Source organism: Pan troglodytes, chromosome 5, assembly GCF_028858775.2.
Source record: "Pan troglodytes isolate AG18354 chromosome 5, NHGRI_mPanTro3-v2.0_pri, whole genome shotgun sequence".
NCBI lineage: Eukaryota > Metazoa > Chordata > Mammalia > Primates > Hominidae > Pan > Pan troglodytes.
In genome coordinates, this window is record NC_072403.2 from 100,533,521 (window position 1) to 101,100,000 (window position 566,480).

The 566,480-nt window shown below is 39.1% G+C and overlaps 4 protein-coding genes, 2 non-coding genes and 2 pseudogenes across 12 annotated transcripts in view; 4 read left to right on the forward strand and 4 right to left on the reverse strand.

Annotated features, from left to right (window-relative positions):
* Window positions 1–74,045: 74,045 nt before the first annotated feature.
* On the reverse strand, window positions 74,046–435,968 carry RNGTT (RNA guanylyltransferase and 5'-phosphatase). 5 transcript variants are annotated; one of them, XR_010157739.1, is made up of 17 exons: window positions 435,532–435,960; window positions 415,804–415,913; window positions 403,732–403,835; window positions 403,553–403,641; window positions 380,944–381,019; window positions 379,294–379,534; window positions 366,403–366,512; window positions 365,106–365,207; window positions 326,408–326,543; window positions 322,527–322,598; window positions 317,127–317,291; window positions 268,110–268,178; window positions 236,192–236,292; window positions 142,180–142,246; window positions 111,720–111,763; window positions 78,045–78,168; window positions 74,046–76,655 (listed from the first exon to the last, which is right to left on the reverse strand). XR_010157739.1 is itself a non-coding variant. In XM_518633.7 (16 exons), exons 1-16 carry the CDS (start codon window positions 435,593–435,595, stop codon window positions 76,492–76,494), a joined length of 1,794 nt encoding a protein of 597 aa, XP_518633.3. In that variant the 5' UTR covers window positions 435,596–435,968; the 3' UTR covers window positions 74,046–76,491. The 5 variants fall into 5 exon arrangements, 4 of the variants coding, with proteins under 4 accessions (XP_518633.3, XP_003311427.1, XP_063668612.1 ...); XM_518633.7 differs by lacking the exon at window positions 111,720–111,763 and having other exon boundaries at window positions 435,532–435,968; XM_003311379.6 differs by lacking the exons at window positions 111,720–111,763; window positions 268,110–268,178.
* Window positions 127,664–134,740, forward strand: LOC134810211 (protein NYNRIN-like). The gene is made up of 2 exons (XM_063812543.1): window positions 127,664–131,568; window positions 131,973–134,740. The coding sequence occupies exons 1-2, from the start codon at window positions 131,359–131,361 to the stop codon at window positions 132,003–132,005; spliced, it is 243 nt and encodes an 80-aa protein (XP_063668613.1). The 5' UTR covers window positions 127,664–131,358; the 3' UTR covers window positions 132,006–134,740.
* Window positions 180,589–180,777, reverse strand: LOC112209634 (small nucleolar RNA SNORA73 family). The gene has a single exon (XR_002944458.1). It is a non-coding gene; the product is annotated as a small nucleolar RNA SNORA73 family (small nucleolar RNA).
* Window positions 435,969–473,655: 37,687 nt separating the features above from the next.
* Window positions 473,656–473,837, forward strand: LOC100613171 (small EDRK-rich factor 2-like; annotated as a pseudogene).
* Window positions 473,838–531,565: 57,728 nt separating this feature from the next.
* Window positions 531,566–532,334, forward strand: LOC100613286 (AP-4 complex subunit sigma-1-like; annotated as a pseudogene).
* A 3,216-nt stretch (window positions 532,335–535,550) lies between these two features.
* LOC112209719 (U2 spliceosomal RNA) lies at window positions 535,551–535,741 on the reverse strand. The gene has a single exon (XR_002944528.1). It is a non-coding gene; the product is annotated as a U2 spliceosomal RNA (small nuclear RNA).
* An 11,399-nt stretch (window positions 535,742–547,140) lies between these two features.
* On the forward strand, window positions 547,141–554,169 carry PNRC1 (proline rich nuclear receptor coactivator 1). Its single transcript, XM_001157428.8, has 2 exons — window positions 547,141–550,760; window positions 553,084–554,169. Exons 1-2 carry the CDS (start codon window positions 550,221–550,223, stop codon window positions 553,525–553,527), a joined length of 984 nt encoding a protein of 327 aa, XP_001157428.1. The 5' UTR covers window positions 547,141–550,220; the 3' UTR covers window positions 553,528–554,169.
* Window positions 554,170–565,263: 11,094 nt separating this feature from the next.
* Window positions 565,264–566,480, reverse strand: part of SRSF12 (serine and arginine rich splicing factor 12) — a 22,097-nt gene continuing 20,880 nt past the window's right edge. For all 3 annotated transcript variants that reach the window (XM_054686834.2, XM_054686833.2, XM_054686832.2), the window contains exon 5: window positions 565,264–566,480. This exon is cut by the window's right edge and continues 1,772 nt beyond it. The gene's annotated coding sequence lies outside the window, so the exon portion shown is untranslated.

Genomic DNA, 566,480 nt, shown 5'->3' on the forward strand with positions numbered 1-566,480 from the left:
AAGGAAAATGAATGAACTACAACAGAGGGTTCAGATGGACTCGAGAGATGCATCTGAGACACAATTGGGCGTCTTCACAGCCAAATTGTTGGGCAAAATAGTGGAGAAAATAAACCAAGGAAGGCTTCGAGGTCCCCAGCCTATGAATATGGATAGGCAATGGTACCATCCATTATTAGAGGAATGCTCAGGAGAAGGGCATGCTTGAAGCAGGACTGGGATGTCTGGAGAGTGAATTCTGTTCTGGAACTACCTGGGGATTCCCTCCTGGGGATTCCCAGGAGCCACTGCATATGTGGTTCTGCAGCTCAGAAGAGAAAGCAGGTTGGAGAACCAGTTGTGGGAGGCACAGACAGTTAGGGATAGAGTGGATCAGATCCTCCAAGGAGAGTGTGCACTGCAAAACCCAGGGCCCCCCAGAAACACCAATAGCACATAAGAGCTTCTCCATGAGGCCCTCCCTGGACTTCCTTCCTCTGATCCAGCAATGAGGGGGCCCTGTGGTTCTGCAGCTGTCTGCCCTCAGAGTCCTCTGGGCTGCCTCCAGAACAGCTCTCCCACGAGGAATAATTCTTTCAGTTTATCATCTCTCAAAATTTATTTTTCTGTTTGCTAATAATATTCAGGCCCAAAACCCTGTCTCACCAGCTTGAGTTTAATGTGATGAAAATCCATATTCACCTTGAACAGGCTATTTCAGATAACAGATATTTATTTGATCAGACTCCATTATGCCCTCAGCTACCTCCCTGCCTACAACAAAAGAGGTTCAGCCCAAGGTTTCAGAGACCATTGTTCGAGGTCCTTCAGTCCCTGGAACACAGTAACCACAAGAAGAGACAGATTAAAAATTAATGAATGTGCTGTACTCGATGTCTCGCAGTCAAGGATATTTAAGTAGATAAAAGAGCAAGGGGGGAGGGGAAGGTTTCATGGCTAATGGTTTTCTTTATAATTATTAGGTGGGAAAAATGGGTGAAAGAGGTGGGGGAAGGGGCAAGGCAATGAAGACAGAACTTGCCTCTTGCATTAAGAGGCAAGGCCAGCAGAGACGAGGCTCTGTGGACAACTGGGGTATTTTTAGGCTTGGATCGTGCAGGGGGCGGTGCACAATGAAGTGCGGAGGATGGAGACGAAGGAGCAGAACGTTTCCACCCAGGCAGCCTCGCCTAAAGCCTGGCTGGCCCTGACTTGAATAATGAGGCTGTTTGGACTAGCCTGAGGCCAGTAGCAGAGACTTATGTAACAAAACAAAATTAAAAAGTCTTTGGCTTATCTACCATCCTCAAAGAAAATAGGAGGCTTCCGACACTTTGTCATTTTTTGTAGCCATGGAGTAGTTTAGTGTAGCAGCACTGTTGTGGTTACCATCAAAGGAAACGTGTGTTTCCTAATAAGAAGTAAATTAAAATGCCAATAATCAAATAAAACCACCCCCACTCCAAACACACACACACACATTTGCTGAACCCTGAGTGGAAAAGACAATACTCTTTTTAATGAACTATGAGATCAACGAGATTTATCCCCACCTCCCTAAAAGAGCACCTAGTTAACTAGAAGCAAATCTAAATATTTTCTAATACTGCTGAAGTATTGCAAAACCCAGAACATCAAGAAGTTTTCCAAATCAAGCCTGAAGCAAACAAAGATTGTGTTTGGTTCAAGTCGTGCTCATAAAATATACCACTATGCTATTTTAAGGAAACAACTAAAATGTTGTAGATTAACTCCCTATAGAGAACAGAGTACGCTGAGACTGAGGAATTGGTTAAGCATTATATTATCTGTGAAACAGCCTGGCTTTTGGTAAATTAGATCAGATGGATAGAGCTTGGGGAGCTGCAGAGCCAAAATCAGGGCTGGGATGGACTCATGGGCCACCAGTCACTGTTTGGTTTGGGACCATGAGCCAAAAGACCATGGAGAGACAAGGGTACCTCCCTTTCCATGAGGTGGAGCTGATGTGAGGGTGCCTTTTCAAAGCACATAATCCATCCCAAAATGCAGAGCCTGCTGAGGTCCCCAGCACAGTGGCTTGTGACAGGACTCATCCCAGGGAGCTTTATAAATCTACAGGTGCTCAGATCTCACCTACAGACTCAAATCCAATGGCTGGGGGTGGTGGGGAGGTGAAACAGCTCTGGCATCTGTGGTCATCAAAGCTCTCCCAGGTGGTCTCAATGTGCAATCATGATGAGAGCCCTGCCATTGCCCATCCTATCCTGAGGTTGAGTCCCCTTCCCTTCCATTCACATTTCTCCCTAGGCCAGGCAATGCCATTAATACCCCCTCCTCCACCAAGTGTCTGCAGATGGTGCAAAGCCCAGTCACGCTGAAAGCTGAGAGTCGGTGATTGTCTCTAAGTGAGGAGTGATGCAATCTGATTTGTATTTTAGGAAAATAACCATGTAGGCAGGATGGCAGAAGGACTGAGGAGGGAGAGCCTGGGGGCAAGGAGACCAGTTGGGCACTTGACCACTGTCAGCTTTCAAGGCCAGGAAGGAAGAGGGGCCAGGGGTTGGAGGATATGGGAGAGAGTCCAAAAACATGTCTGAGATGGAACCAGCAAATTTGGTGATTGTATGTGAGGGAGCAAAGGCAAGGGAGGAGCTGATGGTAAAATTTCAAGATGGCAAAATAAGGTTAAGAGTGACAAAATTAACTAAAAATAAGATCAACTGTCTCGAGGAAGGAGAAAGGGCACCCATCAGCCTGGAGTGCTTGTCCTCCTTTCTCATCTTAGGCCCTGGAAGGGCTGGAGCCTGTTAAACAGAGCCGACATTAGACCTGGTGCCATGAATTGGTATTGCAATAATTTGAATTGGTGTCTGGACTCTGAACTTCTAAAGGCCAGGAAGGGATCTGGTTCACCTTTTTTAGTCTCAGCACTTAGCCCCATAAGCATGTAATAAGCGCACAACACATTTTTGCTACAAAGACAAGTGGCGTAATGGCACTGGGAACAGCCTCACTGGGAAATCTCACTGTTGTCAAGCCAGCCTTATGACAAAGATAGTTTCACATAAAGAGGAGTCAAAACTCCTCATTCACCTGGGCTGCAAATGGCTTGCATGCCTATGATGATGCCAGCAGTGTGCTTTAGGAGGAAGTGTTAATGAGGAAAGGTTTTTAGGCTTCAGGTGTCATGCTTCAGTTTCCAGTGTGGGCAGCCTCTGACAAAGGCCGCTGTCCATGGTAGGTACTGCCTCTGAATGTGGGAGAGGAGGGAGGCAGTTGGGGCCTGAGACCACAGCTTGCTTTTGTCCTTGTCATGGACATGCTGAGGCAGAGGTAGAGGGGCTAGAAGTGAACTTAGCCAGCAGAACTTGGGGAAATGGGGGGCAGGCCACTTTGCTCAACAGCAGAGGAAACCCCTTTGAATGGGATGCGTGGTGGTGGCTACAGCTACAAAAGGAGAGCAATCGTTTCCCAGAGCGCAGGGAGACAGATTCTATGTGCTTCTTCCCAACTGCTCTTCTTTGCTTCAGATCTCCCTGCAACACTCCTTTCTTTTCCCAAGTTTCCTAAAATGACACCATGAATATGTTTAATTAATTAGTCAATCAATAGCCAGTGATTATCAGACAGCTGCTATGTTCGTAGTTAGAGGAAGCTGCCATGTGCAAACTGGGGGCTGACCCAGACCAGTATGTATCTGACCTCAAACGTGCCTCGGGCAGCATTTGACCTGGTATTCCCATCCCACCTCTCCTTACAGATGCTTTCTAAGTGGTTTAATCCCTCCTGTACCAAGAAAGTGATCATGTCATCTACAGTTACATTTTTCACATAAAATCGCCCTGTCTGATTTTTTCTTTTTTACTCTGAGCCATTTCCCTCTCTCCATCACCACCATCCCACTCCAATCCTCATGGGAGACAGTGTCACATTTACCAATTAAAAGCACGATATCCATTCTCCTTTGTCTGCAATACTGTGAAGGCTTCATTTTCACATTTCTCTTTGGCTGGAAGTGTTAACTTCCAGTTGCAGGAGGTGAGGGTGGGTTTCCCTTTCCCTGTCTATGAAATTCAGTATACATTTATACTCACTTTCTTTGCCCTGCAGGTTTGCCTCTTGAATTTCTCAGAAGTCAGCAAAATTCTGTGCTAGGCAGAGTCTAGGGGAGCTGCTGTTGACAGCTTGGGAGGGCAGAAAGGACAGAAAAGGGAGAATGGGGGAAGAAAATAAATAAAGAGGAGAGCAAAAGGAAAAATAACTCTGGAGGCAAAAGGGAACTGTCCAAATGGTTTTGGAAACAACTCACTGGCTCCTGTTGTGTGCCATGGGCTTTTGTTCTCAATGTCTTGAAGTCAGTCACCGCCTTATTTATTCCGTTCTGCGAGCCTGATCCATGTCTAAGCAGACCCCCTGCAAAGACATCCATCATGGAAATGAAGCTGTGTTGCAATAAAACAAAACTAAAACTGAAGGGAAGAATTTAAGCTATGAGACAAGGAAACATATTAACATATAAATATTCAGAGTCTTGCCCTCTTCCCTGCCTGAGAGAGCTCTGGGCTTTTTCTAAGAGCATAACAGAAGCTGTGTGGGGGAGAACCTCAAAGCTGGGCTAGGTTTGTTTCAGAAAGAGCAGAGAGTATATATGTAAAAGAGCAGGGAATGCGGGGCCAGGCCCCCACCTACTGGTTAGGAAAACAAGAGGAGGAAGGAAGGAGAGAGACTGCAGTGGGGTAGGGAGAAGCTGCTGTATTGGGTATGGGGGAAGGAGAGAAAGAATTTCTAGTTTTCTGTGCATTACGACTGGTATGTATCTTCAGCATTTTCTCAATAAGCTATAGTGAAGACTCGAGTTACTTTTAAGTATTTTGAAGTGATAGATTGTACTTTGAATGTGACTCCATGCTGAGGAAGAGCCACATGGCAGCTCATCTTTGTATGGGCTACAGATATGTCCTACATCATTGTAGACACTAAGTCTGAGACAACAGCTGTCAAGGAAAGTGGAGTCAGTGGGAGGGGGATGTTCAGACAGAAAGAAAAAGTGGAGGAAACAAGACATTCATGATGGCATAAAGAAGCCAGGCTGAATTTTCCATCACACCATCCTTGAATATTAAGCTCTGTCACTTAGGGAGCAATCATGAGGCCCAAGGTGTTACTGAAACCCAGAGAGCCGCAGGACCCCAAATCTGCTCTCCATGAAACAACCTCCTTCTTGTCACTAAATGTCAGTCCGTGGTTTCCTCTGTGACCAAAGCAGCACTGCTGACCCTCATAGGCTAATTGGGAGGTGCCATGGTAGTGAGGGCAGGATTCATCTGCCAGAGAGGCCATTAACCACCCTTTGCCAGGGGTTAGGGCCTCCCTCTGCCGTCTCCCTTGGCAGTTTCTCCAGATGTACCACCATCTTGAGGACCAAAGGGGACCTGTGACAGAATAATACCTGCTTAGGGTTTATTGAAGTTATTAACAAATTACCATCGGGAAGAATTCACTTTATAGCCAAAAGAAGTGCTCAGTTCCCAAAAGTCACCATTCAGGATAACTGAGGGGAGGACTGTTTGAGAGTTGCTAGGGAAGTAGGCAGGGGAAGCTCCCAGCCTTGAAGCCACAGCTCCAGCTTCCTGGCTTTGAAAGCCGCACGCCTGAGACTCTATCTGGGCCCTCTGGACAAAAAGCCTGCCACTCAGGCAGGAGTTGCAAAGCACCAGGCTGGATAGAGGGCTTGACCCCGAACACGCAGGCTCCAACTCTCACCACCCCTGCCCTCCACCCCGACCTCCTCAAGTAGAAAGTAGGAATTCTCTCACCCTATGAGATGTCATTTTGTCAAAGCAGTCATGGCAATCCTATTCTGAGATCTCAGCCTCTAAGAGTGGCCCAGGGAGCCCCAATTCTCCCTGAGGACCAGGGTCAAGTTTTGGTGCCCAGTAGTTAAAATTGTGTAAACACCATGATCTCTGTTAAACTCTACACAACATATATAGATAAAAGATTAAAAACATAACCCCTGGCTACTCGAGAGTTAATCTTATTTTCTCCATCAAATAAAACTTTTCTATTTTCTCAATTTTAAGCCACAATCATTTGTAACTTTGGCAATCACAAAATCTCTCTATTATTGTGAAAATAATTAAAAGCCCTTGCTCTGCCCCTGATTACCCAAGAGTAATTACCCTCTCTAAGCCTTTGTCTTCTCATCTGTGAAATGAGAAAGTTGTGTGTGTGACTTGCTTGCTAAGATCCCATTCAGCACCAATATTCTGGAAATCTGTGAGAAATTTGATTACAAGTTATACTAATTTAGCCACAAGAGAGTACCATCCTTACAAACCTCTGAGGAATCCCAATTATGTGTATCTAACTTGACAGAGAAAAAAAAATAAACTTGGCTTAGCATGGGGGACATCATTATATATATTAATTCTATTTTCTCTTTTGGAGAACATAATGGTCCATTCATTTATTAGACATTGCTAAGGGCCTATTATGTACCAGGAACCCTGCCAGGTGATGTTATAATCTTCACAACAATTCTATAGTATTGATATATTAGTTAAGGTAATGCTAGCTGCTGTAACAGATAAACTGCCAGCTCTCAAGAGATGCTTGTGTCTCACTCACATTAAGCCCAAAATGGATATTCCTTATTTGGCTGGAGGGATGAGCTCTCCCAAGTGGTGAGTCAGGGGCTAAGACTCCCCCATCTTGTGTCTCTGTTGCCTTCAAGACGTGGCTTATTAGGTTACAGTTCTCAACTACCTTAAATTGTCAGGATTGGAAGCAGGGAGGGCTTTTAAAGGCCAGGAACTGTCAGTGGACCTCATAATCCCTGCTTATATTCTATTGGTTCTACTCAGTCACATGACCAGCTATGACAGGTTTGGTGATCAGTGGTCAGTCTTTGCCTCGACAGCCTTTACCATCATTTTACTTTATTTTATTTTATTTTATTTTATTTTATTTTATTTTATTTTATTTTATTTTATTCTTGAGACAGGGCCTTGCTCTGTTGGCCAGGCTGGAGCAAAGTGGTGTAATCATGGTTCACTGCCATCTTGATCTTCTGGGCTCAAGTGATCCTTCCAGCTCAGCCTCCCTAGTAGCTGGGACTGCAGGCGTGCACCATGCCCAGGTAAATTTATTTTATTTTATTTTTTGTAGAGATGGGGATCTCACTATGTTGCTCAGGCTGGGACAACAGGCTGAGGAAACTGAAGCTTAACCAGTAACTTGCAGCTCTGGAATTTGAACTCAAGACTTCTGACTGCAAGCCAAATGCTACATCCACATAAACAGCAAGTAGTCTATAATTGTGAATGCTATAATAGTGATAAGGAAAGCAAAAATGACAAAGGAGATCATTGATGGGGGACTAATGCTATGTTACCTATTGGAGGTTGCAGGGGACAGAGGATTAGAGAAGTTAAGTAAACTGCTCAAGACCAGCCACCCAGACAATGGCTAAACTGGGAGTCCAAGTCCAAAGCCCTCTTTCTACTGTGCTACCAGATTGCCTTCCATTCTGCACTGAAGGCCGAATATGTGTTTGCTGACAAGAGCAGGTGGGGCACTGCAGGCAGAAGAACAACATGTATGTAAGTCTGGAGGCGGGACAAAACCTCCAGAGAAAGAGCAAGTCACTCCATGTAGTCAGTTAGTTACCTCCCACTGAAGCAATCAAACTGTCCAGAGCCAACCCAAAAGTAGATTATATCTGTGGGATACTCTTTCTTGGATAGCCCAATTGTTATATTGCCTGTCATTTTTATTTTTGCATAAAATTGAACTTTATGGTTTTATGGTAATAAAATCCTTTATTCATGCCATGTTCCCACCCACTAAGCTTTCACTAAGATATACTCTTTTATGCAACAGCTATATACTTTGATTAAAGCAGTTACAGAGCCATCTAAGTCCACATTCAAATAACTGTCCTGATCAATTTTTATTTTTCATACTTTCTGTTTTGATCCATTATCCCATTTATCCTAGAATGACTCTAAGATAATTTGCAATCTCTGGCATTTTGCTCTATGTATAGATACTGACCTATATGTTTAATGCTCACGCAAATCAGCCTGGCTCGATCTGTGTTATTTTTCATTACTTGCAACCTGATTAAAGTAATGAATCTCTGAAGTATAACTCTGTTTTCAAGATTGTCATCTAAATTATGTAAATAACTAGCACTGTTATTCGCTCTCTTCTTTGATGAGCTTCCGTTCAGGTTTGAGGTGTGTTCATGTGTATTTATCAGTTTCAGGTGTGCTTCTGTCTTAGACAGGCATGACTGTGCAGTAGGGATCCTCCTGGGGTAAGTTCCATGTAAGCATCCTGACCAAGAATGGCCTGACCACCAGCCTTCCTGTCCATGCTCAACTCACATGTTTCCCAGTCCTCAGTCCTGCAAGATTCTTCCAAGGAATGCAAACAGTCGGATCCTTATTTCTCCTAACTCCTTTTCAGGATCCTATGATTCAGCACCATTTTTCTCTTTCTACGTTCTTTCTATCTCTGTAAGGAAAATTTTTTCAGATCCTTCTAGGAGCACTGCCTATTTTTCACCTTCGCCTGAAGACAAGAAAAGAACTAAGTCATTTTCCCTTAATAACCAGTGGCTCTTCTTTCCAAGGGGTAAGAATTAAGGCTTCCAGGCTGACTTTTGGAAGAACCTAGTTGTGGGCACTGTCCTTGGCAGTGTTCCTGTGGGATGAGCACGTTTTAGCCTGGGTTTAAACCTGGCTGTGCCGCCTAGGAGCTGAGTGATCATTAATCTCCCTGAGCATCAGGCCCTCCTTTGGACACAAGGTAATAATATTCACATGAGAGCACAGAGACATGAACCTCTGAAGTATAACTGTTTTCAAAATTGTCATCTAAATTATGTAAATAACTAGAATCATAATTAGCTCTCTTCTTTGATGAGCTAAGGTAGGTTACGCATGTCATGAGAACTAAGAGCTGTCATCAGAACTAAGGGGGGTTATACATGTCAGAGCACCTGGCAGTATTCCTCCAAGAAGCGGTATCAGGCAGTAGTTACATGCCCAGATTCTGGACCAGAGCCCCACACTCACCACTTTTCAGTGACCTTTTGGGCAATTCACTCAGTTTCCTTGGGTCTTAGGTTTTTTTGTCTCCAAAATGGGCACAGTGATAGCACCCATCTCATTGGCTCGCTTTGGGAACTGAACGTGAGGACTTAGAGCTGAGCTGGGCACTTGGTGGATGCTCCGTTCTCAGCTATGGTCCTTCTGGCCCAGTGCTAACACATGGCAAATGCTTGGGAGAGGTCATTTCCTGCCCTTCCTGCTTCCTTCTCACAGAGGCCCCAAGATTGGCTTCCCAGGCCTTGCTGCCACCTCGTCAAAGTTGGAGCGTGGCAGGTTGAAAGCAGCCCTAAGACCAAGATAAACCAGCTCCTTGCTCTGGCTTTCCACAAACAAAACCATAGACATTTGGGCACTAACACCTCCTGCTTGTTTTTTTCCCATTGGAATGAGTGTTCTAGCTAGAACCGTTCATGGATTTTCATCTTGACTTTTTCACCTCTGCCCATTGCCCTAGCGGCTCAATCTTACGGATCCTCAGTTACTGACAGCCCAGGAATCTGACTGGCCACAGACCTGCCTGCCTAGCTCCTTACTCAATATACTTTGTTGCTTTTTTTTTTTTTTAATTCCCACAAAGCAAAGCAGCTTTTGAGGCCCAGAGCAAATCAGCCAAGGAACCATATTGACTCCTGTCGCTGGCCTGAGTGCACAATGGCAGCGGCAGGGCCGGGCCAGAAGGCCTCTGCCTCTGCAAAGCTCTTCTGTATGAGTAGCTGCAATTGGAAGCGCTGGGGGCAACGATCAGACAGTCAGGCCTGGAAGAAACTGGGGAATGCTTCCTGGAAGGGAAGAATTTTAAACCAGATTTTAAAGCAAGTTTAAAAACTCCTAAGGGAGGGTAAGGAGCTATTGGGTCAGGGGAAGGAACCCTATCAACATTGGCTGTTTGGTTTTCAAGCCAGGCGTCTCACACTGGAGAATGGATCCCTGCAAATCCAGAGTCACAAAGTAGACGAGTGTTTGCCAGGAGCTGGGGTGAGGAAAATGTTCTAAAATTAAGTAGTGGTAATGGTTGCACAACTCTGTGGATATTCTAAAGACCACTGAATGCTGCTCTTTAAAAGAGGGAACTTTATAATGTGTGATTTATGTTTTAATAAAGCTGCTTTTTTTTATTTTTATTTTTAAGAGGAATGAAGAATGGAGAGGCCCCATAGGATCCCATCATGAAAAGGTCTCTCTGTTCTGCCGGTGCCTCTTGGGAACTGCCAGGAAGCAGATGTGCTCTTGATATAATGCCACAAACCATGAGAATAAGCATGAAAATTAATTGATGATAACATTTTTTCATCTAGCTCAGTGGTTCTCAACAGGATGTGATTTTGCCCCAGAGGGATATCTGGCAATGTTTGAAGACGTCTTTGGTTGTCCCGACTAAGGAGTTGCTGCTGGCATCTAATGGGTAGAGGCCAGGGATGCTGCGGTACATCCTACAATGTATCAGACAGCTCCCCAACAAAGAATCATCCAGCCCCAAATGCCAGGAGTGCTGAGGATGAGAGTCTGGATCTAGCCGAAATTCTACAGGTTCCTCTTATCATCTCTCTTTTCATGCAAATTTGAGGTTTTTTTAAGGCACAGAAATGAATCTCTAAAACAATTTAGAAGTTTTCTCCCTAAAGTATTTTTCCCTACAGATAATATCCTAGTTTCAATTTGTTCCAGATTCACAAAGAAAACATACTTTTCCTGTAATTTCTCAATTTATTCCTCTTTTGCAAGCAAAACTAGGTAAGTTCTTTACAGGGATATGGTATGTTTAGTAAATTAGAAAGTTTGTATGTTCAGTTTCGTTATCCTCCAAGTTGCCTATATATTCTTCTGGGCACAATAAAAAGGTCTTATTTAACTGAACAAAAAATAATATTGTTTTTTCTCTTTAAAATGAAATTTAGAAGAAAAACATCTTACGGTAAAATCAGAAGTGTGTGTTTATCATTAAGGGGATATGAAAGCAGAGAGGCAGTTTGGTGGAGGGAAAGAAACTGAAGCTTTGAGTTAGAGTGAGTTTGATTCTTAGCTCTGCCTTTATCAGGTGGGTGGCCCTGGGCAGGTCACTGTCTTTTCTAAGCCTTCCTTTCCTCTTTTATAAAAACGAGAATATTCATATCCACCATGGAAGGTTAATGTGAGAATCCAGTGAGATGCAAGAGTGAGCACTAATTCAATGCTCAATGTTGTTTCCTCCAGTAGCTTTTGCCTTGGACTAACCTGGACCACCCCCCACACCCCTGACAACACCACCCCACACCCCCAACACAGGCATGGGACCTGAACCCCATGCTCTTTAGCAAGCATCCCTGATAGTTTCTAGAAATAGCATTAAGGAAATGGGTTTGCCACTAAGGGTGGCTCTGTCCATTGCCAGGCCTGGAGCAGGAGCAGTTGTTGATGGTTCCTGTCATCTCCCTGGCCTTGCATCTTGGGGTGCTGGAAGAGCCACCCCCTTCTGTGTGGTCAGGCAGGCTCCCGGGGCTGCCCTGAGCAGATGTGACATGGATCCCCGGCACCTGCTCCACACCTGTTCTAGACTCTTGTTCATTATGCGCCTTGAGTCCTTGCCTCCGACTCCAGGTCAGCTGGGAAGTGCCTTCAGGTAAAGGGGCATTCATACTTGTTGAGGGCCTAGGATGCGGTCACAATATGCTAGACACTTCACCTACATCATCTCATTTGACTCTTTGCAGAAAGTAGCCATGGTCTTCATAATAACAGAGCTTTCGATGATTGCTGGTCTCATGCCAGGCAGCACGCAGCACTTCACATGCATTAACTCATTTTAATTTCACAAAACCTGAAGATGATACTAATATTATGCCCTTTTTACAGATGAGAACATTGAAGCACAAGTGGGTTAGTAATTTGCTCTAAGACACACAAGAGAAAAGCCAGGACTTGCATCTTATACACCAAGGGATTTTACACTATGTGAGGAGCCAATGTCTCCCTGGGGACTTAGTGTCTTGCTTCCCTCACCCTGACCTGCCCTACTCTAAGCTGACTCCTGTCTATTGAAAGGTGACCTGGCTTCAAGGTGCAGGCCATAATTAACACACTTTGGCTTCAATTAGCATATTTGGAGCATCATCCACAGTCTAATGTTTCAGGACAAAGTCAACCTGTCTCTAGTTTGAATGCAGAATACCTGAAGAGTCAAGTGCAAGTTCTTAAACCCAGACACAAATACAACTTAAAAGTCAAAAGCATACTTTCAAAAGTGGATAATACCAAAGTCTCAGCATTCAACTACTTTAATTTTAAAATGAGGCTGTCTTACTAGTTTTCCATTCCCCTCGGGGTAGAGAAACCTTTAGAGAGTGCTTCATGGGTCAGTTCCACTCTAGGTGAGAAGGATCCATAGTGCCTTTCTGTGTATCTATCACTACACCCTTTGAGAATGCTGGTCTGTACCCCATGATCCCAGCAGAGTGCAGGTGCACCCAGGGACTCTCTTCCATGGTGACTCTGCTCTCCTCCTTTCCAATAAGCACAAATTCATGAGAAGTCCTAGATTCAATATGGCACCTCTGGGCCTACCAGGCCAAGAGCAGATCACACTTCCTGGGACAGCTCTGAGCTATAATTGATTCCTGTGCCCAACACCGGCCAGACTGTGAACCCAGAAATTACCTTAGAGGTAATGGAAGGTAGGTCATGGAATGTACAAAACAGCCCAGCACTTCATCACATGTCACAGGAATAGAAAGAAGCACAAGTAAGGGATATGTCACTGATGACTCACCCATCAGAGATCCACCTCAGATGACATTTCCCCTTGCTTAGAGTGCCTGTTTCCACTTGACTCTCTTCATCTCACTCATGCTCCAGTGGTGCAGCTCAAATGCTCCCACCTCTGGGAAAACTTCCCCTACACCCACGGAATGAATCGCTCCCTCTTCTGACTCCCACAGTGTTTTGTACCAATGTCAACTCCAGCACCTACCACCCTTGAATTGACCTGCTTAGGTCTATCTCCTCCACCAAACTGAGCTGAGGACAGGAGCCGTGTCTACCCATGCCTGGAGTCCCACAGACTAGCAATACCTAGAACAGAGCAGTGAATGGAGACCTCTGTGAGAGGAGGGGAACATAGGGGAAGGGAGAGGGAAGGAAAAGAGTGAGGGGAAGAAGGCAGGGATGGATGACAGTAGAGTGGAGTCCATGCATATTCAAGTTGTTCAGAAAGAAGAGATGGCAAGGTAGAAGTCGAATTAGTTTCCTAAGGCTGCTGCAAGAAATGACCATGAACTTGTTAGCTTAAATAACAGAGATTTACTGTCTCCCAGTTCTGGGGACCAGGACTCCAAAAACAAGGTACTGGCAAGGCCACACTCCCTCCAGACTCTAGGGAGAATCCCTCCTTGCCTGCTCCAGTTTTTGGTGGGTCCTGGCATTCTCTGGCTTACGGCTACGTAATTCCAGTCTCTGCCTCCATCCTCATATGGTCTTCTTCCCTGCACCTGTCAATTCTCCCTCTCCTTTCTCTTATAAGGACACCAGTCATTGGCTTTAGGGCCCAACCTAAATCCAGGATGATCTTATCTTCAGATCTTAACGATATCTGCAAAGACTATTCCCAAATAAGGTCACATGCACAGGTACCAGGGGTTAAGACTCTCACTTATCTTTCTTGGGAACACAGTTAAGACCACAGCAGAAATAAACTCCACATCCTCGACACCCCCGACCCCCACTATCACCTGGAAGTACTCAGAGGAAGGCACTATTCCAAGGCTTCCCAGTCTTAGTCACTTCACTAGCACACATAGAAATGGCATTTCAGCAGCACACTGGGGCAAGGATGCGACTGTTCATGGCCTGAGGCCACCACCAAGGAGATCTGGCTGCTTCATGGCCTTGGGCTGAGGGCATCATTATTTCCGCAACCCTGGGGCCCATTCCCAGCAGCTACAGCTCAATGATCCATAAACACATGAGTCACAACACTTGAGGTCACCACCTTCAATCTCACAATATCTAAGCTGGCAGAAGGCTCAAAAGCAATGTTTCCCTCTTAAGAGCCACCACCACCTCCTCATCCTCCTCTTTTGTCTTCTTCTTCTTCCTCTTCTTTATCTCCCTTCCTCCTGCTCCTCCTTTTTCTTCTTCTTCCTCTTCTGCTTCCTCTTCCTCTTCTCCTTTTCTTCTTCTTCCTCTTCCTCCTCTTCTGCTTCCTTCTTCTGCTGCTTCTTTCTTCTTCAGCATCCACCCACCAGAAGATCTTGCTCTCCTGTTTTGGCCTCTGGATGGCTAGAGACATGGCAGGCCAGTCTCCACCTTCATCTGAGAATTATCAGAAGAGGTCAGGAGCTCTTTTTTCCCTGTGAACTTTCTCCTACCTAGTGGCATGGACCTTCTCTTTCTGATTGCAAGCCCAGCACCCAGTTTACAGTGCTTTTCCTTCTTTCATTACTCTAGTGGGTTTCTAATTATGTGCAGGGCCTGCCTGAGACCACACAGAAGACTAGTGTCCCCTATTCTTTCACCTCTGTGTGTGTATGGGAAGGCGCCATTCTTCAGCAGTTATGTGGATTTTTTGCCTGGAGTCTTGAGGAGAGGAAGATACAATTTTCTTTTGTGTGTAACACTCCCACCAGCCCCAACGTGGGTTTCTGGAAAAGGCTGTTCCTCGATAGAATTCACTTCACATCTCTATTTTGTATTCTGACGATTATTGGAGTATAAACTGTCCTTCCTGAAACACCCTAATCAACTAACTTGGCTAAGTTCTTTCCTAAACAAACACTGTGCAGCTTCCAGTTCTTTTTCTGCAAGAAATACCAAATTAGCTGCTTTGTGGTTTGCTGGTGAGCCCTGAGACCTTCATTTCATTATTAGGCAGTCCCCAGCCTACAGAGAGAACTGCCCAGAATATCTAAAACTGGCTATTGTGGAAGTTCATTTCATTTCATTTCTGTGCCTGCTTCCGTTGCTGATCTTGAACATGGGCTGTATATCAAAATGTTACCAGAGGATGAAAAACACATGAATAAGATGATTATGCTGGCAAAAAAAAAAAATCCAATTCTTTTAAAATACCCACATTTCTTTTCAGATTTAATCATTTATTCTTTCATCTGTGCCAGGATGATAGTCAATGTCAGATGATCTTAAAGATAATCGGTTAAATTTTCCAAGAATATAGTCTCAAACATGCTGCAAAATGCATGTGGCCCAGCTTTCCATATTTAAATGGGAAGATGATTATTTCAAAAGCAATTTTTGCTGAGGATATTCATTTGCAGAGCCAGGGCAGTAATTTTGTTGGGAAGAGTCCATCTGCCCTTGCTGGACTCACATCTCAGCGAGGACCCTGACAACTCTGGGAATTTGACAGGGCTTATTTGCAGCTTCAAAGACAGGAACCATTTAAATTCACAGCCTCCATAAGAGTTGGATGTAAGGAATTGTGGCGATGCTGACATTTTGCCCCTGAACTCAGCTGTGAGTCAGAACACAAACTATCGCAGTGCCAAAATTTTCAAGGGATGACTTTAATGTTCTCAGCTGGATTAAGATGGGCCATATATATGCTTGTCTTATGCCCCATGATCCCTCTGGGGTAACAATATAATTTATCATCCAAATGGGAACAGGTCTGAGAGTGAAAGGAGATACACTTTTAACAAGTTTCAGGGGGAAAAAAGAGCATAAGCCAGGACCATTCTAGGCTAACTGGGAAGTATGATCAATCCATCCAGTCGCCCACTTCTCTTCCCTCCCTCCAGGTCCCCATCGCATCCCCACCACATTCCTGGATGTCCAATCCTTCATGTCCCCAGTGACCTTATGGCTAGCCGTGGTTATGAGGTGGGGCTGGGGTGGGTGGGTATTGGTGCAGCCATCTCCATAGCACCTCCCCTCCACCTCACATTCAGGTTCTGCCTGCTACACTGTCAGACTACACGGAGATGGCTGTCAGACTACACGGAGATGGCTGAGTAGGGCCCTCCGCAGAAATGCATATGGCCCCGGATGTACGCTCCCCATCAGTCTACCCCATTGCCAACACCAGCCTCATTGTGTGAATACCCACCTCACCCCCACCAGCTCCTCAACCGGTTCATATCGTGGAACCTGGAAGCCCAAACTTGCACAGGGCAAACCACACTGAACAACTCCACTGGTGAACCGGCGTTCAGCCTTGATGACAGAAATTGATTTGGGACCACAGATGAGGGAGAACCCTTGAGAACACAGATGCTCCAACCACTGACCCTAAAGGGAATTGCTTCAGTCACACATGAATAAATTTTGTTGTTAGAATTTGCCTAAAGACAGCACTTCCAAAACCTTTGTCAATAAATTTATTCTCATATATGCCAACATGAGCAGCCAGGAACTCCTATGTTAAACAAGATCCACAATTTAGAACTTATTTCCTCTTCTCTGCCAATGTGGAGCATCCTTTGTTGAGCCATCCCCTCTTAACTGTTTCCTTCCTAACACTTTAGTCACCTGCCTTGATCCACGTGGTTGCACAATCAATTTCAGTCGCACAGATTATGAGTTGAATTAGGAAGGATCATTTCTTACCTATTACTTCTAGACCCTGGAAATCAGACTCTTCTAATGGCACTATTATTTAGGGATTTACTTGGGAACACCTAAGTTCTAGATTGGTCATAGATAACTATCACTGCTTGTTTCTAAATATAGATTTTACCTTTAGAAATTTCGAGGCTGCCATGCCCCAGGGGTTTTTCCCACTTGGTCTTTGGCTTCTAGCCTCTCCTCTGGTTTATCAAGGACATTTGGGTTCAGTATTATGTCTCTCTGCCTTGATGAAACCAGTTAAGGGGAAAACTATCACAAAGTTAGTTACAGATGGAAAAGATCTATAAGAATCTTACCTGGGTAGGATGTACAATGCCTTGTAATTACTAGGTACTCAATAGATTTGTTGAACTGAATTAATTTCAAGCCCAACGTGTCCTTTTAAAAAGATGTTCAGACGTGTTTGTAATGTCTCCAGTGAGAATTCTTCTGTCACTTACCTTGGAGTGAGAGCAGTGCCTATTTCATCATTAGGAAAGTTTTGCTTACGAGACACGCTTGCAATATATGTTGGACAGAGCTCTCAGCTAGGGGCTTTGATGAACCTGAGTGACATCGTGATGGCACCTGGCCCTGGGACCTTATGAAAATCACTTTACCTCTCAGGGCTTGGTGTCCTCATTCATAAAACATGAACCATAAACCATAACTATACTTTACTCTCTCAGGTCATCAATTCTGTGATTCTATTCCTCTACTCAGATAAACAGTACATTTTCTTAAAATTTGTAAAAAATACTGTTCATGTGAAACACTTAAAACATACAAAATAGCACTATAACAACTATGTGCCATCCACCAATATTTAACACATCTTAAAATTTTGCCATATTTCTTCAAAACCTTATCTTGTTTTTAACAAAATGAAAGACATAACACAAATGCATTTGAAGCCCTGCTTGACATCTTCTCTGACCCCTTTCCACTCTGTCTCCTGAGAACTTAGCAGTGTCCTAAGACAAGTGTGCTTTTGTGTCCATCCTTGTTTTTATATGTTCATAGTATGGGCAGGTATCCATGAACTGTATTTAGTATTTTGTGTGTGTGTTTTTAAAGTTTACATAAATAATGTCATGGCTCAAACTCTTAAATCCCTCTTGCTTCTCACTCTAACTTCTGAGAGATTTGGGATCAACAGCAGTATTGAATCAGCCTGTTAAATATCTGTTGAGAGTTTAGCTCATATATCAAATCCCTTTTCCTAGTAATCATTTTTTGTTTTCTCCTGGAAGTTCATTTTGATTTATATTGTACTTCATTTAAGTCTTTGCTCATCCTTATCACAATCTAAAAGTATACATTTTTGAAAGGAGAAAGAATTTCTATTCCAAATTCCAGAATTTAAATATTAACAATCTCCAGTCTACTTGTCCTAAGGAGAAATAATTTCTACAGGATGTAGAATAAAGCATGATGATTTTATTTCATTTATAAACAGTGTCCTTTGAGAAACCTTTAAGAAAGTCTTGCTGAACACTTGGATGGACTGGTAAATTTCTCATACTTATTTATCACCATTATCTCTCTTACAAGGTAAGCACCAGGGAAACCCGTGTCTTATGGAGTGCTATAGAAAATATCAGCATGTATAATAATAAAAATTCTGTGATTATAGTGATGGCAGTCACTGTTCTTGATATAAGGCACTGGAGAGAAAAGGACCGAGACAAATTAAGGCAGATGTTAACCTTTATTTGGACTAAAACCACATGCCCTATAATTATCAGACCAAAAGAAAATTAGAGTCAGCATTATTAAATTCCCTTCAGCTAAAAATGAGTGAGAGTGATAATGATCACTTACTTTGGAACATCTCATCAATATCAGAGTACAAAGCAATATTCCAACATCTGGTGGAAAATATAAACTTCCTGCATTTTACAAATATTGCTGCTGTGGGGTGGTGAGAGTCCAAGCTATTTGATAAAATTATGAAAGTCAACGAATGGTCAGGCCAGGATTTGAACTCTGTTGAAGAGATAATATTAACCATTCAAAGAAGATCTTGCTGTGAGGCAACAGAAAATATCTCTAAAGCAAATGAATTACTATGCATCTGAAATAATGAGCAAGTTAATTCCCCATTTGGGGAGCATCTGCCAGATTGGTAGCTATCCACCTGGGGAAATGGTCCTTTTCTAAGGTCCCAAGAGACAGGAGACGTGAGAAAACTCAGATTAGTATCCAATGGAGTGTGTCAGACTGAAGCATCTAGTTGTGATGTTAAAGTTATATGCCGTCCTGCATCTGAGACTCCAAAATAAAAATTCACACACACAAAAAAGCTTCTTTGAACACGTTTCTAGCTTACTAAGAGAAGACAACAAATTGTCCCGGAAAATCAAAGACATTGAAGGGAGTTTCTTAAGCATGGAAAACAATCTTTACACATGAAGCACTATTTCTGATCCTCCAGAAAAATAACAAAGGGAAGTCCAACATCAAAGGCAAACCTTGATGTATTTCCCCCATACTTTCCCAAGTTCCTCTTGTCATTCATTACCACACAGAACAAGCAATTCATACTATTCTTAACCGCTGGGAAAACTAACATTTAAAATGTTTAAAGATTATATTGACTTAATCTCCTTCTGCCATCACTATAGTAATGGCTAACATTTGTTGAGTATTTCTTCTGCAGAAGGCACTGTGCTGGATAGTTTATATGCATTTTCCCATATCATCGTCATCATAACCCCTATAAAGTGATATAGTGAGGGATAAGAAGATCACTCAATGCAAATTGACCTAAGCAAAACAATAATAAAATAAAAAGATAACATAATGAAAAAGCCAAGGCGAGTTGAGGCACAGCCTGAGCCCTCTGCAGGGCTCAGTGTCAGGACCATGCTCCTCTCTTATCATTCCCTGGCTCCACTTTCTCTGGGTTAGCTCTGTTCTCCCGCTGGCTTGTGCCTGACAATTTCAAGATGGTGGCCAATAGCTCTGAACCTTATTTCCTGTCGAATTCAGGTCTAGGGAAGGAAACTGGCTTGCCTCTATCTCAGCGTTCTCAGCAAAAGTCTGGCTCTGAGTAGGACTCCCTCAGGCCCAGGGCCCACGAGGCTTCTCTGTCTCAGCTGAGAGCAGAGAAACGGATAGTTCCTAGAGGGAAATTCCAGATGAAGGGTAAGAAGATGCCAGGAAAATATAGGATACAAAATGTATAGGACAGAACAGCTGAAAATATTCTGGGTGAGGGAAATAGCATGATTCAAATGTGTGCAGGGAAATAAATACAGTGGCTGCGTGAGGAGATAGAGTGTGTGACATCAGCAGAATATGGTGACTGAGCAATGGAGAGGCAAGCTACCTCCAAAACACAGCCGGCCTTCAACCAGACCTGAATGTTCCCACTAGATTCGGTAGACAATAGAGTCACTGTATAGACTTGGAGAAATAAGGTGAAATGTTATTGTGAGGAAAGGGGCTTTCTGGAACACTAGAAAGGTGGATGTGGAGATGTGATTCATTAATGCATTTAATGCCCCACCCCCAAAACCTTGCCCTTATTCATGAGTCATACATAGTATCAAAGGATGAAGCTGATCCCTTATACTGATATCTTTAATTCTCTTTATTGCCTCAACCAATCTCCTCGGACTTCTACCCCACTCATTTACACCAACCACCCAACTATCAATAAATCTGACTTTGGCTTAAGAACAAGGAGACTCTAGGGATGTTTATCAACATTCCCTTAAATGAAAGCTCATAGACTGTTAGTGTGGATGTTTCTGAAGTACTGATATAATCCTTGAGATTAAACAGCGTGGAAGTTGGCAAGAATTGTGCTTTCATGATCTAGACAGAACTGGACAGTATTGCTGGCAACTCCAAGCCCCCATTATAGATTTCAGGGGCCAAGAGAAGCTACACCAAGATTTGTTCTGTGTTCTTCCTCATTGATCCTGGTAAGACGTTGTATCTTAGTCTATTTAAGAGAGGAACTTGACAGCTGAAGGTAGAGTGAGGCAGTCTGCCAGGGGAACAGGCATACATGAAAGTTGGGTCTTTCCCACCAATCTACATCCCAAAGGCAACATCACAGTCACATCCAAGTAGGAGCGGCACAAACGCCCTCCTAACACCGTGATCTGACTTTAGAAAGGTTGTCAAGAGGTCAAAGAAGAAAAATATGAGTAAAAAAATACCTAGATACAGACTCGATAGTCCTTCATATGAGACTATGAAACTTTACATTCTTAACTGTGAGTAATTCTGTTTCTAAAATTGTGCAAAATAGTTCCCCGGACAGGCAAATCTGACCTTGAGATAGATTTGGACACATACGCTGGGAAGTAATTGGTTTAAAGTTTGTGTTCTTAAGTTTCGTATTTTTCTTGAATAAGACCATAGCATGTTTATTAGCAAAAAGGTAAGCAATTGTTTCTGAAACTCCTACTTGAAGTGGGTATACACATATAACCTGACACAGTAGAGTATTTGAGTGTCTCAACTAAATTAGGAAAAATAAAAATGTTTAAGGCACTATTTTCAGGATGTTCATGGTTCCCAAGAATACTGAATTAAAATGGTCTCAAGACAATTCAGCTAAAGCATTAAGTATCTGACTTCTGTGTTTTAGACCTGCCTTTGTTTGGGGCATAAATGATCTTGCTGGGTCAGAGCCAGCAGAGACAAGGAGAAGGCTGGCAATGCACCCAGCATCTCCAAAGCTGGAAATCTTAGGAAAATACCTGTTTTTCCTTTCTTTTAGGTCACTTTAGGATCTCGGTGTGAGGCCACAATTTCTTTGGTATCTGAGCTTCTGTGCCAAGGGGGGTGATTGGACATCTGTGCCTCTGTATTTTTTTTTTCAGTAGAATGTAAGGGAATTGATGTGGGAGATGAACATGGTAGATGTTGGGGAGCATGTGAAGTTGATAGTACTGGACAGAGGGTACAGTACTGAGCACTGGAAGAGAAAAATACCAGAGACTTCATTTAAAAATGTCTCTTATGGTGAGAATAAACAAAGGGAGTTGAGAGGGAGGAACTGGGCAGAGGCCCACTGGAGAGCTCATGCACCATCACCTGGAACACTGGTACAAGGGACAGAAGCAGACAGATAGAGCCAACAGGAGAGGAGAGGAGAGGGTGGTGGGACACCAGCCCCCACCCTCAGTAGAACCAGGCCCCCACATCCACTCAACCTCCCCATGGCAGCCCATGCGTACCCCAGACCTCTCCAAGCTGAATGAGCCAAGCAGTGAGAAGGTGAGGAAGTCCATTGAGACTTAACCAGAAGAAGGAGAAGAAAGAGAATTCACCAGCTTTCAAAAGAAAAGAGAATGAGGAGGAGAAGGCTGCATGCTTCAGTAGTACTACTCTTAGCCACGGGTGAGATGAGCCCCCACCAGGGCCCCACACTTTAGAGAGTCCTGTATGTTGATTCACCTGTGTCTGTTACCAACAAATGCAAAAAATACAAACATATGACTAGCCATCCAGGGGTAGGGAGTGATCTGTGGCCAGGCAAATCTGGAATCAAGTCCTCTGACCAAACCATTAAAACATCCAGACCAAAAAAAACATACTCCGAGCCAGAGGATAGCCTGTGCCAGGACCCTAGAAGGCTGGAGGAACAGGCTGTTCCGGGACCCCAAGGCCCTGAGGCTGCATTCTTGAAGCCAATGGCCTTCAAAGATATATTCCTCAAATGAAAAGGTATGGTTGATTGAGTAAGATCTTCTAGAATGGTGAAGTGAGCTCAGGTCTTAGATCTCTGCACAGCAAGAACTGGTAGAGACCTGAGTGTGTGGACAGTGCTGTCAGCAGCTGTGTGTCCCATAAAAAAAATCTAGGGGTCACAGAAGTCACCCAGAGATAGGCCATCTCTTCCTGCCCTGAGTGTTCACCCCACATCTCAGAAGACTTTGTATTCTTGGCTAATGAAACCAAGAACATAATGTCACCTCATGGTGGAGGTGGGTGTGTTGGGGGGTGCAGGGGGAGTGTAGGAGGACCTCTTTTTGCTCATCTATAACCCACCTGACACATTACATGCCTTATTTTGAAAAGGTGTTTACCTTAACAAAACAAGCAGGAATGTGATTTCTGGAGCAAGAAGTCAGAAATCTCTGAGAATTATCCTCTATCCATTTCAGACACACTGCTATTCACCGCTGCCTAAAGTGCTTCTGATTCTTTGACTGAAAAGTGAGGTTTAGCTTACAAATATTTTCCCCTTACCTCTCACCGGAGGCTGTGAAATTTAACTAGAAGGCATTTCTGATCTCCGATGAAAGGTACTCATTAAGTATAATTGTTGTCATTACCTGAATTCTATTTTTACCTTCCTCATTTTTAATATATAGATGGCATGATGTAGTCCACAAGACCTCCAGCATTAGTATTTTTACCCACTTTCCCACATACTGCAGGGCCTGTTCTGGGCTAGAAGGTAGGTTTTTCAAAGCCCTGAGTCCCTGGGCACTGGGCCTCATGGTGCCCTGGGTCCTGTGCTCTTGTAGGTGGGACTTTCTGGCAAGCATAACATTTCATTCTAAAACAAATACATGGAGAGTTGGCTTGCTGTGGGTACAATTAGTCACTTTCTCAGAATGAGGAGCAAAGGGCTAATTGTGCTGCAAGTGGACAATTGCTACTGTAATTATTAGCCTCTGTAATTTTTCATCCATACATAATTGCACATGCGGACGAGGAGAGCTTAGGCTGTCTTCTTGCAATTCCGCCCATGAGGCTTCTCATTGTTAAGCTCAGGTTTTTTTCCACTTTGTATCAGTCACAGTTGGTTGTGCTTTTCCATGATTGTCTTTTTTCACTCTGTAAAATATAAATGCAAAAGCAGTTTTTTAAAAGTTTCTCAGAACAATTTAAATACTGAATCAGCCCTCTAGTTATTTGGTTTGTGTTAAATGTAACTTGAGTATTTACAAAGGCAAGTTTCTGGCTGATGTTTATGGAATCACATAAAAGAATGAAGCAAGAAACGTCCCCTCAGCTCTCAGTATCTGCTCCTCCCTATAATCTGTGCTTTTCTCAAAGTCTCCAAGAAAAGGAGTTGCAAGGCCTCTCAGGGCAACTTCATTTCAGTGTTACGCCTCTAACCTTAAAATGTCCAAGCATGGTATACCCCCAGACTCACTCAAGATTTCAAGGGTCATCATGGTGGCTGTAAGTTAGTTGTTACTTTCTCTGGATATGATGGAACCAAATTTGTTTTACCTAGGTTTGTAGCCAGAAACCATCATGAAAGGTAAATTCATTTGTTTTAGGTTTACATGTGAAGTTTTTACATGAACTGATTTTTGAAGCAGCTGATATTTCTCACAAGGGATGTGGCCAGAGTCCACTCAGCTTCACTTCACTGACAACCCCAAACCCTCAGCTCGTGGCAGAAATGCATCTGGGTGATAGAAGAAGGCAAAGAGGAGACTTGCTTTTTTCCAATTTGTGAAGCGGCTTGAGAATTCATACCGAAGGGCATCCCACTCTTCCTGGAGCATGGCTGGGTCTCCTAGACAAACAAGTTTGGCCGGCACCCATGGTGCTGCAGGATTCTCTTCAGATGAAAACGCCAAATACTCAAGAAGATTCTTTTTAGTTTTGTGAACTCTTAAAATACAAGAAGTCATAAAGCTTAGTAATGCTGGGAAAGACAAAATTGGTGTAAAGAATTTAGGAGAAATCATGCCATTAAGCAATCCTTTGATTTTTTTTCTTGTTCTTTCACTGGTTCCAAATAACAGTGAAACTCACTGAAAGATATAATATCTACCTGCTGAAGTTGAGAAATAGGCTCAGCAAAATCATTTGCTTTTAAAAGTAAACCTGCCTATACATAAGCAGCAAATGTGCACCCACATGCCTGCAGATCTTTCAGGAAGCCTCAAAATAACATTCAGCTGCTCCCTACTTTATGACCCCTTAGAGCTGTGACCTGAATCCCCATCTAAGAATGTTAACAGCCACTGCTGAGATCATGCGTTACATTTCCAGCGCCAAAATCCGCCATTTTTTCTGCTCATAGTGAACAGGATCCTAAATGCACCACATTTGCTTTTGTGAGGATGCATTTGCCAGTCAGGCTCGATGCAAGCCCAACTGTTTGCACAGCATTAATAAGGGAGGTGGTAATCTGAAGAGCCTTATTTTTGTCCCTAATGTTCACCCCAAAGGGAAATGTGCTTTTACTAATAATAGAGGACGTGACCAAAAACACTGAGTATATTTATCTGTTCCGAGTTCACTGGCCGAAGCTGATATTTCCCACCAGAACTCTCTTAGAAAGGCTAAAACAATTAACCTCTTTCTCAGTTGCCCTGCCAAATGCCAAGGTCTGGCAAGTTTTTGTTTAGATGGTTCAATTGAAGACCAGCCTCTCCTACCCTCGCATACAAACCAAGTTGACATGAAATTCTGATGAGAAGAGCTAACGTTTGTTGAGCTAAGTGCCAGGCACTGTTCTAGTGCTTTCCATACGTTCACTCATTTCATCTTCAGAATGACCCTGTGAGGTTGGTGCTGTTAGTATCCCCATTTTACAGTTGTAGAAACTGAGATACAGTGGTGTTAAGTAGCCTGCCCAGGATCACATGGCTGGTAAGTGATGCTGCCCTGTAGACACTGCTCTCTGTATGATGCCACTGTGGGATGCTGCCTTTATATTGCTGCTGTCTTGAGTTTTAAGATGTTGTGAGCTGATCCAGTGCCCTCTGATTAGTTTCAAGGAACAGAGGCCTGAGGAAAAGGGCAGTACTAGCTTTTGCTCATTCCTTAAAACTGGGCTCCCTTTAAGTTTCCTGTTGTCATTTAGTTCATTGGTGATTTGGCTGGAGTTCTGATTTTCAAATCAGATGTGCTAAAAATTTTTTTTAATCTTCTGGTTCTTATATATTCACTTAGAAGTCTCTGAATAAGTTTGCAATATGGCACATGTATGAGGCAGATGAGTTCATTATCAGATTATGTGTTTAAAGAAATAACAAGCAACAGGCAAAAGCCAGTCACATCAGCTTCATAACCACCAGGCATTTATCAGTGATAGTCATCCAATCTTACCGCTTATTGCTAATTTTCCATGAATGGAAAATTATCAAATAAGAAGGCATTTATAGGACAGGCTTTGTTCCTGCACACATCTTCAATCTCCTTTGATTTGATCCATTTCCTTATACCATACAATGCTTTTTTTGCTAATCTATATTATAGTTTGGATGTTGCCCCTCTAAATTTTATGTTGAATTTTGATTCCCATTGTTGGAGGTAAGGCCTAGTGGGAGGTGATTAGATCATGGGGGCAGATTTCTCATGAATGGTTTAGGACCGTCCCATTGGTGCTGTTCTCATGAGAGTGAATGAGTTCTCACGAGATCTGGTCATTTAAAAGTGTGTGGCACACCCCGGCCTTGCTCCCTCTCTCCTCTCATGTCATTCCTGCTCCTTCGTCCCCCTCTCCCAAGAGCAAAACTTCCTGAGGCCTCCCCAGAAGCCGAGCAGATGTGCTTGCCCTGCTTCCTGTAGAAGCCTGCAGAACTGTGAGCCAATCAAACCTCTTTTCTTTATAAATTACCCGGCCTCGGGTATTTCCTTACAGCAATGTGAGAATAGCCTAATATAATCAGTATGTAAATATCTTTACTATTTCAAAGTAAGTTTTGAGAAGCTATTAGCTCTTGCAATAATTTGATGGTCACTAGCTTGCTGATATTTTACTTTTATAAACAAAAGCTAAATTTGAAAAAAATTATCCTGGTAAAACTCTTAACGCCTTCATTTTAACACTTTCAGCAAGGTGTGCATAGGTAAGAAACTGAAAAACACACACAGATACCAAACAAGATCATGTAATATGAAAATGCTTCCCTTGTGTAAAACAAGAAGTCACAGGCAACTTTCTCTACAGCAAATTTGATCAACTAAAGCCCAGGAAAATGCTCAGGGGCTCCAGATTCGTGGCCACGTATTTTCCTATTTGCAGTTCCAGGTTGTTAATCCTTTTCCTGTTCCTGAAGCTGGTAAACCCACTGCCCTGCTCCCGGCCACCTGGCCCTCCCACTGCTTTCTCAGAACTGCCTGCTTCCTAACTGAGTGTAGAACAGCATTACTCCAGGTTGAATTAATAGTGGCTTTTACTTTTTAAATAATAGGTTGGATTAATCATCATTTTTAGGCCGCAGAATGCTTTCCTCCACAGAAGAAGCTTGTGAACAATATGTAAACATCTCTCTGGTTCCCCAGCCTGTAGCCTTCCAAGTATTCTTGTCATAACTAATATTGTTTCTCTTCAGAGTAATTTACCCAAGAAGAAACCAGCAATCTGCCTTTAGTTCAACCTTCGTTGGTTTCCAACTAAAAACAAAAGAAGAAGAATCCAACATTTGGCAATGGCCCAGTCAACTGCCTCCCTTGCCAGGAGGGTTTTCAACCAGTGCTGCTGCTCTCTGAGAGCCTAGAGATTGGGATTTTGAGCCACAAACCTTGTTTCCACTTTGTCCTTGGCTTCCTTCCTGGTCCTGAAATGAGTATGTTTAGTGAGAGACCTGCAGATCATGGAAGATTATTTTTTTCTCCCCTTCAAGCAAAGGAAAGCGCAAAGCCCAGGTTTATCAAAAAGGCAATTTCCAGCAGTACTTTAATTAAGTGTTAACCTTTCTGTGAAGAATTATAAATTGCATTAGAACATAAACGTCAGCTGACGACATTTAAGACCTGAGCTGAACTTATGTAACGTTTCCAATAATAAGTATGTCTATTTAAGATGTCAGTTAAAAGTTCAAAACCTTGATTTGTGGGCGCCATCAATGAGATTGGGTAGAGCCCACACATTGGGGTCTACAGGGAGAATTTCCAGAAAGGTGACAGATTTGGACCAGAATTGAAGCTTACTTTTGATCTGAAAATCAGTTTTCTTTCCATTCTTCTGGGCCTCCCAGGTGCCTGGGAAAATCTTAATAATACTGCACACGTATACAAGTCAGGCTCAGTCAATTTCACAGTCAAGGTCTATAATGCTCTTTTCCCTTCTTAACAAGCCGATGGCCCCTGATTGACATCCCTTCACCCGAGAGTGATGATATTGCTGGTTCTAATCTCCCAAATTCCTTTCAATCTGCTTACCAGTAGGAAATGGCTTTCTCTTCCGTCTGGCTGACGGATGTCATGAACTACACATTACTTTGTCAGCCCTGAAGTCAGGGCATCGATAACTTCCACGGGGACAAAGTTGATAATAATCTCTTGGTATACAATTGTCTTTTAGAAAATTAGATAAATGTGAAACTCTCCACATTGTCAGGAGCATCACTCAAGGCTCCCTCAACCCTGGTGACAGCCCACAACGGCAGGACACAGTGAGCGCCGGAAGACGTGTGTGTGTTTGCTTTCAGGCCTGAAGCTCTCCCAACCTGTCTCCCTCCTCTCCGTTCCAGGCAACAAACGTCACCCCACAAAGCGCCTTGGTGGCACCCTTCAACCCAAGCAGGCCTGGCTTTCAAGGCCTCTCTGAAATCTCTGGACCTGAGGAATAAATCATTCATCTTGTCCTGGTAATATCTCTCTTTGACAGAGATTTCTGTGACAGAGCCTTGACATTCACCACGTTAATTTTTTCTTTAATCCATGGGTAGCAAGAACTAGGGAGGGGAGCGGGAAGCCCAGCTGACTCTGGAGTATAATTTCACATTGTCGTCACAGCCCACATCAGAAATGACTTTGACAAAGGAACTAGGCGGGTGTAAGGCATCTCTGAACTGGCCATTGCTGGAAGAGTTGCTCTGGTCCAGCAGGCTCAGGCAGGGTCGTGTCCTTGCTGGTCACGAGAGAGGCCTGGTCTTCTAAATGTTCACCCAGTGGCCTCTTCCAGTTACTTTTAATTATCCAGGGAAGATTCTCTTTCCCCTGAGTCAAAATTCACTCTCTGTCTTGCTGCAGTTGACATCATTTTCTTATGAGTGGCTTTTCCTTTCCCCTGCCCTCCGTCAGTCTCTGCTGAGGCTCAGACTAGGTCTGCTGGGAAAGGAGCTCCTGGGTCTGTCCCATTTCCCACCTCTACCCCCTCAAGTGCTCAGGAAGCACCCTTCAGTGACATGGCTCCGTGTGTTTAAGTAATATACTGATCATTCAGATACCAGCCTGCCATTTGGGAATTCATATTTAAATCTTAAACTGAGATTTAAGAGTTTGTGAGTTTACAAAGATACAGGAGTAGACACTACGAAGCTTTGCAACAGTTCTCCATTTCACACTCAAGAGAAGCAAACGTCCCCAGGATAGTCCTCCAGGCCTGCCCCACCACACACACACTACTATGGCACCTCCAAGCTTCTCTTTTTTCCCCTCCTCACCTACCTGGCTTCAGCCACGCCACAGCGCCTAAGGCCAGCTCCCACCTCAGGGCCTTTGCTCCGGCTGTTCCCTCTGCCCAGAATGCCCTTCTCCTAGGTGTCCACTGGGCTCACTCCTCCCCCTTTTCATGGAGGCCCAGCCTGACCACCGTCACACTGCACCCTCATACCACCCTAACCCTCACTGTGGGACCCCTTACCCTGCTCTGTGGGTTTTTTCTACGTAACCACTTTCTACATTCTGCAATGGTTGACTTTATGTGTCAGCTAGACTGGGCCATGGGGTGCCAAGATATTTGGTGAAACATCATTCTTTGTGCATCTGTGAGGGTGTTTCTGATGAGATTGACATTGGGGTGGGTGGGCTGAGGAAAGCAGAATGTCCTCTCCAATGTAGGTGGGCCTCACCCGATCCAGTGGAGGCCCGAATAGAACAAACAGTGGGGTACAAAACAACTTGTTCTCTCCACCTGTTTTTGAGCTGGGATATCAGTTTCCTCCCATATTTGGACTGGAACTTACACCATTGGCTCTTCTGGTTCTCAGGCCTTTGGACTCAAACTGGAATTACACCACTAGCACCCTGGCTCTCCAGTTTGCACATAACAGATTGTGGGACTTCTCAGCCTCCATAATCATGCAAACCAATTCTCTACAATAACTCTCTTTAAATATATGTAAAATAATTTACCTCCTAGGCCTATCCAGAATGTATATACACACATTTCCAATATGATATACATATAGCCTATTGGTTCTGTTTCTCTAGGGAACCCTGACCAATACACATACTCTATAATTTACTTAGTTATTGTGTTTATTCATAATCAATAATGTCTTCCTTAGTGAGAATATAAGCCCGATGGAAGAAATTTTGTTTTGCTTTATTCACTTTTTTTTTTCTTTCTTTTTGAGACTGACTCTCACTCTGTCACCCAGGCTAGAGTGCAGTGGAGTGATCTGAGTTCACTGCAGCCTCTACCTGTCGGGTTCAAGCAATTCTCTCACCTCAGCCTCCTGTGTAGCTGGGACCACAAGCACGTGCCACCACATCCGGCTGATTTTTGTACTTTTAGTAAAGATGGGGTTTCACTATGTTGGCCAGGCTGGTCTCGAACCCCTAACCTTGGCCTCCCAAAGTGGTGGGATTACAGCGTGAGCCACAATGCCCAGCCTTGTTTTATTTGCTTCTATATTTCCAGCACCTAGAACAGTATGTAGGTGCTCGATAAATATGTGCTGACTGCCATGAACATGTACACATCAGACCAGTGATGGGCTTCCCAGTCCTACAGAGGAGTTGGAGCTGCAGAGGACCCTCACTGCACTGTGTGCTGGGCTGAAGGGAGCAGTCAGCCACATGGAGCACGAGAGCACCGGGCAGCGTCTCTGGAGAGCCTGGACTTCCAAAAGGCTCATCTCCCTCCCCGCCATCTCAAACATTGTGTTGTCTCTCAGCTCATCACACCTCTGTGGTTTCCCATAACATCTTCCGGCTTCACTTACAGGCTCCAAACAATGTCTGTCAGACTGAGCCTCCTAAATACAAACCAAATCATTCACTCCACACATTCACAGAGTGCCTACTGTGCCAGGAATGCTCTAGGAGCTAGGGATACAATGAACAAAGGAGATTTTGTTCATACAAATGCTAGGAGCTAGGATAGCAATGAACAAAGCAGACAAAACTCCCTGCCCAGAGAGGCTTACAGTCTAGATGGCACAGCAGAAAATAAGCAAGATAAATAAGACACCCACTGTTCAGGGTGTGCTGAGGAGAGACTTCCTCGCTTGCTCAAAACCCCTCCTGTCTCTGGGATAAAACAAGCCCCTACATCGAGGTGCAGACAGCTCTTTCCTGTCGCTCCTCCAGCCCATGGCTTGCCACATGCACTCCACCTTCCAGGCAGCATGGACTTGTTGCAGGTCCCCAACTGGGCCTTGTTCTCTTCCACATCTGTGCCTTTGCACGTGAGGTTCCTTGTGTCCAGAGTGCCCTTCTCCCTTCCCTCTACCGTCTTTGCCAGTTTAACTTCCACTCAATACCTAGCTTAAGTACCATATCTTCTAGTAGCCTTTCCCTGTCACCCCCATCCTACCACCTCACCTCTATTTCAGTCAGGGCACCCCCGTTTCGTCCTTTTCCATATCACTGTGCACACCTCTGTCCCACTGCTTTCCCCACCAGCTTGTAACTGTCTGTTTCCCCATTGTCTGGGGAGATCTTTGACCTTTATAGCTCCTGGGTCTCTGACTCATTGTAGGCAATCCAATATTTGCTAAATAATTTAATGGATGAATGAAGAATGGATGGATGAATGCAAAAAGGATGGAAGAAAAGACAGGGTTGGATGAATAAAAGGATTGATGAATGGTAGGAAGAAAGGTGGAGGAAGGAAGGAAGGAAGGAAGGGAGGGAGGAAGGGAGGGAGGGAGGGAGGAAGTTACCATCTTCACAGCCTCTGTGGCTCCAGCTCAAGGTCTTTTCTCAGGTTCCTGACCCTGCCTGTGATGCTCAGTCCAGCCCTTCTCAATGTTCAGTATAGAAAACACAGCGTTGAACCTCTACTCCCACGCCTCCCGTGGCCCTCAGCCTTCTGTTCTTCCCCTGGATGTCCCCTCTGAAGGCACCTCCTTTTCCTCCCCAGAGCCATGCTCCATCAGAATCCCTTTAAATAGCCCCTTTGCCCAGCCCCCATGCTGCTAGAGCCCCCCAGAAGCATTCAGCCACCTCCCCAGATCCTCATATGCCGATTCTCCAGGAACTGGGTGCTTTTAGTGACTGCATGTAGCCCTTCCCACAAGACTCCCAGGGCTGTGCCTTTGCTCTCTCTCCTTTTCTTCCCCCCTAGGGTAGTGGCCCAGACTATGTACTCTAGAGCCAGGCAGCCTGGATTTGAACCCAGCTGGATTACCCCCAACTGTGTAATCTTAAGCTGCTCACCCATCTCTCTGCCTCAACTCCCACATCTGTAAAAGGGGGCAATAGTGGCACCCTCCTGATAGGGCCATGTGAGGACGAAGTGGGGTGATGCACGTAGAGTGCTCAGAGCGATGCCTCGTGCACAGGAAGGGCTCTGCTGGTTTGCAATGATCACGATCCACCTCAACTTTTCACAAATGCACTTTTTACCTCTAAACCCACCCACTGGTGCCATTTTGGGCTTTATTTCTTACCAGCACACCTCTGCGTTTTCTGTTTCTTTTAGTTTAGGCGAAGCAGAGGGTTTCTGTGAGCTCACATAACTGGGAACAGAGAAGAAGCTAGAGGAGCCCAGCCAGGTCCCCTACCCCATCCCCGCCTTGCCTGCCTGTCAGATTGAGTCTCTTCCTCTGCAGCTGGGCTTTGTTCTGGAGCCTGGCCTGGCGTCTGATGCTACAATTACATCTTCACATCTTTGGTCCTGGGGCCTGCCTGGAAATGGTCTGTTTTTTACCCTCCCCTCAGCCCTTTGAGGCAGTTCATTTCCCAGCTAAAAAAACTCACAGCAACTAGGGAACAGCCAGAGTGGGGTGGATTAGAAAGGTTACAGACATTTTTCAGCACAGTACTATTTGATCCTTTTCATTTGCATGCATGTATTACTGTGATTAAAAAAATTAAGTAACATAAAATGTTTCCTCTCAACTGGTAAACAGTTGAAAGACAACGTAACTGAAAAGCAGAGCCAGCCCAGGTTTCTTTTTTTAATTGAAGTAAAATAGACATAATATAAAATGTACAATCTTAATCATTTTTAAGTGTAGAGTTAGGTGGCAGTAAGTACACTCACTTCGCATTGTTGTGCAATCATCACCACCATCCATCTCCAGACCTTTTTCATCCTGCAAAACTGAAACTCCATACCCATTAAACAATAATTCCCTGTTTCCCCCACTCCTCTCCCTAGCCCCTGACAACCACCATTCTACTTTCTGTCTCTATACATTTGACTACTCTAAGTACCTCATATAGAGGAAATTATACAGTATTTGGCCTTTTTGTGACTTTCTTATTTCACTAAGCCTAATGTCCTCAAGGTTCATCCATGTTGTAGCATGCACTGGAACTTTCTTCTTCTCCTCCTTCTCCTTCTTCTTTTCTTCTTCTTTTTGAGACAGGGTCCTGCTTTGTTGCCAAGGCTGGAATGCAGTGGCATGATCTCAGCTCACTGCAACCTCTGCCTCCCATGCTCAAGCGATCCTCCAGCCTCAGCTTCCCAAGTAGCTGGGACCACAGGTGCACACCACCACACCTGGATATTTTTTGTATTTTTAGTAGAGACAGGGTTTTGCCATGTTGCCCAGGCTGGTCTTGCACTCCTGGGCTCAAGCGATCCACCTGCCTCAGGCTCCCAAAATGCTGGGATTACAGACGTGAGCCACTACGCCTGGCCTTCTTCCTTTTTAAGGCCTAATAATATTCATATATATGAGAATACATATAAATAAATATATAGTAACATGAAAATGTGATACCTTTTTTTAATCCATTCAAGTATTGATGGACACTTGGGTTGCTTCTACATTTGGCTATTATGAATAATGCTGCTATAAACATGGGTGTACAACCAGCTCAACTTTTAAAAGTACATGTTCGGGAGTTTCTCTTCATTTTAGTATAAGAATGAGGAAGCAAAGGGAGGACAGGGACTATGGTCTGAATGTTTGTGTCCCCTCAAATTCTTATGTTGAAACCTAATCACAATATGATGGTATTAGGAGGTGAGGCCTTTTGGGAGGTGATTAGGAATGGGATTCAAGCCCTTATAAAATAGGTCCCCAAGAAAGCTCATTCACCCCTTCCTCCTTGTAAGGACACAGCAAAAATGCATCATCTATGAACCAGAAAGTAGGTCCTCATCAGACACTGAATCTGCCTATACCTTGATTTTGGACTTCTCACTTTCAGGACTGTGAGAAATAAGTACTTGTTGTTTATAAGCTGCCCAGCCTCTCATATTTGGTTATAGTAACCCAAACAGACAAAGACACCATGGCCTCTGGGAAACAGGTTATCAGGCTGTATTAGTCCATTCTCACACTGCTATAAAGAACTATCTGAGACAGGGTAATTTATGAAGAAAAGAGGTTTACTTGACTCACAACTCCACAGGCTGTACAGGAGACAAGGCTGGGGAAGCATCAGAAAACTTGCCATCATGGCAGAAAGCACAGGGGAAACAAATACATCTTCACATGGTGGAAGGAGAGAAAGAGTGAGAAGGCGGAGGTGCTACACACTTTCAAACAACCAGGCCTCTTGAGAACTCTATCACGAGAATAGCACAGGGAAAATCCACCCCCATGATTCAATCAATTCCCACAAGGCCCAGCCTCCAACATTGGGAATTACAATTCAACATGAGATTTGAGTAGGGACACAGAGCCAAACCACATCATTCTGTCCCTGGCCCCTTCACAATCTCCTGTGCTTCTCACACTTCAAAACACAATCATACCTTCTCAACAGTCCCCCAAAGTTTTAACTCATTCCAGCATTAACTCAAAAGTTCAAGTCCAAAGTCTCATCGAGACAAGGCAAGTCCCTTCTGCCTGTGAGCCTTTAAAATAAAAAACAAGTTAGTTACTTCCAGGTTACAATGAGGGTACAGGCATTGGCAAATGCCCTTATTCCAAAAGGGAGAAATCAGCCAAAACAAAGGAGCTACAGGCCTCATGCAAGTCTGAAACCTGGCAGGGCAGCTGTTAAATCTTAAAGCTCTAAGTAATCTCTTTTGACTCCATGTCTCACATCCAGGCCATGCTGATCCAAGAGGTGAACTCCCAAGGCCTTGGGCAGCTCCACTCCTGTGGCTTTGCAGGGTACAGTCTCCACAGCTGCTTTCAGGGACTGGCATTGAGTGCCTGCAGCTTTTCCAGGTGCGTGGTGCAAGCTGTTGGTGGGTCTACCATTCTGGGGACTGGAGGATGGTGGGCCTCCTCTCACAGCTCCACTAGGGCAGTGCCCCAATGGGGACTCTGTGTGGGGGCTCCAGCCCCACATTTCCCACTCTTGTTCACCACCCTAGTAGAGGTTCTCCATGAGGGCTCCACCCCTGCAGTATATTTCTGCCTGGACATCCAGGCATTTCCATATACCCTCTGAAATCTAGATGGAGGCTCCCAAGACTCAACTCTTGTCCTCTGTGCACCTGCAGGTTTAACACAATGTGGAAGTCACTGTACCCTCTGAAGCAAAAGCCCAAGGTATATTTTGGCTCCTGTTAGCCATAGCTGGAGCTGGAGAGGCCACAATGCAGGGTACCATATCACAAGGCTGCACAGAGCAGCAGGGGCCCTGGGCATGGCCCACAAATCCAATTTTCCCTTCTAGGCCTCCAAGCCTGTGAGTGGGAGGGGCTTCTGTGAAGGTCTCTAAAATATCTTGGAGACATTTCCCCTGTTGTCTTGGCTATTAACAATTGGCTCCTTTTATACAAATTTCTGCAGCGTGTTTGAATCCCTCCTCAGAAAATTTTTTTTTCTTCTACCAAATGGTCAGGCTACAAATTTTCCAAACTTTTATGCTCTACTTCCCTATTAAATATAAGTTCCAGTTTCATATAATCTCTTTGTTCATGCATATGAGCATATACTGTTAGAAACAACCAGGCCACATCTTTTTTATTATAATTATTAATTTTAAAAAGGTTTAGAGACAGGGTTTTAGCATGTCTCAAACACCTGGACTCAAGAAGTTCACCCACCTAAGCCTCCCAAAATGCTCGGATTACAGGCATGTGCCACTGCATGCAGCCTGCCTGGCCACATCTTGAATGCTTTGCTGCTTAGAAATTTCTTCCACCAGATACCCTAAATCATCTCTCTCAAGTTCAAAGTTCCACAGATCCATAGAGCAGGGGCACAATGCTGCCAGCCTCTTTGCTAAAGCATAGCAAGAGTGACTTTTACTCCAGTTCTCAATAAGTTCTTCCTCTCCATCTGAGATCTCCTCAGCCGGGACTTCACTGTCCATCTCACTATAAGCATTGTGGTCATAATTTAACAAGTCTCTAGGAAGTTCCAAGCTTTCCTTCATTTTCCTGTCTTCTTCTGAGCCCTGCAAACTGTTTCAACCTCTGCCTGTTACCTAGTTCCAAAGTCACTTCCACATTTTCAGTTTTCTTTATAGCAATGCCCCACTTCTCTGTTATGAATTTTCTGTATTAGCCCATTCTCACACTGCTATAAAGAACTACCGGAAACTGGGCAACTTATGAAGAAAAGAGGTTTAATTGACTCACAGTTCTACAGGCTGTACAGAGGCATGGCTGGGAAGGCCTCAGGAAACTAACAATCATGGAAAAAGGTGAAGGGGAAGGAAGCAAGTTTTTACATCGTGGCAGGAGAGAGAGAGAGAACAAAGCAGGAGGCGCTACACACTTTCAAACAACTAAATCTTATAAGAACTCTATCATGAGAAAAGCAAGGGGGAAATCTGCCCCCATGATTCAGTCACCTCCCACCAGGCCCCACTTCCAACATTGGGAATTACAATTCGACATGAGATTTGGGTGGGGACACAGAGCCAAACCATATCACACTGTCATCCCTGGCCATCAAATGACTCCATCCTTTGTATTCTGTTTGGGTGCTCTCTGAAGCAGGGATTAGTATCCTCATTTCATGGCTGGGAAATTGAGGCTCAGAGAGGTTAAATAAGCTGCCCAAGATAACACAGCTAGAATGGGGCTGAGATTCAATGCAAGTCTGACTCTTCAGCCCAAGACCCTTTTGCTGCCTCCTTAAAGTGGGGTCCAAACTGGAACTGATGTATGTGAAGATGATGGAAGGCAGGAGGCTGAATTCTCTCTCCCTCCCTTGTGCTTAATGGACAAACATCATTTTTTGAGAGGCCAGTGGAGAACAAAGAAAATTATAGAAAATTGAGCCTAAAGGATCCAGAGATGAAGCCTGACTCAGACCAGAACACACTTAACTACTTAAAACAATGCTGAAAGAGGAAGAAATTTCAACTCTGTGAGGAAATGCTAAGCTAAAGGGAACAATGAACCAAGAATTATTTCAAGGCTGCTGAGTGGACAGCAAAATGGCAAATGGGTTTTAACAAGGGGAAAATGCAAGGAACTGCACTTGGAGAAAATCACCCAAACTGGACTTAATAGGAGGATTGCTTTGAACTGGTAGCATTGCTCCAGCAAAGGTCCTGGGTGAATGTGGGCTGTGCCAGAGGACACAGAGCTGCCCCCAGCCCCTCTAAAGAAAAGCATGCGAAAGCCACTGGGCATCACTGGGAAAGGCTTTGGTCACAAAGTAGAAAACAAAAGTAAAACAACAATGAAACTCTTACCAAGGTTAAAAACAAGGTTTTCATTAGGAGAATGAGGGGATACTAGTGTGGGAGAATCATGGGGGTTTTTTTGAAAATATCATGCTGTCCATTGCTGGCACCAAAAAGGTCAGGAAGATGCTAAGCATTCTCAGAGATGGCTCTGTGAGCACCTGAGAATATGAGCCCACCTTGAACCTGCCCCTGGACCTCCCTTGTGGCATCTCAGGAAAGCAGCATGAATGTGACAGGGGTGCAGGAGAGGAGGTTTGGCCACAGGCTGAATCCTGAGAATTAGTTCAAGAGCCTGGGATTTTCACAGCACAACACTCACCTTGAGGGTCTGAGTTCAGAGAAGACAGGGTGTCCTTGGACAAGTTACCTCCAGGAGCCCCCCCTCTGGCCTGGGATTTATTTTATGTCATTCATCCTTGTGTTTGAGCAGACAAGAAGAGGAGGGGATTGAAGTGGATACTCTCAGACACTAATATTCAGTCTTGAAGAATCTTTATGGAGTTTCTCTCTGAGACAGACTTGGCCCAGGATGTGGCCTGTCACCCAGGGCATATGAAAACCCCCAAGCCATTCACAGCCGACTGGCTCCAGATCATAGGTCCACAGCTGCAGGGAGAGTGGTCCTAGGCTGAACTTGGGGTGGGGTGGATCCATTCTCAGGATTTGCCTTTGAGACATTTTGCTGGAACTTTTAAATCCAAAGATTCCTCTGATACTAGAGCAAGAGCCACAGGTGAGGATGATTCTCAGAAGAGTTCTTAGGTTCTCAGAAGGGTCAGAAGTGGAGGCCATGACTTCCTGGACTTCCTCTACCCGAGTCCACTTGTCAATACCACCACTGTCCTTGTCACTGACCACTTAGAAGCAAGGCTTTCCCTGGACCCTGGGTCTGGCACACAAGCCCCCAGTAGCCCTGGTCCAGGAGCCACACCCTGAACTCTGCTGTAGATGGCCTCATACTCTGTACTCAGTCCCTGGGGAAAAGACCGCTTGTGACCTGGTGGAGCTCCAGTTTGGGGAAATAGAAGGGAATAAGTGCATGAGACAGGAGGGCACAAGGGCACACTGGGGAGTGTGGAAGGCAAATTATGGAGAAAAAGGCTAGGCAGCCAGTCATGCTCCCTCACTCTCAGCAGTGACTGATAGGAGGCCCAATGCAGTTGTGCAGCTCCCGCACTGCACAAAGCTGCCCACATAGGCAGAAGCTGCATGTGGAGGTTGCTAGCATAGCCTTCAGGTCTAGTGCAGGCCTGTGCCTACGCTGAGGATGGGGATTCTTTCTTATTCACTCAGAGATGCAGCATGCATGACTGGACAGCCCTGAGCTTCCACACAGGGGGCACTCAATACATATTGCTGGGGCAACTGGGAGACAACCAATGAACATGAGTTTCCCTCCTTCTCCAGAGCACACAGTTTACCTGCAGTGATGTGCGCCTGTGCCTGGGCTTGGGAGGCCAGCTCTGGCTCAGTGAAACCACATCCTTGGTTGGCAAGTGGGGAGAACATTACACAGGTGCTATGCTTGTTCATCCATGGGGCAGGTACTTACCTGATAGCCCAAAGACTGGGCATCAGGCCTCTGCCTTCATCCAGAGCCTAATGTGGCAGGAACCCCACATGCAGAACAGAGCCAGGTCTGAACAGGGCAGCCTGCACCCCGCCCATTCCCACCCACAGGCACAAGAATCCCTTATTCCTATTAACCAGCCATCTCCCAGGGAGCAGGGGTCAATGCCCTCCCCGTGGCCACTCCGCAGGGATGACACATAAGAACCATCCAAAGTGCAAGGGGATTGACCCCTGCTCCGCAGCACTCTTTAGGCTTAATAGGAACAGCTGGTCAGTGAAGTGTTTGTGAGCAATTTAACAAGACTCAAACAGCAAGAGGCATCTGCCGATAAATCAAAAAGGAGCGCCTGGCTAAATGAGGCTTAATTTAAATTCGTATCTGGAGCCGGTAGAAGAGCCTCATTGTGCCTTCCAGTAGCATCCATAACAGCAAGGCCTAGGCCAGTTTGGCATGGGCTGGAGCTGAGTCCCATAGCCGCCTGTTGGGGGGTGATGGCCCCCACAGGAGGGAGCTGTAAAATCAAGCCAAAGTGCCGGGAGGAAGGTAGAGGAAGAAAGGAATGAGATTAAATGTCATTCCTACCCTCACAGAAATAAAACAAAACCAAAGAACTTCATTCCATTTGGAAGTCATAAAACTCGTAATGGCCACCAACACCTCCAGAGTGGCCATCCCCATGACTGCAGAGGGCAGGACCCATGCTCAAGAGCTCAAATGAGCCTGGCAGGGAGAAGAACGTGTCCTATGGAAATGTCACAGTCAGAGCCATGATGCCACCCAGGAAAACAAGAGCTGCTTCTTTCTCATTGTTTCCTCACACAAAGAGCTAGACACAGATTGCAACCCATAGACAAGCCAAGAGCTTCAAGAAAGCTCTCCACCTCCCACTGTGAACTGTGAGCTGTGCACAGCCTTGCGTTTCCCAAGGCAAATACCCAGGCCTGAATGGACTTTATTCTCCCCTCCCTACACATCCCATTTCTTTTTAAAATCAGGGCCCTGGACTGACATCAGGTGAGAAGCTGACCATTGCTTAACCGATTCCTATTGCACGTGCATGTCTGGAAAAAGGAGATACAGGAGTTGAGCCACGAGTCACCACAGATACACCCTTCAAGGGGGATAGGCTAGTCCAGTTGCCCTCCTCCTAGGTTCTATTTCACTAGGGCTAGGGGTGGCTTCCGTGTGGGCAGGGTCTCAGGGGTGTAACAGGAAGCTCAGTTCCCAGGCCCCATTGGGCAGGGAGAATGGCTCAGAGAGCAGCCGTGGAAGAAGGCGACCCCTCTACCAGCTGATGCCAAGAGTATGGCTTAAAGTTCACATGCATTCAGTCAAATATCACCCCTTTATCCATCCCAAGGCCAAGTCTGTCCCTTCTTATCTACACATTCCTCTCAGGCACGCATTCCAACTTTGTTCTTCTTCAAAGTTTGCCTTGAAATCAGCATATGTTCATTAGGAACAAGACCTGCCAGAGCCACCTCATGCCCTTTTGAAGTAGGTTTCAAGGCTGACAGCCTAGGGCAATAACTAACTCAGGAGTGTATCTTTTGGGAATTGTGTTCAACTGCTAGGTAAAATGAAGAGGAAATAGAAGTTTATTTTCCTCTCACATGAAAGTTTCCCAGTGGGAGTCCTGGGCTGGCAAGGCAACAGGCATCCAGGATGAGGTGCCTTCGATATTTTGGCTCTATATCTTTAGCTGCTGGCTTTCAGCCTGAAGGTCGCCCCATGAGCAAAGACTGACGCAAACACCAGCTATCACATCCAGATTTCAGGCAGGAGGTAGAGGGAAGGGAGGGGCAACAACCATGATGACCAAAGGCACTTCCATGCTTTTGCTTTTTTTAAAGACAAGGTCTCATTCTGTTGCCCAGGCTGGAGTGCAGTGGCGTGATCATGGCTCACTGCAGCCTTGACCTCCCAGGGTCAAGCAATCCGACCTCCTGGGCTCAAGTAATCCTCCCATCTTAGCCTCTCAAGTAGCTGAGACCACAGGTGTGTGACAGCACATACACCTAATTTTTAAATCTTTTGGAGAGATGGGGTTTCCTTATGTTGCTCAGGCTGGTCTTGAACTTCTGAGCTCAAGCAATCTGCCTGCCTCAGCTTCCCAAAGTGCTGGGATTACAGGTGTGATCTACTGCGCCTGGTCTTTATCACCTTTTTTTTTTTTTTGAGATGGAGTTTCACTCACTCTATCGCCCAGGCTGGAGTGCAGTGACGCAATCTTGGCTCACTACAACCTCCGTCTCCCGGGTTCAAGCAATTCTTCTGCCTCAGCCTCCTGAGTAGCTGAGATTACAAGTGCACACCACCACACCCAGCTAATTTTTGTATTTTTAGTAGAGACTGGGTTTTACCATGTTGACCAGGTTGGTCTTGAACTCCTGACCTCAAGTAATCCACATGACTTCGCCCCCCAAAGTGCTGGGATTACTTTATCACCACTCAAAGATGAGGAAACTGAGGCTTACCCAGCAAATGGCAGCTCCAGAATTTGATGAAAATTTCCTAGAAGACAGGATCTTTATCCCAGTGAGAAGGGACACATAGGAAAAAGCAAGCAAATACACCACAGTGTAATAGCATCTGTGGGAGCCCTGAGGGGAGAGTTTTTAGGGTAATGAAGGGGGTACAGATTTGCCCTCGATTCTGACCCTGGGAGTTTGTCCTGGACCTTCAACCCTCCTAAGGATAGCCCTGACATCTATGGACACTTATACAGGTATGGATACCAAAATAATAAACAAATTACATTTTTTTCCACACATACTGTCTATGCTTAGTAAACATGGGCTGATAGGTCAAAATTAGCCACAAAGTTCCATAACACTGGCTTTCAGTGAAGTAAATGAGAGGAGCAGGTGAATGAAGAAGGGTTAAAGATCTTCAGCACCTGGAAAAGAGAGGGTCAGCTTCTCTCACACAGGTGTTTTGGGCACAACAGGGTTTGCTTGCACTGCTCTCAAGGTGTTCTTAGAGGAACTGGGTAAATGTGATGGTTCAAAGTAAGAGAGGCAGGAATACTGCAGGTCTATATGCAGAGTAACCATCAGAAATTGCTCCTGTTCAGTTTTTTGTTTTGCTTTGTTTTTCACTTTTTATTTTGAAATTACATTGGACTTCCAAGAAGTTGTAAAAATAGTAGAGAGTTCCCATGTACTCTTCACCCAAACTCCATGAATTATAACATCTTACATAAATAACTATAGCACATTATCAAGACCAGGAAAATGATACTGGTATAATACCAATACCCAAACTACAGATCTTATTTAGATCTCACTAATTTAGCACACAGACCTACTTATGCAAACACCATTATAATCAGGATAGAGAAGAATTCCATCACCAGTGTGAAATCCCTTGTGCCACCTTTTACAGTCCTCTCGCCAGACACAGATCTGCTCTATATTACTATAATTTTGTCATGTTTTAAATGTTATGTAAGTTAAGTCACATGGTATGTAACCCTTTTAGTTGTTTTTTTTTTTTTTTTTTTTTTCACTCAGCAAAATGCCCTTAAGGTCCATCCGAGATCCAAAATGCCCTTAAGATCCGTATTGCTTCTTGTATCAATAGCTGGTTCTATGTGACTGCTAAGCAGGATTCTGGGGTGTGGATGTGCCACAGTTTGTTTAACCATTTAGCACTGAGTGACACCTGGGTTGTCTCCAGTTTTTATGTTATAAACACAGCCACTATAAATGTTCATGTACTGCTATAAACATTTGTGTATGGGTGTTTATATGAATATAAGCTTTCCTTTATCTAGGATAAATAACCAGGAGTGCGATTGCTGGGTCATGTGGTAAGTGTATGTATAACTTTTCAAGAAATTGCCAAACTGTTTTCCAGAGTGGCCATGCCATTTTGTAACCCAACAGCAAAATGTGAGAGTTCCAGCTGCTTCACATTCTTGCCAGCAATAGGTATGGTCAATCTTTTTTATTTTAATCCTCATAATAGGTGTACGGTAGTATCTCATCATGGTTTTTAATTTTCTAATGGCCAGTGATGTTGAACATCTTTTACATGCTTATTTGTCACCCACTCATTCTATTTGATGAAGTGTCATTGAAATATTTTGCCCATTTATTGATTGCATTGTTTTCCTACTGTCAAGATTAAAGAATTCTCTTTTTATTCTTGCTGCAAATTATTTGTCAGATATATAATTTGCAAATATTTTCTCCTAGTCTGTGGCTTGTCTTTTTATTCTATTAACGGTCTCTTTTGCCTAGAAAAAGTTTTGAATTTTGATGAAGTCCAATTTGACAATTTTCTTTTATGGATTGTGCTTTTGGCATCTTATCTAAAGAAATCTTTACCTAACCTGAAGTTGCGAAGATTTTCTCCTATATTTATCGCGAATAAATTTTAGTGTTACATTTCACATTTAGATCTATGATCAATTTTGAGTTAATTTTTATATAAAGTGTGAAGTATAGGTTAAGGTTCCTTTTTCCCTCTGCCTATGAATGCCCACCAATTTGTTCAATAGCCATGTTGAAAAGACCATCTTTCCCTTTGAAGTGCTTTTGTACCTTTATCAAAAATCAGTTGGTTATACTTTTATGGGTCTATTTCTAGACTCTGTTCTGTTCCATTGATCTGTGTGACCATCCACATCGTTACTGATGCCATATAGTTAGTCTTAAAAACTGATAATAATGTGATTACTCCAACTTTATTTTTCTTCTTCAAAAGGTTTCAGCTATTCTCTACTGCTTTTACATACACATTTTAGAGTCAACTTGTATATATCTACAAAAATCCTGCTGGGATTTTCATAGGAACTGCATTAAAACTATAGATCAATTTTTGAGAGAACTGACATCTTTATTGCGTTGTCTTTCAATTCCTGAATGTTTTATGTTCTCCATGTATTGAGTTCCTTGATTTCTTTCATTAGCCTTTTGTAATTTTCAGCATACAGATTCTGTATCCTAAGTATTTCAATTTCTGCAGCTGTTATAAATGGCATTTTGTTTTTAATATTGGTTTCCAGGTGTTTGTTGCTAGCATATTTAAATAAATATAATTGATTTTTGTGCATTGACCTTGAATCCTGCACCTTAGTAAACTCACATTTTAGTTCTAGGAGCTCTTGTGTAGATTATGGGATTTTCTACATACACAATTACGTTGTCTACAAATAGGGAAAACATCATTTTTCTTGTTTATAGTATATCACTACTTTCATATATTTCCACATTCAATTTGTTAGCATTTTATTCAGAATTTTGTGTCTATAGTCATGTAGAACACTAGTCAATAGTCTCTCTCTCTCTCTTTCTGTCCTCATCTGGGTTTGGTATCAGGGTAATACTGGCCTCCTAAAGTGAATTATGGAGTACTCCCTTTTCTTCTACTTCTGTAAAAGATTATGTAAAAAGTGATGTTATTTCTTCCCATTTTGGGAAGAACTAGTACGCCTGGAGATTTCTTTTCCAGAAACTTTTAAATGATGAATTCTACTTCCTTGGTAGTTATCGGACTATTTAGATTATCTGTTTTATATCGGGTGAGTTTTAGTAGTTTGTGGTTTTTGAGAAATTGGTTGTTTGATCAAAGTTGTCAAATTTATGTGTATAGAGTTGTTTGTAATTTTCCCTTATTATTCTTTACATATCTATGCAATCTGTAGTAACATCTTTTTTTTTTTTTTTTTTTTTTTTTTTTTTTTTTTTTTTGAGATGGAGTCTTGCTCTATCACCCAGGCTGGAGTGCAGTGCCAAGATCTCAGCTTAGTACAACCTCCACCTCCCAGGTTCAAGTGATTCTCCCACCGCAGCCTCCCGAGTAGCTAGGATGACAGGTGTGCACAACCACACCCAGCTAATTTTTTTTTTTTTTTTTTTGGTAGAGATGGGGTTTCACCACATTGGCCAGGCTAGTTTCAAACTCCTGACCTCTAGTGATCCACCCACATCAGCCTCCCAAAGTGCTGGGATTACAGACATGGGGCACCGCACCTGGCCCTCTCTTTCGTTCGTGACATTGGTAATTTGTGTCTTCTATCATTTTTCTTTGTCAGTCTTGTTAGAAGTTAATCAATTTTATTGATCTTTTCAAAGAACTAACTTTTAGTTTTATTAATGTTCTCTATTATTTTGTTTTCGATTTTATCGATTTCTGCTTTACTTCTTATCTTCTGCTTACTTTGGGTTTTTCCCCACTTCTTTTTCTAATATCTTGAAATAGAAGCTCAGATTATTGACTTGAATTCTTTCTTCTTATTCCAATATAAGCATTTAGTGCTACAAAATTCCTTCTAAGCACTGCTTTAGCTGTACCCTATATACTTTTGATATGTTGTATTTATTTTCATTTCATTAAGTTCAATATATTTTAATTTTCTCTTGAGGCTTACCCTTTGATGCCTGGATTCTTTAAAAGTGTGTTATTTTATGTGTTTGGAGATTTTTCTATTTTTTGTTATTGACTTAATAGTCAGATGGCATATTGTATATGACTTTAATTCACTTAAATGTTAAAGCTTGTTTTATGATCCAAAATATGGTCTTTCTTGGTGAATATTCCATGTGCACTTGACAAGAATTGTGTATTCTGCCATTGTTGGTTGAAGTGCACTATGATGCTAATTAGATCATGTTGGTTCATGGTGTTGTTAAGTTCTTCCATATCCTTTTTGATATCCTGTCTAGTAGTCTCTCAGTTACTGAAAGAGCAGTGTTGAAGTCTCTGACCATATGGGTATTTTCTTTCAATCATGTCAGCTTTTATCTCAGATATTTGAAATTCTTATTTGATGCATCACGTTGTTACATCTTCTTGGTGAATTGACCCTCTTATCATTGTGTACGGTTCTTCTTTTTCCCTGGCAATTTCCTTTGCACAAGTCTACATTGTCTGATATGAACACACTCCATCTGTCTTTTAATCAGCTTTACAGAGTATATATTTTTCATACTTTTACATTTCAACACTTATATCACAATATCTGAAGTGAGTTTCTTGTAGAACACATACAATTGGTTCAGTTTTTCGTCTTTTTTGAGACAAAGTTTCGCTCTTTCACCCAGGCTGGAGTGAAGTAGTGCGATCTTAGCTTACAACCTCCGCCCCTGGGTTCAAGCGGTTCTCCTGCCTCAGCCTCCTGAGTAGCTGGGATTATAGGTGCCTGCCCCCATATCCACCTAACTTTTGTATTTTTAGTAGAGATGGGTTTTTGCCATGTTGGCCAGGCTGGTCTCAAACTCCTGACCTCAGGTGATCCACCTGCCTTTGCTTCCCAAAGTGCTAGAATTACAAGCCTGAGCCACAATGCCCGGCCATTTGTTCAGTTTTTAATCCATTCTGCAAATTTCTGTCTTTTAATTGCTGTGCTTAGACATTACATTTAATGTAACTGTTGTTATTTTAGGATTTAAGTCTGCTACTTTATTATTTGTTTTCAGTTTGTTTCTCCCTCTCCACTTTTTTTCTTCCTTTGTTTCCCTTTGCCTGCTTTCCTTTGGGTTACCAGAACAATTTTTAGTATTCTGTTTTAATTTATCTATAATGTTTTTGAGTGTATCTTTTTACATAGTTTTCAAGTGTTTGCTATAGTGATTACAACATATATACACATATAACACATTACATCCTACCAATATTAACAACTTACTACTTCAAGTGCAATGAATATTAAAACCTTACCTCCATGCAGGCTTTTTACCACCCCCCTTAATGATTGAAGTGTCTCAAATATTATTACATTTGTTGAGAACCACATCAAACTGTTGTAATTTTCTGCTTCCAATCATAAAAGTTATTTAAAACTCAAAAGAAGGATAGTATATATATTTATCTAGATATTTGCTCTTTTCATTGCTTTTTCTTCATAACCGATGTTCCACAAGTTTCCATCTGTTATCATTTCCTTTCTGTTTGAAGAACTTCTTATAGCAATTCTTTTCAAGCAGGTTTGCTGACAACCAATTCTCTGTTTCTCTTCACTTGGGAATGTTTTGATTTCACTTTTGTTCCTGAAGAAGTTTGCTAGATATAGAATTCTGGGTTGATGGTTATTTTCTTTCAGCACTTGAAAAACATTCTGACTCTTCCTTCTGGCCTCCATGGTTTCTGATGAGAAATTCACTGTCATTAATATCATTATCCATGACTGCTTTTAACATACTTTCTTTGTGTTTAATTTTCAGAAATTTGTCTGTCTGTGGATTTCTTTAGATTTACCCTGTCTTGGATTTGCTCCACTTCTTGAATCTGTAAGTCTATGTCTCTCACAAAATCTGGGAAGTTTTGTGTCATTATTTCATAAAATATTTGCTCACTTTTATTTACTCTCATCTCTTTCTAGAACTCTGATGATATGAATGCTAAATCTTCTGTCACTGTCCTACTGGTCCTTGAGAATCATTTTTTTAAAAAATCTATTTTCTTTCTAAATAGATTAGGAGCTAACCTAATTTATTTCTGTTTATTCTATTGTATTTATATTCTATTATCTATAAATTATTCTATTCAGAATAATTATCTAGACTTATTCAAAGATAAGTCAATAAAATAATTATCTAGACTTATTCAAAGATAACTTAATAGGAATTGTTCTATTGAGTTATCTTTGAGTTTAGTAACATTTTCCTCTGTCACTTCTATTCTGCTATTGAACTCATCCTGTGAGTTTTAAAATTCTGGTTACTGGGCCAGGAGGGGTGGCTCATGCCTGTAATCCCAGCACTTTGGGAGATCAAGGCAAGAGGATCCCTTGAGCCCAGGAGTTCAAGACCAGTCTGGGAAACAAAGCAAGACTCCATATCTACAAAATTGTTTTTTAATTAGCTGGGTGTGGTGGCACATATCTGTAGTCCTAGCTACTCAGGAGGTTGAGGCAGGAGGATTGCTTGAGCCAGGAGTTTGAGGCTGCAGTGAGCTATGATTGCACCACTGCAATTCAGCCTGGATGAAAGAGCAAGACTCTGCCTCTAGAAAAAAAATTAAAATACTTTGGTTATTGTATTTTTCGGTCTAAAATTTCCATTTAGTTCTCCTTTATAGCTTCCATTTTTTGCTGAGAGTTTGCAATTTTCTATTTGTTTCAAGAGTATTTATAATTGCTTGTTGGAGAACTTTTATGATGGCTACTTAAAAATCCTTATAAGATCATCCTAACATCTGTGTTATCTCAATGTTTGTATTTGTTGATTTTATTTTCTTATTTGAGTTGGCATTTTTCTGGTTCTTAGTGTGAAGAATAATTTTGGATTATCTCTCAAACACTTTATGTATTACATCATGAGACGTAATAGATACCTATTTAATATCTTTTACTAATCAGTCAACCTGTTTAGGTTCAGAACACACATCATGACCTACTTTTGTGGGCTTGTGGTTTAAATGTCAATTTTGTTTTCAAAGCCTTTATAGTGCTATTCTCCTCTGCCCCACTTGTACACTACCCATAAGTCAATCTGAAACCTGCAAGGTATTAATTTGGTTCTCAAATCTATTGCTGCATTAATTCTAACCAATTTCACTCACAGGCCACTTGAGGGTCTTCCCACAACTTTATTCATAGATTTTAAAAATCTCTTTCTTCAGAGAGGTTTACAGAATCTTTTCTGTAATCTTCCCCCCTACCAATCCCTTTTGTTTGGCTTCCTCTTCTCTGTAATGCCCACCTTAGGGAAGGGCTGGGATGTTTCCTCTTTGCTGACATTCACTTAGTGCAATTGGGGATAGGGGGCAAGGTCTCACCTCACAGTCTCCCCATGACAGGTGGAGAGGGGATGATGTGCTGCCTCCTTAATGCAGAGAAGGATGGCCCATGGGGCTCTGATCACAGCCTCCACAGTCACAGCACCCAATGGGGAGGTGGAGGGTTGCAGATTTTTTTCTTATCTTTGCCTAGCAGAGGGTAGGCATAGTCAGAAGATTCTGTTATATAGGACCACCCTTTTCCTGGTCCTTAAGCTAGAGAAGGTAGGCTTTCCTTGGGGCTCTTTTTTCAATTGTCCAAGCCAGTTGGCATTTCCAGATTTGGGGGCTCTGTAGTGCCCAGAATAGGATATATGGGAGGAAAACACCCTCCTTCCCATCCCAGCACGAAACACATCTTGGGTTATTCTCAAATTACAAAGTCTCTACCTATCCATCTTCTTTTCTCCAACTTTCAGAGTTCTCTAGTAGGTAGTGCTTTATGTATTTTGCCCAGGGTTTTCGGGTCCAATTAGCAGGAGGAATAGGTAGAATGCACTTACTCCATTTTGTCTGGAATCAGAAGCCCCATGTTAATAGTTTCAATATAAAGTGCTGTGCCCAGGCATCAAGGTAAATTTAACTTTGGAAACAGAAGCTCCCTGAAGTAAGCCTTGATCCATGGACTCTGGACTAGAGTAGCCTCCCTATCACACAGGATATATCTGGTGTCTGTGGATTACATCTTGGTAATATGATTGCATCTGTTCTTACTTCTCTACCAAAGACAGAAGAGGATCACTAGGTTTTGTTTTTGTTCTTATTTATTTACATCACAAAAGAAAAAAGTTAATTCTCATTGTGAGACAACATTAGGGTGCAGCCTAGTATTTGTTGAGATTTTGGGGGTGATGCAATTAGCTAGACAAACAATAACCAATCCACAGAGCCTTCAATGTGTTAAGAGGAGGGTACATGAGGGAGGCAACAATAAATGAGGCATTTGCAACTTCCTGCTTAACAAACAGTGATACTGGGAAGGGGCTGAGGGGCAACTCGAGGCATTTTTCTTTGGTTAGGGAGCAGTGGCTCTAGTTCACATTTGCCACAACCAGACCTTCTCCAGAGAGAGGACATGAGCAGCAGCATCACAAATTGAACACACTTGCCAACTCCTGCTGAGCAAGGTCAGCTTGGCTTTGAATTTGAATACAAATTGGCTCCAGCAACTTGCTACAGGCAGTAAGCAAAACCAAACAAGCAAAAGCAGAAAACATAAGAGGAGGAAGCCAGTCCCTTTGTCACTGCAGATTTGTAAGGGAGGGTGAAAATGGTACGAACAACTGCAGTCTGTCACCAGGGAGTCTGATCGCCCCAAAAGCAACCCTGTGGGGTAGCATGGTGAAGACGCCCAACCTTTGGGAGCCTCAGGAGCATCACCTACAAAACAGTGCTGACGATGCCACTACCTCTGAAAAGCATAAGTAGCCGTTCCTAAGCAGCTGTGGGAAACTCTGCATGGGAAAATGTGAGGCAGAAGCTGAGCGTCCTCAGCTTGCCATCTCGAGGAAAGCTGCTTTCTCTCCTCTCTAATGGCGTTAGCCAGTGAATTCGCATTTCTGCTGTTTATATGTCTTAAAAGCCAACATTTTCCTAGTGTTTTTGGTGGGAAAACGATCATCCCACAATTGGCATGGTGAGATTATTTCTTAGGCGAGGCATTTCCTTTGAGACTGAACTGCCATTTGTACAGTGTCGTTATTTAAGATGACACATTGCCTGGCTGCTCAGGGAACAGAACATGAGAAAACCGACGAGCTTTTTCAGGAGTGTGAAAGCCAGCCTCAGCTCCCAGTGAGAGATAGAGCTAGATCTGGGTGAGCAACAGGCAGAGAACGCCCACCAGCTTCACTTGTTCATTGGGCTCTACGTTTGTATGGTCCAGGGGGACTGTGTCACCTTTCTGCCTGCTCCCGAAGAGGGCTTCCTGCCCTGGCCACTGACAGCAAAACTTGCTTAGGGTAGAAGGGCAGAGCCAAATCCAAATGGAATGCAAAATCTGTGCAAAGAAATGTAGGCACTTTTCTCTTTCAGTCACTGAGGAGGTGTTCATGCTCCTCACATGCATTCCTGATGCTTCTTCCCATCCCCTCTTCATTCTCATGGCCTGATCCCCTGAGGAAAATGGTTGGACTGGGCGCGGGTTTAAAGGACAGCACCCTCATCAGTGAAAGAAGTGCAGGTGCGTGCAGAAGTGCTACATGCACCTGGGTGGTGTTTGGTGATCACATCCCTGAAGGTGAAGGCATTAACTCAGGACCCTGGAGAATTTTTATTCAAAATCAACCCCAAGTTCAGTAGAAATCACTGTGGTTCTTGCTGTCCATGTTCCCATTGGCACCCCCTCCCCCCCGTGAAATCAGATTCCCTCTTAAAGTAAAAGGGCAACCGAGGTTTTCCCGCAGTAATGACCAGCCCACCTCAAAGGGAAGCCGCCCCGACCCTAGATCCCTTCTCAGGATGCTGGATCACAGCAATCAGTAGTCTCCTCCTCGACGCCACTCTATAGCACCGCGCTTCCTGTCATCCACACACCTACCGCATAGCAATGCCATCACTTATGCGGAAGCAGGGTTTCTTCCTCTCAATCACGTGCCCACAAAAGGTTCCTAAAAAGAGTTATTGAATTGGTGGGTGGGTGGGTGGGTGACTACATGGAGGAGGCACAAGGAAGCAGAAGTAGGCTGCTCCAAGACCTCCTGAAGCCTTGTCTACTAAGTGGACTGAGTGGCGGTGGGGAACCCGTCAGCCTTGCTGTCCTTGGTGTCCTGTAGGAGAGCCCAGCTCCTTCCTGGCTCTGGCCCTGACTGACAAATGCAGAAGTAACGAGCAGGACTTGGAGCACTCTCGCCCACACTGACATCTGTGTCTCTGCCTTGGCTGATGCAAGTACACGGTCCCTCCCGAGAAAGGTCCACAGGAATAGGAAGAGGCCCTCGCCAAGCACCAAGACCTGGAGCTATTCAGTTTCAAGGCCAAGATCACCCAGCTGCCAAGGTCCTGTTCTTATTTAAAAAGTGATTCATCAGGATAGGAAAAAAAAAAAAAATCTGTGTGTGCTGGCACAGTAGTATCTCTCCTGATCCCAGCAGGAACGGGAACACCAGTGTCAAACAGTGTGCCAGGCAGAGGAGCCCCCGCCCTTCCCAGCTGCCTGTTCAAAAGCACCAGTCTCGCTGGCGTCTGGGACCTGCTTCCAGGCCCTAAGCTTGAGGTCTGTGGTTCTGGAGGCACCAGCAGCAAGAGCTCCCAGGGAGCCACTCAGGGAAAGGGCTGGACCGCAGGGCTCTAGGCAGCACTCCCTACCCTCCTAGCGCACTAAGGATTCTGCGGAGGGGAACCAGCTCCTCCTCCAGACCCCTTCCAGGGAACGCTCCATCACTGTCACATGCCCCCGGCTCCGAGCTGGCATGTGAGGTGGGCGTGCGTCCCCCTGAGGACTAAACCACGGAGTCTAGCCGGGCTCTTTTCGGGGGATCCCACAAGTCTGTTTCCTCTTCCTTCCCTCCTCTTCTCATCAGTCCCAAACTTTACGCTTTGACTTTGCTCTGGTCCGAAACCCTTCCTGCTTTACACCATGCCTGCTGGACCGTGGGGAAAGGGAAAATCTTCCCTACGATTCTGCTGCTGCCCGCCCCCTCCATCCTCCCAAGCGCCTCCCGGGAGCCTGCTGAGCCCCTGCATCCTCCTCTGTTAAGTAAAGCGCTGCGGCCAGATGCTGTCTAAGCTTCCTAACAGTCCAGGCATTTTCTTTAAAGGGTGGTGAGTTATTTTCTTCCCCAATCTCCAGAGCAGAGTCCTTCTCTCCGCCCTTCTAAGCAGCTCAGCCTCTACCTGCTCTGTCCGGTACCACAGTAGCCTCAGCCACATGTGGCTCTGTACATTTAAATGGGAAGTCATTAAATGACATAGAACTTAAAATTCAGTATTTCAGTTGCACTAGCCACTTTTAGCTGCTGCCATAGCTGCCATAGCTAGTAGTGGCTGCGATATGCAATGGCATAGAAAAACATTGCTGCCATTGCAGAAAGCCCTCTCGGACCGTCCTGCCCCTGCAGGGTCTGAGTCCCAGGGCCGCCTAATGCCCTGACATGTGGAGAGGGAGACATGGTCCCCATGATCCTGATCTGCACCCGCATGCCCACGGCATCCTCTCTCTTTCTGAGAAGACGTTAGCACTCTGTGAATCAGACAGAGAAAGACCTCCCAGGTCCCTAAGCATGACCCCCATATCGAACTTTTCATCAGCCACCCTCCCTACGGTCACCCCGTCCCTGTTACAGGACTTCACCCAATGCCTGCTTCCCCAGCTTGCTCTGTGCACCAGAAACTCAAGGACTCGGCCAGGACAGGGGCACACCAGAACACAGTGCTGCCTGCTGGGAGCCCGCTAGTTCTCCCTCCAGGATACCAATGTGGAGCAAGATATATGCTCTCAGGATTCTTCCAGCCAATGAGGGCTGGGACCAGAGGCTGCCCCCGCTTCCCAACCCACCCACTGGTTGGCTCCATTAGGGGGCCTCTGACCTCCATTTCACACTTCCCACGGGGCCATGGCCCTAGCAGTCCTCTGGGGCATCTGCCTGTGGCCGTGGCTTCCTCACAGCATGGCAGCTGGGTTCTGAGGGCAAGGTCCTGGGAAGGAGCCACGTGGAAGCTGTATTGTCTTCACAAGCCGGTCTTTAAAAAGCCACACAGAGTTGTTTCTGTTGCACCGTACTCATCAGAAGCTCGTCACTAAATCAAGGCCATCCATTGTCAAGAAGAGAATTAGACTCTACCACTTAATGAGAACGGTGTTAGGGAATTTGTGAATATATTTTACAACTAGCACAGATGGAAGATGTTTGACACCTTCTCTGATCACCATCCTGATCCGTGTCATCCACACACACCCTCTTGGGTCCCCCAGGCAGAATACAGCATCTCTTACAGACTCCTGTCTCCTTGTCCCAAACCCACTGGGTAACAGGTCCTGTTTGTTGACTTCACCCCCTAAATTTATCTCAAATACCGCAGCTTCTCCATCCCCCTGCCAATGCCGAAGTTGTGCCTCTTCCACCGTCTCCTCTGGGTCACTGTCAGCCTTCCTCCTTCCCAGAGGTTACTCCAGCCACCATTGGAAGGCACCTCAGACCGTACCACAGCTCTTCACTTTGCTGATTGGGAACCTGAGTACCAGAGAGGTGAAGGGACTTGCCCCAAATTCCACAGCCAACTGAAGTCACAGACAGGCCAGAACTCAGGTCTTCTGGTGACTAGAGATGGGTGCTTTCCTCACCTGATTGAGGGCAAATTTTTGGTTGTTCTTGGAAAGCATACTCCCACCAGAGGCCTGGGGCAGTCTCTCAGCCTCTTCATTCTAGGCCCTTGGTATGGTCTCTATTGCTGGGTTTTGCAAAGAATTTGTTGTGAGAGAAATAAACAGCCGCTTTTATTATTTTCCTTATTCTAATTTACCATTTAAATAGGCATTTCCAGATTTCTGGGCGTCATCATCTCATAAAGGAACTATTCTTGCTCTTAAGGAACTTCCATTCTAAAATTATACAAGCCACAGACAGAGGAGATAGACACACAGAGAGACACTATGCTTTTCTTTTTTTGGAAAGGGCTGGGGGAAGTGCAGAGAAGGGAGAGAAAATAGAAAAGGGTAGAGAAAGATCAGCACTGTTTGGTGGACGAAAATAACATGAGAGACAGCACAGAACTTGATGGGCTCTGTCCCCAGGGATAAGAAGGGATTTCAAAGCTGCACAACTATTTATTTATTTTTGCACATGGAATCAGCCATTTTATGCGACTGATAAAATCAAGGACAATTAGACCAAATTGAGCTTTAATTTTGGATTGAAAGTGTGATTCTTCCACTGAGAACTTCCTCCCACCACATCTGAAATTACTAACTGCCAAAGGCACCCGGAGCCATCAGCCTGGATGGAGTGAGCTTATTGCTTGTCAAAAATGTAGACACTGAGAAGATCTATGCTCTCCTCAGAGGCACTAGAAAGTCCAGATGAGATGCAGATTAAGGACTCACCTCAGGGAGCATTATTTAAAGCGTTTACTTGTTTACACTTGGTTCAACTTTGGTACTGAGGAAGAAAAAGTGACCTCAGAACCCCTGAAGTATCTGGGCCACTGGTTGTGGGTTTGAGAGGAATGGGGTTTGGGGGCCACACCCCACTCAAGAGCTAGATTTTCCTTACAACTTGGTTCTCAAAATGTGCTGAGCTTCCCTTAAAAAGAAATTCTGTCACCTCTTTTCTCTTCTCCACATCTCCTCTCCTTTGCCAGCCTGGTTCATAACAGCATAATAGTGAAGTTAAAAGTTCAGACTCCCTGAGGGCAGGAAGACCTGGGATGGGGGACTTCCTCTCACTCAACCATCTTGGGGTGACCTGGAAAAGTGAGTTCTCCCCTCCAAGCCTCGGGATCCACCTCTGCCAAGTGCCAGCGAAGACAGCATCTGCCTCCCAGGATTGCTGATGGGATTGACGTGGTGATGTGTGTAAAGCACATAGCACATGTCTAGCACAAAGTCAGGTTTCAAAAACTGTTTGCTGGCTGGGTGCGGTGGCTCACGCCTGTAATCCCAGCACTTTGGGAGACTGAGGCAGGAGGATCACTTGAGCTTAGGAGTTCGAAACCAGCCTGGCCAACATGGCAAAACCCCATCTCTACTGAAAATATAAAAATTAGCCAGGTGTGGTGGCATGCGTCTGTAGTCCCAGCTACTCAGGAGGCTGAGGTGGGAGGATCACTTAAGCCTGGGAGGTGGAGGTTGCAGTGAGCCGAAATTGCACTGCACTCCACTCTGAAAAAAAAAAAGGAACTGTTTGCCATCATTATGATGTTTATTACCACCATCATAGGGCTCATACTGCCTCCAGGCCTCCTTCTCACGGAGCCTCTAACTGATGCTGAGTTTTCCCTTTCCTCTCTCTGCTAGATTCCTGTTGGGATGCTGGGCCGGGTTGGGTGTTCTTACTACCCAAGAGGTGTGAGACTCTACAATGTGTGCTTGCTTGGTCGCTTTGGCCAGGATGTGAGAAGAACAAAGCTTTTCTGAACCACAGCAGGGCTGGATCCAGCTGAGGTCTGGGAGAAGGCAGGACAGAGCTCATCTCTGGGCTTTACCCCACAGGAAGTTAAATCTGAGCTAGTGGGTCAGGAGATGCTGGATCAGGGAAATGTAAGCCTTGCGTTTCCTGGAAGGATTGAGTGCCTTTGGCTCAGGGAGCCCACAGGGATTATTCAGTGAGGGACCGCACAGCACTGGGAATGCATGGCCGGGACTTTCAGTGCTCCCCTCTGCGCTGGAGGTTGGTATCTGGGCTTGAACAAACATGAAAATGCCCAGTATCCCAGGCCTTTCTCTATCCTTTTTGAGATTTGTCTGACCCTCCCTCCTTCCATCATTAGAGCTGGATTTTTTCTCTTTTCTGTAGGAGAGGGAAGAAGCAGAGGCTGAGTGTGGTGTTGGTAAGGACAGGGGACTTGCTGGTGAATGGGGACTGGAAGGATGGAACGAGAGAAGACAAAAAGAAGGATCTTCAGCTACTTTCCAGAGTAATCATACTCATTTGTGCAATCTGTATTGGGCACAGTTCCTCTTCTAAGGGTTTTGTGAGGGAGAGAGAAGGACAACAGATAATGTAGTAGATAAGCACTGGGCTTGCTGGGAGCCCACAGGCACGCCACCCAAGGGGTTAGGAAAGGCTTTCCGGAGAAGGAAGGGCCTGGGCTAGGGCACAGAGGGTGAGCAGGAGCCAGGAGTAAGCCAGGTCATGGGGTAGTGGGAGGACAGTCCACAACTGCCATGGTGTGTGTGTGATATGGTTTGGCTGTGCCCCCACCCAAATCTCATCTTGAATTGTTGTTCTCATACTCCCAACGTGTCCTTGGAGGAGCAGGTTGAGATAATTGAATCATGGGGGTGGTTTCCCCCATACTGTTCTCGTGATAGTGAGTTCTCATGAGATCTGATAGTTTTATATGGGGCTTCTCCCCACTTCACTGTGTATGTCTCCTTCCTGCTGCCATGTGAAGAAGGACATGTTTGCTTCCCCTTCTGTCATGATTGTAAGTTTCTTGAGGCCTCCCCAGCCCTGTGGAACTGTAAGTCAATTAAGCCTCTTTCCTTTATAAATTACTGAGTCTTGAGCAGTTCTTTACGGCAGTGTGAGAACAGACTAATACTGTGTGTATGTGTGTGTGTGTGTGTGTGTATGTGTGTAGGGGACATTGCAAGTGTGAGGAGGGAACATTAAGAAGTAGAGAGGTGGTTGAGCACAGTGTTTCATGCCTGTAGTCTCAGCACTTTGGAGGGCTGAGGTGGAAGAATTGCTTGAGCCTAGGAGATAAAGTCTGCAGTGAGCCATGATTGCACCACTGCATTCCAGCTTGGGTGGCAGAGTGAGACACTGTTTAAAAAAAAAGAAGTGGACAGGTTGGCAGGGCCCATATTTGAGAGGCCCTGAAGGATGTGCATTTCCTCAGGTAGGCCATGGGAAGTGCCACAGCAGGACTGTAACTTAGATCAGCCAACACCACCTTGTCCTGGCAACATGTGCTTGGGAGATGTGTGGTCTTGGATGATCACACATCCAGCTGGTTCATTTCTGCTTTGGTGAGTTAGTAGACTCAAGGCAGCATTATTTGTTCATGACTTTGCTTAGCAATTGAAGCCAAATGAACATGTCTTTAGAGGCTGTATTTTTTAAATTGGATAGCACGTGTACATTGGTTTAAGAAGTCAAACATGACCAGAAGGTATATAATAGAAGACTGCCGTTCTTGCCCCATCTGTCTGCCTCCTAATTCTTCCTCAAAGACAACATCTTCTGGTATTCACCTTTATGTTTGTGAACAGTGTACTTAGGATGCTTTTTCATTTTTTCGGTTTTAGATTTATTGTGGAAAACCACACCATCTCTCTATTTTCGAAATATTTTCGTCACCACTTTCAGCTACATCAGTGGTTAGTTGAATGTTTGCAGCACAGCTGCACCCCCTCACATACTAGAACAGCATTTTCTTCTTGTTCACTTTTTGTTTTTCTGGGAGTTTGTAATTGTCAGTTTGTTCGATTTTTCCATGTAACTATCACTGATTCATTCCCAACCTCTCCAACCGAGCTCCAAATCTCCTTCTATACCTTTGAGCACTGCAAGCCTCTGCTCTCAGCCTGGAAGCCCTTTGCCTTCAAAGGCCCTTTCGGGGGAAAGTTTGGGAACCTTGCTTCCTCAGGTAGAAGGAGCTATACAAAACTTAAAACAAAGCTAGAATAATTTGAGACTTTTCTTTTAATTACCCTGGAAACTACTTTTAACCACATGCATGCATTGGTTTTCTGAGGTTGCAAAATCAAATCCTCTTGGTTTTAAATCCACTAAAGCCTCTCTTTTGCCAGCCTGATTTATACCATGGTATACAAGAAATGCAGCTGTTATTACTTCCAGGTGCACACGCAGTAATTTAAGTAAATGCTATCAAAGCCTTTCCAAGTAAAAAGGCCTCCTGGGCTTATTTTAATGAATAGATAAAGCTAATTTGTAATTAGTACATTTAGTTGTTAATATGCAAATGAGGCCTGCTGTTATCTGTAATTAGCACCAAATTCTTGATTGCTAAGGATGCTGCTAAAGTGCTTGGGAAAGCCTGTAATTCTCACTCAAGTCTCCAGCCACCGGAGGACCCCTAGACCTCACCTCCAGCCCTCATTCTCCTCTGCGCTCTCACCCAGGCACCCATCGGCCTGCCTGTTGGACCTCTCCTCTCTATAGTCCAGAAGCACCTAGGACATGTCTACAACTGAATTCAAGTTCTGTTCCCTCCCTATACTTGAAGGCTCTTTTAAGAAATCTGCTCCTCAGTGGTGACCTGTCTTTCCCTCTTGCGCCACCCTCTCTAGCAGGGTCCCCTCGTCAGTGAATATACCACCATCCATGTAGTCACCTCACTCAGAAGCCTGCGCCTCCTCACATACTCTGCTCTCTCTCTCCATCTCCTCCAAAATCCCATCCATTTCTGAGGCTGCTGGGGCTTCTTCCACCCACCGTCACCTCCCTAAATCCGGTCACGCCACTCTTCCCAGGAGAGCGGTGGTGGCCTCCCCATGGTCTCTCCACCTTCTATCTTGGCAGTCCCATCTATTTCTTGTGTTGCAGCCAGTGTGGTTTTTCCAAATCACCTCTTCACTTTAAATCTTTCAGATCTCAGTTTCAACATGGCTTCCACTGGGAAAAAGTCCAAGACCCAAGTCTGCCGTAAGCACCCTTCCAGCCCACTCACTTAGCCCCCATGCTTGTCCTCGTGTAGCATTTAAGCACTCATTCAGAGTTGGCCTGTTGATGTGTCTGTTTAACTCCTTAAGAGCAGGAATGTGTGTTGCTGCCTCATCAACAGACACACAGTAGACCATCAACAAATACTTGTCAAGAGAATACCAGAGTTAGTCTTCTCAGATTGTTTAAAAGTTCTCTATCCATTCTTATTTGATTAATTTGCTTGGCAAACCGACTCTTACCCACTGCATACAAGGGTAACCTTTGTCTTAACCTTGATCAATTGACTGTGAATTCTGAATCAGGAAGCCTGAATGCATTGCTGTGTCTAGTTTTATTGCTGTCCCCAGCTAAGCACACAGCACTCTGGAGGACGAGTCAGGAGGTCTGGGACCTACCCATCTCTGTGTTGTGCTACCTTGGACCAACTGGCTCCCAACAAATATACCCCAAAATGTTTGGTAACTTGCCAGATGCCAAGAATAAGGAATCTCCTGTGACCAAAACTTAGTGGCTTCTGTGGTGTGTGCAGGGGGCCTGCCCCCATGAAGCCCCATGAAGCTCTCCAGCTCCACCGCATTGTGTATGATTCTCTTGCCTCCAGCCCCCACATCTGCAGCCACCGGCCCCCAATGCAGATTAAGTCCTTTGATGGCAGACTCTAAAAACATGAGAAAAAATTTCTCTTTGGTAGGAACATTTGAAATAACATCTTTTCAAGTGTGTCGAAGATCAGAATATGAATAGGATGGGGGTGTGGTAGGAAGGGGCTGTGAAAGGAGGGGCTGGGGCCCACAGCTTGGACGATTCTGAAAGGGGTGGTGTTGAAGCTTGCTTTCTTTTCTCTACAAAATGACAAAATCACTGTGGGGACATTTACAGCCAGAATCTATTTGACATTTTTAAATCTCTGAAATCATCAAAAATAAACCAGTGTCCCATGTGCGTTGGCAAGGAAAATGCTTTATGTCGTGGGGTTGTTTAAAAGACACCAGTAGAGCCTGGTTGGCTTAGGCAAGTTTGCTCTCTGAGTTTTTGGATAATTGAAACATTACTTATGGTTTCCTGGGCAGCATTTACTTCATGTGGAAGTCAGGGTGGAGAGGACAAATTGCCTACCTACAAGTCACTCTGCAGACACGGCCAGCATGTCGGGTCCACACCCTGTCTTGGAAAGGAGAAGAAGGAACAGCAATGAAAATATTCAAAGTGCATGACAGAGCGATGCACTGTCTGATTACCATTCACGAATTAAACCAGCCTTCACAGCTGGGTCTTAGAGCCCAGTCCTAGACCCCCAGCTCACCCCTAAGAATCTAGAAAAACATATGAGCCTCAGCTTTTCATTTCAGAGAGGCTAGGATTGGAGCCCAGTAATCCTTGGAAGGTCCTGGAGCCTTGACTCCCTCCCTCATGCTCCCTGGTCCCTGGAATAGTGACTTCTTGGGCAAAGTTCATGAATAAGCCCTTGGCCCAGAAGGCAGAGAAACAAAAATAATCTTTCCCCATTCTCCAGCTGACATTTTCTAATACTAACAGCCTCAACGATATTGGCTCGGCAAATTGTCTTTTAGGTCCAATGTGATGTCAAAATCCAGCAGCCCACCAGCACTTAATGACAAATCCCAGCACAGATGCTAACAACAGGGGAAACCTTCAGCATTGCTGAAGATGCTATTCTCTGCATGGAAGAAACAAAAAGGAGGGAGAAAGACGGCCCAGGCCTTGCGACTCTCAGAGAACGGGCCCAAGTGGACAGTGCAGCCACAGCCTGAAACAGACTCCTCAGCACAGCTCAACCCTGGACCGTGCCCTTCTAGGAAACCCAGGACATAACATGGACCGGAGGCACCTGAACCAGTAAAGCTACATATGAGTTCGTACTGACAGAAGCGCAGGCTCCGAGTGGTGCAGCCCTGTGTCATGAATGTAGGTCAGCCATTCCATCTGGAAACAGGAGGGAAGATTGGCTTTGTGTCCGGCATTCTTTCTCTGCTGTCTTTACAAATACACCCAAAAAGGTTTGGTAACTTGCCACGTGCCAAGAATAAGAAATCTCCTGACCAAAACTTAGTTGACAGCCATTGTCCATGTAAGAAACAGTCCTGCCCTTCCAGGAAGAGGTGTGCACCAACATTCCAACTCCAAACTTGTCCAAAAAATTTCCTTCTGGATTCTGAAACTTTTTGGATTGTAGAATCTTTTGAGTATTAATTAGGCAGAAATTCTGAACCCTCATTCCAGAAAAAGAAGTTTTGCCTATAATTTCCCCTGAAAGGAGGGAGCTTTGGAGCTCACTTATAACCTCCAGTTTAGCATCCTGTGTTAGGTGATGACGAAGAAGTCCCTCCAAGGAGAAGATTCTGCTGCAATGTGCAAATTATTGTGTTCTCCACGAATACCTTGTAAATGATCAGTTTTAACCAAAATCCAAATTATTTACAACAACTTACCAGGCACATCTCTGCCAATAAAGCAAGATACACCTGTGGTGTGAAGGAGCAAGGTGGTCTCTGAGGCAGAAGGCTGGAAGGAACTGGTTTTCTCCAGAATGTGTGTCAACTGCAATCCCAACTGCTTCAAGAGATTGTCTGACTTGGAGTGTGTCACTGATATTTTCTTGAGTGTCTTGTCTGCTTCTGATAATTTATCTGAGCAGCATTTGTCCAAGGTGTGTTTAGTGACAATGTTAGTAATGAGTTTTTTGCGAAAGTTCTCTCACCCTGGTGTGATTCATTACCGACTAGCTGGGCTATAATTTTGTGCTGCTGAAGCATATGTTACCTTGCAGCTGAAATAAGACTCCAGGAGTCAGGCTCATTTTCCATGTGTGTGGTTACCACCTTTTCCTTCCCAGTACCCCAAATGCACTGTCAGGAGTGGTCACTAGACCTAGGTGTTTTAGCAATCACTATCCAATCCAAATTTTTCGCTGGAATCATGTAAGTGCTGAGTTTTGGGGGAACATTTCTCTAGGGACAGAGTAAGCTGCTTGGCAGGGTATGGCTTCTCTCCAGGAAGAGCTGAAAGGGATGACCAGGTACACCCCCGATGATGTGCAGTTTGTGCTCCGCTGAGGATGGAGGAAGGAGTGAGAGCCAGTTCACTCTTGGCTTAGCAAGCTCTGCAATCTTGGTGTTGCATCTGCCCAGAGAAGGCGGTTTTTACTAATGCTCACAAAGGCACTATGTGGGTTAGGAAGGGCCTAGGAACACCCTTTATCCATAGGTGTGATGATAGGTGGGTCAGGGGTGGAAGAGAAGGGTCCCAGGAATGAGTCCCTGTCTGACAGCTGTCCAGGCCTGAGGTTTTACGGTAAGAACAGACAGGACGGGGCCCACGCATCTGTTTAGCATTGGTATTTGGGATAAGGCATTGGATTAGCCTGAAAAGTGCTCAGGCCTCTCAGAGGACAGAACACTAGAGTTGGTGGTAGATGAGAATCAACTTTTTTTCTGCTTACAAGTTGCGGCAAATCATTCATCAGGGTTTTCATACAGGGCATCTCATCTTCTCAACCTTGGGGTAAGTTCTAGAAGAACTAGGTCTTCTATTTGTTTAAGGTCTGCCAAGTGCCACGCCTGGCCCTGAACTTGTAGCATTCAGCGTCTCTGGGCCCATGCCTTTTCTCATGCAGTCGTGAGTTCCCCTGAGGTCCGTCTCTGTTCACTAGCAAAATCTGAAGTGATTAGAATTCTCCCCGCCCTGACACCTACATCAAATGCCACCACAGGACCACGTGGAGAAAGAAACAAGGATCAAGCGCCCCCTTTCCTGGTCATGTGACCTTGGGCCAATCACTTACACTCTCTGCACTCCAGACTACTCCCTTGAGCAATAGGAATAGTGATGCCTACTGTCCAGAGGGGCTGTGAGGGCTTGGATGTGGTTTGTTTACTATAAACCTCCCAGGAATACTTGCCCATGATGATGGCCCTTCTTCCAAGGAGTGGTTTCCTAAAGTCAACCGGAGACCATCTCAGCTTCTTTTGAAACTCCATAGCAATTTGTAGCCTTCACATCCCACTACTTTTCTGCCTTGTATCAGTTATTACTCATCTGTGCAATATATTTTGCTGTCCGCCCCCACTGCCCACCCTTGGTTCCGATACACATTCACATTTATAAGCTTCTGAGGGCCCCGTTGATAGGGAATTCAGCTTACACCCATCACAATCCCCAGCACCTATTGGGATCAAATGAACACTGCCGGGATTAACCCATTTAGTGCTATGGGATAACTATTCAAGTTCTATGAAGAAAAGCTACACAGATACACCAGTGGTGATGTTTCAAACTTGAAGATTTCCTCTGCAACAAAATTGTCTTTTTCTATCAGCATTAGACTTAGCTGGCCATGTAAATAATTCTAAATAGCCTGAAAAATTACCATTGATTTTCTGCACCACAGTAACACATTCTTTTTTTTCTGAAAAAGACAAAGAGAATTCAAAGAATCAACCTTCACTCCAGAGAGTAGTGGTGGTGGTTGTGGTGGGAAGGGGGGGCACCAGAGGGGTACTTACACAACAAAATAAATTTAATAAGTTGCCCATTTTATACTGGGTGACTTGTGAAGGACATTTTGCTTCTATCCAGAAAACTCTGTTATATAATAAACGCAAGCTCAGACGTGCCTCAAAGAAGAAGTGAGCCGATGCCATTTCCAGCCAGCAGAGTGCATGACTGTGTGGGGTGGACCACAGGGACGCCTCCTCCACCAGAGGCACTGGGAGGTGGGAGGCAGGCTGGGGAGGAGCTTGAGAACACCTGGGGCCAAGCCAACCAGTTTGCATCCGAATACTGTTCCTCACGAAGGCAGATGCTAGGCCTCCAGATCTGAGTCCTGTGGGTTGGGTCACCTGTGAGTTTGACTTATTTTGTTATGGAAAATGCAAGTATAAAGGAGTGTTGAGCCTTTCACCGTGGTTTCCAACTCTGAGGAAGAAATCTCCTCAGCCATATGTGTGATGATTTAAATTTATAACCACCATTCATAAGTTTTTTCCAAGCCAACCTTGTTTCTGTGACCTTTAGTCATCTTGTTATTCCCAAGCAGAAATGTTCATAGCTAAAGCTGTAGCACTGTTATAACTTGGTTTCTACACTGAAAAAACAACTTTTCCCCACCATCCTTTACCTCACTATCCCTCCACCACTCCTCCCCACACCCCTCCTCTCAAAACCCAGAAACTTCTATACTTGGTTTTGAGCTCAAAGCAGATTTTATTTATTTATTTATTTTTAGAACACATCAGTTAAATCTGTTCGTCTTTTTTGGGTTGAGGGACTGGAAGAAATCACACATCGTTTCTGATGTGATATACTCATGGGCGGATTTGCATCCTACCCAAAGATAGCTCAACTTCTTTTTAAGATGTTTTGCCTTCTTTGGCAATCAAAATCAAACTTTTCTAAGTAGATGTGCACTTTTGGGTTACACAACTCTGAGCACATATCAGAGCTTCCTGGGGTCTTTGCTTCACCTGGGATCAACTTCTAAGCCCTGGAGGTGTGACTGTGTGCCAGTGTTCCCTCGGGGATCTGAGTGTCCCTGGTGGCCCAAGCCCCAGGATGAGAAAAGGGTAAAGAGCCATCATTTCTGGACTACACACGGGCTTTCTCAAAGGGCGGACCGACCGCCTAATTGAAGACATTTGTTTTCATCCTCACCTTTATTTCCAAAGAGAGTAATGCCAAGTGAGCTGGAAATCAGAAAGTTAGAAGACCAGCTGTGTGACCTTGGTACAGTTTCCTGTCATTTCCAGGTCTCACTCTGCTCACCTGTAAAAGGGGATCAGATGCTCTTGAAGGCTATTTCCAGCTCAAAACCAATCTCATGCTTTTCTTCACTCTGGGAAGATCCCAGGGGGTGATCAAAGAAGTAGCTCCCTCCTCCCCATACTTCCTCCATCCATCCAGCCAGCCTTCTGCTTGTTGTTACTTTTCTCCTATCTCATGAATAGCCTATAAAGCCCAAGAAGAAAGTCAATAACATTAGGAGTTAAGAGATGGAGAGCTCCTGAATCAAGCCATTCCTGAAGCCAGCCTGCCTTCTGGACTATTCAGTTACCTAGAGTAGGTGAGTTTGTTTTTCTGACGTTTGTAACAAAAAAAATCCTGATATCTAGGGTAAGGCAGCAAAGGAAAGTCAAACTTAAGAGGGATGGAAAATGGGGCTGCTATGGTTTGGTTGTTCATCCTCTCCAAAACTCATGTTGAAACTTAATCCCCAAAGTGGCAGTATTGAGAGGTGGGGCCTTTAAGAGGCAACTGAATCATAAGTGCTCTGCCTTTATGAATGGATTAATTCATCCATGGATTAATGTGTTAATGGATTAATGGGTTCTCATAAGAAGGAGACTGGTGGCTTTATAAGAAAAGGAAGAGAGACCTGAGCCAGCACATTGGCACACTCAGCCCCCTCAGCACGTGACAGTCTTCACCGCCTTGGGACTCTTCAAAGAGTCCTACAGGCAAGAAGGCACTCATTCGATGCTGCCCCCTGACCTTGGATTTCTCAGCCTCTAGAACTGTGAGAAACAAATTCCTTTTCCTTATAAATTACCCTGTTTCAGGTGTTCTGTTATAAGCAACAGAAAATGGACTAAGACAGGTGCCTTGCCAATCTCAGTCCCCACTCTCCCTCACCTTTTTGGAGCCAGCTCTACTTTCTGATCTCGGGATCAGATCCCATGCACCCCGCTATCATCCCTTTCTGACTCGACTTGATTTCTTACCCAGTCTGGGTTGTAAAGTTCCTCACCTTCTCAACTTTCTTCTGTTCTCACCTTGCCATTCTTCAATCCTGAGCCATCAGAACAATGCCTCTTAGTCCTTTTCATAATATGGCAAACATAGAAAACGATAATATGTGAATGGCACCCTGGGGTAAACTAAAGAATTAGGGTGTCTAAGTGAGTGTTGAGGGGAAAAGGTTCATTACATTTTCTTTACATAATTGTGATAAGACAAAGTAAAATACAAAGTCCCAGAGAAGATATGGCTTTGTAGGAAACTCTGAAATAAAACCTTTTTAAAATGTTAAGTCTGAAACCTGAACTTGTGTCCATGAACATGCCTTTTTAAACATCAGGCTTAATGCTTCAAATGGCTGTCCTCAAATCCTAGTCAAAACTTCTGAATCATAGTATCTTCAAATGCTTTGTAGTTACTATCAATGAGAAACCTTGCACATGTGGGTGATGAAAAAATTAAACTATTTTTTGCAACCTTTCAAAAATATCAATGGTTGAAATTATATTTAAAGAATCAACTTTTTCTTTTTCTCATTTCTACAAATTTCTTGTGATTTCTCACTGACATTTCTTGTGATAACACAAATGGATTTCCAGTCCAACGATATTATTTACATCAATTATTTCCAAATAATGATGAGGCCCGGATGTGCAGCATGTGCATGCATTGTTCAGTCAGTCTCCCAGTACCCCAAATGAATGACACCAAAATGGTCTGTCACAGGTGAAGGCAGAGACTTGGTGCCACCCTCTAGGGCCCTTACCAGACTCCCAGGCACCCTTTTCTGGTCAGCCACACCCTGGGTCGTGTGCCCAGTAGCTCTATGAGCCCCTTGTCCAGAATGGGCAGTGTCACGCCTTGCAGCTGGCCTCGTCCAGTCTCCATGGTGGAGAACAAATGTAGACTTTGTGTATCTGATGTTGGTCATTGTGCTTTTGCCTCCAGGGGCCCTGGGGTGCTCCCCGTCGGGAGCCCAGAGGCATCCCTTGGCTGTAGGTAGAGATCCTGGCCACCCCTGTGGGCTGAGAAAATCGACATCTACAACTCCCTGGCGACATGGCAGGGTGTCTCGAGACAGTGGTTGGAAAGCTCTGGCAATACTCCCACTACCCTTGGGAGTATTAATTCATCTGTTGACATAGATTTAACTCCAAACCCCATCACCTCCATTTCCTCCTATTTTCTCATTTTTCTTGTGAGGACTAAGCTCTGACTTTTTTATCTCGCCCAAATTCCTATCTAAGGGATCTAGGGAGTCATGCCCTACAAACCACAAATTCTCATCAGATGGGTTTTATCTGACTCTATATATCGTGACTTATCAGTCTGACTCTGGCATAACATTATGAGACAGGGAAAAAAAATCAAAATATTCAACCCCAAAATATGTTTCCTTGCCATACCTTGAAACAGCACTGCAAAGTCTCTTGTGGGAAAAATCCACATTCTATGGAGAATCACTTTTCCCCTTTGTTTTCCTCCCTTCCCTTCCAGATCCAGGAGATAACTAAGAGCCAGGCACCATTTTAGGCCTGATAAGAAAGATTTTACAACCTGCTCTTTCTCTGAAGTCTGCTAAGAGCTTCCTCTGCACAATAAAACTTGGTCTCCACAATCCTTTATCTTAACCTGAACATTTCCTTTCTATTGATCCCAGGTCTTCAGATAAACTCAATCAATCGTCAACCAGAAAATGTTTAAATTTACCTATAGCCTGGATGCCCCTCCCCACTTTGAGTTGTCCCGCCTTTCTGAACCAAACCAATGTATTTCTTAAATGTATTTGATTGACGTCTCATGCCTCCCTAAAATATATAAAACCATGCTGTGCCCCAACCACCTTGGGCACATGTTCTCAGGACCTCCTAGGGCTATGTCACGGGCCATGGTCACTCATATTTGGCTCCGAATAGATCTTTAAAAATATTTTACAGAGTCTGACTCTTTTCATCAACACTCGACTTCAGCCATCCCTATCATGCTTCTGCAGGTCACCTAGAAACCAAATTCGAGGTCCTTTTCTCAGTCCTTGGCTCTCCAGGACTTCCCTGGAGCAGTCAGAACTATTTTCTGCCTCCACTATCAAAAAAGTTTTGTCTTGTAGCTCTGGGGGCCGGCACCTTCTTGAGTGTCATTTTACTTCTTGACTTTAATTTCTTTTCCTTACTTCTGGATGCCTTTTCTTTGCTGGTTATATTTTTTTCTTATACCCACAGATGTGGGGGTCCCTAGTCCTCTTTTTACTTCATACCTCCTACTGACTGCTTTTACCATTGTTGTTGTGTGGACAGACTTGAAATCTTGCCAGCAGTCTGACTGCCTAAGCTCCAGTTCTAAATTCTCCCCTCGACAGTTCCATCTGACGCTCCTGAAGGCATCTCCAGTTCATCACGCTCTGAAGCCCTTTATTCCTCCCAGCCCCACATCGGCTCTTCCTTCTCACTCCCCTGTTTACATTAAGAGCACTACCAGTTCCCTCCCTGGGCTCAAACTCTGGAAGGTAGCTTTGGCTTTTCAATTGATTGTTGAATCTTGATAAGCCTCCCTACTGAATGCCTGTCACACCCATCTCTTCCATTTCTGTAGATGCCACCCTATTCTAGGTTTTCTACCTTTCATCTGATGACAATAGCCTCCTAGGTGTCTTATCACCTATGTTTTCCTTCCTTCTCCCACCTCAGACAGATCATTACTAGATTACTCTCACAAAGAAAACTCCTTTGTTTAAAAGCTTTCAATAGCTCCTTATTATTGATAACGTTTAGCCCAACTTCTTTGCCAGACATCAAAGGCCTTCATAATCTGTCCCCAGCCTGTCCATGTAGGTCTACTTCATAGATTGTAGAAATATTTATTGAATCCCTATGCTTTATGCCAGACTGGCCTAGGTGCTGGAAATACAGCAATGAGTGAAATCAAATTCTCAGTTCGTATGAAACTTACATTCTAGAGAGTAAAGTCAGACAATAGGCAAACAAGTCAACATATATGTCAGATCATAAATACTTGTAGAAAAATAAAGCAGGATAAGAGGGTAGATGGTAATGGGAGTGGTAATTTTATATAGGCATTTGTGGCATTTGTCCAGAGTCTTGAATGAAGCAAGAGAATGAGCTTTACAGATACCTGAGGGAAAAGCATTCTAGGTAGAGGAAAAGAAAATTCAGTGGGAACTAGCTTGGCAAGCTGGAGAAGCAGAAAAAGAGCCAATGTGGATGAGCAGAGAGAATGAGGAGAAGAATAAGATGATGAGATCAAAGCAGCAGCAGCGGGGTCAGGTTATGGAGGACCTGTGGACTGTGGTATGCATTTAGGATTTTATTGTGAATGATGTGGAAGGGACTGAAAGGTTCTGCATAGCAGCGTGAAAAGTTCTAAAACATATTACACTGATGGCTGTGTGAATACATGGGGGGATGGAGAGACAAGAGTGGAAACTGGGAGGCTACTGCAACAGTCTAGGCAAAGGATGAGACGAGGTGCTGGAGAGATGGAGGAGCTGTCAAATTCTGGTTATATTTTGAAGGTAGTGCTGACAACACTTGCTGATGGATTGGACGTCAAGAAAAGAGTCAAGGATGATTCAGAAGCAACTGGAAAAATACAATTGCCATTAACTAAGCTTTATAAGGAGACTGTGGGAAGAGAAGGAAGTCTGTTGGAGGAGGGAAGTTCCGTTTTTGGTGTGTTGAGTTTAAGATGACTATCAGACATGCAAGTGAAGATGTCAAGTTGTCAGTTGGAATTTGACTCTAGCATTGAAGAGAGAAATCCAGGCTAGAAATATATTTGGAAGTTGTTTGTGTCTGGAGGGTATTTGTGTTCAGAGATTAGCAGAGTTCACTTAGAGAGAGGTCAGCGGATGGAGCCTGGGTCACTGCTCGTAGAGATGGGTAGGGTGACAAGGGTTCAGCAAGGGAGACTGAAATGGAGTAGCCTGTAGGTTGGGTGAAAGAAAACCAAGAGACTACAGTGGCCTGGAAGCCAACTGCAAAAGGGGTTCACCAAAGAGGGAGTAGTTTATGACTTATTTTAAAACAATCGTGTGTATATGTGCATAGACTGATCAGTATATAGAGAAAGAACTGTCATAGGTTGAACTTTGCTGAGTCTGTAAATGGGAGTTTATTTTACTGTTTACTTTTGTATATGTTTGAAATTTCCCATTATAAACAGCAAAAAAAAAAAAAAAAACAAAAGAGGGAGTGACAAATTGTGTTAAATATTGCTGAGAGGTTGATTAGGAGAGTTAGGAGAGTGGATTTGACCTTGTAGAGAGCACTGGTGGTAGGGACAAGATGAGTTTCCATGGAGTTGAATGCCTGTGGGCAGTGGGCTCAAGAGAGCCTAGGAGGGAAGGATGGGGAGTGACCAAGTGCAATCAACTCCTTCAGAGAATGTTGTAGGAAACAGGAAGAGAGAAATGGGTCAGCAGCTAGAGGGATATCAAGGGGCCAAGGGCAGTTGGTTGGTTGGTTTGGTAGTTTTAAGACGGAGTGATTACAGCTCTGCTTCCCACTACTCTCCTTCACACAGCTCTGGACAAACCCCTCCATCAAACTCTGCCCCACAGTCACTGTCCACACCTCCCCTGCCCCAGTCACCCCATCCATCGACGCCTAAATCTCCTCCCACCTTCTGCATCATCCCCATTGTATGTGATATCTCCTGGTGTACAGTTTTTATCCACATGTCACATTTTCAAGAATCTTTTTTATAGAAGAGCTTTCGTTGTGGTGGTGTTCAATCAGTCTCTGTAGGTGTTATCTTTAATATATATCAGAGCACACTGTTTATACTCCAGGTCAAAACTACGCAGTGTTCCCCTGATGGCTTTCAGAAGGAAAGCAGAACTACAGAAACTATAAAGTTTCTTATTCCTTTAGATCCTGGAAAATAGCATTCAGTAGTAGCAACAAGAATATCTTTCACTTGCCTTTCCCACTTCAAAGGCAAGGCTAGAAGCACAAATTCATACTAAGGGATCATGGACTGAAATTTGTTTTTAAAACTAACTGAAAAGTCTCAGCAGTTACCAAAATATTTCTCTTCTCTTTGGATACCTCAGAAATTAGGTGAGAATGAGTAGGTAGGGAGACGGAGCCTTCTAGTTTAAGATACTGGCAAGTTCAGTGAAACCACTAGAAAAATAAGACATGATTAAAAACACTCTTCCCCTCACACCTCCCTCAGAGGGTATCACAGCAAGGAGACCAGGGCACTTTTTAAAAGATCTTTCCTGCTGAGAAGGTTCTGTCAGAAGCACTCATTGTCAGTGCAAAGGGCAAGAACAGAAAAGATACTTTTAATCAGGATGAAATACAAGGTACGTCAGAGATGGACTCTGGGAGAAATTCTTAAGAAACAAAAAATGTTATCAGTCCTTCTATTACGGTGAGAAGGCTGGAGTGACAGGAAATTATGTTCATACATGGCTAAACTGAGGAGGACAATTGCACAAAAGAGCATTAGCACCTCCTGCCCTAATTACTACCAAGTGCCCACTACTGCCAAGCTCTGTGCTATGGGTCCGAGGTGACACAGTCCCCGTGCTATGTCTACAGCTCCTTGTCTTGAGAGGACACCAAGGGAGGCTACCATAATAGTGTGAGATTTAGGAAGCTGTCTATGAGAAAAAGTTTCCTTGATCCTGAGATGAGGGGAGGCCGGGGTTTCGGGCAGCAGCAGCAGCAGCCTGTGCAAAGATTCCTGGGCTTAGGGGGCATGGAGTTCTGAGAAAAACAAGGAGTCACACCTCTGTCCCATAAGGCAGAATGACCCTGGACAGACAGGCTGAGGCCAGGTCACAAAGGGCCTTTTCTGTCATGTGCCAGGGAACTCTTCATGGGGGATGACAGGAGCAGGTTTGAGTTTTGAAAGATCACTCTGGTGGCAGCGAACTAAAGGAAAAATAGACTGTGCAGCAAGCTCGAAGTTTTGGAAACCAGTGACTTTGTTGGTCTGATTTGTTGTCAAAGCCAAATGCTGATTTTCAGTGTTGTATTTTGCTTTGCTTATTTCTGCACCTCAAGCAAGTGAAGGTTTCATTCTATTCGGGTATGTATAAGCATTCGGATAACTGCACTTTTCATCTGTACACCTTATATCACAAGGACAGAATGTAATCAACCCCTAGAATCAACCACCATGAAATAACTTACTACGGACAGCTCTGGTTATGCAAATGATCTTTAGTTTTTTTTTTTAATTAATTATTTATTTATTTATTATACTTTAAGTTTTAGGGTACATGTGCACGTTGTGCAGGTTAGTTACATATGTATACATGTGCCATGCTGGTGCGCTGCACCCACTAACTCGTCATCTAGCATTAGGTATATCTCCCAATGCTATCCCTCCCCCCTCCCCCCACCCCACCACAGTCCCCAGAGTGTGATATTCCCCTTCCTGTGTCCATGTGATCTCATTGTTCAATTCCCACCTATAAGTGAGAATATGCGGTGTTTGGTTTTTTGTTTTTGCGATAGTTTACTGAGAATGATGATTTCCAATTTCATCCATGTCCCTACAAAGGACATGAACTCATCATTTTTTATGGCTGCATAGTATTCCATGGTGTATATGTGCCACATTTTCTTAATCCAGTCTATCATTGTTGGACATTTGGGTTGGTTCCAAGTCTTTGCTATTGTGAATAGATCTTTAGTTTTGAAACCAAGTGCTGCTGCTACTTTCCACATCCCCTTCCCACTTAAAGCCCCAACTGAATTCCACCTCTGCAGTGATTCCCAACACCAGTTCATGAAAAAGTTTTCATCAGCTTGGGAGGAAATATACAAGCAAAGGACAATGGAGTGAATCTTTCATAAAACAAAATTTCTTCTATATAAAGGCCTGTCTTCTAAAATATGTCCTACTTCCTTTTTGTGTGTTAAGAGTTCCTTAGTTTTACTAAATAATGGCAAGATAATTTGTTTTTTTAATGCCCTGACATGGCAAAATATTTGGCAACCCCGGATCCATGCCCTGATTTTGGGAAATGTGAAATCTGGAGACCAGGTGGCCCCTGCTCAGAGTCTGCTCCACTACCACCTTCCTGATACTGCAGAGTGGTCACCTGACATCAGTCAGGTGAGGGAAGGGGCCCATCTGCATTAACCAAGGCTGACAAAGACCTGCCAAAGCAGCAGAGTTGACAGCTAACTATGAGACAATCAGGAAAATGTTAGCCCAGTGTGTAATTTAATCACTTATTTCTTCCTAATTACCTCTTTAGAATTTAGCATCTTAATGAGAACATTAAACTTCCCCTTCATGGCTGCTTAGTCACTCACATTTAAGTATTGTTAAATAAATAGTTAAATAAGGCCCTAAAGTGTATTTACTTCTGTGCTCCCAACTTCACCTTCTTTATTAGAGAGAAGTGCTTAAAGCCTATTACCCCGTTAGCACCAAAAAATGTCTTAGTTTGGGACCCCCTGGCATGAAATCAGTCTTCCACAAAGGGACTGTATGTAACTAAGCCTTTGGGAGAGGACTGTGCAAAAATGTAGGTGCTGGAGTAAAAAGACCTATGTCTGGATCTCAGCTCACAACTTAGTCTCAGTTTCCTCATCTAAAAGTGGGGTTGGTAACAGTACCTGCCTGCATAGACTGGTTATGTTTAGGACAGTCTTGGTAGTTGGTGAATAATCAATAATGGTTATACTGCTATTATGGTGAATATGGGAGATTTTCAAAGTACTGTCTTTAACACAGGAATCATGGTTAGACCTGGAAAGGCTTTTAAATAATCTAGCCCAGTGTGACAGATGGGATTTGCCACTTTATAGATGGAACAAAATGGCAGGGGTGGATGGGGGTGTGTGTGTGGGAGGATCTAGACAGAACAGAGCCAACAGGAGGCAGAGCCTGGACTTGCGTGAGTCTAGTCCAGAGTTTTCTCCACCACATGTGTCCTCCCACTTGGGAGTATTTGCTTCTTAGCTTCCAAGGTTTTTTTTTTTGGCCAGGAAAAACTATATGCAGAGTTCAAAATGGTGGTATTATTTAAACATTTAAAGATGGCAAATTCCATACTATAAAAATGCAATGCAAAAAAAAATTTGGTAGTTCATGACTTCATCATTTCAGAATATTTATTGCTACTGCTGAGTATTCTAAAAAATTTTAATGCATTAAAAATAATGTAACAGAATATCTACTCATACAGTAGACTGCTAAGATTAGATGAAGAGAAATAATATAAACATCATATAAAGATGTGCTTTCTCCCATTCCTCTCCACTTCAAAAATAAAAGGTTCAAACTACACCCCCCTGTGTCAATCAAATTTCTCAGTTTCTCAGAAAGAAAAATAGAGGCTTTCCAAGTCTTTATGCTAATCTCTACAAAGCCAGATGGATTACACTGGGTGTGGCTGACAGCAGTAGGATGTGATGCCAGCAATAGAAGGGACACAAGAGTATCACCAGTAAAACAAAGTAGATACACTTATGCTAATTTAAATCAGTAGTTTTATTACAATACGCACTGACACACAATTGGAAAAGGAATGTCCTGACATTTTCTGAGCATTTCACGGAAAGCAAATGTAACCATCCACGCAGTAGAGTCATCCACACCTTTTCCTAACAAAAAGCAAAAGCTTTCACATGTGATAACTGAAGAAAGCAAAGTTTTCTTATTCTTGTCTAAAAAACTTCAGTCTCAGAAAATAGTTATTGAAGTGAGCTGAGAAGGAGCACATTTCCTTCACAATGTCCAAAATCCTGCCTCTAGATTATCCCCCTGACCTTCTAAATGACTTTTATAATACTGCAGATGGTATTATGTTCAGGGGCTAAATGGGATCTAGTTATAAGGCCAACTACTCTATGTCACTATAATTGAAAGGAAAGAATAAATTAAGAAAATTAAGTCCTGCTAAAATGCACAAAGACTTGAAGAAAATATCTGGGTGTATTAAAAGTGAGATGCTCTTTTCACGTAACTCATTTGAAAGGTTACAATTACCATAAACATTTTAACTCCATTAAAGATCATTGGCAAAAGCTTGCTTTTGTATCTGCAAAAGGGCTCTGCCTTTCCACAGGCTCGGAGGAAAGCAGCACACCGTGGAAGAGTCACTCGTCCTGGGGAAGCAGGCATCAGACTATTTGGAGTTGCATAGGCATTTTTTTTAAATCCATTTTGTAAAAGATACTATGGAACCTTGAAAATTTTCCCTCCTTCAATAGTCATTGTGGCATCAGTTGTTTTAATCCCTTTAGCGCCCAAATGTGCAAAAGCACTCTAGTAAAAAACGTTACAATGGCATTTTGGATAAATTCACTATACATTACATGACTTGGGAACAACGAAGAAAAAAGCCCAAGCTTGACTCAACTATTTCATATAGAAAAGCACTGCAGGAGAAAACTTTGTTTAAAAACATTAAAACTCAGGTGAATATAAATACATTTTTGGTTCATCTGTGCTATGTCCATATAGAAATCCTGTCAGATATTCAGTCTACCAGGTAATTCAGTTGGATTTCGTGTCTGACTGAATCAGTAGAAGAATATACACTTGCATATACTTACACAGATATGCATTTACATATACAATTCAGACCATGAAAATTTGTTTTAAATACATTTACTTAAAACATGTACCTCTAAAAATAAATACACTAGCCTCCATTTAGCTAATTCTCAGAGTTCTTTCACAAACCAATTGGAACAGTTTATCAACAATGGCAGACAATCAATTAGCCGCCCTTTAAATCCATTATCTATCAGTAAACATTTTAAAATTCAGATGTATAACAGAAATAACATCCACAGAATACAATGTAGATAGAATTCTCGCTTTGAAAATAAATGTCTTGATTTCCTTGATATTTAGTTCCTACAGATGTCTACACTTTGCCTCTGCATTTATCTAGCAGTGGGAGAGCATTTTCTAGTGACAGCATTCTATTCCATGACATTACCTTCTAATCAAAGAAGTTAGCTGGCATTCCCTTTGCTGTTTTGTTCGAGAGAAGTAACACAACATCGTTTGTATTTGATATCACTCCCATAGATCACAGTGAGTTGTGTGTTTTAACGTAATTTACAATGTGCTGATACCACTGAGGTAAAGCAGAAGTAGCCCTGGCATTTAAAAAAAAAAAGTCTCCCAGGAGAACAACACATAAAGGACCTGGTGGTGTATGTCCAAGTTCCATGAAGTAACTCAAAACCACTGCCAGAATGGACACACTGGATATCTGATATCATAGTCGAAACAATACAAACAGATGAAAATACTCAAAATACTTCCTTTAGAAACAATGCAATTCACAAAAACGGAGCTTTACTTTTTTCTTTTACATTTCCAAAAAACTTGTTAAAATGATATAAACCAGACCAAGTTGTTTAATATAGTACAACTTAACAACCCTGTCATTTGTTTTTGAATACAGGGATCTCAGAAATGTAGGAAATCCATGGTAAATGATAGCAAGAATGTTTAATGCCATTGCCTGGATTTTTTAAAAGGAAAATTTGCTACAGTTGTAACACAACTTCTAAAAAATACTGTTTTATGGGCTCACAGTTTTCAGATTGTTAACTTTATAAATTAAATGTGAAGTTACCCATATATAAACAAGGCCTCTTTTTCATTGATTTCCATCTTGTTTAAACCTTTGGATATTTCAATCTTCAGATTCCACAAGGTAAGGCTGAGTTTATCAGATAAATAAAATGTTTAAGTCCATGATGTATTGCAGCACTGAGGAAACGAATGCATCAAGTATTTACAGGCTGGCTACGATACCTTTCTTTTTTTAAAAAAAATTCAAATGTGTATCAACATCAAGCCACAGTCATTTTTCAATTTCTCTGGCTACAAAAATGGGCAACAGCGTTTTCCCCTCATTCCTCTTTCTTCTTAACCCTGAAGTCACAGGCAGGTCTTAGGTTAAAGGGCGTGGTCTTTTGGGAGGTGGTGGTGGCATGAGCTCCGTGTCAGGGTCCAGATGATGTTTTCGCTTCTGTCCTTGAGAAGCTGCAGTACATCTGTCGATGAACTCAAACAGCATCTCCTTGGTGACAGGGTTTGAGATGCTGTTACACACAGCTGTGGACAAAGGGAGACACAGGTCTCATGTGAGGGTTAATTAAGGCAGCTGACTCACCACAGGCTTATGAGAAAGGTTTTCATCCCAATATACTAAATACTTCCATTTTACCCATTTGAGTGACGTGCTTCACATTGAACTATCTCCTCCCTACCCTACACCCAAAATATGTGCTTGTCTAATGGCTACTCTTTACTGCAGTATTAATTTTAAACCAAAACTTTAAATACTTGGGCTATAAGCATGTCTTCCCACGGTTTTCTATCCCTCCCAAACCAGTTTTTATGGGATTTTAATCTAACACAACACATTGCACCATAGTCTGTATTCAACTAAAACTTCTACAGAAAACGTGCACTATAGTCCTTCAATCTTTCTCTCAGAAAGAAGTCTACTCTACGAAACATAAAACATGGCACCAGCCACCATTCCTATTGAATAGGTGGTTTCACTGTAGCTAGCAGACCATATTATCTTCTCTTATCAAAATTTAGTGCCAGTCCTTTTCATTTTATTTACCTATTTGGTCTTGGAAGAAAAGACACTGGCTTAATCATCCCAACTTTTGAAATTAACTCATCTTGTCTGAACATGGATGCTAGTTCCAATGAGAACTCCTAAATGTACAACAGTAACTTTTAAACTGCAAAGCTGAAACTGGCCATTTCAATATTTTCTCATTAGCTTATCATATCATCATCATCCTCCTCCTCATCAACTGCACATTCTAAAAGTAAAGTTTGATTAACCTGTTATCTTGGTTTTTACCTTTTTTCAACTCCACTAAAAATGCAATCCAGAACAACAACTGCTATTGGTAGTGGTATACCTTATAAACTTCAATTAATTCGTGTTGTTCCCCATGAAAGAAACTTACTATTCTGAATTCCCAAAGCATTCATATTGTACCCAAAGAACACTCTGAAGAACAGCATAGCAGATTTTGTCTTTTTAAATGGTTTTCGTTTACTTTGTTCTCCATTGTTTATAAAGCTATTTTAAGAGCTGGAAATTACATTTTCCCCTGCTAATTTTGTCTTTTACCATCTGGCAAACAATGGTTTTTATAGTTTTGAATAGATCTGAAATTATCATGGTTTCTGTTGTCGTTGTTGTTCAATAAATTCAACTTGTATACAGCCCAGTATCCTGCCCTTTAAACTTCTCTTTTGGGTGCATGGGCACAAGACCACCAGTTTAGAGAGGAGAACCTACAAGCCAACTGGAGCCAAACAGAATACAGACTTGACGTATCTTTCCCATCAAACAAGGATGAAGTCCAAATGACTATGCCCCATTAAGCAAAACAACAAAGGCAGCACACTTTGGGTCTAACACCTTAATTTTTGTTTTAAATATAATAAGCACTGGTAAGTTGTCATACTCACCCATGGCAGTGTTGTAGGCATTAGGAAAACTTTTGTCTGTTCTCTGTCTCATGAAGACCCAGCTGTTGTTCTCAAATTTGCATTCTATAATTTTGTTGTCATACTGTTTCAGCTCTTTTGTCACCTGTTTTGAAAGAGAATTGAGGAAAATATTTAAATAACTTGAAAGGCTTTTTGCTTCTACTATGTGACAAGCACATTAGGAAATGATAAAAATACCTCAGTAACTCTTCATGCAGAGAGCTCTTTGTCATCTGAAGTATCTAATCAAGCTTAAGGTATGGTGTGCACTCCCTTGTACACATGCTCACTTATCCGACATTTTATAAATAATTGTGAAAATGGCTGTCAATATATAGCAATTAAAAGAAGCTAGGCAGAAACCAGCCATGCTGGGCCAAATGCAAATATGTTACCATGGGGACCAATACCTTTAATATTGTCTGTGTCTCTACGGCTTTCAGAAATTGAGTATACTGCCTAGGTTTCATCAACTTTCAGAAAGGTCTAACCATCTAAATTCCTATGTTAAAATCTAAGAAATGCCCTGTACTAGTTAAATGAAAAAGTTACATATCAATAGTGAATACTAGGATCAAATTCAGGCAATGTACATCCTAAATATTTTGCTTTCCAAGCAGTGACAATTAACCAACAATCTAATCTTCAGGAAACTTAGCCTTTCCATCCCCAAACTAGTACAAATTTACAGATGAAGCTATTTGTGACATTAATTGATGGGTTTTTTGGCTTCTTCACCTCAGATGACTGAATATGGATACTCTATCAAAGCTAACAAGTATCCATGGTAACTACGAACCTTTTAAAAGATATTTCACTGGGCTGTGAGAATGGTTTTCATAAATAGGAACCTAAGCTTATCTTTGTAGTTTTCAAATCAAATGCCAGTCATGGTAATATTTTAATTCTGTCCTCATCTTTCATGGCTAACAACTTTTCCTCACAATATGGTAGACTGCAATCATTTAACTTCATTAGCATTATCTGAAACATTCTCATTTTTCTACCCACATATTCACTACCACCTAGGAATATGACGAGAAGTAAGTTTTTAAAAGATGCTTTCAATTCGCAGATTAGGCAGCACATGTCTTCATAAAAACTTTCAAACTATATTCCTTTCCCTTTACATTTGATTGTACCATCTGCATTTTCAACAAATCCAACAGGTGCAATACACTCAGTGGTTTTGGAACTAGACATGCCCAAAAAAGTGATATTCCAAGTAGCAAACTTGCCAAATTTATCCTCAAATATTCATTATTTTAGTCTCAATTCTCTTGCCTTGCTTTCTAGGGACCCATTCTTTTATTTTGGAAACACTGTGTATATGCAAGTATTGGACAACTCATTCAGTTAGGTAAACACAGTTTTGCTATACCACATGTAGGGTCTAACAGAAAAAAGTTTCTAAACCTTTCAGTGTCTATTTCCTAATTTCTAAAATGGGGAACAAGTTCCTAATTTACTGGGTCACTGAAACAATAATAATTGAAAGTGCCTGGGACACAGAACAATCGGTAAAATTGTTAACCAAATATAAAATTAGGCAATGAAACATTGCTTTTTAAAATCTGTAGTAAAAAAACATTGAATTTTCCATCTTAACCATTTTTAAGTGTAGAGTTCAGCAATGCTAAGTGTATGTCTAGAACTTTTCCATCTTGCAACACTGAAATGCTATACTCCCTAAACACTAATTGCCCCCCTTCCCCTCTACCCAGACCTTGATAACTGCCTTTCTACTTTCTGTTTCTATGATTTTGACTACTTTAGATACTTCATACGAGTATTAACAGAATCACACACTATTTGTCGTTTTGTGATTGGCTTGTTTCACTTAGCATAATGTCCTTGAGGTTTATTCATGTTGTAGCATGTGACAGAAATTCTTTCTTTTTAAAGGTAGAATAATATTCCACTGTATGTATACACCACATTTTCTTTAGCCATTCATCTGTCAATGGACACGTGGGCTGCTTCTACCTCTTGGCTATTTTGGATAATGTTGCAAAGAACGTGGGTGTGAAAATATCTCTTTGAGATCTGGTTTTAAATTATTTTGGATATACACCCAGAGGCAGTATCACTGGATCATAATTTTATTTTTAATCTTTTGAGGACCCCTTTGTTTTCCATAACGGCTGCATCAATTTACATTCTCACTAACAGTATGCAAAGGTTCCAATGTCACATCCTTAACACTTGTTAGTTTTTGTTCCTTTTTTTTTTTAAAAAAATTGACGCCCATTGTTTACTGTGCTCTAATTTAAACTTTTTGTTCTTTCATAGTGGCCATCCTGATGGTGTCAGGTGCTATCTCATTGTGGTCTTGATTTGCATTTCACTAATGACTGAGAATCTTTCCATGTGCTTATTGGCTGTATACTTTCTTCAGTATACTTTCTTCAGTATACAAGAAACTCTGTCAATTTTTTTAATTGGGTTGTTTATTGTTGTTGAGATGTAGGAGTTCCTTATATATTCTGGACACTAACTTCTTATCAGATGTACAATTTGCAATTATTTTCTCCCAATCTGTAGGCTGCCTTTTCACGCTGCTGATTGATTCCTTTGATGTACATAAGTTTTTAACTTTGATGTAGTCCTCTTTGTCTATTTTTTATTTTGTTGCCTATGATTTTGGTGTTGCACACAAGAAATCGTTGCCTAATCCAATGTCCTAAAGATTTGTCCTGGCCGGGCACAGTGGCTCACGCCTGTAATCCCAGCACTTTGGGAGGCCGAGGTGGGCGGATCATGAGGTCAGATCGAGACCATCCTGGCTAACACAGTGAAACCCTGTCTCTACTAAAAATACAAAAAGATTAGCCAGGCGTGGTGGCAGGTGCCTGCAGTCCCAGCTACTCGGAAGGCTGAGGCAGGATAATGGCATGAACCTGGGAGGCGGAGCTTGCAGTGATCTGAGATTGTGCCACTGCACTCCAGCCTGGGCAAGAGAGGGAGACTCCATCTCCAAAAAAAAAAAAAAAGATTTCTCCTATGTTATCTTTTACAAGTTTAATAGTTTAAGGTCTTATGTTTTGGTCTTTATTTTTGTGTTAATTTTTGTATATGGTGTAAGGTAGGGGTTCAACTTCATTCTTTTGCATGTGGATATTGCTTTCCCAACACTGTTAGTTGAAGATATTGATTGTCCCTTCCCATTGTGTAGTGTTGGCGCCCTTGTGGCAAATCATTTGGCCATATATGCAATGATTTATTTCTGGGCTCTCTATTCTGCTCCATTGGTTTGTATCTCTGTCTTTATGCCAGTAATTAAGTATGCCATCTAAATTAGATGCTTTGAAGTATGTTTTGAAATCAGGAAGTGTGAGGCCTCCAACTTTGTTCTTTCTCAAGATTGTTTTGGCCTTTTGGGGTCTATTGAGATTCTGTATGAATTTTAAGATAGTTTTTTAATTTCTGCAAAAAATACTATTGGGATTTTGATAGGGGTGGAATGCATTTTAGTAGTATAGATATTTTAACAATATTAAGTCTTCCAATCCACAAGCACGAATGTCTTTCTATTTATTTGTATCTTCTTTGATTTCTTTCAACAAGAAACACTGCTTAATTTAAAAAAAAAAAACCTTACAAGTAAATTTACTAAAGGAACCATGATGACATAGGAAGGTTGACTTTGAAAACAGCTGTCAAGAAAATTTTATCATGTGCACTTTACAAGAATGGCTTGCTAGTCAACAATGTGTAGTCTGCACTTTTGCTGACTAGCAACTGTGGTCTTTATCATATAGCTTATCATTCTTGTGTTCTCAGTTTCAGAATTGCTATAAATTATGTTACTCAATCTGACTGTAACAATTAAGCAGTACTATTAACTATCTGTGTATCTCCTTGGCCATTAAAAATCTGGTAAACAGAGCTTTCCAGAAAATGCACGTACCTGCCACTACTAACCTAAACGTATTTCCGTATTTAAGAACAATACATCACTCTTCATTGATCACACCAGTTATAGTCCCAAGATAGACGCACTACAAGTTACTCATTTGGTTAGGTGGTAAAATATATTTAACTAATAAAAATAATATCTCCCACATGTATACAAACTAAAAACAGTTTCCAATAATGGTTGGATCAAAAGAATGACCAGTATAAGGGAGAGGAGTTTAATTTTAGATCTAATTTGTTACTATGACAATAATCATCCTCAGCCAATTACATATTATTATTTACTAAAGCAGGACCTCATCAGGTCTTCTAATCAACTGTTATCCTAGTTTGAGTTAACGAGACCTTGAAAGTAAAAAGAATAAAATATTTATAAAACAAGATTTCACATCTGTACCCCAAATTACATTGAATTGATGAGGTTTTACTGGTTCTGAAAAAAAACAGAGCAACACACCATATATTTTATGTTGAAAAAAATTTGTTGCCTGTATCCATCTGATTGCATACCACACTTTTACACTATTTGAATCTATAAATAATCTGGGGTTAAGAAACTATCAGATGAAAACGGATCTAGTACTTCTCAAGATTTTAAATTAGCAGCTCAAAGAAAAGTTTCACTTATTAATTTTGGCATTCATCTCTAACTCTTGCCTGAGCAATTATTCCTGCGGTGTTCTAATGGGATTTTTCTGTATCCTCCATTCCTTCTACATCTATTATCTAGAGTTCTTCCATAAGAAAGATTTGTCCCTTCTCCCCTATTTATTCATTTAATTCCTTATCTGTATTGGTATGGACTCGTGGATATTTATTTTATTATTTGGTTTATAATAAAATACTCGTCACTTATTTCATTGCTCAAATTGTTCTAGTTTTGGCCACTGAAAACTCTCAGGTTGGCTTCCATGTCTTCTTATCTTGCTTCCACCTTTTCTCCATGGGGCCCCCTACCACAGATTTTTCTTTTTTTTTCTGAGACAAAGTCTCAGTCTGTCACCCAGGTTGGAGTGCAGTGGTGCGATCACAGCTCACTGCAGCCTCAACTTCCTTGGCTCAAGTCATCCTCCCGCCTCAGCCTCCCAAGTAGTTGAGACCACAGTTGTGCACTACCACACCTGGCTAATATTGCAATTTTTTTTTGTAGAGATGGGGTATCCCCATGTTGTTCAGGATGGTCTCAAACTCCTGGGCTTAAGCAATCCTCTGGCCTTGGCCTCCCAAAGTGCTGGGATTACATGGGTGAGCCACCGCACCCAGCCCATTGGGGATTTTTTTAAAGAACAGAATTACTCTTCAACAGTCCAGGTTATGCTAAGAAAGTACTGCCACAACTTATTTTGGTCAGAATTAAAAATTATTATTAAGAAGAAGGACAGAGGGAGAAAGAAGGAAAGAAGAACGGGGGTGTGGAATGAATATATGAGACTATAAATAAATTTTTGTACATAGAGTTAAACTAAATTGACCATTTTTTTCTTTTCTGAAGTTATAATTCTACCTTTTGATAATTCAAAATCTACTTCTATAGTGTGACAGAAGGTGGATTTTTTAAACATATCTCAAGTAAATGAACTCAAACAAAAATCTTGTTTTCACGTAAATAACTTTGGTTTTTAGTTCTTATGAAGGCAGAGAAAATAAAACATATACATCAGAAATAAGATGGAATTATAAAAGTTTTCCACGTGGTGTCACAGCAATATAAATAGCTTTAGTCTGGATTATTAGATAAACAGTCTTCTAGAACTACTACCTTATAGCAGGGCCATGACGTATTATTACTTTAAGAAAGTGTGTCCGCCTACTAAAAGAAGTAAAATACGTGTCACGTTACCTTTTTAAAACATGTTAGACTAGTACTTCAAAAAACGTTCCTCTGCTGAAATCTATTGGTGTTTGTGCCTCTATAATGAGGAACCACTGTGTAAATGGCATATCTTGCATTTGCTAGGTTAGAAACCCAGCAACAGGAAGTTTCTCCTTCATGAATGGTGGTGTCTTCATGCCCTTCAGTCAGATACGCAACTAATGAAAGCAGTTACTTAGGAAAGAAGCAGCTATAACTCTACCTTATTTACTTATCCCAAGTCATTATAGACAAGTCACAACTAAAGGGTATGAAATTCACACTAAACTACATATTTCTACCATCCAATAAAATCAGAGTTAGTCATAGCTATTATTTCATAGAAAATAACTGGACAGATAAACAAAAACATGTTAGTAGTGGTTATTGGTGGATGGTGGAATTAGAAGTGACTTTTATTTTCTCCTCCATGTTTTGCTGTATTTTCCAAACTTTCAACATTATGCATGTTTAACTATCATACTTTTTTTGAAACAAAAAATCCTAAAATAAACTACGTTTCACCAATGATGATAAACATCAGGTTGGTTTTTAATGTAGAGGTACAAAACGTAAGAAATAAATATTTAAATGGAAAACAAAAAGTCTTGGAATAATGCTCTGAGTCCACAGCTTGCAAACTGCAATGAGGCACCCCAGAGAGCTACAGCAAATTCACAAGAGCATTGTGGAATATCTTACATTTTTAGGGAAAGACAGTGACAGGAGTTGGACACCATAAAAATTACTAGTTGAAGTGAGTTCACAGTTTTAATACAGAATTCCTTTAGACGACATTATGTCTTTGTAAAGCTGGGTCTGGGGCAGTTATTTTGATTAAAACCACATATTGTGCAAAAAAATCAAGGTGGAACAGGACATGTAGTTGTGGTGTCCAATCTGATTCCAAGGTTTGAGAAGTTGTATGCTCTTTAACACATGCTAAGTTGTTTGGACATAAACACTTAGTTATTTGGATCTATCTGCTTAATAAATGGAATTGTTAGGTATTTCTTTTGGCTTGGAGGTGCTGTGTATGAGGCAACATGAACCAAGCACATTTGCTAGCCTCTGGCCTAAGTCCTTTTCATTCATCCTTTCTGATCCTATCTCTAAAACCTACACACAGATTTATGTCTTGCACTTAGTGGAAATCAACCAGAGTAAGAAGAACTTTGCTGGAGATGCAGAAACCAGATCATGGTACAAAACAGAATTTCTATGAAGTTAATTTCATTAACTCTGATCTAGTTCAATAAAATATGTGCTCTTCATTGGTTGTACCAGTTTAGAGTAGAGGAGATCCTCAGGAAAGACATTTCCTTAAATTCCAGAATCATGTGCCTCAGCTTATCAACCAGCTTGTACTGTTGATAGCTGGTTAAGTAAAGGAGGCTAGTATTATCTCTAAGCTTTTCTCTGCCTCCCTTTCTCCTTCTTACTCCTTCCCCACCTCCCCAAAAACAAAACAAAAGGTTTTAAGACTTAAATATCCTCCCTTTGACACAAGAATGAATATCATGCATTTGTACTCTATTTCTGAGTGACTAAGATGGCATCTATTCTTGTTTCTCGGTGTCTAAGGTGGCATCTATTCCAGCACCACAATCTGTTAAATAAAAAGTATGCGAGGCCATTAGTTTGGACTAAGCTCCTACACTAAGCCCCAACAGACCAGATTAAAAACCAAAATGGAGTCACTTATACTGAAGCCCCACAGCACCAAACTGAAACTTAGTTGTTACCTGACCTGAGAAATCAGAGGGAGATAATAGCCAAAATTCTGAAACAGGCCAGTTTCAGTTGGCATGATAATAAAGTTCCCTCTGCTTTAATCCTTATCCCAGAAAAAGTAACCTGAAATAACCTGATGTTAACCAGTTATTTTTCTGTTGTTGTGTTTCCCTGTTCCCATCTCACAAGGACAGTAACTTTAAATGACCAATCTACTTTTTGTCATTTGTTTCTGCTTTCTTCACCCTTTTTCTGTATATAAAACTAACCTCCCTTGCTCAGCTCCTCAGAACACTTATTCTATTTTATGGAATACAGTGTTGCCCGATTCTAGAATTGCAAATTAAAGACAATTAAGATCTTTAAATTTGTTGTAATTTTGTCTTTTGACAAATCAAAATGAAAGCAAATGTTTCAGTTAAACACCAAGTTTATAAAATATACTCAAGTATTAAACACCTACATAGGCAAATGAGTGTTAGCTGATATACAGAGCTAACCCAGAAGATAGTTTTGATGGATGGCAAATATTTTGTGGATACTCATACACAAAATTTACAGTCAAATATCCATCTAGTTTGTATTTACTATGATGACTATCATTCTTTCATCTACTCTCATGTGGCTTCTACTTTTTCCACTCTAGCAAAACTCTGGCTGGGTTTGTCAATGACCTCTGTTGCTAAATCAAATGGACTCATTTGACCCCTTAGCATTGTCTTACACATTTAAATTCTGCCTCTTTAAAAACATTTCTCTTTTCTAGGCTTCCAGGAAACAAAATCTGGTTTTCCTCCTCTATCCTTTGCTACTCCTTCTCAGGCTTCTTTGCTAACTACTTCTCTTTTAAAGTTGACAAGTCCCTAGGGGCTGGTACTGGATTCTTTTCTTTCTCTAGCAATCTTATTTACCTCCATAGTTTTAAATACCATCTACATGTGAATAACTCCCAAATGTTCTTTCTTGCCACAGTTCCTGAGCTCTAGAACCATCATTCCTCCCACCTGACAAATACTGATCAACCATGTGCCCGGTAAGGTGTTGTGGACTGGTGACATAATGGTAAACAAGGTAGACACAGTCTCTGATCTTTAGAATGTAGTCTAGTGTGAAAGGCAGACAACAAACAAGAAAACAACTACAAAATGTTTACAAAATGATAATGCCTATGGAGAAAATATTGTGTAACAGAGACTAATGCAGAGAGAAAAATATCTGGCTTTAGGTGGGTTCTGAGGAGATGATATTTAAGCTAAGACCCATAGGATGATAAGACCCCAGCCTAAAGAAGGAAAGAAAGGAGGGAGGGAAGGCAGTAGAAAGGAAGCAAAAGCAAGTGGGAGTGCCAAGGGGAGGGGAGACACACACACTTAAGACAGTGATTAACAACGTGTCCAAAGGCCTGAGGTAAAAAAGATCTTATGATCTTGGATGCTGAAGCTACAAAGGCAATGCAATGGAAATAATGTCTCTACAAGCCTTTGAATGGGGTCCCACATAGATCTAACTCATTTCCAAGCTCTTCTTCTTATATCCTATAATTAACTATATGGTAAATATATGTTTTTTCAAAACTCAACTTTTCACCTGCTTCCAAATCTGTTTCTTCTCTTGTCTTCTCCAATGCAGTAAATGGCAACTCCATCCACCCAATTCCTTGTGACAGAGATCTTGGTGTCCTCCTGATCCCTTCCTCTTCTTTCCCCTAATATTCAATCCATTACTCAGGCCTATTAATTCTACAACCAAAATATAATCTTAGTATATGTGTTTCTTCTCTTACTGTCATCATCATAGTCCAACCTATCACAGTGTCTCAGATTCTTGTGACAGCTTCCAAACTGGTCTCTTTTGTATTTTTCCATCCCATAAATTCCTTATACTGAAGCCACAATTACTTTTGAAAAATGTTAATCCAATCAAGTCATTCTCTTGCTTAAAAGAAAAACAAATAAAAGACCTACAGGTTGAAAAGGAAGAAATAGGATTGTCTTTATTCACAGACAACATGATTACTTACATAGAAGGATCTACAAAGAGGCTCCTAGAACCAATAAGTTTAACAAGGCTGCAGAATCCAAAGATGTTAAATACATACATGAATGGATGCAGACTATAAGAATACTAAAACCAATTGAATTTCTATATACCAACAATGAACAGTTGGAAATTTAAAATTTTAAAGTATAATTTATACTAACACAACTAAAAAACATGAAATAGGTATAAATCTAAAAATAATCTGTGCAGGATCTGCATGTTGACAACTACAAAATACTGATGAAAGAAAGAAATCAAGGAGAACCTAAATAAAAAGAGATATACACCATGTTCACGGATTGAAAGATTCAATATTGTTAAGATGTCAATTCTTCCCAAAGTGATCTATAGATTTAACATAATCACAAGCAAATTCCCCAAAGGATTTTTTAATGGATATCAACAACCTGATTTATGTGGAAAGCCAAAGAAACTAGAACAATTTTGAAAAAGAACAAATTTGAAGAAGTGATACTAACTGATCTCAAAACTTAGTATAAAGCTATAGTAATCAAGACAGTGTGGTATTATTGGTAAGCAGAGAGACACATGGATCAGCGAAACAGAATAGAGAGATCACAAATAAATCCACAAATATAAGGTCAATTGATATTTGACCAAGGCACAAAGGCAATGCAATGAAGAAATGATAGTCTTTTCAATAAATGGTACTGGAAAAATTGGATATTCATACATAAAATACGCATCTCAATCTACATCATTCACATTACACAAAAATCAAAGTGTAAAGTACACCTCAATAAATATAGAACTGAAAATTATAAAACTTCTAAAAGAAAACATAAAAGAAAATCTTTGTGACCTAGGGTTAGGCAAAATTTCTTAGAAATGACACCAAAAACATGATTCATAAAATAAAAAACTGATAAACTGCATCAAAATTTAAAACCTATGCTCTCTAAATATATTGTTAAGGGAATGAAAAGACAAAGCATAGATTATAATAAAGTATTTGCAAATCACATATCTGACAAAGAATTTGTACCAGAACACATGAAAAAAATCTTAAAACTCAGTAAGAAACAAACAACTAAATTTAAAAAATGGGCAAAAGATTTGAACAGACACTTTACCAAAGAAGCTATATAGATGACAAATAAGCAAATAAAAATACTGTATGTTCAAAATCATTTTAGTCATTACGAAAATGCAAATTAAAATCACACTGAGATACTATATATACCTATTAGAATGTCTAAAATAAAATATATTGACAATATCAAAGTGTTGACAACAATGCAAGGCAACTGAACTCTCATATATTGCTAGTGGAAATGTAAAATTGTATAACCATGTTGGAAAACAGTTTGGCAGTTTCTTTATAAAGTCAAACATACATTTACCATAAGAGCCGGCAATTTTACTCCTAGATATTTTACCCAAGATAAATGAAAACATTTGTTCACACAGAAACTTGAATAAAAATGTTTACAGTATATTTATTTGTGACCATCCAAAACTGGAAACAACTTAAATGTCCTTCAAATGGTGAATAAACACATTGCAGTATAGCCATAAAATGAAATACTACTCAGGAATAAGAACTATTAGTAAACTATTGATAAATACAATAATATGGTTGAATTCCAAATGCATTGAGCTGAACTGAAGAAGCTTGACTTTAAAAGCTATAGAGTATGTGATTCCATTTACATGACATACTGGAAAACGCAAAACTATATCAACAGAAAGCAGACTAGGATTTAGGAGTGGGGAAAGCAATTTATTACAAAGGGGTTGTCATGTGGGGCTCTTTTTTAATGGCGGTGGTGGGGGCTGGTGATGGAACTATTTTGTCTTGATTCTAGTAGTGGCTCTATGCCTATATGCACTTGTCTAAGCTCATACACCAAAAGGAGTGAATTACTGTATGTAGAAGGTGAATAAAAACAAAAATAATACAAAAAAAAACAAGAAATAGGTCAGTTAAAAAAAAAAGTAATTTCAATCACGTCATCCTTGTCAGTGGCTTCCCATTACAAAGCACTAAATGACATAGCCCTGCTTATTTTTCTAGCTCTAATAAATTGTCTTAGTGTACCCTACATGTTTCATTTACATTATCTATCATTGTAAGTTATTTGTTGATTATTGATTTGTCAATCCAATGGTTAATAATTATGGAATACTAACTAGATGTAGAGTACTGTTCTAAGGGTTCTGCTTTATTTATTTAATGCTCACAACAACCCTAGGAAGTAGGTATTAATATCCCCATTTCACAGAGGGAAACAGAGGCATAGAGGAGTTATATAATTTGATCAGGGGTTAATAGACAGTAAATGGTGAAGAAGCATATTGTATCCCTACTAAGTAATACAGTATCTAATTTAATCTGTACAAGAGTCCAGAGAGATATCCAGATGTGGACGCTGAAGCCAGAGAGTTTAAGTAATTTGCATGAGGATACAGAGCTGATTTGTTTTATTAACAAAATTTGAATTCTAGGTCTTCATGAATCAAAAATCTACGTCCTTCTTTTCGCTAAGAATCTAGGCTCTAGGTTGAGAAAATATTAAAGGAGGAAAAGGTAGATTACACTTATGGACAATTTTACTTCTTGAGTATTTAAGTATTTAAAACAGTAATTTATGTAATTATTTCCAAGGACTACATTTCACTTGGGAGAGTCTAAAGGTGGGAGACAAAGTGATATATGACTGATGAGGGCAGAAGGGCATAATACATTGGCTTGAACCCAGCACAGTATCTGCTAAAGTTTCTTTCTCTTCACTTCCCAAATGCACGTCATTCTGACTGCATCATCTCTGCTGTTTGCTATTCTAATTGCAGCACAAACCACAAATCACAGCAAATTGCAGAATTTCTCAATCATTAAGAATTTACAATAGGTTAATTTTTAAATGGGCTGCATTTCACAGCTGCAAAGCTTTTGTCTGATTTCTAGACTAAATGAGAAGCCATTATTGGGTTGAATGACCTTTCTATAGGCATAACTAGCAAAAATAAGAAGTCACATGGACAAAACAAGCAGCTCTGCCAGGTAAGGTGAGGTAGTGGTAATGACTTACTAAACAGAGTGCCAAACTCTACGGCATAATATATTGGTTCTCTGTTTAGTACTAATACCAAGCATGATGAGAATTATAAGCAGATCATGGATTCAATACATGCTTGGGATAATAAAATCGATATACAACCAAGGAAAGCTTTAACATCCACCATTAACATGAGGAGGAGGCTAAAAATGCAATATGCATGTCTAACACTTTTTTCTTTATAGTTATACATACAATGACTGGCTTATTTGATGTTGCCCATTTTTTAAGATGTCTGTTACACAACTAATGCAAATATTTCATAAAGTATATTTTTCACATTGAATTTAATAAATGGTCTACCTACTTCTGGCAGTAACAAATAACTAAGTTTATTTTAATGATTATTAAATATCCATGTTTAACAAAGTTCACAATGTATTAGACCTAATAATATTTGAACTAGGCAATTCATTAAGATGTCAATGTATAGTTCAGATTACTTCAAGGAGTCCTTACATTTACTTTCAAGGACATGCTAACAATTTGGATCCAATAGTGTTCTCTTTTTTTTTTTTCATTCTTTTAGAAATGTGTGCTGGTTACATATAACTATCTCCTTTCTCACCCATTTTAAACTCAACTATTCAACTCTGCCTTTCTTACAGGACAGAGAGACCTCAAGAGAACTGTCCTCTGGATAGATCTAATGTGGTTATGTGGGAGTAAACCAAAATGCTGAAAAAATAAATAAAGATTCCCTTCTTATTCAGCCTGTCACTTAGAACACCAACAATAATGTTGAGGTTTTCTCCTTTTAATCTTCTAAACTCTTTCTCCTTTAAAATCATTCAATTTGCCTTAGTGGCACTTACAGGCACCGAAGACCACAGACTCACACAGCCTTGAACCATTAGACTAAAAACACAGAACTCTTTAGTTTAGCGAAAAATGTTCTCGTGGTGATCTGGACTCACCTGAGCAAACAAACTTCTAGGATTCCTTTCTTACAAGTCTGTACCTCAAGTCAATGCAAAGTCTCACTGAGACCTTCTGACCAACTGTAACTTGCAGCTATAACCTGCCTTTGATATGTCCAATTGGGTATTTTACTGTTTGCCATGCATAGATCATTGCAATTTTATATATGCTTTCTCAACAACTATATTTCTTCTACTTTGAGAAAGAAATCTTGAAGTTATTGACAAAGGCATTACGTAAGTACAGAGTGATAATCACATTGCTCAGAGCCCTAGAGTTTCATTTTGTGTCTCTATGCACTCCTTGAAAAACATTCATGATGGATTTATTTAAATTTTCCTCATCAGCTCCAGGTATAGCGGCTATTTAAAAAGCCACTCAGAAAATGTTGAAAATCTGAAAATGATTACAATAAATTATCTGCATCAGTATCACATTCCCTAAATATCTTCTCCCCTAAAACCCAAAAACACCACAAAGTTATCTCTCAGAAGTTATCTCTCAGATAATCAAACATTTTAGAGCTGAAACTCCAAGCAGGAAACTTTAAAATCATCAAATAAAACCCTTTTATTCTGAAATATTCAAGTACTAAAGTGCCCTCCCCAATTATCTCTATTAATTGGTGTGTATGTGTGAACATTCACATATTGGGGTGTTATAAAACCAGAGGAAATAGCAAATTCATTACTTTGGTAACTTGTACTCAAAATTAATTTAAGGTTTATAGCCAATATATTTATATTCATCATAGATATTTACTTTTTAAATTATTGAGTGAGATTTTTTCCTTCATAGGGAAAGGAAGGGGAGAGACTAACATTTATTAACTACCTGTGATGTAGCTGAGCACTTTACATACACTGTTATCCTTTTTATAATAATGAGGAAATTAAGAATGAGAATATTTAAATAGTTTCTTCAAGACAGCATTTGGATCTAGAGCTCTACATCGTACTACCTCTTGGTACTAACTGGGAAATTCAACACACTAGAGGAAAAGGAAAATTTTATTATTGTTTACTCCAAATCAAGAAATGACTAACAGTTAAAGAGCTAAGGGAGTTCAGCTAATGGAGCATCCTTTGCAGTCACCATAAACTAAAGGAGAGACATGTGAACTCTCATAGGTCATGCTGAGTTTAATGTAATATAATCTTCTAAAATAGAAATAAGAAACATAGGCTGCATGTGAAGAAAAAAAATCCCAAAACCATGAGCCTCAAGTGCCATGTGTTGGTCAATACTAGTCTGGAGAAAAGGGGTCTGGAAAGAAGATAGGACAAACAAAGTAGGAGAAATCTCAAAAGTGGGTAGGGAAAAGGTGTGGACAAGAAGACGAAGAAAGTTCTAAGTGTCCTAAACTGGGTCTGTGAAATGGGGATTAAGTGCATTTCGGTTGAGTAATATACAAAAATTTTACTGATTTATCAGCATTATTTACATTTTTAGCAGGCTCCGGTGATTAAAACAGTCTTTTCCGTTCTGGCAACTGGTTTACCGGCTTTCACTTTCAAAGATGCAGGGGGAAAAAAGATGCAAACATAAAATTCAGCCTGCAGGTAAAATACGTGCTATTATCTAAAGATTTCTACATTTAGAAGTATCTGATTGCCTGATCTTTGGGAGATCAGAATTTTCACAATTCACGTTCTTAAAGATTACATTTGGAATCACATTAAATTTCTCATTTTGTTCCCTCCTTCCCCACCTCCTATATTTCCTTAGGTTTCTGTTCTACAGTTGTTCCAGTGAGGGTAAGGAGAATGTGTTCTAGTGGGAATAAAGAAAAAAAACAAAATTATGCAGGCAAAGAAAAAAGTTGTACATTTTTGGACGTTCACCACTCAACTGCTCTTAGCAAGTTTTCAGAGGATCTGTTCTAAATTAGGTAGCTGTGGTTACCACTATTTTCTGGAAAGTTGTTTTCTGGGTATATGAAATTAAGTCTGAGGATAATTAAGGTAGGTAGCTTTTCATCTTTTCTCTAGAAAGTAACTAGCACAATCTTGGTGCTTAATGAAATTATATATCAGGTAAATGATATGCTTGCCAGGAATGCTTTCAAGTGGTGAGTATTTTACAGGATATTCTCACACTAGCATGCCTCCTTCTAATCTTGATTAAGTCAGCTCAACTCCCTGACTATAAGAAATCACCATGTGAGTCTTTGAAGAATGCGCCTCCTACCAATGCCATGCTGTGCCTACGCTAACCTTTAAGCAAGTACACCGGCAACCCTGAGTTCCTGTGGTTTCCACTGTGGTAGACTGTTGGGCCAGTAGCACACTTGCTATATGAGGGTCTGCTACAGTAAAACGACAATGCAGGAAGGATGTTTGTTTTGGGGGTTTATTCAAAATTGGAGAACACTATGGAATGGTGAAAAGTAACAAGCCAAAGACTCATTATTTGCTTTGTCTGCCAGCTGCCAGCTGCCAAAGGAGACACAGTGGATCGCCTCCTGGTACTGTTCTGTGCCCAGAGGCTCCAAATTAGCACTGTTTTAACTGTCTTGCCACCACACTTCAGATGTTATCACTATCATTTCCACTTTTGCTTTTGGAATATTCCAGGGACCACAGTCCTTCAAATCCTACCATCTAATTGGTGCTAAATTTGCATATAGTCATGCTTCCTCCACTCTGGTGTAAAATGGATATTCTAGTCCTCTTCTGTAAGCTCCGTGTTTTAACTATCACACAGCCTGGAGTTTCACTAGTAGATAAATGTTGAGTAGGCCCACTGCAAAGCTTACTGATGGCAGAGCAAATAGCTGAATTTAACCTTAAATTAATCCTGATATATGAGCTCTGAGTTAAACAGCTCTGAGTTAAACAGGCCAAGCAATAGTTCAGCAAGTCGGTGGGGAGGGGGTGGCAGAATGAACATCTGAGACTTTTTTTTTTTTTTAATTTTAATCCGACATGATAAAGGCAAAGTAACTCATTCTTAGTTACATTTCCTTCTGTGAATTTTGTTTTTTAGTAACTTGTTTTTTTGTTTAAATATTTTTTTAGAAATCAAAACCCAACAATGAGAACAATTATGTTAATAATGCCAGGAAATTTGTTTGCTTTGTTAAATTGAGCTTCAAAAGCACTTCAATTGAACATACATTTGTGATTGCAAGTAATGTCTATTCTTATATCCATTTAAAATGTTTACTTTATTACAGCTTATTATAAATGTGAAGTCTAAAATGCAGCACCATGGCTGCTCAATTTCCAGGCCACAATTTTATGATAATCATATGAAATGTATTCATGTGTCAACAGAACTGCCTAACAATGCCCCAAATGGAGTTGTTAGCAGCTCTGTCTTTCTGATGGCCACACAGTTCTGTGCCTCATAACATTAAGAAACTGCTACAAACGAAAAGTTCTTTGACAATTTTAACTTAGTTTGTAGCATGTACTATGTTGCTACATATAGCTCAGTTTAATTGCTACTGTCTCAGAGATCTCCTACAGGAAAACTGACCTTAAACATATGAATGAGATAAATGGGCTGTTACTTTTTATATGGCTGGATTGTCTTTTTAGGTAGTCTTTACACCAAAGGGGTTGAGACTGCAGAATCCCTCTGGTATTTGATGTTCCCTACTGCATGCAGTGGTGAAAAGGTACCTGGAAGATGCCTTCTGTCACCTTGACATCTCACAAAGGAGTAAGGGAGCACTTATATGCAGATCCGATAAATGGAAATGAATAAAGGCTCTAGAGGTATCCCTCCCTCCCTCTCATGACTTCCTCACTTTTGTGACAAGTAGCCTATATGATGGTGGCCAGTGCAGGAGCTGAGATCTTGAGCAACATTTTCTCAACTCTACATTTTTTTTTAAGGCCCTATGATGCAGGTACCATGCCATGTGTTTTTATGCCCCTTATTTCATTCAGAAGATCTGTTTGCCTGCAGTGGACCATATACTTTTGGATGGAGGTTGGGAGAAAAGCATCCGTCAGGAACCAGAATCATGTGATAGTAGGCTATATATATTTTTTGTTTCAAGTTTTTTTTTTTTTAACCTCCTAGAAACACTTCTCTGAGTTAGTAACAGAGAACTGTGAAAATGTCCAATCAACTTTAAGACAACTGATTTTTTATAGCCAACTGCTTCTGAAAGAGTACCAAGTCCACCTAGGCCAACTCTTTATTTATTATTTTGAGACAAGGTCTTGCTCTGTCACCCAAGCTAGAGTGGTGTGGGACGCTCACAGCTCACTGCAGCCTCAACCTCCCAGGCTCAAGTGATACTCCCACCTCAGCTTTGCTAGCAGCTGGAACTACAGGCGTGTGCCACCACACTTGGTTAATTTTTGTATTTTTTGTAGAGATGGGAGTTTCACCATGTTGCCCAGGCTGGTCTCAAACACCCGGGCTGAAGCAACCCATCTGCCTTAGCTTCCCAAAGTGCTGTGATTACAGACATAAGCCACCATGCTCAGCCCCAACTCTCTTTTTAGATGGAAAACACTAAGGTTCACAGAAAGCCTGTAACTTATCCAAAGCATATGCCTCTTTGGGTGCAGAACTAGCACCAGGGTCCAGACTTGCAGCATCCCAGTCCAGCACACTGACTATGGAGTCATCTATAAGACAATCCTTCATAAACAAAAGGTATAACTTTGCAGGGCAAATGTTTACTTACAGTCATTTAAGTTTGATCCAGTTTATCTAATGCAAGAAAAACAGTTTATATACCAACCAACTACAGACACACACACACACACATACGTTTCATAAAGCAATTTATTTCCTTTCTTTATGCTATTTTCTCTTCTACTTTATTTCATTAAAACAAAAACAAACAAACAAACCTGATTGAGATCCACTTAATGGATTTCGAAACCAACCATCAAAGTCAGGGGGAAAAAAAATCTCACAGAATATCAAACAGAATAATGGATTGATTTCAAGCAACTAGCATGGAAGTTAATTCTAGTCTAGTATAATTCTAATCTTGAATTTTATAAACAATAGAGGTAGACAACTCTCAGGACAGGAGTCTTGGTACTCAGAATGCTAAATCAGACCCCGTCTCATGGCTTCTGCCACCTTCCTTTCCCACATATTGTCTCTTTTCAAACAATGACTACACTGTAAAGAGGCTGTCCTGGCTGGGCAAATGCTCTCACCCATTTCTTCTGTAGTCCTTCTGGTATAACATTGCTACCAAAGTATAGTTGATGCTTGGCTTTAATTTAAATTTCAGATAGAATTTTTCTCTAGAGAACTGAGTCTGTTTTGTCAAATCCTGAAATATCACGACATATTATTTCAGGGTATAATCCCTTCCTTTCATTTACATGCACCCCCATTAGATGGTAAGCTCCTTGAGTGAACAAAACAAGTCATTTTGTTCATTGCCAGATACCCCCACTGAATACATAAAAGGTGCTCAATAAGTATGTGTAGAAAAAAAAAGCTTGATGAACATTATACAAAGGAATTATAGAAATGACATCAGATTTTAAAACATTACATGGCTTTCATCCTTGGACCAGGGTCTCTTGCTCTAGGACTCTGTTCTTACTCTTCCCCCTGAATGGCATTGCATCCTCCCCTCTGGATAGCCAGTTCTTCCACCAGGATCACTTTCTCTGGAAAGCCCTTTCTGATTCCACAGGTTCTTGTGCTTCATTGATAAGAATATCTTATTCTTCCCACATCTTGGAAAGATGGTATGTTGAATTCACTTTATCTCCAACCTGACAATAAGCTCAATCGGGATGGAACTTTAATAAACGGCCTGGCACAGTAAGTGCTCAACTAAAATTTTTTTTTTTTAACATTTAAAAAATACAGTCTCTTTCCAATTCTGCATATATATATTAATAAAAAGTTACACACTTTGGGCTGAAAACCAAATCAAAACAGAATCAGCCCAACCTAATGGCCAAATCATAAGGGTAATTAGTAGTTGGATCAACTGCATGTTTTTGTTTTTGTTTTTTAAGAAGTCCCTTAAAACCATGCTGCCACATAAAATTAGGACATACAATATCATCTACTGGGGAGAGGGGAGCAGAGGAACAGAGAGAAGAAAGTAAGCAAGCAAACCATCTCACACGTATTTTTATGTCAGATGGGAAACAAACAACCAAAATAGCTAAGGCATCCTATTGCATCATATTCATAACATACCAATAATTTCCTGCTTCCTTAAATATGAAAGATAATGACTCATCCATCCAGCACTTATCAATATTGTTTATGATAGAAAAAAGATAAATGCATCATTCCCTTTTGTATCCAGTGCACTGGATAATATATACTTTAAACATGCAAATTTTAAATAAGAAATGCATTTATACAACACAACTAATAGGAACTCAAAGGTTTTATAAACATTAACTCTTCACATTTTTATAAGCTAGTTTTACAAGATTCTTATTTTAAACAGTGGACCTAGGATACATGTAAATAAGGATGGATTTAAAGTAAGTTTCTGCCTCCCTGTCTGCCAGTCTAAAATGAGCCTAAATTTCCTTCTTAAAATAATTTTCCATGTATTTCCCACAATAAAAATCTTAAGAAATATCTCCATTATAATTTTCCACCATATCTACAAAGAGAAGGATCAGCAAATTGTCTCATGAAATATGACTTGCCAAATTAGTTCAAATTGGCCTCGGTAATAATATTCACTAGGAAAGCATAGAGCTAAAAGGCTACAGACAGAGAAAAGACATATGACAAACCTCTGTGAGTCTGCCCTGAGTGTATAAAGGGTTGGCTTCGAGTCCCTTAAAATTCATCATTTTATTAATCATCCAATAGATGACTTAACGAATAGCCTACTGATAAGACCAAAATTCAAATTCGGAGGTTCTTTTGAATCTTCATTAGAATAAGTACTATAACGAAAGAATCTTAGAGGAGATATTTTTGCAAAAAATAACTGCAGAAAATAAAATATAACTTAAAAAATATAAAAGATGAAGTACTAGTAAATATTTAATATGTGAGTGAAAATGGAAATGTTGTAATCAATGTGGAGAGAAAAATGATAGAAAATCCAAACAAGGTTAAAATGAAGTATTATACATTATTGTTATTATTAATAGTTCTTTCTTTTGTAACAGAGAGAGTTATGTTACTCTAATGGGATACCGAATTTTGGAGGAAAGACTCTTAAGGGATGAAAAAACATTCCTGAATGAGCTAATAATTGTGGATGGAGAATTGAGGTTACATTTGAGTAGTGGTTTGCTAGGCTCACTCCTTTTTCCATCCTTTTTATTCACTCAGAAAACTATAAAATGCCTAGATAAAATAACAGGGCAAAAATAAACACAGAAGCAATCATTCCTTTGTATTGTTTTCTGTGTTTGGGCTGTGTGTGTGCTTATGTATGTATGCTTACAAGTATGTGTATTATGTATATGATAAACATGTATATGCGATGTTTATGTGTGTTCACACATATTTGAAAATACAAAATCCAGAGATTTTAGAAAACATGTAGCTGTTATTTGGTTACACAAACATTCTAAAATTTACACAGAGAAATAAATCAGGCCTTCCAACTGAGGAGTGGATAGGAACAGAAAACTCATCTTTCATCTTTTAACCTTCCAAGTCCTAGAAAGATGAACAACTCCCAGTCCCTCAATGCACATATATACAATTGCCCATACAGTCAAAATATGACAGATTCAGGAACAGAATCTGGCATTCTTGATTATTGTCCTGCAGTCTCTCCTCTATATCACACTGCCCAACACATACTTAATTTCATCATTTGTATATATGTGATTATTCTTAATTTCCAGATATGTAGATTTATAATCGTGGTTTCTAATATTTACTCTGGTATCTGAAAATGCTCATAGATTCATACATTTGTTGAGTACCTTGGAGTTGATGCAGTTCTTTTAGGGAAGCCAGTTTGGTTGTAGTCTCCTGTGGATTTAACTTGTTCTGAATTCTGTGGTATAAGGACGGCTGTTTTAGAGTAATTCCAATTTATTTTTGCTAATTAATATATCACTCCTATGATAAACTAGATCAAACTTGTAAAAATGAGCAGATATATGCTACCATGAGATCACAGATAGTGTTTGCTAGTCATGGAGGGTTCTCAGCCTTCTCTTCTTTGGTACAGAAATGGGAGCATATCCTCCTTTTTAAGAGATATAGGTCATTTATACAACAAGTATTTCTTCAGCTCCTACTACTGTGCAGTCATATTCTGATGAATCAACAGAACCTCCCTTACCACCACCTGGGAGTGCATTTATATCAGAAAGAAACCAACTACAATTCTTCTACCATTAAGAATATCTCCAGCACCTCCCTGTTGAATGAGCAGGAAGGCCCACCCCTGGAACTTCATTGGAAAGCTCTCTCTGATACATACATTTGTTGAGTACCTTGGATTTGATGCAGTTCCTTTAGGAAAACCAGTTTGGTTATAGCCTCCTGCAGATTTAACTTATTCTGAATTCTGTGGTATAAGGAAGGCTGTTTTAGAGTAATTCCAATTTATTTTTGCTAATATATCACCCTTGTAGTAAACTAGATCAAACCTATAAAAATGAGCAGATATATATTACCAGGAGGTCACAGATAGTGTTTGTATAACTCAGGCAGCTAGTCATGGAAGGTTTCAAACTTACTTCCTCTTACTCCAAAGCTTACTCCAAAGCTCTTATCCATATAATCTGAATAGTATTCTCAAAGCAATAATTTAATTTGGCTTTAAATATTTTCACCTTTCTTTTATAGATCTTTAAGGTCAAATAATCATTAATGATGGTATTATGGTTTTGGTTTAAGGGAAAAAAAAAACTAGAAAGGATCCTGGACATGATTTAATGAAAAAACACATTATTAATTATAAAAAACAAAAACACAACTTTTTTTTTTAAGACAAAGACAAGAACCCCAAATCTCACATCCAATCCTGAGTTCCTTTCAACATACCACACTGCTTCCCTTTTGCTTCTTCACAGATAACTATATAGCAGGCAGTTTAAGGACAATTCTATCTAGTATCTTCCTCATCTTGCTACATTACTGAGAAAATTTAGGAAAGAATACTACAAGAGAATATAAAGAACTTTGAAAAAGGTGGAACTAGATTAAAATCTTGAATCAGATGCTTTTGATAAATGTGCACTGGGCTCCATACTTCACAATCCTTATGTTATTCAATTTTTAAGCAATGTAACCTGAAGCACAGTGCTCAGAATCTGCCAGATGGTGGCTGCTGGGACTGAATGAGTTAACACATACAAACCATTTGATAGACATGGGGGGTCTCAACTTGGTTAGTTTGCTTTCCTGTTATTTCCTGGAGTTATTCTGCACTCAATTTATGTAGAAAAGTATGATGATATATCACATAAACAGAAGAATTTTCTTCCATTCCCTCTCCTTCAACTAAACAACAAGAAAACAGAACTAAACTGAAGAAATAAATGCCATTTGGTTCACTCTTATTCAATATATTCTTTAGCATAAAACTATTAATGGCAGTAAATGAAGAAAAATAATAAACTATTTGGTTTATTTTCATTCTGTTGTTCCAGTTCAGACTGAATTGGAAAAGGCTGGCTTTTCCATGAGGTTACTTATGAACTAAAACCAAAGTAAAACATGGCTTTGAAACAGAATGTTTGGATCTCAAAATGTCTCAAGTTAGATATCTGTGTCACAGATGTAACTCCTGAGCAGTGCCCCACGCAACCTACGCTTTCTGGAAATGTATACCAAATTCCAGAGAGCCAGAGTCCCTGAAACAAATATTCAAAGGAACACCCTATGGTTTTAGTTATTTGCTTGCTTGGTTTCTCGTGTCATGTCATAATTTCTCATGTGAAAGAAACACGTAAAAAGAAAGTGCATCTGAGAATCCTAATGATCTGAATCCCAAGATGATAAAATAAGGCCCCATCTGCAATGGTTTGTAACTGCTTTAGGGGAGAGGGATGATTGTGGTAAAGAAATACTATTTTTAAAAATGACTTTCATGAGCCTGGTATTGTGCTAGGTGCTTTATCCACACAACTCCATACAAGTCAAAAAGTAATTCTAAGAAGTGCATATTGCCATTCCCATTATGGACAAAAAGCCAAGGCATACCCACTACTACTTAGTTGAATGAGAACCCCACCAGGTTTTTCTAGTTCTAAAGTTTGTCCTAAGGATTAGACTGCTTTTCAATTGGATGACAAATCACCCTTGTGCATTTTAATAGATTCATTAAAAAATTTCCATGAAGATTTTGGACATAAACCTGTGTCAAACCAGCCTGCCACCTCTCTCACAATGGAATCTAAGCAAAAAAGCACAAGAGCCAAAACAAACTAAAAAACTGAAGGGTTCTATTCTTTCAGATAACATATAGTTTTTCTCTAATCTGCCAAATTTCTCTATTGGTTAGATAGTATGAGCAATTTTCTCACAGGAAATCTCTTGTATTTATAGCAAGCTAATTACTTTTTAGACGTGATTGTCATATGTATGTGGATGGTTTTAGAATTCAATTCCGTCAAAAGCTGGAAAATTAATTCATGCCTCATCCCATGCAAGCCTCATGTTTTAAGAGATTAAAAGCCACTACAAAGACCTATTATCATGGCATTTCTGAAGTCTACTCTTAACTAAGAAATCCATTAATTAGCTTTTATGGATGATCTATTATCTCTAAGACAGAAGGTATCTTTGTTGTGATAAGTTCAATGTTCTACCTAATTGTAAAGAAAATTTAGAAAGAACAGTTTTATGCTTTAAAGTTTAGACGAAAACAAAGCTGGCATCTTAATCATGAATGTAACGCATTAAGACATAAAACAAAGGATTCTAGAAAATAAAATATTTGTTATTTTTATTTTCTTTTAGTAAATCAGAGCTAGAATATTATTGGCTACAAAAAGTGAGACGTTAACTCTGATCTCTTACCAGTTAAACAGAGGTACTTTACTATCTTTACAGATGTTTTTAATATACACTTTCCTCAAAAACTGCAATAAGTTATTTGCCACACAATAACTGTTTTCTCTCAAGACGGAAATGTAAGCAACATTTGAAAACTTCAATTTGTTGAAATATGTAACTGTCTGCTAAGCCTCATATTTTGTATCAGCCAAACTGAATTATACGACTTTTGGTAATGTTAAACAAAATTTAAAATTATTACAAATTTTGACTGTTACTCTATTTTTTTCAGTTAAATATGGTAATACATTTCAAAAATGATGTCAAAGATGTCACTTTACTACAGCAAATATTAGAACAGACATTTGGTAGAATCAACAGATGATGCATCCATGAATAACTTTTTTTATTTTAGAGGAGGTAACGTCTATTTCTTCATCTACACTGAGTCCCTCTAAAGCATGTGACGCTATTATAATAAAGGCCTTAAGCAGTTACGAGGCTTTTAAAGTAAGTAACCCTTTTGGGTTACTTATTTTACTATTAAATGGTACTGGGTTACTATTAAAAGTTTAATAGGCTTTTAAGACTACTCATCAGCATACAGAGCACCTACTATTCATATATCTCAGTCTGTGAGATATATACTTCCTCACTTCAACATGAAAAATTTCAGTGGCAAGTAAAGATATACACAGGCAAAAATCTCAAAAAGTAAATAAGAATACAAGAAAAACTAAGATTTCACAGGCAGTTTACAAGCACTTGCCAAGTAAGTGGCACAAATCATACACCACTCCCAAATAAAAAGGAATGCTCCTGCCCAGAAATTGGCTCATACTTCCCTTATAGTTCTTGCTGTATTACTCTCTGCTTTGTAGCTATTTGTATACATATCTCCTTGGAAGGATAGATTTTTATGATTTTCATTTCTGAATCCCACCACAATACTGAAAAATGCCTAGTACTTTGTAAGTGCTCAATAGATGTTTATTTGAAAACCTGAATGAATGATTAATGATGACGATACAGATGATGAAGACAGCAGCCACACTCAGAGCCAGGTACTGTTCTAAGTACCTTCACATGCATTAAGGAATTTATTCATTTGTTTTCTCTTTTTATCTCTACAAATGAGGAAACTAAGGCATAGAGAGAAAAAAATAGTTTGCCCCCACTCATCTAACTCCTTCACACGCTTCAATTCGTGGCTTAGAAATGACTTCAATCAGGGAGGCCTTCTGTGACTCATTAGACAGGGCTAGCTACCCTTGCTCTCCATCTGAAGAGTCCCCTTATTTTCCTTATCATTGTATTAGTCAATCCTGAAGTATTTATTCAATTAGCAGCCCCTATGCTGTAGACAGTAAACTCCATAAAGGCAGGGACCATTTCAGTCTTATTCACCACTTGAATCCCAGTGCCTATCAAAGTACTTGGCACATAAAGATGCTTAATGAATGTCAGTTTAATGAGTGAATGATGCATAACATGTGGTAGGTATTAATTAAATGTCATTTATCGAGCAATAAAGGCCAGTGCAGTGGCTCATGCCTGTAATCCCAGCACTTTGGGAGGCCAAGGTGGGAGGATAACTTCAGCTCAGGAGTTTGAGACCAACATAGGCAGCATACCGAGACCCTGTCTCTAAAAAAAAAAAAAAATCCAGGCATGGTGGCATGTGCCTGTAGTCCCAGCTACTCAAGAGGCTAAGGTAGGAAGATCTCTTGAGCCTGGGAGATAGGGCAGTGAACTATGATCACACCACTGCACTCCAGCCTGGGTGACAGAGTGAGACCTTGTCTCAAAAAAAAGAAAAAAAAAAGAGCAACAAAAATAACTGGATCTGAGGTGATGTTGAAATTGTCAATTTAACTGCCCAGTAGGCAGCTGAAGATTCAAAACTGAGGTTTTAAAAAAGAATGAGGATTGAGGATTAGAGTGAAGAATTAAGAGTCATCTGCATATTATTATTCCAGTTACAAATGACCATGACAAAGCTGTGACATTACAGTTCACCTATTTCTGAATATGTATTACATGTATATTCAGGAGAACTTAACACTATATATTTACGTTGTAAGCTCCCAAAATAAAAATTTGGATAAGGTCCCTATTAATGGAAAGAAGTAGATGAAACTATTCTTTAAGAGATTCCTCTGCAAAGTATAATAAGCTGCTTGGGTTATTTTCATACCTAATAATGTATTTCTTCTATGAGAGTCCCTAGAATCTGCCATTAGCATGTTTCCAGTTGGATAAAAAGCTCCCAGTTCATATTAATACTGCTGTGTTAAGACGACCGGCCAGGTGCTGTGGCTCACGCCTGTAATCCCAGTACTTTGGGAGGCCAAGGCAGGTGGATCACGAGGTCAGGAGTCTGAGACCAGAGTGGCCAAGATAGTGAAACCCTGTCTCTACTAAAAATACAAAAATTAGCCAGGCACGGTGGCGGGCGCCTGTAATCCCACCTACTCAGGAAGCTGAGGCAGAAGAATCACTTGAACCCATGAGGCGGAGGTTGCAGTGAGCTGAGATGGCGCCACTGCACTCTAGCTTGGGCAACAGAGCGAGACTCTGTCTAAAAAAAAAAAAAAAAAAAAAAAATTAACCATGGTGAAGCTGAAATATACTGTAAGCATGATTATATACCATAAACACTCAGGTACCACAGATGAGCTCCGCACTGTAGAGACAAGCAAAGGATCTAAATCTGCAGAATGACTTAATAGAGGAATGTGGATTATAAATCACACTACACTATTACTGCTAAGACAAAAGTGAAAATTCCAGTAAAGCACTGACAGACAAAATAGAAAGCAGAACTGATTCAGTCATTTGGGTGGAGAGACTTGAATTTACAATGAGTACAAGCTAAGTTGGAAAGAGAAGTATTTTAAGTTTCAAACCTGTTTTTCATCACTGGGTATGGCTGTGAGTGGCAGTAACAAAGACTCCAGCTGCTGTCACAGTGAAGAAAGGGAGATTTTTGAGTAAAGGCAGCAGACTCATTGAAGAAAAGAAACCACTGTAAATGAAACAACACTCTTTCTGAGCATAACTGCAGCTGCTTTTTGTCATCCTGGCTGTATTCACACATACACAGCCAGTATACAGTAGCATCACATTCAAATATTTACGATCACAGGAGAAGTGTATGTATTTAAAAGAAATAAAAAGTAAGTCTGTAGGTCTTTTAAACATACAAACACTGGCACTACTAGTGTGTTAATAGTGCCTTAAGGAACACACAGAAGAATTAGCTACCTTGTCATTTGGGGGGGAGAGAGAGAGAGAGAGAGAGAGAGAGAGAGAGAGAGAGAGAAAATAGGAATGTAATGTCAGTGAATCAAAGTACTATATCTTTCTCCAGGAGGGTGTAGAGATACCTTTAGGCTCACAGGTCAAAGCTTATGGATGTATATAATAGGATGCAAGGAACTGCCAGAATTTGACCTTGAGAAATGACAGCTGACAGCAAATCACTAACTACAAAAATATACTAATCATGGACCACTTTTCAAGGCAGTAACTGACTTAAGGACATTTAACAAATCCTGAGGCCACTGCCTTATTAAAGCACACGGCAAGAGCCTAATATGATACCCCAAATAAATGTTATATAAATTACAGAACACTTTAAGAAGGTAGGGATACTTCTAACATATCAAAGGGAAAATTTTACATAAATGCTTGCTTTAAAAAGCTACAGGGAAAATACTTCATTAAATGATGATGTTGGATAACTGAAGTAAGTATATACAGTCTGACATTTCTATAGAGGTTCTTCTTTAAAATGCACTCTTGCATGTGCTGGCTCCCGTGAAATACTTGACATTCTCAAATGTAAGTCAGCAATATTTATACAAGAACAGTGTCATAAGAACAAAAAGGGTGGGGTTGGAAAGGCAGAAAAACCTGAGTTCTAATCTCAATTCCATCATTTGCTGATTTTATGACCATGGGCAAGTTATTTAACCTCTCTGAGTTTCCATTTTCTCACATGAAAATAAAAGCAATATTTACTTAGTAAGACTGCTATAAACACTAGAAGGTATAATATGTCTTAGGCACATAATATGTGCTCAATAAAAATGATTTATTTTGCCTATTTATAAAAATACTTTTTCTTCTATACCTAGTACAATTAAAGTCATGTAATTCTGTTTATGCCAGAGCTAAGTTTGAAAAAATTATCTTTGATCTCGATGCAAATGTCTAACCTTGAAAATAATGTCAAAGATTATTATTTCCAAAAGGGAAGTACAAATGCGCCTTGACTTACAATACGGTTACATCCTGCTTAGCCCACTGTAAGTTGAAAATATCATTAAGTCAAAAATGCATTTAATACACCTAACCTACCTAACCTCACAGCTTAGCATAGCCTACCTTAAGTGTGCTTAAGACACTTACATTAGCTTACATTTGGGAAAAAAAATCATCTAATATAAACCCTAATTTATACTTCCTATTGACCAGGTCTGAAAAAAAAAGGAAACACAGAAAAGAGAGCATAAATCCTATTTTATAACGAAGTGTTGAATGTCTCATATAGTTTACTGAATATAGTACTGAAAGGGAAAGAACGATTGTATGGGCACTGAAAGCACAGTTTCGACTGAATGTATATTACTTTCACACCATCACAAATTGAAAAATCTCCACACAATAATAATGGGAGACTTTAACACCCAACTGTCAACATTAGACAGATCAACGAGACAGAAAGTTAACAAGGATGTCCAGGAATTGAATTCAGCTCTGCACCAAGTGGACCTAATAGACATCTACAGAACTCTCCACCCCAAATCAACAGAATATACATTCTTCTCATCACCACACCGCACCTATTCCAAAATTGGCCACATAGTTGGAAGTAAAGCACTCCTCAGCAAATGTAAAAGAACAGAAATTATAACAACCTGTCTCTCAGACCACAGTGCAATCAAACTAGAACTCAGGATTAAGAAACTCACTCAAAACTGCTCAACTACATGGAAACTGAACAACCTGCTCCTGAATGACTACTGGGTACATAACGAAATGAAGGCAGAAATAAAGATGTTCTTTGAAACCAGTGAGAACAAAGACACAACATACCAGAATCTCTGGGACACATTCAAAGCAGTGTGTAGAGGGAAATGTATGGCACTAAATGCCCACAAGAGAAAGCAGGAAAGATCTAAAATTGACACCCTAACATCACAATTAAAAGAACTAGGGAAGCAAGAGCAAACACATTCAAAAGCTAGCAGAAGGCAAGAAATAAGTAAGATCAGAGCAGAACTGAAGGAGATAGAGACAAAAAAAAACTCTTCAAAAAAATCAATGAATCCAGGAGCTGGTTTTTTGAAAAGATCAACAAAATTGATAGACCACTAGGAAGACTAATAAAGAAGAAAAGAGAGAAGAATCAAATAGACACAATAAAAAATGATAAAGGGGATATCACCACCGATCCCACAGAAATACAAATTACCATCAGAGAATACTATAAACACCTCTATGAAAATAAACTAGAAAATCTAGAAGAAATGGATAAATTCCTCGACACATACACTCTCCCAAGACTAAACCAGGAAGAAGTTGAATCTCTTAATAGACCAATAACAGGCTCTGAAATTGAGGCAATAATTAATAGCTTACCAACCAAAAAAAGTCCAGGACCAAATGGATTCACAGCCGAATTCTATCAGAGGTACAAGGAGGAGCTGGTACCATTCCTTCTGAAACTATTCCAATCAATAGAAAAAGAGGGAATCCTCCCTAACTCATTTTATGAGGCCAGCATCATCCTCATACCAAAGCCTGGCAGAGACACACCAAAAAAAGAGAATTTTAGACCAATATCCCTGATGAACACTGATGCAAAAATCCTCAATAAAATACTGGCAAACCGAATCCAGCAGCACATCAAAAAGCTTATCCATCATGATCAAGTAAGTGGGCTTCATCCCTGGGATGCAAGGCTGGTTCAACATACGCTAATCAATAAACATAATCCAGCATACAAACAGAACCAAAGACAAAAACCACATGATTATCTCAATAGATGCAGAAAAGGCCTTTGACAAAATTCAACAGCCCTTCATGCTAAAAATTCTCAATAAATTAGCTATTGATGGGGCATATCTCAAAACAATAAGAGCTATTTATGACAAAGCCACAGCCAATATCATACTGAATGGGCAAAAACTGGAAGCATTCCCTTTGAAAACTGGCACAAGACAGGGATGCCCTCTCTCACCACTCCTATTCAACATAGTGTTGGAAGTTCTGGCCAGGGCAATCAGGCAGGAGAAAGAAATAAAGGGTATTCAATTAGGAAAAGAGGAAGTCAAATTGTCCCTGTTTGCAGATGACATGATTGTATATCTAGAAAACCCCATTGTCTCAGCCCAAAATCTCCTTAAGCTGACAGGCAACTTCAGCAAAGTCTCAGGATACAAAATCAATGTGCAAAAATCACAAGCATTCTTATACACCAATAACAGACAAACAGAGAGCAAAATCATGAGTGAACTCCCATTCACAATTGCTTCAAAGAGAATAAAATACCTAGGAATCCAACTTACAAGGGATGTGAAGGACCTCTTAAAGGAGAATACAAACCACTGTTCAATGAAATAAAAGAGGATACAAACAAATGGAAGAACCTTCCATGCTCATGGGTAGGAAGAATCGATATCGTGAAAATGGCCATACTGCCCAAAGTAATTTATAGATTCAATGCCATCCCCATCAAGCTACCAATGACTTTCTTCACAGAATTGGAAAAAACTACTTTCAAGTTCATATGGAACCAAAAAAGAGCCTGCATTGCCAAGACAATCCTAAGCCAAAAGAACAAAGCTGGAGGCATCACGCTACCTGACTTCAAACTATACTACAAGGCTACAGTAACCAAAACAGCATGGTACTGGTACCAAAACAGAGATACAGACCAATGGAACAGAACAGAGCCCTCAGAAATAATACCACACATCTACAACCATCTGATCTTTGACAAACCTGACAAAAACAAGAAATGAGGAAAGGATTCCCTATTTAACAAATGGTGCTGGGAAAACTGGCTAGCCATATGTAGAAAGCTGAAACTGGATCCCTTCCTTACACCTTACACAAAAATTAATCAAGATGGATTAAAGATTTAAATGTTAGACCTAAAACCATAAAAACCCTAGAAGAAAACCTAGGCATTACCATTCAGGACATAGGCATGGGCAAGGACTTCACGTCTAAAACACCAAAAGCAATGGCAACAAAAGCCAAAATTGACAAATGGGATCTAATTAAACTAAAGAGCTTCTGCACAGCAAAAGAAACTACCATCAGAGTGAACAGGCAACCTAAAAAAAATTTTTGCAATCTACTCATCTGACAAAGGGCTAATATCCAGAATCTACAAAGAACTCAAACAAATTTACAAGAAAAAAACAAACAACCCCATCAAAAAGTGGGCAAAGGATATGAACAGACACTTCTCAAAAGAAGACATTTATGCAGCCAGCAGACACATGGAAACATGCTCATCACTGGCAATCAGAGAAATGCAAATCAAAACCACAATGATATATCATCTCGCACCAGTTAGAATGGTGATCATTAAAAAGTCAGGAAACAATAGGTGCTGGAGAGGATGTGGAGAAACAGGAACATTTTTACACTGTTGGTGGGACTGTAAACTACTTCAACCATTGTGGAAGTCAGTGTGGTGATTGCTCAGGGATCTAGAACTAAAAATACCATTTGACCCAGCCATCCCATTACTGGGTATACACCCAAAGGAATATAAATCATGCTGCTATAAAGACACAGGCACACGTATGTTTATTGTGGCACTACTCACAGTAGCAAAGACTTGGAACCAACCCAAATGTCCAACAATGATAGACTGGATTAAGAAAATGTGGCATATATACACCATGGAATACTATGCAGCCATAAAAAATGATGAGTTCATGTCCTTTGTAGGGACATGGTTGAAGCTGGAAACCATCATTCTCAGCAAACTATCACAAGGACAAAAAACCAAACACCGCATGTTCTCACTCATAGGTGGGAATTGAACAATGAGAACACTTGGACACAGGAAGGGGAACATCACACACCAGGGCCTGTTGTGGGGTGGGGGGAAGGGGGAGGGATAGCATTAGGAGATATACCTAATGTAAATGAGGAGTTAATGGGTGCAGATATACCTAATGTAAATGAGGAATTAATGTGCACCAACATGGCACATGTATACATATGTAACAAACCTGCAGGTTGTGCACATGTACCCTAGAACTTAAAGCATAATAAAACAAATATATATATGAAAATAAAAATAAGTAAATAAATAAATAAATTGAAAAATCATAAGTTGAACCATTGAGGTCGGGGACCATCAGTATTATATATTGAACCAGATACATGCAAATTCTATTATAGGGCAGCTAACACCAGAGTACAGGTTTCTTCTTCCAGATTAACATGGAGACACACTGAAAGAAGTGTTTTATGGTAATAGTATGCTACAGAAGCTCGACTTTTAGATTTATATGTTACTTATAGTTTATAAATAATAATTATTTATTTTCAACACAAACTCTTGATGCTATGTTTTCAAAATTGTGAAGTTTCTGAAGAAGCTGTGAATGTAATAACAAAGGGTAATTATCATCTTCAATGGGGAAAAGGGTGCAATGATCTGATTTCTCTTTCACAATGAAAATATGTACTGAACAAGATGGGTACAGTGGCTCATGCCTGTAATGCCAGCACTTTGGGAGGCCAAGACAGGTGACACTTGAAGCCAGGAATTTGAGACCAGCCTGGGCAACATAGGGAGGTCCTGTCTCTATAAAAAATTAGCTGGGCATGGTGGCATGCACCTGTAGTCCCAGCTACTCAGGAGGCTGAGGTAGGAGGATCACTTGAGCCTGAAAGTTTGAGGCTGCAGTGACTGTACCTGCACTCCAGCCTGGGTGACAGAACCAACACCCTGTTAAAAAAAAAAAAAAAGAAGAAGAAGAAGAAGAAGAAAAGAAGGAAGGGAGGAAGGGAGAGAGGGAGGAGGGGAGGGGAGGTGGGGAGGGAACGAAAAACATGCCCTGAACAAACTTAACCAATCAATCTGTTCTATTTTTCCTGAATCAAATTCTCTTATGAAAAGTAAGTCTAACAGACTTAGGCTTGATTTTAAACTCTTAAGACACAAAACAACGATGAAAATACCTGAAATAACAACTACGGAAAAGAAGAATCTTCCATGGCTTGACCTGTCAGATTCAAAGATATAATCAGTCACATTAAGAAAGGATCTCTACATTTGCATTCACTTCCTGTCACAAATAGCTCAACTTGAGCAGTAACAGAACATCAGAAACAACAAACAGAAACACTAACTTCAACTATTTTTATATTAGTTCCATTTCTTTCTCTTACGAACCATTACTTCAAATAATGTGAAGAAGATATAAAAATATTTTGCTACCTGACAGGTAGTAAGACTGTAAGACTTAGGAATCCAGGACCCTTTTGTTATTATCCATGGCAATGACCATTTATTACTAGTTTTTTAAGCTGGGGCCTAAAGAAGCCATCTGAATTATTGGTATGAATTACCAAGAAAATATCAGTACCAATATTAATTTAGAAATTCTTATGGCAGTCTGCATTGTTGTCAACATATTAAATGACGAGTTAATGGATGCAGTACACCAACATGGCACATGTATACATATGTAACAAACTTGCACATTGTGCACATGTACTCTAAAACTTAAAGTATAATAATAATAATAATAATAAATTCTAACACCAATTTACCTCTTCACATCCTATTATCTCCCTATACAAACCTTTGCACCTACCCAACTATGCCTCTTGTACCCCAGGCGAACAAAGCTCCACACTTTGCTTTCTATTTTCCTAAATTATCTGTCCATCCTTTTATTTCTAGAGGCAGAGAAAGATAAAAACACACATGCATGAGTTCACTCACAACCTACCATTCTCCTAATTGGTAGTGCAAAACAGTTCTTGCTTCCTTTGTGAATCCTACCTCAACTGCCCCAGTCCACAGGTTTTCCTCAGCTTTTGACATTTATAACCAATTCTAGGCATCTGACACATCACATCCAACTTTGTGTTATAATTACCTTTTTACAGAGAGATTTCTTTGTAAATCAGCTGTGAGTAAGTTGAAGGCAGATAAAATATGTTACTAATCTTTATATGCCCAGTCTCCACCAAAGTGTCTTGTACATATGCAGTAAGTCCTAACTTACCATCAATAGGTTCTTGGAAACTGCGACCTTAAGCAAAGCAATGTACAGCAGGTCCCTGAATAACATCATTTTGTTAAAATGTGGGCAAGGAAAAAAACTTGGCTTTGTTATATGTCATTTCTCTTAAAGTCACAGTTTCCAAGAACCTATCATCGATGTTAAGTGAGGACTTACTGTATATTTAATGTCTGTATGTTTGTTTTTGACTAGCAGGTAAATTTTGAGACATGTAACAGACAAGAAAATAGTATGTATAGTCACAGAAAGAGGGATTGTAAACACATTTCATGCATTAGACAGAAGTGGGTGTTAGGTAAAATAAGGGTATGATGGGAGGGGAAAACATGATGAAAGGAATTTATGTTTGCTACAGTGGGCAACAGTTCATTTTAATGTAAAAGTGGCCAAAATCAAATTAATGCAGCATAAAAAGGTTCTAGCCGGGCGCGGTGGCTCACGCCTGTAATCCCAGCACTTTGGGAGGCCGAGGCGGTGGATCACGAGGTCAGGAGATTGAGACCAGCCTGGTTAACACGGTGAAATCACGTCTCTAATAAAAATACAAAAAATTAGCTGGGCGTGGTGGCAGGCGCCTGTAGTCCCAGCTACTCGGGAGGCTGAGGCAGGAGAATGGCGTGAACCCGGGAGGTGGAGCTTGCAGTGAGCCGAGATCGCGCCACTGCACTCCAGCCTGGGTGAAAGAGCGAGACTACGTCTCAAAAAAAAAAAAGGTTCTAAAAGCCATAAATAGGAGAATGAATTTGTGCTAGAGTATCAAGATACCCAAAATAAAGACTATAGAGTGTAAGGTTTTGAGGAGGAAAGTGATGTGGACCCAGCCCAGGGCATTCAGAAGAGGTGGATGTTAACTGTCCTGGCCAACAGTGCTGACTGAAGGAGAGACCAGGCCTCAAGGAGAGTGGACCAAGTAAGGGTATTCCTAGTACTCTAACACGAATGAATAGAATTCAAATGAACAGAATTGTCTTTACTTTTTTTCTCCCAAACTATAATTTTTCATGATTTTACTGATTTATTAAATCGTTCAAACCAGTAAAAGCACTTGAAAATCATTGTCAGACTTTGCTTAAGATTTTTACTTATTATGGATAAGAATGACTCCTAAAAGGGTCTGGGAGCCTGCACGGAATAGCATGGAAGAGTTCATCACTAATAGTAACTTTTCCTCACTAATATAATTTCTACTTTTTCCTTGTGTGGCTATTCCTCTCTGGATATCTCCATTTAGTGACATCTAATGACCTATATTACGTGCATGTTACTTTACTTCATTCATTCTTTTGCTAAACTATAACCACCCTGGGAACCTTTTCTTGATTATTCTCACAGTCACTGCCTTTTACATCACCCAATTAACCATGTGCTATGCAACCAACCTACTCATTCCGAAACTTAAAAACATCTGTTCCTTCTCCCTGCAATTCTGCTATAATTCTTTTTGCAGCTGAAATCAGCCCTGAGTCATCAAAATGCCTCCAAGAAAGACTGATCTTGAAAAACATTAGAATGTTTTAATTCCAGCTATGCTCACACAAGGCATACTCAACTTTGGGCAAAAAAATGAGAAACTGTTTTCACTGAATCTAGCGTGATGGCAAAACCTACTTGAAAAAAAATCTTGAAAATGAGATATTATCTTTATCTTTCTGAGCTAATCAGGGCACTCAAAATGCATAAGTGATTTGTTTACATAAGTGATCTCCTACCAGCTAGTTCTTAAAGAAATAAAATAGACTTCTAGAGACTATTTCAAATTAATAACTATATAATACTGTTACCCAAATCTTGTGGACATGAAGAAGTAATCAACTAAAAGTAAAAGAAAAACAACAAGTAGGGCTGACCCTTCTAAAAATGACAGGTAGGAGAAATACATGACATAGTAAACTTCCAAACAGGATGCTCTGGGAACAGAAAATACTTCATAGTGATATCAGATAATATTATAATAAGAAGCCCTTTAATATCTCAGAGATTCACAATTATTCCCAATGCAAGAATTCTCAGCTTTTGCTATTAACAACTAAGGAAGATAAACACTCAACATGACTAAATGAGTAGCAGAGGTGAGATTATAACTTTGAGCTCTCTTTATACTCCCATCTCTTTTTATGTTAAAAAAAAACAACAACAACAACAACAACTCAACCATTCTCTATTTTTGTCTTTGTCGTTAAAACCACATCCCTTTGGTCAAGTCACTTAGTCCAGTCAGTGGACTAGGATAATTCTGGCATACAAGCAGAACTCAGAAAGGGTTCAAGAACTATAATAATATACTATATATGACAATAATGCAATAGAAACAGTAACTAATTACTTCAAAATAGTATACAGAAAAATAACTCTGCATACAAGGCAATATAATGTAACTATGTTGTCATCTTCCCCATCTGTAACTGGAATGTTTAAAGTACCTACACTTTTACAGGTTGTTTGAGAATTAATTAGAATAGTGCCTGCTGGGCATATAATACTCAACAAATGTTGGCTATTTTTCTATTTGATAAAAGCACTAACTTTAAAAGTTAAAAACATAATTATTCATGTTTTTGGTTTTAAACAAATAAATTATCCTGTTTTTCTTTTTCATATTAAAGTTATAAAATGCTGACAAAGAAAAAAAGGATGAGATTTCCAAAAATATATCAATATGGTTGTAACATTTCACAATAAGATGTAAAAATTACTATATATAAATACATTAAATTTAAATATCCTTTTATATTATTCATTTCCCTATGTCTCAGCCTTCTTGCCCCCCCAAATTTTTATTTTAAACCAAATTTCCACTAGATAATTGCTTTTACTGGCTACTAACACTTAGAAAGCAAATCTGATGTAAAATACTAAAATCTATTAAGAAGAAATTATGGATCATCAAACAACCTAAAATGTCATTTTATGTCTGTGCACATGGTGGATAGATTAATTTTTAAAAGAGTATGTATGTAAATATGTATATATACATGTAAATAAAATATGTGTTCACTGTTAATATTTTGCAAATTACCAAACTTAAATCTCAGCAAAAAACTTAAATATCTTATAATTTTTCACTATTATTAACTGAGTCAACTAATCAGAAGCAACATATTATTTTAGCAGATGAATGATCACTTGTGAAGCTATTTCCTGAGTATTGGAAATGCTCTGATCTTGTGACACTGTAAAAAGAATTTAAATATACAGTTAAATATTTAACATATTTTAACTGTCAATATCCAAATGGTAACTTAATGCTGACTTCTATTTTCAATGTTACAAATTTACAAGTTTCTCCAAATCTCGTACTTCATTGCATTTAGCATAGTTCGCAAATCTTCTGAACTGCAAACTTGTCATTTTACTTACAGGCAATTAATTCTGTAGATAATAAAATTTGAGGACATGGAGAAGACAAATATTTAGTTCACAATTTAGAAAAAAAACTATTTTAAGAGATTATTAGATTTACTGGAATACATCTCTTTATTCCTGTTTTAGAAAATTAAAGATCCCTCCAATCCACACACCACAACATTAATGACAAGATGTCACTTACAGCAGCAATCTCAAACTTCTGAAGGTGCTCACATACCAAGTTAATACTTCCTATTACAAATTTGGGGAACGTGTGGATTTCTATGATCTAGACTTGGAGTTTGTTAGTGCTCTTTGGGGTGGAGGCGGAGAGAGAATTATCAGGAAAATGGGTCTTGTTTTGCTTGGGGTTGTTCACAATGTGCATGTTGTAAGAAGAGTCAACCAAAACAAGCGCAGGTCTGGAGCTTTCCTAAATGCATGAATTACAACCACACACCACTTGAAATGGGTCTTTACTGTTGTGCCTGCATTTAGGGTAAGGATGGAGGGAGAGTTATTTTGTTTTTTGAGACTTTATTAGGCAAGAGGACAAGAGAACACTCTTTTATAATGGATTAGTATTTGCTGAAGGAATGATTTTTCTCCTTTCTGTAATAAGTAAAATGCATAACTTCTAGACATTTAATATGAATCTAGATCCGAAACTGTGGCATTATTTATCAGACATGACTTCAGCAATAGGGATTTTTACATAATCTTTTATATTTACATGGTTATTAGTGTCTCTGAAATTCAAGTAAGAGAACTACTTCTTTTTAGAAGCAAAATACTGGTTAAAGAAAACAACAGGAAAAGAAGTACCATGCTAGTTCCTTTCATCAAAATAGGAGGTCCACTGACTGCACTGTAAATACCTAAGTAGGTAAAGTATTGCATTTCCTTTTTTGGAAAACTTTTCAAAGATACAAAATAAAATTGTTTATTCTTTGTTCAAGCCATGTTTAACAAGAACTCACCTTAATATAGTGGTATAATGTTTTAAAAAACACTAGAATATGCCAAAATATTTCCAACAGTTTTCTACAAAATGTCTAGCTCAAAAGTCATCGAAATTTCCAGCTAAGAAAAATGCTAAATTTCTTAATTGAAAAACAATTTGAGGGCTATATTTAAAGTGTTCTCAGAAGAATGTATTCACAAAATCTACATTCCAAATAAAGTTGATGTTAATAACTTACAACCACAATTTAAATTAGAAAATAAAATTGATTTATATTGCCACAAAGATATACTAAGCTCAAGATGTAACAGAGATTAGAAATTAAAATTTTCAATGCAGTAAATATGTATGTAATTAGAACCAGAGCTTTTAAATAGTTTGATGAACTCCATGGTATATACTTAATGTTAAAAACAACAGAAAACAAAAAACAAAGCCCACTTGGCTTTCCAGTCATTCTTCAATTATAATGTTAAGAAATATTTATTAGTGCTTTCATATACCAGCAACTGGGCTAAATGCTGAGGATACAGAAGTGGACAAGAAACAGCTCAGCCTCATAGGGCTTACAGTCTTTTGATAAGTTGTCTAAGGACATAAAGATAATATTGAGATTGAAATGTGTGTGCTTTAGGACTTATGTGGCATTCTGTTTTGTCAATAATGCTACCAAAAGCACCTGGGTAGGAGAACAACCATTATAGACTATCTTTTAGAACTTTTATCTACAACTACTGTATGACTCGTTAGTAATCACTGCATGATTTTTAACATCCAGAAAGTTACAGTGTAGGGTTGCTCGACACTCAGCAGTAATCCCAAAATGCTCTGTCAGCAACTGTGGAGAAGTGGTCAGCAACTTAATAGCTATTGCATGGAAGTAGGGAGAATTTAGTATCCATAAGGTTTTCCTTTAACCTTCATTTACTTTTTGAATCTATTTTCAACAAAGGGATAAACACTTCATCTTTTATTACTGTAATATGAAACACTGAAAATTTTCCTCATCATTAAGAGTATTACAGAAAATTTAGCCATTATTCAACGACTATGTCACACAGATCTAGACCTGATTTCATTCCTTTCTCTCAAGTTTTCACCTACCTCCTTTTCTTTCTAATTTTTTCATCTAAGGAAGATCTTACCTTTCTTTCTTTCTCTATCCTCAAAAAACATGAAATCACTTGGGAGACAGAGTAGATGTGCAAGGCTCCCCTCTGTTCTTGAGAATTCGTACTTTTGAAACAGAAAATGGTTTTACTTGGCTCCATAAAACATTTTAATTCATTTCTCATTCATCTTTTCCTTCCTCCCTCTTCCCAGTAACTATGAGATCTCATCTTTTTCTTCCCCTCCAAAGACATTCTGAGGGTAATCATGAGTTCAGGGACAGGTAAGCCTCCTCCCTATCATCTATATCACAAAATGTGGCACTCTCCTGCCAGAAGCATATGGCAGCATTAGCTGGACAAGTCCTACCCTGAAGCAGTGTTTGCCAAACTGTGAGTCGTGACCCATTTTCCAATACAGAAATTAATTTAGTGGGTTGAGACCAGCATCTAAAAACTAAATCAAAAGAAAAAGAAACAAAACAAAATGGCATCACACATATTTTGAAACTTCAGCTCACATTACATGTATATAAATACACGTATGTGTGCATATACTAGAACCTGAAGGAAATATATTTTGTGCAGGTCATGAACAAAAGTTTGGAAGTCATCGAACTAGAACATTCAGTTATTCTTCAGATATTTTAGAGGTTTAAAATATGAACGTTAGTTTCTTTTAGTAAAAATAAGTGTTGATCTAATAAGCCAGATATTTTCTAAAAGATCATCAGTCAGCAAACAAACCAAATCATTACTAATAGGTTTCCTAGCATATTTCAGTCTCTTATAATAGAAAGATTCCAAATAAATACTTTACTCTTAAATTTAATTTAGGCTAAATATTAACATTTACTTGTTAATAATCTTAAAAATATTTTTAACATATCAAATAACAATCTGAGCTTGAAATACCTTAAAGGAAAAATATGCTACTTTAAAAAAAATAGAAATGATGTCCAAGTGGATGGTTTGATAGATTTTCAATTTTGACTTCAAAAATGAAGAGATAAGTATTTCTTTGCATCTATTGCATATGCACACGAATACAAACATCACTCTTACGTTTTCTTGGCCATAGAGATTTTTTAAAATTCAAGTTCAGAAAGCTTAGAGTATCTGACTGTGACTAATGGCACCCAGTTACTCAGGAGGGACAGAACCAGACTGAGGCAGGGAATAATGTTGCTGTACTGACTGAAAAATAACTGCCTTAAAAAAAAATCCCATATAATGGTTATAGTCCTTACTTTCCACATATGGCTGCTGCAAAAAATTCCTACTTAAAATATAGAAGACTTTTTTCAAGCCTTTCTGCAGTGTCAAAGTGGAAACTTGGGTCTGACTCAGCCTTACAGCCACTCACAATTCTTGGACTATCAGAACTGGAAAAGACAACTAATATCAAGAGATGGCCCTGTAGCTTTGTGTCTCTCCATAACAACCCTTTGGTTGATTAAATGTGATCTTGAGAGGCTTCAATCCTTCTTGGTTTTTATGGATTCTGGCTGGTAAGTGAAGCTTTCATAATGAGAAACCCACAAGAATTAGCATTAAGATTTTTACTAGACTTTGACATGCTCTAGAAAACAACACAGAGTAACTGGTGTAAAATGCAAACTATTAAACTAGAACATATCTACAAAAATAAGATGTGAAAAATAGAATATATATATTAAGATAAAGGTATTATGAAAAGATATATAGAAATACCCAGTCCCCAATCCTCACATAAAGGACTTCTGAAAAACTTCCCTTTTTAATTTCAAAGACTGCATATAAAGGTATAATGAACTATATCGCTTACTTAATAAAATCCTAAGTGGCATACATCCCAGTACATTTAGAAATTTAATCTCAATAAAGTCAAAGGAGTTACAGTCTTGGATGAGGATGAAATCTGCTTCATTTATAGTATAAAACTACAGTTGTGGATATGTTAAGCATGTCCTTTCTTACTCCATGTTACCACTCATTATAAAATGATTGGTGTTTTATGTAGCTTATATTTTAGGATAAACAAGAGGATAATCAAGCATGTTTAAAATCAAGTTCAAATAAAAAATTTTCTCTGAAAACTTAATTTTTTATGAATCTAGTATCTCCTTGGTTAATAGAAAACTTGGGAGAACATTTTATTCACTTATTATGGTTCACAATTTGGGGTCCTTGAATGCACTCCAGTGGGGTTCATGAACCCTCTGAAATTATAAGCAAAAGTATGTCTATGTATGTAAACTTTTCTAGGGAGAGGGTTCATGGTTTTCACAGGATTTTGAAAGGGGTCAGTCATCTGGGAGTAGAGTCTCTACCTTGGGTGAAAGTTGAGGACTGAACCTTCCCCATGACTTACTGAAGATGTTAAGAGATAAAAAAAAAAAAAAAAAAGTAAGTTGAGGAAGGCCAGGCACAGTGGCTCACATCTGTAATCCCAACACTTTGGGAGGCTGAGGCAGGAGACTTGCTTGAGCCCAGGAGTTCCAGACCAGCCTGGGCAACAATGTGAGACCTCATCTCTATAAAAAATTTAAAAATTAGCTGAACATGGTGGCAACATGCCTGTAATCCCAGCTACTCGAGTGGCTGAGCTGCAGAAAATGGTGGCTAGGAGACAGGACTTATGTGTATCTCCCACTTGGATGAACAGAACAGTGTGTGAAGACTCACACTGTGAACTTTTGCTTCAAGAACCACCAAAGAAACATACCAGGAAAACCAAAAGAAGTCACAGACCCTTTGAAAGAAGTGGCTTGCTGCTGCAAACTCCATGAGACAGCCAAAAAACTGTGAGTTCCCAAAGTGTGACAGGGGAAAAGTCTGCTTCTGAACATATATCCCCACTGGAAAACCTGAAAATCCAGATCATGGGAGAAGGATTTAACCTCACTTAGAGCTGAAATGGATTTAGAGAGCTGAGGAAAATACTAAAGTAGAAGAAGCAGCAGGAAGAGCCCTGTAGTCACTCCTGGTCTCCAGCTTGAGCCCAGGGAAGCCATTGTTAGCCTTATCTGAGAGAGGTCCTTGGGGAAGGCAGCCAACAGAATTGGGAAGGAGCCACAGAGTGAAAGAAGCTCCTAGATGAACTCTGTAATAATTTCAAATGAGCACAAGTTTTCCTAAACAGAATCAGGGGGTGGGGAGGCAAATGGAAAATACAGATATGAGCACAGAAACTGCAGCTGATGGTGCAGGCAGGTGGGAAGGGGTGAGGCCTGAGAGCCCTGCTTGCTTTCTCAGTGGAGAGACTTGTAGCTTGGGTCAAGATCTCAGTTCTGCTTCCCGCTCCATGAATATAAACTTGGTGCTGTCGGTGGGGCACAGTGGGAGGAAGACTGGCATTGCTGGCTGCATGGGAACTGGATAAAGCCTGTCACTGCCAGCTTTCCCCACTTGCCTGGTGACCTGTATGATGCAGCAGAGGCAGCCATAATTCCCCTTGGAACATAAATCCACTGGCCTAAGAATCACCTGCTATGTCCCACAGTGTCTGCATTAAGCCCTGCTCAAGGAGAGTCTGAGCTCAGATCTGCCCAATCCTGCCCCACCTGATGGTTTTTCTCTACCCGCCCTGGTAGGCAAAGACAAAAAACATAAACTCTTGGGACCTCTATGACCCCGCAATCACCTGAGAAACCCAAGTACTTATCCTGGCCAATGTAGGGCAAGATTATATTCCCCTCCTACTACCACAGCTGGTATTCTCTTGCAAGTGCCACCTCCTGTCTGGAGGCCAGCCAACTCAAGCCATTACAGCAGCTCATAGCAGAACAATCCTGTACCGAGGAAGGAGAAAACAACAGCTAATTCCACCACCTGCAACACCTTGGCCAACCAGAAGTCCAGAGTCTGTCCATATGACAACGTCACCACTAGCATAACCACATTCAAGAAAACCAGCACACTAAACAAAACAACAACCAATGATTCCTACAGAGTTCACTTCAGTCCCCTGTCACCTTCACCGGGGCAGATGCTGGTATCCACAGCTGGAAGATCTGAAGATGGTTCACATCACAGGACTCTTTGTAGACACTCCCCAGCACTAGCCAGGGGCCGGGTAGCCCCACTGGGTGGCTAGACCTAGAAGGGCAATAGTAATCATTGCAGTCTGGCTCTCAGGAAGCCCAATCCCTTGGGGATGATGGTGTGATGGTTAATATTGAGTGTCAACTTGATTGGATTGAAGGATGCAAAGTATTGTTCCTGGGTGTATCTGTGAGGGTGTTGCCAAAGGACATTAACATTTGAGTCTGTGGACTGGGAAAGGCAGACCTACCCTCAATTCAAGTGGGCACAATCTAATCAGCTGCCAACACAACCAGAATAAAAGCAGGCAGAGGAACACGGAAAGACTAGACAGGCTAAGTCTTCTGGCCTCCATGTTTCTCCCGTGCTGGATGCTTCCTGCCCTCGAACATCAGACTCCCAGATTCTTCAGCTTTTAGACTCTTGGACTTAGACCAGTGATTTGCCAGGGGCTCTCGGGCCTTCGGCCACAGACTGAAGGCTGCACTATCAGCTTCCCTACTTTTGAGGTTTTAGAACTCAGACTGGCTTCCTGGTTCCTCAGCTTGCAGACGGCCTACTGTGGGACTTCACTGTGATCGTGTGAGTCAATTCTCCTCATAAACTCCCCTTCATATATACATCTATCCTATGAGTTCTGTCCATCTAGAGAACCCTGACATACAGGGGGAGAGCAACACATCAAGGGATTACTCTGTGGGATAAAAGAATCTGAACAGCAGCCCTTGAAGTCCAGATCTATCCACTGAAACAGTCTACTCAAATGAGAAGGAACCAAAAAAGTGATTCTGGTATGATGAAACAAGGTTCTTATAACACCCACTAAAGATCACACTAGCTCCCCAGCAATGGATCCAAGCCAAGAAGAAATCTGAATTGTCTGATAAAGAATTTAGAAGGTTGATTATTAAGCTACTCAAGGAGGTACCAGAGAAAGGTAAAAATCAACTTAAAGAAATTTTTTAAAAATACAGGATATGGTTGAAAAAGTCTCCACAGAAATAGGTACCACAAAGAAAGGACAATTACAACTTCTGGAAGTAAAAGACACACTTAGAGAAATGCAAAATACACTGGAAAGTTTCAACAATAGACTAGAACAAGTAGAAGAAAGAATTTCAGAGCTTGAAGACAGGCTTTTGAATTAACCCAATCAGACAAAGACAAAGAGAAAAAGAATTAAAAAAAAAAAATGAACAAAGCCTCCAAGAAATTTGGGATTATGTTAAAATGACCAAACATAAGAATAACTGGTGTTCCTGAGGAAGAAGAGAAATCTAGAAATTTAGAAAACTTATTTGAGGGAATAGTCAATAAAAACTTCCCTGGTCTTGCTAGAGATCTAGACATCCAAATACAGGACGCTCAAAGAACACCCGGGAAGTTCATCACAAAAAGATGATTGCCTAGGCACATAGTCATCAGGTTATCTAAAGTCAAGATAAAGGAAATAATCTTAACACCTATGAGACAAAAGCAGCAGGTAACCTATAAAGGAAAACCTATCAGATTAACAGCTCATTTCTCAGCAGAAACCTTACAAACCAGCAGGCATTGGGGTCCTATCTTTACTCTCCTGAAACAAAACAACAGTCAGGAAAAAAGTTTGTATCCAGCAAAATTAAGCTTCATAAATGAAGGAGAGATAGTCTGTTTTAGACAAACAAATGCTGAGATAATTTGCCACTACTAAGCCAGCACTACAAGAAATGCTAAAAAAGTTCTAAATCTTAAAACAAAACCTCGAAATGCACCAAAATAGAACCTCCTTAAAGCATAAATCTCACAGGGCCTATAAAACAACACAATGAAAACAAAACAAAACCCCAAGGTATTCAGGCAACAACTAGCATGATGAATAGAACAGTACCTCACATCTCAGTACTAACATTGAATGTAAATGGCCAAAATGCTCCACTTAAAAGATACAGAATAGCAGAATGGATAAAAATCCACCAACCAAGTATCCTATCTGTTGTCTTCAAGAGACTCAACTAACACATAAGGACTCAAATAAACTCCAGGTAAAGAGGTGAAAAAAGATATTCCATGCAAATGAACACCAAAAGTGAGCAGGAGTGGCTATTCTTATATCAGACAAAACAGACTTTAAAGCAACAATGGTAAAAAAAAAAAAAAAAAAAAAAGAAAGAAAGAAAAGGAGAGACATTATACAATGATAAAAGGATTAGTCTCCAACAGGAAAATATCACAATCCTAAATACATGCACCTAGCACTGGAGCTCCCAAATTTATACAACAATTACTACTAGACCTAAGAAATGAGATAGACGGCAACACCATAATAGTGGGGGACTTCAATACTCCATTGACAGCACTGGACAGGTCATCAAGACAGAAAGTCAACAAAGAAACAATGGACTTAAACTATACCCTAGAACAAATGGACTTAACAGATATTTACACAACATTCTACCCAACAACTGCAGAATATACATTCCTTTCAACAGCACATGTAACATTCTCCAAGACAGACCATAAGATAGGTCACAAAACAAGTCTCAATAAATTTAAGATAACTGAAATTATATCAAGTACTTTCTCAGACCACAGTGGAATAAAATTGAAAATTAACTCCAAAAGGAACCCCCCAAACCATACAAATACATAGAAATTAAATTATCTACTCCTGAATGATCTTTGGGTCAACAATGAAATCAAGATGGAAATTAAGAAGTTCTTTGAATTGAATGATAATAGTGACACAACCTATCAAAACCTCTGGGATACAGCAAAAGCGGTACTAAGAGGAAAGTTCATAGCATTAAACGCCTACATCAAAAAGTCTGAAAGAGCACAAACAGACAATCTAAACTCGCACCCCAAGAAACTAGAGAAACAACAACAAACCAAACCCAAACCCTGCAGAAAAGAAATAACAAAGATCAGAGCAGAACTAAACGAAATTGAAACAAACAAAAAGCAATACAAAAGATAAATAAAACGAAATGCTGATTCCTTGAAAAGGTTAAAAAAAAAATTGACAGACCATTAGTGAGATTAACCAAAAAAGAAGAAAGAGAGAAGACTCAAACAAGCTCAAGTAGAAATGAAATGGGAGATACTACAACTGATACCACAGAAATACAAAAAAATCATTCAATGCTACTATGAATAACTTCAGGCACACAAACTAGAAAATCTAGAGGAGAGGGATAAATTGCTGGAAATATACAACCCTCCTAGATTAAACCAGGAAGAAACAGAAACTCTGAACAGACCAATAACAAGTAGTGAGATTGATATAGTAATAAAAAAAAATTGCCAACAAAAAAAGTCCAGGACCAGATGGATTCACAGCTAAATTCTATCACACATTCAAAGAAGAGTTGGTACCAATCCTACTGAAACTATTCCAAAAGATAAAGAGGGAATCCTCCCTAAATCATTCCCTGAAACCATTATTGCCCTAATATTAAAACCAGGGAAGGACATAACAAAAAAGAAAACTATAGACCAATATCCCTGACGAACACAGATGCAAAAAATCCTCAACAAAATACTGTGTAACTGAATCCAACAGCATATTAAAAAGGTAATACATCACTTTCAAGTGGCTTTCATACCAGAGATGCGGGGTTGGTTTAACATACGCAAGTTAATAAATGTGATACACCACATAAACAGAATTAAAAACAAAAACCATATCAATGGATCCAGAAAAAGCATTTGACAAAATATAGCATTCCTTGTGATTACAACCCTAGGCAAAATCGGCATAGAGGAAACACACCTTTAAGGAAGGAGACCACCTCTCCCATTGTCTCCTATTTCATGAGAAAGCAAAAGGTTAAAAGAAGAAGTGAGATCAATAGCCAGATAGCTTGGTGCCAAGAACCGTGCCTGGTAGTTAAACATCAACTCCTGACCTAACCGCTTGTGGATTCCAGACATTGTATGAGGAAGACTTGTGAAACTTTCTGTTCTGTTCTGCTAGCCCCCATCACTGATGCATGTAGCTCTCAGTCACGTAGCCCCCACTTGCACAATGTATCATGACCCTTTCACATTGACCCCTCAGAGTCGTAAGCCCTTAAAAGGGACAGGAATCTTTACTTTGGGGAGCTCAGATCATGAGATGTGAGTCTACCAATGCTCCCAGCTGATTAAAGCCTCTTCCTTCATAAAACCAGTGTCCGAGAGGTTTTGTCTGCAACCATTCCTGCTACATTTCTTGGTTCCCTGACCTGGAAGCGAGGTGATTAGTGGACAGTTGAGGCAGCCTCTTAGGCGGCTTAGGCCTGCCCTGTGGAGCATCCCTGGAGAGGACTCCGGCGAGCTTAAGCAAAGCAGATCCTGGGAGCACTCCCGCGTAGGCAATTGCCCTGGTCAAATGCCTTGCCACAGCAGTGTGCGGCAGACCCCCGTGGAGAATTAACACAGCAGTTGAACACTGGGAAGGAATCGGCGATTGGAGTCTGGACATCTGGAACATGGTAAGACTGGTCTTGGAACTTGCCCACTCCATCTGAGTGGAAGTGTGGGCTGATCACCCACAGCATGGCTTTCTTGGCACTTTGGTTTTGGTTTTCATTTTGACTAGATTTGAACTGTTTTGGTTTATATTTCACTATTGACTTTTGGATTTGAACTGTTCTGGCTATGATTTCGACTCTGACTTGGCTCAAATTGCTTGATGAATGAGTAATTCCTTATCCATACTTTGATTTTAGTGTGAATAGCTTGGTGAGTGAGTGACCTTTTGCCCCTTTTTCCCTTCCCCCTTTGTGGTAAGAGTGTTGTTTTGTCTCCTGAGAGAGGAAAATGTGTAAAATACAAAGTAAGCCTACCCTGTTAGGAACTATGTTAAAGAATTTCAAGAAAGGATTCAATGGGGACTATGGAATTGCTATGACACCTGGAAAGCTTAAGGCTTTATGTGAGATAGACTATCCAGCATTAGAGGTGAGATGGCCATCAGAAGGAAGCCTAGACAGGTCCCTAGTTTCAAAGGTATGGCACAAAGTAACTGGTAAATCAGGACACCCAGACCAGTTACCATACATAGATACTTGGTTGCAGCTAGTTTTAGACCCCCCACAGTGGCTAAGAGGACAGGCAGCAGCAGTACTAGTAGCAAAGGGACAGACAGCCAAGGAAAAGTCTTGCTCCACCCGCCGAGGGAAGTCAGCTCCTACGGTTCTGTCTGACCCGACATCAGAGGATGCATGGCAGGAAATGGCACCAACGGTGCCCCTCCTTACCAAGAAGAGAGGCTCCCCACATCGAAACCCACAGCCCCTGAGCCTCTGCAAGGTATGCACACCCCAAGGCCACCTAAAATAGACAAAAGAGGATATGAAGCTTGGGAGAAACCCCTCCCTTGGCAGCTTGCTTGCAACCTAAAACTGGGACACAAATGCCCCTAAGAGAGCAACGGTATACTGGGGTAAATGAGGAGGGGCATATGGTAGGGGTGTCTTTGTGTACCAACCTTTTACCTCTGCCGATCTCCTCAACCGGAAAAATAACATCCCATCCTATACAGAAAAGCTGCAAGCTCTGATTGACTTGCTCCAAACTATTATCCAAACTCATAACCCCACTTGGGCTGATTGCCACCAGTTGCTCATGTACCTCTTTAACACGGATGAGGGAGGAGAGTGCTCGGGGTAGCAACTAAGTGGCTGGAAGAGCATGTTCCAGCTGATTATCAGAACCCCCAAGAGTATGTGAGGATCCAGCTACCAGGAACTGACCCTTAATAGGATCCAAATGAGACAGAGGGTATGCAAAGGCTAATGCGGTATAGGGAAGCACTCTTAGAAGGGTTGAGGAGAGGAGCCCAAAAGGCCACAAACGTAAACAAGGTCTCCGAGGTTATCCAAGGAAAGCAAGAAAGTCCAGTGCAATTTTATGAGAGACTGTGTGAGGCCTATCGCATGTACACTCCCTTTGACCCAGACAGCCCTGAAAATCAGCGCATGATTAACATGGCCTTAGTTAGTCAAAGCGCAGAGGATATTAGGAGAAAGCTGAAGAAACGGGCTGGGTTTGCAGTATGAATACGTCGCCAATTACTGGAAATAGCCAACCAAGTGTTTGTAAATACAGATGCAACAAGCCGCAGAGAGAGCCGCAAAGAAGGTGAATGCCAAGCCTGGTGAAATGCTGACCTACTAGCTGCAGCTATTAGAGGGGTCCCCCTGAAAGGACAAGGGAATGGGGGCTCCAGGAAAAATACCCAGTCTGACCGTCCACGCTTGCAACGTAACCAGTGCACCTATTGTAAAGAGATAGGACATTGGAAAGGTAAGTGCCCTCAGCTGAAAGAAAAGCAAGGTGGTTCAGAGCAAAAGACCCCAGACAAGGATGAAGGAGCCTTGTTCAATCTGGCTGAGGGGTTATTGGACCGAAGGGGACCAGGCTCACGTGCCCCCAAGGAGCCCATGGTCAGAATGACAGTTGGGGGCAAGGACATTAAGTTTCTGGTCAATATGGTGCTGAACATTCAGTAGTGACCACCCCGGTCACCCCCTTGTCTAAAAAGACTATTGATATAATTGGAGCAACAAGAGTTTTGACAAAGCAGGCTTTCTGTTTGCCCCGGACCTGCTCGGTGGGGGGACATGAAGTGATTCACCAGTTCCTGTACATCCCTGACTGCCCCTTGCCTTTGTTAGGAAGGGACCTGCTTAGCAAGCTGAGAGCTATCTTCCTTTACCAAGCAAGGCTCTTTACAACTGAAGTTGCCCGGAACAGGAGTTATCATGGCCCTGACAGTTCCCCGAGAGGAAGAGTAGCGACTCTTCCTAACCAAACCAGGCAAAGAGATAGGGCCAGCTCTGGCCCAGTGGTGGCCAAAAGTACGGGCAGAAGACAACCCTCCCAGATTGGCAGTCAATCAAGCTCCTGTACTCAGAGAAGTTAAGCCAGAGGCCCAGCCAGTCAGGCAAAACCAGTATCCAGTCCCCAGAGAAGCCCTGGAAGGTATCCAGGTTCATCTTAAGCACCTGAGGACTTTTGGAATTATAGTGCCTTGTCAGTCTCCATGGAACACCCCCCTCCTACCTGTTCCCAAGCCAGGGACCAAGGACTACAGGCCAGTACAGGACTTGCGATTGGTCAATCCAGCCACAGTGACTTTCCATCCAACAGTACCTAACCCGTACACATTGTTGGGGTTATTGCCAGCTAAGGACAGCTGGTTCACCTGCCTAGACCTGAAGGACGCCTTCTTTAGCATCAGATTAGCTCCAGAGAGCCAGAAACTGTTTGCCTTTCAGTGGGAGGATCTGGGGTCAGGTGTCACCACTCATTACACTTGGACCCAGCTTCCCCAGGGGTTCAAGAACTTCCCCCACCATCTTTGGGGAGGCACTGGCTCGAGACCTCCAAAAGTTTCCTGCCAGAGACCTAGGCTGCGTGTTGTTCCAGTACGTCGACAACCTCCTGCTGGGACACCCCATGGCAGTCGGGTGCGTCAAAGGAACAGACGCCCTGCTTCAGCACCTGGAGGACTATGGGTATAAGGTGTCCAAGAAGAAAGCTCAGATCTGCAGACAGCAGGTACGCTACCTGGGATTTACTATCCGACAGGGGGAGTGCAGCCTAGGATCAGAAAGAAAGCAGGTCATTTGCAACCTACTGGAGCCTAAGACCAGAAGGCAGTTGAGAGAATTATTAGGAGCTGTGGGGTTCTGCAGGTTATGGATCCCAAATTTTGCAGTACTGGCCAAACCTCTGGTACCAAGTTACAAAGGGGGGTGACATTTGAATGGGGGTCCCAACAGCAACAGGCTTTTCATGAGTTAAAAGAAAAACTCATGTCAGCCCTAGCCCTGGGTCTACCTGACCTGACAAAGCCATTTACATTGTATGTGTCAGAAAGAAAAAAAATAGCAGTCGGAGTTTTAACTCAAGACGTAAGGCCGTGGCTGAGGCCTGTGGCCTACCTCTCTAAACAGCTAGACAGAGTTTCTAAAGGTTGGCCCCCGTGTTTGAGGGCCTTAGCACCAACTGCCCTGCTAACACAAGAAGTGGATAAACTAACTCTTAGGCAAAACTTGAACATAAAGGCCCCTCATGCAGTGGTGACTTTAATGAATACCAAAGGACATCACTGGCTGACAAATGCCAGACTAACCAAGTACCAAAGCCTGCTCTGTGAAAATCCCCATATAACCACTGAAGTTTGTAACACTTTGAACCCCACCACCTTGCTTCTGGTATCAGAGAGCCCAGTTGAACATAACTGTGTAGAGGTGTTGGACTAAGTTTATTCTAGCAGACCCGACCTCCAGGACAAACCTTGGATGTCTGTAGACTGGGAGCTGTATGTAGACGGAAGCAGCTTCATTAACCCACAGAGAGAGACGTGCGCTGGATATGCAGTGGTAAACCTTGGACACTGTTATTGAAGCCAAATCGCTGCCTCAGGGAACTTCAGCCCAGAAGGCCGAACTCATTGCTTTAACTCAGGCCTTAGAGCTAAGTGAAGGTAAGACTGTAAACATTTATACTGACTCTCAGTATGCCTTTTTAACCCTCCAAGTGCATGGGGCATTATACAAAGAAAAAGGCCTATTGAACTCAGGGGGAAAGGACATTTAGTATCAGCAAGAAATTTTACAGTTATTAGAAGCAGTATGGAAGCCTCGGAGGGTGGCAGTAATGCATTGTAAAGGACATCAGTGAGTCACCACTTCTGTTGCCTTAGGGAATTCTCGAGCAGACTCCTAAGCTCACAGAGCAGCATCCACCCCCTACCGAGCATCAGTCACAGCCCCTCTGCTCTCTCAGGCACTGGATCTAGTGCCTACTTATTCTAAAGAGGAAAGAGACTTTTTCCAGGCAGAAGGGGGGCAAGTGATAAAGGAAGGATGGATCTGGTTACCAGACAGAAGAGTAGCCATGCCACAGCTACTAGGGGCCACAGTTGTGCTGGCTGTGCATGAGACCACCCATCTAGGCCAAGAGTCACTTGAAAAGTTGTTAGGCTGGCACTTCTACATTTCATGTCTTGTCGGCCCTTGCCAAAACAGTAACAGCAATGTGTCACCTGCCAGCAGCACAATGCTAGGCAGGTTCCAACCACCCCGCTCAGCATACAAGCTTATGGAGCAGCCCCCTTTGAAGATCTCCAAGTAGACTTCACCGAAATGCCCAAATGTGGAGGTAACAAGTATCAGCTGGTTCTAGTGTGTACATACTCTGGGTGGGTAGAGGCTTATCCAACACGAACTGAGAAAGCTCGTGAAGTAACCCGTGTGCTTCTTCGAGATCTCATCCCTAGGTTTGGACTGCCCTTACGGATTGGCTCAGACAATGGGCCGGCATTTGTGGCTGACTTGGTACAGAAGACAGCAAAGGTATTGGGGATCACATGGAAACTGCATGCCACCTACCAACCTTGGAGTTCCGGAAAGGTGGAGTGAATGAATCGGACTATAAAAAATAGCTTAGGGAAAGTGTGTCAAGAAACAGGATTAGGCTTAGGGAAAGTGTGTCAAGAAACGGGTACAGGCTCTCCCCACGGTATTGTTTAAAATCAGGTGTACTCCTTCTAAAAGAACAGGATATTCCCCTTATGAGATATTGTATCATAGACCCCCTCCCATATTACGAGGATTTCCAGGCACTCCTCAGGAGCTAGGAGAAATTGGGCTGCAATGACAGCTACAGGCTTTAGAAAAAGTTACACAAACAATTTCAGCCTGGGTAAATGAGAGATGCCCCATTAGCTTATTTTCCCCAGTTTACCCTTTCTCCCCAGGTGATCGAGTGTGGATCAAAGACTGGAACATAGCCCCTTTGTGGCCACGGTGGAAAGGACCCCAGACCATCATCCTGACCACTCCCACCACCATGAAGGTAGAAGGAATTCCGGCCTGGATCCACCACAGCCACGTGAAACCCACAGCACCTGAGACCTGGGAGGTGAGACCAAGCCCGGACAATCCCTATAAAGTGACTCTGAAAAAGACAACAAGCCCTGCTCCAGTCACACCTGGAAGCTGATTGGTGTATGCACAGCCAAAGCATAAGGAAACTCATCGTGGGACTCATTTTTCTCAAAATTTGGACTTGTTCAATAAGAACTTCAGCTGATATTCCCCACATGGAGGACTGTACCCAGTGTATTCATCAGGTTACAGAGGTAGGGCAACAAGTTAAAATAACCTTTCTGTTTTATAGTTATTATGAATGTCTAGGAATTTTGAAAGGGATCTGCTTATATAATGCCACTCAGTATAATGTGTGTAGCCCAGGGAATGACCAACCTCATGTGTCTTACAACCCGTCTGAGCCTCCTATGACCACAGTTTTTGAAATAAGATTAAGAACTGAGGACTGGTGGGGACTCATGAAAGATACAAGTAAAGTAATACCAGAACAGAAGAAAAAGGAGCTCCCAAACAAGTCACCTTAAGATTTGATGCCTGTGCAGTCATTAATAGTAACAAGCTAGGGATGGGATGTGGTTCTCTCAGTCGGGGGGGAAAAAAAAGCTATATATGGCAGAAAATAAGTACATTTGTCATGAATTAGGACTATATGGTATTATTGAATGTAGTTATTGGTCCTATGTCATTTGGGCCACCTGGAAAAAGGACAAAAAAGACCCTGTTTGCCTACAAAAAGGAAAAAGTAATTCGTCTTGCACCTCCGGTAACTGTAACCCATTAGAATTAATAATTACTAACCCCCAGGATCCCCACTGGAAGACAGGAGAAAATGTAAACCTAGGAATTGATGGAACTGGGCTTGACCCCCGAGTCAACCTTTTAATCCAAGGGGAGATCCACAAGCGCTCCCCCAAACCAGTGTTTCAGACCTTTTATGATGAACTAAATGTGCCAATACCAGAACTGCCAGGGAAGACAAAAGATTTGTTCCTGCAGTTAGCAGAAAATATAGCCCATTCCCTCAACATTACTTCCTGTTATGTATGCAGGGGAACTACTATGGGAGACCAATGGCCTTGGGAGGCCCGAGAATTAGTGCCCATGGATCCAGTTCCTGATATAATTCCAGTCCAGAAGGCCCACACTGGTAACTTTTGGGTCTTAAAAACCTCAATTATTGGGCAATACTGCCTAGCTAGAGAAGGAAAAGACTTCACCATCCCCGTAGGAAGCTCAATTGCCTAGGGCAAAAGCTGTATAATGGCACAAGAAGAACAGTCACCTGGTGGGGTCTAAACCATATTGAGAAGAACCCATTTAGTAAGTTTACTAAGTTGCAAACTGTTTGGGCCCATCCAGAGTCTCACCGGGACTGGACGGCTCCAGCTAGACTATACTGGATATGTGGACATAGAGCCTATGCCAAGCTACCTGACCAATGGGCAGGCAGTTGCGTCATTGGCACCACTAAGCCATCCTTTTTCCTGCTGCCCATAAAAACAGGTGATGAGCTCCTAGGCTTCCCTGTCTATGCTTCCTGAGAAAACAGAAGCATAGCCATAGGCAATTGGAAAGATGATGAGTGGTCCCATGAAAGAATCATATAATACTATGGGCCTGCCAACTGGGCACAAGATGGTTCGTGGGGATACCAAACCCCCATTTACATGCTCAACTGGATTATATGGTTACAAGCTGTCTTAGAAATAATCACTAATGAAACTGGCAGAACTTTGACTGTTAGCCCGGCAAGAAACCCAGATAAGAAATGCTATTTATCAAAATAGATTGGCCCTAGACTACTTGCTAGCAGTGGAAAGAGGGGTCTGTGGAAAATTCAACCTGACCAATTGCTGTCTGCGTATAGATGACCAAGGCCAAGTAGTCGAAAACATCGTCAGAGACATGACAAAGCTAGCACATATGCCTGTGCAGGTTTGGCATGGATTTGATCCTGGGTCTGTATTTGGAAAATGGTTCCCAGCATTAGGATTTAAAACTCTTATAATAGGAGTAATAACAGTATTAGGAACCTGCTTGTTGCTCCCCTGCTTGCTGCCTTTGCTCCTTCAAATAATGAGAAGCTTTGTCACTACTTTAATTCACCAAAATAGTTCAGCACAAGTGTATTACATGAATCACTATCGGTCTGTCTCGCAAAAAGACCTAGATAGTGAGGATGAAAGTGAAAATTCCCACTAATAAGTGAGATTCTAAAAGGGGGGGATAAGGAAGGAGACCACCTCTCCCATTGTCTCCTATTTCATGAGAAAGCAAAAAGTTAAAAAAAGAAGCAGAAGTGAGATCAATGGCCAGATGGTTTAGTGCCAAGAACCAGGCCTGGTAGTTAAACATCAACTCCTGACCTAACCGCTTGTGTTATCCATAGATTCCAGACATTGTATGAGGAAGACTTGTGAAACTTTCTGTTCTGTTCTGCTAGCCCCCATCACTGATGCATGTAGCTCTCAGTCATGTAGCCCCCACTTGCACAATGTATCATGACCCTTTCACGTGGACCCCTCAGAGTTGTAAGCTCTTAAAAGGGACAGGAATCTTTACTTTGGGGAGCTCGGATCTTGAGACGCAAGTCTACCAATGCTCCCAGCTGATTAAAGCCTCTTCCTTCATAGAACCGGTGTCTAAGAGGTTTTGTCTGCGACTGTTCCTGCTACACCTTCAGGTACTAAAAGCCATCAATGACAAACCCACAGCCAATATTATACTGAACAGGGAAAAGTTGAAAACATTCCCCCTGAGAACTGGAATAAGACAATGATGCCCACTTTCACCACTTCTATTCATTACAGTAATGGAAGTCCTAGCCAGGGCAATCAGACATGGGAAATAAATAAAGGGCATCCAAATCAGTAAAGAGGAAGTCAAACTGTCACTTTTTGCTGATGATATGATTGTATACCTAGAAAACCCTAAAGACTTATCCAAAAAACTCCTAGATCTGATAAATGAATTAAGTAAAGTTTCAGGATACAAAACTAATGTACACAAATCAGTAGCACTGCTATACACCAACAGTGACCAAGCTGAGAATCAAATAAAGAAGTCAACCCTTTTAAAACAGCTGCAAATAAAATAAAATACTTAGGAATATACCTAACAAAGGAGGTGAAAGACCTCTACAAGGAAAACTACAAAACATTGCTGAAAGAAATCACACATGACAAAAACAAATGGAAACACATCCCACGATCATGGATGAGTAGAATCAATACTGTGAAAATGACCATACTGCCAAAAGCAATCTATAAATTCAATGCAATTCCCATAAAAATACTATCATCATTCTTCACAGAACTAGAAAAGCCAATCCTAAAAGTCATATGGAATAAAAAAAAGAGCCTGCAAAGCCAAAGCAAGCCTAAGCAAAAACAACAAATCTGGAGGCATCACATTACCCAATGGCAAACTATACTACAAGGATATAGTTGCCAAAACAGCATGGTCCTGGTATAAAAACAGGCAGGTAGACCAATGGAACAGAACAGAGAACCTAGAAATAACGCCACATACTTACTGCCAACTGATCTTTGACAAAACAAATGAAAACAGAGTGGGAAAAAGTGCTGAGATTCACCTAATTCAACAAACAGTGCTGGGATAATTGGCAAGCCACAGGTAGAAAAATGAAACTGGATCCTCATCTCTCACTTTATAAAAAAATCAACTCAAGACAGATTAAAGACTTAAATTTAAGACCTGAAACCATAAACATTCTAAAAAATAACACTGGAAAAACTCTTGTAGACATTGGTTTAGGTAGAGTTCATGACCAGGAACCCAAAAGCAAATGCAACAAAAACAAAAATAAACAGATGGAACTTAATTAAACTAAAAAGTTTCTGTACAACAAAAGAAATAATCAACAGAATTAACAGACAACCCACAGAGTAGGAGAAAATGTATATACATATATATATATATATATATATATACACACACACACACACACACATATATATACACATATATAAATGTATACACATATATATACACATATATATAAATGTATACACATATATGTAGAAATGTAATGCTCCATATATATGTATATGATGAAATACTACTCAGCTATAAAAAGGAACAAAATAATGGCATTTGCAGCAACCTGGATGAAGTTGGAGACCATTATTCTAAGTGAAGTAACTCAGGAATGGAAAACCAAACACTGTATGTTCTCACTCATAAGTAGGAGCTAAGCTGTGAGAATGCAAAGCCATAAGAATGATATAATGGACTCTGGGGACTCAGGGGGAAGTGTGGGATGAGGGTGAGGGATAAAAGACTACACATTGGGTACAGTGTACACTGCTCTGGTGATGGGGTCCACCAAAATTTCGGAAATCACCACTAAAGAACTTATCTATGTAACTAAACACCACCTGTTTCCCAAAACCTATTGAAGTAATAATTTTTCAAAAAAAGTTGAAATAACTTCCCCTAACCACAATGAAATCTGAAACTAGCATGAAGATGCACCAGTCTAAGACTATGCTGAAGTCCCAAGTTTACACATATTTATATCTTTATGTAGGGCTTAGATAGAAAACTAAAACTAAAAGATGAGTAAATAATGGAAGAGTGTGTGTGTGTTCAGCTGTAGGAATAATTGTAATGCTCCATTTTATATATTTAATACTAACAGTACAGATGTACATATACTTATTGGCATGCTATAGCAAATTTCTGAATTCATTTAACATGTGGCCAAATATCTATTATCTTTTTGTGTTCTTTCTTTTCTCTTTCTGACCTTTATAAAATGGAGCTCGTTTTTAGAAATATAGTTGTAAAATATCTCTAGCAAACACTGCCTCCAACACCAAGCCACCCACACTAAGGAACTTAAGTCCTGTGATGTTAATGAATGAGAATGTCTTTTCCTCCATGATCAAGTGAACAATTTCGTATCCTGATTTAATTTTAAAAATCAACAACCAATATGTTCTTAAGAAAAGCAAAGCAGTCTCCATTTTTAAAAGGTTATATCTCATATTTATGACACAACATATTATCATCACATTTAGCTTAATGGGAAAATGTGAACATAACAAATACTGGTATTTCATATTCACAAGTCAGGTACAAGCCAACATAGGAAACGAATCTTACTTTTATAATCTAATGTCAAACATTTGAACTATGATTTTAAAATTGTTATCCCATTAACTTACATTCTAATTAATATGCAGGTAATTTGGTGGAGCCATAGGAATTATGAAAGAACTTCAACAATTAATAAGGATAAGAATCTTTTAACAGTGAATGAAAGAAACCTTTCCCACAACAACATCAAAGGAAAAGGACACCCTAAAATCATGAACTTTTTTCTACAGGATTGATTATCCAGGCATAAAGGATTGACAAAAGATTGACTTTTGTCACCGAGCTTGTTAGGAAATGTGCAGATAAAGAAAATGTTGTGTTAATAAATCAGGTAAGTGGTAGGGCAACTACCACTCCGATACACATAACTCTGAGACTGTGCTTTTGAGACACCATGTAACTCACACCATGCACACAAAAAATTCTCTCCTTACTGAAATATATCAGATAAGCTTCTCTCTTTTTAGTTACTTCAGCTCTAATAAAGAGAAACAGGATTTTCAAAATCATTGGACAGAAAAATATTGAGCTGTCAGAAATGTTCCTGCTGAAACCTATTAGGATTCCTGGCTATACTGATGAATTCAGTGAATGGGATAGTGAGGGGGTTTTATGAAGAGAATCTTGCCAATTCCCCTCATGTTACAGGGATATTAAAAATGGAAGACAAAAATGTACTTGAATACTTGTCATTATTTAAGGAACTAGAAAAGTCAAGAGATTCCATAATTCAAGATCCTAATGATGAACTTTAGAGAATGTTTAGATTTAGGTTAAACTAATGGAGTTATTTAAAGAGGTGCTAATGCTATGGTAACTAAGATAAGATTTTTCATTTAAAAATGTTGATATTGTGGTGGCCAGGCATGGTGGCTCACACCTGTAATCCCGGCACTTTTGGAGGCTGAGATGGGTGGATCACTTGAGTCCAGGAGTTTGAGACCAGCCTGGACAACATGGTGAAACCCCATCTCCACAAAAAATTAGCCAGGCATGTAGCATGCACCTGTAGTTCCAGCTACTTGGGAGACTCAGGTGAGAGGATCACCTGAGCCTGAGAGGCCAACGCTGCAGTAAGCTGCAGTGAGTTGTGATTGTGCCACTGCACTCCAGCCTGGGTAACAGAGTGAGACTCTGTCTCAAAAAAAAGATGTTGATATGATGACTGAACATCTTCAGTATTAAGTATCTTGCATATTCTATTTAGCCTTAGTCTACTGTGAAAAATCCTTATTTTTCAAAACATAAAAATATGTCATATAAGCAGGTGGAAAGGAGTTTTAACTCACAACTCTCAAATGGATAGAAGAAAAATAACACATGGAGCCAAGAAACAAATGTGAAAAAAAAAATCAGAAAACTATGTAACAACAACAAAAAAATCACAAAACAAATGTATTGGCTTCTGGCCAGGTGCAGTGGCTCATGCCTGTAATCCCAGTACTGTGGGAGGCTGAAGTGGGCGGACTGCCTGAGGTCAGGAGTTCAAGACCAGTCTGGCCAACATGGCGAAACCACAGCTCTACTAAAAATACAAAAAATTAGCCAGGCATGGTGGTGCGAGCCTGTAATCTCAGCTACTTGGGAGGCTGAGGCAGGAGAATCACTTGAACTCGGGAGGCAGAGGTTGCAGTGAGCCGAGATTGTGCCACTGCACTCCAGCCTGGGTGACAGAGTGAGACTCCGTCTCAGAAGGAAAAAAAAAAAAAAAATTTATAGGTTTCTCAGAAAACATTAACAGAAAGTTACAAAAACAAAACTGAGTGTCTCAACTCTTTCCTTTTTATAAATTGCCTTGAATGCTAATATTTTTTCATTTCTTATAACAAAGCTTAATGGAATCAATTAACCAACCCTCAACTAATATTACTATAAAAACAATTTTTGATAAAAGATTAAATAATGCTTTCCCACTAAGATAAGAAGCAAGACAAGTATGTCTGTTCTTGCCATTTCTACTCAACTCTGTATTGTAGGATTTAGTCAGTGCAATAAAGAAAAAGCAGGCCAGGGGTGGTGGCTCATGCCTGTAATCCTACTACTTTGGGAGGCCAAGGTGGGAGGATTGCTTGAGGCCAGGAGTTCAAGACCAACCTGGCCAACAGAGCAAGACCCTGTCTGTATAAAAAAGAAAATTTTAAAAAAGGAAAAGCAATAAAAGGCATCAAGATCAGAAAGGAGAACTGTCCTTATTAGTAGAGAACAATCATTTATGTAGATAATCCTACGAAATCTACATAAAAGCTACTGAACTAATAATCGAGTATAAGATCGTAGAGTTTAAAGCCAATACATGAAAAGAAAAAAAAAAACAATCAGCTTTTTACAGACTAGCAACTACCATTAAACAATCAGAAATTAAAATTAAATCCTGCCCAAGTGTCAGGGTGAGTAAAAAAAAATTTAAAAGAAAACTTTTATAATAGCATAAAAAATACAAAATAGATAAATTTGCTTGAAAAATGTCTAAGACCAATATACTGAAAGCAACGAAATATTGCTGGGAGACCTAAATAACTAGAGAGCGATGTGGCCTTAATGAATTGGAATATTCAATATTGCTAAAATTTCAGTTCTCTGCAAACTGATCTATACATTCAACACAATCCCAATCACAATCTGAACAGGCATTTTTATAGAAACTGACAAGATGATTATAAAAATTCATATGGAAATGAAAGGAACCTAGATTAGCCAAACAACATAGAAAAAGAACAAAGTTGGAGGATTTATACTACTTGACTTCATGATTTGTTATAAAGCTACAGTAATCAATATAGTGTGGTTATTGGTAGAGGAATAAACACATAGGTCAATGGAATGGAAGAGTCCAGAAATAGATTCACACATATATGGATAAACTGATTTTCAACAAAGCTGTAAGGTCTTTATTCTTTTCGAAAGTGCTTTTTGGAACATCTATATATCCACGTCTTGGAAAAAAATATGTTTGAGAGTAACATTCTGGAAAAAAAAGGATGAAAAAAAAAAAGAACATCAATCCATACTTGACTCTTCTATAAAAATTACCTCAAATGGACAATAAACCTAAATGTATAACTTAAAAGTATAAAACTTCTAGCAGAATACATACGAGAAAAATCTTTGTGACTTTGGGTTAGGAAAATATTTCTTAGATACAACAACAAAAGCATGAGCCATGAAAGAAAAATCAACTGAACTTCATCAATACTAAGAACTGCTCTTTGAGGACACTGTTAAGAGATGAAAAGACAACGATAGCTGGGAGAAAATAACTGCAAATCACAAATCTGATAAAGGACTTATATCCAGAAGATATAAAAAATGTTCAAAACTCAGTAAGAAAACAAAAAACCCAATTTTAAAATAACAAGATTTGAAGAAATACTTCACTAGAGAAGATATGAACATCCATTTCACTGGATTCAGATGGAAAAAAAGTACACGAAAAGAATCTCAGTCATTACGGAAATGTAATACAACTACCACGTGACCCAGCCATTCCCCTCCTAGATATTTACCCAAGAGAAAGAAAAGCATAAGTCTATGCAAAACTCGTACACAAATGCTCACAGCAGCTTTATTTGTAATAGCCCCAAGCTAGAAACAACGCAAATGCCCATCAGCAGGTGAAAGGATAATCAAACTGTGCTATAGCCATACTACTAATGGCAAAAAAACACAATTACTTTTACACCAACCTGATACTTGGCAATAAAAAATAATAAACTAGTGACAAGTGCAATAATGTGGATGAATCTCAAAATAATTATGCTGAGTGAACGAAGGCAAAAAAGAGAGCAAGTGAATATACACTATATGATTTCACTTATATAAAGCTCTAGAAAATGCAAATTAATGTATAATAACAAAAATCAGATTACTGGTTGCCTGGAGACCAGGAAAAAAAAAAAAAAAAGGAACGGCAGGAGGGGGAAATTTCAAAGGGGCACAAGGAAACTTTCTGAAGTGATGAATGTTAATTATCTTGATTGCAGTGATGGTTTCACAACTACAAGCATGTCATAATTTATCAAATTGTACAGTTTATTGTTCTTCAATTAGATCTCAATAAAGCTGTTAAAAACATTTTTGTTTTTCAAGGCAGAGTCTCACTCTGTCACCCAGGCTGGAATGCAGTGGTGTGATCATGGCTCACTGCAACCTTGACCTCCCAGGTTCAGGCGATCCTCTTGCCTCAGCCTTCCAAAAACCTGGGACAACTGCCATGGCCAGCGAAATTTTTTTTTTTACTATTTTGTAGAGATGAGGTTTCACTATGTTGCCCAGGCTAGTCTCGAACTTCTGGGCTCAAGCAATCTTCCAGCCCTGACCCTCCCACCTCGGCCTCAAAAAGCACTGGTAGTGCAGGCATGAGCCACCGTGCCCGACTTGTAAACATTTTTTTAATGGCAAAAGGGATGACCTCAAAGATTAATCTCTAAATGTACTCTTCTAAATGAATCACTGAACTGTTTCGGTCAAAGTCAATTTTACTATGGCAAGAATATTAAAATAATCAATTCCTTTGAAAAGCTGAAAGATTTCTTCAGCAGAAATATGCAAAAGCTAATGAAATTATCATCTCACATTCACTTTTTTTTTTTTTTTTTTTTTTTGAGACAGGGTCTCACTCTGTCACCCGGGCTGGAGTACAGTGGTGTGATCACGGCTCACTGCAGCCTCAAACTCCTGGGGCTCAAGTGATCTTCCCACCTCAGCCTCCAGAGTAGCTGGGACTACAGGAACATGCCACTGAACTTGGCTAATGACAAAAAAATTTTCTTTTTGTAGAGACAGGGTTCCCAGCATGGTCTCAACCTCCTGGGTTCAAGTGATCCACCTGTCTTAGCCTCCCAAAGTGCTGGAACACAATATTTTTATATGTTGATTATTATTAGCAAGGTTTTGATGGATTCTAGATAAGAGAACATCCAGGAAAAGTACACTGAAAATGAACAAACATACCTTGATTTGTGCAAAGGGTCTTTCATAACCTCCAACATACAGGAGGCCAACATTCTGAGGAAGTAACCTACAAAGAAAAAAAAGCATTATTTATAAAATACTCCTTCTTATGAATAAGGTTGTATAATTATCAAAATTTGAATAATAGATATAATATAGATATACTATAAAATATATTAGATGGATGCTGTGAGAAAAGTAATAACTGTGTAATTATTCTTATCTTTCACACTATGAGATAGTAACCAGAAAATAAATAATTTTATATTTCAGAAAATAATGGGAGCCAAGTGTGGTTGTGTGTGCCTATAGTCCTAGTACCTCGACAGACTGAAGCAGGAGGATTGCTTGACTCCAGGAGTCCAAGGTTGTAGTGTGCTATGACTGCACCTGTGAATAGCCACTCCCTTTAGTCTGGGCAATATAACGAGACCCCATCTCAAATAATAATAATGATCAGTAAAATGTTGAGAATGAAAAATGTAGAACACTCTAATATATTAGTAATTCTAACAAAATTACAGAGGGCCCTTGAATAACACAAGTTTGAACAGCATGAGTCCACTTATACAGGGATCGTTTTTCAATAAAAGTTACACTGAGTGTGCCTGCCTCTCCTGCCTCCCCTTCCACCTCTTCCACCTCTTCTGCCTCTGCCACCACGGAGACAGCAAGACTAACCCCTCTTCCTCCTCCTTCTCAGCCTAGTCAACGTGAAGATAACAAGGATGAAGACCTGTATGATGATGCACCACCACTATGCACTGTACAGGAGATAATATAAACCTAAATATATCAGTACCAAAATCTAACAGGAAAACCTGACAAATACCTATAACCTTAACAAAAGGTACCCTCCAATAAGGGGTATAACAGAGAAACTCACCATTGGAAAGTAGTGGAATAAAGGTATTTGCTATGAAGGGATCTGGAAAAGTTTGAATAGATGGGATTTGGGATTAGCCTCACTCAAAGAGTGGGTACACAAAGGAAGAAACTTACACAATCTCCTGAGAAAAAGATTTGAGATAAAGAGGGCACAAGTATGGACAGAGTAAGAAATAATTTAGTTGGAGATGAGAACTCAAAAGAAGTTTCAAATTAGCCATGAAGAATTTCAAATGGCATATATTTTATTTTGCACGCAATATGGAGTCATATTAAAAGATGTACTTATTTCTTATAAAACAATAAACATGAAAATAAAAATCAAACCAAATAGAGGTCTAATATAAAAAAATGGTAATGGTTATGGTCTCTGCATTATCTCTTCCTTCTTATTCCCACAGTTCTAATATGCCCATCTCTCTTAAATGCAATGAAACATTGAGAATGAAGAAATACTATCATTATAACTGTGCTTGTGGAGTAGGTAAGGAACTGGTAGTGGTACAGGGTATAGGAAGGACATAATTAAATATTCTTGTGTTTAACTGACCTAAATGTAGATATATCTCATCTTTCTTTTATCACAAATCTTTTCATAATGGACATTGTGAATAAATGGATACAACTCCAGTCTGAACACGATTACACATAAAGAAGAAGAAAAAAACTGCCCATATTCCTTGCCCAGAGGAACTATGCAACGTCACTTCTCAGAGTCTCAACATTAAAAGTCAATGGCCTTTTAACATAATAGAATTCTAATGATCTCTAGGATGACTATAAATTCCATTGCATGAATCTGAGAATGGAACACTGTGTGGTATCTAGAGTCAAAACAAAAAACTAAACAACAACTGCAAACTCAAAACAATCAAAAAGTTCTCGGCATGCCATACTGATATAATCATAGAAAATTAGAACACAAGATTATCGTAACCATCTCTTTTAAATTCTGTTAGTGATTTCAAAACCCTACTTCAACAATTCCAGGATATACATTTATTCATAATTTAACTTCTCTGAAATTGAAATGTCTGTGATGCTAGGTGGTATAATAACAATAACCAGGTGATTGTTGTGAGGTAGTTGTGTGATTACCCTTCATTGACATGGTCTACTAAGACCACGAAAGCAGTCTCAAAGCAACTTAGATTCTATGAAATAAGGTAGATATTTAGTCTCCTGGGAATATCCCCTGTCCCCTACGTTCTATAAGAGCCTATAGGCCAGGCGTGGTGGCTCACACCTGTAATCCCAGCACTTTGGGAAGCCTAGGAGGGGGGATCACCTGAGGTCAGGAGTTTGAGACCAGCCTGACCAACGTGGAGAAACCCCGTCTCTACTAAAAATACAAAAATTAGCCAGGCGTGGTGGCGCATGCTTGTAATCCCAGCTACTCAGGAGGCTTAGGCAGAAGAATCGCTTGAACTCAGGAGGCAGAGGTTGCAGTGAGCCGAGATCACGCCATTGCACTCCAGCCTGGGCAACAAGAGCGAAACTCTATCTCAAAAAAAAAAAAAAAAAAGCCTACAAAGTATTAAAGGGTCACTAAGAGAATATTAATAGCTGCTAAATACAATTCTGAATTAAGCCAACTTAGCAAAAAGTTTTTCTTACATTTGGAATGTAAGTGATGACATCATAATTTGAAACATACTGTTGATGGTTACAAACACGACTAAAGGCATTTGTTTAGTAGATTCAAATAGGAAATGTCCCCTAATCTAAGAAATGGAGAATTTCTTGGCCCATCATTTGACAAATAAGAAATTAACCAACAAAACTTTAAATCGCTCCCAAATCATTGCTGGTATCATAAATTGAATGTTAGTTATATATAGCAGTAGTTTAATTTATTTCCTATATAACAAATGTTCACAGAAAGCTTGATAAAACCTCCTTTAGCAGCAGGAACAGTCACTGTTCATACAAATAGATGCTAGAAAAGGAAAAGAATAAAAGCTGCCTGATATTTAAAAATCAACATGCCTCTAAATTACTATGCATATGCATTTCAGGAAGTTTGCCAATATACTATTTAGTGTGTCCCTCCCTCCAACTTGCCTAATAACTACCTTTCCCTAAATAAGAAATTTCTTAAATATATCAGTTGGCACATATATATGTATGTATGTATATTTCACTTTTAAAAAACACTGTTCTTTCTTATTCATATACTTCTTTCTTATTCATTATCCCTTACCATATATTATATTACCACCTTTGAGTGGATTTTAACATGTGTCATAATTTAAAGGCCTGCTATGCATAAGATAATACTTTGAGAACACAAATTCTCACTTTTAAAATGGATTTCTTTAAATACTTTTAACTTTCAAAAATTATTTTAACAAATTGTATATGTAATTATAGTCAAGTAATATGTACCACTTCATCATGCACGGTGCTTATATACAATATAGCAATCACACATTTTAAATTCCCAGAGTAAAGCATTAATTCAGCACTAATAAACACATTTATATGTATATTTTAAAATAGAAACTCTGACTCACTTGGTACCAGGTAATTGTTTTGCCCTTAAGTTAGGCGAACAGCCCGTCTCCCTCTCCCTCTCCCGTCTTCCTCTCCTGTCTCCCTCTCCCTCTCCCGTCTCCCTCTCCCTCTCCCTCTCCCGTCTCCCTCTCCCTCTCCCGTCTCCCTCTCCCTCTCCTTTCCACGGTCTCCCTCTCATGCCGGGCCAAAGGTGGACTGTACTGCTGCCATCTCGGCTCGCTGCAGCCTCCCTGCCTGATTCTCCTGCCTCAGCCTGCCGAGTGCCTGCGATTGCAGGCGCGCGCCGCCACGCCTGACTGGTTTTCGTGTTTTTTTGATGGGGACGGGGTTTCGCTGTGTTGGCCGGACTGGTCTCCAGCTCCTAGCCGCGAGTGATCCGCCAGCCTCGGCCTCCCGAGGTGCCGGGATTGCAGACGGAGTCTCATTCACTCAGTGCTCAATGGTGCCCAGGCTGCAGTGCAGTGGCGTGATCTCGGCTCGCTACGGCCTCCACCTCCCAGCCGCCTGCCTTGGCCCCCCAAAGTGCCGAGATTGCAGCCTCTGCTCGGCCACCACCCCGTCTGGGAAGTGAGGAGCGTCTCTGCCTGGCTGCCCATCGTCTGGGATGTGAGGAGCCCCTCTGCCTGGCTGCCCAGTCTGGAAAGTGAGGAGCATCTCTGCCCGGCCGCCATCCCACCTGGGAAGTGAGGAGCGCCTCGTCCCGGCCGCCATCCCATCTAGGAAGTGAGGAGCGTCTCTGCCCGGCAGCCCATCATCTGAGATGTGGGGAGCGCCTCTGCCCCGCTGCCCCGTCTGGGATGTGAGGAGCGCCTCGGCCCGGCCACGACCCCGTCTGGGAGGTGAGGAGCATCTCTGCCCGGCCGCCCCGTCTGAGAAGTGAGGAGACCCTCCGCCTGGCAACCGCCCCATCTGAGAAGTGAGGAGCCCCTCCGCCTGGCTGCCACCCTGTCTGGGAAGTGAGGAGCGTCTCCGCCCGGCAGCCACCCCGTCCGGGAGGGAGGTGGGGTCAGCCCCCCGCCCGGCCAGCCGCCCCGTCCGGGAGGGAGGTGGGGGGCTCAGCCCCCCGCCCGGCCAGCTGCCCCGTCCGGGAGGTGAGGGGCGCCTCTGCCCAGCCGCCCCTACTGGGAAGTGAGGAGCCCCTCTGCCCAGCCAGCCGTCCCGTCCGGGAGGGAGGTGGGGGGGTCAGCCCCCCGCCCGGCCAGCCGTCCCATCCGGGAGGGAGGTGGGGGGCTCAGCCCCCCGCCTGGCCAGCCATCCCGTCCGGGAGGGAGGTGGGGGGCTCAGCCCCCCGCCCGGCCAGCCGCCGCATCCGGGAGGGAGGTGGGGGGCTCAGCCCCCCGCCCGGCCAGCTGCTCCGTCCGGGAGGGAGGTGGGGGGGGTCAGCGCCCCCTCCCGGCCAGCCGCCCCGTCCGGGAGGGAGGTGGGGGGGTCAGCCCCCCGCCCGGCCAGCCGCCCCGTCCAGGAGGGAGGTGGGGGGCTCAGCCCCCCGCCCGGCCAGCCGCCCCGTCCGGGAAGGAGGTGGGGGGGTCAGCCCCACGCCCGGCCAGCCGCCCTGTCCGGGAGGGAGGTGGGGGGGTCAGCCCCCAACCCGGCCAGCCGCCCCATCCGGGAGGGAGATGGGGGGGTCAGCCCCCCGCCTGGCCAGCCACCGGGTCTGGGAGCTGAGGGGTGCCTCTGCCCGGCCGCCCCTACTGGGAAGTGAGGAGCTCCTCTGCCCAGCCAGGAGCCCCTCTGCCCAGCCAGCCGCCCCGTCCGGGAGGGAGGTGGGGGGGTCAGCCCCCCACCCGGCCAGCCATCCCGTCCGGGAAGGAGGTGGGGGGGTCAGTCCCCCGCCCGGCCAGCCGCCCTGTCCGGGAGGGAGGTGGGGGGCTCAGCCCCCCGCCCGGCCAGCCGCCCCGTCCGGGAGGGAGGTGGGGGGCTCAGCCCCCCGCCCGGCCAGCCGCCCTGTCCGGGAGGTGAGGGGCGCCTCTGCCAGGCCGCCCCTACTGGGAAGTGAGGAGCCCCTCTGCCCGGCCAGCTGCTCCGTCCGGGAGGGAGGTGGGGGGGGGTCAGCGCCCCCTCCCGGCCAGCCGCCCGGTCCGGGAGGGAGGTGGGGGGGTCAGCCCCCCGCCCGGCCAGCCGCCCCATCCGGGAGGGAGGTGGGGGACTCAGCCCCACGCCCGGCCAGCCGCCCGGTCCGGGAGGGAGGTGGGGGGGTCAGCCCCACGCCCGGCCAGCCACCCCGTCCGGGAGGGAGATGGGGGGGTCAGCCCCCCGCCTGGCCAGCCACCCGGTCCGGGAGCTGAGGGGCGCCCCTGCCCGGCCGCCCCTACTGGGAAGTGAGGAGCCCCTCTGCCCGGCCACCACCCCGTCTGGGAGGTGTACCCAACAGCTTATTGAGAATGGGCCATGATGACGATGGCGGTTTTCTGGAGTAGAAAGGGGGGCAAGGTGGGGAAAAGATTGAGAAATCGGATGGTTGCCGTGTCTGTGTAGAAATAAGTAGACATGGGAGACTTTTCATTTTGTTCTGTACTAAGAAAAATTCTTCTGCCTTGGGATCCTGTTGATCTATGACCTTACCCCCAACCCTGTGCTCTCTGAAACATGTGCTGTGTCCACTCAGGGTTAAATGGATTAAGGGCGGTGCAAGATGTGCTTTGTTAAACAGATGCTTGAAGGCAGCATGCTGGTTAAGAGTCATCACCACTCCCTAATCTCAAGTACCCAGGGACACAAACACTCTGCCTAGGAAAACCAGAGACCTTTGTTCACTTGTTTGTCTGCTGACCTTCCCTCCACTAGTGTCCTATGACCCTGCCAAATCCCCCTCTGTGAGAAACACCCAAGAATGATCAATAAAAATAAAATAAAATTTAAAAAATAAAAATAAATAAATAAATAAATAAATAAATAAATAAAAAGTTAGGCGAACATTACCATAACCTTTATACAAATGCTAACAACTGTAAGATATTTGCTTGCAACTAAATATTTCTATACTGTGGCTACCAAAGAGGATGTTTTGGAAAGTAGCAATAAGGAGGTATTCTTGGACAAAAACAATTTATCACAGCTTTAGAAGTTAATAGGCAAGACTAATATCCATTTTGCTTTCAATTTTCCAAACACAAACATTAACCAATATCTATTCTGAAAAGAAAGCCCCAAAATTGTTTCCAGAAAAGTTTCTCATAAAAGAAAGTAAAACTTGTCAGGTAATAGAATAAACATTTAAAAGAACTTCACTCACCCAATATTGATGATACATCAAACACAGAAAAACTGCTTTAAAAGTAAATTGAGTCTGTAATTATTTCAAATTAAAAATTTAAAAGGAGCAAGGGATTCTTTCTAAAAATAAGCTAAATAACTCAAAATTAACTGTTCTATCTACAAGCCATAACTATAGTGCCCGTTATCAGATATATTTTTAAATTGCAACAAAATACCTTGAAACAACTTATAGCACTTTGAATACTGACTTACATAAAATTCCACTGCTTAGCAAGTTATCCAAAGACCAGACTACATCCAATACATCTACTATTAGAAAACAAACAACCAAACAAATAGAAAGCAAATACACTGAATATAGGATCAGTAGTGCCATCTTCAACTTAAGAAAATGCATATCATTGATAAGGTCTACATTACTCTTTGAATCTTCTAGTGGGATGTAAATTTAAAAAGTGTATTCCATAAAGCAAATTTTTTTTCCTTTTTTTAAAATTTCCAACTTTTATTTTAAGTTCCGGGGTACGTGTGCAGAATGTGCAATTTTGTTACATCAGTACACATGTGCCATGATGGTGTGCTGCAAAGATCATCCCATCACCCAGGTATTAAGCCCAGCATCCACTAGCTACTCTTCCTGATCCTCTCCTTCCTCCCACATAAAGCAAATTTTGAACAAATAAAATAATGCAGATCATAGCCTCAGAACATAACTCGGCTAGAAATCAATAACATATAAGTAACCAGAAAAATCTCCATGTCTGTAAAGACAGAAGTGTACTTATAAATAACCCATAGACCAGAGGTAAAATCATAATAGAAATTATGAAATGTCTTCAACCAAATAGCAAAATAACAATATATCAAAACTTGTAGGTTGCAGTTAAATCCAAGTTATAAAGAAATTTACAATCCAAAATATATATATGAAAAAGAAGAAATGCTTTATAGAAATTAATGAGTTAAGTATCCACCTCAAGAAATTAGAAAAATAACAGTAACTGAAACCCAACAAAAATAGAAGCAAAGAGATAACAATTAGCAGAAATTCATGAAATGGAAAACACACTGGAGAGTATCAAAAACACTAAAAACTATTTCTTCTAAGACAATAATTGAATTGATTCTGAATGAGGCTGACAAAGAAAACACACAAATAATCAGTAGGACAAAGAAAAAAGAAAACAGCCTAAATGTAGTAATAAATAATAAGAGGATATTATAAATACTTTTATCCCAACAAGTTTCAAAAGTCAGAATAGAGACACTCCTAGAAAAATATAAGGCACTAAAACTGACACAAGAAAAAAAATAGAAAATCTTAGATGTCTCCCATAAACAATTTTAAATTACTCCACAAAGCAAGCAAAAGGTCTAGCAAATTCACCAGCAAATTCTACCAAAATTAATTCTAATTACACACAAATTTTTCCAGAAAATAGAAAAGAATATTTCCCAATTCATTTTATAAAGTTAGCATAACTTTGACATGGACACAAAATGCAATGTGGATTCACAGAGAATAAGAAAACAAGCCAAAGACTGGGAAAAAAATATTTTCAAAAGAGATGTGAAAAATAAGTTTCATCCAAAATATACAACAAACTATTAAAACTTAACAGTAAGAAAATAAACAAGTTTGCTTGGCATGGTGGCTCATGCCTGTAATCCCAGCACTCTGGGAGGACAAGGTTGGAGGATCACTTGAGGCCAAGAGTTCCAGACCAGCCTGGGCAACATAGCAAGACTTCGTCTCTACAAAAAGTATAAAAAGTAGCTGGGCACGGTGGCATGTGTCTGTAGTCCCAGCTACTCAGGAAGCTGATGCAGGAGGATCTCATGAGTCCATGAGTTAAAGGTTACAGTGAGTCATGAATGCACCACTGTACTCCAGCCTGAGTGACAGCAAGAACCCGTCTCTAAAAACAAAAATTTAGAAAAAGAAAAAAATAATAATCTGATTTAAAAATGAGCAAAAGACTGGAACAGATACCTCACAAAAGAAGATATGCAGATAGCAAGTGGTTATATGAAAAGATGCTCAAGTCTCATATGTCATTAGGGAAATACAAACTGAAGTAACAGTAAGATACTACAACACACCTATGAGAATGGCCAAAATCCAGAACACTGACACCACCAATGCCGGCAAGGATGTGGAGCAACAGGAACTCGCGAGCATTGCTGGTGGGAATGCAAAATAGCATACCCCCTTTGGAAGACAGTTTAGTGGTTTCTTACAAAACTGAATATAACCTTACCACATGACCCAATAATCATATTCCTTGGTATTTACTCAAATAAATAGAAAATGTATGTCCATACAAAAAACCTGCACATGGGTGTTTATAGAGGCTTTATTCATTATTGCCAAAACTTGGAAGCAACCAAGATGTCCTTGAATAGGTGAAAATAAATGATGGTACACACAGGCAATGCAATACTATTCAATGCCAAAAATAAATGAGCTATCAAGCCATGAAAAGACACAGAGGAAAGTAACAGTATAAGAAGTCAATCTTAAAAGCCTAAATATTGTATGATCCAACTATATGATATTCTGAGAAAGGCAAAAGGATTTTTTTAAGGCAGTGAAACCATTCTGTATGATACTATAATGCTAGATATATGTCATTATACATTTGTCAAAACACCACCAAGAGTAAACCTTAATGCAAACTACAGACTTTAGTGATAATTACATGTCAACATAGGTTCATCAACTCTAATAAATGTAGCACTCTGATGCAGAGTACTGATAGTGGGGGAGGGCCATGCATGTGTGGGGCAGGTAGCATATGAGAACTGTCTGTACCTTCTGCTCAATTTTTGCTATGAACCTAAAACTGCTCTAAAAGATAAAGTCTATTTAAAGAAAGAAATGACCTATGAAGCTACAGAAAGACACGGAAGAAATCTAAATGAATATCACTAAGTGAATGAAGCCTATCTAAAAAGACTACATACTATATGATTCTAGCTATATGACATTCGGAAGAGGCAAAACTATAGCGGCAAGATCAGTGATTTCCAGGAGATCAGGGGGAGGAAAAAAGGAACAAATGGATGTTGCACAGGAAATTTTCAGAGCAGAAAACTAGTCTGTATAATACTGTAATGGTTGATATCATCTGTACATCATGAATCTGTCTAAATCCATAGCACTATAAAACACAGCTAAACCCAATGGAAACTATGGACTTTAGTTAATAATATAACCAATTTGTTCATCAATTGTAACAAATGTACCACACTAGTGCAACATGATAAGGGAAACTGTATGCCGAAAGAGAAAGGGTATCTAGGAAATCTCTGCACTTTGTTTAATTTTCCATAAATGTGGAAAAAGACCTATGAAAATGTCATTAATTTTTTTAAAAAATGCGATGTTGAAGTATAAGAAAGGAAACATACAATATAGGCCAACTTCAGAGAGGAGAGGGGAGAAGGGGGGAGGATGAGGAGGGAAAAGGAGGAAAGAGGGAAGGGAAGGAGAAAGGGAAGAAAAAACAAGCAAAGAAAACCATCAAATTGGGTTTATTCTAAAAATCATTTAATATTAAATAACTCACCATTGTAATTACCTGAGAAACAGGATGGGGGGAAAGACTGTATTGTTATAATGGCAGAAAAGGTATTTGAAAAAACTAAACACCCTTGTATAAGTACTCTCAGCAAATAAGGAAGAGAAGCTAACTTTTTCAATTTTATCTAAATGATCTAAGTAAATAAATAAATCAAATCCTAGAGGAAACACACTTAATGGGGAAATTTTAAAATTTTAGATGGAGAAGAATGCAAAAACACCTTCTATCACCATTTTTGTTTAACAATGTACTAGAGGTCCTAGCCAGTGTATTAAGGCAAGGAAAAACATGATCTAAGGTTTAGAGGGAAAAAAGCTCACATTATTCATAAACATAATATATATACATATGTATTCCCCCCAAAATGCAGAAAAATTATTAGGATTATTCAATGAATTTATAATAAGATTCCTCGATACTAGATCAATTAGAGAAAAATAGCAGTTGTATTACCAGCAACATGCAGTTAAAAAATGAAACTATGGATGATCCAATTCAAAATGAAATGATAAAAAATATTTTTAATCTAGGAATAAAACTAACAAAAGAAGTGAAAGACCTTAATTAATAAAAGTATCAAACATTATTGCAAGAAATTTAAGAAAACCTAAGTAAATGAAAGAATACAACATGTTCATAGGTAGGAAATCACAACACTGTTACCACATAAAATGTTCACAACCTGATTTATATATTAAATGCAGTCTAAAAACTCCTGACAGAATTTGTATGAGAAACTTTATAAGCTCATTCGAAAATATATGAGGAAAAGCAAAACAACAAAAATATTAAAAATTATCCTAAAGAAGAACAAAGTAGGAGGACTTGCTTACTAGATATCAAGACTTCCTCTCATGAAGCTTTAGCAATAATGAAAATGTGATTGACGTAAGGACAAACAAGTACGTCAGTAGAATAGAACAGAGAACCTAGAAACAGACCTACGCATAGGCACTGAATTTATAACAAAGGTGGCACTGCAGAGCAGAAGTGAAAGGATAATCTTTCTAATAAATAGTGCAGGGATAACTGGCTATCCACACAGATGAAAATAATGCCATACAGGAAAATACTGGTATATCTGTCTACATTAAAATTAATAATTTATGTTTATCAAGAGATAGACTAAGATCCAAACTTTGCACAAGTCACAAGAATAAACTCCAAATGGATTGGGAATCTAAGTACAAAAAAAGGAGAAACCTTACAAGTATTAAAAGAAAACCTGAGTAAATTCCTCTTCAATCTTGATATAACAAGGAAATAAGAGAAAATGAGTAAACAAGTAAAATAAGAGTAAATCATACTATGTAAATTTTTTTTTTAAATGGCATGGCAAAAAAACACCATAAACAAAGTCAAAAGATAACTGACAAACTGGGAGAAAATATTTGTAACATATACCACAGAAAAGGGACTACTAACTTTAATATATAAAGAACTCTTAAACATTGAGAAGAAATGGGAAAAACACATTAAAAAGATAATTCAAAAATATAAAACATGGACATTAAGCATATGTAAAAATATTCAAACTCACTTGTAACTAGAAAAATGCAAATTAAAACAACACTGAGATACAATTCCCACTTACCACATTGGCAAAATTAAAAGGTATGGACAACACATTCTGCCGGCCAGGCTGTGGAAAACAGACACTCTCATATACTACTATTGGAAATGCAAACTAGTATAACCCGTCTGGAGGGAAATTTGGCAAAACTACACATGCACTTAGCTTTTGACCCAGTCATCTTCCTTCTGACAATGTCCTTGAAGATGTACCTCCAAAAACTAAAAAATACATATGCACAAGGCTATTTACTGCAGCACTGTTTGCAGTTGCAAAATGTTAAGGACAACCCAAACGCTCAGACATGGCAGAGCGGTTAAATAAGCTATGGTTAAATCCACACAGTGGAATAATATGCAGCGGTAAAAAATGAGGACAATCTCTACTTACCAACAGGAAATGATTTCCAGGATATATTTACTGTGTTAAGTGAAAAAAAGAAGGCGCAAGAGAGGATATATAGTATGCTATCCTTTGGTAAAGAAAAAGTACAAAACATTCATGTGTCTGTTTCTTTGTACAAAGGAATTATAGGAAGGCTAAAACAGAAACTAAAGAGACTGGTTTCCCATGAGGGATAGGTGAAAACAGGTAGAAATCATGGGGGAATAAAAATAGGGCAGCAGGATGAGTGAAGAGTGACATATCTATGAGAGTATCTTTTTATACAGTTAGGACTTAGAACCATTACAATGTTTCATATACCAAATGATCAATTAAAATCAATCAGTATGTTGAGAGAACCTAAAAAGGAATGAAAATAATTATATTTACAAATGAATAATACACATGAAGGGGGATGGGGACAAAAAGGAGCTAATTTAAGTAACTTCAGAAAATAGTATTTTGACTATATTCTCTAAGGCTACCAACAAAAAGAACTGTAGACAAACACTGTACTTAAGTCAATAAACTTGTTTCTCATATGGGTACTGGTTAGTAATTATGAAAATATATACTAGGATTTAACAAACAAATATATCATGGATAAAGAGATGCAGGTTTCTCACTGTACAAAGAGTTACAAATAAGAAAAGGAGAAAGGACAGAATTAACATTTTGATGTTGGATAAGGACTATCAGTAAGGCCTCATGCCTTTTAATATACTGACAGATGGAAGAAGAAATAAATACAAATATACACGTAGGTGCTTGTTAGTATATGATACATTCCTAGCTCTGTCAACAGAGAGGGCTTAGAATGACAACCAGAAGCAATGACCACACCTAGGATTAGATTTTTATTTCTAACTATCATTCACCAATAAAAGAAACCAGGGCTCCTTAGAGAAACAGCTAATTCCTGGGCCGAGGAAAGAAAATAGAAGATTCTGTAACATCTTATGGTACTAGAAAGTAAGGAAGTACTGAAAAATGATGGAAAGCGTGTCAAAAAGACACAGAAGCCAACTTGAAAGAGTTCCCAATGGTCAAAATCAAAACACTAAAATAAAATTATAGTATTGGATTATAACCCATAAAATAAAATACAGCTCTGACCCTTGAATAACATGGGTTTGAACCACGTAGGTCCACTTATACGCAGATTTCTTCCACCTCTGTCCTCACTGAGACAGCAAGAACAACCCCTCCTCTTCCTCAGCCTTCACAATGATGACAAGGATGAAGACTTTTAGGATGATCCACTCAAGTCTAATGAATAGCATATTTATTTTCCCTTCCTTGTTGTTTTCTTAATATTTTCTTTTCTCTAGCTTTATTATAAGAATATAGTGTATAACACATGTAACTACAAAATACATGTTAATTGACTGTGTATGTTATTGGTAAGGCTTCCAGTCAACAGTAAGCTATTAGTAGTTAGGTTTGGGGGGGAGTCAAAAATTATATGCAGATTTTCTACTGCAAGGGAGTCAGTGCCCTTGCATTGTTCATGGGTCAACTTTATTCTTAAGTCCATACCAATAGGCCAGGTGTGGTGGCTCACAACTATAATCCCAGCACTTTGGGAGGCCAAGGCAGGAGGACTGCTTGAGGCCAGGAGTTCAAGACCAGCCTAATCAACATAGTGAGAACTTGTCTCTATAAAAAATAAACAAGTACATTTTTTAAAAAGTCTATACCAGGCCAGGCGTGGTGGCTCACACCTATAATCCCAGCACTTTGGGAGGTGGGCAGATCACCTAAGGTCAGCAGTTCGAGACCAGCCTGACCAATGTGGCGAAACCCCGTCTCTACTAAAAATACAAAAATTAGCCAGGCATGGTGGCAGGTGCCTGTAATCCCAGTTACTCAGGAAGTTGAAGCAGGAGAATCACTTGAACCCAGGAGGCGGAGGTTGCAGTGAGCCGAGATTGCGCCATTGCACTCCAGCCTGGGGCAACAGAGTGAGACTCTGTCTCAAAAAAAAAAAAAAAGTCTATACCAATATAAATAAATTTATGAGAAGAGACAGTTCTTGTTTACAGTAAAATTTATCTTAATACATGAAAAAAGAATGAGAAAAATTTAAATTCACCAATATTTAAAATATTTACCAAACTGAAATTTAAAACCACCACAGTAATAATTGTTGCAAGCAAAAAACATCAAAAGGTATTAAAATTAGAAAATGAAAGTTTAGTGAGAAACATTATATTGCATAGTCTCAAAGTTTCTCCCCAGAAAAACATGTAACAATTACAAAAAAATAAAAAATAGCAACTTTAGAGAAACACTGCAAATAACCTTAACCAAGTAATTATGGTTAACTATCACCAGTATTAAAGCTTATCAACACACCCCCTTCACTACCAACATATAATGCACTGAGAAAAGCATTATTTTCATAAGTTCTTGCCAAAAAATGCAAAAGACCCAACTAAGTGACAGTCTACAAAATAACTGACCAGTATTCTTTTAAAAGTATCAAGGTCATGAAAAACAAGAAGAAAGTATTATCACAGATTGGATGAAAGAGCCATGACAACTAAATGTAATATAGGATCTTAGACTGGATCCTAGATGAGAAAAAGTATATTATTGGGGAAACTGGCAAAATTAGAACAATAAATGTACGTAAGTTGATAGCATTGTACCGATGTTTATTTTCAGATTTTAATAAATGTCCTATGGTTATGTAAGATATTAAAAATGGGGGAAACCACGTGAAAGATATACAGGAATACTCTATGAAATATTTTTGCAACTTTTCTGTAAGTCTAGAATTATTTTAAAATTAAAAAAAAAAATTGGTCGAGGGCAGTGGCTCACACCTATAATCCTAGCGCTTGAGGAGACCAAGGTGGGAGGATCACTTGAAGCCAGGAGCTCAAGACTGGCCTGGGCAATGTAGCAAGACCTTATGTATACAATGATTTTTTTTTTTAAGTTAGTCAGGTATGGTGGCACGTACCTGTAGTCTCAGCTACCTGAGGCTGAGGTGAGAGGATTGCTTGATCCCAGGAATTTGAGACTGCAATAAGCTATGATCACACTACTGCAGTCCAGCCTGGGTGACAGAGTGAGACACCCCATCTCAAAAATAAATAAATAACATTTTAAAAAGTTAAAATGAGATCATTTAGAGACTGAAAGAAGCCACTGAGTAGATGAAATTTATAACACACATTATCTCCTAGGTTGAACATATGACTACTCTAGGATCTGGCAATTCCAATTTTGTGTGAATACATGTGGCCTAAAGTACATGTGCATTATGTTTGACTATTACTGGTAAGCACCTCAAACTGCTATCCATCAAGTGCCTATATATAATATTATACACCAATGAAAAGGAATGAATTCCATACAACATCATGAATGAATTTCAAAATCCTAATACTGAACAAAAGAAGCTACACGTCAAAGAGCAAAGTGTGGTTTGGATTTGTGTCCCCGCCCAAATCTCATGTCAAATTGTAATCCCCAATGTTGGAGGAGGGGCCTGGTGGGAGGTGACCAGCTCATGGGAATGGATTTCCCCCTTGCTGTTCTCATAATAGTGAATGAGTTCTCACGAGACATGGTTGTTTAAAAGTGTGTAGCACCTCCCCCTTTGCTCTCTCTTCCTCCTGCTCTGGCCATGTAAGATGTGCCTCCTTCCTGTTTGCCTTCCACCATGATTGTAAGTTTTCTGAGGCCTCCTTAGGCATGCTTCCTGTACAGTCTGCACAACTGTGAGTCAATTACACCTCTTTTCTTTGTAAATTACCCAGTCTTAGGTAGTTCTTTATAGCAATGCAAGAACGAACCAATACAGTTAAGTGCAAGAACAAACTAATACAGTTATATTTATGTAAGGATCAAAACCACGCAACAGCAAACACTAATTTTACAGATGACTACCTAAGTAGTAAAAGTGTAAAGAAGAGCAAAGAAGTAAAAACCACAGAGGTTGGGATACTGGCTATCTTTGGGTGGGAGAAAGCTGTGATTGAAAAAAGGCATGTTAGGGCCTCTAGGATGCTGGCAATATTATTTTTCTTGCCCTAAGTAGTTATTAAATGGGTGGTAGTTACATAAAATTTCATTAAGCTGTATATTTATGTTTTATGAACTTCCTACATGGGTACTGTATTTCATAATATAAAAGGTTGTAATACATAATACAAAAAGCACAAAGAAAAAACCAACATAAGCAATCAGTAAGAGAGACAGATTGACTCCTAAACAAGGGGTATAATATTAATTGATATATTAACATATTTTAATAGTGATAGATGAATATTTTAAGAGATGAGCTTCCAGGAAACCCTGAAGTCATTCATCCCCTTCTTAGTAAAGAACTGCATAAACATAATATAGAAACAAAAATCTCACATAATCTTGGCATAATGATTTTAAATACAAATGCATTAAACTTTTAAAAAGAAACATAACTACATTAAAATGTACAGACTCAGCCAAGATAGAGTTACAAGACCACAAACACAACAAAATGATGGTTTTCAGAAACTGAACAACAGGTAGAGCAAGCCAGTGATAACTGAAAGAGAGGAGGCAAATGAAGTGCAGCCCATGACTACTCTGGCTTACTACCTGGAGCTTTCAGACCACAGTGCAAGAAGGAAGAATGCAAGCCTATACACCCTAAAATATTTGCTCTCTGGTTATTTGCCAGCCCCTGCCCTAAATAAATGAAATTGTATGTCCACAAAGAGGCTGTACCGAAGTTTCAAAGCAATTTATTCATAATAGCCAAAAATTAGAAATATCTCAAATGTCCATCAACTAGTAAATGGATAAGTAAATGGTGATATAGTCATACAACAAAATAATACTCAGCAAAAAAAAAAAGGGCTATTGATAAATGTGACAACATGGATGAATGTAATATTGAAAGAAGCCAGACACACTACCTCAATAAAACACATATTGTATGTTTCCACTGATATAAATTTATAGAAAATGAATACTAAACAGCAGATGATTGCCAGAGAAGGGAGTGAGGATGTGAAAAAAGGGAAGAAGGAAAAGAGGGAAGGATTAGAAAAAGAAGGAAAATTTTGGGGGTGATGGACATGTTTATCATCTTATCCTGGGAACAGTGATTTCATATGTAAAAACTGATTAACTTGCAAACTTTAAATATGTGCAGTTTATTATAAATCAATTATTCCTCAAACCTGTAAACAATACAGACTTCATCTCTCAAATTTTGTTTTATATATATATATATATAAAAGAAAATCTACAGCTGTTCACAGACCATACAGCGAAATAAGTCTGCAAATAATTCTAAATAAAAAGGGCAATCAAAAAATTACCTTGAGACAAACAAAAAGCAACACACCAAAACTGATGAGATGCAGCAAAAGCAGTTCTAAGAGGGAAATTTATACAAATAAACACAATAAACACCTAGAGCAGAAAAGATCTCAAACAACCTAATATTACATCTTAAGGAAACAGAAAAAGAAAAAGCCCAAAGTTAGCAGAAAGAAGGAAACAATAAAGATCAAAGCAGAAATTTAAAAATTAGTGACTAGAAAATAGAAGAATAAATCAATGAAACTAAGAATTGATTTTTTGAAAAGATAAACAAAATTGGCAAACCCTTACCTAGACTGAGAAAAAAAGATTCAAATAAATGAAATCAGAAATGAAAGAAGAGATATTACAACGGATACCTTAGAAATACAAAGGATCATAAGAGATTATTATGAACAACTATATGCCAATAAATTAGATAATAGAAGAAACGGGTAAATTCCTGGACATACATAACCTATCAGAACTGAATCATAACGAAATAGAAAATTAGAGCAAACCAATTACAAGTAAGGAGATTGAATCTGTAATAAAAAGTCTCTCATCAAAGAAAATCCCAGAACCTGATGGCTTCAGGCTGATTTTTACCAAACATTTAAAGAACTAATAATACTACCAAACTCTTCCCAAAAATCCAAGAGGAGAAAATACTTCCAAATTCTTTTAACAAAGCCAGCATTACCCTGATACCAATGCCAGACAGAACATTACAAGAAAACTATGGACCAATATCCTTGATGAACGTAAATGCAAAGCTCCTCAATGAAATACTAGCAAATCAAATTCAATAGCACATTAAAAGGATCATACACCACAATCAGTAGGATTTATCCCCGGAATGAAAGGACAGTTAAACATACACAAGTCTATAAATGTGATAAGCCACATTAACAAAATGAGGAACAAAACTCAAGTGATCATCTCATTAGCTATGGCAAAAGAATCTGACAAAATTCAACATCCTTTCATGATAGAAAAAATTCTCAAATAGGTACGAATAAAATGTACCTCAACATACTAAAGACCACATATGACAGGCCAACAGATAACATTATATTCAACAATAAAAAGTTGAAACCTTCTCTTCTAAGATCAGGAACAAAGCAAAGACCACTACTCTCACCACTTCTCTTCAACATAGTACTGGAAGTCCTTGCTGGAGCAAGTAGGCAAGAGAAAGAAAGAAAAGGCATCCAAATAGGAAAGGAAGTAGTGAAATTGTCGATACTTGCTGATCTTATATGGAGAGAGCTATAAAGATTCTACCAAACAAAAACAAAAACAAAAACCTATTAGAACTAATAAACAAATACAGTCAAGTTGTAGAATATAAAATCAACACACAAAAATCAGTAGCATTTCTATATCCTAACAACAAACTATCCAAAAATGAAATCAACAATCCCATTTATAATAGTTAAAAAATGAATAAAATGCTTAGAAATAAATTTAGAAAGCGAAAGGCCTACACACGAAAAATTATAAAACACTGATGAAAGAAATAGAAGACACAAGTAAATGGAAAGATACTCCTTGTTCATGGATTAGAAGAATTAATATTGTTAAAAAGTCCATACTACCCAGTGATTACAGATTCAATACAATCCCTATCGAAATTACAATTACATTTTTCACAAAAATAGAAAAAAAAATTCTAAAATTCCTATGGGACTACAAAAAACCCTGAATAGCCAAGGCAATTTTGAGCAAAAAGAATAAAGTGGGAGGTATCACACTACTACTAATTTCAAACTGTATTACAAAGCTATAGTAATTAAAACAGCATGGTACTGCCATAAAAAGATACGCTGACCAATGGAAGAGAATAGACAGCTCAGAAATGAATCCACATATTTATGGTCAATTGATTTTTGACAGAGGTTCTCTCCCTCTCTCTCCTCCCTTCCACCTTCCACCACAGCATGGCCCAGCACAAAGGCCCTAATCACATACTAGCCCCTTGATTAACACACCAGCTCCCTGCATTGGACTTCTCAGCCTCTGGAACTCTGAGAAATATATTTGTGTTCATTATAAATTGCCCAGTCTGTGGTATTTTGTTATAGCAGCACAAACAAACTAAGACAAAGACTTAAATGTAAGACCTGAAACTGTAAAACTACTGGAAAAAAAATAGATCAAAAACTACATAACATTGGTCTGGGCAATGATTTTTTGAATTTGACCCTAAAAGTTCAGGCAACAAAAGCAAAAATAGACAAATGGATTTACATCAAACTAAAAACCTTCTGCACAGCAAAAAAACAACAAAGTGAAGAGACAACCTACAGATTTGGAGAAAATATCTGTAAGCGAGACATTTGATAAGGGATTAATACCCAAAATATATAAGGAACTCAAAAAAACTCAAAAGCAAGAAAACAATCTGATTGAAAAATGGGCAAAAACCTGAATAGACATTTCTCAAAAGACAACATACAAATGGCCAACAGCTATATGAAAAATTGTTCAATATCACTAAGCATTAGGGAAATGTAAATTAGAATCACAATGAGATACCACCTCATACCTACCACCACATTTTCAAAACGACAAAAGATAACCAGTTTTTGCAAGGAAAAAAGAAACCTTTTGTATACTATTGGTGGGAATGTAAGTTAGTACATCCATATGGAAAACTATATAGAGGTTCCTCCAAAAACTAAAAGTAGAATTATGATATGATCCAGCAATCCCACTTCTGGGTATATATCTAAAGGATCTGAAATCAGTATGTCAAAGAGATATCTGCACTCTTGTGTTTACTGCAGCACTATTCACAATAGCCAAGTTATGGAATCAACCTAAATGTTCATTGACAGATGAATGGATAAAGAAAATGTGGTATACATAAACAAATGGAATACTATTTAGCCTTTAAAGAAAGATATTCTGTCATTTGTGACAACATGGAAGAATCTTGAGGATGTTATGCTAAGTGAAATAACGCAGGCACAGAAAGACAAATACTGCATGATGTTCTCACTTACATGTGAAATTGAAAAGAATCTAACTTACAAACAAGAGTGGAATGGTTGGTGGTGACCAAAGGTTAGGGGATGGGGGAAACAGGGAGATGTTGATCAAAGTGTACAGTTTCAATTAGACAGGAAGAAAAAGGTTTTTGGGATATACTGCACAGCATAATGACTACAGTTAATATGTGTAGTCTACACTTCAAAATTGCTAAGACAGCAAATTTCAAACGTGCTCACCACAAAAAAGTGTAATTATGTGAAGTGAAGAATGTCAATTAGCTTGGTTTAATAATTCTACTTTGTATACATATAACATCACTTTGTACCTCATAAATATTGTAATCATAATGACAATTTGTCAATTTACAATAAAAAAAATCTCTAAATTGATCCTTCCTGATCATTCTAAATGGATAGTTGATTTATTATTTGAATACTTAAGTAAATAGTTGAAAAGTGAATTTTAACAGGGAAATCATTAAATACAAAATAGTTCCCTATCTAACTTGTTATGTAATGATCCTACAAACTATTCTATGGCTTACTTTTACCTACAAAAGATGAGAGGGGAGAATGATTTATGTGGGAATTAGTCTCAAATCTGAAATCATCTGAATCATCATATTCATAAATTCTCATCTCCTTGACATTGACTGCAGGATGAACAGAAATCCTGAAGTACACACACACACACACACACACACACACACAAAATGTGTAAAGTGCATTTGTTAAAAGGTTAAATGGAATAAATCTTTTATTTCCTGTGTTGGGAAATTCTGAATCTTACTTTGTTTTTCCCTCTATTTTTGTGTAGAGAGTTTCTTTTTTATACTTCAGACAAGTAAGAAAATTGACTATGGAGTTTTCCTCTTCCCCTGGGAAAATGTAAGAACATTATGTTAAGAAGCCGTTTCTGCAGAAAAAGAAGTACAAAAGATGCTCTGGAGACTAGAAACAGAGAAATTTAAGCTGAGTGGATATAATTCACAAATCAATTTTTTTCGGTCTAAATTATAGTACTATGTCACATGTTACCAGCTGTTCCAATAATAGCTATGATCAATCAAAAAGAAAAATGTTGTTGTTTTTGAAATTACAGATCCCAGAAAGACTGATTGTTATATTCCACATTAAAAAGAATTATGGCAATTCTAAATTTCAAGGATGAGTTCAGCTTCATAGAACTCTCTACAAAATGCTGACAGAAACATGAACTATAACCAAAATACAAAGAATCACCTCAGTGTCTCACTTACAGAATATAAGTTAAATTGGTCTTTACTATAGTGACTATTAATTTTAACTTGAATAATTCATTAGTAAATATTAGATATGCATCCCTTTTATTAAAATATGAATTTTGCCCCTGTAATCCCAGCACTTTGGGAGGCCGCGGTGGGTGGATCACGAGGTCAGGAGATCGAGACCATCCTGGCTAACACGGTGAAACCCTGTCGCTACTAAAAATAAAAAAATTAGCCAGGCGTGGTGGCGGGCACCTATAGTCCCAGCTGCTCAGGAGGCTGAGGCAGGAGAATGGCATGAACCTGGGAGGCGGAGCTTGTAGTGAGCAGAGATTATGCCACTGCACTCCAGCATGGGCGACAAAGCAAGATTGTCTCAAAAAAAATAAAATAAAAATAAATATGAATTCTGGGCTGGGTGCTGTGGCTCACACCTGTAATCCCAGCACTTTGGAGGCCGAAGTCGGCAGATTGAGCTCAGGAGTTTGACATCAGCCTGGGCACCATGATGAGACACTGTCTCTACTAAAAATACAAAAAACAAAACAAAACAAGCCAGGTGTGGTGGTGCATGCCTGTGGTCTCAGCTACTCAGGAGGCTGAGGTGGAAGGATAACTTGAGCCCAGGGGGCAGAGGTTGCAGTAAGCCGAGACTGCACCACTGCACTCCAGCCTGGGTGACAGAGTGAGACCCTGTCTTGGAAAAATATATATATATATATATATATACACACACACACACATACATATATATATACATACATATATATGAAATATATATGAATTTTGGTAGGTATTGAATTATTTTATCATTATTAGAAATGAAAAATTGCTAGCTATCTTGATTTTTAAGTAATTAATTCCTTATCATTTTCATGACTGTATAAATATGAATCAGCCTACTGAGTTAGTTTAACAGACAGTACTTACCTTAACTGAGTCATTATATTCTTGTGTTCAAACAGAGTAACTACTGGCTAGCTATCATTTGTAAAAGGCCTTGAACGAACTTTTTACTTAGCTGAGTATCTCATGTAAAATAATTTCAGCTATTACAATTTATTTTATCTTTTCTTTTGATATCAGCTCTAAACACATTTATACTAATAATATATACTAAAACTATTTTAATAACTTCAAATTTAAAAGCAATTAACTAGAAGGCTATATTGTCAGTCTTAAGTTTTTTGTTTATAAATAACTACACTTATCCTAGATATATGCATTGTTCAACTAAAAGTTAAAAGTTAACATAAAGTATGAGGGAGTTCAACCTCCGTAGCATGACTAAGTTCTATTCTAAGCATTCAAGGCAAAGTTCTAGAATCTCATGTGCTGAGCTGATAACAGGAGAAAGCATGAGATGTCCATTAATAAAGTAACTCTCAGTGCACAGTGCTGGCAATGTTATGTAGTACGCATAACTCTAAAATGTCTTACAATCATGAGTATAAACAATTACATAGCTGACTAGGATCACTCTTTATAAGTGACTTAAAGACTCACTTACCCTCGTGGTGAAACTAATTAGATTATTCCCAAAAAGTGAGACAGAGATCTAATAATAATAATATTTTTCCATTCTATTAGATGATGAACTTCTGAAGCAGTTTATGGTCATCACAACCTTAGAATATGCTCAGCAAAAATGTGAAAAGTAGTCATATAATACTCTCTTTTCCTCACACAAATTTATCAGACTTTCCGAATGACTTAAATAGTATGAAACAATAATTAAAACAGTAATTTCATAAAAGATTTTTACTGTAGTTTTAAAATTGATTATTTTGTACACCAATGTTCACTGTAGCATTATTCACAATAGCCAAAAGGTAGAAACAACTCATATGCCCATCAATAATAAATTTTTCACGGTGGCTCATGCCTATAATCCTAACATTTTTGGAGGCTGAATTAAGAAGATTGCTTGAGGCCAGGAGTTTAAATTCAGCCTGATAACACAGCGAGACCTCGTCTCTACAAAAAATAAAAAATTACCCAGGCATGCTGGCACACGCCTGTAGTCCCAGTAAAAGGATCACTTGAGCCTAGGAGGCTGAGGCTGCAGTGAGCCATGATAGTGCCACTGTACTCGCGTCTGGGCAACAGAGCAAGGCCCTGTCTCAACAAACAAACAAAAAAACACAATGGATTTTTTTAATGTGGTATGCACCTACAATGGAACATTATTCAGCCTTAAAAGGAATGACATTCTGACATGTTATAATATGGATAAAACTTGAAAACATTATGCTAAGTGACATAAGTCAGACACAAAAAGACAAATATTGTATGATTTGAATCATATGAGGTATACAGAATATGCAAACTCACAAATTCAGAAAATAGAATAGTTGTTACCAGGGGTGAAGAAGAGAGAGGAATGAGGAGTTACTGTTTAATGGCTACAGAGTTTCTGTTTGGGATGATGAGAAAGTTCTGGAAATGGAAAGTGAAAATAGTCGCAGGAAATTAATAATGCACTTAATGCCACTGATTTGTACATTTGAAAATGGTTTGAATGCTGAATAGTAGGCTGTCATGACAGAAAAAAGGTGGTTAAAATGGTAAATTTCATGGTTCATGGATCTTATCACAATAAAAAAATGGCCAGAAAAATCTATTCCTAAAGCACAAGGTTATCAACAACTTCAAACACACTTCTCTGCTTGATTCAATGCTGAGGTTCCCACAGAAATTGTTACAGACTGCCTCCTTCCTCCAAGTTTCCTTATCTCTCATATTCATCCCTTTCTTTACTCCCCAAACTTTCATTTCTAATTGAATGGAGAACATCCAATCTTGATCTCCAGGTTTTTCCACCCTTAATTCACCTGTTATTTCTAGACATATATTCTCAGTTTTCCTTCCTCATCTCCTCCCTGCTAAAGCTGTCCTCCAATTATTAGATACCGTCCCACCTGCGACATTCTTTTTTCTTTCTTTTCTCAAGGCTCTGTAATCTCTTATTTTCTTCCATTATGCCAGTTAATAAGGGGGGGCAGTTACAAGGTCAGGAAAGGTTATTATGAAGTTGAGTCAAGTAAAAACCACTACAAAATGGACATATTTATAGAAGTAATCCATCCTAAGAGAGATGATTCATAAATGGGGATTTCTAGGACCTTTCTGTTCAGGTTGTGGTGAAGCTGTGGAAAGGTGGGCCTGAAATCATGGAGTAGACAGGATTCCTAACTGTGGTGCTTATTAACTATGTAACTTCAGGCAACTCATTTAACTCCTCTTTAGCCTCAGTATTTTTGTTGGATGAATAGATATGACTTATTTCACAAAGATGTTTTGAAGATTAAATGAAATAATATACATGCTTACTTGATGTTTAAATTAGTTGCATGCATTAAAAAACCATGGTATACATATTTGGAAAATACATGATATTAAAAAGGGAAGAAAAAATTAATTGCCTTGCATGAAATATTGAAGTTCATGGTTAATGACAAACAAGAGTTCAAAAATATAAATCTGTCAGAGTTCATATGGTATATGCATGAAAGAAGATTGTATGTATGAATGTTACGTATGGAAGAAGAGGAAGAAGTGGAAGAAGAAGAAAGAAGAGAAGAAGAAGGTAGATGGATAGAGGGGAAGGCAGAGACTCACTGATATAATTAGCAAAGATGAGTAACATGAATGCTGGAAAGGTATGTAGTAATGTGGAAGGCCTAATTTTCCAAGCTCTACTAAAGCCTGGATGAAATATCCTCCAGGATCATCTAACTCTTTTTCTTTGATCACATTTTCACAAAGCCAACTTCTGATAACTAATTAAGTTTCCTGAGTAGTTAGATTACAAATAAGATGGTCTAAATGGCAGCCCTGAGCATGTATGTGTATGTGTGTACTTTATCCTATATATGCGTGTGTATATTTACATATATAGCATATATTAGTAAGCATATGTTTCTGTAAATTAGTACTGATAATTACAAATGCAACAACAAAAAATTATTTATTGAGAATTTCAATATGCAAGGCTCTGTGTTAAGTATAATTTTATATTACATTGCTTTTCTCTCTGCTATTAATTTAATTTGAATATTCTTTTAGTATTATGAATTTAGGATTGTCATTTAATCTTTTTAAAGAATGCCATGAGTTAGGTCCCATGATTATATTCATTTAATAGATATGGAAGCTAATGGAAATGACCAATTTATCTAAAGGCACACAGATTGTAAGTACAACTGGTAATCAAACTTCACTTTCTCTGGCTCTTTGTTTCTAATTCTCATGCTGTAGAGACATTGTTTTAATAAGTTTGGGCTTCAGTAAAGTTTCAGGATACAAATCAAGGTATTAAAACCAGTAGCATTTCTATACACCAACAATGCTCGAGATGAGAGCCAAATCAAGAACAAAATCTCATTTACGATAGCCACAAAAAACACACACAAAAAAACCTATGAATACATCTAACTAAGGAGGTGACAGGTCTTTACAAGGAGATCTATAAAACATGACTAAAAGAAATCACAGATGACACAAACAAATAGAAAACATTCCATGCTCACAGGTTGAAAGAATCAATATCATTAAAATGGCCATACTGCCCAAAATAATCTACAGATTCAATGCTATTCCTATCAAACTACCATCATTTTTCACAGAATTAGAAAAAAACTATTCTAAACTTCATATGGAACCAAAAAAGAACCTGAATAGCTAAAGCAATCCTAGGCAAAAGAACAAAGATGAAGGCTTCACATTATCCAACTTCAAACTATACTACAAGGCTACAGTAGCCAAACCACATGATACTGGTACAAAAACAGACACATAAACTGGTGAAACAGAATAGAAAACTCAAATAAAGCTGCACACCTACAGCCATCTAATCTTTGACAAAGTTGACAAAAATAAGCAATGAGGAAAGGACTCCCTATTCAATATATTGTCCTGGGATAGCTGGCTAGCCATATGCAGAAGAATGAAACTAGACCCCTATCTTTTACCATAAACAAAAATTAACTCGAGATGAATTAAAGACTTAAATGTAAGACCTCAAACTATAAGAATCCTAGAAGAAAACCTAGGAAAAACAATTCTAGATACTGGCCTTGGGAAAGAATTTATGATTAAGTCCTCAAAAGCAATTGCAACAAAAACAAAAATTGACAAGTGGGACCTAATTAAAGAGCTTCTGCAAAGCAAAAGAAATTATCAACAGAGTAAACAACCTACAGAATAGAAGAATATATTGCAAACTATGCATCCAACAAAGGTCTAATATCCGGAATCTATCAGTAACTTAAACAACTGAACAAGCAAAAACCAAATAATCCCATTAAGAAATAGGCAAAAGATATGAGTAGAGATCTCTCAAAATTCGACACATAAACAGCCAACAAACATATGAAAAAATGCTCCACATCACTAATCATCAGGGAAATGCAAATCAAAACCACAATGAAATACCATCTCACACCAGTAAGAACAACTATTATTTAAAAAGTCAAAAAACAACAGATACTGGCAAGTCTATGGAGAAAAGGAAATGCGCTTCTACACTTGGGAGGAATGTAAAGTAGCTCAGCCACTGTAGGAAGCAGTTTGGCAATTTCTCAAAGAACGTAAAACAGAACTACCATTTGATCCAGCAACCCCATTACTGGGGATGTATCCAAAGAAAACAAATCATTCTACCAAAAAGACACACATACTTGCATGTTCACTGTGACACTATTCACAATACCAAAGACATGGAATCAACCTAGGTGTCCATCAATGGTGGACTAGATAAAGAACATGTGGTACACATACACCATGGAATACTACACAGCCATAAAAAAGGACAAAATCATGTCCTTTGTAGCAATATGGATATAGCTGGAGGCCATTGTCCTATGAGAATTAACGCAGGGACAGAAAACGCAGGTTCTCCTAAGTGAGAGCTAAACACTGGGTACTCATAGACATAAAGATGGCAACAACAGACAACGGGGACTACTAAAGGAAGGAGGAAGGGAGGCAGGCAAGGGTTGAAAAACTGTTGGGTACTATGCTCAGTACCTGGGTGATGGGATCGTCCATATCTCAAACCTCAGCATCATACAATATAACCAGGTAATAAACCTACACATGTACATCCTGAATCTAAAATAAAAGTTTGAAAAATAAAATATAAATAAATAAAAAAGTAAACAAGCATGAGTAATGCCACAATTCTTTCCAGGGGAAGCTGATGAACCACTTTATCTGGAAAGAATCACTAATGTGGTCTCTCTCAGTTTAGCTAATGTAGATTATTAGGTACCTTGTTTCGAGGAAGGATATACCAGGACCCACCTTAAGCTTGGCAAGCTTTGGCCTCTTTCTAATATATCTAATATTGTGTTGTACATAGGCAAACTTGCATAGAGGCCAATGTGACTGCTTATATTAAAAGAGAGACTTCAGGCCGGGTGCAGTGGCTCACGCCTGTAATCCCAGCACTTTGGGAGGCTTAGGTGGGCGGATCACGAGGTCAGGAGATCAAGACCATGCTGGCTAACGTGGTGAAACTCCGACTCTACTAAAAATACAAAAAAAATTAGCCAGGCGTGGTGGCGGGTGCCTGTAATCCCAGCTACTCGGGAGGCTGAGGCAGGAGAATGGCGTGAACCCAGGAGGTGGAGCTTGCAGTGAGCCAAGATAGCGCCACTGCACTTTACCCTGGGTGACAGAGAGAGACTCCGTCTCAAAAAAAAAAAAAAAAAAAAAAAAGACAGACTTCAATCCTTTGTTTTGTTGCTATGATTTGTTTAAATTTTATGTATTTTATTGATTTTGTTTAATTACCAGAGTAATACCTGCCCATAACAAGCCAAACAATAAAAGGTATGTCATGCAACTATTAATAATCTTCTCTTTTTCCTTCCTATGATATTCAATATGATCAAGACAGGAGTGAATCATTTCACCCTCCTTTATGATCAAAGAGACCTGAAACTTTTATCTAAGTGTGTGTTAACCTAATGGGAAGATATGAAATGTTTCATTTAGCATCTTAATTTTTTTCCACTTAATAAATCATGGATACTCCCCAAATTCATTAAAAAATAATAATTAAGAGGTTTGGTTAAGGATAATCTCCCAGAACATAATCAAATCTAAGTGATAAAATCAGTTTGGGCCTGAAAAGCTCTATCCAACCTCTTCAGAGGGTATCTTCATTCAACATGGTCTGCTTCTCAAAAAGGGAAATAGAGAAAAAAAGAGAAAGGCAACAACAGGGGAGGAAAACTAGGCCAAACTTCTATTCATCTTGGCTCTTTCCCATCTTCACCCTCTTCAAAGACTTTGAGTCATCCATTAATTGATCATATTATATATTACTTATAGAATATGTCAGACTCTGGACCAGGTAGAGCTCCCCCAACTCATGGGAGCTCATCATCTTAAAGGGCAGCAAGTTTGAAGAAACCTAAAAAAAAAACTGGTAAATTTGATTACAGGCTCACATGAACCATGTAGTAAAGTAGTCTTCTCATTACTAAAGACTTCTCAACCCTAACACTAAAATGCTGGTTTTATGGAATTCCTTTAGATGTACTATGACTCAACATTGAAACCACTGATAAAAGTTTCATATTTTAAGAGTCTCTTATCAAAAGCTGTCGTGTCATCATAAGACATTTTATATCATAATCCCAAGCCTCTAAGCATAGTGCGTGACACATGGCAGGTGATCAATGGTTGCTTGATAAATAAGAAAAAGCAACACAAACAAAAAATGACACATATCTCCTTGTAGAAAAACTAACCAGTGGTATAATGTCAGTCTAAAACATACTTGAGAAATGTAATACAGATTTTTTAGTGAAAGAATATGAAGCAAACTTATATGTAGATTACTTTTCCCTAAAATATTTTGGTATGCAAAACCAAAACTGATAGCTAAAGTTCTGACATGATCTCAACAAGATAAAGATTACCTGGTCTTAGGGAAATTTAAGGAAGGATTCCTATAAATGAGATGACAGATGAAGCATAAATAGAAATATGTAATGAAGAAGCTTAACAGCTTCCTAAAATTCTTTCTTAATTTAGTTCAAGAAAAAGAAACCAGAGGTATTCATGCAAAATTTTTAAATGCTGTGGTATTACATCCTTAGCTGGTACTAACACATCTGAAGTCATCTGTGGTATAAGAGTCAAGAAACATCACTTTGCAAATGTTCTGACTATGGTCAGCACAGATAAAGTGAATTTATTGCTGTGGTCAAACTGAAATTTTCCACTTCATTTTCTGAAGTTTGGTTGTTATTATTATGGAACTCAAAAACTCAGAGCCTCCTTTCACTTTCTAGCAGGTGATACTCAAAATGGGGTTGATATGTAAAAGAGCCTCTCTAAGACTAACACTTCTGTGTCAGGAGTCTAATGTGATTATATGTGAATTATTTGGAAGGCAGTAGGAAGAATGGAGAGTAGAGAAGGAAAGAGAAGTGAGTAGAATACCATAAGAGATCCCAACAATAAAGAGACTTCAGTTAAGAAGCCAAGCAAAGACTGAATCTGCCAATATTCCTTGAGTCCAAAAACACAAAAATTGTTCTCATGACTTTAAGAAAAAATTAAGATAAGCAAATCAGCAGCAGCAAGCAAGCATCATGAGACAAGTCTTAGAATGAATATGCATCAATGAGATAAGTATGTCATCAATGCATTGAAGTGCTTTTTTTGGTAGAAAAGAAATAACTCTGTATTTGGTGGTAAAATGAGGTAAAGCAAGGTGTTGTCTCTGAGATCAGATAAATTTTACAAGAAAATAGAGGTGCCTCTGTATTTTATTTTTCAAGGTATAATCTTTACTATTAGATAAAACACATGACTAGTGGGAAGAAAAAAAGACACTGTAAATTTATCTATTTTACATAAATAACTTAGGGATACAAAGAACTGGCACTATAAGGAACAGCACTAATAGATTCCTTGTCAGATATCAGGTAACATAGGCACATTAATATGATTCTGTAATTTAAAGGGTTCCAAGCAGCAATCTGAAAGTTAGAAAAAAAACTCTTTCGACTAATACTTTTTCAAATAGAATTCTACTATAATACCTGAAAATGGCATGCTTGTTTCCAACTATTTCACAAGGTAAAAATGTAACTTAAGCAAATATCAAGGAAGCTTAAAATAAAGTGAAACAACTTTCTATGTCTAAAAGACACAAATAAATGTTGTATAACTTCTTTAACTTAGCTTGACATAGTTTTTGGAATTAAATTACCTATATAAAAATTCACTCATAAATGGTTTTAGATACACACTTTAAAAACCAGCAAGAACCTATCACACGAATCATTACTTTAAAACTAAATAATACCAAACTGGTATATATTTAGGTCTGCCAATCCTTCATCAAATGACGAAGACATTAAAATACCTGTTGTTAATATGACTACACAAAGAGAAGTCAATTCCTTTAAAGAGGAAGAAGGTGATGAATTAAACTTAACAGTGATGAATTAAGCTTAGCATTGATTATTTGAGAAATTTTGGCAAATGTTTTAGATAGTAGGCAAAAATTAGTCAAGCAATTTATAAGCAAAACACTAATAATCATTTACATTTTATTGTATCAGTCAATAAGATGAGTAAATTGTAAATCCAATTTTAAATATAACAACTAACTGAAAAGATGGCATCAGAAATCCAGAGCCTGCCTTTCTGACCCTCTAGAAACAAGAAGTCCAAAAGATTCCACTGTGTGAAGAAAAAAAAAGTATACTCTTTAAAATGGGAGCTATTAACTCAGGGCCCATGGAGAAGCTTTAAAGGATCTTCAAACCACCTAAAATCACATGCAATTTGGAGTATGTTTTTATTCTTTTGGGGGTGGAGGGGTGGGGCGGTGGAGGGAGTATACAGGTCTTGAGCCTTCACCTGAAAGGAACATGCTATCTAGAAAAGATGTGAACACTATTACACTTGGTTCTTTGTGCTTTCAACATATGAAAAGTCTCCTAAGTAAAAAGGCAGAAAAAATTGAACTACCCATTTAATGCTTCAAAGTAGCAAACTGTCTGGGATCCTTAATGTCAGTGCCTGTTTCCCTGCCTGAAACTCATGGGTGAATGCCACACACTATGCATAAAGTAGCCTTGAGTAGGTGAATTTGGCAATAATAAGTACACTTCATAGCTTCCCTAACATTAAAAAAAAAAAAAAAAAGGCAAACTGTAAAAAATCCACCATTCTGAGACCACTTTTTCCTAATCTAGAGAGACTGATGGCAATCCTTTTCCAGTCATGATAAATGCTATTACCCAAAGCATTCACACGATCTCTAAAGTACAAAAGGCCTTCTAGGATGTAGATACTACATTTTGTGCTGGAACAACAGATTCTACTCTTCAAAATATTATGTTTTAATAAAAGAAACCAAAAAAATCAAGATCTAAGTAGACAAGCAGAAGCACTAGCGCACTCAGTTTCGAGGAGTGGACCAGAGAAGAATTCATCTGCCAGTATGCTTCTTTCTCATGTGTTTTTCTTCTGTTTTAATAGTATGCTTGAATTGATGCCATATGAATACACTTTGTAACTTATGGTTACAAAGTTGGCTGAAAAGATTAGATTTTCCTGGACCAGGTAGGAGGTTCCAGAGAGGGAAGGGCTGGGGAAAGGAGGGATAAAGGCAGCCTTTTCCAATCTTCAAGGGCTCTCTTTTCCATGCCACAGTGTGAAACTATCTTTTTCAAATTAGTTTTTTGCATCACTAGGTCCAGGAGGGCTTCTGCAGCCAGCTTAGCTCCCCGGGGTTGCCTAGTTAGTCACTGACCATTGTCCCAAGAGTAACAGCCCTACTCTCCAAGATGACCCCTGAACTTCAGAAAATGTATCTCGGTTTGCTGGCTGAAGTCTGATCCTACTAGATACTTTCCCACACCTTCTGTTTCTCTCTCCTCCTTCCCCTGACTAAGTGGCTATTGCCTAATGCCAGATCTCAGCTTTGACCATGGTAGCTCCAGCTCCAGCCTTTGGTCTTTAGGGCTGGTGCCAGGCCTTTAGGTAGTCCCTTAGTGCTGGTGCTTTCTGAAATCTGTCACCACACTGGCCTCTCAGCTCCCTGCCCGGCAGTGCTGTTTCACCCATGGCTCTGCTGGGTTTCAATCACTTTAAGTAGCACTTTGGGGTTTGCAGACTTTTTTCTGCCTTCTAAAAATGGCATTTATGCTATTTTTTTAAATTTTTTTATTTTCCCTGTTGTTGTATACGTTTTCCAGTAAGAAAAGGGGTTTTTGAATCTGAACTATAAGTTACAGATTGTGACAATACAACCATGCAGGCAAAAGCCTTCCTCTGAGAGAAAAGGAGAATCTGAAAGGTAGCTAGACCACACATTTCACCTCTTCGAAACACATAGTATTATTCATATTCACTTAGGGAATGACTTTCCAATGTCTGTGACCTCTAGAGGAAGGAAGATGAAATCATCCTACAATATTATGAGGATTGGCCAGGTGCAGTGGCTCACACCTGTAATCCCAGCACTTTGGGAGGCCGAGGCGGAGGGATCATGAGGTCAGGAGTTCGAGACCAGTCTGACGAACATGGTGAAACCCTGTCTCTAAAAATACAAAAAGTAGCCAGGCATGCTGGCATGCGCCTGTAATCCCAGCTACTGAGGAGGCTGAGGCAGGAGAACCGCTTGAACCCGGAAGGAGGAGGTTGCAGTGAGCCAAGATTGCGCCACTGCATTCCAGCCTGGGTGACAGAGTGAGACTCAGTCTTCAAAAAAAAAAAAAGGAGGATTAAGAAGAGAATCTTATGCTGGAACACTAACAGCTCTCAAACTGGACTGAGGCTGAGAGACAGAATATAAAGAAGGAAAATGAGGCCAAAACAGGTACAACATCTGAACTCCTTTTAGAACGCAAGCTAAAGCTGCAGTTATCCAATATATAATTGTATTGTAATGTTTAAGATCATACAGATCAGTGCTGTTTAATAGTGCTATCTAGAAATACAAGCACATATATAATTTTAGATTTTGTAGTCATATTAAAAAAGATGAATTTTAATAATACATTGTATTTAACTGTATGTTCTAAAACATTATTTCAACATAGCAATACATATCAGTTATCAGTGAGATATTTTACATTCTTTCTTTTTGCATCAAATCTTCAAAATGTGGTGTGTTATTTTATGCTTACAGCACATCTCACTGCAGTCTAGTCACATTTCAAGTGCTCAAAAGCTACACATCATTAGTGGCTACCATATTGGAAAGTACAAACAGAATTAAGAAACTATTTTAACTCTATCTTTCAGTCAGCTTGCCATTTCTCTATTATATGTTTCCCTCATTCAGCCTTGTACTGTTACAGAAATGAGCATATACAAAGAAGTTATGCTAGAAACTGTAAGTAGTGTATTGTTTGTATATAAACAAATGCAATTGAAATTGCTTAATGATTCTTTGAAAGATTTTGTTTTTCTCTTAGCAAGGCTAAACATATTTTTTGAAATGTATGTATAATTATTGATTTGTTAAGCAAGTTGCTCCACAAAGTCAATACAGAGGTGAACTTTGGAGCTGGGTGCAGTAGAGTGCACCTATAGTCCCAGCTACTCCAGAAGCTGAGGCTGGAGGATCCCTGGGCAACATAGCAAGTCCCTGTCTCTCAAACAAACAAACAAAAAAAAGTGAATTTCTATTCAACCAGTGTGCACACCACATTTGGACTTCCAAAAGGGTCTGATCTAAAAGTGTAAGGTTTTATCATACATATGTATTTAAATATACTGTATGTTGTCTAGCAGTTAAGACAATTGCCTTTATCTGCCTAAAATCCTAAGTAGTTCTTAAAAGAAATCATGACTAATGGACTTATTATACTAAAGAAAGGGAACGAAATATAACAATTTAAAAATGATATCTGCATTAAAATGGTTATTTATTAGACATTAGATTTTAATTGTCCTTCAGATCTTTTCCAAGCATGATATTTGAAACTCTTCTCTTTTTAAAATGCTGCCTTGCAACCACATCAACCTAACAGTGAAGCACAACCTGTTCATAACTACTGGTAAATAGAGTTCTAGAAAGCAAATGATCCCTGAAAGGCCACATTTCCATTGAATAATAAGACCACAGTACTTTGTACTATCCTATTGTACAAATGTAAGGAGCATAACAAAATGACATCAGTGAAAATTAAATTTTATAGAAAAATGACAAATGCTCTCTTTTTGTATGAGGTAAGAAAAAAATTATATAGCTTTCCAAACACTCAAAATTGTAAACCAAGAAACATATTTCACAGTGATTTTTTTTAAAGTTAGACTATCCTTAGTAAATTGTTCTTGGCTTAAAATTAAAAGGCCAGACATTACTAATGGACTTAAATGTTTTCTTGAGTGGAACTGGAAATCCCTTCCAATTCACAATATGTTTTCAACTATAAACCATTTTACTTGTTTCCTTCATTTCTAATTTCAAATGAACAGAAAATCTAGTCTTGTTCTTAAATAATCTCTAGAGACAAGTTTAATCTTTCAACATCCAGTCTTTGAATATTTTGTGCAAATAAACCCAAACTACTAATATTTCATTCAAAATAAAAAGCTTCACTTTCAAATTGTAGTGCTGACATCTAGAAATTTGCTTTTCAATAATGATCTGTCAACAGTACATACTTAGTTATTATTCATTTATAACTTTTCTCATAATTACATCTTCCAATTATTTAGGAACACCTGAAGACACCTTACCAAGAATTAGATACTCCTGAAGAGCTTAGTTCCAATCTTGACAATTTATACAATCCAGTCTATTTGCTCAAACGTACACTGCATATTCTAAGAAATGTAGTTACTGTTCAGTAATATTATATAACATGTATTATTAGTTCCATATTAATAAAAGTGTTCTTAACCAAACTAACCTTGGTGTAGTACTTTACAGTTGTATAGACTCCCTTTACAAACACACATTATACCTCATTTAATCTATATAACAATTCCATGCAATTCTGCTTAGTGGGTCTTAGACTATCAATGTACTTTGGATAATATTAACTTGCTACATCTTAAATTAATAGGTTTGAGGTAGCATGTTCACGCCCACTTGCAGAGAGTCAGCCTTTACTGCTAAGGAGTTTAAGAATTTTTAGCAACTGCAAATACATGAACATAGCAACCATACTGATAAATACCTACACGGATAAACTATTAAATGGACAGGCAGTAAGGAGCATTTGTTAGTTCACTCATTCACCCATTTACTCATTTTTTGAGCACCTATTGTGTGGTAGGCACTGTTATAGTTGGATTGGATATCTAAATGGCATTTATTAGAATGGAATTTATACTTAGAAGTAATTGAGAAATGATAATCTATTTTTACCATGAGAAATTAAAAGACTACTGGAAAAACAATCTAACTAGGTGAAGTACACTATTAATAGAAAGTAAAACTAAAAATGAATCTATAATTTGATAGTCTAAAGAGAAGCAAGCTGGAATAAAAACAAAATCAACATATCCACACCAAAGGACCAGATATCAGAAAGGGGTCACATGTTGATCTTTCCTTTAGGGGGATAAATTTAATCTAAAACATGTACTTGAGAATAGGCAAAGTGTAAAACACTTTATTACACACTGTGAGGATCAAGTAAACAGCTCATATAAGGCAAAATAAAATAAATGCTAATAATCAAATACTATGGGACTTCAAACATATGAAGAATTAATTTGGACTTGGGAAATAAAAGGTATAATAAATAGGTTGTGTTGTTTTTTAAAAATAAGAGTCCCACTCTGTCATCCAGACTGGAATGCAGTGGTGTGATCATAGCTCACTGCAGCTTTGAATTCCTGGACTCCAGCGATCCTCCCACCTCAGCCTTCCAAGTAGCTAGGACTACAGGCACATATCACCATGTCCAGCTAATTTTCTGGTTATTTTTTGTAGAGATAGGGTCTCACCATGTTGCCCACCAGGCTGGCCTCAAATTCCTGTCCTCATGTGACCCTCCTACCTTGGCCTCCCAAAATGCTAGGACTGTAAGCACAAGCTGGTGTGCCTGATAATACTTTAGTTTTATTATAGGCATTGCTAATCTTAGATAACTGAGCTATGGTCTCTAATTTTAAACTTCTTTAGTATCACCTCAAACTGAGTCATTTTAAAGAAAATACTCAATGTGAAAAACAGAAGCCGCTGACTGAAAAAGCAATACATTATGACCCAGCTTTATCTGATGTTGACTTGAATTTTAATAGAGTGCAAAAAGAGAATCTCAGGAATAGGAGAAAGTGTGAAAAAGAAAAAGCACAGAAGAAATCTCCATGATGTTACAATACAAATGAATTGCTACATCAGGATGCTAACTCTCAAAGACAATCCTGCAAATGTGCTTCCATAATCAACGTATTTAGCAGAATAAGAGATGAATCTAGAATTCAGGCCCTTAATTTTGAGTGGTAACTTTTCCCCAACATATAACAAACTACTCTAAAAGGAAACTATATCTATATGTTATGGGCTGCATGTTTGTGTTCCCCCAAGTCATGTGTTCAAACCCTAATCCTCAAAGAGATGGTATGAGGTGGTGGGGCCTTTGTGATGCAATTAAGTCATGAGAGTAGAATCCTCATGATGGGATTAATGCCTTTATATGAGACTCAATAACACTTGCTTCCTTTCTCTCTGCCATGTGAGGATACAACAAGAAGGCTGCCATATGGAAACCAGGAGGAGGGCCTCACCAGAACCTGACCATGCTGGCACCCTAATTTTGAACTTCCCATCCTCTAAAACTATGAAAAGTAGATATCTGTTGTTTAAGTTACCCAGTCTATGGTATTCTTATTATAGCAGCCCAATCTGACACTGTATTTAGATAAATATTTAAATGCATTTAAACTAAGGGGGAAGGCAAAGATGAAATGAAAATTAAATAAGCCAGTTCCCAAATTCCAATTATTTCACACAACAGTATTCTTTCACATGGTAGCATCGATAGTTTATAAACCTATCCCAAATTTTCAGTGTCTTTTATTGTGTATGTATATATAAAGTGCAGATATAGAATATATCTAATGACAAGTATATGTACTATATTTATGTTTGTTATATACGTATCACATTTTTCTTTACATTGTAAAAAATTAAATGGAATTGTTTATTTTCAAATAACTGCCATATTTCTTAACAAGAAAATATTTTTTTTTAATTATTGTCTTGTATTACGGGCTTTTTATTATGCTACATATGAAACAGGAGATATGATAATGATTTAACATTCTTGATGCATCAGACTGAAAAATTAGATATTTACAGACCATGTCTATAACAAAATTCTAATTGGATAATCTTTTTTTCCCCCTTGCTCTCATTGTGAAAGATATACAAATTTAATTTGGTTACGGGCACAGTCTATTGGGCTAAGCACAGGAAGGTGGTTAAAGAAAACATTTAGAGTTCCAATCTCGGTCTGTTGTTCCACTTCCAATCTCAATGCACTGAATGCTCTTGGATAAGTCATAAACTAAATGACTTTTCTTGATTTCCTCATCTATAAAATGGAAATAACTGTCTTACCTCCCGAAGATACACTACTTAGATTAATTAATAACTGGGTAAAATACTGTGAAAAAGAAAGTGATGAAAGTGTTCCACGAAATTATAACTTAAAATTAAGTCATTATTGAAACTGACCTTTTAAAAAATATGTTGCTTGCATGGTTTGTCTCCCTAGTCATTGTCCACAGGACTCTGAGAGGCTATGGGAATATGAAGCAAGACATGAGGCCAAGTTTTATCTCCAATATTGTGTAAAGGGACTGTACATCACGGGACACAGCCCTAGCTAACCTAAGCCACCTGGATAAAGCCTGGGAAGAGTGACTCAAGCTGAAAATAAAAGTACTTTTTAAAAGTACTTTTAAAAATGTAAACTGAACACTCCAATTGCATTTGTGAAATGACGTATCTCAAAACAATAAGAGCTATCTATGACAAACCCACAGCCAATATCATACTGAATGGGCAAAAACTGGAAGCATTCCCTTTGAAAACTGGCACAAGACAGGGATGCCCTCTCTCACCACTCCTATTCAACATAGTGTTGGAAGTTCTGGCCAGGGCAATTAGGCAGGAGAAGGAAATAAAGGGTATTCAATTAGGAAAAGAAGAAGTCAAATTGTCCCTGTTTGCAGATGACATGACTGTATATCTAGAAAACCCCATTGTCTCAGCCCAAAATCTCCTTAAGCTGACAGGCAACTTCAGCAAAGTCTCAGGATACAAAATCAATGTGCAAAAATCACAAGCATTCTTATACACCAATAACAGACAAACAGAGAGCCAAATCATGAGTGAAATCCCATTCACAATTGCTTCAAAGAGAATAAAATACCTAGGAATCCAACTGACAAGGGATGTGAAGGACCTCTTCAAGAACAACTACAAACCACTGCTCAGTGAAATAAAAGAGGATACAAACAAATGGAAGAACATTCCATGCTCATGGGTAGGAAGAATCAATATCGTGAAAATGGCCATACTGCCCAAGGTAATTTATACATTCAATGCCATCCCCATCAAGCTACCAATGACTTTCTTCACAGAATTGGAAAAAACTACTTTCAAGTTCATATGGAACCAAAAAAGAGCCCGCATTGCCAAGTCAATCCTAAGCCAAAAGAACAAAGCTGGAGGCATCACACTACTTGACTTCAAACCATGCTACAAGGCTACAGTAACCAAAACAGCATAGTACCGGTACCAAAACAGAGAAATAGACCAATGGAACACAACAGAGCCCTCAGAAATAATGCCGCATATCTACAACCATCTGATCTTTCACAAACCTGACAAAAAAAAGAAATGGGGAAAGGATTCCCTATTTAATAAATGGTGCTGGGAAAACTGGCTAGCCATAGGTAGAAAGCTGAAACTGGATCCCTTCCTTACACCTTATACAAAAATCAATTCAAGATGGATTAAAGACTTACATGTTAGACCTGAAACCATAAAAACCCTAGAAGAAAACCTAGGCATTACCATTCAGGACATAGGCATGGGCAAGGACTTCATGTCTAAAACACAAAAAGCAATGGCAACAAAAGCCAAAATTGACAAATGGGATCTAATTAAACTAAAGCGCTTCTGCACGGCAAAAGAAACTGCCATCAGAGTGAACAGGTAACCTACAAAATGGGAGAAAATTTTCGTAACCTACTCATCTGACAAAGGGCTAATATCCAGAATCTACAATGAACTCCAACAAATTTACAAGAAAAAAACAAACAACCCCATCAAAAAGTGGGCAAAGGATATGAACAGACACTTCTCAAAAGAAGACATTTATGCAGCCAAAAGACACATGAAAAAATGCTCATCATCACTGGCCATCAGAGAAATGCAAATCAAAACCACAATGAGATACCATCTCACACCAGTTAGAATGGCAATCATTAAAAAGTCAGGAAACAACAGGTGCTGGAGAGGATGTGGAGAAATAGGAACACTTTTACACTGTTGGTGGGACTGTAAACTAGTTCAACCATTGTGGAAGTCAGTGTGGTGATTCCTCAGGGATCTAGGACTAGAAAATACCATTTGACCCAGTCATCCCATTACTGGGTACATACCCAAAGGATTATAAATCATGCTGCTATAAAGACACATGCACACCTATGTTTACTGCGGCACTATTTACAATAGCAAAGACTTGGAACCAAGCCAAAAGTCCAACAATGATAGACTGGATTAAGAAAATGTGGCACATATACACCATGGAATACTATGCAGCCATAAAAAACGATGAGTTTATGTCCTTTGTAGGGACATGGATGAAGCTGGAAACCATCATTCTCAGCAAACTATCGCAAGGACAAAAAACCAAACACTGCATGTTCTCACTCATAGATGGGAACTGAACAATGAGAACACATGGACACAGGAAGGGGAACATCACACACCGAGGCCTGTTGTGGGGTGGGGGGAGCAGGGAGGGATAGCATTAGGAGATATACCTAATGTTAAATGACGAGTTACTGGGTGCAGCACACCAACTTGGCACATGTATACATATGTAACTAACCTGCATGTTGTGCACATGTACCCTAAAACTTAAAGTATAATTTTAAAAAAATGTAAACTGAGCACTCTAATTCCATTTGTGAAAAGATCACCTGACTCATTTGAAACTTTATCTTTCAGGGTGTGGGATAGCCTCAAAATAAGTGAGAACTTATGGTTTAGAATAGAAAGCCTCCACTGGCTCCACAAAGGAGCTATAGTGTAGTAATACAACACCAGGCTCATTTAATGTACAGCACTAGAAGAATTAAAAGATAAATGATCATCCAAAATGAATTTCTTGTAACAATCCTAAAAGACTGAGGTTACTGTTCAATATAATACTTTTTATCTTTCCTCCTCTAAATTATAAATTGTTTACTAAAGGTGTAGAAATTGTTGATTTGAAAATTGATTTGGTAGAACTGCTTTAAGTGTTTATTTTACTCACCTCTTCCTTTCTCAAATCACAAAGATCTCAGATGGATACAAACATCTCAAGAAATACGCACCTATTTTTGATTTCAATTCAACAAGTAATTAGTGAGCAACTACAGTGTCAACTCTTCTTAGGTTATGCATAATATAACTTTTGTAAATTAAATTATATGTTCCTGCAAAACTGTTTTCAGAAGATGGAGAGAAGGTGGCAGTCTGACAAGGGAGCTCAGGATCCAAGGAACAAAATGATGATCAATACTTTGGGTTTTCTTTTTGTCTCATGTATTTCAGACTGGGTACTGGAGACAGCAACAATGCAAAAACGCCAATGGAGGAGACCCAGAAAAGAAAAGCCCCAAGAAAAGCATGCCCTCTCTATCCAGGAAGCGGGCAGCCTAGCAAGACAGAAGCTTTTCGACAATAACCACTCCACTCTAGCTAACCACCACAGAAAAAAACAGCAGCCCACCCCCACCAACCCTGCCAGCAAAGGCCAAGTGGTGAAGCTAGATGTCCATCCTCTGTAGGCTGTAAAAAGAAGTCCCAATCTTCTGCTGGGGTAGAAACAGAGAAGGCTGAGTGGGGGAGCCACCCACAAAGATATCAGTGAAGACCAAGAGGAGACCATTCAACTTCACTCCTAGGTTAATTCTCTTCAATAGTAGCTGCTACTGAATTAATCTGGCCAGGAGGCAAAGTAGGGCAAGAATAGAGTGTATTACAGAAATTCACAAGAAAGTGCTAACTCGCCATTTAAGTACTGTTTATAGCTAGGTGTGGTGACTCATGCCTGTAATCTTAGCACTTTGGGAGGCAGGCGGATTACCTGAGGCCAGGAGTTCGAGACCAGCCTAGCCAACATGGGGAAACCTCATCTCTACTAAAAACATAAAAATCAGCCGGGCGTAGTGGCACATGCCTGTAATCCTAGCTACTTAGGAGGCTGAGGCACAAGAATCACTTGAACCCAGGAGGTGGAGGTTATAGTGAGCCAAGATTGTGCCACTGCACTCCGGCCTAGGCAACAGAGTGAGACTGTCTCTCAAAAAAAAAAAAAAAGAAAGGAAAAAAAAGTACTGTTTATAGAGCTCCTATTGTTACAAGGCACTAGGCTGGAGAAATGGAAGGAAAGATATGTTAATAGATGGGGGCTGACAAAAATTAAAAAAAATAAAGTGGTGTCTACTGATCTTTTAATTCAAGCCTATGATTTGCCCTAATGACAAGACTATATCATAAAAATGAGTTCATATAAGAAAAAAATGGGTATAACAAAAGAAAAATACTTTAAAGAGGTTTGGAGCCCCTTATCTTCTATTTTATTTCTTATTTGTATTTATATTATTTTATTATTATTCCTAATCAGACTGAAGTTGCAACATTTCTGTATATGCTTAAAGTCACATAGAAATGTATGCTGCCAATTCTTTTGCTATCTTCCAATTAGGAAAAAAATAAATGAACCACAGTGAAGAAGTAGATTATATGAGGAAAACCTTTAAAAATTAGTGGAAGAGAGGATACAGAGTATCCAAAACCAGATGTTTAGTTGATATATTTCTTTTAAAATATACGTTCACAAATCTCATTGCAACAGAAGGCTATCCCTTTTCATAGTATAAAAATGGTTAAAAGCAATGATACATATTTAGAGTTACAAAAAATAAACATCTAAGTAAAGCAGTTTCAAGCCTAATGTACAAGTTATTTGGATAAGAAAATGGGCATTAAGAAAATAGCAGACTTGAGATTTAGGTTCACTAGGACCACTTAGTGCAAGTGTATTACTGGCAAATTCAATAGCCTTAGAGAGGTCATCATGGTTAGCCTTCTTCAATCCCTCTGCCTAGAATACTGCAAGGTATCAATAAATGCTTACTTAATGAAGGAATGCCACATTTGACACTTGTCTTTCCCTTCACTTAGCTTCCGTGAAACTTTTCTGACTGCCTCGAAAATCACAGGCTATCACTTGGAATTCAGTTATCTGCTATTCTTAAACAAATGTGGACTTTTTTATTCCTTCTGTGGTTCAACTCAGACACTGCAACTTTGAACTGAAATAAATGATTCATTCTCTAGTCTAAATGTATTCAACTGGTTACTGAGAAAATTTCAGATTTATACTGCTTCTTCCAACTTGATTACAGTACTTTAATACCTGCATTCCAAATGTTAAACTACCTCTAATCCTTTACGTTTGTAATAAAAACAAATACTTTACATATTTATTATTGCAACTTCCAGTGTTTACTCTGTGAAACTTATGAAGAGATTGCATTTTTACCTTGTACATTTATTCAGCTTGGCTAAAGAACTCAATTTAAATTTTATCTATATTAAAAAGCCTCTGAAATACAAGGACACTTGGTTTTCAATTTGCATTTAAAAGATGTGTATTTAACAAAATGTTTTATTTCTTTCAAAAGAATTTAATTTGAAGTTCTCAGGGTACTTGTACCAAAGTACATATTATCATAAAAATAGGTAAGAAATTCAAAGATAACCTAACAGAATTCCTTGTCATCTTTCTTACTGTACATATGAAGAAACAAAAAGCCATTCGTGTTTAATGATTCACCTGTCAGTACATCTACTCATTTCATCGTCCAAGAAGTGTTGAGCATCTCCAGGCTGGCATTTGGTGCACAGTAAAGAATAAAAACACATCCCTACTCTGTGGCTAGCGGTTTAGAGGAGAACTAAAACCTTGGTTGAGCTCAACTCCTAGTCTAACATGTTTCCATTGCATTGGTTATAGTCAGAATTCATTTACAAAGCATTCATTCTCCAATGGTGCATGCTAGTAATATTTAATGGTGCCATTAATTAGATAGAATATCCTAAGTAAAAAAGTTAAACTTTTCCACTACCTATTAAAGACTTTGGGCATTATCAATATGTTACAGTTCCTATGAGATAAAATTATTATTAAATCTATACTTTTCAGATTTCAAGACCTTCACATATTTTTTCTGCCCTACCTAAACTTTACAATGATAACAAATTTCTATAGTCTTCAGCCTTTTATCATTTTCTAGCCACAATCCCTTTACCCTCACCTAAACACACACCGCAATACACACATCAGACTCTAATTTTTCATACAAGTTATACCACCTCTCTGGGAACATTCTCCTGAGTCTAATGTTCTCATCCAAACCCTGCACTTAATTAGAAAGAACGACAAAAAACTTACCCTCCCAATCATCCTTAATTACCTAGTACTTATTACTGTTTCATTAAATTTGATCCCTAAAGCTCCAGAGATGTTAATTGCCCAGGTTGTGAATATGGTATTTGCTATGTCATTAATGAAATTATAATTTCAAAAAAAGAATTTTTCTGATCACTTTTAAAGAAAAGTACTATCGAACAGATTAGGAATCTGGTCTACCACTTATGCAAATACCAAAGTACTATTTATAAGGAAAAAAAGGTAAATCTGAGTATATGATGAGTATTTAACATTCATTAAGGGTTAAGGCACGTTCTAGCTGAGAAAAGCTTCTGGAGTGGTAAAAACTGTTGGATAAAAAATTGCAAATGTTAAGGAAATCATCACACAAATAATGACGTCAAACCATGTTTTTTATGTTAGTTCAAACTTTGGATGGTATTTTTAAAAATTACTTCTCTACTTCTTTCCTCTCTTGTGGTCCCAAGACACATTCTCTTCTGAACCTCTTTCCCTCTTTGGAAGTTTCCATTCAATATAGGCATTTTATTGGCTGTTCTTCTCCTAACACCCCTTAAATATAGGTGTTACCCAGAGTTTTATCTAGAAAGGTACCTAATTTTTATATTTATCCTAAGCAATTTAATTCACTGGTATGGTTTTAACACATATGAATTGATCACTTCCAAATCTCTACCTTAAATCCAAACTACACTCTCGATTCCAGATTAATACATTCCACCACTTGGTGGGCAATTGTACTGATACATTCCTGTCAAAAATCAAATTAGTAATCTACTCTTATAATATTTATTACATTTTGGTTGATGATCCCAGCCTCTCTAAAGAAGGAAGCTGGGGTTCCTCCTTGCCCCCACAACTAATCACTAAATCTAATTTTTTGTTTGTTTTTGGTCTTCCAAATTCATCCTCTCTTTTTTTATATATAGTAACATTTTTTCCAAGTTCTCATCATCCCTTCTCTGTCCTTTGCTTTATCATGCTTTCAGCCCACACTCTACAATGTCCTTAACTTGACTGTACACAAATCTGATTGCTTTCCTTACCTGCTCAAATCTTTCACTGAATCCCCCAAATCTAAAAGATAATGGCTAAACTCTTCAGAATGATCTGGCCTCTACCTACTGTTTATATCTCATTATAACAACCTTCCTTACAGTCTAAGGTCCAAAAATAACAAGCCACCTACAATCTTCAAATTACTCCATGTTGTTTCAAGTCTCCACTGCCTTTAAATATTCTAGTCTGCCTGGAAATACCTTCCTACCAAGTCTGTCTGATAAATTCCTATTTATCCTTCAAAATTCAGCTCTCATGTAAATATTCTCTAATGCTTCCTTCTCCACACTAAAGTGGAGTTTTCTATCATTATCATTTCTACAATGCTACCTTTTTAAATCTTGTTTTCTCTCTATTAGACTTAGGAACAACTAAGACATTGGCTATGTCTAAGCCACCTTGTATCCTAAGCACCTAGCACAAAGGTTGGCATACACATGCCTCAAAAATATTTATTAAATTATATACTTAAAATGGATTCACAAGAATTCCATCACCTAGTATCTATCATACTAGATTATACCAAGGAAAAAACAATTCTAAGACTGCGTTTAAGTAGGTCAATGTCATTAGCAAAATGTTTAGAGTAAATTCAAGTTATTGTAAAACTCAGATCTACCTACCATCTAGTCACTTGTATTTTTTCATTAAGCAATTAAAGAGGTGATCATTAGGAAATACAGAACAAATATATACAAATTTTAAGAACACAGACTTTGGTTTTCAGCTACAACATGTAATAGAGTGTGCAAGTCATCGTTCCCACTCTAAAACAAGAAAAAAAGATAAACCAAAAATACATGACTTTTCTAAGACTCATCAGAGAATTCAGATCACAGGGCACACTGTCACCCTAAAATCTAAAGACACAGGAGAAGAGAAAGAATCATAGCCAAGAACAGCACAGATCAGCGTATCTTGAACAAAAGCTGCTGGAGTCATAATAGATGGTAAGAACACTTACATGATAATTTTGACAAATTACTGGGAGTGAGTATGGATTACTTGGTAGTAAAAAGTTGCTGGTGACCTAGTCTTAGGGCAACCTTAATACTTTGACGGGTTTTATTTCCAGGCTTTTGACAAGGTTTTCACATGAAAGATCCAAGAAAAATCCCCTCACATATAAGAAAGTGGGAGAAGAAAAGTAACTATAGTCATGAGCCTCATAACAATGTTTGGAACAACGATATACGGTTATCAAAGGTGGTCCCATAAGATTATAATGAAGCTGAAAAATTCCTATCGTCTAGTGACATCATAACATCATAGTGCAATGCATTATTCACATGTTTGTGGTAACGCTGGTATAAACAAACCTACTGGGCTGCCAGTTGTATAAAAGTACAGCATATATAATTATGTACAGTACCTAACACTTGATAGTAATGAAAATGTTACTAGCTTTTGTATTTACAATAGTGTATTTTTATTGTTATTTTAGAATGTATTCCTTCTACTTATTTAACAGCAACAACAAAAAGTTAAGTTAGAGATTAACTCAGGCAGGTCCTTCAGGAGGTATTCCAGAACATGGCATTGTTATAGATTTCAGTTCCACGTATGTTACTGGCCCTGAAGACCTCCAAACCAAACATGATGTGGAGGTGACAAACAGTGAAACTGATTATCCTGACCCTATATAGCCTAGGCTAATGTGTGTGTTTGTGTCTTATGTGGAGTTCTGATAAGTAAGCAACAATGAGGAAGGAGCCCCAGGTAGGAAAGAACAACGAACAATTCTTCTGACAGATGGCTAATCACAAACAACCTGAGAACTCAATGACCCATGCAGCCCCCTCAGTACAACCCTATAAAACTTCTCTACAGCCCCTGCCTCTTTGCAGACAGCCCCTTCTCTGCTGTGCTGCCCATTGCTACTTTGCAACATTATTTTCATACTTTCTCTAATAAATCTACCTTTCTTTACCTACAGTTGTCTTGATAAATTCCTTTACCACCTGTGTCACCAGCCCCAGATAGTCACTACCTGCAACATCTTAGTTTTTAACAAAAAAGTAAAATTGAAAAATTAAAAAGCATTAAAAATTAAAAATTTTGAAAATATAAAAAAGCTTATAAAATAAGGATATCAAGAAAGAAAATATTTTTATACAGTTCTACAATGTGTTTGGGTTTTGTTTTTTGTCTTTTGAGGCAGAGTCTCGCTCTGTCACCCAGGCTGGAGTGCAGTGGTGCAATGTGGGCTCATTGCAACCTCCGCCTCCCAGGTTCAAGCGATTCTCCTGCCTCAGCCTCCCCAGTAGCTGGGATTACAAGCACGCCCCACCATGCCCGGCTAATTTTTGTATTTTTAGTAGAGACGGGATTTCACTGTTGGCCAGGCTGGTCTCAAGCTCCTGGCCTCAGGTGATCTGCCTGCCTCAGCTTCCCAAAGTGATAAGATTACAGGCGTGAGCCACCGCGCTCGGCTGTGTTTGGGTTTTAACCTAACTCTTTTTACAAAAGAGTCAAAAGGTTTAAAAAAAAAAAATCCTAAAAGTTTGTAAAGTAAAAAAGTTATAGTGAGCTAAGGTTAATTTATTGTTAAAGAAAATTTTTAAATAAACTTAGTGTAGCCGAAGTGTGCAGTGTTTATAAAATCTACAGGAGTATGTAGTAATGTCATAGGCCTTCACACTCACTCACCACTCACTGACTTACCCAGAGCAACTTCCAGTCCTGCAAGTTCTATTAGGTGCCTGATACAGGTGTACCATTTTAAAAAATCTTTTGTACCTTATTTTTACTGTACGATTTCTTGTTTAGATATGTTATAATATGTAAATACAATTGTGTTACAATTGCCTACAATATTTAGTATAGTAACATGCTGTACACATTTGTAGCCTAGGAGCAATCGGCTATGCCATATAGCCTAGGTGTGTGGTAGGTTATACCATCTAGGACAGTGATCCCCAACCTTTTTGGCACCAGGCACTAGTTTCATGGAAGAAAATTTTTCCACAGACAGGGGAAGGGGGAGATGGTTTCGGGATGAAACTCTTCCACCTCAGATCATAAGGAGCACACGACCTAGATCCCTCACACGTGCAGTTCATAATAGAGTTCCTGCTCTTTTGAGAATTGTCAGGCATGAGTTCTAAATTTCTTTTCAAAGAATCAATGTCAGTAGGTTCAATTCCTCGTCTTCTACTTTTAAACTTAACTTCCTCATAAAGCAACCTTTTTCGATCACCTGCTCCACCCTAACTCATTCCGATTACCTGCTCCACCCTGACTCATTCCCATTGCCTGCTCTGTCATAACCATTTTTCCCGCCAAACCACTCAACCTGTCACTCTTTTTAAATTAGCCAATCAGAATCACTTTAGCCTGTGCCATCTAACCCTAACCAATAGGGGAAGGACACAGCAGCAGGGGCCACATGGTCAGGGATAAGAACCCCTTCCCCTCCCTTGCCCAAGTGTGCGCTCACCATTGCTCCATGTGTAAGGGCACACCCTTCTATAGAAGTACCTTGCCTTGCTGAGAATTAAAAAGAAAATTTTATATTCAAGTGCTATTTCTTTTGTGGCACCAAAACTTCACTTATAACAATTCCGGGGCTGCCCGGGGATTACATTCCCTTCCCGGGGCGGTCTCTGGTTGTCTCTCGTGAGGAGGCGTGGCCCGCCCCCTTGTGGCAGCCTCAGGGGTGAGAAATCAGGACCCACCCAGTGTGAGGAATAACCCAAGCCCTCAGCAACGTGGAAAGAGACTGGCCAGAAACCTAGCTTAAAGGATCCTCATATACTGCCATGACGATTCTGTGTACAGACCAAGGAAGGATAAGTCGTTGCAGATGGTGAAGTATTTCCTTGGTGGTTGGGACTAAGGAAAAAGCTGCAGGGTGGTAAAGCATTCCTTGGTTAAGACATACCAAGGAGAGAGAAACCGCAGGGGCGGTAAAGCATTCCTTAGTCAGGACTAGGGAAAGAAAGCCACGGGGGGTGGTGAAGTATTCCTCAGCTGGGATGTCTTGGAGGTTAAAAAGAGGTGAGAGATCTCCATTCAGGAGGGGGTTGAACCTCAGAAAGAGGTGAGAAATCCCCATGGGGGCGGGGTGTTGAACCTCAGAAAGAGGTGAGAAATCCCCATGAGGGGGAGTTGAATCTCAAAAAGAGGTGAGAAATCCCCATGAGGGGGGTTGAACCTCAAAAAGAGGTGAGAAATCCCCATGAGCGGGGGTTGAACCTCACACAAACCTCCGGTAGTAAGAAAAATATTCAGAACCCCCCTTTCCTTTCTTCTCAGGGGAAGAAAGAGTAGCTCCACTCCAGCCGGTCCCTCCCCTAGGGGAAGGGGAAGGAGAGGGGAGAACAGCAGCATAAGCGGCTGGCACAGGCAGGGAAAGACCAGCAAAGAGGAAAGAGAAACTGGGAGAGGAAATCAGAGAGAAACAGAGAGAAAGAGACAGAGAGTCAGAGGGAGAGAGAGAGAGAAAGAGAGAGACAGGCAGAGAGATAAAGACAGAAAGACAAAGAGGAAATCAGAGAGAGAGAGAGAGAGAGAGAGAGACAGAGAGTCAAAGAGAGAGAGGGAGATAGAAGTAGTAAAGAGAAAAGAGTGTATCCTATTCCTTTAAAAGCCAGGGTAAATTTAAAACCTATAATTGATAATTGAAGGTCTTCTCTATGACCCTGTAACACTCCAATACCACCTTGTTGTCAGTGTAAATAAGGGCATAGCCCGAAAGCACTGAGGCCACTGACAATCCATAGCCTTCCTATCAAAAATCCTTAACCCAGTAACCCACGGATGGCCTAAATGCATTCAATCTGTACCGGCAACTGCTCTCCTAACAGAAGAAAGTAGAAAAACAACTTTTAGAGGAAACCTCATTGTGAGCACAACTCATCAGGTCAGAACTATCCTAAGTCCAAAAAAAAAAAAAAAAAAGCAAAAAGGTAGCTTACCGACTTAAGAACTTTAAAGTATAAGGCTATTCCATTAGAAAAAGATGATTTAACATTAACCACTGAAAATTCCCTTAACCCAGCAGGTTTCCTAACATAGGATCTAAATCTTAATTACCATACAAAGGTCCGACCAAACCTAGGAGGAACTCCCTTCAGGACAGGAGGATAGATGGTTCCTCCTGGGTGACTGAAGGAAAAAGACACAATGGGTATTCAGTAAGTGATAAGGAAACTCTTGTAGAAGCAGAGTTAGGAAAAGTGCCTAATAATTAGTCTGCTCAAATGTGTGGCATATTTGCACTCAGCCAAGCCTTAAAGTACTACAGAATCAGGAAAGACCCATCTATACCAATTCTAAGTTAATATGGACTGAATGAGGTCTTATTAAAAGCAAAGAATAATTGAAATCCCAAACTTACAAGGTTTTCAACAAAAGTAAAGTTTGCTAAAAGTTAACAGTGTAACATGCATTATCCTAACTTCTAATCTTGTGGCCTTAGATGGTCTAGTCCACAGACATGAAGGAAGTTCACTTTGGAAAAGAATGGTTATCATCTTTGGGGAAAAAAAGGGGGGGGGGGAGAATTTATGTAAAAAGGAATGTTATATGGTAAATTTTTGTCCTAAAATAACTGGTTGTTTAAAGAAAGGGATGTTTGCAACAAGTCAGAAAGTTGAGGCATGTCAAAGAATTGTAAAAGTCGTGAAAAAAAAGTTATAAAACGGAATTTATGCAAAAAATGTTGCATAATTTAAAAGTAATTAGGCCTCCTGAATGTAAAACTATTGAAGAAACAGTGAATGTGCAAGGTGTATAAGGAAAGTAAAATATATCTTTGGTAAAAGGATTATAAGTAGGCATAAGAATGTGGATTTTTACACACATTAAAAGGTTAAAAAATTTTTTCTTTTAAAGGTTTAGGCAAGTTTTGAAATGTTAATTGTGAAGGTAATTCTGTGTGTAAACATATTGGCTAAAGTTAAAGGTGTATCATCCAGTTTTTCTGTGAACTGGACATTAAAATAAAAGCACAACAGGTTTTTCTTAAAGCACTAACCTGCTCTTTAACAAAAATTATAAAAGGTTAAAAGGAGTCTATAAAAATCTTACTTTATGGTCAGACATTAAAATTGGATAAATAGCTCTACAAGGTTTTATTAAAATTGAGTTTAACATTAATAACACACTAATATAAAGGTGAAATTTAGCTTATCTGGTATAAAAATCATACAGGAAGCATTGTCAAATATAAAATGATGTTTGGCTTTTTTTGGTCTAAAAACTAATAAAAATAGGTGCTAAAGGAAATTTCTCAGTAAGAAGGCACCAAGGACTATAAAGTCCACTGCTGATGTCCCCACATTTAAAACAAAAGGTCAATTTCTTAGAAATTATATACTTGGTTTATCTGCCACTTGGCCTTTACCTCAAAACTAAAAATCTTTTAGCAGAGGTACCACCCCTAGAATTTCCGGTAAACTAGCACCAGCCTGAGGATCACGTTCTCATCAAAGGGTGGAAAGAAGGAAAACTCGTGTCAGCCCGGGAAGGAACCTACCTTGTGCTGCTAACCACCGATAATGCTGTTCCTATAATGGAAAGGGGATGGACTCATCGCACCTGAGTCAAGAAAGCACCGTCCCCTCCAGGGTCATGGGCCATAGTCCCAAGGGAAAACCCTACCAAACTACAGCTAAGAAAAATTTAACTCTCTTTCTTCTATTCTAATACTCTTTCTTCTTTCCTCACTCTATTGCTGACCATCTAGTTATTAACATAACCAAGTCAATTTTGCTTCAAACTATTGCATTTAATGCTTGCCTTGTTATACCCTGTGGGGACTTGCCAAGGCAAAGACAGCTCTCTACTTCAGAAAAGTACCTCTGTCCCTCCTGACTCTCGTCAGACTGGGCATTAGAGAATTGGGACCATTTAATCCGGGGAGATTTTGATAAAGACCCCAGTGTCAATCAGGAGTCTTGTCCCACCAATGTAGAGCTTTTATGCTGTAGCTGGTCCAAAGTTCTGTGGACCACTAAAGAGCAAGAATAGACTGCTCCAACTGGTTTTTGTAATTTCCTAAAACCATACATTCATTTTACTAGAGGGACAGCTGTCCCCCAACTGTAAGCTAAACCAGTGTAATCCTATACAGGTTATTATCTTAAACCCTCAAAGTTCTTCCCCTTTTCTAAGCTGGTTCCCTTCTTTAAGCCAGTTTTATGATATGGGGGCTGAGGTTTCAGGGACAGACCCTATTAGATTCTTTGAAATGTGTTTCTTTAATCCCCCGCTGCCTGTACCTTCCTCTAAGCCTTCTTCCAAAACCTTTTACAACGGAAGAATTTCTCCTCCTCCGTCTAACAACAAGACCAAAATAGTTATTGTAGAAGTTAAAGACTTAAAACAAACTTTGGCAATTGAGACAATACTAAGATGCAAATGCCTGGTTGAAATAGATCAAATATTCCCTCCGCAAGTTAAACAAAAGCAATTGTTATGCTTGTATGCATGGCAGGCCAGAGGCCCAGATTGTCCCCTTTCCACTAGGGTGGTCCTCCAGTCGACCGGGCGTGGGCTGCATGGTAGCTTTTTTCCAGGATTCTACCGCCTGGAGTAACACATCATGCCAAGCTCTCTCTCTGCCATATGTCAAAGTCCGACACCCTGCGGGTCAGCCCTGAGGGCCATCCAGCTTCCATCTCCCAACACTAAGCTCACTTTGTGTCTCTCACGACAGGCAGGAAACTTAGAGTTCCTTGGAGACCTGAAGGGATGCAGTGAGCTTAAAAATTTTCAAAAGCTTACCAATCAGTCCTTATTCATCCCTGAGTGGATGTGTAGTGGTATTATGATGGACCTTTACTGGACACTGTCAAGTAACTAAAGTGGCACTTATGCTTTAGTCCAATTGGCTATCCCTTTTACCCTGGCATTTCATCAACCAGAAAAAGAAAAAAAAAAAAAAAAAAGACATCATAAAGCAAAAGAAGCCCCTTATGGGTCTTTCGACTCTCACATCTATTTAGACACAATTAGAGTCCCAAGGGGAGTACTAGATCAATTTAAAGCCCGAAATCAAATAGCTGCAGGATTTGAGTCAATATCTTGGTGGGTGACAATTAATAAAAATGTAGATTGGATAAACTACATCTATTATAACCAACAGCGATTTATTAACTACACTAGAGATGTTGTTAAAGAATAGCTGAGCAATTAGGGGATACTAGCCAGATGGCTTGGGAAAATTGTGATAGACTTAGACATGATATTAGCAAAAAGAGGAGTTTGCGTCATGATTAAAACTCAATGTTATACCGTCATCCCAAACAACACCGCCCCTGATGGAAGTATAACAAAGGCATTGCAAGGTCTGACTGCTCTGTCCAATGAGTTAGCCAACAACTCAGGGGTAAATGACCCCTTTACAGAATGGCTAGAAAAGTGGTTTGGTAAATGGAAAAGAATAATATCCTCAATTCTTCCTTCCCTCGCAGCTGTAATGGGTGTATTTATTCTTGTCAGGTGCTGTGTCACACCATGCATCTGTGGGTTGGTGCAGAGGCTCATAAAAATGGCACTTACTAAAACCTTCCTTAACTGTCCTCCACCTTATCCAGAGAAGCTTCTTTTGGAAAATCAAGCAGAACAACTAAGCCAAGACATGTTAAAAAGTTTGTAAGGAAATGCAAGAGGAGGGGTTGTTAGATATGACTTCCAAATTTCTTTTCAAATAATCAATATGTCAATATGTAAAATTCTTTGCCTTCTACTTTTAAACTTAACTTCCTCAAAAAGCAACCTTTTTGGATTACCTGCTCCACCCTGACTCATTCCAATTACCTGCTCCACCCTGACTCATTCCCATTACCTGCTCTGTAATAACCATTTTTCCCGCCAAACCACTCACCCTGTCACTCTCTTTAAATTAGCCAATTGGAATTAGTTTAGTCTGTGCCATCTAACCCTAGCCAATAGGTGAATGACACAGCAGCAGGGGCCACATGAGTCAGGGATAAGAACCTCTTCCCATCCCTTGTCCAACTGTGTGCTCACCATTGCTCCATCTGTAAGGGCGCACCCTTCTATAGAAGTACCTTGCCTTGCTCAGAATTAAAAAGAAAATTTTATATTCAAGTGTTATTTCTCTTGCGGCACCAAAACTTTACTTACAACAAGAATCTAAGGCTGCCACTGATCTGACAGCAGGCGGAGCTCAGGCGGTAATGCTCACCTCCTGCTGTGCAGCCCAGTTCCTAACAGGCCATGGACTGGTACGGGTCTGTGGCCTGGGAGTTGGGGATCCCTCATCTAGGACACTCTATAATGTTCACACAAGGAGAAATCTCCTAAGGACATCCCACCAGCATGACTGTATTTAGAAATGTGCCCAGATCATTCAACAAAACAAAGGCCCGCCCTCAAGGGAAACTAATATAACAATGGCTTATCTGATCTGAGGGAAGGGAAAGTAACCACCTCCAGCCCTGTCTAGTCTTCTGTCTCATCTAAGAGGCCAAAACAAACAAACAAAAAACCTAAGAAACACTAAGGTCACAGCCCAGGAATGCAAGCCTCCTAAAAGACTGATATTTTGTCATAGGATTGTAGAACACTTCCCCTCCCCTCCCTGACACCTTACCACTACACCAAAAGGGCTCCAGAAGAATTAAAATAGATTACAAATGAAAGAGCTACAACACACAGACTCTATTTAAGAAAAAGTTCTTAGAGAACCCAAAAACAGCAAAGGAAAGAATAAAAGCCCCCCCAAAAAAACATAAAAACAAGGACAAAACAAAAAACAAAAAGCTGATGGCATCTACATGTGCAGCAAAACAGTAAACACAGCCCACAGGTCTTAGCTAGACTAAAAGAAACCTCAAACTAAAGGCCAATCTACTTCACTTCCTGTTATCCAAAATATTATACACTATGTCCAGCATTCAACAAAATAATCACAATGTATGCTAACAGGCAGGAAAAACCACAGTCTGAAGAGACAAAGCAAACACCTGAACCAGACTCAGATATAACATAAATTATGGAATGAGACAGTGATTTTAAAGTAACAACAATTAATATGTCAAGAACTCTAATGGATAGATACTATGCAAGAACAAATCGTTAATGTCAGCAGAGAGATGGAAACTCTAAGAATGAATGAAAAGAAAATATACAACAATAAAAAATAAACAAACTGGACTTCACAGAAAGATTTTAAGATGTATTCATCAAAAGATACCATCGACAGGGCAAAAGGCAACCTAGAGATGGAAAAAAAATTGCAAATCATATATCCAATAAAGGTTTAACATCAAGAATACAGCTGACCTTTGAACAATGTCAGGGGCACTGACCTCCCATGCAGCTGAAAATCCACATGTAACTTTTGATTCCCCCAAAACTTAACTACTAATAGCCTGCTGTTGACCAGAAGCCTTACCAATAACATAATCAATTAACATATATTTTGTATATGTATTATATACTATATTCTTAAAATAAAGTAAGCTAAAGGAAAGAAAATGTTATTAAAATCATAAGGAACAGAACATATATATATTTACTATTCACTAAGTGGAAGTGAGTCATCATAAAGGTCTTCATCCTCATCATCTTCATGTCAAGTAGGCTGAGGAGATGGAAGAAGAGGAGGGTTGGTCTTGCTGTCTCAGGGGTGGCAGAGGCAGGAGAAAATCCAAGTTAAGTAGACTCACACAGTTCAAACCTGTGTTGCTCAAGGATCAACTGTATAGAGACATTTAAAACTCAACAGCAATAACAAAAAACCTGATCCAAAAATGGACAAAGGATGTGAATAAACATTTCTCCAAAAAAGACATACAAATTGCCAAGAAGCACATGAAAAGTGTTCAAAATCACTACCATTATGGAAATGCAAATCCAAACTACAATGAGATCCCAGTTTACACCCATTAGGATGGCTATTATCAAAAGAACAGAAAACCATGTTGGCAAGGATATGGGCACTGCTGCTGGGAATGTACAATGGTACAGCCACTGCAAAAAACAGTATGGCAGTTCCTTAAAAAATTAAAAATAGAATTGGCTTATGATCCAGATTCCACTTCTGGGTATTTACCCCAAATAACTAAAAACTATGTGTTAAAGACATATTTGTAAACCCATGCTCATAATAGCATTATTCACAATAGCTAAAATGTGGAAGCAGCCTGAGTGTGCATTGACAAATGAATAAGTAAAATGTGGTATATAGATATAATTGAATATTATTTGGCCTTAAAAAGGAAGGAAATTCTGACATATACCACATCATGAATGAACCTTGAGGATATTATGCTAAATGAAATAAGCCAATTCAAAATCATAGATGGAAAGTAGAAAGCCAGGGGCTGGAGGAGGAAGCAATGGGAAGTCAATGTTTAATGGGTTACAGAGTTTCAGTTTCACAGGATAAAAAAAGTTCTAGAGATGGATGGTTGTGATGGTGGCATAATATTAGGAATGTATTTATACTACTACTGAATTGTACACTTAAAAATGATTAAGATACTAAATTTTACAGTTTTTATATTTTACCACACTAACAAAAAAATGAAGAAAGGAAATACAGTAAGTCAAATTCACTGCAAGAGAAATGAAGAATGCCTATGATAGGCTCATCAGTAGGTTGAAAACAGAACTTGGCAGGGTGCAGCAGTTCACACCTGTAATCCCAGCACTTTGGAAGGCCAAGCAGGGTGGATGGCTTGACCTCAGGAGTTTGAGATCAGCCTGGGCAACATGGCAAAACCCCATCTCTACAAAAAATACAAAAATCAGCCAGGTGTTGTGGTGCATCCCTGTAGTCCCAGCTACTTGGAAGGCTGAGGTGGAAGGATTGTTTGAGCCCAGGAGGTTGAGGCTGCAGTGAACCTAATCTGTGCCACTGAAGCTTGAGCAACAGAGAGAGACTCTGTCTTCACCCCCTACCCCCCCCAAAAAAAAGAAAAAAGAAATGTCCCAAATGCAAAGAGCAAAAAAAAGAATAGCATATTCCAAGAACTGTGGGATGATTTTAAAAGGTTTAAAAATGTAACTAGAATACCAAAAGGAGAAGAAAAATGACTGAAGCAGAATAAATATAAGTAATAATGGCCAAGAATTTTCCAAAATTAATGATAAATATCAAACTACAGATCCAGGAAGCTAAAAAAGAAAAAAACAATCACCGAGCAGGATAAAAACTGAAAAAATCTACACACAGGCACATTATATTTAAACTACAAAAAAATCAAAGACAAAGAGAAAACCTTAAAGGAAACCAGAGGAAAAACTCCTCTCACCTATAGAGGGTAAGAGTACATAACAAGAATCGCATCAGACTTCTCAGAAATCATGCAAACAAGAAGACAGTGTCTTAAAATTTAAAGTGTTGAAAGGAAAAAAAAACCCAACAACCTTGAATTCTGTATCCAGCAAAATTAACCTTCAAAAGGACAAAAATTTTCTCAGACAAAAACTGAAGGAATTCCTTACCAGAAGATCTGTCATGAAAAAAGTATTAAAAAGAAGTTCTTAACAGAGAGAAAAAAAAGATACAGGTCAGAAACTCAAATCTACATAATGAAACAGAATGTTAAAGAAGGAATAAATGACGGTAATATGAAATATTTTGCTTTTCTTATTCTTAGTCAGAAGTAAATAACTGTCTATTCAAAGTAATAACAGTGATAATGTACGGGGCAATTACAGCATATAGTTCAGTGAAATAAATGACAATAATGTTATAAGGGATGAAAGGGAGGAACTGAGATACTCTGTTACAAGGCACAAGCACTACCCACAAAGCACTGTATTGTTATTAGAAAGCAGATATAGATTACTTGTAAATGTATATTGCAAACCCTAGGACAACCACTTAAAAAAAAAACTGAAGTATAATTTATATATTAAGAGAAGAGAGAAAATGGAATAATATAAAATGTTCAATTTCAACCAGAGATGTCAGAAAAAGAGAAGATTTTAAAAATGAAAAGAACAAGTACAACAAATAAAAAACAGATACAAACATGGTTGATATTAATCCAATGATATCAAAATTCACTTCAACTGTTAAGGACCTAAATATATTAATTAAAAAACAGAGACTGTCAGAGAAGATTTTTTTTAAAAAGACCCAACTAATATTTTCTATAAGAAACCCATTTTAGACATAAAGATGCAGGTAAGTGAAAAGAGATGGAGAAATACGTACCAAGTTAAAACTATTGGAGTACAGATGGTTCCTGACTTAACGACAGTTGAAATGACAATTTTTCAACACTATGGTGACGTACAAGCAACATGCATTCAGCAGAAAGTATACTTTGAGTACCTATACAACCATTCTGTGTTTCACTTTCACTACATTATTCAATAAGCTACATGAAATAGTCAACACATTATAAAACAGGCTTTTGTGTTAGATGATTTTGACCATAAGCTAATGCAAGTGCTCTGAACACATTTAAGGCAGGCTAGGCTAAGCTGTGGTGGTTACACAGGTTAGGTGTATTAAATGCATTTTTGACTTAACAATATTTTCAACTTACAATAAGTATATTGGGAAGTAACCCCACCATAAGCTGAGGAGCATCTGTATTTATTAATTTCAAATGAAATAGACTTCAGAATAGGAAATAACCAGGGATAAAGTGGAGTATTACTTAATGATAAACGGGTCAATTCTCCAAGAAGACATAACAATCCTTAATATGCATGTGCCTAAAAATAGAACATCAAAATATATGAGGCAAAAACTAATGGAATTAAAAGAGAAGCAAATCCACTGTTATGGAGCTAGAAATCTCAACATCCCCTTTTTAGTAACTGATAGATCTAACAGGCAGGAAAGTAGTAAAAATGTTGTTGAGTTGATGAGCAACACTAATCGACTGAATTCAGCTGACATTTATAGAATAATTCATCCAACAATAGCAGAATAAATATTTTTCTCAAACTCTCATGGAACATTCTAAAAGACAGACACATTCTGGGCCACAAAATACACCATAACAAATTTAAGGTTTTTTTCAGATGATAATGGAATTCAGCTAGAAGTCAGTAACAGAAAGACGCTGGAAAATCCCAGAATATTTGGAGATTAAACAACTTACTTCAGAATAACACGAGTGTTAAAAAAAAAAAAAAGAAAGAAAGAAAGAAAAAGAAAAAGCAGTCAAGAGAAATGTTAAAATATTTTGAACTAAATTAAAATGAAAATACAAACTTGCCAAAATTTGTGGGATGCAGTGAAAGCAGTGATTTCAGGGAAATTTACAGCATTGAAGGCATTTATTTGAAAAGATCTAAAACCAGAAACCAGTTTCTATTTTTGAAAATTCTAGAGAACGAGCAATTTAACCTTAAAGCACTCAGAAAAAAAGAAATAATAAAAATTAGGGCAGAAACCAATGAACTTGAAAACAGGAACAACAGAGAATATCAATAAAACCAAAGCCTTGGTTATTTGAAAAGATTTTTATAAATTGATAAATCTCTAGCCAGACTAATGAAGAAGAAAAAAACAGAAGGCATACATTTACCAATACCATAAGTGAAAGAAGGGACATCACTATTAATCACATGGATATTAAAAGGATAATAAAAGAACACTAAGAACACTCTATGCTCACTAATTTGATAATTTAGATAAAATGGATCAATTCTTTGAAAGGCACAAGCTACCAAAAGTCATAGAAGGAGAAACAGATAATCTAACAAGGCCAATATTTGTTTTAAAAATTGAACCTGTAATTATTAACCTTTCCAAAAATAAAGCACTAGGCCCAGATATTTTCACTGGGTGTATTATACAAACATTTAAGAAATGACATCAATTTTCTATAATCTGTTTCAGAAAATAGAAGCAGAGAGGATACTTCCTAACTCATTCTATGAGAACATTACCTTAATACCAAAATCAGATAAACATGATAAAGCAAAACTACAGATGAGTGTCTCTCAAGAACATTGTCATAAACTGAATGTGTGCAATGTAGAACTCACAGTCAATGAAATTGGATATTCACTCAGGAGAATGATAACTAACTTCTCTAATACTTTGTTTAGGTGTCTCCATCATTTAGGAGGAGATACCTAAACAAAGTATTAAAAGAGAAGCTTGGTTACTCCTTATGGCTTATAGTAAAATGCAAGAGAAAGAGAAATAAAGCTACTGTTAGGCAAAAAAGAACCAGAACTTAAAGATGTGGCAAATTCTGTCTGTTCATATTTCAAAAGATGAAGGCTTTCTGAGGAGAACACCAAGGTTGTGCCGGTACTACCATTCAGTAGAGACTACGAAATTATCTGAGCAGATACACTGCCAGTGTGAACTGTAAAGGACTGAATGAAGGAAGGCAGACTTCATGGATTCTACAAGATGGAAACATACAACCATCAGGTGGTGAACATGCATTATCCTTCAAGAAAAAGTAACAACACCAAATGTGATTTAGAGATCATCAGAGAGCTGCCATTCTCACCACAGTCTTAAAGGGCAAGGATGATTTCCTTCATGGTTTCAACAAGCTAGGTTATTGCTACCCAGGAGCCTTGGAGGCAGGAGTCTATGGAGGTGGGGCTGCCATCCCAGTGGATCCAGAAGGCAAAGCCAGTTGTTCTGAAAGGCACAGCATGAAATCAAAGAGATTATTTTCAAACCTTAAGATCTAATGGAATTTCCTCGATAGGTTTTGGACTTGTTTGGGACATAACACCCCTTTCTTCCTTCTGATTTCTCCTTCTTAGACGAGATTAGGCACTTCAGGGTGGTATGGCCATAGACTGATTTCTCCTTCTTAGAATGGGAATGTTTATCCTATGCCTGTCCCACCACCATATTTTAGTAGTACTTGCCAGTTTCACAGATTCACAGCTAGAGAGAATTTTGTCTCAGGACGAATCATACCTCGAGTCTTACCCCTTTCCACTTTAGATGATATTTAGATGAGACTTTGAACTTTAGGGTTGATGCTGGAATGAATTAAGACTTGGGATAAAATGAATGTATTTTTCATGTGAGAACGATATAAATTGGGGGAAGGGAGGCAGGGCTGAATGTCTGTCCCCCCTCCCCAAATTCATATGTTGAAGCCCTAACACCCTTAGCTATATTTGAAAATACGGCCTCTTATGAAGTAATTAAGAGTAAATGAGGTCACAAGGGTGGGGTCCTGATACAATAGGATTAGAAGTCTTATAAGAAAAGACAGCAGAGAGTGTTTTCCTCCTCCCCTTGTGCCATGTGAATACACAGTAAGAAGAGAGCATCTGCGACTCAAGGGGCAGAACCCTTGCCAAACACCAACCCTGCTGTAATCTTGAAATTTCAGTCTCTAGAACTATAAGAAAATAGATTTCTGTTGTTTAAGGCACCCAGTCTATGGTATTTTGTTATGGTAGCTCAAGGAGACTAAGACAAACATAAATGCAAATATCCTCAACAAATTATTACCAATGTTAAATCCAACAATGTATAAAAAGAATTGTACAGTACCCTAAGAAGGGGAGAGTGTAACTTTTCAGTGTTTAAGTGTAGGCTTCACATAGTGATTTCCTTCCAAAGAGTACAGTATGAAAAGGAGGAAGAAATGGGTTATCTTTAAAATGGAGAAAACTCACAAACCCTACTTTAGCCAGGTGGTCAAGGTCAACATCAAAAATCATAAATTCATGTTCATAGTATGTACTCTTGATACAGTGTGATAGAAATCGCACTTCATCTGTGATCTTCTTTCCCTAAACCCATAACCCAAGTCTGATTATGAGAAAAACAAGAGACAAATTCTAAATGAGGAGCATCCTATAATACATTTGAGCAGTGCTTCTCACAACTGGCAATGTCATTAAAAACACGGAAAGTATGAGAAAATGTCACAGCCAAGAGTACCCTAAGGAGATATGACAACTAAATGTAATGCAGTATTCTAGATGGGATCCTGGAAAAGAAAAAGGACATCAAGTAAAAACTAAGGAAATCTGAATAAACTACGGACCTTAGTTAAAAATAACATACCAAGTCTGGCAAACATGTGAAACCCTGTCTCTACCAAATAATACAAAAATTAGCTGGGCATGGTGGCACATGCCTGTAAGTCCTAGCTACTCAGAAGGCTGAGGCAAGAGAATCTCTTGAACCTGGCAGGCAGAGGTTGCAGTGAGCCAAGATGGCACCACTGTACTCCAGCCTGGGTGACGGAGTGAGACCCCATCTCAAAAAATAAATAAATAAATAATAACATACCAATATTGGTTCATTAATTGTAATAAATGTGCCATGTTAATAATAGGGTACACTGTTTGTGGGGGGCCCAAGAGGTGTATATGGGAACTTTCTGTTCTATTAATATCCACTCAATTTTTCTGTAAATTTAAAACTGTTCTGGAAACTAAAGTCTATAAATAAAATACACACACACACACACACACACACACACACACACACCCCTTCCAAAACAGGAAGAAATAATGCATTCACATAAAAGAAATTTTAAAATGAATGATGTATAAATAATTACTAAATTAAAATTCTTAATGTAAAATAATTATATCTTAAAATTATTCCTTACTTTAGAAAACTGACACCAATTTATACTTTATGTTATTAATGTATGTGATGCAATTATATAAAGAAGATAAAAAAACTTTCTCAAATTTTCACTGTAGCCAACAGAAATCATTAAAAAGCTTGATTAAACGAGATAATGTATATAAACTACATACAAGGGAAATCAAGCATATTAGAAGCATTAAACACACAAATGATACTATTCTTATTATTAACAAGCTGGTAAGACAAAAGGTGAAGCAAATTTATGGAACCAAGAACTCTTCTAAGAAGCTTATTAAATTAGAGGATTCTTCATGTTGGGCCAATACCCAACAATTCACAGTTTAAACACTTCCAGCTGGTAAGTGTTTTTTTGAGGTAAGCAAGGGAAATGAAGAACAAAGGGAGAAGGCAAAACTAAGAGAAAACAGCTTTCCCGTAACAGTAAAGAAATTCAAAAGCATCATTAAATAAATACAGAAACACAGAAAAACATCACTGGAATAATAGAGCAGAAAAATTTTAAGTAAACTTATGTTTATGTATGAAAACAAGAAAGTAATTAGAGAGCTTTTGCTTTTAGGAACTATTTTCTAACATGTGACAAAGACAGGCTCAAAAAATATCTCATCACATACAGAACAGATTGAAAATACTTTAAAATGTTAAAAATGTTTATAATTCTGTCAGTTCAAATTTCACACTTTGGAATTAGGATATATTTCTCCCGTGTAACTGGTGTGAAAAAAATTATATATATATATATATATATATGTTAACACATGCTCCATTTATCTAAACTAACATTGTTTAATTTTATTATATCAAGCAAATAGAAAATTTGAATTGCTATATGAAGCTCCCATGAGGATTTATCCTTTAGATATAATTTATGGAATAGCAGAATTAATTTTTTAAAGTAATACATAAAATATGTCTACTAATTAATACCATCTTAGAGGAATCAATAAAATTCATTTATCAGTTATCTTCCATTCTGCTGACACCAAAGATATCATCCTACTCTTCTTCCAGAGAACCAAATTTTTCCTAAAATCACAATGTTCCTTTTTCAGAAGCATGGAGAGAAAATTCTAAGAGAAGAAAGTAAAGGAATTCTGTGAAACAAGTAGGAAAGAATACTCAGGAGAAAGCAAGAGGGCTACTCTAGAGTTTACACCTGCTCAGAAATGGAACAGCAGAATTAAAAGCGATCAAAAAATGAAAACGGGATCAGGCATGGTGGCTCATGCCTTTAATCCTAGCACTTTGGGGGGCCGAGGCAGGAGAATCGCTTGAGCCCAGAATTTGAGACCAGCATGGACAACATAGTAAGACCTCGTCTCTACAAAAAATTAAAAAATTAGCCAAGCATAGTAGCACACACCTGTGGTCCCAGCTACTCGAGAGGCTGAGGTAAGAGGATCACTTGAGTCTGGGAGGTCAAGGCTGCAGTGAGCTGTGATCAAATCACTGCACTCCAGCCTGGGTAACTGACACCCTGTCTCAAAAAAACAAAAACAAAAAAAGGAAAGGAAAGAAAGAGAAAAAAGAAAAGAATAAGAATAAGATGCAGCCATAAAAATAATGAGATCATGTCCTTTGCAGGGACATGGATGAAGCTGGAAGCCATCACCCTCAGCAAACTAACACAGGAACAGAAAACCAAACACTGCATGTTCTCACTCATAAGTGGAAGGTGAACAATGAGAACACATGGACACAAGGAGGGGAACAACACACACCAAGGCCTGTTGAGGGGTGGAGGACGAGGGGAGGGAACGTAGGCAAGGATGGGTCAATAGGTGCTGCAAACCACCATGGCACACATATACCTATGTAACAAACCTGCACGTTCTGCACATGCATTCCGGAACTTAAAGTAAAATTAAAAAAAAAAAGAAATGAAATACTTTTTAGTAATAGCCATTCTGACTGGTATGAGATGCTGGTTAGGCTGCAGAGAAAATGGAACACTTGTACACTGTTGAAGCGAATGTAAATTAGTTTGACCATCATGGAAAATAGTTTGGAGATTTCTGAAAGAACTTAAAACAGAATCATCATTTGACCCAGCAATCCCCTTACTGGGTATATATCTAAAGAAAAGACATTGTTTTACCAAAAAGACACATGCACTCACTTGTTCATCGTGGCACTATTCACAATAACAATGACATGGAATCGACATAGGTGCCCATCAACAGTGGATTCGATAAAGAAAATGTGGTACACATACACCATGGAATACTACGCAGCCATAAAAAAGAAGGAAATCATGTCCTTTGCAGCGACATGGATATTGCTGAAGGCCATTATTCTAAATGTGAGAACAGAAAACCGAATACCACGTGTTCTCACTTATAAGTGGGAGCTAAACACTGGGTACTCATGGACATAAAGATGGTAACCATAGACAATGGGGGACTCAAGGGAAGGGAGAAAGAGGGGAAAGGGATGCAAAACTGTTGAGTACTATGCTCAGTACCTGGGTGACAAGATCAATTATACCCCAAACCTCAGCATCACACAATATACCCCATGTTACAAACCTGCACAATTATCTCCTGAATGTAAAATAAAAGTTAAAATTATTTTCAAAAATTTTTAAATTTAAAATAAATGAAATGAAAAACTGCTCCATATAACAAAGCTGAAAGATGATGTGGCATCACAATCCAACATCCAGCAATGAAGTCTTCGAAAGCACATTTTCAAGAGATTTAATGATGAGTAATTAGATACAAAAAATTATTAATAGTGGTTATATGTGGGTAATGGGTAGGGGGCAGACTTTTCCTTTTCATGGCTCTGAACTTTTGTTTTCTTTTTCCATCTCCTCATAAATATATACTAGCTTTATAATTGAAAATAACCCCAAATAATTATCGACTGGTAGGACGACCTGATCTTTCCGTTGCTATTAGTAGGATCGTGTGTTCTTTTCATAAGGATCTAGATCATAAAAATAACCTAAATCTAAAACATTACAAGAAAAAAGCTGAAACATACATACTTCATTAACTGATGTTAAAAAACATTTATTAAATGCATTTTCTTTTACAGCATGATGACAGTGCACTGTAAAAACAAGAGGTCCTGAATTCTATGGGCATATGGTGTAAAGCGAAAGTGCTGATTCAGACAAATAGGACATATACACAGCAAAGCCAAAACAAACAATACTTTAACATGTATCGGATAAAGGTAGAAAGTTGAGCATTTACCTTCCAAAAAGGAGGGAAGGTCAATAGCCCAAAGAGAGAAATCACAGACAACTGAGAGGAAATGACTTTTTGTTTAAAAGCTAATCAGTTCTGTTCAAATATATTTAAAATATGCAATGGAAAGGCATTTCTTTTAAGAATGTTTTTAAAAGACCTAAAACAACTAGCTCATATCATATCTGTTTCAAAAATTATTTGAAGTTTACACATACAGTTACATGACAAGTTAACATATCATGATAGCTTTTTAAATCATTGCCATCAATAATCTGTTCTTCTTTCATCTTTCCTTTTGTAATCTCAAAGGAAAAGTTGCAAGACTACGTTGGGGGAAAGAAAGGCTTGTTAGAAGTCACAGCGGCCGCGCGCGGTGGCTCACGCCTGTAATCCCAGCACTTTGGGAGGCTGAGGCGGGCGGATCACGAGGTCAGGAGATCGAGACCATCCTGGCTAACACGGTGAAACCCCGTCTCTACTAAAAATACAAAAAATTAGCCGGGCGTGGTAGCGGGCGCCTGTAGTCCCAGCTACTCGGGAGGCTGAGGCAGGAGAATGGCGTGAACCTGGGAGGCGGAGCTTGCAGTGAGCCGAGATCGCGCCACTGCACTCCAGCCTGGGCGACAGAGCGAGACTCCGTCTCAAAAAAAAAAAAAAAGAAGTCACAGCATGCTCTGATTGTGACAAAGAGTGCTGTGGCTAAGTGACCCAGATCTATTGACAAGGCTTGGAAGAGTTAGTCCCAGGTAGGAGAGAAAATTTACCAGTAAGCACTAAATGAATTCCAATATTAGATTACATTACAATAGCTAACTGTTGAAGTTTGGCAGCATTCACTTAAAGTGTAAAGGTGATTTTAAAAACTTTTCAAAGGGTGCTTATGAGTAGCAATTAGAGAGAAGTTTTCTAGAATTATAGTTCGGAAGAAAAATAGAATGTTACCCCTATTATTTATATTTACATGCAAGGCAAATGCATAGGTGGCTTGCTAAGTCACAGTTTAAGACATCACCTTTCATCTGGAGAAAAAGATATGGATTACAGAAGCAATGTCTCAGAAGAAATAGGCATTACAGGGCTAGTCCTACAATTTCCAAATGTGAAGATACGCTATATTTCCCAAAGCTAGATCTGAAATAATAACATAAGAAGTAAACATTAATTTTTGTATTAAAAATGCACAAAAGGGCAGTGAAGACTCTTCACTCAAATAAAACACTGTATTGTTCATGGAGCAGTTTGAAAACCATGACTATGATAGAAAAGGAGTAAGTTTTGGAGTATAACAAGGATTTGTTTGAATACTAATTCCTATACTTAAGACTTATGTGATTTTAGACAAGTTCCTGAACCACTTTAAAGAAGTTTACTTGTTTTTTTCTCCAATTTTTTTTATTACGGTAAAATATACAGAACAAAATGTAGCATCTTAACCACTTTTAAGTGAACAGTTCAGTGGTATTAAATACATTCATAATGTCATATAACCATCACCACCATTCATCTCCATAAGTTTTGTTTTGTTTTGTTTTGTAGAACTGAAACTCTACACCTATGAAAAATGACTTCCCATTCCCCACTCCCTCCAACCCCTGGTGACCACCATTCTACTTCCTGTCTCTAGGCATCTCATATAAATGGAATCACACAGTACTTGTCTTTTTGTATCTGGCTTATTTCATTTTGCATAATGTCCTGAAGGTTCATTCACAATGTAGCATATGTCAGAATTTCCTATCTTTTTAAGGTTGAATAATATTCTATTGTATGTATATACCACATTTTGCTTAACCATTCATCTACAGACACTATATCCCTTCCACATTTTAGCTATTGTGAATAATGCTGCTATAAACATGAGGGTATAAATCTCTTTGAAACCTCATTTTCAGAAGCAGAATTGCTGGATCATATGATAATTCTATTTTTAATTTTTTGAGGAATGACCATACTGTTTTCCACAGCAGCCATGCCAATAGTTTACTTATTTTTAATGAAGATAGCAACAACATCTACTTTATAGGTTTAGTATGATGAATTGAAATGATAAATATAAATGGCTTAGTATAAAGCCTAAAAACATTTTGTTGGTACTCTTCGCCTTTTTTCCCCCAAAGAAATAAAAATACCATATTTAAGCTACATTTTATGTTGAATTTATATTTGCATTTGCCACTATACAATAAATTTCATTATCAAACAAGCTTTCATGAGTTCATCATCTCCTGACTATATGATTTAACATAAGGAAATAAAACAGCTTTGTCAACAACTAGTAATCATTCTAAAATAGTTGGTAAGAATAGGATTGTTCTTATTACTCCTTTTTATTTTTCTTTTATTTATTTATTTATTTATTTTTTTGAGACAGAGTTTTGCTCTTGTCATCCAGGCTGGAGTGCAGTGGCTTGATCTTGGCTCACTGCAACCTCCACCTCCCGGGTTTAAGCGATTCTCCCACCTCAGCCTCCAGAGTAGCTGAGACTACAGGCGCACACCACCACGCCCGGCTAATTTTTGTATTTTTAGTAGAGATGAGGTTTCACCATGTTGGCCAAGATATTCTCGATCTCCTGACCTTGTGATCTACGCACCTCAACCTCTCAAAGTGCTGGTATAACAGGCATGAGCCACCGTGCCCGGCCTGTTCTTACTACTCTTTATAAATACAGAAGACAATAGAAGAAGAGAAAACTAATCATTACATTAGCTCTTTTCCTCTAGAAAACCTGATTTCTGCTATTACATATGAATAGTTTTTTATGCTATGATGTGAGGTCGATTCTTAATAAGACAAAGAATTTCAATGCATTGTTATTATAACATATACTAAACAAGATGAGTAATTTAGGGGAAAGTAGCTTAAAATCTCAGGATTATAATCATCTGCTATCATGACAATTAAAATGAGATAAATTTCAAGTATTTGGGAAGTTAACAAAACATTACAAATATGATGCTTAATATAAATAACAAGCTAAGGAAATTCATCAAATTATGAATATTTTTGGTTACAAATAAAACCAACTTATTGTTTCTAAGTATATATAGTTCTAATCAGTTTAGAGGTTAAAACAAAGTATTTTTCCTGGAAATAAAAAATTACCATAAGGAACACTGCAGTGATAATTTTTGCACGCAGGATCTGCTAATAGAAGCTACAACTAGTAGGAGAAAGTTTGAGGAGAAACAGAATATTTGCATACACTCTCCAAGAACCTATTAACTAGAAAAAGGAAAGCAGCAACTTTAAAGAAGAGAAACTCTGCATATACCACCTTTAACAGTGATGAAGGTTAACATTACCAGTAATGAGACATATCTATATCATCTACTCTGATATGACACACTGAAAATAGCACATCATTTCTGTGGTATTCTTGCAAAAAGTGCGTAACCCCAATCTAATTATGAGAAAGTACCAGACAAAGCCAAATCGAGGTATTGGGAATCAAGATTGTTCGAGGATTCCCTAGAAGAACTCAAAGGACTCAGATGTTGTACTCACAGTTACAAGTTATTACAACAAAAGGATGCACAGAAAATCAGCAAAGGGAAAAGACACACGGGGTGATACATATTACACTGATGTTGAAATGACAACATTTTAGATATATTGAGTTAAATAAAATGTTATTGGAATTAATTTCATCTGTTTCTACTTTTTATTATGGTTACTAGAAAAATTTAATTACATGTGTGACTCACATATTTCTATAGAAGAGTGCTGGTCTAAATACATTAGAAGTTACAAAATGGTGATAGTCTATTATTCCTTCTTCATTACATGGCTGGAAAACTTTCATAAAAAGAAACTTACCATTTGGCTATCTGAAGTATGTGTTGTATTAAAAAAAAAAAAGCAGAAGAAAAAAAGGCTAGATTCTTGCCCTGGCTTTCAACATAATAACTTGGCCCCCTTATATACTTCAAATATAACTGTACCAGTTATCAATTTTAATTGTGGAAGTTATCAATTTACTGCCTCTTATTTCCAAAGCTACCCTCTTGCCCTGCTTTGTGATACAAGATCAGGACCCTGTAACCCTGCTCCTTTGCCAGCAGGTACAAATGTCAGGCTTTGTGAGTACAGAGCAGTGAAGGGACACTACAAGGGCATAGCCTGGGTTCTGGTTTGGATGTTTTTCTATGATGCAGTTGTCAGCTAAATATTGTGTGGGAAGCCTGGTGGCACTCACCCGCAAGGCTCTGGCAGACCAGCTCTAGCCTGCCGGTATTCTATGGCAAATTTCCCCACCACCAAAGAGTGGCTTCTAGCAGACCAACTCTGATTTTCCAACATTTTCCAGCAAGTTTCTTCACAACCAACTGGCTGCTCCCTGTGGTCCAGCTGTGGCCTGCCACTCCCCTCTTACCCAGTTTTCAGATATAAGTCAGTCCCAACACCCAAAGGCCCCTGATGCAAGGGGAGGCCAGGTCCCCGTGCAGAAAGACCCTGTAGTTTTGCCACAAGTATATGCTTTAAATTATGTACCAAATCATCCCCAGAAGGGCCTATTGCTATCTACTAGAGCAGCGGTCCTCAACCTTTTTGGCACCAGGAACCAGTTTTATGTAAGACGATTTTTCCACAAATGTGGGTGGGGGAATGCTTTGGGGAAGATTTCATGTCAAATCATCAGGCATTAGTTAGATTCTCATAAGGAGCACGCAACTTAGATCCCTTGCATGAGCAGTTCACGATGGGGTTTGTGCTCCTATGAGAATCTAATACTGCCACTGATCTGACAGGAGGTAGAGCTCAGGTGTTAATGCTTGCTCCTCCGCCACTTACCTCCTGCTGTTGCAGCTTGGTTCTAACAGGCCACAGACCCATACTGGTCTGGCCTGGGGGTTGGGCACCCCTGTACTAGAATGATTACGTCATGGAGAAAAATTAATATCCAGACCTTTCAGAAATACTCTATACTGATTCCAGGGAAGTGATGCCAACTCTTGGGGCACAACACGCTACTATGACACAACACATCAAAGTGAAGACTTAAAGAAGTCAGGTGATGGGTGAAGTCTTAACACAAGTTTGACCCATAGCAGACCCAGTCAGTCCACAGACTCACCCTGTGGTACTTTCTCCTATTCCTGAATGTATAATTGGAATAGACATACTTAATAACTGGCAGAATCCCCATAGGCACTCTCTTACACATGGGTTAAGGGTCATTATAGTAGAAAGAGATAAAGAAAAGCTCTAGGAACTTCCTTTGCCTGGCAAAATAGTAATCCAAAAGCAATATTGTGTTGGGGCAGGGGGTGGGCATCAAAATTTGAAAGAAGCAGGAATGGTGATATCTATCACATTCCCATTTAATTATCAGTCCGTCCTGCACATACATACATCATATAAATCTCAAATGGCTGTGAACAATTATAAACCTCAACCTTTTTCCCAAACCACTCATCCCACATTCTTCCCTATGGAATTAATCATGGCTCCTCTCTCTCAAATCTGTCAGCTCAATATACCACTTATGCTTTAATCTAGGAAGCAGAACCATCCAGTGATATAGAATCAGGAGTTTATTATAAGAGTTAGGCCTTATACTACTGTGGTAGAAGCGAGGGAGTAAAGATCCTGAAGGAGATAGTTGGAGGATCAGAAAAATACTTCTAACCAGAGATCATTAATGGGAGCTTGTGAAGAAGTCTATAAAAGCCTGTATCCCCGTGTTTGATGGTGAGCCTAAAGTCTATGACAGCAGGGCAGACAGTTGGGAAGAAAGCCTGGACATAAACTAGGACAAACTGCAATGCCTGAGAACAAACTGGAACTGATGGAGACAAACTGGAACCCAAGTCTGTTTTCAATCTTATCTAAACCTGATGCTGTAGATGACCTGCAGAAGAATCTGTTTCCCTTTCCTATGGAGCTATACATTCATTTGGCCCATGACTCACAGAAGCTAACAGGTAAGCCAACAGAGCAATGATTATGTATATATCTGAATGTAATGACTGCTGTTTTATTTTTGCCTTCCAAGTATCACACATTTCTCAAGGCTAGCTATCATCTAGTACCACACAAGGAAGAGAATTCTGGAAAACGCAATTTTAGTTTAACTAAACTAACACAGTAAAGAAAATCACTACACTACACCTTCAAAAGATCCAGAATCTGACTGTTTCTCACCATTACTAATGTTACCATCCTAGTCACAAGAACTCTTGCCTGGATTCCTACAATGAATTCTTTCCTGACCCTTTCCTATCCAAGAGGGATTCTCAAAGGGAAATTAAAAGAAAAAAAAAAGTCAAATCGAATGTCAGTTATCATCCTGAAACCCAGCAATGCCTCCTACTTCCCTCAGAGTATGAGCTGAAGCCCTAAGAGTAGCCATAAGATGAGATAATACAGGGCCCGATCTCTTCTACTTCTCTCTCCCTCCTTCACTTAGTCATCTCTTGCCACACAGGCTCCAAGGCCTATACAGGATCTTTTGCTCCAGCTATTTCTTCCATCTGGTGCTTCTCCCTCATATCTACTATCTGCTTGGCTAACTCCCTCACTTTCTTCAACTATTTGCTCAAATCTTACTTTATCAATGGGACTTAAAATATTTTAATTTGTCACTCCTCCCCTTCAAACTGGAACACTCAACCCCTTATTATACTTAATTTTTTTACAAATACTGATTTAGCTTTCAACATATTATCTAATTTACTTATTTGTTATGTTTATTGTCTGTCTCTCTTAAATAAAATGTAAGTTCCATGAATCAGGGATCTGATTTTGCATGAATATATCACAAGCTCCTAAAATAGTAACTGCAAATACAGAAAATATTTATTTGTTTAACCAATTAATCAAGTGAAATTCCGGAAGCAAAGAAGAAAAAAATGGGGAAAAGTAATATTTGAAGAAATAATAGCAGGAAAAGCTCAGAAATGATGAAAAACAATGTAATGCATTTTCCACAAGCCTAATAAGTTCCAGTTGGGGGAAAAAAAAAATCCATACCGAGGCTCATCATAGTAAATCTACAGTACATCAAATACAAAGATTGAATCTTAAAAACAAGAACAAAGAAAAGAAAGGTTACCTTTCTTTTGGGGTAAGAAGACAACTATACGAACAGCTGATTTGTCGATAGCAACAAGGAAAGTCAGAAGATACTGGAATAAAACTGTCTATATGCTGAAGAAAAAATAACTGTTTACTTAGAATTCAATATCCAATAAATAGGATAGAATAAAGACTGTCACTAAAACAACTGAACTTGCTACCAGCAGAGCCAAAAGAAATGTTAAAGAATGTAACTACTGGCAGAAAGTCTGAAGTAATAGAAGGAACACACAGCAAAAGAAGTTGTAAATATGTAGGAAAAGCAATCAAATATTGACTGTATGTAACAAAAATAATAAGGTATTGTGGGCTATAATAAAAGAAATACAAACGTAACTTGGAAAGGATTACATTTCTTGGAAAAGTATAAATGTTAACTTTAGATTTAAAGAGTTAGATGTGCGTGCTAAAATTTCTAGGGTAACCACCAAGAAAACTCCAACATTTCAAAGTATGACTTTAAATTGAGCAGGGAAAAAAAAACAATAAGGAAAAAAATCAAAATAAAAGGCAAGAAAGAGGGAAAAGTATAGAAAAAGTAGGACAAATAACACAAAATAAGATGGCAAAAATTCATTGCTTATGATTAAGTGTAAATGGATGAAATGCTCCATTTATGAAGATTGTCAATGAGTAACAACAATAAAAAATAAATCCAGATAAATGCTGTTCACAAGAGATCTAAATATAAGGAGAGAAATACTGAAAGCTAAAAAATAAAACAATGTATACCAAGAGTATTAGTTTACCAAAACTTTCATAGCAAACCACAACAAAGTGGACGGCTTAAAACAACAAAAATTTATTATGTCACAGTTCTGGAGGCCAGATGTCTGATAATCAAGATGTAGACAGGACCATGTTCCCTCCAACACCTGTAGGGAAGAATGCTTTCTTGCCTCTTCCTAACTACTGGTGGTTCACTGGCAATCCTTTGTGTTTCTTGACGTGCAGCTATAGCACTTCAGTCTCTGCCTCCATAGTCACAAGACATTCTCCCCTCATGTATAATCTCTCTGTGTCTTCCTTCTTTATAAGGACATGAGTCATTGGATTAAAGGCCCATCCTACTCCAGTATGAGCTCATCTTAACTTACATCTTAATTACACCTGCAACAAACCTATTTCCAAATAGGGTCATATTCACAGGTACCAGGGGTTAGGATTTCAACATACCTTTCTGAGAGACACAATTCAACCCACTACACCAGGCAAATACTAAATATTAATGAAAAAGAAGGGGGTTGGGGTGGGAGATAGCAGCGTTCTAGTAATGTCAAACAATGTAGTAACTAGTGAGAGCAAGGGTAATATGGTAAGACCAGTTAGAGGCTACCACATTAGTCCAGGCAATATAATGCTAGTTTAAATAACGGTCATGTCTACGGAACAGAGGCAAGTCAATAGATTTAAGCAGTATCTAGGAAGCAAAACTGACAGTACCTCATTGGATCGTCAGGTGAGGGAGGCAAAGATGGTCCACAGGTTTCTGGCTTATGAAACTGGTTGGAATATGTTGACAGTCTCTATCTCCTAGCCAGTTCCTTCTAAAATACAGATAATATCAATTCCATTTACTACTGTTCACTACCTCTCCAGGGTAAGTCCTAATTCCTTACTCTGGCTTTCCTGATCTATCACAGTGTGGTCCTGGCCTGATTTATTTACTTCCATTAACTCTAGTTATTAGATAAACATTCCCGAGTTCCACGCCTTCTTTCAGGCTATGCTTTCTGTCTTGAATATCATTCCTACATATTTATAAAGTTTTATTCAAGTGAACCATCTTCTCTGGAACCTTCTTTGTCCTATTACTAACAATGAAAATGTTTTCATATTTTACCTTACATTTTTTCTGTTTTATATGTGGAATATATAAAATTGTCTAGGCTCCTTCACTAACCTTACTTACTCTAATAGTATAGCATTTGGCACAGTAATAGTTATTTATATCTGCCATCCTAGTCAGGTTTTCACTCCTCCAGGATAGGGCTTATCCATCGTTTTATTCACAGCACCTAACAATGTGGTTTGCACATAGATGGTTTTCAATAAATGCTTACTGAATCGTGATGAATCAGTTATAACTAGCACTGCTACTTAGAACAATGAAAGTTTAAAAGTAAATTGAAGACAAGTAAGCCAGTCCATTTTTTTCTTTTCCATAAAATAGATTCTGAAAAAGATGAATAAAGGTCTTTGTTCCTTAGTAATGAATTCACGTAATTTACAGTTAATTTATTCTACACTCCCTTGAGACCATGTGATATGGTCTATGCCTTCTACAATGAACCCACTTAAATGCTCATGCAATTTTTAAATCTAAATACTACATATTCCAGCTTGACTTATAAATATTAGAACACTACCAAAAAGAAGTAAATTTGATGAATATTTAAATAACTCATGTAACTGCATAGTGGTCAGTAAAAATATTCTTGATACTAACATATTAACTACAGTAATTTAGAGTATCAATTCCAAACAATTAAATGAAAATACAGTGTACTGTTCAAAAGGCCACATTACCTGGACTTCATTTGATGACTGAAAACATGTTTCTGAAATCTGCAGTGGCTTCCATTTATCAATATGAACATAAAGCATCTTTGAGCTGTAAATACTGAAACCCTCTCATTGGTAAGAGGTTTCTATTAAAAGAATACATGGTAATAATTTAATATAAGTACAACTGTTAAATCTGTAGTGTTTATATTAGGCAATGCTGGTATGTTATATGGGCATTTAAAAAATCTACAGCTTAAATTGTTATTATACAGTAAAAAGCATTTCCTACAATTAAGGTTAATTTTTTTAAACAGAGGTCATAGATAATAGGTGCCAATATAATAAAATCAAAATCAACCACTAGCTCCACCACTATATGTATGTAGCTCTGCAAAAATCTTTTGTCATAATTGTTCCTATAATCCCATCATTCCAAACTTGGAAGTCTAGTTTGCTAAGATAGTTTTCTGATGTACACAAAGAATAGAGTAACCTCTTCCATACCCTCCCCCCATATTCTCTCCCTTGAGAGTCAAAGCTTAATATGAGTTCCATTTTCCAGAGATAAAAGGACTTGCATTAACAATGATGTGCCCTAGCTTTCTTCATTTTATAATAAATTACCATATTTATATTTTGAAGCTGTCATATGCTAGAGGATATTAAATATCCTCTCATCATAATTAACTCTTTAAACCAAATTAAATGACTTGGTTCAAAACAGACTGTGCAAGTTAAAGAAATATAATTCTATTACTAATTATTTCACAATTATTTTAATAATCAGAGCTATTTAATTTATTCCTCACTGGTTTTAATTAAGAAATGTACAGTGGCTAAAAAGCTCAAATCTTTCCTTCTTTATCCTGAGGATATAAACAAGTATTTGAACTTGGAGTGTCTAGCAATAAAAATATAGGAATTTCATAAATACTTTAGGCTAAATCTTAATAGCAAACTATAACAAATTGCTAATTTAAAAAATTCCACCTACAATTATATCAAATATAAGCCACCAGACTACAATATAACTGCTTCATTTTACCAAGGCTTAGTAATATTTTTACTATAAACAATTCTTCTTGTAGTAGACTAAAGCAATGTCATGAAAAATACTCTTTTTGAATATATATACAATACAAACTTAGGAAGACAAATATGTTTTTAGAAGTGGGAATTCTCCACATTTCAAGATTTCACCATCTAAACTTAATTGTACATTTTAAAATAACTTAAAGAATGTAACTGGATTATCTGTAAACCAAAGGAATGCTTGAGGGGATGGACACCCCATTCTCCATGATGTACTTATTTCATATTGCATGCCTGTATCAAAACATCTCATGTACCTCATAAATATATACACCTACTATGTACCCACAAAAATTTTAAAAAATAAAAAAAGGTTTCATAATCTAAACGTTTCTGATGATCCTACAGATATTATCAAGATTCTAAAAGCAAAAAATGTCTTTATATACTCTTTGGAGAAAAAGCTTCTTGTAAAAATAAATATAAATATAATTAATATTTCAAATTAACTTTTAAAAAAACAAATCAGTGAAAGCTGCTGTAATGTTATCTTTTATTTCCCCCTAAAATTAAGGTAATTATATATTTTTGCAAATTACACCATAATGGAAACATTCCTGTTTAGGAAGACATAAGAAGAAATAATGGTTATGAAAAAATAATAAACATACTCCTTATCAACATAATCTAAGGCCAGGCACAGTGGCTCACACCTAGCACTTTGGGAGGTTGAGGCAGGAGGACTGCTTGAGCCTAGGAGTTGAGAACAGCCTAGGCAACACAGTGAGACCCTATCTCTACAAAAATTTAAAAATTAGCCATGTGTGGTGGCATGCGCCTGTAGTCCCAGCTACTCAGGAGCCCAAAGGCAGGAGGACTGCTGGAGCCTGGGAGGTTGAGGCTGCAGTGAGCTGTGTTCACACCACTGCACTCTAGCCTAGGCAACAGAGTGAGACTCCCGTCTCAAAAAAAAAAAAAAAATTATATAAAACTACTTGAACTGACAGAAAAGTTCTGAAAAAGGAATAAAGCTGGGTATGAAATGACTGTCAATACCAATTCCAATTAAAATACAGAAAAGTTTAAATAATTGTTAAATATTAATCCACCCAAAATGGAACCATTTAAATTGTAATGATTTAAATAATTGTTAAAAATAGAATTATATAATTAAAATATAAATGCAAGAAAACTTTTTGAAAGAAAATAAAAACACAATATACATGATTTTATCTAAAATCATAGATTATACTGACAAAGAGCAGCAGAAGCAGAGGAGTAGCTGAATAGTCTGAGCTTCTTACTAGGGACAGGGTTTCACTCTAGATTCAGATATTTAGAAAGTACGGGTTAAAAACGCCTTTGACAAATGTAAGGATGATTACAAATAGAAGTTAAAATAGAACATGTGGCATTAGACCATAAAGAAAATCTTTATTCTGCCCATCTCCTCCCTAGAAGGGAATTGTTCAGAACATTCTTGTCATAATTTATAAAATAAGAAAAGAAACAATAAAGTCAAAAAAGAGAAGACAAAGACTACTTGGAAATTAAAAATAAACTGTTAAGGATCCTAGGAAGATGATAAATCTAAACATGTCTGACTTCTCCTCATACCCAACTCCAAAATATCAGCCTGTGAATCCAAGTGTCTACTGAGTAAAGTGAGGTATGAAATTCGAGAGCTTCCTAGCAGGGGAAATGATTGAGAAGACCCTAAAGACAAAGATTGGAAAATTAGCAAATCCTGAGAAGAGTACAGGCCACTGAAATCTAAAAACCCTAGAGATCAGGTCAACATTGGCCCCAGGTCATGTGCCTGACCTTCCTATGGGCTGAACATACTTGAGGCCTAAGATGAAACACTTTACAGAGTAGAGGATGTAGGGAACATTTCTCCAGTTATAATCCACCAAGATAAAGAACACATATTTTTCCTTCTTGTGTAGACTGCCACCACTTAGAGCACTCCAAAAACCAGATTTGAGCCCCAGTGAGCCAATAAGGAAAAATGGGAATAAAGTAACTTGTTGGGAACAGGCACCCAAATCTGGCCATAAACTGGCCCCTAAACTGGCCATAAACAAAATGTCTGCAGCACTGTGACATGTTTGTGATGGCCATGATGCCCCCGCTGAAGGCTGTGGGTTTACTGGAATGAGGTCAAGGAACACCTGGCCTACCCAGGGAGGAAAACCACTTAAAGGCGTTCTTAAACCACAAACAATAGCATTAGTGATCTGTGCCTTAAGGACATGTTCCTGCTGCAGATAACTAGCCAGACCCATCCCTTTATTTTGGCCCATCCCTTTGTTTCCCATAAGGAATATTTTTAGTTAATCTATAATCTATAGAAACAATGCTCATCACTGGCTTGCTGTCAATAAATATATGGGTAAATCTCTGTTCGAGGCTCTCAGCTCTGAAGGTTATGAGACCCCTGATTTCCCCACTCCACACTCTATATTTCTGTGTGTGTCTTTAATTTCTCTAGCGCCACTGGGTTGGGGTCTCCATGACCAAGCTGGTCTCAGCAGAAACGTGTAAAGGAGCCAAAAGGCAATTAGAAGGAGAAAAGAACTGCACCCCAAGAATTCTATATCCAGGTAAGACATGATTTACCTGTCTGGAAAAAGAAAGATGTTAGCAGTTAGGCAAAAAATTCAGATTAAAAATCTATATATTCCCATCTGAGAAAATTACTCCAAAGAACAAATGAATGTGAACAAAAAAGAGAAAATGAAGAAAAGGAAAAAGTGGTAGGTGACAAATCTTGCAGTATATAAATGCCATTAAATTTAAATTGAACCCAATTTAAATTTAGATCCAAACAATTTAGATCCAAACAAAACAAGATCCAAACAAAAAAATTCTTGAAATAAAAGTGACATTCATGTCTGTAAGAGAAATTCATAAAACAAACAAACAACAACGACAAAAAAAACTACTAAGTTTTTTCAGTAATACCTGTAGGGATTGGGTTGGGGAAAATGTTCCAGTAAAATTTTCCAATAAAAGCTAGGGGGAATGGGTGGTGAGAATAAAAGCATGCCAAAGACTTCTAAAGTAAGAAGAAAGGTAAGGTATTAGAAAGTATTCTAAAATTTCTATATGATGACGGGAGGATGAAAAGAACATCGTGAGGCTGGGCATAGTGGATCACACCTGTAATCCCAGGACTTTGGGAGGCCAAGGCAGGTGCATCACGAGGTCAGAAGCTCAAGACGAGCCTGAACAAGATGGTGAAACCCCATCTCTACTAAAAATGCAAAAATTAGCCAGGCATGGTGGCGGGCGCCTGTAATCTCAGCTACTTAGGAGGCTGAGGCAGAGAACTGCTTGAACCTGGGAGGCAGAGGGTGCAGTGAGCCAAGATTACACCACTGCACTCCAGCCTGGCCAACAGAGTGAGACTCCGTCTCAAAAAAAAAAAAAAAAAAAAAAAAAGAACATCTTGGTGGGGGAGAGTTGGTACTTTATTTTCAAGTAATAACAGAGAAATATATCTGATTATGAATATAAGGAAAGGAAAGGTAACCAATAATATAATGAAAAGTTAATAGACAGTTCAGGTTAACAAAGAGGAAAATGCAATTAATACCAATTATCACACAGAAACAATTCTTTTAAAAGGAAAGTTAAAGAGGTAAAATTAGGCCGGGCTTGGTGGCTCATGTCTGTAATCCCAGCACTTTGGGAGGCCGAGGCAGGGGGAACACAAGATCAGGAGTTCAAGACCAGCCTGGCCAACACGGTGAAACCCCATCTCTACTAAAAATACAAAAATCAGCCAGGCGTGGCAGTGCGCGCCTGTAATCCCAGCTACTCAGGAGACTGAGGCAGGAGAATCACTTGAACCAGGGCGGCGGAGGTTGCAGTGAGCCAAGATCATGCCACTGCATGCCAGCCTGGGTGACAGAGTGAGACTCCATCTCAAGCAAACAAAAAAGAGGTAAAATTAATAAACAAAGTAGAAGGAATAAAGTGACATACTTCAGCATACAAATGTTGAATGGACTAAATTCTTGTGTTAAAAATAAGAGGCTACAGACTGAGTTAAATAAAACCAACTATATTTTCAAGTACACACTTAGAAAGTAAAAGAATTTTTCCAATGAAGGATTGAGTTTGATGCTTGAAAATAATGACTATATTGACTACATACAAATTATGCTTTATAATTACATTCTTAATAGATAACCTCCAGGTTTTAACAAGACAGCATCAAATCAGGAAAACTCAAAAAACATGGCTTTGGGGTTTACTCTAGTTTGTTCACTTGGAGCTAAGTGCTAGCAACGTGGGGGAAACTCTCCAGAGTGAAGGTCAAGGAAAACGCTGGATGGACAGGTTGGGAGAGTGAAGGTTATTAGCTTTTTATGACTCTTGTATCCTCAGACTAAAACCCTAAAAAAATTACACAATTTTGTCACACAAAAAAAATTGTCTTTAATGAACCACTTTTCAGTTTTAACAACTAACATCCACTATGCCACACTGCTACATTACCAACTAATTTCACAAAAGGACTAGTCATCAAACATGTAACTACACACTGATACACTATAAATGTATATCAGTTACTGGTCCCTGAGGATATGTGATCATGTATTTGCTATGTCCGAAAACCAGAGGATCTCAGCAGGATAGTTTTGGCAGTGACCTACCACAGTGAAACAAAAAGGATGGAGATACATGAATGGGAGAAAAGATCCACAACAAATTCAAGGAAAAGCAAGCAGGACAGGTAGTATTACTATCAAGCTAGGACGAATTTAGGATTAAAAGCAATAAAAAGAAGTACATGATTTAATAACAAAAAGCATGATTTGGGTGACAGAAATATCAATTGTATATCTGGAGAAATCAAACCTAGTATCTAAATACAAAGGTATTAAATATGCAAAGCGAACTTAATTATAATGTAAGGCTTCAAGTATCTCTTATATGGGGTAGAGCTAGTAAAGAGAGTAAAGGAATTTACTAATATAAACTTTAATACTTAATTGCATAATCAAAGAGAAAATGTTGTATTCTTTAAATAGTAAAAATAATTTCACTGTTGTTATGTCTAAGAAATATCCAGAAAAGACAACATATGATGTTATAGACAAGATTAACAAAATGTTTTCAAAAGATTTTACAGACTAAATTTTCTGATTAAATTCAATGAAAGTAGGAACAAATAACAAAACATAACAAAATACATTTGGTTGAAAAGACAAAGACATACTTTGAAGTCACACTATAAGATTTGAAGTCACACTATAAGTTTTGACAGGCCAACCATGTAGCTAAATTTTTTGAAAGTTAATTCTAAACTCTTTGAAATTTTCCAACCTCAGATTCCAAAAAGCAACTTTTACTCCTATTGTTACATGTTTAAGTAACAGTCTTAGGCAATCTTCATCTGTCATATAAGCATTATCTTAAGTTTCAGTATACCATACATCAGACACATGGTTATTTAAGTGATTTAAAAGATTTCAAAACTATTTTTAAATGATTTCATATCTGTTTTTTCTTACTGTGCTTCAAATTCAGTTATCTCAGATTGTTTTTACTTATTTGATAGTCTTTGTCTCTATATTGCTTCATTTTAAAAGGTCAATGCTCCCTCCTCGTAAGAGAGAGAAAAACAAAAAGCCCTTAAGTGATTAATGTTTGGCAAAAGTGTTTGTGAATTGTTCCTTAATAATTACAATTTTTGAAAGAAATTACCAAAATTAATTTTATAACTGCTGTGATCATTGTAATTCAGAAATTCAATTTAGAAAATAATCACTGAATACACTCCAGTGCCCGGTACACAGAAAGGAATAAATGAACTAACGCTCAACCAAGAAGGGGATAGTCAAGTACACAAGGCAAGCTTCAGAGCTATTATACTTTCGTCGAAAGGTGTCTATTGCTCCAGGTAGTTTTTGACCATCTGAAATTATGTATATTTTAAGTAAAAATTCCTCAGATTTTGTTTGATGAAACTGACATATTTGAATAATACAGAGACCCTTTAAAAAACACAGAATGTTCCACATTTGGGATTTGTTTAATGCTTCCTCATTATCAGATTAGAGCTAGATACCCATAGTCAGAATGCTAGGTATAGTACTGAACTAGTACATAATGTTCATTTTATGCTCACTGCTGATGTTAACTCTGATAAGCTAGTAAGGGGTTGTCCAATTTCTCAACTCTCTAGTCTATTATTTTGCCCTTGCAAGTTATAAGCAATCCACAGAAAGACATTTACAACCATGAAAATATCTTATAAAAATTTCCCTCCCAGACTTAGCATCCATTGATTATTCTTTTTTATTTATTTATTTATTTTTGCTGTATTTTATTTATTTTTTTTTATTATACTTTAAGTTCTGGGGTACATGTGCACAATGTGCAGGTTTGTTACATATGTATACATGTGCCATGTTGGTGTGCTTCACCCATTAACTCCATTGATTATTCTTACTAGAGCTGATCTTTACTATGGTGGTGGCAAAATAAATTTCCAAATCCAGGACTCAGAACATTTACCAATCAGCATTCTGCTAAAAGCTAAACCATCTCTTCTGCTCATTTATTGCCAGTATGGCAGTATGGACTCATAGATTCCTATTTTTAGCGAAGTTCATAATTCATTACTGTCCTTCTGGTGTCCACACTATATCCCAGATCTGGCCAGTGGGAGCACCTTCAAGTTGGCTCCTGCATCCTTTTGACATACATTGTTTTTGTTGGGTTGGGGATGTACTTTCTTACTTTCTGGCATAAGAAGGTATTCTATGCCTATCCTGCATCCTCCCTACCCAGCTCTAGAATAATACATTTCTCTGAAGATCTCTGGTTCTTTTTGGTGAGGAATGGTGTTAGACACCAAAATCTTCGTGCTGGATATGCTTATTATTACCAGGGTGCCTCTGCTTATAGGTCCTGTCAGTGGACAGAGCTAGGAAATGAGTTTATGTGTATCACATATTACATACACAAACACAATCATGTATATATATTCATATACATGCACATACATGTGAACATATATATTCAAATATTTTAAAAATTCTAATCCATCTCACAGAGTTCTTCACTGCCTTCCTCCATTTCATATTTGTATCTTTCTCCTTCCTCACTGAGAACCCTGACTCCCAACATCAGTACCCATTTGCTGAATCCTACAACACTTCTAAAGTAGTCTAGCGTTTCACAACCATAATTACAGCAAAAAACAAACCTAATAAAAAAGGAGTTCAAGATTTGTTTGCAGTTCTTCCCATCTCATCTCTCATGAGGGTCTGCATTCAAATCCTATGTTCCTAAGTTACTTCATTTTCCCCCACCACCTTCAATGTGATTCAAAGTAGGAATTTAACTAATATTTAATCTATATAATATCCACCAGGTAACAAGCTTTTTATAACATAAAAGGTAACTTAGAGAAATTGCAATTAAGGAAAACATATATTAATTGAGAAAAATCACATAAGCAAAAGGTTCTAATGTAAAGAATAGTGTTAAAATGAATATGAAAATTAAATTCCAAAGAACCAAATTATAAAACAAAGGTGATATATACTTCTATTTAGTAAATTAACAAGTAAAAATAAGTAATTTGATTCCAATGAGGTCATAAGTAGATGTTTTAAAGCCACATGCTCCTTTTCTCCTACTAGTTACTTGTAGACACTTTGATTATGATGTTGGTTTTTGGTAAGCGGCCTGGGAAAGATTTTCTGCTGAAGGCAGGAAGGATGAAATAACAGAGGAAACAAGAGTTACTAATACCCAAGAGATAACCAGGCAAAGGAACTGAAAAGAGTTCAGTCACAGCTCCTCCTTGCCTCTCCTAGGCACACTGGAAGTAAAATATAATCAAGAATGTTCAGTAGTAACCATTCAAAGACTGAAAGCCAACGAAGCATTTGTCTTAAAATATGTTTGGGTGATGAGAATATTTTCAAATAAGAAAGCAGTTACTATGGGTCATTTGCTAAATAATAAAAATAGCTATATTATACATAAAAAAATACAACCAGCTACACACCAAATAGCTTAATCATTAAGCATACTATAATAATAGTGATTACATTAGTGTTTTATGTCTATTTCTTTAAAATAATTTTTAAATAAAATATAAATGAAAGAATTAAACATTTCATTTTGAGAAAGAGGCAGAGGGTAGAAAACAGAAAAATGCTGCTCAGCAAAGTAGTAAGACTTTTTCCCCCATACTTAATCCTTCCTTATATAAGAACAGTTCTTCAACATTCAGAAAAATATTTTACCACCATAATTTCCTTCTCAAAAAGAGTAACACTAATTCAAATAAGCATGAGAAAACGAATTTTTTTTTTTTTTTCCCGGAGATGAGATCTTGCTGTATTGCACAGGCTGGATTCAAACTCCTAGGGCTCAAGCAATCCTCCTGCCTCAGCTTCCAAACCCAGCTCATTCTATTTTTTTTTTTTTTAATGAATTGAAGCAAAAGAAATACACACACACACACACACACACACACACACACACTCTAGTCAGCAGAGTAAAAAGACTTTTCTGATAGGAAGTAAAGGAGACCATGCAGTCAATTCTATATATTCCATTCTGCTTGCTAGGAAGCTAGCATTTCTCAATTTTAAATGTGCAGACCTTACCTGGTTAACAAACCAGAACCTTCTGGCCAGGCATGTTGGCTCACACCTGTAATCCCAGCACTTTGGGAGGCCGAGGCAGGTGGATCACTTGAGGTCAGGAGTTTGCGAACAGCCTGGCCAACACTGTGAAACCCCACCCCTACTAAAATTATAAAAAATCAGCCCAGCATGGTGGCAGGCACCTGTAATCCCAGCTACTCTGGAGGCTGAAGCAGGAGAATCGCTTGAACCCAGGAGGTGGGCGGTACAGTGAGCTGAGATTGCACCACTGCACTCCAGCCTGGGCAACAGAGTAAAACTCTATCTCAAAACAAACAAACAACAACAAAAATACCTAAGCCTCCCAATAAAAGTGGGAGGCCAGATCCCCTTAAAGAAGGCATTGCAATACTACTACAACCATGTACAGTACTGTAAATCCACAGTTGGCAAACTATAGTCTACAGGCCACATCTGGCCTCACACCTGTTTTTGTAAATAAAGTTTCACTGTGACACAGTCATGCTCACTCATACACATATTGTCTAGCTTTGATTTAGCACCACAATGGTAGACTTGAGTAGTTGAGATACATAGGCAACAAACCCTAAAATATTGACTATCTGGCCTTTCACAGAAAAAATGTGCTGACCCTTGCTGTAAATCTTCCAACTGTTTTTCAAAGGATGAGCAGCATTTGCTAAAGTGATTGTTCTGGTAATCCCCTATGGGTAATCCCCTAGTGGTCCTGTCTGTTTAAAGTAAGTGTCTGGTAATCCCCTAGTGGTACGGATGTTCTTTCTTTCAAAAGAAAAATCTAATAAAAAAATTATAATCCAAAAGAAAGAACACCCAGACCACTAGGGGATTACCAGACACTTACTTTAAACAGACACGAATTGCCAGGAACCCAAAATGCCACTGCAGTCCGTAAGTTAAATGGAGAGCTTAGGGTAATCAGGTGATAAATGGATTACTGGCTCAAGTTTAAATCTAAGTGGGACGGTATGTCCACAAATACAACCTGTGGTTATTTTCCAGTTACTGGATGTATAACTGGAAGAGAAATACTTGGAAAATGAATTTCCACATTGGCTGTCTGACCCACGGAATAAGGGTCATTATGCTAGGAAAGGCCAAATAAAAGCCCCTTCAACCAGCCTTCCCTACCAGGGAAATAAACCAAAAGCAGTAACATATCTCCAAGGGAAATACAAAAATTAGTACCACCATCAAAGATTTAGAATGATTTTTGATTATCATAAATTTAATCATGTTGTTAAACCAAGTGCAGCTGCCATTTCAGATGTGCTGTCTTTAACGAAACAAATCAACGTAGCCTCTAAAATCTTATATACAAGTTGGCAAATACTTTTTTCTCTGTACCAATCTGTGGTACTATCAGAAGACATCTGCCTTTGCCTAGAATGACCAATAGTGTATCTTGCAGCCACAGCATACTGCTTTTCTGCTCTCTGCCACAGTAGAATCTACAGAGACAGTGGTCTTTTTAAAAAATAGTAAATATATATTTAGTATTTATTATGTAACATGCAGTAGTTTAAAGGACTTACATGTATTATGTCATTAAAGTCCCACACGAGGTAGGCACTATTATCCACATAATGAAGTTACAGAAACACAAGCAACAGAGAGATAACTTGAGTAAAGAGTGGCAGAGCTTGAATTGAAATCCAGCTGGCATAATATCCAGAGTCTCTTTGCTTAAGAGGAACCACTACAGTCGTCTAAATGAAAGGTATTTTCTTTTTCCTTTTTTTTAAGGAAGTGTCTCACTCTGTCACTCAGGCTGGAGTGCAGTGGCCCCACCACAGCTCACTGTAGCCCCAACCTCCCCAGGCTCAGGTGTTCCTCCCACCTTAGCCTCCAAGTAGCTGGGACTACAGGCATGTGCCATCATGGCCAGCTTTTTTTTTTGTATTTCTTGTTAGAAATGGGGTTTCACCAGGTTGCCCAGGCTGGTCTCAAACTCCTGGACTCAAGCAATATGCCCACCTCAGACATCTCAAAGTGCTGGGACTACAGGAGTGAGGCACTGTGCCTGGTGGAAGAGTTATTTTGTTTGCGTATTTATCCATGTGTCAGTTGATAAATATTTGGGGTTGTTTCCACCCTTTGGCTATTATGAATAATGCTGATAAGAAGATTTACGTACAAGTTTTGTGTGGGCATATGTTTTCATTTCTCTTGGGTATATACTTGAGAGTGGAATTGCTGAGTCATGTGGTAAGTCTATCTTAAACATTTTGAGGAACTATGTAACTGTTTGCCACACTGGCTGCACCAACTTACAATCTCAACATCCATGTGTAAGGACTCCAATTTCTCTCTCTCACTTGTTATCGTCTTTCTTTTTAACTTTTTTCAGAGACAGTGGTCACTCTGACACTACACAGAACAAATCACTGATCAACAATGCTGATGATTTTGTACTTATTAAGAGTGATAAAGAGGAAGTATAAAGTTCTTTAGACATCTTGCTAAGACACATGTAAGACAGAAGACATAAAACCCACAAAAATTAAGAGCCCATTGCCTAAGTAAGATTTCTAGGGGTCCAATGGTTGGAAGCCTATCAGGATAGCTTCTCCAAGGTGTCAGAGACAAGTTACTGTACTTGCACTATCAGTGGATACTAAAAAGGACGTTACAAAGATTAACAATCACTGTGGATTTTGAAGCAGTACTCCAACTCATTGACCAAGGAACCTGTTAGGCTACCATTTTTAAGTTGAAATCAGAACAAAAGATGGCTCTGCAGCAAGTTCATGCTATAGTGTAAGTTGCTCTGCCACTTGGGCCTTATAACCCAGTATATCAATTGTCTGGAGCCTCTGAATCCTTCCTCCAAGATCTTGTGGCAAGAATGACAGCTGGGCAGCAACTGGCTTCTTATGAACCCTATAAGGCCTCCTCCAATCTTCTAAATTTTAATAATCTATCCTCATTTCTTCGTTACCCCAGTTCGCTGCATGGTAGACGCTTCCTGCAGTGCTTGCTTCCTCTGCAAGACTTTTTCATCTCTTCAGTTCTTTCGTAACAGACAATTCTTCAACTAAATTCATTCTGTTAAAATATTTGCTGTGTTTCTGTTTTTAATTAAATCCAAACTGGTATGTCTATTAACATCACACAACTATGTGTGAATGTAAAATCAAACAACAAATGTAGATGCTAGGTCTGAGTTCAACCTCAAAGCTCTAGGAAATCTTGTATCTCAACAGACTAGACCAATTTCTAAAAGATACTATTAGAGATTTTTAGAATACTATTAGCAACTTTCCTGGAAACACATACAGGAAGACACATGTATACAACTATATTTTACAAAAGACTTTTACAGTGAAAAAGACATTGAATATTTCCAGTTTCTATTATAATGATGCTTCAATAAAATTATTATACACATACTTTTACATATTCTTATTTGTTTGTATATACATTCCATCACTGAATATTTCTGGAGTGCCTACTATAAACAAGTCACCATGCTATGTACTAAGAATACAACTATGTAGAAGACAAACAACATCTCTCCTTTCACAAAATTGGAGCATATTTTCTCAGGACATATACTACCTTAATGCCCACTGAAAGAGTTGTACCAACTTCTGTTCCTACCAAACAGTTTAGGAGAGCACCTATTTGCTCACATTCTAACCAAAAGGGACAATGTTATTATTTCCAATGTGATAGGTAAAAAATTACATTTTGGGCCAGGTGCGGTGGCTCACACCTGTAATCCCAGCACTTTGGGAGGCCAAGGCAGGTGGATCATCAGGTCAGGAGATCAAGACCATCCTGGCTAACACGGTGAAACCCCGTCTCTACTAAAAATACAAAAAATTAGCCGGGCATGGTGGCAGGCACCTGTAGTCAAAGCTACTAGGGAGGCTGAGGCAGGAGAATGGCCTGAACCCAGGAGGCAGAGCTTGCAGTGAGCTGAGATCCCACCACTGCACTCCAGCCTGGGAGACAGAGTGAGACTCCATCTCAAAAAAAAAAAAAAAAAATTACATTTCATTCTTGTTTTAGAATGTATATTTTTTATTAGAAGGACAAAAATTTTTATATTTTCACAGCAAAGTGAGGCTTCTTCATTCAGGGCACTTTTTTTCCACTTGATAATACAGAGTTATGTTTTTAATCCATGACTTAACCATACATTCTGCTGAGGTTCAATTAATAATTATAACCATTTTTTAAAGCAAACATTTATTTATTGAGTTTTATGCTGAATTTACATGCATAATTTATTTAATCCCCACAAAACCTGATAAAGTATTATTATTTTTTCATCTTAGCCCATTAGCTTGTAAATTCTATAAAGGCAGACTTATATTTACTTTGTTTACCCATGCAATTAAATATTGAGTATACATAAATCTTCAGCACAACCAATCTACAAAATAAACATTATTCCTGTGGACATTTTACAGATGAGGAAGGTTAGGTAGGTTAAGTTAACAAGACCACACAGCAAATAAGTAGTGGAACTTGGATTTGGTTCTGGGCAAACTTGGCCAATAACCTATGTTCTTAACCACTATATGCTATATATACCAGTATATATATACTGTCAAGGTTATTTTAAGAGACTTGTTACAAAAACCTCTATAATGAAAAGTTACTGACTTTGCTGTGCTCTTGCTCTCCAGGTGTTTAACAGTTATGATAAATTACACAAAAAAGCTAAAGATATATGCATTTTAAAAGAGAAAATTAACAGAGATTGGAATCAAATAGGAAATGACTCACACAGAAAGTTGGACTTAGTGCAGCATGTAACAGATAGTACTGCAGAGGCAGCAAGAAGGGAAGATGCACTTTTAAATTTGTTTTGATTAAAACAATAAAAATAATGGCAAATATTTAAACGTTTACCATGTACCAGGTTCTGTTCTAAACATTTTACATACATTAGCTTATTTAATCCTTACAGACGTCTTATGAGGCCAACTTATTTTATTGATGAAGAACTTGACACACAGAAAAAAGTAATGTGCTCAATCACACAGACAGTAAGGAAGATAACCTAGGCAGTCCAGCTTTAAAACCTGCACTCTAAAATACTATTCTATACAAATAATAAGTTTATACCAATCACTATATATCACTGACATTGTACTCAAGAGTTTGCAATTTCCAGAGTACAGACTACTTTTGTAATTCTAGCTTTTGACAATGACCATGGTTTTAGGTCACAAGTTAGTTAATATAAAGCCATCATGTTTTTAAAACAACAAATGGCTCTCAGATGAAAATCTATATTGTGTATAAAACTCAACACAATATAAATTGCTAAGATATACAAAAGTTATATTAGGCCATGATAAATCAATGTTAATATATCTCAAATTTTCAGAAATGATAATAGGAGATAAGAAGAGCAAAGTATGGATTTTAATTGCCATCAACAGGGCACTCAACACATAGAACAGATTTTTCTATTTGTATTAAATTTCAATCTAACAGAAATCTATACTATTAGCACCTCATTAAAGTCAAACTCAAAAACATACCTAGAATGCCTAAGTCTTCATTTCTTAGAAAACTACTGCAGTCATTTTCAAAGACTATTATTTATATTATACCTTCAATATATTCTATTCCATTTTAGGCTTTGTAGAAATATTTGGAAGTACAATCAAAGATATGAGCTTCTCTCATGGTGTTTTAACAGCTTACTCCCACTTCACTAGTGCATGCTTAATGATTCAGAGACATAGCTACTCCCCTTTCGAACTAGTATAGACATATTTCTTACAGTGTTCTCTAAAATACTGAGTTAATGCTAAGCATTAGATACAAACTCATTTATTCAGTAAAGACTGCTATAATGCACAACATTCTTTACATTTAGAAAAAGCATATTACTCTGGCTAACCGAATATGTTTTATATAATAGTTACCATGTTATATTTCATATTAAATATTCTATTTTTGAAAATTGACTCCCATTACACAAATAATGTACACACACTGATGTAAATTGCATATTCCTATCTGAAAATCACCTTAGAGAAACATTTGGATGAGTTTTAAAGATGCACTAGACTCAAAAGTAATTCCATTTTTTAGGAAGAAGACATTAAATAGGTAAAATTTTAAAAGAACAAAATATATTTAAAACGTACTATGAATAAAGGCAAAACTAGGATGACAAACTACTAAACTGAATTACATCATGCTATGTTTAATTACAATAGGAAACTGCAAGAAAAAATAACATTTTTTACTACTAGAGAAATGAGTATTCTATGTTTAGCCTCATGAAGCCTTTAAGTGCCACTAAGAACTGACTGTAAAAGGCAAAAGTAAGTTGTTTTTAAAAAACCCAATGAAACAATCCAAGAGTCTATACTCTTTAACCAAATACAAATATAGCATTAAGAAAAATAGAAGATTTAGTAATGAAGCAGTTTAAGAAAATTTTACTTCATCTTTGAAGTCTTATTTTTCGAAGAACTATATTCACTTGTGTCAAAAAAAAAAAAAAAAAAAACAGCGTAGCCCCACTAGAATTAGTTTCTTAGCCTCAATTTTTCTAATAGTGAGATGGTCTTCTGTAAGGCACTTCCAGAAGAACATATCAAACCTACACCCAACTTGCATGATTAGTGATAAACAATCCCACATTTGACTGGCAACTGAGAAAATCTGTACACTGGGCACTTTGTCAGGAAGACTAATCTTGAATGTTCAACATATCAATATTTATCCAATGTTTAGATAAGAGAAAGATATTTTTGAAACTATCCTGAAAGTCATTCCTGTGTGTGTATTCCAGCTATTCCTATAGTCTCAAATTTATCTATCCTTGGATTATAATCAGACTCATATAGAGCTCAATATATTCTTGGGGGTTCCAGATAATTGTTCTAACAACTTTTTGCCATTAAGTCCCAATTGTAAATTAAGCCACAAGCATTTAGGTATAGTGTGTGTGTGTGTTTCTTTTTCTTTCTTTCTTTTTTTTTTGAGACAGAGTCTTGCTCTGGGCTCAAGCAATCCTGCCACCTCAGCCTCCCAAGTAGCTGGAACCACAGGCATGCACCACCATACCCGGCTAATTTTTGTTTGTTTTAGAAACAGGGCCTCCTTATTTTGCCCAGACTGGTCTCAAATTCCTGGCCTCAAGTGATCCTCCCACCTTGGCCTCCCAAAGTGCTGGAATTACAGGCATGAGCCACTGCACCCAGCCTCAAATAAAATGTTAAATACCCTGTTGTTTGAAAACGAATACCCACATGCTTTATTAAACCCGCCTTTTCACTTAAGATTCACCACAATGCACAGTTTCCTTTCTTTGATAATGCATAGTTTCTTAATATATTTTAATCTTTTGGAGTCTGGACTCCATATATCCCCTGTTCCATCAGCTAGCAAAAATGCTATCTGTGCTTTACCTTTGATAAGTAAAAATTTCACAGGATGCACTGGTAAGCTTTAAACTCTTTGCTAGTATTATCTTATTTACTTTCTCTTTCTGATTTCCTTGATTAAGGATTTCTTATTTTGTTGTAATGTATTTACTTAGCCAAGATACTTAAAAAGTTATAGAACAAAAGTGAAATAAAAACAAGGCTTTGGAAAAATGTTGAAAATATTCATGCTAAAGCATCTTTTATTCTAAGACAGCAACCAAAAAAGTCATAAAAGGAAGATTAACCAATAAATTAAAAAATTAACACTTAATAAACATTATAAAAAATCTTAATGAAAGTCAACAGTTAAGAACTTACCCTACAAAAGTATAGAAAATATTTGCTCTGCAAATGCAAACATGAAGTAATTTCCTTCAAAGTAAAAAAGACTTATTTCGATATGCTTAATTATAATACCAATGATCATATCTTATATCTAGATCTATAATTCATATAAGAGAATTATTTTTCAGTAAAATCTCAAAATTTAGTAAAATTTTCACTTTACAATTTAACAAAGTTCTTTTCTTTGGGGGGAGGTGTGCGGCGGGGGAAGTGGTCTCACTCTGTCACCCAGGCTGGAGTGCAGCAGGGTGCAGTCTCAGCTCACTGCTACCTCTGCCTCCCAGGCTCAAACAATCCTCCCACCTCAGCCTCCTGAGTAGCTGGGACCACAGGTATGTGCCACCAAGCCCAACTAATTTTTCTATTTTTGGTAGAGAGGGGGTTTCGTCATGTTGCCCAGGCTACTCTCAAACTCCTGAGCTGAAGCAATCTGCCTATCTTGGCCTCCCAAAGTGCTAGGATTACAGGCATGAGCCACCACGCCCAGCCAAAATTCATTTTTTAATATTATTATTACCTTTTATATTGTTGTTATTAATATAATTATATTAATGAAAATGATTTTAAAACAAAGATCAGTAAACTTTACAGGAAACTGCTAAATGTTAGCTGACACAGGTCAAAGGAGTAATCTCTGAAAACGAAATTGTTGTATAAGTATATATGTAAAATATTTTGTAAAATAAAGTATTTTAGTTTCTTTCTTTAAAGTATTGTAAAGTATATATGAAATACCCTGTAAAAGGTGAAGCCTTACACAAACAGTATTATTTCATGCAAAAAGTACAAAAGTGCATACTTACCCTTCTCCTCCCATTCTTGTTATTTTTAGACGAAAATCCACAGAATTCAGACTGGGAGGCTTCCATTTCAAAATATCATCACATCGACCAGGTTTGTATTTCTAAAGCCAATTAAAATGATGACAATCGTTACTAAGAAGTTAAAAATTAAACATTCAATGTATTAAACCTAATGTAACTTTTTATTAAGCAAAATTACTTCTTTTCTAAACATAATTTTAATCTTCAACCAACAAGTCAGGCTAGATATCTACCTTCTTATTGATGACCTTTCTTCTTTACCTACCAAAGACATGTAGACCCTTGTTTGTGAAAGTCCAGAAAAAGAATAAAACCAGTGATTCTATCCAACCTTCCTATGACTTAAAAGAAGCTTCATTTTTAAAAATGCTTTTTTTTCTTGTTCAGCTTTATGGAGGGATAATTTATAATGAATAAAATTAACCAACAAATCTTGACAAATACATACAGTTACGTAACCATGACCAAAATCATGATATTGAACATTTCAAGGATGTGAAAAAATTTCTTGCTACCATTTGCAGTCAATTCCCTCCGTCAGCATTCTGGCAACAGTGATCTGCTTTCTACGACTATAGTTGTACCTTTTCTAGCTACATAAGAAATACTTTAAAAATAAAAAATAAAGAAACACTTTACGTAAGATTTTTGAGATGAATCTATCCTGGTGCATATACTAGTAGTATGTTCCTTTTCATTGCTGACTAGGATTCCATTGTATGAATATACCACAAATTGTTTACACATTTACAAGGTGATGGATATCTGGGTTGTTTCCAGTTTTTGGCTATCATGAATGATGCTGCTCTGAACATTTGTATTGACATGTTTTCCTAACTCTTGGGTAAATAACTAGGAGAGTGGAATGACTGTATCACATGGCAAATGCATGTTTAGCTTTGTAAGAACTGTCAAACTGTAACATTTTCTATTCCTACCAGAAATGAATGAGAAGTCCATTTGCTCCATATCCGCCTTGGACTAGGCATTGTCAGTCTTCTTAATTTAGCCTTTCTAAAGTGTGTGTCTCATCATTTTAATTGGCATTTCTCTAATGACACAAAGATGGTGAAGATCTTTTCTTTTCTTTATTGCTATCTGTATACCTTCTTTGGTGAAGTGTCTGTTCAAATCTTTTACTTTTGTTTGCACTGAGCTGTTTGACTCATTACTGCCTTGTAAGAAGTTACTTACATATTGTAAATAAATAGTCTTGGTTGGATACATGTATTACAAATATTTTCTACAAGTCTTTGGCTTTTTCATTTTCTAAACAATTTCTTTTGAAGACCAAAGTTCTTTATTTTAGTAATGTCAAAATTATCCATTTAAAAATTATATAATTTGTGCTTTTTGTGACCTATTTAAGGAATATTTTCCTAAAGTCATTACAATTTTCTACTATGTTTTCTTAGACAAGTTTTACGGTTTCAGCTGTTATTTTTAGGTATACAAACTACTTCAGCTTTATTAATTTCTATGGTATGAAGCACAGGACTGTATGTATGTATGTGTGTATATATACATATATACACACACACACAGACACACACACACACACAATTTCTTTTCTCACTAATCTGTTGCATTGACATATATGTCTTTCTTCCTAATACAATAGTCTCAATTACTATAACTTTATACATTTTGAAAACAGGCTGTGTAAGTCCTCAGACTTTATTCTCCTTTTTCAAAACACTTTTAGCTAATGTAGCATTTACATTTCCACATACGTTTTAAAATCAGCTTGCCAATTTCTATGAAAAATAAGCCTGCTGAGATTTTAATGAGGATTACACTGAATCAATCAATAGGTTAGGGAAGAAATGACATCTTAACCAAATTGAATTTTCTGATTCATAAACACTGTAAATCTCTCCATTTACTCATCCTTAAATGAATCTTAACAATGTTCTGTAGTATTCAGTATAGAGATCTTGCATGGCTTTTGTTAAATGTATTCCTAATAATTTACTATTTTTGGTGAAATTATCAACACAAAAATTCAGTTTTGCTTCTATACACCAGCAATAAAAATCAAAAGAAAAAAAAGGAAAGGACATTTTTAAAAACTTACAATAGGGTTAGGCACGGTGGCTCACGCCTGTAATTCCAGCACTTTGGGAGGTAGAGGTGTGAGGACAGCTTGAGCCCAGGAGTTCGAGATCAGCCTGGGCAAGAAAGCAAGACCTTATCTCTACAAAAAAATTTAATAATTAGCCAAATATAGTGGCACATGCCTGTAGTCCCAGCTCCTTAGGAGGCTGAGGTGGGAGGATTGCTTGAGCCTGGGAGGTCAAGGCTATAGTGAGCCATCATCATACCACTGCACTCCAGCCTGAGCAACAGAGTGAAACTCTGTCTCAAAAAAAAAAATGTGCAATAGCATCTAGAGGAACAAAATATGTAGGAATCAATTTAACCAAGGTGAATCATCTGTATACTGAACACTGATTTCTTTAAAAAAAAAAAAAAAAGATGGAAAGACATCATATGTTCATGGATAGGAAGACTCAATGTGTTAAGATGTCAGTACTCCCAGAACAATCTACAGATTCAGTGCAATCTCTAAGAAAATGCCAACAGCATTTTCCACAGAAATGAAAAGTGCTCTTCAAATTCAAGTGAAATTTCAACAGACCTAAAGAGTCAAACAAATGGGATCTAATTAAACTAAAGAGCTTCTGCACAGCAAAAGAAACTACCATCAGAGTGAACAGGCAACCTACAAAATGGGAGAAAATTTTCACAACCTATTCATCTGACAAAGGGCTAATATCCAGAATCTACAATGAACTCCAACAAATTTACAAGAAAAAAAAACGACCCCATCAAAAAGTGGCCGAAGGACATGAACAGACACTTCTCAAAAGAAGACATTTATGCAGCCAAAAAACACATGAAAAAATGCTCACCATCACTGGCCATCAGAGAAATGCAAATCAAAACCACTATGAGATACCATCTCACACCAGTTAGAATGGCGATCATTAAAAAGTCAGGAAACAACAGGTGCTGGAGAGGATGTGGAGAAATAGGAACATTTTTACACTGTTGGTGGGACTGTAAACTAGTTCAACCATTGTGGAAGTCAGTGTGGTGATTGCTCAGGGATCTAGAACTAGAAATACCATTTGACCCAGCCATCCCATTACTGGGTATATACCCAAAGGAATATAAATCATGCTGCTATAAAGACACATGCACACGTATGTTTATTGCGGCATTATTCACAATAGCAAAGACTTGGAACCAACGCAAATGTCCAACAATGATAGACTGGATTAAGAAAATGTGGCACATATACACCATGGAATACTATGCAGCCATAAAAAATGATGAGTTCATGTCCTTTGTAGGGACATGGATGAAATTGGAAATCATCATTCTCAGTAAACTATCACAAGAATAAAAAACCAAACACCGCATATTCTCACTCATAGGTGGGAATTGAACAATGAGAACACATGGACACAGGAAGGGGAACATCACACTCTGGGGACTGTTGTGGGGTGGGGGGAGGGGGGAGGGATAGCATCGGGAGATATACCTAATGCTAGATGATGAGTTAGTGGGTGCAGCGCACCAGCATGGCACATGTATACATATGTAACTAACCTGCACATTGTGCACATGTACCCTAAAACTGAAAGTATAATAATAATAAATAAATAAATAATTATTGGTAAAAAAAAAAAAATCTTGAAAAAAGAAAAGAATTGAAAGAGTCACACTTTTTACTTTTCAAAACTTACTACAAAGCTACAGTAATCAAAACAGGCGGTACTAGCATAAAGACAGACAAAAACACCAACAGAATAGAATTAAGAGTACATAAATAAAGTCATAAATCTATAGCAAATTGATTTCTTTTCCACAAGGATGCCAAGCCCATTCAATGAGGGAAAGAATACTCTCTTTAAGAAAGAGAGGTGGGACAGCTGGTTTTCCACATGTAAAACTATGAAATTGAATGCCTACCTCATACCATATACAAAGATTAACAAAAAATGAATAAACAACCTGTAACATGTAAAACCACAGAAGTCTTAGAAGAAAACATAAGGCTCTGCGATCTTAGATTTAGCAGTAGATTTTTAGTTTTGACACCAAAAGCATAAGCAACAAAAGAAAAACTACATAGTTTGGACTTAATCAAAATTAAAAACCTTTGTGCATGACAGAACATTATCAAGAAAGTGAAAACACAACCTACAGAATGGGAGAAAATGTTTGCAAATTATACATCTGATATAAACCTGGATATGTATCTATTTATATCCAGAATATATTGTTAAAATGGATACAACTTAACAACAACAAAAAAACCCAAATTTAAAAGTCAAAAGACTTGAATAAACATTTCTCCACGGAAGATATACAAATGGCCAAGAAGCACATGAAAAGATGTTCACTATCATTAATCATTAAACAAATGCAATCAAAATCAAATGGAGATACCACTTCATACTAACTAGGGTGACTATAATTTAAAAAAAAAACCACACAGAAACTAACAAGTGTTGGTGAGAATGTGGATAAATCAGAACATGCACATTGCTGATAGAAATGTGAAATGGTGCAGCCACTATAGATAAAAGGTTAACAGTACCTCAAAAAGCCAAACACAGAATTACCACATGACCCGGAAGTTCCATTTCTAGGTACACACTCCAAAAACCTGAAAACAACTACTCAAACAGACACTTGTATGTCAATGTTCATTGAAGCAGTCTTCACAAAAATTAAAAGGTAAAGACAATACAAGTCTCCATCAACAGGTGAGTAGATAAACAAAAGGTTGTATATACATATATTATCCAAATATAAAAAGGAATGAAGTTTTGATACGTGCTGCCAAATGGATGAACCTCAAAAGCATTATGCTAAGCGAAATAAGCCAGACACAAAAGGAAAATATTGTATGATTCCACTTACATGAAATATTTAAAATAGAAAAAAATCATGGTGACCGAAAGTAGATTAGAGGTCACCCAGGGCTACAGTATGGAAGAAAATGGAAGTTACTGCTTAGTGGTTAAATGATTTCTGTTTGGGATGATGAAAAGGTTTTGGAAATAGACAGTGGAGGTGGTTGTACAACACTGTCCATGTAATTAGAGATTATAAAAATTATTTTAATAAACAAAAGCTTTGTAGATAATTGTGTTAAGCATTATAACTTCCTAATGTATATAATATGTAAATATAAATAAATCACACTAATCAATATATTTGTATATTCACTTTATAGGTATCCTAATTGGAATGCATTTACTCAACAGAATGAAAAATTAATTGAAATTTTTTGATATGTAAAGTATATAACATTATAACAATGTTTGATATACATAGTGAAATGATTACTATGGTAAAGCAAATTAACATTATCCATCTCCTCACAGTTACCTTGTATGTGTGTACATGTGTGTCAAGAACATCTGAAATCTACTCTCTTGGCAAACTTCCAGTATATAAAACAATATTATTAAGTACAGTCATTGTGCTGTACATTAGACCTCCAGACTTATTCAGCCTACGTAACTGCAAATTTGTGCTCTTTAACCTACATCTCCCCAACTCCCCCATCCTCAGCACTGATAACCTTCTTCCTAGTCCTGAACAGTAGCTTCTAGTTTCAACAAAACAAATCCCTTTGAATACCCACAACTGAGAGGGGAGATAAAAAGCATGCTCTCCCTCTGACCTGAGCTTGCTAATTTTTTCATATTTCTAACCACAGAATACGGTACAGTTAGAACTGACAGAGTAATTTATATCTGTTTCAATTATAATAAGGAGGTATAGAATTAGTTTATCACCTATAATCAAAAGTTGTTATTAATGAGTTACCAACTGGGTTTGTTTCTCCCCCATTTAAAAGAGATTAACCAAGTAGCTTCATAATAGGTGTTTTTTGCATTCTGTTTCTGTGTACTCAACTTTTTGAGATTCCACATGTAAGTGAAATCACACACCATTTCTCTTTCTGTGTCTGGCTGATCTTGCTTAGTACAATGCCCTCCAGCTCCATCCATGTTGTTATAAATGACAGGATCTTTTTTTCTAAGCCTGAATAATATTCTGTTGCATAAATATACCATAATTTCTTAATTCATTGACCCACTGAAGGACATTTAGGTGGTTTCCATATGTAGGCTGTTGGAAATAATGCTGTAATAAACATGGGGGCATACATTTCTCTATGAGGTACTAATTTCATTTCTTTTGGTATATACTTAGAGGAACTGCTGAGTCATATAATAGTTTTGTTTTTAATCGTTTGAGGAGCCTCCATACTGTTTTCCATAATGGTTGTACCAATTTACATTCCTACCAACAGTGGGACACCCTTACTCTCCACACCTTCACCAACTATTTTGTATGTTATCTTGTATTTTCGATAATAGCCATCTTAATATGCATGAGGTAATATCTCAATGACGTTTTAATTTTCATTTCTTTGTGACTGGTGATGTTGAGCACCTTTTCATACACCTTTTGACCTTTTTTTTTTTTTTTTGAGACGGAGTTTCCCTCTCGTTGCCCAGGCTGGAGTGCAGTGGCGCAATCTCAGCTCACCGCAACGTCCGCCTCCCAGGTTCAAGTGATTCTCCTGCCTCAGCCTCCCAAGTAGCTGAGATTACAGGCATGTGCCAGCAGGCCCAGCTAATTTTGTATTTTTTTTTTCTTCTTTTTTTTAGTAGAGATGGGGTTTCTCCATGTTGTTCAGGCTGGTCTCAAACTCCTGACCTCAGGTGATCCACCCACCTTGGCCTCCCAAAGTGTTGGGATTACAGGCATGAGCCACCATGCCCAGCCACCTGTTGACCACTTTCATGGCTTCTTTGGAAAAAAAAAAAAAAAAAGTCTATTCAAGTCCTTGGATTATTTGTTTTTGTTTTGTTTTTTGCTACTGAGTTGTGAATTCCTTTAATATTATAGATATCCCCTTATCAGATATGTGCTTTGCAAATATTTTCTCCCAATCTGCCTTTTCATTTTGTTGATTGTTTCCTGTTGTGCAGAAGCTTTTTAGTTTCATGTAGTCCCAGTTGTCTATTATTGCTGTTGTTGGCTGAGCTTTTGATGTAACATCAAAAAGATCATTGCCAAGACCAACATCAAGGAGCTTTTCCACTATGTTTTCTTCTAGGAGTTTTACAGTTTCAAGTGTTACAGTTAGGTATTTGATCTATTTTAAGTGGATTTTTGTTTATGGTATAAGGGTCCAATTTCATTCTTTTGTATATGGATATTCAAGCTTCCCCAACATCATTTACTGAAAAGATTATCTTCTCCCCATTGTGTATTCTTGGTGCCCATGTCAAAAATTTGAACATACATGCTTGGGTTTATTTCTGGGCCCTCTATTCTGGTCCACTGGTCTATGTGTATGTTTCTATTTCAGTACTACACCATTTTAATTACTGGAGCTTAGTAATATAACTTGAAACCAGGAAGTGTGATGCTTCCAACTTTGTTCTTCTTTCTCAAAATTGCTTTGGCTCTTTCAGGGTTTTTAGTCCCCTACAAATTTTAGAATTGTTTTTCTCTAGTTCTGTAAAAAATGTCATTGGTATTTGGATAGGGATTGCACCAAATCTGTGTATCGCTTTGGGTAGTATGGACATCTTAACAATGTAAATCTTCCAATTCATTAACATGGATTATCTTTCTATTTATGTGTATCATCTTCAATTTCTTCCATCTTGGTTAAATTTATTCCTAGGTATTTTATTCTTTTTGATGCTATTGTAAATGAGATTGTTTTCTTCATTCTCTTTTCAGATAGGCTGTTATCGATAGGTGTAAAGAAATGTAACTGATTTCTGTATGTTAACTTTGCATCCCACAACTTTATTGAATTAACAGGTTTTTTTGATATAACAGTCTTTTTCTACATATAGGATCATGTCATCTGCAAACAGAGATAATTCTACTACTTGTTTTCCATTTTAGATGCCTGTTGTTTCTTTTTCTTGTCTGATTGCTCTTACTAGTAGCTCCAGTATTATGTTGAATAGAAGCACCAAGATGGGGAATCCTTGCCTTGTACCGGATTTTACAGGAAAAGCTTTTAGTTCTTCCCCATTAATTGTGATGCTAGCTGTGGCCTTTTCATAAATGGCCTTTGTGTTGAGAAAATTTTCTTCTATACCTATTTTATTGGAAGTTTTTGTCCCAAAAGATGTTGAACTTTGCCAAATGCTTTGTATGAATCTGTGGAGATGATCGTGTGGTTTTAGCTTTTATTCTGTTACTGTGGTATATCATATTGATTGATCTGCATATGTTTATACCAACCTTGTAACCCAGGGATAAATCTCACTTGGGGATTTTAAATGTATTCTGAGTACAAAGTAAAAAAAGAAAAGGTATTACCTGAGTGTCTTAAAATTGATTATAGAGGAATGAACATTGTAAGCCTTGAAGGATGGGTAATATTCACTCATGCAGATTTGCAGCATGAAGTAAATATGGGCAAAAACACAGGAGTAGAGAAATATAGGATGTGCTAAAGGAGAGGCAAGTCTCCCAATTCAGTGTGTGCATTATGGAGGGTGGGGCCATATTATGAGAAAAATACTCAGGAAGGAAAAATTGCTAAGTGTCTCAATACTAGTATTTTTAAATTATCCAAGTCAAATTGCATTCTAACAAATTTTTAATTTAATTTTTAAAATTAGATATGGAGTCTTGCTATCTCATCCAAGCTAGAATGCAGTGGCTATTCACAGGTGCAGTCATAGCACTTCAGCCTTGAACTCCTGAGTTCAAGCAATTCTCCCATCACAGCCTCCTGAGTAGCTGAGACGAAGGGTGCAATCCATTGCACTCAGCTCAGATTTTTTATAAATTATTTAAAACTGCAAAAATCATAATCACAGGATTGCTTACTTCAAACAGAAGTCCATACAATGACGATTCAATATAATTTAAGTTTTGCTAAGAAAGAAAAAATCATTGGAATTGATAGGAAACACCTTTTAACTGTGCCACGTGTAAGAAAATAATGCACATTAGTTTCCCTCAAGTTTTGTACTGAAGCATGAGTTAAGTATAAAATCAAATATATAATTTTTCAGTGGAAATTTTCTTCCATATATTTGCCCTGAGAGATTTATTTAGGTAACATACATGCTTCAGGATAATCACAAATAAATCTCTTTAGACTGGCTTTCAATATAAGTTTTTTTGGAATGTTGAAACTGCAACATTTTCCCATTGTCAACCCATTAATGAAGAGAATCTGATAAAATATAGTCATTTTCCTAGTAAAGCTTATTTGACAGAAAAGTCACAGGCCTTTAAGTAACAGTGGCTCATTACAGTAGTAAAGGGTCAAAAAAAGTAAGGGGAGAAAGGAGTGTCAGCAAGAGAGAATAGGCCCAAGAAAAAGAGTAAGTTTGTGTAGCTTGAAACACACTATGCACATCTCACCGCATTTGCAACCTCTGCCAAGGAAATTTCATACTTACAGGCAAATCATCCTTTAGTTCCGTTTCCTACTTGTTTATAGTAAGTGACTACAAGAACACTTAGAAACCAATATCAATCTAAGTTATTAAATCTGGAAAAGTTGAATGATGGTATAGTTTTAAAATATCTCCTAATAGGTACCTAATGATAAATTCTAAAAAGGTTTAATATGTAATTTTATTTATATAATAGATATTAAATATCATTCACATTCTCTTGCCTGGAAATCAAGACTCAATTTTGTCTAATAAGAAAACAACATGGATCAACTCTTCTGTTTTTACACAGCAATAATTCAGAAACTTAAGTAACTCCTCATCTCATTGCACACCAAATCATTCATATTAATTTGGAATACTAGACTTGATATTATTAGGAATTTCAAAGCACCTTTATGAAAATTAATGATTATAAAATTTTAGAAAATGGGGCCAGGTGCAGTGGCTCACGTCTGTAATCCCAGCACTTTGAGAAGCCAAGGCGGGCGGATCACCTGAGGTCAGGAGTTCAAGACCAGCCTGGCCAACATGATGAAACACCATCTCTACTAAAAATGCAAAAATTAGCTAGGCATGGTGGCGCATGTCTGTAGTCCCAGCCACCTGGGGGGGCCAAGGCAGGAAAATTGCTTGAACCTGAAAGGCAGAGGTTGCAGTGAGTCGAGATCACACCACTGCACGCCAGCCTGGGCAATAGGGTGAGACTCTGTCTCAAATAAATTAATTAATAAATTAATTTAGAAAATGGTATTTTAAGAATACTGTAGCTCCCAGTTATTGAATGTAGATTCAACAATGACACAGATTCTATGAGTAAAATATATTGAAATACCCATTAGAATGTAATTCTACTTCAGAAAAAATCACATCAATTTTGTGCCTACAAAACACCTAGTAAAATGCTCAAATACTTGAATAAAATAATTAAAAATACAGAATTTCAAAACTTACTACAAAAATATCTGTCTCAGGTACACTTAATTTAAAAATGAAATATCTGAGATTATGAAATAAGCTAACAATATTTATGAAAGATTATATAAATCACTACCAAATAATCCCTTTTTCATGATCCCCAAAATAATAAGAGCAAATATATTACAAATACAGAAACTGAATAAGCCTTTTAGAAATAAATATTTATGATTTATCAAACTTGAAATACAGAATCTTGCTGAACTATAAACAAGGATATAAAAACACCATTCTACATGTTCTCGTGTATAGTCAGAGTAATATAATTCAATTTACCAGCATGTATCTAGGTTAAAATAATTATCAGAGCTATAGTTAACTGATAAATACAATACTTAGTTTATAGAAATAAATCTGATTGTATGAGGTGAGCTGTCAAAAAAAAAACTGGGGATATATTAGGTGTAAACGTAATTACCAATATAACCCAAGATATCCATTGCCATCGTAAAGTCAAAAACATAATAAATGTAAACGTCAGGCAGCAAAATAAGATGCTTAAGAAAGTATTGACCAGATGAGAACAGAACCTGGCTTAGAGGTAGAAGATGGCCATATGCCAAAGAGAAGTCTGTAAAACTAAGGTGGACAGGAAGCTAACTGGAGGTATACGTGATATATATTTGTGGTGTAAAGCACTGGTTCTCAACTAGGGGAGATTTTGCCTCCAAGGGATATTTGGCAATGCGTGGAGACATTTTTGGTTGAACAAGAGGTGGGGAGGGGGTGCTACTGCCATCTAGTGGTTAAAGGCTAGATATGCTACTAAACATCCTACAAAGCACAGGGCAGCTGCCCACAACAAAGAATTCTAGCCCAAAATGTCAATGGTGCCAAGGCTGAGAAACCCTGATGTAAATGAAGCTAGCATTAGTAACGGCAAAGGAGCAACGTATTTAGTCCCTCTTTGCCTCTACTAACGTAATTATTTTAAGCAAGTTCAAAGTGGGCTTTATCTATCTCATTTGTAAAAATGCAATAATAGCATTTTGCTTGCCTAAAACAGGATATCTAGACCAGAGATATCTAAAAACACCTTGCAGGCTTATGTTATTCTATTATTTCCACTAGTAAAATGTGAGTAGTTATCACCAGGTTCTACAGTAAAACTTGAGACATAATGCCTTCTTCACAAAGATCACATCTGAAGCTAAGAAAGATCCCTGTCCTTACTATAATATTAGTTTTATTACAGCATTTATTTTTAAAGAAAACTTTAGAAATCCTAGACAGTAATGCTACTAGAGACAGTAAAACAATGGAATCAATTATGAACGCACATTCTTCAAGAATCTAGTATTTGTCTTTTCACTGTTACACATTATACAGCATCCACTCCTCTAAGACTCCAAATAGACTTACAATGAAAATTACTCCCAAATCTTCATCTTTTGTCCTAACTTTCTCCCAAATAAAAGTATGTCAGGCACTGGCTTATTCATTAGTACCCTAAAGGCAGCCTAAAGTTTTAAATCTAAAACTGAATCATTTATATTCTTAAACAAAAATCTAGTTCATCTCCATTCTGATTTCCATTTCTGATTAACATAATGCTCCTAACCAGAAAGGTTCAAAACTCTCGAATCATCTTTGATGCGATCTCTACCAATTCCATATTCCACCAATTATCTCTATTACTTTTTCACCCAGGCTATTGTGATCAACCTAACTGTTATCCCTATTATCAACAGGCCCTATCAAATACAACTGATCCTGAATCCATCTGGTTAGATGGTTTACTGAAAATAATACAAGCTTCTCAACCTAACAACCAAAGACCACCTCCCCGTGCCCACTTACCTAGCCTTATTCATCCTCTCTAGTTTTATCCCCTACTATGCCCTTTACACAGAATAATTAAGGCAGCAATAACTTCTAAGGGCTAACATCGACTGAGTTTTCACTTTTCACCAGTTACTGGTTTGAGTGTTCTTAAATCACTTTATTCTCAAAATAGCTCCATGAGGTAGTTCAATCTAACATAGTACCCTTTTCTCATGGATCACAAAACAGTCATAAAGAAATTGGAAGAAAAGATATTTGAACCCAAGTATTTTATTCCAGATTCCAAAATATATACTAACTACCACATTGTATGGGGTGAATGGAAAGACAAAAAGGTGCACACCATACACAAAAATCAACTCAAATGGATTAAACATTTAAACACAAAAATGGAAACTGTAAAACTCCTAGAAGTAAACAAAGAAAAACTTCTTGACACTGGTCTTGGCAACTGTTTTCTGGATATAACACCAAAAGCACAGGCAACAGAAGCAAAAATAGACAAGTGGGACTATATCAAACTAAAAACCTTCTGCACAGCAAAAGAAACAATGAACAAGGTGAAAGGTCAACTATGAAATGAGAAAAAATAATCTGCAAACTATACATCCACAGGGGTTAATATCCAATATATAAAATCATACAACTCAATATTAAAAATACAAATAACCTGTTAAAAATGGGTAAGGGCCCTGAGTAGACACTTCTCAAAATAAGAAACGTAGATGGCCAACAGACCTATTGAAAAGCTGCTCAGCATTTCTAATCAGCAGGGAAATGCAAATCAAAACCTCAATAAGACAGCACTTCACATTTACGAGGATGCCTATTAACAAAAAGGCAAGAAATAACAAGTGTTGTCAAGGATATGGAGAAAAGTGAACCCTTGTATACTTTGGTGAGAATGTAAATTGGTACAGCCCCATTAGTGAAAACAGTATTGAGGTTCCTCAAAAAATTAAAGACAGAACCACCCTATGATTCAGCAATCCCACCTCTGAGTATGTATCTGGAAGTATTGAAAACAGGATCATGAAGAGATATCTGCTCTCTCCCATTCACTGCAGCTTTATGCACAATAGCGAAGATATGGAAGCAACTTAAATGCCCTGCGATGGATGAATGGTTAAAGAAAACGTGGTGTACATATAACAGAATATTATTCAGCCTTACCCCCAGAAAAGTAATTTCTGCCATTTGTGGTAACGTGGATGGAGCTGGAGAGCACTGTACTAAGCAAAAATAAGCCAGAAAGAGAAATACTGCATGATCTCACTTATACATGGAATCTCAATTAGTCAAACTCATAGAAGCAGAGATTAGGATGGTGGCTGCCTGGAAACGGAAGGAACTAGAAATGGGATGATGCTGGTCAAAGGGTACAAAAATGGCAGGTAGACAGAGATATCAGATGTTAATTAGCTGGAATGTAGTGATTATTTCACAATGTATATCAAAACATCAAGCTGTATGCCCTAAATACATACAATTTCTATACGTCAAAAAAGTTAAATTGTCACAAAATATAGAATTTAAAGAAAAAAGACAAAATGGTTAAGATATCTGTTCAAGTATATTCAAAAGCCCTATAAATTTATAAATCTATAAATCTAAGACAATATGGAGAAAGCAAAGAAATCCACAGTCTAAAGCAGGGTTCTTTAACAGCAATACTACTGACATTGGGTCAGTTGACTCTTTGTTGTGGGGGCTGTTCCGTGCAATGTAGGAGGTTTAACAGCATCCCTGGCCTCTATGGGCCAATCAAAATAATAAAAAATGTCCCCACATACTGTCAAATGTTATTTGGGAAGTAAAATCATGCCAGTTGAGAATCACTGATCTAAAGTATGCATTCATTCTTTTTTTTTAAACCAGTACCTATTGATCAACTGCTAAGCCTGTGTCAACCTCTGTGCTAGAGGACAGTAAGATAAAGATAATGGGGGTTTCAGACAAATAATAAGCAGTTACAAAAAACTGTGAAGAATTTAATGAAAGATGAAGTTCAGAGTGCTATAATAGCTGAGAAAATGAAATGTAACACAGTCAAAAAGATAAAAACAAGTTTCCCAGGGGAAGTAAAATTTAAGCTGAGAATTATACAGGCAATAAGGATGAGTTAAGTAGCTACAAGAGAAAGTACAGTGAATCTGAGCAGCAGACATTCAGATTGCCTACATGTACAGCACAGTACTTAATATTCACCCTACTGTTATAAGCACTAAAAATATCACTGTGAATGAGACAGAGATGGCCTCTGTCTTCATGGTACTTACAATCTAGTAAGAGAAATGGTAATTTTTAAATAACTAAAAATTAATACATGTTAAGTGCTTTGAGGCCAATGGGAATACTGTGGGGGCACAGGGGAGAGTCATGCTCACCTAGACAACCAGGCTTCCTCAAGGAAGCACATCTAACTTGATAGTTGAAGGATAAATGGGAATAATATAGAAAAGAAAATAGTTTCAGGCAGAAGAAATAGCATGTATAAATACATATTCTTTAGAGACTATTTCAGTTTGTAGCTCTTACAGAATGAATTGGTCTGTCAGTAGAAAGAGCCACTAAAGTTATCACTGAACTTGGACAACAAAAGGAAAATCAATTTTCTGACCCTACATAGACAAAATGTGTGCTTTTAAATATTTCCTTCTAAAATGTGGAATTGCTATAAGCATAAGGGTTAAGAAATATCAATTAATAAATCCTATCTTTTTGCTATGATTCCAATATGTCTCCCTAGATGCCTAAATCAGAGCGCTAACAAAATAGACATTAAAAATATACCCGGACAAATTCTGAAAAGCAAAGTGTAAAATAATATGCTATCTTTTTAAAAAAGTGGAATGAAAATAAGAATGTATTCACACATTTGTATTTGCTTCTATATATATAAAGAAACTGGGAAGAAGTATGAGAGGGAAATTTTCTTCTATGTATTTTTTAAACACATGTTAAAATTTCTGAACCACGTGATTGTATTATCTGGTTTAAAAATTAAAATTATACCACTGTAAAATGACAATTTTAAAAATCTACCATTAATGTTTCAACATTAAACATAAGTTATTAATAAAAAGAACTATCCCTAATTCATTAAGTGTTTAATATGTATCATTTATATGAGAACTGATTTGGTATTCTGTATATTTACCCTCTAGGAATTCACCGCTTCTTTCATTTTTGTGAAGTCCTTATTTATATTTATTTCCCCTTTCTCTGCTACCAATATATCATCATTAGCAATTCCTTTTAGTTGTACAGATATATCTATATCTAGCTGAGACTGATTACAAATTATGCATCTGTAGCTGTTTATTTTGCCAACAAAATTCAAAAAAAAGTAAATATTTATTTTAAAAACTTGAAAATGATGTTTTGCTTTTTCTTCCTTACACAAAGCAAGCTAAGAATATTTTGCTGTGCTCTAAAAGTTGAACAAGGAAAAAAAAAAATAAGGTATATTTTCTTTCTTGGCACTTTGCTATTACAATTCCTTGGAAAATTATATTTTTCAATAAAAGTAACACATTTTGAGAAAAGATAGAATGACACTTTTGCAGCCTGCCAGAAAACAGAGCCCTTCTTCAAATGAAGACCTATCAAAATATGCAAGCAAATGTCATGGAAACAGAAGCTCTCACCATGGTAACATCCTTGCTACAGAGGAAAACCATTCTAATTTGTCATGTACTTCAAGACAAGGCATTAGGCTAATTCCAATTTTCATTTTACAATCTATCCATAACATTCAATATACCTGGCAGTAGTAAAGATTTAATAAAAATATTAATATTTCAAAAGAATGCAATATTAAAATCAAAGCTGACTCTAAATTTCTATGCAAACTGATGAATACCAGATACATAAAATCAAGCTGAACCACCTTATAGGAAAATCAAAATAGTGATGAAAACATTAAAAAACAATTATATCTCTACTACTTGAAAGTAAATAACTCTAGACTCAATAGAAACAATTGTTTTACTAACCATAGTAGAGTTAGTGGGTACAACAAGAAAAGCCATTTTTCTAAATATAAAACAAAAATACTTCCAAGATTTTTATTCTTACTTCAATTATACAATCCACTATTCTGTTTTTATTTCATAGTGATAGATTAATGGCATACAATTCTTGTCTAGAAACATAGTTTCTCCAGATGATAAAAGTAAAATCAAAGCTGATTTTTCAAAAGGTTAAAAATTAATGTTATTTCCACATGTAAAACTGTAATATGCTACATAAATCTACACTAAAATCAACTTATAAAAGCTAGTAAACAAATAAGATTTCATTTTACTACCAACTTTGTAAATTAAACAATCTAATAGCTATCATGTAAAAGATTGAATACCTGCATATTAAAATACCAAATCATCACGTTAAAATATTCATTTTTAAGTGATGAATGGCCAAAAATTAGCAATTCAAAATGGAAGTGTAATCACAGAACTGAAAACCATATAGATAGGAGTCTAATAAAACATAGTTTATTACAGAAGCTGATAATGAGATGGAAAATTCAATTTGATAGTGGTTCTTTTTAAAAATGATCATTTCTGTTTAAGGAAAGCTTGAACCTTAAACCTTAGAAAATAGGTTTATACTGAAAACAAACAGATAATTTTTTCCTTTTGAAGAAAATACCAAAGGTTTTCTCAAATATTTAAGTATTTTTGTCAAGTATAGGTTACATTCCAAATTTTTTTAAAACACTGTGCTACAGACTGATGTTTGTGTCCCTTCCAAAACTCCTATGTTTAAATCCTAAGCCCCTAATGTGATGGTATTAGGAGGTGGGACCTTTGGGAGGTGATTAAGTCAAGAGGACTCTGCCTTCATGAATGAGACTCCTACCCTTAGAAAAGAGACCCAGGAAAGCTCCCTTGCCCCTTCTGCCATGTGGGACACAACATAAGCCAAGAAGCAGGCCTTCACCACACACTGAATCTGCCAACACCTTGATCTTGGACTTTCCAGCTTCTAGAACTGTGAGAAATAAATTTCTGTTGTTTATAAGCCACTCGGTTTATGGTATTTTGTTATAGCACCCCAAACTGACTAATTGACTGTTTATATTATTGTTTATATCACTGTTTGTGAATAATATAATTAAGCCACCTTTAAATAAAAAACATTAAAGTTATTTTTGAATCAACAGCAAAACACACAGGGAAACCAAAGGGCAAAATATGATAAAGAAAAAAGTAAACTGGCTCCAAATCTAATGTTGGTTTCCTGAGAAATGTTGGTTAACCTGTGAACAAGGAGAAAGCACTAGAGATTAAGGAAGATCACTCGATATGGAAAGAAGAAAAGATTGGGCCAGGCATGGTGGCTCATGCCTGTAATCCCAGCACTTTGGGAGGCCGAGGTGGGTGGATCACAAGGTCAACAGATCCAGACCATCCTGGCCAACATGGTGAAACCCCGTCTCTACTAAAAATACAAAAATTAGCTGGGTGTGGTGGTGCGGGCCTGCATTCCCAGCTACTCAGGAGGCTGAGGCTGGAGAATTGCTTGAACCCAGGAGGCGGAGGTTGCAGTGAGCCCAGATCGCGTCACTGCACTCCAGCCTGGGCAACAAGAGTGAAACTCCATTTCAAAAACAAAAAAAAAAGGAGTGAAGAAAAGACTGGAGGGAGGCAAGAATGGATGCTGTAAGACTGGTTAGGATGCCACTGTAGTGGTTCCAGCAAGAGGCAATGAATGACAAACTGGATTAGAGTAGTAGCAGTGACAATGGAGAAAAAAGGGAATAATTTAAGAGATACTTAAAAGATAAAGAAAGACTTGGAGATGAAGGAAGGGGATGGTGCCAAAGATGACAGCTAGATTTCTGATTTAAGTAACTGCATTTAGTAACTGAGGTGGAAATGCTGGAAAAGAACCAGTTTGTATGTCTGCTTATTTGATCATTTCAGAAATAGAGATAGAGTTTGTCTTTGATATGCAGATGCTTCTCAACTTAAAACGGCATTACTATCCACAGAAAAATCATAAGTCAAACCATCATAAGCTGGGAACTGTCTGTATTGTGTTTCTGATGTTTTTGAGAAATTCAAAAGGCAGTATCAGAGTGGGCAAAAAGATATCCAAATTTGGGGCTTACATAGAAATCTGAAGTCTGAGTAACATGCTGATAAAAAAGAACTAAATTCATAGGTATGGATGAAACTACTAGAAAGAGTAGGGCATAAGAAAGAATGAAATCTGGTGCACTGAGCCCCGAGAAACACCAAACTTCAATGGCTGGTAGAAGACGAAAGAGCTCGAAAGGGACCGCAAAGAATGGCAAAAGACTAGGAGGAATCAGGAGCATGTGGTGTCACAGAAGTCATAAAAGAAAGTATTTCAAGAAAGAGTGAACAGAATATAGACTAACGCTAAATGATCCAGTAAAAAAGGGTGAAATTATCTTGATTTTTTAATTAAAGGAGATGACTGGCGACCTTTCAAAAAAGCAGTTGATTCGAACATCATTTACTTAGCAGCTAAAGCCCTTTTTAAAACATAATCTCATCTACAAGCACAATATATAAAAGTAATATTAGTAAATCAGCAGCACTGCAATGGAAACAGAATGCTGACCTAGTAACCTATCCCTCCATGCAGTCACCTAAGGCACTTCACAGAAACCTAGAACATTGGAGTTTATATTTTTGAAACCAGTGAGTGAACTAGATAACCTCTGATGTTCTATAATTCTGTAAATGCAAGGTAATCTACTTTGTTTGAATCCAGGCTTTCATGATGATTAATGACTGCTCTGTGTCTTAGTCAAAATAAGATATTAGTGTACTTCTTTATAAACACAAATATCCTAAGTTTTATTTCCTTGATTAAACCACTGATTAACTTTTCCTTCTTATAAAAGTAATATGTAAACTATGTCCAATTATGAATGTGTTACATGGTTATGTCTCTGAAAGTAGAATATTAAATCAAAAGCTAAACAATAAAACTTTCTCCTAAGCTGGTTTTTGGGAGTTTGTTCTCAATAGAATCATCATCTTAATATAGTATTTTTTATCACTATTCTTCAATAACTTGCTAGGATTCAAAGTATCTTCTTTCTTGGCCAGGCACGGTGACTCACACCTGTAATCCCAGCACTTTAGGAGGCTGAGGCGGGTGGATCACCTGAGGCCAGGAGCTCAAGACCAGCCTGGCCAACATGGGGAAACCCCATCGCTACTAAAAATACAAAAAATTAGGCCGGGTGTGTTAATTACACTCACGCCTGTAATCTCAGCATTTTGGGAGGCCAAGGCCAGTGGATAACGAGGTCAGGAGATGGAAACCATCCTGGCCAACATGGTGAAACCCCGTATCTACTAAAACTACAAAAATTAGCTGGGCATGGTGGGGTGTGCCTGTAGTCCCAGCTACTCAGGAGGCTGAGGCAGGAGAATCATTTGAACCCGGGAGGCGGAGGTTGCAGTGAGCCGAGATTGCGCCACTGCACTACAGCCTGGGCGACAGAGCGAGACTCCATCTCAAAAATAAATAAATAAATAAAATTAGCCAGGCATGGTGGGACAAGTCTGTAGTCCCAACTACTCAGGAGGCTGAGGCAGGAGAATCGCTTGAACCCAGCAGACAGAGATTGCAGTTGAGCCGAGGTCGCGCCACTGCACTCCAGCCTGGGCGACAAAGCAAGACTCTGTCTCAAATATGTAGATATCTATAGATATATCTTCTTTTTTCAACAGTACTGACATCTTCTACCCTTTATTCAACCTCAATTCACTCATTATAATTAATGTAACACAGCAGAATAAACTTCTTGCTAAGTTTTAAGTAACTAGCACCAAACACAGTTGGGCCAAGGAGTTTTTTCACAAGTAGATCCACTAGTAATCCTCATCATCTTTTGCCATTCATTTGCCTTTGGAATATTTCTGTGGTACCAGAGGATGGATAACAGGCTTTGCCAGTGCTTCATCAGGACTTGTTCTCCACTTTATATACACTCACCCTTTCACTCAACTATCCCTTTCTTGATTTACTTGAATTGTTGGCTAATAGGAACCAATAGATGCAACACCACACTATAAAAAGTTTCAAAGATTTTAGGATAAATGGTAGACTAAACATGTATTTATGCCCGCTTTGATATAAAACCTCACTAAAGGTGAGAGTTACAGAAAAAAAGAGGTATCAACAGAAAGCGAAAACAAAAATAGGAGACTGACAATAGCAGAAAAAAACCCATAGCAATGTAATTTTAAAAGATAGAAAGTACAGAAGTTAACACAGCATACAGCAAAGAAAACCAAATACTAAGTACATGCAAAGAAGGACGCCAATGCAAGTCATTCCTAGTGCAGTGCCCCAGAAAGGATTGAGTCATATAAATAACAGGTAACCTAGAAGGCTGCCAGGGGATAAAGGTAAGGCATAGGACATAAAACAAGGAGACCAGGGAAAGTCTATAGAAGGACCACTAAACCTCTAGCTTCTCTCCTCCACTGCGGGCAAAAGGCAGGAGATATGTTTATTCTGTGAAAAAGCTGAAGGCAGAGCTATGGTGGAGAAGATTCAAAACAGAAAAGAAAAACTGAAACTGCAAGGTTAAGTGAAAGTTTACCCAAGAGTGGACCCTAGCTCCTTTACCTTCTCTACTCCAAGAATAGTAAGAGCAGGCAAAAGACTGAAGGATTGACCTCCAGACAGGTTAAAAGATTTTCAGGGAAAATAACTACACGTTATAAAATTTGTATATCCTCCAATTTAAAAATAAAAGAAAAATTTATACACATTTTGACATTATTTTTAAAATGCAGATTACCTCTAATATACTGTATTACTTTTCTCATAACAATGTATTAGTTGCCCTGTGCTTAATTATTAAAGCTGAGTTCATCAAAAAGTTTTAGACTTCCCCAGAAGAAAAATTTTGAAATGTTGGCAAATTTTACTTAAAAAGTTCTTGGCCTGATTAAGGGTCCTAAACTTCTCATTTAGAACTTGCTCTTAATAGGAAGTCTAAGAAAGAAAGGTAATTTACAAATTTTACAAAGACAGAATCAGAAATTACACTGGGTATTAAGGTCTACAGCTATCCGTTGGAAACGTCTTATTAAGCTATAACTTTGGTGGGCTGAAAAATGGCCACCTAGAGATATCAGGAATGCATTACATTATATGGCAAAAGAGACTTTGGTGGTATGATTAAATTAAGGCCATTCAAGGGCAGGGGAGATTATTCTGAATTACCCAGATGAACCCTAAATGCAATCACAAGTACCTTTTTTTTTTTTTTCAATTTTTTTTAAAAAACAATTGTCACCAAGGCCTGAATGCAGTGCCACAATCACAGTTCATTACAGCCTTGACCTCCCAGGCTCAAGCAATCCTCCTACCTCAGCCTCCCAAGTACTACAGGTGTGTGCCACCATGCCTGGCTAATTTTTTTCATTCTTTATAGAGATGGGGTCTCACTGTGCTGCCCAGGCTTATCTCAGACTCCTGGGCTCAAGTGATCTGCCCACCTCGGCCTCCCAAATTGCTGGGACCTCCAGATCTGTAAGGGAATAAATGTATGTTGTTTTAAGCCATCAAGTGTGTGGTAATGTGTTAAAGTAGCCATAGGAAACTAATATAGTAACTAGCTAGTACCATCACGTTTTCTAAATTTTATTTTATTTATTTATTTTTTTTTGAGACAGAGTCTGGCTCTGACGCCCAGGATGGAGTGCAGTGGCACAATCTCGGCTCACTGCAAGCTCCGCCTCCTGGATTAACGCCATTCTCTGCCTCAGCCTCCTGAGTAGCTGGGACCACAGGCGCCCACCACCACACCCGGCTAATTTTTTGTATTTTTAGTAGAAACAGGGTTTCACCACGTTAGCCAGGATGGTCTCGATCTCCTGACCTCGTGATCCGCCCGCCTTGGCCTCCCAAAGTGCTGGGATTACAGGCGGGAGCCACCATGCTCGGCCCAGGATTTCTGTCACATCAAAATACCATAACTATTATTATATTTTTCTTTAAATTAGTTCACTCTAAAAATCTAAAAAATATATATTTTAAATGGAAACTTTATAACAAATGGTATACCGTTTATACTATTCGAGAAAACGGTATTGCTTACCCTAAATAACCAGTAGTCCTAAAATTAGAAAAGACAGAAATTAATCAATGATACTAAATTCTAGTAGATATGTTGCCTATTGAATAGTCTAAAAGTGGGTCCACACACTTGTTGAAAAGATCAGCAAGTTTTAGATATTAAAAACTAGAAATAGACTTTCTCCTTATAATCTGAAAGACTGAATAAAAACAAGAATGGGACTACATTTCTTATTGTATGATGCAGTGTCATCTGATGCCCTGTCCCTGGACCACCTAAAATCATGTCTCCTCTCACCACTGGAAGCCACATCTGTCTATAATCAACTCTCTTCTTACTTCCTCCTTACAAATAAGACCTAGTGCAGGTGAAAAGGAAAATTAAGGTGGTTCCTTTGAATATACAAACAGCAATCAGAAAAAGGCTATTTCAACTGGTAAAAAGGAAATTGATGACAATGTATAAGCACAAAAGAAGTGAGAAAAATCTTAAGTATTCTTTCTTTTAAAGTCATAAAGAGAATTTATGAGTAAGAATTATTAGAAAAATGTGTCTTAAACTGCTTTCTTTAGCAGAATATCATATAGTGTCTGATAATGTCATTCAACTTTATTTTAATAGAAACATATTTCCATTTTTTTAAAGAGGTAGAAAAGTCATAAATCTCTGCATAAGAGCTAAGTACAGGTTTAATCTGGGGCTTTGGCAAATCAAAAGTCTGAAAGTGGAATACATAAGACCACTCTGGTGACGGTGGCCTAAACTGAGGATAAACTAAAAATAGGAAAAAATCAGCCTTTGCAGGAGAATCTGAGGTTGAAATTGCAAAACCAAAATAAGGAAAAAATAACAAAGGCTACACAATTCGATATAATGAAATTTTGCATTTGAGAGAGAAAATTGCCTCCTGCTACCCGAATGGATTTATGCAAAACTGGAGCCTATTCTGGATGGCACCGTTAATATATATTTATACTTAGAATACCCGTTAGAATATTTACCAAAAAAATATAGTAGGAATGTAAAATAACCACTGAATTAACTAGGATGGGTAGACGTGTGATTATGTACCACATCCTTCTTACAGCCAGATGCTGTTTCAGAAATTAACCATCCAATTAAAGAGCACACCAAAAATATGATGAAAGGTACATATTAGTGATAAAAACTAAGATAATTAAAGTTGGTAACATGTGCTTTTAAGAAATAAAAAACTAGACAGAAAACGATCACGAGAAATTACAATCAGAAATAAAACATTAAGAAACAAAGACTGAAATCATTAAAATGTCATAGAAAATGAAAATGATGAACTAGATACTTATAACTAGTATAGTACAGTGCTATGCCATCAATTAAACTGTTACCAAAATAGGTAGTTGTAAAACATGTTTTCTGAAATAAGTTATAAATGTAAACTAATCTAGAATCTGTTATAAATAAAATAAATCTGTTCTAATAAAAATAAATTAATACTTTTGGAAGAAGCTGACCATGTCCACTGATGAACAAAATGTGACCCTTTCAGAGACATTCCATATATTTTATAATCTTAACAACTTAGGAGATAAAAGATATAAAAGTGAAAAGTCTATTGAAATGATGGTAGGAAGGCCAGGTGTGGTGGCTCATGCCTGTAATCCCAGCACTTTGGGAGGCCGAGGTGGGCAAATCACTTGAGGCCAGGAGTTCAAGACTAGCCTGGCCAACAAGGTAAAATGCCATTTCTACTAAAGAATCACTTGAACCTGGGAACCATGGGTTGCAGTGAGCCGAGTCTGCGCCACTGCATTCCAGCCTGGGCGACAGAGAAAGACTCTGTCTCCCCCACCAAAAAAAGAAATGATGGCAGGAGAAAAAAATCAATAGAATACAGTCATGTAATAGTCATACTATCAAACTTCATAAGAAGTCTAGTTTATTTTAATTGTCTAACTTGCCATTTAAAACATAAATTATTTTTAGGAAACTAAAAAGAGTTTCTTCTTTTATTAAAAATTCATTACTTAGTAGATTTTCACCAGGTTATTGGCAGAAAGAAAGAATTTTCAAGTACTGATTTATATCATTTGCACTGATCATCATATGACCATAAGAGAATTTCAAAGCTAAGCTCTTACAGCCTCTACATTTTACAGATGAAAAACTGGAGAATCAAAAAGATATTCAGTGGTGTCTGTTTGTTTGTTTGTTTGTTTAACCAGAGACCACTCCTAACCCACTGGGAAGTTTCTGAAGAGAATATGCAGAGGACAAAACTCATGTTATTGTTTTAGGGAAGAATGGTGTTTGGATTCTGGACTTGGCAAAGAAAAGTGAGAATTTAAAGAAAGCCACTGGTAAGTTTTTTGAAAGGAAAAAAGATAACAGCATAAATTAGATTACACATATTCCTATGCAGCAAGGAAAATAAAATAGTTATAAATTTAAAAGGTATTTACCTACATTGATAACATAAAAAACTAGTCAAATCTGAAAGACTGGAGAAAACACAAAGATGCATTTTCATTCCTTTAACAAACAGTTTCTAAGACATACTGGGCTAAACGCTATCCTAGACAATGGAGGTTTAAAAAGAAATAAGGAAGGAAAGGACTAATAACCTCAGATTATTTTGCGAGGCAAAAATATAACCACAGCCCATAGATTTTTGTGAGGCAAAAATATAACCAAAAGAGAGCTTGTGAGGGGTAGCTAGAAACAGCAAGGCATCTTTAAAGAGAACCATTTTTGCTTTGAGAATAATCATTTAAGCAATCAGTTTTAGTTCTGAAGCAATTTGGCAATTAGTAACAATTTTTCAAGAGAAAAGATAGAAAAAGATATTGCTTTCAGCTTCATGAAAGCAAATCAATCTCCCACAAATCCTATGGAATGGAGAGCAATGAAGACACAGAGTGTGCACAGGAATCTAAGATCTCATCTCTCTTAGACTGGTGGCCTCAGAATGAGATCAGCTGCTACCAGAGAACTGAAAAATCTCCATATCAGAGAAGTAGAAGGTACAGGCTGATGATCAGGACCTAGACTGTCATGGAAGGAAAGATCTAATTCTAGACAAAGGTGTGTCACTTCTGACCAAGCTGCTATAAAAGTGATGATAGAGGAATAGTTATTTAATGCAAATATGTATGTGTCAATTTTGTTTAAAGAGGTTTAAGATTAAATATTCATGACTAAGGTGATACGAAAGAAACCTAGCAACTACCTTTTCAACTCTTTATACCCTAAAATACTACCATCAGACTAACAGGTGTGGCTTAAAAACACCTCTCTTCAACACTATCAACATAGAGGGCTGAAGGCAGTAAATGCACAAAAAATGGTTTCCATCTACAAACTCAGTAGCATTTCACCGTTACAGAAACTGAAGTCCGGAATCAAGACCCCTTGAATAGAACACGTTTAATAACTCGAAGCACATAACACAGGAACAGAAAACCAAACACCACATGTTCTCACTCATAAGTGGGAGCTGAACAATGAGAATATGGACACAGGGAGGGAACATCACACACTGGGGCATGTGGGGGAGGGGGTTGGGGGCTAGGGAAGGGATAGCATTAGGAGAAATACTGAATGTAGATGACGGGTTGATGGGTGCAGGAAACCACCATGGCACGTGTATACCTATGTAACAAACCTGCATGTTCTGCACATGAATCCCAGAGCTTAAAAGTATAATTTTTTAAAAAACAACAACAAAAAAGCAAACAAACAAACAAAAAACAAGAAATAAACAACTCAAAGCACAATTTTAAAAGGGAAGAACATAAAAATAAAAAAAGGGACCCTCGCAATACTGCAATGCACTATGATTTGGAAGGGGAAGGAGTGTAGGAGCCTGCCTATTGCATTTGAATAAAGAAATATAACCTTATTTTGTTCTGCAAGCTGGAGAAGAAAAATCTATCATTACACAGAGAATTACAATTCAACTGAAGATCACAAATGAATCATGTACAAATGCCATGAGCACATACAAGAAATGGGAAACAATAAATCAATATATCTATACCTGCACTGTCTACTACACACATGGCCACTGAGCACTTGAACAGTGGCAAGTCCAAGACATGCTGTAAGTGTAAAATTCCCACTGAATTTCAAATACTTAGTACAAAAATAATAATTGTTTTTATACTGAGTAAATGTTGAAATGATAATACTTTTGATACAGTCGTTTAAGTAAAATATATTATTAAAATTAATTTTACCACTTTTTTTCTTAATGTGGCAACTAGAAACATTTAAAGTATATATGTGGATCATATTTGTGTTACATGTTATATTTCTATCAGTCAGTACTGGTCTCCCCCATATAAGGGTTTCTTCCATAGTATAATTTTACTAGGTCAAAAAACAGGGGTAGACTGGAAAGATAATACAGATACAAAGAGCAGTTAAGAAGCTACTGAAATAGGCTGAGTATAAAACAATTTGAGCCAAATCTGACATGGTCTTTTTTAAATAAGGAATAAATAGCAAGGACAACCCAAAAAGACAAAGTGATGAGCCACTTAACAGACTTCAGTGATTGTTTGAAGATTGGTTGTCCCTAGTAGAAATGTATAATATGAATGAAGAAATAGAGTACTAGAAGCAAAACAAAAGGCATGGGTTAAAGGTTGATTTAACCAAAACAGCTATAGCCATAAAAAATACACTTTTCTCTATGAAGAGAAGGAAAGGGGGATAGAACTACCTTAGAAGACAAGTATAAAGACAGCCATCCAAAAGGTGGAAGAGGCTGAGAAAGCCAGTGTCTTAGGAAGCTTATTACAAATAGAGAATTTGAGTACAATTACTCTCTCCTTTTTAGTTCTATTGTCTAATATTGCTATCAGTTACAACTTACGAGATAAAGTTTTTAAAAATACAAAATTGAATATGTAAACTAAGAGTAGATCTAAAACTTCTGGAAATTTCTGACATTTAGACAGGTAGTCCTGAGCTACGGTTTATTGCACCTTTTCCCTAATTCTCTAGTATATATAAGAAGATGATTTAACATTGCAAACACATTAATTTTCTCCAAATTAATCTAAATTCAAAGGCACTCCAATTAAACTCCTAATAAAAATTGCTGGGTAACATGACACACAGGTTCTGAAATTTACGTGTTAAACAAAATGTCTGCAAATATTTAAGAACGTCCTGGCAAACAGGGAGGCTTGATTTATTACGAGATAATCAAGATTATACCAAGTTGCACAGAACTACACAAACACAATAAAAAATCTGGGGCTAAGTCAGAGCCATAAAATTGTAGAACAGATTAGAGACCACTGAGAATAACATGTTCAGTTTACAGCTGAAACAAAAGCTCCATAAGTATAAGGACCAGTTTGTACAGCATTAGGTTTTCAAGATCACTCAAATCAAAAATGCAGAAAAGATAAAGTCAAAAAAGTAGGGAAATCTATCAGAGAAGAAAGGTAAAAGGGATTTCCTGGATGAAATAGTGAAAAGAAACTCTAAGAAGAAAAGGCTATGCAGCAGGACTAAAGAATGGAAGGCTTCAGAAAGAATGCCTTCAAATGAAAAATGGACCTTATATATTTGACTGCATTGAAAAAAATTAAACAGTTCTTTTGGAGAGTTTAAAGAAAGAAATATTAATAATTATAATAACCAAAAATATCCTAATGCTAGGTGACAAGACTTTTCTAAAAAAAGAAAATACAATTGTATACTATTTGACCCAGATAGGAACAATATTTATGTCACCATAAAAATATGAAAATTGAATATTAATTTGACCAAATATGTGATGTAATTACAATAGGATGACAGAAGAAGAAAGGGGTGTGGAGGGGGTTAGTGGAATTAGAGGGCTCAATCCTATTCTTCCACAGTACAAAGTAAGCAGATTATGTATAAAATACAAAACCAAAAAAGAACAGCATAGACTGTGTAGAACTGTAGAAGCAAAAGCCAAAAAAAAAAAAAAAAAAAAAGAGGAAAATAATTGCCTCCTAGGAGTAGTACTTAGAGTGCAGAAAAAGGTAAGAGACTGTTTGGTAAGAGACTGTTCTATTTTTCAGTACAAATCACTCATTTAATTGGTTTTTTTTAAATCATGGATAGGCATTACCATGGATTATGTGCAACTTACATAATTTTTTCAACAATAAAAAATATTACCTTCATTATTCTCAATATAAAAAATGAGAAAAATTGGCCGGGTACAGTGGCTCATACCTGTAATCCCAGCACTTTGCGAGGCTGAGGCAGGTGGATTGCTTGAGCTCAGGAGCTTTAGACCAGCCTCGGCAACAAGGCAAAACCCCGTATCTACGAAAAATACAAAAATTAGCAAGGCGTGGTGGTGCGCGCCTATAGTCCCAGCTACTTGGGGACCTGAAGTGCGAGGATTGCTTGAACCCAGGAGGTCGAGGCTGCAGTAAGCTATGTTTGTGCCACTGCACACCAGCCTGGGCAACAAAGTGAGACCCTGTCTCAAAAAAAAAAAAAAAGAGAGAGAAATGAACTGTAAGAAATAAGGTGGCAGAAATCCTCAAGAAGCAATTATACCTAGATCCAAAAGTATGCTTAAAAAATTATATATATCATGATCAAGTAGCATTTATCCCAGGAATGCAAGGATGGGTCAACATGAGAAAAATCAGTGTAATTTACTACATAAATGGTGTAAAAATGAAAATGACATGATAACCTTAGTAGATACCGAAGAGGCATTACTGCCTTAAAATTAATGCTTTAAAAGGTGTTAAAGCCCAAAACCTGTTTATGATTTTAAAAAGAATTATTGGAAGAACAGAATCAGAAATTTCTTAACACAATAAAGGATATCTAACAGAAATCTACCACAAACATACTTAATGGAGAAAATTTAGTTACATTCCCTTTGAGGTTGAGAAGAAGGTATAAATGTCTTCTCCCTTATCTAACTAGAACTAATACTTAAGTCAATACTAGAGGTCCTGGTCAATGTGTAAAATTAGACAATGGTGAGAACTAACAGAATTCAACAGGATTGTTGAATCAATAAAATAAATCAATAATGTGGCAGTGTACTAGAAGTAGCAATAAAAAAAGACACAATTTACCACAAAAGCAGAAAATGACAAATATTTAGAAGTTACCAAAACAATAATAAAAAACTTAAACTCAATTACAGAACAGAAAAAGACCTGAAAAAAAAAAGCCATAGCATTCATTGAGAAAGTGATTTAACATTGCAAACACATCAATTTTCCCCACGTTAATCTAAATTCAAAGATGTTCCAATTAAACTCCTAACAAAAATTTCTGGGTAGCATGACAAATTGATTCTGAAACTTTCATGTTAAACCAATTGTCAACAAATATTTAAGGTAATGCTGGCGAACAGGGAGACTTGACTTAATACCAGATACCAATTACAAAGTCATTGTAATAAAAAGTGTGGTTACAGCCCGGCGCGGTGGCTCACACCTGTAATCCCAGCACTTTCGGAGGCCAAGGCAGGCGGATCACCTGAGATCAGGAGTTCAACACCAGCCTGGCTAACGTGGTGAAACTCCATTTCTACTAAAAATACAAAAAATTAGCCGGGCATGGTGGTGCGCACCTGCAATCCCAGCTACTCAGGAGGCTGAGGCAGGAGAATTCCTTGAGCCCAGAAGGCAGAGGTTGCAGTGAGCCAACATTGCGCCATTGCACTTCAGCTTGGGCAACAAGAGCAAAACTCCATCTCAAAAAAAAAAAAAAAAAAAAAGTATGGTTACTAGAAAGGGAACAGAATGACAAATCAACTGCCTATACTAGACATCCAAGAAAGAGACTCACTTATTTGTCAGGCCATTTTTCCTACATATGCCATATATGTACAGATCTGAACCATGAGTTTCACACACTGAAATTTTCTGAATTTATTGTTATATTTAGACTTTGCTTCTTTCAGTCTAGGGAGACTGGAATATATTAGAACTAAAAGATTCAACTTTAATTTTCCTAAAATAGTATTTTCTTCCATTTCCGTCCCTAACCTTTAGTGCTCCTCCATCTCCTCCTCCCTCTCCTCCTCCCTTAACCACAGAAGATAAGATTTTTCTGTTCTTTGTTTGGCAAGGGGGGCTAGAAGACAGACAGATGCCAATCACATATCACATTGTCTCTAAATTTGCATTTTAGCAGAGATTTATTATACACGTAAAGATATAATGCTTTACATGCATAGGTTGAATATGCCTTCTCTGAAATGCTTAGGACCAGAAGTGGTTTGGATTCTGATTTTTTTCAGATTGGGGAATATCTGCATTATATATACTTAACATTTGAGCATCCCTAATACAAAAATCCAAAATGCTCCAACGAGCATTTCCTTTGAGCATCATGCTGGTGCTCAAAACATTATAAATTTTATAGCATATCAGTCTTTGAATTAGAGATACTCAACCTGTACAGTATTTAATACACTGTGTTCAAATTATTAGTTCCCTTTCTTTTACCCCAGGCACCCAGTCTGATGTCTCCATATATAAATTCTCAACTAGCTTATACTCTATTACTAAAAGAAGAGTTGGTGAAGAAAAAAAGCAGCATATGATGAGGTGGTTGCACATGAAATAAACTCTTTCCTATAGAGCAAGTAGCTCTCATACTTGAACATGCATTAGAATCACTTGGAGAACTTGTCAAAATACAAACTGCTGAACTCCATCCCCAGAGTTTCTACTCAATAGGTGTGGGGCTGAGCTGCACCTGTGAAACTTCCTGGGTGGTGCTAATCCTCCTCTACAGGCCACATTTTGAAAAACACTGCCCTACAGAACATGGGTTATCAAGTAGGGCCAATTATGTTCTCTGAGGAAACTGGGCAATGTCAGACTATATTTTTGGCTGTTACAAATGGGAATAGGGAGCATGCTCCTGGCATCTATACTCCTGGCATCTAGTGAGTAGAGACCACAGATGCTGCTAAACATCCTACCATGCACAAGACAGCTCCCACAGCAAAGAATTATCTGGCCCAACACATCAGTGGTTGAGAATGAGAAAACCTGCTATAGAGTAAAATACAACTTACTTCAAATATATGATTCGACCATTAAGTTGGTAAAAGTTCTTCAGTGCATTTCAAAAATTAAACATGGAAAAAATATTCAAAAGTTTTATTTTTTGTCAAGTAGTGACAAAATATGAATTTTACTCTACAGTAAACTACAGCAAAATGAAGTTTTAGAGAGATTAATACATAAAAGTATACCAAGTTACAAAAGGAAATAAACATTTATGTAATGCTATTGGTAGAAAATTATTTTTTAATAACTAATTATATTAAAAGACTGGTTTCTTTGAAATGTAACGACCAAAAATGCTTATTTCTTAAGTTGAGTGAAAAACAGACAGGTGCTCATTTTAGTATTACATGTATTTAGATATAAATAAAATCTTTCATAATGAGCAATTTGTTTTAAGGAAAAGTGGCAATCACAGCAGTAATCAATCCCAAGTAAATAAGTTTGAGGCATATATGTGTATGTGTATGTATATGTATAATCTGTGTACACACACACACAAACACACAAACGAACACACACACACAGACAAATGAACTTACTCCAGTAGGCTGAAAAATAAGTCCATCCATTTCATGGCTCACTTCTTTGGCAAAATTTCCTTCAAGTAGCTATAAAATAAATACACATGTATTCTTTAAAAATATAATAATCACTTTAAAAGTATTTAAACTTCTTGCTAAGCTTTATAAAAACTTCTTAATATATAAGTTATAAGAACTGAAATACAAAATAAGAGAAAGGGATAGGTCTAAAGGAATCTAAGTTAATACATCGTAAGATTTGAATACACACACACACACACACACACACACACACACACACAAATTTCCATTCCTTGGCAGGCTAGATATTCTAAACAATAGTCCTAACTACAACAACCAAAATAATGAATAAAGCACTGAAAACATATTTTTTAATGTATTCCTAAACCAGCACAAAAGGAAGAAAGACATAGAAGCAAAAACAAAGTGAAAGTAGAAACTCTGGAAAGTAATAGATAAAAGGAATAAAAAATAAACACACACAAAAACAGGAGAAGCAAAGAAATACTTGGGGACAAGAATTTGTAACTACAAACTAGCTCAAACATGAAGATTATAGTCCAAAGCTACAAACAAACTTGCTTGGGGGCAAGAATTTGTAACCACAAACCAGCTCAAACATGGAGATTATAATCCATAAATACATTGTGTTTTCCAAGAACCCTTAGAGAATGTTTTTAATCTTACTTTGGGGTTTTTTTGTGTCTTTTTTATATTTTTCCAAGCAGAGAATTTCATTGCAAAGAATACACCGTGAAAAATACAACTAACAGTTTTTTCAATGCCATATCAACAGAGTTATAGACCCTATACCCTCTAATTAATTCTGACTGATTACGTAGTTTTAGTGTATCTCTTTCACAGATTTTTATTATTTTGAAGAACTCAACATGTATATCACTGATGGAGGCCTGAAACATGAATTTCTGCATTTTGGGGAAGAGAACAAAACATACTTTCACAGAGCCAGGTGCATTAGTTCATTTTCATACTTGCTAATAAAGACATACCCGAGACTGGGTAATTTATAAAGAAAAAGCAGTTTAATGGACTTGCTGTTCCACATGGCTGGGGTGGCCTCACAGTCATGGCAGAAGGTGAAGGAGGAGCAAAGGCATGGTCTTACATGGCAGCAGGCAAGAGAATGAGTGTCAAGCAAAGGGGGAAGCCCCTTATAAAAGCATCAGATCTCATGAGAACTCACTATCATGAGAACAGTATGGGGGGAAATAGCCCCCACGAATCAATTACTTCCCACCAGGTCCCTCCCACAACACCAGGTTATCTAGACTCTGGCCAATTAACAGAAAATTCAGGATAGTTCTAGGATTCAAATATGTCTTCTAAATTTTTGGATATGCTGTGTGTTATACAACCCTTTTATCACAATCACACACTCTTGAAAGCACTATGCTTAAAGAGTTATCAAGATTTGCTTTCCAAAAGCAACAACCAAAACTTCAAGTACGTATTTCACTTGCAACAAAAATCTGTGATTCTCTTCCCAAACTGTGACTTCATCTTCTCTGCCATTTCATCCTTCAAAATCTATAATTTCTCTAAACTGAGGGCAGTTCAAATTTGAGTTTAAAAATCTATATTTCCTTAAAATTTTAATGTTCCTTTCTGACACTGAGACAGAAATTAGATCAGTAATTGCCAGAGGCTTGGGGGGTAGTCTTTAATGAGTTTCAGTTTTGAAAGATGAAAAAGTTGGCTGGGCATGGTGGCTCACACCTGTAATCCCAGCAATTTGGGAGGCTGAGGCGGGCAGATCACGAGGTCAGGAGTTCAAGACCAGCCTGTCCAATATGGTGAAACACCATCTCTACTAAAAAATACAAAAATTAACTGGTGTGGTGGTGCGCGCCTGTAGTCCCAGTTACTACTCACAAGGCCGAGGCAGGAGAATCACCTGAACCCAGGAGGTGGAGGTTGCAGTGAGCCAAGATTGTGCCACTGCACTCCAGCCCGGGCAACAGAGTGAGACTCCATCTCAAAAAAAAAAAAAAAAAAAAAAACTAAATTCATAGCATTTCTGCTGAGCAATGATGCAATAAAAACCAAATACCACAATAATCTCTTTTAAAAAAAAAAAAAAAAAGGTTAAAAAAATGTAACCTTTAATCTTTCATTTGCTCTACTTGTATTGTAGGTACATCATTTACGGCAAGTTAACATGGTAGTTTCCACTCTTCAACCAAACTTCTCAAATTCGTGTAATGGACCATGCCTGTATATAAAGTAACAATAAAAAATAGCCAGTTAGCAAGACTCTACATAACATGATTCTACCTGCTGCAGAAATGAAAGCAATTTCATTTTTTATTCTACTCTTTTTATAAATCAGAGTATTTAAAGGACTGAAAATTCATGGGTCAAAATAAGAGTTCCTCTGCATTACTCTAGACAATATTTTTTTCTTTACTTGACACATAATATTTATGCTATCACCTATCATGTATCAAAGACCTACAATGGAGTGTTGTGCTTGGTACTTAACATATCATTCAAAATACATAACTCCTCATGAGATGTGTATTCTCAAGTTTTGAATTATTACTCAATTTGCCAGAAAAGGAAACCGAGGTCATCAGACATAAGCAACTAGCTTTAATTCAGACAGTAAAGTAAAATCACTCAGAACAGATTACATCAGACTTTAACTAAAAATAAAGAGATAACTAAATAAAGTCTTATGACTCTCTGAAACAAATGCCCCAAAGATTTCTGCAAGTTCCTAAATATATAGGTCCTCCAATAGCCACTTAAATTTTATAGACTTGGCCAGACACAGTGGCTCACACCTGTAATTCTGGCACTTTGGGGGGCTGAGGCAGGGGACTGCTTGAGGCCAGGAGTTCAAGACCAACCTGGCCAACACAACAAGACCCCATTTGTATATTTAACAAAAATTTTATAGACTTTAAATGCATTATAGAATATACTATATGAATAAAGTGAATATGAAGGGAGATAAAATTCTTGAAGGAAAAAAGGTTTTCTAAGAATAGAGATGAAATCTAAAGATGTTATTAATATTGTATACTTTATATTAACTGATTTATATATTCATATGAGATCATATATGTAATGTGTTTATTAAATTAGAAATATTAGCTTTTGTCTATTTACAATTCTTAAAAAAAAAAAGTATCCAACCTTGTTACGGCCATCTTCCATATATCAGTATCTTCATCATTAGAGCCAACTTTTAAGTCATTTAGCCAGTTTCCATTATTTTTCCTGCTGCTGTCTCTGATTTACAGCATTCTTCAAATCATACATGAGACTATAACTGCAGATGTTATCCCAAGCTACAAGTACTGATTGACTAATGTTAAGAAAATGCTTTTTCCCCTCATTCATTCCATAGATCTATGTTCATAATCTTAGAAGTGCTTTGCTCTTTGAAGATACCTTTAAAAGGTTGGTTTAAGAAAAAGTTCCTCATTCATTTATGATGTGAAAAATAGTAAGAGAATGCTGCTTCTACACTGATGATAATAAAGAAGCAGATAATCTATCAAATAATAACTTTTGTTATGGCCATCAGAAAGCTGACATCTGCAGGCAACCAAATAAACTGAATCCCAGCCCCTCCAAAGGAGGATGAAGTATATGAACTCATGTCTTCTTTGGTAGAGAAAAGGAAGAGGAAGTGGCAGCCATAAGTGAGTACAAAGAAAACAACAACTGACCAATTCTTAAAAACTAAGTCCGGGCGAGTGGAACAGTTTAGAATCCCTGGAAGCCCAAAACACAAGAGATACAAACTTTTTCTCAGGCTTCTATCAGGCTTCACAAGAAAGACCACAGGCAGGGCAGGAAACATGAGAATGCCCCCACCTTGGTTGGGCACACACGTTAAAACCCTCCTGCTTTCCAAACCCTTCTTGATATGATGCAAAAGTTACCTGGGAATAAATTCGTATGCAGCTATACAAGAAGCTGGAGACAGACTTGGACCAATGATATTATATTGATAAAAAGCAGAAAGACTTGGTCCTGACAAAATATCCCTATGCAAGGCAAAACTTCACTGGCAAGAGGGAGAGGGAAGACCCACTGAGGAAAACCCCATGCCTGCGATTCAGGTGCTCAGGTTCTGCTTAATACTAAGGCTGGAGAAGAAAAACTAAGAAAACTCCACAGTCTTCACAAGTCTGGCACTGAGCGGCAAGAAACAGTTGTTTACATATGGGGAAAAGTACTAGAAGTATGAAAATAGAACACTCTGTGGTACAGGGGAGCAGAGCCTACTGAAAGCTAAACGTGAAACAGAAACACCAGGAGAAAACCCTTTTATACTCTAGGCATTACAATAAATACAAGTAACAGCAGCCAACTGCTGAGAAAATATAAATTCTTTGGAGCACTGAAGATGTAATTATATAGCAACACATAGAACAGGCTGATTCAACCACTACCCCTCCCCACCCACAAATGAAGCCTATTAACAAACTAAAAGAAGTATGCCTGTTACCAAGCATAAAGATACTTACCTCAGTCTCTTTTGTTCATATAGGAAAGAAAAATCCACGAAAGACGTCTAATTTAAAAATTCTGTCTCACACACACACATACACAAAGGAAAAATAAATGGCCTATATTCAAAGATAAGGCAGTCAACAGAAGCAGACAAAGACAGGGTCTATATTTTGGAATTATCAAAGACTTTAAAAATAACATTTACAAAAAACAACAGATGCTGGCAACGTTGTCGAGAAAAAGGAACATGCTTTTTTTTTTTTTTTTTTTTTTTTGAGATGGAGTCTCACTCTGTCGCCCAGGCTGGAGTGCAGTAGCACAATCTCGGCTCACTGCAACCTCTGCTTCCCGGGTTCAAGAGATTCTCCTGCCTCGGCCTCCTGAGTAGCTAGATTACAGGCGCGCACCACCACACCTGGCTAATTTTTGTCTTTTTAGTAGAGAGGGGGTTTCACCATGTTAGCCAGGATGGTCTCAATCTCCTGACCTCGTGATCCGCCTGCCTCGGCCTCCTAAAGTGCTGGGATTACAGATGTGGGCCACCGCACCCGGCCTGAAAAAGGAACACTGTTACACTGTGAGTGGGAGTGTAAATTAGTTCAACCATTGTGGAAGACAGTGTGGTGATTCCTCAGAGACCTAAAGGCAGAAGTATCATTTGACCCAGCAATCCCATTACTGGGTATATACCCAAAGGAATATAAATCATTCTATTATAAAGATATATGCATGTGTAAATTCATTGCAGCACTATTTATAATAGCAAAGTAATGGAATCAACCTAAATGCCCATCAATGATAGACTGAATAAAGAAAATATGATACATATACACAACGGAATAGTATGCAGCCACAAAAAGGAACAAGATCGTATCCTTCAGGGACATGGATGGAGCTGGAAGCCATTATCCTCGGCAAACTAACGTAGGAACGAAAAAACAAAACACTGAATGTCCTCACTTATAAGTGGGAGTTGATTGATGAGAACACATGGACACATGGGGGTGAACAACACACACCAGGCACCTGTGGGGGGCATGGGGAGAGGGAGAGCATTAGGAAGAATAGCTAATGGATGCTGAATTAATACCTGGGTGATGGCATGATCTGTGCAGGAAACCACCATGGCATGCGTTTACTTATGTAACAAACCTGCACACCCTGCACATGTACCCTGAACGTAAAAGTTGATAAAACAAATAAATAAATAAAAATAACATTTTAAATGATCTAGACAAAAAAGTGGAAAACATGCATAAACAGATATGGAGTTTCAGCAGAGATGCAAACAATAAAAATGAAACAATTGAAAATGCAGAAATAAAAACACACAACATCAGAGAAAAAGAATGTTAATCAGTGGGAATGATAATCAATGAGATTATCCACAGACTGGACACAGAAGAGAAAAGTCACTAAACTTAAAGAAGAAACGTATGTGGCACTTTTTCCAACTGAAATACAAAAAGAAAAAAAGAGGGAAAAAAGAAACAGTGCTGAGAATCAAAGAGCTGGGAGACTACAGCCAAAGACAGAACATTTGTACAGCTGGAATGTGAAAACAAAAAGAAAGATATAAGGAAGCAAAGAAACCAACTGAGAGAAATAATGCCTCCAATTGCTACAAAATTAATTAAACACATAAACACAAACACACACCCCATGGACTCCAAGAGGACAGGAAGAAAGATTTAAGAAAAACAAAAAAAAAAAAAGTAGATTTATCATAGTCAAAACCCAGCAAGAAGGGGGAAAAGATTACAGGCAGAGGAACAAAAATAAGATTGACAGCAGACTCCTTATCTGAAATTACACCAGCCATGAGACAATGAAACCTCACCTTTAACATACTAATATTAATAGAAACAATGTCAATCCGAAAATCTTTAGCAAATGAAAATATCTTTCAATAATAAAGGCACAGTAGAGTTCTTTTTCAGACAGACAATAGCTGATAAAACATATTTCCACCAAGCTAGAATATAAGAAATTTTAAAAGAAAATTTTCAGGTAGAAGGAATATGATACAAGAATAAAATCTGTATCTAAACTGAAATAATGAAGGGCATTGGAATGGTTAAAAACTAGAATAAATATAAGAAATCTGTGTTCCTCTTTCTTTTCTTACAATATAATTGACTAATTAAAGTAAAAATATTAACAATGTATTGTAGGATTTATAACATATGTAAAAACAAATTGTATAAAAGGAAATGAGGTAAGAACCCCAACTAGGAAGTGGCATACTATTATTTAAAAGTAAATTGTGAAAACAGACACTATAAACCTTAGAACAACTGCTAAAATATACACAAAGATATATATCTAATAGGCCCAAAAAGTGGAGATATAATGGAATAAGAACATTCCCAAGTAATCTAAATGATGGCAAGACAAAAGGAAAAAAGTAAATGAGAAAACATGGGGCAAGCCATGTAGTAAATCAAGTAGTATGATAGTAGATTTAAACCAGATTGTTTTCATTCTAATGATATTTCTTCTAAAAACCACAACATTACAAAATCAACAAGCAGAGATTGTCATTATTAATAAATTTTTTTAAGAAATCAAGAACCAGCTGGATGTATGTCTGTAATGCCAGCACTTTGAGGGGCAGAAGCAGGCAGATAGCTTGAGCCCAGGAGTTCAAGACCAGCCTGGGCAACATGGCAAAACCCCATCTCTACAAAAAATATTTTTTAAAATGTAGGTTTATCATAGTCAAAACCAAAGTCAAAACCATCGTCAAAGCCAGGCCATGGCGGCATGCACCTATAGTCCCAGCTACTTGGGAAGCTGCTGTGGGAGGATAACTTGAGCCTGGGAAGCGGAGGTTGCAGTGAGCCAAGATCATGCCACTGAATTCCAGCCTCAGTGACAGAGTGAGATCCCTCTTAAAAAAAAAAAAAAAAAAAAAAAAAAGGAACCAACTATATATATAGAGTCTACAACAGCCCACTTTGTACATAAAGAGTCCGTTAGGTAGAAAGTACAGAGATGGAAAAAGATGTCAAATCCAGTGCTAATGGAAAAAAGCTGAAGCATCTAGGCTATATTAATATAAGACAATGAGAACTTCTGAACAAGAAATTACTAGAGATGAAAACAATACATACTGACAAAGGGGGTCAATTCATCAGGAGTCTGTAACAATCTTAAATGTATACACACCTTAAAAAAAGCTTCAAAATAAAACTGACAAAATAGATAAGAAAAATAGTGGGGAAATCCTCAATTATACATAGAGAATTTAGCACTCTTCTCTGAGCAAACAACTGGACAAATAGAAAAAAAAATCACTAGTAGTAAAGACATCTTGAAAAGACTTACAGAACACAAGCAGACAGAAAGCCAGTGAGGATATGGAAGCGTAGATCACTATAAAACAACCTGACTTAATTGACATTTATAAAAATACTCCACCCAAACCAGGAAAAAATGCTTTTTTTTCCTAAATGCGTACAACACATTTCAAAGTATATTCTCTGATCATAATGAATTAAATTAGATGTCAATATTTGGAAAGTCATCCAATATTTGAAAATTAAATAACACACTTCTAAATAACCCAAGAATAAAAGAAGAAATTAAAAGGGAAATTTTAAAGTATTTTAAACAGAATGAAAACAAAAACAGAGTAGATTAATGTTTGAGAGATGCAGCTAAAGCATATTTACAGAAAATTTTGCTGCATGAAATACCTAATTAAAAAGAAGATCAATGACCAGGTACAATGGCTCATACCTGTAATCCCAGCACTTTGGGAGGCTGAGGTGGGAGGATCACTTAAGGCCAAGAGATTGAGACCAGCCTGGGCAACATAGCGAGACCTTGTCTCTACAAAAAATTTAAAAAGTAGCCAGGCATGGTGGCATGCACCAAAGTCGCAGCTACTCAGGAGGCTGAGGCAGAAGGATCATTTGAGCCCCAGAGGTTGCAGCTGCAATGAGTCCTGATTGCACCACTGCACTCCAACCTGGGCAACAGAATTAGATATCGCCTAACAAAAGCAAAAAAAAATTTTTTTACCCATTTTTATAATAAAAAAATTAAGAAAAAGGTTACAAATCAATGACCTCAACTTCCACTTTAAGAAAGTAAGGAGAACTATAAAGAATTTCATAATCTCAGATATAAAAAATAGCCAGTTGGGCTGAGATAGTGTACACAATAAAAACAACTTCTCCCCTCCTAAGGCTAAGACCGGACTTCACTGAAGACAGAACAGCCATAGCTCACTGGATGGTGAAGCTGATGAAATGTCCCAGCTGCTTTTAAAGATGGAAGTTGTATCAAAGCAGTATGTCCAAATTTAGGATACTGAGTAATGGGTAGGAATGAATTTCCAAATTTCAAAATTAAGTCGCTGAGATGAAAATTTCAAAGAAATTGAGAGGCCAAGGTTGTAAGTCAAACCAAACATTGGGAAGTGTATTCAGCAACGATGATGGGCAGCCTTTGAGAGAAGAGTCTGTCAGGCACAGTCTCCATGAAAAAAAGGAGTTAGCAAAAAGTCAAAAAGAGGGTCTCAATGTGCTTAAAATAGCACGACTTGAAAAGTCAGGTTTTATTTAATAATTTAAATATCAGATATAATTTTAAACTCACTTTGATATTCTTTTGTGTCTGATATTACATTCAAAAAATAACCTACTGTTTCTTTTTCTCCTTTTCTATATATAAAGTAAAACTTATTCATGAGTTGCACTGGTATCCTAATGTAAGAAGTACTAAGCTAAGTTTTTCACAGATAATTCACTGGTTGATTAACATCCCAATAAAAATACAATTGCATGCAGTGTTCATGAGATAGATATTTCCTGACTGCCTTCCAATGCTAGAAACCAAGCCAGCATTAGGACATGCTAATGGGATATGAGGACCCAATAACAACATAAGCCTTGGCCAATGTGCCTAAATAATACCTTAATTTCAATTTGACAGTAAAAACATTTAAATGTGATGACATGATTACAATTTCTTCTTGTCAATCTTTCTTCAGAAACGTGGTTCTACTTAAATTACCCTAGATGTTTTTAAAACACTTCTAACAAATAAAAGAATCTTAATTTAGAAATGGTTAATTGAAAAATCTTGGAGAAATTTAAAGTGGAATATCTGGTCAATCACCCTAAACTAGGATACAATCCTTTTCAGAATTACAATTTTCTTGATAATTTTCCCTCCAGACAAAATTCGAAGATAATTGAATGAAAAGTAAAACAGTAGACATTATATATCAATTTTTAATAAAGCATGATACTTTTCATAAGGTTTTTCCTATAAAACTTAAATTTGCTTACTTATGAACATAATCTTATCTTTGAATACCATCTGAAATATCCTACAGAGGGCATGTAGCATCGACCAAAGATTGGAGGAACTGACAAAGGTTACCATATGATTGACTCTGAGTTGATGTTTTATGTCTATGAATCATGATGTAACCGAAAACCAAGTTGTTATAAATGCATAAGCAGAGAAACATAATGCAAAAGGCTTGACATTAGAAACATGAGAAACAAAATAGAAACTGCAAAGTTACAAAGCATAGAAAGGAGCCTTTTAAAAATAATAAGCAAAATGACAGCTTAAGACTACAGTGAAGAAGAAACTGAATCTCCAATGTTATTAGAAATACGAATTGGCAATATCAATTCATTATAGTATGGAAAATATACCAATGGAATACTTAAAAAAGAATAAACTACCTCCACTTTTCAGTTCTGGTCTATTCTACTCAGACATCTTCTGAGCAGATATTCCCACAAAGCCTCAACTCATTGCCTGAGAATACTCAATATAGTAACTTCTATCTCTTGACTCTTTTATGTGCTTTCATAACTCCCCACAAATCCAAGGTTTAGTTTTAAAACCCCCCCCAAAAATGGAAATTTGCACTCCCCTGGATACTAATCTTTATTGGTTTTCAATCCCAAATTCTAACTTCTAGTTCAGGTTAGGATTATTCAATGCTTCTGTACTCTGAATGTCCTTCTAATCAGTAAATAATAATCCTACAAGTCATCCTTCTTGCTCATCACAAAGCCAACATCATTATCTTCTTTTAAAAAAGAATGACTTGATTGCCACTATTTACCAATAGTGCCTAAACAACTATGTCATTCAAGTTAGCTAATCAAAATATAAATCGCTTTTGCAATACTATTGTTGGCTCTTTCATTAACCCATATTATTGCAATTAAAAAGAGGCACAATAATTCTGGTGAATCCTATTTGACAAGTTAGAAAATCTCAAACAAAATTTCTCTAGAAAATATACCCTCTTAATTTTGGTTGCCGTTAGTCTTATTTTTACCAAAATCCCTTCATAGATCCACAAAGAAGTAGTCAACTACATCCTCATGGAACAATAAAAGTTCTTTTCATCAGATTTCTAATTATTCTTTTTAATTTCATAATTTAGGCATCATTCACTCATTCAACAAACATTCACTTAGTACCAATAAGTGACAACTACTGTGTTAAGTGTTTGAGATGTAAAAGAGTTTACTCCATGTCTATCTTGGAAGAGCAGGTGGCAGGGTCTAGTGGGGAGACCCCAAACTCAAATGTCTATACGTGCCAGGCCATAACCTGAACTGGACAGGGTATACGGTAAGACGGATGCGTGAGACCAACTGGAGAAGACATCCTCATCTACAAGCAGTCAAATTCAACATTGTTTACATATCATATGAGATTACACTTTATGAAGCTCATGAATTTATGAGTTAATATGGACCTAAATACACATAAAATAGTTTTTTTTACCTTAAATGCTTTCAATAGAGATGCTTAAAGACTTCTAAGGAAACAAAACAGCAATTATATTTTCATCTATCATTTAAGGATTTATTCAAATATTTACTGAGTACTAATTACATATTCATTTTTAGAAAATGATGAGAAGAGCAAGAGAAGGAGGTAATACATACAAAACTACTAATATATGCCAGGTACTGTTCCAATACTTTACATATTTTAACTTATTTTTAAACTATGCCCTAAAGAGTTAAAGAAACCAGTGACTGGCAGAAATTATTGAGCCTGCAGGGTGGCAAATTAAAAAAAGAAACAAATTGCTGAAACGCTGAAACTCCCTCCACTTACGAGATTTAAAACCTGGCTGAAATCAACTGGAACCGATATGGCCGGTGTCACAGATCAAATTTCCACTGCAGGCTGCATACTAACTCCCCCTGAAACTTGCACATGAGATCCATGAGGTAGTATGAATAAATAGCTGTGCATGCCTGAGGACTTTCCAGACCTCTCCTCTCCTTCCACCAATCACCTACCAATCCCTGAACACACTCCCTAAACCTTTTCTAATGAAATTACTGCCTTAAAGTCAGCACAGAGAGACAGATTTGAGCTGGACTCCTTTCTTCTTGTTAGTCGACTTGCAATAAAAAGCTTTTATTTTCCCAAAAACTCAAGTGTCATAGTATTGGCTTCTAGCACATCAGGCAGCAAGCCCTTTTGCTCGGTAACATTTTTAGCCTCATAATTACCATATACAGTAGGGATTATTGTGATTCCCATTTTAAAGGTGAAGTTAAGAACTTGCCTAAGGTTACACAGCAAGAAACTGAGAATCCAAATGCATTCTGGCTCCAGAGTCCATATTGTTAGCTGCTATTCTAAACTAGAGTGTCAGAGTCCCAAAAATCTTCTCCTAATCTCTACTCTAGTCTAGGTTATATGCTCCTTCAATAAACTATCAAAGTATCCTATGCTTCCCTCCATCACAAGCTTTTCCCATCTGTCTGACTACTAAATTGATATGTATGCTTTTTGAGGTCAGGAATCACATCTTACATTCATTGTATTTTCAACATCTATTACAATAATCTGGTGCACAGTAAGCTCTCACTTAACAAATGTGTGTTAAATAAATATAAAATGAATAACACAGTGCAAGAATCTATAAAAATAGGCTGGTAAGGCTAGGTTATAACCATAGGTTATAGGTTAGGTAGAAAAATACATAGGCTGTATTATCACAAGAGGTTTTATAAAATGAAAACATAAAAAACTGTTAGAGAAGTTTAAAAGTTGATTAGACTTGTGTACGTATTATGAAAGGGGTTAAGATTTTTTAAAAAAAGCTAAAGTCATCTCTCATAAGTTAATAACTTCCTAATAAATCATCCTTTATTACTTATATATATCTCCAGTGAGGACAACAGTAATAACATCCTAACTGGGCATACAGAGTTGCTTCTAGGTGAATTTCCTTTCTTCAAACTATTTCTACTCACTATGCTACTCACTGACTTTCTAAAACAAACAATTTGTTGTGTGTCATGGTCATATCTAAAAATATTTGAATGCCCTTCACTGTCTATAGTCCAAGTTGCCTTAGTATGGTTTTTAAAGCCCCTTTTTTCCTGGGAAAACTCTCCTGAATATGTCTATAATCAAATCACAATGAAATGCTCACCTTTTCTAAAATGTTTATATACTTTGATATCATTAAACCTTTGTTCATGCTATACTCTGTATCCAGATTGCAGCTGACAAGAAATATAAGTGAATATTTGTTTTGTGGATAGAAAAGTATGACCTATTAGTTTAGAAGAATAGTAAGTACTTTTGAAATGAATATACAAATACAATGGATATTTGGCCATAAATACATAATGCAGTAAAAATACAACTAAACTGCATAAATGACTGGTCTGGATGTCATGAGGGAGAAAAAGTAGAGAGATTTAAAAAAAAGGAAAAGGCTAAATAGTTCTAATTTGAACATTAAGGGAAAATCATTTATTTGTAAAATAAAATTTAAGATTTTCAAATAAAGAGTAATATGAGAAATTGCAAAAATATACCCTCTGTTTAAATAGGTGTGTTGAGGAATTCACTTTACCAAAGAGAGGGCCTGGCCTTTGCCCTCAGCTACTGGGAAATGATCTCTAGCCCAGGGGATATCCTCCTTGATAAGAGTACCTGGAGTCACTGGAGAGTCTAACAATGTGACTCATGATGGGAGCTTCCTGGAATACCCTGTCAGCTCTGATCTCCAAAGGAACTAGAAACTAAATGTATTAGCCTGAACTTTTGGGAGGAGATAAAGACTAAAGGTCAGACACAGGGACAGTATGTGAACAAAATCCAGTATAAACTGTGGACACCAAAAGCTTGCATTAACTTCCCTGGACTGTCATACATCATAGCCAGGAAGAGGTAACAGCATCCATGACTCCACCAGGAAAGCACAACCAGAAGCTTTGCTTTTGAGCCCCTCCCAGATTCTGCCCACGTGTCTCTCCTTTGGCTGGTTTTAGTATGTATCCTTTCATTATAATAAAACTATAATTCTAAGTACAGTGCTCTGAGTTTTATGGGTCATACCAGTGAATTATCAAATCTGAGGGAGTCAGTGGGGACCTCAGTATCTAAAGCCAGCAAGTCTGAAGTAAAGGAGGCCCTAGGGACCCCCAAACTTGAGGCTGGTATCTGAAGCAAGGACCATGCGGTTGGCCTAAACGTATTCCAATAGGTTTTTGTCACTGTATTTCTCTAGTTGATACCATTTCAGCTGTCCTCAAAGTCACACCCATCAGCAGGAAAGCTTATGACTTCCCCTGTGAGGCATTATTGCCAAGAAGCTGTTCAGAAAGTGACAGACCGTAGAATGATGCGATAGTTGCCTTCTCTGTTAATGAGTAAAGTGACCCAGTTAGCCATCACAGATGAGACCTTTAGCTTCACTTTAATAGACATTGATATCTCCGGATGAGGACAACCCACACTGGGATACCAAATGGCATTTTAGCTGTAAACTAAACATGTTCTGCAGCCTAATAAAGTAACAGGAAAATGGAAGTGAGACTTTCAGAAATAAACTTTACTTTCCACAATATAAAAAAGTATAACATTTCCCTATTCTTTGTATCAATTTTAAGCTAGGACAGAAAGAGAAAGCTCAAAATCATGTAAAAATAAGACCTAAGATTTCTATCTAGAATGTTGTATGAAATATATTGTGAACAAAATAGCAAAATATGTATACCTCTGTTACAGTGATTTTATTTCCTGTACTTAAAATTAAGCATTTATCAACAATTTAATGCAGCAAAGTAATTACATGGTTCACTGGGATTTGACATAACACCTTTAAAGAATACTGACTTTCATTCATTTTATTGTCATTAGACTCCAATGTCAAAATTAAAGTTCTATTAGTTATCTTCCATGCCTCTATATGTACATTATCTCCCAGGAAGATTCCATCCTACTTCAGTCTAGTGAGTTACAATCTTCTCATGAGGTGCACATATGTGTATACAGTATATGGGGACATATATGTGCACTTATAGTCCCTAGGCTAAGACTAAGAATTCTAAGAACACGCAAAAAGAAGGGCAAAGTACACAAAAGGGGGAAGAAATGAAAATCTTCTTTAATGAGAAAAAAGAATGAACAGAACGAGTGGGACAAAACCCATAGCACATAATGGGGTATTTGACATAAAATACTAGGTATCAGAGGTAAGACTAAGCAAAGTATATTTTAGGTATTGGAAAAGCAATGTACTTAAACCAGTAACAACACCAATTTAAATTTATTACTCTTTTGTTCTCAAGTATATGAAACTATGAGTCATTCAAGCTTCCATTTGAAAACAACATTCAAAAAAACCTTTGCGAGCACCCTAGAATCAGTAATAAAACCTATTCTAATTATATCTAGAGAAAGCATTGATTTACAATACACCAAAACTTAGAAAAGGTGACCCAGATATATGAGTACTTAAAATTTCAATGTCATTGTTTCCTGGAAGTAATCACAGTCTAAGGAGGAAATGGGGACACAGGGGGCACACAGGCTGGGGGAGAGATTCTCATTATTTCCAAACAATAATATGGAGACCTAAAACTATTCACATACAAATCAACACTGGAACTTTGAACTCAATCCTTAAAGTCTGGCCAGTAATACAGTTTAGACCTGAAGCACCAAAAGATAAGTTTTAGCTTGTTGCAAGCTCTAGAGACATACTGAAGAACAACGGTGGCACCTTGTACACTCTAGAGCAAAAACCACTCTGGTCTAGCGTATGTAAAAGGAATCCTAAATATATACATGCCTTTCATTTAAACCCCTTTCTTCTCAGACAGCAAAAAGGAATATGCAAGGTATTCAGAACCTCTTCATACCATATATCTGGACTAAGTAGGTACAGTTATCTCACTTCAGACATATCAGACAGATGGAATTTAAAAGGTACATTTTTTGGATCTTTTACAGCTTAATTTTTCTGGTCATCCTACCCAAAATGTGGCCCAGGCACAGTGGCTTACACCTGTAATCCAAACGCTTTGGGAGGCCATGGTGTGAGGACCGCTTGAAGCCAGGAATTTAAGACCAGCCTGGGCAACAAAGTCAGATCCTGTCTCTACAAAAAAATACGTTAAAAAAAAAAAAAGTGGGGGGAGGTGTAGATATAAATACACTAAATACACACACAACACATACGTGTACACACACACACTCATATTCTCCAACTATCAGAAAACTAATAAACCACTCTGAACTATATCATGTCTCCTCAAACTAATCAGCAACCTTAACCCTATTCCTTCACGTACTTTGCCAACCTCTGAACCTAAATGATAACTAACCTATCCCATGCCTTCACCATCCAAGTCTATTCACATCATTTTAAAATCATTCTTCTATACAGATGTAAGATGAGTCAACATCTAACAGTTTATTTTCTTTTAACCATCTGTAATTTCCATCAGGTTGAGCATTATGTGCAATTGTTCCTAAGTATTCTTAAACACCTAAAAATACAGCCAAATATACTATCATTTTTTGAAAGTCAGCATATTAGAAACATAAGCTCAAGACATTGGGTTAACCAGGAGCATAATTTAAGTTTACTTTGGGCTGGGCGCAGTGGCTCATGCCTGTAATCCCAGCACTTTGGGAGGCTGAAGCGGGTGGATCACCCGACGTCAGGAGTTCAAGACCAGCCTGGCCAACATGGTGAAACCCCGTCTCTACTAAAAATACAAAAATTAGCCAGGCATAATGGTACATGCCTGTAATCCCAGCTACTCAGGAGAGAAGAATCGCTTGAACCCGGAAGGCAGAGGTTGCAGTGAGCCAAGATCCTGCCATTGCACTCCAGTCTGGGCAACCAGAGTGAAACTCTGACTCAAAGAAAAAAAGAAAAAAGTTTATTTCGTCCATCAGGAACCAAATCAAGTCAGGCTAAAGATGAATGCACAGTTACTGATAAAATAAGGCTATGAAATTAACTAACAATTCATTACGAGTATGATAAACCCAGTTTAAAATGTTTTGTAATTGTGCTGCAAAAGCCATAATCAACAAGAGGAAAATAAATTTGTGATACATACTGAGAACAGTTTTAATAAAATTAACTTCTCTTAAAATCAGCAATAAATGACTGCAAAATTTAATCATTATGTTTTTTCTATACAGAGCTATATTTAGTTAGCCAAAACCATTTATGTGACCATACATTTATGTCATAATAAATAAAAAGACTTCTGTTAAACATATTTGTTTGCTGATAGGTAAAATTATATCCACATCACAGTTTCAATAAAGATAATAATACTAGTCCTTTAATATCTTCAACCTTTCTTTCAGTTCATAATTCAATAAACAGCAAATTATTAGAAAATTTAATTTTGAAATATACAGTTATTATAACATCTATGAGACCTAGAAAAAATTATTTAATGTCAAGAATAGTATTCTTCATAACATTAAGTATTCCCCAAAATTATATAAAATTTAAATATATTTTTTGGTAGATAAAAGATAAAGTCATTTTTCCTGAAATGATGTCTTAGCACCTAACTGAACTATAGAAAAGAGAAGGTCATTAAGAGGAAGGTTTCAAGTAGAAATAGTCTGTTACACTCACAGATACAGTAACAGGAAAGGCAAGGCGGGGCTCATGAATTAAACAGCCCCAAGAAAAAAAGAATGGAAAAGGGCAAATTCTGAAAGGGGTGCTGAAAGAGCTCATGCAGCTAATAAACACATGTGCCACAAAACAACCATCCAAACAGTAGGATCTGCATTCTCCTAGAAATTTAATGTTATTTCCAAGACACTACATTACTTTTGAGTAAAGAGTCCTAATCCTTTGGCATCATAACCACCAGCTACTCTAATCTTAACCCTAACTTTTCCATGTAATTCATCAAACTACCAACAAGGACTTTAGTACTTGAATCATCCTTGTCTTCTTCATGTATGCTACCATACATGTGGACAATCTACTCAGCATCCTAGTGTCCAAGATCCTACATATTTTCAACTCTACTGACATTCTCTTCCACTCTACCTCATTAATCTCTACCAACAGACAGCTGCTAAATCATTATTTAAAAGTACTCCACATCAAACGTATTTTCTAATAGATCACTCTCTTACAATATATGTCTCCCATCCAGCAATGAAAGGGGCATTTCTATCTACCTGCTACAGCTGCAGATCTTTATTTCACCTTTCAAAAATTATTTCACCTACTAGGTAGGTGAAACATTTCACGAACATTCTCAAAACCCTATCTCCACAAATGCCTCTCTGGAACTACAATTCTCAGCACTGCAATATGACTAGATATGAGATTGTACAGAATCATATGTGGAACGGTGTTTTAGACTTGGAAAACCAAGCAAAGAGTATTAAGAATTTAAGCCCTGAAATGCCACACGAGTGGTGCTTTCTGAGGACTGAACTTATCACAAGAAAACCTATAGACTCCTACCAATTACCCAGTGAAAAAGTCTAATTTTAACAATATATTATTGATGATGATGATGATATGATGATGATGATATGATGATGATGATGATGGATGACTTATCTGAGGCTAGCAGTTCCACACTATTAAATAAAGAAAGCAAAATTTTAAAACATTGGCCAGTTACCCAGCCCTCCATGTTTGGCTAATATGAGAGGAAGAATCAAAAAACAATCAAATATTTTCTCATTAATGTCAGAACAGGACAAAGATATTCTCTGTCAGCACTCCTTTCAGAATCATACTGAAGTTCTAGCTAATAAACTAAGACAAGTAAAAGGTATAAATATTGGGAAGGTAGAAATAAAATTGTCTTTTTTCACAAATGATATGATTGCCTATGCAGAAAGTATGAAAAGAATAAACAAAAACTCCTGGAACTAATAAGCAATTATAGCCAGGTTTCAGGACACAAATATATAAAACTCAATCACTTTCCCACATACCAGCAATGGTATACAGAAAAAATATCAATCACTTTCCTATATACCAGGTGAAATTCAAAATTTAAAATACAATAACATTTACATTAGCACCCTCCAAAAATGAAATACTTAGGGATAACATAACAACTACATATAAAAATCTGTATTAGAAAAACTACAGAATTCCAACGAAAGAAACCAAAGAAGAACTAAATAAATGGAGAGACAGCACATGTTCATGGATAGGAAGACTCAATATTGTCAAGATGTCAGTCTTCCCAATTTGATCTACAGATTCAACACAATCCCAACCAAAATCCCAGAAAGTTATGTTCTAAATATTGTCAAAGTGATTTTAAAGGTTGTATGGAGAGGCAAACGATCTAAAATAGCCAGCACAATATTGAAGGAGAAGAATAAGAGCAACAACTGACACTACCAGACTCAAAATTTACTATACAGCTACAGTAATCAAGACAGTATAATATCGGCAAAAGAACAGACAAATGGATCAGTGGAAAAGAATAGAACCCAGAAATAGATCCACATAAATACAGTCAAGTGATCTTTGACAAAACAGCAAAAGCAATGAAACGAAAATAGTCTTTTCAACAAGTGGTGATAGAACAACCGGACCTTCACATGCAAAAAAATAAATAAATTCTGAAGTTGCAAACTTATGATTTGTGTATGTTTCAGTGTGTGTTATACATCCCCAAGCAAAAGTCTGCTTAGAAACACTAAAGAAAAAAATGTGCTAATTAAATTTTAGAAAGCATATGTTTTACATTCTCAAATTTCTGAAAAATATGCTATGCTAAAAATCAGATGTGTGAAATATAGGGCATTTTGAGGAACTATCCAATAATACAAAAAGAAGAACAAAGAAAAGGAAAGTATAAAAGATAAAATATATAGAAGCACATGTTAAGCAAAATTTTTAGGGAAAATTAAATATTATGCAAACCTATATTAATATTTCTAAGCAAAATACGATTAAGCAAAATTCAAAGTAAACAAAAGCAAAATAAAAGAAATTAATATTTCTGTATAAAATATGCCTAAGCAAACTGAAAGAAAAAATGGTGTCAACTGATTTCGATAATAAAATTCATAATGAAGAAATGAGTAATAAATGTTTATGTGCTAAAATTTTAATATATTAGAAAAAAGACAAAATGTAATAGCACTGAAACATTTTAATATTCCTCTCTTACCTATGACAAAACTATAACATAAAAACATTCACAGAAATGTTTATAACTGATGATATATTCGGCCACTAAAAAAAAAAAACCAGCAAATTCCTAGAAATCATACCAACTACATTCCCTAGTCACCAAACAACCAACAACAAAATTAGAACTAAGAAAAATAAATAAGTTGAAAACAAACGGGAAAAGCTGATAAACTTCAAATTTTAAAACATTCTGTTAAGTGCTGTGCAGTCAGGGGAAGGGCCAAAAAGCGAACTGAATTTATACAGCCAGTTTTTCTCTAGGGGCATTTCCCGATTTTAACATATGGCAAAACTTAGAAAATCCATATTTTTTCCCTAGGCAAAAGGCCACTGCTAAGGGAAAAGGAAACAAGTAGAGATTTTAGTGGGCTCAGGGAATTAGAGAGACACATTTGGGAAGGGATTCAAACATACACCTGGATTTCCCCTCGAGATGATAGCACAATGCTAAAGTTACACAGATACATAGAAAACAAAATTTAAAAGAAAATATATGTCCAACACCAATATAATACATTTGAACATTTTAATGACATTGATAATTTTCTAAAAATGACATATTAACAAAGGTGACGCATAAAAATGTTAAAAGTTGCTAACTATGTTTTTCAAAGACTTTCCTCCTTAAAAATATCCTAAAAGTTATTTTAGGACTGAGTTCATTCAGGCTTTCACAGAACAATTCACTACAGTGTAAATAAACTATTCTCTGTCATAGAAAAATAGGTATAAATCCCCTGATTCATTTTACATAATAAAAACAGACAACTACAAAATCATTCTCCATCTACTGTCAACTACAGACCAACCTCTATCACCCATTCCGTCGTTCCAGGCATTTGCAATAGTGGCAAATCTATCACATTATTTTATCAGAAAGTGTGTCTGTATCACATAAAAAGAGTGAACATTGATAGGATGGCAATTAAAAACAGGTGATCAACCAACAAATACATCAACATTTATAATACGGTGATTTAATTTTTGACAAAGGTGTCCAGGAAAAGAAGTCTTTTCAACAAATGGTGTTAGAATAACAAGCGGGGAGGGTGATATGAATCTCAATTCCTACTCCACATTACTAACAGAAACATTAATTTGAGACGGATAATACACCCAAACATAAAAACTAAACCACAGGCTCTCAGAATAAAACATAGGAGAACATATTTCTGACCTTGGGTTAGGCAAGCAAAGGTTTCTTTACGCAAGACACAAGAAAGCACTATCCATAAAAGAAAAATAATTCATAAATCAAACGAGTGAATTAATAACTTCTGCTATCAAAGGCCTCTGTTAAGAAAATTGGCTGGGCATGGTGCCTCACGCCTGTAATCCCAGCACTTTGGGAGGCCGAGGCAGGTGGGTAACCTGAGGTCAGGAGTTCGAGACCAGCCTGACTGACCAACATGGTGAAACCCTGTCTCTACTAAAAATACAAAAAATTAGCTGGGCATGGCGCCACGTGCCTGTAAGTAATCCCAGCTACTTGGGAGGCTGAGACAGGAGAATCTCTTGAACTCAGGAGGCTGAGGTTGCAGTGAGTCAAGATCGCACCATTGCACTCCACCCTGAGCAACAAGAGCAAAACGCCATCCAAGGAAAAAAGAAAAAAAAAAAAAAAGCCTCTGTTAAGAAAATAAAACAGCAAATTACAAAGTGGGAGAATATATCAGAAAAATATATCTGACAAAAGACCAATATCCAAGATATGTAAAGAACTTCTCCAACAAAATAAAGAAATAAACCCAGTAAAAAATAAAACTGAAAATAAATGGAAGTCTACAATTTACTCTGAAATTCACCCCAAAAAATAGACTAATGGATGGATAGAGAAATAGATGAATTAATATGTGTTAGAGCTGGTACAGGAAAATATAGACTCTAGGCCTTCATGGGTGTTCACAATAAAATTCTTTCAACTTTTCTGTATATTTAAATTTTTTCTAAATAAAATGTTGTTGGAAAAAAAATCAGAGATCAGGCTAACAAAAGAGTTGAGATTTAGCTGAGAACTAGAAAGAGGCAGCCATAAAAGCTAAGCACAGTTCCAGAGTGCAAATGTCTTAACATGAACTATAAAATATCATATGTGGAAATACAAGAAATAAAAACACTAGTGAACAGTAACTGTAAAAGAAAATCATAGAAAATTAGCAGCAAGGTGGGCAGGAACTAGATCATACAGGTATACATCAAGATAAGTTTTATTTTGCTTTAAATGTAAAAAGAATCTATGATATAGGCATAAAAATCCTACATACCAGCAAATTAAATTTAAAAATACAGTTATGCAGCATTTAACAACAGGAGTGTCTTCTGAAAAAAATGCATTGTTGGGTGATTCTGTCATTGTGTAAACATCACCGACTGCTCTTACACAAACCTAGATGGTACAGCCAACTATACACTAGGCTATACAATATACAGCCTATTGCTCCTAGGCTACAAACCTGTACAGCAAGTAACTATACTCTGTACTGAATACCGTAGGCAACTGTAACACACTGGTAAGTATTTATGTATAAAAGATAAAAAATGGTACACCTGTATAGGGCAACTTTGTTATAACCTTATGGGACCATCATTATATATGCAGTCCAAAGTTGACCAAAACATTGTTAAGTGGCACACAACTATATATTAAAACTGTGCTATTCAATGGCCACATGTGGCTACTAAAATTTAAATTAAATGACATTAAAAATCTAGTTCCCTCAGCTGCACTAGCCACAATTCAAGCACTACTCAATAACCATGTTTGGCTAGGAGGCACTGTAGTACACAGCAAAGATTACAGAACATTTTCATCTTACAGAAAGTTCCGTTGGACAGGTCTGCTTTGAAAGAAAACACATATAAACAAGACGCCAACAAAAAGGACCCTGCAATAAATTGAAAACACGTTTGTTTTCTTTTTTTTTTTTTTTTTTTGTCTTTTTGGAGACGTCTTACTCTGTCATTCAGGCTGGAATGCAGTGGTGCGATCTCGGCTCACTGCAACCTGGGTCCAAGAGATTCTCCTACCTCTGCCTCCAGAGTAGCTGGGATTATAGGCGTCCACCACCACGCCCAGCTAATTTTTGTATTTTTAGTAAAGACGGGGTTTCACCATGTTGGCCAGGCTGGTCTCAAACTCCTGACCTCAAGTGATCTTCCCACCTCGGCCTCCCAAAGAGCTGGGATTACAGGTGTGAGCCACCACGCCCAGCCTTCTGTCTGTTTTCTAAAAAACATGTAAGTAAAAATGAAAGGAAAAGAATAACCAAAAATTATTTACAAAATGCCAAAATTCTTAAATGAAAATGCTTAAAGGAAGTCTATCAGTTATCATAGAGCATACATTGAAGGGTACACTGAGAACTAAGAATATAAATTAATAATTGACACAATATCCCATCACATTTGCCATCTGTTGGTTAGAAGCAAGCTACAGATCCCACCCACACTGAAGAGGAGGGGGTTACACAACAGGCATTGGGGTTCACCTTAAAATTCTGCCTACCACATGGGTGGAGGTACACAGTAGCACAAACTTTCAAGAATATTTGGTGGCATAGATTCCATTTTTAGAATTTATCCTAAGGAAATAACTCATGAACTTTCACTAAGTTATCTAAAGAGATATTCATCGAAACATTAGTAACAAACTTTTGGTAGCATTCTAAACATCCAATCAGAGATACTAACTTGAAAATCATTACTTTTAAATAAATACAGCCTATTTTCCAAATCAGTGTGTATATGTTTGACATACATATATATATATATATATATTTTTTTTTTTTTTTTTTTTTTTGAGACGGAGTCTCGCTCTGTCGCCCAGGCTGGAGTGCAGTGGCGCGATCTCGGCTCACTGCAAGCTCCGCCTCCCGGGTTCACGCCATTCTCCTGCCTCAGCCTCCCGAGTAGCTGGGACTACAGGCGCCCGCTATCACGCCCGGCTAATTTTTTGTATTTTTAGTAGAGACGGGGTTTCACCGTGTTAGCCAGGATGGTCTCGATCTCCTGACCTCGTGATCCGCCCGTCTCGGCCTCCCAAAGTGCTGGGATTACAGGCGTGAGCCACCGCGCCCGGCCGACATACATATATTTTTTTAAAAATGTTTATTTGAATACATGTAAACCTTGCCTTTGTTTTGTGTCTACAACCAAACTTTGTTATACAGTGGTACTGTTTCTTCCACTGCAAAGCACAGTGTGTTCTATTGGTCTTCTACTGAAATAGTTCACTATTAGAGCTTTTCAGCTATCACTAATATACAAAATTGCTCTGATTATGACCATTATTTTTAAATGTATGCCTTATAGTTGCCATATTCCTTGTGTTCATATAAATTGTTTGCATTTTCCACTATCCTTCTCCTCACTCTGCACCCGTGTCCAACAAAGTAAGGCAAGACTGATGGCACAATGGTAGAATACAAACAAATTGATGCTGATCTCTTTCTCATCTATTCAAATGCCTGGTTCATTCAAACCAATTTTATAATTAGCATAGAAAATATAGAGTTCTTCCCTCTTTTGGGAAATATATACTTCCCCATTTCACAGCCCACACGTTCACATGTCTGAAAACAGCACTTATCTTACAATGACAAATCACAGTTGATTTCATGTACCACTGGGTAAGAGATTTCCAAAGGTATGAAAAGAAAAAGGTGGGCAGGGGGCATGGTTTACAACCGATAGCATCTTATTTGGTAAACAAGGTACAGAAAATCTGGTTCCATATAAACAACAGAGTTGTCTGACACCCTTCTTCAACACCATCACCAATTGTGTACTAGAATCATATCTGTGATTTACAGTTTGTTTTCATGCATTTGTCTTCACGCTCATGCCTTAGAGAAGTTAACTTAAACCTACGAGTTTAACGGCTTCACTGAAGTAATTTCTGAAAGTATTTTAAAATTTTATTGCAATAATTCAATAATAACACACAAGTTTTCTATATTTTACTTTTAGTAAGACTGGCTCTGCTTGAAGTATAAAAATCATCGGCCAGGCGCGGTGGCTTACACCTGTAATCCCAGCACTTTGGGAGGACAAGATGGGCAGATCACCTGAGGCCGGAAGTTCAAGACTAGCCTGGCCAACATGGAGAAACCCCGTCTCTAATAAAAATACAAAATTAGCCAGGCATGGTGGCACATGCCTGTAATCTCAACTACTTGGGAGGCTGAGGAAGGAGAATCATTTGAACCTGGGAGGCAGAGGTTGCGATGAGCCAATATTACACCATTCCACTCCAGCCTGGGCAACAAGAGCAAAACCCTGTCTCAAAAGAAAAAAAAAAAATATATATATATATATATATATATAATATACTATAAAAATTACTTTAAAATTAATGTGCTGGAACTAAATACCTCCATCATTTCAACAATGACCAACAGAAGCTTGTATGCAAGTGGAAAGGGCAGACGCTATTATTTAACTGCCATATTTCACTTTAAAATTCTAAAAAACCTACTAAGTCAGACAATGCCAAAGTAGTGGCTCACATTGTTGAGTTATACACTTAAAAAAAAAAAGTATTCAGAGGCCTGGCAAGATGGCCAAATAGGAAGAGCTCCAGTCTGCAGCTCCCAGCGAGATCAATGCAGAAGGCGGTGATTTCTGCATTTCTAACTGAAGTACCTGGCTCATCTCATTGGGATTGGTTAGACAGTGAGTGCAGCCCATAGAGGGCGAGCTGAAGCAGGGTGGGGCATCACCTCACCTGGGAAGCACAAGGGGTTTGGGCACTCTCTCCCCTAGCCAAGGGAAGCCATGAGGGACTGTGTCATGAGGGACTGTGCCATGAGGGACAGTGCACTCAGGCCCAGATACTACGCTCTTCCCACAGTCTTTGCAACCTGCAGACCGGTAGATTCCCTCGGATGCCTACGCCACCAGGGCCCTGGGTTTCAAGCACAAAACTAGGTGGCCGTTTGGGCAGACACCGAGCTAGCTGCAGGAGTTTTATTTTCATACTCCAGAGGCACCTGGAACACCAGCAAGACAGAACTGTTCACTCCCCTGGAAAGGCGGCTGAAGCCAGGGAGTCAAGTGGTCTAGATCAGCAAATCCCACCCCCATGGAGCCCAGCAAACTAAGATCCACTGGCTTGAAATTCTCACTGGCAGTACAGCAGTCTGAAGTCAACCTGGGATGCTGGAGCTTGGTGGGGGGAGGGGCGTCTGCCATTACCAAGGCGTGAGTAGGTGGTTTTCCCCTCCCAGTGTAAACAAAGCCACCAGGAAGTTCCAACTGGGCAGACCCCACCTCAGTTCCACAAACTGCTGTAGCCAGACTGCCTCTCTGGATTCCTCTTCCCTGGGCAGGGTGTCTGAAAGAAAGGCAGCAGCCCCAGTCATGGGCTTATAGATAAAACTCCCATCTCCCTGGGACAGAGTACCTGGGGGAAGGGGCAGCTATAGGCACAACTTCAGCAGACTTAAACGTTCCTGCCTACTACTGGCTCTGAAGAGAGCAGCGGATCTCCAGCACAGCACTCCAGCTCTGCTAAGGGACAGATGGCCTCCTCAATTGAGTCCCTGACCCCAGTGCCTACTGACTGGGAGAGACCTCCCAGCAGGGGTCAACAGACACCTCATACAGGGGAGCTCTGGCTGGCATCTGGTGGGTGCCCATCTAGGACAAAGCTTCCGGAGGAAGAACAGGCAGAAATCTTTGCTGTTCTGTAGCCTCTGCTGGTGATACCCAGGCAAACAGGGTCTGGACTGGACCCCCAGCAAACTCCAGCAGAGCTGCAGAAGAGGGGCCTGACTGTTAGAAGGAAAACTAACAAACAGAAAGGAATAGCATCAACATCAACAAAAGGACAGCCACTCAGAAACCCCATCTGAAGGTCACCAACATCAAAGACCAAAGGTAGATAAATGCACAAAGATGAGGAAAAACCAGCCCAAAAGGGCTGAAAATTCCAAAAGCCAGAATGCCTCTTCTCCTCCAAAGGATCACAACTCCTCATCAGCAAGGGAACAAAACTGGATGGAGAATGAGTTTGAGGAATTGACAGAAGTAGGCTTCAGAAGGTGGGTAATAACAAACTCCTCTGAGCTAAAGAAGCATGTTCTAACCCAATGCGAATCTGAGAACCTTGAAAAAAGGTCAGAGGAATTGCTAACTAGAATAACCAGTTTAGAGAACATACATGACCTGAGAAAGCTGAAAAACACAGCATGAGAACTTCGTGAAGCATACACAAATATCAACAGCCGAATCTATCAAGCAGAAGAAAGGATATCAGAGATTGAAGATCAACTTAATGAAATGAAGCCTGAAGACAAGATTAGAGAAGAAGGAATGAAAAGGAACTAATGAAGCCTCCAAGAAATATGGGACTATGTGAAAAGACCAAACCTATGTTTGATTGGTGTACCTGAAAGTGACGGGGAGAATGGAACCAAGATGGAAACACTCTTCAGGATATTATCCAGGAGGACTTCCCCAACCTAGCAAGATAGGCCAACAATCAAATTCAGGAATTACAGAGAACATCACAAAGACACTCCTCAAGAAGAGCAACCCCAAGACATATAAGCATCAGATTCACCAAGGCTGAAATGAAGGAAAAAATGTTAAGGGCAGCCAGAGAGAAAGGTCGGGTTACCCACAAAGGGAAGCCCATCAGACTAACAGCAGATCTCTTGGCAGAAACCCTACAAGCCAGAGGAGAGATTCAACATTCTTAAAGGAAAGAATTTTCAACCCAGAATTTCACATCCAGCCAACTAAGCTTCATAAGCGAAGGATAAATAAAATCCTTTACAGACAAGCAAATGCTGAGAGATTTTGTCACCACCAGGGCTGCCCTAAAAGAGCTCCTGAAGGAAGCACTAAATACGGAAGGAAAAAACCAGTATCAACCACTGCAAAAACATACCAAATTATAAAGACCATCGACACTATGAAGAAACTGCATCAACTAATGGGCAAAATAACCAGCTAGCATCATAATGACAGAATCAAATTCATACACAACAATATTAACCTTAAATGTAAATGGGCTAAATGCCCCAAATAAAAGACACAGACTGGCAAATTGGATAAAGAGTCAAGACCCATCAGTGTGCTGTATTCAGGAGACACAGCTCCTATGTGTGTGCAAAGACACACATAGGCTCAAAATAAAGGGATGGAGGATGATTTACCAAGCAAATGGAAAGCAAAAAAAAAAAAACAAACAAACAAGGGGTTGCAATCCTAGTCTCTGATAAAACAGATTTAAACCAACAAAGATCAAAAGAGACAAAGAAGGGCATTACATAATGGTAAAGGGATCAATGCAACAAGAAGAGCTAACTATCTTAAATATATATGCACCCAATACAGGAGCACCCAGATTCATAAAGTAAGTTCTTAGAGGCCTACAAAGAGACTTAGACTCCCACACAATAATAGTGGGAGACTTTTAACACCCCACTGTCAATATTAGACAGATCAACAAGACAGGAAATTGACAAGGATATTCAGGACGTGAACTCAAACTGTGGACCAAGCAGACCTAATAGACATCTACAGAACTCTCCAAGCAAAATCAACATAATGTACGTTCTTCTCAGCACCACATCACACTTATTCTAAAATTGAGCACATAATTGGAAGTAAAACACTCCTCAGCAAATGCAAAAGAAGAGAAATCATAACAGTCTCTCAGACCACAGTGCAATCAAATTAGAACTCAGGATTAAGAAACTCACTCAAAAACCGCACAACTACATGGAAACTGAACAACCTGCTCCTGAATGACTACTGGCAGAAATAAAGAAGTTAATTGAGGAAGAAATAAATAATGAAATAATGAAATTAAGGCAGAAATAAAGAAGTTATTTGAAACCAATGAGAACAAAGACACAACGTACCAGAATCTTTGGGACACAGCTACAGCAGTGTTTAGAGGGAAATTTATAGCACTAAATGCCCACAGGAGAAAGCGGGAAAGATCTTAAATCAACACCCTAACATCACAATTAAAAGAAAAAGAGAAGTAAGAGCAAACAAATTCAAAAGCTAGCAGAAGACAAGAAGTAACTAAGATCAGAGCAGAACTGAAGGAGAGAGAGACACACACAAAAAAAACCCTTCAAAAAAAGTCAGTGAATCCAGGAGCTGGTTTTTTGAAAATATTAACAAAACAGATAGACCACTAGCCAGACTAATAAAGAAGAAAAGTGAGAAGAATCAAATAGACACAATAAAAAAATGAAAAAGGAGATATCACCACTGATCCCACAGAAATACAAACTACCATCAGAGAATACTATAAACACCTCTATGCAAATAAACTAGAAAATCTAGAAGAAATGGATAAATTCCTTGACACATACACTCTCCCAAGACTAAACCAGGAAGAAGTCAAATCCCTGAATAGACCAATAATAAGTTCTGAAACTGAGGCAGTAATTAATAGCCTACCAACCAAAAACAGCCCAGGACCAGACAGATTCACAGCTGAATTCTACCAAAGGTACAAAGAGGAGCTGGTACCATTCCTTCTGAAACTATTCCAAACAGAAAAAGAGGGGCTCCAACCTAACTCATTTTATGAGGCCAGCATCATCCTGATACCAAAAACTGGCAGACACAACAAAAAAAGAGAATTTCAGGGCCAATATCCCTGATGAACACAGATGCAAAAATCCCCAATAAAATACTGGCAAACCAAATCCAGCAGCACATCAAAAAACTTATCCACCACGATCAAGTCAGATTAGTCCCTGGGATGCAAAGCTGGTTCAACATACGCAAATCAATAAATGTAATCCATCACATAAACAGAACCAATGACAAAAACCACATGATTATCTCAATAAATGCAGAAAAGGCCTTCAATAAAATTCAACACCTCTTCATGCTAAAACCTCTCAATAGACTAGGTACTGATGGAACTTATCTCAAAATAATAAGAGCTATTTATGACAAACCCACAGCCAATATCATACTACACGGGCAAAAGCTGGAAGCATTCCCTTTGAAAACCGGCACAAGGCAAGGATGCCCTCTCTTACCATTCCTGTTCGACATAGTATTGAAGTTCTGGACAGGGCAATCAGGCAAGAGAAAGAAATAAAGTGTATTCAAATAAGAAGACTGGAAGTCAAATTGTTTCTGTCTGCAGATGACATGATTGCATATTTAGAAAACTCCATCGTCTCAGCCCCAAATCAACTTAAGCTGATAAGCAACTTCAGCAAAGTCTCAGGATACAAAATCGATGCACAAAAATCACAAGCATTCTCATACACCAATAACAGACAAACAGAGAGCCAAGTCATGAGTGAATTCCCATTCACAACTGCTACAAAGAGAATAAAATACCTAGGAATACAACTTACAAGGGATGTGAATGACCTCTTCAAGGAGAACTACAAACCACTGCTCAAGGAAATAAGAGAGGACACAAACAAATGGGAAAATATTCCATGCTCACAGATAGGAAGAATCAATATCGTGAAAATGGCCATATAGCCCAAAGTAATTTATAGATTCAACGCTACCCCCATCAAACTACCATTGACTTTCTTCACAGAATTGGAAAAAACTACTTTACATTTCATATGGAACCAAAAATGAGCCCATATAGCCAAGACAATCCTAAGCAAAAAGAACAAAGCTGGAGGCATCATGCTACCTGACCTCAAAACTACACTACAGGGCTACAGTAACCAAAACAGCATGGTACTGGTACCAAAACAGATATATAGACCAATGGAACAGAACAGAGGCCTCAGAAATAACGCCACACATCTACAACCATCTGATCTTTGACAAACCTGACAAAAACAAGAAATGGGGAAAGGATTCCCTATTTAACAAATGGTGTTGGGAAAACTGGCTAGCAATATGCAGAAAACTGAAACTGGACCCCTTCCTTATACAAAAATTAACTCAAGATGAATTAAAGACTTAAACATAAGACCTAAACCCATAAAAACCCTGTAAGAAAACCTAGGCAATACCATTCAGGACATAGGCATAGGCAAAGACTTCATGACTAAAACACCAAAAGCAATGGAAATAAAAGCCAAAATTGACAAGTGGGATCTAATTAAACTAAAGAGCTTGTGCATAGCAAAAGAAATTATCATCAGAATGAAGAGGAAATCTAGAGAATGGAGAAAATTTTTGCAATCTATCCGTCTGACAAAGGGCTAATATCCAGAATCTACAAGTAACTTAAATTTACAAGAAAAAACAACCCCATCAAAAAGTGGGCAAAGGATATGAACAGACACTTCTCAAAAGAAGACATGTATGCAGCCAAGAAACATATGAAAAAATGCTCATCATCACTGGTCATTAGAGAAATGCAAATCAAAACCACAATGAGATACCATCTCATGCCAGTTACAATGGCGATCATTAAAAAGTCAGGAAACAACAGATGCTGGAGAGGATATGGAGAAATAGGAACGCTTTTACACTGTTGGTGGGAGTGTAAATTAGTTCAATCATTGTGGAAGACAGTGTGGTGATTCCTCAAGGATCTGGAACCATAAATACCATTTGACCCAGCCATCCCATTACTGGGTATATAACCAAAGGAGTATAAATCATTCTACTAAAAGACACATGCACATGTATGTTTATTGCAGCACTATTCACAATAGCAAAGACTTGGAACCAACCCAAATGCCCATCAATGATAGACTGGATAAAGAAAATGTGCCACATAGACACCATGGAATACTATGCAGCCATAAAAAAGGATGAGTTCATGTCCTTTTCAGGGACATGGATGAAGCTGAAAACCATCATTCTCAGCAAACTAGCACAGAAACAGAAAACCAAACACTGCATCTTCAACTCATAAGTGGGAGTTGAACAATGAGAACACATGGACACAGGGAGGGGAACATCACACTTGGGGGCCTGTTGGGGGTTGGGGGCTATGGGAGGGATAGCATTAGGAGAAATACCTAATGTAGATGACGGGTTGATGGGTGCAACAAACCACCATGGCACATGTGTGTAACACATCTATGTAACAAACCTACATGTTCTGCACATGTATCCCAGAACTTAAAGCATAATTTTTAGAAAAGTATTCAGCTGAATGTGAATAGTCATGTGATCTATGTCAATCCTATGGCTTTGTTAACCTGCAGCAAATTCACAATCACAGAACAATTAATTGATCAGATTTAGGCAAAGTAACTGCCTCTTAATTATTTTGGAGGCCAATAACATCTTTTGACAGAGCATGGTGGCTCACACCTGTAATCCCAGCACTTTGGGAGGCCGAGGCAGGCAGATCACGAGGTCAGGAGTTTGAGACCAGCCTGGCCAATATGGTGAAACCCCATCTCTACTAAAAAGACAAAAATTAGCCGGGTGTGGTGGCACACACCTGATATCTAACTATTCAGGAGGCTGAGGCAGGAGAATCGCTTGAACCCAGGAGGCAGAAGTTGCAGTGAGCCGAGATAGCACCAGTGCACTCTGGCCTAGGCGACAGAGCGAGACTTCGTCTCAAAAAAAAGAATAAAAAATAAAATAAAATAATAATCATCATTTTCCTCTGAATCTACAAATAGGTATTTTTTTGAATGTTAATTATAAAAAAAATTAGCTCTCATATTTAGCAAACATAGAAAATTCTCCATGTTACAATTAAAAATCTTTCATAGAAATATTTCAAATATATATGGCATGAGATACAATTATTTCTTCATGTGTCAATGAAAAAGATTTACTACTCCAAAAGAAGTTATCTGGGACAATAAATCTTTAGGTTCACCGTATGAAAGTATGAATTCTCTTTAGTATGCATTATATGATTTTCTTAAATTTCCCTCTGAAATGACATATGAATGAGATTGAAAGGATCCATCAGGCCATATTCAATAATCAATAATGAATGACATATTAATAGACTAGATAATGCAAAACTGAACACCACAAACATGATAAGGAATGGTCATCCTCATTTTATCTTGCATCTGCTTTCAAATCAAAATGCAGTTGCACCATTATATCTGTAATTTCATTAAAAATTAGGCATAATCACTGAAAATCTCTATGTGTGAACAATAGATCTTCATGTTTATGCAAAAATTCTTTCTTCTCTTCAACCACAGTTGCCATAACAAACTCTCAAAGGTTCTGTTTCTTTTACTATGATACAAACAATACAACACTGATACAGTCATAGAACAGTGATATAAAAATAACAAGCCTTATGGTTTTATGAACTACTAGTCTTGAACAGACACTTAAGAACTTATAAATTTATATTTAGTGATAAACAAGAAAATAAAGAAAAGCAATACATAGAAAATAAATCTGAATGCCAAATGAAATACATAAATAAACATAAAATTTAAATTCCTGCCTAACGAAGCATGCAAATAACTAATATTAATAAAATTATTTTAAAAGTAGATGTGTTCTTGAAAAATTAAATGTAGTAAAAGAATAACCTTTGTAATTGTCTATTTAATACTCTCAACAGTTATTAGAAAGGAGATCTTAACATTTACTACTCTTTCATCCTATAAAGCAAACATTTTACTTTTGAAACAGCAATAAGCAAATTATTTAAAAATATTTTCCACATAAAATTTTTCTAGTCTAACTAGACAGTAGAAAGTAAAATGACTCCAAGCAGAGAAAAGCTTTGCCACTAGGAACTTCAAGAGATTATCTGTTCTTTTGTTTTCTTTTTTAATTCTAGCTTTTGAAATGGGGGAAAGGGGACAGGGACTTGCTTATTTTTTTTAATCAAGCACAATTTCCTAAAATCACTCAAGAGTGATTCTTTGCATGTTCTTTCACTAGATCCTAACTATACACAACTGACTCCCTCTAAGGGAAATGTACAGAGTTCCAGACACAGACAAGCAGAAAATAAAGAAAGACAACATACTATTTCAACAGGAAAAGTAAACATGAGAAATTTGTCAAAGAAGAGAATGCATTATTATTTTTGCCAATTGGGCAGAAAAATAGGCAATTAGACAAGAATATATCAGGAAATGTTATCACTCCACAAATGAGCAATTTTAGAGTGGTCTTTCCCATCTACTTATATACACAGATAACCTATTCCCTGAAAATAAGGGGAAAATAATTATGAAACATAAAAAGCAGCTTCTCAGACTAAGCAAGTAATAATAGAGCTTTCTAGTTTAAAATATTGTCTGTCTAGCAGATTTGGTACAAACTTTCCAAAACATCTACTAAAATGCCTATGAAAAACATCGTATAAAAACATTAAACTTCAGAGCAGGACAAAAAGTCAGTAACTACCAGAATTTTAAGGTGATAGATCTGTACCAGAAAGTTTTAGAAAGTATTATAATTAGCCAGGCACAGTGGTATACGCCTGCAGCTCAGCTACTTGGGACACTGAGGTGAAAGAATTGCTTGAGCCCATGAGTTTGAGACCAGCCTGGGCAATACAGCAAGACTCTGTCTCTATTAAAAACACACACACACACACACACACACACACATATATATATATATATATATAAGATTTACATATATATATAAGATTTACATATATATATGATTTACATGTATATATAAGATTTACATATATATATATATATATGATTTACTACTCCAAAGGAAGTTATCTGGGACAATAAATCTTTAGGTTCACCAATGAAAGTATGAATTCTCTTTAGTATGCATTATATGATTTTCTTAAATTTCCCTCTGAAATGACATATGAATGAGATTTATATATATATATAATTGATGACACTTTATAATAAATTCCAAAAAGTAGAAAAGTACAGATAATATTCTCTCATGTCACTATAATAAACATTTTTAAATTAAGAATAAACTCAGAAAATAAAGACTCTTCCACTAGAAATTTTAAAACTCTCACAATCCTGGGAAAGATGAAAAAATAAACCAAAACCGCAAAACCCTTACTAACATGACAAATAAATTATCAGATATTTGCCAGCTGTGGTGGCTCACGCTTGTAATCCCAACACTTTGGGAGGTCAAGGTGGGCAGACTGCTTGAGCTCGGGAGTTCAAGACCAGCCAGGGGAACACGGTGAAACCCCATCTCTACAAAAGATACAAAAATTAGCCGGGCATGATAACACGTGCTTGTAGTCCCAGCTACTCAGGAGGCTAAGGCGGAATGATTGCTGAAGCCAAGGAAGTCAAGGCTGCAGTGAGTTGTCATCATACCACTCCACTCCAATAAAATAAAGACAGAACTAGGCTTGGCTTAGGAAAAGAGCAGAAATAAAAAATTAATCTAAAAGTTCATGGGAGGAGAAAAAAATTAAATAGCTATCACATTTTTAAAAATCAGTTCTCAACTTCTTGGCTAAGATCAAGTGCAAAAAAATACCCCAAAAAAAAAAAGAAAGAAGAAACTTCAGGTATTTTAATAAATGGATATTGCACTCAAAGGGAGAGAAAAATTTAAATGTACCAATTTTCACATAGGAAGTGAAAAAGATATTAACCCAAACCCAAAGCACTACAATCCAAATAATTCCGTGGAGGAATTCCTCAAAAACCTAAAAAAGCAGGTAATTCCAATGTTTTTATTAAAACTGCTCTGGCCGGGCATGGTGGCTCACCGTGTAATCCCAACACTTCGGGAAGCCAAAGCCAGAGCACAGCCTTGAGCCTAAGAGTTCAAGACCAGCCTGGTCAAACATACTGAGAGGCACTATCTCCACAAAAAATTTTAAAATTAGCTGAGTGTGGTGGCACGTGCCTGTAGTCCCAGCTACTCGGGAGGCTGAGGCAGGAGGATCACTTGAGCCCAGGAGTTCAAGGCTGTAGTGAGCTATAATTGTGTCACTGCACTCCAGCCTGGGTACCAGAGCAAGACCCTGTCTTAAAACAACAACAACAACAAAAAAAAGCTCTAGAACATATTTTTTTAAACCAAGTTTTTTTATTACACTGATGAAAACAGAGTATAACAGAGTGTACCGCTGATGAAAAAGTTTCCAAAGATTTACAACATATCAAGATTATTTATAAACATCAATGCAAAAATCCTTTTAAAAAGTTAGAAAAAAAAACTGGGCAGTACAATTTTTTAAATAATATATTAAGACAAAGTAGGGCTTATCCCAGGAATGAGAGAATGATTCAACATCAGGAAATATTTTCATATAATTCCTGAGATAAACAGATCTAAACAGAAAAAAAAATAGTATTCGATCTATAGTAGATGAAAAGCCATTTGACCAAACTGAACACCCATTCTTGGTTAAAAATAAAACAAACGCATACTTGTTTCACCGGATAAAACAGATCTCAGAATTAAAGGCAGTATATCATACTCTGAAGAAACACCAGAAGCATTCCCACTCAAATCAGGAAAAAAGAATCCCCATAACTACTGCCACAATTTAAAACTGTATTTATGTATAATCAAACTAGACAAAAGTTAATGTATGAAAAATCCAATAAGTAAAAATATCACTATTTACACTTAATATGAATGCCTAAAAAAATTGCAAAATTATTGCAAGCAATAACAAAAGTAAGAGAGTTCGATAAATAAGATTGTATGTCAAAATTATCAGCTTTCAAGTTTAAAACCTAACCATGTATAAAAGGCATCTATCCTAGAGTCCTATAGCTAACATCATATTTAATAGTTAAAAACAAAATTTTCCTTCCCTATAGATGTGGAAGAAGACAAGACTGTTCACTCTCACTGCTTCCATACAACATTAAACAATAGATTCTAGTCAGTGCAGTAAGGCAGGAGAATAAAATTAAAAGCATCCAAGTTGGAAAGGGAAAAGTAGCACCTTTTTCACTTATATAGTTGTCTATGTAATAATTTTGATGAAATTCACAAAAAATTATTAGTATAATAATTGAGTTTAGCAAGACTGTAAGATAAAACATCAAAATACAAAAATCAATGTACTCCTTTGGGGAAAAAAGTATATTTCTATATACTACCAATAGTCAGAAATGGAAATTTTACAAAGACTTTTATGACAATATCAAAAAGTATGAAATAAATCTGAAAAAAGATGAGCAAAATCTCATGCTTAAAACTACAAAAATTGCTGAGAGACAATAAAGAAGACCTACATAAAAGAAAATATATGCCAGGTTGATGAACTAGAAAACTTGGCATTGTTATGATGTTAGTTCTTCCCCAAAATTGGCCTATATATTCATTACAATTCCAACCAAAATCCCAGTAGGCTTTTTTGTAGAAATTGACAGCTAATTATAAAATTCACATGAAAATGCAAAGGCCTAGAATAGCCAAAACAACTTAGAAAAGAACAACAAAGTTGGAACATTAATACTATCTGATTTCAAGATTTACAACAACCAAAAATAATCAAGACAGTATGGTACTTGAGTAAAGACAGCCAAATAGATCAAGAGAACTGAACAGACAGTCTAGAAACAGAACCAGACATACACAACAAACTTCATTTTTTATGAAGGTGCAAAAGTAATTCAATGAGAAAAGGATAGTCTCTTCAATTGGTATAGAAACAACTGAATATCTATACGCAAAAAAAAAAAACCATGTCAACAGACTAAAAATAACCCAAATGTCTATGACTATGATGTTAGCTAAGTTATGGCATACTGATACAATGAAAATCTGTGCAACTGTTAAAGAGAAATGAAGATGATCTAATTTCTGTGTACCAATACTGGAGTGAAGAGACTTAAGAGATACTGTCAAGTTTTTTTTAAAGAAAAAAAGAAAACGACAGAACAGTGTATTAAAAAATCACCATGCTGGTCATGGTGTCTCATGCCTGTAATCTCAACACTTTGGGAGGCCGAGGCAGGCAGATCGTTTGAGCCCAGGAATTTGAGACCAGCCTGGTCAATATAGCAAAATCCCATCACTCAAAAAATTAAAAAATTAGCTAGGAATGGTGGTTCCGGTCTATAGTTCCAGCTATTCAGGAGGCTGAGTTGGGAGGATTGTTTGAGTCTGGGAGGTCAAGGATGCAGTGAGCCATGATCGCACCACTGCACTCTAGCCTGGATGACAGAGCAAGACTCTGTTTCGAAAAAAAAGAAAAAAAAAATCATCACTTTATGGAGATAGTAAGAATATAAATAAATGTGTTTATTTATTGATAAAGAAATTCTGGATGGATACACTAAAAGCTAACAGCAATGGTTACTGAGAAGGTGATAAATGGATGGGGAGCTTTCAGAGAAACTTTTTACTGCATGTTTTTAAAGTTTTGTTAGTCATATATAGTCTATTCAAATAATTCTTTTTGAATTGGCCTTCAAACTGGAAATGTAAATAGAATCGCAATTTGAAAAACAGCTTGTTATTACTATTTTGGATGTTGTATTCTGACTGTATATTAAAGTTAAAAACTGAACAATTATCCCTTTATTGTGTTTAACAGATCAAATTAAACAAAACAAAGAGTTATAGAGCAATATTAATAAATTCCTAAAATCAGAATCATCTTTGAGATTTTAAAGATACACAGATATGAAATTCTATTATTTTTCTACAAAATTAGTATGCATGTTTTATAGCTGTAAATTTTGTTTAAAACTTCATAAAAGCTACCATTCTTAAAATAAATGATCTATACTTCCCTGAAAATGCTGTAAGGTTCGTAATATCACTATTTTACCATCCCATTAGCAAAGATAAAAATCTCCACAGCAATAACCTGTCAATTGTAGTTATTATCCTATAACTGGTGTTACTAAGGTCTTACATGTTATGCCAATTCTGCTATAAAGTGTGTTTTCCTTTTGTATTCTACAACCGAAAATACTTCAGTAAGAGACATTAAGGACAAAAAACAATAATAAGAACTGAAAGTGAGGAGAGGAGACTATTTAAAATTCTAAAAATTAGAATTGCTTTTATTATTTATTTATTTCAAGACAGTGTCCCACTCTGCCACCCAGGCTGAAGTACAGTGGCACAGTCTTGGCTCACTGTAGCCTCAAACTCGCAGGCTCAAGCAATCATTCCACCTCCGCCTCCTGAATAGCTGGAACTACAGGCATGTGCCACCATGCCCGGCTAATTTTCTAGTATTTTTTGTAGAGACAGGGTTTTGCCATGTTGCCCAGGCTGGTCTCGAACTCTTGGGCACAAGCGATCCAAGTGCCTTGGCCTTCCAAAGTGCCGGGATTACAGGTGTGAGCCACCACGCCTAGCAAGAATTGCTTTTAAAAAAGAAATATCCGGGGGAGGAGCCAAGATGGCCGAATAGGAACAGCTCCGGTCTACAGCTCCCAGCGTGAGCGATGCAGAAGACGGTGATTTCTGCATTTCCATCTGAGGTACCGGGTTCATCTCACTAGGGAGTGCCAGACAGTGGGCGCAGGCCAGTGGGTGTGCGCACCGTGCGCGAGCCGAAGCAGGGCAAGGCATTGCCTCACCTGGGAAGCGCAAGGGGTCAGGGAGTTCCCTTTCCGAGTCAAAGAAAGGGGTGACGGACGCACCTGGAAAACTCGGGTCACTCCCACCCGAATATTGCACGTTACAGACCAGCTTAAAAAACGGCGCACCACGAGACTATATCCCACACCTGGCTCGGAGGGTCCTACGCCCTCGGAATCTCGCTGATTGCTAGCACAGCAGTCTGAGATCAAACTGCAAGGCGGCAGCGAGGCTGGGGGAGGGGCGCCCGCCATTGCCCAGGCTTGCTTAGGTAAACAAAGCAGCGGGAAGCTCGAACTGGGTGGAGCCCACCACAGCTCAAGGAGGCCTGCCTGCCTCTGTAGGCTCCACCTCTGGGGGCAGGGCACAGACAAACAAAAAGACAGCAGTAACCTCTGCAGACTTAAATGTCCCTGTCTGACAGCTTTGAAGAGAGCAGTGGTTCTCCCAGCACGCAGCTGGAGATCTGAGAACGGGCAGACTGCCTCCTCAAGTGGGTCCCTGACCCCTGACCCCCGAGCAGCCTAACTGGGAGGCACCCCCCAGCAGGGGCACACTGACACCTCACACGGCAGGGTATTCCAACAGACCTGCAGCTGAGGGTCCTGTCTGTTAGAAGGAAAACTAACAAACAGAAAGGACATCCACATCAAAAACCCATCTGTACATCACCATCATCAAAGACCAAAAGTAGATAAAACCACAAAGATGGGGAAAAAACAGAACAGAAAAACTGGAAACTCTAAAATGCAGAGCGCCTCTCCTCCTCCAAAGGAACGCAGTTCCTCACCAGCAACGGAACAAAGCTGGATGGAGAATGATTTTGACGAGCTGAGAGAAGAAGGCTTCAGACGATCAAATTACTCTGAGCTACGGGAGGACATTCAAACCAAAGGCAAAGAAGTTGAAAACTTTGAAAAAAATTTAGAAGAATGTATAACTAGAATAACCAATACAGAGAAGTGCTTAAAGGAGCTGATGGAGCTGAAAACCAAGGCTCGAGAACTACGTGAAGAATGCAGAAGCCTCAGGAGCCGATGCGATCAACTGGAAGAAAGGGTATCAGCAATGGAAGATGAAATGAATGAAACGAAGCGAGAAGGGAAGTCTAGAGAAAAAAGAATAAAAAGAAATGAGCAAAGCCTCCAAGAAATATGGGACTATGTGAAAAGACCAAATCTACGTCTGATTGGTGTACCTGAAAGTGATGCGGAGAATGAAACCAAGTTGGAAAACACTCTGCAGGATATTATCCAGGAGAACTTCCCCAATCTAGCAAGGCAGGCCAAGGTTCAGATTCGGGAAATACAGAGAACGCCACAAAGATACTCCTCGAGAAGAGCAACTCCAAGACACATAATTGTCAGATTCACCAAAGTTGAAATGAAGGAAAAAATGTTAAGGGCAGCCAGACAGAAAGGTCGGGTTACCCTCAAAGGGAAGCCCATCAGACTAACAGCGGATCTCTCGGCAGAAACCTTACAAGCCAGAAGAGAGTGGGGGCCAATATTCAACATTCTTAAAGAAAAGAATTTTCAACCCAGAATTTCATATCCAGCCAAACTAAGCTTCATAAGTGAAGGAGAAATAAAATACTTTACAGACAAGCAAATGCTGACCGATTTTGTCACCACCAGGCCTGCCCTAAAAGAGCTCCTGAAGGAAGCGCTAAACATGGAAAGGAACAACCGGTACCAGCCGCTGCAAAATCATGCCAAAATGTAAAGACCATCAAGACTAGGAAGAAACTGCATCAACTAACGAGCAAAATCACCAGCTAACATCATAATGACAGGATCAAATTCACACATAACAATATTAACTTTAAATGTAAATGGACTAAATTCTCCAATGAAAAGACACAGACTGGCAAGTTGGATAAAGAGTCAAGACCCATCAGTGTGCTGTATTCAGGAAACCCATCTCACGTGCAGAGACACACATAGGCTCAAAATAAAAGGATGGAGGAAGATCTACCAAGCAAATGGAAAACAAAAAAAGGCAGGGGTTGCAATCCTAGTCTCTGATAAAACAGACTTTAAACCAACAAAGATCAAAAGAGACAAAGAAGGCCATTACATAATGGTAAAGGGATCAATTCAACAAGAGGAGCTAACTATCCTAAATATTTATGCACCCAATACAGGAGCACCCAGATTCATAAAGCAAGTCCTGAGTGACCTACAAAGAGACTTAGACTCCCACACATTAATAATGGGAGACTTTAACACCCCACTGTCAACATTAGACAGATCAACGAGACAGAAAGTCAACAAGTATACCCAGGAATTGAACTCAGCTCTGCACCAAGCGGACCTAATAGACATCTACAGAACTCTCCACCCCAAATCAACAGAATATACATTTTTTTCAGCACCACACCACACCTATTCCAAAATTGACCACATACTGGGAAGTAAAGCTCTCCTCAGCAAATGTAAAAGAACAGAAATTATAACAAACTATCTCTCAGACCACAGTGCAATCAAACTAGAACTCAGGATTAAGAATCTCACTCAAAGCCGCTCAACTACATGGAAACTGAACAACCTGCTCCTGAATGACTGCTGGGTACATAACGAAATGAAGGCAGAAATAAAGATGTTCTTTGAAACCAATGAGAACAAAGACACAACATACCAGAATCTCTGGGACACATTCAAAGTAGTGTGCAGAGGGAAATTTATAGCACTAAATGCCCACAAGAGAAAGCAGGAAAGATCCAAAATTGACACCCTAACATCACAATTAAAAGAACTAGAAAAGCAAGAGTAAACACATTCAAAAGCTAGCAGAAGGCAAGAAATAACTAAAATCAGAGCAGAACTGAAGGAAATAGAGACACAAAAAACCCTTCAAAAAATTAATGAATCCAGGAGCTGGTTTTTTGAAAGGATCAACAAAATTGATAGACCGCTAGCAAGACTAATAAAGAAAAAAAGAGAGAAGAATCAAATAGACGCAATAAAAAATGATAAAGGGGATATCACCACCGATCCCACAGAAATACAAACTACCATCACAGAATACTACAAACACCTCTACGCAAATAAACTAGAAAATCTAGAAGAAATGGATAAATTCCTGGACACATACACTCTCCCAAGATTAAACCAGGAAGAAGTTGAATCTCTGAATAGACCAATAACAGGAGCTGAAATTGTGGCAATAATCAATAGTTTACCAACCAAAAAGAGTCCAGGACCAGATGGATTCACAGCCGAATTCTACCAGAGGTACAAGGAGGAACTGGTACCATTCCTTCTGAAACTATTCCAATCAATAGAAAAAGAGGGAATCCTCCCTAACTCATTTTATGAGGCCAGCATCATTCTGATACCAAAGCCTGGCAGAGACACAACCAAAAAAGAGAATTTTAGACCAATATCCTTGATGAACATTGATGCAAAAATCCTCAATAAAATACTGGCAAACCGAATCCAGCAGCACATCAAAAAGCTTATCCACCATGATCAAGTGGGCTTCATCCCTGGGATGCAAGGCTGGTTCAACATACGCAAATCAATAAATGTAATCCAGCATATAAACAGAGCCAAAGACAAAAACCACATGATTATCTCAATAGATGCAGAAAAAGCCTTTGACAAAATTCAACAACCCTTCATGCTAAAAACTCTCAATAAATTAGGTATTGATGGGACATATTTCAAAATAATAAGAGCTATCTATGACAAACCCACAGCCAATATCATACTGAATGGGCAAAAACTGGAAGTATTCCCTGTGAAAACGGGCGCAAGACAGGGATGCCCTCTCTCACCGCTCCTATTCAACATAGTGTTGGAAGTTCTGGCCAGGGCAATCAGGCAGGAGAAGGAAATAAAGGGTATTCAATTAGGAAAAGAGGAAGTCAAATTGTCCCTGTTTGCAGATGACATGATTGTTTATCTAGAAAACCCCATCGTCTCAGCCCAAAATCTCCTTAAGCTGATAAGCAACTTCAGCAAAGTCTCAGGATACAAAATCAATGTACAAAAATCACAAGCATTCTTATACACCAACAACAGACAAACAGAGAGCCAAATCATGAGTGAACTCCCATTCACAATTGCTTCAAAGAGAATAAAATACCTAGGAATCCAACTTACAAGGGATGTGAAGCACCTCTTCAAGGAGAACTACAAACCACTGCTCAAGGAAATAAAAGAGGATACAAACAAATGGAAGAACATTCCTTGCTCATGGATAGGAAGAATCAATATCGTGAAAATGGCCATACTGCCCAAGGTAATTTACAGATTCAATGCCATCCCCATCAAGCTACCAATGACTTTCTTCTCAGAATTGGAAAAAACTACTTTAAAGTTCATATGGAACCAAAAGAGAGCCCGCATCGCCAAGTCAATCCTAAGCCAAAAGAACAAAGCTGGAGGCATCACACTACCTGACTTCAAACTATACTACAAGGCTACAGTAACCAAAACAGCATGGTACTGGTACCAAAACAGAAATATAGATCAATGGAACAGAACAGAGCCCTCAGAAATAACGCCGCTTACCTACAACTATCTGATCTTTGACAAACCTGAGAAAAACAACCAATGGGGAAAGGATTCCCTATTTAATAAATGGTGCTGGGAAAACTGGCTAGCCATAGGTAGAAAGCTGAAACTGGATCCCTTCCTTACACCTTATACAAAAATCAATTCAAGATGGATTAAAGATTTAAACGTTAGACCTAAAACCATAAAAACCCTAGAAGAAAACCTAGGCATTACCATTCAGGACATAGGCGTGGGCAAGGACTTCATGTCCAAAACACCAAAAGCAATGGCAACAAAAGCCAAAATTGACAAATGGGATCTAATTAAACTAAAGAGCTTCTGCACAGCAAAAGAAACTACCATCAGAGTGAATAGGCAACCTACAACATGGGAGAAAATTTTCACAACCTACTCATCTGACAAAGGGCTAATATCCAGAATCTACAGTGAACTCAAACAAATTTACAAGAAAAAAAACAAACAACCCCATCAAAAAGTGGGCAAAGGACATGAACAGGCACTTCTCAAAAGAAGACATTTATGCAGCCAAAAAACACATGAAAAAATGCTCATCATCACTGGCCATCAGAGAAATGCAAATCAAAACCACTATGAGATATCATCTCACACCAGTTAGAATGGCAATCATTCAAAAGTCAGGAAACAACAGGTGCTGGAGAGGATGTGGAGAAATAGGAACACTTTTACACTGTTGGTGGGACTGTAAACTAGTTCAACCATTGTGGAAGTCAGTGTGGCGATTCCTCAGGGATCTAGAACTAGAAATACCATTTGACCCAGCCATCCCATTACTGGGTATATACCCAAATGACTATAAATCATGCTGCTATAAAGACACATGCACACGTATGTTTATTGCGGCATTATTCACAATAGCAAAGACTTGGAACCAACCCAAATGTCCAACAATGATAGACTGGATTAAGAAAATGTGGCACATATACACCATGGAATACTATGCAGCCATAAAAAATGATGAGTTCATATCCTTTGTAGGGACATGGATGAAATTGGAAACCATCATTCTCAGTAAACTATCACAAGAACAAAAAACCAAACACCGCATATTCTCACTCATAGGTGGGAATTGAACAATGAGATCACATGGACACAGGAAGGGGAATATCATACTCTGGGGACTGTGGTGGGGAGGGGGGAGGGGGGAGGGATAGCATTGGGAGATATACCTAATGCTGGATGACGAGTTGGTGGGTGCAGCGCACCAGCATGGCACTTGTATACATATGTAACTAACCTGCACAATGTGCACATGTACCCTAAAACTTAAAGTATAATTAAAAAAAAAAAAAGAAATTTCCACCAGCAGTGTGTAAGTGATCCAGTTTCTTTTCTTTTTTTTTTTTATTCTTTAAGTTTTAGGGTACATGTGCACAATGTGCAGGTTAGTAAAATTTCATATAACCATACACACAGATGGGCACACACACACATACAATAAGTGCACGTAAAACCTGTAAAATCTGAATAAACTCTGTGGATTTCACCAATGTTAAAAAAAAAAAAAAAAGAAATATCCTATGATTTTAAGGAATTACATAAGCTAAGTATAAAGAAAAACACAGTAAGAACACTGTCTTTCTAGTGAAAAACTACGTAACAAGTTGTTCCACATAATTGTTTCAAATCCCTAAAAAATAGTTCTGATATTACACATTAGCAAATATTTCTAAGCAGTACTGATTTGACTAATGAAATTATACTATCTAAACACATTTTCTTAAATGCTGAACTCTGAATTATGACAGCACAACCTGTGAAATTCATTTTTTAAAAATGAACACAAACCAAAGGAATCTGGCTTTTGCCCAACTTTTATACTATATTTACAATTTAGAAAATGTTCTCATAAGAGAACACAGTTTCAGTTAATAGACTTCCACCGTGGACAGAGCAGATGGTTAAATATTAACTTTATCTTTACCCAACCTATTGGACAGGGCACAGTAGTACACAGGCTCTTGTAGGTACCCCCTTAATATCCCTGCTGCCAAAACAGACACAAAAGGCAAGCAGTGAACAGTCGAAAGATCAGAGCGGCAGAGGTCAACCAAAATTCCCATGCCAAGCAGGTGTTACACAAAATCATAATAAAAGTAGGATGATTACTCTGTATTTGTTGAATGAAAAAGATAGCCACTCAATAGTGCTAGGATTACTTACAGCTAATATCATATCCAAAGACTGACACCAAATTAAGCAGACTAGAGTAGGAGCAGGTGAAGAGTTTAAAACATGATTGCATATGTTGCTATATTTTTGTACAATTCTATCATAACCACTCTCCTCCCAAAAAATATAAATTATTTGGGTACTATTCCCTGGGTTGAATGTAAACAGACCATGGTTCTTCATGGCCACCAATTTTTCAAATGCCCTAAACCAGGCATATAAAACACTGGTTTAGAAAATAAAATCCCACCACAATGCAACTTCTTGGATGCCACGTGCAATTTTAATGTAAAAGTACTCATAACCCAGTATCAAAGCTGAACTATAAATTCAACTCACAATAGAGAAATACAAAAAGAGCAAATGCCTCCCAAAGTTTCTGAATCTGTGAAGCTACAAACCTGATTCTGGAATATGACAAATTTCACAAAAGGTGTAACATTCCTTCAGGCTTCTTAGGAAATAGCCAGCTGGCCTTCTTCTGAATGCCAAATGTGCCCCCTTATCCCTTCTAAAACTTCTAAAACATTTCAAATGTTTATCAGTATACAATCAAGCATGGGACCATGTGGTATGCAGGCTCAAAATACATTTAAATTCTGATAAGGAGAGCAGAGCTTTATGACTGCCAACTAACATATCTATGAATTAGAACCATCAATCAGGTTTGCTAAGAAAGTTAACCACTACCAAAAGCAAGAAGGTCTTACGAATATTCAAAACTGCAGACAAATTATAAAACAAGGAAGAAAGGAAAACGGGAAGTCAGAGAAGAAAAACAAATTAAAAGGTGGGTTCAATAAATCAGACATCCTAACACATAACAGGCACACAGAAAACACTATGTATAGTTTATATACAAAGAAATAAGAATCTCACCAAAAGCACAAATGAGAAATGGAGAAAAGTCTTAGGAAACAGTCAATATGCAGTTTATATGTCATGTCTTAAAAAAAACAGAAATACCAAGGTACAATTGCTTTTAAACACTAGATCTGGTAAATATCCCACTGAAAACAAACTGTGCAGCAGCAATAACAGTAGTACCAGTAATAATAGTAGTCATATGAGTGATACTAAAAATAATAACAAAGAAAAAAAAGAGAATGAAAAGGAAAATGGAGAAGATGAGGCATAAACAGAATTAGTATGTTCATGTGAGAACACAGGGCATGAAGAAGAGACAGTGAATAGAAGAAACTGGATGCTAAATAGACTATGCAAACAGAAGACAATTCCCTGAAGGAATGGAAGAGTAAAAATAGAGCATCTAAATGTAATCATCAGACAAAATCATAGCAATATTAGAACATAATATAAAAACATTTTAGAGATGAAGGGCTTCTTAAGCAAGACAGAAAACCAGAAGATGCAAGACATATTCTGCCAAATTTAACTACATAAAAATGAACTTTTCAGCCAGGCATGGTGGCTCACACCTGTAATCCCAGCACTTTGGGAGGCTAAGGCAGGCTGATCACTTGAGCCCAGGAGTTGGAGACCAGCCTGGGCAACGCAGGGAAACCTCGTCTCTAGAAAAAAATACAAAAAAATTAGCTGGACATGGTAGTATGCGCCTGTAGTCCCAGCTACTCGGTAGGCTGAGGTGGGAGGATCACTTGACCCCAGGAGGTCAAGGCTGTGGTGAGCCGAGATGGCACCATTGCACTCCAGGCTGAGCAAGAGTGAGACCCTGCCTCAAAAAAAAAACAAAACAAAACAAAACAAAAAACTCATACTCACCTTCCCATTACAATACACTGCCTTGCCTACAGATCAAAAAAAAAAAGAGTGCTGGCAATGGGAAAATGAGCTCTCTCATCTGCTGGAGACAAAATTGCTTTATTTGGAAAGGAATTTGGCAGTAGTTACTAACATTACTCATAAACTTTAAACCAAAAATTCTACTTACCCTGAAGAAATATCCACCCATATAAACAAAAATGTTCACTGAAACAGTGTTGGTAATAGCAAAGGACTAGAAGCAATCTAAAAACCCATCAATTACAACATAATGTATAGTACACCTTTACTATCATTACCATGCAGCACTTAACAAATAACATGGCAAATCTCTATGCACTGACATGGAAATATCTCCAAGCCATACTGTTAAGTGAAAAAACAAAGCAAAACAAAAAGAACCAACATCTTGGAATATTTAGTATGATTCTTTTTTTTTTTTTTTGAGACAGAGTCTTGCTCTGTCGCCCAGGCTGAAGTGCAGTGGCGCAATCTCGGCTCACTGCAACCTCCACCTTCTGAGTTCAAGCGATTCTCCTGCCTCAGCCTCCCGAGTAGCTGGGACTATAGACATGCGCCACCACACCCGGCTAATTTTTGTATTTTTAGTAGAGACGGGTTTCACCATATTGGCCAGGCTGGTCTTGAGTTCCTGACCTTGTGATCTGCCTGCCTTGGCCTCCCAAAGTGCTGGGATTACAGGCATGAGCCACCGAGCCTGGCCTTAGTATATGATTCATTTTAAGTGGAAACAACAAAAATACTAAAAGAAAACCTTCAATGTATGTGTGTGTGTGTATATATCTATATATATATATCTGTATATATATATACATACACATATATATAAATGTATCTTTTTAATAAGAGTACGTACCAAACACTTTACCTTCAGGATGTGTAGGAGCAGGCCTAATGATTTTCATTCAATACAGTTCTATGTTGCTTATAGCTTTTTAAAAAACGTAGTATGACCAATGACCATAAAACAAAAACTATTATGAGAAAAAGGGAAACAGCCTAGTTTCAGGTGCCACCACTGAGAATCTTATTCAAGAGAAAAAGCCTAGGAGTCGTACCATGTTTGGCCAAAACAGTTCTATACCCAATTCGAGTATTTTCTGACAAAGTCAAGACAACTGGGCAGCAAAATGTCATTCATATTCATCTTGTAAGCTGAATTATGAGACATTATTAGCACTAATTTAAAAAAAAATTAAACTTTACCTTTCTTGAAGTACAGATGTCAAAAAACGGCTTATTTCTGACGCTAAATGGTTCCTGTGTTTTGTCAATGAGCCCAGTCTTCATTTTTTCGTGTCGAGGACTTATAATTTCTCGTTCTATACACTGCAGACGAACATTAAAATCACAATCTCCAACGGGCTGTGACTGAATTAAATAAAGAATTAGTTAAATTTCAACACTAACAACTATTTTATCAGCATAATTATCAAGGCTGCCACAATGTACATAATAGTCTGTGTAAACAGCATCCTCTGGAGTTATTCAGTGCACAGCGTGCACAAACATATATACCAACCCTAATAATTAGTTTGACTAACAATACAACTATCTAAACACACAGACTTATTTTAAAATACAACTGTATAAAACAGTATGAGAAAGTGGCACAATTCTACTGTAAGTTGATCGAAATATTTCACATCTAGGCCGGGTGTGGTGGCTCACACCTGTAGTCCCAGCACTTTGGAAGGCTGAGGCAGGAGGATCACATGAGCCCAGGAGTTTGAGGCTAGCCTGGGCAACAGAGCAAGACCACCACCTCCAAATTTTAAAAAATAAAAAATAAAATAAACAATTTCACATCTGAATTAAAGTATTAATATACTTACTACTTATAGGTACAGAATCATTTTAAAATAGAAAAAATATATACTCACTAGTCTTTTTTAATTATTTATATAAATTAGTTGAAACCCTTTAACAGTACCCTATTACAGTATAAAAACTAAAATCCACAGAATTCAGAAAAGTACAAGCGAGTAACACACCAAAATAGGTCGCACAGTTACCTACAATGTTTTTTGTTGTTTAAAGTGCTAATGCTATAGACATCAGCAAGTAGAAGACATGTATCAAATACACCCTCAACTCTGGAAGCTAACACAGAAGTTTACATAATATGTTCAAAGTTATACAGTTATAAAGAAATAGTACTCTCCCTCAAATACACTTTCCCTTGAATGTTCTTAAAGCATATATAGTTTGAACTGTAAAATAAAAAGTACATGAACACTTTTGTATGAATTGAGGATAAGTCTCGTCCTATCCATGTGGCATATACAAACACAGTTATAACATATTATCTGGTTGACAGTAACCCAGATTAGTAATTATCGCTTCAATGGCACATAAGCTACTCTTTTACTTTGCAACTGGACACACCTTAAGTGCATTTTTCCCCCATCTTTTCTGTCTTTTTCCTCTTCTCCAATGTATATTCTCCAACCTAACATTTACTCAACCTAATGTTTACATAGGGGTGGCAGCACTTGCTTAAGGAGTAAACATTAAATATACCTTGGGGATATCTTTTTCTCAACTTTAGAAGGATGACAACTTTGATATTCAGCAAAGAATAAGGAGAGAGACAAAGTGAGTGAGAGGTATGAGGTAGCACACGTTCTCTTTACATAAAGGCATACAACCATCTGTAAAGGATATTTATTGGGGAAATGCTAGTAAATAACCATACAGTCCATGTGTCATCTCTTCTATGCAATCAACATCATCAACAAGGTTGAAAAATCTAAAACGTTAGGCTGGTTTATTAGAGTTATTAAAAGAATTCAGACACCTATAAAATTAAAGTAGAATAAGTAAGCCCTCTTTTATGTTCTAAAAAAAAAAAAAAAAGTCTAACAACTGTTAAAACATATGTAAATGTCTAAATTCCCTCCTAGAAGCTTTCTACCTTTATACATAAATTCACCAAACTTCAAGAATAGACTGAAAGCAAGTTCACCTTCAAATCCACAATGCCTATGGGCAAAGTTAAGCTCTCAACAGATAGGTGTTGAATTACTGAGAAGAGACTACAGGAAACACTCAATAATTACTGACTAGCTTGTCTCCCTGTTTTCAGTTCTTACTCCCTTCAAAACACTATCCATGCTGCCACTAGTTATCTTTCAAAATAGTAAAAGTATGTTCATATCATTACTATAATGAAAACCCTTTAACAATGCCTTATTACATAAAGAACTAAGTTAAAATGCCGTATTCAAGTAATCTGGCCCTCTACTTAACAATCCATTCTCATTTTTTGCTATGTCCCACACCTTACCATCCGTCAAGTATACTAACAGGCCAGGTGCAGATGGCTCACACCTGTAATCCCAGCACTTTGGGAGGCTAAAGCGGGCAGATTGCTTAAGGCCAGAAGTTCGTGACCAGCGTAGCCATCATGGCAAAACCTCATGTATTTGTATTTTTGTGCTAAAAATACAAAAATTAGCTGGGCGTAGTGGCACACACCTGTGGTCCCAGCTACTCAGGAGGCTGAGGCACGAGAATTGCTTGAACACGGGAGGCAGAGGTTGCTATGAGCTGAGATCATGCCACTGCACTCCAGCCTGGGCGACAGAGGAAGACTGTCTCAAAAAAAAAAAAAATGTATGCTAACAAACCATCTAATGCTCCTGACCTCCATGACTCAATCCTTCAAAACTAATTTGTGTCACTTTCTCGGTCTGCAATTCCACGCTTCAGTGACTCAACTATACCCAGGGAAGTTGGAATACTCTCACCTCTCTAATACCACTATATCTTTTATATACCTTTGTTATGTTTATGATTTTAAAGTTATAATTATTTCTTTACATTTATATTTCATCAATAGTCTGCAAATTTGCTTTAATTTTATATCCAATCTAAACACATATCCTAACAAATACATTTAAAAATGCCTATTTTTTAAAAATGTGTATACATACACAACTGTAAAATATTACAAAATGTTACGTTTTTAATGTAAAATGTTATAAAACAGACAAAATAAAATATTAAATTTTTTTTTAAGTTCTCCTGTGTTCTTCCCAAATTCCAATGAAACGCTGTGCAAATGGCCTTCTTTGAAAGCCAGTACACTAGCATGTGAATTCTTTAAAGGCAAGAAATTATGTCTCATTCATCTTTGTATACCCAGTACATATGTACTTGACATATAAAAGATGATCGATGCTGAGAGTCAGAGGGTGAGAAAAAAAGATGATTGATGAAATTCTTTCTGGAAAAGCTAATAAACTAAGGGACTGAAAAGATTTTAAATATTAATCCAAAAAAAATCTTTTTTCTAACAGTGGCCCTGATTTGGTGATACAAAATAAATAATATTGTTAATCACCCATAAAGACTCCATAGTAAATTAAAGAATTAAATATACGATACTTGCAATTATAAATGCATCCCAATATCAGAAATGTAAAAATATACATGGCTTAAAATCATAAAATATGGTAATAGGCACACAATAAATATGTATTGAATAAACAATTATTGACCTAAAGACAAAAAGCATACCAATCATTTTTAGAATAAAATATAGATTAATTTCTTAAACAAAACAAAAAGTATAATATTTGGGAAGGTCTGATGAGATTGACTTTATTAAAATTTAAAGCTTCTGCGCATTAATAAACACTGATTTGGAAAACATATTGCCACACATATAACCAGGAAAGGACTAGAATCTAGGAAAGATAATTGACTCCTACATATTAAGAAGAAAAAAAAGAGACAGAAAACCAAATAGAACAAACTTGCAATTAAGTTACAAAAGAAAAATACAAACAAATAAAAATAAACCTCAGAAATATGTCCAACTTCATTGGTAATCAGGGAAAAAAATAGACAACCAAATAGGAAAAACAGAAGATTGTATATAAGATTATACAAACTTGCAATTAAATCATATAAATTCCAAACAAGTAAAAAAAAAAAAAAATAAGAAATATGTTAAACCTTGTTAGTAATCAAGGAAAAGCAAATTAAAACAGGATGATACCATTTCACACACATCAAATTGGTAATAATATAAATGTGTGATAAAACGAACTTTGGCAAACTGAAACAACTATTTCTGAGAGAAATTTAGCAATGCAGATAATATAGCTGAAGCTGCTGATTTAATCACCATCTCCATGATACACTAATGACAGAATAGAGTTTTTAAAAACACTTCCCAGGTAATTACATTCCAAGAATGAGAACAACTGTCCTAGCGAAATTTTCACATGAGCACAACAAAAAAACATAAAATTGTTCAATATAGTAGTAATATAAAAGCAAAAAATGGAAACCTTAATGTTCATCAAAAGGAAAAAGGATAAATTCTGTATATTTATACAATTTAATACTCAATGGTAATTAAAGTGAATGAACTAAATCTAGACATATTAGTACAAATAAATCTCAACATTATCTTGTTGAGCAAAGGTCAGCAAAGGTATAGTACAATAACATTTATATAACACCAGAAACCTTGCAAAAGAATATCATATATATTTCATGGATACACACATAGGTAGTAAAAGTATCTGAAACATTCATGGGAACAATAAACACACCAAATTCAGGGTAGAGGCTGATTCTGGGCAAGAAATTTGAGATTAGGAGAGAGGTGTAACTAAGAAACTTCTATTGGATTCGTAATGAATCATGTCTTATTAAAAAGAAAGTGGACCAAAAGTATGAAGTTTTAACAAATCTAGCTGGTCAGTACATGAGTATTCCTTATATTATTTTTCAGACTCTTCTATATGGTGAAATTTTTCATATTTTTAAAAAGTATTAGAAAACTGCTATCTAAGAGACAGTACTCAGCTAAGAAGTGAGAGTAAGCCCAGACTGAACATGTATTAAAGCAGAGCTCAGTGTCAAGAAGTAAAGGAGACAGAACTTCCCTACTCACAAAGAAACAAAGCCACCCCGCCACCCCTTATGTCTAGTTATAGGCCAATGAATGTTATTCCAAGATCTGTGATAAGATTAAGCCAGTTCTGGAAAGCATTACTTATGAGGAATACAGTCAAATAGAACAAAATAAAACTTGATGTTTTCTGGCCCTGAGGCTCTTAAATTTGAAGCTCTTTGTTTTAAATACAGAATTTCAATCAAAAAATTAGATGTGTGCATTAGAAATGTCCAGAAAAAAAATGCCTTTTAATAACCTGGATTAATGCAATCCTGAATTAATACTGCAATTTATTACCCATTCAACAGCTCATAATCCGTTTCTCTTTTGTTTTGTTGCTGTTTTGGTGACAGAAATAAACTCATGAGATTTAAAAGAAAAAAGTCAAGTACAGGATAATTAAAATCAGAAATGTTCATTTTATGAAATGCTGTCTTATTTTATCAGAGTTATGCCATTATTCTTTACTCACTTGCAAGTTAAAGAAACCTAAAACAAAGAAATGTGTGAAAATTAACAATAAGAGCAAGAAAAGGAGATATAAAAGGATTAAAAAAAAGATACCCAGTGAGTAACCTGAGTCACAAATTTTCTTTCCTACTATCTCTAAGGCAGCACCAAAGACTATTGTCAAAAATACATTCATTATTTCAGTAATAACTTGTATTTTATAAATTATAGGTACTTACATTGAATTTAATTATGTCATATATCAAATATCTAGGAACAGCCTGTCCATTTACTCTGTCAATAATCATCTCCTTGAAAGAGAAAAGAAGGTAAGTTTCTTCATACTTTAATAACAATTTTTTTAATTTAATTGAAATATGGCATACACACAGTAAGCACATAAACCATAAATATACAACTTGATGAAATTTCAAAGTGAACACACTTGTACCCAGATCATATCAATAAACTGTTAGCCCCCCATCCCCATCATGCATTTATTCTATACTGAAATAGAATCACCTGACAATATCTCATCATATTTTTCATATTTGAATTTCCATGCTACATTTTGCTTTATGCTTGAATTACTAAGTGACAATTAAGGGTAGGAAGACTACAAATTTTAAATTCTAAACGTCAGGATCTTTTTTAAAAATATTTTTGTTTAATCATTAATGCTTTAAATTTTGTTATACACCAATTACTTTAATCATAAAATCTATGACAATAAATGGCATCCTCATTATAGATTTAATTCCCATGTGAGCCATGTGGCCTTTCTTGGTTTCATACCACTTTACTAGGCTTTGTTCAAAGGGAACAGGGCAAGAGAGTATGAACAGATCACTGCAAATCTACCATAGCCATTAAAAAGTCAAAAAAAATGCAGTCTGACAGAACAAGATAAGGACATTAAAGGATGACTACAGGTATAAAATGCAGTGTTACATAAAATTTTAATTATTAATATGTTTTTGACCTAAAATTATTTTTCTTTCCTCATATTCTTACTAGGAAACCAGATAGGTTTTCTTGCTATCTAATTTTATAACAGAAATTCCATGTACAACCATCTAAAATTACAAAAAAAACACACTGATTTAGGAAAAATATATTTTGTTGTTGTAAGAAAGCATTACCTAAGCCTAAGTACAAGGAGTGTAGTTATTTCTACTTGAAGAATAAGAGAAAGTTTGGTAATAAGGTACATGACCATTAGCTGCATCCTGAAAGATGGAGAGTATATTTTCCAGCAGGATAGTGGATAGGCCAAATGGTATAACAAAGGCATGAAATTGTCCAAAGCTGAGTATTTGTGATTAGCAATCACAATCAAAGATGAGACTGAAGACACAGGCACGCTTCAGATATAAAGAATATTATATTGAATAGTTTGGCTTTTGTGCTATGAATAACAGGGAACCACTGAAGGGTTTTCAAAACCTGTGGGCCTTCAAGGCTCATCTCTGTAACTCATTCCTTGAAATCTTTCATATAAGGCTCCCTTGGTTCTAATCATCACAGTCCATATAGGTGATGAAATGGTCTGGAATTAGATAGTGGTCTTGATTTTATGACCTTCTGGAAAAGACTAAAAACCACTAGATTGAACATCTTAAAATAGTGAATTTCATAGTATGTAAATTGTATCTCAATTTTTTTTAAAAAAAGAACTAAATTAAAAAAAAAGAAAGAAATCCTAAAAGCAGTTCTTCAGATTGAAGAGGAATAACAGAACCCCAGATACATAACATATATTAAATGTCAGCTATATACATATTGGTTATACATGTTATATAATTATTAGCACAACAAAGTTACTAAAAGGATATTTCCTTTTAACATCAAAATATAAAATGTCATCTCTTGATTGTTTATTTTTTCTAAGTTTACAGACTTTCTAAAATTTCAACAATAAGCATGTAGTGTTTTATAAAAAATTAATAGTTGAAAAAGACATGGAATTTTTCCAAAATTCTTGCCATTAACTTTAATGATTAACTGCTATATTCTTATCTTAGTCTCAATATTAAATTGATTAAATTTCACTGATGTGTTTCAAGTGAATTAATGCAGTATTTCTAAATTCCTATTTTCCACGTTTTATAGGTCAAAGAACATAGTTAAGCAAAGCAAAACAAAAGCTTCAATGCTCACATCTGACAGTCAGACAATTAGGTGGTTTGAATTATTCTTGGATTTGGAATTTTACAAAAACAATTTGCACATGAAAATGTAGAAGAAACAGGAAACTACAGGACTGTTTTAATTAACTAACCAAAAAAAACAGATATGGCAACTATAATTCTAGCCCAAGTAAATTGACATCATGAATCATACTGCTATTTTTAAAACTTCACAAGAATCTATTATGCTGCTCTCAGTTATCCAAGTTTGAGGTGAAATAAATAGTATTGCTAAGTTAAATCTGTAGATGGTTAAATATCTAATTTTTAAGCATTATTTCCTACCTAGAATGCCCTCAGCCCACGTCCATCAAAAATCTTTCTATAGAAATCTTTCTGTTTCTAATGCCAACTCCTACACAAAACATATTTAGTTCCTGACTAACTAGATGTGATTTATTTCTCCTCTAAACTACCTCAGGACTTAAATACCTATCTTTGGGTTATTGTTTTATTCAAAGGTCTCTTCCATCATTACCATTCATTCTCCACCCTGCTCAATTAAGCAAAATGTTTCAAGGGTGAGGCCTTCTCCTCAACCCTCTAAGCAATACCCGTACTCTTGGTATAGCAACTCATAATAGGCACTCAACAAACATTAGTTCAATTATAAACTATACTAAACTTTGACAAATGCTATTACTTAAGTCTTTTCCTTTCTTATATTTTATTAATTATAATGCTTAAAAAAGTACCTTAAATAAAGATAACAAAAACTAAAATGTTCCTGCTGTTCCCATGAACCAACTACCAGAGCTGCCACAAATGACTATGACTTTTATGTACTATACAACTCCAAGGGTGCCAGTCACATTAACTATGATAGTTAAATCTATACACATATAGATACATATACATGTACATATGTATATATATCATTTTTATTAGAAAGTGGTATTTTGTTACTCATGCTGTCATAGGAATGAAAATTTACTAGATACAGGAAAAAATACAAAAATCAAAATGTCCAACAAAAGGGAACTGGTTAAATAAATTACAGAACTATTTCTCAAACTTGCCTAATTACAATCACTTGGTCACTTGTACGGACATGTAGGCCCCTGGGAGATTCCAATTCATATGGTCTAGGATATGCTATTGGAAAGGGTCATATTTTAAACAAGCAATTTTTTAACCCTACAATTTTCACAGTCAAGATAGTTTGGAAACCCCAATTTATGGTCTCTATATACACAATGGTAAACCATTCAGACATTTATGTGAAAAAGATGTCCAAAACACATTGCTAAGTGTGGGGAAAAAGACAAGTTACTAGCCACATGTAACATTTGTTTCTCTTCATGCAAAATTATATAACTATCCATATGTATACATATTTGACCAGAGCACTCATTTAACACCCTTCACATATCTTTAACAAATTTCTCCACCAAAGAAAATATCTCAAAGTCTTACTTATGCTCAAAGATTCAGTTGGCAGATCTCTCTTTAAGAGGACCTTAATTCAATATAAGTATACATAAGAAATAAATGAAATTTAACATCCTAATAAAAGTTAGATTTGGCTGGGCGCAGTGGCTCATGCCTGTAATCCCAGCACTCTGGGAGGCTGAGGCGGGTGGATCACGAGGTCAGGAGTTCAAGACCAGCCTGACCAACATGTGAAACCCCTTCTCTACTAAAAATCCAAAAATTAGCCAGGCGTGCTGGCACATGCCTGTAATCCCAGCTACTGGGGAGGCTAAGGCAGGAGAATCACTTGAACCCAGGAGGCAAAGGTTGCAGTGAACCGAGCTCATGCCATTGGACTCCAGCCTGGGCGACAGAGACAGACTCTGTCTCAAAAAAAAAAAAAAAAACAAAAGTTAGATTTCATTCGAAATTTCTTAACCAACAGAAATACACATTTACTTACAAGGAAAAGAAAAATGGCAATGTTTAATTTTATAGTATACATAAATATGACTTACGCCATCCAAGAGAGTATTTGATAAATGCATACGAAGATCTTTACGAAATGGAAATTCCAGATTTGAAACATGAAATACTGAATTGTCTCTATCAATCATAAAAACTTCATTTGTGCCATCAATCAACATCATGTACCTGTAAATAAAACATTAAAAAGCTAACATTTACAGTATAATATCAAGAACAGGGTCATGAGAAATAACATACTGGTTTTCCACAGACCTTAAACATCTGTAGACTAATGTTCACTAGAGTCTCTCTATCATGTAGATTAAAGTATCACAAACAATATTTTTTTTTTTTTTTTTTTTTGGAGACAGAGTCTTCCTCTGTTGCCCAGGCTGGATGGAGTACAGTGACACAACCTTGGCTCACTGCAACCTCCGCCTCCTAGGTTCAAGCAATTCTTGTGCCTCAGCCTCCAGAGTAGCTGGAATTACAGGTGTGTGCCACCATGCCCAGCTAATTTGTTTGGTTTTTTTTTCTTTTTTTTAGTAGAGATGGGGTTTCACTATGTTGGTCGCGAACTCCTGGCCTCAAGTGATCTGCCCACCTCAGCCTCCCAAAGTGCTGCGATTACAGCGATGAGCCACCACGCCTAGTCCACAAATAATAATTTTTTTAACTTTTTTCATTTCCTATAGAAAACACAGAGTATAGGGAATTCTAAGTTTTTTATGGAGATAATGTGATGTTCAGGAGTAACCTTATGAATCCATCCTAACAGAGAATGGTTCTCTAATTTTTATGAGATCTTAAACATTGAAGCCTTTCAAAGTTTACAAAATACACATATACACATATATAAATGTATTTTACTAGCTCAATAACTATATGGATTAGGTATTCTCTCCACTTCAAAATAGAAAAAAGCAGTGAAAAACATTAAGTGATTTGCCATTTGCCAGACTTTAAATTATCCAGTGCTCTTTCTACCATACCTGTTAGCAAAACAGCTAATCCCTCTCTTTGAATCAATATCATGATATAGCCAGATACCACAATATCAGGTTTAACTTTTCTTCTCATTTATGACTATAAAATTAAAATATTTTTAAACACAGCCATAAGATTTTCAATTATCTCTTATCTTCTTAAACTCAATCAATATATGGGGGAATTCATACACTTAACAACCTGTCATTCTTCAAACGGTTAGGTTATCATCACTGATTTCCCATCAGCAAATCAAGAATGGAGTTCTATTTCACACCACATATAAAGTCCAGATGGATTGATGTTGAAGACATTACAGTCTGGGAAGCTATGCTACCAAATGGATAATAAGAAGACTTGGGGTGAAAATGAAGATCAAATCCAAGAACCAAAGTCTTCAAAGAATGAGAAAAAATTTATAGCAAAAAAGATTAGAAAGTTAAAAGGCATAAGCCTCAAAGAAACAGAATCATTTTGTTAGGCTGTTTTTGTTTGGTGTTTGGTGTTAAATGAAAGACTGGAAGAAGAGTGGTCTGGAGGTACCAACGAAAATGAAAGAGAACACTGACCAGACTGTCCAACCTCCTACCTGCAAAGTACCTGAGGTATGTCCAAAAAAAAGGCAGCAACGACTGAAAGATGCAGCTGAATCAAGTTAAGATTAGGGAACAGAAGAAATATTACATGAAGAGATGCAAGCTAACAGAGTATATGGAAGCTAATACAATAGTGGATAACTGGCTAACCACAAACCAATGTTCTGAAGAGCAAAGTACACATGTTTAGGATAGGTGAGGAGAAATAGGAGAGCTGATGAAGGGAAAACAAGTGTACAAACAAAATGGAAAAGAGCAGCATGGAAGACCAAAGGGGCTTATGTTTTTGGATTAGATTGTGAAGTATGTTGTTCTTCGCTGTTTCCAAAATAATCAGTTCCAAAAAAAAAAAAGTGAAAAAAGAAAAAGGAAAGGAAAAAAGGCAACATAATAGAAAAAAATTTTTTTAAAGTTTTAATAATAATGATAATTAGTTCCAGCAGGTGTCTGGGGAGCAGATGGAGAGCTCAGGCCCTTGCTATAATAGCTGCAGCCCTAGTAGATGGGGAGTGTGGGGACTCAGGTTTCACCAGGAAAAATAAATTCAGCCTCAGTCTGGACTGACTGTGTATCTGAAAGACTCCTAGACCAAATGCCAGGCCAGCTGGCACACAGACAACAGGAATACTTAGTTCGCAAGACCCTCTGGCACATGCTTTTCAAACGCAGCAATTCCTGGTGGATAGAGAGAATCTAAGCTACTTGGAAGAAGTAAGCTTTGCCTTGGATTATGTTTCAAAAGGAATTTAAATCAACAAAAGGGAAGATCAAATAAAAAGCAATGATGACATCATCTGCAAAAATGGCATGGAAGACACACAACCCATCATGTTGTTAAGGACTTAGGCTGGCATTTTGCAAAGCTGATATTCACCAAAAGGGTATTTCAAGGCAAATAAGTTAGGAAACCACTGTATCTTTCTCTTAGAACGTCAAGATATATATTAGGATATTTAAAGTTATGATAAAATATATAAATAAATCTGTTCATCTTATTTAGTCCATTGTTTCCTAAACTTAATCCTGATATCTGTTAAAATTTGACAGAATTGGTATTCTATACTTACAATTTGAGAAAAGCTGACTTAAGCTAATAAATGTTAGAATTCAGAAAAAAGAAATGGTTTACACTCTTATGATCATGTAATAATGATAACTGAAATTATATTTCCCCTTTCACTGACTGCCCAGAAGTTGAGAATTTTTAATTTAATGTTTAAACACAATAGGTATTATCCCAGGGTGAAGATGTATTTATTTTACACACACACACACACACACACACACACACACATCTTAGTATCAGACCTTTTCTTTTAAATCAAGTAGAGTATCAATCAAAAGAAAATATTTTCTATGCACACATGTGTATAAACAGATTTAAAAGACTAAGGAAGAAAAAGCTTTAGAGGACGGGATTTACAAAAGGATAGCTTCTGCATCTGCAGAAACACCAGAGAAATTATTTAGCACTTGGTATTTAGGGATTCTTCTGCACACATAAATTTTCAGGCTTTGGAACACAAGTTCCTGAGCTATGATTTTTAGTTTGAACTCCAGTCATTCCAAATCATATGTTCTTTTGTTATGTGATACTAACAAAAAGTAATGAGCTATTTCATGTAAGGAATGTGGAAATATTTCCACATCACTCCAAAGTCCCTGAAAGCAGACAGATTCTTTAAAAAGAAGCAACTACCTCACAAACTGTCAGATACTGCCTTAGTATATAACTATGATGCAATATAATTTCTTATTAATTAGGAAATTATCTCAACTGCAAATTTTATATTCAGAATTATCAATAGGTATTTGTATTACATTCATTCATTCCCATTAAAAGGCAAAATTTAATTCAGTATACGTTTCCCAGATAGAAAATGCTAAAGTATATAAACCAAAGGTATATGGATTACAGAAAAGCCAGATGTATAGACTACTTTACTGTAAATGCAGGTTTTCTACCAAAACTGGAAATAATCTTTCAGAGCAGTTGCTGAGATGTGAGATATATAATTAAGTAAAACAACCAAATATACATTAATAAAATTAGGAAGTACATAATTAAAGAGAAGGAAAACTGACAGAAAACAATGGTAACTAATACCACCTTAGAGTCCTAATTCACATTCCTCCCAGTAGTCTGAGAGTAAAATGGTCCTTAAACTCCTGGTAATTTAAAGTTATCACCAATTTAGACCCAACTCTGATCATCAATTTAGGAATTTATCTTATACTCTATGAAGGCAGAAATCCTATCTATTTTGTTCCTTCTCACAGCTTAAGTATCTTGCACAGTCTACCTGAATACACACTAAAGGAAGGCACTCAATATTTGTTACGCAAAGCTGTATGTACAACAAAGTTCATTGTAATATTTTATAACAGTGAAAGGATAAAAACTCAAATGTCCATCATTCAGCAAATAGGTAAAATAAATATTGCGTATTCATGTAAAAGCATACTAGTCAAGTATTTTTTAAACAATGATAAAAATATTCATTAATATGGAAAGAGATTTACAATATATTTAGTGGGAAAAAAGCAAGTTTAAAACCAGAATACATTAAATAATTACAGAGGAAAGGAGGAGGACAAAACTGTATGTATATCGTAAATATAGAGTAAAGCCTATACCAAAATAGTAAGAGCTGCCCCATCTCTATGTATTAGAATTATCAATGATATTTGCTTTCCTCATTAAGCTTTTCTGTACTTTCAAAATTTTTAGAAATAAACACAAATTGCTTTTAGACGCAGGGGGCAAAATTAAAGCTTTACAAGGGGGAAAAAAGCCACCAAGCCAGAAATGTAGTCTATAATCAGACCCAGAGAAACATTTTCCCTTTGCAAAGTGGCAATGAATTAAGACAGGATTCTAACCCTTGTTCTTTGTACCACAGTGGCTTCAAAACAACAGATATTCCTCTTCTTCTATCATACAGCCTCCATACTAGAGCATTTTGATGGGCAATAAAAACAGAAAAGCTGATCGTTTACATTGATTTATTTCACCACCATCTCTATCTCTATCCATTTTTCCTAGCCCCTATCAAACTTATTATGGCTTTTCTCTTAAATTTTTTAATCAATTATTTTTTAAAATATAAGTTAAAGGGCCGACCTGGAGCCAGTCTAGATGCTAGGCAGTACTAGATGCTAGGGTTATAACAGCAAATGGCACAGACTCTCTTCTCAACTTCACATCATTTACACTCTTAAAAAGAAAACAAGATATTAAATAATTCCAACCATAATACATATTAGAACAGTGAAGTAGAAGCTATTACAGGAGCCTACAAAGGTAGAGCCTGTCAGAGTTTGGAGATCATGGAAGGCATTCCAGAGGAATTCATGCATAGCTGATAATAACAACAGGTTACACTTACTGAGCAATTACTATGTTCTGAAGAAAAGAGCACTTTTATTAACTCATTTATTAACTCATTTAATCCTTACAACAACCTCACCAGGTCAGTAAAATTATCATCCCCATTTTCCAGATGAGGAAACTGAGACATTGCCCAATGTCATAACGCTGACACAACGGCAACGCTGATATTAAAACTTAGACAATAGTTTGTTTGTACATCCTCTACAGTATACTACCCCTCACATTCAATATGTAGGTGTCAACCCAGCACAGGCTGTAATGTGAGAGAAGAAGAGAAATGAGGGATGGGAGGGTTGGAGTACACAGACTAGTAGGTGCAATGTCCTTCAGACAAGATAGAATGCAGCAATGTTCTGGTAACTAAAAAAGGTTCAGAATACTCAAGTGTAAAGAGAAAGCAGGAAAATGGTATGGAATGAGACTAAAGAAGTAACAGACAAATAGGAATTATGAAAACTTTTTTTTTTTTCTGAGACAGGATCTCACTCTGTCACCCAGGCTGGAGTGCAGTGGTGTGAACATAGCTCACTGCAGCCTCAAACTCCTGGGCTCAAGCAATCCTCCCACCTCAGCCTCCAAAAGTGCTGGGATTACCGGCATGAGTCACCGTACTCAGTCTGAAAATCTGTTTAATCCCCCCACCCCCAGCTACCAGTTATTTTAACTTTTTTTTTTAACTTTATCTTAGAAAACAAAAAACTACTTGTATGAGACAAACAGAAACCATAATGCAGAATTCAAACCCAGGAGATATATATAATACAGCACATTGGTTACAAAGATACTGGAAAGCTGAGAACACAGAACAGGAAGGCTGAAATAACTCAGAGATTAATAGTTGCAGGAAGCACTATGACCCGCAGGACTAGGGGAACAAAATGAAAGAGGTCTGTTATTGAAAAGCTAGGAGCTTGGAAGAAAAGCATTATAGGGCTATGCCTGGAAGAAGGTGAAACAGGTCCATGTGGCAGAATGCTCTAACCTCTAAGGAGGTGGCCACAAATGGCCCTGTAGCTTAAGTTTGAATCCCTATGAACAGGTGTCCAATAGAGGATGGTCAAACCACTAAGGGAATAAAGTCCAGCAGGTTAGGAAGTGATACAAGTGGCATTCTATCTACCTAGGATGCCTTGCCCAGAAGCTGGTATCTCTGAGAGGAAACAGCGAGACTGGTGCAGAGAGTGACAAAAGAAGTTGGAGAATGGAGTAATAGTTGTCCTTTGCTATTGGAGGTGTCCTTACAGAAACTGGGAATAAGAGTAGTCCCTTCTCTCACCTTCCAAATTCCTGCCTGTGCTCCCAGTGGTAAAACTCAACACGAAGCAAGCTGGCAAGGGAGTCTGGGAAATGTAGGTTGCAAAGTCCCAGCCCCTAACACAGAATAAAAGGGTGGACTCGAACTGAGAGATGGGAGGTAAATAAATGCAGACCACTAAAATGTTTTAAGCAAACTAATGACATAATCTCACCTGCATTTTTAAAAGTTCATCACCACATAATGTATACCCCAAAAGAATAGGGGTCAATCTGTAAACAAGAGAAATTATAAGGCCTCTGTAATAGACCATGTGAGAAATCACAGTGACTACAACAGTAGTAACAATAATTTTAGAGATAAATAGATAAACTCAAGATATTCAAGTTGCAGACTGACAGTAATTCAATATGCTATTTACTGGATATGTGACTGAGAAAATGAGAGAAGTTCCGAGTTCTGGCTTCAGGAACTGGGCATATTTACTGAGCCATGGGGCATTTAAGAAGGAAGCAGTAATTGTCCCATTTTGTTTGGAAGAAACGATGGACACCATGAGTTTAGATGGAAACCAAAGGCCCAGATTTTCCCTACCCCTAGCAGGCTGGAAATAGGCTCAGGATCTAGACCAGACTATCCATGTTCCTTTCCCAAAACTTTTAACTTGAGTGACAGAGGCACAAGAATAGTTGCAGAATTATTTATAGCAACAGCAAAGACACTGTCAGCAAGTGCTAATGGTGGCTTCCTAATCAAAGTGTTCCTGTGCCCTGACCTTGGCTCTGGTCCTTGCTGCTGGCTTCCCTTGATTCCTATCCATTTTCCAAAAGTGGTTCTCCTTATTTATTCCGTTGCATAAATTAGCCAAAGTTGATTTCTATTGCTTACAGTCAAGAAGGCTAAGCATAGTGATACACGTCTGTAATCCTAGCACTCTGGGAGGCCAAAGCGGAGAATCACTTGAGGCCAGGAGTTCAAGACTAGCCTGGCCAAGATAGTGAGACCACATCTCTATTTTTTTTTTAACTTTAAAAAAAAAAAAAAAACATGTTAATGGGTTTTTTGTTGTTGTTGTTTTTGCCTCAATATATAAAGCTAAATGTAAGGAGGTTTAACGTGCCTATGATGAAATCCCACTGTAATGTCCCTAACATATCCTTAATACCAAGGGTTACATAATACTAGCCCTTTACCTGGTAACTTCATGCCAAGAGACACACCATCTATTTACCATCCTTCAACATAGACAAGTGTATAATGCTAATTCTAGAGTTTACTTTCTCTGTACATCTTTTCTCTCATAAGAATTCACTACCAAACCTCTGCTGTTTCTATACAAGCTACCTTTCTTCTCATTTTTATTCCCAATAGAATTGGCACACAAGTCCCTGAAAGCTAATTCTCAATGTTGTATTAGTATACAGAAATAAATTCAAGTATACTAAAATTTCTTATAAAGAACATTCAGACCACTTTCCCAGACAGAATATATAAACCTTCCTCACATAGGAGCAGTTGGTCACACCATGCCCCCTACTCACCAACACCTGTCATGTGTTCAAAGAACAATACAAGAACAGCTGACTTGCCAAACTCCAACTTTCTTCCTTCCCCATGGGGCTCATGCACACTTTGCCTGTTTCTCTCATTACCTCACTGCTCAGTAAATTCTGCCTCTGATAACCTCTTTTGCAAGATATACCCATGTCTTCTTTAACCCATTTTTTCCTGTTTCTTTCAACTCTTTTTTTTAAATAAGAAATCTTAAGTATATTTTACAACTTTTTAAAAAGAAAAAACGTATTTCTCCTTCTCACCTCCTTTAACTTAGTTCCATTCATGAACCAACGAAAACTCTGATCAAAGCTAGTGACACTTCTGTATAAAGCAAAATTTAAAGTAATAAGTTGTTTAATCCATCTAGACAATAATCAGTGTCAAAACCCCTTTCACAACCTCCTTATATAATAGTCTCTATCTCCTTATCTTATAAAATCCAGTTTTCCCCAAAGTTTTTAAATTATTCAAAATAGTTTTCATAAACTTCTTATGTTACAATGGCAGTTTGCTTAATTACCAGTGTTGAAACAGTACATTTTGTCATTTTTCATAGTATATATACATAATAAGTAATTTAGCTACCTTAGGAATAAGCTTTAGAGGCTAGTTTAGGCACCTAATTATGATTTATACTATAATTCCATAGAAATACAGTCTAAACTTAATGAATCTCAGAAAAAGGCCAGATAATTTAAACATCATTTGTTTGCATCTGTGATATTGTGAAATACATATATATTTGTTCTTCAACCGTTTCCTGGCATACAAATCCTAAAATCCTCAGAAACACCAAAATGATGCTTTCTTGTATATTAATGAGTTGACTGATGGTTGGCAGCTCTAGGTAGCTTCGGGATGGGGACTAGGAAAGAACATGGCAAGATTAGAGTGTTGGGACTTTCAACACCACCCCACATCTTCTAGGAAGGAGAACGGGCTGAACATTAAGTTGATCACCAATGGTCAATGGTTTACTCCCTCACGCCTACATAATGAAGCCTCCATAAAAGACCAAGGACAGGGTTTGGGGAGCTTCCAGACAGCAGAACACGTGGAGGTTACTGGAGGGTGGCACATCCAGGGAGGACGTGAAAGCTCTGCACTCTTTTCCCCATGCTTCATCCTATGCATCTCTTCATCTGTATTCCTTGTAATATCCTTTATAATAAACCAGTAAACGTAAGTTTCCCTGAATTCTGTGAGTTGCTTTAGCAAATTAATTGAATCCAAAGAGGGGGTTGTGAGAACTCCAAATTGAAGCTAGCTGGTCAGAAGTTCTGGAGGCTAAGACTTGCAACTGTGTCTGAAGAGGGGGCAGTCTTGAGGACTTTACCTTATGTCATCTTCCCAGAAATTCAATGGACTCATATTAAGATCCTCAGTTTCACATTAACAAATTTAAAAGAACACACACATACAGTAACACTGTCTAACCATTTTTTGACTTTTTACTGCTGCTAACAGTCAGTGAAATGACAACATAGCTCTAACATAATCTCTTTACCAAAAACTATCAAAATTTTCATTCGGCAATATAACAGATTCTAACCCTACAGGTATTTTTGTTTTGACTTATTGATTCTGTAAGTACAGCAGGCCTCTTCAAAGGATGAGCTCTTCTTTCACACTCGTACCACATCAACTTAAAGTCATGAAACAGATGTGACTGATTATGGCTTTATGGTCTTAAATTCACTTTAAGCCCACAGCTCCCTTCTATTATGTGATCACTTACATGAACACAACAGTAATTAAGCAGACAACATGTATTATTTAATTTTAAATTGCAAAGCCTATTCACTTCTTCACCAATTTAATTGTCAAATTAATCTAACTAGTCTTTGATCTTAGAATGTTAATTGTATATTAAACGGCAGGCCAGCAGCATGCCACTGAAGATTTGGACAATTTGCCAACATTTAAATGTCTTCTACATAAGCATAGCCATCTTTAGTTTATATGTGGCTTCTACCACAAATTTTTTACTATGTCCTGTTTATCTAAACAGTTTAATCTTAATAAACAGTACTGGGTAAATTATGTCTATAGAAAAGTCAACAGTCAAAAGACTGTAACTTTCATTTTAATTTTAGTTAATTCATCACAAGTAAATTTTGAAGACGTAGAGATACCTACCATAAAGAATCAAAAAATCTCAAGCCTTATCAAAGTACCGTGTGTGCTTATTTCTATTAACAGATTATTAATCGTCTTCAAAATCTGTTTCAAGAAAGTCCCTTCAACCATCAAGATTTAGAGTCTTGTGTAAATCTGTCAATTTAAAAAGCAACACTATGACAGAGTTTGGCAGGGCATGGGGCCCAGTGTCAGTTTCTAGATTCCTCTCTCTTATTCCACAAAATTAATGACATATTAAATACCAAGTGTAAGGAAGGAGCAAATTTTTTCCAAACTACTCAACAATTTTAAAAAATTAATTTGCAAACTGTCAATGGTATGACTGCTATAATTATGGGCTCTGATGAAAAATCCAAGTTCCAGAGCCTGTAATTCCAGACTCAATAGTGCTTGCTATCTAGATCCCTAAAAATCAAGCAGGCAGACTGGAACCAAAAATCTCATCCAATATTATGAAGGTCCAACTCCTAACTATATGCTTTAACTTCACAGTTGCAACTTGCTTATTCTCTTCTCATTTTGCCATCCTCCACTGCTCAGGAATTTGTATATGTCTGTTTCTAAGCCCATGTAGCTATACTACTACACCAGCCTGTCTCAAAATACATATCTTCAAATTCCTATTCAAAACTCCCATGAAATCTCCCATACTCCAATTAACAGGTCCTAGTCAAAGCACTCTATCACTCCAATTTGTCCAGGAATTATATAGCTACTACATATAATAAATGATCACATCATGGTGAAAGAGAAGCATACAGGGAGCAAGTAGGAGTGTTAAAATCCAGCTTAAGGAGTTTCAACTTCATTTTGTAATTGGGTTGAAGTGTAGTTGAAATGCAACAAACACTAATAAATAAAATGAACTGTTCATTTGCCAACATTAGCATTAAAAGTATTTGTACTACATACCATTAATTACATGTTAACATATAGCAAAGAGGGGTGAAGATATCTGTAGGCAAAAGAGAAGGTACCAGCATAGAAAATTATATGGCACTCTACTATGGTGGTTAAGAACCATTCATCCCATACCAGCTCTTACTAATTATGTAACTTTGCACAAGTTACTTGACTAAGTGTCTGTTTCCTCACCAGAAGTCCTCACCTCCTAAGACAGTTTTAAGAATTAAATGAGTTACTGCATTCATGTCCACAGCAGCCTTATTCTCAATAGCTAAACCACTGAAGCAATCCAAGTATCCATGGAGGGATGAATAAGCAAAATGCAGCATATACATAAAATGGAAAGATATTCAGCCTTTAAAAGGAAGGAAATTGTGATATATGCTACAGCATATGAAACTTGAGGGCATTATGCTAAGTGAAATTAGCCAGTCACAACTAGACAAACACTATATCATTCCCTATGAAGTACCTAGAGTAATCAAAATCAGAGACAGAATGGAGAACAGTGGTTGCCAGGGGGCATGGGGAGAATAGGAAGTTACTGTTTAATGAGTATAGAATTTCAGTTATACAAAATCAAAGAGTTCTGAAGATACATGTTGGTGACAGTTGCACACAATATGAATGTACTTAATACCACTGAACTGCATATTTTTAAATGGTTAAAATGTAAATTTTATGTTATATGTAATTTACCACAATTTTAAAAATTAAAGAATTAAATGAGTTAATATATAAAGGATACCAGAACAGTGATTAATACACAGTAATATAGTATCAGCTATTGTTATTATGTCCAAGGCACAGAGTACTTAATTAAGTACTTAATTAAAGCTAGATATCATTAGTAGTACGACTACAACTACTACCACTACAACTACAGCTGCTACTAGTACTACTTTACACAATCCAAAGAAGAGTTAGAGTTGGGGTTAATGATAAAACAAAACCCTGAATAAAACAGAAAGGATTAGTTTAAGAACCCTATAAACAGGAAAGAGGAAGCCATCCCTTTTGAACACAGAAGAGAAAGAGATAAGTGAACACAGAAATTTTGAAACATAGAGAAATGAATCACAGGTAACTCTTGGTAAAGGTTACCCACAGACCACACACCCAAACATATAAACATATTTACACAAAGGCAGTCAACAACTACAGTAAAATAGTTCCTTAATTCATTTTTCTATGAATAGGTATAACCAAAGTAAATTTTGTAAAATCAGACACTGCACTGAATGAGCGATAACTCAAAACAGAGAATTCATATTTTAAAAACTTGAATCAGGTAGGTCTCAATCTGTCTAAGAGCTTGTTTTCTAAACATTAGAATGATAAAAACAAACCCAGAGCCTGAAATATCCCAATATACGGAAAGAATTTCTTAAGATTTACTAACAATAATGGTACATACACAATAAACCCGAAAGCTATAATACACAATGGAAAATTATCATTGACCATGTTTTGGTCCCACAATCTATCTCATTAAAATAAAGATTAGTAAAATGATAACTTAAATAAAATTATAATTAAATCTACTTGGGTTCATGTTTCCTTTATCTACCAAAAAGAAATATAATAACTGTCATAACAATAAAAATTGACTGATAAAGTCTCCACCCTCTACAAATTTATAAAATCAACTAACAGTTTGGGGAAGTGCAACGAGCAAATTATCAAAGCATATCTTTCAGTTTTTGAAAAGAATTGTCAAGTTAGGACTAAATTCATTTGCTAAGGGCAACACGCATCTCATTAACTGCCACTTCCGTGGGATAGAATATGCTCCCTCCTCCTTTTCACCAATCTTCAAAGAATTAGAGAATTATGGAATTATCAAGGGTTGAAAGGGTTCTTATGTAGTCCCATATCCCCCAAGTAGCATGCACTTACACACGTTTATACCCCACCTCCAGTGCTGCGACAATCCTAAAAGTTCTTAAGGCACAAGAAAAACCAGACTAGATTCACAGACAAGAGCAAAAAGTATTCATACAGGCACTACCAAAGACACAAAAAACTAGTTACATTACCTCCTCCAGTTTGTAAATGTCTGAAAACAAAGTGTACATTAACAGTCACTTTAAATAAAAACATGATTTACCCTACCATAGCAAGAAGCTTCTACCTCAAAAACTAGATTTGAATATAATATATTTTACTATCTCCTAAGGTCACTTAAACCTGTTTCCTGATCATCTAAAGTCCAGAAAGTAAGGACTCTAATAACTGGATACAGACACATTCAAATAAATCAATGTATCCATTTATTTATTTTTCTTCAAATCTTCAAAAGCAATAAGGATGGAAGAGAAAATCTTAAGACACATCTTAAAGATTCAAATTGAATAAAGTTGGTTTAACAAATGAGCCGCCATCTAATTAGGGGAAGAGGAAGATTTCTCTTGGTTTTAAGTATTTCCTTATGCTGAAAAATATGACTTTATCGGATTAAAAATTAAAAGTCCACCCTTACTAACTAGGTATGGGACCTTGTAAAAACCACTTGGTCTCTCTAGCTTTGATATCCTCATCTATAACCTGAGAAAACGGAGTCAATTCTTGCTACTTACAATGTGGTCCCTGGACCAATAGCATTAGCATCTCCTGGAAACTTGTCAAAAATGCAGAATCTTGGGCCCCAGCCTAGACTTTCTGAATCAGAATTAGCATTTTAACAAGATTTCCAGGTGATTCACATACACATAGAATTGTGAGAAGCACTAGACTAAATAACCTCAAGCCACCCTTAACACTCAAATTGCAAAAGAAAATAGAAAAGCCAGGGCCAGGCATGGTGGCTCACGCCTGTAATCCCAGCACTTTGGGAAGCCAAGGCAGGCAGATTACCTGAGGTCAGGAGTTTGAGACCAGCCTGGCCAACATGGTGAATCCCCATCTCTACTAAAAATACAAAAATTAGCTAGGCATGGTGGCACACACCTGTAGTCTCAGCTACTCAAGAGGCCGAGGCACAAGAATCGCTTGAACCTGGGGGGCAGAGGTTGCAGTGAGCCGAGATCATGGCACTGCACTCCAACCTGGGCAACAGACAAAGACTCCATCTCAAAAAAGAAAAAGAGAGAGAGAGAATGAAAATGGAAAGCCTGACAGCAGATGTCCAAAAAAAGCAAAAGAATTTTAAAAATTCTTTTAATCTGAAAAAAAAAGTTTTCACTGAAGAATCTGTCCAAAAGTTATATTCAATAGATTTTCTCTTCTTAGCTATAGAAATGTGCTTGTTTTGATCCTAACTAGGATTAAAAAGAGCAAAGAGTACTAGAAGAAGAAAAGAAAAACTAAGTATGATCACAAGTTAATTCTAATCAGTCTTCTAATTTTCACATTTTATATTATGCAACCTTTGAAATTCACTATTGGCTAGACTCATTGAATGAATGCTAAAAGTAAGCTACTTTGAGTAAAATTTTCACTAAGTCCCAAAAAAGGTTCACCTAACAGTCTTTTAATTATACTGAAAATGGGAAATAAAGTGTTGGGAAGGATGACTGGGAGAGAATTACTATAGGGTTTTCCTGTGCCTCCGGCTGGGAAAGCCCCTTAGGCTTAGCTTTCTGTGCCATCACAACCTTTTTCTTCCTCCAGTCACATAAGTAGGTGAAGTGCTTCCTCTTCCACTGCCACAGCAACTATTCCTCAGAGTGTTCATTTCCCTGCCTTCTGTATCACTATGGAAAATAGTCTCTTACCACACTCTTTACCTGATTTCCAAAAAAAAAAAACAGCTCTTTTAAGGCCTCAAAGGCTATGGGGCTAACCAACTGACTCAGCAAATCAGGTGGTCCTAAACTTCAAGAAGATTGAGATAAAGGATCTCCCATTTTAATAGCCTCCTAAGAACAATTCAAGGAGTGGGAGTTGACATCATAGTCAAAGTTTAAATCAGAAGCTTATGGCTTAGCAATCATTAAAACTCTGACATGCTTCAAAATATAAACAAAGGGTTTATGCAGCCACCAGTGTAACAATTTTCTCATAAGCACCTAACTGCCTTAACTGTAAGAGCTTACAAAGATTGTGGATTTATATCAATTATTAATCAGGTCGGTCCAGCTTAGGCTGTTTCTACCTCATGACTTTCTTCACATTGCTCCCCTCACCCCTGTTACTCATCCTTCACTCATCATCCTCCTAAGAACTCCCACATTATTAGAGTCTATGTCATGTCATTTATATGCAATTATACTTCATATTGTTCATTAGATTTTGACCTATTTTAGGGCATGAACCACATCTTCAATTTTCTTTTCTTAAATACACACAAACTCTTTCTCCTTTTAAAACTTTACTGCCATTGAAATTGACCACATATCAAAATACTGTATTTGGCAGCTCTGAGTGTGTAGTCAAAACAGCAGTCATTTAAAACTTGTCAGAAATTAGGAATTTCCTTTAAAGCAAGCACCATCTTTTTCATACTCTCATGTTATTTCTATAGAACAATGAACATTTTCAGAAAAAAATTTTACTGAAAGGGATTTTAATAATCTACAAGAAACTTGAAATAAATTTACTTTTAACACAGGCATTATACTTTACCATAAATATTTTACTATAAAGATCACCCATTATTTTAAATTTAGAAATGTGCTAATAACACAATTAAGGTATTTTTAAGAAAGAGAATTAAAAACACATGTAGAAGATGTACAACATGATGATGCTTGATTTTATTTACTATTGCTTCATGCACAAAGGAAAAATCTAAATAACAAAACCGTATCTAAGTGCACCAAATGTTTTAAGAGAGTTGTAATTTCTCCATTTACTGGTATCAAACATAAAATTAGATCAAGTTAGGAAAAATTTTAAAGCTCACTGTCATGCAAAAAGTACAGATTGAGATCTGAAACTTCAAGTCATAAGAAGCTTCCTCACAGGAGTTATAGCACTTTATAAAGGAGAAAGTATTTTGACCTTTTTCGTGACTGGCCATTAGACACTAACATTATTCTAATGCAAGTGGAGCTGTTTATATTTGTCTATAGCTGATTGGTTTAATTTCACTGAATCATGCTGGCAAAGATGTAAACCTCATGCTTTGTGGTTCTTTTATAAGTAGAGATAGTGTTTCAGGGGAATCAGAATGACTTGAGTTTGGGTTACAGGGTTATAGGCAGTTGGCCTTGGGATCTATCTAAACTGTGACCTCCATTTTTATTTTCCTTTTAACATTAGTAAGTAATTCTTAATGAATCAAACTATTAGAAATTAACTGGTTGCTACTAGTCTTTGTTCAAGTTCACATAAAAGTACCAGGAGAAATCCCAGAAGCACCAATTTCAACAGCTAATACTACTGAGACTATAAAAATAAATATATTATGGACTCATAACATTAAGCCAACTACCAAGGCCACATCATAGAGCAGTCTCAAAGTTCAGCTGCTTAAAGGTTGTAATTTATGCAGCAATTTGATTTGTTCTAGTTATATATTATATCCTGCAACTCTAGCCAGTAGTTTACATTCTATCAGGCTAACATAAGATGTAAAAGACCTAAATGCCATTCTAGATAATGCATAGGGAGACAAAATTTAGTTTTCTGCCCATGCAAAAGTATTTTAAAAATTAAATTTCTAAATTCAAAATGTTACTAAAATAAAATGAGTCCAAGGAAGCTCACCTGCCAGCAAAAATAGCAGCAACATTAAATCTGGGCTGAAAGCCAGAGTGATACTATACTAAGATGGGCCACCTATATAATCTTCAAATCAGACTTCACAATTTAAAAGCACTGTCAGAATTGCTCATTTTCTGATTTCTTTACCTAGTTCACATGTTACTGCCTTTTGAGAAGCAAATTACCATCAAACATGCAAAAACCAAATATAGTTCCTCCAGAAAATAAAAATCCTATATATGATTTTAAAACATATGGTTACAGAATTTTTTCCCCAAAATATATCATTAGGGCACATATATAAAAATTACTGTTCCTCATATACCACATACAAGTCAAATAACTTTTCTATCCTATGAACATAAATTTCACTGCCTATAAATAAAAGAGCTACATTCCAACATCATGTTTTTCTATTAGACTCCTTTGCTCCCAACACAATTAAGAGCAAAAAAAAAAAAAAAAAAAAAAACCAAATGGGATAAAAGAGAATCTTCATATCATTCTTCCCTTCTGAGATTTCAACTTAAGAATGTCTCAGTTTCCTGATACAGAAAAAACACTTCTAGGGACTTTAATATGGCTACATTGTTTTTACCAAAAAAGGTCCAAAATGGCACTTTAAGGTCATTTGCAAATATAATAATTCAGATGCAATGCACAAAAGAACATACCAACATTGTCAAAATGGCTATGCTTTCAGTAATGCTGTATATATGATCCCACTAATCCTTACTAAATTCTTAATAATCCCCAGCTAATATTCTGGGTTGTATTATAAAATAGATGTCCAATGCACTGGATACCATTAGAATTCTACTGCTTCACAAAAGCAGTCTGAATTAAACCTGGTCCTCTGCTGCCATCTAGCGAAGTCATAAGATCCCAAAACGAAATCAAAAGTGACAATTGTTCAGTGATGAATCTATTCAATAAATCATTAAAATATATTAATTATTTCAGAACATGCTGTTTGTAGTTTTTACTACAAAAACTGCTACAATAATAAATATACTGGAGGATTTTGCTCCAAAGAAAATGTATGCGTATTTCCATAAATGTATTCTAGAGTATACAGACCATAGCAATAAACTCCTATATCAGATGAATAATTACTCATTCAAAAAAGTTATTTAGAATAATATTATCATGGTATTCTTATAAAAGCAAAACTTTCAAAACAAGCTAAATTTACAACCACCAGAAATTTTCAAAGTATGATGCACTTACACAATGGAATGTTCCATACAATAGAATGATTCTTCCCAAGACACTACTGAAATAATAGCAGAGTTTTTTTTTTTTTAAGTATAAAGCTATATGGTCCTGAAAAATATGTCCTGAAAGTCCACAAAATTATTTGACACTCTTAACCTCAAGAGATGGAGCTTAATTCCCCTCCTTTAAGTTTGGGCTAGACTTATATGTTACAACAAATAGAATATGGCAGAAGTGGATTGTATGTCACCTCTTGGGCTAGATTAGATTAGATTATAAACAGACTACTACTTTTATCTTGGGTGTTCTCTTAGATCATTTGCTATAAGTAAAGCTGGCTGCCATATGGTGAGGACACTCAGGCAGCTGTGAGAACCCACTCGGAACCCCAGAGCTGGTATGAAGATTATTTTAACCAGAAGACATTTGAGAGTCAACAAATGCAGAAAGGTGGCTGTTCAGAGCTTTCCTTATCTGACTAAAAGCAGAAACTTCCGGGAATTAAGCTACCATAAATCCTTTCTTCTAGGTGGCTTCACTCCCAGAAAGAAGACTGAGAGTAAAACTATCATAAATCCCCTCTCCAGGAGTTTATGGCCACGAAGAAGATGGAAAAGACCATTCCCCCCCATAAAAACAAACATTTCTTACCTCCTATTTGTTCCTCTAAAAATCCACTTATCCTTCCTAAAGAATTCCATTTTTTTTCTTACACTGAAGCCTATTCTCCACCTTCCCTTTCCACCATTAAATTAGACATACAAACTTGAGACATTAAGTTAGGAATACAAACTTTAGGCATAGTCCCATTAAGTTAGGAATACTAACTTCAACCATCTTGTAAGCCACTTCTTTTATGTGCTTCCATACACATATAAACTTTGTTTTTTCTCTTGCTAATCTATGTTTTGTCAGTTTAATTTGTAGGCCCCTAACTATTGAACCTAAGTGGGTACAGGAAAGTTTTTCCTCCCCACTGGTAAGAAATGGAGGTCTCATGCCAACAGCCAGCTGAGGAACTGAGGCCTGCCATCAACCATACAAATGAGCTTGGAAGTGGACCCTTGAAATGACAACAGCCCTGGCCAACAGCTTGACTGCAATCTGATAGACGACATTGAACCATAATCACCCAGCTTAATAGGTACAAAAAAAAAAGAATAAATGAATAAGACCTACTATTTGATAGCACAATAGGGTGACTATAGTCAACAATAACTTAACTGTACTTTCCAAAATAACTTAGAGTATCATTGGATTGCTTGTAACAAGGGATAAATGCTTGAGGCTATGGATTTAAGAAAAACAAAAAAGACTCACCCAACCACACTGCTCCCAAGAAACGATGAGACAGTAAATATTTGAATTTTAAACTGTTATATTTTGGGGTAATTTTAGGGTAATTTATTAGAAATGGCTATAACAATGAAGATAACGAAGGGAAGGAGAAAAGAGCATCAGCAGATGCACTATTTCAATAAATTTCTGGTTGACAAGAAATAGACAGAGAAGTACTGAAAAGTGCTGAGAAGCATGCACAGAGGTAGCAGGATTCACAGATGGAGGTGCCTACTTTACAAAACCCCAAAGAAGATCCAGACCCAGAAACATCAAGTGCACAGGATGACTACAGTGACATATGGACTGAAAAGGAGGGATTGGTTATTTTTAGCTATGTACAACAATTAAATTCTCACAACTCATACACACAACACACAGGTTATTCCTCAAGCAAAAGAAAAGAAAAATCAGAGAGCTCTTCTCTAAAGAAACTGAAACAGGGTGGGAGGGTGAACAGAAAAAAAAAAGAAAGAAAGTAAAAGAAACTGAACCAAATGGGTAGTGAGGGAAGAGCACCTAAGCACAACTGCTTATCATAAAGCAAAGGTCAGAAATTGACAAACCCAGCCCACATTCATGGAGCTTCCAAGCAGCTTCTCTGCCTCGTTTCAAATGCACAGCCAACCAAGGATCACCACACATTTGAAGAAACTAGAAACATAACGAAGAAAGATGATTCAAGGAAGAGAAAGATAACTTTAAATATGCTTTTAACTAGTATTCTCATAGAGATTCAAGAAGCTATCACAACCATAAACCAAGAACAAGTTGTCATGAAAAGGTACAGGCAGAGAACAAGAATGTCTGTACTATTGACAAAAGCATAATTACCAGAATAAGTAATTCAACAAAAAGAAAGGAAGAAAATAAGAGAACCTCCTAGGAAGTTGAAAAGGAGATGACGTAAAAATTATGAGAGAAAAGATTAGACATGGAAAAGAATCTAGGAAGTCTAATAACCAATAGTTCTAAGAAGAAAGGGAAAATTAAAAAAAAAAAACAGAGGAAATAAAGTATCAGAGATGAGATCAAATTTCCCTTAATGGAAGAACTCAGGTTTTCAGATCCAAAGAGATCACCATCACAAGTGACCATCACAGTCAACTGAGGGAGCGGGGTGAGGGGGAAAGAATAACAACAAATAGTTACACACATCCACTGGGAAATTTTAGGACAAAAATAAAAAATAATTCTAAAAGTTTCCAATGGCAAGAGTAGACCACTTATCAATAACTAGAATCTGAAAAAAAAAAACAGACTTTTTATCAGTAACAGAGGTTACTAGAAGATAAAGAAACAAGATTTTTAATATTCTGAGGGAAAAACATTTCCATCTAAAATTTTGTATACAGCCAAACTATTCAATATAGGGCCAGAGCAATCGTGTTTTCATAAACCAGGCGTGTATATGGTTTACTTCCTGCATATTCTTAGGAACTGACTTAGAGAGATATCCTTACAAAGTGAAAAAATAAACCAAAAGAAATAAAGGAGAAGGAAGGAAAGAAAAGTTAGATGGAATCCAGAATGCTAGATCCAACCAGGAAAACAGTTGGAAGCGCAGTTTATATATAGAGTCAGGAAATCACAGAAGGCTCTAAGAAAGAAAAGTCTTTGGGACAACAAAAAGATAACTGAAATAAATAAAATGACTAAAACCTTGAAAACACTTGATAATAGGGTATTTGTAAAGATATATAAAAGTATTTAAATTCCAACAATAGGAACACTTTACCTGCAGTGGCAGAGGGGTCATGACATTGAACCTTGGGCAAGTTAGCTGCCCTTTGGTGGTCATTCCCATTACTGCACTTGTGTGCTCTCTGGTGTAACCTGGTTTGAGAAGCAAGCAAACTACACTTCCCAGACTCCCTTGCCAGCTCACTGGCAGGAGACAGGAAAAAAGGAGAGAGAAACTTATTTCTTGGTTCTTGGACTAAGAGGAAGGAAAGGCGGGCACAGAGACTTTGATAAGCTACATCCGCAGGAACTCACATAAAGGTGATTAACAGACCGTGATATAAATAAATAATTTACAGATTTGGGGGTACTTACAAGAGTTGAAAATAAAAATAATTAAAAGTGGTTGCCTTGAGGGAGCAAGACTGAGAGGAGGAAGGGATGAGAATGGGTTCTAGCTTTCCTCCATTGTAAGCTTTCCAGTATTATTTGATTTAACATTTTTTAACTGCTTTATAATAAAAGGTGATAAAAACAAGATTGAGCTAAAAGACAAGGTAATCAGAAGACAGAAAATGAATACAATATCTAAAGAACCAGATAAGACTGTGAGAGACCAGGTCAATACAAGTTGGTAATTACATTAAAATTGACACAATACATCTGTTTTTCTTATACGCTAACATTTTGCATGACTGATATTCTGTGAGTAAAGTCAGGAGTTCTTTTTTTTGTTCTTACATATATATATATATTATATATATCTTTATTATTACAGTTCTAGGGTATATGTGTACAACACGCAGGTTTGTTACATATGTATACATGTGTATTATCTTAACCAGGTAATAATTTTATGTTTAATCAGCTAATAGAAAAATACTTAATGAAGTAGAAAAATATTTAGGATATATTAAGCCAAAATAGTATGTTACTAAACTATAAGTAAAATATACTAAACAGTTTGTACATAAAACATATTTCACCTAATGAAAGTTCCATTATAGCAGAGATCACTATAATTTGCAACATCTAGAATGGTACTTGGCATATAACAGACACTTAAAAAATTGTGGAATGAATATGTTTTTCATTTAGTCAATGAAACAAAAAATATATATAGACAGAGGGAAAAGTCTAAAAGCATACACACCAAAATGTAAGCAGCAACCATCTCTAACTGGTGAAATTACATATGTTTTTCGTGTTTGTCCTGTTCCTTATCTTCATTTTCTAACTTTTCTACAATGAATACAAATGACTTTTATAATGGGGAAACACATTTTTAAGACATTATCATTTTTTCATTATAAGACCAGAATCACAAGGCAAAAAAGAAATTTTTACTAAAATGCTTATCAAGTCCAAGTTAGAAAAAGTTTCAACTACTACTATTAATAATAAGATAGGTTTAGTAAGATATAGACATACTCATTGATCTTGACCTAATTAAGAGAATTTGAAAAGCTTGCAAAATAACAGGACACTGCAAACTTATTATTCGTAGCACAGATCAGGTAATTGGTTCCAATACTAGTAAATAAATCTCATGAATCAACCAGTTCTGTATATAAGAAGCCTCTCTTGGTTATTTTAATTAGTTACTTTCAGATTAAGTAGCTCTCATAATGAGAATGTACAGTGTCTTCATTAGACTTCAAAGTGTAAAATCAAATGATATACTCATTTGCATTAATTACCATTTATGTAACAGGTTATGCTTTTCAGAACTGTGTAGCAATACAAGTTAAATATGTAAAATACAGCATTCTTTTAAGTGATCTTCCATCAGGGTATGCCACATTTATTGCTCTAAAGATTTACCTTGATATGGAATAAAATTTAAAAGCCACTTAACGTATTCTGGGCAGCACTACCTATCACAGAGGCATGTAAACAACGTTTTAATTTTTATAAAGTAATCCATCTTCATGAAAAGAAAAGATCAAAAGAATTTTCCCAAAGCTTTTGTTTTATTTTACATTTGTCCCTGACTCGCTGATTACTTTCAGTTTTCTTTTGTATAAAGCATGCATTCTAGAAAAATCAACTATAATTATTTCAAACAATTTTTCACAGATTCACAAAGAGGATAAAGTTTTTTCCCCTTTTTTATCCAAGCCAGCATTTGCCACTTCCATAATCACACATAATGAATAAGAGTATGTGAGCAAATAATGAGTTAAGAAAGTATCACAGAATCGTAAAAAAAAAATATGAAAATCCAGTTAACACCTCATCTAACAGATAAGCTCTACTGCTGAGATGGGTCGAAGCAAATGTTCTTCCATCTGGTCAGCAGCACTACTCAATACTAAATATCAATATTCAATACTAAATATATCTTACTTATTTCCTATATAAAATTTAAAAATCCATCTATGAACACCCAATATCACACTCTTAAAATCAAAACAAGCAGTCATATTTCATATAGAGTATCAAGTAATGCTCTTTATTAGCTCTTTAGTATCTCTTACTTAGTTGTCTGGTACTATACATAGTTTTGTTATATCTCTTACTACATCTTAAATTGTACTTCATTTTCCTGCTGAGAGTAGGAATTGTACTTTTATTTTCCTCTAGTGTCTTGTATTGTCTTTGAGACCTTCTAAAGCTTACAGTAGCTTAACAGTTATCTATTAAAGCAGTAAATATTGTCTGCAAATATATTTATTATCCCATTAAGTGAAAGGAGCAATGCAATTTGAATTACCATCACAAAGCAATTTGAAAAAAAATTAATAGAGTTTTTCTATTATTTATTTATAAGAGAACAGCCTATATCATATCCCATTATATGGAGGATCAGAAAGTAAGGAAAGAAAACAGCAGGTAAGAAGATGAAGGTATAATGTCTCGAGAAACCAAACATCCAACTCTTAATATTGATTATCCCAAGGGGTGGGATAAAAGTTCTCACAGGGAGAACTTTTTAATTTCTTTTTAATGTTTTATGAGGAAGACAGAAGACATTATCAGAAAAAATATATTTTAAGACAGAAAAATTCATCTATTAGCATAAAACAGTAAAAATAACTATCAAAATATTGAAAAAATAATGAGGACATGACCTGGCAAAAAGGATTCTGGGCTCTGGGGCCAGATCACTTGCATTCAAATCTCAGTCCTGCTACTTACAATAACTGTGTCTGTGACCTTGAAAAAGCTACTTATTCACAATGCTATCTTATAGCGTTGTGAGTATTAAATGAGATAAATGTTCTATGTAAAGTACTCAGAACAATGCCTAATACACATTAAGTGTTCAACAAGTATTACTTGTTATAACTATTGCTATAGCCAAAATACAGAATGAACTTGTGCAACCACACTAGTATTCAAAAAAAACTGCTAATCAAAGCAATTTTAAAATTCATTTTCCTTTAATTTTTACATCAATAAAATCTTTTAAGAAAAAAATTCATTTTCCAATTGTTAACTTGGCTACATTACTTATATTAAGTGAAACTACCCCAAATTGCCAAGGATGTACACTCAAGCACTGCTGTTCGGAGCGTATCACTACAACCTCTAGCAAGGTATATCAAGGACTTCAAAGGTTTCCATACTATATCTAAGTAATACTATTTTTGTCAAAATTTATGTAAAGATGGGTATAAGAAGATCAGTACAGTTATTTATAGCAACAAAAAAACTGGAGTCTAAATGCCCCTATAATCGAGGGTGAACTATTTTTTCTTGGCAGCAATTAAGTCATTTTAAAAATACATGTTATAACAATGAAATATACTCATGTTAAGATAAAAAGCAGCATACAAAAATAATCATGCCTGAGTATTGTGGCTCAGGCCTGTAATCCCAACACTTTGGGAGGCCAAGGCAGGCAGATCACTTTAGCCCAGGAGTTTGAGACCAGCCTGGACAACACGGGGAAACCCTATCTCAACAACAAAAAAAAGACAAAAATTAGTTGGGTGTGGCGGCACGCGCCTATAGTCCCAGCTACTCTGGAGGCTGAGGTGGGAGGTCGAGGCTGCAGTGAGGCATGAGTGTGCCACTCCACTCCAGCCTAGGCAAAACAGTGAGACCCTGTCTCAAAAAACAATCATCATCATCATCATATAGTTTAGTTCTAATTACCTGCTAAGCCTATCACAGCTAGCACAATCTCTGGCATATGGTAAATGTTCAATAAATATTTGTTAACTACATGAATGAACAAAGAGACAAATTCAATCTCTTTATCCTGTATTCCTTGTTTCTCATTTGTTTGGGTCCAGTAGCCCAGCTCTATATAGGGGAAAAAATGTTTGAAAATATTAATGAAAAATTCATTTGTTTTAATCTTTCAAAGCTTCACATGTTTGCTGCCCCCAGAACCTGGCCAACTGAAAATTCTGAGTTAGGGTTGCACCTATGTTTGCAATCAAAGTTTTATCTGTATCTGCTCAGTTCTAAGAGTTCTCTAGCAGATTTTGGTAACAGGTAATAAATTTGGTTGGTTTTATTTTTAAATACCATTTCAAAGACAGTATCTCTATTAACTAGTAGTCACTCTCATACTTAGGATTTGATTAAAGAAACTGCTATTTAAGGGACCTTTTTATCCTTTAGTAAATCCTAAAGATGTGACTACTAGCCAATGGGTATTTCAAAGATTTGGTTTTAAAATGTTAGATTGTTTTGCCTTTGCTTAATTTTCTTCTTGTGCAATAACTATACCACACCCTAAAAGAATTCTGAGTGAACTCTGGGAAATCAATGTTGGTTCTCATGTAATAATGGTTTTCAAAACAGTCTTCAGTTATAACAACAATAACTAATATGCATTGAGTGCTGTATAATAAGCATTTTATGTGGGTCTCCACCAACTAACAGAGAAATTCTCAGGTATGTTCTTAACTCAATAGCTGGCTAAATACTACTTTGAATTGGGTCACTGATTTTTAAATTTTGTTCCATGAGGCACTACAGATAGCGGCTCCCAAATCAGGTTAAAAATCACAAGTAATCGGGGTGCTTTGCAAAAATGCATTTTCTCAGAACCAATCCAGGCTTAATGAATTTGAATCTCTGAATTTTTTTTTTAATAAAAGTTTCCTATGATGGTAGCGCAACTGGAAATGCTGCCCTAAAAAGTTCCATGGTAACCTCAGGCGCCACACCAGAATGCAACCCCATATGCTTTCCTCAATTTGCAGCAACCAAAGCATTACTGCTTTTATCTGTTTCATATAGGGGGACTTAAAGAAAGATTTAGGCTTGGGGAGGGAGTCAAAGAGTCCTTCTTTTTAAACCAATTTACCACAAGATACCATCAAACGTAGCTTCAGATCAATAAACAGTGTTTCTGAGTTGACCTCTAAATATTCTCTGGTAGTCTCACTTCCCCGTGATAAAAAAGAAACACAGGAGCTTTATTGTGTCCCATCCAGTTGCAAGGAAACTGGCCTGGATCCCTAACTATAGTTCTGATGAAACTACTATTAAAAACAGGGCTGGGGTCTTTAAATGACGAGATCTGGCCTACATTCTCTCTAAGAGTTTTGGTTATCACCAGAGGTATGACACTAAACATTAACTGAGCCCTAAAATTAGTATAGTTAGTATAATTTCCATTATTATGAGGAAAAACTACCTTAAACCTAATTTCATTTATTTATTTTTTTTTTATTTTTTATTTTTTATTTTTTTTTTTTTGAGACAGGATCTTTCTCCGTAGCCCAGGCTGAAGTGTAGTGGTACAATCTCGGCTCACTGCAACCTCCGCCTCCCGGGTCCAAACGTTTCTCGTGTCTCAGCCTCCCAGGTAGCTAGGATTACAGATGCAAGCCACCACGCCTGGCTAATTTTTCTATTTTTTAGTAGAGACAGGTTTTTGCCATGTTGGCTAGGCTGGTCTCGAACTCCTGACCTGAAGTGATCCACCCACTTCGGCCTCCCAAAGTGCTGGGATTATAGGCATGAGCCACCACGTCCAGCCAAAACCTAATTATAAAAGCCCAAGTACTAGAATACAGAATGATGCTGATTTTGCCACTATCTACTTACATGATTTGAAAGAAATATTTTACTTTTCTGGAGTCTGGTCCCTCAGACACCTCCACAAAAACTCTAAGTTTCCCCAGAACAATTAAAAAAGTAAAAGTCCTTCCCAGACATAACTTTATTTACTGCTGAATTCCTGAATACTAGATATGATGTCATGGCTATAACTGATATTTGTTTGTAAATAATAAGATAGGAGATAAATTCTTATTTAATTCCAATATTCATTTCATCTCTAGTTCTTATATTACATATCAGGAGCTATTTGCTTTGCTTTCAGAAGAAAACTAGAGCCAAAAAGAAATTTATAAAGAGCTAAGTGAACAAATCTAAATGAAAGCAGTATACACAATACCTAATTGATCATAATTTGACTCATTCTGTTCCTAAATAAGATATACTTTTTTGTTTGTAGTTCACTGAAAATTATTCCAGAGACATCTGAAACCTCTTTAATATTCTCCTCAGTATGTAAAACTTTTCTAGTCTAGCATCTCATTACCTTATCCACACTATACCTGTCTGAACATTCAGCTCCAATCATTAGCATAAACATACACTACAAACATTATTAATGAGATACAGATCAAGGGACCCAAGCAAGCTATTAACCACCTGGGGTAACTGCATGTTTCTGTATAAAAACCTTTAGAGACCAGGCGCGGTGGCTCATGCCTGTAATCCCAGCACTTTGAGAGGCTGAGGCGAGCAGATCACGAGGTCAGGAGTTTGACACCAGCCTGGCAACATAGTGAAACCCCATCTCTACTAAAAATACAAAAAATAGACAGGTGTGGTGGCATGCGCCTGTAGTCCCAGCTACTCAGGAGGCTGAGGCAGGAGAATCACTTGAACCCAGGAGGCAGAGGTTGCAGTGAGCTGAGACCACGCCATTGCACTCCAGCCTGGGTGTCAGAGTGAGACTCCGTCTCTACATAAATAAATAAATAAATACTGTTACAGCAGCAAATACAGAAGCTGCCTAAACATACTGCAGTTTATCCACACAACAACTATTTCTACAACACGCTATTCACAAGTCACGAAGTGTATTTGTCAGGGCACATGTAGTATGACCACACATTGAGCACCCTGCTCTAACAAAGGCATAGGACACGATTTTCATGAGAAAAAAAAAATTTGTCTTTCAAATGTATACATTTAGTAAATGACATAAAAAATCTTGTCAAAGTACCAATGGCTTAGCATGAACTTACAATTAATGGGAAGAAATCTTACTTCAAAACTTTAAAAAAGCAAATTTTAAAAAATCTTTTTATTAAATATGTTTCCCTACCTTAAGCTCACTTTTTACACTTTCTTACAAAGAAAGAACATTTAAGATGTAAAGACTGTCTTTTAAGGAGAATGTATTCAATGATGGGTTGTCAAACTATGATCCAAAAGCCAAATGTGACCTGCTAATTTGTAAATAAAATTTTATTGAAATACACCCACCAAATGTTATTGAAATACATCATTTGGTTTATGTAAAATCAGTGGGATATGGCTGCTTTTTATCTGAGACAGAGACCACACAACCCACAAATGATAAAATATTTACTACTAGGTCCTTCACAGAAAAAGTTTAGAACGAAAACTTAAAGCTGGATTACAGGAAAAACTTAAAGCTGAGGATTCTGTCTTAAGCAGTCCTAATCCATGCAGCACCTAACACAGAGCCCTAGGGGTAAATAAGTTTTCAATATAATTTCTGAATGAATGAATGAATGAAAGGAAGAAGGGAAGGAAGGGAGGGAGGGAGGAAATTCCCAGACCAGGATCCAGGAAAATAAACCTGTCTATAATTTCCTTCAAGAAGTATTATACAAATGTACCTCACCTACTTAAACAGATGTGTTATAAAAAGCTGAATATAAATTACATTTCCATAAATGCCTAAGTGGCTTTTTTATTCCCTGCAATAATTTTCCTTATAAAGCAAGTCCCAAATTTACCTTTTATATTCAGTTTTTCTTGAAGCAGGGTATGCTTGTATATGTGTGTGTATTATATAAATATGTAAGTCAAAAGATATAAATACAGATATAGATACATATGTAAAAATTGCAACCATAGCACCAGCCCTTTTGTTGGTCTGTTACATTATTCCCACAGCCTTACATTTTTCCTGTGTCAAGCATAATCTGAGTTATTATCTTTTACTTTACTATTTGTTTTACAACAGTACTTATTAAAAACATTTGGTTTTTACCTACTGATTCAATAATAGTTGAAATTAAATTTATAGTACTCAAACTCTCAGCAGAAAGAATTAAAATAAAAGGCATGAAAATTAATTCTAAAATTTTTATATAGTTCTAAGTCTTCATCACTTTCAATTGATGTTGAATTATTTTGAAGACAATTTATTTAATTGCATTACAAAATCTGCTAATAAACTAAGTACACAGATAAATCCTATTATAAAATTCTATCTTTTCCCAGAATATGTGTGAAAAAGCAGATTTCACAATTACAAGACAGTTCAATTCCAACTGTAACTGTAGTAACATTATATCACTTTTCCTGGTATTATATTTACACTCAAGTAGAACTGACTCCCCCCTCCTGGGGAAAGCCATGAAAATAATGAAACAAGAGTACTCAAGACAAAAGAAATATTAAGAAAAAAGTTAAATGTATTTTAGGGAATGTCAGAAGTTCAATGAGTTCCTTTAAAATACACTTTGATTATTTGGCAGCTTTCAACAAAATTGAAGGACAATCTAATCAAGGAGGCATAAAGACATAGTAAAGAGACTATCAAGTGTAACTGCAAGTCTTTCATTGAGAATCATTTTGTTTAACTCTGAAAGTGGGGGCAGGGGGCAGAGGGAGTGTTATATTTCAATACACCTTCACCAATATTATGGCTAAATAAAATGATTTTATTTTATCAAATGCTTGAAGTCTATTTTCATCAAAATCCCAAAACTGCAGTTTTGGCTGATTTAATCTACACAAAAATGCTTGCTATGTAAAACTCATTTGACCAACTCTCACTAGCAAAACCTCAGCCAAATCGAAAGTCCCACTATCTGATAGGAAAAGTCCAACTTCATTTTTATTCCAAATACACAAGTTAATGAACAATTTTTGCCAATTATCTCACATTTGAATTTCAATGTGAGACAGACAGGCAGGCAGGCAGACACTGACAGATAAAAAGCCCTGCCATACCTGTCTCTTGGATGAAATAAGGTACTTTCACTAACTCTTAATAATGTTCTCTTTGCTGTCTTGGAATCTCCCTCAGGAGAGACATTTGTTAACAACAGCCAAAGGAAGAAAGAGAGGAAATGTTTAAAGGAAAAATGTCATCACTTTCAACTTACTCCCACTGCCCTACTCTATACTATACAAAAACTGAGAACATCCCAACCCAATCCCAAATATCTTGTTGCTAAATTCAACAGACACTTTTCACTCCTTAGCTTACTAATTCTCTATAAGATTTAACCTTTCTTTGGAGACATTTTTACTTTCCCTCAGCTTGAATGACAGATATTTCTCCTGGTTTTCTCCCACCTCCCCTACTCTCAGTCACCATTGCTTCCTCTACTCAACAGCCTGTCCACATCCCTGTCTTTACTATCACATACTATTGTCTCCCAAATCTGTACTTTCAATCCATATTCTTCTCCTAAACCCAAGATCCAACTACCTAAATATCCAAAGAATGCTAAGGAAACATGTGCCAGAGGTATACCTAACCTAATTTATTCTGCTATCTTGTTTTCTCAGAAAATAAATTTTATTTACACTTATTTAATCAACTGGGAATTTATCTGGCTATGAGATATGTGCTGAAGCTCTAAATTGAATTTGTGCCAAGCTGTTAACCAATTATCCACAAATAATTTATTATTAGTTAAATAGTTATCTGCAAGTTCTATGAGATAGGGACAGTGTCCACACTGCTCACTGCTGTTTCCCCAGAACCTAGCACAGTACCTGACACACAGAGGAATCCAAGAAACAGAAACTATAATTTAGTGTATTACTAAAGTCTTAGTGGTGGGGAATGTAACAAGAAATAATTTTCAAAGCTCAGGAAAAAGTTAAATAAAATTTAAAAATTCAAAAATTCAACAAGTTAAAATATAACCAAGTGCTACGGTTTGAAAATTCATGGTGAAACTTATCTCCAGTGCAACAGTACTGAGAGATGGAACCTTTAGGAGGTGATTAGGCCACAAGGGCTCTGCCCTCATGCATGGGATTAGTGATCTTACAAAAGAGCTGGTGGTAACTAGCCAGGCCCTTTTGCTCTTCCACCATTTGAGCACAAAGCATTCGCCCCTTCAGCCATGGGAAGATGCAGCAACAAGGCATCATTTTGGAAACAAAGAGCAACCTTCACCAAATACTGAACCTGCTAGCATCTTGATTCTGAACTTCCTAGCCTCCAGAACTGTGAAAAATAAATTTCTGTTGTTTATAAATTACCCAATCTGAGGTATCCTGCTATAGCCGCACAAATGAACTAAGATACTAAGTATGATTAAATGCCTGGAAACTTTTTCTAAAGAAGCTCTCTAATCTTCCCAAAACATTCTTAAGATTTCAGCTCTAGAAGACTGTGTTTTCCTCCATAGAAAAGCAATATAAGAATAGCTAGTACCACTCAGGTACAGGCTGAGTTGTAGAGAGAAGAACAGGAAGGAGCCCAGACTCTTTATGACAAAAAAAAAAAAAAAATCGAAGTGCATTTGGGAAGTAGGTGCACAGCATGCACTATATAAAACAGTTGTAAATCCATGTCTTACTTTGCAAAGTTAAGTTAGAACCCTGTGGATCAGAATTAGAGATACTAGGCCTTCCTTTTGACCTCAACTCCTACCAAAACCATATATTTCTCATCTCAAAAGCCTTCCATTATTATAAAACATACTGCAAAGAAATAACAAAACACACTGCTGAATAGTACATTTAAAATAAGCCTTCTGTATATTAACACCCAGTACACAGGCAAGGTGGTCACTATCAGGATGACATACTTCCAAGTGGATCATCATGACTCAGTTCCAACCTTAGAAGACAGCCTTCACTCAAAATGAATTTATGCATTAATTCTTCACAGCAAAGTAATAATAATAACAATGACAATAAAAGGAGTTTTTAAATATGTAGAAATGCTAGATTGCCTATAATTTAAAAAGTCTTCCAGATTAAAAAAATCAAACCATACAAATATTAGAAGAAATATGAGAGAATTCTTCTTTAATCTCAGTATAAGGAAAGGCTTTCTAACTATAAATCAAAATCAAGAGGCAATAAAAATTAATAAACTTGACTTCATAAAAATAATAAAATTTTGTATGGCAAAAAAACATGAACAAAGTCAAAAGACAACAGAAAAGAAACAAGGACAGATAATTCACAAAAAAGATAAGTATAGCCCTTAAACATATGAGAGGATGTTTGACTCCATTCAGAATTAAAACTAGAATGAAATACCATTTCTCACTAACCAGATTGGTAAAAAAATTTGCCAACACATTCTGTTAGCAAGGCTGTGGTGGTACAGGCATTCTCACAAACTGCCTGTGGGAATACAATCTGGTACTACCCTTTTGGAGCAGAAAACTCGTGGTATCTAACTAAACTTCATATACACCCAGCCTTCAACTCAGCAATCCTTCTTTCTAGAAATTGACCCTGAGGTTAGACTTTCAACAATATGGGGGGAAAGTCAGCTCAAAGTTATTCATCACAGCATCATTTGTAATTACAAAATACTGGAAACAATCTAAATATCTCTATATAGGAGAGTCGTTGAATAAACTACTCACACAATGGGTACAATGCAGCTGTAAAAAAAGAATGAGAATATCTGTGAAGTGAAATGCAGTGGTTTCTAGAACATACTGTTAAGTGGAAAAAGCAAGGCGAAAAGACTATCTAATTCTAAAGTGTATGGTATCTTTCCTAAAAGAAAGGGGGAAAAGAAAAGTGCATCTGCTCATCTGTACAAAAAGAAATGCAAGAAGGGTAAATCAGAAAATGATGAGGCTGATTATTTAAGGGGGTAGGTAGGAACAGAATGAAAAGATAAGAGAAAGGGAAAGGGTTAAAAGGGATAGGAGAAAGTAACATTTCTCAGAGCATACTCTGAATCATAGTAGAGTTTCACACACTCAGAAAAATGAAAAATTAAAATCAACAAAGGATGAGGGCAAACTCAGAATATAAGCAGAAACAAATGAAACTAATTGTATTACAAATGAAAACTATCTACACTAAAGGAGTTGGCAGGAAGAGAGAAAATAATTAAGTAACTTTGGAACACAGTACACTTTATATACCCTAAGGCTAAAGTCAGACCAACTGTTCACAAATATTACACTCTATTCAGATGGATTTCTCACAGTGGCTTTGGATAGCAATTCCAAAACTACTTTATGTGTATTATAGTAAATATTATGGATAATGAAAACCAAGTGTCTCCCTATCAGAGAGAGGAGTTACAAATAGAAAATGAGAAAAAATTCAATAAATCCTATGGTAGTGCATTAGATTTGGAAGTATCAGTACGAACTCATGATTTTGAAAAAAAAATGTATGCATACACATACATACAGACAGATACTGAAATAGATATAGGTGTGTATTTATGTATATACACACACACACACACACACACACACACACATATATTTCCTAGCTCTATCTTCTGAGAGGGCCTAGAAGAAATGACATCCCAGTACTAATGAGCCCAACTTGTGCACAAAAATTGGTTTCTAAATACCACTCCTTAGAGAAACAGTTGATTCCAGGGCTGGGGTAGGAAAAGTACAAGGTAAGTCTGCAACATCTAGGGGTGCCAGAAACAAGAAAGTACTTAAAAAATGAGGGAGAGATGTCAAAAGACAGGAGTCACTTGATGGGGCTCTCAATGGTCAAATGAGACATTTGGAGCAATAAAATAATTACTAAGACAGATTATAACCCACAGAATATAATACGTGTCTATGAGTCCACACTGATAGGAATAAAAAAAGCAAGAAAATAAAGAAATGAGAAAGAAGGGAAAGTTCTTCCTAAGAGCTGAATTCCACTATTCCACTTAGCAAACATAACAGTGGTAACTGTTTCAGGTAAGAATCATTAATGAATGTTAAAAATAATGGCGAAAAGTATAAGAAATAGGATATTTACATGATCTCAGAGTATCTCCCTCACAGCTCCTTAAGTACAAAGGAAAAATAACTTTATCATGACAGACATGCCTTTATCAATAAATAAAGTACAAACCAAAAATAAAACAATAAACAGAAATAACTTCATCAATCTGGCACACACCAACTAAATCAAGAGATCAAAGTTAACATCATCACTAATAGGAGAATTCAACATTATCTGCCTCCTGAAATGACATGCAGAATATTACTACTGTGATGTTCTTGCAAGCATGCCCAATTTGAATCATGAGGAAACATCAAACAAACTCAATCTGAGAGACAAGCTACAAGATAACTGGCCAATGCTATTCAAAAGTGTCAAAGTTATGAAAGAAAGCCTAAAGAATTATTGCAGAGGCCGGGCGCGGTGGCTCACACCTGTAATCCCAGCACTTTGGGAGGCCGAGGCAGGCGGATCACAAGGTCAGGAGATCGAGATCATCCTGGCTAACACGTTGAAACTCCGTCTCTACTAAAAATACAAAAAAATTAGCCTGGCGAGGTGGTGGGCGCCTGTAGTCCCAGCTGCTCAGGAGGCTGAGGCAGGAGAATGGCGTGAACCCAGCGGGCGGAGCCTGCAGTGAGCAGAGATCGCGCCACTGTACTCCAGCCTGGGCAACAGCGAGACTCCGTCTCAAAAAAAAAAGAATTATTGCAGAAAAAAGAAGAGACATGGCAACCTAATGAAACACGTGATCCTGGACTGGATCCTGGACCAGAAACAGGGCATAATATTGACACTTTTGGTGAAATCTGAATAACGTCAATAATCAATACATCAATGTTAATGTCTTGATTTTGGCCATTGTACTGTAATAATATAAGATGTTAACATTTGGGGAATCTGGTTAAGGGCACATGGAAATTCTTTGTACTATTTTTGGAAGACTTACTAAGTCTGACATAATTCCAAATTAGAAGATTTTTTAAATGCTTAATTATTAGAGATCAAAAACTGCAACCAAAAGTACTCAGAACTATAAAAACTAAAGACATCTCATTTTTAAAAGTATGAGTTTATTGAAATACACGAAACACAATTAATTCTTCCAACAAACAAACTTTCATTTCATCTGTTTCTGAGATTACAGTGGCTTAGTCTCCATCAATTCACCTATTACAACTAATATAAATTTCTCACTGTTTCATTTTCAATAACTTTCATATTTCTGTTTCTATTACCTGGCTTTACATTTCAGAAATATTCCCTATTCTACAATGTTTTCAAATCCATTAAAGTTTCCTGTCAAAACCACTCCAGGCAGGGTTCAATGGCTCACACTTATAATCCCAGTACTTCAGGAGGCCAACAGGGAAGAATGACTTGAGGCCAGGAGTTTGAGACCATCCTGAGCAACATAGCAAAACACAATTTCTTTAAAAAAAAAAAAAAAAAAAAAAGCCACTCTACTTACTGTTATCTCCAGGCCCTCAGGCCTTGGTCAGGCTAATGCAAAATTCTTACACAATACCTTTTACTGTTAACTATATCCAGGTTTCCTATTACACTCAATTTCAGAGATCCTTGGTTTAAATATTGTTACGAGATATAATAAATTGCCATTAAATTATGAAATAAGGATAATAAAAAGAAATCCTACACTGTATCCTGACATAGCTTTAATGACGATGGAGTCCAGGACTGATAGCTATTAATCAGTTACTCTGATTTCATAGCCTCTAAGACCATTCTACAGCCTCCTCAGGCTCTTTTCACCTTATTCAATCACAGAAAGTCCCTCTTCCATGCTACTGGACTTAAATCCTAGTGCGCAAAAGATAGATTTTACACTGGCCCAGAAACACCTTGCAAAATTTTTTCTCTCCCAGAAAAAAGTATCCTAAAACAGAGTAGGTATTCAATAAATACTCAGGGTTTTCCTTTTGTTTTTGGTGGAGCCTGGTTCTAGGAGAAATTAGATATTTCCATTAGCAATCAAAAACATCTTAACCAATTACTTCATAAAAAATTACTTTAGCCAATCATCTAGGGGTCTAACAATACCAACACACAGAGAAAGGGGTACACAACTACAGAGGAGGAACAAAATCAACAAAAGTTGGATGGCAGAAACAAGAGACAAATTTTGCAGGCTTTATTATTTTGCCCAAAGCTTACCATGATACTGTGAAGAAAGCAATGCAGAAAGTAAAGAGTATATAAGGCCAGATGTGGTGGCTCATGCCTGTAATCCTAACACTTTGGGAAGCCAAGGCAGGAGGATCACTACAGCCCAGGAGCTCAAGACCAGCCTGGGCAACATGGCAAGATCACATCTCTACAGAAAATTTTAAAAATTAGCTGGCCATAGTGGTGCATGTCTGTAATCCCAGCGACTCTGGAGGCTGAGGTGGGAGGATGACTTGAGCCCAGGAGGTCAAGGTTGCAGTGAGCAATCACTGTGCCACTGCACTCTAGCCTAGGCAACAGAGTGAGGACCCTGTCTCAAAAAAATAAGATAATAAAATAAATTTCAACAGAAAAAAAAAAAGAGTACCTAAAATATGAAACTCCTAAGAGGTTAAATGTATGCCTCAATCCCAAATCCCCAGTTCATTTCGTAGTGTAAAGCCTAGAGATAGACACCTTGACCTCACGTTTTCCACTCTTTCTCCACCCACAGAAGTAAGACATTTGTTAAGACATTTTTACGTATCTATTAAAATGTATGTCTCAACAACATCCTTAACATCCTTACTACCAATTTAATAGATTCTGAACATAATCTAACCCAACATATTAAATAAATATAATTTTAATATTCTGAAAATAAGCAGAAAGGCTAATTTTCATTTATCCATCAAAAACACATATCCACAGGGAAGGGTGCAGAATGGGTAAATGATCCAAATTCTGTTTATGGATCTATATCTTTCTTTGTATAACTGCTGCAAGCACACAAGGCACATTTTTTCATTTCTACACTGTTTCAACTTTGCATTATGCATTATTATTAATTTTTAAGGCTAGTTCATTAAGGAAGTTCAAAATAATATGAACAAATAAACATATAAATATCAAATACTTGTTATTTAACTACTTGAATTAGTACACAAAGCATTAATAATAAAAACCATAGGCCAGGCACGGTGGCTCACACCTGTAATCCCAGCACTTTGGGAGACCAAGGCAGGTGGATCACCTGAGATAGGGAGTTCGAGAGCAGCCTGACCAACATGGAGAAACCCTGTCTCTACTAAAAATACAAAATAAGCCAGGTGTGGTGGCACATGCCATAAACCCAGCTACTTGGGAGGTTGAGGCAGCAGAATCGCTTGAACCTGGCAGGCGGAGGTTGTGGTGAGCCGAGATCGTGCCATTGCACTTCAGCCTGGACAACAAGAGTGAAAACCCGTCTCAAAAAATAATAATAATAATAAAAACCACACCTGCCATATAACCCAGAGAAAAAGGTCAACACCATAAGGACAGTAGTGATAATCTCTAGGTGATAAAATTTCTTTTTTATTTTCTTCTTTTTTAATGTTATTTTCTGAATTTTGTCAAATGAATATGTCTTACCTATAAAATACCCTAAAAAAGCTAAAAAATGCTAAACTGAGGGGAAAAATTGTTTCCAACAGAGGCAGACAATTAAAATGAATGAAAATATTTTTAAATATTCCCAATAAAAATCAAATATAATAAAATACTTAAACATCCTAGAAAGCATATAATGTTAAAATATCATTATAGTCACCTAATAATGAAAATAAGTTGTATCTGCTCCACTTCTTTTCTCCATATATATCTTTTAAGGTAACTACATGTTAAATGGAGATGGAGATGGCATGATACAAAGAGTATAACTGCCACTTAAGACTTTCCAAAACTCATAAAAATTAAATAGAATCTGTCATCTTCAAAATAACACTTAAAAGCTAATATATATGTACTGCCAGTTATTCCAAAACATTTTATTATGAAATAGTTAATGACTTCTATGTTAATATCTGTTAAAATAATTATTTCAACTTTCTAAATGAATACATACATATAGCAAAACTGTAATAGATGCAAAAAAATATGGATTACAAAAGAAAAAAATAAAATGTTGCTGAGGAAGAATAAAATTTCTACTAATATCTTGACCAGCCTGGGCAACATAAGGAGACTTCATCCTTACAAAAAATTTTAAAAATAGCCAGGCAGGGTGGCACATTCCTATAATCCCAGCTACTCAGGAGGCTAAGCTACTATTCAGGAGACTGAGGTGGGAGGATTACTTGAGCCCAGGAGCTCAAGGCTGCAGTGAGCCTTGATCGTGCTAAGGCACTGCCGCCTGGGTGACAGAGCAAGATCCTGTCTCAAATTTAAAAAATCTTAAAACTTAGAAATATAAAATTTGAAATTAAGCTTTGTTGTAATAATGCAACAACCTTACGAGTATATAAAGAGAATAAGGCAAATTATTCAAAGGAGAATACAGAATGAATCAGAGAGAGTTCATCATTTTTAGATTACAAACTGGCAATTTATCTATTAACCTTAACATGTCCAATATCATTAAAAAACAAGGCAGTGGGCAGCAGACATACCAAAAACCATATCATTAAGAGAAAAACACTTTCAAACTTAACATCTAGTTATAGATTTATGTTAAACTAGCTAAGCTCTGAAACCAAAAATTTAGCAGAATGAGATAACTTGTGCTATACAGCTTAGAACACTAGCAAAACCAAAAATATATAATTTTTGAAACATTTATTTTGCTGTTCACATTAGAAATTCACACTCTCAAGAGTGTAAACTTTTCTAACAATAAAACAATATTCTTCAAGCATTAGGGTTATTTGTGTAATTTTTTTAGAAGTCTAACTTACCGAGTACCATCTGCTTTCCAGCTTACTTTGTACGGCTTCAGGTCTAAAAGTTTAATATTTTGCTTGTCCATGGAAACAGGCTGTGCTCCAGGGAATCCAGACCTTAAAGAAGAACACAGTATTACTATCGTGGCTGGTATCCATACAAAGCAATACATGTCTTAAACCAATCTCAAATGAATCACACATTTATCACAATGTTCTCCCTATGATGAGATTAATGTCAGCTGGAATAACATCTGCTTTCACAAAAATACTAATAAAAGATTATCATTTTCTTGACATTTTAGAATGTAAGTTAACAGAGTTCTAAATTACCACTGCTATGGTATAATCACTGAGCTAATTTTAAAATATTAGTATATATGATCTAAATAGTAAAGCAGGTATGTTTACAAGTCTTGTACTTCAGGAAGAAGTTTAAATCTTGGCTTAATTACCTTACATGATATTCTAGACCCCATATTTCCCCAACTTGACATAACTGCAAGGTTGGCAACTTTCTCCTCAAAAGATACCCAGAAGTGACAAAACAGGAGAAATATGGGTCAAGATTAAGCCTTAACACAACATTAAAACCAAGGGTGTAGGTCAAGATTAAGGTTTAACACAACATTAAAATCGATCTTATTTCTTCATTGTTTTCATATTTTCGTTAAAACTACTTCTAGATGATTTATCTAGTATTTATGTAACAGTAATAAAAGTTCTTTTCATTAGGAATTTATATTAGGAATTAACAATAATCCTTTTTCCTTACGTTCAACTGTATTACAGTTCTCTGCCACAGATACCAATGATCAGCCGAAATGACCACAGGCCAAGACCTGAGAGCAACAGATAAGAGCAATGTATGCTCTCCTGAATCCACTACGAAAAGTCTGAAAGATATTTTCAAGTCATGGCATTCACTGCTTATATTTAAAGCTGATTTTCCTAGACTTCTGATTACAGAAAAACTGGAAAATGAGGCAGATCCAAATTTCACCTCTTCCCTCTTATCAAATTGAGAGACTAGCTCAAACATTAATCAGTAGCAGTAGAGTCAAAGACATGAAACAAATACTAGATAGTGAAAACAAGAATTTTCTATTACTTTAGGAAAATATGTGGGTCATCTAATTTTGACTCAACTGTCTGGTTATTGCATTGATTGTCTTGAACGAAATCTGACACCTTTAAAGTATTCTATTGCAAACATACTAACTTCAAGGAGCCAAGAAGATATGTCAATGCTTGTATTAAGTGTTGTAAAATAAGAGTAAATTTTATTCAAAAATTTAAAAATATTTATTACCCTTCCCAGCCACAGAATTGATGACACTTCTGCTGTACCTCTCCTAACTTTGGTTGTGTTGTTACTTGAGTTACACCTTTAACAGTAACACCTTCCAAGAAAATAGCGCCCTTTAAAAAAAAAATAAGAAAAATAAGGGAAAGAAAAATATTTTATTAGAGTTCAAATTCATTTACAAAGAAGAGACTGAGAGATAAATTAGTTTGTTTTCACAAATCTTAGCAAGTCAATATATCTAACAGAAATGGTCTGCTATATAAACTCCCCTAAGATTGTACACTAGTTTTCCTAAATCCAGCACATGGTTTTCTTCAATATACGTATGTACTCCATAGGCACTTCTCAAATCATAACAGTAATAATAATTTATCTAGCATTTATTGAGATCCAAGCAGAATGTCTGGCATCTTGCAAACATTCTCTCTAATCCTTACAACACTGAAAAAATAGACTGTACTGTATTTATTTCAAAGATGAGTAAATAAGGCACAAAGATTTTATGTAAATCAAGTGGTAAAAGACAGAATTTGAACAGGCCTACACTATACCAACCACCAATGGAGAGAAGGGGAAAGGAGCTGTGTTACTATGAATGAAGTATGGACTTTAAGGGGATAAACACCAAAACCTCTATCTTTGTAAACCAGAGTAAGAGTGTAGGCAAAGTGGCTAAGCCACAGTCATTGGATATATTAACATACTAATAGAACAAAATATTACTCATCATGGAATTTTTAATCTAAATTTTTTAACTCAGAACTACATATTTTGAAATATCACAGCGAAGTAAAGCAGACAGAGAATATCAAACAAATAAGGAACCCTTCTGGAAATTTTTAAACCTAAAAAAAATAGTCTAGATGTATGCTACAGTTCTTTTAAGGTCCATAAAGGGACTGGCATCAGTCTTAAGAAAAATCTATAAAACAATTCTAGCTGTTAATGTAATTAGGCAATAAAAAAGTTAGTCTACAAGCTACAACGTTCAACCTTCTGGCAAAGACTTGGCAATCTGAGCCACTTGAGAAAAGAAAAAAAGAACACTTAATACTTCATCCACATACATTCTTGTCAAATCTAGAAGAATCCTGAGTCCTTCCAGCAGACACTAGTCCTACTTTTTGTCCCTAATTTTGAAGCACTTTTTGTATTTATCTGTCTTCTACTTTCTTTCCTTAAATAACCAAAATTTAGGAATTTCATAAGCCCAAGGATCAAAGAGTACCATCCCTCTACTATTATACCATTATTTCTCTGTACTAGCCAATGGCATTTCTGTTTAAAACCATTTTTATCATTAAGTACAACAGCTAAAGGAAAAAAAGAGTATTTTTAAAAGAAAGCTCAACCAGATAGATGAGGTTTGTAACATATTTACTTATTGAGTGCTCAGATAATTTCGATATCCTTATAAAATTGTATCTTATGCTAATTAAAAAAGAACACTTCTTTTTAGAGAGTTCAATATTAAGCATCCTAATTCTGATGGTATTAACAGCATGAGATGTTCTTTTTAAGTTTTACACAAAGAAAGTCTCTAGCTTCATTTATCAACGTGGATTTCCTATGCAAAGTTAAGAAATTTACATTAACTTCTGAAATGGGCAAAATAAAAGCAAAGGCCAAATTAACCTAAGTTACTACTAAAAACACAAACACTATTTATATTTTTAACAAATAATAAAAAGGACTAACACATAGAAAATACGATCACATTCAACCAAGCACTTTCCCACAATATTACCACAGAAATATTTTAATAACATTTCTATAGGGTTGAAAAAGCTGAATATTTTTAATTTAACAGAGCCAATAAATACTGAGCATCAGTACAGATCTAACAACTACTGAGTCTGGTTATAAAAGTTAACCCCAATCATCTAGTAAATGTCTGTCATCCATTTATTGTTCTTCTTCCTTAATCTTTCCTACCATGCATCAACTTCTTTTTTAACTTCCTCTATTTTCTTCCACAACAAATAAGTAAAAAGAAAGGTAGAAGTCCAATAAAAAAAAGTATGATACACTTCATACACAAATCATCCTTGGTAACTTTAGGCTAACATAATTTGCTATTTAACGTTACTACAATAGTTCTGACAAAATACCATTTTTATATTATTCAAAATTATATAATAACTCCAAGAAAGACCACTAATTTTTTTATTTATTTCTAGATGCAGTTTCTTTAATGTAAGCCAATTCTGGTTATTTCTACCTAGAGCTGAAAGCAACCTGAAAATAGCCATCTTCATTTTCATGTTAGAGATCTAGAAACTGTTTCAAGATTCTAAATGTGCAAAAGGTCTAAGAGGGGAGAAAATAAAATCTTTTAAACAAGCTTTGCACACGCTGATACTGCTCATTATTTCATTATATCAGCCCTTCCAAATCTTGAATTTGCATTTTTAACCAGTGTTAGAAAATCCTGTATTTCCCTCCCTGGGAAATATGGGAAGCATGAGCCATGACATATTCCTGAAGCTAAATCTCAGGGCATCACCTCTCACAAACAAGAGATCAAGATGCTTTTCATATTTATTTTATTTTAAAAATCCACAATGGATAAAAGAGAACAATCATCCAGGATGTAGGTGCCAGACACAGGGCAGAAGGTAGCTAGAAAAGTATGCCTTAGGGAAGTTAAGGGCCTAGCCTCATCCCTACCTTGTTTTAATAGCTGTACCTAACATAAACAGCTTAGTTTTCCATTGTTGTAGCTTCCTCTGCCCCATTTACAAACATGGCACAGCCGGCATGCCTTGCAAGGCCTGAGTTGAAGGACCACATGTACACACAGACCAGTACAGCAGTACTAGGCTAACTAGAAGAATATCACCCCCATATGTGATCTCATTCCAAGTCTATAGCTGACTACCTTCATTGTTATGTATGAGATGGTTTCACTCCTTGAAAATATGGCCACTTCAGCATAAAATAGTTAAATCTTTATAATGGAAAGATCACTAATTCTAAACAGTGGCCAGATGTGGTGACTCATGCCAGTAATCCCGGCACTTTGGGAGGCTGAGTCAGGAGGACTGCTTGAGCCCCAGAGTTCAAGACCAGCTTGGGCAACACAGTGAGACCCATCTCTATTTATAAAAATAAAAAATAAATAATTAATTTTAAAAATAAATTTTAAATAGCAATGTCTTCAGTCTGGAATTATTGTGAACATACTATAATTGAGTATTAAAGTCACTGACATTTATTTTCACTTTTCAACAAATTATTTCTGTTTGTGAAAATAAAGAAAAATCAAAAGTTAAAAAAAGTATGTTTATAGAAATATATTTCATAAACAGAGTCAGCTAGCCTTAAAATTAAAATCTGCATGGCTATCACAACAGAAATGAGTGATCCTTTAGACAGAAATTTAGTAAATATTACAGAAGATGGAGGCAATTTATGTGAGAGAGAGCTCTGTGTGTGTGTGTGTGTGTAAAGAGAAAATGTATACAAGAATATACGTACAACAGGCATATTTTCATAATGAGGAAAATACATTCATCGTTGTATTCAAAGAAATGATCTCAGACATCAGTTCAAGGAGTAAGCAACATACATGTAAGTCATACTCTTCCAACTTAGTAACACATGTACTCAAAAGATGAATAAAGAAGGTGTCTTAGGAATGTAAGGGGCCAAGCACAGGATCAGACATGTGCCACAGTTATAAACCCAAAGAGAACTATCAGAATTAATTACAAGGAGTCCATTACTTGAATACATAGTTATATCAATATAAGAATCAGAAAAGACTGTACTTAACAAAAATAAAGTCTCAAACCAAAAATACCTTCATTATGTCAAGAGATGTGATCTATAAAATAGTCACTCTTAGATTGCCTCTGTTAACTATCTTCAACCTCAGATGGAAATAAAAGAAAAATGAAAGCTTTTCCAACCATAAATGTAATAAGTAATTATATCTGTGCTTCTCATCCCTGTCAACCATAGGTCAACTACAGTTGACACCATCCACAATTCAACTCTTCAGTCCCCTTTCTTCTCTGATGGTTTTGTACTCACTGCTTTAAAGCCCCTTTTCCTTGGTTCATCTTATCAATAATCACCTTCCCAAAGAGTTCCAATGTAAACCCTGGAATTCCTTTTTCATAAATAACCTTCCCCATCACCTCAACCATTTTCTTGAACACCCCGTACCGTGTCTCAACTAAAAGCTAGCTCTCCCCAGACAGATCATGTCATCTTAAAGCTACTTATTCTCCCACGGCCCAAGATCCATGGCAGTAATTTAAACTACTATTCTATACCTCCTCACTGCTTTCCTAATCTCTTTCAAAAGTCCCTCTTGTGTTTACACTAACTCCTTTCAGCTATACCACTCAGCTGTAGTAAAGCAGAAATCCACTGTGGGTACTGGCATAACAACTCTCTTTAAGGGCTGCCCTCCCAACCCACAAAGATGGGGCCTAATAGCCATTTTACATGACATTACAAGATAACATCCTACTCCAGCCAAAGTTGATGGGAGCACGAATAACCCCTAACTCAATCTGAAGCCATCAGATTCTCTCTCCTGGTAATTTGGAATTGGGATTCCGAGACAAGCAGTTAGTCTCTGCATGTGGCTAAAATTATAACAGGTTACCTTAGAAGCTTTGAGACAGTTAATGATCTCCCAGGAAAATCAGGAATCAGGAAGAGCCAATCTTGAGAGACAGAGACAATGAGAAGACTGATACAAATAAAGGGACAAAAGCAGAGATGCAATATTAAGAAGAAAGAGCAGAAACTGGGTTCTAAGTAACTTTCCAGGTCCAGGTTCCAATATTGTCCTAAAATCTGGCACATTCCAGTGCCTGAGTTCCACCAATTTACTCATGAATAAGTACCCTTAATATTTAAGCCAGTTTAAGTTATTTTCTGCTGTTTACAGTCAGAGAGTCTAAACTAGTAAAACCCTCTATCCTTTGTGTATTGAAAGATATTGCCCTACATTCATCAAAAAAAGTTGGTCTTTCTGACTATTCTAACCTCTATCATTATATTGGTAACATCAACATCCATTGAAATAACTCGACCTGTTGTACAACCTTTACAATAGGTCATCTCATTTACAATGACCCTCATCTTTGTCCAACTGGAACATCCTGCTCCATGGCCCTACCACAATCATTTCAAACCACTCTACCTTTTGATTCAATACAACTCACATTGATTGAGTGCCGACAGCATTCTAAAACTAACATGTCACTATAAACTCTTTTACTGTCACTATGCTCACTTTTCAATTTCACCAAGACTAACAGTCCCTTCATTTCTCCTTTACACATTCTAACAGCACCCTCATCCTGACCTTACTTCCTATTCAGCCTAGAACCTATGGCTGATTACTTCAATTATTTTTCCTCTGACAGCCTCAGTGCCCCTTACCCTCTTGTTCTTCATCACACCCAAACTGAATTTCTCCAACCTTGAGTCAACCTACCGTTAGTCTTTTCCACTCTCATACATAGGCAGCTGAAACTTACTGAGGAAAAAATCACAATCTCAATTACATCTCCAGTACTAAGAAAGATATTTCCCTCCTATTGCTGAAGACCTATTACTCCAAAAACTGCATTTGACCTCCATTCCCTTGCACCTCCTCAGAGGTTTCTCTATCATTATTCCCCAAATCTTTACTTTCAACTTCATTGACTTCACTAGCTCCTTATCCACACTAATAAATATGCTTGAATTTATCCCATACTAAAAAGCCTTTTCTGACTATGTCTGCATCAATTACTCTTCTGCTCCTTTTTTTATCATAACCAAGCCACTTGAATGAATAGTTTATAGTAGTGTGCAGAAAAGGGTTAACCTAACACTAGTGCTTGCAAAGTTGGCTCCTGAATGGCACCTGAGAACTTGACTTTTGGAGTGTTCTCAGTCAACTGATAAGGATGGCTCACCAAACCTAGATTACTTGTCCCAAAAAGACAGTTTATGCTGAATAAATTTTTTTCCTCCTGGGATCCTGGAATTTTGCTACATGCTAAGCAGAGAGTGCCTACATGACCGGCCATCAATAAAAATCTTGAGCAGTGAGAGTGTAATGAGCTTCCATGGACAGAAACATCACGAATACATTGCTGCAGGAAGAGTGAGCTCAGGATGACCCCTCATGAGAAAAAGAGAGCATAAGAAAGCCTACACATTAACTCCCCCCAGACTCTACTTGTCTTTGTCTCTTATGATCGAGCTGTATATCCTTAGTACGTTGCTGTATAAATCTGAGTTATGAGTACAACCATATGCTGAGTCCTGAGTTATTCTAATAAATCTCCAGAAGTGAGGGTGGTACAGGGAACCCCTAACACAACTCTGTCTCCACTTTCTCGCCTTCCATTAGCTTCTTAAAATTACCAGTCTGACCCAGCCCTGCTGCACCACAGAAAATAATCCTCAGATAAATACTTTCTGTCCTTATTGAATTTTGTCCTCTCCATGAAATCATACTGTTAAATTGCTCCCTTTAAGTTAATTCTAAACTATTTCTCATATTTTACATTTCTTTTGTCTTTTCATGCTGCATGCTGGAAGGATTTCATAGCTAGATCCTCTAGCTTGATAATTTCATTCTGCTACTCATCCCACATACTAAGTGGTTTTTTAATCTTATCATTTCCAAGATCTCTAATTTGTTCCTCTTCTTAATAGCCTGCTATTATTTTATGGATTGATAGCCTCTCTTGTCTTCTAAAGAAAGGTTCTATTTGCTTTCTCAAATAGAAAAATTTTAAATTTTTCCTTTCTTAGTATATCTAGTATTACTTTTATATAGGACTTAATTTTTACAATATATAATTTTTAGTATATATACTGTGTGTGTGTATATATATATATTATATATATGTATCTCCCCAGTATATATTCTTCTACACTAAGTTATTCTTCTATACTATGTTTTCTGTGCATATGCACAGAAATATCCAAAAAGTAGAGAGCAAATGGCTTGGGAATGAAGAAATATTTTGCCTTTTAACTCTATATACTCCTAGATGTTTGCATTTATATTTTACAAAAAAAAAAAACTCATCTTTAAGTCATCTGTGTATGTTTTAAAGCTAAATAAATAAGTAAATAGGGAAAAATTATTCTAAAAAGACAACAATACCAGTGGTAGTATGAAAGTTGAAGGATTATAAGTTGTTTCTTTCGTTTTCAAACTTTCTTTAATAAACTAAAGATTAATGTTCTTTCATCTTTAATATATTACTTATATGAGTAAAATATTTAATAATTTTAGGATTTACTAATTATGGTTTGAAAAAAGAAAAAACTACCAAAAGGCATAAGGTTTTAGAACTTTTTTTTTTTCCTAATTCGGCCTTTGGAGGTATAAGCACAAATATTCTCAAAAATCACCAACTCATAACAGAAATCAAGACTAATTGCTTTCTCCAAAAAGAGAGAAAGAAGGTTTCGGCTTTTTTTTTTTTGAGACAGCCTATCACTCTGTCACCTAGGTTGAAGTGCAGGTAAATGCAGTGACATGATCACAGCTCACTGACTGCAGCCTCAACCTCCCAGGCTCAAGCAATCCACCCCACCTCAGCCTCATAAGTAGCTGAGACTACAAGTGCACACCACCACACCTGGCTAATTTTTTAATTTTTTGTAGATACGAGGTCTCACTACGTTGCCGAGGCTAGTCTCAAACTCCTGAGCTCAAGCAATCCTTCCGCCTCGGCCTCCCAAAGTGCTGAGATTACAGGTGTGAGCAACTGCACCCGGCCTAATTAGACTAACTTTGTAGCCACAAAAAAAAAAGCTGGACAATGTTAAAGAATTCATTTGAAGACCTCAGAGAATTAGAAAGGCAATAAGGACTTGAAGGGCCAAAAACTCAAGAGGGAAGGGAGGCCAGAGAGGTGAGCTAGACATCTTCTACAGCTTTTCCTTTCTAGTACTCTCCTCTAGAGGCACTGTTTCAAAAATGGTAGCTAAGACACTAAGAAGCTGAACAGAAATTTCAGTAATATCACAGCAATGGGAAATAAAAGCTGGAGTTACAGGTCTTCAAGTGGAAGGAGTCCAATTTAATTCCCCACACTTTCAATGAAGATCTTCACAGGCTATAGGAATAAGAGCAGAGCAAAAATAGACCAGTGCCCCAAAACTAAAGTCTAGTTTCTAACAGCTCAATCCTTAATTAAGATATTCTGCTCCTAATTCTCTGTAGAAGCAAAAGTAAATCCTCTCTAAAGAAAGATAACATGACCAGAGCCTCAAATTATTTACATAATTTTTCATAAACAATGTCTAGTATTCAATCAAAAATACTCAAATATGCAAAAAAAAAAACTATAATTGACTAGATATCAAAAGGACACAAGAAGAAAAACTTAAAAAAAGATCCACAGGAGACCGACATATTAGTTTTATTTTTTATTTTACTTTTTAAAAACTGGTTTTAATATTTTCAAAAACTGAAATGACAAGATGAAGAATTCCAGAAGAGAACTGAAAATCATTTTTTAAAAAATCAAATGGAAATTCCAGGAGTGAAAGTAAAATAATTAAAATTAAGTAGTCAATGGATGAGTTTAACAGCAGCTTAGACAAAGCTTAATGAGACATTAGTAAGTGCCAAGATAGGTCAGAAGAAAATATCCAAAGTAGGCTGACGCCTGTAATCCCAGCACTTTCGGAGGTTGAGGCAGGTGGGTCACCTGAGGTCAGGAGATCCACACAAGCCTGGCCAACATGGTGAAACCCCATCTCTACTAAAAATACAAAAATTGGCCAGGCGTAGTGGCATGTGCCAGTAGTCCCAGCTACTCAGGAGGCTGAGGCAGAAGAATCGTCTGAACCCAGGAGGCAGAGGTTGCAATGAGCTGAGACTGCACCACTGCACTCCAGCTTGGGCCACAGAGAGAGACTCTGTCTCAAAAAAATAAATAAAAAGAATAAAAAAAAAAAAACAAGAAAATATCCAAACTAAAAAAATAAACAAAAAGATAAAGAATATAAAAAAGAACACAGGAAACAGTTTTTAAAAAAAAAAAAATTTTTAGGCCAGGCACGATGGCTCACGCCTATAATGCTAGCTCTCTGGTAGGCAGAGGCAGGTGGATCACCAGAGGTCAGGAGTTTGAGACCAACTTGGCCAACATGGTGAAACCCTGTCTCTACTAAAAATACAAAAATTAGCTGGGTATGGTGGTGCACACCTGTAATCCTAGCTACTTGGGAGGCTGAGGCAGGAGAATCGCTTGAACCCGGGAGGCAGAGCTTGCAGTGAGCCAAGATCGCAACACTGCACTCCAGCCTTGGTGACAGAGCTAGACTGTCTCCAGAAAAGAAAAAAGAAAAAAAAAAAAATTTAAAGGCCTACTGGTATTAGGTTGAGCTCCAGAAGAAAGAACAAATAGATCTGAAACAATACTTAAAAAGATAACAGCCAAAAATTGTCTAAAACAAATTAGGAAAAAAACTCCAACTATATATTTAAGAATCCCTACATACACCACGCAGGATAAATACAAAGAAAACCACAAGTAAAAATATCATGGTAAAACTGCTGAAAATCAAAAACAATAAGAAATTACCTTCAAAGAAGCAACAAGGTAGCTAACTTCTCAACAGAAATAAATTCTGGAATGAAACACTCAAAGTGCTAGAAAAAAAATAACTGTCAAGCACCCTGATCTTTTTTTTTTTTTTTTTTTTTTTTTTTTTTTTTTTTTTTTTTTTTTGAGATGGAGTCTCACTCTGTCGACCAGGCTGGAGTGCAGTGGCGCGATCTCAGCTCACTGCAACCTCCGCCTCCCGGGTTCAAGCAATTCTCCTGCCTCAGCCTCCCAAGTAGCCGGGATTACAGGCGCCTGCCACTAGGCCCAGCTAATTTTTTTGTATTTTTAGTAGAGACAGGGTTTCACCATGTTGTCCAGGCTGTCTCGAACTCCTGACCTCGTGATTCGCCTGCCTCAGTGCTGGGATTTCAGGCGTGAGCCACTGCGCCCGGCTAACCACCCTGATTTTTATACTCAGAAAAAACATTCTTCAAAATGATGTCGAAAAAGACAATTTCACACAAATACTAAAAGAATGTGCAACAGCATACCCACATGGAAGGAAATAATACAGGAAGCTCTTCAGTTAGAAGGAAAACTATCCAAAATGGAACCACAAAAATACATGAAAGAAAGAGCAGCAGAAAGGGTAAATATGTGGGTATAGCTAACCAATAATAGCTGTATAAAAATGCCATGGCCGGGCATGGTGGCACACACCTGTAGTCACAGCTACTCAGGAGGCTGCGATGAGAAGATAGCTTGAGCCCAGAAGTTCAAAGTACAGTGAGCTACAATCACACCACTGCACTCCAGCCTGGATGACAGTGAGATCCTATCTCTTTAAAAAAAATAAAAATAAAAATAAAAGGTCTCATCATGGGGTTTAAGATACACATAGAATTAAAATACACAATACCAAAAAAGACAGGAAGAAGTAAATGGAATAAAAGATTGTAAAATTCTTGGCCAAGCGCAGTGGCTCAGCTCACACCTATAATCCTACTACTTTGGGAGGCTAAGGCAGGAAGATTACTTTAGGCCAGGAGTTGAAGACTATCCCTGCCAAAATAGCAAGACATTGTCTCTACAAAAAAAAAATAAGATTAGCAGGGTATGGTGGCACAGACCTGTAATCACAGATACTTGGGAGGCTTAGGTGGGAGGATCCCTTGACCCCAGGGATCTAAAGCTGCAATGAGCTATGAACAAGCCACTGCACTCCAGCTTGACTGACAGAGTAAGACCCTGTCTCAAAAATAAACAAATAAGATTTTTGCATTGTCTAAAAAGTGACAAAAGTACTAATATATACCAGCCTTTAAAAAGATGTATAGTCAAATCTTTTTTTTTTTTTTTTTTTGAGACAGAGTCTCACTCTGTTACCCAGGCTGGGTACAGTGGCGCAATCTTGGCTCACTGCAACCTCTGCCTCTGGGGTTCACGCCATTCTCCTGCCTCGGCCTCCCGAGTAGCTGGGACTACAGGCACCCGCCACCACGCCCAGCTAATTTTTTGTATTTTTAGTAGAGACGGGGTTTCACATGTTAGCCAGGATGGTCTTGATCTCCTGACCTCACGATCCACCCACCTCGGCCTCCCAAAGGGCTGGGATTACAGGCGTGAGCCACTGCACCTGGCCATGAAATCTTGAGTAACTAAGAAAAGAACAGTAAAGGAATGTATGGTCAACAAGCAATGGGTTGGGGTGATAGAAGAATAAAAGCAACCATAAAGAAGGCAAGAAAGGAACATACTACTAGTGGCACAAAAATAGAGTAAGACAATTTGAATCTAATCTTTACATGAAATGTACATGGACTAAATGATAAGGCAAAAACTGTTGTCTGAATAAATGAAACCCAGCAACATGGTGCTTGTAAGAGATACACTGTAGTAGTCCCAGCAACTCAGGAGGTTGAGGTAGAAGGATCACTGAACCCAGGGAGGTCAAGGCTGGGCTGCCACTAGTGAGCCATAATCATGCCACCACACTCCTGCCTGAGCAACAGAGTTGAGTCCCTGTCTCCAAAAACAAACAAACAAAACCTATATTTTATGCTATGCTGCTTACTGAAGTTTCCTTAGAATGTGATTGTTATTTTTCTAGGTATGTGACTCAGTAATTTCAGATATCTAAATCCAGGAAATAATAAATCAGAATAAAATAATAAATTACTTTTGAAATAATTTCTATGTTTCGAAGCAATTTACACTTTTCAGTGTCCTTATAGTCTTGAAATTTAAAATGTGTAAATGCAATTAAAACATTGTTTTACAAACAAAAAAAAAATTTTTAAGCCAAAAATAACTTACATGGTTTACATAAACTAACAAAGCATTTACTTCCTTGCCTGTGAACCATGCCTACTAATAAATGAGTCGTGGTATATACCACTCGACCATAATATACTAGGAACCTTAATTAATAATTTCATTAACACAATTACCTCCATACTTTCCCTAACTTTTCCCTTTGGCCTATATCATATACTTGTGTGTGTACAAATACAACCAATACTTTTCCTCTCAACAGTTCCCCTATCCTCCAGTAAAAGAAGATAACTCCTCATATTTATGGTTAGCTCTTTTATTTCTAGAAGATTATTAAAGGTTGGCTAGAGAAGTGAGAGTCTTCTTGATTTAATTTTATGGAAACCATGAAAGCATCACCCAGGGAGGGGGATGCAGAATTCATATGTAAAGTTATTTTAATTATGTGACAATTTTGTAAAGCATTAGTAAAAATATTCACTAGGTATTTAGTTGAAATTTCACAATACTTTGTAAAGAAATAGTAAGTTCTCAATCTAATATCTAAAAGTTCTTTTAGATATTATCTAATATCTAAAGACATAAGAAACAAAAACAGGAAAAATTTACGTAACTGCAATTTTTCTCTTTGAAAAGACAGGCTCGTGGCTATTAAGAACCTTTAAAGGCCAAGCACAGTGGCTAATCCCAGTAATCCCAACACTTTGGGATGCCAAGGTAGGAGGATCACTTGAGCTCAGGAGTTCAAATCCAGACTGGTCAACAAAGTGAGACCCTTCTCTACAGAAAATGTAAAAATTAAAAATTAGCCAGTCGTGTTGGCACATGTCTACAGTCCCAGCTACTCAGGAGGCTGAGGTGGGAGGATCACTTGAGCCCAGAAGGTCAAGGCTGCCACTGCACTCCAGCCTGGGCAACAGAGCAAAACTTTCTCTCCCAAAAAAAAAAAAATTTTTTTTAGAAAGGGCTAGGATGTATCATCTGACAAACCTAGCTAAAGAAACATGGCCAATATTCCATTTTTATAAATCTCAATAAGCTTGCAGAAGAAGAAAAAAAAACCTATTATAATATTTTTAAACATTACCAGTTTTAACCGTTCTTTTCTCCTTTTGCCAAAAGAAGCACTTGACCCGGGTTCTGATTCCTTCTTTCCATCCTCATCCTCATCTTCGTCTTCATCATCCTCAAAACACCAATCTGGCAATAGAGGTGGGGGTGGTGCTTCCTCTATGTCACCATACCGACGAAAAAGTTCCTTCAAATAATCACCCTTGTAGATTCCTGGTGGTCTGGCTTGGGCAAAAGTAGCAACTGCTGCTTCGATACTATAGGAAACAAACACCATGCAATTTCCTCACTATCCTCTATTTATGCAGGCTTATCAAAAACTCACTTATTATATTCAAGGCTCCATATAAAGTACAACAGAAGTTTATAAAATGGGCAAATCACAATCCTCACCCTCAAGTCATTCAATCTATTAAGGGACACATTCATTCTGAAAAGGTTTTAATATAAGGTATTCTGAAAATTCTGAAACTCTAAAAATAAATTGCTATGAGTATATAGTAGAGACCTAGATAGGGTCTGTGAAGAATTTAGTCTTGAAGGTTGAGGTCTGACTCTGCAGGAAAACATCAGTCAAAAAAACAACAATGTGAGCAAAGTAAAAGCATATTGATTTTACAGGAACTTTCAACAGATCCAGGCACTAAGAGTCTAGATCATCAAAGAGAGGATAACCATAGGCTAAATCTGACATAGGAAACTGAGATCATTGTGGAGAGCATCTGAATGGTCAGAGCTAGAAAGTACATGCAGTACAGAACCACCAACAATGCATACTGCAAAATTCAATATCATATGTGTACTTCAACTGATTATATTCAAAAAAGGACCTGCTATGTGAAAATCTTTGTAAACATAAATAATGACGCTCCCTCAGTCAACAAGAAAATTCAGTTAGTAATATATTCTCTTAAGAATATTGGGTACTAAAGTCGTAATCTCTCAGGATCTAAAAACACACTTCAAAAATAACAGATGCTCAATAAAGACATGTTGATTGGCTTAAATGGAGTAACACTCTCCCAAAAATACTAAAATACAAAATATTGGAAGAATCTGTCTCTGATAATTCTGTAAGAGGTGAAAAAAATCTGAAAAAGTGAATATACAGTTTATGAAATTCATAAGCACTCAAAGTGATTTGCTGGTTAATGCAAAACACCTGGCTGGGTGTGGTGGCTCATGCCTGTAATCCCAACATTTTGGGAGGCCAAGGGTGGAAGATAACTTTAGCCCAGGAATTCAAGATCAGCCTGGGTAACATATGGAGACCTCCTCACTAGACAAAAAAGAAAAAATTAGCCAGGCATGGGTGGCACATACTTGTGGTCCCAGCTACTTGAGAGGCTGAGGTGGGAGGATTGCTTGATCCCAAGAGGTGAATGCTGCAATGAGCCATGATCACACCACTACACTCCAGCCTGGATGACAGAGGAAACCTTGTCTCAAACAACAAAACAAAACATACATATATACACATACACACATACACACACACACCAAGTAATGGTAGTATAAAGATTAACCATATCTAAAATGAAAAGCAGTTCAAATTACATTAATCATGAGTTCACCAAAAATTTGACAATACAAAATTCTACAACTAAAATATCAATAAAATTTTTTATTACAAAATACATCTTCCATTATAACAAGATACAAATACCTCCAATCCATTTTCTCCACCAAAAAGGCACATATGAGGAAACCAGTGCGATTGAAGCCATGAGTACAATGAACACCTAGAAAATAAAGTAGCTTTGGTTAAAATTAACAAATCACTGCAGAGGCCACATTTACTTTAAAATTCCAACCTGCAATCAAAACATTTCAGCTAGTTTATAAAATAATTACATTTTTTAATTTTTTAACTTGAAACACCCTTATAACTTGAAAACTTGTCAGTTTGAATTGCTTAGAATCTAATTTATAGCTAGCTAGAAGTTTAAGTGTAATATATAGGTTTATTGATGTAAAACTGTCTCTACTGTTTAACAAGTTCTCCTAAAGCTAGAAGATTCCAAGCATTTTAAATAAGGAGGTATTTTCATCAAACACACAACTCAAAAGGACACATAAAACACATACACACAAGATCCTTCTGACCCTCAAACTTTAAATTTCTCTAGTAGAAAAAAAACGGTCCTCTTCATGATCAATGGCATATATTTGCAAAATAGTCAAATCCTATTTTCTAAAATCCAGAAGCTAGAACAGAGCAAATAAACTAATAGAAATATAAATTCATACGGGGCCTGATACTAATTAAATATAATCAACAAAAGTGACTAGCTACAGAAAATAATTAACTGATAGATACATAGTACAATAAAAATTAAGTTACCTTGAAGCTCTCTAGAAACCAACTAACTGTATTTTCAAGTTAGGTTATAATCTTTCTAAATAAATTTTTAAAACAAAGAAACCACCTAGGAAAGAAAATTTATTTTCTTAAACTCTTTCTCAGAACATATTCAAGATCATTTTAACTACTGATATGGTTTGGCTCTGTGTCCCCGTCCAAATCTCATCTCAATTTGTAATCCCCACAATCCCCATGAGGGAGAGATCTGGTGGGAGGTGACTGAATCATGGAGGTGGTTTCCCCCATGCTGTTCTTGTGATAGTGAGTGAGTTCTCATGAGATCTGATGGTTTTGTAAGTGTTTGACAGTTCCTCCTTCACATGCCCTCTCTCTCTCTTCTCACCACTAAGACTGTAAGTGTTTGACAGTTCCTCCTTCACATGCCCTCTCTCTTTTCTCACCACTTAAGACGTGCCTGTTTCCCCTTCCACCATGATTGTAAGTTTTCTGAGGCCTCCCCAGGCATGCACAACTGTGGTCCATTAAATTTCCTTCCTTCATAAATTACCCATTCTCGAGTAGTATCTTTATGTGAGAACAGACGAATATAACTAGTTTGAAAATAGTAATTAAAACATGACAATATTGCTGACTCTCCTACAGTCTTCAAAATGAAGCTTTTCCTGTTATTTCTATTTAATTAAAGGATATCCTAATATTTAAGCTGCATCTTTTTTTTTTTTTTTTTTTTTTTTTAGAGACAGGATCTCATTCTGTCAACCAGGCTGGAGTTCAGTAGCAGTAGCATGATCAGGTTCCACAGCCTTGACCTCCTGGGCTCAAGTGATCCTCCCACCTCAACCTCCAGAGCAGCTGGAACTACAGGCTCACACCACCATCCCCAGCTAATTTTTTTTTTTATGGTAAAGACAGGGTCTCATTATGTTGCTCAGGCTGGTCTCAAACTCATGGGATCAAGCAATCCTCTCACTTCAGCCTCCCAAAGTCTGGGATTACAGGCATGAGCCACAATGCCCAGCCTGTATCTTTCTAATATTACCTTCTACAAATTATTCTTCTCTGTATATATAGATCATACTGATACAGTGCAACTAAGATCAAATATAGAAATAAACTAGCTAGATTTACAAAACTTCTAGAAGAAAATACAGGAGTAAATCTTTGCAAGCTTAGAGTAGAAAAAGTTTCTTAGATAAAACACAAAAAGCATAAAATGAAGAAAAATACTGATAAATTAGACTATTTCAAAATAGCAAGGGTTTGCTCCTTGAAAGACATCATTAAGAATATGAAAAAGAGTTCTAGGCAAGACGGCCAACTACCTACAACTGAAAAACGCCTCTTCCATGAAAAGGAACCAAAATATCAAGTAAGCCACCACACTTTGAACCACCAAAACTTGACAATACAAAATCCTGCAACTTTCAACAGATCTTTTGAGAGAAAACACTGAAAGCCAATAGAGAGGCAAAGCAGACACAGTGTTTGAAGAGAGAAGAAGCGACGTAGACTGCTTGGAGTAACTAGGCACCAGGACTGGCCCCCAGTTCCAGTGCGGACCTAAGGGAGGGCTGAGTAAAGGAACCCTGGGGCACCACACTCCCACCATGGTCCTCTGGGATCCTAGCTACAAGATTCTAGCCATGAGCCCCACAGACCACGGTGCAGCTGCAGCAAAACACCACCATAGGGCCCATCCTCCAAGGCTCTCCAGCTTGTACTGAGTGGCTGCAGGTCCTGCTATCTGCAGGGCGAAGAGAGTAAGACTGCCACTGCCATAGGACCAGAGTGTATCTGATCCACATGCCCCTTTGCCTGCCAACTCTTCAAAGACTGCCTGCCTGGCTGTTCCTGCAAGACAGTGCCCACAGAACAGCCTCCACTTCCCTGCCTGAGTGTTCTGCTGGCAGCCTGCTGGCTGATCCTAAGGGGCCAGAGGACAAATGTGCAGGCCTGGTCCCACTTCCCCAGGACTCAAGCACACTGCCCAGGGGTATTGAGTTAAGCTCTGTGGCCTGAGCTTGGGCAGGAAAGGAGCCTTCACTCTCAGAATACAGAGAAGAGTGTGGCATGGAAACTAAGCAACCTCTCTTCAGAAGACCAGTCCAGGATGGGTGTGGCCTGACAGCCAGCCAAGGTTTCTTCCCCAGGAAGCTCCGTGGCTTGGAGCATCTGAAATGGCTCAACGAACTGGGCACGCAGGGCTTTTGAGACAAGCCTGGCCAGTCTGGTTGCGCCTGCTCCTGAGACAGACATCAGACAGAGACCAACCAGGTCAGGGGAGTGCAAGTTGTGAGGGCCACACAGCCATCGGCTGGGCTGCAAACCCGGGCCATGGTCACTATACTGGCTACACACACACACGGTGCCACTTCCCGGCCTGAGGATCTACCACCCTTGCTTGACCCACTGCATTACCAGACCACCTGCAGACATACCCCACAACCCACTCTTACTGACAAGCACAGGGGACTGGTAGGTCCCTAAGGAGTTTCAGGTCTCCTGGTGGCCTAACCCTTGGCTTGAATCATATCTAAGGGAGCAGGAAGAGAAGCCCACCAAAGCCCCACACAGAGCAAAGGAAACGTGAGACAGTGCCAGTAGCTGAGGGGGATACCACCAAGGCTTAAGAACAGACTATGAGAGAAAGTCATCTCTTACCCTGCCTCCTCTCTCCAGAGCACTGCTGAGGACACAATGAAATACAAAGGGAGCATGCGCAGCTGTGTAAGAGCCTATCTGCCCTTATATTTAAGCACCAACTGCAGCTTGAATTACACAGCAAAACAAAATACACTGCTTCAACATGCAAAGCCTGTGAAACCCTCATAGAAACCTATCTACAACCAAGGAACTCATACAGAGCCTTGGCCCTCTGAAAGCACCCAGAAATGAAGCCAACTGACTATACACAACATATACCACCATCAAACTCTCAAGGGAAAAAAGAATATTAAAAAAAAAAAAACCCATTCAATCAACAGCAAATTCAAAAAACAAAAAGAAGGACCAGTTCCCTCAGATGAGAAGTAATCAGTGCAAGAACTCTGGCAATTCAAAAAGTTAGAGTGTTTTGTTATTTCCAAAGGATTGCATATACTCCCTAGCAATGGATCCCAACCAGAATGAAATGTCTGAAATGATAGACACAGAATTCAGAATATGGATGGCAAGGAAGCTCAACAAGACCCAAGAGAAGGTTGAAATCCAATCCAAGGAAGTCAGAAAAACAATCCAAGATTTGGAATATAACATAGCTATACTAAGGAAGAACCAATCTGAAATTCAATTCACCACAGGAATTTCAAAATACAATTAAAAATCTTAACAACCGGCCTTATAAGAGATGCTTAACAACAGACTAAACCAAGCAGAGGAAAGAATCTCAGAGCTTGAAGACCAATCCTTTGAAGCAACTGAGTCAGACAAAAATAAAGAAAAAGAATCTTCAACAAATGAACAAAGCCTCTGAGAAATAATAGGATTACATAAAGTGACCAAACCTACAACCCACGGTATTCCTGAGAAGAAAGAGTAAGCACCATGAAAGACATATTTGAGGATATAATCCACAAAAATGTCTCCAAAGTTGCTAGACAGGTCAACATGCTAATATAAGAAACTCAGAAAACCCCTGTAAGGTACTATACAAAACGACCATCATCAAGGCAGAGTCATCAGACTTTCCAAGGTCTATGTAAAAGAAAAAATCTTAAAGGCAACTAGAAAAAGAGTCATATCACCTATAAAGGGAACCTCATCAGGCTAATAGCAGACTTCTCAGTAGAAATCTTATAAGCCAGAAGAGACTGGGGGCCTATATTTAGCATCCTAGGAGAAATTCCAGCCAAGAATTCCATATCCCACCAAATTAAGCTTCATAAGCGAAGGAGAAATAAAATCTTTGCAGGATTAGCAATTGCTAAGGGAATCTGTTACCACTAGACTGGCCTTACAAGAGATGCTTATGGGAGTTCTAAACATGGAAACAAAAACAGTATCTGCTACCACAAAAATACACGTAAGTACACAGCCCACAGACCCTATAAAACAACTACACAATCAAGGCTACAAAGCAACCAGCCAACAGCACCACCGCAGGAAAAAAATCTCACATATCATTAACCTTGAATGTAAACAGTCTAAACACTCCACTTAAAAGACACAGGGTGGCAAGTTGAATTTAAAAATGAAAAAAATAAAAAAAGACCCATCCTTCTGCTATCTTCAGGAAACCAACTCATACCCCCAGCCTCAAAGTAAAGGGATGGAGAAAGATCTATCATGCAAATGAAAAACAAAAAAGAGCAGGGGTTGCTATTCTTGTTTCAGATAAATAAACTTTAAACCAACAGCAATAAAAAAGGACAAAGAAGATCATTACGTGATAAAAAGTTCAATTCAACAAGAAGACTTAACTATCCTAAATGTATATACACCCAATATTGTAGCACGCAGATTCATAAAACAAGAACTTCCAGATGGGTAATAAAGCAAGTCTCAATAAAATTTTTTTTAATCTTAATCATGCCAAGTATGTGCTTGGACCACAGTGAAATAAAAATAGAAATCAATACCAAGATAAACACTCAAAACCACACAATTACATGGAAACGAAACAACTTCCTCCTGGATGACTTTTGGGCAAACAACGAAATTAAGAAAGAAAACAAAAATTCTTTGAAACAAATGAAAGCAGAGGTAAAATACACCAAAATCTCTGATATGCAGCAAAATTAGTGTTAAAAGGAAAATTCACAGCACTAAATGCCTACCTACATCAAGAAGATAGAAATGGCTGGAGGCAGTGGCTCATGCCTGTACTTCTTGCCCTCTGAGAGGCCAAGCAGATGGCTTGAGGTCTAGAGTTCGAAACCAGCCTGGGCAACATAGCAAGACTCCCGTCTCTACAAAAAATTTCAAAAAATAAAATAAATAAATTGCTGTAGTCCCAGCTACTTGGGGAGTGCTGAGGTGGGAGGATTGCTTGAACCCAGGAGGTCAAGGCTGCAGTGAGCCGAGATTGTGCCTCTGAATTCCATCCTGGGTGATAAAGTAAGACCCTACCTCAAAAAATAAAAAGAAGAAGAAGAAGACAGAAAGGCCTGGGCATGGTGGCTCATACCTGTAATCCCAGCATTTTGGGAGGCCAAGGCAGGAGGATCACCTGAGCCCAAGAGTTCAAGACCAGCCTGGGCAATAAAGCAGGACCCCATCTCTACCAAAAAAAAAAAAAATTGCTGAAAATCAGCCAAGCATGGTGGCATGCACCTGTAATCCTAGCTACTCAGGCTAGGGCAGGAAGACTGTTTGAGCCCTGGAGCTTGAGGCTGCTGTGAGCTATGATCATGCTACTGACCTCTAGCCTGGCTGACAGAGTGAGACCCTGCCACCAAAAAAAAAAAGAAATGAAAAGAAGATAGATCTCAAACTATCTAATATCGCATCTAAAGGAACTAGAAAAACAAAAACAAACAAATCCCAAAATTAGCAGGAGAAAAGAAGTACCTAAAATCAGAGCAGAGCAAAAAGAAGTTGAGACCCAAAAAGCCATGTAAAGAAAACCATATAGTGAAATGAAAAGTTGTTTCTTGGAAAGGATAAACAAGATGGACAGGCCATTGGCTGGATTAACAAAGAAAAAAAAAAGAGGGAAGATCCAAATAAGCACAATCTGAAATAACAAAGGTGACATTACGAACAACCGCACAGAAATACAAAAGATCCTCAGAGACTATTCTGAATACCTCTATGCACACAAACTAGAAAATCTAGAGAAAATGAACAAATTCCTGGAAACACACAACTTCACAACTGAAGAAGGAAGAAACTGAAACCCTGGACAAGCTAATAATGAACTCTGAAATTGAACCAGATATAAAAAACCTACCAACCCCAAAAAAGCCCTAGTCAGGCACAGTGGCTCACACCTATAATCCCAACACTTTAGGAGGCTGAGGCAGGCAGGTCACTGAGGCCAGGAATTCAAGACCAGACAGGCCAACATGGCAAAACCCCATCTCTATTAAAAACACAAAAAATTAGCCAGGCATGGTGGCACACGCCTGTAATCCCAGCTAATCGGGAGGCTGAGGCATGAGAATTGCTTGAACACAGGAGGCAGAGGTTGCAGTGGGCTAAGATTGCAGCACTGCACTCCAGCCTGGCCAGTAGAGTGAAGCTCTGTCTCAAAACAAAACAAAACAAAACAAAACAAAAAAGCCCTAGACCAGATGGATTCCCAGCCCAATTCTACCAGAGATACAAAGAAGAGCTGGTACCAATCCTACTGAAACAATCCCCAAAAATTGAAGAGAAGGGACCCCTTCCTAACTCATTCTACAAAACCAACATATTGTGATACCAAAATCTGGCAAAAACACAACAAAAAAAAATACTGTAGGCCAATATCCCTGATAAACATAGACACAAAAATCCTCAAAAAAATACTAGCAAACCAAATCCAGCACCACATCAAAAAGTTAATTCACTGCTTCAAGCAAACTTTGTTCCTGGGTTGCAATGTTGGTTCAACATACGAAAATCAGTAAGTGTGATTTAACACATAAACAGAATTCAAAACAAAAACCACATGATCATCTCAATGGCTGCAAAACAAGCATTTGACAAAATCCAACATTCCTGCATGATAATAATCCTAAACAAACTACGCATTGAAGAACATACCTCAAAATAATAAGAGCCATCTATGCTAAACCCACAGCCAACATAATACTGAACAGACAAATGCTGGAACCATTCCCCTTAAGAAAAGGAACCAGACAACGACGCCCACTCTCGCCACTACTATCCAGCATAGTACTAGAAGTGCTAGCAAGAGCAATCAGGCAAAAGAAAGAAATAAAAGGCATCCAAATAGGAAGAGAGGACATCATATGTTCTCCATTTCAGTAAATTTTCAGAATACAAAATCTACATACAAAAATCAATAGCATTTCTATAAACCAATGATGTTCAACCTGAGAGCCAAATGAAAAACACGATTCCATTTACAACAGCCACACAAAAAAATAAAATACCTAGGAATACACCCAACCAAGGAGGTGAAAGATCTGTACTAGGAGAACTACAAAACACTGATGAAAGAAATCACAGACAACACAAACAAATAAAAAAAATTCCATGCTCATGGATTGAAAGGATCAATATCGTTAAAATGTCCATATTGTCCAAAGCAATCTGCAGATTCAACCCCATTCCTGTCAAATTACCAACAGCATTTTTCTTTCACAGAAGAAAAAAAACTATTATAAAATATGGAACCAAAAAAAGAACCCAAATAGACACAGCAATCCTAAGCAAAAAGGACAAAGCTGAAGGCATCATATTACAACCAACCGCAAACTATGCTAATAAGGCTACAGTAACCAAAAGAGCATGGTACTCCTACAAAAAGACACACAGACAAATGCAACAGAATAGAGAACCCAGAAATAAAGCCACATACCTACAACTAACCGATCTTCAACAAAGTCAACAAAAATAAGCAATGGGAAAAGGGCTCCCTATTCGATAAAGTGTGCTAGGAAAACTGGCTAACCATATGCAGAAGAATTAAACTGGACCCCTATTTATCACCGTATACAAAAAAAAAGCTCAAGATGGCTTAAAGACTTAAATGTAAGACTGCAAACTATAAAAATCCTGGAAGAAAACCTAGGAAATAGCCTTATGGACAGCAGCCTAGGCATAGAATTTATGTCTAAGTCCTCAAAAACAAAAATTGACAAGTGGGACATAATTAAGCTAAAGAGCTTCTGCACAGCAAAATAATCAACAGAGTAAACAGATAACCTACAGAATGGGAGAAAATATTCACAGACTATGTATCTGAAAAAGGACTAATATCCAGAATCTACAAGGAACTTAATTCAACAAGCAAAAAACAAATAACCCCATTAAAAAGTGGGAAAAGGACATGAACAGACAGTTATCAAAAGAGGACATACAAGTGGCCCAACAAGAATGAAAAAATGCTCACCATCACTTACCAGGGACATGCAAATAAAAACCACAATGAGATACCATCTCATACCAGTCAGAATGGTTATTACTAAAAAGTCAAAGAATAACAGATGCTGGAGAGGCTGCAGAGAAAAGGGAATGCTTATACACTGTTGGGGGGAATGTAAGTTAGTTTAGTCACTGTGGAAAGCAATTTGGAGATTTCACAAAGAACTAAAAATAGAACTACCATTTGACCCACAATCCCATTATTGGAAATATACCCAAAGGAACACAAATCATTCTACCAAAAAGATACCCGCACTTGTATGTTTACCATAGCACTATTTACAATAGCAAAGACATGGAATTAACCTAGGTGTCCATCAATGGTGGACTAGGTAAATAAAATGCAGTACATATATACCATAGACTACTATGCAGCCATAAAAAAGAATGAAATCACATCCCTCGCAGTAACATGGATGCAGCTGGAGGCCATTATCCCAAGTGAATTAACGCAGAAACAGAAAACCACCTATCACATGTTCTCACTTAAAGCTGGAGCTAAATTTTGGGTACACACAGACATAAAGACAGGAACAAACACTGGGGACTCCAATAGGAGGAAGAGAGGAAGAAGGGCAAGGGCTGAAAAACTCCCTATTGGGTACTATGTTCACTATCTGGGTAATAAAACCAACAGAAGCCCAAACTCCTGCCTCACACAATATACCCTTATAACAACCTGCTCATGTTACCCACTGAACCTAAAATTTAAATTTTAATTAAAAAAGCAAAAGGAAAGCCACAGAAAATATTTGCAACCCATATATCTGGCAAAGGACTTATATCTGGAATATATAAAGAACTATTTTGTCAGGCAATATTTGCTGATACAAATAAAAAATTTTTTTTAAAACTGTTACAGTTCAATAAGATAACTCAGTATTTTTTAAACCTGGGCAAAAGATCTGAACTTTACAAAACAAAATATGTAAGACCACGAAGCACATAAGTTGCTTAACATCATCAATTATCAGGAAAATGCGAGTTAAAACCACAATGAGATCCTAGTACACATTCATTAAAATAGCTAAAATTGAAAAGAGTGACCGTATCAAGTGTTCCTGAGGATGTAGAGGAACTGGAACCCTCATACTGTGGTTTTACCAGTATCTACATCTATCGAACCTCAGATTCTTCCAGGCAGGTGGCTCATGCCTGTGATCCCAGCACTTGGAGGCCAAGGCGGGTAGATCACTTGAGCCCAGAAGTTCAGGACCAGCCTGGGCAACATGGTGAAACCCTGTCTCTAGAAAAAATACAAAAATTCGCCATGCATGGTGGTGTGTGCCTGTAGTCCCAGCTACGAAAGAGGCTGAGAGGAGAGGATCGCTTGAGTCCAGGAGGTGGAGGGTGCTGTGAGCGGTGATGGCGTCACTACACTCCTGCCTGGGTGAGAGTGAGACACTGTCTCAAAAATTAAAATAAATCATCAGAGTGTACAATTTAAATGAATCCTGTTTTATATAAAATTATATCTCAATATGTTGTTTTTTTAGCTAGATGCTAAAGTGAGATGCTGGTATAAGTCTGTAGTTTGTATTAATAACATAATCCAAATGTTTGTGTTCATCAATATGGCCTTGTTCTCAGCAATGAACTTTATCAAAAACCCAGGTTATACATTTGATACATTTAAAAATATATGCCAAAAAATCACTTTAATCTCATTTGTATATTATGGTAGGAGTTCTTTCCAAAAAAATTTTTTACTATGTGGAGGCCAAAGCAACTCCATCTTGGATGCTAATCTGCCTATGTTGACTTCTGATTAACCCCAGTTCTGGGAAGGCCTCTAAGATTTCTAGTTTATCTACTGTTCTTTGTGTAAGAGCATGTCCTAACTATAAATCCTGACCAAAGGTAAAAACAACCTTGATGTGATTGTACTTACTTGTTCTACTTAACCCTTCTGAATCACCTGTTTCCTGAGGTTTATAAGCCCTGGCCTTGGGAGTAATGGTGGGGATCCACCATCTTATCTCACTGCCACCTGACAAGCAGGATTGGTTTCTTTTTAAGTCCCTATTAAATATATCTTTCTAAGAAACCGGATTTGTCAGTCTCTTTCTTTGGTTTCTTTGCTTCCTTGGACTTTGAGAATAGGTTTGCATAGGCCTGCCCACCACAAAACATGCTACTTTTAAAATTTTTTTGAAAACAACTATCAATTGAGCCAAATCACCAATTTCTACATTCCTGGTATAATAAAATGACCATTAATATTTAGAATAAAAACCTTAGTCATTGAACAACTCTCAATAAAAAAGTATATTTATACAATGGAACTGCAGACAGTAGGAACAATCTGTGCAAATGTAAATATATTAATCAAAAAAGCACATATGGCAAACTATAAATAAATCAGAATGGCTAGAATATGAGCTGTGGTAAGAAATGCCAAATGCAGTTGGAGAAAATGAAAGGGTCAAAATCCTAAAAAAACCTGTGAAACATACTGAAGATTATAAAGGCAATGGAGATATAGTAAAGAATTTTAAGCATGGCAATAAAATTATCAGAGTTTAGAAAAACCACTCCCACGGCTGATTATAGCTCTGGCCTGTAATCCCCAGCACTTTGGGAGGCTGAGGGTGGCGGATCACTTAAGGCCAGGAGTTCAAAATCAGCCTGGCCAACATGGAGAAACCTCATCTCTACTAAAAATAGAAAAATTAACTGGGGTTGGTGGCGGTTGCCTGTAATCCCAGCTACTTGGGAGGCTGCGGCAGGAGAATCGCGTGAGCCCAGGAGGCAGAGATCGCAGTGAGCTGAGATCATGCCACTGCACTCTAGCCTGGGCGACAGAGCGAGACACCATCTCAAAAAAAAGACTGAGAATGAACCATGATGGGCTTCAAAGAACAAAAACACAGGGTCATGTATGCCAAGTAAAGGAAATTTTCTAAGTTATGAGTGCTTAGATGTCACATAATGATTAGAATGGAAAATCACTATTTGATTAAGAGTGCTAGCCAGGTGCAGTGGCTCATGCCTGTAATCCCTGCACTTTAGGAGGCCGAGGCGGGAATATCACTTGAGGCCAGGAGTTCAAGACCAGCCTGGACAACACAGTATGACCCTGTCTCTACAAAAAATAAAATTTAAAAAATAGCCAGGCATGGTGGCAAGTGCCTGTAGTACCAGCTACTCAGGAGGTTGAGGTGGGAGGATTGCTTGAGACCAGGAGGTCGAGGATGCAGTGAGCTATGATTGCACCACTGCACTCCAGCCTGGATGACTGAGTGAGACACAGTCTTAAAAAGCAAACAAACAAAAAACAGTGCTGAGGGAGGACTCCAGACTGCAACAAAGTGGATAGGAATAAATGGATTCAAGTATAGATTCTTTTAAAAAGTCAGCTGAGAAAGGGAAGAGGGAATGCAAAACAGAAAGAAGGGTACGGGGTTTTTTTCAGCGGGAGGGGATTATTTAACAAGTTTAGGTATGTTTACAGGCTCAGGACAAGAACCTAGTTAAACCACAAAGCTTGACAATAATAGAAACGATATAAGTGAAATTAAGTTTCTGAAAGAAGAAAATAAAAAACAAAGAGATCAGCCTTGAACTGAAGACATCACTTAGAAATAAATAGCTATGACCAAGAAAATCTATAAATTCCATTATCTCCATTGCTTTGTTAGAAAAAGTGCTTCAAAAAAGCCATACAAAGATGTGCACTATAAACACATTTTTGTATTCATGTATCTTAACCCAACATGTAAATTTCCTTACTATCTTCTATTTCAGACCAATTCAAGCAACAAATATTTCAACTTTCGATGTTTCTCACCTAAGCTACTGTTTTTGTATCCAATTTTTACTCTTGCAAGATTAAATATTTTTATGAATAGGAAATGTAATAATAATTGCCAATTAGCTAATATGACATGTGAAGATATGTAATCTAGGAAAGTACCATTTTCCTTTTAATATTTTTTATATGCAAATACAAAAAGTCCTAGTCTAATGGTTGTTATACATCAAAACATTTATAGATAGGGTTATAAAGTTACAAAACCATCAAAACAAACCACTATAGAAAAATGTGGGAGATTATGTATTTGATATTTAAAAATCCATTAATTAGATATACTACAAGCTTAGATACGTCTTCAGTTTTTGTTTAAAGCAATTTTCAGTTTTCTTCATCATGAGAATGGGTCCATCTAGTGGTAAGTAAGCCACAGTTTTTAACTAAATATTAGCTCACAATTAACTATTTCAAGGCAACTTCTATTCAAATTTTTCTAGGCAAGCTAATGTAATGAAATAAATGTATATGGCATTTACAATCAAACTAGGAAAAGAAACTCCCCAACAAATAGACAGAGAGATTAGCTATAGCTATACATGTTGGGGCAGTTTATAAAGGGGCTGGTGACAATGTATCTTTTTAAATAAAGCCTGATCTCAACATACACTATTTTGGAGGGTGGGGGGGCGGGTATAGACAGGGTCTCTCTATGTTGCCAAGGCTGGTCTTGAACTCCTGGGCTCAAGAGATCCTCGGCCTTGGTCTTCTGGGATTGTAGGCATGAGCCGCCACACCTGGCCCACAATTTTATTTCTATCTCACTAGCTAAATTTTTTAATGCTAAAAATCCTAATTATCTGATCAGTCTAATTAGGTCAGTAGTTCTTTTTTTTTTTTTTTTTTTTTGAGACGGAGTTTTGTTCTTTTTGCCCAGGCTGGAGTGCAATGGAGCAATCTCGGCTCACTACAACCTCTACCTCAGCCTCCTGAATACCTGGGATTACAGGCATGCGCCACCACGCCTGGCTAATTTTGTATTTTTAGTAGAGACAGGATTTCACCATGGTGGTCAGGCTGGTCTCAAACTCTGACCTCAGGTGATCCACCCGCCTCGGCCTCCCAAAGTGCTGGGATTACAGGCGTGAGCCACTGCACCGAGGATTCAGTAGTTCTCAACTGGGGAAGATTTTGCCCCCCAGGGGACATTTTGTAATGTCTAGAGACAATTTTAATTGTTACAATTTGTGGGATGAAGTTGAAGTCCAGCCTGAACAACATAGCCAGACCTGGTCTCTAAAAAATTATTTAATATAATACAATAAAGGCAAAAAAAATTAATGCAGTTGTTCCTCAGACTCCTCAGGGGATTGGTTCTGGGATCCCCCTCAGATACCAAAATCCTCCGATGCTCAGTGCTCAAGTGCCTTGTATAAAATAGCATAGTATTTGCATATGACCTATGAACATCCTGCCATTTTCTTTGAATCACCTCTAGGTATTACTTATAATACCTAATGCAATGTAAGTGCTATGTGAACAGTTACTATACTGTATTTTTTGTTTTGAAAAAAGCAGGTTATTTATATGGTACAGTATGCAGCTATTATTTAACAGAACAATATTATGAGATATACATGAAATATGTTAAGGATGTGTGTATATATATTCATACATTTACATGAATATATATAACAGTCACACATACATACACATATATTGAGGTATATGACTAGAACCTACACAGCTTAAGGTAATACTGAGGCCTTTATCTGAATAAGTAAAAACAACTCACAGAAGTGTTTTCTCATTTGAGAGAAGCCATTATAGGGGTAAACATTAAATATGCTTAATGAATTCAAAGGAGGGCAGTCAAGCAATTTTAACCTCTGGCATTAGATGTCATGATTTTAGAAAGATTCATACTCCAGGTTTAGGAAAACAAATTCATCCTTGTTATAAATTGTGCAGTTGTATTCTTAGAAGAACTGATAAGAAAAAATTCTAATTGTTTTGAGTGTTTACAGGTTATAAAATTTATAGAACCTAGTGATATATATATATTTTGTTTTATATTCCCGGCAGTGATTCTGTTCATGTGGATTGAAGTGGAAACATTTGCTTTGGGCCTGCCAAATTTTGGAGCACAGGATGTATTGCCAGTTATTTCTTATAGTATTACTGTAGAGACAATAACAGAAACTAGTCTCAGAACTGATTGCTGATAACACCTTTTTAAATAAAAAGCACTAAAGAATCAAGCTTAAGTAGTCTTAGGATCTGAAAATACTGTCCTGCTTTTATAGTACTTTCATTTATTTTTAGTTTCAGAAAAGGAATTTTTATCAGCCTTGCACAAACTCTTGCTGATCAATATTTGTGACCAGTAGTAAACATTTGTGATGTGGCAAAGGTTAGACTCAGGTTTCTTTTCAAAGCTGTCTTGGTTTTAAAAAAAATCCCAGCCTGGGTGACATAGTGAGACCTGGTCTTTAAAAAAAAAAAAAGTAATCTTTGAATTAGCTGATATAATTGTTAATTTATCAATTACAGTTGACAATTGATTCAGTTATCAGTTGATAATTGGTGAGGCTGTGGGCTAATGCTGTAGGCTTCATGGAAATATAAAGTTCTTGAAACACACAGAAGCTTGAAACCTTTTCTAATCCTTAGCAGTAACTACAGCTTCATAGTCCCTTATCTGAAACCCTTAGAACCAGATGTTTTCAATTTTTACCATACTGTTAGCTTCTCTGGGGCAGTACTCTCAAATTTTTTTTTATTATGGAAATTTGCAGACATACCCAAAGTAGTGAGAATAGAAAAATGAAACCTCATCCATCCGTCTTTGGTAATTATCATTTTGCTGATTTTTTTTCATCCTCCACCCTTAATAATATTTTTGGAGTAAATTGGCCTTCCTATATCTGTATTAAAAATATTTGGGAAAAAACTCAATAAAAAATACAGTAAAAAATAATACAAATTTAAAAATACAATATAGTAACTGTTCACATAGAACTTACATTGTATTAGGTATTATAAGTAATACCTAGAGGTGATTCAAAGAAAACGGCAGGATGTTCATAGGTCATATGCAAATACTATGCCATTTTATACAAGGCACTTGAGCACTGAGCATCAGAGGATTTTGGTATCTGAGGGGGATCCTAGAACCAATCCCCTGAGGAGTCTGAGGAACAACCACATTAATTTTTTTTTTGCCTTTATCATTATTATATTAAATAATTTTTTAGAGACCAGGTCTGGCTATGTTGTCCAGGCTGGACTTCAACTCCCAGGCTCAAGCAGTCTTTCCACCTTAGCTCCCAAGTAGCTGGGACTACAGGCATGTGCCACTGGGCCCAGCTCTTACTATTATTTTTAATTTATACATAATAACTGTATTATAAATACATAAATACATATTTATGGGGTAGAGTGTGATATTTCAATACATGTCTACAATGTATAAAGATCAAATCAGAGTAATTAGCATTTTAATGACCTTAAACTACATTTTAGAGCAAGTCACAGATATGTCATGTCACTAAAAATGTTTCAATACACATCTCTAATAAGGACTCTGGGTTTCATATGATTACCATGCAATAATTATACCAAAAGAAGAGTTATAAATTCCTTAACGTCATCTAGAACCTAGTTTGTTTTTAGATTTCCTCAATTACCTTAAAAAAAAATTTTTTTTTTTTGAGATGGAGTCTCGCTCTGTCGCCCAGGCTGGAGTGCAGTGGCGCAATCTCGGCTCACTGCAAGCTCCACCTCCCGGGTTCACGCTATTCTCCTGCCTCAGCCTCCCGAGTAGCTGGGACTACAGGCGTCCGCCACCACGCCCAGCTAATTTTTTTGTATTTTTTTATTAGAAACAGGGTTTCACCATGTTAGTCAGGATGGTCTTGATCTCCTGACCTCGTGATCCACCCGCCTCGGCCTCCCAAAGTACTGGGATAAAGTTAATGTTTCAAATCAGGATCCAACAATACCTACAAACTGCATTTTTTGTTAGGTATCTCAAGTGTCCCTGATTCCCTCTTTTAAATGCAATCAATATGATGGAAAAGCCTAGCCACTGTTCTATGAAATGTTCCACATTCTGGATTTATCTGATTGCATCCTCATGGTTTCAATTAGCTTGTTCTCTTATCTCCCATATGTCTTGTAAATTGACAGTTAAATCCAGAGACATAATTAGATTCACTTTTAAGACTTTAGGTAAGAATATTTTATAGATGGTACTGTGTATTTTCTTTCATACCACATCAGCAAGCACATAATGTTTGGCTGTCCCACTTTTAGTGGTACTAAGATAAGTGGGTTCAAGTGGTGGCTGCTCATTTCTTCTGTTATAAAGTTTTCCATTTTGTATTTTACTTAATGATTTTACTGACCATTGATGATTGTTGTTTCCAGGTTGTTTTTTTTTTGTTACCAAGGGAAGTTGTGGTGAAATTCCTTTCACATAACTCTTTATGTCCATCTCTGACTACTTCCTTAAAATAAGTTCGTAGTCTTGATGAGTCAAGAGAAACACTTTTAAGGATCCTGAGAAATACCACCATGTTCTCTCTCCACATAGCCCTCTGTAGAGACTATATCAATTAACACTCAAAAATGTATGAATGCACCCATTTTATCCAAGCCTTGACACTAACAGACATTATAATTTTTTTTTCCAAGAAGGAAAAGTTTATTGAGTCAGCCACAGAGGAACAGAGAAACAGACGCAGGGAGGTTCTCTGTGCAGCAGGGTATGCAACAAACATTTACCTGACGAAGAGAACAAAACCCAAAGGCTCTGTGTAGAAACAGACACAAACACAAGGCCACTTTTACCCCCCTAATGTCAGGTGCAACATTACTCTTCCTTACGATCCCTTTTCCTCATAAAACATAGCATTATGTGTTTAACAAACATATCATAGCTAAATCAGCAAGAGCTATTATAGTGCTCCAACTTAATAAGTTGATTTAAAAAAAACAGGTGTTCTATGGCCAGTTCACAATTAAACAAAATAGTTTTGTTCCAAGATTCCTTTCTCTGGCAACAAGGCATTTCCAACAAACAGGTCATTCTGTCACCAGGAGCTGGTTTCAGTCCATGGCACAGAGCAACGTGCCCCTGGCAGCCCCGGGGAGGGGAAGGGGAAGCCACTGGGAGGGGTACTCAAGTTATCCTGGAGGCCCTGAGGAGGGGTGGCCAAGGGCCACCTCAATGCTGGGGGGCTCCACCCAGGATAGTGCTGGCTGGCTTCGCATGAGAAGGTGACAAGAACTTTAGGCTGGTCCCCCAACATGCCATGTGCAAGGGCCTTGTTCAACCCAGAACTGAACTGACACCACTCCCAGGTAATGCAGGGCAAAGTCCCCTAGGAGCTCTCAGAAATATAATTTTTTTAATCTTTGCCAATCTGATGTGGAGTGCAGCTACCAGCATGTACTTTAATTTGTATCTCATTAGCAAGTGAGAAAAATTTTTTTCATGTTTCTTGGTTTCTTGTATTTCATATTCTGTAAATTGCTCTTTCATTGTTTTCCATAATTTTCTATTAAGGAATGCCTCTTTCACTTACTGGTGTATAAGATATCTTCATAAATAAGATTATTAACTTTTTATGTCACATATGCTTCAGATATTTTTCCAAATTTGTCAAAATCTTTTTTTGAGACAGAATTCTTGCTATGTTGCCCAGACCAGTGTCAAACTCCTGGGCTCAAGCAATCCTTCTGCCTCAGCCTCTCAAGTAGCTGGGATTACAGGCATGTGCCACCAAGCCAGACCCCAATTTGTCCAACATCTTTTTGCCTCCCTTCTGTTGTGTCTTTTGTTGTTGTTGTTTTATGTTTTATTTTTTTCTTTGCCCTCAAACATTCTCCTCTCCAATTTTTTTTTTTTTTTAGAGACAGATTCTCACTCTATTGCCCGAGCTGGAGTGCAGGTGTGATCATACCTCGCTATAGCCTCAAACTCCTGGGCTCAAGCAGTCCTCCCACTTCAGCCTCTTAAGTAGCTGGGACTACAGGAGTACACTGCTGCACTTGGCTAATTTTTTTATTTACAGAGACAGGGTCTCACTTTGTTACTCAGGATGGTCTCAAACCCCTGGCTTCAAGTGATCCTCCCATCTTGGCCTCCCAAAGTGCTGAGATAACAACGGTGAGCCACTATACCCACCTGTTGTGTTTTTTTTTAAGACAAAAATTTTTCACTTTTATGTGGCCAACTAGAAACTAATTACAGCAACTAATTACAGATTTCAACTTTAAAGCCAGAAACTGGATTAAAAACCTGGCTTATCCTTGTCAGTATAGCAGTGACAAGAAAAAAAAAGAAAAAACCTGGCTCAACTACTTATTAGATGCATGACCATGGGCGAAGTACTTAACTTCTCTGAGACTCACTTTCCTTATCTATAGTTCCCCAAGTCCATTGAACAAATAATAAGCATTTATTAATACTAGCTTATTAATAAATAAGGGTTCACGCCTGTAATCCCAGCACTTTGGGAGGCCAAGGTGGGTAGATCACTTGAACCCAGGAGTTCAAGACCAGCCTAGGCAACATGGTGAAACAGTGTCTCTACAAAAAATACAAAAATTAGCAGGGTGTGGTGGTGCGCACGCCTATGGTCCCAGCTACTCGGGAGGCTGAGGTGGGAGGATCACTTGAGCCCTGCAGACAGAGGTTGCAGTGAGCCGAAGTCACACCACTGCACTCTAGCCTGGGCAATACGGCAAGACCTTACCTCATAAAAAAAAAAAAAAAACAACAACTACCTGTTACTATCATCATTAATAGCCATCATACTTTAAATTCTGACAGCAGTTCTCAAATTTAAGTCTGCATAAAAGCCACCTAATACTTTTCTTTTGAAAATCTAGATTCCTGGCAAAAGTGCAGTGGTGCACGTAGTCCCAGCAACTCAGGAGGCCAAGGCAGGAGGATCAATTGAGGACAGGAGTTCGAGGCTGTAGTGTGCTATAATCATGCCTATAAATAGACACTGCACTCCAAGTGGGCAACATAGCAAGACCCTGTCTCTTAAAAAAAAATCTGGATTCCTAACATTCATCCTTAGACATTTTGATTACGTAGGTCCAGGATAGGCCCTAAAACATACATTTCTAACAAGTATCTTCAAGTGGTTCTGATGCAGGCAGTCCAGGAGCACTCTTAAAAGAAAAATACTCATTTATGGCTTCTGTCTTTGGTGATATACATGGAATATCCTTCTTTGTTTACTCCAGAATTAAATAAATATTTACTATTTTCTCCTATATTCTTTTTGGTCCTTTTAAAAATATTTAATACACCTAAAATTCACTTATTATGTGGTTGACTAATGGAACACCATTTGCTGAAAAATCACACCTTTCCTCTCTAATTTAAAAACATCTCCTTTACCACCAGGAACTAGTGCTATCAGTTCCATTGCTTTACCATATGATTTAATGACTGGAAAGAAAAATCTCCTCATTACTCTTGTTTTTCAAATTTTTCTTGCTCATAACTTGCATGTCTGATTTGCCAAACTATTTTTTTCTGTGCTCAGTAATATTCAGTGACTTAATAGAGGTGGGGATTTTACAAATTAATTTCAAAGTAATTCTGCCTAACTTTCATTGGGATTTTGGTTAGAACAACATTAAAACTTTGAAATTAATGTGGAAACAAGTAACGTCTCTCCATTTCTTCATGTTTATTTTAATATTTAAATATATTTTCTTCATAAAGACCATCTACATTTATTAGTAAAAATTCCTTGGTGTTTTGTACTTCTGTTATAGAAGAGAGAGGTAGTTTCAAGCGTGAACGTGCAACTCAGATTGCTTAGGATATAATCCACACTCTAGCCCTTACTGGCTGTGTGAGTGACCCTTCAGCAGTCTTAACTTTTCCAAGTCTCAGTTTAAGGGCATAACAATACTATCTACCTAATATAATTGCTATGAAAAGAAAATGAGACAATGTGTGTGACATGGTTTACACAAAGACTAGCAGGGAGGAAATGTTCAATATGTGATAGCCAATATTGTTAAGATTAATGGGACTATTTTCTAATTATATTTTCTAACTAATTATTGCTTGTTTCCAGGAAAGTTGCTGATGTTTTCTTTTTTATCTTACGTTCTCAATATATCCCCAAATTTTCCTACTACTAGTTTTTCCGCTAATTATCTAAATAAGGAAAAACATTAGCTACTTAAAATCAAACAAGACACAAAAAAATTTGATGAAAAAAAGTTTTAAAATATTACCAAAAAATTAAAATGAGATGAATAGGAAATATTTTCAAACAGTAGATATATGAATTTATATCATCTAGCCCTAAGAAGAGAAAGAACTACTCAATAAACTGTGCTGAAACAAATGGTTGGTTATGTAGAAAACATTTAATTGGGCAGGCATGGTGGTTCACGCCTGTAATCCCAGCACTTTGGGAGGCCAAGGTAGGCAGGCAGATCACCCAAGGCCAGGAGTCCAAGACCAGCCCAGCCAATATGGTGAAACCCCATCTCTACTAAAAATACAAAAATTAAGCCCGGCACGGTGGCTCACACCTGTAATCTCAGCACTTTGGGAGGCTGAGGCGGGCAGATCACCTGAGGTTGGGAGTTCAAGACCATCCTGACCAACATGGAGAAACCCTGTCTCTACTAAAAATACATAATTAGCCGGGCATGGTGGCACATGCCTGTAATCCCAGCTACTCAGGAGGCTGAGGCAGGAGAATTGTTTGAACCCAGGAGGCAGAGGTTGCAGTGAGCTGACAGTGTGCCATTGCACTCCAGCCAGGGGAACAAGAGCAAAACTCCATCTCAAAAAAAAAAAAAATACAAAAATTAGCAGGGTGTGGTAGTGCATGCCTGTAATCCCAGCTACTCAGGGGGCTGAGGTGGGAGAATCGCTTGAACCTGGGAGGGAGAGGTTGCAGTGAGCCGAGATCACTCCACTGCACTCCAGCCTGGGCAACAGAGTGGGATTCCATCTCAAAAAAAAAAAAAAGAAAGAAAAGGAAACTTTACATTGCATCCTCAATTTAAACCATATACCAACAGAAATAAAAGAAAAGCAAAGTTGGCCAGGCACAGTGGCTCATGCCTGTAATCTCAGCACTTTGAGAGGCCGTGGCAAGAGGATCACTTGACATCAGCAGTTCAAACCAAGCCTGGGCAACATAGTGAGACCCTGTCTCTACAAAAAATAAAAATAAAAATAAATAGCTGGGGGTAGTGGTGTGTGCCTGTAATCCCAGCTACTCAGGAAGCTGAGAAGAGAGGATCACTTGAGCCCAGGAGTTCAAGGCTGCAGTGAGCCAAGATCGCAGCACTGCACTCCGGCCTGGGCGATACAGCAAGACTTTGTCTCAAAAAATAATTTTTCTTTCATTAAAAAAAATTAAATTTAAAACCAAACCTTAAAAATTCTAGAAGACCACTCCTAGCAGCATTGTTTATAAAAGCAAAACAACAACAACAACAAACCTGAAAATAACTCAAAAGTCATTTTCAGTAACTGCCATTTTATGAAAATTTACTTATTAAATTTGTTATTGCCTGCCTCCTTCCCTCAGCCTCCAGCCCACACTAGAATATGAGCTCTGTAAGAGCAGGATGTTTTTTTCTATTTTGTTCACTGATGTGTTCCACGAGCTGGTGCCTGGTATAGATAGAGTAGCAATCAATAAAAATCTGATGAAGGAATTGTGCATCAACAAGAGTATAAACTGTGGTGTATTTGTATAATGGAATACTATATAGAAGCAAAAATTAACTACAATTACATCATCATACATTGCTCTCAGAAATCCTGAATAAAAAAGAATGAAGTTTCAGAATAATATAGTATAAAATGTAAAATTATAAAATGTAGAAGTATAAAAAATAAATATGTAGTGTTTAGGATAGACTTTCCCAACAGGACACCTGAAGAGAGGAAATCAGGGCTTTATCTTGAAAAATGTAAAAATTATGAAAATACATTTATTACATAATTCACAAGTCAATCTCTCATTTTAATAAACACTACTTGGTCATTATTTAAAACAGAAAAAAACTTTCATATCAACTTATTTGCAAACAAGAAAACAGAAACCTAACTGCAAAATAAAATATTCAACAGTGGCAAAGTAAAGCCAAACATACCTATAAGTTCAGGTGGATTTCTTTCATTAAACCGCTCACACAGACGAATAAAGGTCTCAGTATTCTCAGTGGTAGGGCACTCACCATGTCTAGTAATATAGAAAAAGTTTTTTTGAAAAAAGAGATTACAAATTGTGATGAAAGGTTTCAATATTAAAGAATCTTAATATATAACTTACCCTTTACACTGAAGTTTTATATATTTGATTCCTTCTTTTTCTATGTCATTTCGGTCATAGAACCTTGAAGTATTTGTCAGGTCCACCAACAAGCCCATTTTAACCTAAAAAAAAAAAAAAAAAATGAAAGGGCAAATTTACTAGTAACTTAATTTGTTCCCAAATAAGTAGACTAAATGGCAATACTACAGTTCATTCATTTACATTGAGGGAGATTCTGTATGTACTTTGCCCCTGAACAATTGATAATAAAAGTATCACTTATCAAAGTCTTATTCAAGACACTAAAACTAAGCAGGCACTTGATAAAATAAATTAACTCCCAAACTAAGGAAGGAACAGGAATATAAGCAAAACAAATTCTACTGCCAACATCACAAAAGTCTATGCAAAAGAGAAAATGCTAGAGTTTTCTCTAGTGTTTGCTGCATATACCTCTGCACCTGTGATTTATTAGACAAGAGGCTAGAGCAGGAATGGCATCTATCTGAAGTATACCACAACTCAAGCTCTCGGCACAAATCACCCACCCCAGCCTTCCAAGCAGCCACCACCAATAATTCTGTTAATATCTATTGACTACACCATTTTATATCCCAGGCTTAAAAGATGAGACAATCCATTTATATCATATATATGATGTGTATATATATACATACATATACACACATATACATATACACATATGTATACATATACACACATATACATATGTATACATATGCATATATACATACACACATATATACATATGTATACATATGCATATATACATACACATATATACATATGTATACATATGCATATATATACACACGTATATACATGTATACATATATACATATGTATATGTATACACGTATATGAATATATATGCATATATACATATACATGTATATGCATATGTATACATATGCATATACATGTATATACATATGTATACATATACATATATACATATACGTGTATACATATATACACGTATACATACATATACATATACGTACATACATATATACATATACATATACGTACATACATATATACATATACATATATACATATACGTATATACATATATACATATACGTATATACATATATACATACACGTATATACATATATACATATACATACACGTATATACATATATACATATACATACACGTATATACATATATACATATACATAAACATATATACATATATACATATAAAACATGTATCTTATTATATATATTTTTTATATATGTCCCTTTCTTTGTTATTAACAACTCTTCTATTTTCTGAAAATATACTGAAGCCTCAAGTTACATTTTTTGAAAAGAAACAAGGTTAAAAATACAGACAATCTTATTAAGAAGATGGTAGTATGGGAAATTTGGCCAGACACAGTGGCTCACGCCTGTAATCTTGGCACTTTGGGAGGCCACGGCAAGAGGATCGCTTGAAAAACCATGTGTTTGGGGGGAAAAAGATTAAAAAATTAAATAAGAAATTTTCCTCTCCTATTCTTTCAGTATCATATAAAAACAAGGTAAATTGTTTTAAAAAAAGTTTCATTTTCTGTGAAACGAAGGCATATAAAATCCACACATTCATAAAAAATGTCTAAGTTCTGCCAAAAAATTAAGAACACTACAGAAGCTATATGGAAAGGAAGAAAAGAGAAGCAGACCCAGGAGCAGCAGATTTTAGGAAAATGCCAATAAAAATACATTTCCGGTAAGAAAGAGCTCACCATAAAGTGGCAGACCTATTTCTCATCTACACAAGAGCTAAGGAGTCTGGAGAAGATGGGGCAGATTACAGGGAAGCAGAAGCAATGCAAGGGGGAAAATGCAATGAAGACACACAAAAGCAGTAAAAATGACCCCATGCTGGTAAATTTCAGAAAATGTCAGCACACATTTTCCAGTTCCATAAAGAAACCATCCAAGTAAAGTAGTAAGAAGATTCCCTAAACTGAAATGCTTGGGACTTGAAGTGTTCAAGATTTCAGATTTTTCAATATTTGCATTATACTTACAGGTTGAGCAATCCTAATATGAAAATCCAAAACCTGTAATGTTCCAATAAGCATTTCCTTTGGGCATCATGTAGGTGCTAAAAAAGATTCAGATTTTATATTTTTGGATGAGGGATGCTCAACCTGTACATACTTTAATGGAATACTATAAAGCTGTAAAAAAAAAAAAAAAAAGAACAAGAAGTTCTATGTGCTAATATATGAAGATCTTCAGAGTATACTATTAAGCTGGAAATGCAAGTTTCAGACCAGCATATATAATGTGCTACCTTGAGTGTGCAGGGGAGAACACAGCAATCTGTATTTTTAGTTGCTTACATACACATAAAGAAATTCTGAAAGGATGTATTAAAAAATCTAAAAACAGTGGAACCTGTGTGGTATGTGGTGAGGGACTAGGCAGATAGAGGGCAAAAGTGAGAGGGAGACTTCATGATACCAACCTTTTTTTGTGGATTTTTGAAGTAAGTGAACGTATTGTCTATTTCTAAAATGACAAAAATCATTATGATTTTTAGGTACCATGTGATGCCTAAGAATCACACCTTGGGCAGTTAAATTCTAACACATAGGGTAAAAAAGTATGTACAGTCAAAATTCTCTCATAAATTCCTTAAATAACCAATGAAGAACAGTATACATGGCCATATGCATATTACTGGAGGCTTAATCCCATCTCAATAAGTCAACCATTGTTGCGGGAAGTCAGGGACCCCTAACAGAGGGACCGGCTGAAGCCATGGCAGAAGAACATAAATTGTAAAATTCCTATGCCTGTCTTTACTTTAATCTCTTAATCCCATCATCTTCGTAAGCTGAGGATGTATGTGGCCTCAGGACCCTGTGATGATTGTGTTAACTGCACAGATTGTTCATGAAGCATGTGTGTTTGAACAGTGTGAAATCTGGGCACCTTGAAAAAAAGAACAGGATAACAGCAATGTTCAGGGAACAAGGGAGATGACCATTGGGTCTAACTGCCTGGGAGCCAGGCAGGACAGAGCCATATTTCCCTTATTGCCAAAAACAGGTAAGAGAAATATTGCTGAATTCTTTCCCCAGTAAGGAATATTAATAATTAACAGCCCTGGGAAAAGAATGCATTCCCAGAAGTAGGCCTCTAAAATGGCTGCTCTAGGAGGGTCTGCCTTATGCAGTTGCAGATAAGGGATGAAACACGCCCTAGTCTCCTGCACACCCCCAGGCTTGCTAGCATTAGGAAATTCCAGCCTGGCAAATTCTAGTCAGACCGGTTCTCTGCTCTTGAACCCTGTTAAGATGTTTATCGGTGACAACGTGTGCACAGTGGGACAGGGAACTTCATTAGTAATTCTAGTTTCGCCCCGACCTTGTGATCTCACCCTGACCTTCTGCCTTGTGATCTTTTATCGCCCTATGAAGCAAGTGATCCCTGTGACCCACACCCTATTCGTACACTCCCTCCCCTTTGAAAATCACTAATAAAAACTTGCTGGTTTTGCGGCTCAGGGGGCATCACGGAACCTGCTGACATGTCTCCCCTGGACACCCAGCTTTAAAATTTCTCTCTTTTGTACTCTTTCCCTTTATTTCTCAGACCAGCCGACATTTAGGGAAAATAGAAAAGAACCTAAGCTGAAATATTGGGGGCTGGTTCCCCCAACAGATTATAGCCAATTTTTCTTTCTGGATTGGAACAAAAACCATTATTACTTCTGTTGAGCTGAAGAAGTTGATTTGCATTCAGGGCCCTTCAGTATGAAAAATCTTTAAAACCTAGAATCACAATCAGCCAGCAAGATAGTCTCACTTAGAAATGCACACCTAAACTGAGGCTAAAAAAAAGTAATAGTAAATTCATACATCTTCCACCTCATTCTGAAGCATATACTCTAATATAAAAAAGAAGACAATTTATACCACATAGGTTGATGGTTGTTTCAATCCCCAAATTTTCCTGCCTGGTATTCATCTTTATTTTCTCTCCTATCAGCACCCCAACTTTCCTCCAAAAGCCACCCTTTCTCCACTTTAATCCTTGAGTTTCTACTCCCTCCCTCTTTCCCCCTTGGGTCCCCACAGGAAAAAAAAAGGCAAGAGAAACAATCTGCACTTTCTTTAATTGATATGCTATATTTTATGCATTATGGGGTATATGTGATATTTTATTACATGCATGTAATGTGTAATGATGAAATCAGGGTATCTGGAGTATCCATCACCTTGAATATTTATCATTTCTATGTGTTAAGAGTATTTCAAGTTCTCTCTTCTAGCTACTTGGAAATACACAATACATCATTGCTAACAACAGTCACCTTACCCTGCTACCAAAAATAAGAATTTATACATTATATCTAACTATATGTTTGCACTAACCAACCTCCCTTCACCATGCTCCTCCTGCCCACACACCCTTCCCACCCTCTGGTATTTATCGTCTATCATTCTACTCTCTAAGTCCATGAGATCAATTTTTTTTTTTAAGAGATAGAGTCTCACTCTGTTGCCCCGGCTGGAATGTAGTAGCACAATCATAGCTCACTGTAACCTCAAACTCTTGGGTTTAAGTGATCCTTTCATCTCAGCCTCCTAAGTTCTAGGACTACAGATATGAAATCAACTTTTTTGGCTCCCACAGGAGTGAAAATGTGGAATTTGTCTTTCTGTGTCTGGCTTATTTTGGTTAACATAATAAACTCAAGTTCCACCCATGTGCTGCAAAATGATGATTTCATTTTTCTTCATGGCTGCATAGTATTCCATTGTGTATATATGCCACATTTTCTTTATCCATTCATCCACCCTTTGATAAAATTATTTCTGTTCCTTTGGATAAATACTCAGTAGTGAAACTGCTAGATCGTATAGCAATTCTACTTTTAGTTTTCTGAGAAATTTCCATACTGTTTTCCATGGTGGCTGTACTAATTTACGTTCCAACCAACAGCATATGAGTTCTCTTTTCTCCACATCCTTGCCAGCATCTGTTGGTTTTTGTCTTTATAATAGTTTTGTTTTGTTTTTTTGAGAGAGAGACAGGGTTTTGCTCTGCCACCCAGGCTGGAGTGCAATAGCACAATCATAGCTCACCACTGTAACTTCAATCTTCTGGGGTTAAGGGATCCCTCCACCTCAGTCTCCTGAGTAGGTAAGATGGCAGGCACATACCTCATGCCTGGCTAATTTTTTGAATTTTTTTAAAGATGGTGTCTCGTTATGTTATCAAGGCTGGTCTCAAACTCCTGGCCTCAAGTAATCCTCCCATCCATCTCAGCTTCCCAAAGTGCTAGGATTACAGACATGAGCCACGGTACCTAGTCATAAATAGCCATTCTAACTGGTGCAAGATGATATTTCATTGTGGTTTGGATTTGCATCTTCCTGATGATTAGTAATGTTGAGCTTTTTTTCAGCATTTTTTCATATATCTGTTGGCCATTTGTATGTCCTCTTTTGAGAAATGTCTATTCACATCTTTGCCCACTTTTTAATGGGATTTTTTTCCTGTTGTTTCCAGTTCTTTGTATATTCTGGATACTAATCCCTCAGAAGAATAGTTTGCAAATATATTCTCCTATTCAGTAGGTTGTTATTTCACTCTGTTGTTTCCTTTGCTGTGCAGAAGCTTTTTTATTTTATTTTTTGAAACAGAGTCTCACTCGTTGCCCAGGCTGGAGTACAGTGGTGTGAATATGAATCACTGCAGCCTTGACCTACTGGGCTCAAGCAGTCATCCTGCCTCAGCCTCCCAAGGAGCTGGGACCACAGGTATGTGCCACCAAGAAATAAGGTCTCACTCTGTTGCACAGGCTGTTCTCCAATTCCTGGCCTCAAGCAATCCTCCCACCTTGGCCTCCCAAAGTGCTGGGATTACAGGTGTAAGCCACTGTACCCAGCCCAGAAGCTTTCCGGTTTCATATCATCCCATTTGTCTATTGTTGTTTGAGTTGTGTTTTTGAGGTCTTAGCCATAAAATTGTTACTGAACCAATGTCCTACGGTGTTTTCCCTATGTTTTCATCTCAAAACTACTGTTTTATGCTTTCAGGTCTTACATTTAAAGTCTTTAATCCATCTTGATTTGATTTTGTATATGGTGAGAGATAAAGGTCCAGTTTTATTCTTCTGTATATGGATATCCAATTTTCCCAGCACCATTTATTAAAGAGTGTCCTGTCCCCAATGTATGTTCTTGGTGCCTTTGTCTAAATCAGTTGGCTGTAAATGCATGCATTTATTTCTGGATTCTCTATTCTGTTCCATTAGTCTGTTTTTACACCAATGCCATGCTGTTTTGGTTACTATAGCCTTGTAATACACTGTAAAGTAGTGTGATGCCCACAGCTTTGTTCCTTTTGCTCAAGATTGCTTTGGTTATTCAGGCTCATTTCAGGTTCCATAAAAATGTTAGGATTCAGGTGGGGTGCAGTGTCTCATGCATGTAATCCTAGCACATTGGGAGGCCAAGGTGGGAGAACTGCTTGAGCTCAGGAGTTCAAGACCAGCCTAGGCAACACAGTGAACCCAGCTTTAAAAAAAGGTTTTTTTAATAAAATTAAAAAGTTAGGAGTTTTTTCTATTTCTATAAAAAATGTCATTGGTATTTTATAGGGATTGCACTGAATATGCAGATTGCTTTGGAAAGTATGGTCATTTTAACAATATTAATTATTCCAATCCATGGGCATGGAGGTCTTTCTATTTGTTTGTGTTCCATTCAATTCCTTTCATCACTGTTCTAGTTTTCCTTGCAGAGATCTTTCACTTCCTTGGTTAAATTTATTCCTGAGTATTTTACTATTTTTGTAGCTATTATAAATGGGATTGCCTTCTTGATTTCTTTCTCAGCTAGTTCAGTATCAGCATACAGAAACACTACTGATTTTTGTATGTTGATTTCTTTTTTTGTGTATTTCTTTCAAAGACAGGGTCTCATTCTTTTGCCCAGGTTGAAGTGCAGTGGCTCAATCATGGCTCACCACTGCCTGGAACACCTGGGCTCAAGTGATCCTCCCACTTCAGCCTCCTGTGTAGGTGGAACTAGAAGAACACACCATTGTGCCTGGATAACTTTTACATTTTTAAAAAATATTTTGTAGAGATGGGGGTCTCACTTTGGGGTCCAGTCTGTTCTTGAACTCTTAGCCTAAAGCAAACCTCCCACCTTAGCCTCCCAAAGCACTTTGGGGTCAAAGGTGTGACCCACTGTCCAGCCTGTATGTTGATTCTGTATCGTTTACTGAATTTCTCATCAGATCTCAGAGTTTTCTGGTGGAATCATTAAGTTTTTCTAGATTTAAAATTATATCATCAGCAATGAGGGACAGTTTGACTTTTTTTCCAATTTGGGTGCCTTTTCTTTCTTTCTCTTGCCTGGCTGCTCTAGATAGTACTTCCAATACCATGATGAATAAGTGGACATCCTTGTCTTGTTCTAATTCTCAGGGCAAAAGCTGAAAGCTTTTCCCCAATTAGTATGACGTTAGCTGTGGGCTTGTCATATATGGTCTTTATTATGTTGAGTTATGTTTCCTCTATGCCTAGTTTGTTGAGAGTTTTTATCATGAAGGGATGTTGATTCTTATCAAATGCTTTGTCTGACTCTATTGAGATGATCACATGGTGTTTGTCCTTCATTCTATTGATGTAATGTATCATATTTATTGATTTGCGTATGCTGAACCATCATTGCATCAGAGATGCAATGGCCTGTTTTCTCTTTTTGTTGTGGTTTTGGTATAAACATAATGCTAGCTTTACAGAATGAGTTAGAATTCCCTCCTCTTCAATCTTTTCAGGATTATTTGAGGATTGGTGTTAGTTCTTCCTTAAAAGTTTGGTAGAATTTGGTGGTGAAGGCATCCAGTCCTAGACTTTTTGTTGGGAAACGTTTTATTACTGATTAAATCTCCCTACCTGTTATTGGTCTGCTCAGCTTTTCTATTTCTTCCTGATTCAATCTTGGTAGGTTGCATATATCTAGGAACTTATCCACCTCTGCCAGGTTTTCCAGTCAGTGTATACTTGTTCATAATAGTCTTTGATGGGCCAGGCGCGGTGGCTCACGCCTGTAATCCCAACACTTTAAGAGGCCGAGGCGGGCAGATCACGTGAGGTCAGGAGTTCCGAGACCAGTCTGACCACCATGAAGAAACCCCATCTCAACTAAAAAATACAAAAAATTAGCCAGGCGCAGTGGCACATGCCTGTAATCCCAGCTACTCAGGAGGCTGAAGTAGGAGAATCACTTGAACCTGGGAGTGGAGGTCACAGTGAACCGAGATCCCACCATTGCACTCCAGCCTAAGCAACAAGAGCAAAACTCCATCTCAAAAAAAAAAATAGTCTCTGATGATCTTTTGTATTTCTGTGGTATCAACTATAATATTCTCTTTCTCATTTCTGATTTAGTTTACTTGGGTCTTGTTTTTCTTGGTTGGTGTAGCAATGGATTTATTGATTTGGTTTATCCTTTCAAAAAAACCAACTTTTCATTTTGTTGATTCTTTGTATTTTTTTTTTTAGTGTCTATTTTGTTTAGTTCTGCTCTGATCTTTATTATTTCTTTCCTTCTACAAATTTTTGGTTTGTTCTTGCCTTTCTAGTTCCTTGTGGTGCATCATTATTTATCTGAATCCTTCTACATTTTTGATGTAGGCACTTATTGCTATAAACTTCCTTCTTAGCACTGCTTTGCTGTACTTCTTAGGTTTTGGTATGTTGTGTTTTAATTTTCATGTGTTTCAAGAGGTTTATTTCCACCTTAATTTCTTCCTTGACCAAATGAGTCATTCAGGAGCATGTTTAATTTCCATGTATTTGTACAATTTCCAAAGTCCCTTATTATTGACTTCTAGCTTTTCTACCATTGTGGTCTAAGAAGGTATGCGATATGATTTTGACTTTTTTATTTGTTAAGGCTTGTTTTGTGTCCTAACATATGGTCTATCCTAGAGATTGTTCCATTTCCTCACAAGAAAAATGTGTATTCTATAGCTACTGGATGAAATGTTCTGTAAATGTCTGTTAGGTCCATTTAGTCTAATGTGCACTTTAAATCCAATGTTTGTTAATTTTCTGTCTTGACAATCTGTCTAATGATGACAGTGGGGTGCTGAAGTCTCCAACTACTATTATACGGGAGACTATATCTCCATTTAGATATAATAATATTTGCTTTATATATCTGGGTACTGTGATGTTGAGTGCATATATGTTTAGAATTGTTATATCCTCTTGCCAAACTGATCCTTTTATCATTATATAATGACCTTCTTGATCTCCTTTTACTGTTTTTGACTTAAAGTCTGTTTTATCTGATATAAGTTTAGCTACTCCTGCTCACCTTTGGTTTCCATTTGCATGGAACACTTTTTCCATCCCTTTACTTTCAGTTTATGTGTGTCTTTACAGTTGAGATGAGTTTCTTGTAGGCAGCATATGGATAGGTCGTGTTTCTATATCCATTCGGCCAGTTTACATCTTTTAAATGGAAAGTGTAATCCACTTACATTCAAGGTTATTATTAATATGTGAAGGCTTATTCCTGTCATTTTATTAATTTCTGGTTGTTTTGTATATTCTTTGTCCTTTCTTTCTCTCTTATTGTTTCATCTTTGTGGTTTGGTGGTATTGTGTAGTGGTAACATTTGAGTTTTTCCCCCTTCATTGTTGATGTGTTTGCTCTGTCAGTGGTTTTTATTTATATTTTTGTGTTTTCATGATGATGGTTACTAGCCTTTCAATTTCAGGTACAGGACTGTCTAAGGCATTTCTTACAGGACCAGTCCAGTGGTGGTGAATTCCCTCAGCTTTTGCTTGTCTGGGAAAGACTTTATTTCTCCTTCATTTATGAAGAAAGAATAACTTTGCTGGGTATGGTATCCTTGGGTGGTAGGCGTTTTCTTTCAGAACTTTGAATATATCCTCTACTCTCGCTTGGCCTATAAGGTTTTTCCTGTGAAGTCCACTATTAGTCTAATGGGAGCTCTCTTATAAATGACTAGACACTCTTAATGTTTTTTGAATTTTCTCTTTGACTTTTAACAGTTTGACTATAATGCGTTGTGGAGAAGACCTTTTTAGATATTATCTTTTGTGGGATCTTTGATCCTCTTGGATGTCTAAACCTCTTGTTAAACTTAGAAAGTTTTAATCTATTATTTCATTAAATAGGTTTTCTAACCCTTTTGTTTGTTTTCTCTTCATCTTCTGGAACGCCAAAAATTTGAATATTTGGCCACTTTCTGGTGTCCTATATCTCAAGAAGGCTTTGCTCATTCTTTTTTAGCATTTTATCTTTATTTTTGTCTTACTAGGTTACTTCCAAAGACCTGTCTTCAAGTTCTGAGATTCTTTCTTCTGCTTGATCTAGTCTATTATTGAAGCTTTGATCTATTTTCTATTTCATTCAATGAATTCTTCATTTCCTGAATTTGTTTGAATTTCTGATATCTATCTCTGGTAAACTTATTATTCATACCCTGAATTGTTTTTCTGATTTGTATTGCTTTTCAGTATTCTGTATTGCTTTTCAGTATTCTCTTCTTTCTTACACAGAGCTTCCTTAGTATCAAAATTTTGAATTATCTGTCCACCATTTCATGAATTTTTTTTATTATGCTGCTGAAGGATTATGAATTTTTTATCTGCTGCTGAAGGATTATTGTGTTCCTTTGGAGATGGCATATTTCTTGCTCTTTCATGTTTGCCATGTCCTTACATTGATATCTGCACATCTGGTGTAACACTCACTTCTCCTTTTTTTTTGATACATGGTCATACTATCGCCCAGGCTGCAGTGGGTAATCATGGCTCACTACAGCCTCAACCTCCTGGGTTCAAGTGATCCTCCCACCTCAGCCTCCCAAGTAGCTGGGACTACAGGCACACACCACCATGCCCGGCTAATTTTTTTTTTTTAATTTTTTGTAAAGACAGGGTCTCCCTATGCTGCCCACACTGGTCTCAAACTCCTGGCCCCAAGCAATCCTCCTGCCTCAGTCTCCCAAAGTGCTGGGATTACAGGCATGAGCCACCATCCCAGCCCCAGTTTTTCTTTTTTTTTTTTCTTTTCTTTTTTTTTGAGACAGAGTCTCACTCTGTTGCCTGGGTTGGAGTGCACTGGTATGTGATCTTGGCTCACTGCAACCTCTGCTTCCCAGGTTCAAGCGATTCTTGTGCCTCAGCCTCCCGAGTATGCTGGAATTACAAGCACACACCACAATGCCTGGCTAATTTTTGTATTTTTAGTAGAGACAGGTTTTTGCCATGTTGGCCAGGCTGGTCTCAAACACTTATCCTCAAGTGATCCACCTGCCTCAGCATCCCAAAGTGTTGGGATTACAGGCATGAGCCATGGCACCCAGCCCCAGTCCCAATTTTTGGAATTAGCTTTTGGAGGGAAGGACTTTTTCCTGAAGCTATATCTGTGGTGTTGGTCGAGTAAAGCACTTTGGTTATGATTCTGGATGCATGCAGTAGTGTAGTCTCTGTATGGTTTCTTCAACTGTAAACAGAGTCAGTTTCCTTGGTAGCTCAGGGTGTGGTTGTTAGTGGAGGCTATAGTAAGTTTTGCTGGGGGCTGGGATGTCAGGTGGGCATTCTCTTAAATGGAAAAACTACACATTTTTGTTTTTCTACTCTGGCGAGTACAGGGACGGGGTGAGGAGAGAGTTTGACTATAAAGAGGTAGCATGAGGGAATTCCTCTGTGGAGATGCAGCAGTTCTATAATCACTACCATGAATTTACACATGAGATCAAACTGTACTGAACTACACACACACACAAATGCATATCAAAAGTAAATAAGATCTGCAATCAGTTAACAGTACTGTATCAATGTCAATTTCCTGCTTGTGATATTGTACTACAATTATATAAAATGACACCATTGTGAGAAGCTGGGAGAAGGGTTCACAGAATTCTATGTACAATTACTGCAACTTCCCTTGAGTCTATTAATTATTTTAAAATAATAAGATTTTTTTAAAAGCCACCTGAAGAACAAGACTGAACAAAGTATATTAAATCAGTGACAAAAATAAATTTTGTTTCTTACCTTTAGGCTCTTTAGGTAATTTGAGAGCATGCTGGGATGGAACCGATTTTCTTCAGCAACTTGACTATCATATCTTGGTCCTAACATTGTCTTCAGAGGTAAGAATCTTCCTAAACAACACAGATAGGTAATAATTTCCATAAAAGGAAATGTTTCAGATTAAAATTCTATAATTAACAATTCTCAAATATCGCCTTCTTAAAACCTTTTTTTTTGAGACCAAGTGTCGCTCTGTCCCCCAGGATAGAGTGCAGTGGTGCAATCTCAGCTCATTGAAACCTCTGCCTCCCGAGTTCAAGCAATTACCTTGCCTCAGTCTCCCAAGTAGCTAGGATTACAGGTGTGTACCACCAAGCCCAGCTAATTTTTGTGTTTTTAGTAGAGACAGGGTTTCACCACGTTGCCCAGGCTGGTCTCAAACTCCTGGGCTCAAGCAATCCACCCACCTCGGCCTTCCAAAGTGCTGGAATTACAGGCGTGAGCCACCGCACCCGGCCTCTTAAAACATTTTAAATGGAAAAGCAATCTAAAAATGCAAGTGTTCATAAAGTACTCTCAATTTAAACTATACTTTTAAAAGATACTACCCTACATCTTTTTTTTTTTTTTTTTGAGACGGAGTCTCGCTCTGTAGCCCAGGCTGAAGTGCAGTGGCGCAATCTCGGCTCACTGCAAGCTCCACCTCCCAGGTTCACGCCATTCTCCTGCCTCAGCCAAGGACAAAAAAATTATAAAAATTGACAATCAAATATAACAGCAAAAGAAAAATTACCAGTGAATAGAACTTCCATTATCTAAGTTCTACACCACTACATTAAAAAAGTTATTAATTTAAAACTCTTAAAAACATAAGCAATCTTCCTGCCTAAGCCTCCCAAGTAGCTGGGACTGCAGGTGCACACCACCATAACCAGCTAATTTTTTTGCTGGGGGGAGCACGTTGTCAGGTCTCACTATGTTGTCCAGGCTAGTCTCAAACTCCTGGGCTCAAGCGATCCACCCACCTCAGCCTCCCAAAGTGCTGGGATTATATGCCCTATATGGTTTTTATTATCAGGTTGGAACTTTCTCCAACCTGATACTAAAAAGTTGTAGGCTTTATTCTATATCTCAGGATAAAGACCATGCTAGAATATGATATCATTCTGAGAGGATGCTAACCAAAATCATCCTTCAAACAACTATCAGTGGTTATTTCAGCTAGAAAGACTGACTTTTTTTGACCTTTTTTTCTGAATGACAGTATAGCATAGAGGAAGTCACCTCTAACCAATTTTTTAAAAATCTATTTTAACTGATATATGTATGCATATTATTTTTGAGACAGGGTGTCACTCTGTTGCCCAGGCTGGAGTGCAGTGGCGTGATGTCAGCCCCTGCAGCCTCAACCTCCTGGGCTCAAGCAATTCTTCCACCTCAGCCCCCCAGTAGCTGGGACTACAGACGCACATCACCACACTCAGCTAATTTTTTGTGTTTTTTGTAGGGATGAGGTTTTGCCATGTTGCCCAGGCTGGTCTCGAATTCCTAAGCTCAAGCAATTCGCCTACCTCGGCCTCCCAAAATGCTGGGATTATAGGCATGAGCCACTGAGCCTGGCCTTACATTTTCAAACACAATAAAAACAATATTATCTGCCTAAGTGAAGTCTTAACATCTGTCCAAAGGCTTTAAGCTAAATTTCATGAAAAAATAATTTTTTAAGATTTTGTTTTCTACAAAATCAAAGTCACCCATAACCTCCACATTGCTAAATCAAATGGTCAGCTCTCAGTTCTCACCTTAAGCTCTCAGCAACATAAAACAACTGGTCACTTTTTGACAAAAGAACCACTTTTTTCACCTAACTTCCAGAATACTATTATATCCTCCTGGTTTTCCTTCTAGCTCTCTGGCCTCTCCTTCTCAGTCTACTTTAGTGGCTCCCCCTCTCACCCTGACTCCTCTATGTTTTGTCTCAGGACTCAATCCTTGGACCTCTTTTATATTTTCATTCACTCCCTTGGTGTCTCATCTAGTCTCATGGCTTTAAAAGCCATCAATGTGCTAATGACTTACAAATTTATATTTCCAGTTCAAATCACTCCCTTAACTCTAGATGGATATCAACTGCCTACTGAACCTCTACTTTATGTCTAACAGATGTCTCAGATTTGATATCCAAATCTCATCTCTTAATACTCAAACTCTAAAACCTGCTCCCTTCATGGTCTTCCCTATCTCAGCTAATAGTAACATCATTCTTTTAGCAGCTCAAGACCAAAACCTTTTAGGTTATCCTTGCCTATTCTCCTTTTCTCACACCTAACATCCAATCCATCAGCAAATCCCGTAGCTCCACCTTCAAAATACATCCAGAATCTGACCACTTCTCACCACCTCCACCAACATCTGATTTAGGTTTCTTTTACTTCATTTAGTTTAACAGATATATAGTGGGTATCTACTATGTACCAGGCATTGTTCTAGGCGCACGGATTACATTAGTGAAAAGGAAAAAAAACACACACACACAAACAAAAAACAGAAAAGCCCTGCCCTCATAGTGTTTATATTCTATTAGGAAAATATAAACCATAAGCAATAAACATAATAAATAAATAAATAAGAAGATTCATCCCATCAGACTTTCTCTCCCTCTTACTACTGCCTCAGAAGTCCAATCCTATTTCCATCAGCTCTTTCAGGGTTCCCTTTCCTTCTTATCCAACTTCAGAGCCCACAGTGGATCAACATAATTAGTCCCCTGTAAATACCCTTAACCTCTTTGCTCTGCCCCCATTACCCAGTCACACTCACCTGAGAAAAATCCAGACCTCAATGAACTTAACCACCTGACTTCTTTGTGCCTACACATATGTAGCTGAGGCTTCCTAGAGCAAATCTCACAGCACAAAAGATGGGTGACACTATACTTCATAATCACCAATATCAAAGGCAATCCTACCACACACCATTAGCTCTCCTTTATGATAAATATTTTACATCTTTTCCTCATTCCTAAAACATCCCCTTTTCAACTGACAACTTTAAGTTAGACTTCACTGAAAAGAAAAAAACAAAAGAAGCCATAATAATTAAAGCTAATTGTGTATGTTTACCACATGCTAGACACTGTTTAAAATACTGTACATAATTCATTCATTTACTCCTAACAATAAGTATTGTTATTATTCCTCGTTTTACAGATGAGAACAAAGCAAGAGCGATTAAGTAACTTGCCGCATGTCACACCACTAATAAATGGTAAAAACAGTGATTCAAATGAAGACTACGGATGTAGAGTCCATGAATGAAACTGCTATTCAACAATGCCTCTCCACCTTTAGGCAGAAACTTGCCTTGCCTTTGCAGTTAATCTATAAACCTTTCTGTATCTCAGCCCATACTCCTCCTCCCATTAAAAATCCTCCCTTCTGCTCGGGATTTCCTTACCATCTTGCCTTTCAAGGGCCACCAATCAATCCTTTCTTCCTCTCTCAACCCCCACCCCCAACATCTTCAGCATCTCAGACATCTGCTGGCTCATTCCCATCAGCATTTAAATAAGCCCTAAACTCTCCCTTATCCCCCAACTTATGCTTCATTTTTACTCCTCTTCATAACCAAACTTTTTAAAAAGTTTAATACACATACTCCTATCTTTACTTCATTACCTCCAATTCATTTATGTATACATGTGTGAGCAAGAATGTAGACTTTACTTCTCTATAACTGTGCATAATTTAGTTTTTGAGCTCCCATTCAAGATAGCCCACAGTCAAATCAGGATTCTCCTCCTGAATGTGACTACATTCCTCAAAGGTAGAGAACCTGGCATTGGGGGAAAGGGGGGCAACTGCTATTTTGTACACCATCTTTTTCCCCTCTTGCTTCCAGTAAACTGAACTGTATTGCATCTGATCTTTGGGCATTGGTTGTTTCCATCCCAGCAGCATCTGCTGATATGACTAAGGTCCATCCACGGCCTTGGTAGACGGGCTGATGAAGATAGTCCTACATCTTCAATGTTCCAACCCCTGCCTCCTTCTCAGGTCAGCTGGCCATTCTCAAGTCACTTCTGATCATTCCTTTTGGCCACTCTATCCCCATTCTTTTGGCCACTCTATCCGAAAGGTAGGAAAGGTAGCAATTAGCCTCTTAGACAGGTCTCAGAGCCATCTACACATATTCCTCAGTAATCCACTACAACTCTCTAAGAGACTTGCAACCAAGTAGCTCATTAATCCACTCTAATCTGGCTTCTGATCTCACATTCCCACTGAAAATATTTGTCACAGTCACCAACAGATTTTACCAACTTTCCTAGTATCTTAACATTTCAGCAGCATTTCATGTATCTGACAACTTCTTCCTTCTTGAAAAACTCTCCTGCCTTCCATGACACCCAAACTCTTGTTAGTTTCAATCACCCACCTAACACCTCCATCAATTTCTAGCTATTCGTCCTCAACTCCTTTGTTCCCTCTTTTTTCTTTAACCAACATCTAAATGTCAGGTTTCTATGGGTTCCACTGTGGACCTTCTCTACTCTCTCTACGGTCTCTGCCTGGGAGAAGTTTTATCTATTGCCATGGTAGAAATGACACTATCTGTTCATCACAGTCAATTTACTTTCTTCTTCCAGGACACAATGAAAGACTAGCTTTCTCAGTTTCTCTTGTAGTTGAGTGAGGGCCATGTATCTGGATTCTGGCCAATGGGATACGGGCCAAAGTTAGCTATACGACTACCAAGCCTGGCCATAAAACCCCCTGAGAGATCACCCATGCCTGCTCCTCCCCTTTCATAGCAACTTTAGAAGTCACATGTTTAAGATGACAGCATCAAAGATGGAAAGAGTCTAGCAAGTTGCTAATCAGAGAAGAGTAGCCTGGGAAAGTTGCCTGATACAACACATTCCGATATGAGCAAGAAATATAGTTTGATTGGAACTCCTGAGTTTTGCGCAGTTGTTTATGAGAGAAACTAGTATTTATGAGAGAAACTAGTATTACAGGCATACTTTGCTTTACTGTAATTCACAGATACTGCATTTTTTAATAAATTGAAAGTCTGTGGCAACCTTTTGTCTATCAAGTCTATCAAGTAATTTATCCAACAGTATGTACTGATTTTGTGTCTGTGCCACATTTTGGTAATTTCCACAATAGTTCAAGCTTTTTTATTATTATATTTGTTACAGTGATCTATGATCAGTGATCTTTGATGTTACAACTGTAATTGTTTTGGAGTGCCATGAACAACACCCATAAGATGGCAAACTTAATAAATAAATGCTGTATGTGTTCTCACTGCTCCACTGAGCAGCCATTCCTCCGTCTCTCCCTCTCCTGGAGCCTCCCTATTTCCTGAGACACAATAATATTGAAATTAGGCCAATTAGTAACCCTACAATGGCCTCTAAGTGTTCAAGTGAAATGAAGAATCATATGTCTCTCATTTAAATCAAAAACTAGAAATGATTAAGTTCAGTGAAGAAGGTACATTGAAAGCCCAGATATGCCAAAAGCTAGGCCTCTTGCACCAGTTAGCCAAGTTGTGAATGAAAATGAAAAGCTCTTGGAGGCTGTTACAAGTGCTACTCCAGTGAACACACAAATGATAAAAAAGCAAAATAATCAGTCTTTTTTTTTTTTTTTTTTTTTTTTGAGACAGAGTCTTGCTCTGTCGCCCAGGCTGGAGTCAGTAGCACAACCTCGGCTCACTACAACCTCTATCCACCTCCCAGGTTCAAACGATTCTCCTGCCTCAGCCCCTCGAGTAGCTGGGACTACAGGTGAGCACCACCATGCCCGGCTAATTTTTTTGTATTTTTAGTAGAGACGGGGTTTCACCATATTGGCCAGGCTGGTCTCGAACTCCTGACCTCGTGATCCACCCACCTCGGCCTCCCAAAGTGCTGGGATTACAGATGTGAGCCACCATGCCTGGCCAAAAGCGAAATAGTCTTATTGTTGATATGGAGAAAATTTCAGTGGTCTGAATAGATCAAACCAGCCACAACATTTCCATTTAAGCCAAAGCCTAATCTTGACCAAGGCAGCAACTCCCTTCAATTCTATGAAGGCTGAGAGAGGTAAGGAAGCTGCAGAAGAAAAATCTGAAGCTAGCAGAGGTTGATTCACAAGGTTTAAGGAAAGAAGCCATCTCTCTAACATAAAGGTACAAGGTAAAGTGCTGTTATGGAAGCTGCAGCAAATTATCCAGAACATATAGCTAAGATAATTGATGAACATGACTCCACTAAACAGCAGGATTTCAGTGTAGACAAAACAGCCTTCTATTAGAAGAAAATGGTATCTAGGACTTTCATAGCTAGAGAGAAGTCAATGCCTAGATTCAAAGCTTCAAAGGACAGGCTGACTTTCTTGTTAGGAGCTGGTAACTTTAAGTTGAAGCCAGTGCTCGTTTACCATTCTGAAAATACTAGGGCCCTTAAGAATTATGCTAAATCTACTCTGTCTGTGCTCTATCAACGAACAACAAAAGCCTGGATGACATCCCATCTGTTTACAGAATGTTTTACTGAATTTTTTGAACCCCACTGTTGAGACTTACTGCTCAGAAAAAAAGATTCCTTCCAAAATATTACTGCTCACTGACTATGCACCTAGGCACCCAAGAACTCTGATGGAAATGTACAGGGAGATTAATGTTGGTTCCATGCCTACTAACATAGCAGCCCATGGATCAAGGGATAGTTTCAATTTTCAAGTCCTATATTATTTTTGTTTGTCTTTACAGAGTGGGTTCCCTAAAAAAGGTCTTATTATTTAAGAAATACATTTCATAAGGTTATAACTGCCATATACAGTAATTCCTCTGATGAATCTGGGCAAAATAAATCAAAAACTTTCTGGAAAGGATTCACCATTCTAGATGCCATTAAGAATATTCATGATTCATAGGAGAAAGTCAAAATATCAACAGAATTTGAAATGTTTATTATAACCCTCATGGATGACTTTGAGGAGTTCAAGACTTCAGTGGAATAAGTAACTGCAGATGTAGTGGAAATAGCAAAAGAACTAGAATTAGAAGTGGAGCCTGAAAGTTAGCCAGGCATAGTAGCACACACCTGTAGTCCCAGCTACTCAGGAGGTGGGGATGGGAGAATCGCTTGAACCCAGGAGTTCGAGGTGGCAGTGAGCCATGATCATGCCATTGCATTCCAACCTGGAGGACACAGTGAGATGCTGTCTCAAAAAAATATAAATAAATAACTGTTTTTGGTTTTTTTTTTTTTTTGAGACAGGGTCTTACTCTGTCACTCAGGCTGAAATACAGTGGCGCGACCTTGGCTCACTGCAATCTCCATCTCCCGGGTTCGAGTGATTCTCCTGCCTCAGCCTCATGAGTAGCTGGGTTTACAGGTGCCTGCCACCATGCCCAGCTAATTTTTATACTTTTAGTAGAGATGCAGTTTCACCATGTTGGCCAGGCTGGTTTTGAACTCCCGACCTCAGGTGATCCGCCTGCCTCGGCCTCCCAAAGTGCTAGGATTATAGGTGTGAGCCACCGCACCTGGCCAATACAAACATTTTTTAAAGTGGAGCCTGAAGACGTGACGAAATTGCTGCAATCTCATGATAAAACTTTAACAGATGAGGAGTTGCTTCTTACAAATGAGCAAAGTGGTTTCCTGATATGGAATCTGGCCCCAGTGAAGATGTGAATATTGCTGAAGTGACAACAAAGGATTTAGAATATTACATAAACTTGATTGATAAAGCAGCAGCAGGGTTGGGGAGAATTGACTCCACCCCTGAAGAAAGTTCTACCATGGCTAAAATGCTACAGAGAAATCTTTCACGAAGAGTCAATCTATGTAGCAAACTTCATTGCTCTCTGATTTCAAGAACTTGCCACAGCCAAACAGATCCGTTGAAAGAAGCCACACAGTGCTGTAAATTCCATGAGACAGGCGAAAAACCATGAGCTCCCAAAGTGTGAGAGGGGGGAAAAAACCTGCCTCTGAACACACATTCCCCATTGGGGAATCCAGATCACAGGAGAAGGATTTAACCTTACCTACAGCTAAAATGGATTTAGAGAGCCGAGTGAAATATAAAAGTAGAAGCAGCAGCAGGAAGAGCCTTGTAGGCACTCCCAGTCTCCAGCTCAAGCCCAGGGAAGCCATTCCTGACTACATCTCACAGGGGCCCTCGGGGAAAGCAGACAGCAGAAGTAGGGAGGGTCATGGGGGGAAAAAAGCTTCCAAATGAAACTCATAATAATTTTGACCAGGCATGAATTTTCTTAAGCAGAATCCAGGGAATGAATGGGAACTGCTGCAGATATGAGCACAAAAGCTGCCCAGTGGGCAGACAGGGATGTAGACAGGGAGGGGCAGGGCCTGAAAGCCATGCTCGCTTTCTCAGTGGGGAAACTTACATTCAGGGGCAAGGTCTGAGGAGTGAGGGGGTGCACCACAGAAGTAAGACCAGCCTCACCAACTGCATGGGAGCTGGGTGAAGCCTTTCATTACCAGCTATTCCCCACTTCCCTGGCAAACTATATGACACAGCAGAGGCAGCCATAATCCTCTCTGGAACATAACCCTATTGGCCCAAGAACCACCCCCCATCCCCTACAGTGGCTACAGCAAGCCCCACCCAAGGAGAGTCTGAGCCCATATCCACCTAATCCTTCCCCTACCTGATGGTATTTCTCTACCTGCCCTGGTTGCTGAACACAAAAGACAGAAATTCTTGGGAGCTTTATGCCCCACCCATTGCCTGAGAAACCAGAATACTAACCCTGGCCAACTTAAGACAAACTTAGATCCCCCAACTAGCACCACAGCTAGTGCTCTCTTGAAAGCACCACCTCCTGGCTGAAAGCCAACTAACTCAGGCCATTACAGCAACTCATGACAAAATAATCCTGCTCCCAGGAAAGATAAAATAACAGCTAATATACCACTGCCTGGAACATCCTGGCTAACCAGAGGTCCTGAGTCTGTTCACATGACAACTTCACTACTAGCATAACCAGCATTTGAGAAAGCCGACACATTAAATATATCTACAACCAAGGACTCTCACAGAGTCTACTTACTGCCCTGCCACCCCTACCAGAGCAGGTGCTGGTATCAATGGCTGGGACACCTGAAGATGGATTACATCACAGGACTCTGCAGACATTCTTCAGCACCAGCCTTAGGGCCTGGTAACTCCACAGTGTGACTAGAACCAGAAGAGCAATAACAATCACACCAATCCAGCTCTCAGGAAGCCCCAAGCCCCATCCCTAGAGGAAGGGAGAGAGCACAACATCAAGGGATCAGCCTATGGGACAAAAGAATCTGAACAGACGCCTTGAGTTTCAGACCTTTCCACTGAAACAGTCTACTCAAATGAGAAGGAACCAGAAAAGTGATTCTGGTAATATGATAAAACAGGGTTCTATAAAACCCCCCAAAAATCATACTAGCTCCCCAGCAATGGATCCAAACCAGGAAGAAATTTCTGAATTGCCAGATAAAGAATTCAGAAGGTTGATTATTCAGCTATTCAAGGAGATACCAGAACAAGGTGAAAATCAACTTAAAGAAATTTAAAAAAATACAAGATATGGATGAAAAATTCTCCAGAGAGAAATAGAGATCATAAAGAAAAAACAATCACAAATTCTGGAAATGAAAGACACACTTAGAGAAATACAAAATGCACTGGAAAATTTTAATAATAGACTAGAACAAGTAGCAGAAAGTACTTCAGAGCTCGAAGACAAAGCTTTCAAATTAACCCAATCAGACAAAAACAAAGAAAAAAAATTTTTTAAATGAACAAAGCCTCCAAGAAATGTGGGATTATGTTAAACAGCCAACCCTAAGAATAATTGGTGTTCCTGAGGAAGAAGAGAAACATAAAAGTTTGAAAAACTTATTTGAGGAAATAATTGAGGAAAAGTTCCCTGGCCTTGCTAGAGATCTAGACATCCAAATACAAGAAGTTCAAAGAACACCTAGGAAATTCATCACAAAAAGATCATACCTAGGCACATAGTTATCAGGTTATCTAAAGTCAAGATGAAGGACAGAAACTTAAGAGCTGTGACATAATAGCCTCAGATAACCTATAAGGGAAAACCTAACAGATTAACAGCTGATTTCTCAGCAGAAACCTTACAAGCCAGAAGGGATTGGGGTCCCATCTTTAGTTTCCTGAAACAAAATAACTGTCAGCCAAGAATTTTGTATTCAGCAAAACTAGGCTTCATAAATGAAGGAGAGATAGTCTTTTTCAGATAAACAAATGCTGAGAGAATTGGCCACTACAAGAAATGAAAGACACACTACAAGAAATGCTAAAAGGAGTTCTAAACCTTGAAATAAAACCTCAAAATACACCAAAATAGAACCTCCTTAAAGCATAAATTTCACAGGGCCTATAAAACGATAACAGAATTTTTTTAAAAAAAGGTATTTAGGCAACAACTAGCATTATGAATAGAACAGTACCTTATATCTCAATACTGTATTAACATTGAATAGAAATGGCCCAAATGCTCCTTTTAAAAGACACAGAATGGCAGAATGGATAACAACCCACAAACCAAGTATCTGCTGCCTTCAAGAGACTCACCTAATGCATAAGGACTCACATAAACTTAAGGTAAAGGGGTAGAAAAAGATATTCTACACAAATGGAAATCAAAAGCGGGCAGGAATAGCTATTCTTATGTCGGACAAAACAAACTTTAAAGGAATAATAGTTCAAAAAGACAGAGAAGGACATTATATAATGAAAAAAATGATTCATCCAACAGGAAAATATCACAATCCTATATATGCACCTAACCCTGGAGCTCCAAAATTTGTAAAACAATTACTACTAGAGACCTAAGAAATGAAATACACAGCAACACAACAATAGTGGGGGACTTCAATACTCCACTGACAGCACTAGACAGGTCATCAAGACAGAAAGTCAACAAAAAAAGAATAGAGTTAAATATACCCTAGAACAAATGGACTTAACAGATATTTAGTCTCAATAAATTTAAGATAATTGAAATTCTATCTAGTATCCTCTCATACCACAGTGGAATAAAACTGAAAATTAGCTCCAAAAGGAACCCTCAAAGCTATACAAATACACGACCAGGCGTGGTGGCTCATGCCTGTAATCCCAACACTTTAGGAAGCTGAGGTGGGCGGATCACCTGAGGTCAGGAGTTCAAGACCAGCCTGGCCAACATGATAAAACCATGCCTCTACTAAAAATACAAAAATTAGCCAGCCATGTACTAAAAATACATGGTGGCACGGGCTTGTAATCCCAGCTACTAGGGAGGCTGAGGCAGGAGAATTGTTTGAACCTGGGAGGCAGAGGTTGCAATGAGCTGAGATCGTACCATTGCATTCCAGCCTGGGTGACAGAGCAAGACTCCATCTCAGAAAAAATAAATAAATAAAAATAAATAAAATAAATAAAAATTAAAACTATACAAATACATGGAAATTAAAATTTCTGCTCTTGAATAATCTTTGGGTCAACAATGAAATAAAGATGGAAATTTAAAAATTTTTTGAACTGAATGATAACAGTGACACAACCTATCAAAACCTCTGAGACACAGCAAAAGCAGTGCTAAGAGGAAAGTTCATAGCATTAAATACCTACATCACCAGGCGTGGTGGCTCATGCCTGCAATCCTAGCACTTTGGGAGGCCAAGGCGGGCAAATCACAAGGTCAGGAGTTCGAGACCAGCCTGGCCAACATGGTGAAATCCTGTCTCTACTAAAAATACAAAAAATTAGCCAGGCGTGGTGGTGGGCGCCTGTAATCCTAGCTGCTCAGGAGGCTGAGGCAGCAGAATCGCTTGAACAGAAGAGGCGGAGGTTGCAGTGAGCCAAGATCGTATCACTGCACTCCAGCCCAGGTGACAGAGTGAGACTCATCTCAAAAAAAAAAAAAAAAAACCCACACCAAAACATCTGAAGGAGCACAAACAGAAAATCTAAGGTCACACTTCAAGGAACTAGAGAAACAAGAATAAACTGAACCCAAACCCAGCAGAAGAAAAGAAGTAACAAACATCAGAGCAGAACTAAACTGTAACAAACAAACAAAAAATACCAAACATACACAAAAGATTAACAAAACACTGGTTCTGGGTGTGGTGCAGTGGCTCACGTCTGTAATCCCAGCACTTTGGAAGGCCAAGGGAGGCAGATCATTTGAGGTCAGGAGTTTGAGCCTGACCGACATGGTGAAATCCCATCTCTACTAAAAATACAAAAAAATTAGCCAGGTGTGGTGGCAGGCCACCTGTAGTCCCAGCTACTTGGGAGGCTGAGGCAGGAGAATCACTTGAACCTGGGAGGCAGAGGTTGCAGTGAGCCAAGATGGCATCACTGCACTCCAGCCTGGGTGACAGAGCGAGACTCTGTCTCAAAAAAAAAAAAAAAAAAAAAAAAAAGCTGGTTCTTTGAAAATATAAACACAATTGATAGACCATTAGCAAGATTAACCAAGAAAAGAAGAAGATTCAAGTAAGTTCAATTAGAAACAAAACAGGAGATATTACAACCGATACAACAAAAATATAAAAGATCATTCAATAGTACTATGAATACTTTATATGCACAAACTAGAAAATCTAGAGGAGATGGATAAATTCCTGGAAATATACAACCCTCCTAGATTAAATCAGGAAGAAAAAGAAACTCTGAACAGACTAATAACAAGTAGCAAGACTGAAACAGTCATAAAAAAACTGCCAAGAAAAAAGTCCAAGAAAACAAAAATAAATTAATTAAATTAAAATTTAAAAATTTTAAGTGCAGGACCAGATGGATTCACAGATGAATTCTACCAGTCAAAGAAGAATTGCTACCAATCTTACTGAAACTATTCCAAAAGACAGAGAAAGGGAATCCTCCCTAAATCATTCTATGAAGCCAGTAACACCCTAATACCAAAACCAGGAAACGATATAACAATAAAGAAAACTAGAGACCAATATCCCTGATGAACATAGATGCAAAAATCCTCAACAAAATGCCAGCTAACCAAATCCAAAAGCATATCAAAAAGGTAATACACCATGATCAAGTGAGTTTCATACCAGAGACGCAGAGATGGTTTACCATACACAAGTCAATAAATGTTGGCCGGGCGTGGTGGCTCTTGCCTGTAATCCCAGCACTTCAGGAGGCCGAGGTGGGTGAATCATTTGAGGTCAGGAGTTCAAGACCAGCCTGGCCAACGTGGTGAAACCCCGCTTCTATTAAAAATGCAAAAATTAGCCAGACGTGGTGGCAGGTAGTCCCAGCTACTCAGGAGGCTGAGGCAGGAGAATCACTTGAACCCGGGAGGCAGAGGTTGCAATGAGCTGAGATGGTGCCACCGCACTCCGGACTGGGTGACAGAGCAAGACTCTGTCTCAAAAATAACTAAATAAAATAAAAATAAATGTGATACGTCACATAAACAGAATTAAAAACAAAAATCACATGATCATCTCAATAGATACAGAAAAAGTATTTGACAAAATACAGTATCCCTTCATGATTAAAACCTTCATCAAAACTGGCACAGAAGGGACGTACCTCAAGGTAATAGAGCCATACCTCAACATAATAGAAGGCATCTATGACAAACACATGACCAACACTATACTGAATGGGGAAAAGTTGAAAGCATTCCCCCTGGGAACTGGAACAAGACAAGGATGCTACTTTCACCACTTCTATTTAACATAGTACTGGAAGTCCTCACCAGAGCAATCAGGCAAGAGAAAGAAATAAAGGGCATCCAAATTGGTAAAGAGGAAGTCACACTGTCACTGTTCACTGATGATATGATTGTATACATAGGAAACCCTAAAGACTCATCCAAAAAGCTCCCAAATCTGACAAATGAATTCTTTAAAGTTTCAGGATACAAAATCAACGTACACAAATCAGTAGCACTGCTATGCACCAACAATGGCCAAGCTGAGAATCAAATCAAGAACTCAATCCCTTTTACAACAGCTGCATAAAAAAAATAATAACAATAGAATACTTAGGAATATACCTAACCAAGGAGGTGAAAGATCTCTAAAAGGAAAACTACAAAACACTACTGAAATAAATCACAGATGACACAAACAAATGGAAACACATCCCATGCTCATGGATGGGTATAATCAATACTATGAAAATGATCATACTGCCAAAAGCAATCTTTAGATTCAATGCAATTCCCATCAAAGTACCATCATCATTCTTCACAGAACCAGAAAAAGCAATCCTAAAATTCATTGAACCAAAAAAGAGCCCAAATAGCCAAGGTAAGCAAACAAAAAAGAACAAATGTAGAGGCATCACATTACCCAACTTCAAATTATACTACAAGACTATAGTAACCAAAACAGCATAGTACTGGTATAAAAATAGGCACACAGACCCATGGAACAGAATAGAGAACCCAGAAAGAAAGCCAAACACTTACAGCCAACTGATCTTTGACAAAGCAAACAAAAGCATAAAGTGGGGAAAGGACACCCTATTCAACAAATGGTCCTGGGATAACTAACAAGCTACGTGTAGAAGAATGAAACTCATCTCTCACCTTATACAAAGTCAACTGGAGATGGATCAACTCAAACCTAAGTAAGATCTGAAACCATAAAAATTCTAGAAGATAACATTGGAAAAAACTCTTCTAGACATTGACTTGGGCAGAGTTCGTGACCAAGAACCCAAAAGCAAATGCAACAAAAACAAAAATAAATAGATGGAACCTAATTAAACTAAAAAGCTTCTGCACAGCAAAAGAAATAATCAGCAGAGTAAACAGACAACCCACAGAGTGGGAGAAAATCTTCGCAAACTATGCATCTGACAAAGAACTAATATCCAGAATCTACAAGGAACTGAAACAAATGAGCAAGAAAAAAACAAATAATCCCATCAAAAAGTGGACAAAGGACATGAACAGACAAAAGAAGATATACAGTTGGCCAAGAAGCATATGAAAAATGTTCAACATCACTATCAAGGAAATGCAAATTAAAACTACAATGAGATACCACCTTACTCCTGCAAGAATGGCCATAATTAAAATATCAAAAAATATTAGATGTTGGCATGAATGTGGGGAAAAGGTAACACTTTTACACTGCTGGTGGGAATGTAAATTATTACAACCACTATGGAAAACAGTATGGTGATTCCTTGAAGAACTAGAAGAACTACCATTTGATCCAGCAATCCCACTAATGGGTATCTACCCAGAAGAAAATAAGTCATTATCTGAAAAAGCCACTTGCACAGGCATGTTTACAGCAGCACAATTTGCAATTGCAAAAATGTGGAACCAGCTTAAATGCCCAAGAACCAATGAGTGGATAAAGAAAATGTGATATGTATATATACCATGGAATACTACTCAGCCATAAAAAGGAATGAAATAATGGCATTCATGGCAACCTAGATGGAGTTGGACCCCATCATTCTAAGTGAAGTAACGCAGGAATGGAAACCCAAATATCCTGTGTTCTCACTTGTAAGTGGGAGCTAAGCTATGAGAATGCAAAGACATAACAATGATATAATGGACTTTGGGTACTCAGGGGGAAGTGTGGAGTGGGGGGATGAGGGATAAAAGACTACTACAGTGTACACTCCTTGAGTGACAGGTGCACCAAAATCTCAGAAATCATCACTGAAGTACTTATCCATGTAACCAAAAACCACCTGTCCCCCAAAAACTACTGAAATAACATAAAAATGTTTTTTAAAAAGATCTTTACTAAAGATCTCTATTTGAGCAATCAGGATCTTAATATCTCCTCCAACCTGCTTCTCTCTCAGTAAGCCCTAATAATATCAACTATCTCATGTGCATAAGCCAGACATTTGAGACTAAATTTTGACCCTCTTTCCCTCATTCTAAATACAACATCAAGTTCTGTCCATTTTCCCTTCTTAATATCTCTCAAATTAGCCTTCTACTCTTCATCTGTCACTTTTAAACTATCACTATTGTCTTTCACCTGGACTACAACAAGTTCCTAATTAGTCTCTCCATTTCCACTCTTTTCTCCATCAATTCATTAAACACAGAAAAGTCAAAGTAAGCTTTTAACTTGGATTCAAATAATCTCATCTCGATGCTGAAAAAAAAAACTGCAATTGTATGCCACTGAAAATTTAAAGCATATAAATATTAAGATACCTTATCACACCCTACTTGCCTGTATGATCAGGCTATTCTCCAACCTCTTAACCTCACTTACATCTTTCAGAACAAAGACACTTTTTCAGTCTATTATCTCTCCCATCATCATCCTATCCTAACAGAAACTTTCAATAACACCCCCTGCCAACTATTTATCTAGAAAACTTCTATTTACTGAAGATAATTCATGTATGACCTTCTCTGGGAAGTCTCACCTGATCTCCTTCTTCCTTCCCATCTCTTCTTCCTCAACCTCAAAGAATTAGGTTTATTACCTCTGATTCCCATCATATACCACAATAGAGTCATTGCTACATTTTTTACAACAGAACTGTGCTTAAAATGGATGGTTTGCTACTCCCATGAGACTCTGCTTTTTAAGGGTAATATATCTTAGCCATCTCCCTAGCACCCAGGACTAGCACAAAGTAGACATTTAAATATTTGCTAAATAAAGTGACTTCAAAATCACCATCACTATCACCATCACACTATCCTGAGTACCTGGGACCACAAGTATGTGCCAATGCACCTGGCTGTGTCTCATATTTACATTCCCACAGTTCCTAGTAAGCTCTTTACATAGCAGATATGAAATAATTTTATGTTGAATGATATACCTTTAAGAAACTAGGGAGGGCTGGGTGCGGTAGCTCACACCTGTAATGCCAACACTTTGGGAGGCCAAGGCAGGCGGATCACCCGAGGTCAGCAGTTGGAGACCAGCCTGGCCAACATGGTGAAACCCCATCTCTACTAAAAATACAAAAAAGAAAAGAAAAGAAAAGAAAAAATGGAAAAAGGAAAAGAAATTATAAGTTTGTTTTCTTCCAAGTATTCACCTGAAATCTATTAACTCAGAAGGAGGAAAAAACAGTTCTTCAGAAAATAAAGCTTGGCCCTGTCTCCAAGAGCTCTCTCTCATTGCAAGTCTGGTTTCATCAGAGAAAGTGACTTCACAGGAAAACAAATTATATGTAGTTAGTACCATTTTCTTTCTGATTCAGGAAAATTATGAACTTCTAGTACTAGTAAAGTGAATCCTAACATTTACAACATATAAGTTTGAGCAGCCATAACATTTTCCTCAATATGCAAAATATCAAAGAAATTACTGTGATGGTTAATACTGAGCGTCAACTCGATTGGATTGAAGGATGCAAAATATTGATCCTGGGTGTAGAGGGTGTTGCAAAGGAGATTAACATTTGAATCAGTGGGCTGGGAAAAGCAAACCCACCCTTAATCTGGGTGGGCACCATCTAATCAGCTGCCAGCATGGCTAGAATATAAAGCAGGCAGAAAAATGTGAAAAGACTTGACCGGCCTAGCCTCCCAGCCTACATCTTTGTCCTGTGGTGGACGCTTCCTGCCCCCAAACACTGGATTCCAAGTTCTTCCGTTTTGGGACTCAGACTGGCTCTCCTTGCTCCTCAGTTTGCTGACAACCTATTGTGGGACCTTGTGATCGTGTGAGTTAACAGTTAATAAACTCCCCTTTACGTCTGTATGTGTGTGTGTGTGTATGTATGTGTGTGTGTGTGTGTATATATACATATATGTACATGTATTTCCTATTAGTTCTGTCCCTCTAGAGAACCCTTACTAATAAATTACACGATAAGTACAAATTACCTTTTTTGTTTTTTGAGATGGAGTCTCACTCTGTCACCCATGCTGGAGTGCAGTGGTGCAATCTCAGCTCACTGCAACCTCCGTCTCCTGGGTTCAAGTGATTGCCCTGCCTCGGCCTCCCGAGTAGCTGGGATTACAGGCACATACCACCACGCGATCATAGCTTTTTGGCTATTCATATAACTTATTTTGTGAAGTGTCCAAATTTTTTGCTAGTTTTTAAGTCCTTTGAATTTCTTCTGTATAATACATTGATGGTGGGACTATCAAGTGTTACCACTTTGGAAAAGAGGTTGGCAGTTTCTTAAAATTCTTAAAACATACACCTACCATATGATGCAGCCATTCCTCTCCTAGAGACTTACACAAGAGAAATGAAAGTATATGTCCACACAAAGAATTGTACATGAATGTTCACAGCAGGTTTATTTGTAATAGCTAAAAACTGGAAATAACCCAAATGACCATCAATAGATGAACAGGTAAACAAATTGTGGTATACCCAGAACAATAAACTACTACTCTGCAATAAAAAAGGAATAAACTATTGATACATGCATAATCTGGATGAGTATCAAAATAATTATGCTGAGTGAAAAAAGCCACACACACTTCCTTCCACCCCAAGAAGAGTACTCACTATATGTTTCCATTTATTTAAAAATTTCTAGAAAATGCAAACCAATCTATAATTACAGAAAGCAGATCAGCGGCTGCCAGGCGAAGGAGGGATTTAAAAAGGGGCAAGAGGAAACTTTGAGGGGTTTCATGGTTGTTTCCTAGGAAAGAGATGTATTTGTGTATATACAGTCAAAATTTATCAAACTGTACGCTTTAAAGCTTATTGTATTCAAGCTCAATAAAGATGAAAAAAACTACAAGAAAAATAATTAAAAAAAACAAAAACCCGGCCAAGCGGGGTGGCTCTCGCCTATAATCCCAACACTTTGGGAGGCCGAAGTGGGAGCATCGCTTGAGTCCACGAGTTCAAGACCAGCCTGGGCAACACAGTGAAACCCTGTCTCCACAAAAAATAAACAAAAAAATTATGGCCGGGCACAGTGGCTCACGGCTGTAATCCCAGCACTTTGGGAGGCCGAGGCGGGCGGATCACTTGAGGCCAGGCGTTGGAGACCAGCCTGGTCAACAAGATGAAACCCTGTCTCTACTAAAAACACAAAAATTAGCCGGGTGTGGTGGCACGCGCCTGTAATCCCAGCTACTTGGGAGGCTAAGGCAGTGAGCCGAGATCACGCCACTGCACTCCAGCCTGGACGACAGAGAGAGACTATGTCTCAAATATATACATTATAAATATATATATACTTTAATAAATAAAAAAATTAGCCGGGTGCGGTGGCAGGAGCATGTAGTCCCAGCTACTTGGGAGGCTGAGGTGGGAGGATCCCCAGCCCGAGCAAGAGACCCTGTCTCACAAGAAAATAAAAATAAAAAACTAACAAAAACACCCTCCAGATTCCCAGTCTCAATGTGACCCCATTTCACCGCTGGGAACCGCCCCTTCCCTCCTTAACCCTCCTCCATCTCAAGACTGATATTCATCCCTTCTTTCGAGGGGAAGGTTGAACCCTAACAGGTTCGCAAACTACTAAGACTCAAAGTACGCCCACTGTATTCCTGGATCCTCACCTCCTGCCACCAACCTCCTGTCTACCTTCACATTCGCACAGTTAGCCTTGCAGGAATAGTAACAAGTGCCCCCCATCCGCCGACCATCCCCTCCCGTTCATGTTCCCAAACATTCATCCACGAAGCGTAATCCGACGGAGCATATCCCGCTCCTGAAATACCACTAATGGGCACAGAACCACCAAAAGCTGAGCTCCTCAGTCGGCCCACCCCCGGGCACGTTGGAGTGTGGGGATTCGAACGCCCCCAAGTCCAGGTTACCTGCCACCGGCTGGCCGCGCCGGGGACAGTTCAGCCACCGCGGCGGGATCTTGTTGTGAGCCATGTCTTGGGGCTGCGCAGAGCTGCCCTCCCTCACCAACGTTCGCCGCGCCTTTGGAGCCGCCTCCCCGTGGTCCGGTGCACACCGGGGTCCGAGACACCCGAATCGCAGCCGTAATCTGAATTCCAACCTCTCCAATCCGGGTAACGTCAGGGGCGGCGCGCCACTTTCATTCAGGATCAACTCCACAGCTCCAGGAGAACCCACAATGCACCGCAACTTCCGCCCCCGAAAGCCCCGCCCCCTTTCCGAGGTCGGAGGGAAAGAAGAGGAAGCTCAGCGGAAGGATAGCAAAGAGTTAAGGACGCGACGAATGGGAGGAGCGGGCCTTCTCTCGCCCCGCTCGGCACCGCCCCGCCCCGCCCCGCCCCGTCCCGCTCCACGGACGCGCCCGGACGCTACTGGTTCGCCTTTGCGCATGTGCAATTGCCCTTGTACCGAACTCCGCAGGAAGAAGCGTGTATTTTTTTCCCATCCAGACAACCTAGAGAAACCCAAAAAAGAGGGAAGCCAAGCGCCTTTCCATGCGTAGATTGCCCGCCACTTCCGTTAAGGCATCTATTTTACTGATGAAAAGAGGCCTTCTGAGCGTTACCACAGCTCAAGCTTGGCGTCCCAGCCGGATCTAGGTTTGATTTGCCATTAGGGAAAGTTGTTCAAGGGAACAAGTCTTAGGAGAATTCTAAGGGCATGAGATTGGAGTACCAGAAATGGGGAATTTTTCTTTTGGTGAGTACTTACGAGGATCTATGAAGCTTCTGAAATTAATTCCAGAACACTTAGAGTTTTGTTTGTACATTTCTGGATCAAAGTTTCAAAGCATACTGGGGAGTTTGAGAGGGTCCATGTCTCCAGAAAAAGTTACTAATTAATGTGGTATAATTGACAAAGGCAGGAATTGATCAGTGGAGAACCTCTTCGTGGCGTTGTTCTCCTTGGCCTACCAAATAAACAGTGCCTTTTATTTTCCCTTCGAGTTAAGCAGAGGTGCTTGAAAAAATTTTATAAATGCCGTCCTTTAACGAGCCTTTCCTTTGTTCCCAGATTAAAGTGTTAAATATAAAGCTGGATGATGGCGAATCAATTATAATGTAGTTTGGCTTTAAACACCAATGCTATATTGGAACTGCAAGAACGTAAGGCTGCAGGGAATACATTTTTAAAGCGTCGGTGGGGAACTTTCTGGGACGCTCAACCCCCTGAATGCCTGGACCCCCTCAGTAAGAGTCCCATCAATAGAGACAGTCCAACAGCAATCTCTCTGAGGCAGCCTGAGTTAGGTCACACTTCTGGTCTGTCCTGCTGTTGCATCTGCTCAGAACTGTTAGTGAAGGTGTAAACTCCTCCCCTGACAGAACAAGATAATACCCAGTTTCCTTTAAGGCCATCAGTCTACACAAATAATCTCCGATGAATTCCCTTTTCTGCTGATAGAGTGTGTACCATGCCCAAAGTGGTAAAAACCTTCCATCCCCAGACCCCCTCCAAGGATGGGAAAGGTGAGCCTGATCCTGGAAGAGTATCTTACCTTCCCCTTCTGGGGATGACTCCCCTTGGTGACTCCCCTTCCCACACACGCTATACCCAGTAGCTCAGTCCTAGGCACACAGAAGCTTCATACCACTGGCGAGCAACTGTTATTGGCTGTAAGGCAGCAATGTGCACTGGATTTTTATTCTGCTATCCAGTTATGCCCTCTCCATACTCATTGCCACAGAATTGGGAGGACCCTGTGGCTACCTTTTGTCCACAATAGAGAGTAGAGTAGGAGAGTGGCATCCCGATGAGCAGGCAGTTTCTCTCTGCCTGTCAGGAATGCCTTACCTGATGTGTGTTTCTGCCTATATTGCTCCTAGTCCCAAGTCTCTACTACTCTGTGAGAAGAAAAATAGATGCTCACAGATAGACCAACATGATTCCTCCCCCGCTTCCTGGAACCCCTGACACCCTCCCAGATATGTCTTGATCTCCTCTTTATCAGATGTAGATTCTCTTCATTGGTGAGTCTTTCATCAAACATCCATTTTGCCCATAAGGAAGAGTGTGTACATGTAAAAAATAAGATTGAACGTTCTCTTTTGGCAAAAGAGAGAGATCTTATCTGTCTTCCCTTTTCCTAGGACTTTTCCTTGAGAAAAACCTATAGTTATTAATCCTTCCTCTTCACTTTGATATGTAGATAAATCTTTTGTTTTTGCAGACAGGGTCTCACTTTCTCACCCAGGCTAGAGTGCAGTGGGCATGATCAGGGCAGCCTTACTGGAGCCTCAACCTCCCAAGCTCAAGCAATCCTCTCACCTCAGCCCCCAAGGAGCTGGGACTACAGGTGCAGGCCACCACACCCCACTAACTTTTTTATACTTTTTTCGTCTCGAACTCCTGGGCTCAAGCAGCCCTCCCACCTCAGCCTCCCAAAGTGCTGATAAGACAGCCAGGTGGGAAGGATTCCCTGGCAGAATCTCCTTTTGACCTGAGCACTGGGAGGAATGCACACTGTGGTGGAGCCTTGGGAAATTTGCGCCATTTGCAGTGGGGAGGAGCCTGGCCCCTCCTTTTCCTAGGTGGAACCTGGGATTCAGTCTACCAGGCAGGAAGCACTCTGGCTTTGGGGAGAGTCTCTGTTTCCCTTTTTTTCTTTTTGCCCGATAAATTCCATTCTCACCCTTCAAGGCATCTGTGAGCCTAATATTTCATGGCCATGTGACAAGGACCCAGCTCTTAGCTGAACTAAGGAGAAAGTCCTACAACAGCTTTGGCACCCAATGTGGGGCTTGAGAAGCGGTTGAGTGACACGGGGACTCAAAACTTCTCACTGTCATTTCTAAGCCTTTTCATGCGTGCACTTCTGAGGGTAGGGAAACCATGCCCCCACTCCCATCGCTCCCTGGGGTCAGGGGCCTTTCCATGGCCTTTGCCTTCGTTTTTTGGGAAGGATAGGCAAGTCGCAGCTCCTCTTTCCCTCTCCCCTCCCAGCTGGGGCTGGGGAATGCCACATGTCCACAGCATCTTCCCCTCCCCTGGCCAAGGCTCAACTCCATCTGATAAGCTTCTCTCCCTGGTAGAGGAACCATTTGCCTAAGAATAAAAGGTTATTCCCCCAGGCATCCTTTTTTCTTCACCCCATCAACAGTTAACTTTTAAACCAGATGTTTTTTTTCTTTTTCACTAGGCTAGGGATGATAAGGATCCCTGTTTATATTCTCCTTAAAGTTTGGTTGTGAAAAAGGATCTTATGGGGACTGGTTTTCTTCTGCCTGTCTGTGTAGCTATATATATGTTGTGTACATGATGTCTATAAAAAGAGCTCAAAGGCCAGGCACGGTGGCTCACACCTGTAATCCCAGCACATTGGGAGGCTGAGTCAGGCAGATCACCTGAGGTCGAGAGTTCAAGACCAGCCTGACCAACTTGGAGAAACCCCATCTCTACTAAAAATACAGAATTAGCCAGGCATGGTGGCACATGCCTGTAATCCCAGCTACTTGGGAGGCTGAGGCAGGAGAATCACTTAAACCTGGGAGGTGGAGATTGCACTCCAGCGTGGGCAGCAGGAGCAAAACTCCATCTCAAAAAAAAAAAAAAAAAAAAAAGGAGCTCTAAGGCCAGGTGTGGTGGCTCATGCCTGTAATCCCAGCACTTTGGGAGGCCAAGGCAGGCAGATCATTTGAGAGTCAAGAGATTGAGACCAGCTTGGCCAACATGGTGAAACCCTGTCTCTACTAAAAATACAAAAATTAGCCAGGTGTGGTGATGTGCCTGTAGTCCCAGCTATTTGGGAGGCTGAGGCAGGAGAATCCCTTGAACCCAGGAGGCAGAGGTTGCATTGAGCTGAGATTGTACCACTGCACTCCAGCCTGGCCAACAGAACAAGACTCCGTCTCAAAAAAAAAAAAAAAAAAAAAAAACTCTAATTGGCCTAAAGGAAGACAAGTGCTTAGATCAAATATTTTTTAAAGGGAAGGTAAAAGATGTGGTACCTTTCAGTTCATGTGACTTTAATCTTTGAGAAATAAAAACAGCCTTAAAGATTATTGGTAAAAAACAGATGTCATCAAAATGTAAATAGGTGGACTAAATTATGCAGGTTAGGTACTAGTCTTGCTAAATGTTTTAATGTTATAAACTGCTTTTTGAGTTTTGAGAACTATCTGACTTGCTGGCTTCACAATTGATAAGTCCTGGGGACATATGGAACTAACCATGTCATTAATTATGCTGGAAGGAGTCAAAACTTCGCTGCACCTGGCACACAATTAAAACAACTTACCAGGTTTTACATTAAAGTTAAAATTGCTAGGAGTTACCATTATAATGTATAATTGAAACTACTGAAAATAGATTTACATGCAAGGTGTGTAAGAACAGTAAATGTGTTTTTTAGTAAAAGGTAATGGAAGGCATGGAAATGTAAATTTTTGCCTAGGGTTAGAGAATTGTTTTAAATTAGGTAAGATAAAGCTAAAGGTTTAAACAAGTTCTGGAAGGTTAAAATTAATCTTGCAAAAGAAATGCTGTGTGTGAACATTGGCTAAATTCAAAAGTAAATTGAGCATTGAAATAAAAGCACAACAAAGTTTTCTTAAGGCACTAATCTGCACTTTAGCAAAATTTGTAAAGGGTTATAAAAAGTTTTTGCTTCTTTAAAATTTCTGAGTCATTTTGGCAAAATAAATAATTTATGGAAATCTGGAATTCTATTTCATAACATCAAGTGTTTTAAACCACTAACTAACAGGCTTCCCAAAAATCAAACTTCAGTTTCAAAATTGTCTTTCCTGACACCTGGCTTTTCAGAGGCTCCAGAAGGACCCTAGAGTGTCCAGAAGAGAAATGTAAACAGGATTAGTTGACATGTTTAGGTATGTGGGATTGCCAAAATAATGTTCAGTTTTCTTTTTTTCTTTTCTTTTTTTTTTTTTTTTTTTTTTGAGACAGAGTCTCACTCTGTAACCAGGCTGGAGTGCAGTGACACGATCTCAGCTTACTGCAACCTCCGCCTCCTAGGTTCAAGTGATTTTCCTGCCTCAGCCTCCCAAGTAGCTGAGATTATAGGCACCCACCACCATGCCCAGCTAATTTTTTTGTATTTTAGTAGAGACAGGGTTTTGCCATTTTGGCCAGGCTGGTCTTGAACTCCTGACCTCAGGCGATCTACCCTCCTCAGCCTCCCAAAGTGCTGGGATTACAGGCATGAGCCACTGCACCCGGCCCAGTTTTCTTTAGGTTATATTATTGTGAATAATACTAATATATGTTCCAAAATTGTATGGGATTTCTAAAATTCTAATATCTGAGATAACCAAACTTCTTTGTCAATTGTGTTTCTAACTGTAACTACCCTGGACATTTTGTTATTCACAGACAACTGTTGTCTTGTTTTAATCCTTTTCAAAAGATGGTTTATAATGAGCTATAGAACGTTAACAGGTGCTCTCAAATACCGATTTCTGATGACTTTGGAGATTGTAACAAAAGGAAAAATGTACAAGACTCACAAAGAGCTGAAATGTTCATGAATATCAAGCAAATCAAGAACTAAATTGACTGAACTCAGAAAGCTGAAGCAATCTTTTTGACTTTTGCTTAGAATATTGCTGACCCTTATTTTTCAGAGTCAAGGAAACTTACTTTGAACTATTTACACCCTTTAATAATTGAGTAAGGTATACTCCTGTGAACAAAATTTGGAGTATCGGGGGAACCCACCCCCAGTATTTCAATGAAGGTGCTTTCTATTTTCCCTAAGTGTCGGCCAGTCTGAGAAATAAAGAGAAAGAGTACAAAGAGGGGAATTTTACAGCTGGGCCGCCAGGGGCGACATCACATACCGGTAGGTCCGTGATGCCCACCTGAGCCGCAAAACCAGCAGGTTTTTATTAAGGACTTCAAAAGGGGAGGGGGTGTATGAACAGGGAGTAGGTCACAAAGATCACATGCTTCAAAGGGCAAAAAGGAGAACAAAGATCATATGCTTCTAGGCCAATAAATATCACGAGGCAAAGGGCAAAGCAAAGACCACAAGGCAAAGCACAAAATCAAAAACTCCTGATAAGGTTCTATGTTCAGCTGTGCACATATTGTCTTGATAAATATCTTAAACAACAGAAAACAGGATTCAAGAGCAGAGAACCAGTCTGACCTCAAATTTACCAGGGCGGGGTTTCCCAATCCTAGTAAGCCTGAGGGTACTGCAGGAGACCAGGGCATATTTTAGTCCTTATCTCAACTGCATAAGACAGACACTCCCAGAGCAGCTGTTTATAGACTTCCCCCACCAGGAATGTATTCCTTTCCCAGGGTCTTAATTATTAATATTCCTTGCTAGGAAAAGAATTCAGCGATATCTTCCCTACTTGCATGTCCGTTTATAGGCTCTCTGCAAGAAGGAAAATATGGCTCTATTCTGCCCTACCCGGCAGGCAGTCAGACCTTATGGTTGTCTTCCCTTGTTCCCTGAAAATCACTGTTATTCTGTTCTTTTTCAAGGTGTACTGATTTCATATTGTTCAAACACATGTTTTACAATCAATTTGTACAGTTTGACACAATAGTGGTCTTGAGGTGACGTACATTCTCAACTTATGAAGATAATAGGATTAAGAGACTAAAGTAAGACAGGCATAAGAAATTATAAGAGTTTTATTAGGGAAGTGATAAATGTCCATATTAAAATGAAATCTTCACAATTTATGTTCAGAGATTGAAGTAAAGACAGGCATAAGAAATTATAAAAGTATTAATTTTGGGAACCGATATATGTCCATATTAAAATGAAATCTTCACAATTTATGTTCCTGTACTGCGGCTCCAGCCAGTCCCTCTGTTTGGGGTCCCTGACTTCCCACAACATTGGAGCATATTTGTCTCTCTGCCTGGCTTCTCCAGAATTTGGAAACTATCTGTGAGTATTCTTAACTTATGGCAATATAGTTGTTTGCATCAGCGCAGTAAGAATCCATTTTTCTTTTGCAACAGGACACAGTTGGAGAAACTGGTTGTTCTACCAAGGCTTTGACTGAAGGGTATGCTTCTCTTTCAGGAGTCAGTCTCAACTTGCAGAGCCAATAAAAGCCCCTTGGGGGAAAAAAAATGGCCTCATATCCTTGTCTACGCAGTCCCTGTACAGGGTTCCTGACCTGTGGTCAGTAAAGAATGTCACTTTCTAACAGGCCTAGGAGCTCCAAGTTTCTCTTAGGACTTTAAAAGGAGAGATCACTCAACTCACAGGTATTTAAGGATACAAACCCAAGGCTGGGCTCAGCTTTAAAAGGCCTTCTCTGAGATTCCTTGTAAAACAGATTTCTATCAAAGCCAATCCAAAAGGCCTGTATAGGAATAATTACTCTTGCTGCACTTTGTGCAGGCCAAGTATAAGACTAAAGTCTATTTTGCAAACAACTCAGTCCTACCATAATTTTTTTTAACAAAAATGAGGACTGGAGAGAGAGAAATTATGCTTCAAAACTTATCATACATTTGTCATTAAATTATAAACTCATTAGTTGTCTTTAAGTTTTTGCCTACATTTTAGACTAACCCTGCTTGTTCCTGTGAACCAACCAGCAATCTCTGGCTGTAGCCCAGAAAGAACAAGAGGGATGGGTAATGTAAAAATCCAGACCAATATTCTAGTTCTGACCAATTATCCTTCAAATCCTGCCAGGTGATGGGAATAAATAGGATGCCCATCACTCAGAGGTTTCCTTTTTGGGAAAGTAAGACCAAGGGAGCTAACCAAAGTCAAGCACGATGTGCCCAAATCCTAAGCAAGCATAACTATAGCCACCAGTTATCTGGGTGTGTCACAAGACATCCCTTTCTCTCCCTTGTTGGAGGAGGACTCAGTTCCACAGTTTCACCTTAGCATTTGGCTTATGAGAAGGAGTTCATGCAGTCCCCACCCTAGACACATTTTTGTCCCAAACTCAATTCCAAGCTTTGAGTTAAAGCCCTAGGAAAGAAAACTGGATCTGAGGGATGCAGAGGCAGACGATAACAGAAGTTTAAAGGCACAGCACAGGTGAGCATGGCTGATTCCTGCCGATTAAGCCAAGCCTCCTGTTTCATGGATAACGATCATGCTAGTATCCATGGCATAAATAAGGTCTAGGGAACTCCAGACTACTGACAGTAGGTGGGATAGAAACAGTGGTGAGATCAGATAATTCCTATTTTCTAGGCCCTCCTTGCTTCATGGGTGCAAGCCACTTTGGCACCCACAGCAGCACCTGACAAGGTCACCGGGACGCAGGGATGCAAAGACAGAAGTGGGAAAGAGAATGTTCTTCCCTCTCTCCCTCACATACCTGGGGTATCTGCTAGGAAGAGAAGGGAACAAGAGACTCCTGCTCCCCTTCTTTTAGATGGGTAGCCATTCATCTTCAGTCTGTACCTTTTTCAAACGCATCCTGAACCCCTGAGACTCCTTTAAAAAGCTCCTTCTTTTTTCTTCTCTCCTCCTCTGTCCTCTCTTCACAGATAGGTAATTGCATCTTCGTACTACAGGACACTCCCCTCAGATGCATCCTCCAAACTGGAAAGGTTAATTTCCCAAACCTTAAACTGGTTGGTTTAGGATTAGGCTCAGGGGAAGGGAACGCCCTGTTGGAAGAAGGGAATGCATGTTGGAAGAAGCCCAACATGCTGGCAAAAGGGTCAAGTTTACTACCAGTAGGACTTGTGGCCTCCCTCTCCCCATGCAAACTGGTAAAAGGCCTTGGGATTTTTGAGCTGCCCTTACCCCTCCCCTTGTTTCATTTTAATACATGTTTTCTAATAACCCGATTTGTCTCTTCTTGCCTTCAGGCCATCAAACTCCAAACAATCACACAACCAGAGCCTCTGATGACGGCCCCTTCTGCTAGGAACCCTTAAATAGGCCTCTGAGGCAGCTCTAACTGCTGTTTCCCCAAACATCGCCCCCCTTAACAGCAGGAAGCAGTTAAGATTGGTCATCATGCTTATCCTTATCCTAGTGGCAGTTAGATGGACTTCTTTAGAGCATAGACCCCTAAACACCTGCTAAATGGCAGCTCCCTCCCACTCATTCTGGAGTGTCACCTCCAGAGGCTGCTCAGCTTCTTTCTAGGGGGTACGGATACTCTTCCTGGACAGGCAGGTGTTCCCTGGTCCCCATTCCTCACCCCAGCCCGGGAAAGGGGGACCTGCCCATTCTCAGAGCACAGGTAGCTCCTCCCTCGCAATGTACAGCCAAGTATAAAGGGGTCCCTGGAGAAACTCCAGCTGCCCTGTGCACTGGGAGAAGTGTACACTGGGGTGGAGCCTCGGGAAGTTTGCACCATTTGCAGGGGGGAAGAGCCTGGCCCCTCCTCTTCCTGAGTGGAACCTGGGATTCAATCTGTGAGCTGGGAAGCACACTTGCAGGACTCTGGCTTTGCAGAGAGTCCCCATTTCCCTTTTTTTTCTTTTTGCCCAGTAAATTTCATTATTCTCACCCTTCCACGTGTCTGCGAGCCTAATATTTCATGGCCATGTGGCAAGGACCCAGCTCTTAGCTGAACCAAGAAGAAAGTTGTTCAACACTGGGATTACAGGTGTGAGCCACAGCACCCAGCTGATATGCAGATAAATCTTTTCAAAAGCAAAATGAGCCTCTTGCCTGCCCTACAGCCCTTACAACAAGAAGTGTTTTTCTTAGGGTCTGGGAAGTATGTCTTGTTTTTTTTATTTTATTTTATTTTACAAATGGCATCTCACTATGCCAGGCTGGTCTTGAACCCCTGAGCTCAAGAGATCCTCCCACCTCCACTATCTCTTTGAAACATAAACATCAAGTAAGATAGTGCCCCTATCTTCCTGTCACCCTAGCCTAAGGCTCTTTGTTCTCAGTAACTACCTGTTTGTGTTAGGAGTGAGTTTTGTTTTTCTTTCAGGTAACAGCAGTTAACTAACACAGATGGCCACTGCCAATAACCAAGTGAACCTAGGATGAACCATGAGTATATAACAAATGATACTACCAAGTCCTCCTCTATAAGGACAAGTTATTGTTTATCTTGAGAACATGTATGTAAAGGATTGTATGTACTTGGATATGTAAAAGAGTGAGGTTTCTTTCTGTCTCTGCAATCTCATTAATGGATAGCCTGTGATGCACATCTCAGTCTGGTTTAATGCCTACTCAATAATACAACTCTTTTTTTCCCCTACATTTATGAAGAGAATTTTCTGGGTTGACAGGAGGTTTTTTTGCTAACTTTTTCCCCAACAGGTGTTTATGCCTTACTCAACTATTAAAGGCTATTACAGAAATGTACCCCCTCTGAGACTGAACAGTGTTGCTTTTTTGATCGATCCTCATCTCTACCAGGCAGGGACTGAGCTGGTGCCATATGTACCTAGCTCCCTTCTCATACTGATGACCCACCACCTCCGCCTCCTACCTGTACTGTACCAGCTTCGGTGGATGGGAGAAGTTCAGAAGGAGATCAAATTGGGTTAAGTTTAGAGCTGAGGAAGAACGCTAGAGTCCCATCTCACATAGAGGTCAGGTTCTAAACTCAGGGTTTTGGACAAAAGAAAAACTCAAAATTACCCTCCATTGTTTTTTTCATCGGAACACCACTTGAAGTCTTTAGCATGTAGGCCCCGTCATATAAAAAATAGCAATCTTTAAACAACAGAATCACACTTTTCACAGCCTGATGCTCCTCTCCAAAAGGTCTCAGTTCACATCTTACTCCATGGTACAGGTCCAGGGAGCAAAACAACAAGCAGCCTCTCTCTTGTATGCCCACACTTGTACAGGTAAATTCATAGGAATTAAATATGGATGTGATATTACTTCATTGTTGTCAAATGATACCTGCCAACAGAAGATACCAGAAAACTTACTATGAGGCTTCTTACTTGCATAAGCTCCTCCCAAGGCCAAATTAGGTATTTGTAATTTTATATCATTGAAAAGGATATTTTTAAAGGGATATGCTCCCCTCTTACCTCCCCCCTCCCACACCAAGTTGTTTAAGTTCAAAACTGTTATGTGTTGAATTGTCCACCACTGAAAATATGTTGAAGTCCTTGGCTGGGTGCAGTGGCTCATGCCTGTAATCCCAGCACTTTGGGAGGCAGAGGTGGGCAGATCACTTGAGCTCAGGAGTTTCAGACCAGCCTGGGCAACATGGCCAAATCCTGCCTCTACAAAAAAAATAATAATAATAATAACAAAAATTAGCTGGATGTGGTGGTATATTCCTGTAGTGCCAGCTACTCAGAAGGCTGAAGCAGGAGAATTGCTTGAACCTAGGAGGCAGAGGTTGCAATGAGCGGAGATTGCACCACCACACTCCCAGCCTGGGCGACAGAGCAAGACCCCGTCTCAAAATTAAAAAAAAAAAAAGATACATTGAAGTCCTAACCCCTAGTACCTCAGAATATGACCACCTTTGGAAATAGGGTCTGTATAAAGGTTATCAGGTGCAAATGAGTTCATTAGATTGGGCCCTAGTTCAGTATGGCTGGTATCTCATAAGAGGGGGGGACATTTGGACGTAAAGACTGGCAGGGAGGATGACATGAAGACACACAGAGGAAAGATGGCTGTGTGACACATCTACAAGTCAAGGAATGCCAAGGATTGCTGGCAGACACCAGAAGCTAGAAGCAGCAAGTGAGGTTTCTCCCCTAGAGCTGTCAGAGGGAGCACGGCCCTGCCAACACGTTGGTTTCAGACCGCTAGCCTCCAAAACTGTGAGACAATAAACATCGGTTGTTTTAAGCCACTCAGTGTTTGGTACTCTTTTACAATAGCCCTAGGAAACTAATACAAAGCCACGCAAAACCTGGACCTGCCCCTGTTCTAACTGTTGCTTTCTGGTTCTAAAGCTCCTGGAGCCAGCGTTCTCTGAACCAAAGTCTCTAACCTTGGTATAAATTCAGCAAACTTTTCCCAAGTTATTTTAAAGAGAATTTACCTGGTACACTCTTGAGCTTTTAATGCCCAAAAAGAATGTTCTAAAGAACTCATTCAGTCACAAATACTAAATCACTGTTTGCTTTAAGAGCACTGAGGTCTTCAAAGGCAGCAACCATGAGGTATCCCTTTGGAGGTGGCAAGCATTAACTTAACATACCTGCCAGTATCTCCATAGTCCTCACTCACCAGGGGTCCGCCCCAGAAAATGCCCTCAGACTCTAGAGGCTCACCTCCCATTAGAGGGCGCCCATCAGTTTCCTAGAGCTGCTGTAACAAAAGGCCACAAGCTGGGTGGCTTAAAACAAGAAGAATGTATTCTCTCATGGTTCTGGAGGCTAGACATATGCAAGGTGTTGGCAGGGCCATGTTCTCTTCAATGCCTCTAAGGGAGGATCCTTCCTTGCCTCTTACAGTTTCTGGTTGCCCCAGGAATTTGGTTGCTGTATGTCTTCCTTCTGAGAACTGTGAAAGTTGTCAGAATCAAAATGGAGTCACTTCTGTTTTTTAAAAACCACCGCCACCAAAAACAAAAACAAAAACAAAAACAAATCCTGACAAATAGAGCCAGGTAAAGGGTATGAAAAGAGGGCCCTCATGTGTGTGTGCCTGATAACAGAAGCCATCACAAAAGACTGCAAAAACCACAACCTTGCACAAAGGCCATCACAACCTTATGCAAAAAATACTTATGCAGGCCTGGCACGGTGGCTCACCCCTGTAACCCAGCACTTTGGGAGGCTGAGGCAGGCAGATCACATGAGGCCAGTAGTTTGAGACCAGCCTGGCCAACATGATGAAACCCCATCTCTACTAAAAATACAAAAATTAGCAGAGCATGGTGGTGCACACCTGTAATCCCAGCTACTCGGGAGGCAGAGGCAGGAGAATTGCTTGAACCCAGAAGGTGGAGGTTGGAGTGAGCCGAGATCACACCACTGCACTCCAGCCTGGGCAACAGAGGGAGACATCTTTCCAGTAATGCCTATCCAGCCTCAATCACCCCTGTTATTGAACTCTGTACGCAAGGATAATTATTTCAAAACAACTATGTAATCTTTCTCATTTTTTCCTTTAAACACCTTTGTCTCGCTTTACCTCCCTGAACATGCACATAGTTTACTATGGTACACAAAATCCCAATGCAGTGCTCTATTCCCAAATAAACATCATTTTCTTTTAGAGAGTCTCTGTTTGTTATTTAGTTTGAAAGAATCATGAAGTTTTATAGAAAGGCAGAGACTGAGATAGATGCTTTAAAAATTACCGTCCATATCCTTCCCTTTCTTTCAACACTGCTAGGGACTGCAAAGAAGGAAATATGAGCAAAGTTAACTTCACCCCTGAGGAGAGCAAAGTCACCTGGTGACCACTGAACAGGCCCCAGAGACAAAAACTGCTTAACTGAGGCATTTAGAAGGGAGCAAAGACCACCTGGTGACTATCAAACAGGCCATCTGAGGCCTGTCAAACACTCTATCTGGGGAAATTAAAAGTAATTAGACTTCCCTAGTATCTAAAGCAAGCATCTGGTTCCAGATTTCTTTTCCCAAGAAAATTTATAAGTAACTAGAATCTATTCTAGACATCTCCAGAATGTCATGCTGAAACTTACTGCGCCACCCTTGCTGACATTAAGGCACCAAAATGTCTACAAATGTAACTATTTATCATGACCTGCATAGCTAATGTAGTCCAAATTACCCTTAAGCTCCCGCCTTAAGTTCCATAAATGCTCCTAAGGAAAAATCTACCATGGCATGCTCAGTCCTCTCACTGAGGCACCTGCTGCACTCTTCTGCAGCTTTCTTTCTTTCTAATAAAACTTCCCTTTTTCAAAACTATAATGTTGTCAGTAAATTTTTTTTTCTTTTTTTTTTTTTGAGACACAGTCTCACTGTCGCCCAGGCTAGAGTGCAGTGGCATGATCTCGGCTCACTGCAGCCTCTTCCTCCTGGGTTCAAGCAATTCTCCTATTTCAGCCTCCCCAGTAGGTGGATTATAGGCATGCACCACCACGCCCAGCTAATTTTTCTAATTTTAGTAGAGACGGGGGTTTTGCCATATTGGCCAGGCTGGTCTCGAACTCCTAATCTCAAGTAATCACCTGCCTCGGCCTCCAAAGGTAAATTCTTTTTACCAACCCATGCTGATCCTGATACTGGGGCTCTGACACCTTGCCTGGCACACCCTGCCTTCCCTCTGCCAACACAACAACTCTGAACCAGCAGAGTTCCTCCTGAACAAGGAGTTTATTTTATGTTGTTATGGTTATTTTTATTAACATAGATCAAATAGAGAACCCAAAAGTAGACCCCAAAATATTTGGGAATTACATTCCAAATTAGTGGAGAAAGAAGAGTTGATTATTCCATACATGTTATTACAACATCTGGCTTGCCATTTAGGTTTAAAAGGAAGCTGGATTTCACCGGGCATGGTGGCTCACGCCTGTAATCCCAGCACTTTGGGAGGCTGAGGCGGGTGGATCACCTGAGGTCGGGAGTTCGAGACCAGCCTGACCAACATAGAGAAACCCTATCTCTACTTAAAATACAAAAAATTAGCCAGGCGTGGTGGCACATGCCTGTAATCCCAGCTATTCAGGAGGCTGAGGCAGGAGAATCACTTGAACCTGGGAGGCGGAGGTTGTGGTGAGCCGAGATCGCGACACTGCACTCCGGCCTAAGCAAAAGAGCGAAACTCCATCTCAAAAAAAAAAAAAAGAAACTGGATTTCTATTTGACTCCTCATCCCCAAATAAATTACAGATGAATTAAAGATCTAAACCTAAAATAAATAAAACTTTACATTCTAGGATAAAATAGGGGCACTTCATATATATAAATATATATATATAGTTTATTTCAATAGCTTTTGGAGTTCAGGTGGCTTTTGGTTACATGCACGAATTGTTCAGTGGTGAAGTCTGAGATTTTAGTGTACCCATCACCTGAATGGTGTACATGGTACCCGATATGTAGTTTTTCATCCCTCGCTGCCCTCCCACCGTCCCCACTTCTGAGTCTCCAATGCCCATTATACCACACTGTATGCATTTGTGTCCCCACAGATTAGCTCCCACTTATAAGTGAGAATATACAGTATTTAGTTTTCCATTCCTGAGTTACTTCACTTAGAATAATTGCCTCCACTGGGCGTGGTACCTCACGCCTCTAATCCCAGCACTTTGGGAGGCCGAGGTGGGCGGATCACTTGGGCCCAGGAGTTTCAGACCAGCCTGGGCAACATGACGAAACTCCATCTCTATTTTAAAAAATGAAAAAGAAATTTTAAATAAGTAATAAAAAATAAAATTTTAAAAAATAATGGCCTCCAGTTCCATTCAAGTAGTTGCAAAAGGTATTATTTTGTTCTTGTTTATGGCTGAGTAGTATTCCATGGTGTATATATATATTTCTTTTATCTACTCATCACCTGGTGGGCACTTAGGTTAGTGACACATCTTTGAAATTGTGAATTGTGCTACAGTAAACATATGCATGCAGGTGTCTTTTTGATATAATGACTTCTTTTCCTTTGGGTAGATATCCAGTAGTGTAATTGCTGGATCAAATGGTAGGTATACTTTTAGTTCTCTGAGAAATCTCCATATTCCATACTTGAGAATTTTTCATAGAGATTATGCTAATTTACATTCCCACCTGCAGTGTATAATTGTTCCCTTTTCACCACATTCACACCAACATATATTGTTTTTTGACTTTTTAATAATGGCCATTCTGGCTGGGTAAGGTGGCAGATATCTCACTGTGGTTTTAATATGCATTTACCTGATGATTAGTGATGTTGAGCATTTTTTCATATATTTGTTGGCCATTTGTATCTCTTCTTCTGAGAAGTGTCTATTCATGTAATTTGCCCACCCCCTCTTCTTTTTGAGACAAAGTCTCGTTCTGTCACCTGGCTGGAGTGCAGTGGCACAATCGTAGCTCACTGTAACTTTGAACTCCTGAGCTCAAGCAATCCTCCTGCCTCAGCCTCCTGAGTAGCTGGGACTACAGGCATAAGACACCACGTTGGCTAATTTTTTCTTTTTTGTAGAGAGAGGGTCTCACTATGTTAACCAGGCTGGACTCAAACTCCTGGGCTCAAGCAATTCTCCTGCCTCAGCCTCTCTAAGTGCTGGGATTACAGATGTGAGCCACTGAACCCAGCCATTTGCCCACTTTTTAATGGGATTATTTGTTTTTATTTTTGTTTTCTTGCTGATTTGTTTGAGTTCCTTATAGATGCTGGATATTAGTCCTTTGTCAGATGCATTGTTTGCAAACATTTTTTCCCATTCTGTGGGTTGTCTGTTATTCTGATGTTTATTTACTTTGATGTGCAGAAACATTTTAAATTCAATTAGATCCCATTTATTTTTGTTTTTATTACATTTGCTTTGGGGTCTTAGTCATAAATTCTTAGCCTAGGCCAATGTCCAGAAGAGTTTTTTCCTAGATTTTCTTCTAGAATTTTTATGGTTACAGGTCTTAGATTTAAGTCTTTAATCCAATCCATCTTGAGTTGATTTTATATAGGGTGAGAGACAGGGATCCAGTTTCATTCTTCTTCATGTAGCTATCCAGCTTTCCCAGCACCATTTATTGAATAGGGTGTCCTTTCCCCAATATATGTTTTTGTACGCTTTGTCAAAGATCAGTTGGTTGTATTTGGCTTTATTTCTGGGATCTCTATTCTGTTTCATTGGTCTGTGTATCTACGTTATACCAGTACTGTGCTATTTTGGTTACTGTAGTCTTACAGTATAATTTGAAGTCAGGTAATGTGATGCCTCCAGATTTGTTCTTTTGCTTAGGGTTGCTTTGGCTATTTGGGCTCTTTTTTGATTCCATATGAATTTTAGGATTGTTTTTTCGAATTCTGTGAAAAATCATGTTGATTTTTTGATAGGAGTTACATTGAATCTATAGATTGCTTTGGGCAGAATGGTCTTTTTCACAATATTGATTCTTTCAATCCATGAGCATGGGATGTATTTCCATTTGTTTGTGTCATCTATTATTTGTTTCAGGAATGTTTTGTAGTTCTTGTAGAGATCTTTCACCTCCTTGGTTAAGTATATTCCTATTTTATTATTACTTTTTTGCAGCTATTATAAAAGGGATTGAGTTTTTTATTTGATTCTCAGCTTGGTCCTTGTTGGTGTATAACAGTGCTACTGATTAGTGTACATTGATTTTGTAACCTGAGGCTCTACTGAATCAATTTCCTAAATCTAAAAGTCTTTTGGAGGAGTCATTAGAGTTTTCTGTATCATTGGCAAACAGAGATAGTTCAGCTTTTGCTTTTCCAATTTGGGTGCCCTTTATTTCTTTGTCTTGCCTGATTGCTCTGGCTAGGACTTTCAGTACTATGTTGAATAGAAGTGATGAAAGTGAGCATTCTTATCTTGTTCCAGTTCTTAGAGGGGATGTTTTCAACTTTTCCTCATTCAGTATAATGTTGGCTCTGGGTTTTCCACATATGGCTTTTATATTTTTAAAATTTATTTAATTACTTATTTATTGTTGTAGAGACAGGGTCTCAGTTTGTTGCCCAGGCTGGTCTGGAACTCCTGGCTTCAAGCAATCCTTCTGCCTTCAAGCAATCCTTCTGCCTTGGCCTCCCAAAATGCTGGAATTACAAATGTGAGCCACTGTGCCCAGGCTTTTATTATTTTTGAGGTAGGTTCCTTCTATGCCTAATTTGTTGAGAGTTTGTATTATAAAGTAATGCCTCATTTTAATGCTTTTTCTGCATCTATTGAGATGATCATATTGTTTTTGTTTTTAATTCTGTTTATGTGGTGCATTACATTTATTGACTTCCATATGTTGAACAATCTCTGCATCCCTGGGATGAAACCCCTTGATCGTGGTTAATTACCTCTTTGATGTGTTGTCGGATTCGGTTTGCTAGTATGTTGTTGAGGTGCCAAGGAATTTAAATTTTTCCATAGCATGCTTTCAAATCTTGTTAACTCAGAGTCTGCAGGCATTCCCTCACTGATCAGTGACTTCTAAAGGCCCAAATTCATGTCTGCACATCAACTCATTAACAAGGTCTCAATATGAAATAACTCCAGTTCCAGGGCTGCAAAGTACAGCCAACACTGAACAGGTTCCTAATGTAGAGATCTGATTCTCCAGCCACAAACCTGTGTGCAAAAACATTGCATCTCTTTATTTCATTTTATTTTATTGTATTTTATTTATTTTTTTTTCAGACAGAGTCTTGCTCTGTCACCAGGCTGGAGTGCAGTGGCATGATCTCGGCTCACTGCAACCTCTGCCTCCTGGGTTCAAGCAATTCTCCTGCCTCAGCCTCCCAAGTAGCTGGGACTACAGGCACGTGGCACCACGCCCAGCTAATTTTTGTATTTTTAGTAGAGACAGGGTTTCACCATGTTGGCCAGGATGGGCATCTCTTTATTTTCTATAAATCAACTTAATCTTGATTCTGAGTCCCCTTCTTGCTAAACAGGGAGGAAATTTCAGTTCTGGCTTTTTTTTTTTTTTTTTTTTGAGACAGAGTCTTACTCTGTTGCCCAGGTTGGAGTACAGTGGCACGATCTTGGCTCACTGCGACCTTTGCCTCCCGGGTTCAAGGAATTCTCATGCCTCAGCCTCCTGAGTGGCTGGGATTACAGATTACACCCAGCTAATTTTTGTATTTTTAGTAGAGATGGGGTTTTGCCATGTTGGCCAGGCTGGACTCAAACTCCTGACCTCAGGTGATCCTCCCACCTCAGCCTCCCAAAGTGCTGGGATTACAGATGTGAGCCACCACGCCCAGCCCTCAGTTCTGGCATCCTTGGGGCTTCCTGCCCTACCCTATCCCTAGAGTTATATATTGGTTCTGAGGGCTCAGACAACACATTTCCAAGAAGCAGGTAAAGGGAAAGGTTGCCTATTATCACTGACCATCCGGTCATATAGCTTGCGCTGATCCTTTTTGTGGCTCCCTCAGGTCCAGAAGCTCTCTTCTGCTTCTCAACCAACCACACTGTGGGAAAAGGCAAGTTTTGTAGGACTGGAAACCCTGTTGCTCAAGCCTTCTCTTTCTAGATACACCTATAATCATTCTTCTCCAAGGCTCTGCAAAGGAGCGGGGCCTGGAATCCCAAACTCTAGGGTAATGTCCAATACATTGCTTCACTAAGCAGACAATCCCAAAGGAAGCATTAAATTAGTACATGTGGCTGGATAATGTTTTGATAAATTAATTTTTTTAGAGCTTGATGACAGAATGGACATACCAAATAAGGGAAAAATCAAAGATGACTCCAATCTTTCTGTTCTAAATAGGAAGTCCTCTAACTTTCTGATCATCTCCAAGAACTCTAAGCCTGTTATTTTATGCAAAACAAAAAAATCAAAAATGTGTATATGGGATCATTTCCCCTGAATAGTGAGAAGTTGAATGTATTTTTGTTTAAACATAAAACTAGAATTCTCCATAATTTTACAGCTGAAAACTGAGCCATATATATGGTCACTAGGTGGAGCTAAAAACCAGATAATCCAAAATCTCATTGCTTTGGTAACCAAGGAAGTGGGTCAGTGAGTCAGGTTCTTCTATTACACGTGTGTGTGCCTATTCCAAATGTTGGGTTTGGCCCCGCTTCACCAAACTCATAATAATAGAGGTCAGCCTAACCTACCACGTAATTAAATAACAGTGACTAGCAGGGTACCTCTGCCTATCCAGCTTTTATATAAGTTTCTTTACTGGAAAATACTAAAGATTGAAAGGAAAACAACTGCTTTCTGAACGCTACTGTCAAGGCACAAAGGTTTTCAGAGATAATAACTCTGTTTCTGTGTGCAATAAAAATTTAATTAAAAAATTAATTCTACTGTTTGAATTATGTGGAACACTATCTTTTCACTTGATAATACAATTTTGTGTGTGTATTGTGCCTTACATATATACATACATATATACACACACACATATATTTATTTTGAGACCAAGTCTCACTCTCTCACCCAGGCTGGAGTGCAGTGGCATGATCTCTGCTCACTGCAACCTCTGCCTCCTGGGGGTTCAAGCGATTTTCATGCCTCCCTAGTAGCTGGGACTACAGGTGCCTGTCCCCACGCCTGGCTAATTTTTGTGTTTTTAGTAGAGACAGGGTTTCACCATGTTAGCCAGGCTGGTCTTGAGCTCCTGACCTCAAGTGATCTGCCCACCTCGGCCTCCCAAAGCTCTGGGATTACACGCATGAGCCACCACGCCCGGCCTAATCCTCACAGTTGTATGAGGTAGACATTGCTATCATCTCCATTTTATAGATGAGGAAACCAGCTCAGCGATAGGTTCAATAACTTGCCCCAAGCCTCCCAACCAGTAAGCCAAAGAACCAGGCTGCGAGAGGGTGTGCAATGCTGGAACTTGCCAGCAGAGGCAGGAAATCTTTGTTCTAATCCAAACTGGGATTTAAGTGTGTCAGACCTTAAGGGGGAAAAAAATCACCCTTCAAGTCTTGAGTTTTCATTTGAAAAATGAATAGTTGGTCCCTATGGTGGTGCACTTTAAACTTAAATGCAGTCAATCACCTGGATTGCATTGAAATGCAGATTCTAATTAAATAGGTCTGGCATGAACCCAAGATACTGCATTTCTAATAAGCTCTGGGGCCATGACGATGCTGTTGTTTGGAGGACCACGCCGAGAACACTTCCTCTTATGGGAGGCTAATAACTAACTTCTGCAAAGGAAAAATATCTCCCCAAACTAAGAAAAGGGCAAACCATATATCTGCATCGATGTCTGCAATTTGAGATATTCACTGACAGCTATCTATTTGAAAGCAGAACTTTGTTGCTTGGTACAGATCTGTATTTGACATCATTCTATGCTTCTAAATTAATTGGAGTCTATCAGATCCTTTGGGAGAATGAAGCTTTGTTATTCCAGTCATCAGCCACCAGTATATCCTTATCATTTGTGTTTTAGGCCAGTTGTTTTTTATTCTTGATTGATAGCACACTTGGCATCTCAGGCAGAATCACCCCACATTTCCTATGTAGCATCTGATATGAAGCTGATGCTTTAAGTCTTTGCAACATGAAACCATCATTTTTACCTAATTACAGGCGTCCTGTTTCCCAGGCAAATAACCTCTCTCTATACTGGATCACTCTTACTTCTTTGCAGATATCACTTGCTTGCTAGGGAGTTATTAAGTAAATGATAGCATGTGCTGAAGATCAATTTGTTTGAGAAATTTGCATTTACTCTATGTAGTACTTTACAATTTACAGAAGCATTTTCACCTATGTTAACTCATTTCATCTTTAAAAATGTAGTGAATTGGATAGGGAAGATATTATCTTTCTTATTGCAGATGAAAAGACCAGAAAGTTGTGACATACAGGAACACAACCAGTGTCTCCTGACTTTAAGTTTCAAGCACTTCTTACTGCACCACATTGCTTTCCTACTCATGGTTCAATGAGCGTATCATTTTGTGAGCAAAGAGCATGCCTAAGTTGTACATTGAAAATAGGGTGGCTAGGCATGGTGCCTCATGCCTGTAATCCCAGCACTTTGGGAGGCCAAGGTGGGTAGATTGGCTGAGTCCAGGAGTCACAGACCAGCCTGGGCAACATGGCGAAACGCATCTCTACAAAAAAATACAAAAATTAGCTGGGCATGGTGGCGCACACCAAGATCACGCCACTGTACTCCAGCCTGGGTGACAGAGTGAGAACCTGTCTCAAAAAGAAAAGCCAGGTTGGGGGAAGAAGGAAGTGGAACAAGCTTGGGATCACCTTAGAAAAAACAAGGAAATAAGAGTAATAAATCAAGGCAAATTAATGGCCAGGGAAAATCTTAAGTTTCTGGTGACATATTTCAATACTCCAGGTTTTGGTTCTATAGAATCATAATCTCAAATATCATTGACTCACTTCTAGAATGGATATCTTAAATTGGGCCCTAGTTTTAGGCTCATATAAAGCACATTCAAGTCTAGTCCATTCAATCTATTCAAACATCTACTAAACTTTCTCTGTGTGAGGAATTTCAGGAGATACAAAGATTAAGGCACATTCTTGAACCATAAAAAGCCTATTATTAGTAGGGAGGGCTTACTTTAATTATTCATGTATTGGTTCACTTAAAAATATGGTTTAGCACCTTGCTATGTGCCAAACACTATCCTAGGTAGACAAGAACAACAATGAATAAGACAAGGGCCCTGACCTCAAGGACTTTACTTGGCCAGTATAGAATACGGGAAAAATAGTGGGGCCGCTGCCCAAGTTACCAAAGAATCACAGTGAAGGGTATCTATCCCAATCCTGAAGAGTCAAAACACAGTTCCCAGGAGGAAGGGACATTTAAGCTGGGCCAAGTTAGGGTAGGGGAAGGGCCATAAATGCAAAGGCCTAGGGGCTATGGTGAGCTGGTAAATGTTTAATAACTGTCTCTCTAGAGAGAAGCAAGAATGCCCTAATTTGTAGATTTTGCCAGTTTCCTTGATTTACTCCCACCATGACCTCACTGAACATGCAATTGGGAAGAGACATGCACCATACACTCTCACAGTCCCACACAAATCAACTCTAGAACACCACTGCTTACAGATAAAAGTATGGTACTTCTGGGCAATGTCAAGCCCATCTATAGAATGGGAACTGTGTGTGTGTGTGTGTTTGGGGCAGTGAGCAGGGGAGGGAGTGGAGGTAGAAAAGGGAATGGTGGGAGGGAAGGCTAGGGAGGGAGGGAACATGCCCACATGCCACTTTAAAGAGTTTGGACTTTATCTGGGGCTGTGCAACTTCATCAAGTAAACATGAGTCACTGAGGTAAATATGGAGTCATTGAATGGTTTTAAGGAAGGGGGTGATCTTGTTGAGAGTGATACCTATTGTTGACAGCAATAGCCTATTTTTCCCTTCTAGAGAGAGAGGATTTTGTCTGTTTTCATCCCAGCCATATCTCCAGTCCTTAGAACACAGCCTGCCATAACGTGGCCTCTCCACAAGAAACAAGAGACTGCTTCCAGTGCTCTGGAGTATGAATGAGAAGTCATGAAGTCAACCTAGAGAGTGGAGACAGCGAGTGAGATAATATCTGTAGCAAAGGGAGCAAGGAACTAAAGCAGCCACTGTCAGCTAACTTGAAGTCAAAGGGTTGATTCAGGGATTTTTTAATATAAAAGAAATGTGGCCAGGCATGGTGTCTCATGCCTGTAATCTCAGCACTTTGGGAGGCTGAGGCAGGAGGACTGCTTGAGCTCAAGAGTTCTAGACCAGCCTGAGCAACATGGCGAGACCCTGTCTCTATTAAAAAACAAAAATAAATAAATAAAAGAAATAAGCCAGGTGCAGTGGCTCACACCTGTAATCCCAGGACTTTGGGAAGCCAAAGCGGGTGGATCACCTGAGGTTGGGAGCTCACGACCAGCCTGACCAACATGGAGAAACCCCGTCTCTACTAAAAATACAAAATTAGCCAGGCATGGTGGCGCATGCCTGTAATCCCAGCTACTCGGGAGGCTGAGGCAGGAGAATCGCCTGAACCCGGGAGGCAGAGGTTGTGGTGAGCCGAGATCATGCTATTGCACTCCAGCCTGGGCAACAAGAGCGAAACTCCATCTCAAAAAAAAAAAAAAAGAAAAGAAATAAATATAAAAGAAATTTGATTACATTTAAGTGACTATGACAAAAAGCCAGTGGAGAAAAGAGGGAATAACTGATTAAAGAAACTTTACTAATGCTTTAAAAATAATATTAAATGCATTTAAATAACTATATACCACACAATTTAATTAAAAAATAAATTAATAGAAATTTAAAGTACAATTTAATTAATATAAACAAATTTAATAAGATTAAACACATTTTATTAAGGCTAAAAAGCCATGGAATTGCTTTGAGAGCAAGATCTTTGTCTGTTTTACTCACTGCTATATCCCCGGTACCTAGAACAATACCTGGAACATAGCAGATGCTCAACAAATATTTGCTGATTGAATGAATGTATGACTGGATAAAAGTAACCATTCACTGGGCACTTACTTTGTGCCAGGATCAAATGATTTTCATGCATATTATCCTCAATTCTCACAACAGCCTTAGGAGGTAAACGATTATTTTCATTTACTAATGAGGAAAGAGAACTTTAGTGAGATTTAGAAACTTGCTCATAATCACACAGCTACTGAGTGACAGACATGGAACTTATTCCAGGTCAATCTAAATCAAAGCTATGCTTTTAAAAGCAACTGTGATTTTAAGTGTCTGGATTTTTTTTTTTTTTTTTTTTTTCTGAGACAGGGTCTTGCCTGTCGCCCAGGCTAGAGCGCCGTGGCTCATTCACAGCTCACTGCAGCCTCTACCTCCTGGGCTTAAGTGATCCTCCCACCTCAGCTTCCCCAGTAGCTGGGACTACAGGTGCGTGCCACTGCACCCAGCTAGCTTTTTAAATTTTTTGTAGAGACAAGGTCTCACTATGTTTCCCAGGCTGGCCTCAAACTCCTGAGCTCAAGCCATCCTCCCACCTGGGCCTCCCAAAGTGCTAGGAGTACAGACAAGAGCCACCACACCTGGCCCTAGCGTTCAAATAGTTAAATATCTGAAGCAAAAACTGAAAATATTTGAGAAAGGAAAAGGAAAACTTTTGGTTCCTTGTGTCACCAGAATACATAGAATAGAGGACCTAATTATAGAAAGAATAGCATAGCAGTTAAGCGTGTAGCCTGTGGAGCCACATGCCTGGGTTCAAATCCTAGCTCTAATGCTCACTAGCTGTGCAACTTCATCAGGTTACTTAACCTTTCTGTGCACTGGTTCCCTCCCCTATAAAATGGAGATAATGATAGCACCTACTTCATGGGATTGTTAGGAGAACTAAATGAGTTTATACATGTAAAGCACATGGAAAAAAAACCATTTTGTGTTTGCTGTGATTGTTATAGCCTATTTTTCCCTTCTAGAGAAAGAGGATTTTGTCTGTTTTCGTCCCAGCCGTATCTCCAGTCCTTATAACACAGACTGCCAAAATGGGGCTTCTCCACAAATGTTTATTTTTGTTTTTTTTAATGAGATAATTAGTAAAATGAATGTCCAGCATATGTGTGTGTGTGCTGCTCAGAAGATTCACTGAATCTGAAGATAAAAACATTAATTTTGCTCACAAATCATGTTATATCATACTTTTTTTAAAAATGTGATTAGCCACTATAAATCAACTAAAAATCTCTCTCTCTTTTTTTTTTTTTTTTTTTTTTGAGATGGAGTCTCGCTCTGTCGCCCAAGCTGGAGTGTAGTGGTGCAATCTTGTCACACTGCAACCTCTGCTTCCCGAGTTCAAGCGATTCTCATGCCTCAGCCTCCCAAGAAGCTGGAATTACAGGCACGTGCCACCACACCTGGCTAATCTTCATATTTTTAGTAGAGATAGGGTTTCACCATATTGGCCAAGCTGGCCTCAAACTCCTGGCCTCAAGTAATTCTCCCACCTTAGCCTCCCAAAGTGCTGGGATTATAGGTGTGAGCCACCGCACCTGGCACTGAAAGTACTTTTAAACATATGGTTGACAGTTAAGCCTTAAATTTTATGTATATCATTGTCCACATAATATTGACCTCAGGTTAGAAGAAAACTACGTGAAAATAAAAATTGTTAAGTATTAAGATTATAGGATTGCAGTGATTTTACCCTTTTATTGGTTTTCTTCATGTATTATTATACCATCATTGTTTACATCATTCTTTCTCTTCTGATATTAAACTGAGAACAGCTGCATCTACTCTTGAGAAGGGGAAAGAAAAGACTGGAAATAGTCTAACAGTTGAACTGCATGAAATAGTTTAAAGTTGCTCTTTTAACAGCTATAAATTTTTCATAGAATAGCTCCAGCCACTCCTTGACTTGTGAAAAAATCATTTAGAAAGCTTCTGCATTATAAGCAATGCATAACCCTTAGGGAAGATGGATCAAAGAAATGTACAGTGTGCCTGTGAGTCATCCTTAAAATACTGATGTTTTCTTCAATAAGCTTCTGTGCTGGGAAAAATTATAATTCCGCACAAGCCTTGGAGACCTGTTATCACTTTGTAAATTGAGTAACCCTTGGAGACAAGGCAATCTACTGGCTAGGCAGCCTGGAAACAGCTTCTGGACCAATCAACTGCCTGGAAACAGTTCTTGGACTAGTCACCTAGAAACAGTACCTGGACCAATCAGCTCTTTTCTAAGAACTATTTTTTTCTAAAATCTGCCACTGCTGCCTTGCAAACCAAAACCAGAGAAATAAAAATGTACCTGAATTATTTCAATATCAACCTCACATGTCCTAGCCCATCTTTGGCCTATTCGACAAGTACCTCAAACTCTGTGCTCTTCAGTGGAATTCATTCTGTACCCAATAGTTTCTTAGCTACATCATATCCTTTGTGGAAGGAGGTAAGGAATGTCAACCTAAATAACAAACAGAGAGAGACTCTCTAAAAGAAAATGATGTTTATGTGGGAATAGAGCATTGCAATGGCAATATGCATGCCATAGTAAACTATGTGTGTGTTCAGGGAGGTAAAGAAAGACAAAGGTTTTTTAAAGGAAAAAAAATGAGTAGGTTATATAATTGTTTTGAAATAATTATCCTTGGCTACAAAGCTCAATAACAAGGGTGACGCCAGTCTGGGCTAGACAGGCAGTTATTGGGTAGGTGTCCTTGCAAAAATTTTTTTTTGTGTAACATTATGATGGCCTTTGTGCAATGTTGTATTATTTGCAGAATCTTTTATGATAGTTTTATCAGGTATACACGCATGAGAATCCTCTCTTCATAGCCTTCTCTGGCTCTATTTGTCCAGGTTGTTTTGTTGTTTTGTTTTGTTTTGTCTTGTTTTTTTTTTAACATGAATGACTCAATTTCGATTCTGATAACCTTCACAGAAATAAATATATTTCAAAATATACCATTTTGTACATTGCAGTTGCTATAATGTTTTTTCATTTGAGAATATTCTTTCTACCGTCTTCTTTCTACCTTCTCCCTGGTTCTCAGCCTTGGTTGCACATTAGAATACCTGGGACATTTTGAAAAGTCCTGTTGCCCAGCCTTCATAACCCAGACCAATTAAATCAGAATTTCTGTCATCAGCATTTATTAAAGTTCCACAGATAGGCCAGGCACAATGGCTCACACCTGTAATCCCAACACTTTGGGAGATCAAGGCAGGAGGACACTTGAGCCCAAGAGTTTGAGGTTACAGTGAGCTATGAACATGCCACTGCACTCCAGACCAGATGACAGAGCAAAACCCTGTCTCCAAAATGAAAAAAAGAAAAAAAAAAGTTTCGCAGATGATTCTAGTATGTATCTTAAATTGAAAACCACTGCTTGGCCAGGCGTGGTGGCCCACATCTGTAATCCTAGCACTTTGGGAGGCCGAGGTGGGTGGATCACCTGAGGTCGGCAGTTCGAGACCAGCCTGACCAACATGGAGAAACCCTCTCTCTACTAAAAATACAAAAATTAGCTGGGTGTGGTGTTGCATGTCTGTAATCCCAGCTACTCGGGAGGCTGAGGCAGGAGAATCGTTTGAACCCGGGAGGCGGAGTTTGCGGTGAGCTGAGATCGTGCCATTGCACTCCAGCCTGGGCAACAAGAGTGAAGCTCCGTCTCAAAAAAGGAAAGAAAAGAAAAGAGAAAAGAAAAGAAAAGAAAACCACTGCTTGGCTGGGTATATCTCAGCACTTTGGAAGACTCAGGCAGGAGGCTCACTTGAGGTCAGGAGTTCGAGACCAGCTTGGGCAACATAATGAGACCCACTGCTTAACTAAATCTTAACAAGATCAAACTCTCCCCAAAGGCAAAGAAGTTTCTTGCCTTTTGCTTTATCTCATCCTATGCTGCCTAGTATAGTTTTTCTGCCTAGATTAGGTGACCAAGTGATAGAAAATACAAAGAGAGTAACGAAAAAGATACGTAGGATTGGGGATAAAGTCAGGATTGTCACCCTCTGAGTTCAGATCGTCATTTTTTTTTTTTTTTTTTGATGTTTGTTTTTTTAAGGCCTTTCTCCATTGTGGAATTTTGATGCTGAAAGAGGTTGGTGACACCTTCAGGTGAAGGCTTTCAACATTCACTGTATTCATAAGGGCTTTTTCCAGTGTGGCAGATCTGCTTTTGAGATTCAGCTCTATCATCACCTAACTCTCTGACCCAAAGTAAGTTAATTGTAAAATGGAGAAGTAAAAGTATCTATTTGAGAGTGTGTCATGGGGATTACATTAGAAAAATGTGGATAAAGCACTTAGCTTGGCCCTTGGTACATGCTCCATAAAATAGCAAATTAAGAATCAACACAAAATGGTTGAGATGACCCACTTGCAAATGTTATCCTTCCTGAGAGATCATTTGTAACAGGTAGTAGGAGGCCTTAGAAAGTAACCTGCAGGCTGGGCACAGTGGCTCACACCTGTAATCCCAGCACTTTCAGAGGCTGAAGCGGGCGAATCACTTGAGATCAGGAGTTCCAGACCAGGCTGGCCAACATGGTGAAACCACGTCTCTACTAAAAAAAAAAAATACAAAAATTAGCTGGGCATGGTAGCACATGCGTGTAGCCCCAGCTACTCAGGAGGCTGAGGCGTGAAAATCACTTGAACCTGGGAGGCGGAGATTGAAGTTAGCCGAGATCATGCCACTGTACTTCAGCGTGGGTGACAGAGCAAGACTCGGTCTCAAAACAAGAAAGAAAGGAAGGAAGGAAGGAAGGAAGGAAGGAAGGAAGGAAGGAAGGAAGGGGAAGAAAGAGAGAGAGGAGAGAGGAGAGAGGGAGGGAGGGAGGAAGGAAGGAAGGAGAAAGAAAGAAAAAAGAAAAGAAAGAAACAGAAAGCAAGCAAGCTGTAGTGACAGTATTAGTGTTAAAAGTGTGTATCCTCAGGCCTGTTATTTAATTACAGTTATCTCTTCCTACCTGTGGGTTCTGTATCTTCAGATTCAACCAACTGGGGATTGAATATATTTGGGAAAAGAAAAATACAACAATAAAAAGTAATACAAATTTTAAAATATAGTATAACAAGTATTTACATAATATTGATATTATATTGGGTATTATAAGTAATCTGAAGATGATGTAAAGTATACAAGAGGACGTGCATAGGTTATATGCAAATACTACCCCATTTTCTCTCATTCTCTTTCTCTCTCTTTTTTTTTTTTTTTTTTTTTTTTCTGAGACAGAGTCTCACTATTGTTGCCCAGGCTGGTCTCAAACTTCTGGGCTCAAGCAGTCCTCCTGCCACAGCCTCCTGAGTAAGTGGGATTACAGGTATGCACCATCACACCCAGCTACTACGCCATTTTATACAAGGGACTTGGGCATCCATGGATTTTGCTATCCAAGGGTGATCCTAGAATCAATCACTAACAGATACTGAAGGGCAACTGTAAAGAGAATGTAATCTAATCACTCCTCCAGTAACTTGAACATGTCAAGGAATATTATAGTAATGGAAGTGTCATTGACTGCATAGAGCAGAGTGGGAAATACACTGCAGAAATAGGGTGGCAGGAAAGAGAGAGAGAGAGAGAGTTTATGGTGTATCTCTAACACTATATGGAAGAGAAAACACATCTTTCATGGTGGGAGCTTTTGTCCCAGCATTGAGAGACTTTCCTGGATCGTTGGAATGATAAGAAAGAAACTGTGCTGCTACTCCAGCTGCAACTTTACCCTCTGGTATCAATAGGCCTTTTTGAAGACAGGAACTCCTTGGGGAATACCAAGCTTGGCCCAATTACAAAGGCCCCTTGATCTGGGAGTCAGAATCATATAGCAGCCTGATCTTTTCTCCTCAAGAAACCACTCTCAAAACACAATCTGTATTAGAAAAGGTTTTCAAAACTAATTTACATTTACATTTTAGTTTGTTAGAGCAGGAACTTCCTTTTTGATTAACCTTCATTAGTCACTGAATATTGTGAAATATATATTTGGTCTTCCACTTCCTGGCATATAACTCCTAAAATCCTTGGACTCTCTGAAGTGATAAACATACTTCTGCATGCTAATTAGTTGACTGATGGCTGGCAACTCCTATGTAGCTTTAGGATGGGGGCTAATCACCCCAAAAACCAAGGCAGGATTAGAGGATTGGAACTTTCAGCCCCACCCCCCAACCTCCTAGAAGAGGTCAGGAGAAAGATGCTTTAGAAATAAACTACAGTAGATCTATTAATTCTTTCAATCAATTTAGCTATTTGTTTGTGAAATTTCATTTTGTGCAAGGAGGTAACACCTGCATTTCCATCACCTGCTAGCAGTCTCACAAATATGTATTATTGGTCATAAATGGAATTAGGAACTTCTATCATGAATGTAAGTAGAGGAACTAAAAACAGAAGGCCATTTGTATTATATCATCCAGAATATAAAGCATTATTTAATAAATTCAAACTGTTTTCTAAATGATACCCTGGTGTCCACAATGTTACTGCAGCCCCTTAACAAAGCTTACTTAATAACTAATACTCCTGTGGCTTGAGAACTCTATAGGAGTAACAGATATGTAATTTATTTCCCAGAACATGGATAACATAGGGTTAAAATTATAATTTGTCATAAATGTATACTACAAATGTAATATAAAATTACAATTTTTCCAAATATCTAGTTGTTCTAGTCATATTTGTTGGCCTATCAATTTCCCCATTGAATTTCCCTGGCACCTTTGTAAAAAGACAATCCACTATATATGTGCGGGTCTATTTGTGGATTCCATTGATCTACTTACAATAGTATCACACAGTTTTGATGACTGTAGCCTTTTGGTAATTTTTTTTTTTTTTTTTTTTTGAGATCAGGGACTTGCTCTGTCATCCAGGCTAGTGTGCAAAGTGGTGTGATCAGGGCTTACTCCTGGGCTCAAGAAATCCTCCAACCTTAGCTTCCTGAGTAGCTGGGACCACAGGTGTGTGCCATCATGCCTGGCTAATTTTTTATTTTTTGTAGAGACAGGGTCTCACTATGTTGTCCAGGCTGGTCTTGAACTCCTGGGCTCAAGCAATCCTCCTGCCTCAGACTCCCAAAGTGCTTTTAATAATTTTTGAATTCAAAAATTATGTTTTTGAAGCGTTGAAGTCTCCCAACTTTGTCCTTCTCAAGATTATTTTAGCTATTCTAGATTCTCTGCAACTTCATATAAGCTTTACAATCAACTTGCTCATTTCTGTTTAAATAATTCTGCTAGGATTTTGGTTGGGATGGCTTTGGCTCTATGAGCCAATATCAAGAGAGTTTACATCTTAATAAGATGGATGCTTCCAATCCATGAACACAGTTTACCACTCCATTTATTTAGGTCCTTAATTTCTCACCATAATATTTAATGTTCTTCAGTGTGCAGGTTTTGCACATTGTTGATTAAATTTTTTATTCCTAGGTATTTCATATTTTGATGCTTTTGTAAATGATATTATTTTTAAATTGCATATATAATGCAGCAGCATAAAGTATATCTTGATGAATGGAAAGAACTTATAAAGAATGTATACTCTGAAATTATTAGATTATCTATAAACATGTAAATCAAGTCAAAATGGTGACAGTGTTATCCAAATCTTTTTTTTTTTTTTTTTTTTTTTTTGAGATGGAGTTTCTTATTGCCCAGGCTGGAGTGCAATGGCACGATCTCGGCTCACTGCAACCTCCACCTCCCGGGTTCAAGCGACTCTCCTGCCTCAGCCTCCTGAGTAGCTGGGATTACAGGCATGTGCCATCACTCCCGGCTAATTTTGTATTTTTAGTAGACACGGGGTTTCTCCATGTTGGTTGGGCTGGTCTCGAACTCCTGACCTCAGGTGATCCGCCCACCTCACCTCCCAAACTGCTGGAATTAGAGGCATAAGCCACCGCGCCCGGCCTATCCAAATCTTCTATAACCTTATTGATATTTTGTCTTCTTACCCCATCACACACTGAAGGAGAAGCATTAAAACCTCCAAGTATGCCTGGAGATCTATTTCTCTTTTATCAATATTTTGCTTTCATACACCTTGAAGCTATTACGAGGTGCACATGCACTTAGAATTGTTATGTCTTCTTGGCTGGGCACGGTGGCTTACACCTGTAATCCCAGCACTTTGGGAGGCCAAGGCAGGTGGGTTGCTTGAGCCCAGGAGTTTGAGACCAGCCTGGGAAACATGGTGAGACCCCATATGTAGAAAAAAAAATTAAAAATTAGCTAGGCATGGTGGTGCATGCCTGTATTCCCAGCTTCTTGGGAGGCTGAGGTGGGAGGATAGCTTGAGCCTAAGAGGTGGAGCTTGCAGTGAGCTGAGATCACGCCACTGTACTTCGCCTGGGTGACAGAGACCCTGTCTCAAAATAAATAAATAAATAAAATTAATTATTATGTCTTCTTGTTTAAATGACCTTTTTATCATTGCAAAATGATCTTCTTTATCTTTAGAAATACTCCTTGTCTTTAAATCTACTTTGACTGATATATAGGGATATGGTCAGACAGAAATGTGGGTTGTACCCCATTTGTGTCTAATGAAACTTTCCTTTCTTGGAGCTATCTTTGAGGTGGTTCTGAATCTTGTGAGGACTGATTTGCACCTCTTTGGAGATGCCTCATACATCCTTGGTTAAGTCATAATCTTGGTTAAGGCATTTTGGTTTTGGTGAATCTCTAGGAAGATATCTTTGGTAAAAAGTTCAAAAGCCAGGAATATTGGCTCTTTGTCCTGGATAAAATCTGATAGTAAGAGATTTGTAAAATTTTTTTTTTAATCTTCATGGTCATTCAGAAGTCAGCTTAATCAAAAGCTGATATTTAGACTATAATGTTTTTGTTTTTTCTTTTTCTTTTTTCTTTTTTTTGAAAAACGAAAACTGGCCAGGTGCAGTGGCTCACACCTATAATCCCAGCACTTTAGGAGGCTGAGTCAGGAGAATCACTTGAGGCTAGTAGTTCAAGATCAGCCTGGGCAACATAGTGAAATCCCATTTCCACAAAAAGAAAAAAAATGAGCCTGGTGTTGTGACGCATACCTGTGGTCCCAGCTACTTGAAAGGCTGAGGTGAGAGGATCACTTAATGTATGCATTAAGTGACCTGGAAGGTTGAGGCTGCAGTAAGCTGTGATTGTGCCACTGCACTCCAGCCGCGGTGACAGAGGGAGACCCTGTCTCAAAAAAAAACCAAAAAAACAAAAAACAAAACAAAAAAAACTTTCGCTTTTGGATCCTGTTTCTGGGAATTTTTTCCAGTCGACTGAATTTCATTTCTAATTATATGTTTGGTTCTTCTATTTGCTTCCTTTTTTATTGGCATGATTTTTGCTGAGAAAAATATAAAATTTCAGTGGCCTTTCAAGAAAGCTTAAAATCTCCAAATTGGCTCCTCTAAGATTTGTTCTTCCATTTCTTTCCACTTCTACTTCCTTTTTGCCTTTTTTTCTTTTCTTTTGTTTCCTTTTCTTTTCTTTCTTTCTTTTCTTTTTTTTTTAAAACAAGGTTTCACTCTGTTGCCCACCAGGCTGGAGTCCAGTGGCACAATCACGGCTCACTGCGGCCTTGACCTCCCAAGGGATCCTCCCACTTCAGCCTCCCAAATAGCTAGGACCTCAGGTGTATACTACCAGGCCTGGCTAATGTTTTCATTTTTTGTAGCAATGGGGTCCCACTATGTTGCCCAGGCTGGTCTCAAACTCTTGGGCTCAAGCAATCCTCCTGCCTTAGCCTCCCAAAGTGCTGGGATTACAGATATGAGCCACTGTACCCAGGCTTTTTTTGCCACTGAGACCCTCTGAGGAACACAGAAAAATGTGCCATACATCCCCTTTTTAGGGTCTTCTCTTTTCCTCCTGGAGCCTAAAGAGTCATGGGCAGGTTACTGTCATGTCTAAAGTTCTACTCTCTTTTGCGCTGAGTTTCCTGATCTCTCTGGCTTTGGGGGGTACCAGGGATTACTTTGTACTGTGAGAGAAACCTGACCTTTCTGTGTGTGAAGACTGGTGGGTCACTGGCAAGGGCTGCAGTTTTGGAGGTAGCTGACAGTGGTTATCACAAATGGTTATTACTGCAGGAAGCTACTTATTTCTTCATGCGTTTAGATAAAAAGAGGTGTGGTTTGGACACCTGGAGGCTGTAGGAACCCTCACCACAAAGTGATAAGATTCCCATGGGGGATGGTTTGATCACAGAGTAGGCAAACTGATGTTGAGTCACCCACCAGCCCTGGGGGAATATCCTTGCAACAAGGTGCAGAGTGGAAACATTGCACAGCCTGATCCCATAGTGTTTCCCTTTTTTGTTTGTTTGTTTGTTTGTGACAGAGTTTCGCTCTTGTTGCTTAGGCTGGAGTGCAATGGCGCGATCGCGGCTCACCACAACCTCTGCCTCCCAGGTTCAAGCGAATCACCTGCCTCAGCCTCCCTAGTAGCTGGGATTACAGGTGCCCACCACCACGCCCAGCTAACTTTTTGCATTTTTAGTAGAGATGGTGTTTCATTGTGTTGGCCAGGCTGGTCTCAAACTCCTGACCTCAGGCGATCCATCCACCTTAGCCTCCCAAAGTGCTGGGATTACAGGCGTGAGCCACCGTGCCCGGCTTAGTGTTTCCCTCTTTTTAAGGACCTGGGATTCAGTGTAAAAATGGGATCCTGGATTCTTGGGGTTCTAGATGCTCTCCTTCCAGCTGCACCTGCTTTTCACATATACTAGTATTAGGCCCTAGAAATTGCAAATGCTTTTTTGGCCTTATTTTTTAATGGGGTCCACCCTGAGCTCGGTGATCCAGTTAAGAAACAGAAACTAAATTTTAAAACCGCATATCTAACAAGATTGGTGTCCAAAATATGGCTTTCTAGCATTCAGTTGATTATTTGGAAAAGGTTTTTGAATTTTTTCTAGGCTTATCTGTATGATTCCTTGTAAAATCTATAGTAAATTCCCATGACTTTGACTTTGGCATCCATGTTTAATCTTCCTCTAACACAACCAAACTCCTTCTTGAAAACCCTTACATTCTTTCTCTTTACATTGAGATATAAATTTGCTATCTTGTTTCCTCTAAAACTAGGGAAAGGCTTTGGCCATGTAAGACAGATAAACTTTAACTTGTTCCATTTACAGAGCCATGACTTAATTTAATTGTCCTTTTGTTAACTAGTGGGTTTTAAGCTGGGCACAGTAGCATGTGCCTTTGGTCCCAGCTACCTGGAGGCTGAGGCAGAAGGGTTGCTTGAGCTCAGAAGTTTAAGGTTAGCATGCTCAACATAGTAAAACCATATCTCAAATAAAAAAATAAATAAAATAGTGAGTTTTAAATATCTAATTGCTAAAATTTTAAAAATCGAAGCTGTTAAGTCTGTATGTTTGTCTGTTTTTTTTTTTTAATTTATTAATTTTTTTTTTTTTTTTGAGACAGAGTCTCTCTCTGTTGCCCAGGCTGGAGTGCAGTGGCATGATCTCAACTCACTGCAACCTCCACCACTTGGGCTTAAGCAATTCTTACACCTCAGCCTCCAGAGTAGCTGGAACTGCAGGCATGTACCACCAGGCCCAGCTAATTTTTGTATTTTTAGTAGAGATGGGATTTCACCATGTCGGCCAGGCTGATCTCAAACTCCGGTCCTCAAATGATCCACCTGCCTCGGCCTCCCAAAGTGCTGGGATTACAGGCATGAGCCAACATGCCCAGCAATTTATTAATTTTTGAGACAATGTCTCACTTTGTTGCCCAGGCTGGAGTGCAGTGGTGTGATTATAGCTCACTGAAGCCTTGACTACCTGGGCTCAAGTGATCCTCCTGCCTCAGCTTCCTGAGTAGCTAGGACCACAGGCACACAACACCACACCTGGCTAATATTTTTTGTATAAATGGGATCTTGCTATGGTGCTCAGGCTAGTCTTGAACTCCTGGACTCAAGTGATCCTCCTGCCTCAGCCTCCCAAAGGGCTGAGATTACAAGGTGTGACCCACCACACCTGAGTGTCTGTATTTTAAGTAAAAATTTTTTTTATTTTTAACTTTTCTTAAAGACAAGGTCACACTATATTGCCCAGGCTGAACTGCCACCTCAGCCTCCTAAGTAGCTGGGACCACAGGCACACACCACCACACCTGGCTGTTTGTCTGTATTTTTATGTATACATGTATAAACATGTCTGTTTGCATATTGTCTGCAGGGTACCAAACTGACCTACAAATAAATGAGCACTTATAAAGTAAATAACTAGCCCAAATGCTTTTCAAATTCACATGACTTTAGTCATCTCTATTAAAGAAGGCTAGGTTTTAAATTGCTGGTAAAATAAAATAGAAATATCTTCAGAATTTTAGACATTTTTGCTTGAGTATACTGGTCAGACAAATGTATGCTGTCTCTGCTAGATGTTTGAAGGTAATAAAACTGTGGCTTCTGTGATACTTTTGATATTTTCTTGATCTAGCTGTAAGCTTACATCTTTGGTTTTGAGTTGTTAGATTCTGTGGCCTAAACAGGTGGCGATGATGAGGCCTGAAGACATATGCATATCCACAGCACTTAGGCCACCAACTACAGGGTAGAGCCAAGTCCAGTATGTCCTCCCTGACCCAGCTGTATCTCCTGGCCATGCTAGAAAGAGTCAAATCCTCCAGGCATTGTCTGCACTGCTCTATCCTCTGTGCCAGGCTCTGCACCTGATACCAAACAATCAAAATTGCTTGGCCAAGCGCAGTGGCTCACACCCACAATCCCAATACTTTGGAAGGCCAAGGTGGGCAAATCACTTGAGGCCAGGAGTTCAAGACCAGCCTAGCCAACATGGTGAAACCTCGTCTCTACTGAAAATACAAAAATTAACCAGGCATAGTGACGCACATCTGTAATCCCAGCTACTCGGGTGGCCCAGGCACAAGAATCGCTTGAACCCAGGAGGCGGAGGTTGCAGTGAGCCGAGATCGTGCCACTGCACTCCAGCCTGGGCAACAGAGTGATCTGTCTCAAAAAAAAAATGTTTACTTACTAGGTTTTTCACTGGAAATTAGCATTACTAAGAAAGTTGTAGTTAATATACGTAATTAAAACTACTACATATAAGAGAAATAATTCTGTATACAAAGTACGTAAGAAAAGTAGCAAGTGTTTTTGGTAAGGAAAGTTATTTTAAAAGCGTGAAGATGTGTTTTTTTGTTCAAGGAAAAGTAATTTTGTGTAGTTTAGTGGTTATTTAAAGGTTCTTTTAAATTAAAGTAATAAAAACAGAAAGATTGGTGAAAAATTAAGGGAAGAAAAGAAAAAAAGATAAAACTGAATGGATACAGAAAGTTGGGGAAAAAAGAGTGAAAAAAAATTTGTAAGAGGTTATAAAACGTTTATGGGACCAGGTGCGCCAGCTCACACCTGTAATCTTAGCACTTTGGGAGGCCAAGGCAAGAAGATTGCTTGAGGCCAGGAGTTCGAGACCACCCTGATCAACACAGCAAGACCTAGTTTCTATTTTTTTTTTTAATAAATAAAAGGCTATGGAAATCTTGTGTGGTCAAAGCTGATTGAGATTGGATTAATCTGTTTATAAGGTTTTATCCAATATATCCTTTAGCATTAGTAATACATTGATACAAAGATAGAATTTGGTTTTCTCTTTTTTCTTTTTGTCCTCAGGAATTCTTGTTGTGCCGCTTTCTTATGAATAATATTTTCCTGTAGTGTTAACAAGAAATAGTAAAAGAGTTGTTCACCTTTTGAGTAAATTGTTAAAAAAAAAAGAGAGATAGAGGAATTTGCATTATAATGTCTTTCCTAGTTTTCAGATTGTTTGAAAAACTGAGTCTCCTCTCTATCAAAGAGCAGATTTTTTAATCTTTTAATTATCATTTCTTATTTATTTATGTATTAAGAGACAGGCTCTTACTCCTTCTCCCAGGCTGAAGTGTAATGGCACAATCACAACTCCCTGTAACCTCACATCCCTGGGTTCAATCCTCCCATCTCAGTCTCCTGAGTAGCTAGGACTATGAGCATGCGCCACCATGCCCAGCTAATCTTTTTTCACTTTTGTTAAAGACAGGGTCTCACCATGTTGCCCAGGCTGGTCTGAAACTTGTAGACTCAAGTGATTCTCCCACCTTGGCCTCCCAGGGTGTCGGTCAATGCCATGACCCATGGTGACCAGCGTGAGCTCACCCAGCAGAAAATATGGAAAAGCAGAGCAACTCATTTAAGAGAAAGCACCAAGATGACCAGCTTTCTGATGCCACCTGCAAGTAGAGGGACTCAGAGATCATGCAGCAAAAGCAGAAAAAGGCAAATGAGAAGGAGGAACCCAAGTAGCTTTGTGGCTTCATGCGCAACCCTCCTGCCATTCACCAGTGTCCCTGCATCTGCAGCAGGTCCCTTTCGTGCTTCCTTCCCCTCAGGTAGCCTCTCTGCCCCGGGCCATGGGAGTCACAGTTGCCCCTTCCCAGTGTTTTTTATTCCTGTGGGGCTCACCCCAAAGTATTAAAAGTAGCTTTGTAATTCCTTGGGGAAAAAAAAGAATGAAATGATGCTTAACTTTGAGTTATATTTGTATAAATGTGTTAACGTGTTCAAAAATTGCATGAGATTCCTAAAAATCTGGTATATCTTGGCAAATTGCATTATTCTAACGCTTTTTCTCTACATTCTGTTTGTAAATCCTAGAGTGTTGTGTCTTCAAGAAGATTGATGGAAAAAAATGGAGACTGTCACAGGTACTCTTAAATACACACCTCTGCTGATAATTTTGAGATCACACAATTGGACTGCATAAGAATTTCAAAAACTTCAGTGAAAAAAGGGGACTCATAAAATTGCTAACCAATATCAAGCAGAGCAAGAATTAATTACATGCGACTAAAGTAATAAAGGACTGAAATTGTTGTTATTACTGTTTTTTAGACAGGGTCTCGCTCTGTCACCCAGGCTGGAGTACAGTGGCATGATCGGCTCACTGCAGCTTCGACCTCCTGGGCTCAAGTGATCCTCCCACCTCAGCTTCTAGAGCAGCTGGGACCACAGGCATGTACCACCATGACTGGCTAATTTTTTATTTTTAGTACAGGCAAGGTCTCGCTATGTTGCCCAGGCTGGTCTCAAACTCCTGGGCTCAAGCAATCCTCCTGCCTCAGCCTCCCAAAATGCTGTGATTATAAGCATGAGCCACTGCACCCAGCTGAAATAATTTTTCCATAACTTTTCTGCTTGAAATATTGCTGGTTCTTTCATTTATTTATTTATTTGAGACATGGTCTCACTCTGTCACCCAGGCTGGAGTGCAGTGGTATGAACACAGCTCACTGCAGCCTCTAACTCTTGGGCTCAAGCAATTCTCCCACTGCAGCCTTTCACAGGCATGCACCACCATGGCCAGCTATATTTCATTGTTTTTTTGTAGAGATAAGGCCCCACTACGCTCCCCAGGCTGGTCTTGATCTCCTGGGCTTACGCAGTTCTCCTGTCTCAGCCTCTCAAAGTGCTGGGATTACAGGTTTGCTCCCTTTTCCATGGTGTTGCACTGGGCACACTTCTGAACAAAAATCTTCTTGCCTTTCTAAACATCACCCATATTTAATTCTATTTTTTTTCACTGGTGCCACAAAGGTTTCTACTCAGAAGTTGGATGTCTCACTCAAGCATTGCTGATTCTTATGTTTTGTTTTCCATTGTCAGTAAACTTTTTTTATCTTAAGTTGTTTGTAGCTTACAGCAATTAAGTAAAGTATACTTTTGTGAGCAAAATTAAAACATTTACCTTTCTCTGTACCTGATTTCATCAGAATTCAAAAACTATTCATACAAGTTGGCAATGTAGTTATTTACATAAGTTTAATAAGAATGTGTTTTCTTCTGTGACAGGACACAATCAGAGACACTGGTTATTTTACCAAGACTTTGACTGGAATGTCGTATTTTCAGATGTGACCAGATTGCTTTGAGGAATCAAGGTTGATGTTAAAGCCAGTAGATCTGGGAAAAGATTGGCCTAGTACCTTGTCTACACTGTTCCCTTGCAGTGTCCCTGATTTTGTAGTAAGTAAAGAGTGTTACTTTCTGACAGGCCCAAGAAACTCAAGATATTTGGGGAACCTCAAGAAGAGAGAAATTCATCACTGAATTCATGTCGGTATTACAGGCACACTCTAGTGGCCGATCTTTAGCTTGGCTTCCCAGCCTTTAAAAGTCTAATCTGAGATTCTTTATTAAAAACTTCCAGCAGGCTGGGCAAGGTGGCTAATACAGTTTGGATTTGTGTCCTTCCTTAAATCTCATGTCAAATTGTAATCCCCAATATTGGAGGTGGGGACTGGTGGGAGGTGATTGGATCATGAGTGCAGATTTCCCCATCGGTGCTGTTCTCGTGATAGTGAGTGAGTTCTCATGACATCTGGTTGTTTAAAAGTGTGTGGCACCTCCCCCGTCTCTCTCTTCCTCCTGCGTCAGCCATGTGTAGTACTGGCTCCTCCTTCACCTTCTGTCATGATTGTAAGCTTCCTGAGGCCTCCCCAGAAACAGATGTGCCATGCTTCCTTGCAGCCAGTAGAATTGTGAGCCAATTAAACCTCTTTTCTTATAAGTTACTCACTCTTGAATATTTCTTTATAGCAATGTGACAATGAAGTAATACAGTGGCTCATGCCTGTAATCCCAGCACTTTGGGAGGCCAAGTCAGGAGGAATTGCTTGAGCACAGGAGTTTGAGACCATCCTGGGCAACAGAGGGGAGACTCGGTCTCTACAAAATTTTTTTTTTTTAATTAGCCATGTGTGGTGGTGCACACCTGTAGTTTCAGCTACTTGTGAGGCTGAGTTGGGAGGATTGCTTGAGCCCAGGACATTGAGACTGCCATGAGCTATTATCATGCCACTGCACTCCAGCCTGGGCAACAAAGTGCACCTTTTCTTAAAATAAAAAAATAAAAACAAAACAAACAAACAAAAAAGTTCCAGCAAAATGTAAACCAGATATCTAATTCTAAGCCTCTCAAACTAACTGAATGAACCTCCTCTTGGCCAAGGGCATTCCAAAGTTAACCTGAAAAACTAGTTCAGGCCAGGCACAGTGGCTCACACCTGTAATCCCAGCACTTTGGGAGGACGTGGTGGGCAGATCACTTGAGGCCAAGAATTCAAGACCAGCCTAGCCAAAATGGTGAAACCCTGTCTCTACTAAAAAATACAAAAATTAGCCCGGCTTGGTGGTGCGTACCTGTAATCCCAGCTACTCAGGAGGCTGAACCATGAGAATCACTTGAACCCAGGAGACAGAGGTGGCAGTGAGCTGAGATCACACCACTGTACTCCAGCCTGGGTGACAGAGCAAGACACTGTCTCAAAAAAAAAAAAAAAGAAAGAAAGAAAAAGAAAAACTAGTTCAGGCCATAAATAGGAAGGGGGGATTTGGACATGCCTTATTATACTCTCCTCCCTGTAGAATTCAGGCATAGCTGATCAGCATTAACATTAAAACAGAAACCTTAAGACTGACAGAACAGATTTTTTTTTTTTTTTTGAAACAGAGTCTTGCTCTGTTGCCCAGGCTGGAGTGCAGTGGTGTGATTTCAGCTCACTGCAACCTCTGCCTCCTGGGTTCAAGTGATTCTCCTACCTCAGCCTCCAGAGTAGCTGGGACTACAGGTGTGCATCACCACGCCTGGCTAATTTTTGTATTTTTTTTTTTAGCAGAGACAGGGTTTTGCCGTGTTGGCCAGGCTGGTCTCAAACTCCTGGCCTCAGGTATCTGCCTATCTTGGCCTCCCAAAGTAACACAGATTACAGGTGTGAGCCATCACACTCAGCCAAAACACTCTTTATAACAATAAGATACCAACATGAGATGGTAGGCTCTGAAAGAAATTGAAGTATTTTACCCTAAAATATATTTCTTTGACATATTTTGAAATGGCCCTGCAAAGCTCTCCTGTGAGGAAAATCTAAATTCTATAGAGAATCCCCTTCCCTTTCCATGTCTTTTTCCTTAGCCAGTAGAGAATTCACTGAAGAATCTGGCATCTTTTTATGTCTAATAAAATACCTTTGCAATCTATTAAACTTAGTCTCCACAACCCCTTGTCTTAACTCAGAAACTCCCTTCTATTGATTTTAGGTTTTTAGATAAACTCTTTTTTTTGTTTGTTTGTTTGTTTGTTTTTGTTTTTGTTTTTGTTTTTTTGAGATGGAGTCTTTCTCTGTCACCAGGCTGGAGTACAGTGGCACAATCTCGGCTCACTGCAATCTCTGCCTCCTGGTTTCAAGCGATTCTCCTGCCTCAGCATCCTGAGTATCTCGGATTACAGGCGCACGCCACCACACCCAGCTAATTTTTGTATTTTTAGTAGAGATGGGGTTTCACCATGTTGGCCAGGGTGGTCTCAATCTCCTGACCTCGTGATCTGCCCAGCACCCGGCTGATAAACTCTTTTTGAATCCACCTATGACCTGGAAGTCCCCGCTTTGAGTTGTCCCATATTTCTGGACCGAACCAATGTACATCTTAGATGTACTGATTGGTGTTTTATGTCTCCCTAAAATGTATAAAACCAGGCCAGGCACGGTGGCTCACACCTGTAATCCCAGCACTTTGGGAGGCTGAGGTGGGTGGATCACCTGAATTTGGGAGTTCGAGACCAGCCTGACCAACATGGAGAAACCCCATCCCTACTAAAAATACAAAATTAGCCAGGTGTGGTGGCGCATGCCTATAATCCCAGCTACTCGGGAGGCTGAGGCAGAATTGCTTGAACCCGGGAGGCAGAGGTTGCGGTGAGCCGAGATTGCGCCCTTGCACTCCAGCCTGGGCAGCAAGAGTGAAACTCCGTCTAAAAAAAAAAAAAAATGTATGCAACCAAGCTGTAGCCTGACTACCTTAGACACATGCTTTCAGGATCTCCTGGGGCTATGTCATGAGCCATAGTCATTAACATTTGGCTCAGAATAAATCTCTTCAAATATTTTACAGAGTTTAACTCTTTTCATCAACAAAAGCCAACTTTAAAGAGCCTATATAGCCAATCACTCTTCTTACTGCATTTTGTGCAAATAATCAGGCCAAGTATAATAGGAGTAAAAGTTATTTTGCAAGTAAATTGGTCTTACTATAATTTATCTTTGGTAGAAAGAAAGACTGGAGAGAAAAAAAGTTATGTTTCAGAAGAAAATTATAGTACACCTGCTATTAGATTCTAGTCCTAGGCTGGGCACAGTGGTTCATGCCTATAATTCCAGCACTTTGGGAGGCCGAGGCAGGTGGATCACTTAAACCCAGGAGTTCAAGACCAGTCTGGGCAACATGGTGAAACCCCATCTCTACAAAAATATATATATATTTTTTAATTAGCCAGTATTCCCAGCTACTTGACAGACTGAGGTGGGAGGATCACCTGAGCCCCAGGAGGTGGAGGCTGCAGTGAGCTATGACTATGCCACTGCACTCCAGCCTGGGCAACAGAGTGGGACCCTGTCTCAAAAAAAAAAAAAAAAAAAAAAAAGAGAGATTCTAGCCCTACCATTGTTTTTGAGATTTTATTATTTGTCTACAATTTGGACAAAATTCTGAATTCTTTCCTGGCTACAAGTCTCCAAACTAACATTTCCAAATTTTTCCTTCATTTTTCTGACTTAAATTCACTAAAATTGTAACTACCTTTTCCCTGATGCCCTGCAAGCTGAAGCTTGTGTAAACAACCTTGTGACATGCAAACAACAGAAAAATCTGTCCGATTGCCACTGCCTACTTCCACTTTAACCAAAGATGCTTTGACTCTAATATCTAGACACCTCAACTGACTGCCCTCCAGACTCTAAAAAAACTGGTATATAGACTGTTTCCAACATTAACCTTTTTTTTTTTCCAGGCATTTTCAATAAACCAAACATCATCCTTTGTTTTTCTTCTGTTTGAGAGCCTGTCTGCAATGCCATCTCCTAAAATTGTTACTGGAAAGGGGTCCCAATTCAGGCATCAAGAGAGGGTTCTTGGACCTCGTGCAAGAAAGAATTCAGGGTGAGTCTGTCACTGTAGGCAGCTAGTCAAACATGAGCAGAGCAGGAGAGGGCCCCCCCAACCAGGAATGTCAGGCAACCATCAGGTGATGGCCAAGCAGTTGTTAACGCTCTCTCTCTAAAATAATAATTGCTCACAGCCGGTGCCAGAAAAAGGCAGTCTCCCAACAGATTTAAAAAAAAACCTGAAGCTGGTGATCAGCAGCTCCCCAGTAAGATCTCAGGAGATGGTCAAGTGGGCTCAAGCATGCGCACTAAAAGGCAAAATGGCAGCGTTTTAACCGGTATATGACCTAGGAGCGTTTGGTAAGAGAGGAATGCCTCAAGTGAGCATGCGTACAACTCCAGTAAACACACTGAGCATGCGGCCTCTCCCAAGTGCTAGCAGGCCGCTATGCATGCAGACAGCCCACCCCAAGGGAAGAACCAGGGAAGACGGCAGGAATCCTGAAGCATGCCAACTTATAAAACCCCAAGTCAAAATGTCAAACCAGGCACTTGATTTCTCAAGTCACTCTCTTGGCCCCCTTCCAAGTGTACTTCACTTCCTTTCATTCCTGCTCTAAAGTTTTATTTATTTATGTTTTCTTTTTTGAGACGGAGTCTCACTCTGTCACCCAGGCTGCAGTGCAGTGGCGTGATCTCAGCTCACTGCAATCTCCACCTCCCGGGTTTAAGCAATGTTCCTGCCTCAGCCTCCTGAACAGCTGGGACTACAGGTGCACAACTGGCTAATTTTTGTATTTTTAGTAGAGACAGAGTTTCATCTATCTATTGGCTTCAGGTTTTTTCTATCTATTGAGAGACTGCCTTTCCCTGGCACTGGCTGTGACCAGTGTCGGCCAGGCTGGTCTTGAACTCCTGACCTCAAGTGATCGGCCCACCTCGGCCTCCCAAAGTGCTGCAATTACAGGCACTTTCGGAGGCATGAGCCACTGCACCCAGCCTTCTGCTCTAAAGCTTTTTAATAAACTTTCACTCCTGTTCTAAAATTTGCCTCAGTCCCTCCTTCTGCCTTTATGCCCCTCAGTCAAATTCTTTCCTCTGAGGAGGCAAGAATTGAGGTTGCTACAGACACATAAGGATTCGCCACCGGTAACAAGTCCATAGAGGAAAGTGAAAGCAAGTTTATTAGAGAAGTAAATTTAAAAAGAATGGGCTGCTCCAAAGGCAGAGCAGCCCCGAGGGCTGCTGGTTGGCTATTTTTATGGTTATTTCTTGATTATATGCTAAACAAAGTGTTGATTATTCATGAGTTTTCTGAAAAAGGAGCAGGCAATTCCCAGAACTGAGGGTTCCCCCCTTTTTAGACATATAGGGTAACTTCTGGATGTTGCCATGGCATTTATTAACAGTTGAGGTGCTGGTGGGAGTGTCTTTTAGCATGCTAATGCATCATAGTTAGCATATAACAAGCAGTGAGGATGACCAGGGGTCACCTTCCTCACCATCTTGTATTTGGTGGGTTTTGGCCAGCTTCTTTACCACATCCTGTTTTATCAGCAGGGTCTTCATGACCTGTATCTCATGATACCAGTTCTTCTGACCTATTTCATCCTGAGGTTAAGAATACCTAACCTCCTGGGAATGTGGCCCAGAAGGTATCAGCCTTATTTTACCCAGCACCTACTCAAGATGGAGTCACTCTGGTTCAAATACCTCTGACAAAATGAGACACACCTGTTTAATTGGACTGGCCTATTCCCAGAAATGAGAGACTGGTTTAATAGGATCCTTTGCCACTCCGCTATTCACTCAATTTTTCTCTCCACAGCCACCAACTCAGCTTTTGGTGTGTGAAACGACTAGGGATGTTTCAGAGAGGGAAATGTGGGGTTGCAAGAAATGATTCCCCAAAATGTGACGTTTTGGCATTTTGAGCACTTTTGAAAATTGAAAGGCCTGAAAAAGAAGCCTTAGAATCAAGGTCTCACTAACCTTGTTTTTTTCCTCCCCCTCCCAAGAGCAGCTAGAGACTCTCTGGAATTTCCTCATTGACCAAGAAACTTTCTTTCCAAAAGAAACTCAATCGCCTTTTATTTTTCCCCTGAAATATCATTATCTTGATCAGAAAAGAAAGTGAGGAATGCAACCACACCAACATGGACTTTGTCACAAGATAATGCCTGCCTGCCTGCCTCTCAGGCTCATTCAGATTCCAAAGAGAATCATCTATAAGTTAATTTCTATCTCCCTCATCCATTTATTCTAATGATCACTGCCTGCACCTCAAAAGAATTGTCTACATCAGCCACCTTTTTCCTCACCTATGAAAAATGTGATACAAGCTTCTGTACCCTGTTGGGATATGGGGTAATGACGATACAGGAGTTAAGAAGAAATCACTTAGGCAGATAGTAAGGATATGGGAGTCTTCAGTAAAGCTTTTCTTTTCAAAGAAAAGCAGCCCCAAATCATTTTCTAACAAAGAGCAGCCTGTAAGGTTGAGCTGGGAGCTTGCACAGGTGAATACTGGCAGGAACTAGGAACCAGACGTGTTCAAGATGGCAACTCCATCTTCCCTTCTCTTTCTCGGCCACATGTACTGTAAGGAGCAGATAAGATGGTGCCGGTCAACTGGAAAGCCCATTTGCATAATAAGATTAGGATGGGGCAACCAGCCTTCCCTATGCAATATGTAAACGTCATACCTAATGGAACCAATCTGTGAGTCCTATGTAAATCAGACACCACTTCCTCAAACTGGACTATAAAATCTGGCACATTCACCACCAGCTGGTCCTTTGCACTAGGAGACACCTTTCTCTATAGAGAGAGCTGTTTCTCTTTCTCTTCTCTTCTGCCTTTTAAACGTCTGCTCCTAAACTCCTCGGGTGTGTCCGTGTCCTAAATTTTCCTGGCTCGCAACATCGAAACCCAGGGTATATACCCAAGACAATGTAGCAGCTTCAGTGACACTCTGGTTCCCACACACATGCACACACACACATTAATAAATCTGCCTTTTCTCCTATTAATCTGCCTTTTGTCTGTTGATTTTCAGCAAACTTTCAAAGAGCAAAGGGGAAGTTTCCCTTTTGCCCATACAGTTTTGGTACTGTGAGCAGGATACTTCTCTGCTCTTTTGGAAACTGCAGTCAGGGGAACCCAAGACCTAAGAAGTCTGAAAAAAAGAGATTCTATCATAATAAGAAGGCTCCTCTGCTCTAACCCTTAACAAAAAGTAACCCTCCAGCTTGGGCAACACGGCAAAACCCCATCTCTACAAAATATACAAACATTACCCAGGCATGATGGTATGCACCTATAGTCCCAGCTACTGCAGGGGCTGAGGTGGGAGGATTGCTTGAGCCCAGGAGGTGGAGGTTGCAGTTAGCTGAGATCATGCCACTGCACTCCAGCCTGGGCAACATAGAAAGACCCTGTCTTAAAGAGAGATTTGAGCCCAAAGTCCATTTATAATGGTGAGAGCATAATGTCAATGCCTAAAGTTTTTGTCAATCTCTCAAAAATTAAGAAATTAGCCTAAAGGGGGAGAATTGTTAAATTTTTAAATTGTTAAAAGTTTTGCCTAAAGCTGCCTTCTTATGTATTTTGAGTATAGCCTAAAGGTTGCTCCATAGAGAGTGAACTGTAACCTAACTGGATATGTAAACAGACTGTAACCTACTCTTTTAACAAGTAGCCTAGTCTCAGCCAATCACAGGCAACTAACTGTTGTTCAAAGTGTGTTCAAATTAAGTCACATGTCAAGCTGTAACCAATCCAGCTATTTCCGTACCTCACTTCTGTTTTCTATATGTCACTTTCCTTTTTCTGTCCATAAATGTTATTTGACCATGTGGCTGCCCCAGTGTTGTTGTTACTCTGAACCTATTCTGGTTCTGGTGGCTGCCAGATTCATGAAACATTGTTTGTGTAATTAAACTCTGTTAAGTTTAATTTGTCTAAAGTTTTTCTTTTAACAACTTGTACCATCTATATTTCTCATTGCTGCCAGACTATCTAGGATGTTAAGATCATGATATTACAACATTTAGACATAGTTAATCAGATGTGTGTCTCTCCCAATATACAGCTAACCACCATAGACTGATGCAGCCCTCCTTATTTATGACAGCTCCTTTGTTACTCAAATTTGGCCAATCTCTGAAGTCTTGGATGCACACTGACTTTCAACAACCCCCCTCCATGGGACATAACACTTTAGAAACAGATGCTTCCAGCTCTGAGGGAAACAGATAATAACTCTGTGGCTGACCACCAATCATTGATCAGTGATGCTTCCTCATCCCCTATCTGGATCAATAGGGCAGAAATGTGAAATGTGATATACAAAATGGCATCACTCTGGTTCAGAGCTATAAAATGGCATCAGGAAGCCATTTTAAGAAGGACTTCCTGCATAACCTGCAACCCAGCAAAAAAAAAAAAAAAGGCAGAAACGTGCTTCGAACCTTTGAATTGGCCCAAATTGTAATGATCATGAATGTAAATATCCTGGAAAACAGCTTAACTTCACCAGCGCAGCAACTCCTGAACAGCAACAACCAATGAACTATAGACACACATACTAAGCCAGCCACCTCCACCATTGAGAATTCTTTCAAAATAACTTGGGTAATCATCCTCAGCTTCCTTTAAAAAACTGTACTCCCTTCCCTCTCTTCAGAACAGTTTGGCTTGGAGCTGAATCTGTGTCTCCCGAATTGCAATTCTGAAGACCCCAACAAATGCCTGGCTTTACTGCTTTGCAGTCTGGTCTTTCACCTCTTCTTGATTGACAAGACCAAACCAAAATGGAGTCACTCATGCTGAAGTTCCACTCTACCAAGCTAGAACTAAGCTGTTTATTGGACCTTCTGAGAAATCAGGAGAGTGATCATAGCCAAATCCTCAAACAAGCTAATTTTGACGGGTTTTGCTGTGGTTATTGCTGTTGTTGTTGTTTTCAGACAGGATCTGCTCTGTCACCCCGGCTGGGGTGCAGTAGTACAATCTCAGCTCACTGCATCCTCAACTTCCTGGGTTCAAGTGATCCTCCTGCTTCAGCCTCCTGAGTAGCTGGGACTACAGGTACACACCCCCATGCCTGGCTGATTCTTTTAATTTTTTTAGACATGGGGTCTCACTATGTTGCCCAGCCTGGGTGCCAACTCCTGGACTCAAGTGATCCTCCCATCTCAGCCTTCCAAAGTGCTGGGATTACAAGTGTGAGTTGTCTCTCCTAACAAGCCAGTTTTAAATTGCATGATAAGGAAGTCCCCTCTGCTTTAACTTTTACAAGAAAAGTAACTTGGAAACAACCAATATGCTTTTCATTTTCTGTTTCTGCTTTCCTCAGTTCTTTTCTGTCTATAAAACCAAACTCCTCTGCTCAGCTCATTGGAACATTCATTCTATTTTATGGAATGAGGTGTTGCCTGATTCTAGATATAATCACAAATCAAAGCCATTTAAGATCTTTAAACTAAATTCGTTGTAATTTTGTCTTTTGGCAACATGAATATTAAATTTTAATATATTTCATAGTGTTAATTATGTAATGAGATATTAAGAGCAGAAAAAATATATACACATAAACTCTGTCCTGGCTATGACCTCAAAGCTCTATTTCAGTGGCATCTTGACTTTCTTACTTTAAGACCTGGCCTGAATTCTAAATTCATAACACCGTCTAAAGGCTATACAGGCTGGGCGTGGTGCCTCACACCTGTAATCCCAGCACTTTGGGAGGCCAAGGCAGGTAGATCACTTGAGGCCAGGAATTCACGACCAGCCTGGCTAGCATAGCAAAACCCTGTCTCTACTAAAAATACAAAAAATAGCTGGGCGTGGTGGTGTGCTCCTGTAGTCCCAGCTACTTGGGAGGCTGAGGCACGAGAATCGCTTCAACGTGCAGGCAGGGTTTGAAGTGAGCCAAAATCACGCCACTCCACTCCAGCCTGGGGGACAGAGTGAGACTCTGTCCATTTGAGTGAGACTCTTGCCTCCATTTCCAGCATCATCTAGCACCCGAGACGAGAAGTCTCCTCTTCATTCTCGCACATTTCTCTGCACATGAATGAGACCTTTGGATCCCTGAAATTCCCAGACTGAGGCTTGTCTGAGGCCTCAAGGCCTCCACTTATGCTGTTTCCTTGCCTGGAATGCTGCCCTCCGTAGGCCTCCCCTTCTTTTCCATATGTCATACTCATCATTTAGGTTTCAACTGACATATCACTTCCTCAGTGAAGTAATCCCTCACCTCCCAAACTAGGTCAGGTTCTATCCCAGAGGAGCTATAGGAAAGCACCTTACAGGGTCTGAAATTCCCTGAAGCCGGCAGGGAACCATGGACTTTCCTTCTCAAAGAAAGCTGATGTCATTAATAGGCTGTAACCTTCATAAATTGTTCTTAAGAAAGACACGCCCCTACTCAAAGATAAGAAGGAACATGTGTAACATTTAAAAATCCCCATTATTAGCCGGGCACAGTGGCTTATGCCTGTAATCCCAGCACTTTGGGAGGCTGAGGTCAGGAGTTCCAGACTAGCCTGGCCAAGACGGTGAAACCCCATCTCTACTAAAAATACAAAAATTAGCTGAGCATTGTGGCGGGCGCCTGTAATCCTAGCTACTTGGGAGGCTGAGGCAGAAGAATCCCTTGAACCCAGGAGGTGGAAGTTGCAGTGGGCTGAGATTGTGCCATTGCACTCCAGCCTGGGGGACAAGAGCGAGATTCTATCTCATAAAAGAAAAAAAAAAAGAAAAATCCCCATTATTTCTTCTTTTGAAAAGTGTCCAGAAAAAAAAAAGAAAAGCAGTACACAGTGGCATATGCCTGTAATCCCAGCACTTTGGGAGGCCAAGGTGGAAGGATTGCTTGAGCCCAGGAGTTTAACACCAACCTAGGCAATATTGCAAGACTCCGTCTCTACAAATAATTTTTTTAAATTAGCTGGGATAGCCAGATGCAGTGGCTCACACCTGTAATCCCAGGACTTTGGGAGGCTAAGGCGGGCAAGTCACTTGAGGACAGGAGTTTGACACCAGCCTGGCCAAGATGGTGAAACCCTGTCTCTACTAAAAATACAAAAATTAGCTGGGTGTGATGGCGTGCACCCGTGGTCCCAGCTACTCAGGAGGCTGAGGTATGAGAATCGTTTGAACCCAGGGGGCGGAGGTTGCAGTGAGCTGAGATTGCACCACTGCACTCCAGCCTGGGTGACAGAGCAAGACTCTGTCTCTAAATAAATACATTAATAAAATAAAATAAAAATTAGCTGGGTGTAGTGTTGTGTGCCTTTCAGCTACTCAGGGACTGAGGCAGGAGGATCACCTGACCCCAGGTGGTCAACGCTGCCATGAACCATGATCACATCACCATACTTCAGCCTGAATGAAAGACTAAGACCCCATCTCAAAAAAAAAAAAAAAGAGAAAGAGAGAGAAAGGTGTCTGTTTGTGTCGTTTTGTCCTTTGTCCACTTTTTAATGAGGTTGTTTGTTTTTTGCTTGTAAATTTAAGTTCCTTATAGATTCTGGATATTAGACCTTTGTGAGATTCCCAGTTTGTGAATATTTTCTCTCATTCCATAGGTGGTCTGTTTACTCTATTGATAGTTTCTTTTGTTGTGCAGAAGCTTTTTTGTTTAATTAGGCCCCATTGTCAATTTTTGGTTTTGTTGCAATTGCTTTTGGTGTCTTCATCATGAAATCTTTGCCAGGCCGTATGTCCAGAATGGTATTTCCTGGGTTATCTTCCAGGGTTTTTATAGATTTAGTATTTTTTGTTTTGTTTTGTTTTGTTTTTTGTTTTTCTGTTTTTGAGACTACAGCCTGGGCAACAGTCTTGCTCTGCCGCCTAGACTAGAGTGCAGTGCTGCAATCTCTGCTCACTGAAAACTCCACCTCCTGGATTCAAGCAATTCTTGTGCCTCAGCCACCAGAGTAGCTGGGATTATAGGTGTGCACCACCATGCTTAGCCAATTTTTGTATTTTTAGTAGAGACGGGGTTTCGCCATGTTGGCCAGGCTGGTCTCAAACTCCTGGCCTCAAGTGATCGACCCACCTCGGCCTCCCAAAGTGCTGGGATTACAGGCATGAGCCACCACTCCTGGCCTTAGTTTTAGATTTTACATTTAAGTCTTTAATCCATTTTGAACTGATTTTTGTATATGGAATGAAGGGGTCTAATTTCAGTCTTCTGCATACGGCTAGCCAGTTATCCTAGCACTATTTATTGACTAAGGAGTCTTTTCCCCATTGCTTGCTTTTGTTAGCTTTGCTGAACATCAGACATTTGTTGTGTGACATTATTTCTGGGCTCTCTATTCTGTTCCATTGATCTGTGTGTCTGTTTTTCTACCAGTATCATGCCATTTTGATTACTATAGCCTCGTAATATAGTTTGAAGTCAGGTAACATGATGCCTCCAGCTTTATTCTTTTTTGCTTAGAATTGCCTTGGCTATTTAGACTCTTTATACATGTGGCCAACAAGCATATGAAACAATGCTCAACATCACTAATCATTAGAGAAATGCAAATCAAAACCACAATGACATACCATCTCACAACAATCAGAATGGCTATTATTAAAAAGTAAAAAAATAACACATGCTGGCAAGTTTGCAGAGTAAAGGAATGCTTATCCACTGCTGGTGGGATTATGAATTTGTTCAGCCATTGTGGAAAGCAGTTCGGTGATTCCTCAAAGAACTTGAAATAGAATTACCATTCGGCCCAGCAATTTCATTTGTTATTGGTTATATGCCCAAAAGAATATTAATCACTCTACCATAAAGACACATACACATGTATGTTCACAATAAGAAAGACATGGAATCAACCTAAATGCCCATGAATGGTAGCCTGGATAAATAAAATGTGGCACATATACAACATGGAATACTATGCAGTCATGAAAAAGAATGAGATCATGTACTTTGCAGCAACATGGATGGAGCTGGAGGCCATTAGCCTAAGCAAATGAAAGCAGGAACAGAAAACAAAATATCACATGTTCTCACTTTTAAGTGGGAGCTAGACCCCAAAAACACATGAAAACAAAGAGGGGAATAACAGACACTGAGGCCTACTTGAGGGTTTGAGGGTTGAAGGTGGAAGGAAGGAGAATCGCTTGAACCCAGGAGGCGGAGGTTGCAGTGAGCCGAGATCGTGCCATTGCACTCCAGCCTGGGCAACAAAAGCAAAACTCCATCTCAAAAAAAAAAAAAAAAGAAAAGAAAAAAGAAAGTAGACCCCTATCTCTCATCATTTACAAAAATCAAATCAAAATGGATTAAAGACTTAAATCTAAGTAATGAAACTACTACAAGAAAACATTGGGGAAACTCTCCAGGGCACTGGTCTGGGAAAAAAATTTCTTGAGTAAATACCTCACAGGCACAGGTGACCAAAGCAAAAATGGAGAAATGGGATCACATCAACTTACAAAGCTTCTACACAGCAATAGATACAATCAACAAAGTGAAGAAGACAACCCACAGAATGGGAGAAAATATTTGCAAACTATCCATCTGACAAGAGATTAATAACCAGATTATATAAGAAGCTCAAACAACTATATAGAAAAAAATCTAATAATCTGATTAAAAACTGGGTAAAAGATCTGAATAAACATTTCTCAAAAGAAGGTAGACAAATGGCAAGCAGGCATATGAAAAGGCGCTCAACATCACTGATCATCAGAGAAATACAAATCAAAACTACAATGAGATATCATCTCACCCCAGTTAAAATGGCTTTTATCCAAAAGACAGGCAATAACAAATGATGGCGAGGTTGTGGAGAAAAGGGAACCTTCATACACTGTTGCCGGGAATGAAAATTAGTACAACCACTACAGAGAACAGTTTGGAGTTTCTTCAAAAAAACAAAAATACAATGCAGCAATCCCACTGCCGGGTATATATCCAAAAGAAAGGAATTCAGTGTATTGAAGAGATATCTGCACTTCCATGTTTGTTGCAGCACTGTTCACATAGCCAAAATTTGGAAGCAACTTAAGTGTCCATCAACAGATGAGTGGATATAGAAAATGTGGTACTTACACACAGTGGAGTACTACCCAGCCTTAAAAAAGAATAAGAATGTTGTTGTAATTAGCAACAACATGGATGGAACTGGAGATCATTATGCTAAGTGAAATAAGCCAGACACAGAAAGACAAACATTGCAGGTTCTTACTTATTTGTGGGATCTGAAAACCAAAACAACTGAGTTCATGAAAATAGAGAACAGAAGGATGTTTACCAGTAGCTGGGAAAAATAGTGGGAGGGTGTTGGGGGATGGTCAGGATGGTTAATGGGTAAAAAAAAATAGTTAAAAACAATGAATAATACCTAGTATTTGCTAGCACAACAAGGTAACTATAGTAACTATATTTTTAAATAACTAAAAACGTATTATTGGATTATTTGTAACACAAAGGATAAATGCTTGAGGATACCCCATTCTCTGTGTTGCGATTATTAAGCATTGCATGCCTGTATCAAAACATCTTATGTACTCCATAAATATGTACCTACTACGTACCCACAAAATTCCAAAAAAAAATTTAAAAAAGAAAGAGAAAATACTTATTGCGTACTATGCTTATTATGTGGGTGATGAAATAATCTGTACACCAAACCCCTGTGGCACGCCGTTTACCTACATAACAAACCTGCACATGTACCCTTGAACCTAAAATAAAAGTTACAGTAAAACAACGAAAAGAAAAATTCCCATTAAAAGCCTGTTTTGGTTTAGAAATCATGCTTACTTGCCTTTTATATTACATAATAGTAAGAGGAATATTGCCCCTCAGTATCCCAAACAAGGCAAGAGAGTTGTCACTGGACATTTCCATGGATCTACAACTTCTGCTGCAGGAAGCAATAAAACAGGCCAGAACAACAGTGTGCGCACGCACACACACACACACACACCCACCCACACACACCAGAATAGGAGTCAGGTAGTTTGTGCAGTAGCTCATCAGTCAACTGGGGGCAAGACTCCTTTGCTGCCTGCCTCTGATATCCACAATCAGCCCCCAGTGTGTCAGCACCTGCAGGACCATCTCAGCCAGGGCAGAGACCCACAAGCAGTGCCATTTATAACTAAATACTGATAAACTAGATTAACAGGGAGCCAAGAGCAGGTAAAAACTTTGGCTTAGTCTCTGTCTTTGCATGCCCTGAGTTGTCTGTCTTCATTGTAAGCACAAGATTTAGAGTAAGATCTGATTCTGACCAAGAGAAAGGAAGCAGCTTCAAGGTTAGAGCCTAGAACAGCCCTCAACTACACATGTCCATAACTCCCTGCACTCCTGTTTGTAGAACTCATAGTCATTTCTTTAATGTTTATTCTCTCGATCAGAATGTAAGCTCCATAAAGGCAGAAATAAAACTGTCTTGTTCCCTGTAGTATTTTCATCAGGTCATGCATGGTATGACCTCAATAAATGTTTGTTTGAAAAAAAAAATCTTAGCCAGACACAGTGGCTCATGCCTTTAATCCCAGCACTTTGGGAAGCTGAGGCAGATGGATCACTTGAGCCCAGGAGTTTGAGACCAGCCTGGCCAACATGGCAAAACCCTGTCTCTACTAAAAATACAAAAAACTTAGCCGGGCGTGGTGGTGCACACCTGTAGTCCCAGCTACTTGGAACACTGAGGCATGAGAATCATTTGAACCCAGGAGGTGAAGGTTGCAGTGAGCCGAGATTGCACCACTGCACTCTAGCCTGGACGACAGAGTGAGACTCTGTCTCAAAAAAACAAAACAAAACAAAACAAAACAAAAAAACCTCTGTCTCTTCTTCATTATACTACCATTTGCAAGTTTCATGAGGACCATCCTAAAAGCCATCTTCTTGTGTCTTATCATGTGTATTCTTCACTATATCCATTCATTTATTCTTTCATTTAATCAATTATTTAACTAACATTTATACAATAACATTGAGGTAGCAAATATTACTATTAAAAATGTATTTATTTATTTGAGACAGGGTCTCACTTTGTTGCCCAGGCTCGAGTGCAGTGGCACAGTAACGACTCACTGCAGCCTCAACCTCCTGGGCTCCAGCCATCCTCCCACCTCAACCTCCTGAGTAGTTGGGACTACAGGCACATACCACCATACCTGGCTAATTTTTGTATTCTTTGTAGAGATGAGGTTTTGCCGTGTTGCCCAGGCTAATCTGGAACTCCTGGGCTCAAGCAATCCTCCAGTCTCAGCCTCCCCAAGTGCTGGGATTATAGAAGTGAGCCACTGTGCCCAGCCAAAAAATCTTCTACCCTTGAGAAGCTCATGATCTGTAAGAGGCCCACAGGTTACTAAATCACAATATGATATAGAAGTGCCACAATAGAGTATAAAAGGGATACTATAGACATAGTAGTTAAAATAGCAATGAAGTGCTTTTTTCTCCTACTAAAATTAACAAACATAAAAATAACATAGTAGTAGTCAATCCCATCGTGTTCCATCCTAACAGACTCCCAGTTTGCGTGCTTCATCCATGCAATCAGGTGACTCAAGAGAGGCTGACTTCATTCTCAATTCCAAAAGCTGATTCCACACAAACCAAAGGTCATAATCCCATCCAGTGGGATTGCCAGTGATTGGTTCAAGAATACAAGTTTAAACCAAGGGTTGGCTGGGCAGGGTGGCTCACGCCTGTAATCCCAACACTTTGGGAGGCTGAGGTGAGAGGATCCCTTGAAACCAGAAGTTCAAGGCCAGCTTGGGCAACATGGCAAGACCTCCGGAGGTTGAGGCTGCAGTAAACTGTGTTAGTGTCACTTCACTCCAGCCTGGGTGACAGAATGAGACCCTGTCTCAAAATAAGATAAAATAAAATAAAAATAAGCCAAGGGTCAAGCTTAAAGTGAATTACATTGCCCCAAGGACCATTCTATGTCCAGGAAGAAGCACATGACCTAAAAATGGCCCAATCAGATTTAAAATGGAACTTTATTCCATCATTAGGGTAGCATTCTCCCCCTCTTGTGTTTAAAACGGAACTTTATTCCATCATTAGGGTAGCATTCTCCCCCTCTTGTGTTTAAAATGGAACTTTATTCCATCATTAGGGTAGCATTCTCCCCCTCTTGTGCAGAACACAAACAAGGAAGTAGGCTGCCCCAGCTTGTGATCTGAGGGATCCCTGAGGACAATGACAGACGGTCAAAAGCAGGGAGGGAGATGTGAGATAACTGCAGTAAAATATGGCTAGAACCCAAATTACAGCATACCTGGGCCCTGCCCTACTTCTGAGATTTTTTAAAGCAGCAATTACCATACATTCCTTATTGTTTAAGACAATGTGAATTAACAGTTATTTGTTACTTGCACCCAAAATATCCTAACAGAGCAAATAAAGGTATTGTAAAACTGTGTAACAAGATGGGGAAATGTTAACGCTTATACTACTAGTCCCTAAAAAATAGAATACAAGATAATATACACATAATGGTAATAGCAATATTAAAAAGTCAGAATAGTTACAAAAATGCTAACAATAATTGCATTTGGATAGATATACTCTTGAGGACTGTTTTTCTGAGTCTCCCAATTTTCTGGAATAAATATATCTTACTATTAAAATAAAGAATCATTTGGAGATGTTTTAGAAACTGAGGCATGAATGCCTAACTCTATCTAGAGAAGTTAGAATGGACCTTATGAGAAGTGACGTGAGCTGACACTGTAACAAGTAGCATTTGCCAGAGGAGAAAGAAAGGGGTAATTCTAGGTCATGTTTACTTCCTTTGTTAGGTTTGGGCACATTAACTGCCATTAGCCTTAGTTTCCCCATTTGTAAACTGGGGGTATTACCTACCTCACAGAGTTTTCATTGGAATTTTAAGTTATTATTATTATTATCCTTTATGTTATTGTTATGTCAAAGGCAAAGGGTCGTCAAAGTGCATGTCTGGCTCAGGGAGTTTGGAATTTATTTATTTATTTTTTTTTGAGATGAAGCTTCACTCTTGTCGCCCAGGCTGGAGTGCGGTGGCACAATCTCGGCTCACTGCAACCTCCACCTCCTGGGTTCAAGAGATTCTCCTGCTTCAGCCTCCTGAGTAGCGGGGATTAGAGGCATGTGCTGCCACATCCAGCTAATTTTGTATTTTTAGTAGAGACAGTGTTTCTCCATGTTGGTCAGGCTGGTCTCGAACTCCTGACCTCAGGTGATCCACCTGCCTCAGCCTCCCAAAGTGTTGGGATTACAGGCATGAGTCACCATTCCCGGCCGAGTTTTGAATATTTTGTGTGTCTGAAGCATGGGACTCATGGGAAGGATGGGGCTGGAAATCTAGGCAGTAAGTAGCAAGGTCATGAAGGACCTTGGATGTTGTGTGAGAGATGGAGCTTCAATAAGCTTGAAGCCCACCCTGTTTGGGAAAGCCAGATTCAGAAGTCACCTGGAACTGTTCTTAGATTCCACCTAGGCCCGCTGTGATCCCTTAGAAATGTGCTTAGACTGATTCACACTGTCTCCAGTACCAAGCTGAAAAGAGGCAAGAAGGTAAATATCTCCTCCCCTGAGAAAGTTGATTCGTAGTTTGCACCAGCAGGCTGTCATGGAGACAGGACAGCTACGCACTTCTCAGAACAATTGGGAGAGGCCATTCTGAATACTGCCAAGTCCTGTGTTTTGTTCTGCAGGGTGAAGGAACCGGTACCTTTTGCCTGTGGCGTTTGCAGCATCTTTTCACCTCCACCCTTTTGATAATCATGTGACATGCCAAGGAACTGGTTTTTTCACCTATAGGCCAGTGGTTCTTCCCTCTTTTTGAGACACAGGCCTTTTGGAGAGTGTAATGAAAACTACAGGCCCTCTCCTGGGAAATAGATATATTCATGTCATTCATCTACACTACTTTAGAGAGTTCATTTGTCCATATGTCTGCTAAATATCTGTGGACCATAGGTTAAGGACCTCTCTTGCAGAAACAATGCATCATTGAAGGGTTTTAAGAAAGGAAGTAGCCAGTCACTGCATTAGTGTGGTGGAAGATGGATTTGGAAGTTGAGACTAAAGGCAAGAACACCATCCATGAGAACACAGCAAAAGTCTGAAGGTCAAATTGACAAGAGCCTGAACTAAAGCAGCGTACGTGGAAAAGGAGAGGAGGTGACGACTAGAGAGAAAGCTTATGTAGGTCTTTGTGATGGAGTGTGTGGAGGGTGGGAGAAGACAGCCTGAGGGAGAGGATGGGGTTCAGGAATCCTCCTTTGTCTTCACTCACCATGGTTGAAGCTGTGGACTGCCAGTAGAGTAAGCTCTAACCTACATAAAGTTTAGGTCTCCACCATGCCATCTCCCCACAAGTACAGCAACCACAAATTTCTAATCTGGTGAATGTGTATGATCAATAATGTTAAACAATGAAAATAACCACAGAATCAATTTATTAAAAGTTCTGGTCCTCTGGAAGTACCCTCTGTAATAAATCTCCTGTGCCAACTTTTTTTTTTAAAAAAAGCAAGACTAGGAACAATTTCTCAGAAAGTATCATTTTGTATTACAACAGAAATCTATTCTTTTCATAATATTAGTTGAAGTAGCCACCTAGAAACAATCAATTTTAGCAGAACATAGAGTACTTCTACAAAGATTTATCACCAATATAGATTTCCTTTTTTAACTTAATGACTCACCAGCAAAAACCTTTAAAACTGGAAGGCTCTGTGCTTTGTGAGATTGCCAAAGTTAGTCACTGATTTATTCCCCTAAGTGTAATTTGGAAGAACCTGCTATGTAAATCTGAATACTGTAAACCATGCACCATGAATCTTTTAAAATCTAGTTTTCCTATTAATGGTGCCTAAATGCTTAAGAGCAGAATCACAAATTAGGAGGGGGAAGGGAGCCCTCTGGGACCTTTTCTGTGAGAAACTTTTGTGCTACAATTTCTACTGAACCTGCATTTGGAGGATCAGCAGCAGATTCAGCAGGAATGGAAGCAGAGAACTGGGTCCTTCGGCAGACAGACCTAACTTTCCAACCACAATAAAGACTGATGTCTTAAGGTTGGATAAATACTCCTGAAATTATTGAGTTTATCACAGAAAAGGGACCCTGAAAAGAAAAGTCATTCTTGAGTTAAAGCTATAAACAACTGTGAATTGTAATAAGTGTTCTAAAGGAAATGTGCACAGTACTATGATCATGTCTTTTTTCCTGTGAAAATGTCCGCAATGGGATTGACTTGGTCTAGGAGTGTTAGAGGAGTTTTCTTTTTTTTTTTTTTTTCCAGGCAGGGTCTGGCTCTAGCACCCAGGCTGGAGTGCAGTGGTGTGATTTCAGCTCGCTGCAGCCTCCAACTCCGGAGCTCAATCGATCCTCCCACCTCAGCCTCCTGAGTAGCTGGGATTACCAGTGCATGCCACCATGCCCAGCTAGTTTTGTATGTTTTGTAGAGACGGGGTCTTTCCATGTTGCCCAGGCTGGTCTTGAACTCCTGGACTCAGGGGATCCTCCCACCTTGGCCTCCCAAAGTGCTGGGATTACACGTGTGAGCCACTGTGCCCGGCCAGAGGAGTTTTCTTGAAGTGACTCTTTCCCTTATCTAATATTGCACAACAAACTACCCTAAAACATAATAGCACAAAGTAACAAGCTTAAAGAAGACAAAAGAGATATAGAGAGGAACCACTTTATTTGCACACAATTTTGTAATTTGGGCTGGGCTCAGATGGTCAGTTTCTCTGGTCTTGTCAGTGGTCACTCAGGAGGCTGCATCCAGCGGGCACTTAGGCTAGGCCACAGCTGGGATTCTCTCATGGAATCTTTCCATTTGGTCTCTCCAGCAGGATAATCAGACCTTTAATATGTTGGCTCAAGCCTTCCAAGAGCACAAAAATAGAAGCTGCCAGCCTTTCCTAAGGCTTAGGCTTGGAACTGACACAGCATCATATCTGCTGAATTCCACTGGTTAAAGCAGTCCACCCAGAGTTCAGGAGAGGGGACTATCACACAAGGGCATGAATACTGGAAGATGGAATTCATCAGGGGCCACCTTGTAACAAGCTATTAGAATGACCTTAGGCAGCAACCTGGAAGATGAGTAAGAGTTAACTGGGCAAAGAGGGAGGAAGAATGTTCCAGGCAGGGCAGTAGTATATGCAAAGCAGTTATGGCAGAGGATCCCCAGGCGTTTCTAAGTGACTGAAAGAAAGCCAAGTTTGCTGGAGCACAGAGATCAAGGGAACAGTGGGTACAGGCAGGAAGGGGCCAGACCATGTGGTGCCACTGCATTCTTTAGGAAACTTTCAAATGCAAGTGGTAGAATCCCAATGCAAACCAACTCAAGCAAAAATATAAACAAACCAAAACAAGATAAACAAAAATAAAAAGAGAAAGAGAATTTATACACTTATATTCCTGGAAAGTCCAGGGCCCAGTGGGTTGACTTCAAGTATGGCTATATCCAGGGCTTCAAATGACACCACCAGGAATTTGTCTCCCTCCATCTCTCTCCCTTTTATTTTTAGATGGAGTCTCATTCTGTCACCCAGGCTGGAGTGCAGTGGTAGTATGATCTTGGCTCACTGCAACCTCTGCCTCCCAAGTTCAAGAGATTCTCCTGCCTCAGCCTCCCGAGTAGCTGGGATTACAAGACCCCACCACCACACCCAGCTAATTTTTTTTTTCTTTTGAGACAGTCTTACTCTGTTGCCAGGCTGGAGTGCAGTGGCGTGATCTCAGCTCACTGCAATCTCTGCCTCCTGGGTTCAAGCAATTCTCGTGCCTCAGCCTGCCGAGTAGCTGGGACTATACAGGCACCCGCTACCACACCCGGCTAATTTTTGTATTTTTAGTAGAGACGGGGTTTCACCATGTTGGCCAGGATGGTCTCAATCTCCTGACCTTGTGATCTGCCCACCTGGGCCTCCCAAAGTGCTGGGATTACAGGCATGAGTCACTGCGCCCAGCTAATTTTTGTATTTTTTAGTAGAAACAGAGTTTTGCCATGTTGGCCAGGCTAGTCTCGAACTTCTGACCTCAGGTGATCCACCCGCCTCGGCCTCCCAAAGTGCTGGGATTACAGGTGTGAGCCACCACACCCAGCCTCTTTTATATTTTGAATTTTTTTTTTTTTTTTTTTTTTTGAGACAGGGTCTCTTTCTGTTGCCCAGGCTGGAGTAGAGTGGCAAGATCACTGCAGCCTCTAACTCCTGGGCTCAAATGACCCACCTCAGCCTCCCGGCAGTCTCACCTTTCTAAAATCCTTTAGTGATTCCTCATTGTCTACAGGAACCCTTCTTCTCCCAGGAGTCCATCACCATCCAGCCCTTGTCTCCCTTCCCAACTTTGTCTTCCCCTCTTCCTCCCCTCACTTCCTCACCCCAGTTATACCTCAAAGGTTCCATGCTCTTCCAGCTTCTAGGCCTTTTAATATACTGCTTCCTTGTCCTGGCATGCCCTTCTCCTTCAGTTTTCCTTTTATCAGTACAGCATAGTAATTGGGTCACACCTTCTTTCAAATCCTGACTCCTCTGTTTGCTAGCCAGGATGTTAGGCAAGTAACTTAACCTCTTGAGCTTTATTTTCTGCTCCTGGAAAATGGAGATAATAACAACCATGACCTCTGAGACCTAATGTAAAGATTGTTTTGTTTTTGAGACAGGGTCTCACTCTGTTGCCCAGGCTGGAGTGCCGTGGCACCATTGCAGCTCACTGCAGCCTCAGTCTCCCCCGGCTCAGGTGATCCTCCCACCTCAGCGTCCCGAGTAGCTGGGACTACAGGCATGCACCACCACACCTGGCTAATTTTTGTACTTTCTTTTTAGAGACTGACTTTCGCCATGTTGCCCAGGGTGTTCTTGAACTCCTAGGCTTGAGGGATCCTCCCGCCTTGGCCTCCCAAAGTGCTGGGATCCAGGCATGAGCCACCACGCCCAGCCTAGTATAAAAACTGAATGAGAAAGCAAATGTAAAACCCTTAGTGAAATGCCTGGCATAGAGGAAAGGCCCACTTAATGCCAGCTATTGCTGCACTCAAAATTCAAGTGTCATGTTAAGTCATTGCTCTTTTGACTTCTATGGCTGGCTGAATGATAGCTCCCCAAAGAGGTTCACATCCTGATCCCTGGAGCCTGTTTATATGTTATTTTACATGGTAAAAGGACTTTGCAGATGTGATTAAGTTATCTTAAGATAGGCGAGTACCCTGGATTATCAAGGTGGGTCTGATGTAATCATAAGGGGTCCTTGTAAAAGGAAGGCAGGAGGTGAAAGAGAGGAGGAGGTGATGTGATGATGGAAGCAGAGGTGGGAGTGATGCAGCCACGTGCCAAAGAATGCCAGCCACTTCCAGAAGCTGGGAGGAAGGATTCTCCCCTGGAGCCTTCAGAAGGAACTGGCTCTGTCAGTGCCTTGATTTTAGCCCTTAAGACTCATTTCTAACTTCTGACCTCCAGAACTGTAAGAGAATAAATTTGTGTTGAATGAAGCCACAAAATTTGTGGTAATTTTTTATAGCAATAATAGAAATGAATATAACTTCCTAGAGATGGGTTGAACCCATAGCATTTACATGCAGATAGATAATTTTTCATTCATTTTTCTCACCTGTTAGGTGTGTGTGTGTTTTTAATTTTTAATTTATTTATTATTTTCTTTTTTAGTACAGAATCATCTGCTCTAAAATTTTTTTAATTTTTTTAATTTTTTTTTTTTTTTTTTGAGACGGAGTCTCTCTCTGTTGCCCAGGCTGGAGTGCAGTGGTGCAATCACAGCTCACTGCACCCGGTGAACTGCCAAGAACTGCTGCTTCTTATTAATGTTTGAAACCACCTTGACCTCTTGGGTTCAAGGGATCTTTCTGCCTCAGCCTCCTGAGTAGCTGGGACTACAGGCATGTGCCACCACGCCTGGCTAATTTTTGTATTTTTTGTAGAAACAGGGTCTAGCCATGTTGCTCAGGCTGGTCTCGAACTCCAGGGCTCAAATGGTCCTCCTACCTCAGCCTCCCAAAGTTCGGGGATTACAGACGTGAGCTACCACGCCCAGCCAGGCTGTGTGTTAAGAGCTGCTGCTCTTTTTTGTTTTTTTAACTCCCCTCCTTTTTCTTTTCTTTTTTTTTTTTTTTTGACAGGATCTCCTTCTAGACCCCAGGCTGGAGTGCAGTGGCATGATCTCAGCTCACTGCAACCTCTGCCTCCCAGGTTCAAGCAATCCTCCTGTCTCAGCCTCCTGAATAGCTGGGACTACAGGCATGTGCCACCATGCCAGGCTAATTTTTGTAATTTTTTGTAGAGACAGGGTCTCACTATGGTACCCAGGCTGGTCTTGAATTCCTGAGCTCAATCAATCCCCCCACCTTGACCTCCCAAAGCTCTGGGATTACAGGTGTGAGCTACCATGCCCCACCAAGAACTGTTGCTTTTTATTAATATTTGAAACCACCTCCTATTTCCACCTCCACATACCTAGCACAATGCCTGGCATCTTCTCAAACTCCAATAAATATTTAATGAAGGTAAGTTTATGATCTCAAGTGTGATTTCTGTTTGGATTCGGTTCATGTAAAAAAGGAGGAACCAGCCGTGAATTCTCAAATAAGTTTCAGTCTGTGGCAAGCACAGATCTGGGAGATGCATCAAGGGAAACAATTGAAAACTTGTCTGGAGATTATTGTAAAAAAAAGAGAGAGAGAGAAGTGACTATAACTGAAAGAGTACCTGGCCCTGGAATCTTTTATATGATGAAAATTTTATGGGGTTCTAGTCTCTGCTTCTTGAAGATACAGTGGAGCTAGAAAAGATCCAGAGGACACCAAAAATGATTAAGGGCAGAAGGAATCATGTATGCTGGTAAAAATAAAAAAGATGCCATTGCAAAAAAGTTCATCTTAAACTCACAAAGAATAGCGTAATTTTCTCAAATCCTGAAAAAAATCGAAATAGGCAACATTCCTTGAAGCCTGACTGTCCTTCCAACAAAAATAAAAGAAGTAGCTCTATGTATAGCATGTACTAAAATATAGAATCCATTACTCCAAGAGGCGGTGGCTACAGAAAATAAACACTACAAGACAGGGCTGGGTTCAGGGTCAAGCCAGCCAGGCAGTTGCCCCAGGTGCCTCACATAGGCACAAATCATTTGCAAATAAATAATAATGTGGTGTTTGTTAACTCACATTTCCACATACAGCTTCTTACAGTTTACATCAGGAAAATTTACCTGGCACTGTTGAAACAAACGGTGCCTGTGAGTAGAATTTAAAGAAAAGAGGCCAGGCACGGTGGTTCATGCCTGTAATCTCAGCACTTTGGGAGGCCGAGGTGGGCGGATCACCTGAGGTCAGGAGTTCGAGACCAGCCTGGCCAACATGGTGAAACCCGGTCTCTACTAAAAATACAAAAATTAGCCAGGTGTGATGGTGGGTGCCTATAATCCCAGCTATTCAGGAGGCTGAGACGGGAGAATTGCTTGAACCCGGGAGGCAAAGCTGAGATCGCGCCATTGTACTCCAGCCTGGGCGGCAAGAGCAAAACTCCGTCTCAAAAAACAACAACGAAAAAAAGAATTTAAAGAAAAGGAAAGCAAAAATCTCATCATGTGAATTCATCTGCTTTGGAATGTTTTTGAATTGTACATATAAGCAGCCTCATCTACTAAACCTCTGGATTCAACAGTGAATGGATGGCTTTGGTGCTGTTTACTGGAAGAAGCAAGTGATTTATTTTCTTAACTTCATTTTAATCTCTTTAATACACCTTACAAAAAGTTATCTTGTTCCAGACAAAATCACAAAAGGAAACTAGAAAGAGAACAAGAACCACAGAGAAATGGGAATTATTGTGCAAGTTTTTTTTTCAGATCATTAAACTTTACATTGGCTAGTGGAAGTAAGGGAGCAAATTAATCTTAAGTAAATAATTGTATCAAAAATATGTAATTTAATATACTTTGCATTTAGAAATGTTGAACAACTACTTAAGATTCCTTAAATATTATTATTTTGAGGGGCTCCCATTCTGGGGAGCTGAGTTTCTCCATTATATCTTAATTGCTTAGGAAAGAGTTGTGAAGTCCATACCAAGTTATAAATGGCAATTTAGACTTTAGTTTTAAGATAGCTTGGGATAATAATCCTTGAGCAAACCAACCCACCAGGTTATGAATAAAGGAGCTAGAGGGTATGAAAGTTCTTTAAAACTCGTCACTGCTGCGCTAATATACTTTAGGCCCCCGCCTGCTCCAGCCCTCCTGCTCCTGCTGTGTTGATTATGATATTGCTTGGCTGTCCAGGTCTAGAAACAGAAAAACTGTCCTGCTCTATTAAAATGAGCCTTCTCACTGGCCAGTTGGGAAATGGTCCCTAGAGCTGGCATGCCTGGTGTGTGAGCCACCCAGCTCCCATCATGCCTGATTCTCCAGAAGGGCGCATCTCTCATGCCAGGTGTTCTGCAGCCCTGAGATGCAAGGACTAGAGCCTAGCCTTGAATTCTGGATGACAGGCTGTCAAAATCAGCTGTGCCAACCCTTGCACTGGGTTCTGACTCAGCAGACCCCTTCCCCTGAAACTGACCCTATTTCTAATCATCTCTCTTACGCATTAGGTCCTCCTATTTCAATACCTTGGGAAGCCCCAAAGAAAGCAGAGAAACAGGATTCTTGGCTCCGAGTTGTCTCCATCTTCCAGATGTAGAAGCTTGCATTATCGACTTGAGTCATCCTGCTCGTCTTTTCAGATTGCTCTACCCAATGCCTGCCAGACCCTTGCTCTTACCTACCCCTCCCCTCCCCAGTCCTTGGGGATTTCCAACATAGTACTCACCCAGGGTTCTGCTTTTTACTATAAATTTTATAGTATATATAAACAGTATATATATGTACATACTACTTTTAGTATATTTTAAATATATTACCATACACACATGTATCTTTAACCTCAAAAATTGCACTATGGGCTATATTATGAATACAGGTTAAACTACTTTTTGATGTAGTTTAAATGAAACAGCAATTGCCTCTCATACATTAACCCATAGTGCAATTTTCAAAAGACAAAGCATGTGGTGGGAATGTGAAATGGTTCAGTCACTTGGGAAAACAGTTTGGTAGTTCCTCACAATGTTAAACATAACGTTAACATGACCAAGCAATTTCATTCCTAGGTATATGCTCAAAAGAAACAAGAACATACGTCCACACAAAAACTTGTACACAAATGTTCACAGCAGCATTATTCATAATAGCCAAAAATGGAAATATCCCAAATGTTCATTAATTGATCAATGGACAAACAAAATGTGGTATATTCCTACAAAGGAATGTTATATCCATACAATATAATGTATAGCCATCCAGTGGAATCCATACATCCATACAGTGGAATGTCATGTAAAAAAGAATAAAGTGCTGATACATGCTAAACCATCATTGAACCTTGAAAACATTATGCTAAGTGAACAAAACCAGCCACAAAAATCACCTATTAGCTGGGCATAGTGGCTGTGCACCTGTAATCCCTGCAACTTGGAAGGCCAAGGCAGAAAGATCTCTTGAGTCCAGGAGTTTGAGTCAAGCCTGGGCAACATAGGGAAACCTGCATCTCTAAAACAAACAAATAAACTTTTAAAACAATGCATTCTGTATGATTCTACTTATATGAAATTTCCAGGAAAAAAATCTATAGAGACAGTTTCGTCATTGTCTGAGGGGTGGGAGTGATGGATAAGAAGTGACTGTTTCTTTTGGGGGTGATGAAAATCTTCTAAAATTAGATTGTGGGGATGGTTGCACACCTCTGTGAATATACTAAAAACATCTGAGTTGCACAGTTTAAATTAATAAGTTATATAGTTTGTGAATTATATCTCAACAAAGCTGTTTAATAAAAAGATGTTTTGTTTATGCCTAACAAAAATTGTGTTTATGTTTTGCTTATACATGGCATTTAAAGAAGATATTTTTTAAAAGTTTGGGCCAGGCGAGGTGGCTCATGCCTGTTATCCCAGCACTTTGGGAGGCTGAGGCGAGTGGATTGCCTGAGGTCAGGAGTTCGAGACCAGCCTGGTCAACATGGTAAAACTCTGTCTCTACTAAAAGAAAAAAAAAAAAAAAAAATTAGCCAGGCCCAGTGGTGCCTGCCTGTAATCCCATTTCCTAGGGAGGCTGGGCCTGGAGAATCACTTGAACCCAGGAGGCAGAGGTTGCAGTGAGCCAAGATCGGGCCACCTTACTCCAGCCTGGGTGACAGAGTGAGACTCTGTCTCAAAAAAAAAAAAAAAGTTTGATTACACAAGAAATAATTCCTCCTCATTATTTAAAAAATCAAATGTTACATATAAAGTTAAATTCTCCTTTGATAAGCAAGTCTAATCATTTACCCTCCCCCCAAAATGAGTAGCTCTTCATTCTTCCAGGCTGTTTCCTTATAGAAATATATATTTTTTGTTTTTATGTATGGATTTTATTTGTGTTTTTTATTTTTATTTTATCATATTGTATTTTATTTCATATCTTGCTTTTTTCACACTTGAGAGCTTTCCATGCCAGTCCATATAGGTATGTCTTATTCTTTTTTTTTTTTTTCTTTTGAGACAGAGTCTCGCTCTGTCACCCAGGCTGGAATGCAGTGGCGTGATCTCGGCTCACTGCAACCTCTGCTTCCCAGGTTCAAGCAATTCTCCTGCCTCAGCCTCCTGAGTAGCTAGGACTACAGGCATGCACCACCACTCCTGGCTAGTTTTTCTATTTTTAGTAGAGACGGGGTTTCACCGTGTTGGCCAGGCTGGTCTTGAACTCCTGACCTTGTGATTCGCCCACCTCAGCCTCCCAAAGTGTTGGGATTACAGGCATGAACCACTGCACCTGGCCTTTTTTTTTTTTAGACGAAGTTTCACCCTTGTTGCCCAGGCTGGAGGGGGCAGTGGCACGATCTTGGCTCACTGCAACCTCCGCCTCCTGGGTTCAAGCAATTCTCCTGCCTCATCCTCCCGAGTAGCTGGAATTACAGGCACCCACCACTATGCCTGGATACGTTTTGTATTTTTAGTAGAGACGGGGTTTCACCATGTTGTCCAGGCTGGTCTTGAACTCCTGACCTCTGGTGATCCGCCTGCCTCGGTCTCCCAAATTGCTGGGATTACAGGCGTGAGCCACCGTGCCCGGCCAGGTATGCCTTATTCTTTTAAATTGTAGTAGAGTATTCCATAGCATGGATAGACTCTAGTTTACTTAGCATTCTCTTATTGATGGATATTTAGGTTGCTTTCACTTTCTCATTTTGCAACCAATGCAGAGATAAATATCCTTGTACATGTCTCTTTGGGCATAAGTCTGAACATTTCTCCATACTAAACACTGAGAAGTAGGATAGCTGGGTCATATCCTAGATCTATTTTAATTTTACAAGTACTGCCAAGTTGCTGTAGAAGTGCCTGTAACAGTTTATTCTCCCTCTGGCGGTGAATGAGGCTACCCATTTCCTGTACCTTGACATGTGTGTGGATATATGTATATCTGTGGATGCTTATTTGCATAATTGCTAATAAAATTGAACATCTTTTTTTTTTTTTTTTTTTTTGAAAGAGTCTTGCTCTGTCACCCAGGTTGGAGTGCAGTGGTACGATCTCAGCTCACTGCAACTTCCACCTCCCAGGTTCAAGTGATTCTCTTGCCTCAGCCTCCTGAGTAGCTGGAATTACAGGCGCACACCACCACGCCCAGCTAATTTTTGTATTTTTAGGAGAGACGGGGTTTCACCATGTTAGCCAGTCTAGTCTCAAACTCCTGACCACAGGTGATCTGCTTGCCTTAGCCTCCCAAAGTGCTGGGATTACAGGCATGAGCCACTGCACCTGGCCTGGACATCTATTTATAGAATTACATTTTCATATAGTTTGTCCCTTTTTTTTCTATGTAGTGTTTGCCTTTTTTAATCGTTAGTAGTCTTTCTATGTATTTTATGTGATAAATATCTATGTAAATATCTATATCCACATATACCTACATATAAAATATTTCCTACCTACTCATTACTTTATGGTTTTTCCTTTTTGTGTTTTATTTAAGGCTTTCTCTAACTCCAAGATCACAAACATAGGATCTTAGTGTGAGGTAGGAATTTTATTTTATTTTATTTTCCAAATGACTAGACAATTATCTTGATGCTATTTATTGAATACTTCATCTTTTCTCTGCTGTTTTGAAATACTTTTTTAGAATAGTAAATTCCCATATAAATGGCAAATCTTCAGATCCACTTACATAGAAGTGGATCTGAAACCAAGAGAAGGAGGAAGTCCATGAGGAGAGAATTGGAATTGGTTCCCTGAACTGTCTACCCGTGGGAATTTCCAGCACAGGAAAGCAGGGGACTTTCTAAAGCATCAGACAAATAAACTGGCAGCTAAATACTCCATGCCCTAATAACGTTAAATAATTGAACAATTGTTTATATCATTTTGCCTTTTTCTTTCCAAAACCTGTAAAACAATGTTATCTGCTTTGGCACAGCAAATTAAGGTGAAATTATACAAAGTGAAAATCAGCTATGTGTCAAGTATAGGCCTGTACTAAGGAAGCAGGGCTGCTACAAATGTAATTATAAGATCCTAGACTCGCCGGGTGTGGTGGCTCACACCTGTAATCCCAGCACTTTGGGAGGCTGAAGCGGGTGGATCATGAGGTCAAGAAATCGAGACCATCCTAGCCAACATGGTGAAACCTCGCCTCTACTAAAAATACAAAAAAGCCGGGCGTGGTGGCGGGTGCCTGTAGTCCCAGCTACTCGGGAGGCTGAGGCAGGAGAACCCCTTGAACCAGGGAGGTGGAGGTTGCAGTGAGTTGAGATCACGCCACTGCACTCCAGCCTGGGTGACAGAGCAAGACTCTTGTCTCAAAAAAAAAATTCCTAGAATTTAATTTTCCCTCTTCAATTTATTCCCCGTATTGTAGTCAGAATGATTTTTTGGCAACATGCCAATCTGACCAGGTGTGGTGGCTCACACCTGTAATCCCAGTACTTGAATCACTTGAACCTGGGAGGCAGAGTTTGTGGTGAGCCCAGAATGTGCCACTGCACTCCAGCGTGGACAACAGAAAAGACTGCCTCAAAAAAAAAAAAAATATATATATATATATATATATGAGTGGCATGATCAGACTGTTGTTTAAGAAAGATAATGGCAGCAGAATTTTGGAGGTAAATGACAGAGAGGTAATTGAACGACAGGGAGACCTGCTGTGAGGTTATTATAAAGATGCCAATAAGACATGATGGAAGCCGGAACTAAAGCCTCGGGGAGGGCATAGAGAGGAGGGCCAGACTGCAGAGACACAGAGAGGTTGAGTCTACTGGATCTTGCTGACACTCTCAGCTTGGGCAATGAGGGAAGTCAAGAGGGAAGCGTTAAGAATGACTCAAGTTTCTGGCAAGGGCAACTGGGTGTCTGTAATGAAGAAGATAAATAGACATTTCATGTATTAGGCTGTAAAAGAAGCCCTCTGTTTTGACTGATGACGTAAATGAGGGCTTTCCACTTTCTGAAAAACTGAACTCTTCTGATGCAATGAGACAACCTCCACATCATAGTCAGCCATGGTCCGTTGGGTTCAACTCAGTCCCAATGCCCTGACACCCTCGTTACCTGATCTGATCCTATTGCCCCAACCTAATGGAACTGAAAACAGTGGTGTCAACAAACTAAACTGCCCACCAACTGTGACATGTTCAAAGCCTGCATAACTTGCTCTGTGAATGGAGAAGACATTCTAAAAGGATCCCAAAAGAAAATAAAGCCTTTTCTGTCTTCCCGGGGAGGTTTTAGGCTAAGGAAACAAAATAAACACCACACGAAATAGTGGGCAAAGGTACAAGAGAGTTTAAGGTTAAATGCTAAATTATGAAGCAAATTCCAATCAGAGGACAGTGATGGTATTGTTACTCTAGAACAGCCAGGAAAGATAATCATCTGTGTTGACCATCTACTGCCAAACCACCATCCGTAAGTCACACAGTTGGTAAGTGGCAGAGCCAGTGCGTGAAGTTGGGAGAGACTGTCTCAGATCTTCAGGAAGGCGAAATGTGAGCTGAGACAGGAAGGTGCCCGGTGTCCAGCCTGGATGGGCTGGGAGTGCAGCTGGGAGCTTGGAGCATCCTGGGAGGAGAAGCAGAGCAACAGGACTGGCACGTGATATTAATCATCCCGGAATGGAGGCCTTCTGACTGGAGACTTGTAGTGTACCTACCACTGCTGGGTGTTTTCAGCATTTCAGTTTGGCAATAAACATAAAAAGTCTAGTAACACAGGCGTAAGCCTGGAATGTTCAGTGACTGGTCACTGTCAGGAATAATTATTACAAAAGAGCAGCTGAGAAGACATGACTCAGCACGCCCCACCTCAGAACACTCCGGTCCCACCTAAGGGCTTTCCAAAGTCCGCAGGAACCAGGCCAGCTGAGTATTCACATAGCCGCTCTGTTCAAGTCACACTCCAGATCCGTAGTGTTATTGGTGAGAACGATGACTAACTAGCAGGATGATTTACATGCATGCGAGTTCCAACTTGGCCTTTTTCCTGTCAGCAAAATTTACTACTATCTTCTAGCTGTCTTCCTACGTCAGGACTAAAAATGGTTACACTCCTAGCAGTAGAGCATATCCAGCCAACTGACAAGCAAAGAAAGATTAAGGACAAGTACATAGACAACATGGGGTGGACTTTATCAGAAAGGACAAGGCAGATACAGTGCTGGCCAAGGAGTGTTGCAAGTAAGGAATTTCCTGGAGCCTTATGCAAACTCCAGTAATCCTGGGCAATGATGCAGTTTCACTTCTGTTTCATATTAACGAGTACTAGAAACACATAATGAGTGACCTAGTTCTTTTCCAGTGGATTTTCCTTTTATTAGAACTATGCTCTGGTAGGTTACTTAATTATTTAAAAACATCAACACTGAGCACTATTTTAAGCTAGACCTTGACTTTAAATGTCAAATATGTCATTATAGTATTTAATAAATATAAATTCAGTTTTTTAAACAGTTTTTGTGGTTTTTTACATTCCATGAAATTCACCCATTTGAAGTGCACAATCAATAATTTTAAGTACATTCACAGAGTTGCACAATCATCACCACAATAAGAATTCATCTTTGAGCTTTTTATTTCAGTTTTTCAATAGATGATAATTTCAAGAGGAAATGATAGGCCACAAAAAGTCTGTAACTGGGAGATGAAGCAAGATGGCAGAATAAAAGTCCCCACCACTTATCCCCTGCCGCAGGAAGACCAAATTTAATAACTATCTGCATAAAAAAGCACCATCATTGGCCGGGTACGGTGGCTTGTGCCTGTAATCTCAGCACTTTGGGAGGCCAAGGTGGGCGGATCACAAGGTCAGGAGATCGAGATCATCCTGGCTAACATGGTGAAACCCCGTTTCTACTAAAAAATACAAAAAATTAGCCGGGCGTGGTGGCAGGCACCTGTAGCCCCAGCTACTTGGGAGGCTGAGGCAGGAGAATGGCATGAACCTGAGAGGCTGAGCTTGCAGTGAGTCAAGATCATGCCACTGCACTCCAGCCTGGGCAAAAACACCGTCATAACCAAAAATCAGGGGAGCACTCACAGTACCTGGCTTTAACTTCATCTCACTGAAAGAGGCACTGAAGAGGGTATAAAAGACAGCCCTGAATTGCCAACACCACCCACCCTTCATCCCCTCCTGCACCCCCACAGCAGCTGTTGCGTGGCACAGAGAAATGTGTGCTTGGGAGACAGAAAGCCCAGCATTGTGAGATTTTGCATTGAACTCAGTGATGCCCTGTCACAACAGAAAGAAAAACCAGACTGAATTCAGCTGACACTCACCCACAGAGGCAGCATTCAGACCAGCCCTGACCAGAGGGGAAATCACCCATCCCAGTGGTTGGAACTTGAGTTCTGGCGAGCCTCACACTACAGGCTGAAGTGCTCTGGAGCCCTAAATCAACTTGAATGACAGTCTAGGCTGCAAGGACTTCAAGCCCTAGTGCTGTGCTGGGCTCGGAACTAGTGGACTTGGAGAGCACATGCCCCAATGAGACATCAGCCAGGGCAGCTAAAGGAGTGCTTATGCCACCCCTCCCCCAACCCCCAGGCAGTGCAGCTCACAGCTCCAGAAGAGAACTTTTCCTTCTGTTTGACAAGAGGAGAGGGAAGAAAAGGATGACTTTGTCTTTCATCTTGTATACCAGCTCAGCCACAGTAGGATAGGGCACTGGTCAGAGTCATGAGGCCCTATTTCAAGCCCTAGTTCCCAGACAACATGTCTAGACACACTCTGGGACCGAAGGGAAACTACTGCCTTGAAGGGAAAGACCCAGTCCTGGCAGGATCCGTCACCCACTGACTAAAGAGCCCTTGGGCCCTGGTTAGAAATTTATTCAACCAGACACACTAAATCATCTTTCTCAAGTTCAAAGTACTACAGATCTCTAGGGCAGGGGCAAAATGCCAGCAGTCTCTTTGCTAAAGCATAACAAGAGTCACCTTTGCTCCAGTACCCAACAAGTTTCTCATCTCCATCTGAGACCACCTCAGCCTGGACTTTATTGTCCATATCACTATCAGCACTTTGGTCAAAACCATTCAACAAATCTCTAGGAAGTTCCAAACTTTCCTACATTTTTCTATCTTCTTCTGAGACCTCCAAACTGTTCCAACCTCTGCCTGTTACCCAGTTCCAAAGCTGCTTCCACATTTTTGGGTATCTTTACAGCAGCACCCCACTCCTGGTACCAATTTACTGTATTAGTCTGTTCTCATGCAGCTAATAAAGACATACCCAAGACTGGGTAATTTATGAAGAAAAAGAGGTTTAAAGGACTCTCAGTTCCACAGGGCTAGGGAGGCCTCAGGAAAATTCCAATCATGGCAGAAGGGGAGGCAAACATGTCCTTCTTCACCTGGTGGCAGCAAGGAGAAGTACAGAGCAAAGGGGGAGAAAAGCCCCTTATAAAACCATCAGATCTTATGAGAACTCACTCACTATCATGAGAACAACATGGAGGTCCCCATAATTACCTCCCACCAGGTCCCTCCCACAACATGTGGGGATTATGGGGACTACAGCCAAACCATATGGGTGGGGACACAGTCAAACCATATCACACCTGCTCCTCTTTAAACATGGCTGGAGGAAAACAATTAACCATATGAAGTGGCTCACATTAAATTATGACCACTATCCTTAGGTGTGCCCTTAGGGCTGCCTGACAATCCTGCATTTCCCTAAATCGTTCACTTTTTTGCACCTTCTCTTCTCACCTTAAATCTTACACAGTTGATGACCCTACCTCCCATTTCCCTAAGAAGAGGATGCAACCAGAAAAATAGTCTTCTACGTGCTCCCTTTACCACATTTACCATTTTCTCTGCCTTCCCATGAGTGTTGTCATGGATAAACTAAACTCCTGTCCAAGGTCATTGTCTCCACTTGTGTACTAAATCCAATATTCTCTTGCCTAGTCAAAGATAATTACCTCAGAAATTATCCCTCTGTTCTGCACAGTCAAATTTTCCTCTCTACTAAATCATTGCAATCAGCCTATCAACATACTCTAAAATGCCCTCATCTTTTTCTTTTTTTTTTTTTTTTGAGACGGAGTCTCTCTCTGTTGTCCAGACTGGAGGGCAGTGGCGTGATCTCAGCTCACTGCAAGCTCCGCCTCCCAAAAGATACCTTCATCTTAACATATGACGTTGTCTATCTCTCAACCCCCTGTGTCCCTTCTGCCTGCCACCTTATCTGCCTCTCTTTACACAAAACTTGAAAGCATTGTCTATATGTGCTGTCTCCAATTCTTTTTCTTCCATTCTCTGTTGAACCTACTCCAATCATATATTTAGATGCCTGAGTGATATCACCAATGTATATTTATTAGGCATGTTAAATGTAGATGTCTGAAAGAAAATGCCTGATTCCTCAGCCCCTAAATCTGTGCCTCCTTGTTCTGTGAAAGGGCCATATATGCAAAGCAGCCTCAAATGCCTAAGGAGCCAAGAAACCCAAAAACAAGGCAGATGTAGGTCAGTATAGGGTGTTTTACTGGAAGAACTTACAGATGGAGGCATGGCCTTGGGAGGCCGCAAGACAGGTAGATTTCTGCATTGTTACTCCCCAGACCCAGGGCTTATGTACCATAGGGTAAGGGTGTACATGCTCCCTCCACCAAGACAATGAAAGGCAATCCTCCAGAACAGGCAAGAATGCTATATGCATCATAGCCTCTAATGTGTGCGATAACATCAAGGTTGCTTTATTTTTACACTTGGGACAGTAAATAAAGTAGAAACCAGGAGGCATTCACAGGACCAGGGCTAATCAGAAGTCAACATGGCAGATTAACCTCCAAGATGGAATTACTTTTGTCTCCACACTCCTGTATTCTTCCTCATCTTAGTAAATGGCAACTGCATCTTACCAGTTCCCCAGCCAAAAACTGGTTTTATCCTTGACTCCTCCCTTTCTCTCATTTTTTATGTTCAATACATTGATAAAGTCTGTTAGCTCAATACAGAATACATCCTGAATTTCACCACTTCTTGCCACCATTATCATTACCACTGGGGATCACGATTTCATCACCTTCTGCCTGCATTACTGCATCAGACTCCCAACTGGTCTCTTTGCTCCCACCCTTGCCCCTCTATAATCTCATTTTAACATGGCAACCAGAGTGGTCCTTTTCATTTATTTATTTATTTATTTAATGTTTTTCCAGAGGTACAGTCTCAGTCTGTCACCCAAGCTGGAGTGCAGTGGTATAATTACGAATCACTGCAGCCTTGAACTCCTGGGCTCAAGCGATCCTCCCACCACAGCCTCCTCAGTAGGTATGAATACAGGGGTGCATGCCACCATACCTGGCTTTCTCTTTTTTGTTTTTTTTGAGACTGACGAGGTCTCCCTATGTTGCCCAGGCTGGTCTCGAACTCCTGGCCTCAAGCAATCCTCCTGCCTCAGCCTCCCAAAGCTCTGGAATTACAGACATGAACCACCATGCCTAGCCAGAATAGTCCTTTTTAAATGCAAGCATATCATGCCCCTCCTCTGCTTAAAACACTCCAACACTCCAATAGTTTCCTATCTCAAAGAAAAACTTTGCAACAAAGTCATTACATAAACTACAGGCCCTACACTCTTGCCGCTTATTACCTCTGTGTCACCATCTTCTTCTTTAAATTTTTTTCTTTTTTGAGATGAAGTCTGGCTCTGTTGCCCAGGCTGGAGTGCAGTGGAGCAATCTCAGCTCACTGCAACCTCCACCTCCTGGGTTCAAGCGATTTTCCTGCCTCAGCCTCCCCAGTAGCTGGGATTACAGGCACGCGCCACCACACCGGGTAATTTTTGTATTTTTAGTAGAGATGAGGTTTCGCCATGTTGGCCAGGCTGGTCTTGGACTCCCGACCTCAGGTGATCCACCCACCTCGGTCGGCCTCCTAATGTGCTGAGATTACAGGGTGAGCCACTGTGCCTGGCCTTGGGTCACCATCTTCTGATTCTCCCTCTTAAATATTCTGTTCAGCCACATGGGTTTCCTTGCTGCTCTTCCAACAAGCCATATACATTCCTGCCTTAGGTTCTTTGTACTTGCCCTTCCTTTTGTTTGAACCATTCTTTCCCCCAGATATTGTTACGACATTCCCCCTCATTTTGTTGAGGTCTCAACTCAAACCTTGCCTTATGAGTGAGACTTTACTTGACCACTGTATTTAAAACAGCAAAATCCAAAACCTCTATCCTCGCACTCCCAATCCCCCTTGCCCTGCTTTATTTTTCTCTATAGAACTTATCACCATCAGGGCCTAGCATGGTGGCTCATGCCTGTAATCCCAGCACTTTGGAAGGCCGAGGCGGGTGGAGGACCTGAGCTCAGGGGTTTGAGACCAGCCTGGGCAACATGGCAAAACCCAGTCTCTACAAAAAGTACAAAAAATTTGCCAGGTGTGGTGGTATGTGCCTGTAGTCCCAGCTACTTGGGAAGCTGAGGCAGGAGGATTACCTGAGCCCAGGGAGGCTACAGTGAGCCATCCATGATCACGCCACTGCACTCCAGCCTGAGCGACAGAGTGAGGCCCTGTCTAAACAAAAAAAAAGAAAGAAAAAAGAGCTTACCACCATCAGGTGTGCTACATGTTTGTTTATTTTTGTGGCATCTCATGAAACATAAACTCTATCAAGGCAGGAACTTTGTTTTATTCATTTCCATATTTCCAGAGCCTAGAACAGTGCCTGGCATACTATGTGTCCTGTTTTATAATAAACACTGATGATACAGCAGTGAACAAAAAAGACAAGTAGTGATAAGAGCTATGAAGAAAATAAGTCATATCACTGTAAAGGAATAGAGAGGGGTGGGAGTGTCATTTCAGAGGTTATGTGAGGCAGCCTTTGACAGGATCCTTGAATTTAGTGTAGGAGTGAGCCCTGCTGAGTCTGGGGAGTGCGTTTCAGACAGGCTCCAGCAAGAGAGGCCCTTAGACCAGGCCAGCTTGGCGTGACCAAGCAAAAGCAAGGCTAGTGCGTAGGGAGGGGCAAGAGAGGGAGTGAGAGTGATCGGAGAGGTAGTCAGGGGTCATGGTAAGCACTTGGGATTTTTCTCTACAAGATAGAAAGCTGTTGGAGGCTTCTGAGCAGACCAGTGACAGGATCTGATTCTCATTTTAAAAAATCACTTTGCAAACACCCCATGTTCTCACTCATAGGTAGGAATTGAACAATGAGAACACCTGGACACAGGAAGGGGAACATCACACACCGGGGCCTGCTGTGGGGTGGGGGGAGGGTGGAGGGATAGCATTAGGAGATATACCTAATGTAAATGACGAGTTAATGGGTGCAGCACACCAACATGGCACATGTATACATACACAACAAACCTGCACGTTGTGCACATGTGCCCTAGAACTTAAAGTATAATTAAAAAAAAAAACTTTGGTGCCATGTGGGCAACTAAATGTAGAGGGGCAAGGCAGGGCAAAGGGAAGCCAGTTAGGTGGCTTCTGCAGTGTTAGGTGGGAGTTGAACTTGGTAGTAGCAATGAAGGCAGGGAGAAATGGTCATATTTGAGATTATATATATATATAATAATTTCAGATATATATATATATAAACATGCACATATATATCTCATAGGATTTACTGATGGATTAGGTGTGAAATGGGAGAGAAAAACATTAAAGGATTACCTTAAGGTTTAGCTCTGAGCCACTGGAATGGGGAACATTCAAGAAGGAATAAGTTTGGGGGTGGGGAGTGGGTGTTTAAATCAAGAGCATCCAAGGAATGGATATGGACAGAGATATCCAAGGACTGAACCCTGAGATGCTCAGGACAATGGGAAGAATTAGTCAAAGGACACTTGGAGAGATACAGGAGAGGAAGGACAGGGTGGAGTGCCGGAAACCAAATAGAGTAAAAAAAGGTTTTAAGAAACAGGAAGTGATCAATTGTGTCAAATGCTGCTGACAGGTGGAGTAAGATAGGACTGAAAATTGATAATAGGATTTGGCAATGGAGAAGTCACTGAAAAAGTGGTTTTGGTGGAGTGGTCGGCGGGGCAGAAAGCCTGATCATAGTGGGTTAAAATGGATCTGATAGATTTGGGATCATGTAGTACTAATTATTGGCCTTGGGCAAATCGTTTAACCTCTCTGCCTTTTTGTTTTCTCATCTGTCAGAAGGGACTTATAACTGTAATCATCCAATAGGTTCTTCCTATCCACTGCACACATAAAATCAGTTCATAGTGTTGAACCAATGGATGCTGAAGTGGCAAGATCACTTGAGGCCAAGACTTTGAGATCAGCCTGGGCAATATTGTGAGACCCTGGCTCTGCAAAACATAAAAAAATCAGCCAGGTGTGTTGGCTCATGTGTAATCCTAGCTACTTCAGAGGCTGAAGTGGGAGGACTGCTTGAGCCCAGGAGTTTGAGGCTACAGTGAGCTATGATCACACCAGCGCACTCCAGCCTGGGTGACAGAGTTAGACCCTGTCTCAAAAAAAAAAAAAAAAAAAGCCTATATAAGACAAGCACTTTGCATATTTGATCTTATTTAATTTTGTCTCATCCAAATGTAAACACACTAGAACGTTGTTACTTTTTTTTTTTTTTTTGAGGCAGGATCTCACTCTGTCACCCAGGCTAGAGTTCTGTGGCTCACTGCAGCCTCGAATACCCAGCTAAGGCAATCCTCCCACCTCAGCCTCTTGAGTAGCTGAGACTACAGGCACACCATGCCTGGATAATTTTTTAATATTTTTGTAGCGATGGGGGTCTCTCTATGTTGCCCAGACTGGTCTCAAACTCCTGTGTTCAAGCAATCCTCCTGCCTCGGCCTCCCAAAGTGCAAGGATTACAGGCATGAGCCATCGTGTCCAGCCTACTTTTTCTTTAAAAAGACAAAACAGTTGGGCATGGTGGCTCATGCCTGTAATCCCAGCACTTTGGGAGGTGGGTGGATCACCTGAGGTCGGGAGTTCAAGACCAGCCTGACCAACATGGAGAAACCCCATCTCTACTAAAAATACAAAATTAGCCGGGTGTGCTGGCACATCCCTGTAATCCCAGCTATTCGAGAGGCTAAGGCAGGAGAATCCCAGGAGGCAGAGGTTGTGGTGAGCTGAGATTGCGCCATTACACTCTAGCCTGGGCAACAAGAGCAAAACTCCATCTCAAAAAAAAAAAAAAAAAGACAAAACTCAATATGAAAAGATCAAATAGAAGTAATAAAGGAAGTATCTAATTTTTTTCTTTTCTTTCCTTTTTTTTTTTTTTTGAGACAGAGTCTTGCTCGGTCACTCAGGCTGGAGTGAAGCGGCACAATCTCGGCTCACTGCAACCTCCACCTCCCAGATTCAAGCAATTCTCCCTGCCTCACCCTCCAGAGAAGCTGGGATTAAAGGTGCCCACTACTAGGCCCCACTAATTTTTGCATTTTTAGTAGAGATGGAGTTTCACCATGTTGGCCAGGCTGGTCTCAAACTCCTGACCTCAAGTGATCCACCCGCCTTGGCCTCCCAAAGTGCTGGGATTCCAGGCATGAGCCACCACACCCGGCTTTCATTTTTCTTTTTGATCCTGAATATTTCACGTTCTTTTTTTTTTTTTTTTTTTTTTTTTTTGAGATAGGATTTCACTAGTCACTCAGGCTGGTCTTGAATTTCTGGCCTCAGGTAATTCTCCTGCCTCAGCCTCCTGAACAAAAAAAAACACAAACAAGCCAGGGTTTCCTTCAAAGACATATTCACCAATGTAGCTATGTCTGCCTTCCACCTGGTATTAATCTGCACACCTTGTGTACTTGTTTCTATATTCCTGCAGGTGTTCGCTTGGTGACTGTAACACTATTTTCCTGTAAAAGTCCTTGAGGGCTGTCTTCTTCCTCAGTCCTCAGGCCTTCTCCGCCCACCCTGCTTCTTCTGAGAGGGAGTGGCCCACCAGCCTGAAGCCGACCTATTTTTCAAAACCACCCTTTTCCTTAGGGTGGTTTTTCCTTAGAGGCTATGCTGTGATTTATTTTTAAAGAACAGCCTTCTCTTGCACAGACCTGGGAGGTAAGCTACTCCAAATTACGAAGAGGGCTTCCACCAACAAGACAGATCTAAGAACCATTGTTTTAGGTCTGCGTGCTTTTGAGCACAAAGAGTAAACCTTCCTGCAGCTTCGGAATATCTCTCTTCCTCTTTCAAAGCCCTTTCACAGCTTGGCCTTCCTTCCTTTTTAGAGCCACCCTCTCAGATAAGGGTGGTTTTAGAAGTAGGAAGCCAGATTTGGGCGCAGGACAGAATGCTCTGAGCTCAGCCTGGCACGGTTGCATAGTGTGGTGGGAAGCAGACTGGCCTGGCTGGGCGCAGTGGCTCAGCCTGTAATCCCAGTACTTTGGGAGACCCAGGAGGGCAGATCACTTGAGGTCAGGAGTTCAAGACCAGCCTGGCCAACATGGTGAAACCCTGTTTCTACTAAAAATTCAAAAATTAGCCAGGTATGATGGCTCATGCCTGTAATCCCAGCTACTCGGGAGGCTGAGGCAGGAGAATCACTTGACCCAGGAGGGAGAGGTTGCAGTGAGCTAAGATCACACCACTGCACTCCAGCCTGAGTGACAGAGCAAGACTCTATCTCAAAAAAAAAAAAAAAAGGTGGGGGAAGTGTATTGGCCTCTAATCCCAGCTCCAGCAATTACGGCTTCTTCCTAGGCTTTTGTGTCCCTGTGTGAGAAACATGGACCAGAAGTGCCATCAAGTTCTCGCTGTCCCTGTTCTTCAAATGAGGACGTGAAGCCATGGAGATGGAAAAGTATGATGGTGGGTTCCTCTGAGGCTGTGTCAGAGGAGACAAGAGTGGATACTGAGGATGATTCATTAATCTTTCTTGGCAAAGAAAATTTTATGTGATGACTAGAAATTTGTTTACTCATACACAAATTCCTACCGAAACAGTCGAGAGGAGAGAAATAGCACATTGGTACAAATGTTTTTTCTTTCTGTAAATCCAAATAATCAACATTTCAGACATTTCTTAGAAAGTCTAGTAAATAGATTTCTTTTCTTTTTTTTTTTTTTTTTTTTTTTTTTTTTTTTTGACAGAATCTCACTCTGTCACCCAGGCTGGAGTGCAGTGGTGCGATCTCAGCTTACTGCAACCTCTGCCTCCCAGGTTCAAGCGATTCTCCTGCCTCAGCCTTCTGAGTAGCTGGGATTACAGGCACACGCCACCACGCCCAGCTAATTTTTGTATTTTTAGTAGAGACAGGGTTTTGCCACATTGGCCAGGCTGGTTTCGAACTCCTGACCTCAAGTGATCAGCCCACCTTGGCGTCCCAAAGTGCTGGGATTACAGGCATGAGCCACCATGCCCGGCCAGATTTCTTGAAAATTGTTTTAAAAGTGGTTATATTTCTTAGGCCTAGGATTAAGGGGTAGTTTTTATTGTTTAATCTTTTTATGTCTGCTCTGCATCTTTCACCAATAATTAATAGAGAATCAATAAGTATTAGTTCTTTAATCAGGTTTTTTTAAATGAAATAAATGGCTTTAATTGTTCAAAAAGAAGGCAACAGAGGGAAAGAAACTTAAAAACGAATAATGGTGAAAACCGGCATTAGGCTGGGCACGGCAGCTCATGCCTGTAGTCTCAGCTATTCGAGAGGCTGAGGTGGGAGGATCACTAAAGCCCAGGAGGTCAAGGCTGTAGTCAGCCATGATCATGCCACTGCACTCCAACCTGGGCTACAGAGCAAGACGCTGTCTCAAAAAAAAAAAAAAAAAAAAAAAGAGAAAGAAAAAAATTATTTTAATTTTTTCATAAATTTTTTAAAAATAGAAACAGGGTCTCAGTATGTTGCCCAGGCTGGTCTTGAATTCCTGGTCTCAAGCGATCCACCCACCTTGGCCTCCCAAAGTGCTGGGATTACAGCCACCATGCTTGGCCTGAAAAAGAATTAATAAATAAAAAATAAACTGACATTTACTAAGTTACATTTATTTCCTACTGAGTAGTACTGACTCATTGATTCCCCTCTCAACTCTGGAAAAGAAGCTGTTTATTATCCCCATTTTATATATAAGAAAAAGCAGAGAAAAGTTCAATGCTTCTGCCAAGGTCACAGAGCTAATAAATGCAGTAACTGGGGCTTCAACTAGACGGTGAAGTTCAGGGCCCCTGCTATTTACTATTGTGCTCTATTTTCTCCTAGGTGATCTAAAAGTTAAGCATACTTGGTTTGGAAAACATTATGTAATCTTAGAGAACAGATTTATCATGCAAACTACATTTAAGTTAGTATTACCCGAACTTACATTAATAGAAGGCTGAAGGAGAGTAGTTTGAAACTGTTGTAGGTTTGGGATTTAAATTTTGCTAAGGATAAACCAGAGTAGATAAATCAGCTCTGTGCTAGGGTTAATCGTATAGCCAACATTGGTTTATGTCAACAATTAGATTGCTTTGTATAGTACCTCAAAAAAAGTTGAAAGGTGATTAGAATTGCTCAGGAAAAGGCTGGAAAGATTACAAACTGCCAATCAGCTTCAAAAAATGAATTTAAAAATAAAAGCACAATCTATCCATGGAACAGGATTCCATCAGCACAGAAAACGATCAGGGAAAAACGGAGTATGTGCACACACTCTCCCCCACCCCCAAGAAAAGCTTCACTGACACCATCTCATTTTGTGTAAACAACACAGTTCCTGTCCTACCCTCATTGAGGAACCTCAGCTACTTTAGGGCTTTTAAATGTTGGTCTTTGTCCTCATCCTCTACTTCCTCACTTTTCAATCAGTTCTCCTCCTATGGCTGGATCCATTTAGCTGCTTATCACATTTCAGGAAACTGAAATAATCATAAAAGTGATTTCATGACCCAGAACTGAGGACAGACCTCACCCCTCACGCTCAATAAATATGTGCTGGATGGATGAATAATTGCTACAGCCGTGGTTCTTCTAGACAAGGAATTTCACCTTATATCCCAGGGTAGGAAAAGACACAAGACTGCAAGATGCAAGAAAGATTGCCTCCACTAAATAAAACAGGTTCTGGGCTGGGCCAGGTGGCTCACGCCTGTAATCGTTAATACTTTGGGAGGTTGAGGTGGGCAGATCGCTGGAGCTCAGGAGTTCAAGACCAGCCTGGGCAACAAGGCGATACCCCATCTCCACAAAAAATAAAAAAATTAGCTGGGTGTGGTGGCATGTACCTGTAGTCTCAGCTACCTAAGAGGCTGAAGTGAGAGGATCGCTTGAGCCTGGGAGTTTGAGGCTGCAGTGAGTTGTGATCCCACCACTGCACTCCAGCCTAAGTGATAGAGCGAGACTGTCTCAAAAAAACCAAACAGGTTCTGATGGGTAGTGGGAGTGGGGAAGCTTGGGGTTTGGCAAGAACTGGCTATACTTTGCAACAAGTCAAATCTGGGTTCAAAACCTGGCTCTGCTCCTAGAGTATGACTTCACTTTATTTTCTCTACCTTGAGTCTCAATTTCTCCATTTAAAACGCCTTTTAGGGATGCTGTGAGTTTGGGTATGATGGGAGAGGCATTCATCCAGTTTCCTCCTTGATCCTTATCTTCATTCCCACTCCAAGAAGGAGCCCCTAATCTGATGAGTCATTCCAGGGACACTGATTGGGCCACATGAGAGGGATTGTCTTTCTTCATCTTCTCGGAAGGCCAGAATTTTCTGGCACCCTCAGAAAAAGACCCGCCCTTTATTTCCCTCTCTAGCCCTGTCTTCTTTCTTGAATGCAGGCTGCATGTGATCAGTGACCAGTTCTTCACTCTTCTACTTTTCCCTTCCAGGTAGCCTAAGTGGCAAAGAGGATGGGAACTGTTTCCTTCAGGAGAAAAAGACCTGCATCCTGTTTTCATTGCCTCCTGGGGTCTTCTCTTCAGTCTCCTTTCTCCCATGTGGCCATCTGGGTGGTAACACTTGGGTTTAGATTGAATGGAAGGAAAAAAAATAGAGCCATTTTTGCCTGAGTTCCCTGCCTCAAGGCTTCAGATACAGTCCAGCAGCAGTAAAACGTTAATGCAGCCAGATTGAAATTTTATCACACTACATCTCAGACATGCAAATAAAATGTTTGAAATGGAACTTAAAATTACCAATAAAAGTATCTCATTCTTCGGACTTAAGTTCTCATTCCAGCTAATAACTCCCCATTAGAGCTGTTTCTCTCCCTTTGTCTTTTCATCCTTTAAGATGGTGTTTGAAGGGTGGTGCTTAGGTGACTTCATGGTGGCTCATAGCCCATGCTTTTCTCCTCTGGATGGTTGCCAACCTGTGCTGCAAAGATGCTGCTGTGCTCTTGTCCCTGAGCTGCCAATCCTAAGATCTGCTCTCCTTGCTCTCTTCCTTACCCCACCTCCATGGCTGGAACTTGTCTTACATCATATCTGCCTCCTTACCAAGATGAAATTTGTGAACACCACTTCCCAGGAGGGCTACTAGCAGAATGGCTATTGGGGAATAATTTATGGAAGAAAGAAAGAAAATACAGGCATATACACACAAACTCACGCATACATACAGTTCTTGTCACATTACTTTGATTTCTTTTTCTTTTTTTCCTAAATTTTTTGTAGACAGGGTCTCACTCTGTTGCCCAGGATAGTGTTATACTCCTGGCCCCAAGCAATCCTCCCATCTCAGCCTCCCAAAGTGCTGAGAATACAGGCATGAGCCACCAAACCGGACCCCATTATACTCTTTTATCATCTCTCAGTATACCCCAGTAGGATGTTCAGGGATTTTCTGTTTTGTAAGCCCAGTGTTTGGAAGAGTGTATGGCACAGAGTATGTGCTCAATAAATATTTGTTGAATGCATGAATGGTAGGTCATATCTGCTGTGTATGGATTTATCCAGTTCAATTCTCAGGGGCAATCTTATTTCCCTTATCCCCAGGTGCTTGCAGAACAGCACGCAGAAGCTTATGTACTGCCCACAACAATCACCAGCTTGGACGTGGTAGTTGAAGCAATGAGTCTTATGAGGTCCCTCAAGATGAGCGGGAAGAACAAAGTGGGGCCAAGAGTAGCTTAGAGTAGCAGTTCTCAAACTTTCAATCTCAGAACCCCCTTACAACTTTTAGAAATTGTTGGGGACTCCAAGGCATTTTCTTTACATGGGTTGTGTCAATATTTATTGCATTAAAATTAAAACAAAAACTTTAATTTTTTGCAAATCTCTTGACAGAAGGGAGCTGGATTCTCATACCTACATCTGCATTCAATCTATTGAGATGTGTTTTGGTTGAAATCTGACCTTATACAGATAGGTGATTGGAAAAGGGAGGACCTCAGAGATCCCAGGGTTTCTCTGACCACGTTCTGAAACTGCTGTCCTAGAGCAATAGTTGCTGCAACAATGACAACAATCTTCTCAGCAACACAGCCCTCAGCCCTCCGGGAACCCCAGATTCTAATATTGGCACAGAATCCCAGCCTCCAGCCTCTTTGCTTAGAATTGCACAATTTTCCAGTAATGTATGAAACAGCTGGCAGCCTTGCGCAGGAAAACTGGATAGAGGTGAGTCCCTGAGGGAGTATGTTTGTCCTGGGTAAAAGCAAGTGGACTAGACATCCTAGAAAAGGATTGACACCTGAAATCCTAGCATTTTGGGAGACCAAGAAGGGAGGATTGCTTGAGCCCAGGAGTTTGAGACCAGCCTGGGCAACATAGCAACACCCTGTTTCTAAAAACAAACAAACCAAAACCCCAAGAAAGTGGGGTGTTGAGGAAAAGAAAACACATCATGCATTCTCAGGAAGGAGAGACAACAGCTTAAGAAGCTCAGGTACATTAATGAACAAACATGTCTCAGTGCCCAGGCTGAAGAAGAAACAATGAAGCTCAGCCTGCTGGGTGTGTGTGGAAGGAGCTGGCTCTCAGAAGGGGAAAAGTTGGTGACATAATTATATATCTACCTCTGTAACTTCCTGAGTCTAGCTGGCAGAACCACAGCTTTGCCCACATTCTTTGGGGAACTGGTGGAAATATAGCAGACTCTTACCAGGTACAGCTGTAAGATGAGTAAATCCTCAGTATGTTGGAGTGGCCTTGTAACCATGGGTAGAAAGGCCTTAGGTAACACCTGGTTTGTAAGCCCTTCCAGCCATGGGCCAGCACCTTTACTACAGCCACGGGCCAAGGACACCTTTACTGTGTATTTTGCTTACCTGCTTTACAGAGAAAAGATACAGTCGGTCAGCTGTCAGTAGCCCTAGCCAGGCCCCAAATACCACTCACCTTCCTTCCATGACAAGTAGTCCAGCTCTGTGCTGAAAAAATGAGTGTATGTGACTGCTGCTGCAACCTGCAAGAGTAACATTTTAGTAAGCAGATAACAAGTCCAACCTTTGTGCTTAGAATTTTCCAAAGCTTTTTCTAAGAAATAAACTATCTCTATTGCACTTCGTCCTATACTAACTTCTGATACCTTTTGCATTAATGCCTACATTGCTATTTAGGAGGCCTAAACATGATCCTTGTTTAACACAACAATTCCCAAGTCTAATACAGTGTTTAGCACATAGAAGGCACTTAAGTTTTTAGTGAAAGCAAGTTAAATAAATGAATTCTGATGATCTCTCTCTTTTTTTTGAGACAGAGTCTGACTCTGTTGCCCAGGCTGGAGTGCAGTGGCACAATCTCTACTCACTGCAACCTCTGCTTCCTGGGTTCAAGCGATTCTCGTGCCTCAGCCTCCCAAGTAGCTGGGATTACAGATGTGGGCCACTTCACCTGGCTAATTTTGTATTTTTAGTAGAGACAGATGTATTAGTCCATTTTCATACTGCTATAAAGAACTGCCCAAGACTGGGTAATTTAGGGAAAGAAAGAGGTTTAATTGACTCACAGTTCCTCATGGCTGAGGAGGCCTCAGGGAACTCACAATTATGGCAGAAGGCTAATGGGAAGCAAGACACCTTCTTCATGGGGTGGCAGGAGGGAGAAGTGCCAGGTGAAGGGGGGAAGAACCCCTTAAAACCCATCAGATCTCGTGAGAACTCACTATCACAATAACAGGATGAGGTAAACCGCCTATGATTCAATTACCTTCAACTGGCCTCTCCCTTGACACGTGGGGATTACAACTAAAGATGAGATTTGGGTGGAAACACAAAGCCTAACCATATAATGGGTTTTCACCATGTTGGCCAGGCTGGTCTCAAACTCCTGACCTCAAGTGATCCGCCGGCCTCAGCCTCCCAAAGTGCTAGGATTTTAGGCGTGAGCCACCGTGCCCAGCCTGATGGTCTTATTTAATGTGAACCAAAAGCATGTGCTTTTCATACATTATCCCATTTAATTACATTGTTCATGGAAAGCTGGCCTCCTCAAGAAGGTATAAGTTCTTTGAAAGCAGGAAAAGTACAATATATTTGAGGCTTATTAAAGACTTTACACACATCCTATACCCACCTATCTTATGGCAGTGCCCCTCAAATCCTTCTCAAAGATACTTTTTTCTTCTTCTTTTAGAGTACTAAAAGCTATATTTATTTATCATTTTGCTACAGGGCAAGACGTGCTTATTTTGGTAAGTCCCACTAATGGTTTTAGAGTGGAGAAAGTTATTTATTTATGGTCTAATGTATTGTTTCCTCTTATTCAGAAACAGTCCCAGCTAAAATGGTTTACTTAAATATGTATTATGTAATCAAATAGGACTACGTATTAAAGTACATAATAGGCCAGGCTCGGTGGCTCACGCCTGTAATCCCAACACTTTGGGGGGCCCAGGCAGGAAGATTGCTCGAGGCCAGGAGTTCAAGACCAGCCTGGGCCAACCATGGCCCAACCTCATCTCTACTAAAAATACAAAAATTAGCCAGGTGTGGTGGTGCAGGCCTGTAGTCCCAGCTATTCAGGAGGCTGAGGCACAAGGATCGCTTGAACCTGGGAGGTGGAGGTTGCAGTGAGTTGAGATCGTGCCACTGCACTCCAGCCTGGGCAACAAAGCAAGACTCTGTCTCAAAAAAAAAATTAAAAATTATATAAAAACAAAAATAAAATATATGATGAACATGCCAGGTCCCCTGTATCATTTATAATCAAAGAAGCTCTGTTTTTGTCTGTTTGAAATTCAAAAGCTTCCACAAATTTTTACTTAAATCTGTACAGCAGTGCCCTGGGAAGGAAGATGTGATATTTCAATAAAAAACTTTACAGACGTTAAAGAGATGAATTAATTAACGGAGAGGCTAGATAGAGGAATTTCCCACTTGGAAAGAATATTTCTGTGTCTAAGAATTCACTTTACTCTGAGCTCAACTGGTAAATTTAAAAAGCACTGAGTTGAGGTCGGGCATGGTGGCTCACGCCTGTAATCCCAGCACTTTGCGGGGCCCAGGCAGGAAGATTGCTTGAGGCCAGGAATTCGAGACTAGCCTGGCCAACATGGTGAAACCCCATCTCTACTAAAAATACAAAAATTAGCCAGGTGTGGTGGTGCATGCCTGTAATCCCAGCTTCTTGGAAGTCTGAGGCACAAGAATCGCTTGAATCTGGGAGGCGGAGGTTGCAGTGAGCCAAGATGGTGCCACTGCTCTCCAGCCTGGGTGACAAAGCGAGACTCTGTCTCAAAAAATAAAAAAAAGGACTGAGTTTTTGTTTTTTAATATAACAGCTTTACTGAGATATTTTTCTTTTTTCTTTTTTTTTCTTTTTGAGACAGAGTCTTGCTCTTGTTGCCATCTTTGTCACTCTTTGAGATGGAGTGCAGCAACATCTTGGCTCACTGCAACCTTCACCTCCCAGGTTCAAGTGATTCTCCTGCCTCAGCCTCCCTAGTAGCTGGGATTACAGGCACTTGCCACCATGCCTGGCTAGTTTTTTTGTGTTTTTAGTAGAGATGGGGTTTCACCATATTGGCCAAGCTGATCTTGAACTCCTGACCTCAGGTGATCCACCCGCCTCGGCCTCCCAAAGTGCTGGGATTACAGGTGTGAGCCACCACACCCAGCTGATATATTTTACATAGCATAAAATTTACCCTTTTAAAGTTTACAATTCAGTGGATTCTGGTATATTCACAGAATTGTGTAATCATCACCACTACCTTATTTTTAGAACCTTGTTTTCAACCCAAAAGAAACTCCATACTTATTTGCGGTCACTCCCCATTGTCTCCCTTCCCCCAGCCCTTGGAAGCCACTAATTTACTTTATGTCTTTATGGTTTTTCTCCTTTCTGGACACTTCATATAAATAGAATCCATGCAAAATTGGCCTTTTGTGTCTAGCTTCTTTCACTGAGCACAATGTTCCCATGATTCATCCATGTTGCTGCATGTATCAGTATTTCATTCCTTTTAATGGCCAAATAATATTTCGTGTTATGGATATATCTCATCTTGTTTATCCTTTCATTAGTTGATGGATATTTGGATTGTTTCCACTTTTTGGCTATTATGAATAATGCTGATATAAACATTTGTGTACACGTGTGTGTGTGCACATATGTTTACAATGATCATGGCTATATACCAAGGAGTAGAATTGCTGAGTCGTAAATAACTCTGTTCAACGTTTTGAGGAATTGACAAACTATTTCCAAAACAATTGCATCATTTTACAATCCCACCAACAGGTGTAAGGATTCTAATTTTGCCATATCTTCACCAACACCTATTATTTTCTGTCTTTTTAAATTCTAACCAGACCAGTGGATGTGAAGTGGTATCTCATTTCAGCTTTTGATTTGCATTTCACTAATAACTACAGTAACAATGTTGAACATCTTTTCTTGTGCTTATCTGCTATTTATATATCTTCCTTGGAGAAATGTTCATTCAAATCCTTTGCCTTTTTAAAAATTGGTTTGTCTTTTTATTATTAAGTTGTAAGAGTTCTTTATATATTCTAGATACAAGTCCCTTATCAGATATATGATTAGCAAATAATTTCTCCCATCTTGTGTGCTTTTTTTTTTTTTTTTTAGACAGAGTCTCGCTCTGTTACCCAAGCTGGAGTGTGGTAGTGTGATCTTGGCTCACTGCAACCTCTGCCTCCTGGGTTCAAGTGATTCTCATGCTTCAGCCTCCTGAGTAGCTGGGACTAGAGGCACACGCCACCACCCCCCGGCTAATTTTTGTATTTTTAGTAGAGACGGGGTTTCACCATGTTGGCCAGGCTGGTCTCAAACTCCTAAGCTCAAATGATCCACCCACCTCGGCCTCCCAAAATGCTGGGATTATAGACGCGAGCCACAGCACTCAGCCCCTGCGTGCTGGGTTCTATCCATCCATCCTTCCTTCCTTCCTTTCTTTCTCTCTTTTTTTTTTTTTTTTTTTTGAGATAGAGTCTCACTCTGTTGCCCAGGCTAGAGTGCAGTGGCACGATCTCAGCTCACTGCAACCTCTGCCTCCTGGGTTCAAGCAATTCTCCTGTCTTAGCCTCCTGAGTAGCTAGGATTACAGGTGTGTGCCATCACACCTGGCTTATTTTTGTATTTTTAGTAGAGATGGGTTTTCACCATGTTGGCCAGGCTGGTCTCAAACTACTGACCTCAGGTGATCCACCTGCCTCGGCCTCCCAAAGTGCTGGAATTACAGGCGTGAGCCACTATGCCCGGCCGCTACTCTTAATTCTAAATTATTTCACTTTCCTTGTCTGGAAAATAAGTGGGTTTTAAAGACTCCCAGAGTGGCAAAATAGGGTGCATACACACTGGTCAGTGACCAGGGAGTATGAGAAGCCAAGGGATTCATGTGATCCATTTTCTAAAATACCAGTACCACTCAAAGATTGTAAAGTAAGCGGAATCTTGCTTTTTCACATATGAAAATCTGGAAAAGAAAGAAACCGTATGCACTGAGCAAATAGAAAATTTGGCACTTTTGAGAACCTGGTGGCAATGGTGTTGCTGTTGTATCAAAGTAATAAGGGTGAGTGAATTTTGAGAGATAAATTATGCCTGACCATTGGAACCAGTGAGCAGCCGAGCATGTGACAGCAGTAAGCCTCCAAAACCTAATTTTTTGGAAAAACAAGCCGGTCAGCTTACAACCAGTGTTTATGATTTTTAATTTTCTTTTTCAAGAGACAGGGTCTCCTTCTGCCACCTAGGCTGGAATGCAGTGGGGCAATGATAAATATTAGTAGCACCTCTGTAGCAGAAAATACTGTATCAAAAAGAAGTATAGGATATTCTTAGATGTTCATCTAAAATATGGATTTTAACCTGTGGTAAATGTGCTTAAACCAAAACCTTCTCTTGAGAATATCCTGACCAAAAAATGGCCAGAGATTTTGTTCCTGCAGCCAGAAAAATCACTCACATATGTCAGATGAGGGTGTAGTATATAGACTATATAAAGAACACTTACATCTCAATGACAAAAAGACAACCCAATTAAAAAATGGGCAAAGGATTTGCCTTAGTCTATTTGGGCTGCCATAACAAAATATCATAGACTGTGGCTTATAAACAACAGAAATGTATTTCTTACAGTTCTGGAGGCTGGAAGTCTAAGATCAAGGCACTGGTAGATTCATTGTCTGGTGAGGCTTCACTCCCCCATAGACTATCATCTTTTTATTATAACTCACACAGTGGAAGGGGGCAAAGGATCTCTCTAGGTTCTCTCTTATACAGGCACTAACCCATTCATGAGGGTTCCGTCCTCATAACCTAATCGCCTCCCAAAGGCCCTTCCTCCTAGTATCACCACCTTGTGGATTAGAATTTCAATGTATGAATTTGGGGAACAGACATTTAAGGACTTAAATTTAAGGATGTTTAAGGACTTAAATAGACATGCTCACTTCGGCATCACATACACTTGTTTGTTCATTTTATATATTTTTTATTTTTATTTTCATCTTGAGACTGGGTCAGGAGGCTGAGGTAGGAGGATCACTTGGACCTGCGAAGTGGAGGCTGCAGTAAGCTGTGATTGTGCCACTGCACTCCAGCCTGAGTGACAGAGTGAGACCCTGTCTTAAAAAAGAAAAAAAAAAATCATGTTGTTGTTTGAAGTAAAGTAAGTACTACCAGGTCTAAAACAATCCCAGAGGTCTCCTGGACTCCCTCTAACCACCCTTGCTTCCTGTCTGCTCCCTCCTCCCCCAGACAACCTTTCAATCCTTCTTCTTCCTTCAGTGTATACCTTCATATTTTAAAATAAAATGCATATAGTTTTATACACACACATATACACACACACACACACACACACATATATATATATATATTTATTTTTTTTAGACAGAGTCTTGCTCTGTTGCCCAGGCTGGAGTGCAATGGCACAATCTCGGCTCACTGCAACCTCTGCCTTCCAGGTTCAAGCGATTCTCCTGCCTCAGCCTCCTGAGTAGATGGGATTACAGGCATGCACCACCATGCCCGGCTAATTTTGTAATTTAATAGAGACAGGGTTTCACCATTTTGGTTAGGCTGGTCTCAAACTCCTGACCTCAAGTGATCCACCCACCTTGGCATCCCAAAGTGCTGGGATTATAGGCGTGAGCTGCCGTGTCTGGCTAATTTTTTTGTATTTTTAGTAGAGATGGGGTTTCACCATGTTGGCCACGCTGGTGTGGAACTCCTGACCTCAGGTAATCTGCCCACCTCAGCCTCCCAAAGTGCTGGGATTACAGGCATGAGCCACTGTGCCTGGCCCGTATAGTGCTATAATTTTTATATCTTGGTTTTAGATATAAACTGATGACTTCTACTGTGAAGATGAGGTTTTTAGCTCTATTATTACCCAGAATGTCATCTAAAGACATTTAAATATATACATACATTCTCCTTCCCCATCCTCCTAATAGTTATGTCCTAAGTTTGAATTCTATTGATATTTATGTTTACATATATAATGAATTGTGCTATAGAGACCATTTCTTGTACTTTTTCTCTTTTTTTGCAATTAATAAGTGCCTTACACTTGCTTGAAGAAGTGAATGATATGCCTTCCCAAAATATACCAAATTGGTATTTTGATTATTTTGAGTTGAAAACATTGGAGATGTAGTTTTGGAAAGGGCGAGCTGACCATCTTCTCCCGCATGCAGCAAGCCATCAACATTCCTCTGGGAGGGGCACTCTCCTGCACAAGGCTCAGAAAAGAGCCATTATCCCAGAGTGGGATTGCAATGTACCTGACAAATATATTTATGGAAATCACCCTTATCTTCCATATATCTCCTAGTGACACCCCTGGAAATGTATTGCTCCTACTTAGGTCCCCTTAGTCCTGTGGTTTCTTCTCAGATTCATCATTCTTTGTCCCAAAAGTATAAAAAAAACTGTCTTGCTTTGGCCATTTCTTTGGACTTGACGCTCTTGTGAAGATCCCCATGTATGTGTAATACTAATGAATTTGGGCCAGATGCGGTGGCTCACGCCTATAATCCCAGCACTTTGAGAGGCCAAGGCAGGCAGGTCACTTGAGGTCAGGAGTTCGAGACCAGCCTGGCCAACATGGTGAAACCTCATCTCTACTAAAATAAAAAAATTAGCCGAGTGTGGTGGCACATGCCTGTAATCCCAGCTACTCGGGAGGCTGAGGCGGGAGAATCACTTGAACCTGGGAGGTGAAGTTTGCAGTAAGCTGAGATATTACCACTGCACTCCAGCCTGGGTGATAGAGAGAGACTGTCTCAAAACAAAACAAAACTAATGAATTTGTATGCTTTTCTCTTGTTAATCTGCATGGTGTCGATTTGGTTTCTAGAACCAGCTGAAGAACCCACGTAAGACCAACAGGGGTACTAGAAGTGATCTCTGGCTCTCCTACACTCTTTTCTTTAACCTCGTTTTTTATTTACCCAGTATTTATTCATCCCCAAGATCTCTGCCAGAAGTGTACATCTCTTCTTAAGTTCTCCAAACATACTGAGAATTCCAGCAATTTCATCTTCTTCTTTGAAACCTTCCCCTTGCCCCAGGACTCATCTGTCCTCCTGCTGCAGGCTGGGCTAGTCGGCTCTCTCGCCCTGTTGTACAGATGCCATATGGAGACTGCCTCTTACCCTCCCCCCAGAAATTCCTCTCACTCTTCTCCTGAGTGAGCTCTCATGCGTCCTAGATTCCATGTCTTATTCTTTCTTGGTTTACTCTCTTCAGTGAAGCACTTCTTCCGGTAGCTTCCTGGAAAAGACTGCATCGGGAATAAATTTCTTGAGGTGTTATGTGTTTGGAAGATTTTTATTCTACTCTTATGTCTGATTGACAGTTTGGTAGGAAACAGACTTCTAAGTTGGAATTAATTTACCCTTGAAATTTTGAAGTCATTGTTCATTGTCCTCTAGCTTCAAACTGAGATTTCAGATACTATTCCAATTCTGATGCTTTGTGTGTGACCTGTCTTTCCCTTAGAAAGACTGTGGGCTGAGATTGGGGCTCACGCCTGTAATCTCAGCACTTTGAGAGGCCGGCGTGGGAGTGTCACTTGAGTCCAGTTGTTTGAGACCAGCAAGGGCAACACAAGGAGATTCTATCAATACAAATAATTTTTTTTTTTAATTAGCCGGGCATGGCAGACGCCATACTAAAAGCCAAAATGGCTGCCCCGAGGAGGCGCGCACCGCGTAGCTAGTGAAGGTTGGGGAGCAAGCTTCTGCGGGAAAGAGGGAGGGGTTCTCCAGGAAAAGCCGTTGAGAGGACCATCACACCCCAAGCAGCACAGGTTCCAGTTACAGCCATCCTTTGTCTTAAGTCATAACTTTTGAACTATATTTGAAAAAATACTGGCCAAGAAAGAAAAAATGATAAAATTTTTCCTCATGGTGAATAAACAAGGGCAGACTCGACTTTTTAAGTACTATGAACATGTGGATATTAATAAGCGTACACTTCTGGAAACAGAAGTCATAAAGAGCTGTCTCTCCTCGATCCAATGAACAATGCTCTTTCATTGAATTATAAGGATTTTAAGCTGATATATCGGCAGTATGCATCTCTCTTCGTTGTGGTTGGAGTTAATGACACTGAGAACAAGGTGGCTATTTATGAATTCATTCATAACTTTGTGGAAGTTTTAGATGAGTATTTCAGCTGAGTAAGTGAATTAGATATAATGTTTAATTTGGATAAAGTACACACAATTTTGGATGAGATGGTGTTAAATGGCTGCATTGTGGAAACTAACAGGGCAAGAATTCTTGCCCCTCTACTAATTCTTGATAAGATGTCAGAAAGCTGAAAGGAAGTCTCTTCCAGACAACATGGATTTATCAGAAATGCGAGTACCATGGAATACATCTCAACATCTGTAACCCAGAAGAATATGGAAGACCACAATTACAAAATGGGGTATCCTTCCAAAGACATTATAAATAGGCATTTTCCACAGTTCCTAAAAAGACAACAAAACTGTACTTTAAAATATGTACAAAAGAAAAAAAATTTTTTAAACTGAGAGCCAAGTTTTACTTTCTAATTGTAAACATATCTTTCCTACTTCTTTAAATTCTGTTGAGCACCTAAGGAACCCTTATTGGTCTGTGCTGCTTTTTGCAAATTGAATTCAGGAATAGCAGGATGGTAGTGGGACGAAAGTATGGCAGTTTTCTGTCAGCCAATGAAGTTTTAAAATTTAAACACAAGGCATTTTGAGTAACGTTGTTTTCTGAAGCCTGTCTTTTTTTTGAGACGGAGTCTAGCTCTGTCACCTGGTGCATTCTCGGCTTGCTGCAGCCTCTGCTTCCTGGGTTCGAGCGATTCTCCTGTCTCAGCCTCCCAAGTAGCTGGAACTGCAGGCATGCGCCACTACACCTGGCTAATTTTTGTGTTTTTAGTGGAGATGGGGTTTCACCGTGTTGGCCAGGCTGTTCTTGAACTCCTGGCCTCCGGTGATCCGCCCGCCTCGGCCTCCCAAGGTGCTGGGATTACAGGCATGAGCCATCACGCCCAACCAAGAGGTGTTTTGTTTTTGTTTTTGTTTTTTTTTAAGAGAAGCAGGTCTTGCTGTGTTGTCCAGGCTGGACAGCAGTGGCTATTCACAAGCATGATCATGTTGTACTACAACCTTGAACCTTCTGGGCCTAGCTTTAAAAGCTTTGTAATGTGGGGCTGGTGCAGTGGCTCACACCTGTAGCCCCTGCACTTTGGGAGGCTGAAGAGGGAGGTTCGAAATTTGAGACCAGCCTGGGCAACACAGACCTCGTCTCTACAAAAAGTGCAGGGGTTAGCCAGGTGTGGTGGCGCATGCCTGTGGTCTCGACTGCTTGGGAGTCTGAGGCAGAAGGATTGCTTGAGCCCAGGAGTTCAAGTCTGCAGTGAGCTATGATCGTGTCACTGCACTCCAGCCTGGGTGACAGAGCAAAACCCTGTCTCAAAAATAAAACAGTCCGAGGGTGGAGGCTCAGGCCTGTAATCCCAACACTTTGGGGGGCCACGGCAGGAGGATTGCTTGAGCCCATTAGTTCAAGACCAGCCTGGGCAACACAGCAAGATCATATCTCTACAAAAAATAAATAATTAGCCAGGTTCGGTAGCTCATGCCTGTAGTCCTAGCACTTTGGGAGGCTGAGGTGGGCAGATCACTTGAGATCAGGAGTTTGAGACCAGCCTGGCCAACATGGTAAAACCTTGTCTCTACTAAAAATACAAAAAAAATTAGCCAGGCATGGTGGCAGGTGCCTCTAATCCCAGCTGCTCAGGAGGCTGAGGCGGTAGAATTGCTTGAACCCGGGAGGCGGAGGTTGCAGTGAGCCGAGATCATGCCACTGCACTCCAGCCTGGGCGACAGAGCGAGACTCTGTCTCTAAAAATAAATAAATAACTAATTAAAAAGTTAGCCAGCTGTGGTGGTGAGCACCTGTACTCCTAACTACTCAAGAGGCTGGGTGGGAGGATTGATCAAGTCCAAGAGTTTGAGGCTACAATGAACTATGATCACAACATTGCACTCCAACCTGGGTAATGGAGTGAGGCCCTGCCTCAAAAAAACCAAAACAAAACAAAAAACTTTTATAACGTGTACCTAACAAAGATTGCAGAGTTAAATTTTATTTGCCAGTTTGTAAAAGCCTTTGATATTCATTTTAAGGGCACTTAGTAATTACAATGCCATTATGTAATTAACTCTGTAGAGAACATTACTTCCAAATAATGGATGGTCAGACATTAAGAGAGCCCCAGAGAGTCTCTACAGCTATCCTTTATGTCCCCTTTTTTGTTTGTTTTTTGGAGACAGCATCTCCCTCTGTCTCCCAGGCCGGAGTGCAGTGGTGTGATCACGCCTCGCTGCAGCCTCTGCCTCCTGGACTCGGGTGGTCCTCCCGCCTCAGCCTCCCGAGTAACTGGGACCACAGGCGTGCACCCTCTCCACCCAGCTAATTTTTGTATTTTGTTGTAGAGATAGGGTTTCGCCATGTTGTCCAGACTGGTCTCGAATTCCTGCGGTCACATTATCCATCTGCCTTCGCCTCAGGCCTGAGCCACTGTGCCCAGTCTTTTTATGCCACATTTTAAAGGGTTTGCTTATTACTAAGCTTACTGTTAATGAAATTTAGTTCAAAGTTTAAAAGTAGAATGCAGCCAGGCACAGTGGCTTATGCCTGTGATCCCAGCACTTTGGGAGGCCGAGGTGGGTGGATCATTTGAGGTCAGGAGTTCAGGACCAGCTTGGCCAACATGGTGAGACCCTGTTTCTACTAAAGATGCAGAAAGGTTAGCTGGGCATGGTGGTACGCGCCTGTGATCCCAGCTGCTTGGGAGGCTGCGGTGGGACGATCGCTTAGGCCCGGGGGGCGGAGGTTGCAGTGAGCTGAGATTAAGATCGTGCCACTGCACTCCAGCCTGGGCAACAGAGCAAGACTCTGTCTCAAAAAAAAAAAAAAAAAAAAAAAAGTAAATATCTCCCATCTCAAAAAAAAAAAAAAAGTAGAATGCAAGAAAATGTCTCTGTACAGGTAGGCATGAAATGAATCCTTCTCTTCCTCCCTTTTACTCCTTTAACCCCTTCTCCTGCAATGTCTTGAAGTAAATTACTGTCATTACAGAAGAGCAACACACTGCATCCCCCCAAAACCTTTCTATATGCTTTTGCTACCCAGTTAACAGAAGAATATACAGAACTGTCTTAGGCGAAAATATGTACAGTAGTCCCTCCCTTATCCACTGTTTTGCATTCTGTGGTTTGTGTTACTCATGGTCAACTAAGGTCCCAAAATATTAAAAGAAAATTCCAGAAATAAACAATGCGTAAGTTTTAAACTGCAAAAATAAATAAATAATAAGATTTTAATTTTTTGTCTTCCTTCCTTCCTTCCTTTCTTTTCTTTCTTTTGAGACGAAGTCTCATTCTGTCACCCACGCTGGAGTGCAGTGGCATGATCTCAGCTCACTGCAACCTCCGCCTCCCAAGTTCAAACTATTCTCCTGCCTCAACCTCCCTGAGTAGCTGGGATTACAGGGGCATGCCATCACACCCAGCTAATTTTTATATTTTAACTAGAGACTGGGTTTCTCCATGTTGGTTAGGCTGGTCTCAAACTCCTGACCTCAAGTGATCAACCTGCCTCAGCCTCCCAGAGTGCTGGGATTACAAGCATAAGCCACCACGCCCAGCCTCTTTTTTTTAGTTTATAGCATGTGGGGTGAGAGAGCACAGATCCTGGAGGTACTGCAATACCAGGTCTATGTGTGGAGTGGACGGAGCATGCTCCTATTCCATCTCCCTGCTCCAAAAATCCATTTAATATGTTGTCCTCAGACAAAGGACGTATCAGATATTAAACTGATAAGAAGAGACACTGTACTTGATCTTAGGCAAAAAGCCAAGAAGCAATTTTAAAAAGGTGTTAATGATCATCTCTTTTTATTACTACATTTCTTGATGTAGGACTCATTTCACACACGTGCTGAGCACTCAGTGAGCTACTTCAACCTCAGACTCATGTTTTTCAGTTCTGGTGTATTTGCATAAATTATTTTTTTGTTAATTTCCTCTCTTCATTTACTCTGTTTTCTCTGTCTGGAATTCCTATTTGAAATATTGGGCCTCCTGGACAGATCTTCTTTCTCTTTTCCTTCTTTTCAAATTCTCCATCCTTAAATTTTACTTTGTGGGAGATTGTCTTAAATGTGCTTATATTTTTCAATTTCAAATTTTTATTTCTGTCACAATAAATATTTTAAATTTTCCTTCCTTCCTTCCTTCCTCTTTCCTTCTTTCCTTCCCTCTCTCCCTTCTTCCCTCCCTCCCTCTTTCTTTCCTTTTCTTTCTTTCTTTCTTTCTTTCTTTTTCTGTCTTTCTCTCTCTTTCTCTTTCTTCCTTTTTTTTCTTTTTTTTTTTGACAGGGTCTTGCTCTGTCATGCAGGCTAGACTGCAGTGATATGATCATGGCTCACTCTAGCCTTGACCTCTTCGGCTCAAGTGATCCTCCCACCTGAGCCTCCTGAGAAGTTGGGACTGCAGGTGCATGCCATCACACCTAGCTAATTTTTTATTTTTTGTAGAGACAGGGGTCTCCCTATGTTGCCCAGGCTGGTCTTGAACTCCTGGGCTCAAGTGATCCTTCTACCACAGCCTCCCAAAATGCTGGGATCACAGGCGTGAGCCACCGTGCCCAGCTAGAGGAGTTTTCTTTCTTTCTTTTTTTTTATTATACTTTAAATTCTAGGGTACACGTGCACAATGTGCAGGCTTGTTACATATATATACATGTGCCATGTTGGTGTGCTGCACCCATTAACTCGTCATTTACGTCAGGTATTTCTCCTAATGCTATCCCTCCCCCCTCCCCGCATCCCACGACAGGCCCCAGTGTGTGATGTTCCCTACCCTGCGTCCAAGTGTTCTCATTGCTCAATTCCCACCTATGAGTGAGAACATGTGGTGTTTGGTTTTCTGTCCTTGCGACAGTTTGCTCAGAATGATGGTTTCCAGCTTCATCTATGTCCCTACAAAGGACATGAACTCATCCTTTTGAGAGGTGACAGCGTGCTGGCAGTCCTCAGAGCCCTCGCTTGCTCTCCGCACCTCCTCTGCCTGGGCTCCCACTTTGGCGGCACTTGAGGAGCCCTTCAGCCCACCACTGCACTGTGGGAGCCCCTTTCTAGGCTGGCCAAGGCCAGAGCCTGCTCCCTTAGCTTGCAGGGAGGTGTGGAAGGAGAGGCGTGAGCGGGAACCTGGACTGCGCGCCGCGCTTGCGGGCCAGCTGGAGTTCCAGGGGGGCGTGGGTTTGGTGGGCCCCGCACTTGGAGCAGCCAGCCCTGCCCCTGGCCGGGCGGGGCGCCCGCTCCAATCCGACAGACTCACAGGAACCCATGGAGGCGGGGGAAGGCTCAGGCATGGCGGGCTGCAGCCTGAGCCTCCCCGACAAATGCCGCCCCCTGCTCCAGGGCGCCCAGTCCCATCGACTGCCCAAGGGCTGAGGAGTGCGAGCGCATGGCGCAGGACTGGCAGGCAGCTCCACCTACAGCCCCGGTGCGGGATCCACTGGGTGAAGCCAGCTGGGCTCCTGAGTCTGGTGGGGCCTTGGAGAACCTTTATGTCTAGCTCAGGGATTGTAAACACACCAATCAGCACCCTGTGTCGAGCTCAGGGTTTGTGAGTGCATCAATCGACACTCTGTATCTAGCTGCTCTGGTGGGGCCTTGGAGAACCTTTATGTCTATCTCAGGGATTGTAAATACACCAATCGGCACTCTGTATCTAGCTCAAGGTTTGTAAACACACCAATCAACACCCTGTGTTTAGCTCAAGGTTTGTGAGTGTACCAATCGACACTCTGTATGTAGCTGCTCTCGTGGGGCCTCGGAGAACCTTTGTGTCCATACTGGGTATCTAATCTGATGGGGACAGTGGAGAACCTTTATATCTAGCTTAGGGATTGTACACCCACCAATCAGTACCCTGTCAAAACAGACCACTTGGCTCTACCAATCAGCAGGATGTGGGTGGGGCCAGATAAGAGAATAAAAGCAGGCTGCCGGAGCCAGCAGTGGCAACTCGTTCAGTTCTCCTTCCACACTGTGGAAGCTTTGTTCTTTCGCTCTTTGCAATAAATCTTGCTGCTGCTCACTCTTTGGGTTCACACTGCCTTTATGAGCTGTAACACTCACCGCAAAGGTCTGCAGCTTCACTCCTGAAGCCAGTGAAACCACGAGCCCACCAGGAGGAACGAACAACTCCAGACGTGCCGCCTTAAGAGCTGTAACACTCACTGCGAAGGTCTGTAGCTTCACTCCTGAACCAGCGAGACTACGAACCCACCAGAAGGAAGAAACTCCGAACACATCCGAACATCAGAAGGAACAAACTCCAGACGCGACCTTTGGAGTTAACAAACTCCAAACTCCACCTTAAGAACTGTAACACTCACCGCGAGGGTCCGTGGCTTCATTCTTGAAGTCAGTGAGACCAAGAACCCACCAATTCTGGCCACACTTTTTTATGGCTGCATAGTATTCCATGGTGTATATGTGCCACATTTCCTTAATCCAGTCTATCATTGATGGACATTTGGGTTGGTTCCAAGTCTTTGCTATTGTGAATAGTGCTGCAATAAACATACGTGTGCATGTGTCTTTATGGCAGCATGATTTATAATCCTTTGGGTATATGCCCAGTAATGGCATGGCTGGGTCAAATGGTATTTCTAGTTCTAGATCCTTAGTTTTCTTGAAGTGACTCTCTTATCTATTACTGCACAACAAACTACCCCAAAACATAATAGCTCAAAATAACCTTGAAGAAGACAAAAGGGATATAGAAAGGAACCACTTTATTTGCTCACAATTTTATAATTTGGGCTAGGCTCTGTGGGTCAGATTTTCGGCTGGGTGTGCTGGCCCACACCCCTGATCCTACCAAGTTTTTACATTTTTTTTTATTGCATCTTGTTTTTGTTTCATGTGTGTACTATATTCCTAACACACTGAGGCTATTAATTAGAGGGGCTTTAAACATTTTTTCTTCTGCTGTATTTATGTCCTACAGGTTCCTTTTATTCCTATTTAATTGTATGTGTGGTTTGATTCTCAAAAATTAAGTCACCCTTGCCTGACTGCTTACACTTTAGGATATTGCAGTAAGAGGCCGATTGTATGCTCTGAGTTTGTTGGGACTCAGAAACCAGTATCCCAAAATATAGTGCTTTGATATGCTGAATGGAAGAAGCTTCAAGTTTTCTCTGACGACACTCTCCACCATCTCTCCCAAAGCACGGGATCAAGCTGAAGTTCCTTCATCTGCCTAAGATCCAGACCCACGAAAAGGAACAATTTTTTTCTTCCTCTTCCTGTAAGACCACATCTGAAGAGACTCTTTCAGGAGATAATGTAGAAATTAAGCTCTGTTCCCCTAACATTCATTCTCTTTACTAATCCCCTAAACAGAATGCTGCTGCTTCTTCCTCCTACAGCCTTTTTGTCTGGATGATATATAAGTTTCTAAACTCCCCTGTGGAGTAAGTAATCACTCTGTGATTCTCCCCAGGTAAAATTTCTATGCCTTTTCTCCAATTAATGTCTTTTGTGAGCTGATTTTTCAGCAAACCTTCAGAGGGCAAAGAGCAAGTTTTCCCTTGGCCCCTGCAGTTCACTGGCTTGTGGACTTCCCTATGGGATGATCTATCTATCTATCTGGCTGGGCTCTATGGTTTTTTTTTTTTTTTTTTTTTTGAGATAGGGTTTTAGTCTGTCACCCAGGCTGGAGTGCAGTGGCACAATCATGGTTCACTGCAGCCTCAACCTCCCAGGCTCAAGTGATCCTCCCACCTCAGCCTCCTGAGGACTGCAGGCCCATACCTCTATGCCCAGCTAATTTTTTACTCTTTGCGGGGGTAGGGGGTCTCACCATGTCGCCCAGGCTGGTCTCCAACTCCTGGGCTCAAGTGATCCTCTGGCTGGACTGTATCTTAAAGAACATTAGAAATTAAAGAATATGAGTGTCAATATTTAAACTAATCACATTATATGCACTTGCATATGTTAAGAATAACCGTAATATGCTAATTTACTAGTTAAGCTAAAATATCACCCTCTTCTCTCCCCTGAAACTCAAAAAGCTAATGCCATCATTTTAGATATAGCATTTATAGCAATGAGTCATATTTGGCTGTGAATCATAATCAATGTCTCAAATAAAACTTGGCAGAATATCAGCCACACAGGTTCATCCTGAGCTTTCCTGTGAAGGTGGCTGTGCTTGTTCTTCAGCTCTGAAATCCAAACACACTTCTGGTCTTTCTCTGTGTGTTCAGGAATTTTAAAAATGACATAACTTAGGGAATGTCAGTTTTGTCTTCTTGTACAAACCTTAGATTTTTAAGGATGAAATAAAAACATGATAAAGATAACTCGCTGGGCGTGATGGTTCACGCCTGTAATCCCAGGACTTTGGAAGGCTGAGACGGGCAGATCACTTGAGGCCAGGAGTTCGAGATTAGCCTGGCCAACAGGGTGAAACCCCGTCTCTACTAAAAATACAAAAATTAGCTGGGCATGGTGGTGCGTGCCTGTAGTCCCAACTTCTTGGAGGCTGAGGTGAGAGAATCACTGGAACCCGGGAGGCAGAGGTTGCAGCGAACCAAGATCATACCACTGGACTCCAGCCTGGATGACAGAGACCCTGTCTCAAAAAAAAAAAGATAACTCAGGCAATGTCAATTTGATTGTTCTGCACAAATCCTAAATTTTTCTGGATGTTATAAGGACATGAAAATGTTCTTTTCTTAGTATGAATTGCCAGAAAATCATTAATCAAATCTCATTTTTCTTCTTATGTTCCAGTGTTACAAACTAAAGAAAAAACTCTATACAGTCTCACTCAGGTTAAAAAATTACAAGCATTTCTCCAAAACAAGTGTTCATTTTCTAACCTTTTACTATCACATAGTTGAAAGAGCTCTACAGTCTGAAATTTTATTCTGTCATATCATTTTAAATTCAAATACTGTAAAAATTGGGGCACTGCAGTATTTTGTAAAAATGAAATATGCTATTTCCCTTATGGAATTGTTGCTGACTAGAAGGACAGGAATGAACTGACTGTCCTGAGGCCTGAAAAGTAAATGAGATTTGGCAGGGTACGTTTCAATCCATTTTCCTTAATTTATTTTAAACTTCTTGAAAATAATTTTACTCCCATTCTGGAGATGTCAAGTGAAATAACCAAGGATAACTAGAATGATAAATAAATAGATTTCCATATTTTACACAAGAGTAGGAACACTTTTTGTATAAATAGTTCACTGGCAACTAAAAAGCAACTTAGTTATTTGGGGATTCTTTTGTTTTTAAGAGAGAAAACGTAAAATTTCAATTCATTAGAATTTTTTTTTTTCTTTTTTGGGGGAACAGAGTCACTCTGTTGCCCAGGCTGGAGTGAAGTGATACAATCATGGCTTATTGCAGCCTCAGCCTCCCAGGCTGAAACAATCCTCTCACCTCAGCCTCCTGAGTAGCTGGGACTATAGTTGTGTGCCATCATGCCCAGCTAATTTTTTAAATTTTTTGTAGAGACAGGGTGTCACTATGTTGCCAGGCTGGACTCAAACTCCTAGCCTCAAGTGATTCTCCTCCTGCCTCAGCCTCCCAAAGTGTTGAGATTACAAGTGTGAAACCACTGTACCCAGCTTCATCGGGCTTGAAAGTGAAGAACATGAAAAATAAAACCTGGTTGGTCACGGTGGCTTATACCTGTAATCCCAGAACTTTGGGAGGATGTGGTGGGAAGATCACTTGAGCCCAGGAGTTCAAGAGCTGCCTGAGCAACATAGCCAGACCTTGTGTCTACAAAAAAATTAAAAATTACCCTGGCTTGGTGGCGTGAGCCTCTAGTCCCAGCTACCCAGAGACTGAGGTGGCAGGATTGCTCGAGCCAGGGAGGTCAAGGCTGCAGTAAGCCATGATCGCACCACTGCATTCCAGCCTAGGTGACACAGTGAGACCTTGTCTCAAAAGAAAAAAGGAAGAAAGGAAGAAAGGAAGGAAGGAGGAAGGGAGGGAGGGAGGGAGAGAGGGAGGGGGAGAGAGAGGGAAGGAAGGAAGGAAGGAAGGAGAGAGAGAGAAAGAAAGAAGGAAGGAAGGAGAGAGAGAGAGAGGGAAGGAAGGAACGAAGGAACGAAGGAAGGAAGGAAAAGAGAGAGAGAAACAGAGACAGAGAGAGAAAATCTTATTAAACCAGGATAATCAGATGGGCACGGTGACTCAAGTGCTGTAATCCCAACACTTTGGGAGACTGAGGCAGGTGGATCACTTGAGGTCAGGAGTTTGAGACCAGCTGGGTCAACATAGTGAAACCTCGTCTCTACTAAAAATACAAAAATTAGCCGGGCATGGCAGCAAGCTTCTGTAGTCCCAGCTACTCAGGAGGCTGAGGCAGGAGAATCGCTGGAACCAGGGAGGTGAAGGTTCCAGTGAGCTGAAACTGTGCCACTGCACTCCAGCCTGGGTGACAGAGTGAGACTCTGTCTCAAAAGAACAAAAAATCACAGCTAGGTGCCGTGGCTCACACCTGTAATCCCAGCACTTTGGGAGGCCAAGGCAGGCAGATCACTTGAGGTCAGGAATTCAAGACCAGCCTGGCCAACTTAGTGAAACCCCATCTCCACTAAAAATACAAAAAAATCAGCCAGGTGTAGTGGTGGGCGCCTGTAATCCCAGCTACTCGGGAGGCTGAGACAGAAGAATTGCTTGAACCCAGGAGGCGGAGGTTGCAGTGAGCTGAGATCGCAACACTGCACTCCAGCCTGGGTGACATAGTAAGAATCTGTCTCAAAAAAATAAAAATAAATAAATAAATAAATAAGATAGTCATATTTTCTTTCCAAATTGTCCTGTTGGTTTTCATATCCCTGTCAAAGCTATGGTTCCTCTCAAAGTCAACTAGATTTGGAAATCCAGGAGCCAATCTTTTACTCTTCTTTCTTCTCGCCTCTCCTGACCCTCATATTTCCTACCCTGTCTGGTCTCCCAGCTTGACCAATGTCACCAGTTGGGAGGGAGGGAGGGAAGGAAGGAAAGAAGGAAGAAAGGGAGGAAGAGAGGAAGGAAGGAAGGAATTCAGTTTTCCAAGAGAAGTCAGAGATTCCTAGAGTTGCCCTAGGATTCTTACTTCCTGAAGTTGCCCTGGATTTCTTACTTTCATTCCTAAAAAAACTCCACCTCATAAAACTACTACATTGGCCTGGCCAATCCTCTCAATGCTTGTCTGTCCACAGTTTCTGAAATGGACCTAAGTGGTTCCTTATAGACAGGTGTCTCACCATCCTGGCCAGAAGCCATCCAGCACAGGTCTAGTAAAAGAGTTCTGTTGAATGTAGATGATATTGACTAATCATCCAATTATCCTGTCTGGACCAATCCATATTGAACCAATCAGCTTCCCTCTCTCTGGAATTTGAACTTTAGGTAAACAGCAAGCTAGGTGGTGGTGATAGTAGAAGTAGAAATACAGAAAAAGAACAAACAGAAAGAGTAGTTGAGTCTTTTAGAGTAAAGCTCAACAAACATCTGCTAAGAAGTAACAAATAACCTAGTAGTTAAGGCTATATTGGATCTTGAATCAATTTTGAGTTTCCAAATGTCATTTCAAGTCGGTCAGGTACTACATCATAATTTTTGTTCCTTCCATGAGTTCTGGGTATGAAGGTTTTCCTGGTATCTTATGAGGCCTGGTATGTGGTCAGTCTTCTTGTCTTCCTTATGGCTATGTGTGCATATCCTTAAAACAACCCATTACTTTAGGTAACCTGAGTTAATTCTTGCAATGAAGAAAAAATAATATAAACAATAATCTATCTCTCTCCCTGTCTCTCTCTCTTTTTTTTTTGAGATGGAGTCTCACTCTATCACCCAGGCTGGAATGCAGTGGCATGATCTCGGCTCACTGCAACCTCTGCCTCCTGGGTACAAGCGATTCTCCTGCCTCAGGCTTCCGAGTAGCTGGGATTACAGGTGCCCGCCACCATGCCCGGCTAATTTTTGTATTTTTAGTAAAGACAGGGTTTCACCATGTTGGCCAGGCTGGTCTCGAACTCCTGACCTCAAGTGATCCACCCACCTCAGCTGCCCAAAGTGCTGGGATTAGAGGCATGAGCCACCGTGCCTGGACTCCTGTATCCTATATATACTTTATAATAAACCAGTAAATGTATGTGTTTCCCTGTGTTCTGTGATCTGTTTTAGCAAATTAATCTAACTCAAGAAGAGGGTAGAGGGAAGCCTGGCACAGTAGCTCATGCCTGTAATCCCAGCACTTTGGGAGACCAAGAAGATTACTTGAGCCTATGAGTTTGAGACCATCCTGAGAACAAAGTGAGACCTCACCTCCACAAAAAAATTTTAAAAATTAGCCTGGAGTAGTGGCATACACCTATAATCCCAGCTACTCAGAAGGCTGAGGTAGGAGGATTACTTGAGTCCGGGAAGTCAAGACTGCAGTGAGCTATGATAGCACCACTACACTCCTGCCTGGGTAAAAGAGCAAGACCCTGTCTCAAAAAACAAACAAACAAAAAGTATAGGTGACAACCTACTACTTGTCATTGGTGTCTGAAGTGGTGGCAGTCTTGTGGGACTGAGCCCTTAACCTGTGGGATCTGACTGTAACTCCAGGTAGACATGTCAGAACTAAATTGAATGATAAATATAGGACACACAGTTCTTGTCCCCTAAAGTGCTTGGTGTGTGAGGCAAAACTCCATGCATCAGGTGACAGAAGTGTGCTGTGTTGATTGTTGTGAGTGTGTGAGTGGAGAGTAGGAAAAACAGTTTGGTTTTTCCTATCTCAGGTCTCATGAGGAACAATCCGATGTTGATCCCTGATGCCTAGATTTTGCTGCTTTTTCTTCATTTAAAGAAATAAAGATTTCTTACAGAATAGAATAGCTCACTCCATGTCTTGGGTCAGAGAAAGGCCAAGATAAGTATGGAACATCTTGTTATGGATATAAAGCAAAAATGTTCTTAAAAATATTTGGGAGAAGTGCTAAAGAGACAATAGTGAGGGAGGAGAAAAGGAAAAATTTAGCAGACAGCTAAAGCTAGTCTTTGGTAAAATTCTTTTAAACAGAAAGACAGCCTGAGAAATCAAGCTAAAGGCACAAATAGAGCAGCCTGGGGAAAAACTCAGGTTGCAGCTGCACAGAAAAGAAAGCAAGGTCCAATATAGAAGCTTTTGTTCTTGGTGTAATCAGTTGGCTCCCAGGAAAAAGTTTCCTCCCCTTTTCAGGCATGTACACGGTGGGCTCCAGGGGAACTTGTACAGAGAGTGGGGGTGCTTACCCAAAACATATCCACAGTTGCACAAACGAGAAGCTGTGCTTTGTGTTTGCCTAAAGACATGTCTGCAGCTGCACAGATAAGGGGAGTTACACAGACAGCTTCACATATAAGGGAAGTTACACAAACAGCTACAGAGAAGAGAGGAGTGTCTTACAAAAGCTTTGTATTCAACTGTAAAAACGGCAACCCACTCGGACTCCCTCTCTGCTGTGGAGAACATTCCTCTTCTGCCTATTAAACTTTTGCTCCCACCTCACTCTTGGTGTCCACGTTCCTTAATTTTCTTGGTTGTGAGACAAGGAGCTCAGGTAATACTTCAGGCAACAAGACTGCTACAATAGAAATATCTTGGCTTTCATTGGCTACACCCTAAGGTTTGAGCAAAAAAAGGGAAATGATTATAGATAATTGAAACTATTTGAATCTATTAAAGTCCATAATGATTCTCCAAAGGGAAAATTTAGTAATAAACAGTTTGACTATAAAAGATAGTGAATGTGATAATATAGATGTTAATTTTTTTTTAATTGCAGAAATAAAGTTATGTGTATGGATGATTTTTTTAAAATCTAAAGCATATATTAGTTTATAAAGCACAGACATGACACTTTCCTTGTGAAAGAAGGGAGAGAAGAATAGCGGGAACTGAGAATCAGTCAAGCAGTCCTGGGAAAAAAATTAACCATACCAAGAACAGAAAGAACTACTCCACAGCATCTGTCACACCTACCAGCCAGGCAGAAGGAAGATCCAATAGTCAGTCAGCACCAGAGTCACACAGGACCATGTAGAAACAGAATTCAATAATGTGTTTCAAAATGAAGATGTGCCTAATCAAATGCCGTGAAGAAGACAGCTAACTGCACATTCTATCCCTGCCTCATGCATGATGAACCCTTTCAATGACTCTATTAATCATAACAAGTTAATGAGGCAAAATCAGTCTACAAAAATGGTTAACAGGCCAGGTCAATACATAATGATAAGAAACTAGGTTCTGCAAGGCTAGCCAACTGAAACTTGAAAAAATACACCGTATTTCAGGGAGAGGCATCAATTTACTAGAAATTAAAAGTTCTGCAGGGCCAGGGGCATTGGCTTATGCCAGCGCTTTGGGAGGCACTGGTGGGAGAACTGCTTGAGGCCAGAAGCTCAAGACCAGCCTGGGCAACAAGCAAGACCCTGTCTCTATAAAAAATTTAAAAATTAGCTAGGTGTGGTGGTACTTGCCTGTAGTCCCAGCTACTCAGGAACCTGAGGTGGTAGGGTTCCTTGAGCCCAGGAGTTTGATACAGTGAGCTATGATCGTGCCACTGCACTCCAGCCTGGTCAACAGAGCAAGACCCTATCTCCATAAACTAAATAAAGAAATACATTCTGCAAATGGCAAGGATTTTTAAAAACTTGATCAATGTATACAATGAGAGCAAGGCTCAGGTAAGGAAGGCATAATGGAGACTGTTACCCAGCTAAAACATCAGCTGGTCTAAATGACATGCTTTTTCTTTTTTTGAAACAGGGTCTCACTCTGTCACCCAGGCTAGACTGCAGTGGCGCAATTATGGCTCCCTGCAGCCTTGACCTCCTGGGCTCAAGCCATCCTTCCACCTCAAGTCTCCTGAGTAGCTGGGATGACAGGTGGGCACCACCACATCCAGCTAATTTTTGTGGGTTTTGCCATTTTGCCCAGGCTGGTCTCAAATTCTTGAGCTCAAGTGATCCTCCCACCTCGGCCTCCCAAAGTTTTGGGATTACAGGCGTGAGCCACTGCACCTGGCCATGACACGCTTTTTCTTTTGGTTTTATATCTAGGATGAAATAGAATCAAATGTCCATCATTATTATTGTACCCTAAGGCTGCCATTAGTCCTTTTGACACCTTCATACCAATAAGAAAAAGCCACCTTAGTCCATTCTGGCTGCTAAAACAAAATATCATAAACTGGGTAGATAACAAACAACAGAGATTTATTTCTCACACTTCCAGAGACCGGGATGTTCAAGATCAGGGTGCCAGCTGGTCAGGTTCTGGTGAGGTCCCTCTTCTGGGTTGCAAACTGCAGACTTCTTGCTGTGTCCTCAGTGGTATAAGGAGGAGGGGCCTCTGTGGCCTCTAATCATATGCATGAGGGCTCCAACCTGATGACCTAATCACTCCCCAAAGACCCCACGTCCTAACATTATCACACTGGTTATTAGGTTTCAACATAGGAATCTGGGGAAGACACAAACATTCAAATCATAGCGATGACCAGATGGCCCCAGCTCCTGGGAAGATGTCTTCAAGAGCAGAGTCAAAGCTCTGTTTCAGCTCTCCCTTGACTCTTTGGCCAGGTACCCTCATGCAAATTATAACCTGTACAAACCTGTAACCCCAGAGAGATATAAGTATAGGGATAATGGAGACATTAATTTCAATCTATGGTAACAATACTTTATAAGCACTCCAAGTGTCATAAATTTGTCATTATTGTGAAAATTTGTGCATATTTTGCTTTTTAACACAAATTTTAGATTTTTATTTAAACTCTTCAGAGTACATTATAAAATAAGTTTTGTAATCAATGCTGAAATGTTAGGAAAATTTTTACTTGCTAAACAAAAACATTTTGATTTCCTGGTTGTTTTATGTTTAGAAGACTATTATTTTATAAATTTGAAAGATTAATAATTTGAGCATTAAGCAAAACAGAAGGCCGGGTGCGGTGGCTCACGCCTATAATCCCAACACTTTGGGAAGCTGAGGCGGGCGAGTCACCTGAGGTCAGGAGTTTGAGACCAGCCTGGCCAACATGGTGAAACCCCATCTCTACTAAAAATACAAAAATTGGCCAGGCATGGTGGCATGCACCTGTAATCCCAGCTACTCAGGAGGCTGGGGCAGGAGAATCACTTGAACCTGGGAGGTGGAGGTTGCAGTGAGCCGAGCCAAGATCACACTACTACACTCCAGCCTGGGCAACACAGTGAGACACCGTCTAAAAAAAAAAAAGCAAAATAGAAGTTTGATTAAGTGTTCCTCTTTTCACACAGGTGTCCCTCACACCTTAGACATTACAGATCTAAGCAATAGGCTGGGTGAGGTGGCTCACGCCTGTAATCCCAGCACTTTGGAAGGCCGAGGAGGGCGGATCACGAGGGCGGATCACGAGGTCAGGAGATCAAGACCATCCTGGCCAACAAGGTGAAACCCCGTCTCTACTAAAAAATACAGAAATTAGCTGGGCGTGGCGGGTGCCTGTAATCCCAGCTACTAGGGAGGCTGAGGCAGGAGAATCTCTTGAACCAGGGAGACGGAGGTTGCTGTAAGCCGAGATGGTGCCACTGCACTGCAGCCTGGCCACAGAGTGACACGCCGTCTCAAAAAAAAAAAAAAATTAAAACTTTTGACTTGCAGTACCTGGACTGGAGATCAAATTCTGATGTTAACTTACCGTTTGATCTTTGACAAGTCCTTTAGCCTTTCTAAGCCTGTTTCCCCAGCTGTAAAATGGGAATAAAATACAGTACTGTCCCTCTACAAAGAAGCTGAGGCAAAATCAGGCCAAGCTTGAGGACTGCAACCCAGGACCATAGATTCAAGCTGCCCTGAATATACACTCGGATTAGCAAGTTACAAGTAGGTTTTTAAAGGAAAAGAGGCAGCTCCTAAATTGTTTACCAATTTATATTAAAATATCGTGGGCTCTTGACTAGCTATACATTGTTCTTTGTATCTTAAATTTCAGAAACTTAAAGATAATGCGTAGGCGGCTAATCAGGAACAAAATGCCTTTAAACAATTGCCCCAGGCATTAGTAGTGAAAGGAAGAGAATGACAGCCTGCCTACTTCGCAGAGCTGAGGTCTGATCTATTTTTCTTAGTACCTATTCGTAAGGGTTGTTGTGAGGTTAAAGTGAGACAATCTATGTAAAGAACAGTTCCTGGAACATAAATGCTTGATAAATTATGGCCACAATTCTTTTTTGTGGTTGAGCAGTGCGGGGAGATCACGAAAAATTTCTATTCACGCGCAGCTAACAAAATACTCTATGTTGCAGAGCTGTTTCACTTTCTCCCTTTGAGATGCAAGCCGGCTTGCCGCCTCCTCAAGTAACCAGGCACAATGTTGCGATCCCAAAGTCTCACAATCCTTCAAGTATGAAATCAGTAAAAACTCCAACTTCCATTTATGGATTTACGGAGAACTTTTTATACATCGAGGGGCTAATTCAATCAGTAAGTCACTTTGATTTTTACTCTGATCACCGAGACTAATAAGCAGCGATGCCGAACCAAGTAAATGAAAGAATCGTGAGCCATACTTCAGTAGATAAAATTTAAATGTAGACTGATTTTCTTCACGATTGCTAGGGAAGAAATCCTTACAGCGTACTTAGAAATCTTTGTTTTAAAATGATAACGCTGTTATGTTGGGCTGAAAATAAAACGGATACTTCCCCAAGGTCAGCAGCGGAGGAGGCAACCGTGGCCTTGCCAAAGTCGTCCCCTCGTCCCAGCCCCCGTTCTTCCTGCCGCCCTCCCCCTGCCCCCTCCCTTCCCCACCCCCATCAACAAACTCCGCCGGGACATTTCAGTACCACCACTCCCTAGCCGGGCGAAGCGCGGGGGCGTGCTGGGGAGGGGTAAAGAGGGTGGGGCGGAAACCCAATTTCATTGTTCGCGGGACCGATTCTTCCCAAAAGAGCTCGCTGGCAGCGCCTGCGCAGTGCGCGCTCTTTGTGCCAGGCTGCAGCAAGCTGGTTGTTTGTGTGTGTCTACCCGAAGCGGCGGAGGCGGAGCGAGGGGGCGTGGCCTGCCTTGTCGCACTCTAATTGGGCTTTCGCAGGAAAGTGGGCGGACGCGGGGCGGAGCTTCCGATAACAACACTCGGAGCTGGGGCTGTGGCTATTTGTTGCTGCGCCGCCACCGCCCGAGTCATGTTCCGCGATCTTCTCTGGCTCTCCTAGCAGCATCCATCGCCGCCACCCTATCTTCACTGGCTTCACCTTCTCCTCCTCTCTTCGTTGCTGAGCGACAAGCTTCCTAGCGCTATGACTGTCGTCTCCGTCCCGCAGCGGGAGCCGCTCGTCCTGGGTGGCCGCCTTGCGCCGCTTGGCTTTTCCTCCCGAGGTTACTTCGGGGCCCTCCCGATGGTGACCACGGCTCCGCCTCCTTTACCCCGGATCCCGGACCCCCGGGCACTGCCCCCGACCCTCTTCCTCCCTCATTTCCTAGGGGGAGATGGCCCGTGTCTGACCCCCCAGCCTCGCGCTCCAGCAGCTCTGCCCAACCGCAGCCTCGCCGTGGCGGGAGGCACTCCTCGGGCAGCGCCGAAGAAGCGGCGAAAGAAGAAGGTGCGGGCCAGCCCCGCAGGGCAGCTGCCCAGCCGCTTCCACCAGTACCAGCAGCACCGGCCGAGTCTGGAGGGCGGCCGGAGCCCCGCGACCGGCCCGAGCGGAGCGCAGGAGGTCCCGGGCCCGGCCGCCGCCTTGGCCCCGAGTCCTGCAGCCGCAGCCGGCACGGAGGGAGCCAGCCCCGACCTTGCCCCGCTGCGGCCCGCGGCTCCGGGCCAAACCCCGCTCAGGAAAGAGGTAAGGCCGCCAGGGGGCCGTTGGTGAGTCGGGCCCTTAGACGGTCGCGGCCGAGCTCTGGGGCTGCAGACCCTGCACCCGCGGGGTCGGGCGGGTGGGGGCGGGGTGGGGGGGGGCGGCTGTTTACTCGGGAGGGAAGTTTCCGTGACGCCCGCTCCATTCTTGCTTTGGGGGAAGAAGGGGGAAGAGGAGGCATGCGCTGGCGCTTCTGATTGGCTCCCAGGAGTCGGCCAATGAGAAGCGCCGCTGCGCCCCAGCAACAGCCCCGATTTAGAAGGCTGGCGGCGTTCCAGGGGGTTTCGGCGTTCCGGGCGCGCGGCGGGGTGGGGGCAGGGACGGGGCCCGCGGGAGGGCTGACGTCAGCGCGCGCTACGTGCCCGGCGCTCCGGCGCCCATGAAGGAGGCGAGGCCGGGTGGGGGCAGATGGGGAAGGACTGGGCCCGGCTTTCGGCCTCCCTGCTATCGGGAGCCCCAGTCCTAGTCGGTGAAACGCGGAGACGGCCTCTAACGTCCCGCCGTAGGGGGTGGAGTGGGCTCCGAGCGGCTGGGTTTCGTTTGGTTGGAGTTGTGCCAAAATGTGAGGTGCCCCGTGTGGGACGCGCAGTCCAGTTGGGGCTCTGCCCGCCTCGGGCCTGACCTACTTAGTGGTTCCAAGTTAAGAGTTGGCAGGAGCCGCACAAAACTGATTTTATTACTGTTGCCACTGTGTACTTCGTGTTAGTGTGTCCAGAGTAAGTTTTCAGAAGAGTTAGCAATTGAATTGACTTAGCCCGTCTGATTGCAGTGCTATTGCATTAGGATAAAATGGATAGAAGTTTAAATGGGATTAAGTCTACGAAATGATTTCAAAATCATGTCAGAATAACGTTTGATGGACTTAAGTTCAATGACTTAATCTTCGTAATAATGAAATGAAAAAGTTCCCGTTATTTAGTGAAGAATGTTGCATTGAATTAGAGATTTGCGGTTTATCTGTGCCCTTGGGAAAAAATTTGCCCACCTTGTTTCTTTAAATTATCGTCTCAATGTCTCCCTTTTAAAATTCCACGACTTTTGAAATATCCGTGATTAGCTAAAAGCTTTTGTGCTTGTTTCCTGGCCTGTTTTCTAGAACAGGTACTAACCAGGGAGCTCTGGCAGTGAACCTTATTAACGTGGAAAGTTGTGGTCCTCTTTCATGTCGTGTCTTGCTTACTACCGCGTTACAAGTGTTGGTAGTGCAGTGATCTAGTGGATTACCTTACGCTTTTCCATCCTTTCAAGACTTCCTATAAGGCCCACTTAAGTTGGGAAAGATTAAGATTAGTGAAGCAGCGTTCTTGAAGCAGTTACTAAACCAGAAAGGAGGTACACAGCAAAGATTGTTTCTGGCACTCGTATTTGGAAGAGAGCTCATTAGTCTTCCTTACAGTTGTAGAAAGGTGGACTTGGGTTATTTCAGACTTTTTTTAGTTTGACATTTTAGAACTGGTTCACGTTGCATACTGGTAACTAGCAGTGGTGATTAACTGCATTTTTAGTGGCGAACAAGAGTGAACTTAAAAGTCAAGGGAAATTTAAGTTTTTTTTTTTTTTTTTTTTTTTCTTGAGACAGAGTCTGCCTCTATCGCACTCCAGGCTGGAATGCAGTGGCACGATCGATCTCTGCTCGCTGCAGCCTCCCCTTCCCAGGCTGAAGGGATCCCGCCTCAGCCAGCCTCCCAAGGCGCGTGTTACCACGCCGGGCTGATTTTTATATTTGTAGTAGACATGGGGTTTCGCTATGTTGCCCAGGCTGGTCTCGAACTCCTTGAGCTTGAGCGATCTGCTTGCCTTGACCTCCCAAAGTGCTGGGATTACAGGCGTGAGCCACCATGCCCAATTAAAGTTTTTGTAATTTTCAGCTTTTATTTTAGATCAAGGAGGTACTTGTGCAGGTTTGCTACATGGGTATATTTCGTGATGCTGAGGTTTGGAGTATGAATGATCCCATTCCAGGTAGTGAGCATAGTACCCAGTAGGTCCCCCTCTCTCTCTCAACCCCCCTTCTAGTAGTGCCTAGTGTCTGTTGTTGTTCCCCACTTTATATCCATGTTGTACCCAGTGTTTAGCTCCCAAATTCACTTGTAATTGAGAACTTGCGATATTTGGTTTTCTGTTTCTGCATTAATTCGTCTACGGTAATGGCCCCCAGCTACATACGTGTTGTCACAAAGAACATAATTTTGTTCTTTTCTATGGCTGTGGGCAAACTTAAACACAACAAAACTAGATATGTGATACGAGGTTCATAACTGATTTTTATCTAGGAACTATATTTACTTTTGTGTTCTTGTCTTTGTAGGTTTTAAAATCAAAGATGGGAAAATCGGAGAAAATTGTCCTTCCCCATGGCCAGCTTGTTCATGGTATACACTTGTATGAGCAACCAAAGATAAACAGACAGAAAAGCAAATATAACTTGCCACTAACCAAGATCACCTCTGCAAAAAGAAATGAAAACAGCTTTTGGCAGGATTCTGTTTCATCTGACAGAATTCAGAAGCAGGAAAAAAAGCCTTTTAAAAATACCGAGAACATTAAAAATTCGCATTTGAAGAAATCAGCATTTCTAACTGAAGTGAGCCAAAAGGAAAATTATGCTGGGGCAAAGTTTAGTGATCCACCTTCTCCTAGTGTTCTTCCAAAGCCTCCTAGTCACTGGATGGGAAGCACTGTTGAAAATTCCAACCAAAACAGGGAGCTGATGGCAGTACACTTAAAAACGCTCCTCAAAGTTCAAACTTAGATTTCAGATTTCAGTATGTGTGTAAAACATAATTTTTCCCATATCCCTGGACTCTTGAGAAAATTGGTACAGAAATGGAAATTTGCCTTGTTGCAAAATACAATTGGAAAAGATGAGTTTAAAAAATTACATACAAACAGCTTGTATTATATTTTATATTTTGTAAATACTGTATACCATGTATTATGTGTATATTGTTCATACTTGAGAGGTATATTATAGTTTTGTTATGAAAGTATGTATTTTGCCCTGCCCACATTGCAGGTGTTTTGTATATATACAATGGATAAATTTTAAGTGTGTGCTAAGGCACATGGAAGACCGATTTTATTTGCACAAGGTACTGAGATTTTTTTCAAGAAACAGCTGTCAAATCTCAAGGTGAAGATCTAAATGTGAACAGTTTACTAATGCACTACTGAAGTTTAAATCTGTGGCACAATCAATGTAAGCATGGGGTTTGTTTCTCTAAATTGATTTCTAATCTGAAATTACTGAACAACTCCTATTCCCATTTTTGCTAAACTCAATTTCTGGTTTTGGTATATATCCATTCCAGCTTAATGCCTCTAATTTTAATGCCAACAAAATTGGTTGTAATCAAATTTTAAAATAATAATAATTTGGCCCCCCCTTTTAAAATAGTCTTGACTCTTTGTGTGTGACTGTTTCTCATGTTTGAATGTGTGACTAGGAGATGATTTTGTGTGGTTAGATTTTTTTGACTTCTAGTTTACTGGCTGAATGTGAGCCGCCATGCCTGGCCATAATCTACATTTTCTTACCAGGAGCAGCATTGAGGTTTTTGAGCATAGTACTTGACTACTCTAGAGGCTGAGACGGGAGGATCTCTTGAGCCTGAGAAGTGGAGATTGCAATGAGCTAGGATCAGGCCACTGCACTCCAGCCTGGGTAACAGACGCTGTCTCAAAAAAAAGGCCAAGAGAAAGTAAGGGAGACAGATTTTGAGTGGGAATGTTAAGCAATCAGGTCAAGTAAAGAAGATCGAATATACAAAGGAACTTCTGTTTGATGTTTTGTGTGAGTCACCATTCCTTCCTTAGAAATGCAGATACACCTTCCTCACAAATGGAAGGGAAGCTCATTTAGAAGTTTAGTTTGAAGATGCCCCCAATTTTTAGTCACCAATTTTAGCTTTTGTTAGTAATGTGTTGTAAATATTAATACTAATGACTGACTACAGTGAGTTCTGACATCTCTCCCAAATCAGTTTGTGATTCTAGAAAGGGACACATTAACAGGTTTTAACAACACATTTTTGCACACGGTTATAAAAATTCCTACACAATGTAATATAAGTCCTACCGCCTCAACCACCCTTCTTTCCTTGTCCAACATTTCTCAGCTCTTGTCATTTTGAGCAGTATGTCTGCAATTTAATGTGTGAGGGCTTATGTGTAACGTATGTTCAGGAAATAGAAGGATAAATGGCAGAGCTGAAAGTTTAGGTGGGATGGGGAGAAAAGACAAATATAACTAAAATACAAGCTGTATTCCCCACTCTACAACAACAAATGCCTGAAGAGAGAAAAAGGTAAAGTCCCTTAGGGTGAAGGGACTAATTTTGGTGAGAAAATTTTCTCTTTGGGAATCTGACACCTTAGAAAGTAACACTGAGTTGAGCTGGGCATGGTGGCTCACACCTGTAATCCCAGCACCTAGGGAGGCTGAGGCGGATGGATCACGAGGTCAGGAGTTCAAGACTAGCCTGGCCAAGATGGTAAAACCTTGTCTCTACTAAAAATAGAAAAAAATTAGTCGGGCTTGGTGGCAGGCACCTGTAATCCCAGCTACTCAGGAGGTTGAGGCAGAAAATTGCTTGAACTCGGGAGGCGGAGGTTACAGTAAGTCGAGATCGCGCCACTGCATTCCAGCCTGGGTGACAGAGCAGGACTCCATCTCAAAAAAATAAAAAAAATAAAATACACTGAGTTGAGCCTTAAAAGATAAGTATTTGACACACAAAAAAGGAAAAAAATTGTGAGGTAAAACTTTGAGCAGATGGTGGTGTAAAAAGATGCACAACGCTGAATCCCAGCACTTTGGGAGGCTGAGGCTGGTGGATCACCTGAGGTCAGGAGTTCGAAACCAGCCTGCCCAACATGGCGAAACCCTGTCTCTACTAAAAATACAAAAAATTAGCTGGGTGTGATGGTGGGTGCCTGTAATTCCAGCTACTCGGGAGGCTGAGGCAGGTGAATCGCTTGAACCCAGGAAGCGGAGGTTGCAGTGAGCCAAGATTGTACCACTGCACTCCAGCCTGAGCGATGAGTGATACTGCATGTCAAAAAAAAAAAAAAAAAAAAAAAAAAAAAGATGTACAATGTCCAGTAGCTTAAGAGAAATGTAAGAAAGGAAGGGAAGTTTTTAAAAGGTATATTGGGGTAAGAACACGAAGGGCCTTCAGTGTCACGCGGAAGAGCTTCAACTTTATTTTGTAAGCATGGCAGTTCTCAAAGGTTTATGAGTAAGGGAATGGAATTCTTGCTTCAAAAAGAAAACGTAGAAATATGGAGGACAGCTTGATAAGGGAAAGCTTGAAACAGATTACTCAGGTGAGGATATTTCAGTAGCTCAAAAGAGAAAAGGGCCTAGAGGGCATTATCAGAGGTATGGGCTTATTTGGGGGAATGTTTTAGAGCTAGAATTGAGGATTGAGCATCTGAATAGAGGGTAAGGAAAAGACTTGAAATTGAGCAACTTGAAGGATAAATCTACCAATTAGGGGATTGCAGGGGGATCAGAATTATAAAGGAAGGTCATTTTGATTTGGCATGTTGAACTTTGGGGTGCCTCTAGGACATCCATGTGGAAAGGCACAGCAAGTAGATAGAAAATAGGTCAGATCCAGAGGTATGGCTTTGGTAAATAGTGCACAAAACAGTAATTACAACAGGGAAATGAGAGTGGAATATTTTATCTCTATCCTTTTCTTTTTGTCTCATAAGATTTAATGCTTTTAGGCCAGGCACGGTGGCTCATGCCTGTAATCCCAGCACTTTGGGAGGCCTAGGGGGGCAGATCACTTGAGTCCAGGAGTTCGAGACCAGCCTGCGTGACATAGGGAACCCCGTCTTTACTAAAAATGCAAAAATTAGCCGGGTGTGGTGGCACATGCCTGTGTTCCGAGCTACTTGGGAGGCCGAGGCAGGAGGACCGCTTGAGCCCGGGAGGCAGAGGTTGCAGTGAGCCGAGATAACGCCACTGCACTCCAGCCTGGGCAACGGAGTGAGACTCCCTGTCTAAAAATAATAATAATAATAATAATAATAATGCTTTACCAGTAGTCTTGACCTCATCCTCTCTGCCTCCTATGGACTGTCAACTTCACTGTGATAGTAGTTGAATTATAATTTCCTCATGAAACTTATATAGAGGTTGTTTTTTTTTTCTGTACCTGTAAAAGTCTGTTATTAGACAGTTCTAATTTAAATTCTGAATTCTGATAGCAGGGGCCCAGTTGGTGCAAAGGAGGAATAAAGTTTCCTTCCCTTTTCTACAATTTGAAATTGGGTGAAACTGATCTTTTATAACTCTTTATCTCTTCTTGCAGCTCTCTCATCTCCTAATAACCCTCCTCATCTTATTGCTGGATAAACTATCCTTTGTTTTCGTGGGTGGAAGGCAATTTATATGCAATCAATATCTGCTTCAGGTTGAAGGAATCAAGTATATGTATCCTTGGGTATGAAAGGCTGATAGTCCCATCATACTCCTATATTTAAATTTTTGAAGGACATTGCTAAACTAAATACATTTTAAAATCACAGAATTGCCTTGCTGAGTCTGATCCCTGAGCTAACTCCTCCAAGTTGTTTTCTCATTGTTGTACTTCTTTCCTTCTGAATCTAGAAATCTCCCGGAAACTGTTGCATAAGTTTTCAAATGGGGAAAGAAAGTATGCCTGTGTTGTGAGATGAGATGGTGTAGGAGACAGAATTGTGTAAACACAAATAATGTAATTCAGGAACTACTTGTTTTGTTAACTTGAATTATAAAAATACCAAATTCAATAACAATTTAAGACTTATAAAAGGTGTTGCATTTAGTGAGGGTCCACTGTTGAGATTTTAGAATTCATTTTCTAGAGCAGGGTTTATAATAATGTGGGCTTAGTGTAGAACTGGCTACACAAATTTTAAATTCCCTCATTAAAGGAATAGCTTATCATAGATTATGTGGCATTAATCATAGTTTCTGAATTTAGTAATGGTAAAAAGGGACAAAGTGGGACAATTGATAGAAGCAACCTACAAAATTTATGAAAGTCAGATACACATTTATCAAAGGAGGCTACATGTTCTATTCAAGCTGCATTTAATTAGAAGAGGTCAGATAATCTTGAACATTTAACAATACTTTAAAAGACAAAATGACATTAAACAATGATAAAAATACCTCATTTCTCTAGTTATTCACACAATATTTTTATGAATGTGGAAGAAAAGATTCAGGAAAGTTAAGTAATTTTTCTTAGTCTAATACAATTAGCATTCAGAAAAATACGTGTTATGTCTGGTTGTAAAGACACTAGATGATAATCACACTCCTCCAAAGCTGGTTATATATACATGGCTGCTCCTACTAAATTATTACAGATAGTTCTCTTATTCCAAGATTAGAGTTTGTTAATCTGACATTGTCAAATGCAAATTACAAATGTGTTCTTGGCATCTTGGCATTTTAGGATCTTGGGCAAGGGATGGCAAGTAGAAATGTTTTCTTTTTTTGGAGACAGAGTCTCGCTCTGTCACCCAAGCTGGAGTGCAGTGGTGCAATCTTGGCTCACTGCAACCTCCACCTCCTGGGTTCAAGTGATTCTGCCTCAGCTTCCCAAGTAGCTGGGACTACAGGTGCACGCCGCCCTGTTTGGCTAACTTTGATAGTTTTAGTAAACACAGGGTTTCGCCATGTTGGCCAGGCTGGTCTCGAACTCCTGGCCTCAAGTGATCTGCCTGTCTCAGCCTCCCAAGGTGCTGGGATTACAGGCATAAGCCACCCCACTGGGCCTTTTCTATTTGAGACAGGGTTTTGCTCTGTCATGCAGGTTGGAGTGCAATGAGTGGTGCGATCACAGTTCATTGCAACCTCTGCCTCCTGGTTTCAAGTGATGTTCCCACCTCAGCCTCCTGAGTAGTTGGGACTACAGGGACGTGGACATGTGGTTTCACTGTGTTGTCCAGGCTGGTCTCAAACTCCTGAGCTCAAGTGATCCACTGGCCTCGGCCTCACAAAGTGTTGGTATTACAGGAGTGAGCCACCAAGCCCAGCCGAAAACGTTTTCCCTTTTTGTTTTCAGGGTTTTTAAGTGATTTCTTCCTTTTTGTAGCCATTTTGATGATTTTTGGTTATTTCCAATTGCAAATGTTTGATTTAAATTGAACTCACAATTGCCTACTAACAGTAAGATTTTTAAATACAAGATCTTTATTATTTCACTTTACTTGACAACATGGAATCAGAGGGCTTTTTGGTCCCATCAAAACTTTGGATAAGTTACAATTTGAGGGGATTTTCTAACTATAAAACAAGGGCTTTCAACAATCCCTTCCAAAGTTGAGCAAAATTAACCTTACTCTTCAAATGACTAGGCATTTAATGCTCTCAAATTTTAGAAAGGATTACTATTAAAGACTGGAAATGTCCCTTTTCTACCAGACTTTCAAGGCTCTTAGAGTCAGTGTTCATTCAGTCCAGTCTCCTTAACCATCCAGGTCTATTTCTTAAGTTCCTGTAATCATGTGATGCCTGAGACCAGATCCTGAATTTCAAAAATAAGAAAACAGAATTGTTTATGAAAGGTATTCAACCAAGGTTTTCTGGCTGTACTTTAGCTAATTAGAATACCCCATGTATGAATATTCCAGGTTTTTTTTGAAATACTTTGTTAAATTCAAAATACTTGGGGGATAGATGGAAATATATGTGGCAAAGCAGGTGTAATTAACTGCTAACTGTAGAATCTAGGTAGTGGGTACATGGATGTTCCACTTTAAAATTCAGCTACATTTAACATTTTTTTATACTGAAGATTTTTATAATAAAGTGTTAAAGAAAATAGAGTTAGGGAAAATTAAGGCTGCTTTACTGGTTCACTCCAACATTATATATAATTTGAATATTTGCTTTTTTTTTTTTTACTAATAATTCTAAAAGCTCACTTATATGTAGCATACAGCACAAATAAGCTGATCTTATGAGGTTGTAAACTTTGAACCTTCTGAATGTTTTCCTCTGCATTTTCAAGTAGGTTGGCTAGTTGGTTATAACATCTAAAAAAACAGAACTCTAGTTAATGACAGAAACACCAAGGCCATTGTAAATAAGAGCTGAAAGATTAGAGAAACAATAACATATTTAAGCACTGGCTTATTTAGGAAATGTGACAGATAACATTTAATGTTAATGTTAACATTAACATTTCCTAATGTTAACATTAACATAAATGTTAATACTTGAAGAATAATTAGAGAAGGATAAAGAGGTAAATTGGGATTATAAAGATTCTGAAAAGGGCTTGGTTTGGTGCTCACGCCTGTAATCCCAGCACTTTGGGAGGCCGAGGCAGTAGGATCACTTGAGGCCAGGCATTTGAGACCTGGCAACGTAGTAAGACTATTTCTACAAAGATTCTGAAAGGGATTTATAACTGTCCATGGTTTGAGAAGAGAGTTAAAGAAATGAAAGTGGAATAACAAACTGCAAGCAGCAAAAGGAAATGTGTTTATGAAGAATGTCGCCAGGTACGGTGGTGCGTGCCTGTAGTCCCAACTACTTGGGAAGCTGCGGCAGGAGATGGCTTGAGTCCAAGAGTTCTGGGCTGTACTGTGCTATGCCACCTGGGGGTCCACACTAAGTTCAGCATCAGTATGGTGACCTCCCAGGAAGGGGGACCACCAGATTTACTAATGAGGGGTGAACTGGCCCAGATTGGAAACAAGCAGGTCAAAACTCCCGCGCTGATCAGTAGTGGGATCATGCCTGCGAATAGCCACTGCACTCCAGTCTAGGCAACATAACAAGACCCTGTCTCTTAAAAAAGAAAAAAAAAAAAAGATGCATGTCCCCAGAAAAGAAAGGGGCTGACTGAGGGCTACTTAGCACTGAAGTGACTAGGGAGTAGAGTGTAAGGCAGTGTGCAACTTTTAACATTTCACTGTTTCCTGCCTTTTAAAGCCTTTAATGCTGAGTTAACACCAGTGGAGTAAATGAGATGCTAAAAGCATTGTTTGAAATTATTCCTTAAGTGATGTAGTTCCACTTTCTATGATAGACACTGAAACTACAATCTTTTGGTCAAAATAAAGGGTGGACAAGGTGTGGTCACAAAAGCCCAAATGAGTATCAGTTATATTTGACCATTGATAGGCAGCTCAGAGCTTTGTATAAAGGACTATTTGTACTTTAGAATACAAAATTTTCATCCATGTTTTTAAGAAGATTATAATGGAGCAGGTATAGAAACCTGATACATGGCACTTAATGTGGTACTGCAGATCAAGTCCCAGAAACATCGCCATTACTGGTATTCAGTAATGGTGCTGGGACATTTGAATTTCTATATGAAAAAATATATGTAAATAAAAATATACATACCATTCTAGATTTGTGTAAGTACACTCTATGTTTGCACAACAGAATCGCCTAACAATGTGTTTCTCAGAATGTATCCTGTCATTAAATGATCTATGACTATATCCATTAAAAACTGTAATGGGCCGGGCACGGTGGCTCACACCTGTAATCCCAGCACTTTGGGAGGCCGAGGCGGGTGGATCACGAGGTCAGCAGATCGAGACCATCCTAGCTAACACGGTGAAACCCCGTCTCTACTAAAAATAGAAAAAATTAGCCAAGCCTGGTGGCGGGCGCCTGTAGTCCCAGCTACTCGAGAGGCTGAGGCAGGAGAATGGCGTGAACCTGGGAGGCGGAGCTTGCAGTGAGCGGAGATTGCGCCACTGCACTCCAGCCTGGGCGACAGAACAAGACTCTGTCTCAAAAAAAAAAAAAAAAACTGTAATGAACATTCTAACTAGAATATTAGTATTTTAAATTCAGCTACATTTAACACTTTAAGGCCAAAATTTTAAGGTTTACTGACAACAATGTTTAAAGATGTTTTTCCTAATAGTCTTATGAAATTATATAAATACTAGCCAGGGGTGGTGGCTCACGCCTGTAATCCCAACACTTTGGGAGGCCGAGGTGGGCGGATCACGAGGTCAAGAGATCGAGACCATCCTGGTCAATATGGTGAAACCTGGTCTCTACTAAAAATACAAAAATTAGCTGGGCGTGTGGCACACGCCTGTAGTTCCAGCTACTTGGGAGGCTGAGGCAGGAGAATAGCTTGAACCTGGGAGGCGGAGGTTGCAGTGAGCCGAGATTGCACTACTGCACTCCAACCTGGCGACAGAGTGAAACTCGATCTAAAAAAAAACAAAAATTATATAAATACTTCACAGTGTTAAGATAAATTTGAGTAACACTTTTTTTTTTTTTGAGCCAAGGTCTCGCTCTGTCACCTAGGCTGGAGTGCAGTCGTGCAAACACCGCTCACTGCAGCCTCGACCTCCTGGGCTCAAGTGATCCTCTCCCGTCAGCCTCCTGAGTAGGAGGACTACAGGCCCGCTCCACCACACTCCGCTAATTTTTAACAATTTGTTGCAGAGACAGGGTCTTAACATGTTGCCCAGGCTAGTCTTGAACTCCTGGGCTCAAGTGATCCTGTGGCCTCAACCTCCCAAAGTGCTAGGATTACAGGTGTGAGCCACCATCCCTGGCCCCTTCTTATTTTAAAGATATAAGATTGCTTAGAAGAGTCTGACAAGTTAATAGCTTATATCAATTCTGAAAAGATATTTAACAGAGTAAAATTGTTACTATGAATCTGATACTGCCTCACAAGTGTAATTCCCCCAACCCACAAAAGTCCGTTGATGTTTTCTTATTATTAAAAGAAACAGGGTATCAGTTGGGGCTTAGAAGGCTATTTTATATTGAGATTTTTGTTGACATTAAAGTCAATTTAACAGCATTTTAAGTCTATACTATTAGGAGTAAGCTAAGAAAACTGGAATGTAGTTTTTGGGTTTTTTTTAATTTTTATTATTATTATTTTTTTAATAGAGATGAGGTCTCACTATGTTGCCCAGGCTGGTCTCGAACCCCTGAGTTCAAGTGATCCTCCCACCTCAGCCTCCCAAAGTGCTAGGATTACAGGCCTGAGCCACCGTGCCTGGCCATAGTTGTTTCTTTAGATAACAGGTGATCAGTCTTATAAGCTACATTTCTGTAAAAACAAAACAGGTGGTCACAAGCAAATACTAAGAATTCTGGATCGTGTAAACAAAAACAGGTGGTCACAAGCAAATACTAAGAATTCTGGATCATGTCCCTCCATCTACCTCTAAGAAGTAAATTTCTAAAAAGCATGTAGTACTTATGCATTTGGTTAATAGAATTTTACTCCTAGAGAAGTAATTTTGCTTCTCGCTTCAATTACACATTTTCTGAGGAACTACTCACCTTACACAAGCTTTTGCACACAAAAACCAAACAGTAATGAACATGCAAGCAATGTAGTTATAGGACTAAATATTAACTACTGGCTAGGCAGTCTCTCATGTGAAGAGACTGACCCTTTAATCTACCAACATTCTGAAAGAACCTGAAACCTGACACACAGTAAGATTTTTTTTTGAGATGGAGTCTCGCTCTGTTGCCTAAGCGGGAGTGCAGTTGAGTGATCTTGGCTCACTGCAGCCTCTGCCTCCCAGGTTCAAGTGACTTTCCTGCCTCAGCCTCCTGAGTGTCTGGGATTACAAGTGCCCACCACCATGCCTGGCTAATTTTTGTAATTTTAGTAGAGACAGGGTTTCACCATGTTGGCCATGCTGGTCTCGAACTCCTGACCTCAAGCGATCTGCTCACCTCAGCCTACCAAAGTGCTGGGATTACAGGAATCAGCCAACGCACCGGCCTCTTTATTTTTTTTTATTTTTTGAGACAAGAGTCACTCTGTTGCCCAGGCTGGAGTGCAGTGGCACCATCTTGGTTCACTGCAACCTGTCTCCCAGTTTCAAGCGATTCTTCTGCCTCAGCCTCCTGAGTAGCTGGGATTACAGGGTGTGCCACCACAGCCGGCTAATTTTTGTATTTTAAGTAGAAACGGGATTTCACTATGTTGGCCAGGCTGGTCTCGAACCCCTGGCCTCAAATGATCTGCCCCACCCCCCGGAACCTCCCAAAGTGCTGGGATTACAGGCACGAGCCACTGCACCCAGCTTAGATATTTTAATTTGTAACCTATTTACTAGTTTATAAACAGATGTAGGTTGAGTATGGTGTTTTGAATTATGTGAACCAAACATATACCTAGGGTATCCTCAATATCCTATTTTCATCCAGGGAGTGATTTAAATGCTAAGGTGCATAATCCACATTTAGTACTAGGAAATGTTTTCTAAATATTTAAGAAAAATGAAAGAAGAAATTGACATTTGAATGCCTGTCAGGTACTTGGCATTCTGCTATGCATCTTTTTTTTTTTTTTTTTTAACCCTAACAACCCAATGGGGCAAATAAATCATTTTACAGGTAAAGAAACTGAGGCTCACAGATGTTAGGTAACTTGTCCAAGGTTGCATAGCTAGTAAATGTGTATAGAATTCAAACTGAATTCTGACTTCAAAATCTGTAAATGTCTCACTGAACCATTGGTCCTTAAACCCTTGGGAGTCATGGACTTGTTTCAAAATTGTATAAAACTACATCACCTTTCTTTCGAGAAATGCACACAGTAGTTTGGCATTTCGCTTTACAGAGCCTAGACCTGAAGCTCTGGGTCTATTATGCCACGTGAAGATACCCTGCACCAGACAGTACTGCATTAAGTAACATATATCTATCTATACAAGTACCCTACATATTCTACTACCCTGTCTTTGGAAAACAAATTTAATTTTTAAATCTAAGAAATTATAATTTTATTTATTTTTGAGACAGAGTCTTACTCTGTAGCCCAGGCTTGAGTATAGTGGCACCATCTCGGCTCTCTGCAAACTCCACCTTCCAGGTTCGAGAGATTCTCGCGCCTCAGCCTCCTGAGTAGCATGCGCCACCATGCCCGGCTAATTTTTTTTGGTATTTTTTAGTAGAGACCTGCTTTCACCATGTTGATCTGCCAACCTCAGCCTCCCAAAGTGCTGAGACGGCAGGTGTGAGCCACCAGTCAGCCAGAAATTTAATGTAGTTTAGAAGGATTACAAAAGTATTTCTACATACCTTTAAATTTTGACTAATTTTGCCTCTGGCAATGGGATCAAAATAAATGCAGCAATTCTTATTTGTAATGCAACAGCATGTCTTAGAATAGTTAGATCTCAAGTAAACTTTACAAATAAAGTACTGGAATTAATTTACATTTAAAAATAAATTAGCCCAGTGGCCTAAAATTAAATCCGAGGCTCCAAATAAAAATTTCAGCAAATTCCCCTATTATCTGTTAACACCGAAAAATATCAGCTGCTATAAATTATTTGTGCATTATTCCTGGGGAGAAAGCAAGCAAGCAGCTGTCATGGCAGTCTTTATTTTCTTTGACCCTAACTTATCCTCTATGATCCTGAATAAATGGTAGGTAGTACCCCTGCACTAAACTTGGGAAGTACTTAAATAAATATAGTCTCTTTAAAAGAACTGATCACAGATGTCTAAAATTAAAACGTTTGATTTATTAATAAACAAAGTATCTCTCTTAAATGGACCAAGAAACAATTCTATGACAAAAGTGAACCCTGGAATATAGATATTCCCAGAAGACAATTTTCCAGGATACCCAGCCAAACAATTTTCACCTAGTCACAAAAGTCATTTTCATCGAAGCCTACAGTCATTCCTTTTTCTAATTCTATTCTCTCATTTCTTTCTAAACATGATTCTAATAAAGCATATACCTGTCAAAGACTTCTCTTTGCAAAAGACATAGGAACAGCAGTCAGGAAGAGGACTCTGAAGCCCAGTCACTCCACAGATCCAAAGTTTATGGCTGTGTGCCCTTGTAACTTAGCCTCTCTGCATCTGTTTCCTTGTCTGTAGTGGTACTAGGTTGGCGCAAAAGTAATTGCGGGATATTTACCTCATAAAAGTGTTGATGGTTAAATACATGAGTGAATAACTTAAAACATATAGAACAGTGCCAAGCATGTACTAAATGCTCAAAAGAGTTTGAGCTATTATCATTCCAGCTTTTTCACCAAACCAAATGGTATCCTCCTAAGCAGCCCAGGGATTACAATGACAAACCTAGTCAGAGGTAAATCAAAGGATTAAATATGTTCAGGAATACAGAGATTTGTGAATACACAGTAAAGATACTATAATCAATCCCTAGTTATTATTTTTCACAATGGTACCTAGTTATTGTTATTTTTATAGATAAAGGGGTCTTGCTATGTTGCCCAGGCTGGTCTCAAACTCCTGGGCTCAAGCAATCCTCCTGCCTTGGCCTCCCAAAGTGCTAGGATTACTGGTGTGAGCCACTGTGCCCAGCCCCTAGTTTTTAAAATGATTTCACTTATGTGTATGAACCCAAACATTCTGAAAATACTAAAAATTTCTATCAATATCTGTCTTACTCATTCTTCAGATTATCCTTTAGATTTTCAGTAGTGCCACATAATTTTATAACTAAATTTTATTATAGCGGAATAATTCAAAGAGTTGTAGTTTTGAAATAAATTTTGCTATGATTAGAGAAAATCTATTCAGAAAGTACAATATACATTAATTTATGGCACTTGTCCAAATATTACCAGTATACAAATTATTGTGTAAGGTTGTTTCTTACATATGGGATCTAATATGCAAAGAAAACTGGAATTTGTATTCAAAACAAATAGAAGCAACACTGGCTCCTACATACTAAAAAT

Coding starts and splice junctions, on each gene's coding strand:
- RNGTT (XM_518633.7), bottom strand. CDS start 435,595: ATGGCTCACAACAAGATCCCGCCGCGGTGGCTGAACTGTCCCCGGCGC. Junction 403,836..415,803: donor ATTACCTAAAGAGCCTAAAG/GTAAGAAACAAA, acceptor TTTTTTTTTTAG/GTTAAAATGGGCTTGTTGGT. Junction 365,208..366,402: donor CAATTCTGTGGCTGGGAAGG/GTAATAAATATT, acceptor TTCTTCTTTAAG/GTCTGGATTCCCTGGAGCAC.
- PNRC1 (XM_001157428.8), top strand. CDS start 550,221: ATGACTGTCGTCTCCGTCCCGCAGCGGGAGCCGCTCGTCCTGGGTGGC. Junction 550,761..553,083: donor AAACCCCGCTCAGGAAAGAG/GTAAGGCCGCCA, acceptor TTGTCTTTGTAG/GTTTTAAAATCAAAGATGGG.
- LOC134810211 (XM_063812543.1), top strand. CDS start 131,359: ATGCCCAAATGTGGAGGTAACAAGTATCAGCTGGTTCTAGTGTGTACA. Junction 131,569..131,972: donor TGGTACAGAAGACAGCAAAG/GTATTGGGGATC, acceptor CTTTCTCCCCAG/GTGATCGAGTGTGGATCAAA.